General features: G+C 40.1%; 2 protein-coding genes across 4 annotated transcripts; both read left to right on the top strand.

The window, feature by feature from the left end:
• The first annotated feature begins 154,260 nt into the window (after positions 1–154,260).
• On the top strand, positions 154,261–177,676 carry ikzf2 (IKAROS family zinc finger 2). The gene is made up of 9 exons (XM_051959346.1): positions 154,261–154,616; positions 155,970–156,052; positions 157,457–157,503; positions 162,214–162,315; positions 165,247–165,438; positions 166,633–166,800; positions 170,815–170,952; positions 171,530–171,661; positions 172,663–177,676. The coding sequence occupies exons 3-9, from the start codon at positions 157,476–157,478 to the stop codon at positions 173,463–173,465; spliced, it is 1,563 nt and encodes a 520-aa protein (XP_051815306.1). The 5' UTR covers positions 154,261–154,616; positions 155,970–156,052; positions 157,457–157,475; the 3' UTR covers positions 173,466–177,676.
• Positions 177,677–193,308: 15,632 nt separating this feature from the next.
• Positions 193,309–521,461, top strand: erbb4b (erb-b2 receptor tyrosine kinase 4b). 3 transcript variants are annotated; one of them, XM_051959185.1, is made up of 29 exons: positions 193,309–193,729; positions 328,758–328,808; positions 335,169–335,320; positions 371,344–371,530; positions 392,007–392,138; positions 395,374–395,439; positions 401,422–401,540; positions 403,593–403,734; positions 410,005–410,118; positions 410,593–410,719; positions 412,585–412,658; positions 418,709–418,799; positions 421,189–421,388; positions 428,485–428,617; positions 434,693–434,786; positions 439,374–439,528; positions 441,152–441,196; positions 445,064–445,196; positions 448,670–448,792; positions 450,829–450,927; positions 459,927–460,109; positions 496,760–496,915; positions 500,105–500,180; positions 501,780–501,926; positions 505,604–505,701; positions 506,484–506,654; positions 511,310–511,559; positions 512,585–512,710; positions 512,942–521,461. In XM_051959185.1, exons 1-29 carry the CDS (start codon positions 193,651–193,653, stop codon positions 513,610–513,612), a joined length of 4,194 nt encoding a protein of 1,397 aa, XP_051815145.1. In that variant the 5' UTR covers positions 193,309–193,650; the 3' UTR covers positions 513,613–521,461. The 3 variants fall into 3 exon arrangements, with proteins under 3 accessions (XP_051815145.1, XP_051815144.1, XP_051815146.1); XM_051959184.1 differs by having other exon boundaries at positions 193,310–193,729; positions 459,924–460,109; XM_051959186.1 differs by lacking the exon at positions 328,758–328,808 and having other exon boundaries at positions 193,310–193,729; positions 459,924–460,109.
• The last annotated feature ends 55,255 nt before the right edge of the window (positions 521,462–576,716 follow it).

Here is a 576,716-nt window from a genome sequence, read left to right as displayed (position 1 = left end):
AGCTGGTCCCACTCAGCAAGAGGAGCTATTGGATTTGCAAACAAAACTTTTGGTTTCACATTTTAGTCACGTTTATTTTACTTTTAGTAAAACATTTTCTGAGTGCAGTGTCTGTAGTTTTGCTCTCCAATAGAGGTTTTTTTTTTTTAATGCAGGCCTATTTCTAGTTGATTGTGTAATACAGACACAAAAGTAATTCCTCCTATGTTGGACCACTTTTTCTAGGCTTGTTTCATTTTCAGTTGCTGTTTACTTTCATTTTCACTTCATTTTCATGTTTTGTTAGGTTTAGCATTACAACTACTTGGTTTGGTTTGTGAAAATAACGTGGCTATGACCTCTTTAAAACATATATTAAGTTTCTCCTCAGTTTTCTGAGTCACTAAGGTGATGATTCCTGTTCCATGTAATACAGTATGATTGGAGTGAAAAGGAGCAACAGCTGGAAAGCAATACAATAAATGGCAAAGATTAGGATTTGAAATAAAAAGCATGGGGCAGAAAATGTGTTTCCGTTAAAACAGAACTGACAATGTACTTGTGTATTTGTTTCGGAATTAGATTTCTAAGAGGCAGCACTCCCAGGATTTGTATCTTTACTGAACTTATATTAGACATTTAGCTTGCCATTACACCGGCCTACACCAACATTTAAAACCTTGATGCTGGCTGTGCAGTGTCAAAAGGTCGACTGGACAGTGCAGTCAGGAGGCAGATTTCAACATAATCTTGATGCGCTCACTCTCTGTGGAGAGAAAATGAGCAGGAAAATGCAAGCAATGCACTTTGAGGCAAAATACTATACAAGAGTAATGAGTTTTATTTTGCTTTCAGCTTGCTTCTCCAACGCCTGCCTCCTATGATTAAAGGCTTTCTGTCCCCTACTTCTCACCCCCCTTTAAGTTATGTGTCTCTCTTAACAGGGTGATAGAGGAGTTGCCCCGAACACCCAACTTTGCTAAACTCAGGTCCATCACCGGCGCCCCTGTCATCTATCTTCCCTCTCGTTAGGCACCATTAATTGTCCACACATGTTCCATGGGGCGTTGTTTATTAATTCACATCCTGTTGCCCATTAGGTCCCATCTAGCATCTCTAGACAAATGGCCACCCATTAGACAGCTCAGTCTTCTAATGAGAGACACACAAATGGGGCTTCCTTTCACAAACAGCTCAGGCATGTAACTTGCACGTTTTTTTCAGTTCTCCATCCTGAACAGTTGGAGTTACGGCGGTGATTTTACAAAATGCAGCTGAAATCAAAGTGAAATAATAACATGAGCTGACTGCAGTTGAGTTTTGTCTCTGACATGAAAATAACACCCTGTAATCTTTTCCACTTTATATACTGATCCTATGATTTCTAATCCAGTTGAGTGTGCTGTGTGTACATACCCAGCAGTTATTCATTCTTTTCTATATACAGTATTGATGCGTGGATGGTGGATGGCTGCATGAGTTTTAAAAGTGAAAGTTGCAATTTTATGCAAATGTTGAGGAAGCACAAAGGCAAATTCTATACTGTTGATGTTGAAGAGATGTGAGATGTGAAGAGAAAAATAAATAAATTGGACAGGCATTATGAAATGAAACCTTCCTTCAATTGTTAACGCACCCTTACTAAAAAAAAAAAGCTTGTTTCCTTCAGGTCACTTAAAGTTTTGTGATATTTCTAGTCTATCTTGCAGGGACAGCCTCTTTTAGATCTACCTACTGATTTTCATAGGACTTTTGCATATGCCACAATCACTGTTTAGTTTCTACATTTTGTGAAGTAAGAAGCAGCAGGTCAACATTTGAAAGGCTACGTTTTAAATCTGGGTTTGCTGCAGGGGTTGTTTTTATTTCCTTTTAATTCAAAAATCAACAGCATACTGTATATCATTTGCCCCAGGGTACCCACACTTTTGGAAACAGTTGTAGTTACCCAAAGTAAGGAGGGATACTTTTTGAATGCAAATCAAGCATACACCTAAGGTTAAATAACTAGAGGGCTCGTGAACTGCTTGTTGGACTTGAATCAATCTGAACCATTTGCACAACATAGACTGTACTCCTGAAAGTACAGTGTGCATTAACACTGCAGTTATAGCCACTTTCATAAAATTGTAGCATATAGTATGTCCCTTTTACACAATTTGAGAGGGTGTTTGAGGGAAAAAATGATGCCATTTTAGAGACAATTTTAAAACATCGAGACAAAGACAAAATTGGAACAGCTCAGCATAATTTTGCCAAATGTGCCGTTTGGTGAATTGCTGGTCATTTGAGTCCACTTATGAAATTTCAGTTTAATTATCAAGAATTGGTGGGAAATTGCAAAGATTTCGCTCTATTGAAACCATGCAATTACTCTGAGAAGGTACAATACTGGTCAGTCAAAAGCGCAAAATGTGAACATGGACTGAATATGTTAGATGTTCATTTTGATTGTATATGATGAAGTGGGACTTTGCCTCTCATGTAGTGAGAGGAAGAGGCAGGAATAGCTGATGGATGGATGAAATGTATTTGAATGTGCATTAGTGAAATCTGGTCGTTCTTACTTCTTTCATTTTTGCAGAATACTGAATTTTTTTCGTGTAATTGTTTTTATCTCAATGGTTAGATTGAGGGTTAAACATAAGTTTTGATAGAACAACTGACAGTGTGTCTTAGTAAGGTGCTGTTGACACCAGAATACCTTCAGTACACTTTGACATTGATTCTTCCTGTTTGGAACTCTACTGAAGCGAAGGAACACAAATTTCTCATAAGCATTTTGCACATTTTGTGTTTTGAAAAAGGTAGTACAGGATGCTCTTCGCACTCTGGTCCAAAATCTCACATAGGTGTTCAGTTGAGCTGAGGTCTTGGCTTGTGATTCACATCATTTTCATACTCATCAAACCATTCAGTGACCCCTATGTCTGGGAACGCTGTCATCCTGGGAGAGATCACTGCCATCAGGATAGAAATGTTTTGTCACACGATAAAGATAATCATTCAGGACAACTTTGTATTGATTTGAAGTGACCCTTAGCTCTAAGAAACAACTGGACTCAAACCACTGTAGCAGAATGTCACTGACAGTTGAACAAAGCCACAACTGTAGGGGTGAAATGTTCATGTTCTTTGTTTAATTTGTCATCCGCCTGTATGTGCTCTGTGAAACCAATTTTATCTTCAACCAGTGGTATTATTCATTCATTCAAAATATTAACTCGGTTATAGTTGCGTATATATTTATTCCTAGGGCACCACTGTAGCTAGGAGCTTTGCTCTGAATTTGCACTTTTCCCTCATTAAATGAAATATATCAATCAATCAATCAATCAATCAACAGGCACAACTGATTAAACAGACTTAGGAGAGCTTGTTATACTATATTGCATAGAATGGAAGACATGTCTGTTCTTTCTGCAGTGTTTGGCATCCACATCTGACAGTTCCATCATTTTAAAAATTACAAGTAGGTCTACTTTATAACCCCTGCTGTAGGAATAATTTCACTTGTATTCATGGTTGGGCAATTTTGCCATCTATCCACTCTGCAAAATAAAGTAAACAAGGGCTGCCAAAAGTAAATGTAACTGAAATGCACAGAACCCTGGCAGCAGCTCAGCGCTTGCTGTTGTGTGTATGTAAATGATCCGATAATAGTGCTCAACTGATTTTCCAGTCAACAGGAAATTGATTACTGCTATAACTATGGAAATATTAAATCATTTATAAGTTAAATAGACACCATTCCCTCTTTTCAGTGTCTCCTTTTTTTATTTTCATATTATTATAAGTTGTGCAATAGATTACAGTAGAATTCAAAATGAGGACGCTAGCTAAGAAAAACGAATTGAAGTAGGTAACAATGGATTAAATGTTTGAATCCAATAAATAAGAACTGAAACAAGATCTAAAATGATTTAAAGTCGCTATCACAGCAGTTACACTCATGAAGCTCTGGAAAAAGATGCTTTAGAGTACATTTACCAGTGTAAGTAAAAGAGAAGCTATAGTGCCAACAAAAATTGTAGGTCTGTCTGTTCCGCTGGAGCTACATGAGACTAATGGCTGAAGAAAATACATGTCTGGAATACTAGACACACTATTACAGTCTATTTCCTTCTGTCTTACACAGCCACCAAGTTGTTACTTACAAATCACCATAGTAAAGCTAAAATATCCTTGTCCTTCAATTCTGGCATCAACAAAGGAGGCGGAAAAACACAAATAGGTGTCATCGGTTCCATTGCTTTATAGGAAAGGAAGGCATAAATGTGAGATATGAGTGAACATGTTTTTTTTTCCTTGCAGTGACCTACAAAAATGATATTGAGTCAATTTCAGTGAGACAGTCATGTTGCTTGAGGCTCAACCATCCCGTTAGTCATCATCTTTTTACAGTTTGAAAGCAACACACTGGCCTAAAATTCCTGTGGCATTTGCGTCATAATCCAGTTGTCATTGTAAACCCAACCAGACAGCAAGCTGTAACAGATCTTTATTGGCATCCACTGCATGTAGGATGTGACATCTGTTTATTTATTTTTTGTTCAAAAATTGTGTTTTTGATGACACAGTAACATACAAATTGTAACCAGCATCACACCATTGGGAGAAAAAAGCAAAAAACAAAAGCACACTTCAAAACAGCGTCAACGTGCATTTCCAGCAGGGACATATTTCTAAACCAAACTGACTATCTGGTCATTACTGGAAAGTGAAAACTCAGGTTTTTGGTCACATACCTCCAGACAGAACAAATTAAGTTTAGTACCACATTAGATCAGAAAATTAGTTCTTGAGAAATATATCTATCTTTAGATGCAGAACTGTTATCAGGAACACGCCGTGACCAGTGGACTTATGACACTCAGACCACAGCAAAGCTAGTCCTGTTTTGTGACTGCACCTGCATGACCGAATGAATTATGAAAAGATTGGATTTTGCGGCAATCTTTAAGAAAACTCAAAAAGCACAAGGCTATCAGGAGCCTCAGTGGTATATAGGAAGGTGTGCATTGTTTTTGCTGACTGCATCTTTCAAACACATATATGCTCTACACAGGAGGTCGTGGCAGGTAATGCTATGGCAAAGCCGGCAAACTGTTTCATATATAATAGTATCATGATCCTGATCGTGCCTCCTTTCGCTTGTGTTTTTGTCTGTTCTCTGTCTGTTCTGGTTTGTGTGAGTCTGGGTGTGGCTGACCTACTTCTTGCTAGCAGTAATCACTGGACATACCTGAGCTCCATTCCCAATCAACCTCCTGCTGCATAAAACTACAGCTCAGCTCTCCACTCTTCACCAAGTTGTTCTGCCTATGTTGGTAGTATCACCGTGGCGAGCCTCAGCTCTAGTCTGTGCTTCAAGTGTAGCTCTTGTGCTTCTAGTAATCCTCCTCCTCATTGTGCCGAAGGTTCAGGCTTACTCTACTTCACTTGTTCAGCCCGATATTCAGCTCCAGATTCCTGTGTTCACCTCCTGCGGTCTCTCGACGTGGTCAGTATAGCCACCTCACCTGGTCCACGTGACGCCCAGTGCCTCTGTCAGCCTTCCTCTGCCAAACAACCTACCGCCCTTCCTGGATCCCCTCCTGCAGTCCTCCCTCATCGCAGCCAGACACTACACCCCCTCCTTGGATTTCCACCAAGCCTCCCTCCCTACACCACCAACAAAAACTGTGACAGTAAATTACTTCTTTAAATCCTCTGCTGAGTGCCGCATTTGGGTCCAGGCTCTGACTCTTGGCTTACAACACAAGATTTCCTATAAAGACAATGCACAGGACTTACTTTACACCAAATATGGAACAAAGAGTTTGAAACCTATATTAGCACATCTATAAATAAACATTTATAGTAAACATTTACTAGCTAAGCAGATGATAATAACGAACCGGAAACATAAGAATGTGAACTTGATGAAGGACTTCTGGGTTTTGACAAAGGAATCACAAAACACGAATAATTCATTTGTAGAAACTGGGACTTCATTAGATCTCAGTGAGAAGCTGACAGTCTGAAAAGATGCACTGGCGTCTCCAACTTGGTAAAATTGATCATGTTCTTTCAAATTGATCAATTTTCCTGCTATATTCTGCTCACCCCTCCTCTCTCCCTCTTGATTCAGTGAACTTTGATTCGGTGAAACACTGTTACTTAACTGTAACTTTTCTTTGTAGCTGTTACTGACACTTAACTTTTTAGACCATAAATACATTTTTTAAAAGCAACAACAACAGTAAATGATGAAGATGAGATGTGTCTGTACTAATGTGGCCTTGAAAATGACCCCTTCATTACAGACTGAGTTGAGAGCCGACTAAGATTAATGGCAGACATTATGGGGAAGGAAGCTGAATGTTCATTTGCTGACCAACATCCCACCCTTTGCACAGCTCATTCATTATACTTAGAGAGATGCTCAGACTTCCAAATCTAATTATGATAAACAACCAGTAGTTGAACCTGGTGTCTTGTCATTAGCACCACACCAGATTGTCTTAGATTATATATTAAATCATATAGACACAAGAAAATGTGGGTGAAAGATTGGAGAAAAGGCTGGTAGATATCCAGTGAGTGTGTGAGGTCAAAAGACTATATTATGCAGAGTGTGTTTCTTTGCTTACAGCACTGCCACTGTCCAGTCCTTGCTGTAGCACAGTGTGCATGCTGACATGATAACTGGATAAAGATACAGTACGCTTGTGAAGAGCCATTCGCTGTGGCCACCAGGAGTATTATTTTATGGAGAGCAGTAAATGCATTACAGAGCGCTTTCACATTTTACAAGCTCCATTATACTACAAGGCAACTTCACTTATCCTCCTGCCCTTTGCCTGTGACATGGCCTTTATGTCATGGGGACTCCTGCGAATAAGGGAAATCTCTACTCAGCAGAGTAGCACAGTGCGGAACACACATGAGGATGTGTTTTAGTCAAAGGAGACAGCAGCCTGGACGCTCACCATATTTAGGAGGAGACATCAAGCTGGTTCTGCATTAATGTGTAGCAGCAGCGATGAACCAGTTAGCAGCAGCAGGCCCTGACTGGCAATCCAGGGCAATTTTCCTCACTAAGACACTTCACAAGGGAACGGCAGCTGTCAAATGCTGACTTACCTGTCTCACTGCAACATGGAAATTCAGGTCAGGTGTCATAAAGCTGTGTATAGTGAATGTATATATAGCATATGTGCAATGATCCCCATTTTTTGAATATGTGGGACCTACATGGGCCACTCAGTTGTGGTTTGACAGGCCACATGTGGCACACAGAGCGACACATTACTTCCTGAACTTTAAAGTTCACCCAAAGGAAGAAAAGTTATTCCAAAGTGGTGCATTTCTGTGGTGGTTATTGCAGCATGAAATGTTGTAAGGTTTCCTTATTTGTTTAATTTGATACATTTCTTGCAGCTGTAGTGTTTATGTTCATAGGAGTTTCTTTGTTTTGGTGAGATTTTAAAGGACTGAACCCATTTTGATGTTGATTTCTTGTGACAAGTAGCTCACAGCAATATTTATTTTCTTACATATTATTTTATTTAATGCATATATGATTGATATTTACAGAGAACAGAAGAACAAAATGCAGATGTTTGCATATGTTTGATCTGATATGGAGCCACAAGCAACGTAATAATCACTTAAACTGTAAACTAGCAACCTTTAGCAAACCCCACACCCTTTTTGCATATTCTGAAAAGCTCGGTTGGTTCTGTTGGGCCTTATTTCGGGTCATCGTAGCAGTAACTAATGACACTGATCAACATGGATCCAAGGCTGTTGAGGTGTTACCAGTGAGGTTAAATATGCTGACTGACGGAAAATACTTCCAGTGATAAGAATTGCTGTCCAGAACAATAGATTCCACATGAGATGATTGTGAGGACAATGATTGGACTGCAAGGAAAGAAGTGACAAGACAACAGTCAATATGAATGGGTTGATGAGTGAAGTTCTGACTTGACGAGGATAAGATTCTACAGAACCCCCTCCCCCCAAAACAGTCAGTTGAAAAGAGCCATGTGTAAATCTTTACGCTTGGATTTGCAATGTGTGCTCAAAGATTTTTACACTGTGTGCACGACTTTGCAAATGAGTTGTTCTTTCACAGAATATGGAATAGCACAGAGCATTCTAGCCATGTAAAAGGCACAGCACACACAACATTTCCCACTGAAAGCAGTGAAAACACCAATGCGAAACTCATCTGTAATATCATTGTACGATTCCACGCAACTGTTGCAATAGTGTCGAAGTATAAGACGCGTCTTTACAATGTTGATATCGTCTTGAAGTTTAAATCTCAATGCGGGTCCTTATAAATAATTCAGTTATGTTTCATAATTGAAGACGGATCATTCTGTGACTTTATTTTCGCAGTTTATTTCATGGATGTCAGCGGTGGCAATGGAGGTTTTTGTAACCTCATTTATAGCCAATACAAAAAATACAAAGTTCACTCTCTGTCATACATTCAGTATTGTGTGACTGAGTCCATTTATTTCAGTAACAGAGTACAGTAGAATTTCTCAAACTGGTCAAATAATTTATCTCACACTGGAGATCAGCTGTCACTTGCAGGTTACATCAAGCACCAACTTCAGGTCTCATTCCAGACAAATTATCTGTAGCCTAACCAAAGCCCCTGGCAACCATAAAAGATGCGTCTTCCCTCAAGAAATCAGGTGCTGGATTGAGTTCTGTTTGAGCAAGAACAACAAAGTCTGCATACTGACAGCTCCCAATGAAATGCATCTATTTTCCTACAGCTAAGAGACATTTCAAGCACACTGCTCTTAATCAGACTGATTAACATCACAGAAAGACTTAGCCACAGGTGTATTGTCCACCGAGACAAGAATTTGATAAACATCACCTAATGTCCCAGCACACACAGATAATACATTCCACTGTAATTTATTTTGACTGTAAGGCAGTCTGCTCTGAAAGACTACTGATGCCTTCATTTGCTACAAGAGACACAAATAAAAACAAACTAAATCTCAAAACCTACAACTTCAAATCTTAAACCAACACATGCAATTGCAATTTCTCTCACAAAACACTGCACCTCACAATTTTTCATTATTGATCAATGCAACAAAGCACAGAAACTTTGAAACATGCAAATGAGTGTCTGGCGTCTGTTCCCCTTGCTCATTTGCAGAGGAGTAGATTTCCACAAACACAGAGAAGATATGTACACAATTATCAGACATGGTGTGGCTTTCCTTCTCTTTCCAGGGTGGATATTGATCATAGTTTTTGTCTTGCTTTAGCTTTTGCCATTCATATGTAAATGCATAACTAATATTAGCAAACTGTGGTTAGTTGTTGTCGACCTGTGAATCAGCAGTGCATGGAAACACAATGTCTTTCTTAAGTAATTCTACCATCCCATACTTCAAGTTAAGTAAAATTCTGTATTTAGGCAGCCATGCCTCAGGCATTCACAGTTCAGCTTAACTAAATTAAGATTTGAAATATGGATTTCCAGAGCCAATTAACATCCAGTGTGACTGATGTAACACTGACAGTCGATCTCTGAGCCCTGGAGTGGGCATCGTCAGAGGCTCTGTGTCCAATATTACCATAGTTTTAAACTGTAGTTAAATGTCAGAGAAAGTAGTTTAAGATCAAATCTGGTCTAGCCCAGGTAACTAAAAAGGTGATGTTTATACCAAACATGAAGCAAACTCATGTGGCACGTCTTCATTTTCATTGTGGGCCCAGATGATGCTGACATAGCAGAAATGTGAAGGTTCAGAGGTCAAGAGGAGGATAGTAATTTGCCTTCAACACAGGTTCCAGTCCTTTGGTAGTCAGAGTTAAATATTTGTGACTTGATCAATATTTAGTTGCCTGTCTGTAGTAGCACAGAAAAATAATGATTGTAAAAATTATAATGATAACAATTACTCAGATTTTGTAAAATGGAATAAGGGAGCATTTTTGCGGCTGAAAATGAGTTCAACCCTGTTTCTTAGACAATATATTTTGATTGTAATGTCATGTGAATTTTCAGATTTCACTCTCTAGTTCTGGTCATGTTGATGCTGAACATATCAGTAAGATGTTCACAGACAGTGTCTTTGTTTTCTGCTGATCTTGGAGTGCAGCACTAGTATAAATTGTTAAGGCTGTGTGTCGGCGCTCACAGCACTTTGGGTAGGGCAAGACCATGATTTGATGTAATACCGAATAAATTTACAGTAAGTTGAAATTCAAAGTGTTTATTTAGATTTCTCCTCTAACCAAAGAGCTTTAATTCCCTAAACCTAAGCACAGACAGAGGACCACATGCAGACATTGTCTCCAGTGTGGTATTTGCACATTGAATGCCCAAAATCCACAAAAACCACAGCTACTCTTCTGGCGTTCATGCAACAAACATAATGAACACTTGTCTTACCTCAGTGTTAGAGGCTAAATATCTGAGTACCATTTAAGCATAATTTCTAGGAGACAGGACACCTAATGAACTGCCCTGACTGACAGCTCAAACATTTCTCTGATAACAGGAAGTGAAGGAGGAATGATGGTAATAAAGGCTTTGCAGACACTTGGAATATGAAAATGCCACAGGTGTGTTAATACCTCAAAGCCAAATGTCGTTACTTTTCACACAAATGTTCAAACGTTGAAAAATATAAATCAGATTGAAAAACGAATGCGTTTAATTACAGTTAGCGCGGGGCAAACATTAAATCTTTTAGAAACGTAATTGCTGACTTCCAATATAAAACAGGAAATGGAAACTTTTTACGGACATCCACCAAACTGCCCTCTTCACCGTCGCTGCATTTGAATCTCACACCACCTTCTGCAGCACTAAATTGCTGATGCAGATTAGTTGCATAAGAACATGATTAATCACAGACAGGGTTGTATAAACATGCAGAATATCAAATAAGGCTCAAATTGCTGAGTCAGAAAAATCAGAGGGATGTACAGTCTTGTTGATTTAGCTTACATAAATAAGTCATCATAATGTGCCCTGTAAGATGATCTTAGCGGCGCATAGAAATAAAATTGTTTAAATGGTCTGAATTTCCAGCATGTACAGATCACCTAACCGTTCTGTGTTTTGAATGATATGTGGAGTCAAATTATACAACTCAAATCTTTCCCATGTCACTTTCAGTAACATGCTGTTTAGATCTGATAATACATTCATCGTGGTCTTTATGATATACAAAGGCTAACTATATGTAACGTATATGGTCACACATATTGATTCTGTGTGTACTGTGAATATAAAAGAGCATGGGGCAACAGATAATGCTAAAAGAGGAGTCAAATGTCAAAGAAAGCTTAGTTTTGGAAGATCTGTTGGTTGAGCAAAATCTTCAGTGAGTACACTAAAGAGAATCAGAGGCTTTTCTATGAGACACTGGCTCAACTCCAGTCTGGCCTCTCACTCCGTTTGCAGGCCTGCCATTCCAAACCAACTGACATGAAGTGGGAGTGGGTTATAATGCCCTCCAACATGATGTCAGCAGGAATCCAGGCTACTAACCGCACTCCTCACATTTCTAGCGCCTGTTTGGGAAGACCACACACATGAATAAGAGTTTCATATAGTTATTTCAGACGGGCAGCAAATGAAAACAATGAATCAAAAGTCTTAGCGGTGATTTGTGTTTTATGGAATAAAGTCTTGTTGCAATCAGTGTTCCAAAATGCTCTCAAAATGAATTATTGAATGTAAACAAAGCAACTTACAAGCTGGTTTATAGTATATATATATATATATATATATATATATATATATATATATATAATTGTGCTGAAATGCTTCAATCTACTTGAATAAATAAGGTTCATTATTATTATCATTATCATTAGTAGTAGTTGTTGTAGTGTTAGTATTAGTATTACATTTTAAAATAGATATAATTTTTATGTTTTATACACCTGAACACAAATAAAAAGGAATAACGCATGATGGTGCATGACATTCATCTATTTAGAAGTTTTTGCTTCTGTCAGAGAAAAGCGAGGACTTCCCAAAGCTTCTGGTCTGTGACTCCACATGGATTTACTCCCATAGTCACACACTGGACCATTGTCACAGCTCTGCTCTGGGCCCATTTTTTGTCTCCCAGTCTCTCCACCCACTTTAGTTCTTCAATCTTTCAGTTTGCACCCTGTCACCTATCCACCCTGCCCACCTCACCTTTTCCCAATTCACCAGTCAGCTCTTATTTAGAGTATACTATGCAAGTAAGTACTCCCCTGTGCAATATCACTAAAATGCCGAATGATACAACTGTGCCACATGTCATATCTAACTGACATCATTTAAAATGATAGCTCCAAAACTGAGATGTCTCATTTTGTTAAAGGGATAGTTCGGGATTTTTAACATGAATCTGTATGGCATCCCCGTCAGCAGTGTTGTGCATTCACGCAGACTTACCCCCGACAGCGTCCGGTGAGCAGAGATCCGGTCCGGTTTTGGTCCAGATGAAAGTAGTCCGGCCAGTTTGCTGGGGTCACGAAAATAAAGTGTTTTCTTCTCGAATCAATATGTGTTCGAAAGAGTGATATATTTGCATTACAAAACCGTTGTCCACAAAAAAGTCAGACCTCGTAAATGCTTGGCACTATTTTCTCTCCCTTCATATCACTCCGCGCTGCCTCCAGCTAGAAGCCGCGCAGGTTTCACTTTGTTTACTGCTCGTAAAGTTAACAACAATATGTCTGACTACGACAGCGACGATGAATATATTGACTTCAGCATTCAGTCAAGGGGATAGCTTTATGAACCCGAATATACTGAAGCCGAAATTCACCAGTTGGAGTTAGAACGGGCAGAGAGAGCGAGAGAGGGAGTGCCTGTTTCGGTGCTTCCCCTCTCTGTTTACCTTGTCTCCTCTGCTTGTATCTCAGTTTCGAGGGACTGAGTTACAAATGGAAAAGTCACGAAAAGGAATCGAGGATGTACAAACTGAGAAATAAGTAGAGGGGTAGGCCTCGCCTGCTTGTTTTCGCCTATCGTATTTGTATAAGAGCTCTGACACTAAAAATTTCTCACTGTTGTCATAGGGAAGTCTTTGACAACATGGGCACCATTTGTCCATTAGATGAACTTGAGCTGTTAAATCTAGTTTTGGTTCTATACAATTAAATTAAGACAATGAATTCACTTTTGTGTAGCCAATTTCCAGGAGGGACTCTCATGTTGCAGAGTTTATTAATGGCATTAGAAGCTTATTAATTCCAGGAGGGAAAAACTAGTTTGCTTGTTCATGCACAATATTCTGCTCTGTTTTGGCAAAGGCAAATGTCTTTTATTAGGTAAGCAGGTATAAAAAGACCATTTTCTGCCATTGGAAAAAGTAAATTTATAAGACAAACTGCCAAATGAACAAAACAAGGGGCTAAAAAAGACGTACATGGAGGTGCAGATTGTTGTAATTTGACATGAAAGTTATATTTTATAAAAACTAATAATACAACTTTGAATGAGTCCTTTCTAGAATGGATGTTGGGTTTGTGGTAACAACATAATTAACCACTCATGTGCTAGAACATCAACACAAATGTTTTCTTATCTGTCTTTAGTTAAGTTGGCGCTTGTTTGGCATTCTGTTGCCGTAACCCTCTGCAGTGGCCACCATCCCTCACTTTTTCTCTGCGATCCTTACTGAGTTTTTGTTTATCCTGGAAGGGGTTGAATCGCTGCTCCACCGGGACCCACAATTGATTGGAAAAGGTTTCTCATTTCTACTGTTTGTACTGAAAGAAGCGCTTTCAGCTGAGAGGTAATCTGATTACACATCAAACCAGCAAAAAACTGCATCAACAGATCACAGTATATTTATATTTCATGGAATTTGGCATCTTCTTTTAGAGTAACCATCAGTACACAAGCCCACACAGCAGCGTATTGTGTATGTGAGTGGATGCGACCTCAGTATTGATTTCGCCTGAAGTAACCATGCATCACATATATAAAAGCCGGTCTGTTTGATGGGACAGGGGGCACACAGGGATCTGGAAAGGGTTAAATTCTAATTTCATGCAGTTATGATATCTTATCTGGCAGGTGTGTCATTTCTCTCAGGCACCAAATCAGTTTCTCGGCTTTGTGGCACCATTTCAGGTTTTGCACAGATAAATTGATCCATCTGAGAAATTGTTAAGTAGAGCATTGTCCCCGCTTGCAGACACCATTGGGAAATCACAGGATTGTCCTCGGCGATGACATGAATGACGGCTCCGGCAGCCACCGTGAGAGTTTTAATCAGGCATGATGACAGGGTAGAGATGAAAGCCGTGTGGAGCAGAATACACAAGTAACAGTTTAAAAAAAAAGGGAGAAAGAAAATTCATGACAATGATACTGATATAATGTTTACTCTGGCTTATCGCTGATTTAGAGATTGTAGATGGTTTGTGTGCGATTTAAGTGGGCATAAATCTTAGGGAGAAGAAGGAGCTGTGGAGGCTAGGTGGTGAGTAAGATATATTTATTTACTTGTTCACTGAGGGACATTATTAGAAAAGGCAAAACCAAAAATGCTTTAGGGACATTGTTCACAATAAAAAGCAGCATCACCTATTAGACTGCTTTGCCTGTTGATGTTGAAAAATATACAGAGAAAGTCAAAAATACTTAGCTATGTCATTATTTATGGTGTTACTATTATTGATGATGATGATATTAAATATATATTTCAACCACAACAAAATTGTGGACTGCTGGACAAATAGAATAAATAGAATATTGTAAAAAAAAAAAAGAAGAAGAAGAAGAAGAAGGAGAAGAAGCAAACCATATCACAGAAAACTAAGGCAGGTAAAGTCAGATTCTCTGTTATTTGTAGTTACACCACGGTGTCACTTCCTCAAGGCTGGACAAATGAGCAGACAACGCACATGAGCTGCAACCGAAAACAAGTTTATTCCACAGAACCAAAAGGGAAAACAGCACTAGTACAGACAAAACAAAAGTAGAGAAGGTAGAAGTCAGAGGATGAAGACGGATTGGTTGACTTGAGGCATCGTCTGCAGTGGAGCCAGACCAGAGGAGACGAATATCAGTGATGGCCCGATTCTACCCACCAAAATCCTGCAGGGATAGACCTGCCCACAGCATCACCACTCACATGCATGGCTATTGAAAAATAAATTTTGTTTTAATGTGTTATGCTTACAGAAGGTGGAAACTGCACAATCCCATATTGGAATGAAGAATTACTTGACCAAATCCTATACGTTAAATAAAAACAGAAAAGATAGTTGACTGTGAAGGAATTTCTAAAACTGTACATTTTTTACTTTTCCACAGTTATTATTCATACAAAAATGCAAATAAAAATATTATCCATCCTTTTTAGAACTCCTGAATCTGCTGCACAGGGAAACAACTATGGGCATCAAACCAAATCCATTCAGCTTTTGTCTGTTGATTGTACAAAGCATGTCAGAAAATGTGTCCATGTCATGTTGTTTGATCAACAACTGTAAAATAATCCCTCTTGCAAAAGCTGTTTATATTTTCTTCTACGGTCTTCAGCATGTCATTGAAACAGTCAACTGGATTACGTTGCTTTAACACCATTCATTTGAAGGTGGCTCCACAGAGGAAACTTGAAGCGTGTGCTTTTACACGACACAAGATGTGTGAGGTTTCACATGCTGACAGAAAAAAACATCATTTATCTGTTACTATGCATTGAACAGCTTGCCACTAAAACACACAATTCAGATTCTCCTTCAGTGGTTTTGGGGGGGGGAAATGGACAGGGAGTGTTTAACTTCAGATTGAAGCCCTGCTCTTGAGCATTTAGCCGCTGTTATCGTGTTGTTGTGGCACTCCAGTGAGGCCTTCGAGGAGCTCTCATGACCTTCTCTGTGTCTCTTTGTGCACACTTAATCATATCCTGCAAACTAGCTCAAACAAGTTGAACAGACACTACCTGCAAAATGGCATCTATGTAAACACAGCTTCGGTAGATTGAATGCTGCTCTGCTCTCTACTACAGCTACACTACCAGTCAAAAGTTTGGACACACCGTCTCATTCATTGGTTTCTATTTAATTATTTAATACATTGTAGATTAAAACTGAAGGCATCCAAACTATAAAAGAATACATATGGAATTATGTTGTAAACAAAAAAGTGTTGATCTTCAGTATCAATCTACAGTGTAGAAAATAACACAAATAAATAAAAAGCATTGAATGAGAAGATGTGTCCAAACGTTTGACTGGTCGTGTAGGCAGGGCCGGCCCTAGGACTTTGGTGGCCCTAAGCAAGATTTTTTTGTGGCCCCAAAACATGCACAGGGCAACTACCAAATCACGTGCACAGCTTGTAATTGGGTTAAAACACACATGCACATGATTAACAGCATTAACAGATTTATGTTTTATTGGAATAAAGACAGGGACAAAATGCGAATCACACACTTATTGTGGTGTGGCCCCCCTCTAGTGGATGTGGCTATAAACAATGGCATAGAGTGTTTATGCCAGCGGCCGACCCTGCGTGTAGGTAGGTATTGTCTGCTAGCATGTTCAATATTTATGGTCCCTGCTTATCGCTTCATGCAGTTTTAATAATGTTTTCCAGTACATATTCAGTGGACTCATTTGCATCTTGTAACAAGGTGCGATTTGGCATTTTTGATTGGCTGGTAATATGTCTGAAGAGAGACAACATGCTGAGAGGGGAAATAGAGAAATGAAAGCAAGTAAAACGAGTAACTTGCACTGATATTCTAACGGGCAATGCATGATAACTTTCATGCCTTGGGTATTGCACACACAGTTTACAGTTTCTATTCTGTTTTTAATGAAAGGGCCAATAGATATGTACTCAAAGTAAGCTCAGCCGGTGACATGACAACTGGACATTGCACCTAGAAATTGAAAATTAAGGAAACTTTCCATCTGTGGGATTAACTTCAGCTACAATGTAAAGATACATGCTTGCTACTTATGCAAATCATCTGTAAATTATAGATAACGGTACTATTCTTTATTTCATCAGCTGCATCAAAATGCCTCCCCTGCAGATTTCCTTATATATTTTTGATCTATTTTTATATTTCACATCTATATAGTTTGGTTTAATTACTTTAACTTTAACAGATGTGCATCTATTATGCTCAATATGCCTGTCTAATCAGCATTTTAAATTGAATATTTATAAAATAGTGAAATGTCAACCCATCACACCCGTATGTTGTCTATTCTGGTCTCAACAGAGTTTACAGCTGGAAAGCATGAGTTTATTTTGTGCACAAGCCCAAGAATGCGTTATAGTGCGTGATGCGGTTATCTTTTCCATGCCTCAGTTTGTAAACGCTGATAGCGATTATCAAACATAATAAATAGCTATTTCACTTCCATTTTTATCAGGCCCAAAACCACAGAACACAACTTTGTGGCTGACATGCAAGCAAGACACAGACAGACCAAGAGAGGCTCAGCCCTGCAAAGTTTAGTGAGAAGGACAGACCGGACAGAGCTAGACTGGAGGCAGGACACGGACATAACAGTACTGTTATTCCCTGACATAAAGCTTGGAGAGGAGAGAACACAAGTTCACCTGATTGCTGTTCCTGCCATTCACTCTTAGGGTTATCTTTTTTCTTCTTTTTTTTCATATTTTTGTGGCCAGAGGGACATTTTTGCTTCATTGTCACATCGAAGGTGTAAACACCAACATTTGCATTTCCTAATTTGTGTACTACTTGGAGTTCTTGTGAAATAAATCTATCAGGCCATTCAGTCTAGTATGGAGATGCAGCAAAGATATCAAATAGGCCCATCAGTAGGATATGCCATGACCAAGACACAGCACAGTAACCAATATTTAACCAAAACCACAATCACTAGCGTTCACGTGAGGCTAAGGAGGTAAAGTTTTTCGTTGTTAAGTATTGAGGAATTCTGTGCGTCTTTCAGCCTGGTCGTAGCTGATATGACCATAAGGCTGAATGGTAATGAAATTCCTTCATACAAAAATAGCAATGATTTTATCAGTGGCAATACTACATCTTCCATGACATTTGGTATGGCATTTTTTTCCCCCTAGTTCATCTATAGATTTTTTTTTTCCACCAGAAATTCAAAATCTGTGTCCTGGATGGATGTAGTTGTGAGGTTGCAGTTTTTTCTGAGCTAATAAAAACATAATGATTGGTCATTAAAGTTGATTATACAGTGATGAAAACATAATTATAATTACTGTATTCTATTTCTATATTTTTTCTATAATAGATGCCCTTAAATCCTGCACAGCAGTCCTTCGATTCTGCACATAAGTAAGAGATATTAGGTTCTTCTCATTTTGAAAATACAAAATCTTCAGTGTCCAAATCAAAATAGTTCTGCTCTCAACATTCCTGTGGACTGCCAAAGCTAAACTTTATGTTTTCATTTTATTTCATTAGTGTAAGTACTTTTTGCTTTAAAAATCAGTACGCCTTTGTTACATCATACATAGATGCACATGTTGAGTGTAACAAAATCATAAAAACTGCACATTTGCAATGGTCAAAGACATTTTCTGCTCTTTTCTAATATTTGTGTCACACCTGCTCAGATAAGCCACGCTTACGTGTCCGCATCGCTAACAAACGAAGCATGTGTAAATTTATGGACGGTAGCTTAACACGTGCAGTTCACAATGTGTGACACGGTGCTGTTAGATTTAGATGTCACAGCACAGACAACCACAAGAGCGAATAGCTTAGCCCTTGTAAGTCTCCAAAGGGACAAAGAGAGGTAAGATAAAAGAGGCTGAAGAAAATCTCTGTGTGAAGCTTAAGCCTCAGAAACTGATGTCCTTATAAGTGTTCGTCTGTCCCACACAGTCTGACTGAGTCAGACACCATGGAAAGCGGCTTACAGCTATTGTTGCGCTCTCAGCTGTTAAAGGTTGTATGAAAGCCGAGCACGAGGAAGGCAGGAGTGATGTCACAGCGCTCGTGCCTGTTCCGCTGAATAAGCCTTAAGTACCCATTTGATGCTGACATTTAAGCAAAGTGCAGGTTTGGAAATTAAATGTCTCAGTGCTGTTTTCTGGCACCAAAACAATTGTTTACAAAGGCTCCTTTTCTCAATCCGAGATGTTTTCACTGCAAATGAGCCCTTTAGAACACTCGCATTTGGTGCAGGTGCAGTTTAACTCACTGACTGCGCTAACAAGGCAGAGTTTACATCAGTTGACATACGTTTTGTGTGTGCTTGGAGGTTAATTTGCGGGTTAGGCATTTAAGCAGAATTGCATTGCACTTTGCGGTACGCTGCATGAAAGCCCACAACCACAAGCAGGGATTTGAAGACAAAGGTGCAGCGTGAGGAGATAATGTCATCACAAACAACAGAAAGCTTAAAGCAGAAGGAGAGCAGTGGCAGACTGACACAAAGGGAGAGCTCTGTGTGACATTAACCATTGTTCTACTGCTTACACTTCCCCTGAAATGATGTTCATGTTATATATCAAAGTTGTAGCACAAAATCCATCTCAGCCGTATGCTACATGGCATTTCATTTCCATGCGATAATAGCAGAAGCCAGAGGCAAAGAATATGCCATTTTCTGCCCTTTTTAATACTCGGTTTAAAACATTACTACAAGCCTTTAAAAATCCAAGGCCCAATGCACATTAATTTTTACTTTTAACCAAATATGGACTCAGTGACACACATTCCAGCCATGGAGGAAAGATAATAAGAAGTATTGGCTACCAAAAGAAGAAAGGCGAAAGGTGCAAAGAGACTCTAATTGGGAATATGTGACTTCTATGTCACAAGCTGAGGACTACATAATTGAATGACAGTTATTGGCAAAGCTGATTATACACACACGCACACATATTTAAGGTGTTATTCTTCTTTTCACCACTCCCTCAATCTCCTCATATCAATATGCTTTTTTCTGTGCCCTGAACATATGGTTAAACAATATTGTCAAAGCATTCAGGTCGATTTTATTCAAACTGAAGAAAAATGAGCCAATTCATTGCTGTGAATGGCATGCAAAGTGTGGTTTTTCTCACATTGAAAAAGAAAAGACATCTTGACTACTGTACAATGCTATAATAGCCATTTTTAGTAAAAATGCATTCAGATCATATTTATATTCGAAGCTTTGTAACGTTTAGATCACATGTTAAATAAAACGGTAATATTTGTCTGAGTTGCTTCTTTTCTTACAGATTCAGGGACTGTAGCTCAGCAAACAGGTAAGGTTGTTGGCCTTTGCTACTTTATGGCGATGAACTGACATCTGAACTTTATTCAAAATGCTTCAATTGATTCATTTAACTTTTTCAAGCAGGAGTCTCGTCAGTAAGCCTATTGAATTAAAATGCACTTTTAAATCTTGGTGCTACCAGCCATTTAGACCCTGGAACTGAGGAGCACAGTTCACCTCTTGATGATAAAAAGCACTGTCTTTTGTCAGTGCATTTCATTCTGCAGATGCCTGAGTTTCTATATTATAAAAACACAGTACATCTGAAAGAGTGCACTCATTGTTGCATCACACAAGCTCAGGATTTTTTTATTTTTTTTAACCTCGATAAAGAATTCAACACAGTTTCTTTTTACTGGAAGGTGTATGTTTTTTTGTGCTCCAGTTAGGGCTTGCATTTCCAAAGCGCACTGTCCCATAAATAGCACTATTCTGCATACAAACATGCACACATCGGCTCGCCCTCAGTGCTGCACCACAAAGGAACGAGACTGAGCATCACAGCCGGAGGGACTAACTGTCAGAGGAGGCTCCTACATGCATCAATGCAGCCTGATGGTCCAGAACCTACATTTCTTTATGTGGGCCTGGCTGAGAGGAAGCAATCTCAGTTCGCCTTCGTACCGTCTCTCCCAGTTAGCAAACGCTGTTCCTGCCAAGCAAGCAGTAGAGTGACAGGTTAATTTGATCACTCAGGTACAGCAGAGGTTGGCATATTACTACTATCAAATCAATGTTTAGACTAACAGAACACAGCGTCGTTAACCAGCCTTTTCCATCAAATGAGCAAAGTGCATCGAGGCACTTATACATAGTCGTGTGGAATGAGGAATCATTTTAAGCATGCAAACACTGGACCCTATATAATTTTCTTTCATAAGGCAACTGTTTTAGATTCCCATCTGTTTACACTGCACATGCTTTGAAGAGTATATGCTTGAGTAATTCATCTATGGTCTGATGGATGCCATGGCTTCAGGCTCTATTCCTAAGAGACCTCACTTTATTTGAAGAATACTCACACTGCCTGTCACCATCCTCTCAGTGCGCACAGTGCATTTTTCCACACGATCTCATGTGATGTGCGTGCCAGGAAAAAGAACGCAAATGAATTATCAATGCCACTCCATTCTGTATTTTGCTATCAGGTAAGCTTAGTAATGTTGCCTGCTATTCCGGTTTACCAGAGCCCTAAATTACAGCAACAGGGCACAAAAAGTGATTTAAAAAAATGGTTGTAAAAGAGGTATTTTTTTCTTTAAAGTGGTTTTGTCTGGTGGAGCTCGTTTGGAAGGAACATTAGGAAACATCGTGGCTTTCAGTAAAACATTACAAGTCATAGAAACAACGGACATCTTTTTAGCATAAAACTTAGATTCTGCCGTTTTCATGTGGTTTGAATAATCTCCGTGACAGCACAGAGAAGCATAGAAAGGGTTAACGTGGTTATTTTTCCCCCCCTCAAGCCACAAGGAGCTTGAAATGAAAAGCTTTTTGAGAGCTCCAGAATGCTGCTAACAATTTGCATATTTATATTGCTTGTTATGAGAACAGCAAAGATTAGACCCACTCTAACAGATGGATCTTTTCAGTTGCCGGAACTTGAAATTGTTATGCAGCGAGCGAAGCAAAGTGAATTTCTTGAATTTGGATATATCCACCATGGGAAAGTCAGCTGCTTAAACCGAAGATCTTCCACACAAAGCCACAAAGGTTTTTGTGTAACATCATATGAAGGGCATCGTTTTATTTCCACTACTCATGTCAAGCAAAGGAGAGAAGGTTTCTGGCAGGATTGAATGATTTTAAGGTGGTTGAGTCTCTTTCTATTTTATGGATTAACAAGAACAACACACATCAACTCTGCCCCCAACAACATTTTTAAGTTTCTTCTGTGCTTCAGCAATCTTTGTTGATTCTAGCAACCAGTGCATGAGTTACTCCGATGATACTAGAGCTATCTAGAGAAGCTGAAGAGTAACCACAGCATCCATAACCCTTTATATTCGATGTTTGTTTTCCTGCCAAAAAGTTGCTTGAATATGATGCACTTTATCATCTTTACTTTCAACCTTTGCCACAAGTTTGAGCACAGCTTACTACAATTGTACAATATTACAGTGGATCTCAACTAAACTAGACTAAACATCGAGAGACGAATGGGTCTTACTCTTTGGAAAAATAATTTTGGATTCCTTTTAGCAAAGAAGCAAACAAATTAGCAGGAGATAAAGCATAGCGACGCTCCATCTTCACAGGTGGAGTACTGATGCATGTTTTAAAAGACATCAGGTTTAAATCTTGCGCTAAAATCATTGTTTGATGAGCTTTTTGTTAGAGGCAGATGTTCATCGACACTTCTTTATGGATAATCCTGAGACACAGATATTGTTTTTTTCTGTGTCCCATTATTTGTATTGGAGCTTGATTAATCTTAAATCATGTAAATTTAACAATAAAGATATTCTTTGCTTGTAATATGGCCAGAAGTCGTTATCTGAGATTATATCTGTATTTACAATTTTCTATTCAGTTAGATACAGCAATTTCAAGTGCACCAATGCCTATCTCTGAATGTGAATAACTCATCATCAAAGACACACAAAGCTGTGTGATCAGACAAAACAAATATACATAATAGAACATAAAGATATGTACATAATTATATGCGTCATAAGTCATGTCAAGGACCTTTGAATTATTCTTTTTTTTTCTCGATTCTTTCATATCCCATTAAGTATCATTAAGGCATATATTCACTCTAACACATGGACTCTGACTTTGACAGTGTGTTTCAATTGAAATTCCCCATGCATACATGCACTGCGCAAGTGTTACATCATGCATCAGGTAACAGAGGGACAAAACACGGTAAAGGAAGTTCAGTAGATGTGATGTTGTTTAACATGTGAAACATCATAATTGCTATAAATGCAACCCTACTGTGAACCGTTTGCTGTGTGTTCTGTAGATTACATGAAGTCTCTCTCTGAACAGGCTGAATCAAATATTAATACACATGTTGAGAGCAGATGTACATGTATTGACCATACTTTGCACTGATTTTGTGTTCAAAAATAGCAGCAAACAAATTGTTCTCGCCCGCTTAATGGGCAGCAACATGAATTTTTAAACATATCTTTTGTTCTATGTATGATTGCCAATTCCAGATAAACAACTTTCTATCACCACCTTTAAATAGCTACACAAAGACAATGGTTATTTCCTCAGCCATCACAACTGTCACTTGCGGCCGCCTTTTCAAATGATGATGGATTTGCAATGTGGGACTGAGTAATTGACAGCATGTGACTCTTTTGGGGTCAATAAACTTGAAATGCGGTGATTGCAAAGAGATATTAGTGAAAATACCACTGCCCCCCTATCCCTCCTTTACATTCCCACTGCGCATGATAAGATGTGACAAGATGTCTTTTCATCCATAACAATCATATCCACTTTATGTTGGCATTCATCAAATTTTAGCGCACAACTGCTGAACAATGCACCTTCAGCCAGAATCTGCTGACTACAAAAAAAAAAAAAAAAAAGAAAATACGAAAAAAGAAGGAGGCAGACAGGAGAAACTAAAACGAGATACCGATCACAACACTTGGCACCATTTTGAGAGAATAATACTTCATGGTGAGCATTGCATGACCCTGGAAAACATTCAGTTTAGCCCTGGTCCACCTCCAAGTGCATCTGAAGTCCCTCCCCAGACAGGCCCTGAAGCTGGAGGAGACAGTGGAGAGGCAGCAGGGCAGACAGTAGGTTCCTGTCCAGAGAAATGGTGCAGAGTATTAATCGCTGAATCAGAGTGCTGCCTCTGCAGTGACAGTAATTGGTAAGGGAAGCCTGCTGACAAGGGAGTAGAAACTTACTGGAACGGCTGGGCAACTCACACAATACTCAGTAGGAATAACCTCCATGAGGGGGTAGTAAGTGAAGTATTAGGGTCATTCCATCTCCAGTCCTCAAATTTTTAGAACAATTTCTACTCAGCAGTCTCTGAATTGCCATTAAATATGGATATTTAGAAATGTATTTGTGAAATTTAAGCTTGAAACATCAAATACTTACTGATATAAAATGTTTTTTTTTAAATGCACGTCGACCCACTTTCTACACTTGGTTTTTTTTGCGCATTGAATTTGAGGCTAACTTTGAATGACAATATCTCAGGAACCATTAAGATAAAACCCTGACATTTTCACTTCTTATTTCACACACTTTCACAACCTGCAATACTGGACAAGTACTTCAAGTAGTCTCTGATTATGGGTGAGTAGAGATGTGAAAAAAATTGAAGCTGACAGGATAATTCCCATCTTTAAGCACACATTAACGAAAACTTTGACAATGCAGAAGTCAGCTAGTTGTATTTTCTGACCCATATGCATTTGGAATTGTTTGAATATGAAATACTTGATCACACATTGGAAAAGATGATTATTTTTGTTGAACTTTCAAAACAGACTCAACAGGTATGACACGGATCACAACAATAAAAATATTGCTAGATAGTTTAATCCAAATAGAGTTCTAAGTTTCAAAATGGTTCTTTTAAGATATGCTTTTTTAAAATATAGGCATTGATTTTCAAATAGTTCCAGTGATTCTGGAATGAATGAATGAATGAATGAATGAATGTTTTTATTTCTGACATGCGACAAATAAAAAAGCCACAAAACCAAATACAACATTCAAAACATCAACAAAACAAACACAGCTTCATATTCACAGTGCAAAAAAAGCATCTGATGTATCAAGCTAAAATTTCACAGACACTATTTAACCCTTAGATGCACGAGTGACTGGACCCTACACTCTTCCATAAGTGGGTCAAAAATGATCCACTGTGTGGGACCAGTTTGATGATAAATAATAACACACTCACACAAGAGTAATGAATATGCAAGTATGTTGAAAAATCTCAATTTGATTGCATATATTTTGTTCCAAGGTAAAAAAAAAAATGTAGATAATACTTACATGCATCAGGTCTTGCTGTCTAAAATAGCCGTCTTGATCTTCTAAAATTGTGTGCATGGTCCACAGTAAATATATTTCTGACAGCCACAACTGACAAAAATCACAGCTTTCCATAAGATTCTATGGGAAATGCATGCGGGTCATTTTTGGCTCACTTATGGAAGCTTGGAGTAGTAATACAAATATTATAATTTCTTTAAAAGTATAAAAATGAACTTAAGTTTTAATGGATTATCAAAAAAAATTTTTTTTTGAGGAAACCCTGGAAAATGAAACGAACAACTTTTCATTACAAAGATATTGCAAGAAAACGACCTCACTGGGTCATTTTTGACGCACTTATGATTTTAGGGGTTAAAATAACTATAGATTGTCATATAAAGGTTACAGTGGTTTTTCTTTTTTGATTTTTGTTCGCCTTAAGTGCGGATGATGTAAGCGTTCACTCTGTTGCTCTTTTAACCAGTTTGTCAGTTTGGAACAAGCCCAAAGGCAAACAACATGCTTTTTATAACACAGTGATATGGTAAATTGAGCCCTGAAGGGAAGTGGAAAATAAGTGTGTGGATATTTTGTTTGCTTCACTGTGTGCTCTTAGATGTCTTGCCGTGCATCTTTCCTATAGTAGGACAGCATTACTCATAGCGCATGACTGGCTGTATAAAACATCAACCTGATTTTTCTTTTCACACTCACCAGACCAGAATCCTTATTGTATATCTCATGAAATTCATATTCAATATTTTCTGAAGTTGACATCAATCATAACTTAGAAGCGTCTTTCTATTCACTGCGTTTTATGTCACCTGCAAAGTAGAACCAACTGTGAATTTTCACATTTGGCTTAGAACCTTTGTATCAGACACAAAGGACTTTCTGAAGATAAATGATCCACCGAGTCATGGTGTGGAGACAAGCCAGTCAGAACATAAAAAAACAAGTGTTGATTTTTCCTTTTTTTCCCCCAGTTTTGTCTTCTTTTCTCTCTATAGGCAGTCAGTAGGTGGTGCATATGTTTCGTGGTTAGGAAAGGAAGGTTAAAGGTATTTCTCTATAAAATTATAATTTATTGTGGTTAAATTTGTTCCTGAAATAATGCATCTTAACTGAAAATACTGTAAAGCCTGAAAGATTTACCTCATGTGCCATATTCATTTCTCTGAAACACAGCTTGAGCTTTACCCAAATGCAGACAAGGCATTCCAATATCTCGAGCAGCTACTGTCTCAGAAGCCGTAGACTGACACAGCTTTTGGCAATGACAGCCTCTCCTGCATTATGTACTGTTAGTGAATTAAATGAATGCACCCATCTCCTTTCTGCTGCTGGACAGTATTTATTAGTCTGATCTGCACCCATAAGTCTTATTCCGTGTCACAACTCCGTCTTTTATGCTGCCGGCTGGGTGAAAAATGCAAGTACTGAGCGTTTGTCTGATGAAGAGATGTGCATTTTTCCAAGTGTGTGTGCAAAGCGTTGCCTTGTCAGTATACGTTGTATGTCCCAACCTTGATTTTCTTCCTCTGTCATCATTCAAGATGCGTTATTGGGCAGACTGTTGCAGAAGAATTGCGTTCTTCCATATATACAGAGTGCAATACACATTACAAGCATAAAAAAACAAAACAATCATCATTATATCACTGAGGAGCTAAAAGAACGCAGCGGGAAGCAACTTTAAAAATAACGTACTAGGCAAATTTTATAATATATGACTGAGCCATGAGAACAAAGCAGACCAAGCATTTTCCTTTGATACATGGCCGTCTATGCAATCCCATTATCTCTGCCGGGTGAGGATCAGAGACTCAGCTCCAGGGGATATCCCTTTAGACAGGTGCACAGGACCAGACCCCAGTGTTGATAACCAACACTGGCAGCTTGTGTATCCAAACGGTTTCAGCACCACACAGGATGTGACTTGTGATTCCATGCAGGGCCCAGCAAAAACTGGGATACGCTACACATCTCACTAATTTGGACAAAAAAACTAGAATCGATTAAAAAGGTCGTCACAGTTTTGGCATCAAGGAACTGAATTTCTCAACGGAGCAGAAACAGTTAACAACAATTAATTATTCCAGTAGTGTACTTGTAATCTTTTATGTCGCCCCCTCCAAACTGCGCACACATTACTCCTCTGTTGACAAATGGATGGACTTGAACGCTTGGTTTGGCAACGAAATGGATGGCACACATTAACACACCCAGGTCACTATTTGTCCAATGCATTATAACTGTACCACATTCATCTTTTGAACTAACCTTTTCAATGTAGGAAAATAGTAGTGGCAAAAAGGCTGACTTTATTGTACTGCAACTGGCATCTGCAAAAGGGTTTTTTGTATGAATCTGACTGCCAGAAGTGTACTCGTTCAGAGACACTGTGCTGGGATATGTTACATTTGGGTCATTCCATGAAATTGGTGCCTTTTGCGTCCCCAAGAAATAATCAGTCATACAATTATGATAACAACAAATTAATATTTCATTTAAAAATATAACATTACCCTGTCTTCTCTCCTTAATATAACATCAAATTAAAGTCAGTGAAATGTTATTTTAATTAATTTAAATTACTTTCATGCTGAAGAGGGTGAGGTTTTTAGCCTGTCCCTCACTGTTATTGTTGTATGTGTACAGGACTTTTCATTTGTAAAATGTAGGCAAAATGTTAAAATTTTTACATTTACATGTAGTTTAAAGTATGATCTTATTGTAAAACAGTGTTTTTGGTAATAATAATATATATTAACCATTATAAATTACCAATTTATCGGCGTCCCCTGATTTCGTGTCAACCCTGTTACCCTAACTAAAAAACCCTATAAAAATAATGGTACATTCCAGATTTGACAGGATTTAAAGGAGGTTGCATCATCTCGGAACCAGGATGCTAACAGCTCATTGACAAGTAAGTTTCTCTCATCTCTGATTTGGTATTTTGAAGTTTTTTCAAGGTTTAACCAGGGAGGACAAGCATACAACGTCAATCCTGTTACCAGTTTTTAACATATAAACATAATCAATTTTCTATTTTTCAAAATATAATCAATATCTACAAGTAATTATCTTTCAAAGTACATAGCTTGCACTTTAACTAGCATTTATTTTAGCTAGCTACAAGCAAATTAGTTTAAAATGGTCAACCCTGTTACTGTCAACCCTGTTACCTTTCCACAGTAACAGGATTTGACATAATTAACAAATATTAAATAACACAGCCTGAGATGGCACAATATAGTTTCCTGTCATTTTAGACCTTCTGTGATTCCTGGCTACTTAAAAAATAAAAATTAAATATAGTTTAAATTTTAAATTTTCAAAGTTGAAAAGGCGCCGGTTTCGTGGAATGACTCTCTTATCTTTGCCAAGTGCCAATCAAGAATCATTCTTTTCTTTTCTTTTTTTGTTTTGTTTCCTGTCATGTATCTGTGAAGGACAGAAGTAGCAAAGCCTCTGCTACTGTTGCATATGTAACACTGTAACAAGTATCACCCATGCAATGCAAGGTTAGTACTGCCTGCCGGCATCACAAAGACAGCCCTCTTGATTATGATTGATCAGGTTTTTGTCAAGCAGCCATTGTGTGACAAGTAGGCATTTGTTTCAGGACTGTTGTGTTCCACTTTGGAGCAACAACAGTCCTTGGAGAGATATCACAAGGTGCACTTACTGCCAGGAAAGCAACTATCAAGAAAAATAATACTTGCCATGGCAATGTCATCTGCATCTTAACTAAGTTGATAGATACTGGGAGTTGGAGTAATGAGAAACCACGGCGTTAGTGCATTTTTTGATTGGCAGTTTGACCTGGCAGGTTTGTTAATCGTCATAAATTCTTTGCGATTACAATCAGTCATTCGTGCCTCCTGCCGTGGTGATGGCAGATTTATGGAAATTAGGGCATCATAATCCTGATCAGGTTGTGTCGGCTTACTGTGTGCACGGAGCTCCACAACCCCGCAGTAATTGCCTCTTGCAATCTTCTAAATCTTGCTTGACATACCAGCAAATCCACAGCTCCCTGTTGTTTTTTAGGTGTGACCTTGGCTTGGTTTCAGAGCCTGTGCGCGGGCTTCCTCTGAACGTGAAGGGAATAGGGCGTTTGACTTATCATCCCGTGAACGCTCCTCCTGCACTGCTGAAAAAACAATTAAAAACTGCAATTATTGTGATCAAGAAGGACATTTTAGGTAAACGAATGTGACCTAGGGAACCTGTCAAATTCTGAGACTGTGAGATGAATAAAATGAGAGGAAGAAGCTGAAATCTGAGTCCTCAAAAGCAGACTAATTACCCTAAAACACCGATAACGCTCAAATCCTCCATTTCCTGGAGGCTATGCATAATGGTTTATTAACTCTACATAATTGACCGTAATTAGAAAAAGGGTCTTAGATCCTTTGTGTAAGAAACCACAGCATTTCACCATAAAGTTGCCTTTTAATGTCAAACAGTAGACACTAATTAGCCTTTTTCTATGTAAGTATGCATGTTAATAGTACAACAGTGCTTTGTCATTGCTACAACAAAATTGAACTATTTGCTGTAAAGAGTCGTAACTATTAATCATTTAACAACAAGAGCAAATTATAACAACTTTGAATTTCCACGTCATTCATCCTCATCACTATTTTTGCTCTTGTTGATGCCTCTTTAATTAGCTGCTTAAAGGCCTTGCACACTCACACTGATGTTTTTTGTTACAGTGGCTGTTGAAAACCTCTCCACCGGTTGATGCCAGGTAAAGTTTTGCTGAGATTTACCTCTTGTGCCAAAATCCATGTCCAGCATAAGTGTGACAAATGGGAAAGCTGTCCCGCCCTGTAACAAAACGAAAAAGAATGAGAGGGATATCGGTCAAGCTCAGTCTGTTACGCTCTCGCACAGATTCTGGATTTCTCACAGTAGAATTTACTTGTGTGTTGTGTCAAACGAGTGGCACAAAAAAGAGCAAGAACAGAGCTGAAAGGATAAACTGATAGAGTCATAAATTGTACACTTCTGTCAGTATAGCCATCAGTGATGCAGAAAAACAGCACCCTGCCTTTTCTGTTGCTTTTAATACTTCAGTTTTATAAACAATGAAAGAAGTCAATATTTCCTGCATGAGAGGTCACTTCCACCCCCTCGCTCAGGTTGGTTAGACATTAAAGAGCCTCACAAATTTTTGAACTCCACGTGAGGCAAGCAAAGCAGAATTCAGCTCGATCTGGAATACCGGTATGTCCATCAGTGAAATAAACGGGGGGCGAAATTTTGATCTGATTGCATCTCAACAACGAGAAAAATAAGAGAAAGCATCTCAGTGACTTGGTGACCTGGAAGATCCTCGGTTCATGTCTCGGCCTGGGCCTGGGATCTTTCTGTTTGAAGTTTGCTTGTTCTCCCTGTGCATGCGTGGGTTTTCACCGGGTGCTTGGACTTCCTCCCACAGCTTAAAAACATGCTGAGGTTAACTGGTGATTCTAAACTGTCTGTAGGTGTGAGTGTGAGTGTGCTTGTTTGCCTCGATGCTCCGGGTGTCCCCTGGCTTCGAACTTAAGTCAGCTGGGATAGGCTCCAGCCCCACCGTGACCCTAATGACGATTAAGCGATGTAATAGATAATGGATGGATGGATGGATGGATGGATGGATGGATGGATGGATGGATGGATGAATCTCTGAGGGTGTAACATGAGTGTGGGTAAGGTCTTTATAACCACACGTATTATCACTGAGGGGAAAATGAGGTCAGCTCTTTAAAGATGAGGATGCAATTAAACATCTAGAATAGAGTTAGAAACTCAAATATGCTTAAACTTTATTGGATACTATGATGTTACAGGTAATGTAGTAATTGTATAGGTATTTATAGTGGTAATTGATGGTAGTAAAACCGTCAAGCAACTGACTCAGCCAGTGCTTTTTACTGCGTGTAACATTGAATGTATTGTTAAATGACATAGTGACAGTTTCATTTTCACAACAAGTAGTCCTATTCCCTGTGCAAGGTGGGGTGCTACAGGCAAAATGTAAATGTGAAGCAAAATGTACCTTTTTCTTGTTCAGGTGCTGAGTCCAAATTGCTTTTACATAAGGCACGTTTCCTCTAAAATGTAGTTTTTATGAATGTAATCAAGCTTTTTGCTTTTTTTGCACAGCATTCTACAGTGTTGTGAGCTCTCATTGCAAATCTTTACAACCAAATAATCACTGGACACCAACAAAAAAGCATGAAACAGACAACTCATGCTTTACTGCCTGTGTTGTTCACTTGTTTCTGTTCAGGTGTGCTGAACCAGCAACACAACTGGATCGTGAAAAAAATTAAGATCTTGAACAGATTTTAACTTTATGTCAAACCAAATGGACAGTATTTATGATTAATTTGCTTTTTTTTTTAACTCTACTAGATCATATTAATCAAGTTTTCATTATAATTTATTGATGAGAACTGACAAAAAGTGAAAGATATGCCGCTTTACACACCTACAAACATGAGGCACAGTGTTACTGTATTTTTTTTGCCCTCGACACACCTTTACCGTGTCTTTCTGTCTTTCTTGGGTTCAGGCAGCTCACAGCGCTTCTGCTTGTTGTTGCTACCTTTGATCTAAAAGGATGAAAACTGTTCAGGGATATGTAACAACGCATTCGTGCATATTTACAGATATAGCTAGAGCAGGAGAAACCCACAGTTACTTCAGTTACTGCAATTGGTGATTCTGCTGTTGGGCAGTCAGAGCACCATCATCCTCCTACTGATTCCTCCTCACAAAGGCAGCAGAACATTGGGGTCTTTGGAATGTGTCCTCGCCTCTGGAATAAAGGATCAGGAACCTGTCAGCTGGGCTCGGAAATAAATAAGAATTTTATGGGGCGCTGTATGCATGTGGGTGTCTTTTTTTTTATCATGCTCACCTGTTCTCACCTGCAGTTTTCACACTTGTATCAACACAAAACACAAAAGTAATATGTTGCACAGTCTGATCAAGAGTTATTGCAGTGAGTCGTACGGTGTCATTTTCTATGATGCCTGTAATTGCCACAGTTTATTTGACACAGAGCATCAGACATAGAGGGAGAAGCAGAGTAAGACTTTATTCGAAGTCTTGACAGTTAAATTAGAATTTGGTTTACACCTTTCTCATATGTAATCAGGACAGTGTTTGCACCTTTTTTCCCCTCTGACTTTTCAATACAGTGAATAGAATACTGTTTAACTTGAACAAAACATCGACTGACTTCAAGTCTGGGTAAGATTTTGGACATGACTTTAGTTCCATTCAGTGTCAGTGTACGTATTGGTGCTGATGAGTTTATATGTGTGTGTACAGGTATCTGTCATCCCACATTATTTACTATGAAAAAGTTTTCTTGAACTTTCTAATTACACTTCCTCAGCCCAAATTCCACAGACACTGTGGGGGCATTTTTTTAGCCACAATGTGCTACTAAAATAAGTCTTGTACGCAATCCAATCGTCACAATCGAGGGGAACGATTCTATGAAGTACTAATTCAGATGAAGATGCAATCATGTACTCCAAGCTAGATTTTTTGGGTGTGATATCATGGAAACAAAAGTAATGTGGTTGGCTGAAGACAGACTTAGAAACTCATTTGTTAATTTCCACATGCTGCTTGTGGCGATGAATTTATCAGAATCTGTTTTCATCTGCATTGTTTCACGATTTGCACGGCCATTTCTGTGTACAATTCTGCTCTGTGCTCACAGTGCGCACAAATACTGCAGTATTGACGGATGTTGGTGCTAAAGTGCCATCCTGCCATGTGAGCAGCCGAAAGAGCTGATGAAAAATTAACTCGACTCAACATGCCTTCGCCCTCACAGATGTGTGGCTGCGCTGTGATCGGTTGACAGCACCAAAGTATCTCATGTGTATCTTCATTGCATGTGGGGAGGAGGACAGTCACTCATCTGTGACTCAATTACAGGGAGACAACAAAGGAGCAAGTATGATCAGTTTTGTCTGGAACCCGCATGGCAATCATATTTGCTGCTTGTAAATTGAATTAGAGGACAGGGATGGGAGCAGGTAAAAGGCAGACACAAGAGGGCTCTTTGCTCGTCAAGACTAATTGTGTCTCCGAGTGACACAAAGGCTTGAATAGAGAGAGAGCGCTGCTGTAATCAGAGGGCTGTGTGCCTGTTCATCAACCCAGAACCTTTCTGCACCATTGGCTTCTCTGTCTGAGCCTGTGACACCAGAGGGAACTGCGGTACACTGATTGCAGCATCAGCCCTATAGCAGCGAAATACTGTTATTTCAGGCGACATAATGGCCAGGAAAAGGCCTCCCATAGAAAGTTCTATACTGTCCAGCTGACTGAGTGGATACTGCAACAATTTTAAATGCCAACGATAGTCAGTAATCCGAGTCCAATACCGATGAAAATGATAAAACAAAGATAGTTTGGCTGCTCCATATTCACCTCAGTTAATGTCACTGTAGTGAAACAAAATATCACTCGTGTTTTTATCTGAGGGCTTTAGAGATGACTTGCTGCGCCTCAATCCACTACTCCACTTTATTTTTAGAAGTGCTATTTATGCTGTTCTTTCTGCACCATTGATTTGCACACAGTAGGTGAAGAACCCAAAATGAACTCTCCACAAGGGTACATACTGTAGAATTCATGTAAACCCACTGGACCACGGAGGACCCTAACAGAGTGCAGGGCTGCGAACTACTAAGCCATCTGAAAACGGCTTTGGTCCCGACATTTGCTTCTGTGTTGGTGATATTGACATTTTCGGCCGACTTCCTGTCAGTCTTGAGGGTTGTCCCTGATCTCCACCTGTCCCCGCTGTGCTTGTTAAGGCATCTGTGGTAGAGGAAACAAGAAAAAATCATAAATAAAGGCGTAGGTGTGTCAAACTTTAACAGCATTGGGGAAGACAAATACAAACAGCACAAAGGTATCTAACATTTCATCTGTCATCTGTATTTATTTGCGCACACTACAGCAGTAAAGTCTACCAGTAAAACCACCAGCTGTATCGTTCAGTGACAGTCCGCTTTGGAAGCGTATTTAATTATAAATTCATCCATGTAGTGACTGGAGAGGTGTGCATCACTCAGCAATTCCCCTGGCAACTCACATCACCAACGAGGTGGCAATAATCGCATTAGAATCACTGAAGACGGGTGAGGCAGGCATGAGTGTAGTCAGACACAAGCAAAATATGTCAAAATGTTAAACACAGTGATAGTGACATATTACTCTGAAATTCATTTCCTGTAATGTATTTAACGGTGATTCAACAAACCAATCAGTACAGAAATCCGTATAGTTCCAGATCTATGGTATATGTATTATGTTATGTAGATTTTGATGATTAAAAAGCCTGATTATCCACTGGAACATTCCTTGAAATCAATGTATTTGGCTATAGTGAAAGTTGAGGGATGAGTGGCACATTGTTCATACGCAGTAAAGAGATGTCACTTTGTGCAGACTGCCTTCTCAAGCTCACTGGTCCAAATGGCTCCACAGCTTTTGCTGCTTTGTTACGCCACTTGCAGAGCTAATGTACATCCCTCAAATGTCTGAAGAGATGGCAGGATAGTAGTAAGCCAGGCCCAGGGTGGCTAATCGGGAGGACCGGGACAATTCCCGGTGGGCTGGTCTGATGTTTGGGCCGCGAGGGCCGGTGTTCAGTCATGGCACTGGGTTGATCCTTATGCTGCTGCCGCTCTTCCTGGGCCGCCTCCACTGGCAGCTGTTTATTGTTTGTTTTATTTTTCTTTGCAGAGGCACCATTTTATTTTTTTATCATTTAAAGATAGTAAATACACAAAGCCCACAACTGAAAGGGAATAGGATGAGATAAAACATTTACTTTTATTCCTGATGTTGTCCAGTTTTAACAAAGTTCATTATGATCTTCTTTTATTTCATTTTAAGGTTTGGATATCCTTGAACACTTATTTGAACAGAATATAGATTCTGTTGTTGTAAAGAATAATGTTGGAGATGTGCACTCATGTTGGAATAAATCCACATTGTGAAGCAACCCTTACTTACGCTAAATAGGAAAAACACACTGAATTACAAGACAGGGCTAGAATTACATGATTTTAATAGTAATAGGTCATGATCTAAAGTGGGCTGGTCTGAGGCATGAAAGTCCAGGGCTGAAAATGAGTCCCATTCAGGCCCTGTAGTAAGCAAATGTTCGTGGACACATTTGAAGATATACGTTATGATGTAGCACTAATATGAAGTCAAAACCAAATATTTCTCTGCTTGAACCTACTGTTTTGACCAAATAGGTGTATAATGAATATACTAAATGTGTATATAATTACATGTATTTAAGTACAAATTGGTATTTTTTCTATCTATGGAAGGCCTCCTTTCTTTTCCCTTTTGCAAAAATGATAATAGCAGTTTCCTGTAGAATACACAGTTAAGCTTGTCTGTGATATAATTAGAAGTGACACATGTCCTTACCAAAAGAACCTCCATTCTACGTTTACCATACAGATCCTGTTTTAATAGTTCTATTACTTCAATCAACTGTAAACTCTGACTGTGTGATTTTGTTTCTTAATAAACAACAGATGTCAAAAAGGGGGGGGGGGGGGATGAGAATTTATAGAATGGTGGAATACTCAGGAACAGTGCAGCAGTGAAAACAAATAGTCGGGGTGACCTCTGCTGAGAATGACTGCATTTCCTGGGGGATTGTTGTTTCTGATCTGCTTCTCTGTGCTCTTCACAGTGTGAAAAGCCTTTTATGATTTTGCTCGTTCAATATCTCTGTAAATTAGGTTCAGCTTTCTCATAAACCATCAACACTTTCTCCTGTTTCTTCCAACACTATGCTCCCGCTAGATAATCCAATATGAAAATGCTGTTTGATTTTCAAAAACCAAACATTCTTTAAAATCCATAGAAAATGTAACACATGGTACATTAAAGCTCTCCTCCAGTGAAAATCAAGTTTTTAACCTTGTTGGCATATCCATATGGTGTTTATTCTGTCTAAACACTTGAGGACGCATCTTGAGTGATGCAAGCTGTGAATGGAACGGCTGGAAATTTCAGCTTTGATGCTTCAATGACAGCCTCAAAAATACAGACACTGATGGTTTTACATGAAATAAACCTAAAGCATAAATCTGTTCAACACGAGGGGATATTAATAATATATACAATATATGATTATATCTTTATTTTTCTGGAGAGGTGGTTTTAAGTTTGAACTCCTTTTGCCACTTCCTGTCATGTGCCTGTCCTCAGCCTCTGTCTTGTTTCTGGTGTCTTGACCATCCCCGGTCTTTGTCTTCCTCCCGTCTGTGTGATCACCCATACCGTCCTAATGTCTCCACCTGTGTGTGGTTGTATCCCCTGCCTCAGAGTGTATTGATACTCACCCCTTTTGCTCAGTTTGTCTTGTGCCCCTGAGCCAGGCTTTTCCTCTGTGTAATCTTCCCAGTGTTACCCGTGGGTGTTTGTGACCCAGCCTGTTTTGTCCTCCTTCTGCCACCCTGATGGATATCTACTTGTTCCATCGCCTGTTTTGTCCTCTTGTCTGCCATCCACCCGTTTTGTCACCTGTTTAATCTCCTGTTCTCCTGCCTGTTCCTATCTCTGTACGCTCCATGTGCTCCTTGTGTTGACCAGGTTTGCCTTTGGTGTTTTGGATTTATTTTATTTTTTTGTTCTCTCGTCAGTTTTGTGCTTTTTGGTGTTTGGATCAGTTGCCTTTTTTGATTCACATGGACTTTTTAGTTGGGAGCTTTCCTGATTACTTTCTCTCCTGTCAACTTTTTTTTGATGAACACTTCTTTTGTACATCTGCATTTGGACCCTTCATTGTCAACCCCTGACTATTTGAGCAAGCAATTTTGATTATTCTTTTTTTGTTGTTGATTTATGTGAGTGACCCTTTGAATTTGTCTGAAATTTAGATGTTTTTAATATGCTCTCATTTGTTATGTTCTTAGTTCTTTTCAGCAGTCGAGCAAACTGATTTCCTAAACAAATAGGATAGTTAGATACAAAAATAATGGAATATGACAGTCTTTGGAATCAGGATTGCGGTGTAGAATGGATTTGAGGATGGAGACAGTGCGTGAACTTTGTAAGATGCGAAAAAGGCAGATTTTAAAGAAAGAAAAACAAAAAAGGAACTAAAACAGCACACTGTACTGCTGCCTGCACAGGTAGGACAGTGAGGGAGGGAGTTTCAAGCAGCAGCCAAAGGTTTATAGACCGGGAACACCGAGCTCAGGTGTTTCCAGCTGGCACAAACAATCACTGCACTACTCAGCAGGCACCCAATATACAGGCAGACAAAAGAACAATTGATAGGAAAGTACAGGGATTGTCACCTTAAAGAAGATGTTCAAATGCATTTTTCTACTTTTGCGCCTTCTATAGATGCATGCTCCTTGTCCCCAGTATTGCTGCATTGTTATCAACCTCTGCTGTGATTGGTCCAGTCTGGGAGCATGTATTTGTCTCTGTACAGTATAAAGCTTCTTTTGCTTTGTGGTGTCTAGTTGACAATGCCTCACGTGCCTGACTGAGACACTGCTCTGCTGAATTAAATTCAGTGTTTTGATGCAGCTCCAACAGAAGTTTTTTTCTTGGATGTGTGTCCTGCTTGTCTGGAGAAATCTCGATTTTCTCTTCCGTTGCTGATGTTATCGTATTGAGCCAGGCCTGAAATGGCACGAGAGCTTTACAGGTTTTAGCAAAGAATGAAATACAACGGCACAGGGTATAAACCAAAAATATTAGCCTTAAAGTTCAATTAGAGAATATGATGTTGATAGATGGATGTCAAGTCCAAGTGAATTGAATTTTCCTGTACCTCTCAAGTCAAAAGAGACTTGCTTGTGTGATGAATGATGACATTTATTTGGTTTGGGAGATATTACGGTAGGCGCTGTCAAGAAATATAAATGGATATAGTGCTAAAATCATATCTTACCAGAAGACTAATACTCTTTTGTGAATGTGTAGCAAGGATGGCAAAGGTGGGAGGGGCAGTGGGTTGCAAGCAAAAGAATGCTAAAAAAAAAAAAAAAAGGATATTGCTCAAACAGCAACCATATGAAAGTGTCAGTTTCTCAGATATATGAACTGTAAGCTGCAGAATTCCAGAAAATGACCTGCAGCATGTTTACATTCCCTGCAAATACAGCGTGGTTTAGCAAGAGTCATATGCCACATAGTCAAGCTGAAGTCACAATTATTAGTCTCAAAGTAATTTTCTGACACCCCGTGGTCACAGTTCAGCACCTGCCATTCATCCCAATAAAGCTCCACTGAAACATGCATTTAGCCTGCAAGGAAAACACTACAACAGGTACTTTGGAAGCAGGTGGTGTACACAGCCAATTTCCAAGAAAAAAAATGTTTCAAATAGTTTTTCTTTTAATAATTACGTCCCTCCATTCATTGGCCTCTTTTTGTTACCGACTTAATGACTGGCAATATTCAACTCCTTTCTTACAATCTGGCTGCACTCACTTATGTTACTAGAATATTCCAGAAATTTAAAAAACTGTTTTAGACAAATTGAATTCAAGTACATACAGTACACTGAAGGTCTCAGACAGACCTTTACCCCCTCATGAAATGTATTCCATTACTAAACCTTTGTGCTGAATGATTAATCGGTGTCATCGGTCTTAGTTTCCTGGCCATCACCATTTTTGTCATGAACCATACATTTGACGGATATGAAGCTGAGAGTGTCTTGTATGGTGTCATTGCGCATAATTACTGTCAGAACTGGACCTGAATTTGTCAGATAAAGTGTTTTCAGAATATGTGAATTCAAGCCTTGCAGCTGAACATATGGAAGCCTGTGTGCTGTTAATAACAACCATTTGTCTATGTCTGCTTGATGGCACTTTCTTAATATCCAGTGAATGCATTTATGAGTTTTATGCACATTTTGGAGGCATTGGGCCGTGAAATTTATGGGGCATAACTGCAATTCTTCATAAGCTGTGGAACAAGGTCAGTGAGGGTTTTTGTTCATTTAAAAGTGTGGCACAATAGAATGGGCTAAACTCTATATTTCTCTCAAATGACACGAAATGCAGGACTTCCATACTCTAGCTTTACTAGAAGAGATCTAAAAGTTATCTATAGATATCCTCTAATCTTCCTTCTAACCTCGACTTCAGACCTCATTTTAAACAATAGCTGCTATGGACGGTGATCCATTACAGAAATGGTTAAGTTTTCTCCTTTTTTTGACATCAGAACCCACAAAGAAAGTTACAGGCAAAGGCTAGGAAAGAAGAAAAAAATCCTTTAATGGTTCTCCCCAGGCCACCTTATTATTATGGCTGCATTCTAGCTTAGCCGTTTTAGACTCTGATCTCATCAAGATTCCAGTATGCGGGGATGAATTTGACTATCAGTGCTGCAATAGTCTCAACTGATCTTTTCGTCTCTGCTCTCTGATGGTTGTGGAAAATCTGCCACAAAGAAATTTGAATGTTACATAGTATGTCAGACCAGAAAGCTCCCAAATCCTTTAAAATGAAAGCATGACGCAGCTCACTAGGATTACAACTTCTAATTGTCACTGGAATACTGGTAATGCTTCATTAATGCAGGAAAACGGTTTGCATTTTCTGCATACAGGCAGATCCTTAAACAGGGGTTACATTATAGCATGTATCACTCTGGTGTTGTAACAATGAGCTACTGCCACAACATTATAACCGACAGGTGAATTGAATAGCATTGATCATTTTGTTTCAATGCAATGTTCTGTGAAACCTTGTGCAATAGCATACATGACTGTTAATATGACAATTACCACCTACCTAAACACCAGTGTAGACCAAACATCCACCTCCATGGCGTCGGTACACAATGATGATCCATTAGTAGGACAATGAGCCCCGCCACCCTGACAATTTATTACAAATTGGTTTGGAGACCTACATAGACAGGCGTAAGAATGCAATAATGTGTTTTATTTACAATAATAAAAAAACTGAAACAGGAAATACTGTTCTTCTACACAAGAATCAAATAGGGTCAACGAGGCTCAGAAACAACAGAGCTCCCTAGCTGAGCAGCGTAACAATAGCACTGAACTTAGCAAACAGAGGAATGAATTTACTAACCCGAACACAGTACTACCAAGTCAGGAAAGACAACCGGCCAGGATTAACACTACAGACTAGGCCAAGAACAGGGCAAGACTAGAATACACAGTAAAGTTACTAACTGAACAGGCTCAGAAGCTAGCAGGGATTTTGCTAAGCAACTGGTAGTGACTGGACCACGGATGTGAGGCGGGCAGAGGTGGCGTGTAGCAGAGAGGTGACTGGCACAGCTGGACAGATGCCGTAGTGGAATGGATTGAAGCCAGGGAACTTGTTGGTGCAGCTGGAGTGAGTAAGGGAGGAATTCCAGAGCTCCAGCTGGACGAAAAGTCCAGGGTCCAGAAGAGCAGGCAGGAGTCCGGTGCTGAAAGGACGAGAGCAGAAGGTAAGTACAAATCCAAAAACTGAGAGCAAGACTGGCTAGTAACAATACTAACTGTGATTTGATTACGATCTGGGGTAAAGTAGCGGCAGCATCTGGTCTTCATGGAGGAATGAGGATGATGAGGCAATCACTCCCACTTGCTCTGCTCCAGCTCAGCTGATTACAAATCGGCAACACCTGTCCAGTGAACCAGCCACCTCCACACGCCCACCTAGGAGAGAGAGAGAGAGAAGGAGGCATAGAGGCTGCCACTCCCCGACGTCAGATGGAGACCGTGACCTAATCTGCTCCTTTTGACCCAGCCTCCAAACTCCCCAGATCCTATTGGTTGTTTGTCAAATCAAACAACCCACAGGGCCCAGAACATCCATCCATCCTCTATACACCGCTTTATCCTCACTAGGGTGGCGGGGGGTGCTGGAGCCTATCCCAGCTGACTCAGGCGAAGGCAGGGGACACCCAGACAGGTCGCCAGTCTGTCGCAGGGCTACATACACAGACAAACAATCACACTCGCATTCACACCTACGGGCAATTTAGAGTAGTCAATTAACCTCAGCATGTTTTTGGACCGTGGGAGGAAGCCGGAGTGCCCGGAGAAAACCCACGCATGCTCAGGGAGAACATGCAAACTCCATGCAGAAAGATCCCAGGCCGAGGCTGGGACTTGAACCGGGGATCTTCTTGTTGCAAGGCGAAAGTGCTAACCACTACGCCGCTGAGCAGCCCTGGCCCAGAAAAGCCATTGACAATGTCCAAATGTGACACACTGCAGGACACCTCCAGATGTCCCAAATTCATGGAGACACAAGGTCTGCATGTAAACTGTGGATCTTCTAGCTGCAAAGCAACAGTTCTAACTACGAGACACTGTGCAACCCCTAAAGAATTTCAAGGCTTCAGTTTGATTAGGATTAGGAGGCTAAGGCATTTTAACAACCTGATCAAAACTGGACACTTCATACAGAGGCTCCTAGAGGTAGTAAATTTCTCCTATCACCAGTCAAATCAAGGGACATTAAAATGACTCCAAGAAACGAATAAACTGTGCCTTTCTCCGCTGTGATGGCTTAATTTGCTTTTTTGTTTTGCAAATTACTGCCATCATAATAATGAAGAAAGGCACACACATAATCACATGAAAAAATTCCATTCATTCTGAAGCACGCTCGGCACTGAAACTGCAACTATTACTGCCTCTTAATAATCAGCACTCAATACAAATGACCAGGAAGCACTTTAAGAAGTTCTCATTGCAAACAATTAACTGGGGAGTTCATCAATTCACTAAAGAGTTCGGTCAAGCCACTTTATCGCAGAATTTTTACCATAATTCTTTGTTAATGTGACGGACAGGGCAGACACAGTGAATCAGAGGGAGGAAGAGAGAGAATAAAGGAGAGAAAACGAGGGAGCACTGTAAGTGATTGACAGCATGAAAACTTGTTTATCGCCGGCCTGTAGATGTGGCTGCTGCAGCACCGGAGGGCAGCCATTCTCTTATGCTGGTCAGGTAGCATGCTCCATTTCCTAACCTGTCAGCACGGACAAGCTAAACACAGGGCTTTTTGACATCAGCATTTTACATCGCTCATTCTCACTGACAACTCCAATCGAAAAGAGGCTTGACATGATGTCATTCCCAGTGGGCCCCCCTAGCAACCTATGTGCTGTGCTTACAGTTTGAGAGGGAGATCAGCGCTGTCCATGACGATCTTGTTTCTCCCAGGTATTGAGAGAAAAATGTCACATTTGGCATCCATGCTTCAAGCAACACTTGCCATCACTCCTGATTGTTTTTGTCGATAAGGAAGAGATAAACCTTTGAATTCTGATTTCTTTCCCCTGAAAGCATGAAGGTCATATTTTATGATGATTTTGCTGAGAAGACAGCAATGCAGAAAGGTTGGATTTAGTTTATTTACTTCAAATACTGTATGTGTCCTTAGATTAGATAAGACGTTTATGCAAATAGTTAATCACTTTTGGAAAATAGTCTTACTCGCTGTCTTTCTGAGATTTAGATCAGAAAATTGATATCACTCTCACATCTAAATATGGAACCAGAGCTGGATAAAGATGAGAAAAGCTATAATGTGGACTGTGGTCACAAGATTAAATCAGACCTTGAGACTCGGAGACCTTCATATGAAATATTTGAAGGCGGCTCCACACACTCAGGAAAATCGGAGAGACAACGGAGTAATCAAAAAGGGCTCAATAGAGAGCATTCCCCAAACTTAAATGACAAAATTGCGGTTGAGTGAGGTGAATAATATGCTGAGTTGTTGAAAAATAGTTGCATAATGATATTTGGACTGAAACTGGAGGACGATTTTGATGTCACTGGGGATACGGGCAGCATTTGAAACCAACTCTAGGATGTGCAAACTGTTTTATTGAAAAAGGTGTGTGCGAATGTGAAACAGTGCCACATATAGTATCAGTATACCAGCACATATAATGTCAAGAAGGCAACGTCACAGCTGCTGCCATGGTATAATGGGCAGAAAATTGTTTTCATATTAAAATCCTAACAAAATCCCATTAGTCAGGCCATCTTAGAAAACTCAGACTTACAAAAATGGAGTCAAGGTCATTGTTTTTAGGCATGTGACAATTTTCCATTACATTCATTGCACATGTCTGTCTATGCAAGTTTTGTTACCTTGCTCCCTAAATTTCCAGTGTTACTGATTAGCAAAACATTTTTTTAGTGTTTCTATAATGATTAATCTGTCAGTACGTGCCCGTTGTTTCACCATAAAGATATCTTTAAGGCTAAAATGCAATTATTGTTGTCCATGAATTTTCAAATTGACTGTTTTACAAAAAAAGCAGAAAAAAAACCTATAAAGCATATTATTATTTTTTTCACTGAGATGCCAAATTACAGTTATTTGCTTGCATTCCTGATTTGGAAAAAAAAATATATATATATTAATGATTTTATGTAATTCTTGTTTACTTTCTGATTTCTCAGAGAATTCCAGTGTTCTGGCTCAAATTTAGGTATAAAAGCATGACTTCAGTTTGAAATTCCTCCTGTTCAAAATGGTGAAGCGTGATGCTGGATGAATTTTGAAACAAATAGGGAAAGACACAAAGTGTCCTCACAGTGCGGTCAAGTATGCATTGGACTCGACTGCAGAGACTGGTACTTACAAAGCGTGCCAAGGAAGAGGCCAAAAAGCTAACTGAAGCAGATGTCAGGCAGCTCACGTTTTTAAGTGCTGGAGAGAGAAGGAAGATCACTGCTGATCTTTAGGCAGAGATTAATGCTTCTCGATTAGAATCTACTAATATATGGCATACAATATGTTGCCTACAATATTCTAGATTCAAGATTTCTCTGTGGATTACTCATATAGCACGGCTTGAAATATGAATAAAAATATGAGTTTTAAAAAAACAAAAAATCACACAAACAACTTCCAGATTTTCTCCACAGGCTTTTTCACAAATAACACACATTCAGTGTGTGACTGAGCAACTGAAAAACTGGAACATTTGCCAAACATTCAGAAGCTCTGTGTGTATGTTGGCAGCAAACTGTAACAGAAGTGTCAGTGTGTCAGCAAACATAATACATAATATGTCCTCCACAGCATCAACAAAAACTCAGCAAGGACTTCATAACAAACAGTCATACAAAGAGATACAATTAGTCATCAGGGAAGAAACTAGTGAGCATAAGACAGAGTGATACTGGGGGTGTTTCTGAGGAACGCTATTTCACATTTTTTTTTCCCTTTCAATATGATGAAGTTTCCATATCATATGAAGTTCCACTGACCTCGTTTCTATGATGATCACTGTAGTTGTCAATTGGCTCCACCTCCGCATTTCTATCAGCACAAATTCTTCCTAAAGTATTGCATTTGGTATCAATGGCGACAGTGAAAAGCAAAATAAGCCATCTAGTTGAGTTTAAATGGCTCTGCGATTTAGCTCAGCTTTGTTTTTAGAACTGTTCATTCACAGTTTTGCAAGAACGTTTTTGACTAATTCAATCGCTGTTTTAATTGAAAGTGACATGGGTCAGGTGATGGCCTGCAGATGGTTGCTCCACATCTTTGACTCATTCTAAAATATCTTAACAAATATCTTAGTATATTGTAACATGCAGTCATATACATTTATCATCATTGATTTGACCAACTTCAGAAAACCCCAAGCTTGCTTGTAACACTACAGTCTTGTAACACTGCTAAAGATTAGCGCATGTTGTAATGAGAAGAGATGGACATTCATTTGTTGCTTTTCAGAGGATTGTCAGTTTAGAAGAGATGGCCATCATAGGGAATGAAGAATCCTTTGTCATGCTATATTTTGTATCATTAAAACTTCACTGACAGCTTTTTTTTTAGATGGGTATACAAGCTAAGGCGCAGGCAATATTGAGTTTTCTGGTGCTTCTGTTAATATTGCTGCACTCTTCTTGTTTGCCACTTTATCTCTTGTTGCACATTGTTGGAGCCATGCCAATTTTGGTTGCATCCAATCACGACTGTTTGTTTTGTGCAAGATGAGACTATTACATGGTCTATGCGCACATGTTAATACTGTCATATAAATATCAGCTGATATTTATTTTATCTGACTGCTCATCGCACAGAGCTGTCAACAAATTTAACAAAGTTTCTTGTGCATCACAGATATTTAATAAATTAATGTAATACAAATTCAGTTGAAATCCTTTTCTGCTTGTGGCTGGTTTAAGTTTTAGGGGAGAAAAAGGTTTGACCGATCTGTGTAGCATATCATCCACTGAAGAAAAGAAACAGGGACTTTCATTTGCCAATGACCAGTGTATCTGTGAAAAATGTCCCTTCAATACGCTGATCCCAGGGGTGTAAGAGCAAAGACCAACCAGACCTTTTCTGTGGGCAGAGAAAGTGGGCAGCTGGGAAGATTTGAATGAACACCCAGAATGGGATCCATCTGGGGCGTCCTGGGAGGCCGGGGCAGCGGGAGGAATCAAATGGCCCTCAGGTCTCTGGTGATTAGCCGGAGCAGAGAGAGGGAGGGCGGGGGAGAGAGAGAGAGAGAGAGATGGCTCACACTCAGGAATTAAACCTTGGGGCAGATTCATCTGTTTTAAGTTCCTTTAAGCTTCGCTGCCTCTTTGTTTTTATTGGTATCTTGATGTTACTCTCTTTCCACTTGAGAGAGCAACAAGCAGACAATGCAAGGAGGCCCTTTAAATAGTATTTGCAAGATGCACTTTGCCTTTTTTTTCTTAACAGCAAAGTGCAATTCCATGTGGCATTCTCCCTGACTATATTTAGAAGTGCCTCAATTGCCAAATTGCTTGTAGACCTGGTACAAAATGACTGACTTCCAAATTTAAAGCAAAGACAAAAAAAGCCCATCCATGTACATTTGCAAAGTCTGATAAACTGACAATGATCAGTGGTAACAGTCATCTTTAACTTACTTGCACAGATTTATTGCCGATACACAAACATCAAAAAATTCAAGTAAACATTAAATTATTATCCCACTGTGTAAGATTTGCATTTGCAACGTACTGTTTGTAAAAAAGCGCTGAACGAAAGATCAGATTCAGGTCCTCCTGAATGCAAGTAACAGGTTTCACAGAAAAACAAGGTTCCTGAAGAATATTCTATTACTTTGTGATTTATATTTACAGTGAAGAAGTCAGGATATTGAGAGGTTATGCCCACATAATATGGAATATTGCACAGTTTGGCGGTTAATTCCCAGATAATGTGTTGAGGGAGGTGGTTTTCCCAAGGCACTGAGGGAAGCGCATCGAATGCATCAGCAGTCGACGGGGGAAAAGAGTCGGGCTTGTGTCACTGCTGCTCCTGTGCAGAATAGTTTTGTCTGATTAAAAGAGATTCATCTAATAAACCACAGAAGAGCACCGCTGATAGAGGGTTGAAGATGGGCTGATGAGATGAGGCCTGCTCTCTCACTCTCTCCCTGCAGCTGCTTTTCTGTTTTGCAAAAGGCAATGGATCATTAGACATGGTGGGGGAAACCAGCGCGAGATTGTCAAATTGCATTTCGGTACATTTTCTTAAGCCTAAATTAGATTGGGTTCTAAGAGACTAATGCTATTTTGAATAACTGAAAGATCCTGACATGAAATTAGTGTAAATTTGATCAAAATAAGACAACAGAAAAAAAGAAAAGAAGAAAATTATTCGAGGAGCTTTAGTGGGCTACCTGTAATGTATTGGTTTGACACTATTGGTACTGCGAACTTCTAGAGGCCTGACTGAGTATATAATTGCGAATTTGAAATTTAAATATCTAAACTGTCAAAGCACTTAATCAGGAGTTTTCACCTGACTGAGAGGTTGAGCACGGAATGATACTATACGTGTAATTTGACTGTCATGACTTAAGTGCAACCCGGTGATATTTCGCTGGTTTCAGTCTCATTTTGAGACAGCTGGTGGTGAGAAATCAACTTTACAATGAGCAGTGTGATGCCTTGCATTGACAACACATGCTGCATGGGGAAGATGTTTTATGTGCGGCACAGTGGGAAGCAAGCGAGGAACAGGCAGTTGGAATTTCAGAGGCTGAAATTGTTTCATGGACAATGAGGCAGCTTTTTTATGACCAAGACGTTGAGATGAAACCATTGATGCTGGCTGGCTTTGAGTCGGCTTCCAGGGGCTGGGGTGGGGTGCTGCAAGAGACAGTATATAGGAGCCTGTTGGAGAGGCTAGAGATATGTAGATATATAGGTCATAGATATAACATGAGGAGCAGCAGAGCCCAGGATTGATTTTTGCTTGAATTTTGTCTTAAAGATGAGATACTGTTGAGATAGATTTCTTTTTTAAAAAGCTTCTTAAGAGGAAAAGAGCTTAACAGTACAAGTCAAACTAAGTATGCTTACAGGTCTGGCTATATATTATTGCAAAAGATCCTAAGCTGAGGCTTTTATGACCGTGCTTTCATACATGTAAACAACAGAAAGTATAAATCTTAGCCACAGAGCACAGAACACGCAGCACTGATTTACCCTATTTAAAGACAAATTAGAGAAATGAAATATAAATCTGACATTAACATTTTACAAAATGAAATATTTATGGAGTGTAATCAAATCAATCCAGCAGAGACTGGGGCGCAGTATTGATAGCGGTTTGGTTTCACAGAGTGCATCACTGATGCAACAAATTGTCCTCCAAGGTCAGCTTATCGCCTCACTTTTTGGTTCTGCTTGGAATAACAGAATGTGTCAAAACATGATACTGGGCTATCAGGGAGCAGTGCTTCTTCGGTCAGGCAGAAATACAAATTCAAACACCACCAAAAACAGCAATCCCTCACACTGATTTAACACGAACCATACAGGGTTTATCCTTCTGCTGCTGGATTTGTATCTAGTTATGTATTTCTGAACATCCAACTCACTTATTCTGTAGAAAGGATGTAGATGATGAAAGGCACTGTGGTGATGGTATTTTTTGATTTAGTAGCGGCTGTCTCTAATCCATTTTTTTTTATCATAGAAGAAATTACAAAGTAATATTTTCTGCTACTATGCAGTCCTTTAAAAAAAAAGTAAGTGCAACCTATGGAAATGGACCTTTTCAACATATCTGCAAACATTTCATCCAGTATACCCCTATGTTTATCATGTCTTCAGATCCAGCACCATCCCAAGATCTAAAGAGCTCTTTGTTTGTAGTTGCCTATGAATCTAGACATGGACTTAATAAAAGATCTTTGAATTGTTTTGAAATGAATCATTTCATCTGCAAGTGGTGTAGATTCCAAATGACGAAACACAGTGAATGGCCTAGTTAAGACAAAAAGCCCAGATTTGAAATCCCATTGAAATGCTATGTGGGGATTTGGAATGAGCAGTGCATGTAAGAAAATCCTCAAACATCTTGAAAGTGAATAAAATTTGCAAGATAGAGTGGTCTCCTTCAGCAAGAAAATGTCGGAGACTAGTGGACTATTATGCAAAACACCCACAAGTCATTTCTGCTGAAGGAGGAAACACTGGCTTATGAGGCTTTGCTTTTTTGAGTTCATACTTTTCCAAGAGAGAATGTCGCACCTGTTCATATGTTTTTATTCAAGAATTTCATTGTAAGACATAAAGCTGGTGACCTGATTGACCTAAAGATCACGGTTCTGTGACATAAAACAAAAAACTAAAGCACCCTGTGGTGTTTTTAGATTCAGTTGGACTGTTGACACACACGGGTAAGGCAAATTTTTGAGTTATTTAACTATTTTTATTCTAAGAGATTCAAAATCTTTGTTAAATAAGGAACCTAACAAAAAACAGAGAAATGGACCTAAATATGGGTGCCCTCAAAGTCCCTATATGTCAAAGCTAAACATGTCTGACAGGAACACAAGGATGTTCCATTGTGAGACCCTCCCCATGTACAATTCCAGGAAATGCCTTCACTTGTCCAAATTTGAGAGCTAATAGACCTTTTTTCCACAGTGGACATTTGGACTTGCCATATCAGGAAAAGCACAGGTATGACTAATAGCCCTAACAATGTGTGACTTCCATTAAAAGTACCATTAAGCCATGTCAGTCAGAAGCCTGGAAAGGGCTCACCTAAATGTATCACGGGCATTATTACTCTTATCAGTTACATCGATGCTGTTGCTGCTGTGACCGGGCAAAATGACCCGCTGTGAAAAAGGCATTTTTCAGGCTGCACAGAGACTGCCTGAAAACACTATTTCCTGAGTCTTTCACTAGAGAGAAGCAGATGTTTCAAGTCGAAGGTGACCAACCACAGAGATATCACACATTTTTAATTGTAAAGCAAACCAACATATCCCATGTCTGTAGCAGCAAACCTGTAGTGCAATATAGACCGACTTACTTCTCTGTAAAATTATTTTCTTTCAACATTTATCTCCAACGAAAGCTAACATGTGCTAGATAGTGGAGAAAACACAGTGAGTTGCACTAGATCACGATTTAGTTTCATTCTTATTAGTATTTAAAAAGCTGGACTGTTCACTCACCTGCTCATTAGGTTGCAACTGTAAGCTCTTTGTCTCAGCTAACACTCCATCACTGCCCTGCTTTATTTTTGCATTTCTGTCTTTATCAGCTGGTATTTCTACGCCAAACATTGTATCCAATGTGAGCAAATGGGGCTGATCCCCAAAAGAACCAAAGTGTGATTCAAACGGAGCTACATTTGGTAGAAATAACGTCCAGTTATTTGTCAGTCTCAATCAAGATGATACCTAGCTAACATGCTAACCATACAGTTAAATAAATGAATGAATGCCACCTATAGCAAAACCAGAACCATCCTGTGTTAACAATATTATTAATAACAATGTTGTCAGAGCCTTATTCATAAACAACAACCATAATTTTTCCAAGAAAACAAGCTTGTTTTCAGTCTTACATGTTCTCATCGCATGTATAATGAAACACTTGAACACTGAAAAACATTCATAGAACTAAAATAAATACTTTATTTGCTTTTTTATGAATACACAAATTTGTCAAGATTAGCTCTTTTGGCTAAAATCTTGCATTTTTGCAGTTTACCATTTTACAAATACCAATTACACAGACCTTAACCTTCTAATCAACACATACTGTGATTTTGTTTAAATTCCCAGACATGCTTTTATGCTCATCATCGGGCTATACTATGAAACAAGTTTGACATAGTCGGGTTTTCTTTGTGTTGTCGGCTCAACAAAAACTAAATTCAACTTTCTTTGTTACCTCAGACGTCGTGCGACATGATTGTTTTTCTGCACAAAATGAACTAATTATGTCCCAACTACGTCAGTCAACAGGTTGTTTAAACAAAGAGCTAAAATGAATATACACATTTCTGACTGTAAAAAGCAAAAGACAGGTATGCTGGTGCAAAAATGTTAAATGTGTGTTAATATGTTTCTTTTATCCGAACAAGGCAGCCGCTTTTTTTTCTAGCAGACAGCTGCACATTACAGCGGTTTAATTTTTAACTTTATATCTTTAAGCAGTGAGGTGTTTCTAATCTATTACTGTCCCATAATGCAGGATATCACTTTAATTTTTGGCCAAATCGCAGTGAAATTGATGTTACTGATTGAATATTCTGTGTAGTAAATCCTATAGAATATCCCATTTTCTAATCTGTGTTCCATTAGCTGCAGCACCAGCTGTGTACACGACTTGACAACAAATCGAGGTCAAACATTAAATTATATTCATGCGATTTCTGCATCACCAGCTGAATACATGTTGAGTTACGTGGCAACGTGATGCATACAGTTTGTGACACTGTAGCTGCACGGCTTCATTCATTCGTGCAGCTCAACAGGTGGGCAGATAACAGTTTCACTCATCTGAAAATCTGTTTCGCTAACAGAGAAACATCAGGAAATGACTTGCTTAAAAGGAAGTGTTTCTTCTTGCCTATTTAAATCAGAAACAATGAACATAACCTGATCCCGACCAGGTCAGCTGCACAGCTTAAGTTACCATGGTGATCATGTTGGAGCGCCACTTTTGTGATGCTGAAAACTCTGACTTTAGGGTCAACATATCTCACCAAGCCATTAAACTTGATTATAAATTATGAACAGATGGTTCACATATGAATCAGTAGCAACCTACGTGCTTAGAACTGAGTTCGTCTTCAAAGTATAAACCTTGTGTTTGTGTATTTTGTTTCCATTTCAAGGGCTGCAGTGAAATTGTGGTTATTTATTTTCACATTACCAGTTGAGTATGAAACAATACGCATGGCCTTTCTGACTGTGTGGGTAAAGTGTGATGATATGCCAGTAGGAGGGCTCTCTCCCTCTTGATAAACTGAGGGCTTTATTTATTGCACTGCAGAGAGCAGAGAGGTATTAATTTCACACTCTGCCTCACAACTCCCCCATAGGAACAGATTATATGTTTGTTATATTAAGGAGGCGTCTCTGAGTCAGAACAGAAACAATTACACCTTGGCCTGGTGATGAATAAATGTGTGTCGAAACAAAAGGTCAGTCCCTCAAATCAGTCAGCCTCTCTGATAAATGCCGATCTCTAAATACAAGAGGAACCTTTACGATCGTAAGGACTCAATCTCAAGCAAACAGTACATCAAAACAGTTTGGCTCGAGAATAAAACACACAAGCACGGTAAAGCTTGATGTGTCACTAATCGCAACAAACATGTCCACTTTGCTTTGAACCTCTTTTATTTCACACTCTGCAAGGCGGCGTTCACAGATTCAAATAGGAAGCAGTGAGGTTGTTTATTAATGTGATTTCTGCTTTCATTGAGTCCTGTAATGTGTTTTTATTGTTTTGTTTTGTCTTTCTAGTACTGTGGACTCTTTTTTTAATTATCTGTACAGCAGGAGGTTTTTTTTTCTTTTGTGTTGGCAGTCTTTGGTCTTCTCCCTTAGTGCAGTAGTTTCCTCATGCGGTGGCAATCAATTTCCCTCACAGCAGAAATAAATAGATTTTGTTACATGTTGTTGTGGGTGATCGGGTCAATAACGGGGGAAAAGGCTGAAATATTTAAATCACACAAATGTGTATCTCCATTCTCACCTCTTCCGTTTCTGTGTTCAGGATTTACTTTTACGGTGTCCTGACAGCTGATTTTATATTGTTCACTACGGCCACCCATCGGTATTGTAATATATTGCAATGTAAGATACCTACATTGCCCAAAGGTTAAAAGGTTATTTATGAGCCACATTTTTTTCCATTTTCAGGAAAGTGAATGCATTTAGTCAGACCTAAGAGTTAGCTGCCATGTTATTTGCTTCGCTTTGAGGCAAAATGCTGATGTTTAAAAGGTAACATTTAGCCAGTTCATTCGAGCTCCCCGGAACAGTTGTGGTGCCGTGAGGCAAATCTGGCAGAGTAACCATGCTCAGTTTTGTAGTTTAAATAATTTCTACTGAGAATTCTGAATTCCAGTTGGCTGCAAGGTGTGCGGAATGGGGAAGGACACTGGGAATTTCATTAACTTTGCAGATATTTGATGAAAAACCAAGCGACTGAATAACTTAAAATTTTGATCTGAAGGTGGTGGATGAAAAATTATGCGAAGCAGTTGTTAGAATTAGAATTGAAAACTGAGATTTTTTTTAGTTTAGAGCAAAACGATAGAGCCAAGATGAGATGAATTTTTGGTTTGAATAAATTTACATGTGTATATAGACGAGTAGACCTTTTGTTTATTTGTTGTGTATTGCAGCTTGAATATTAATACTGAAGTTCATTGTTTTACTCTCATTAAACAAGACACCAGTGAGCTATTTGCTTTAGATAAAAATCAGTTTTCATTCTTTTAGTTCAACATTCATGCGTGGTAAATAAATATTTGTCTATTCTGCTTCGTCCTTCAACCATTTATTGTTGTACACTGCAGGAAAATGTGAGATTTTCTATATTTGTGTCACTCCCCAAAGGTCAATGAGTCAGATTGACATATTTAATTGTCCTTATCATGGATAGTGAATTGAATGAGAGTCATCAGAGCAGAGGTACAGAATGAAAAATTGTACTACACTGAGGGAAAAGGTCAAGCTGATGTGCTTCTCTGTTGAATGCAAGGATGGAACTTTTTCACTTTCAACCTTGATGACTGTGCCTCTTCCCTGCGGCAGTAAAATTATATTAGGGCTGCAACTAACGACGCGTCGACTAATCGCCTGAGCACGATACATCATCAAAAGCGGAAATGAGCGCGCAATGCAACAGAAATCAGCGTCCGACCAGAGTGCGTAACACGGACGGACGTCGGCGCTGCATCGTGCATGTATTATGTATGCAAGATGCAGCGCGGATGTCTGCGTTTAGATACAGCTGTATAGTAAATGCTGACATCCATGTTTACGATAGATCGCGGATGTCTGCGTTGCATCGTGCATACATAATACATGCACGATGCAGCGTCGATGTCCGTCCGTGTTCCGTGCTCTAGTCGGATGGTGATTTCTGTTGCATTGCGCGCTCACTTCCGCTTTTGAAGACGTATCGTGCTCAGACAATTAGTCGACGCGTCATTAGTTGCAGCCCTAAATTATATAGGAGGTTCATGATGTTTAAAGCAAAACCAAACTAGACATACAGCATGTTGTTATGGTAACTCATTAACATTGCTTTAAGAACCATTTAACTGATTACAACAAAGTGGTATTTCAATGAACATGTTGTAAAATGTTCCAGAGACAGTTCATATATGTAACATGATACTGTGCATTCCACTACACATGCATAAAGATGCTGCAAATGTTGATTCTAATTGGCCTATCTTTATTTGTCTTACTGATAGATGGATTCATTTCGTGTGTACTCATAAAACAGGAGTGACACGTCAGAAGGATTTAGCACCAGCAATGTCGGGATAATCTAGCCAATCTCTCTGTGAAGAAAAGGGGTCAGAAATCAAGAAGTCCTACTGGACTCAATCTCAAGCCTGTTGTGCAGTCCCACCAGCCTGAAGCTGCAGTTGCTGTGACGCACAACTTCCATCAGTCTCCAGTGGAATGGAAAAAGGGCCACATGTTGTTAAAGAAATGGACTAAGACGGGGCTGTCAGGCATCCTAAGGAGGGAGTCACTCTTCTTATTACCCAGGTAGGGGGCTCGGCCCATCTGGCAGGAGCCCTGACTTACAGCCACCACAGCTTTTCCACGTCCTCTCTGTGTTCTCTATCACAGTTACTGCTCTCTCTGAGTCTGTCTCTGCCATTGTCACTCTATGCTCTCTTTCTATCTCTCTCTCTCTCTCTCTCTCTCTCTCTCTCTCTCTCTCTCTGTACCACCTCTGTCTTCTTTCATCTCTCCCATGGCAATTGATCTCCTTCTCTTGTCTCTTTTCCCTGCGGCTGCTCCACTATGAGGGTATGTTTAATTAGAACAGGTGATGAATGGTCTCCTGTCCTGACTCCGAAAAGAAGCATACGGTCGAAACAGAGCGAGAGAGGGGACGATGGGTGAACATTCAGCAGAAAGGAAAAGATTTAGATACAGTGGACTGTTAATATGTTCAGGCAGCAGCTTGCTTGAAGTCTGAAATTTGACAGAAGTGGATGTGGGTTGTTTTGCACATATAGAATGAGTCAGTCCCCGACCTTAATTTAATATGTTCAAAAATTCTCTGAAAACAGAAGCAAGATGAAAGCCAAGGGCAAAATTAAAATTTTAAACATGACCTAAGGATTGCAGTGGCATATATTTTCTTTTTTCCCAATGAAAAATATAAAGCCATTGTGTACAATATACGTCCTTGTAGATGGACTGTCAATCCCTTGACTCCTATTGTCGCAAATTCGCAAAATACTACTTTCATTCAGACTGTGGCTGAGATACCATATCCATTCCTTCAATGCCGGTTTGTGCATATTTAATAGGTACCTTGGAACCTTTTGCAAGCACTGGTTTCTTGTAGAACCGGTCGGAGTGGGACCTAATTATTATTATTATTAATCTGTTCAGTGTGTGACAGATACATAAACAATCTCCACTTATTTTAGCATCAGCTGGAAAGCAAAAACACCCTTTTTTATTTACTTGTAAATAAATTCAGGCGTCAAGGGGTTAAACAAGACAGAGACACTTCATTTAGAGCGCTAAATGAATGGCAACTGGACCTGCAGTTTGTTTTGAAGCTGCTTATCGAACCAATCATCCAAAAGATTGCATTTTTTCTTATTGTTCAAAAGTTTACAAACTATGAACTTTCATGGGACATAATGAACCACAGATATGTAAATAACTAAGTCTGAAGTCATTTAGAAAAGCTTCTTCAAGCTTCTTCAAGGGGGAGGCGTGCGCCAGCACTCGGCACCTGGAGGAGCGTGGCAGCTGCAGCCAGGTCGACGCCGCGGCCTCTTCAGAAGTTCAGAGAGCGGGCCCGGCTGATTGGAGCAGTCGGGGGTGGGGAAAGCTCGCGCCGGCGTGCTTCTCCTGCGGAGCGTGGCTGCGGTGGCCACGGTTTGGGACCACGTCGACTGTCCGGTGAACGGCGGGGGAAAAGAAGAAGGCTGCTCCGTCTGCTCCGTCGGCTCCGTCTTTCAGGGTGTCTCACTACATGGAGACGAAGGAGGGGAATGATCCAGCGCTCCACAGCAGGCAGCGCTGGCCTTTACGGCAGAGGAGCAGTGATGAGCAAGGCCGGATTAACCATTAGGGCAACTGGGCAGTTGCCCAGGGGCACTTGATCCATAGAGGGCCCACGGCAATCTGGGCAAAAGCAAAATAAATATTCCAGTCTCACTATGCCTTCAGCCTGTCAGCCGTTGCTGCAGCTGTTTATGAGTGCAAGCGGGAGCTGAGGTACAAAGCCTCCTCATTGGTCAGCCGGCCATGGGGCGGGTCAAAGGAGATGCCAATCAACGTGATGTAGTCTGCGAGATTTAGATTAAAAAATGCCAAAATGGAGAAACCTGGAGGTCAGCTAAGCGGGAGCGTGAAGCGAAAACTAAAAAAAGACGGAGATTTTATAAAGGAAGAACGTTTAAAGTATATACCGAAAATAGGTAGTTTCTTCCCTTTGGTTAGCACCTGCTCTACCGAGAAAGCTAACAGCAATGAGGGCAGCTCATCTAGTGATGGCATTTCCCCACCTGCTGATGCAACAGCTAACGTTAGCAACCCGGACGGAGAAAATCATCCAGCAGAATCTTCTCCACCTGCCGATGCAACAGCTAACGTTGCTAACGTTAGCAACCTGGACGGAGAAAATCATCCAACAGCATCTTGCAACGTCAAGCCGGTTCCTGTATCATGTTCAAGTGAGACACCGTTGTGGAGGGCGATCGGTCACTGTCGCCCGGGATTGTCAGCGGCGGCCTCCACACCACCATGCCGACGCTTTCTGGGGATCCTGCGCTCTGGGGATCCATAACGGAGCAGCAACGAGAAGAGGCGATTCACCGTGGGCCTGGAGCCTTCCAGAACAGGGCTGCCAAATATCCCGCATCGGTGAGGGAGTCTGGGATAGGATGTCGAACCCGCTCTCTCACTAACGACTTGTTTCATTGCCGTCTCCAAAACAACCAGTTTGAGTCAAGGGAATGGCTGCTTTATTCACCATCAACTGGTTCTGTATACTGTTATGCCTGCAAACTCCTGTCATCGCAAAGAAGACATGCTTTTATCAGCGGATTCTGCGATTGGAAACATCCAGAGAGGATTTGTGATCATGAAAAGAGTGCGGAGCACAGACAAAACATGCTCGCTTTATTACACAGGTGTAGACATATTGGACGAGTGGATGCCTCTCTTGCTCGACAGTATGAGGCAGAACATCAGTATTGGAAAGAAGTTCTTCAGCGTGTGGTGGCGGTCATTAAATTTTTGGGCGACAGAGGACTACCATTCAGAGGCAATAACGAACTGCTGGCCTCTGCGCGCAATGGGAACTATCTTGGACTTCTTGAACTGATAGCGGAGTTTGATCCTTTTTTAAAGGAGCACATTGAGAAACGTGGCAATAAGGGTAGAGGTAAGCCCTCCTATTTGTCCTCAACTGTATGTGAAGAGTTCATTTCATTAATGGGTGAGAAAACTAAGCTTACTATTGCAGAAGAAATCAAACAGGCTAAATATTTCTCTGTAATCATTGACTCCACACCAGATTTAGCACATGTCGATCAACTTACGTTTGTTTTCCGCTTTGTGAGTGCAGATGGCTGGGTAGTGGAGAGGTTTATGGGGTTTGAACCCATCCATAGCCACACAGGTGTAAGCCTAGCAGAGTGTGTGATTAAAATGGTACGAGATTTGGGATTGGATTTGTCAAACTGTCGTGGCCAAAGTTATGATAATGCGAGCAACATGTCCAGCAAATACAATGGGCTCCAGGCACTCTTAAAAAAGGAGAACCCACTGATTCATTACACACCATGTGCTGCACATTCTTTAAACCTTGTTGGTGTCAACAGCATTGATAATTGTTGTGAGGAGGTTGACTCTTTTTTTGAACTGTTACAGTCTCTGTATTCATTTAGCAGTGCATCAGCCCATCGCTGGAACAGAGTTTTCCATAACAGTGAACATAACATAAGCCACACTCTAAAGTCGCTATGCTCTACCAGGTGGAGTTGAAGGGCAGATTCCACAAAAGCTCTGAAAGACAATTACAGGCCAATCAGAGATACATTAGCCAAAATAGCTACAGACTGTAATGAAAACACCCAAACCAAACGTGAGGCTGCTGCACATGTTTCAAAACTGGACAAACTGGAGACAGTTATAATGACTGTTTTATGGGACAAGATTCTTGGTAGATTTAAGGCAACAAGTGATCAGATACAAAAATATGATATGGATTTAGCTACGGCTCTTGATCTTTTACAGTCATTGTACACATATGTTGGCAGCTTAAGAAACCAGTTTGCAGAGCTTGAAGAGTCAGCACGCTCTGTCAGTGCAACAAAAGACTACCAGTTTGACATCAGACGTTTGAGAAAGAGGAAGAGGTTTGCTGATGAATCTGATGATGACAGTGAAGTAGCTTTCCCTGATGGAAGCCAGAGATTTAAGGTTGAGACATTTTATGTCATTATTGACAGACTCAGTTCCTGCCTTTCCAGAAGGATTGATGCCTACACAGATGTTTGTGACCTTTTTGGCTTTTTATTTGAGAGAGACTGCAGTGATTGTGATGTACGGGAAAAAGCTGAAAAGCTGAGTTCAGCTTATCCTAAAGATCTGGACAATTCCCTTGCTGATGAACTTATGCAGTTCATCCACTTTTCTCAGAATGAGACTTCACCTGGACAGTTACTGCAAGTTCTTGAGAGAAATGGGCTCAAAACAACATTTCCAAATGTTTATGTTGCACTCCGAATGTTTCTAACTTTGCCTGTGTCAAACTGTGAGGGTGAGAGGTCATTTTCTGTTTTAAAAAGAGTTAAAAATGAGCTGAGGACCACTATGTCACAGAGACGGCTTTCTGCACTTTCCCTCTTGGCCATTGAACATGAACTTGTTAGTGGTCTTGATTTTGAAGATATTGTACACCAGTTTGCCCATTTAAAGTCAAGAAAGAGGCCAGTGTAAAGATATGCTTACCAAATGAAGAAAGCCATGATATTACAGCAGATAAGAAGATGATAAGAATGACTGTTGTATAATCTCTTTGTTGTTGTTCTAAATAAAGTCCAAGTCAAACCTTTGGTAATTTGTAAAGAGACTGATTGAAATTAAAGCACTGACTGGACAGCATTATATTCTTCTGTGGTTAATTGCTGATACTGAGGTATTGGGGACCACAGTGGTGGGTGACCATTTACTGGTGGTGGTGGTTGCGGGGGGGGGGCACTGACAGGTTGTTGCCCAGGGGCACTGTGGAGTGTTAATCTGGCCCTGGTGATGAGCAGCTGCTGCAGGTCCCGCAGCTGCTGCTCATTCTCCAATCAGGACTGGACTGTGACAGTATAAGAATTTCTGAGAAACAGAGATGCTTCTTAACAGTCTAAAGCGTGGACAAGAAAGTATTTACCTTACAACTAATCTGCATGAACGTCCTCCAATCATTATCCTACAGAATAGCAGCCATTTATGACGGCATGTGTTTTATTTGAGGAATCTGTTTTTATCCGTGACACTAAGGTTTTGTCCATTGTTGTTGAATATTGTACGCTCTCTTAAAGTACCTAATTTGTCTAGCCATTGTTTTAATTTTTCAGAAGTGCATGTTTACCATTATGTAACCAAAGGATTGTATCATAGCTGCAGTTTCTTAAAGGCAACCTGATAACTTCTCTCTAAACCTTGAAACCTCTTGACAGGAAACTTCAAGGGAGGCAAGGAAGAAAGAGGAGCAGTAAAACTGACCAGTCTGGGTACAAAAGAACTGAAGTTGTTCTGTTCTGACAGTTGAAGAAAATTGTAATGGTAAGCCATGAGATGTTTTGAAGAATGCATCTACACAGTTATCTGGATGCACTCACACACATACCATGGCACACGTGGTATAGACTATGTTAACTTTTTTGTATAAAAGGTCAGATTTCACTCAGGTGGATTTGAGTTACTTACTGAAGCTTTTTTTCAAGTAAATCAATTTGCAGTCATTGTTCATCTGTTATAAATATGAGCGTGTCTCAAGTTTCCAGCAAAATATGACTCTGTGCTTAGCATTGGGATGGTCGGAAATGTGGCATCAGAACTAAGTGCAAGCATCCGAAGTGAAATTGTTATTCTAAACAAAGAGAAGCTTTCTCAGCATCAAGTCGTGGCTAGACTGAAGGTTTCTAAGGGAGCAGTGCATGGCACTTTGCAGAAACTGTATCCAAAGCACGATCAGGCAGACTAAAAGTGACCACGCCATCAGAGGATCTGTATTTCAAGCTTCAGACGGAAAAGCTTCATCACAGCCACAGAATTTGCAAAATAAAGAACACTAGACTGCAGTAATCAAAAGGACTGTCAAATGACAGCTGTGTACCGGCGGTCTCAGAGGAAGAGAAGCATCTCTAAACCCCTTCTCGGGAGGGGAAACAAGGCCAAACGCTTGAGGTGGGCTACAGCATACCAGTGTTTCACAGCAGATGACTGAAAAATATCCTGTTCACTGATGAATCCAAGTTTGACATTTGTGGCAGTAAGAGAAGGATGTATGTAAGGACATGAATAGGAGAGAGAAGGACGTTGCTGTGCATCAAAACCACAAAGAAACATGGCAGTGGGAATATTCAACTCTAGGGGTGTTTTGTGCACTCCACAGATGGACTGGAAAAGCACCACCTCATTCTTCATAAACATGCTACACACTGTCATTTACATCTGCTGCAGCAGGATGAGCCCAAACACATCTCAGATATTTGCTAGAACTACTGAAAGACCAAAGATACCAAGGAGTGCTGACTGTCATGAACTTTCTTCTGCAGTAACTGACCCACAATCTCCACTGCATATCAGTGGGGGTGCTTGAAGACTGAGAGAGTCAAACATTTCTGACATCAGAAGCAACTCTTAGGTGCATTATCACATCATTCTGGGATGACATCGGTTATTAGGGTTTAGACAAACTTGTGAAGTGCATGCAGGTTGAGTGCTGCTGTCAATAAAGCAAAATGGGGACAGATCAAGCACTTGGTTCTTATGAAACTTTGGTTTCAGAAAGCCGATAATATCGTTTGTCATGAGGAAAAAAGTGCTTAATTAGAAATTAAATCAAAATGGAAACCTCTTCACAACCGTCTCAGACTTTTGGATCCAATTGTCTGTCTATGAATATGAATACGCTGTGCTTGTGTCTGAAAACATCACACAACTCAAATGTTGCTATTTCCACTTAAGCAATGTAAACTCAGACAGAAGGCAGATAAAAAATAGATATGGTCTACAAATGAAAATTACTGATATTTTAAAATGAGTTCCAGATGGCATTCAATTTGGAGTTCTCCAGACTGGAACCAGCATGTTCATGAACTATGTGGCACAGACAATTGAACACTTTGCCCATTTAGATTCAGATCATATTATAATTTAAATTTTTCATAATTTTCTGTTTTTGGTCCATGTTTATTTGCAGCATATGCCTTTGTGCAACCTATGACAGTTTGTTTTCACATTGATCAATAAGCTAATACTGACTTTTTCTGTCTGAGTTTCTCTTCACTCCCCATCAAAACACACCCTCTTTGCTGCATAGCACTGCCAACTTCCTCTAATGGAGACTACTGAGACCTGGGATGACATTAATGCCGCTGGAGGCCTTGGTCAAGGTTGAGTGAATGGCACTGATGGTGGTAAGCATTACTCAAGCACTCACTCTGCCCACATTTTCTCAGCCACCCCAAAACAACCTCTGAACAAGCTTCTGTTCCAAATCTATAGGCTACCAGAGCCTGCTGCCAGCTCTGTTTGCTTGTATTTGACCCTGTCACCCAGTTGGAAGAAGACCTGATCTGCCATTATCGGGTGGGTTCTTCAAAAATGAATACATCAATTCATAAAGCAGGCACACAGCTGACTTTCATCATTTGCAGAATATGTTTACAATGTTTTATGTAATTCATAAATTTATGTTAATGTGCCCTCATTATTAGCATATTTTTGTTGGAATTCTACTCTGTTGTTCTGAGAAACTCACGATTCATGAATGCTATTTGAGCAGACTCTTCTTACGTCTGAGGGCACAAGTGCTTTGAGTTGTTGTCATGCAGTACCAGTTGGATTAAAACACACAATAGCTAGATAATCCAAAGAGCTTCAGTAGAAGGCAAATTGACTTTCGTTTTTGGTTTCTTGAAGATATTTCTGCTCTCATGCAAAAAGCTTCTTCAGCTCTAACTGACTGGTAGGGAGCCCCTTCCACTGCAATGAGGGGTGCACAGACCTATATATAGGGCAACTACTCCACAAATGCATGGCACAGTAAATGTGGATTTTTGGACCATTAACTTGCTATGGAAGCAAAGAAGCCTCTTGCATGAAAGAAATGTCTTCAAGAAGCAAAAAGAGAAATGAGGTTGCTTTCTTTCTACTGAGGATTACCATGACCTGAATAACTCAGAATCTGTACAGACAACAAGCTAGATAGTTGCATTGAATTTTCTAAAACTAAGAACATAAAATGTTGTGCTTACACTTCTTAGCAACATAGCTGCTCAGACTGCAGATCCACTGAAATTGTTGAAATACTCCCCTAGCAAGGATTTGACAGTTGGTAGTGTGAAAGAGGAGGCCAAGTTCAACAGAAACACAAATAAACGTCATTTTTAACAGCTCTGAAATGTGTTTTTGAGTTACATAAATAGCAAGCAGCATTCGATGCATCAACTTTGCTTCTGGGGCTGTACATTCCCACACTGATAATGATTGTTCTGTGGATATTACAAAGGTTTAAATGTTTGCTTGCTTCACTCTGTTATCAACGGATCAACATTCTATACAGCTTCTTGCTGATTTTCATGCGAGTCCTTGACATGCATGAGGCCTAACAATGTAAGATTTTCCCCTCCTCCAACACAGGAAGACCGTTTACACAATGAATCCCTGATTTTCTGACACTGACATACAACCTTACACGTTCTGTTTATCATGCAAGGACAGGTGACAAATTCTGTATGTTTAATGAAAAATTAACGTGCTACTTTACCCTCATGTCACAAACACAATGTTCCAGATAACAATTCCAGACACCTTTCAGTTTATTGAATAATGATGATGTTCTGAGGGTGAGCTTTTGAGTTCAGATGATAGGAAAGTGTCCCATGCGTCATATCTGTAACAGCTGGTGATATATAATGGTGATTTATCCCTCTTCATCTGAGCAATGGAATCTCATCCTTAATTCAACGCCTCATTCAGCTTACACATTCCACACAAACTCTGCCCCAGCCAACATGTGCACAGATGTGCACAAACCTCCCTGCTGGGGTGACAGAAATTAATAGTCAAGCCTGAGACCATGGGAGAGAGCAGGTCTTGGAGATTTACTTTCCCTTTAGCTGCCATAATTCTTAGCCTCTCTTGCCGTCCTCTGGTACTATGGTGATGAAGGCATGATGAGAGGAAGCCTCTTTTTTCATCTCTCGCCCGTCAGCAGAGTATTGCCTCTAGCTTTTTCGGCTGCCAAGCCAGCCTCTGTGTTCCTCTGCTGAACTTGACTGCTGACTGCTGATTTATTCAGAAATGGAGCTGTTGCGCCTTTGAAATGTATTGGCTTCCATTATATTACAACATGCATGATATGGCATTTATTGGAAGAGAAGGGTAGTAGTCAGCCATGCATTGTTATGCATTCTTCGATCTGGCAGTTTGCTCGTTATTAATCATAATAAAATAGGTATACCATTTCATTTGAATATGTACATTACTTCGATAGACAGATAGATAGACAGATAGATAGATAGATAGATAGATAGATAGATAGATAGATAGATAGATAGATAGATAGATAGATAGATAGATAGATAGATAGATAGATAGATAGATAGATAGATAGTGCATAATTACAAGGTGGAACCAATTCAAATGTCTGCTGCAGCTGACAGCCTTACAGATGGGTCAACCTGGCTTCCTTTGTTGTCCTCCTCATTGACAGGGAGGTTACTTGGAATGCATTACTACAGCCTGACAGCTGTCTGCTCCCTGGCATCTATCGGCATGCTGCTCTCCCAGAGGTGCCCAGAGGTGCAGAGGATGTGCAATACACATCTGTCTATCAGAGAAAACAAAGTGGTTCTTGAACAGATGGAACATGCACCATGCTAGCATAGCAGCCCAACAGGGAGTTAAAGTGATGGACATTTTTACAGGTATGGGATATGACAGTGGATGTCTGTGAGGCTTTGGTGAATGCTGTAATAACAAAGCCTTGCACCTCTGAACCTCTTGTTTCAAGTTTTTTCTTAGTGTGATAACATTTAGAGTAGAGTCCTGCAGTGGTAGTGTTTTCTTAATCCTGCTCCTGCTGGCTTTCTTCCTATTACAGTCATTATATTCATAAAAATTAGCCATTTTAAGGCAGAAAGTACACATTTCATACATTGCCCGATAATACCTGAACTCTAAAGTACAGGAAGAAGTGATTATTTAAAGAGCAGCTCATTTGGGCAAGGATTGCTGGATCAGGTATAGCTTAATTCACAGGTGCCACATTTGTGCCCGCTGTATATCGATATGGCCCAAAATGGCCCAAGAGCAAAGAAAACTGAATGTTTTGATTTGTTATTTTTACTTTTGTAGAAAAGCTTAATTTTTATTTCATTTTTTCATATTTTTTTTGCAGCATGTTCATAATTGTAACTTTTATAATTTTGACGAGACATTTTGATAGAGAACAAAGTATTTCAAGTTATATAAAGTTTAAGTTTATTTATTGTGGAATAATATTCCTGTCTGTTTTTATTCCTATTTATGTTCCAAAACATTTACTTTTAGTGTGTTCAATAAATGTTTATCCTGTTCGGCCCACGACCTAAAGTGTGCTTTGAGTTTTGGCCCCCTGTGCAATTGAGTCTGACACCCCTTTACCCTTTATCTTCTGTTTTAAAATTCCAATAGACAAAATGCCACTTACAGACCTGGATTGCTTATTGCTGCCATCTGCTGAAATTGCCGAGTCACAGTGCTGCGTCATGTTGTCTGCTCCGAACAAGACAGAGCGCCCCTAGCAGACAATGTGGGAACTGCAGTTTGATCAAACGAATGCAGTAGTAATGTAGGTTGTCATTTTTTGAATATTTTTTGATATTGTAGATGTATTCCACGGGCCGGGTCGGACTCCATGGCGGTCCGTTACCGGTCCGCAGACCATATGTGTGACCACTCCACACACAGTGTACATTACAAGTAATACTCTCAACCTTGTAATGTCCAAGACGATATGTGCAAGTTACGCAACTTGGGTTTCAGGTAATAGAAATACATGGTCTTGAGGTATATCAGCAGGCGTAAATAAACATATACATGGTATGGTGTGTGTGTGTGTGTATGAGTGTGACAGAGAGAGTATACCCTTCAATTTATATTGCATGTGATGCCGATAAGATTAACCATCGGGCCATTTCCTGCTGATGCACCGAATCACTGAAGCATTCAGGAGGTGTGAGTGAACTTCCACAATTGGCGTACAGCCTGTCACAGCTGCAACAGCTTGTCTTGCTTGTCAGCATTTGTTAGTGTGGTAGTGTATTGAGAAAAAAAAACGCACACTGTTGCTGGCTCGTTGAAGCCCTCTTTAGATCATTTATATGCTGGGAAAGGTTTGCTGTTTGTATCTTTAGTTCTTCAGTGGCTGTTTTGAGGACAGAACATGCTGATATTGGAAACAACTGAGTCATTTGTTCTTTGACTGTCTGGGCAGTCGGATCCTTTTGCAGTATCACTGCTTTAGCAGCTGGGTCATCAATCTCCCTCAAGAAACTGTTCATTTCATAGCTGTAAGATAAATGGTGTTGATACTGAGACAAACCTCTGATGGACAGTGCTGTGCAGCTCATATACATGACATGCAAATTTCAACATCAAAACCAATTTATCAAACAATGTTTGCAAATCAATGTAAATCCCCATCATCATAGAGGGGCAAAACAACAAATAAAAGAAAAACTTGTATCTAGGTTTAGATTATCCACCTCGTTGTGCTGGTTTGATTAACAATAACTGATCTTTCGGAACATTAGTAACACAGTTTATCTGGTCAAACTTAAATGTACCTTAAACATATGATTTTAATGCTTTTATGAGTACTGGACCCCTTGTAGAGATCTGGCCCTGAGAAACTACTGACGTCCCCAGATGCACATTGTGTCTCCGCATGTATGCAGGGACATATCTCCTGCTCTCTGTGTACAATTGCCTCAGGTTAGATGGTGGCCCACTGTGTGAATAAATCATAATTTATTTTTATTTATTTATCTGTACCTACGTGCCTAAGTTCCCTAACTGCTATCCTCATTTGTGCAAGAGGCAATACAATAGTACTTAGACCAGTTAATTCATTGGAAAGCGCCATGACATTCTCATTGATTACTGTCCAACAATTAACCCTCAGTCAGTGACTGAAAACTAAATGCTTTGCAGGCACGTTATTGTGAACCATTTCTAACCCACTCCATTTTTTTCACTCCATTTTACTTCACTTGGAATAGATTACATTTCCAGTCAGTGCTACAAGGCCTCTCTGAGGGCTAACCTTGCTCTGGGGATGTTCAGCGAATATACATCTTATTTCTATTAGGCTCTGGGAAACTGTTTTAAGGGGGAGATTTGTGGCGCTTTCAGCAAGTCATCATCCTGAGAAGCCCAATAATCCATGTTGTTTATCCAAAGAGTAGTTTTGGCACAACCTTCTACAGGGTTGCAGAGCTAATGCAGGAGCTGGAGCATTATTCTGTGGGCTGATATGTTTTTCACTTTTCCCCCAGTGTTGTAAATTACCCAATTATGCTAATAGGTGTACGTTTGGAGGCACAGACTGTTGGTTCAACATGAGAGGGAGAGACAGCCACTTTTTCTGAGGCTGCCACATACATTATCCCTCAAAAGTGAAAGCCCACTTTTGTTTGCTCATACTGTGCACAGACGTGCATGCCAAGCTGCTGAGAAGGCACTGTATTCATAACAAAACAATTCACCGTTTGAATATAAACAAGAGCCGTGAACATTTTAATTGAATTCGAAAATATCGACACATTGTGAATCCATTCTTTTATTAAAATATTTCTGTCTAAACTGAGCTTTTTATTGTCAACAAGGGACACAGCAGAGAATACATTTGCTAACACCGGGATCTATTTTAAATAATCCCAGTTAATTGGAACTATTTCTCCTTCTTCCTGTCATAGTTCCACATGAACTACAGCTCACATAAATTTGTCACTCCCTGAAGAGGAGAAAAAGGGTGCTGCCAGTGAGAAACAGACCTCTGAGTCCTGTGACAGCAACACAGACAGAGAGATGGTGTGTAGCCATGGAGACGTTTAGCACTGACCGCGGGAAAGCGATTCACGTCTGCCTGGGCTTCAGTTTGTGTGTTGATGCTCAAATAACAGGAGATTACCTCATTCTTCAAACCAAATACTGCCATTTTATTCAAATTAGTCTAAACAAAAATGTCAGCAGAACAAACAAATGTGGCCATGAAGTCGCTAGTGAAATAAATAGCTGTGCGTCATTTGTTTTGCCTGACAGGCAACATTTAAGTTCACATCGAAATGAGATTTGTGGCCCTGGCATCACCTCACATGATGCTGAAATGGCTGTTTTATCATAAGTATGCTGGATATTTTAATGACACTTGGGTATCCATTAAATGATTTACTCTATAAACAACAAACCTTACCTTCCTAAAAACAGGCTTCCGATGATGATCACGAGCACAGCATCGTTTGCTTTGACTGACAGGAGGCACAATGTTTCAAAATGCGGGTTGTGACTCATTTGTGTATTTATTCCGGTGTTTATTTCATTATGCATTTCACTTACAAATTTGTTTCAGTTTAACAATAAAACAGAACAACAGCAAACCCATGTAACCCATCAATTCCTCTCTTCTTAGTGTATCTTGACAGGCTGCATGTATCCCTGAAGCTAAATAGGATTTAGAATACAGTGCAGCATAGCTCGATCAATCAGTTTGCCCTGTGTATATCTATTGTTTGTAGATGATTCTCTGCGAGCAGCAAAACATTCATAAGATGCCTGGAAATTGAAGCGGGTGTAGTTTACTTTTTGCTTATTTTTTCTAAACGCATTAAGGTTTTGTATACAACAGGTAATGATATCAGTATCAGTATTGGGGATTCCAGCCTGGGTTTTACTTGGTACTGAATTGAAAGGGGAAATCAGTGGTATTGCAAATCACTTCTGACAATTAAAGCCGGTGGACGTGCGCTTGAAGACAGCAGACCTGAATCGGAAATAATGCAGACAAAGTCATTTCAGTACGTCCCGGCTTTTAGATGCAAGTGAGAATCCCTCCCTAACTCTTCATTAGCTTCTTTTATCAGGGAGTTCTTCACTGCTCAGTGAACATTACTTTTGAGTGCAATCATTGCAATATTTAGAGGTTTGTTGAGGCCCTGGAGTGCTTACGCTCTGCCAAGAAAATAAGCCAGGGGACACAGTGGCATTATATGTGCGAAGGTCAGCTTGTTAACCAAAGTAATTGGATTTTCTAACCCTCTCTGGGTAATGTGAGCCTTTAGCCTGCTTTTGTCGCACAATCCTTCCCTGACTCCAATTTTGATATTGATTTGTCTTTTTCATTTTGATTCAGAGGGAAAACAATGGGAGAAATTTCTCAGTCTACAGCCATACGTTTGGACACAGCATGACTTACTATGTCTGTTTTGATGTCTATTACAGAACATAACTAATATTTTTTGACAGCACCAGTTTAATTAGTCAACAAATCAACAAGGGATATAATATTATCAATAAATTCCAACAATTGGAACAACTTTGTTCCCAAAACATAATATTAGAAGAAAATAACAAAAAAAAAAAAAGTCGTACTTTCACAACCGAATTTGGTAAGAATAACAAAATGACACCAAACTCTTTTGATGTTTTTTAAAATATGAAACTTAATATAGTTCTCAGGAGTTGTGTACTGTATTGTAAGTGACAATTTTGTGGTATTTTCTAAGATTCACAAGCGTCATGGTACTTGTGTCCAAACTTATGGCCATGGCTGTAAGTATCATAAAGCTCTCCAACATCTGGATCAGTCTGCCACTATTATAGATTCATTTGAAGACACACTCACCATCTTTTAACCAAACGCTGGTACAGAATCTTATGTCATTTGTTTGAACTGTACCCGGATAGCAAATTATTACAACAAAATAAATAAATAAATAAATAAATAAATAAATAAGCTGTGTTGCAGCCTTAGATGAGTAATGAGTTATTTGGTTTCACTTAAATGATCAGTTATTAAAATGGTAAAATAATTCATCGGAACTGCAGCGGTATCTGTGAAGATACAGAAGTCAGACTTCTTCATATCAAAGTTGGCTGAAAGGCAGATTTAATCTGTTGCAGGCACAAAGGAAAGTGATGGAATGGCTGGAAAGAAAATATCAATAATTCACAATGCTGAAATGTGAAAAGTTAGAGTCATGGCCTGCAACAAAAAGAAGGAGAGAGAGGAAGCAGATGCTGCTCTTGGCTGTTTTGAGCAACTTTGGAAAACTGTTCATTAAATAACTACAGCAAGCCACTGTTAATAAGAAAGTCACTTTCAACTTTTGGTTACTGTCTAGTCTCCTGTTGGTTTGAAATCCAAACATTAATTCTCAGTTACTGTTTGGTGTATTTATTATACATGACAAATAACCCCATAGAGTTTAGGGGAAAAAAGTATTTATGATGTTCCTCTGTCATGGTTAGCTGGTTGACACCATATAAAGCCTATAGCCACAGCAAAGGTATGTCTTGCCTAAATACTGTAATCAGACTAGAAATCACTTAGACTGCACAGCCTCTCCAAGGCTGCATAATCCTCTAAATGTGTTAATTTATTGCGACATTACATTCATTTAGCAAACGTGTTCATCCTAGGAGACCGTACACACGCGGTCACTCTAGGAGCCAAGATTAAAACAACACTAAAATTAAACCTAACCAGCTCCACTGACTAAGATACAGCCTCTAGGGTCTGCAATATCCTACCCAAACGTCTCGCTTTTAAGCCCCCATATATGCATTACACTAACAAATTTTGGCAAGAGATTTAAACACTAATCAGTATTTTTACCCTGAAATACCATCCTGTCATTCGTTTTCTGTACATCAGGCAGTTAAATTCTACAGATAGCTTTGCCAGAACTCACTGGTCTGCACCACACTCTCATTGTGCTATAGCAAAGCTTCAGTGCTCCCTCAGAATAGTGGAATACTTGTGGTGGAACGCTTGTATGCAGGGTGATCAATAATGTCATTAAAATGGATAATCAACACCAAAAAAAAAGTAGCAGGATTTCCTTACTGCATGATCCAAATACTCAGAAAAACAATTTGCAGTGTAGTAGCTTGCTGTTAGGAGGTTGTTGTTGTTGTTTCCCGTTGTAAAGAAAATGGTAACACATAGATAGCGTAAGGAACGACAAAGCCAACTGCATCCTACATCCAGTGAGTCAAACTAGGTAACAGATTAAAGGAAAACCAGCATAAAGCAGTTGAGGAAAGTGTCGGAAACAGCCTCATCTATCTATGTGACTTGATTCTCCAAGTCTCTCTACTGGCGAGATGGAACCGCATTGCTTCTTTGGTGTTTTGATGATGGTGGTGGGAAGGCGTTGTCTTACACTTCAGCCCAAAATCTCTCATAGGTGTTAAATGGCTTGAGATTTCGTGAAGCATTTAAGTCTCATATTTTTAGACTCATCCAACCGTTCAGTGACCCCTTGTGCCCTGTGGAGATGGGCACTGACATCCTGAAAGGCACCACCCCATCAGAATTTTATCATCACAGGATAAAGGGGATCACTTAGAACAACTTTGTATTGATTTGCTGTGACCCTTCCCTCTATGAGGACAAACCCAGACCGTGCCAGCAAAACGCTTCCCACAGTATAAGATATAACAGAGCCACCAGACCCCTTTGCTGTAAGGGTCAAGGGTTCAGGTTTCTCATTTATTTTGTTATCCATACATATATTCTGTAGTAATTTAATGAAACACTAATTTCTTAGCATTCAGTGCATATTAAATACATTCACCTCCCTTGGAATCTTGCCACTTTTATTGCCTTTTAAGCATTAAATCAAGGCCATTATTGTTTTGCTTTATTTGACAAGACTTTACAGAAAAACATACTCTTTCTTTCCTGTCAAAGTAAAAACAGATTTCTGTGAAGTAATGTCAATGAATTAAATAAATACATAAAGTGTCAAAAACGTAATCCACCTCGTATATCACCCAACACGAGTGCAGCCAGTTAGCGCTAGAAGTCACACAATTTTTTGAAATGGAGATTGTTTGAGATGCAGTGAAGGTGTTTGAAGTGATTGTGAAAAAAACACCTGTATCTAGAAGGTCAGGTCACTGGTTAATCAGTATTCCTGGCTATAACTACATATGAAGGCAAAGGAACACTCCAAGCAGCGCCGTAAAATGGTGCTGAAAAGCATAACTCAGGGGACAGATACAAGAAATTTCCAAGTAAATCAAACAGGATCCATTTAACAAGAATTATTTAAAAATTCAGAAAAATATAGAACAAGAAGTTTTACCAAACGTGGACCGCCCGGCGACAAAGATGACCCCTGTGACCTTGAAAATGAGGTCATGGTCACCAAATGCGAACTTGACCTGTGTCTTATTATGGTAGACCTGTGTACCAAATATGGTGAGGCTACATCAATATTTTATCGAGTTATCGCACGGAAACCAAAGTGTTACAGACAAACAAGCAAGCAAGCAAGACCATGCAGCTGAACAATACCTTCCGGAAAACGCAGTTTTTCCGGGCGGTAATAAATAGAATTGTGTCTTAATTGTGCATGTTACTGAACAAATTTGCAATTCATCAAGTAAAAAAGAGTGCAAGTGACCACTTTGCAGTTTCCTGCTTTACCAATGAGCATTGCACCAAAGCCACAAGATGCTTCAACGTTTCACTGTAATGTGCTAAGAAAACCAGATCTCCTTGAAAGGATACAGAGTGTAAGGTAGTCACATGACTTATAGAACAAACGTCATGAGGTTTTATGGAATCACTTATACTAATATGTGCACATGTCCGGTGAATATTCACAATGGCTTTTGAAGTTATTTCTGTTGGGATGATACGGAGGCTAAGCTATGGTGTCATGACTGCTAAACCGCCTACAAACAGTGTGAGCACGGACAGCTGATTTCATTTCATTATTTCGACCGAAGTGTATTTCTTGCTGACTTCACAGTTCATAGCTTTTATGCACTAACATTGATAAAATTAATCGAAGCCTGACTCCAACCCCACACCCAGGCTATAAGCCTCCAAGCCCCAAGGCTCTCCTTCTTTACAAATCCCAGTTAAACCCTGGGCTTCAGCAGAGTCTTCTGCAGCAGACATAAAAAGAAACCATCTGTCTGAGGCAAGCAAAGACACCAAAGAGAAAAGAAGATGGAATCACAAGTACAACCTTGAATGGCCTGTCATCTTTGCAGTTAAATGGCTTCTGTGACAGAGTGATAACATTACACATAACACAGCAGAATTATCTGTCTGAAGGAAAGTCTGCAACTCTGCACAGAAAAAAAACTTGTCTATTGAGACCACTGCAAGCCTGAACATACCCAGTTCTTTCCATTCTTGTTTTAACAGTGAAGGCTTTAGAATAGGTCCTTTGCAGAAACATTTTGGTTTGGCTAAAATAACTTTATCTGTGGGCTTTGTTGTGTTTAAATAAAGCCTACAATAAGCTGACCTAAGATTTGGGAATGAATATGCCTAAAAATAAGTCATAATTATTCATATTCACGAACTGTTTGTGCCTGCTTGATGTCCAATGTCTCTTTAGTGTTCCATGATAATTTGACTTTCTTTTTCTTTTATTTTCGTCATCCTTATGAGTCTTATGAGTGAGAGAGCTTTGTCACTTCAATAGACACATATCTGTTTGGGTCACTTACTGAAATAGCATTATGATCATTCTTAGTACCTCCAGTTTGACTGACTTGCAGTTTGAAAACAACATCACAGTATGTTAGGGAGTAGCACGAAGGAAAATGCAGAATTGCAACATGCGAGTTTTGTCATCCCCGCGACCCTAGTGAGGATAAAGCGGTGCATAGATGGATAGTTTTGTCATTTTTTGCCAACTTTGGGATTGTGTCGGATTGTGATGGGTGTGATACCTATAGAATCTCTAATCAGCTAGTTCATCTTTTTTATTTATTTTGTTTTTTATGAAAGTGTTTGCACAGCACTTGCACCTTTTTCTCACAATTCTGCAAGGCACAGTCTCAAAGGTCCAGATGAGGGGAAAAAAAACAAGCTTTGCAGGTAAAAATCTAATTTTGTCAGCTCTGTTATGGGCCATTTCTGTCACAGAAAGCACAAAACACGATCAGTAAGATTGAGAATTATTGATTTTTTTGTTTAGTAGATTTAGATATACAGACAGAATTCCTGGTGATGGATGGATGGATGGATGGATGGATGGATGGATGGATGGATGGATGGATGGATGGATGGATGGATAGATGATAGATAGATTCCATCTGTCAAACAACCAATTTCTACATTGCAGAGTTCCAAGACGGCCAACCAGCTGCGGTCCAGGGTTCTGACAAAACAGATAAGAATGCACCTTGCCAAAAGCACTCAGGCTGGTCTAAATGCCGTGGACAGTACAGAGTGTTCTACAAGTCCTATTGAAAAAGGGAGTGTTTATGGCAAGTACTCATCCCTTGCTGCAGTGAAATTTGTACCATTCTTTCTTGTAATGACTTTTAGATTACAGTGTTGAAGCACCAGATGGCAGCAGATTTTGGTAGAGTGCACGTACCCACACACACATGCTAATGTACTTTTTCTAGAATTGAATAACTCACTGTACCATGTTAGCATCATATGAGTCACATAACTGACATCTTCTTTGCTTCTTTCCTCCTGTAACTGCTCTTCAGAATGATACAAACAGAACACAGAGTACTTTCTAGGGAGTTTATTTTCCTGGGAAAGTAAACAAAGTCAAACTCAAAAATAATTTGATGAGTGAGTGCTAATTAAATGTTAATTAACCTGACTCAATTCACCTTCACTCTTGTCAGTAAGTGAGAATATTCATACTAAGTACAATTGACTAAAGATGACATTATTAAAATACTTTTAAAAAGTATGCTTCCAATCATTATTCATCTTTTAAATCAGACTTTTCTTAAGTGGAATGAAAATGTATATGGCCCTTGTGACTTTTCACATGCTAATGAATGTCTTTTTTGCACACACACACACACACACACACACACACACACACACACACACACACACACACACACACACACACACACACACACACACACACACATATATATATATATATATATATATAAAATGCAGAAATAGGAATTTCTAAATTATTTCTAAATTATTAACAACGTAAACTGAAACTACACTGAAATTGTATTCTGCTGGAAATTAACAGATAATAGAATAAATATCGATAATGGGGTCTTTTTTTCCCCCCAACCTGTGAGACATCCAATGGACTGTCTAAAGAAGACATCAAATATTTTTCTCAGTATGATTTAAAAAAAAAAAAAAGTTGCTCAGAGCTCAAGCCAGAGCCATTGGAAGGATTAGCGCTTTCTGTAAGGGATGAAACAGCTTTGAAGCAACAGATCATCAAATATAACAGAATCAAATATGCTTTTTTATTGTACAGTTCAATGAAATGATTAATTAGATCTTAGTTTTCCTTTCATGCATCTTATGAAAGGTTAACGATGTGTTGCGTCGCTGTTTGGAATATCTTGAAGGCTTCATAATAAAACTGTGATTTGATGCTGCAGGATTCCCCTACAGTGTTTAACAAGACACACAGACTGCATAAAAAGGCGACACATTCACAACACAGAATCCATGTGCTATATTCTGTTTGGTTTAGCCATATTTTGGTCTAACTCCCCAAAGCCCATTGCTGTTTAAACGCCATCTGCATGCCACCACTTAATTACTGTCTGCATTCCTGTAGAGATCATGTGCTTTAAATGCAGAGGCACCACATGCATATCACACTAATGCTGGGTTTTATGAAAGATGGAGGAGGGGAGTAATAATAGCCCGTGTGGCATTTCATCTGTCACATACTGCTGGTGTCACACTGTGCCGTTTGCTGAGTTAAACGCTGAGCAAATCCTGTTACGGGGAAAGTGTTGGAGCTCATAATCCCACCAATAATCATTATCTGCAAGTAATGAAGACAACAGATGTGGTCGTGATGCTCCTTGATGATCACTGAATCAAACCTGCAGTAAACAGCTTCGCATCATGACTTCCCAATTTATTAGCAGCGCTGGACAAGTTACTAGAAAAGTGTAATCAGTTACTCATTTGACATTGCTTCATTAATCTCCACACCAAGCACACACCACATCATGTATTAGCCATGTGTGGAAATATAAAACAAGACATTGTGGTTCAATGATTAAAAGGGATTTACTGACCATCCTGATGTTACCTTAGTCTTGGGGAATGCACACTTCTGTCTTTGCCATTCAGTTCCAAGTGCAGCTCAGGCTATCAGCAACCCTTTTCCATTTGTGTCTGACCTGGGACAGTGTTTCCATTTTTTTCCCCTGTGTATCCACCTCTCTTGGTTTCTGCCTCCATGTCCCCATGCCGTGAGGTTTCTGGTCTTCCTCTGGTTCTTTTACCTTGGGGGCTCCATTTTAAAGCTGTTCTTGCTATATTTACTCAGTCTTTTCTTAAAGTTATATGTATATATTCTATGCTATTCTATTCTATTCTATTCTATTCTATTCTATTCTATTTATCTCTAATTTCTTGTTTTACTTTCTTCTTCCCTGAGTTTATGATTTGTTCTTTCCCAGCCTTCAAGGTTTGTCAAACCATTTTATGCCAATGATTTGTTGTAAGCACTTGTTAATGAATACCTGCATTTTCTGCACTCTACAAACTTTCTGACTCATACAGCAGGGCTGCCTTGACATTTGAGTTAAGATTTGGTGAATGCACATGCCCTCCGAAAATTCCTCTGAAGCACAGGTACATATACTCCAAAGGGGCAACATCTGAATGCAAACTCCTGAATAATTGTAACACAGGCTACTCACCCACAGATTAATTTACAAAGATGTACAATGTGTTGAATGAAGATTTATTGCAGAAATGAACAAAAAACAGAACAAAATAAAAGCATAACAGCCAGGACTCATATCCTGCAACAAAGATATGCAGATGCTCAGCCTTCTACTGATTCACAGTTCTGTTCAGGTGTATTCACATGAAGGTGAATTCATGGTGGAATGTGTCATTGCTGTTGCCTGGGTAATGTGTTTGGTGACATATCATAGATTTATTTGTTCATGTTTTTTTTTTTTTTAATAGAGGTAAGGTTGTCATTACTTGCTGTGATAATGCTATGAATTTCTGATGATTTGATCTGTGAAATAAATTCAAACTCCCAAAAGGGATAAAAAAAAAACATGAAATTGAAGAAAAACTTGGAACGTTGGAAAGAAATGACATCACAACGAAAGGGAAAAATCATTTTACTTGTGAACTCATATTACTTCCCCTGATACATACAAGTTTTGTGACAGACTTCTCTATGGCTCTGCCTGGAGTGTAAATCACTAGCAATTCATAGTGTCAAATTTATCTTCTTTTGGTAAATCCCATAGATCTTGACCATTTTCCAGACCAGCCTACCCACTGAATACATCCAACTGATGTAAGCCTTTCAGATTCCCAGTAAGGCAGCAATCTCATCACCATGGTCACGACCAATGTTTTTTCTTGAAACTTTAAAATGTTCTTATTTCTTTGGTGAAGAATCAGTTCGTAAGCAGATTTATGTAGAGAATAAAACAAAACAGATTCACACATATACATACCTACATATATAGTCATATATACATAAACCATGGGTACATGCATCTCTTTTTTGCAGGGTCACTCAGTTTTTGAGGATAGCCTGCTCTTAGCAGATTTACTGATGTGCCATACTTCTTCCATTTCCTAATGATGGATTTAACTTTACTCCAAGGGATATTCAGTGACTTGGATTATTTTTTTTTGTTGTTGTATCCATCGCCTGAGTTATGCTTTTCAATAACCTTTTTACAGAGTTGCTTGGAGTGTTCTTTTGCCTTCATGGTGTAGTTATATCCAGGAGTACTGATTCACCAGTGACAGGTCCTTCCAGATATGGGTTTCTTAATACTGCAATCACTTGAGATGCGTTCACTGCACTCAGATGATCCCCATTTCACTAATTGTGTGACATCTAGCACCACTTGGCTGCACCTGTGTTGAGTTAGGTGAGTCATTTTAAAGGGAGCAAATACTTATGCAATGTCTTGCTTTACATTTTCTATTTTTAATTAACTGACATTACTTTGTAGAAATCTGATGTTACTTTGGCATGAAAGATTTTATTTGTAAAGATTTTTTTTTGACAGTCCCAATTAAACTGACCAAAGTTTAATGTGGGGAAAAAAAGCAATAGAAATGAAATACCTGCAAAGAAGAAAGGAAATACATTTGATAGACACAGTATAGACAGAACTAAAAACACAAGACCCAAATAAATAAAACTGAAGACATGCTGAGAGTGTTTATAAGACGGCTCACCTATATAAATAATTTTCTGCAGCTGTTTAAACAAACCACAGAATCAGCAGATGTGATAGAATGGGGACGACTGCTACCGCTGCAAAAGCACAATTAGTCACCTGTGGTTTTGAAGTGGAAAGAGGAAACAGCCAAATGGCCTTGATTAAATGGCAGGAAAACTTGACAATTAATCGCTCAACTGAACACGAACTATAGGTGGAAAAGATTAAAGTATGTACTAAAAGGTTAAAAATTCAACTTAGCCATGATGAAGACGAAATCTGTAGCTAGAAGCAAAGACACCCACTAATAATTAATGTAATCCAGGTTTTAAGTAAGAGTGAACAAGACCTGAAATCTACTGCCCGTAGCTGTTTGTAGGAATCTTTCCTTTGAGTTTATTACATATCTGCAGCATCAAAAAGCAGCAGGATCCATACGAATGTCTCCAAAGCAAGGGAGCTGTGCACATATGTGGTAAATAAGCTACACTGTAGTTAGAAAAAACTATGTGATTAAAATGTATTTATTGTCTGAATCAAGTAACAGAATAGGCCTACACAAAATCTTTATTTAGCATATTCGCTGTTCTGTTAAATCAATAATGTAATCACAATTCTATTAGCAGGACTGAGACCACATGGAGGTGTGTGTGGGTTGGTGCTGATCCAGAGGCTAAGCTAATCCCCCTGTTAAAACAACAACAAATCACCGACTTACTAGCAGTCTTGAAAAAGTCAGGTATGCAACGGATAATAGAGAGAAGACAGGACAAAATGACTGGTAGAACCACTTTAAAACTGTTTGTAAAAATTATATCAGCAGAGTAGGATGATGGATACCTATGAGACACTATATCGTGGAGATATTATGTGAAAATAGAGTTGAACTCAGACAGCAGGGCAGGTAACTCAATCAGAATGATAAACACCAGCATTGAAATTTGACCTGAGACCAATGTTCTTGTCAAAAAAAATGGAGACGACCAGAAAACTAGAGCGATCAGGATTCAGGAGTTGATTAATTGTAAATATATAGTAAATAAATAAAAAATAGGGTTATGCTTGGTAATTTGTATTAGACTAGAGAAACATGCCACTGTAGATTGATGTAAAGGCAGTGATAATGGAGGTTTGTTTCTTTGAATTTCCATCTCCGTATACACCATATTTCTGTATTTTTTTCTATGACTTTCAGTGAAGTCTATTTATCTTTTCATGAGGACAGATTCCCAAATGAGGCTCATTTGGTCGTATTTCGATCCACAGCATCAAGAGCTACAAAGGATTAATCTAACAAACAGAATCATTAATATTTGAACTGCGTTGTGTCCGTCTAGATTTTCAGTCATCCAGATCACGTTAATCTAAAGTTCTTCAGTTAAAGGGAAATTAATTTCTCTTTGTGGTTCTTGCAGATGTTTCACATCTTATTCAAGAAACTTCCTCAGTTCCAGCTGACTAGTGAGGAGTTCCAGGTATTTAGTTTCAAATTACAAGGCACATGGCCCATGAGCATCCCAAAACTCATGTGTTCTGCCGTGTGCTTGTAGGGCAGTTGTTTAGTCTCCCCTGTTTGCGTAGGTCTGTGCACTCCTTGTTTCTTTGGACTGCATATACAACATTGCTAAACTTGGGGACTGATCACCAGTCAGAACTGAGGAAGTCTCTGGATGAGAGGCCAAACATCTTCAAGAACCAAAAACAGAATTTAATTTGCCTTCTGCAGAATTACTTCTGAATAGGAATTGTCTTGGACATTGCAGAAAGAAGCTGAAAAACCTAGCAGCAGGGTGCTCATCAAATATGCAAGATGATTTGGTTGTTTTTGGAGAGTCAACAAGATGAATAATGTGAAAAATTATACATTTATGACCAGAGTCCAAAACAGTCATATGCATGGAGTTTAACATCATGCCAAGCATTAAAACGGGATCGAGGATATACCCATGGTGATACATGAGGCCAAAAACTTGTTGCATTAGGTAAAGTAAGTTTGTAGTACTGAAAATGTCTGTAGCAAGGAAACACTGACATCATAACTGAAGTCACCTACAATAATGGCTATATCAAAGTTGTGTACAACACAAGAGATTGGTGAAATTTTTCCTTTTTTTTTTACACAGTCTAGGTGTTGGATAGGAGGTTATGCTCAACAATAAAGTCCTTCCACAGTACTGGAATGTAACTCAAAGACCTCATTTCTGTGCATCAACATCTCAAATTTAGAAGGTTTGGGTGCCAAAATAACCCCTGCACATTTTGGCTGTGGTGCCATTTTCAGTTTGAACATGACCTAAGACAGATATAAATATATATACAAAGTAAATGAGATTAAGAAATTAATGCAATTCCCACTTTTTATTGTCTTTTTTATTTTTTATTTTTTTTAGAAAACAGGCTAAAATAAAGGAATATTTACTCCCAAAGGTAAAGCAAGGACAACTGCTGCTCTTAAGTCAAATGTAAAGTAGGACAGGCATTCATAAATTATGGAGTAAACCGTTATGAAAGAAGACTCAAATGTGATTTAAATGTTGCTGTAAAATCTGAAGTAGTTTATATCTGCTCTCTCTCTGGAAGGCACTTAACACAACACTTTAAATGCCATTCAAAATGTACTTTTTCTCCAAGCTTTGCTGGCAAATCAACAAGAGGATAAAGTTACAAATGGGTGACAAATTAAAGGCAAACCCCAAACCTTTGACACCAAAAGTAGGGGGATCCAGACACTTTGTTGTTCTGTGGAGGCATTTTTCTGGCATGGCTTGTATTCACTCGGGAAGAATCATTACTCACGGTGGCCAACACCTCACTAAGATGCATTTACCCATATGTGAATGCATATGTTTCAAGTAGACTCCCACTGGACTGTGCTTCTTGTAGTACTCATTCCAAGACCCCAAAGCGCTTTCAGGCTCACTGTCGACAGCGATGCAAGCATGTAAGTTTCTTGTTCAACCTGCATCAAAGAAACTTTAAATAAGCAATTTGAGGACACAAAATATTCACAATGTATTCTTCCCATGTTATATATATTATATAATATCTTTATGTGTACTGTCTTGCTGTTTAAAGCAGTAAAAACATCAACAAAGCAACACGTCATTTTTATCCATCATCTCTGATGGATCTGACTTTATCGTGCCCATTTGTTCATCTACTAAAGTTTTTGTAAAAGGACCTAATTCTCTTTCATATGATTTATTTGTATTTTCGCTGTTTGTTTATTTGGAAAATGCAATGCACTGCTGCAACATTAATAAAATGTAAAATGGCAAATAGCAAGAGTCAAACACCTGAATACTTTATTTACTCCATGATCCACCAAAAAGAAAGTACTCTGGATTAAATATGTGTTTGAAACAAAGGTTAAAAGCATACAAATGCAAAGGTCTTGTTTAGTCTTGCAAAGGTCTTTACTTGTTTCATGATTTATTATAATTGATTTGTGTTTTTTTCAGTATTTGTAAAAACATTTGCCGTTTTTTCTCAATTAATCATAAGAGTTGTTGGAATGATTTATATAGTATCAATGAGGAAAAAATATGAAGAAGAACAAAAGAATATTGCACATGTATAGTTACATACAGTGATTAAATAACCTGCTGTGTGGGAATTATAATACCTTATGAAGTCACACATTACTTCTTCTGCTGAGTAATTAGAGAGCTAATGTAACTAGACGGGCCCTCAGTAGATGGCAGAACCACGCCCATGAACGGACATACACACACACATACATACTTACCCAGCCAGCCAGATACCGAAGTGAATGCAGTAACCCCGCTGAAGTACACATCAGGCTTGGTTAATGATGCAATATGCAAGAAATGTGCTAAGTGACCCCTGTGACCTTGACCTTGATCTGCTGACCTCTAATTCCACAACTGAGCAGGGGACCTTAGACTGATCTTCAGTGCCAAGTTTGATTATCCTGACTTCAGCACTTGCAGAGATATCTGAACGGACATACACACACACATGCATACCGGACTTTGCTAAAGTTCTGTTACACTTGCAAAATGCAAGCAAAATGAACAAAAAGATTTTTTGGTGCAATAAGATTATAATTTTTTATTTTCCAAATATTTCAATATATGTGTTAATGATAATATCAGAAATGTGGCCACCCAAAAGTTTTATTTTATTGCACCAAAAAATCTTTGTGTTCATTTTTGTGAATGTCTTAACAAGTGTAACAGAACTTTTGCAAAGCCCAGTACTTACCCAGTCAGTCAAATACCGAAGCAAATGCAGTAACCCCGCTGATGTACACATCAGGCGTGGTTAATTACTTCATCAGCAAGTCATGTGTAATGAGGAATCGGACACCATTTTCAAACTAGACGAGCCCACAGTAGATGGCAGAACCACACCCCATGGCCCTATCATTCAACAAGAAATGTGCTGAGTTACCCCTGTGACCTTGACCTTGATCTGCTGACCTCTAACTCCACAACTGAGCAGGGGACCTTAGACCGATCTTCAGTGCCAAGTTTGATTATCCTGACTTCAGCACTTGCAGAGATATCTGAACGGACATACACACATACATACTTACCCAGCCAGCCAGATACCAAAGTGAATGCAGTAACCCCGCTGATGTACACGTCAGGCGTGGTTAATAACGTCTCAAAAACCGAATGTAATATCCTGCAAACTTTAATCATTCAACTATGGAAAAGCATCAGCTTCTCAAACAAATGAAGGGGGCTCAACTCGTTCACTCTTGAATTGTGTCCAAGCAAGAAGCCATTTGTAAAATGGGAATCTTTTTCCTCATCCGTTCTGTTGTATCATTTCCTTTTCTCTATAGGGCTCCATCTGTGCCTGTGAAAAGGCCCCTAGTCTGCTCAATTGGACCCACTGTGCTCGTGTTTCCTGGTCACATCTGCCAAGCAAGCCTTGTCAGCTGCCACTCGGACCTGTCCAATTACTTTCCCATTTGAGGGCAGAGGGATAGATGGAAGAAAACCCAGATGGATTGACAGCCTGGATAGATCTGAAAATGAAACATGTCATAGGCATTATAGTAGCATGAGAATGATCAGTGCTGCAGCTTTAAAGGCAGACACTTTATTTCACCGAAATGGCTGTGAGAGAGCCAAGTACTGGAGAGACGTGTAATCTCAGCTACCCGAGGGCAATCATATCATCACTTTCCCCTACAGCATGCATATAATGGACATGCAAAGACTTGCCCTCATGAAAATAAACAAACAGTCCAAGCAAAATGACTATTGACTGTAAGATGTGCAAATGTTGTTTATTCTAACCATAAATCTGGGAATGAAGCGTGGATACATGCAAGAGGGGAGTCTTTGCATGCATCCAAGCCTTATACCCAGATTTATGGAGGCCAAGGCACTCAGTCTCTGAGAGACACATTTACTTTCACAGAGTCTTTGTCATCAATCACAATGCAACATCAAGGACGTTCTGTTTTCTCTGACATCTGTTGTTTGACAAACTCAAATTGACTGACACAGCAGAGCCGTTTATTACTTGCCCCATTCCCGGGTTACGCGTTGAATACACACTGTCCTCATTTGTGTGGTCTTTGGGCTACATTCTTAATAATATTCACACAAGATCATTGTGTCAGGGTAAATTTAATTAGTTGTCTTATATTTGGGAGAAAATCCACCCAAGCATTGCACTTGTAATCTTGTTCCTTATTAGAGTTCCAAACTACTGGGTTTTTGTATGAAAAGCAGAGCAGACACATGCAAGCAGAGATTTTTCAAGGATGAATTTAGATTGTTTGGAAGGACTCAGCTAATTGTTTTGATGCTACACAATTGGAAACAGGTTTAATATCAAGGAAGACCATTAAACGAGTGTCCATCTTCTCCCTGCTGGTAGGCATCTTTTAGCAGTCTGTTCTGTGTCTACTATAGTTTATCACAAACCTACCTCACTGTACAGTTGTTATTCTCATTTTCTTTATAATAGTCATCAAATTACCCTCTCACAAAGCCTCTCCTAAGAATTAATGTTTCTCATTCACAGCTATCTAAATCCTCATTGCTAAACTGCACAACAAAAGTGGTGTGTTGCAGCATGTCCTTAGCTGGAACCTTAACAAATAAGGATACATATTTCATGGGAATTTCAATCTATAAATGATAATCTACACTAGAAAATGCAGTGTAGAGATATGAGCACACATGCAAGCACGCACACATACACAAACACACTCAAATTACTATTTAAATATAATAATAACAAAAGGAGCTTGTATCCTCGACAGAAGCTTTGCAATTTAGCTTGTTTTCCATTAGCAAGGGACACATTGGACTATGTTGTCTGTCTTTTGTTTTCCATCTTTTAAAAGGTTTGGATGAACTTTGTTTTGCGGTTTTAATGTTGAGCTCACAAAGAGAATCCTGGATCTCTGTGTAACAACACAAATGCTTCAGATGGGCCATGGCAGTTGATGAGTAACATTTAAACAAAAGAACCCAAATGAACTGAATGCTTTCTGTGCAAACAGATATGAAAATGTCCATCAAAGTCATTTATGAATGATTCACTTGTAAAAAATGGAAATTAGACAAACTAACAAATGCTATTTTTTAAAATTCTTATTTACTTTCTGGTTTTAGATGAATGACATAGCATCTTGGCAAGCAAGACAGATGACTTTTCTAAGAGCTGTATGTGAGTTTTATGTGCAACTGTGTATTAAAGCTGTGTGCGTGCATGCTTGTTGTGAAAACTGCTTGGCTCTATCGAGGTTCCATTTGGCATGACTTAAAAAGACTTTGGGACATGCAGGGATTCATCAATAACCATTGGTCTCATGAAAAGTTAATTCATTCAGGGCTTGAGAACAGACACTCCTTTCCCTGATGGAATCGTGTAGATGTAAGACATCCTTGAAAATCATCCACTCACTCTGTCACTCCAAAAAAACAGAGGAGGCGCTGTCATGCCGTCTTTAATGTGCATTAGTGTATGAAAGAGGAATAGAGAGATTTCAAACATTGTTCTGGAGACATGGATATAATAAAAACACTTCCTCATTAAGCAAATCATAAGGTATCATAAAGCATACTTCATTTTTGACTTGAATTCAAACAGCAAATGTGATTAGGTAAGGATCTTTTTAGTTAAAATTTAAACATCTGCTTAAGGAATGGGAAAATTAAATATTTGATACGTAATGAACTGTTTGAAATCAAAATTTAAATAATGTTAAAATGTGGTTTAAAGGTTGAATGTTGTAAAATGCATTTGATCCATCCCATGTCGTGTTGCTTTAACTAGCTGTCATTCCCTTTGTTGTGGAAATGGAAAATCAAGACATAAAAACACACATGCTGCGATGCAAACAGAATGGAATAGAACATTAAAAGATTCCATTTATGAAAATAACATGAGCTTGCCACACAAGTAAGTCAGCAGAGGCATCAAAGAACAACCTCTCTTCTACAGCAACATCAAGCCATATGGGTTGTGTTTGAACTGACTGCAATTATTGCAGTTAGAGTTGTATAAACGCTTAAATAATGCTGCACAGACCTTTTTCAGAGCAGACATTTTGACTCGTCACAGTAGGGAGAGCACAGGTGTATCAATGCTGGCTGCACAAGGCTCACTGGGACACTTAATGGAACTGTGCCATTAGTGATTCCACCTGTGCTTTTCCTGCTGTGACACGTCAGAATGTCTACAGTGAAACAGATCTATTGTAAAGTTAATGAGCCACATCAGTTACCATCATAGTCAAAGAAACATGCCTTTCATGATGATAAAACTTTTTTCTTTTCGCATACATTTTCCATTACCTCAAATATAGTTTTGTCTTCCCTTGTTGTATTCTAAAGAGCCCCTCGGGGAAACGGTGTGATTTTCTGTTTTCTGTTGAGTTAAATACTTAATAAGCTTTGCAGCCCCCCTCAACATTCGATGTTACTTCAAATTTAGGCTTGTTCCTCATCCATATGAACCATTGCTGTCCAATCCACTTACAACATGCTGCCAGTTTAGGGAAACACTTTGAAGATACAGTAGAAAGGAGAGACAATGTGACACTTCACATGATGCATTTATTGCTCATTACTCCTTGAAAAGGCTGAGCTAAGAAAGTAAACAGCCACAGGCTGGGAGCTGCAGCTGTTCTACCTGCATGTAATTCATGCAACTGTGCATATGTGTGGATAGGAATATGTGTAAACACTGTTTGGGTTTTTAAAAGCAACAAAAAACAGCCCAAATCTAAGCAAGTGCTACATATTTGTTTGTAGAAACTGTCTCAAGAGAGCTGATTTCATTAGGCAAGGTATTCAAAACCACACATACTTCTTGTAGAGGCTTCTTCACTCTTTTCATTTCCTTGGAGTATATTAAATTAATACATGTAGTTTAGCTTTGAACTTTATTAGCACAATTGTACCTGAAATTGTTGCCAGTGAAGGGAAGCTAAAATATGGATGATAAATAGAATTGACTTTGCTGCCACGTTGCCGAAAATATGCATGTTTCCCTTTGCTTTAGATTAAACTGTCCAACTGGCACTAATTGTTGAGTTCAGTTTTCAGCAAAATTTTACTTTTTCTAAGCTATTGCATTGGAAGGAATAGCTGTCTCTGTGGGCCAGGACTGATTTAAGATCAGCGAGAGGTAAATTCTGTGGAGCATTACCATCAACACCAAGAGGAGAGTTTAATATCTGCAGTCTTGGTGGGATAGAATTCTCTGAAGTGGCAAAAAAAAAAAGCCCTCCGGCAAGTCACATCAAGTACACAAAGGCCCCACTGGTCTGTGGTATGACAGAAATGAATAAAACATCAATAAATACAATGGTTTGGTGGCGAGAATGCTTTGTTGCATCTTCGGTCAGTGAGGTTCAGCATATATGAAAAACAAAGACCTGCATCTGAAATGTCCAGTCTACAGCAGATAGTCATCAATTTCCCCACAACATCCCAATAGCATAAAGATGGAAAACCAGCTAGACTACACACAAGGGAGCAAAACTACTACATGTTGCATTTGTTGGCTAGAATACAAAGTGTTTTTTCATCAGCTTTCAGAAACTCATATCTGTACAACTAAATTATTTCTCTTCACAGTTCTACCAGACTGGATACAGATTGGAGTGACAAATAAATTGCGGCGATCTCTTCACACCTGCATCTGTTTGTACACTTGACTCCCATCACCCACTTATCTCTGTCCTTTGAAGTCATCCCTCCTTCAGGTTTGGCTTCCCTCCTCCGTCTCTCACATCACATTACTTTCTTGAGTATTTAACACTTTAACTGTCACGAGCTTTCTGTCAGTGCATTTAGCTGGTGTTGAGTCCCTCTCCTCCTCACCACCTTCACCTCTGCGGTCTATCAGAGGTTTAGGATGGTCTCCAAAGAGCTGCTGTTTATGTTGCTTCCACTTGTACCTGTGGGTACATGACTGAGCCACATCTACATCAGACCACCTCCTTTGCGTTACATACACACCTTTTTGCATCCTATCATGTCAGGTAAATTTGTAATGTTAATTTAATTTCTCTTTGGCTCAACATTTTTTTTTGTTTTAAATGCGCAATCTAAATAATGATGACTTGACATGATTTGACTTAATAAATTTGAATCAAATCAAATTCAAATTAGTCATTGTGACACTATATACACTCCTGCCAGCCTGCTAGGAAAAGCTGGTATAGCAACACTGTCAACAAATTTAGTATGATTAAATGTTTCTTTATATACCTTCCCTGAAGCAATCACTCACCACCATATTGATATGCATGTCCACGGTGGATTTGGCTGATTGCTGGGATGAAAGCTGCACATTCCATATTCTTTCTCATATGAGAAAGTGACACCCCAATCCTCTGATCTTGCCAGTTTAAATTCAGACCATGATGCCTTCCCTCAGACCACAAGGGAAATTAATAAATGATTAAAGTCTAGTGGAGTCAAGGGAAAGAATGGTAAAGAGGGATAATGGTGTATTGCTGAATGATGCTATCTCGCCGAACTCAGGGTTATGTCTCTATCTACTAGTGTGTGTGCTTAGAGGAGGCAATGCCTGGAAGCTGTTTTGTTGACAGGTGTCCTAAGCGATAAAAGGACACCGAACCTGATTACATTAAAAAACGCTCCCCTAAGTAACATTTAAACCTTGAAATTGTAGGACAGTTTGAATGTAGCATGCAGATGGTGCATATACTTCCCAGACCTGCTTTATTTCTACTGGTTAATGTCTCAGATGTGACAGTAATGGTAAAAGACACTGTGACACCTGCTTCGTTGTTTTTACAAATAAGCCACTAGTAGTCTTTGGATTGCCAAGCTTGGAGTGCCTAGCTGGTCACTAGACTAGGGCTGGACCCGAATATCCGAATATTCGTTCGCTACGGCACTATCCGGATATTAATTAGGTATCCGAATTCTTCAGTTTAACTAAAGACTAAACGAAGGCAAAATGTGGACCCGGGAGACCAGACGAACAGATCTGACTATTCGGGCCATCTCCGCTGCCGCGCCGCTGCACCAACTACATGAACGGATCCGAATATTCAGGCTGCCCCCCCCCCCGGTCGGATGTTACGGGTCTTTAATAGGGCCCAAATATTCGGAGGCCAGAAACCACTATTTGGGCCAGCCCTACACTAGACTTAATCATTATCCACTGATTCAGTTGCACAAATACCTGCCAACCACATACAATATAAATGGTATGGAATACAGCATTTATGATGGAACTGGAATGAGCCTATGATGAATAAAAGTTAAAATAGCATGTAAAGTTACAATCAGAATAAGGAGTAATAGAAATGTTAATGCAATGCCACAATAGTAAACCTAATCCTGCATGTGTAAAAGTGATGCCCCATTATATATTGTCAGAGGTTTTCAGCAAGCATTCTGTTTGTCCGAAGGCAGAACCCTAAAACAGCTAAGAAGATGGTGCTTCTTCAACCTGCAGCAAATGCATGAAAAAAGTGCCTCATGAAGTCTATCTGAAGGAAAAGCAGTCTGTAAAAATAAGTAGGTTTTTCAGAATTTCAAAATATGTATGTTGTGACAGAAAGGCTATGTTAGGCATACATCTTTGTTTACAGAGATGACTTTAATTGAGCCCAAAGAGATTTTACAAAATTTGTACATTTGGTACACTTCGGCTTCAGTACAAGATCTAGAGTCAACACTGCAGGCTGCAGCTAATGAACAATGCATCAATCAGTCTTTCATGTGTCTTTCATTAGACTTTTGGCAAGGTCAACTACAGCTCAGGTCTCTTTCAAAATCCCATGCATAAATTGGAACTAGTCATGTCACAGTTTATAAGACTGTCAGGATGCAAGAAAGCTAACAGAGCCAGCTATCACACGCGTTCATCTTGGATGAACCAGCATTATCATGAAGCTGAAGAACTGCTCCAAATTTGCCCCAATGATAGCTCCCAAACTCACAAACACTGCTTGGCAATCAGGTAACTAAGATTTACTCTTGTCTAACTGTTTGCCAACCTTTCCTCTCATTTCTTACTTTCCAATTCTTAATTTGTTCTCGCCATAACCAGTCAACTTACTTCATGACCCCATTAGCTACTTACAAACTCCACACCAGCTAAGAAGCCACAGGCTTTTCTGTGATTGTCTATTCCACCCAACAGCCGTGTTGATCCAACCTCTGATCCTTGATCTGCGTGCTTACCTTTGTTTGATCACCACCTGTTTGCCTTTGGACTTTTTTCTGTGTGCAGTTTGCTTTTGGACTTATTTGCCTATACGCTGCTTAAGCTGGTAATTGCTAGTGTGCCTAATATCCAAAAGTCCTGTTGGACCTCCATGCCAAATCCGTTCCTGGGTATTTTGCCCCTTTTTTGTCTTAACTGCAGAATTTTTAGAACTAAAAAGTCTGGACTGTACAGGGTATGTTAGTTTAGTTTTGAGGGTCACATAAAGGTGGCTTTACTAAGATTTGTCTATAGTCTGCCTTCGGATTTGAGAAAAAGCTCCCTTTCAGCAGGTATTTTAATGAACATTTTGAAACTCATACTAATCCATACAGAGAAGTTCTGTAAATGTGGCTGATGCTGTGTTGGTGATTGCCTTTAACTGTTTTGTGTGAAAGGCCTGATATTTGCAAGAGTTGTCTGATTATCATTTTTACGGCTTTTATGGTAAGAGTGGTGGCACAGATCATTCTTGTCTCACCTCTTACTTCATTTAGTGCTTGTAGGCTGATGGGATCTTTTAATCATATGGGAAGGTCTTTCTTGTACATGCTTTCAGAGGCATACATTGATCAGTAATGCTGTTTATTAGTCAGGCTAATCCATTAGTCACAGATGAAAAAGGCCTTGTAGAACATCAGGATATTGTCCAAATCCTCACAACAGATACTAATGGCCAGAAAGCCAAATTTTACATTATAACTGGGCTAACAGAAAAGAGTTTACTCAAATGTAGATCTCCGTTTAAAAAGCCTTTATTTAATAGTAATGCACTATTTAAACCCTCCTAAATGATCTCAAACAGTAATAGACAAAAAATAGCATTAGATGTAATGATTTGATTGTAGAAAGTTGTTCTCAATCCAGCTTAAAATGATGACCTGGGCTCAGCGACTGAGGGAAAATATGATGTGACACCATTGACAAGCTGTGCCTCACTTCAAAACAGAACAGAGTCCTCTGGGAGGGCTGGGTTTGATGCGAAGGCCGGCGCACTTCACAGCTAGAAAAGCCTTTTATCAGTCACTCGAGCTGACTTTGAGAACAGGGGGGCATTTGTAGACTCTCTAAGGCCTGAAATACACTGAAAGTTGGTACCAGGTACTGTGCACTGGAAGAGAAAGCTCGGAATATCGCAGGCCCACTACAGCCTTTCACGAAGCACCGCCCATGAGGACATCGGTTTTTTGACCTGTTCTGAAACCTTAGCTCTATTGGACTGTAGTTGAGGTTGGTATTTCTCTTTCTTTCCCTGTCTCTCTAAATGCATCATTGATCCTCAACCTAGTCAACGGATAATAAAAATCGACCACACTTCACCATACCCTCAGGTTTCTTTTACAAACAGGAAAGTTGTATATGTATGTACATTTGTAAACAAAAGTTAACATACACTTGAAAAGACCATGCATATAATGGCAGTGCTGAATTTCTAGTGACGTCTAGAATTTACAATTGTCTATGATGGAATTGCTGAAAAACATTAAAAAAAAAAAACAATTATGCATTTTGGTTGTTTCATTTATTTATTAAAGGTATTCTGGAAAAATTACAAAACCTGCGTCAAAAATAAACAACTTAAATGATCAGTTTTGGTGATGAAAAAACTGTTTTAATTAAATTCTTAGTGAAATGACCTCTCAACTTCTTGTGATTGACTACTGCTGCTGACTCTTCTGAGCCTATTTAAATAGGGCTCATTTGCAACACTCATTAGACTCAGCCACAAACACTACAATGGAAAAGTGTAAGGAGATCAGCACAGATCTAAAAAAGCGAATCAATAATTTGAACAAAGAATCAGGAAAGCCACTTGGAGCCATTTCAAAGCAGCTACTGATCCTAAAATTATCTGTTCACGCAGTTGTTTGTGAGTATGAAGTGCATGTGTTGCGATCCAGTTGCTAGGGATTGGCTGGATACAACAACAACAACAACAAAAAAACAATGTTATTGGTTCAGGTGAAGGGATTTATTGCTTAGTGGTAAATGGAACATAAAAGTGACAATAAAGAACACAAGACTGGTGAGTGTTGCCAAACCAAAGAACAGAATAAAACCAAGTGAAGGCTAACAGAGTTTCTAAACTACCTAAACCCAAAACAAAAGTAACTAAACTCCCAAGCCAAACATAAGTACATCAGCAACACTCACCACCAGTAACAAAAACCAATACAAAGAGTGCAAAAACAAACTAAACAAAACTGGTGCCTCACATTCACACACATTGACCACACAGGTCACGAACACTCAAAAACTGAATGGCTTCTTCACTAAGTTGGCGGACTGCTACCTGGAGCCTCAGTCTCCACTTGAGACTGTAGGCGCCACACCAAAGTAGCAGCCACCAACAGAAACCCGAAGTGTAGAACCCACCATGAGTATCTACCGACCGAAGTGTCTGTGGTACCCACCAACCCACCACACGTACCTACAGACCAAAACACATCACACAAACATCATCAATACAACATTCAGATGGACACCAGAGCGGACTGATCACAGATACCAGCTGCCCAGATTAAGAACATGGTGGCAGATATATATTCTGCAGGTGTGGTGATGGCTGTGTAGCGGTACTACATTATGATTTATAGCTCTCGTTAATAATTGGGGCACCACCCTAGATCTCTAGGGAAAAAATTAATATTCATAAAAAAATTAATATTCATAAAAATTTTGATCAATCTCATATCAAAAAGTCTTGAATCCTCGTTTAAATTGACCACATTCTACACAAAGAAACACAAGACTGTAATTTGGTCTAAAATGAGGTATTTATTAACTATTCTATGAAAATAATTACAAGTGAACTATATACAATGTAGATATGGTGTGTGTGTGTGTGCGTGCAGGACTACATGTGTGTGTGTGCGTGCATGTGTGGAATGTGGGAGTGATGTGTGCATGTGTGAGGGATGTGGAAGTAGGTGTGAGAGAGAAGGAAATATGGTGAGGATTAGCCAGAGCTAACCTGACTAGGTAACCGGTAATTTGGATTAAGAATTCTAATGATTTGTAAAAGAATAAATTGATTAAATGAATTAATTGACCAAGCGGTTAGTACATCACCCATAGAATGGAATCAGAGCAAACTCAGCTGGAGTTATTGAAGTGAACCGTCATGGGGCTGGGACTTGCGGGGCCTTCAGATTCGCAGCACACGGTCTGGACCTGCGGGTTCGGAGCGGTGCGTCGTCGTTGTTGTGGCCACGCCTAGATGTCCTGCCGCGGGTTGATCGGTTCTATGCAAAGACCTGATCCAGCAGATCTCCGGAGTTCTCAGCTGAGTGCTTAAAAATGATGGTTCTCAGGCTTTAGCCAAGAAAAACGGGTGTTGATGAAAAACGGTCAAAATTAAGAAAAATAAATGCTGGTTCTGAATCGGTTCTTCAGATTAAAACGAATAACGAGCAAAATGTCTCCTTAAGTTACAAAAATGTTAAAAGATAAATAGTTAACAAACTTAGATGGTGAGGGAATTTCAAAGATAGGAAAAACGCGCTTTAGATAGAGAAAAATGAGAGAGACTTTGGTGGGCCTCTCAGGGCCAGATGAGGAAGAGAGGGTAAGGTACGTAAGAGGCAAGAGAGAAGAGTCGGTAAGAGAGAGTAAAATGTGGGCTACGGCTGACTTTATCTGTGGGTCCAGCTAAGGGGAGGACCTGGGTGGAGAGAGAGAACTTTTAGGTGCAAGTCTGGTGGAATTTGGAATCTCTTTGTTCTCACAGAGTAGAGAAGAAAGAGGAATCCAGAATGGATTAAAATATGATATTACACGCGCAAAACACGATCTGTCTATCCCACCATATTCAGTTGTGTGAAAGTGAAATGTGTAGATTAATACATATGTTCATATGATGTGAATCATTTCATTCATAACTATATGTTTATGTTTATGACATTAAAAATATGTATCACAGTGAAAATATAACAGCAAGTCAGAGATTTGGTAGCAGGTAAATACAATGGTCATCATTCAACCTAAATGGAGAGGAAATTCAGAGATTAATAAGGGAATTCAGTCCAAAATCCTGTGGGAGAGGTCAATTAACCAGGCATTTCGATATCTAGGCTTCTGTCAAAGATATAAATATCATTTTTGGATATGATGTACAACATAATCTCACTATAACTTTGGTAATCAGGAAAGAACAAAATAAATCTCAGAAATATGAACTTTGAAGTAATTAGTCTCTTCAGTTAAAGAGTGTGTCTCTCTCTGTTCCAGCCTTCAGCCATAAAGTTTTACGACTTGTTATCTGATCTGTGGAATGCAGAGACGTCTCCGGCTGAGGGTCTCCTAAAGCTGAAAAGGGATTTTAGCATGAAAGTTCATTAAACAAACATCCATAGCATATAATTGAAAGTCATTGTCTTTTAAAAAGAAGAAGTTATTCCAGGGGTTCAAATGTTCACAGGAGCTCCATCCTTCTGTGAATGAAAACCTACAGAAATACAAATGTCTCAATCCTCCTATAGAGATGGGTGTTGGTCAGTGCTGGAGGGAGGGACAGCTTATCTGAGTTTTGATCAGTTCAGGAATTCCAGGGCCTTTGCAGTCTTGCTACAGCTGGTCTGATTGGTTAGAGGAGGAGGGAAGCTGGAGGGTGGCCCAATCAGGTCAGAAGGCGGGGAGAACAGGACTACAGTGCAGGTCGACAACTCCTGAGCCATTAGTTGGAATGGCTCTCATGAACACCAAACCTAATGTCAGTCATTGTGGTGGCAGTATTATGCTCTGGTTCTGTTTTGTTGCCAGTGGAACTTGTGCTTTACACAATGTAAATGAGATAATCTAAAAGTCCGCAGCCAGAAGATCAGGATGCACTTGGGTATTCAAACAAGATAATGACGCTGAAGACATATCAAAAGGGTTAAAGAAATCCCTAAATCAGGCTAGAATTAACATTTAAGACTGGCCCAAGCTATTCAACTCTAAAAGCTATTCAGCTTTCATAGTTGAATAGCTTGTTTTTTCTGTATCTCTTATTAAATCTTGTCACTGAGGTGAACTAGTATAAAATACATCCATTTGACATTTTAGCTATAACATTATAAATGAAACATAATGCTGAAAATAGTTCTTGTGCACCCAGACAATGACCTTGTTGAATTTGAATTGGAGAGGATCTTGGCTCTTAGTGACCTAGTGATCTCTTATTCATGGAGGAGGGTTATTCGCAACTTATAGCAGACAATGAACTTTGGATAACTTTTTCACCTGACAGCCCCTCAATGTCATGACTGAAAGAAGATGAGCCTGACACCGTTGACACCCCACCTATTATTGTTTAATTTACTGTAGACCGGTGAATCACTATTTCTATGTGAATACAGTCACTCTTATCACCATCAACAGCTCGGTTGTATGTTTGGCTTGGAATTGCTGCTTCAAACCAGAGAAGGTTTGGTTGCATATTACAAACCAAAAGAGAGGCCCATGGAGAAAGAATAAAAGTTAATATGCCCATTTAATTTCCTCTGATCCTACCTTTCTCTGTTTTACTCTGACCACCTGCAGTCTATTAGCCCCTCTGTGCTGTCTTTGTTTTAATTATCAGCTGCTCCATGCGCTGACTATTAATATTCTGAATTTGTCTCACTGTCTTGATTTTCTCCATTTGGATGCGTGCAGTGCACGTTAGCTAGCATGAAAGCCTGACATTGCTTAACTAATGATGCTATGAGTGTTCCCAGATTGATGACAGTTACTGTAGGCCCGATGTAACCAATACTGTCATCTTCAGTACGGATAGTGCTGCTGTTTTGAGTATTTTAGGAAATTAGTGTACTCGGTAAATTATATAATTATTTGCTGTCAAGCAAGTGGTATTACACAATGCTATGTAGTATAGCTAGTCCATACATGTGGATTTGTATCTTAAAGCTGCTGTCCGGAGTTTGAATAGCGTCTCCCAAAACACTGTTGGTCCCTCCCTCCCTCTGATTTCGCCCCTTTATTTGTGCACGCGCGCAGTACAAGAGAGAAATGCCCGGAGTGCTGCAGCATCTCACCTGTTTTGCTGTTTTCCCCTCTTCTACATTTAGTACATTTAGTAAATAATAAAGGAATTACGTTAGAATGCTGTATTGAGTCTAACTTGTCCTAATACCAAAATAACATGAATCTGCTAGGACGAACTAGTAAAGTTTCAATATGTGATTACACTCGTGTATCCCTCTCGATGACGTCGTTTATCAAACTTAGTGCATTTACGCGTGTATATGTGTTACATTGTTTATTTATTTCTATCTAGAGTTCAGAATTGCATGACTCCTCTGACGAAGAGTATGTCCCAGACGCCCCAACATCTTCCTCCAGAGGTCGGGCATCTAAACGAAGCCGTCAGGCGGGCTATGGAGGCCGTGGTCGGGGAGCGAGGCGAGCACCCCGACCATGGCATCTAAACGAAGCCATCAGCCGGGCTATGGAGGCCGTGGTCGGGGAGCGACGCGAGCACCCCGAGCCAAAAAACGTCCTGCAGTCTCTTGGCCTGACAAGCCGTGGGATTGGTAACTTTTCTGGAAGTTGCTGAGCCCTGATGCTCTCTCCTCCACAAGCAAAACAAATGTGCGCGCGGTTGCGTAGTGCGTAGCTCGCCCACCTCTGCATGGGCTTGTTTGCTGTGCGCGTAACCGTTGATTGACAGCATGACAAAGCTGAAGCTCGAACTTGATTGGTCGGCAGCAACCGGCGCTTTTTGGAATAACATGGGGGTCTATGAGAGGAAGGCAGAGCTCAGGAATAAATTTTCATATCGCGTTATACTAACTTTATATTATAGTATCGAACTAGACTAACACATTTAAGCTTTGTTAAAAAATGATACATAAATTGAAAACAAACGGAAACTCCGGACAGCAGCTTTAAGGAAGATTTTCATGCTAAGAAATATTTGTGTGCTTCCTTTCTTGATTTCTGGCTCATCAGGAAAGTTTCTCAGAGCGCTAGCATGAGAATCCATGTTTTGGTATAAATTCTAGAAGTCTCTGGAACTTCACCTGAAGCATTTGACATTGTGATCATAGTAATGGAGAGTACGGTCTTTTATGTGTGTCTAAAATCTCCTGATGTGTTTAATTCAGTGTTTTATGTCGATCAAAGCTAAATATGTATTTTTCCGTGTCACAGTATAGTGTTGTTACATTGTGAGAGCATTATCCTTGTATAGTGTTAGGAATGTGCAGCTCACGAAATCTTCGTGCAATCACGCATAATTCCAAGAGTGGGAGGAGCACCTCTTGAACAGGAGCAATTTGATTGCCGAAAATGTCTTCTTGGCAAGAATTCCTAAAATATTAATCTGCTCTCTTTATATGAATTTAAAATTTCAAAATAAAGAGATAAGTCATTCTGACAAAGTGCAGGGTCATTGGAGAAATATAAATGCTAGCACTGTAGGCACTGCATAGTTTTCAAAAGTGAAATATGATGGCACTCTTAAGAGACCAGTGAAAAAGTTATAGTGTGATAAAATATTCCTTGGCACTGTAAAACTAAAGAAAATATGATTACCCTTGAAACCTGGATGTGTCGTAGATCTTCTTGTCCCTTGCCTTGCTCTGCTTCCTTTATTCTTCTCTTGCAATGAGATTTAATGTTGGGATAAATCAAATGAATAAATGAGAAAATACAAGCTTGATGTCCAACACTTACGGTTTTTTCGACAGATTTCATAGTTCTGTTTCATTAGTATTTTTTTTCCATGCAGCCACACAAACTGACAAATGCATCCTTGTCCGACTGGTGAGTCTTATTAGTCAAAGCCATGTGACAAGGTGTTTTTGATTCATAACCCTGCTGTAATCTAATTTCACTTTAAGCAGAAGTTGAGTCTCCACATTCATCACGAGCAACACAAAGAGAAGCAAAGTTATAGCGATCTCATCCCCAAGCAGAAATAGAATACGCTCCAAGGCAAGTCTGCTTTTATTGAAACGATAAATTAGATTAAACAGCTCTGAATAATACCAATTCACTTATCGGAACAAGATCAAACCAATCACTTAAAACTTGGCTTGATTTAATTCATAACTAATCCTGAAAAAGTTACTTTGTGACCTCAGACTTTCACATATGGAAGTCAAAAGTTATGACTGTTCGGGCATTTTAACCTGTGCAGATCCCTTTCAGTTCTGGTACATGAACCTACATTTTAAATGTTCGACATGCACATCCTGAAATGTTGGTTCTTGTTGGAAATCACAAAACACCAGGACCTGAAGTCAGACTAGAAAAAAGTATGGAAATAACTACATATTGGTGGTATCAGCAGTTGTCCGTGTTCACGTCCACAGGGGAATATAAGCAAGTCTTAATGGCACTGAGTTGAAATGCGATTCATATGCCAACAATTTGCTCAGCAAATTACCTATTGTTGCAGTGACTCCTTCACTGAACACTGCGCAAAAGCATTTGTGGAGATGGAATTCAGGAAACTCGTACACTTAGAGACATTTCGGTGTGACTGCAGGCCATAGCATATGCACTGTGTCTGCAATTTACAGACTCTGAAAGAAGGGAAGTTATGAGGAACAGGTCGGGGCAACCGACAAAGGATGATATTAGGCTCACGGCTATACATCTTGCTAAGGAGTCCCAGCAGGGAAACCACCTTCTCTCCCACGTCAACCAAGAAACCAGCTGTTGGAGCCAAACGGTACAAAAGAACACTTTCTCAGCAGCTGGCCAGCCTTCTTCAAATGTAATGTTGCTTCGGGAGTTAATTGGATAAAGGTATGAAGGAACAAAGCATGCTATACCTGCAATATAGTCCAATTAGCCATGGTAAACAAATCAATCTATCTACCTTCACTCTCTGAACAGATCAACTAAATTTGTCGTAAAGGGATGAGAAGCTTCCTGTTGAGTATTCTCTGTGGCACACATTTTGGAATCAATTTTTGATTGAAAACTATTCCTGATTCAATAAAAAAGGCCACAATATAGCAGTTGGAGTTTCAGAGAAAAGGCAGGTGACAGCAGTTCAGATAATGTCTTTGATGTAGGGAAGCAGTGACACTATATAACACCAGGTCACTTGGAAACAAAATTGAGGATCTCACTCTGTGAACGTCAAATCGTGTTTTGCATGTTGACCAGCGAGCATTAGAGTGTACTTCACCAACACATCCTAAGACATATCTGTATTGGCTTTATTGTTTTTTTTTTAACTGTCGATGTAGATTACTTTTACAAATGTTCCTGGGGGATATTAAAGTATGTCTTCACCTTCATATTGATCCAGGGCCCTTGGTGCTAAGTCTTCCTACTTCCCTATTACTTCTTCCTCAATTTCTACAAGAGACCCCATAAGGAATGTTGCTTCACTTTAATTTTCGTTTCTGCCATCAACAAAGGAAGAGACCAGATCTAAACACCACCACCAGCTCACTTCCTTGTATCCCACAAAGAGCCACCATCAATAGATCTTTTTCACATCAGTAAGCTTGACTTGTTATAGTATGGCCAGCACAGAGGGAATCGATGATGGTGCCAGTGAGCCATTACAGTGAACCAGTATGCACAAAAGTACAATTTCTCGTTAGTGGAATACAACCAGCATGAATATACCTGCTCTGTATACTATTCCAGCCTCTCTTGGGCTGTGTACACTTGCATTAAAATTCCCAGCTGCATGAAAACACTAATGATCAGGGTGAATCAGCAAACCCACCTCCGTCCACTTACTCTCTTGGCTCCTGTGCCTGAGATGAAAAAGAAGAAGGGCTACTACTGTGTTCCAACACACCAGCTTTGCCAATCCTGCAAGAACATCACCTGATCACACGTGAGGCATAGAGAATAACATTAAGCCTGCCTGTCTATGAAGGAAATGTCCTGCTCAGGCACAAGCACTTTATGGTAATGATGTCTTCCCCTTTTGTTCTGTCTTGGACTTCAGCCATGTTTTGTGCATTCTTAAGACCAGCTGATAGTTTCTACATGACAGGTGCCGACTTTGAAAGCGGACAGTGGATTTGCATGAGGCTCTATTCAATTATTCGGTACCGGGTGCATGTCTGTTTGCTACACAGACAGTCGCACTGCTCCTAGTATCAAACGCAGAAAAACCGACAATGCTCCTGTGGCTGTTTCTGAAAGGCTGACTGTGGCTTTGCACTTTTCACAGGATATAGTGGCTATTTGCAAGATTGGGCTGTGGCACCATGTGAGTGTAATTATTCCTGAGATGCGCCGAGCACAGTGGACAGATAAAGCACTGGAGAAATTTGAACTTCCAACTGTGTTTTGGAAGCAGCATGAAAAAAAGCACACACAAACCGTGACTACATGATTGACAGATTTTTTTTAATGATGAATTACAAAAATGGGGATAATCTAGAATCTTTTTGTCCGGTCCTGTCTAAAACAAGCATTCGTTTCATGTACCATGTGTATGTTTTCCTGGTGAGTGTGCAGTTGACGTGCTTGTAGTGCAAACAATCTGCAAGGTCGCGGACTCAGGGCTCCTTGTGAGCTTGGACAGATAAAATAATGTACATCATACGTAATCTTGCTGAAACAGAAAGTGAGAAGCATGGATTAGCCTTTACTGGAATGCGTCATTTCAAAGCGACAATGAAGCTGCGACGCGTTTCAAATTGGATTTCTGCCTTTGATGGGTCCTCAGCCCATCCAGATGCCATTTCGGCATAGAATCAGTGACCCTCTGAAGCTTTAGAGACACATGCATGAATATCCACCAAAAAGCAAGCATAGATATTTGGTAAGGATATCAGGTTGCAGGAGTTACGTACTGTTGCTGCATTGGTCCCCACTTGTTTGAACATAACTGGTGATTTTAAGTGCTCTGAATAAATTCAGCCCAGTACTGATTGGTTAACAGCTGTCTAAATCGTTCTTACCATTTTCTTGTAAGTCTTTGGGTTTTTTGTTCTGAAACAAGAAGAAATGTTTCTTTTTTTATTCAGATATAGTCATTTGCTTTCTCCCTCATGTCTGTGGGGAATTATGGAGAAATGGCTGTGGTTAATAGCCTGACATCTCTAATCGACAGTTCAGTGGATGGATCAGCGCAGTCTGCTCTGAATATTCCTCAGATATGGAAGCCATTCAGCGCTTCTAATGAAGCCGTTGATCAATGTCAGCTTAGTGACACTCCCAAAGTGGACTGTATACTCTCCCAAATTGACAATACGGTAGTGGTGGTGGTGAAGAAGGGTATTTCTAAGACATTATATATATATATATATATATATATATATATATATATATATATATATATATATTATACATTGAAAATGTTGCTGCTGATTCAGGTTCTCTGAAAAAAAATGAATGTGACACTAATGAGGAAGCATCTTAATCCTGCCCCCATCAGAAAGATCAATGGATTCAAACCCCAGTGCCCAGATGAAGGGTCCACCTGCAAAGACCGAAACACCCCTGAATCTACCAGCAGTTCATCAAATTACTATCAGTGTCTTGTTTTATTCATAAATCTGCACCACAGGTAGATAAAATGCCTCAAGGCTTTGCTATGAGTGCAATGTTTTGGCAATTAAAAATATAGGAACAAAAATGAAATTTACTTTGTAGCTGTCAGTCACTGATATTTTACTGAAATAATTTGTAAAATACCATTGTAACTTCAGTCCATGATAAAAAAAAATGTTTCTATATATAGAAACAAGATATATATATATTCTATATATATATATATTCAAAATAGTTAAAATGATGTTAAAAAAAATTAAAAATTCTTTTGCTCTCAGTGATCTTCTGTTTAAGATCATGAGGTTCCTTTACCTGACAGACAAGTATTAATGTTTCTGTTTTAAGTCACATTTCCATGCAAATGTTGTATTCTTTTTATTGCTTGATTGTTTGATAATTAGGTGTTGATGCCATTTAGAATTTTAAATCAAATCATGGAATCAACTCAGGAAGGCAGTTGCTCCATTATGATTTGCTGAGGGCAGACCTGCTGGCACTTTTTTCTTTTTTAACACCACCTGTGACTCTTTACTCTTGAACATGTCTGTAATTCTGCAATATTTTGCTGCAGGGCTTTTCTCCAGAGAGCTGCACCCTTTGGACATTCTGAAGCACCAGTTGAAGTACCAACATACACACTCAATGCACGATAGTGACTTTTTCAAAAAAAAAAAAGTTTCATAATTATTTTTCAACACAATTCATACATGTTCAGTGTGTCTAAGTAGCCTTTCTTCTGTGGATAATTGGAAGGGAGTGACACGCCAGGGTCTTGCATTAACCAACATCTCAAACCCACCTCTGTTTCTGATGCAATGTCAGTCTGTTGTCACTTTGGTCCTTTTTTCAGCAAAAGTAAATTTGTGCAGGATTAACGGACACGTGTTCAAAATGTAAATCCACTATTTTAATAATCATTGTTCAGCCAGTGGATGTGTATAAATCGGCATCCAAAATAATTTAGGTAAATCAGGAAGGTCAGTATATCAGTTTGTATTTATCTTTTATAAATATGTTTGCGGTATTTGTTGTCCACAACTGCTTTACACTGTGTGAAAAACCTTTTCTTCAGCTGAATTAACGCCTGCAGCCATTGGAAGGCAGCAGAACTCATATGCTGATATATCTTGAGCTGTCTGTGTATGTTTCCTGCCTGAGTTTGTTGTTCATGTTCCTTGTGTCACGTCTTCAGCATTTATGGTTTGTGCCTTGATTAGTTTCTGATACATTTTTTGTTGCACTACCCAGCCTTGGCTTCTGCCCTGTTTTATTTACGGTCTCTACCTGTGTTTTTTTACCGCCCGGAAAAACGTTGTTTTCCGGAAGGTATTGTTTTGAGCTGCATGGTCCTGCTTGCTTGTTTGTCTGTAACAATTTGGTTTCCGTGCGATAACTCGATAAAATATTGATGTAGCCTCACCATATTTGGTACACAGGTGTGCCATAATAAGACACAGGTCAAGTTCGCATTTGGTGACCTTGACCTAATTTTCAAGGTCACAGGGGTCATCTTTGTAAATGTGGTGTCCGATGTCACTGGCTAATGTCCATGACATACAGATGACCTCGCCGGGCGGTCCAAGTTTGGTAAAACTTCTTGTTTTTTTTTTTTTGTTTAGTTACTTGGACTTTGGTTTTCAGAGACCTGTAGTGCAAAGCAGGTTTTGGGGTTAAATAATAGGTTTTTGGTGTTCGTACAATTACTGACTTCTTACTACTATACATCGGCATGGAAACCTATGGTACACACCGAACCTACTCTGGAGCAGGTTATGTTTGAGAGAACACATCAACATGTGGAAAAGCTCCTATGGAGCTCAGTGTGTGGGTAGTGAGACGGCGTCTTTACAGAGTGAAGGTTTTTATGAAACCTTTGTGTTTGCCTGATGAACATTCCCAGAGGGGAATCTCCACTTTTTCATAGTTTCCTTATGTTGACTGCAAGCAATTAAAAGACAAGTTTGCTTTTCCAAAAGGCTTTGCATAGTGACATAATCCTAAAACAGACTGATTAAGGCAGTAAAACCTTGACCCTATAAGATTTGCAGTAAGCCTACTTACTGGTTTCAACTATGTTCATTTTGTTCTTTATTTGTTCCCAAGACCGTTTAACACTGTCCTGGTTGCTGCTGAAAGAACGGGGCTAAAACTGCTGGATACAGTATAACAACAGGCCACATATGAGAAACACGTTTAATACAATAATGCTATTGTAGTTATACCTAGATATGCTTATGCCTTTATGATGGAACCATAATGATATTGTCTGTTCTGTTTGGAAGATATATGCAGCTCTAGATCTTTTGCCATTGGTCATCTGGTACCTACATCTCTCTGTGTAAGTGACCACACTCGCTAGGTTCTGAAACCCAGGGTTGACTCAACATGCTTTGTAGAACAGCCTCTAGCTTTTGCCAATAAAGCTGCCTCCTGCAATCGGGTCCTCTCTTGGATAAAACCATAACAGCAGCAGAATGCGGTGCCATTGCACAAGACCATTCATTTTGTTGACCTTCATGTGCATGTGACACCAGGTTGCAACAAAATAACCTCACACCTCAAAGGATATCTGAGTTGTGGGTCAGAAGCCTGTGTTCTGGCTCATTACCATAGTGTGTCACCACATTTGCAGTTTCTTAATATTGACATTTTACACTGTGAGACAGAATAGAGTGAAGAGTGCTTATTGATCATCCATTCTGCCCCCAAACAATCATTTCATTTCATCCACAAGCAAGCATGATGTGCTGGCACTGCCTATGAATTTATCCTTTTCATTTAGCAATTTTATCAATATCCTGTTCATTCAGAATTCTGCTGATTCTCCTATTTGTCTGGCGTATTGCTCCAATTTGTGCTCCTTATGTGTAAGCATTACATTCTGGAAAAAAACAATGAATCGGTTTTTTAATCAATTTATATTCAAACTGATTGTTTGACAGGCCCAGAAGATATTTTGAACGATGCGCATTTGTTCTGATTCTGCTTCATCTACTTTTAGAAAAGAAAAGAAAAAGCACAGACTGTTCATGCTTTATGCCATACACAAAGCAAGAGCTGATTTTCATGAAGATTTCTGAATGGATGATGTGTCAGTCTAATGAAGTGTTTTGTTCCGTGATTGAATTCATTACTTTGTGGGGCGACATGTGAGGCTCAGTGTATTTACATTAAGAGCATTGGTTTCATTAGCTGCAAAAGCAACTAAGTTCTTTTAGTGAAATGCTGCAGATGTGTCTGTAGAATGTTAATGAGATTTTATGATTGTAGAAATTTTATTAAAGTGGTTTTCAGAATAATTGCATGCTGTCATATCATGTAGAATCTTTCACACCCAATCAAATGAAATGGTGTCCAAATTGGCACACAAAACCTATTAATCTGTGTATTTTATTCTTGTCACCGTTTAGTCGGTTGGCAAGGATCTTGGGTGCTGTAATATTTTGAACATAACTAATTCATAATGCAGTCGGATGAAATAGTTTCTGTGCAATCAATGCAGCACAATTATCCAAATGAGCGAAAATGCAAGGCAACCAGTGGCTACTTGTTATTCTGCTTCACAAGATGTATGAGATGCAGCGATTCCAAAACCCAGACCACAGCACACATTCAAAGCCACTGGTTATATTCTATTCAAGTTAGTAAACATAGGCTCATCCACAGGATCAAGCTTGGATGTGTTCTGTGGATTTACAGATGGATTTTTAACTTAAAATAAACAATGCATAAAATATGATGTGCTGCTAAATATTTGCAAGTTCTTTGAGAATTCAAATTTCCTGTTATTTAAAATATACACATACAGCAAAAGCAAAACTAAACAGACAAAAAAAAAGATTCTGGCATTTTAATGGGTTATTGACAATGTATGTATAGTAGGGATGAGAGAGAGCAAAGTCATATATATGATATAGGGAATGTACATTACTGCAGGCAGTGGTGATCTTCCATAAGCAGCCAAATGCCTTTCCAGTAAGCTGTTGGCCATTTTCACTCTGTTAGTCGGCTCAGATTCACTTGTCTGACTGTGTGCTGAAGGCTGAGATAAACAAGCATGTCTTCGAGCTCAGTCTGTCAAATATGGCCATTGCTCGCTCTGATGGTCACTATTTGTCCAACGGCTGAGCTACCGAAAAACTGCGGAGCCAGAGGGCATGTGGTGTTACTTTTTCAGCTTTCAACTATAAGTTTTCATGTCATTAGCTGCAGCATAACTGGATAGCAAACAGTTTAAAATACAGTGAATTTGATTTTCTTTTTTCTCCCCCTGTCTTGATGCGCTTAAAAATGCAGCACAAAACGTAGTTAATGCAAATGTTACTGTTCATTTATTATTTATTCCGTAAATGTGGTGATATACAGCTATAATAAATGAAATGAATGAGAAATCTTGCAGAACCCTTGGCCTGTCCTCAAGGCGTCCCATTTTGGGGACCACTGAGTCGGTGCATGACTGAGCGAGTAAGTAAATGACTGTGTAAAGGTAGGAGTGAGGGAGTGAAAGTATGCAAGTATATAAATGACGAGGGTTATGAATCAGTGAATGTGTTGCTCTGAATAAGCGAGACAGCAATTAATGGAGTGTCTGTGGGACTGAGTGAGCGAGAGTGCAAGTGAGACATTAAATGAGGTGGTGGGTGTGTGAAGGAACGAGCGAGGGAAGGAGACTGGACTAATAAATGTATTTGAGAGATAGAAGTTGAAATTTCACATGACTGACTCACTGATTGACTTCAATGAATTGCTGGGTGACTCAGACCATATGTAGATGCTAATCCCCATGTAAAAACAACAACATTAAGCATTCACATCTCTGCCTCTCAGCTCCGGGAAGAACAGAGCACTTTCCAGTCTCATTTACAGTCTACTCTGGCATGTGTCTAGCTTGAGGGAGTCAGACTAATTCTGTCTGGAAATTATTCTAAGGAAACTGAAAGTATTATTGCTCCCAAACAGGGTATAGTAGGGATTTGCGGGTAACAGCAGTGTCCAGTTGTCCAGGCATGGCCGCCAATATAATGTTAATGCAAATGGACCCTCATAAATGACTAGAACAGTAGCCTTATGCAGAATATAGGTGACAAAATAGTGAAACATGGCAAAGCATCACCACGAGAGCTGTGCCTTTAGTATTCTTGGCCAAGGGGGCAATTTATACACAGCCATTAAATCGCATTTTGGGGTTAGAGGGGAAAAAGCAAGGTTCTTGTATTGATTTAAATAGGGGGGAATGGTAGAGAATATTAAGGGACACTTCTTTTCCTGTCATGTGTTCTTTTCCTTGCGTCTCTCTTTCGCTCTCAATTTTCCGTTAGTGCACGCTCAATTTTCAGTTGTTAATGGAGTGTCATTTTGCTGTAGTTCCTGCAGTTCAAAATGTTCCTCCTGGAACATACAGAATAGCACATTATCTAGAAAAGCATTTTATTAGGTACATGATGCATTTAATCACTATATTGTGAAATTGTTTCCTGTCAGAGGACAGTATCTGACACTGTCCTAGTTACGTGAATGCGATACAGAAAAACTTTACCTCATGCACCTATTGACAGCAATGAGAGTGTAGCTGACACATACTGTAGCAGAAACTATCTTTAAGGCAGCATCATGGTTGGTTTGATTCTATAGCAAGAAGATATCCAGCATTCTCACAGTTATCATATGGCTGACTTTCATATCAACATAGTAGCTTTAGTGCTTTAATGTAGACAAAAATTCAAATTAGAACAAAAAGCTTCCACACAATAACAATAAAATCAAGTACAACATGACAGTTGACGTTCATGTCGACAGCAAAAAGTCATGCAACTTACTGGCATGACAGAATCCACTCTTCCCCAACCTGTTATGACAAGGAACTTCAAATATTAACCCCCTCCTCAGCACCCTTGGAGACCATAAAGGAGATGTGTCAGCTGAACATTCAACGTGATCAAAGTGAAACCCATGTATCCTTACAATACCCTTTCCGTGGCACACAGCTTCAAGATCCCCTCTGTTCATCTGCACCCAATCCTACACTTTGTCCTGTCTTACAGAGTGCAACCTCAGAAGAGAAGCACACAAGGAAAGGATGGATGTCGGATGCAATTAACCCAAAGAACATCCAGCACTTTACTTTCCCCTTTTATGTTTCTTCACAGGGAGATTTCAACGAGCCCTCCTCATACAAGCTGTCACTGCCCTATACCCTTCTTTGTATTCATAAAGAAAGCAGCTGGGGAAACTAAATGAAATTTGCCTCAGTTAGGATGAAGCTAATGAGGAGCATCTGATTGGCCGGTATAGGTAGATAGGTGCTAATTAATGATGTCTTTACATGTTAAATCAGTAAGTTTACTTTCACACATTTCAGAGTTAGATGCATTACACTTAAACGTGTCTTGGATTTATGTAGCTATGTGACAACGATGATAGTGTTTCCTCTACTTTTCACATATTTTTCTGTGAGGTATGCAGTTTTGTGTGACTGATAGCATTTTCATAGTTTAGTCAGTTGAGCTGCCCATTTGTGTGTGATTGGATGGTTGGCAGCTCAGATGTTTCTTGTATGTTTTTTCCTCATGCGTAAAGTTCTTTTGTGCTTGAAGTGGTTTTGACTTTGCATTAAAACATTGGCATTTGAGTCTGTCATTGTTGTCTCAAGATGGCAACCGACTGTCTTTGCCAATATGAGGCTGAAAGAATGTGATTACACTGTCACGCTCAGGGGTAGGAAGCGGTGCAAGAACTCGGATCAGGTGTGTTAATGGTTCTTTATTGCTAAAGGAGGGGAGTGTTTAGTGGAGGAAGGGTTGGCTGTGGGGGTTCGCAGGGCTGGGGATCTCGGCTGGGTTTTGGCTGTGGTTCAGGGCTTGGTCTGGGCTGTGGTTCCGGGGTCCGTCTCGGGCGTGGTTCGGTTCGTGGTCGTGGCTGTGGATGTCTCTTGGCTGTGGTTCTAGGCTCGGCCTGAATCGTGGTTCGGTTCGTGATCGTGGCTGTGGATTTCTCTTGGCTGTGGTTCTAGGCTCGGCCTGGGTCGTGGTTCGGGTCGTGGTCGTGGCTGTAGATTTCCCTTGGCTGTGGTTCTAGGCTCGGCCTGAATCGTGGTTCGGTTCGTGATCGTGGCTGTGGATTTCTCTGGGCTGACTGCCTGTGCTGGGTCCGGGATTCGTTCAGGCTGAGCAACTGGAACTGTGAAGGCAGACAGAGGACAAGAGATTTACTGTTCGTTGATTTCAATTCCGATTTCAGAATATCTAGACAAGGATTCGTATGGCATGAGCTTGGCTGGAGAGTCACTAACATGGTAGTCGTATAACAATCCGGCGTCGAATGAATGTCTGAACCGGCCTTTTATTGTCAGAGAGGTGTGATGGTGAATCTGAAACAGCTGCTCAGCCCGCCCTGCACCCTTGATGAGAGGAGTGGCCTCAGCTGATGCTGAAACCACTCTGACCTAATTATGGGAGAGAGAGTTGGGCCAGAGCACAACACAGACAGGCACAACATGGCACAAAAAACAAGGCTTGGTCTGGAGGACAACACAAAACCTGGAAAGAGTCCAGGAACCCAAGCAGTCAGGCCGAGAGTCATAACAGTACCCCCCCCTCAATGGGCGCCCCTCGGCGCCCTACAGGGCTTGTCAGGGTGGGCGCGGTGGAAGTCCCGAATGAGGGAGGGGTCCAGGATGCGGGCCTTGGGTACCCACAAACGCTCCTCTGGTCCATAACCCTCCCAGTCCACCAAATACTGCAGACCCCGACCCCGACGGCGGACATCCAGCAGCCGCGAAACCGTATACACCGGATCGCCATCCAGCATGCGAGGAGGCGGGGGGACGGGCACGGGAGGGGCCAGAGGGGCTTCCCGAACCGGTTTGATTTGAGACACATGAAACGTGGGATGAACTTTCAGTGACGGAGGTAAATCTAAACGAACAGCGACAGGATTAACGATTTTGGAAACGGTAAAGGGACCAATGAACCGGAGAGACAACTTCCTAGGACAGGCACGTAAAGGCAGATATTGAGTTTTTAACCAGACCTTCTGACCCGGGGTGTAGATCGGCGCCTCGGACCGATGACGATTCGCCAGATCCTGAGTACGGCGGGACGACCGGAGCAGGGCGGCACGTGCCCGACGCCAGGTGCGAGCGCACCGGCGGAGATGGGACCTGACCGAGGGTACCTCAATATCCTGCTCTTGTTCCGGAAACATGGGAGGTTGGTATCCATACACACACTGGAACGGAGAGAGACCCGTAGCGGCACTGGGGAGGGTATTATGGGCGTACTCCACCCAGGGGAGTTGTTTGCTCCAGGAACCCGGATCCTTTGATGACACGCATCTAAGGGCCGCTTCCATCGACTGATTCAGCCGCTCCGTCTGGCCATTGCTCTGGGGGTGAAAACCAGAAGATAAACTGACCGTGGCTCCAAGGGCCGAACAAAAAGACTTCCAAACCGCTGAAGTAAATTGCGGCCCACGGTCAGATACAATGTCTCTCGGGAGACCATGGGCACGAAAAACATGGTGAACCAATAAATCTGCGGTTTCTCTGGCCGAGGGAAGTTTCGGCAGAGGAATCAAATGAGCAAACTTTGAGAATTGATCAATTATAGACAAGATAACCGACTGACCGTGAGATGGAGGCAAACCCGTGACGAAGTCCAAGGCGATGTGCGACCAGGGTCGTCGAGGAATGACCAAAGGCCGAAGAAGACCTGGAGCAGACGCGGTGGAAGTCTTATTTTGTGCACAGACGGAGCAGGCGGCAACGAACTGGCGACAGTCTCCAGCCATGGAAGGCCACCAAAACCGCCTTTTAAGGTTCGATAAGGTTCTAAACTCCCCTGGGTGGCAGGCAAACTGGCTGGAGTGAGCCCACTGCAGGACTTCTGATCGGGCTGCTTCAGGAACGAACAAGGTTCCAGGAGGACCGGCCTCGGGGAACACCTGATCTTGCTGAGCTTTCTTGACCACTGACTCGATATTCCACGTGAGGCAAGCCAGGTGACAAGGAGAAAGAATGGGTTCTGGATTCTTAGGAAATGCCTCCTTTGAGGCGATGCGGGACAGCGCATCGGGTTTACCATTACTAGAACCGGGACGATATGCCAGAGTAAACTGAAACCTATCAAAAAATAAAGACCACCTGGCTTGCCTCGGGTTTAGTCTCTTGGCGGTCCGTAAGTACTGGAGGTTCTTATGGTCTGTCCAGACCAGAAACGGCACCTCTGCACCCTCCAGCCAGTGCCGCCACTCCTCCAGTGCCATCTTTACAGCCAACAACTCTCGGTTACCGACATCATAGTTTCTCTCCGCTGGTGAGAGTTTTCGGGAGAAGAACGCACAGGGGTGTAGCTTCCCATCTCCACCTGCACGCTGAGACAGCACCGCTCCTACTCCGGTGTCCGAGGCGTCGACCTCCACAATGAACTGTTGCGTGGGATCTGGCTGAACAAGAACAGGAGAGGAAACAAACTTAGATTTCAACGTGTTAAAGGCATGATTCGCTGCCGGAGACCAAACAAACGGACGTGAACTGGACGTGAGTGTTGTGAGGGGAGACGCAATCTGGCTGTAGTTCTGTATGAAGCGGCGATAGAAATTGGCGAAGCCCAGGAACCGCTGGAGCTGTTTGCGGTCCCCGGGCTCCGGCCAATCCGCCACCGCCGCCACCTTGGCAGGATCCATCCTGACCTCCCCCGCGGCAATGATGTAACCCAAGAAGGTCACCGACGACACGTGAAACACACATTTTTCGGCCTTGACAAAAAGCCGGTTCTCTAACAGCCGCTCGAGAACCTCTCTCACGTGTCGCCGGTGCTCCCCCAAGCCGCGGGAGAAGATCAGGATGTCATCAAGATACACGAAGACGCACCGGTTCAAGAAGTCCCTCAGGACGTCGTTCACCAGATGCTGGAAGACAGCCGGAGCATTCGTTAACCCGAAAGGCATAACGCAGTATTCAAAGTGACCAAATGGAGTGTTAAACGCTGTCTTCCATTCATCCCCCTCCCGCACCCGCACCAAGTGATAGGCATTTCGTAAGTCTAGCTTGGAAAAGACGGTGGCGCCATGCAATGGAGTAAAAGCGGAGTCGATAAGCGGTAAGGAATACTTGTTGCGAACCGTGATGTCGTTTAATTTTTTATAATCAACGCACGGTCGGAGTCCGCCGTCTTTTTTCCCCACAAAGAAGGTCCCCGCCCCGACTGGGGAAGTAGACGGACGTATTAAACCTGCGGCCAACGATTCCCTAATATAGTTCTCCATGGCTGATCTTTCCGGTTTCGAAAGATTATATAGCCTGCCATTCGGCAAAGGTGCACCCTCCAACAAGTCTATAGCACAGTCATAAGGTCGGTGTGGGGGCAAGGTCTTAGCTCGGTCTTTATCGAAAACATTAGCTAAATCATGGTATTCCGGTGGTACGCCAGATAGATCAGGGTTAAAAGACAGAGTTCTAGGCTCTGGGCAACCGGGGGTCTCTGCCGAACCCAGACATGATGCATAGCAGTCTGTACTCCATGTTAAAATCTTTCCCAGTTTCCAATCTATCTGAGGGTTGTGCTTACTTAACCAAGGATACCCCAAAACCACGGGCGAGTTCAAACCCGATAAAACATAAAAAGACAAGGTTTCAACATGGTTACCTGATGTCCGGAATGTAACTGGAAGGGTCCTGTCACTGACCTGGGCTAGGCGGCGACCGTTGAAAGCTACAGCACATAGAGGCATCTTAATGCATTCTGTAGGCAAAGATAAACGTCTAACTAAGGTCACATCAATAAAGTTACCCTCCGCTCCGGAGTCAATGAGAGCTTCCACCGGTGTTTGGGATCCCTCCCAGTGAAGAGAGGAAGAAACCAAAAGGTGTGTTAGCACAGGGGAGACTGATGCCTGGCTCACCCGGATCTCCCCAGACCTAGGTGAGCCGGGTCTTTTCCCGGCCGGGATGGGCAAACGGCCACTAGGTGGCCCCTCTCGCCACAATAAAAACATGCCCCTCTCCTGATGCGCTCCGCTCGTTCCTCCGGAGAGAGGCGGGCCCTTCCGAGCTGCATGGGCTCCTCGCTCATGGTTGTAGCGGATCTGGCTGGCGGAACCCTTCGTGGAGGTGGGGTAGATGGAATCGTCGGAATGTAATCTCCGGGTCGTGGTTGCGCAGCGAGGGTAGAGCGCGTCGCCTGCAGGTGGGTAACTCTCTTTTCTCGCCTTCTCTCTCGTAGTCTATTATCCAAGCTGATGGCTTGATCTATAAGCGTGTTCAGATCCGCTGCTTCATCTCGGCGGGCCAGTTCATCCTTTAATTCCTCCGAGAGACCACGAAGAAACTGGTACCGGAGGGTCGAGTCGGTCCAGTCCACCTCAGCTGCTAACGTCCGGAACTCTACCGCGTAGGTGGCCACACTTTGATCCCCCTGAAGCAGGTTACCCAGTCTTTTCATGGCTTCCGCTCCTCGTACTGGGTGATCGAATGCCCGCTTCATCTCTTCTATGAAGGTCGCGTATGAGGCGCACGCGGGACGTTTATTCTGCCAGACCGCCGAGCCCCATCGAAGCGCTGAACCCTTCAACAGGCTCAGAGTGTAAGATATTTTCTGTTCGTCGGTGCGAAATTTCTGTGGCTGAGTGCTAAAAACTAATGATACCTGCATCAGGAAGTCTCCACAGGCTCCCTGATCCCCAGCGTATCGCTCCGGGTCTGGTATCTTGGGTTCCGGAGCCCAGTTCGGGGTTAACATAGCTTGGTCATTGCTGAGAGATGGGGGGTTCGGCGGAGGAGCTGGGGAAGCTGGAGGGGGCTGCGGGTTTGAGAGTCGAGCGAGAGCGGCGGTGATCTGGTGCAGCTGGGTACTCATGTCCCCCGATCGGTTGTTCAGAAGCTGACAAGTTGCTCCAAGCTCCTGAAGCGCTTGACTGTGCTGTTCCAGCACCGTGGGAGCTGAGGATATCTGCGTCATGTGGTCGGACAGGGTCTGGAGTTGGGCCGAAACCTGGTTCCCCGCTTCCACCAGATCCTTCAAGGTCTTACTGTGCTGTCCTAGAAGTTGACCATGGATGGCAACAGCCTGGAGGACCTGGGCGGGGTTTGGTTCTTCGGGACCTGAGTTCTCCGCTTCCATTGTGGCCGGATTGTTCTGTCACGCTCAGGGGTAGGAAGCGGTGCAAGAACTCGGATCAGGTGTGTTAATGGTTCTTTATTGCTAAAGGAGGGGAGTGTTTAGTGGAGGAAGGGTTGGCTGTGGGGGTTCGCAGGGCTGGGGATCTCGGCTGGGTTTTGGCTGTGGTTCAGGGCTTGGTCTGGGCTGTGGTTCCGGGGTCCGTCTCGGGCGTGGTTCGGTTCGTGGTCGTGGCTGTGGATGTCTCTTGGCTGTGGTTCTAGGCTCGGCCTGAATCGTGGTTCGGTTCGTGATCGTGGCTGTGGATTTCTCTTGGCTGTGGTTCTAGGCTCGGCCTGGGTCGTGGTTCGGGTCGTGGTCGTGGCTGTAGATTTCCCTTGGCTGTGGTTCTAGGCTCGGCCTGAATCGTGGTTCGGTTCGTGATCGTGGCTGTGGATTTCTCTGGGCTGACTGCCTGTGCTGGGTCCGGGATTCGTTCAGGCTGAGCAACTGGAACTGTGAAGGCAGACAGAGGACAAGAGATTTACTGTTCGTTGATTTCAATTCCGATTTCAGAATATCTAGACAAGGATTCGTATGGCATGAGCTTGGCTGGAGAGTCACTAACATGGTAGTCGTATAACAATCCGGCGTCGAATGAATGTCTGAACCGGCCTTTTATTGTCAGAGAGGTGTGATGGTGAATCTGAAACAGCTGCTCAGCCCGCCCTGCACCCTTGATGAGAGGAGTGGCCTCAGCTGATGCTGAAACCACTCTGACCTAATTATGGGAGAGAGAGTTGGGCCAGAGCACAACACAGACAGGCACAACATGGCACAAAAAACAAGGCTTGGTCTGGAGGACAACACAAAACCTGGAAAGAGTCCAGGAACCCAAGCAGTCAGGCCGAGAGTCATAACATACACAGCCAAAATATGAGGTGATTTCTTTCATTTTTAGGAAGAAATGCTTTGCACAGGGGAGATCGGCAAGTGCAAATGAAAATGGAAACCCCAGAGAGATGTCAAAAACTCTTCCTACTGTAGGAAACACTAGATTATTGGCTGCTTTAGAGCTTGTTGGCTGTCTGCCTGGACACCTGGCTGGCTGGATGTATAATTAGTTCAATAACTGGCATCTCTGATGGATAACCAACTGTTTGAATTACCAGATAGGAACACAGGTGCAGGTATGTTTTCATTGCACTTTGTCAGTCATTTTATTTGTCTGCCTATCAGCAACGTTATGAAAAAACTTGGTGGAGCTTGGACAAAGATAGAAACCAATAAATTCTAATGCGGATCTGGATTACATTCTTTCAGACTGGGAGACAGGGAATTGAAGTCGTAGTTGAAGTTATCTTTCCTGGCTACACGCTTGTTTCATTGGTTCACTATTTTCATGGGTAATTTACCGTCGGCTCAGCTTTTAAAGAACCATCAACATGATCGGACTGAATAGTTCATTGGCAATCCAGATGACGAATGATGTGTCTAAATTTCTGGCTGAATAACCAACTTGTTTACTGTCAGTTTTGCTGGCAACTGGTTTGAGCTGCTGCACGGTTGATGATTGTTTGACTAATGGTTTTCCTGGTAAATAACTGCCTGGAGGCGTGTACAGAAAAGACAGTAGACCTCCTGGGATCCATGAAGAACAAAGAAAAAAAAATTGAATAGTTTGGGTGTGATGCCATATCAAAGTAGGTGGTTAATGTAGGTTTTTTTAAGAACAATTCAATTACTCCTTTTACAGTCACCTTTTGACTGCACTGTGACCAGGGATTTTATGACCTTCAGCTCTTTCTCAAAAAAGGATGTGATGCTTCTCTAAAACAGTCGCTCCACTTTTTCATGAATATTCAGTCATTAGACAGGGATTTGTCGGTAACTTGCAGAAACAGATGTTATGTTTTCCTTTTAATGCAGCATTGCTAAAGCTAAATCATGCATAGATTTTCAATAGCACCTTGAAATATTAAGATGGAAGCTATCTGGATGTTTTTACACTTCATGATGGATACAATTAAGAATATATTGCATAATCCTAGAGAGATTTCATGATTAAAAAGTATTGCACATAGTTACCGCCTGATTAAATGTGTCAAACAATTTAATTGCATTAGGTGAAAAAAATTCTTAAATCATAAAATTATTATATTTCAATCATTTAGAGATTGTTTGGGATCAGTTTGGCTTCTTTATGTTTCTTTTTCAGAATGAGGCCTTCTTCAGTCCACTTCCATTCAGGAAACAAACTATTGTAGAAGCAGACACTCATTTTCCTTGATCTGTGGGGTCAGCTTGTGTCTGTTTTGAATGTTTTCTTGATTCTTTGTCCATCCTTCGAACCATCATTATGTGAAGTGTGGAATCAGTTTTTCTCTTTCAGCTATGTCCAGTGAGGTTGTCTGCATTTCCCACAGACCTTAAACTCTTTGCAGTCTAGTATTAGCAGCCCTGGAGCTGTTTGGAGATGGTATTGTTGGCCGGTCTTTACCTTGACATGCCACCTATTTTTATTTTTACTTGCTTGCTCACCTCCTCAGACAACTCTTTGCTTTTTCTTGTCCATGTTCGATGAAAACGTTCACTCCATTCAAACAAGCTGCATGACTGATTGTAAGATTCCTGTGATACTAATTGAGACAAGATACTAGTGCACTTGAAGTATCACCACAATATTTATCACAGATTTATATGCTTCAGATCACATAATATCTGCAGGAAAATAGCCTAAACTGAAACTATGGCCTTAAGACTGATAATGCGCATGACATTTGATTGCTGTTTTATACTGTCCAATGAATTATAGTTAACTAGAACTGGTGCACATTTGACACCTCAAGATATCCTGACATAAATACCAATAGTACCCCAAAGCGCTGAAAACAAACAGACGATATACTTTGCGTGACCAAAGAATGGGTCCACATTTGTTCTTTTCTTTTCCACTCTAGGCGTTTCCTAACACAAGACAACCAGCATCATTCATGCAATTGGTTGTTGGATTCTTGTTTCTGCTAGTTGGCCTTTTGCATGTCCTACCAAATGGCACACAGCTATACTTGATGATAGGCTTTTTATTTTATGAAAAATTAAGAGCATGCAAATGGGTGCAGGGAGACTAAAACTATTGTACAATATTAACACAAACACATTTAAGTGAGAGCATTCAAAAGTTAAAAGCTCCCCTTTGAAATGCACACAACTCACAGGTGCAATAATTATGCGTAGCCCATCTATTTTTCACCTCAAGCATTTTGCTCTTAGTCGCTAAACTGAAAGTTCAGCTTTCATCAAACTAAAACAAAAAGGACCAAGAGGCAATATATAATTTGACTTCAATGGTGAGCATTGTGCTTCTCCATCTGGGTAAATCTGCTGTTACTTTGAGAATGCACTCAACATTCGAGAAAGTCATCAGCAGCTTCCTCTCACTGGATTGATCTTATTGAGTATGCACAGCTTTTTGGAAGGTTCTTAGGCGAAACAACGCTATTCACTCATTCAGTGATCTCTCACACTGCGTACATATCATCTTTTGGTTGGAAGAAGAAAAAAAATAGGAAAGATTGCTTTTGTTTCACCAGACAGCTGTTCTCAAAGGAAAATAGACTCTAATAAACACATTGTTTGCTATATTCCCAACACCCGGCACAGTGAAAAAAATATTAAACATTAATTCTGCTTTGAGTTAAACTTGCCCCCGCATCATTTCTTTCTAAATTTTCATCGTAGTCTCCTTTGACTTGACAGCTGATTTATAATAAATCATAGATCTGAAATTGCCAACCTTACATTTAAGTGGGAGTTGGAAAATGATGTAAGTCTGTTCAAACACATGGAGATACTGGTTGGAAATAAGGTTAAGAAGACTAACTCTCTCTGGGAGCATTAATTTTAAACACCGTTTTAGATGTCTCAGCAGCAAATCAAGTAATAAGACTTACCATTTCTGCGTGTCTATTTTTTTCAAGATAATATACAGCTGTACTGTATATTCCTGTGTATGGAACTGCCAAGCTTAAGGTGGCACTGCAGGCTTTGACTATTATAGTTCACGTTCCCAACAAAAAGTAGGTGACCTGTGTGCTTTGAGTGGCTGCTCGGAGGCGATACGCTTCACTAATCCCACCAAAAAAAAGGCAGTGGATTGAGAGATTTGAAGGGCTCTAAATGCTGCTGTGTCTGGAAGGTGGACGAGCAATTGATGTCTGAAACTTTTTTTTTTTAAATTCTGGCAGTGGGGGATTGTCCTTTGGCCCTGCTATTTACCAGCACGTCATTATAACAACCACCCAGCATGGGATGGGTGGTTGTAAGAAGCGACTGACATACATTTTCCTTTTTATGTGGTGCTGTTGCAGCTGTGACAACCTTATTTGTTTGCTGCTAAGATTACTCAGCACGAATGATTAATACCAGTATTAATTTTCTGTGTAAACACTGTCCTTTACTAATGTGCAGCATGTTCTATTTAAATAAAATGCCGCAGATGGGGAAAAAAAACCCAAAAGACAAAACATGCATTTCTGCATTGCAACTGGAAGACAAAAACAAGATGCATGCAAACCTAATGTATTGCTGTTACTGTAAGTGTAATACAACATTAACATATCAAATTAAACAAATCTATGAGAGTCTGAATATAGATTTCAGATCTTATTGTTGTTTCACAATGCCATTTACTGACACTACTGACCGTCCTAGAAAAAACACTAAGCAATGAAAAGCACTTGTTATAAGGCTACTACGTTGAATACAACTGCATGGCTGGAACAGGATTTGGGTCTAAACTGTGACAAAAGCTGATTTTTCTGCCCTGTATACACATTATCCATCTGCACACCCCAGGAGGACAACTCGAGTCTCTGTGTCTTCCTCTGCCACACAGGGATTTCTAATTCACATGTGCCATCAAAGGGAAAACTGGCGAAGCATGGACTTGATGAGGCACGTGAAGTCCCCTTTCCCTGCTGGCTTATTTCATAAAAAAAAATGTGTAGTCTTCAAAGATAGCTCAGCTGATGCATAATAAAACAACTAGACACCATTATGAAGAATGTAAAGGTAGCAAATTCATTTTTCAAAAAGATGAGCCGTCTTGATCTTGCCTCCAAAGACACAGACAACAGATGCTGAACTAATATTAGTTTCCTTAAACTTCTGTAGCAGGGCTAAATAGTTATAAGATGCTACTGTTGAGAGCTGGGCTACTTTTAAATTGTTGCTACGCAAGTTATTTACTTCATGTTGATTCATTTGATAGACACCTTTACTATCACTATTTAGCTAATACTAGTTTATGCAGTCAAACGTACCAGACATTATCATCCAGAATTCAGATTACGCTATGACTGTCTCATAATGAGTTGAATTAATGTAGTAACCTAATTACTACAGGGGGTAAAAAGTAATCAGAGCTAACATGATGAACTATAGTGTTTCATTAATTTTAATAAGATGCTAAATCAGAACACAAGTGACTGTAAACAACTGGAGTGAACCAAGTTGTTGATTAGATTTAATTACTAAAAGAAGAAGTAGAGATGAGTTATGTGTGGTTTGATATTGGTTATGCTGGAGCCATTTTAATGCAGCACGTTCTGTCAAATTAGCTGCAGTATCTAATCACCAAACAGATTTTTTGATGAGCTGGGCGAAAGACTTACACAGATGACCTTTTCTGTTTTCTTTTCGAGCCCTCATGGGAAGTGTCCGAGCCCCTAAACTGAATAAGCAGAATTTGAAAGCCCTAAAACTGCTGGAGTGGGTAGATTTTCAGGTCACACAAGGACAAATAAGATGTTTTAGATCTTTGAATAAATGTACATGAGAGGATGACATTTGCTTTAAGTTTTACAGGCAACTTGTGGTAAAGGTTAAAACTCATGCAGTGAGATGCATGTGGTCACACTGAACATACAATATACCATGATGCTCACACAATATTCAAACAGGAAAACATCTATTGACCTTTTGTGTCCTCTCAGAATCCCATCCTGGATGTGTCTCCAACAAACGGAGCAATTATAAGACTGCCAACTTAACACATGACACATCACAGGCTGAGGGAACAGTATTTCTGCAACTAATGGAGTTGTTCTATTTACCTTTCCAAAAACAATAATTGGTAATCAATTTTGTCTTCAATTACTCCAATTGTGCTAGGAAATGATGAAATGGTATTGGTACAAAGAGCTGGATTTTTTTTTTTTTAAAGTAGCATTATTCTTCCTACTGCCAGTCCACTTGGTAATTCTCTGTTACTGTGTGTTCCTAATAAGTGAGATTTACAACAATAGACTGTTCAGCCTATCAGAAACCTCCGTTACAGCCATGTGTTTCATCCAGATCATGTTCAGTGATGTTTCCATCTCTTCGTGGAAGAGAGCACACCAAGCTGAGCTAGACTACAACCTTCATGGAGTACTTTCAGCTGGTCTCCGACTTTTCCCCACTGTCCCAGTTTTGCACTGTGGTGTTTGGACAGCAGCCTCTCAACATGGGATAGGTGAACTAGCCCTAACCCTAACCCACAGAACTGTGACCCTATGTAGGGGCAGGTCCCCATAGAAACAGTATTTCCCCTCAAGTAATTGGCTTAAGATGTTTAGATTGACTAAACGGCTGTGCATCGTTAACCATTTCCTAAATCCTACTTAGCTTTCAGTCCTTTAGGAGATATTTTAAAGTTTGCTTCAGGGTGTATTGCATTTATTCGGATGGGTCCAGATATCTAAATGAATCAAACGTTTACCTTTTTTTTTTTCCTGTTTTGTGTTTTTTATAAGTTTGCAAGTGTTTGTACATCTTTTAGACCACAAGAGGGCAGGAAAAGTTAACAGCTTGTACAGGTTTTGAAAGGAAGTGAAGTTCTTTGTTGTTCTTTGAAAATATTTGTTGTATAGGTGGCTTGTACCTGGACATCTTCAAGGGAAATGGAGTCTATTTGTAGAATTGACTGTCTGGCATTGAACTTAAAAGCTCTGCAACAACAAATGAACATATGCATCCATTCCTATATCCATTAACTATACCTGCTTTATCTCATAGAGACTCAAGAGGGACCGAAGCCTATCTCTGCTGTTATTGGGCAAGAGATGGTGCACATCTCAGACAGATCATCAGACTACCAAACAGGGTTAACACCAAGAAACACACAACCATGCATGCTCACATTCAGACCTACTATCAATTTAGAACCATTCATTAACCTACAGCTGAGGCCAAAATTATTAGCTGACCTGGCCTTTTCTGGAATTGATGCTTCAAGGAACACCGCTGTGACAGCTCTTAATCGTGGTGGGCTTCAGGGCCATCATCCCAGAAGAGCCTCTTTACCCAAAGAGCGACACTTCAGAGCCAGACTTTGAACATTTGAAAGGTAAAGATGAGTTTTGGAATTCTCTCGTTTGATCCAATGAGACTAAACTGGAACTGTTTGGGCACTTGGATGCTGCTTATGTTTGGCGAAGAAAGGGAGAGGCCTTCAACCATGAGGACACCATTCCACAGTTAAACATGGTAGTGGGAGAATCATGCTGTTTTGCAGCCTCAGGGACAGACAGCCTTGTTCAGGTGCACGGCGTCATGAAAAAAGAAAATTGCATTTACAGTTTGAGAAATAATATGAAGAAATCTGCTCTTAGTTATGGCTTAAGTCAACGCAGGGTCTTTCAACAAGACAATGACCCAAAGTGTACATTAAAATTGGTCCAACAGTTCATAAAGGAAACCAGAACCAAGATCCTGGAGTAGCCTGCACAGAGCCCAGATATCAATCCTATTGAGAATCTTTGGCGGGTACAAAAAGTGAATGTCCATGCTCAGAAACCATGTAATTTGGACTAGCTGGAACAACTTGTATTGGAAGGATGGGCCAAAATAACTCTAAGAGATATGTGCCAGACTTGTAAAGAACTATTCTAGGAGGTTGTTGTCAATTGTGGCTCAGAAAGGGTACACAATTGACTATCAATGAACAGAGGACTAATAATTTTGGCCTTGTCATTTTTGCCTTTTCTTGTTTCAGTTCCTAGCATAAATAAATATCCCAATCAAACTTGGTGAACATTGTCTTTGTTATTTTGGAAACAAGTAAACTACAAAAACTTGATGCCAATAGTCATTTACATGGAGAAATCAAGGGTTTTGTCTGATTTTACAAGAGGGAGGTAATAATTTTGACCTCAACTGTATAGTGCATGGGCTTGGAGCCAAAGCACCTGGAGGAACCCATGCTGGCACAGGAAAAGCATGAGCACTTGACATGGAAAGTCCCCAGCTGCTAACCACTGTACCACTGCGCAAGCTATTGATGTATGCAGGTTAGTGGAAAATCAGGTGAAGAACCTGAATCACTTACTCAATATCGACAATTCAAACATAGCTTCCATCAAAATTTAAATTGTTTAGGTATATGTAAGAATAATAGCATGATATAACCTCTGTAGTTGGCATTCCATACGCCAGATCTCAACCCAACTAAACAGTAGAGGGAGATTTTGTACCGACATATTTGACAGTAGACTCTGTCACCGTCATCAAAACGACATGAATGAATATTTTATAGAACAATGATCCCCAATCCCTCAGTAGTGTTCCAGTAACTGGAGGATCTCTGCCAAGGAGTGTGAAACCTCCTTAAGAATCTTGGTAGTCAAACACCTTATTGCAACACTTTATGTTGGTTTTTCCTTTAATTTGTGCCAAACCTCTTCCTCTATTCTTGCTTTTTCTGAATCTTCTCCTGCTATTTGTTTCCTTAACCCATACTGTTTTTGGTTACAAAGAGCTGTAGTGGAAAGAAGACGACTGAATGTGCAGCGCAAAAGCACAGTACAACCTTAAAATATACTGTTATGAATGTTGTCTTCTGTTCTTATTGCGAACGCAAAGGAGGGACTTGCAGTGTTTTCAGAGGAAAATGTAATTAGATTTAGTCTGGAACACTAGAGATTCGTAGTAATATGAGGTTTACAGAAACACTGACACTTCCTGTTAACCTGTATGTGCAGGTGGAAACTGGCACGCTAATCTTTGATAACCTTATCCTCTACAAAGCCACGTAATGTTTTGCACCGGGGGAAAATTTGCACCTTGCGGCTCTCGTTTACTGATCCACATAGCTTGAGTGTCATTATCTTCTCTCCTCTGCCATTTTAATCCTCCAGGATTGTGACTCCAACAAACAGAAAGGAATATCAAGTGTGCTGATCAAGACGTGCTTCATCATTCTGTAATTCCAGTAAATCCTAGCAGTACAGTGTAAGGCTAGGACCAAAGTCACACCATCACTAGCTTTATACAGAAATTCCAACTGCACATGTTTTTTTAAACCATTTTCTGTCAATCGTCCAAAAAGGTGTCACCAGTTTTATTGACTAGTCTGAATTGCTTAAAGTTGCTTTAGGGTTTGTACAAATAACATCAGTCCTGTGATCAGAGTCATATGAATTAGGTTCTGTGTTGGTGTGAAAGTAAAGCCTGCATTTCTGTCCTTGCACTGTGGGATGATGGACTATATTTGTTGTCCTGCAGTTGTTCCATTTCATCAGTAAAGAAATTGGTGAACACATTCATACTCCAGCATCAAAGTCTAACCTTCATCTTGTATTCCTGGAGATGGTGAGAGTAAAAAAAGTTAGACACACAGCAGGGGACTCCACAACAACAGACAGAGGAGATAAAAAGCACAGTCACTATCCATGTTTTCACATTGATTTTTATGTACATTTTGAAGTATTACACTTTTAAAAAAAGATAATGGAAACGGCAAGATTTGAAAAGGCTACCTCAGTTTCGCAAAGAAGGTTTACGTCAACGCTGAGTTGATGTGGTTGAAAGTTTGTTTTTTTTCTTTTTTTTGTCTGCATATCTGCTCAAAAATGACACCAACCAGCCATGGTGTATTAACTTCAGCTGCATGCAATTTTTTTTTTCTTATTTGTGATTGTGACCATCACCTGCCCTCATGGCAAATTAACCTATCATGTTTATTTCACGCTGTTTCCTACATCATGCCATTGAGGGCTGTGCACACTCAAGTGAAACATAAAACAAATGCAGGACAGACAAAAAGTGAGGCATAGACAGTGTTCTGAGAGAAAAGGTGCATTATATTTATTTGTGCTCTTTAATTCACACCTTTGAAACCAGTTACAAATCCAAGACCCTTCACAAACAACATGGTTAAAAGTTAATGCATGTAATGGGTGATGGAAAAGATCTGTTGTAAATCAGTTCTGACATAGCAAGCATTGAAGACGCATAACTGATTACCTGAATTTGCTGCTTTCATTTTGTTGTGTTTATGTCTCAAGGCAGGATGGAAAATGGCTAGTATCACTTTCCCTTTATAAAAACAGTTCCCGAAGACTTTGATCTATTTTTGACAACAAATTCTATTGTTTCCAGCTATTTCTACTCCAGTTATTACAGTCGTACATAATGTAGCCTATACCACCATTTCCTGACAGCACCAGGCAGCACTGTTTCTTCAGTTAACGGACACAAGACTATTTTTTTATTTTAAATTTGCTTAACAATTATATGGAAACGTGACTACTGGTAGTGAACTGGACAGGCCTCAACACCTTTGTGAAGTCTTGGAGACTTCAGATTTATGATTTTGAAGATTACATTGTGACTGATGGAAACCGTCACTTAATCCACCTCCAGATGTCTCCTCTGATCTCCTTTGATCCCATTACTGCAGTAAACTGCACACATTACTGGAAAAAGCATCGAAGAATTTTGTGTTTTTTTTTTTTTTTTGATCTATGATGCATACATCAAGGGCTAAAACGTTCACTTTCACCCATTTACAGTGTATTCTCGCCTGCAAGCTGATTATAGGGATGCAATGCCACCACATTTTATGAGCTTTTTCTGGTAGGGCTCCAACAGCAGTAGATCTTTGTCTTTAAAATGCAGTGAATTGGTCGCCATTAAGTTTGGAGGCTGCCCATGTCTCACGCAAAAGCAATAAACAGCCAGAGGGTAGGAATTCAGTTACATACGCTGGCCAACTTCACAGTCATTCTAAATATGTGTTTTCTGTAGGTCTTTTCAAAAATTAGATATTAGGAGAGTTAGTTATTCAAAACTTAATTACTCTTATTCACTTTAAGCTTGATTCTATGTTTATGTCTGTGCTAAGATTTCACAGCTCAAGCTTTAAGCATTCTTTTTCCTTATTCTTGTTAGAAATAAAGTCATGCTGCATGACTGCAAACAGTCAAAACTATACGCTTTTTCCTGTTCAGAATATGTTTTTGACATTTTTATACCTTCATTTCATAGTGGCAGTTCAGAGAGAGAGAGAGAGAGAGAGAGAGAGAGAGAGAATGCTGTGAAAGAGAGTAGAGAAATGACATGCAGCAAATGGTTCCCAGCAAGAAATCAAACCCAGGAATCATTATTCAGGGCATTTGCTTCTCAGGTCACCCCTACTACCTTCTTTTCCGATGGTACATGGCTTGCTGTGTTTTTTTTTTTTTACCTGGCATTATCAGGTCTCTAAAGGTCCTGCAGAGGGGAATAACTCTGCTGCTCCAACTCTTCAACCTATAGAGGCCAAGGTGAGTTGCAGCAAGTCATGTTAAGATATGCTGAGAAGTTTTTTTTTCTTTTTTTTTTCTGCTGGCAGAGGAGCTGACACCACTGAATGCTATCTCCTGGAAAATGGTTGCTCACTCTCCATTGCTTCACAAATGCAAAATGAAGACGGATGAATGAATGAACGAAGGAGGTAAAGCAGAGACAGCCGTGTGCAGCGTGTTAATCTGCACTTCCGATTATCAGTCCAACCAGGAGTCAACGAATGTTCGACACCGCACCACACATCGTTAACTTAATATCAGGCATTTAGCATGAGTCATGGATTCTTTTAGAGGAAAATAAAAGAGTATAACTGAAAGAATAGGGCTGAGATCTGGGCTGCTGCCAGATTCTCTTATACAGGAAAGAATGTGCCGGGATACAGGCGTTTAAAATATCTTAAGACAAAATTCTTTAGCCACAGTAGAAGACCGGTCCCTTAAGGAAACATGCTGTTGATTGTCTGGTTGGTAAACATGTTAGTCCAGAGTGGAGTATCTCAGAGTAGATCGCTCTGAATGTTTTTCAAGCAAGTCTCCTACAAATTATGTAGCTGTGTAAAATATTAACATGATCACTGAATGGATTATATGCAGAAACAACCTTTGTTTCTTCTTTTTTTTAATTTAAAGTATCACATTTATGACGTGCATCAAAGCCAGCAGGAGGAGCTTGAGCTGGATGGCATGTGCACAAAGTACAGGACTCACACCAGACACAAGTTCACATCAAGAGTCTCATCTGTCGTGAGTTTTAGAGAACAAAAGTACTTTTGTAAAAGTTAGGAGCTGATTAGTTTGATTCGGAATTAGATCGTGTATTTTCCTGCCATTGGCCTCGCATTTCCTGCAGTTTTCTAATTCCCTTCTGCTAGTATGTGTTACCATTAACAAAATCCCTTTCACTATGGGAATTAACAGCAACAACCTACAGGCAGCTACCTGCATTATGAAGATTGCACTTTTTTTTCTTGCAGAAGGTTTGCATTGTGCAATAAACACAGTCCTGCTAGATTTTGTTTGTTTGTTTGTTGTGAGTGAATAGTTCAGTGCCCAGCTCCCTGCATGCATTTGTTCCACCAAAACAATTTCCCTTTCCTTATTTGAGTGACCACAATCCTTTTCTTAACCCCATCAAAGATGATTGGTGTAATGAAATACAGACACCAGAGTTTTTCATCCTAAGGCAGACTGATCAGCTGCAGCCAGACCATTCCACACAGCACTAGAGAATGGTCTGTCAACTCAGGACTTGGATAAGATTGTATTTTTTGTTGATTTAATCAAATGTGTCTGGGCTCTGTAATTAAACCAGTCCACAATCTATACCTTCCCCTTACCCAGTGCTAATGACATAACCATAAAAAAGCTTAGTAACACTGTCATCACTTTAGATGGATCTTGTAAAGCAAAATTGGATATTTCATCGTTAAATATATATATATATATATACAACACGGTCTCACGGGGATTCGTGAAACTGTTACGTAAATTTTTTGTTTCTTTTTCGTGCACACCAACACGATTTCGTCATGTTTTTCGTGCCGCTCACCACGAAATGTTTTTCGTGTTGCTCACAACGAAACCCGCTGTGGTAATCACAGCTGAAAGTGGTTTATACCAGCGGATTCATGACGATCTAAGCTGTCCATCGGCGTATACTGCTTGTGTGATCGCGTTTGCGGCCGCCGGCCGCCGGACATTCTTTAAATTCCTATGCAAATTGGTAAGTGTACCACCGGGTTATGGTTAGGTTATGGTTAGGTTATGGTTAGGGTTATGGTTAGGGTTATGGTTAGGGACGATGTCATGCAAAATATAGCGTTGGATTCGCCATGGTTTTACATTAAAAATATAATACACACATTCGTTTGAAATACGTTCTGGGTGGCACGAAAAGTCCGCCGTTTAAAATACATTGGTGCGCATTTCGTGGTGAGCGGCACGAAAAACATGACGAAATCGTGTTGGTGCGCACGAAACCGAAACAAAAATTTACGTAACAGTTTCACGAATCCTCGTGAGATCGGGCTGATATATATATATATATATATATATATATATATATATATATATTTTGTTTTTTTTTAAAATATCAATGAACATATTAGTCTTTGGCTCAGCATTAATGTATTTGCAGCTCTAGTTGAGTTGTACTGGCACATAAATTCTAGGCACAGACATTCACAGTCCACAGAGGATGCCTCCTACTGACTTTAGCAGTGCTCTGGCGTTCCTTTAGTTCCGCAAGTGAATTAGCTTGAAAACAAAAATATTGGAGGTCCAACAGATTAATTTTAATGACTTTGGTTTTAACATAGTTTGAACAAATTTCCCACTTGCAAGATGGATTGCCACAGACTTTGGCACAGATATTCACAGTTCCAAGACAATGAGCCTTATCTCCTTTGAGATGCAATTAAGGGATTAGTGCTTCCATTACAGTTGATTCATAACCTACTGAAATAATTTAATGAGAGTGCACTGACTGTTAAAAAAAGATGGTTAAAAATGGCAAAGTGTTTTAGGTTTTTTTTGTCAATTAATGTACCCATGTGCTGAGCTCAACTAAATTCCGTGCATCAGAGAAAGATACTCTTACCATCTTTGTCTTTTAAAACCAAACTTGCAAACAACAAATATTTTGCTTACAACCACCTTGTAAGTTATGCCTTTTTATTCTGGTTGCTGACTTTACACACAGTTCCAATAGATACACTAATCAGGTATAACATTATGACCACCCGCCTAATATTGTGTTGGTCTCCTTTATGCTGCTAAAACTCCTTTGATCCAGTGGGGCATGGACACTGGACCTCTGGGGATGTCCTGTGGTACCAGGATGGTGGCAGTGAATTCTGTGGGTCCTATGAGTTGCAGGGTGGGACCTGCCTAGATCAGGCTTATCCTGGCACATCCCACAGATGCTCAATGACATCTGGATCTGGGCAGTGTGGAACCCAGGTGAACACTTTAGCTCTGTTGTGGTCTCCAGGCCACTCCTGAGCAGTTTTTGCGGCATGTCAGGGTGCATTGTCCTGCTGAGGAAGGCAGCTGGCATCAAGGACTGCTGCCATGGGTGTGTGGTGGGTTGCTTGACCTGCAATGTTTAGGAGGATGGTACATGTCAAACATCCATGAAGTCAGGACTTAAGATTTCCCAGAAGAACGCTGCATTGTAACAGGATGATCGATGTTATTCACTTCACCTGTCAGTGGTCATAATGTTGTGCCTGATCACTGTATACACTATGTTGACAAAAGTGTTGGGACACCCCTATAAATGATTGAATTCAGGTGTTCCGATCACTTCGATGGCAAAAGGTGTGTGTGCTGCTACAAACATTTCAGGATACCAAGACATTTTGGACAATTTCATGCTCTTAACTTTGTGGGAACAGTTTGGGGATGGCCCCTTTCTGTTCCAATATGACTGCACACCAGTGCACAAAGCTAGGTCAGCAAAGACATGGATGACTTGGTGTTGAGGAACTTGACTGGTCTGCACAGAGTCTTGACCTCAACCTGATAGAACACCTTTGGGATAAAGCAGAGCAGAGACTGAGGGCCAGGCGTTCTCATCTAACATCAGACCCTGACTTCACAGATGCACTTGTGGAAGAATGGTTTAAAATTCCCATAGACACACTCCTAAACCTTGTGGAAAGCCTTCCCAGAAGGGTTGAGGCTGTTATAGCAGCAAAGGGTGGGCTAACTCCTTATTAAACCCTACAGATTAAGAATGGAATGTCATTAAGGTTTATGTGCGTGTAAATGCAGACGTCCCCATACTTTTGGCAATATAGTGTACTTCAAACATTGGACATATAAGACAGTTGTATAAATATCATATAGTAGTCGACAAATAGTTTCAGCACTGCTCAAGAGTTATCACACCATTTATTGCCTCTCTTGCCTTTGACAAAGTTGGTATCAAAGACAAACAGGAAGAGAGCTATAACTCTGCGATGCTTTTTCACCCGTCATGGTCAACATTGCTCAGTGGGTTGCGACCCCTTCATTGTAATTCGGTGCACTATGCTGTGTTTGATGTTTTGGTTGAACTACTAAATTTTAGCAAAAAAAAAAAGTCAGCACTACAAAATCTCCCTGGGCAGGTGTTTTTCCACAGGAATAACAAAGTTGCTGTTGGTATACGTTCACGCTGCAACGATATTGTTAGACAGTTCAGGAGCCCTATTTCAAACCGTTCTCTTCTACAATTTCACAAAGCACAAAGTGACCTTCAGTTAAGTGAATAAAACACTTTGATGAGAATGAGGAATGGGACATGGGTTAAATGTCACTCATTAGTCCTCAATGAGGAATGATTTTCTTCTCTTCCCCATGACATTCTCTATACCCCCTCCACATGACTGGGTATTTCTCACAGCTGGAGTGAGGTCAATGATGCTGAGATGCTGGACCACTTTTGCCCCCTACTGACACAGTGGAAATATGCTCATGTCCTGCATTTACTTGATGATTTCTTTTCCAACTATGCCTTCAAAGATACAGTCAATAACGTTTCTGCATTTAAAATGAGCCAGACATTCTGATTTATCCATTTATTTATTTTTGCTTATATTATACAGTTCTATGTAATCATGGTCAATACTGTGTCCTGAAGAGTCACTTTGAGTTCTAGTGGCCTGGATGACATTGAACATTTATCAGTACGGTGTTCCATGAGGAGTCTTGAAGCTAATAACATACTTGTCACTAGACATAGTGCTGCTACATAAAAAGGATTCACCTGTCAGACTGAAGGACCTGAATATGATCAGTGAATTATCTCATAATTTATGATATTCATAGTTTATCCTCTTTCATGTGGGAAAGAGTGGACAAAAATATATATATATTACTAATCTATGTTTTCAAGCAATAAGCAAATTTCTGGCGTTACTTCAAAGATGACAGGTAAGACTGTTTTTGTGTAGCATCTTCATCTTTTGTCTTTTAGAGGAAGTGCTTATAAACTGCCGGTGCTTCTGCTGCGGTGTGTCCTTGGTGTATAACTTTGACAACGCGTTAATGACAGTTTCCTGTTGCTGCTGCTTTGGGTTCATGGCTTTAGCCATGAAGGTCCACATGCTGCACCACTTCCAGGAAGAGCATGACAACAGTGATAAATCACATGATAACAACCAGGACAGAGAAGATGACTCTGCCACAACCTGGTCTTAACAATGATCTATCTCCGCTTCTAGCTTTGACAAGAGTCATGATCAAGGAGTAAAGAGTCTATATGGGGCCCTCAGGGACAGGCTGCTCCTGGAAGAATGAGAGAGGAGGGGGACGGAAGCAATCGTATTGAATCTAGAAATGCCATTTTTCACTGAGCTCAAGGAAGGACAGTTTGGGTTAGACTCAATGGAAACAGTTGATTGATTTCTTAATGTGTCAATTTTTTTTTTTTATTTTAAATGGGGCAATTATTGTCACTCACCAAATATTGGATACATATATAAGATATATTTTAATATGTCAGTGAGTCATGTCAACCATCCATCCATCCATTCTCTATACACCGCTTTATCCTCACTAGGGTTGCAGGGGGTGCTGGAGCGTATCCCAGCTGACTCGGGCGAAGGTAGGGGGCACCCTGGACAGGTCGCCAGTCTGTCGCAGGGCTACATATACAGACAAACAAATGTCAATCATGCATTTAAAAATTATTTTAACTATCTGCAAATGCAACTGGGCTGCACAGTTGCTTGGTATTTTGCACTGTTGCTTTGCAGCTAGGTTTGTGTCCTGGTCTGGGCTTGGGATCTTTCTGCATGGAGTTTGCATATACAGTGGTTAATTGGTAATTACAAATTGTCCATATGTGTGAATATGAGTGTGCTTGTTTGTCTCTAAGTGTAGCCCTGTGATAGACTGGTGACCTGTCCAGGATGTCTCCTGCCTTCACTTTAAGTCAGCTGGAATAGGCTCCAGCCTCCTCTACTGAGGTAATGGTGTATAGATGATGGATGAATGGATGGATAGAAATGCAACTGGCATACCCACACATTCAGAAAGTTTGTCATTTTGGCAATTGTAATCACAAAAATGGTTCTCAGATTTTCAGAGTACTACAACCTGTACATAAACTTTAACATTTTAGCTGCACTAGGTTTTGCACCTGAATAGAGGCGATAATAGCGTTTTGTTGGGATAGATACCTCACTGAAAATGTCACAGTAATCCATGTCTTAAAGTGGAAATTAATTGGCATCATCTAATAATAGTGAGTTGTGATGTTCTTTACAGAACAAACAATTTTCCTATCAGCGATATTATCCTCTTTGTGTAGGACAATTCTTATGTTGTGCAAAAATCCCAAGACAAGAATATTTGTTGACTTAGGTGTCCTGTGGGTGCATTGTGGAGGCAGGATTATCTGTGAATCAAGCGTTCTGCAACACTGAGCTAAAACAAGGCAATTCTTTCAGGAAGTCCAGCTTGGAGGCATTATGTCAATAACAGACAGTTTGATGCTATGCTAAACAAAAATCAAGAGACTGAGGGCATGTATCTACACTTTCTCTTTAAACAAATAGAATAAGCCCCTAGCTATCATCTGACAGAGGCAGTTAGGCTTCTTTGCACATACTTCTGCCTGAAACCATGGGGAAAATCAGCAAAAAATAAAACAGCGTACACAGATTGTTGAAACTTTTAGCAGAGAAATATGCAGTTTTACAATATGTGAGTGTTTGAAATGAGGTTTCCAGTTTGCCAGAAGGAACACACATAGCAAGGACTCAACACCGTAAGACTCTTAGAAGAACCTTTTTTTTTTAAATTTCGGGATTATTGACCTCCTGAAATGACATAAAGGTCTGAAAGGAAAAAAGTTGTTAAAAAGCAGAATTATAAAAACTACTTATGTGCCTTATCGTCTTAAGCCCTTTATAACCCTGTGTTCGGCCTAGAATATCAGAAAGTGATGTAAAATTTGCCAGCAGTCAGTGCTGAGGTGGTGGTAATGATAGGAATTTGCGAGAACTTCCATCCTGAGAACAATAATAGCAGTACTGTGGGAGATAACAGTGATCTTCTTTCCTACATGCTGATATAATAGTCCTTACTCCATCTTTTTCTTTCCTTTGGGGCTCAGGGCCACTGGTGGTTTTCCTAATTGACCCTTCCACTCTGCCAGACTGCCATCAATAACATCTTCCCATTCCTGCCTCCATCCTCTTCATCTACTCATCTGCCCCCTTTAACAGTCAGACTGAGATAAGAGTTGCCTTTTGCCCCCATTTCCTTGAGATTGACAGGCCGACATGCCATCTCTGAGGTCAGCAAGGCTAATTGGTTTGTGCACATCTTAGATGGAGCATTAGGCCTCAAAACTAAACTAAAAAATAGTAAAAAAAAAAAAAAACATTTCTTCCTCGCTCTCACTGCTCTCTCTCTCTCTCTCTCTCACTCTTTGAGGGTGGCTGATGGAGGCGTTATAGTGGTCCAGTGAGAAGTAATCACATTCAGTGCAATCTGTGGCTCACATATGTCGCAAAGCTAAAGCGCTTGGCTCTTTAATCTTCTGGTCTTTTTTTTTTCTTTTCCTGATCTAACAGGGGATTTAGTGCTGTTATTGTGGGTTGGGTGTGAGTGGCTGTATATTATAGCAAATCTAGATTTCCACTTGATGTGAGCTATGAGTCTTAATGTAAGTCCAAGCGGTGTGGGTTTTGATTTATGGACCGATAAAGGACTTCACCCATTAATAGCGCCACCATAACAGGGATGTGCCTATATCATGCCTCCATCATATTACTACAACAAACTGTTTACAGCGTTTCATTTACTTTGTGAAATGGAGGGTCAGGAGCTGTAAACACGCTCTGAGCTGCATCTATTTTACCATGTCTTGTTACTTAGGAAACGGCTGCTGTTCTCATGCTCATATTCTTTGATTCACTGTGATAGAGTCCCCTGATTGCAGCCAACAGAAAGTTTGCTGTGGAAATGGCTTTGCTAAATGTGTTTCACTGAAAAGGAGTCGGAATAGCGATTTTCGTTAATGTACACCACAACAGTTTCCATTAGTACTGGAAGAACCGAGCAGAAAACACAAGCAGCCCACACTGAGAAAATATTTCTTACGGCCGCCCTGTGGTTCACGTTGCCGTCTTAGCCGTCATGTAGCACAATAAGCCTACTTTGTTTTTCCGAAGGTGCGACACTGTAGCTTCAGCAGCTGCATGATCAGACTCGGTAATATTGTCACTCTCAAGTTGTTTCCAATAACGTGACACTTTTCTGCCTTAAAATGACTGAGCTTACTCTACACCTTTGCCTCTCTTAATGTAACGATAAAAATGCAAATTACATCACAGTGCACCCGCTCACCTTCAGTGCTGCTCAAACACAGCAAAACTATTCTTCTTTACATGACAAGTTGTAATATTGAGTAATTCGGCCATGCATGTTTTAAGCATAAATCGATACAGAAGAAAATCCCACACCGCTTGTTGACGAGACCGATTCCTTTGGTCTGTTACATATGAAATCCTGCTTGTCTGAATCGATGTTTTTGAGACTGTTTTCGACACACTGCAGTTCAAAGGCACAAAGGCTTGACTGCTTATTACATTTATGATGTCTTTTATAGAATACTGTAAAATGCCATATCAACATGTTATCAAAACACCAACAACAAGTGGTCATCATTGAAGGGAGTCTTTTACCCAAGTGTGTAAGACCAAAATCTTTCTTAGTCAATGTGTGAGGAAATTCTGATTTTACACAAATTTGTCATTTATTTATTTTTTAGTAGTTTGTAGGTTTTTTATATAGATATATTTATATATATAAAAGTGGAAAAAGACGATAGACAAGTCAGCCAGCTTGTGAGTTTGAAAGGAAAAGAAAAAAAAAAGATAAAGCATCTGTTGAAAACTTTCCTCCTGCATGCACTCACTTGCTTCAATGAAACATTAAGCTTTTGTTTTGTTACCGTTTGACGTCACTTGCTTGTCATATTGAACATCTTTGTGATGATGTTGGCCATGTTCTTAGATCACTTTAAAGAGTACATTGTCGTCAAAATTTATTAGGAACAATGACCCTGACAACACAAAGGACAGACAGGTGCAATTAATCCAGATTTCTTCAAGAAGGTTTTGGGCTAAAAATGAAAACCATGGGTTTTTGGAAGTAGTGAGACACAAGTATACAAAACTCAAAGACTATTACCCAGGTATTCCCTCCAGCAAACATGGTGAGCCTAGTGATGCTTATTGTCTTTGACAGACTGCCATGGACCAGTGGTGCTCAATCATTGGCTGTTGGAGTTGCGCTTGGTGGCTATAAAGAAACACCTCTCTGTGTGCGATGCAGGCTGAAGAGTGATGTGTAGGCCTCATACAGCAGATGAATGGAGCAGTTGCCACCCTCATGTTCAATCTATACAACAGTGAGCCAGTTAATTGATTAAACAGGCGAGCCAGCAATTTATCCCGGTGTAACAGTTAAATCTGTCAAATCAAAAAGCCTGTGCCAATGCTGTGTCACCTCTACCAACTTAATAAGTTAATAGTTTTACAAGAGGGTTTGCCACTATATGCAAGTTTACTCATGTATATCCACCTGACCTTCGGTTCCACATCAAAGACTAATCTCGCTTCCCTCTAGTCATCCACCTCATCCCATCAGGGAGCTGCAGCCTGTAATTGGGTGTGTAGCCTGAGAGGCCATGTAGTGGACAGCTCAGTGGAGACTGCAAGAGTCAATTACTGGAGCTGTACATTGGAGAGAAAGGCACACCAGGCACACTGTACTGATCTGTCTGAGCAGGATAAAGGAGACAGAGGATGTGTGCTAATGTGAGACCAACATGCTACATTTCTCACCTCACAGTAACAGCTACAGCTGTGGCATATTTCTTACTCATGTGTAGGGGTCAGGCACAAAGCAAGAAAAGGAAAATGCCGGCAGTACATGGTCTGCCAGTGAATCCACTTAGCTCCTCCTGTGAACCAATGCACTCATCTAGAATTGCTTTCTTCCCCAATGGTTTTGTTTGCTACCTGACAGTTTTCTTATGTTATAGTTCCCATGTGACAACAGGTAAATATGTCATAACTGAAAGCCATATCTCATTGCTGATGCTCCGCTGGCTTAAAAATGAATTAGTGTGTCAGTGATTAAACAGTGGCAACATTTTAATCAAAGATAGTCCCAGGAACTAATTTTTCTCCGATCACAACTGACAAATTTGATTCATGAGCTCCCCTCCATGCATAGACAAAAACATGAATGTGAGGCTTGACTTTCTCTGGTCATTTCAGCATCTTATCCTTTTCTCTGACCTTCCCTTCAGTTAACTTTTTTTACTATTTATATTTCACTTTTTTGTTCCAATAATCAAGCATGCTACTCATACGGTAATTCATGTGTGTACAATTTACTGCAACACGGTGGTGTGTACTTTACGAACAGTGCAGAGCTCTATTGTTTTGGGTGGTGCATCGCCCACGAGCTGCCTGCAGCTCATTTGCAGAAAATAGACTTGACTTCAACTTTATGCAAATGAGGCACGGGGAGATGGAGGTCTGACACCTCGTGAAACTTTTGTAAAATGTCTAAACTAGCCGTTGTTGAACTAAAATGAGGACAGATTGAGCAACTACATAATTGAATTGCCTCAAATGTTCTTAACTGTTTTCATAATAAAAGAGAAAGTTTGCGAAAGTTTACACCATGTTGGTTCAACGCCTCTACAAGACTGAAGGTAAAGTGGCTGCCATGTGATCACCTAGTGGCTTCCTAGTGCACAACCACCAAGCAGGTGATGTTCAGATGTGATGCTTGTGGAAACCGCCCCTGTGAACACGTAAAATAAAGCTCAAGGTGGATTCTGAAACTCTCAAGAAAGACTGTTGATATTTAGCTAGATAATATAGACAGTTATCATGTGCCAGATATTCTGTCCTTACTCCAACTGCTCCATTTCGCCTTTACCTTTGTCCTGTGCATGAAATCAAGTAGTTCGAAAGTGCATGTGACACACTGCAGTAGTGTTGTTCAGATCCATCTGAGCCACTTTGTTTCACATTTGCAGCAGATGCACAGAATGGATAGCTGACAGATCGTGAGACAACCCTCACTACAGCTGACAAAGTCTACCTTTAAGGAAGAATAGTGTTTCATTTATTTATTTTAAATTTGAACGAACATTATATCTGAAGTCACTAAACTTTTTTTTGCCATTAAACCAAATCATAATCTTTCCCAAACATTTACTAAGTTTTGTAAGTGTTTCAATTTAATTACAGTGCTGTTGTCACTACAAGTAGATGTTTTACTGATTGAATGCTGATTTTGGTGGAAAGAAGCATATGGTAAGTAAACATATTCGTTCATAATGAATATGCATGCGGCTTGCCAATTATTTGAATTAAAACATTTCTTCATTAATGTAAAATATATTCTGGTTACTGCAGAAGTCCATTGCATTCATTAAGGTGAAAAAAAACAAACATTTGTAGACCTTATCTTATAATGAAAACTTTTGCAACAAAAAAACATGTGACCCACATATAAGATATCATGCTATGATGTATGTCATAATTAGAAGTATACATTTACAAAACCACTTGGATATCATAGAAAAAGAACACCTGTTAAATTGCCAGTGAATTGCTATATGTTTGAGTCATTTCATATTTATGCCAAACAAAAATCGTATTAGTATGAGTCAGCTAAATCCATCCGCTTTTCTTTTCCTTTGTGTTTTGCACTGTGCATCTGTAGGTTCCACTCCAATTGTGTGCTGTAGCCAGGCATTTGTTCAGTAGGGGTTTTGTAATTGTGCAAGATGGATGACTGTGTGCTACTCTGTTTTGTATTATGTTCGATTCAAACATAGCACTGAGAGACAAACCATTCATTGACTTAATTCTCTAATGACTGGTCCTCGCTTGTTGTTTCAATAGACATTTTTTTTCATCTCTGCTTAACTGTATTGTGACCATGATGCACTGCAAGCAGCACTGTGCACAGACATGTGGTAAAAAATCAGTTCTTCTTTCATAGAGACAATGTACACTACCAGTCCTTCATTTGGACACACCTTCTCATTCAATGGCTTGTATTAATTTGAATTATATTGTACATTGTAGATCAATACCGAAGGCAACAAAATTATGAAAGAACACATATGGAATTATGTAGTACACAAAAGGTAGTGTCTACAGATACGGACCCGTACCCATAGCCTGTGGGCTACGGATACGGCACTTTCCATTTGCCAGACAGATACGGACCCGTACTCGAGTCTCGCGAGTCAAGAAGCTGCTAACCACTGCAAACTGTTGAAAGGTAAGCTAAGGTTAAGGTTAGGGTTAGTGTTAGGGTCAGGTTTAGGGTCCGTACCTGTAATACCGATGCTACGGGTCCGTACCTCCAGCGTCTACCGGGAGTCACGTGACCAGATCTTGCGTATCTGATTGGCAAATGGAAAGTACAGGTCCGTACCTCTAGCAACTACCTACACAAAAAGTGTTAAAGAAGACAGAAGTCTTATATTTTAGATTCTTCAAACGAGCCCCTTTTTGTTTTCATGACAGCTTTGAACACTCTGCATTCACTCAATCACCTTCATGAAGTTGTCTCCTGGAATGGCTTTGAATTAACAGGTGTGTCTTGTTGAGTCAATTTAGAACAACTTGTCTTCTTTTTATAATTTTTTTTTTGGCCTCTTTAGATTTTATTATATAGGACAGTAGAGGGAGAGACAGGAAATGTGGGTAGAGGAGTGGGGGAATGAGTGGTTGTTTCCAAGATGTTCTGGTTCTTGTCTTCGCCTATCACTGCTCGTTCTTCGCAAACTTCTTCTCCATGCTGCCGACTAAACTGTGGAATGACTGGCACTGTATATTCCTTTCAAACGGACAACTCTAAGTGTAGCTTGTGCTTCAGATACAGGAGAAGTTTAGTCTTGTCTGTTAGCTTCTGTCAGGTGAGTGATCATAAACATCAAGACAGTCCATCCACTTGTTGGGTGACGGTAAGAGCCGTCTGAGTTAATGGTTCTGATGAACTGAGTCCCACTATTACAAAGTCAAAAACCAGCAATTGGATATGTTGATTTTAATGACAGCAAGTCATGAGGGTCAGTACAGCAGTGGATACTCGAGTAATTTAGTTTTCACGGTGAGATGCAGCAGTATTAGTTCCAGTGTGTAACATTTGGCTAGATGTCTAGGAGTTCCTTATTCACACACAATGGCATGCCTGAATTCCTGAATTTCAGTATATTCACAATACTGATACTTTATATGAACTCCTTAAGTAGAGTTATTTTAATTATCTACGATAAAGATCAGATTAGCATGCGACTGTCCAGGTATTATCTCACCAGGATTAAGATTAGTTGAATCTAATGAAAAGATTACCTGTGCACCTGGATTTTTTAAAAAACCATTAATGAGATTATCCATGTACAAATCATTAATTCTCTGCTAATCCATGCACAAGCCAGGTGCAGCACAACATAAAAAATATCCATCTTAAAGCCATACACAGCAGCAAAATGTTTCATTAGTATTTTGATATTCTTTGAGGTCTCCCATTGCTACGCTGGTGAATATGCGACTGGCATCACTTGTCCTAACTTCTGTGAACCTTTCACACATGATGCAAAAAAGTTGTGATGTATTTGCAGTAATTTAATGGTCAAGTGATTCCTTTTATTGAAAGGAATTTAATTAAATACAGTATGGTGAGGTACAGTTTTCAAACAATAGTTTTGTGACCCGTCCTACTCATTTTTTATACAAAAAAAATTAGAATGCATGTGTTTTTCTTTGCTTTCAATTACCGCTATGTTTCTGTAGAAAGACAGCTGAAGAGATAAACTCAAAAAAAACTAGAAAAAAAAAACAGTATAAAAGCATCTCTGTTCATCCGTTTCAACCGCCCACTGCCTCCATACGCTAATGCAGCTGCTTGCAGACCACAAAATCCCTTTCATGTCAGGTGCAGTTTCTATCAGATTTTTAGATAAATTTGTCATGATGCAAACTCTTTGTGGGTATGCAGGGGGAGTTGACAGAATGTGAGAAGGTTTCACTTGTCATCATTGTGTCCTTCAAGTTTTGCTGTGGTGAAACTAGTCATTTACTGTAGGGGAAATGGGGGTCCATGGATTGTAAACACCCCCACTTGACAAAATTTCCATCACGGTGTTAGTGGTAACTGAACGCGTAAGTGTAAGTGTGATTCCTGTGAGTAGACGCACGCAGAAGTGTAACCAATTTTGCTAACTCTGAGCCTAACACCTATGTATTGCCTCTGGTGCATAAACAGAATAAACTGGTGATTATGTGGAAGCAAGACAGTCATATCTGCATTACATCTGACACCTCATATGAGGGTTAGAATGAGACATTTTAACTAAGAGGAGACTAGTTTGACAAAAGAATGGGGTAAGAAAATTTCTTAGTTGTTTTTACAATTTTAAAATAAACCTTAGATGACATGAGGTTTTACAACTCAATACTCAATTTTCATCACATTGTACACAGCAATTTGAAATATTGTCATTATCTTTTGCCATATTCTGATGGCAAACATTACTCAAAGGATTTTTCTATAGCTTTTCTGCTGTCAAGATCACGATGTCTTTTGACATCATTCAGCAGTTAGAATTGCTTATTCCTCATTCTGTGTTATCCCATTAAATGCAGTTAAATATGTTAATGGAAATTTGCACATACTAGCTATAAAATGTTTAATACAGATCCTTAGTTAAGCTTTCATTTTGTCCAATACTTTGGCATGTGGCAAAATACCAAGCTAAGGCCTCACCTGTAACCATTGTAAACATTGTATCTGCTGTCAGGTTTAATATAATCAGCGTGAACATTTTAACATGCTGACTGTTCAGCTCAAAGCCTCAAAGCAATACTTTGTCTAAGTGGAGTCACACAGAGCTTTGAGAGTAGCTGCAGACACGCAATCTTGTTATTTTAACCTTTGCAAAGACGCTGAGGAATTATTTTTCAGTTAATTACACTTAAATACCTTATTTTGTTATTCATCCCCAGCACACAGGTGTTCTGCTGGTTTGTCAGTTCCTTCAAGGAAGCATGTTCAGTTCTATTTAGCACTACTGGACACATTTTTAGGTCAGGAACAAATGACATTCACTGTATTTTAAAGGCCCAAGCTGTAGATGTTTAATCACAGCTGTATTCACAAATACAGTGCGAGTGCACAATCCAGAAAACTGGTTTCACTATCGCTTGTTTTTTTTCTTTTTTACTGATGTAAACAAATAGCTCTACAGTACATCATGCATGCACTGTCATTAAGATTCCTTAAACCTTTTTCATAACATGTGTATGTTATCCCCCTAGTAATGTGCTCAATTAAAGAACTCATTGATCTCATTTAGACCTACTATAAACCAGTGTAGCACTCTGAGGTCGTTCTGCCACATACGAGCTGTGACCAATCAGATTCACAATGCCAGTGTAATGGCATCGTTCATCCCATACCCTCCAGCTACCGCGGCTGACTTGTGCGTGCCAAATGAGATTTTTCTCAAACCTTTTGAAATACATTTTCCTTCCACATTGACCCAAATCTGATAACATTGTAGAAGCACATTTTGTCAAACCCTTGATGGAACTAAGCGAAATGTCTTTACAAAGGCTTGCTGTGCAAACCAAATGCAGTGTTTTAATGCATGTTTTGGTTTACAACACAATACTTTTAGTTCATACATTTACAAGTTGTAGAGGTGATTGATCATGGGTTAGAGTCTTCTCTTATTGTTGTAACAGTGAGTACAGTGCTATAACTGTGTCTTAAAATACTGCAGGACCTTGACATAGTGAAGCATAACAGTAGAGTGCTATGCTGTTGGAGGACCATTACAGCCCATGCTCTCTGGGGTGGAAAAGCAGTGATCAACTGAAATGAAATGGCTGTCCTGTCGTAGGAGAGCTCAAATCAGTCCGAGACAAAGTAATGAACACTGGCAGAACCGCCTGACAGAGAGGTTATGTGATACCAGTGGCTGGACTCTAAAGTGCCACCAGAAAACTAGAAGACTACATTGAAAGCGGTCATGCCAAGGAGGGAGCAGGCACACATTTTCATGTTTTTTTGAAAACAGGAGAACTCCTTCACCTTGGCCATGATGAACCGTCAGCCAGATGCCTCTGCATTCGGTAATTGAGTGTGTTTGCCATCTAAGCTGTCTGGCTGGATCTGCTGAGCCCTTGTGGGGCACTGAAGTCATGATTATAAATCCTGTGTAAACAGTGAGCATCAAAACGCCATAACAAATCCAGAGGGCAGTCCTACGAGGCCACGTGTGATTGGAGTCTGATGTAGTGCGGAGTTAGGTGATATGTCATTCCTTCAAAATCCCTTTCTCGAATCTGTGAAGCATTTTTCACAAGGTCAAGAATGACTGATTGATGTCTGTGCGTGCACAGCACGAACTCTTGCACAAAACAGAGCCCAAACAAACTGCATAAATGAAGGGGGCAAAAGTGATGCTGGTATGCTGTGCAGGCAGATGTACTCTCAGTGTTTTCAAAGTGTCTGTATTGCTTCTGTTTCTGTTCTGCAATTTCACAGCTCAGGGTCTGCAGACACAGTGAGAATAAATTAAACTGTCTACTGACCTTACTTTGTCTGCATCCAACTTTAAAATGAGGAGCTATTGCTCAATAAAAAATAAAAAAAAATCAAAGGGCACTTCATAAACACCATCAAAGGACCAGCTTTTTTTATTTCACAAGTAGCAGGAGATAGACAGATTCAGTACAAATTCAACAACAAGTGTGAAAAGAACTCTTAATGTCGTCAGTCGTCTCAAGCTCTTAAAGAAGAACAGATCAGCTTTTATTAACTCCTCCTGAATAAAGTTTCTGACATTTAAAAAAAAATAAAAGTACAAAAGTAATGGGACATTGTCTATAATACACTCTCAGTGAGGGTCCAGTTGTGGAAAGAATGTGAATATACAGATATCTGTTTTTGCATGTGCACACACACACACACACACACACAGTATAAATAGCTACCCTGCTTGCCTGCAAACAGAGATATATGAAGATGTATTGAGATAAATAAATAAGCTTTAATATACTGTCTTTGCATTGATCAAAGTGACATTTGGGGTTATTTCCATTGGCATTTTGCGTGTACGAGGAGTTTGTCTTCTTAGAGTGTAAAAACTCTGACTTGATATTGAATTCCAGTTGAATGGGATGAAATATAAACATAAATCACAACTGCCTTGTGTATCCAATATGTTGTGTGTTTCTAAAATAACAGATGTAGTCAAGTTGTTATTCTACTGAAATGGTCTGTTGAGCACACTACTGTACATCGACCTCTTGTCTTCAGTTAATAGATTCAGTGAAAACCCTGGGGGGCGTTGAAAGGTATTGGTGTTATATGGGGTTGAGTGGCTGTCAGTGACTGGGAGCTCTTAGTCTGTCACCCATGCAGGTGTTGCTGCTGGGACTAAGTCCTCATGGACGACCCAGTTGTTGTCCATGGTTAACAGAAACATCTTTCTTCCTGTGGCTGGGAAGCGTGGGGAGCAGGAGTGATGGCATTTTCAGTCATCCAAGGAAGAAAGGTTAAAACAGAAACATGAAGGACAGATAAGTTATATATCCCAATTGTGATGAAAACTGTTTAGTGGCACTATAAACATTTTAGGTATGTCGGTATTTATCAAAAATAGTTTTGAAATTGTATTGATCGGTCATTTTTCTCTTGCAAATCATGGATGCATTAAGAAGATTAAAAGATGGAACAAGATTCAGTCAAATTAAAGGTTTTCCAAACTTCCTGGATATGGGCATGTGGTATCGGGATATCCCACATGCTTCTTTAATTTCGGGTCCATAGGGCATACAAATTAGCATCCTTCATCATCAAGTCCATACACCATATGCTGTTGGTTGCCTGCACAGGATGAAATAAAATCATCCTACAGCTCTCCTGGATTGGACTAAATGTTCAAATTATGATCATTTAAAGGCTGTTGTGGGGTTGTAATCCTGAAAAAGACACTTCTTTTCCCCTGATTCTAGGTATGAAAAGTGCTTTTGGGGCCAGAGTACATCACATAATGAATGCAGAAGTTGTAAGAACGGGGCTTGGCCACTATGCTTCAATTGCTACACAGGCTAGCACTGCTCCTGGTGGCTAAGGCGATTTCACAGTATGGCAAAGACCAAAAAAGTATGTGTTCTCACTCACATATGCCTCCAATATGTACTCTCTGCCCTTTGGACACTCCCACTATTGCTGCTAGCGTATCACTATGGTTTTTATTTTTTTGTCCTGTTGTGATGGGACAACACTGCTGTTCTTCTGGTCCCTGCCCAAGTTAAGACCTCATCTCAACTCTTGTTTTGCGCTGCAGGGCTGTTCTGCTCAGTGAAAAGTAGAACATTTCTGGCTGGTGCAACTGCTCAAATGGAAGAAAATGTGGTCTTTGTTTCCACAAAACTAATATTGCTAATAAACTCACATCAAACTCAAATTTACTGATTGGCAGTACAGTTTGATTTGCTTTAACAGTATGAAATTACGGCACGCAGTGTTAGTTTAGCACACCCTGTTGGTAATACTTGGGTATACCACCTGCATTTTTTTCCTGCTATATTTACTCTTATGTTCCTGCATGAATCCATCCATCCATGTGTTTTTTGTACACCACTTTATCATAACTATGGACAATTAAGAATCAACAGTCTCAGCATGTCTGGCAGTGGTTGGCATTGTCGCCTTGGAGCTGGAAGATCCCTGGTTTGTCCCGGTTTGGGATCTTCCTGCATGGAGTTTGCATGTTCTCCCTGTGCATACGTGGATTTCTCCAGGTACTCCGGCTTCCTCCCACAGTCCGAAAACACAGTCCAAATCCTCCCACAAACTCCCCCTCACCCTAATAAGGATTAAGCAGTGTATAGATAATGGATAAATGCCGTTGGACTGTGGAAGGAACCCAGAGCACCCTTTGAAAAACCCACGCAACCACGTCGAAAACATGTAAGCTCCACACACGAAGACCCCAGGCCAAGATTGGAACCCAGAACCTTTGAGCTGTGATGCAACAGTGCTCCATACAGGTAGTGCATTTTTATAAGACAAAAAAAAAAACCCAAAACAAAACTTGCCACTCCTCTCTTGAAAAATTTTAGCACCAGCCACTACCATTTCTCACCCTGCATGTCCTCATCCATCTCAGCAGTTATCATAATGGATCTTTGTGCTGCAACTATACATTCTTCCCACACATTTATATCGCCTCGGTACAAGACTTGCACAAGCTATCTTTGCTGTTTCAAATGTGCACCTTGCTGCTCCTGTACTGTAAATGAAAACAACACAAAGATTCAGTTAGATTTTACTTGAATTTGGATTGTGACGCCCTACAAAAAGGCACCCAATGAGTCGATTGTGGTGATAAAAGCACACTGTTCTCAGGATCCTGCTGTCCACGCAAACTGTAATTTTTCAAACTGTGCAATTTTTCAGCTATAAAGAAAGAGTTTTTCTTTCAGTCGAGTAACTGTCCATGTCGGCAAAATGGAGGGAGCACACAGGGGCAACATTAAATGACAGAGTATAAGATGATAAAGCCACTGCAGTATCACTGAGATATGGTGACAAAGTTGCAAGCATCCTTTCCATCCGTCCACTAGCTTTCATTTCATTCCCAATCCAGCCACTTTCATGTGCCCTGCAGTTACGTTCCCACCATTTCAAAAAATCTAATTCTCCACACGCATCTGCTCAACTATTGCCCATTACCTAATAGGCTTCCCCATGCTTCTATGACCCCAGTTTTACCCTGTTTCTGCCAAACTGTCAGTTGTGCTCTGCTTGTTGTAACTTTCCAGCCTTTCCTTCACTGGATCACCTGTCCAAGGCTGACATTTTATGGTTTTGACTTTTTTTAGAGCATCTCATAGAGAAAGGCTCTGCTGCCCTTCGAGGGCAGAAAGCAGCAACCTTACAACAGAAGTTGTGAAGTTGAGAAAGAAGGTTAGTGCAGTGTGGCTGTAGTGGCGTAGTTGGAGGCATGAAAAACTGCAACTCTGCAACCCATTATTTTTATCCATGCTGCTGGCTAGTTAGCTTTATCTATACAGAGCTGGAGACTAAGAAGAAATGAAGACGAAAATTTTATAATCAGATTTCACTTTAAAAAAAATATACCCACCACTTGTAAGGTAGCTGTAGAGGTAAGCCTTGAGGCTGCATTGAATAGCACTACTTAACAAATCATCAAACCTTAATAGGGGAAGTAGTGTCATAATATAGGATTTTTAATAAAGGCCAGTGTGCATTATGAACATGATGTATTACCTACCATAAATGATAGTAAGTATTGCAATACTGTGCCATTAAGGTTTTCTATGCACCAAGAAAAAAAAATATCCGTGCATAAGCTTCATTAAAATAATGTGCCAGTTCTGCACCATTATTACACTTTTAATAAATCTGAAGCTCTGTCGCTGAAAAGCTGCAGGAATGCTTGTGTAAAACTAAATGCAAAAAACACAGCAGGAAGTTTAGGAGGTTTGGATGATTAGAGCAATCACAACAAAACAGAAATGGACTGCCTGTTTAGAGATTCTCACCAGTCACTGAGTAAACAGACGATTGGCCGGCCTTATCAGCAGCAATATCACTGGTTGCGTCGTTAAATATGGGCATAAAATGTCTGTATGGGCAGCTTTAATATCCACCCACACTCTGCCTACACACACACACAGACAGACAAACTCTCCCCCACTGAGCATGATTAGCACTACCACACACAGTGTTAAAAATGCAGCGATGGAAAGTTAAGATCTGTATCAGTGTTTGATTCCTCTCTATTATCTTGTAGTGCATGCACACTGCAACCGTGCCAGGCGGTTTTCCTCCCAAAACGACGTGAGGTTGTGAATTATTGTCACTGTTATGTTCCTATAGATTCAGATTTTGGCACGCAAAAAAAAATAAATCCTTTGGAGAGGACGGCAGCATGACGGTGACGGAACAATGTGAAAATGAACCGTGGTGTTCACATCATGCTCCACTGCTGCAACAGGCTGAAACAAAGGGATTGCTTTCACTGTTCTATATTCCAAGTGCAACGGTTCAAAACGGTTCACGGTCAAACATGTTTCATTATTTTGTTGTTGGTAGTTGTCATTCCAGCAGTCGAGATACTTGTTGTATTAGTTCTGCACACTAAAATGGCTCTATGTGTTGAACATTTGATAGACCACCAGTGCCCTCTGTCAGCCTCAACACGGGCATTACAGATTTCAACAATGTATTATTTCTTTTATGTGACTTTTTAGAGTAGAATCTGAACAAGAAAAAATGTATGATTTTTGTTAATTGCAATTAAAAAAAAAGTCTTGCGAAGGGATTTGCAGTTGCAGATTTGAGGATGTGACGAGTTACTACAGAGTCATGTAATAACCAGACCCGTGGGAGTGTATGCAGTCAGTGGGCTCATTTGAGGTGAAAGGGTCTTGAGACTGTTTTGTGTCTGTGCATGTGTGTGAAACTGAAAACTGATTGTGGGAAGGCAACCAAGCGCAGGAGATTTGATAATATCTCTATTTGTGCAAGAACATGCTAGACAATTTCCAGTCTGGGTCTATCTCATCTCGTACTACGTGTTTATTTTTTGACTAATACACATTTATATTACTAAAAAAAAGCTATCTGAATTGTAACTTAGACAGGAGCCACATTTATGCTGCAGAACAAAACAAAACTAAAGAATAAATTGTATTTATTTTTCTTCCCTAAGTTGTTGCACTGTTTTTCAGTTAAGAAATTGCAGTGAAAACAGTGGCTGGTAACAAATGACTGTACGGTAAGCATATGGGCTAAAATTAACATGGAAACAAAATTAACAAGGCTTTCAAAATGTTGTTGGCAACACATTCAAAATAGGAAATGCACTCAGAGCGCTCTGCCAAGGCTGCTCAGTCATTGTATGATTTCGGACGGATGAAATCGCCACAAAATTCATGATCCACAGAAGTTGATTTGTTGTAGGATCGCTATCATGTGAACATCAGGAGGCATCTGACGTAGTGTTCACTTACAGTCACAGTGACGCCATGCGACTGTCTCGCAATGTTACAGAAATCTTTAACAAATCCGTGGATCCAGACCATAAGCCGCATCACTGCCAAAATCTAATCACATTCTTCTTGTGTCATTTCTGACCTTGCCTGAAAATGTCGTCGAAATGTGTCGGTCCATTTTTGAGTAATGTTGCTAACAGGCAAACAAACAGACAAACCAACACTGATCACTGCACTGTGTTCCTTGTTGGAATAAACATAGAGGTAGCTGTGACACATTTAGATTCCACTCCTTTTATTCAGTCTTTTTTTTAATGGTGAACATTTTGTCTGGTCAAATGCAGGTGTAACACTTACAATGGCTGCATTGCTTTGCTTTTTGGTTGTGTATTGACCTTGAATTGCCATTTTGACATGCTGTGGCAGGAAAACCTCAAGAGTAACTATTAACATTAACAGTGGCGGCATTTCAGTTAGGTTTAAGCATTTCTGAGGACATATAAGCGTACATGCTCCTTCACCAAGATGTTTATTTATTAGTTTGTTCAGCAAATAAAAGCCCTAGCTCCCTCCCTGTTTACATGGAAGCTCCTGTATGTAGAAAGTAGACATGTCATTATGTTTTCTGTTTGATTCTGAAATTCCAGTGATTACAGGAAAAACTGAATTCCTCTTCAAAGTGTTGTGTAGTTGTTTGATTAGGACACAAAACACATTAATTGACATTAAGTTCTAAAAGCCATTATCTTTGAGAGCGTGTCATTTTTGTAGGTATTGTGAATGAGTTTATAGGGAAGCCATGCTTTAAAAGTCAGTCTTATGTGGTAGATAAGTAGGTGGTGTCTCATAGTTGATTAGACAATAGATGTGGGGTGAAATTCAAACAAATGTTCTGCCTTTTATTGGTATTGATGACTGACTGTGCATCTATGAATTGAGGGATTAGTGTTAGACAAATATTAAGAAGATTATGTGTATTAACTTTGTCTCTTGCATTCTAGAGCTCTAACCTGATTGGCCAATTTGAAATGGGAAGGCACTCCCTCTAGTCTATATATAGAGAAAAGTTGAAATGTGTTGTACTGAAAGCAGCACAATACTAGCCTAGCCGCGCTAGACAACCCACGGCAACAAATTTAATTCTCTGCCAGGGTGGGTCTAGTTACCCTCCATAAGGCTCGACGCTGGATTCTCCGAAAACTGGCCGGACCAATCACCATGAAGTGTAGAGTCAGAAGGCAGGCGTAACGAAGTGACGACAGAGGCGTGACGATTCTGACAGAAACACTCGGTGCACAATAAACCGTTATCTTTCGACTGGGCTTTGGCCACAGCCCTTAAAGATTTGAAGCTAAAATTCAACTTGAAAGATAAACAAAGGACGGCACTTAAGTGTTTCATTGAGAAGAAAGACGTATTTGGACTTATGCCGACGGGATATGGCAAATCCTTAATATACCAGTTGGCTCCGCCGGCTCCGCGGGTTGGGAAGCTAATGGGACTTAGCCACAATGCGCCGGTGCTCTCGGAACTACGTCAGCCTATTCATTGCGTTGATTGGTTGTACACCTACCCAATTGCTGCAGAGGGATTTGATAGACAACCTTTTAGCCCGCCTCCCTCCCTGTCGAGCTTCCCTAGACCCTTGTGCCGTCAGAAACATGGGTGTAGCATGGCTAGGTTAGCACAATACAGCATTGATGCTCAGCTGTAGGTTAACTGTGACAAGCATTTCTCTTTTTTTGATGAGAATGCTCACAATGCTGTTTTTTTTCTCCTTCTTTTTGGAGGCTGCTGTTTGATTTGGAGATTGCTCATAATCGGCTTCCTATCATTCCAGTTCACCAGTGTAATGTTTGCCCTCACCACACTACCGTACATCTAAATTTGCAAGCATACAGCTTAAGAAAATGCGCCAAATGGAAAAGCTTTTCTCGGTGTTACTATTTGTGGTGTGTGTGGGTGGGTACAAGAGAGTAGAAAACACACAGAGCAACAGTTTTAGCACTAGTTTCGCCTGTAGTAAAACTTTGCCAGGTATTGAAACAGCGTCACGAATGCTTCAGAACTCTCATACTGTCTTCGGTTTGGATGAGGCATTTAATTACTGCTCAAGATGATAAAAACAACCAATGTGAGTATTTACCGCTTCATGCAATGGTTTATAGCTGTGTGTATTTCTTCATTTGTATTGTTACCAAAGTGTCTTAAACAATTCAGCATGCAGACACCAGGGGGAACCATCCAGCCACTTACTGGCTCTGTAATGTGGTTACACAGAGGAGTTTTAAAAGGAGGTCTCATATGAACAAATCTTTGAGATGTCGACTCACAATATGGCAGAAAATTAATCACAATAATAGAAGATTAAGTCTACATTAAAAAAAAAGAAAATTGTAAAAAATAAGTGGAGGTTTTAGGATACCATTAAAGTGTACATCCTATTAAATGAATGCAAAACTTTTAAAGCCAAGAACAGCTCTGTTTGCTTTTCTGCAACTTGTCATTTGAGTAGTAAAATATATTTGCACACTAAGCTTCAACAGTTGTCAACTGTTGTTATCCTTAACTTACCACAGGAGGGTGCTGCAGTAAAAGAGAGGAGGTCTGTAGCAATGTGCAGCACTACATCACATCACACAATAATGAAAAATAAAAGAGACATAAAAACGGCAGTAATGGAAATTCTTACTATTCAGATGTGAACAATGGCTGCCACTTCTAATACCACTGCACTTTTACACAGCTCAGTAGTTCTGCTTCTGCTTTTACAGCTACCCTCTTTCTACAGTTTTATTGCCACAAATGCCATGACACGACTCCGACCACTGAAACTACTGCTGCTAAATGTGTATAGGCAGTTATCATTATGACAGTATTTTTACTGCAGCCATCGTGGAAGAACTTTTACTTCACAAAAGTACCAACATCTCAGTGTGTTAATAATCCATTACAAATGACAGACCTGCATTTGAAGTCATACTCAAACAGTAAAGAGATGCTATTATTACAATTACTATAGAAAATGAAAAGCTGTGACTGAAAAACAACCATCATTTTTACTTAGCTGGTTGAGGGAGAGCGAGTTTAAACCACTTTATGCACAGTGAGGTAGTCTGGTTCAGTGGTAACCACACAGAATCACAAGATCAGTACAGGCTTAGTGTGACTACGAATAAAAGACAAAATAACAAATAAATCAACCAATGGATGTGGCTCAGCAAACAGTAAAATTACTGTTTTTGTCAAAGGAGTCTCTTGGCCTTGAAGACAACAACATAATGGCTTCAGTTCCTCATGCCAAGATAAGTGGTGACAGTATTGTAAATATTACAATAAATAACTTAAACTGATGCAGTTTTTTTTTTTTGCCTCATATTTAGGTGGGATTTTTTAGGTGGGTAAAATAGATTTTTCTGCTGCCTCTGTCTACATCAGTTCATTACTTTCCTCTGTACTGCTACTTCATTTCTCCAAACTGGGGCCATGCTGAGAGCTATGTAATGTACGTGATACCCCATCTATTTATGCAACCCCACTACAAAGAAGCCCATCTATTCTTTTCTTTATTGCAAAATTATCGATAAAACAAGATGGTACCTGATGTAGCATCACTTGATATTCATTCCATACATGTCACTTTTGTTTGTCTTTTCTATTGCCACTGACTTTGAGTTCATTCCAAGTCCAGCCACACCCACCTGCCCTGCAGTTACTTGAATGATTCCCACCATTCCCACACATCTAATTCCCCACACACACTGAAACAAATATTGTTTCCAAGCTTCCCACTACTTATACCGGTTTGACTAACTCTCTGCCAGATTGTCAGCTGTGCCGTACCTGTTGTAGCTTTCCAGACGTTTCTTCAGTGGATTACCTGTCCAGACATGATGTTTTCTATTTTGGATTTTTTTTTTCTAGGAGATTCTTATAGAGAAGGACAATGTTCCCCTACAAATGCAGAGAGTATTCCAGCCACACAAATGGTGAAGTTGATCAAAAAGAAAAAAGTGTATAAAACTTTCAGGTTGGACAACAGTATGTTATCTAATAAAAACAATCAAAAAGCAATCATTTGTCTGCCTCACCATGATATTCACATTCAAATCAATACCAAAGTATGCAATTTAAAGGTATCTCAACCACTTCATGAAATTTAATAGTGTCAAAAAATTTGATTGCAGTGATTGAGTTCTGCAAATCTTGCAACTTGCAAAGAGTTTTTCTTTCCATCATGAATTAAACTGTGATCAACATGATATTTTTTTCATTTACAGGTAACATCTTAGGGAAAATCAAGACACAATTTTACACAATTTGACTTTTAGCTCAGGCTGGCTTTCATTTATTAGGCTACAGTCCTTTTACTTTAACCGTATTAGCTATATTCGTATGGCAGAGACTGAAGAGAGTGCATCAAGTGTGGTGACAAGTCAGCTCATGCATTAATTTGGTTAACATAGCTTAACTAAACAACTAATTTACACATATGTGTATATTGTTATCTATATTTTTTTCTTATATTTACCATACAAGATTGATCTTGAAAGAAAATATCCAGACTTCAGATGGCTAGCAATTGTACTTCCCTCTAAACTTTTCTGAACCATCAAACTAATCTGTGAAGCAGGACAGTGTTGTTTCTTCTTACCTTTGTGAAAATCATTTCACAACCACTCAGAGTCCACTTGTGACCCCCCCGAAGGGACACAGAGCCCTTGGTTGGATACACTGGGCTAAACTAACTCTAAAGTAGTTAAAAGTAGCTTCACTGCAACAAGCCACAACAATGCCATACTGAATACTTATCCGGCAAGATAGAACAACCAATCTAAAGTCTACTGCAATAATACTGTATATCTAACCAGGAAGTCCACCAACCTAAACAACCATAATCTGTCCCTTTTATCTGAATATGATCAATAGAAGCAAAGTCAGGGGCAAGAAATAGTGCAGAAAATGTTCACCAGAATTTGTTTCAGTTTAGGCACAAAAATAACTTTGTTTGGTTTAAGCACACTAGGCAAGGTTTAGACATAAATAGGATCACAACTTGAGTTAAAATTAGAGGACCATTATTTGTTGTCATAGTGTCAATAATAAATCCACAGTTAAAAATAGTGTCTATCACTTTCAGATGAGAAACAAACAGCTGTCTTCGGTCTTAAGAGTAATGTGTTTTGACTGAGCCATCCACTCTGACCTCCTCTTTATGCAGGGAATTGCACTTTACTTTCTCCATCCCATCATGATTACTATGGCAACTGGAGGACACTGTCATAATGTTATGTGAGGAGGAAGTTGTGATAAGCGTCTTAAATAACTTACAGATTTTTTTTAAAAATCACTTCAATAGTTAAATTACATTTTTCTGACAGCATTGTTGCTTAAGTAGATTTTACGGCTAATAATAATTAAATTACTTATAAATTATTCTAATAATTAACAACCTGGTTGTCAAAATAACATAATCACATCATTGTACTGTATAATATTAGTAATTGTAGTATGTCAAAGATATCCAGCAAAGTGTCTAAATACAGGAGGAGAGAAATGGGCAGTAATGTAGATGATGTTTTCCTTCTTTTCTGTTTGCTGATTTGAGTGGTGTCTGTCTGACAGAGCTGATTTAAAATCTCAAGTGGTTGTTTCCAGGCAAAAAATCTCAGTGAAAACTGAGCTAATGAGATGTTACCACTTCCTCACATTTTGATTAGATCAAGTTATGTGACTTCTTAAAACAACTGATTTTTTTTTTTTTTTTCATTTTTGATTCAATTTGTTACTTCAACTGCATCAGACTCTCGGTCTGCTTACATTAGACGACAGAACAACCATTTGTACACCTACTCTGCAGCTATTTTGTTAATATTACCACTAATGGAATGCTTTACATTATGGAGATAACAGCTGATCATTGTCATTATATCTCAGCAAAAAGCAGAAGGTGTCACCACATTGCTCCAGTGCAGTGATTTTATACTAATCATATTCTCCTTCCCTGCATAGTAATGAAGCTCCTACAGCCTCTGTGATAGTTACAACAAATATAGAAGCTGTCATCTGCTCAGTTTAGCTTAGCAATCATCTTTAGTTACTGAGAGCACAGAATATGCCAAGACAGCCTTGTTGTTTGATGTCTTCATTGGCTACTTCATGAATCCTGTTTTGATTTACTTTAGGGTGTTGTAAACCCATTTTTCTTTTTGTTTGGCTCTTATTTTGGATTTTACTCTGAAAGAACTATTGTCAAGAATTAAAGGGGGTTCCATTGGCAAAATGTGGAAATTATTTTTATAACTATGTTTACATCAGTGTTGAATCACTTGTAACTATGAATTGTTGTTTTTCTCAATGGCTTACAATAAAATCTTTATATCTACATAGGGTTGAGATTGTGCTGCACGCTTCTACCGTAGCCCACAATGGACAAACCAAACATTATACTCACACATTGTCATTTATATATTTATATATATATATTTTTTTTTGGGGGGGGGGGGGGGGTAGTTACTTATAGTTACTTAATTATAGTTACTTATAAGTACTTTTTTAAAATTATTTTTCTGATATGGTGCCAGTTCACACAATCGAATCATACAGCACCCTGAAAGTCAGCGCAGCAATAGAAATTTATTTGTCTTTTAAGTACTTGACTTAAATATTAAAGGTCCCTTATGTTGAAATATGAACATGGTTTCATTGTCTTTTGTAGTTCTTCAATTTTGTCATGTATTTTTCTACTGAGTCAAATCCACTCAACTTCAGTTTGATTGATATTATCTCAAGTGAACAATAAATAAAAAGTTGTCTGAAAATTAATCAAAACGGAGTTATCTTAAGCCATTCTTCAAGCCTCACTCCAACTGTTTAGCCTCTGAGCTTTGCGAATGAAGGTTTTCTTCCTGAAAGGGGCAGCAACAGCAGCAGCTCATTGGCTTCCAGAGTAAAACAGCCAATTCAGAGCAACCTAAATCCAGCCATGGTGAAATTACCTATCTTTAGAATATTTTGGGTTAAAAAATGAGACAAAGTGCAAACGTGAGACTTTCATTAATTTGCTGAAAAGGGTCACAGTACTGGACCTTTAAATAATGAAGCTAAATTTCAAATCAGTCATTAGTTTGGTTCACCCAACTGAAGATGACATCTTTCTTTTTGGTTCCTGCAAAAACAAAATGTCAATCTTTCACTTTGGATGTGCCTCACGTGACTTTGGAAGTGACCGATACTACTTCTAGCTTCATGATCTTGATCATTTTAACTGCCTTTTATGACCAAAACGATCACTAGTGCAATTTATAGCTCACTGTATTGCAACCTGCAGCTGAGGAGCATCACTGTGATCACAATCATTATCATCATAACCATCATCCGAACAGTTACAGATGCAAAGACTGACCAGTTCCCACGGGCCAGGGTTGTCTTGTCTGCAAGTCTGGGGCTTTTCCTGGGACTGTGCGAGTGCATGTATGTTAGTTAATCAATTGCAATGGAAAGTTGCTGAAAGTTTTAAGCAAAAGTGACCAAAAAACATGGTGCAAAAAAAAAAAAAGATTCATAAGAATATAACTTAAACATGGCAATTTATTTTCATAATTTTCCTTAAATGGTAAGATATTAACGTTGCCATCAAAAAAAATATCTAACTTATTATGATAATAGTCATAATAATACGCATTCTTGACAAGAAGGCAGCTTGCAATTTAAATAAAAAAAATTTCTTATATTTTCCCCACACATAGCTGCAATATAAGTGCAGTAATGTAAAGCTAGCTACTAAAGCTGCAGGATGTATTGCACACACAGTCGCTTCTGTGCTTTTTATACATGCTGCTGTAATGCACGGTTATCTCCATTAGAATATGCTATACCACTTGTGCTTTTTTCTTTCTTTTTCTCGCCACAGGGATGTAACCTGTCTGCAGCCACAGAAATAAGAGGCCCCTTGTAACCTAATCGATCGCCGAGCAGAGGCAGCCTGGGTCCAACACTCTGTGATCCGTTTCTCTGTGCCAGACCAAGTTCCCAGAATAGCAACTCGTGCGGGTTGTCTGCTGCTCTGCCCCGCTCGGAAGAGATGGAGGAGGAAGTCAGTGGTGGATCTAACAACTGTTGCTGTTACTGCTGCTGCTGCTGCTGCTGCGGAACCAAACTACCTTTCAGTCCGCGCTGCATGGCGCATGTCGGACAAGAATGAATTCTATTCCAAGCCGAGACATTCAGTCTGGATTCAGTGTGCAAGTTCATGGGATTATATAAACTCCTACGTGTTTAAGGTAAATAATAATAATAATAATAAAGAACAAGACAAGACAGCGAGAGAGACCTAAGTGCGCGGATCCGTTCCAGTGTTTTAACTAGATCAACTGCTTTGGTACAGACATTCAGTGTCGTTCGACTGTCAATTGGCCACAGACGCTTCAGAGAGCTGCTGGAGGCGCATGTCTGCAGCAAAGGCAGACAAGGAGCGTCTGTCTGATGAATGGAAAAGCCAGACGGGCTCTCTGCTGTAGACTGCGGTGATCGGATAACCTGTTGAATTGCAGCTGTCAGTCAGCTCCGAGCCATGCAGGCAGCACAGCCAGCAAAAATCACTTAACACGAGAAAAAAGCACAGCGCCGTTGCCACTAAAATACAACAAAACTCGCTTCAGTTTTTTTTTTTTTTTTTTTTTTTTTGCAGCTGATGGTTATTTCCCGAGATGAGCTGTTACCCGCCAGGTAAATGCACCCCGTCCTTACTGCTTAACCTGCCTGAACATCTGCAATATATATATATATATATATATATATATATATATATATATAGTTCTCCCGCCGGTTTTTGATGTTGACATAATTAATAATTTGGCTTCCTAAAGTCATTGCGTCGACATAACTAGGAAGTAGTACCAAAAGTGTCAGGCCTGTGCATTTAAAATATTTTTGTGCCAATTGAAATCCCTAATATTGTGGTTTTTAAGGGACATTTCCCTGCTTTATGTCTTCCAAAGGTGCCGGTGTTCATGAGTTTGTTTGCGTTTGGCACCACATCACATTATTCCCATTCTGCGCAGCGCCAGTTTCAACGCGTAAAGCTCTACCGGTTCGACCTTGAGTCACATCTCTTACAGTAGCTTTTCAACACTGCCTACCTACGGATTTCCAGTCCTTTGGTTGTTGAAAATAGCTTGGCTGCTCCCTGTCGCTATGGCTAATTCCTTAGGAACCGGTGGATCCAGTTTGATCCATCCCTCTCTTTCTTTCCCTCACCAACTCGTCAAGTCTTCCCCCTCGTTGTTCCTATTGCAAAAGTTCGCCGCGCAAGGCTCAGCCACCAGTTGTGTGACTTCTCGTGAAATGTTCTGAGTTGGAATTAAGTGTACAAGCGGACGGGACGTCGCTTTGAAAGTGGGGGACCTCGACGGACGCGCGCAAGAAGAGGCTCAGACAGACAGGCACCTGTAGATGCGCACCTTCTCAACTTTTCTCTGCCTTTCAGAACTTGCGCGCATGAATTGTTAGGTGTTTTTCACTTTCATTGGACTACCACTCAAACATGTTCGTCTGAAAAAAAAGTATTTTCCTTTCATCGTGAGACATCACTGGACGGAATAGGTGATTTATTTTTTTTGTTTGTTTCTTTAAAGGGAGGTGGAGACAACTCGCCACCCACTCCCTCTGTCCTTGACTGAAATCACCAACTAATTTTGCACAGGGGAGACACTTGAAGGTAATTATATGAATCCAATTTTTTGTCTTTATTGCATGTTACTTTCTTGTTTTGCTTTCACGTTTCACTTTTAATTTTGCTGGCTGACAAACTTTAGCTTGTAGGAATAACCAGAATCTGATACAAATGCTTTGGCACCTTTGCTGTGACTGGCCAGAGATTCTCCCATGTTGCTTGACAGGGAGGCTTCAACTTAGAAGTCAGACAATTAGGAAAATTGCAACTGCTTCTTGCTTTTATCGTTGTTTCGCATCTGCTGTTAAGATATATACAAATCTAATCAGAAGAAACTGAAAAAGGATGTGGGTCATTCTGCATGTTATGTCTTCTATAATGAAGGGTTAAGTCTAATGGTCTTTAAGGAAGCCAGCGGTTGTGCTGTGACAGTACAAATGTGTTCTGTGGCTCTACTCTGTGTTGAAAACTTTATCACAGGTCTGATGATGTGCTTTTTTGATCGTGATACACTCACTTGATATTTCTCAGACTTGAAGAAATCCTGTACTCAACGATTGACAACGATGAAGCTAAACTTCAGCTTGCAATTCCAAAAAAATGCCGATCAACTTAGAAACACTTTAAAACCGATTTATAAATTCAACAATAATGTTAATATATTATAGTTTTAAAAAAACAGAGATGTGTTAAAGCGTATCTTTGCACAGTGGAATGCCTCGTGGTTTGCTTGAAGTGAATATCATTTGTTGTGTGGACCTAATAGCACCCAGTTTTGTACGAAGAGACAAAATGTAACTCAATTAATCTTAATTATTTGAATGGATTTCTTTTTTAAATTTTCAAAGGAGCACAGCCATTACGCTGCCATTATAATTGAGCATGCATTCTTTCTCTTTTATTTCTTTAATAATGAATCGCTTATGCTTAAATTTTCAGTGCGATTGACATGTATAACATTTCCACTATTTATATAATTCCATGCAAGAGATTTTTCAGAAAGCAGTAATAATTAAACATCTATTTAGAAAAGAGCATACTACTTAGGAAGAATGTGAAACTAAAACACGGCTGGTCACACTTTGAAAATAGTTCAGAGAGTAGCTGGCTAAATATACATGAGTATTTCTCTAAAAAGAAAACTGCACAGACCCATTGCTGTGCTCGTCTGAACACTCAGACGTGTGAAGTTATTTAGCAGCTGTTCATTTTGGTATCAGTAGGATTCTAAACCAATTAATAGTCGACAGGATCATGACGTTTATGTGAGTACTTGACCAAGGTCAATTACACCAAGGTATTTATTCAGACACATAGCTCAGGTTGTACATTTGCAAGACACATTTCAGGTTAAACAAATGAAAGAACCAAGTCAAATCCATATGTGCAAACATTCTTTGTACTGAACTCGTATAAATGTTGCAGTAATATAATTTTTTGATCTTGCAGAACTCCCAAAGCGCTTGAAATGGAGGCTCCCGAAGAATACTGTGCCAGTAAGTCCTCATATGATTTACACTTTACATTTCATGACACTCTCTGAAACATACTTTATGAGCAAGACTGACGTTTATGCGTTACATCGGTGTGTTATTGTGCAGATGTTGGGATAATAATGACAGTGCTGATATCTGCTGGTTAATGCATTTTAGGGTTTGCCGTTAACAACTTATTTTGACTCTCACAACTCTTATATTTTGATACAATGCTGTTGCTAAAAAAAAAACAACAAAAAAAAAACTTTTGCAATCACAACACAATAAACATTTCAAGGGATTTTCCCCTGAGTGCAGCCTTTTTCCTGTTCACCCTTTAAAAGTAGAGAAAACGATGCATTAGCAACATCCTGTTGAATGCAGCAGATACTGGATATGCACTTTGTGGTGCTCCATTGCCCTTTGCTGGTTTCCTTTGGGCAGGTCTATCGAATATCTCCCCCCCCCCTCACCACCACCACCACCTCCCCTTGTATTTCGCTTTGGTGTGCATATTTCAAAACAGGTAGCTTGTTGTTGATGACATCAGTGGGGACTTTTAGTTCTCCATTGGGGGTTTGTGCTTGTAGGAACACTTGACAGGCGGGACAGAAGTGGAGGTGGAATAAGAGATGGAGGCTCTTCCTCTCTCCTGTCTTGTCCCTGTGTGGGTCGCCTGTCAGATGATGCTTTCGGAACAGATATTAGTATGTTCTGCTAGCATGAAACTGCAGGAAACTGACATCTGTGTGGACTGCAAATGGCTGAACATGGCTCATGCGTATTTTATTGTAACCTCAGTGCGTTGGTAAGACAGTGCTGACTGTGGGAGAACATTTAGGTCAAACTTTATATCTGTTACCTTAATCTCGCAAACACACCACTATACTCTCCTGCATGCATAATATTAAACTCCGACACATCTGACCACCCCCTCTTATATGCAAACATATTCATCTGTTATCATACAATGTGTCCTGTGGTAATAGTCTCTCTATCATACGCTCATAAATACACCATGATGGTATATTTAATAGGGGAGAGTGTGTAAAAGAGAAATGCATGCAGCAGAGAATGTCAAACTTGCTTCGAACTGGAAATTTCTAAGTTTTTTTGGAGGTAGCAGGAGTGCATATTCCGAACTCAATGCAAAGATGTGATTGGGTACGTATTCACCCATGGAGGTTTCCCAATCTGAGGCGATGATGCATATGGAGGAGATGAAAAAAGCTTCATATATAGTTTCCTCATAAACATAGTCGTCGAGAAGTATAAAGTCACATGAAAATAAAATAGTCGCATATAATACGATATAATGCAGTACTTACATAAATGTACTCACATTTCATCACTGCTACACAGCACAGCTGGGGAACCAGATGAATGTGAAAGCTCTGTTCAAACATGTCTCCACTGGGCCTTGCAGAGGACCAACCACAACCAATCTATCTCATCTATCGTGTCTAATATAGGGCAGTTTGATGTGATCACATTACAGAGGAGTGCTGTTGAGGTACTTTCGTAACTGAGCGCTACATCATATGTTCTATTGTTTTGACTGACTGTAAATCTATCTAATTGTGTCCGGAGGCATCGGTCTGCACTCACTGATCGCATCCCTTGGATGTCTTAAATGAACTGAGATGTTCTCCTCTAATTGCTGGTAGATACATTGCTAGCTCGTTTATAGCTAACGTCCGTACCGCTGTTAAACTGCCTATTTGGGGCAAATAAGGAAGACTGGGAGAGGGGAACAATCAACAAAGACACCAGGGTGAAGGTCTATGTGTGTCGAACGATATGTTCTACACAAAACACGGCACATTATTACCTGTGAGTCAGACTAGCAGTATGAGACATGCTGCCTGGTAGTGTATATGCGGTCGTATGAGACTGACTGTTCTTGGTTTAAAGTTTTGATCGACTTACAACTCCATACACAGACTAAACAAGAGCAGGTTTAGAAAAAATAAAACTGTGGAATCTTGCTATTGCACTGAGAAAACATGCTGCCTTTCAGTGGACCGTGGCTGGATCTAAATGCTGGTAGCCAACAGGTTGATTGCAGCAGGTACAAGATTTCACTTCAAGAAGGATGTTTGATTTATATTTAGACTTCTTACGCTGTCATAGTCAGCTACATGCAGTCTCTTTGTCACAGTCATTCTGTCTTTTCTTGGTTGTCATCTTTTCACACATGCATAAGTTCGCTTTTTTCTCACACAACACTGTGCCTTACTCTTCTACTCTATCCCTTACAAGTATGGTTTATTACATGATCTTATGCACTTCTGACGCTCACAGCTTTTCTGTTTTCAGTTTTTGGTAAACAGGAAAAAAATTTCGACCTATTAGAATTTGATATCTAGTTTTGTGCTACGGTATGATAGCAGCAAAACAAATGCATACATTCATCAGAGGTAGACCTCAGATCATCCCCCAAATCTCAAGAGAGGAAGTTCTTATTGCACTGTGAATATTTAGTTGTCTATAGAGGTGGACTGTAACAGGCTTCCCTGATTACTGGTTCATCTCTTGATGTTTTAAGCAACAGCAAGTGTTTCTGTATTTCTTCTAGAATAAGGAGATCACATGTTCTGTCTGAAGATGTTTCATTTGCTAGGCCCTAATCTGGACAAACTGGGGTTTATTATGATGTGTATTCATAGTGCACTGTTCCACATCCTTCATACCTTTGTAATTACTGTGTGCTTTCTTTTAAATAAGTTGTAAGACCAGAAATAGCATTCGCCCTTGTTAGATTCCTCAGAAGATGACTGTACTTTAGAAATTATGTATTCATTTGGTGTCAGTGATGAAGTCAGCAATTATTACACCTACAGTTTCATGTATACACATTTGTTCCTTTCCATTTGCCAGCACATTAAATCATCCCAATTTGGTGTATTACTCAAAGAACCTTTTCCTCGGCAAGTCTCAACTGTTTGAGATCCTGATCTTAATGTTCGTACAGGTTTGACTCAGCAAACGCAGGCCACCAACGCAAACTGTCGATTCAGTCCATGAAAGCTTCTGCATGCGGTTTAGTACTATTTTAACCCAACACAAATTCATAATACATCAACCACCTAAACATTGCAAGTTCGCATGTGGAAAATAACTGGTTGCTTGAGTATATCTGACCAATGTAATCATGTACGAGCATAGTGTTAGCGTGATGCTTTCCTTTGATCACCACTGATGGTGCTGAGACCAAGACACTGGGCCTTTGATGATACAACACTTAGATGTAATATACCACCGTATTGCATTAAACATAATGAACACACAAATAATAGCTTTAAAACAACATGAGGTGCATACTATTAATATGTAAAGGAATTTGACTTGACAATTTCATTTTTTGTCCAATTGAACAACTTTGGTGAAATCTTTAATATGGGGTGCTTGTTTTAGCATTCAGCCAGTCCAAGGCTACAAGTTTATTCTTGAGACTGTCCAGCCGCGGTGCTGCTAGGCATCTGTCAGCATCTGTTACAGTAATGGAAAATCCTTCATGACAAATCTGGGCCACTCCTGTCTCCAGGACAGCATTGCCAAGGGATAGCCAGCGTTGGTCACCTGAGATTTCCTCCAACCCCAGCCTGTGCAACCTGAGCCCCGGCCCAGGGATTGTGTCATGGACAGCGTCTCCCAGTAAGCCCCACTCAGTGAGGCTGCCGCTACAAAGGAACAATACCACAGAAGAGGTTGTCAAATTAAAATGAGCTGTCACAGCAAGAGGAGATCTGACACAGATTTCTTTTTTTATGTATGAGGGATCATTACAAACATATTCAGCACCGACAAATTGGAACAAGAAATCCTTATAGTGGTCCCACATGTTGCTGTCCTTTGATTTTTGCAAGAGTTTCCTTAGTTGTTGCTATTGTTGTCTCAGGGAGTCGGCGGCACTTTCTGGTTTTTCACAGTTGCCTGTATGTTTGAGGAAAAAAACTTTGTTTTATTGCTGGTAGTAAATGATGGCTCACTGTGGTTCCTGAGGGATCTGACACCTGGGTCAGAGCGAGTGTTTGCCTGTTGCCACTGCATTGTTCTAGTGACCCTGATGGGGCCGGGGTGTAAGGGGATAAGGGATTGGTTTGCTCTCCCTCTGAGTGGACACTGGGCTATCCATAGCCTGGGTTCAGTACAGACTGCTGAGAGGATGCAATCTGATCTACATTTGCTGGACTTTAGGATCCCATAGGTGCATAAAGGCAGTTTAGTTTGATGCTTTCTGTATTCTGCATGTTGACCTCCATACTGACCATTCAGGTTAGGCTTAGAGGGAAATCTGAGAATGATGAATAATTTTTAATCTGAGAAGCCTTTTCACAAGGCTTCTGTACCTCACCCTGTATACTATATGAAATGTTTGCTTGGCTGCCGTTTGATTTACTTTAACTCTTTGCCGCTATTTTTGCCTGTATAGAAGTCAATAGACCATGCAAACACATATGCGATACATACACAAATACATTTCAAGCCAAGTGTGGATTGTGTGATCAGTCTGTAAGAATGTTATTCTATAAAGATGTCTTCAAAATGCTGCTTTTTCAACAGCTGTCTATGCTAATTTTATCTTTTAATACAGCCTCATTATTGATTTGAATATTCAATAATACCAACAACAAAACTGGATTTTTTTCACATAAGTGTTTTTTTTTTGTTGAACAACTACAATATTGTACAGCACAATGAAGATTGCTGTGTTTCTGTGTCTCCCAGGTAACGGCCAATACTCTCCTGGTAAGGAGAACTCGAGAATGTTGGCGGATATGTCAGCACCTAATGGACAGACAGTTCCTCAGGGTCCTAATTCCCCCAGTGGTGAGTGCTCAATTAATAGATACACATTTCTGCACTCTGCCAGGAACCACTGCAGCATGCAGGCATTTAGTTTCTCTTTCTTTAAAAAAAAAAAAAAAAATGCACGGTTCACTGAGTTCACTCTTGTCACTGAATTTTGCTTTGTCTTAAAGAAACTCACAAATTCACAATAGAAGCTCTCTGATGAAGGAGGACTTTATGTAATTTCCCTCGACTGCTTGCCAGCTTTTCATGTGAAATGCACCAAAGGATGAGTCTACATTAGCTTCACCAGTAAAAGTAACATGTGAGCTGATCTAAACACAAATAAATGTTAAAAATGCAGCCTAAAACTAGAAGCTGGAAATAAAGTCTTGTCTCAAATTAAGAATTTGAGAATTTACAAGTAAATAAGTAAACTAGAGGATATCTGAGGATGAAGACAGTGTGACTGTGAGTAGCACACAGTAAGAGCTTTTGCACAAAACGTTGTCATATTGCACCTTCTTCTACTATACCGCACTTGGTCTGAAGTGTTTCTTGGTTCCTTCCAGTCTATTGACCTGATATCTAAGATTATCTCAGTGTCACTATGAAGCAGCAAAGTAACAAAAAGGGGAAGGAAAGTGAGAGATGAGCTGAGTGAGAAAAAGGGACGTTTGTTTCCCACAAGTTGAGAGCTACAGGGAGGCGTGCCAATGGTTTTCACAGGGAGATATTCTTCACCGATAAGACCTGTTGTCATCCTGGAAGTTGCCTAACACGATTTGCTATTTGAGGTTTTCTTTCAAAAGAAGGGCTGCATCACGTTTGTGCTGTTAATGAGCATGAAAATTCTAGCACCAAACTCTTAGACTTGCAAGCCTGAACAGAAACCGCACAGCAGTTATGTTGGTATTGTGCACTCAAATAAACAGTAGAAGAGTAGAATTACATCCTATGGGCTGGATTACAGATTGGTCGGTAAGGGTGACCACTGTCCTCTTTAAAATGCTTTGTTATTTTCAGTCAACCCCCTCAATCAATAGAGATCTATGGACTGTGGGAAACTCAGATAAATCACAGACTATGCTCCACTGTATCTAGGAGAGGGGTGGAAACAGCATCCAGATATTTTTTTCTTGCCGCTTTCGTCGTGGCAACCGTTTCAAGCGTATCCTCATCTGACCACTGTATGCATTCCACTCTGCCACAGCAGAGAGACAGATGTAAAGATGCAAGGCGCTGAATAGCAAGGACGTTCAGGTCTGCTCCGTGTTGCCAGGATACAGCTGTCGAAGACAAGGCTCGATTGCAACTTGGGTATTGGGATAAGTGTTCTTCTGTACAAACTGTGGAATACAGTGTTTCTTTTTTATTGAGATTTTTCTCTATAGTCTGTAAAAAGAGAACGACTGAATTCATAATCTATTTTTTTTACTGGCCTCTGAGAGTTAAATGGATGCAGCTCCAAAGCCTAAGGGGACAGTAGATGGATGTAGTCTAATGGGAGGCGTTAGCACAACAACCACATACGCTCACACTATGATTTTTGCCCCTGCAAATCCCAAAACAGGATAATCAGGATGAGTGAGCTGTGTTTGGATAGTGTCCACGTGTTTTTTCTGAACTACATGTGAAGCCCCTTTCACATACGTCCTAATGCGTTAACAGTATTTTTTATTGTAGTGCTCAAAAATTGCTGCTTCATCACAGTATTATTCTTGGAGATCAAAAAGAAATCATAGTGGGAACAAAATCAAATCTACTGTAAGGCACCAAATTAGGTCATGTTTTATTACATAGAGCGCAATAACTTGTCTCTGTGTAACTCCTGTGCAAAGCATACAAATGTTTTTGATGTTGTGTAAGACAGATTGACAAACACCACATACATCAAGCACAAGAAACCCTAAGGATGAAATGCAGTATTCTGCTTGATCACAGCGTGTCTTTTTGTAAGATGGTGTAGCAGTTGTGTTTAAATGGCTGGAAATAAAGTAAAATCCAAAAGATCAAGCACGATGTCATCTATTGTAAACAGTTTCCTACATTCTTTTCTTAGTTTTAGGTGGGTGGTCAATAAATAAAATATTTATAATGAAACTACAAGTTGATGTAGCAGCTATGAATTCAACTTTTATTCACATTTTGTTGTAAATAGCATGTAGAATCAAAGTGATTACCGGGACAAGTCGGAGGGGAACGGAATAAGGTGTAGCTGTGTCTGTTGCACACGCATTGCTTTTTTCTGAATGATTATTTTTGTGTACAAGTATTACTAATTGCTGGTGACTGATAACAAGAGACTGCAGGAGGAAAATAGTTTCCTGCCAGTTCCCACCTCGACACGCACTTGCACATAAACACACACGCACACGCACACGCGCGCGCGCACACACACACACACACACACACACACACACACGATATTACACAATCTTTTGCCCTTGTCATCCAGCCGGTCTCCCATTGCTAGTCAGCAGCAGCCAGCAAAGGGCCTCTGACACTCCTTTTCTCCCCAGGGACAGCCAGAAACCAGACGAGCCTGTTTCTTTTTCTCTCTGTCTCTTCCTGTCATCGTGTCAATCCATCCTAATGCTGGCTGTAAGATTGAGCTGCTAAATTAAAATGATGCCCCCTCCGCATTTATTGTTGTTTCGCACATCAAACCCAGTGCCAATTCTACCTCCAGTCAAGCCAGTGCGTAGTTAACCCAACTCGGATTACCTCAGGCCCTTGCTGTCCAGTTCAGTACAACAGAGGCTACTAGTCTTTTGCCTTCACCCTAATCTTACCCAGCTCAACTCTGCCCATTACAAAACAACACCGAGGAGTTTAGTGTAATGTCGTCTGCTTCCTGATTGCTGCAGTGAGCACTTGTGGGCCAAAAGTATGTTTGTGGGACTCCCATAACAAAACTGCATTTGATGCTGTGAAGTGAGCATCTCAGCTTTATGTTTTCTTTGACAGAGCTGACAATTAAGCAAGAGGTCGAAACCACAGAAGAGGCTGACACAAGAAGCCCAGCACCTGAGGAATCGGGCCAAACAGGCGATGAAGGAGTAGTGCTGGAGGAATCCATTACTGGCAGCCCAAGTAACATACAGGATGGATTGTCTGGCTCAAATGCGACAGCTGATGGAGGAAATCGACAACCAAACGGTACTAAATCTATGTTTCCTATTGCCATCAGAACTGTGTTCCTGGTAGAGCTGACACATTTTTTGATGAACATATTTGGGCATTAACATTCCACGCAGTTTCTCTAACCATTAAAATCAAGGCGTTGTGTATGTTCCCCCATCCTTAGTGAGTCAGAACCCATTTGTTTTCCTCAACAGTGGGTGTGGAGTGCTCTCTGGTTTTTTTTTGTTTTGTTTTGTCTTTTTTTTGTTGAAAGACAATAGTTTAGTCTTGGAATTATTATCAAGGGAAAAATATCCTTGGAATCCCCCGCAACCTGTTTCAGCTGATGCCATGACTGCTGTGGTTGTCACAGCCTTAGGATCATATTTCTCTTTTCCAACTGGCTGCAGATCAAAAGATTTGCCATTAGAGCAGAGGACAGCAGTCAGTCTGCACGATAGAACACTCACCATACACCCAGTGCGAGACACAAACCCACACCTCAAATGATATGCAGTATAATTACATTACATGAGCAGTGGATACATTAGTCTCTGTACCAGAAATGTTGTCACTAACATGTGTACAGTGTACTAATTTCACCTCACATCCATGTCTTTAAAAGAAGGCAAACTAGGGACAGAATACAGGCCCAATAAAATCAAGTTTCAGTCTCAGGAAGTCCTGGTAAATTCAAATAGCAGAGTAATATCAGTTTAAATCAATTCATAGCAGTCCAACAGAATTGAAATGTCTTTTTCAGTTATGTTCAAAATTGGACAGCTGACTTTAGTTTACTCCAGGCCATATTTTCTCCTACTACTTTCCTCCTCATTCCTCTTAACAGTAACAATATACAACAGACTTTTTGTCAGAATTACAGGTCTTTTTTTCCCATAACAACTGTGGACGTGGAGAGGGGATTTTTTGACCTAGTAAGAGACTGCATTATGTAGTTGTTTTGTCTCCTGCTGGCCAAAACCCAGAAGTATTTCAAGAGGTTATGTCATTTGAGGACAATTTGATAGACAAATTTAAATTGTTGAATGTAAAGCAGCTGTTAGTAGTTACTGCACATGGGGGAACAAGGTCAACTGTCAGTTTTAGACACAGTCAAGGTAAATTAGTCCAGTCAGTAAGAAAAAAAATGTCTTTGCAGGCTTGGTGATGCATTCTGAAAACCATCTTCCACAATGAGTGGTATTGACTTCCTGTGCTTGCCTCTATCAGGTGACAGGCCGTTCCAGTGCAACCAGTGTGGTGTGTCGTTCACCCAGAAGGGAAACCTGCTGCGACACATCAAGCTGCACACAGGTGAAAAACCCTTCAAATGCCCTTTCTGCAGCTACGCCTGCCGGAGGCGCGATGCCCTCACCGGCCATTTGCGCACTCATGCTGGTAAGCCTCCTCCTCACCCACTTTGCTTCCCCTTTTTACTCATTCACTTCGGTTACACAGAAGAGACTTCAAGCACACAAGTACCTCCGAGATCTGTAACAAAACAAAATGAATGAAAAAAAAATACAAAAACAATGTTTTGATAGCGGGGATTGAAATTTTAGAGGTATTGTAATATTTAGGCAGACCCATGCTAAAACATATCTGTATTTTATTTTCAAAATAACATGCTTGTGTTCCATGTCCACACTCTCCTCCACTGCTTTGTGTTTGCACTTCATCGCTGCAGTCTGTCTTTGAGGTCGTGTTTGTATTTTTTGGGACTGAATTTTGCAGAGAAGAACCATCTACAGGCTTTGTAACCGCCTCCTCCTGAGATATTTAGTGTGACTGGCTGTCTAATGCAAGATGTACAGTGTACATGCTAGTTGGTATCGCTGTATTTCATATTGTTTTTGAATAGATGGTGTTCTTTTTTGTTTTTGTTGTTGCTTTTTTTATATGCATGTTATAGACGGCGCTGCGAGTGCCTTGTGGTTAGGTACCAAGGACATGCTGTTCCTTAGTCGCTTGACTCGCTAAGGAGGAAACTATCTGTTGAGAAACACATGGGGAGAGCTGGCTGTCTCTCTCAACTGTAACCCACTTTCCTATCAGAGGATGTGCTCTCCCCTCTGTTGTGCCTTTGTAATCAAGGTCAGACAATACCGTCATTTCTGCCTGTGATGCCCCCACGGGGGTTACTCATACTTAGTTCTCTTTTTACATAGAGGTAACTTGTGTTTGGGTGTGCATTCAAATGTTTGCGTGCAATTTGTGTCGGTTTGCAAGTCTTAAATTTCTCTCACTTAAATGCTTCTTTCATGCACATCTCTCTTTATATTTCTCCACATTTGTCTTCTGCCATCAACCATGCTTTTATTCTCTTTATAGTTTAAGTAAATTTGTTTGTCACATCCCCAGCACTTCTTTTTCTTTAAAGTCATGAAGAGTACGTTGCATGCTTTCCTCTGATAATTTAGTGGGAAATGTGAGAAATTTTATGTTGCCAAATTGTGCCGTCCTGACTCTATGTCCAGGGATTCACTCCTTTGTTACTGAGTGCTGCAAGCCTGGCAGTTCTGGTCTGGTGCCTTGCAAGGAAGAACAACTAAAAGAGAAAAATAATGTAAAGAAAGAGAGGTCGAATGCGGGAAAGTGGAAGGCTAAAGTGAGAGACAGTGAAGATGAAAAGGCTGGACTGAGTGTTAGACTGAAAGTTGACATTTTTCACTGATTCACAGTTGATTGATGAACTGATAATGCAGCAAATTCATGACGTGAGAGACCAGTTTTGTTTAGTTTTTTTACATATTTTATGATCTAAATTCGAACAAGTTCCCATTTATTAGCCAAATACAATCAGTCAAGTGAGTCTGTGTTCACAGTGTGGATCATTTGCATGAATAAGAATAGCAGCTGAAAGGTGGATTCTTCAGGTCCATCCAACATCTGCACAAGGTTGTGTGTGGGTGGCAAATATGAAAAAGTAATGAAGTCTATATTGTGTGTGTGTGTGTGTCAGAGAGAGAGAGAGCATGTAGATGTGAGCCACTGAGAACAAGGGAGTGATACTTGATTGAATACTGCCTTCTCCGCTGCAAAGAGAATTATTTCCATGATGACGTTTCATTTTGAAGTAACTCTTTCAGTCCCCAGAATGAATATTGCAGTGATGACCCTGCAGGTACACCCGCCCACATTTTAATAATATCGAAACCTTTTGTCATTGGCCACCACTTTCTGTGTCTGTTCTCACCTAGACAAAAAAAACAACAAAAAAAAGGCAAGATAATAAAACCCAGTTTCGAATTCATCCGACATGTTGTCATTCATAGACCACAGAACTACTGAATGACATATGCAGCAGAAAACCTATCATCATTTCACATGATTCACTAGAAAAGGGGAAAAAAAGTGACTGCTGATGTAAGACTGGCCATGACTGCTCATGTTTTTTTGTGTGACAAGTGAGTTTTATTTCATTCACACAAATCATCGCTAAAAATAATCAGTGGAAGACAAGTTAACATTCAGAGTTCAAGAATAATTCATTTCTGAGTAACTGTTTTTTTCCGCTTCTAACTCTGTGAGAGAAAAGCTACTTATGTTCACGTGTGAACTATCACCTCCCTCTGAGCATGTGTGTGCGTGTGTTACAGCCTCCGTGTCTCAGACTGAAACATGTTTGGTTTCTCTGTTCTCACAGTGACAGGAGCACTGGATTATCTGCACCTCTTCTTCTAGTAATACCTGTCACCATTATGCCAATGAATGTCTTACTACGTCGCATTGCTAATGATGCTGTCTGGGTCATGGTGGTGCGCTTATGTGGCCTCCAGTTCAGTCAAACAGTTCCTTTGTGAGTCATTACATTTCTGAGTTTTGAGAATACCCTCACACAGGACACATACCTATTCTCTCAGCAGGGCACACCTCAGTGAGATTTCACGCAATGTAGTGCGTAGACAAGATTTTTTTTATTTAATTTTTTAACGAGCCTTTTTAATTCAGACTGCAAATAGCTCATGTACAATGCTCTCTTTAATCCAAAGGACATGTAGTAAAATGTTGAAAATGTTGCTGAAAGTTCAAACAAATATTGGGAAAGAAGAGTCACTTAATCATACATACATACATCAGGGTAAAATTGTTGGGGATTTGTCTTTTAATACTGTGAACCTCAAAACCCACCAACAGGTTTGAAAGGGATGCTATCTTGGCTACAAAATCACCAAAATGACACCATTTATCAGAGCCAGAAACTGTGACAACAGAAATAATGGACTGATTTTTTTTACCTTTCCTTACAACAATCGTGTGTGATGTGTAGTTCAGTCGTAAAAATGAACCAAATCTAAGCTTAAAATCATCGTATTTCAGCAAAATTGCTTTTTTTCTGAATGTGTCATTTAAAAATTTGTTAAAAAATAAACTGTTTTGACCTGATTCTGTTAAAAAAAAAATAAAAATTTGCATTTCTAAGTGCAACTGAGAGGCGGTGACAGACTTCACTGTAGCCATCTGTCATATGATGAAATTTGGTGACTCTTGGATTGAACTGCAGGCAGTGTTTTAACAGGAAAGACAGGACACAAGTTGGGAAACAAATAAAACTGGTAAATAGTAAATTACCTATACTATGGAAAGCCATCGTTCCCATCAAGTATTGCTAACACCTGTAGATTTGGGGGTTTTGAAATGTTTATAAAGCAATTTATCAAAGAGATTCAACGTGTCTTTGGTGATATTTTTATAGTGCACAAAAGAAATGTGAGTTCTCTTTAATTCTAGATGGTTGTGCTGTTTCCATAGAAGCACAAGACTTGGTTTTCTAGTGCAAAATGAGCCCAAAATGAATACAAATTTGACAGGAAGTAAAAATATATTGGGGAAAAAACCCTTTCAAAACAGTTTTCCGAATATGCTCATCTGTTACGATACTCATCCACTGATTACGTGCTGAAACACACTGGATGGAAGGATAGATGGGCCGATGGCTTGACTGACATAGATGCAAAGGATATGTCTTCATCTTTCCATTTCTCTAGGTAGGAATGAATTGAATAAAACAGAAATGGCACAATGAATCACACTCCACCTCCATAGCAGTTTAACTTGGAGTTAGTTTCCTACCGCCACTAAGGGATGCATGCTCAACGCTGCTACTCATGCTGTGCCACATCAGTGGGAGTTTTCTGTATGTTTCACAGAGCAAAGTGTTTTGAAATGCAGACTTCATGGCGCAACTTTCTGTCGCCCACAAAATCTTTCTGTCTGGCAACAATTGTGTGGAATCCTCACACTAGTAGTGGAACCTCCATGATCTCAGAAGCTTGCTTTTGGTTTGTTTGTACTACTGACTGTTCTCAGTATTTACTACGCACCGCCTGAATACTGCGGCATACCCACTCTCTGTCTGTGTGGCGATGAATGAAATTAATAGGCACTCTCTTCGAATCTCTTTGCTTTTAGTTGGCAAACCACACAAGTGTAACTACTGCGGCCGCAGTTACAAGCAACGAACATCTCTAGAAGAACACAAAGAGCGCTGCCATAGTTACCTGCAGGGCATCGGCTTGGATCCCGCCGCCAACACTGGCCCTTACACAGGTAAACAGTCATACTTAAACTGAAACCGTGAGCAGAACCGTAACCATAACACAGTTCAAGAGATTTTGCATGAATGTTGGATCACACAGAGTCAAGTCTTTTTTGTCATGCACACACGTGGTTAAATTATGAGTTATTTGTAATAAATACATCGATCCATTATGCAAAGAATCTCTTTGGAAGAAAATGTAGACAATATGCATTCATCCAGAAAGTTTTCTATTATTTACTCAATCTGTTTTCCAAATTTTACCCATCAATTTATTCATTTGAGCTACTTTTGCAACCACTGCCTAAATGGCTAAGTATTTCATTATTATTCAATTGTTTCTTCTTCAAAAGCACACTCCTGAGTAACAACATGTCCTCTGAGATTCATGAGGTTCATGAGGCAAGGGTAAGGACAGGCTAGGGTTGGAAAAATGAACAAAAATAAAAACTGTAGTCATGCTGAAACATATGTTCTGATATAGTTTAACATCAAAGTGATCTATTCATTTTCAGCAATCTTACATTCCTCTTTTTTAACATCCAAATCTGTTCTTGTTCTTCCTAATTATCTTCTAAACTTTTCAAGGCGAGGTTCCAAAAGAGCCGAGGTCCATGGCAGAGGCTAACACCATGGCTAACTTTGACCGGCCGCCTATTATTGAAAGGCTCCACAGCAATGTAGGCAAGAGGAAGAGCACCACGCCTCAGAAATTTGTGGGTAAGTATTTCAGTCGTAGACAGGCAACAACTTTATTTCCTTTAGTCAAAGTGGAGAGCGAGACCATGAGGAAGAGTTACAGTATTTTTCTTTAAATTTTTTTTTATTGCATTTGCTTTGAATCTGAAGTTGAGGAAGCTGTTGAAATGGTTTCTCATATTGTGTTCTGCACTGATAGACTACCACACAATGTACTTTTTGTGTTGCTTGTGAGCATTACCTCCACTTCAGTGTGACTTCTGCAGCATTTGAGTGGATGAAAGAAATGTATTATTTGTCTAAGTTGGCAGTGGGTTAATTGAGCTTAAGAATTATTTTTTAGGAGGCTTAGAAATGCCTTTATTAAATTCTTATTGCACAAAAAACTCTGCAACTGATTTCCCTTTTATGCTAACAAAATGGAACTATGTTATTGACTTACCTAATTTTTAGTTCACTTAGTTGGAATTACTTTCTTCCTTCTTTTGCAGTGTTGCATCATACAATATTACATAATGTCACATAATAACCCTGCCCTACTTATGAGCACAGATTTTTTTTCAGAATATTTTTTTTTATTTGCCACACTATTAGAAAAATAGATTGAGCGAGCAACAGCAAGCAGATGACAGAGACAAGGAAATGTTTTTCACTCTGTGGTTAGGTACACCTGTAGCTTTGCCATTGCTCTTATCGAGAGAAAACAGCTTACCGCATCCCTGTTCTAGAGGGGTTAAACAGTGCAGTAGTAGATGGATGGGGCTTTCCACCCCATTAGACTCGAGCATCAAGTACAAAATGTGAAAAACAAGACTTAAAATATGAGCAAGATATAAGTTTGACTGACTAGAAAGGAAATTTTAAGATTTCTACGTATCATCTGTTCCTCCTGTTTGTTGCTAAAAGCGTGAGTATTTCCATGCAGTCTTGCTTTTGTATCTATATTTATCATGCTTGTGTGTCCTGATTTAAAATGATCATTTTAATTACACACAGTTATGGTGCTACTTTGTTATTTGCAGGTGAAAAAATGGTTCGCTACAGCTATCCTGATTTAGGCTATGAGATGGGCCTTAAGTATGAGAAGCAGCCTGAGCTGATGCCACCCCACATGATGGACCAGGCCATCAACAACACCATCACATACCTGGGATCAGACACCCTGCGCCCCATGCTCCACCATCATCCAGGTCCTCTGTCTATGGCTGACGTGGTGCCCATTGTCAACCCCCTCTTCCACCACATCCTGCCTCTTGGCCAACGAACAGAGCGGCCAGGAAACTGTGACACGCTGCCACCACAGCCCCATGAGTTCCCCGGCCAACCAACCTCAAATGGCCCCTCAGCTATAACCAGGCACGCAAAGCCACCCCAGCCAGGGCAGGAGGAATCACCCAGCAACAGCGGCATTGACTCTGCTGACTCAGCTCGCAGCAGCCCCCAGGAGAGGCAGGGCTACCAGGGCAGCAGCGCACCTCCTGGCCTCAGGTCTCGAGTCAGTCCGACGGTGGTGTATTCAGGCGAGCGGGTTAGAGATGCATCCCCCAGAAGCGGGGCAGGAGTGGCGACCGGGATGACAAGAGTGACCACAGAGAGACCCGTGAGCCAGGAAGGGGTGAGGGTGTTCGGACGGGAAGGACAGGAGCTGCGGGCCTTCCAGTGCGAGCACTGTCGAGTGCTCTTCCTGGACCATGTCATGTACACCATTCACATGGGTTGCCACGGATACAGAGAGCCACTCGAGTGCAACATCTGTGGTCACCGGAGCAAGGACCGCTACGAGTTCTCCTCTCACATAGTCCGCGGTGAGCACACCTTTCAGTAAGAGGATGGGTAGGAATGAAGGGAAAGACAAAGAAGTGAAAGGAGCAGTAGCCTGATATCCGTCCTTATCCCCTCTGAGACTGCGCAGTTGAATGACACTGTAGACAAGTGTAGCACAATCACAGACTTATTTCTAAGCTACTTATTGTGAATTTGAACAGTTGAACAATCACATGAAGGTATGGGCCAAAGACACATTTTCTACTTATTTAATTACAGTTAATGTAGAGGAAGGAAGGTAAGATGTTTTTTGTTTTTCTTTTTTTTTTCCTCAAAAAATGTTATTGAATTGTAAAACAGAGCAGCTGTCAGATGGTTTTTATTTTAGTCTTTTTTTTTCCTGCTTTCCCCTTCCCTGAGCTTTTATTGGCAAATGCTTTCATTCCTAATAGAGTATAATAGAACCTTTTCCTGCCTTGTGGGGTCAGTGAAGTGGATAAATCAAGTTTCTTTTGAACCAGATAGAATGTCATGGCTTCAGTATATACTCCAAAAAATCAGACATATTCAATGCACTGTAAGACTTTTGACTTCATTACCAGTGCCAAGTACATTACTGGCCACACTGTCATAAATATAAATGAACCCTTTGCTCTTAACCACCAAAAACGGATACGACAACATACAAATTTCTGACACAATCTTTCTTGGTGTCTCATGAATGTCTGTTTTGAGAACTTGGAGGCTTTGAATGTAATCTGTGAAGTGAAGTATCAATACGGGTGACAAACGAATGTGTACATATCCAGAAATTGAAACTAGATTTACAGATGTATATCACAATTTGTAAATTTGTAATTTACAGTAAATTATTGTTCAAACATTTATAAATTATGCTAATCATGAATGTGATTTCCTAACAGCAAAAAACTATTTTATTAGCGCACAATATATCTAATTTGTGATGTTTGTTAAGTTTAGGCTAGCTTAGTTACGCTGCAAAGCAAATGCTGCACAGGCTACACAACTCGCCAGACAACTACCTCTTAACAAACACTGTAAGATTGTGCTGATGCTGCCATTAGATTGTTGTACTGTGCTACTTTATACTTCCACAAATCGTGCATGTTGTAGTGGCTTAATTTTTTCTTACACCAGCCATGTTTTTACAGTTCTCAGTGGCTGATAAAGCACTTACGAACCGCTGGTAGACAAATGAAAACCATCAACTTCCTATTGGTGGTTTGCGTATTTTGAAATTTTAAAGTCTTTTCAAAACAAAATGAAACACAAAATGAATAGCAATTTTTGAAAGTACGAATTTAAACCAACTATTGAAAAATTGCCACATTTTAAAAATATATTTTAAACATGCTGCCTTATTTGGAATGTTTAAAAACAAAAAAACAACAAAAAATGGCTCATGTAATTTTTACAAAAACTGTTCACCACTCTTACACGAGAGAGAAAACTAAAAAAAAACATATTTCAATCTTAATATATACAAGGAGTATTTCAAATGCAAATGTTATGTTATTTAACTTGAAGCTGGAAATATAATGAATTTGGAATTTAAATAGGTTTAACCAATATCCTGTATAACTAAAATTGTCATACATTTGTAAATCTTTCTATTTATACTTCATGAAGATGGATTTGTTGCTTGTATTGAGACTCGTTTCCCTTCGCCTCTGTTTATTTTGCACTTACAAGGTAGAGCTATTGATCATGAAGCAGACGCACACTGGAAGGTAAACAAGAAAGTACACAAAGTGTCACCCAATCGTTCTTGTCAGCCCTGTGACCTTAAAGAGTACAGCCATGGCCTTCTTCCTCTCATCTCTTCTCTTCAAAGCTTCCAGGGTAATCCACAGAAATAATTGGCGATTTGTTGGGTGCCTTTGTTGCACCTACAGAAAACTATTACGTCCTGCTCATGGCTTGTGCTGCTGGCAGTTGGAGCATCCCTAAACTTTGAGAATCGCTGTCTGTTTGAAAGTGACAGATGACATGGGCAGCCTAAAAAGACAGGAGGTGGTAAAGAGACAGTTTTGGTTTTGATGAATCTGGAAGTCATTTAATTACCAGGCTGCAGTATGATTCTTTATGGCAGTGGATAGCAAAGGGATATAGAGATGATGCAGGGTTCTCTCTGATGTACCTCATTTTATGCTTCATGCCTTTCATTCTGGCAGTTTTCTAGCACAGTAAATACATGCTCCCGTATCTTTCATCCTATTTGTAAATTAGGGCCAATACAGGGAAACGTTCATGTGTTGCTGAAGCTGAACTCCTAAAATGTTGTCATGTTGGCTTCCTGTGGTATTATTAACCTGATCTTGTCTGAGGAAGGCTGCTCTTTCTCTCTGCTCTCCGTAACCACCTTCTCGCAAGCACATACACACTAATGTCTGGTGCTTCTCCTTGTGCTCTGAATCTTGCTCTTTGCATTGCCATAATGTCACCACATTCATGTATGACCTTTGACAAAAGGGATCAAGGTAGAAACAGCATGAGCGAGAGAATAGTTCAGGAGTGCGGTTACCGTGCACTGCTACTTTGAAGGCACTTCCCAGAACTGTAGCATTGCAAATCATCTCTATTAGCTTCTTACAAATAATACATGCTCATGTATATAGAATTTAAAAAAAGATACAGTATGTTGAAGGATAACAGATTTTGATCCATAAGGCCAGTTTTTTCATAGTTACTGTGTCCCCTTTGGAAGGACTCTGATAAGACTGTGCTGGGTACAGTTAGTCATGCACTTTATGTGTCTTTGTAGTTTTTTTAAAAAAAAATATATACATATATTAAAATATAGGTACAATGGAGAACAGACATTGACAGAATGAACCATCTTGAAGCAGCACATTGGAAATGATATGTATAATGTAGGTTTTTCTATACTGTCTGATGAACATTGTTTATTTCCATTTTATTTTATTAAAATTGACAAGAACCTTGGCATTATTACTTTGCCGCATCAGTTTTCAGTCATCATAAACAGCTGGTTATAGTCTAAAGTTGAACTCAGTGATCTCCTCTGTTATGTCCAGTATCTATTCGTAATCAAAAGGCAGCTTTTTCTCTGTTTACATGTTGCTTCTTTTATGCGCAACTGGAGCCCAGCGAGCATAAAAACTTACTGTCTGTAAAGTGTTGGCACTGGAAATTGTTTACACCTTGCAGCTGTGATATACACTCCTCTATCATATTATTCCTGTACATATTTGTTTTCTGAAAAGCCTTATCTGTTTAGACCGGGGTTCTGCTAAAACAGAATGTCTTTTTTTTTTCTTTTTGAAAATCTTATGTTAATATGTAGGGTTTTTTTTTTTTTTTTTAAATTTCATCCCCTTTAGAGGCAACAATGACAAACAGAACAGAACTCAGCTTTATTTTGGGGCAGAAAATTAATGGTATTTCCTCAGTTTCATTAATTCTCATTAATAACTTCTTAGGGTACATAATCTATCTATTTATCTATTTAGATGGATGGATGGATGGATTTCTGTTCTGTTCTCATAGTAATGTAGGAATAAGGACAGCCTTACTTATACTTAGAATCTTTATCTGAAGCAGCCATATGAACAAAAAAAATTTAAAAAAAGAAAGAATGAAAGGTCTTCTGGCAGCCCTCCCTGTGAGTGAGGACTTTACTTGAATATCTAAATCATTGCTATTGTTATGAATTGTGGGGGGGGGGTGTTTTTTTTTTTTTTTGTAAATTTTGAAAGTGAGCGTGCTAAATGTCTATTTTTCTGCTGAAATGTTAATGCAAATGGTTTTGTGAATTGTGTGTGTGTGTGTTATTTTTTTTTTAAGTTTAAAAATGTTTACAAAAATGTAAATGGCAGGGTACCCGGGTGCATTGTATTTTTTAAGAAATAATATACAAACAGTGTATATTTTGGCACTGAATATTGAAACTATCCAGTAATGTGTGCTCATCGATCAACTCTGATACTGATACCAACTTTCTGATGTGAGGGCTCTCAGGTATTTGCTTAGGTTGTGTATTTTTATGTCCTAAGATATGTGATTTATTTATCGAAAAGATGCACATTCGTTGAATTTCTTTGGTAGTTTCTCTTGACTTACAACAGTTGAACACTGAATGTAGTGAAGGAAGTTGGAGGACTGTTTAGCCCGGCTCAGTTTTTTTTTTTTTTTTACATCAATGACCTTACATGAAGACACACTGCTGTGAAGAGTACAATGTGTATTTCAAGGCATGAGTTTCTCTCTATTAAAGAAATGTTTTTACTGCCTTGTCTACTCTGTGGGTTTTGAAACAGGAAGTCAGACCGATTGTTGTATTGTTTTCTTCAAAACATGCAAATTGTACCTTTCCTGCAATTAAAAGATTATATTGTGAGAAAAAAGGCAGTGCTGAAATCTGCTGTGATGTAATTTGAATGATTCTAAGGTCGTGCAACAGGTCTAGAAAAGTGATTTTTTTTCTTCTATTTTTTCACGTTTTTCACTGCCGCTCTTTGGATTTGATTTTTTTTGCTTATTGACATTTTGAGTGCAATCGCCCCAGCAGAATTTCAGTTACATCATCCCAGTAGTTTTCAGTGTGAAATTGAAATCCCCAAACAAGAATCAAGCTGTGATCTAATTAACAAGTGAATTTTTAACTCTGTAAACCTACAGAATTTGTTTGAGATTTCACCCCGTGTGTTTTATTTGAAAATGCAAAGTGGTCATCAGAAAATGTGGTATGAAATTATGTTTAATTTTACAGAACAATGTACTGTCCGTGGAGCAAGATTGTTTTTTTTTATAACACTATCTGCTGTTTAGCTTAATGAAAGACTCTTTGAAATAATAAAAAAGGCCTACACATGTTAGAAAAATAACATGCAATTTATGTGAATTATATGGACTTACATGAATCAGTCATGTAAGACCTAATAGGCTAATTCCCTATACATAGATCAAGAAAAGAAAAGATAATTACAACAATATATAAAAGACAATTATGCCCTGATAGTGCAGAGTTACACTGAGTGTAACAGTCTGGTGATAGAGCAAGACAGTGTTTATTTTTTGAAAGATCTGATGGCAATCAGTCATGTGAACCGCTGCTCACACACAGAGCCAGCAATACATTTCCTTAATACTTTAAATCTGCAGATAATTTATGTATTACTGTCAGTTAATTACTGTAAATTATTGTCTTCAAGAAAACTTAAGAACTTTAACGTTTCAGTAACTTTTCAGAAAACATTAAATGCTATGCAATTTAGTCTTTAAAGGTGCAAAAAAAATTCAATAAATCAAACACAATGGCACCATTTGGTTGGCCATGTCTAATTATTAGTACACTGACAAGTACATTTGAGGATGTGGGTGTTAAACATATTGTTCCCTCTCTAAACTAAAGAAAGTTTTCAAAAAAATGAAGTGTGTACTCAGAGCCGCCGCAGCATACTGTACAGCCTTAGAGGCTTGCCTTAGTTTGCAGTGTAATGACTGGTGTTTGTTCCACTACAGTCTTTGTCTATGAACAGGTGGGCGCCAGAGCCTGTTGAAGCCTCTAAATGTCAGAGCAGTCTTCTTCACCCCCTTACTTCTTTAATCTGTATATTGCACACACACTCGCACATATTCGCGCAACAAACGCACACAAAATCAAAGCTGCCTGAAGGCGGTAGCAAAACTGAGAAGTGTAAAGCCTGAACAGACCCCAAACTGTATCTTTTCATCTTCAGATTCCCCTATTTACCTGCTGTCAGTTGATTGTTTGTTCCCATCCAGATCACATCTCTGTTTGAGTCATACTTTAAGCAGAAGGGTGATACACCTGCCCTCACTGTTTGCTGCTCTTCTGGCAGGAATGTTTTTTTTTCTCAGACATATTAAGGATAAAACTAATTCTGTAAATAAGATAGTATGAGAACTATGTAAAGAAAAGATTAACGTCGTCATTTGGTGCCTTATTTACACTTTAGCAAGTATAATGTAACATGTAGGCAATGGAGATTTTTCTTTTGGAGGAATGCCAAACAATTTTTTAGTTTTCTGAAGAAAAGAAACTGAAGCTGATGTGTTCTGTCATAACTGAGAGTTTTGCTGGAGTGTCATCAGCACTGAGAAGAAAAGAGAAAATTGTAAACAGGCAATTTTTACTAGGTTGTTACACCAGCCATTGTTTTTTTTTGAAGAAAAAAGACTGTATCAATTAATTTACATATGTATGCTAATGGTTAAATCTTTACGTCACTGAAAAAAATCAGTCACTGTCATTAAAAAATGTGACGTATCATCAGCCTACCACAATAACATAAGCTAGGTAGTCTAAATAAAATGATATGACATAAAGTTAAAGGCACTCCTCACTCGTCAGTCAAGCAATTTGGCTGTTGGTTGTTATGAATGATTCATTATATAAGCGTTAAAGATGCAGTCTGCAATTTTGGGAGAAAGAATTCTTATTTTTATCCAATTTTCATATTTAGATAGGTATCTTGTGTCAGATTTGTCCTCTTTTGCTCCTACTGCCTCCTCCCTTTGCTCCTGATCTGTTCACGAGCACAGACATGCACCAGACGAACTGGAAAAGTGTTTCCCATTCACAGAGGAAGAGCAGCGTAAGAACACTGGATTTTAATTTCTGCAGATAAACACACAGATAGACAGTAGACTATGACAGAATTGCGCAAAAAATGTATTGGATTAAACAATATTAGAGTCTACGCTCTGGAAAATGAACTTTTGAAGTTTGTCATGGGTTTGAACCCTTGGTCAAAATGATGAGACATGAAGCCATTGGCGTCATGCAGCTGCATAGACCGATGGATGTATTTCAATGAAGTCTTGACCAAAATAACCAAAAAAAGAGCCTTTGTAGCTGTAAGCATTGCAGTGAATTGAATGTGTTTCCACCATCTCACTTGCAATTAGAGCTTGAAAAAGACAGGAGAGGTTTTTGCTACTGATTCTCTACTCACGATGTATGTTGAACCTCTTGAATGAGAATCAGTGTGTTTGTGCATCCTGATGGTTTTCGTTGGAATGACAAGTAAGTGTTAAGTATTATATAGGTACTCTATAACCCCTTTTGCAGCAGAATTCAACCAGAGTCTTTGGACACACGGCTGAATCACATGATTCTGACTCCAATACTTCCTCCATTAGAATCCACCGCCCATTCCACTTCGTCTGCAGATCCTGTGAGACAATAAGTCTTGTATGGAGATGTCAGAAGCATTGCCATCCACACCTACATACACAGACACACTTTGCACACTGGGATTAATCCTAAAACACACCTCAGAATGGCACTGGACAAGCAGTCAGCCACGAGTAACCCACACAGAAAAGTTTTCTGTGAATAAATATGACTCTGTGGAGGCATGATTTTTGGCAGAGTCAATTGCGATTGATTTCCACATTAGCAAAAAGAGCATTCATTTCCTCATAATCTGGCGTATGATAATGAAAAGTGTAAGCATTTGGCACAGATACTGCCATGATGACAGATGCTATTTAAATTAAAAATGACACCTCGAATTCTTGGATTATTTTTTGGGACACTTCAGAATAAATGTTGGTTTTGTCTGAGCTACGGGGAGCGCAGCCTGTCCTCTGGGTTTCAAGTTACTGAGCAGGCAGCTCTTCCAGATCTTTTTTAGCCAAGTGTGAATCCTCAGCACGGTTGTGCAATCACCTAGTGACAAGTCCTATTCCTGTTTTTCCTGCCAGGTAGTGGTGGATGTTTGGACAGGCCCTTAAACCTTCACACACGGCAGCTAAGATATGCCCGCACACACACACACACACACACACACACACACACACACACACACACACACACACACACACACACACACACACACACACACACACACACACACACACACACACATAACAACAACCCACACGCCTAGTTAGTTTCTGTTACACACCCATATTTTAGAAGTTAGCCGGGCTAGTTGAAGCAGCGTAGAAATCCGGTATCACGTACAGCAGCTTTGTTTAGCGATTTTGCTGCTTAGATTTGTTGTAATGTGAGATGTTGGGAAAAGGTTATTGCAATTTAGTGACTGCCTGGTGTAATGTCACTGTCGAAACAGTGGAAGATGAGGCGGTGGAAGGGGTGGTGCTATCAAGCTTTACGTAGTATCTCTTGACAGTACTGGCGCTGGGCTTTGAATTGGGGTGGATGGTTTTCTGTGCTTCTGTGGCTCTTTCTACTGTGTGCAAATAGGTCATATATATATGAACTTTCACAAACTTTCTATGCAAATTATATCTGTCTTTGCAGTTAGTTGGAAATACAGCTGCTAGTTTAGACTTTTGAGGCCAGCATTTTGACAGCCTGTGCAGATATCATGTTGGTTTGTCACTGCAAAGGCTGGTTTGTGGTCTGAAGAGCAAGGTCGCAAATTCATGTGGGGAGGAAGTAGGACTGTGGGGGAACTTCCACTTTCCTTCCGATCTGTACGGTTAAACAACGGAAAAGTCAGAAGAGGAGCAAAGTAGTTGAGGAGAGAGCAAAAGGCAGAAAAGACTGTAAAGTCACATTAGCACACACATCAGATGCATGTTGGGAAGGGAGGGAGTGGGAAAGAGACAGAAACAATAATAGAGAAACCGAGAGAGAGAGGCAGAGAGTGAGAGGGAATGCATCTGACACAGGAAGGTAGAGAACGTGACAGAGATAGAGAAAGTGGGGTTTTTCTAGAGCACCTCACACCTGCTGATCAGCCTGAACTATGAAAAAAAACACACTGGGAAGCGAGATACAGTTTGAGGATTGTCATGTAGCAGACAGGTTTTGTGTAGGAAACTGGGATGTGAGGATACAGACACCGGTGGCTTGACAGAAATGGATACACAGCTGCAATGAGCTGAACTGAAAACAGGAAATAAATGTGATCACAAAACCTTCTTATTTTCACACAGACAAATAAAGAGAAGGAAGTTTCATCAGATCAGTGCTATATTCAGTCTAATCTGAATGTCAGCCATGGACTGAGAAACACATGTGTTCGCTGCTATTTCCAAAAATAGACTGGCTTGGACTGTAAATATTTTTTTCAGCAGTTTTCGGTCTGGCTGCGACAAACCTGCTCCTCCGCTACAGAGTGTATTAGCAGTTTTTTGGGTGTGGGACCTAAAAGGGGTCGACAGAAGGAGTCATGCTCAAAATTATCACAAGTGATTTAAAGGGCAACCACACATACTGTAAACCAAAGTGCAAAAATAAAATGTCAGCCCTTGATGTTATTCCATTTGCATCACATTCACTCAGTGTGGGCTGGGGAGACACAGTATGTCAGCTCCTCCCTGTATTTTTCTGCACTTTATCATCAATCACTATCACTCTAAACTGCAGGCCCTGTGCCAGAATAACACTTCAGTTGTCTTTATAATGCATTATGTTTGCAATGAAGGGGTTTTGACAGAGCAGCGATACTCAAACTGAAATCAGAATTTGAATTATGGCACCTTTGTGTTCCACTTTGTAGTCAACGTGTATTTTGCTGTCTGTAAGGTATCAACACAATAGGTCACACAGTTGTTTCTGTACAATGATGACGGCTGAGTTGTCAGAAAATCTGAGAGGACTGACTTTACTGTACTTCTCAGAAGAAGGTTGGGGCAACACTGTTACTCAAACTGAAATGCTGTCATTTCACACTGTTGATCTTGCAATTATGATGTGTGTAAAAAAAAAAAAGTAAAAATGAAAAAAATAATGTGGCGACTTTATTTTTTTTTATAAAGTTGTCTGTTTTTCAAGAGCATAGATCATCGTCATGACAAGTTAAAAGTTGCAGCAGAACAAGTCAAAGTTCTTAAAATAACACCATTAATCAAATAACTCAATAGTAATTAGACTAGTTCTCGCTGCTGATTAATTGCTGTTCATTTAGCGTAGAAACCGCTTGCTATTCTCTGCCAAACAGTATTTAACACATTTGCCTAGATAATTACGGAAATGGGAGAACGAGAATCAAGAATTAAATAGTTGGTGCAAGTACTTTTGGCACACTTCACACCTTTTGTTTTTCAAATGTCAGTGCTTTTCTTGTGGTTGCAGGGTCATGGGTCGAAAGAAGAGTGAAGGAGATGCTGACGGAAAAAGCGACACACATCCAAGTAATGTCCATGTCTACATTACCAGGCCTCCTGTAGAACAAATCCTGCAAAGACATGGAAAGATCATTTGTTTTATGGTTTGTGGAGTAAAGAATTAATGTTAAAAAATGGGGGAAAATGTCCATAATGTCTAGATAATTACAACACACGTATTTATTTGTTTGCTTCTTTCTTTCTTTCTTTCTTTCTTTCTTTCTTTCTTTCTTTCTTTCTTTCTTTTCATTTGAGTCACCCGCAAATGCACTGTTGTTTTGTTTGTTTTTGTTTTTAATTGGTTCAACTGCAATCATGTCATGCTGTCACTGTCTACACTCCCATCATTGCTACTGTGTCAGTCAAATCCTCTTCAATTCCTGTCGTCCCTCACTGAGGTGAACCGAGGTCTGTAAACCTTGAACACTGATGCATGGCTCTCATTATCACCATTTTCTGAGGCCGGGATAATTCTCTCACTGGTGATGAGACTACAAGGCCTGAGTGAAACAAAAATGCAACGGATTAGTAATTGATCTCGTATTCATGTGTACTCTTCTCCTGCATTTTACATCACTAGCATTTACTAAGCTTTAAAACTACACTGGCTTCATGAAGTGAAGGGATTTTATGGTGACAGTTATGTGATTGATATAGAACATATTAATTGTTTCCTCAGGCCAGCCACTAAAAAGCAGTGTGACAGTGAAAACAGGTTTTAAGTCATATTTTACTGTCTTGTTGATCAGACTGGTTTGGAAATTAGTCCCCTTTTGAAATTAGAATGTGTATAAAAAAAATCCTGAACAGACTAACATCAGAAAAGATGATCTGAATCACTTCTCTGCTACAGTTTTTTTATTCAATAATGTTACAATAACACGTACTGTAATAGTGTTTCCTTATGGAGCCATATCACATGAGTAGACATGTATTCTCCCACTGTATATTCGGTCAAAATGTGTACATTATGTCCTAACAGGTGTACTTCTTTTCTTTATTATCTTTAGTGGAAACAACCAATTTGAGCTGTAAGTTCTTTTTTTCCCCCCAAATTGAAATAAGAATACTTTTCCACACAAAATGTTGCCAGCTGAAAGTGATACTGAGATTGTGGCTTACAGAAGAGAATTTGGCTTTTCACCTACTGTCTTTTTGATCAATCATTCGTACACGGAATACATCTCTTCTCTTAGAATTCGCTGGTCTGAAGAGATTCATGAGAGCTTTGGATTTCTTTTTGGGACAGTTTCTTGGTGACAGTTTTCTCTCTTTATGTAAACCCACCCGAACAAAAAGCACACTTCATGGCGTGCACCCTCACACATACAAATACGAAGGTTTGCTACAACATATGCTTTATGTCTTTGTTGCTTTTGCAGTATCTGTGCCCTTGGATAGCCACTACAAGTGTGACGCTTTCTCTTACTGCCACCCAGTGGCGACTTACTGCTATCAAAAATAAATAATGGAGCTATAAGGACAGCAGCCTGCCATCTTAATAGCTCATGAATACAATGAAAATTTTATTTTTTTTCAGTGACTTTAATGTTATAACGGTCGGTGTACATTCTGTTAATCTTGAAAATATGTATTTGAATATTTTTTTTAATTATTATTTGCTTTCTGTGGGGTACAACAATTACAGAAACAACCCTCTCCCACTGGCACAATATTGCAGCACAAAAACCTTATTTCTGTAAACATGCGACCTCCGTTTTAATACTTCCATTGCCACATCCGTACTTGTCTTGCTTATCCATTCTATAGTTTGCCTGCACAAGCAACGGAGTGAACAGCTGATCACATCCCCTGTCTGCTGTGGTTATTAGAATCAACATCAGGGAAGTGTTTATGCAGCATTCAAGAAAGCTTCCCTTTGTCTCACATAGTCACTGAGAGCTTCATAATACCGTGTGAATAGGTTCAAGGCGGACAGCTGTTCTACTCTGGCCCTGTGCAAACTCAAGGATTACAGTACTTCAGAGTAACCAGCAACTGAAAGAGACATAGCTGGAATCGCGTTTAATTTGCAAAACTGAACTGTTAGCCCATTGTGAGCCAACATAGAATTTGCATAATAAAACTTTCGAAAGTGGAATAATAATTCACACTGAGTTATTGAACTTATCTGATGCTGCCGAAAGGCTTTTTGCATCAGTAATATTTGGCAACAGAAAAGTAAACTGCCTGAAAACACTATAATAAACAACTGGTGCTGCAAGATACTGGAAACAGGCATGTTAAGAAAATAATGATAGTTATTATTACAGACAGGCTTATGTTGGTGTTGCAAGTCTCCTTTCAATGTAAACCTGTACAATCAGCCCCCATACGAATCACAGCTTGGAATTAGCAGAGACTTTCTTGACAGACAAAGTGCTGCATCTTTTGTTGGTAAGTTCATTTAAGTAAACATTTGAACATTAGCAAGCTGTATTTTCACAGAGTGCTTTCTTTCTTCTCCCTTCTGGTAGCCTGATTTTACTTCAGTTTTTCCTATAACAGAGGTCAAAACTTCAGAGTCTGTCAGAAGTCTTTTGCATCGTTGCAATTACTATCCATTCTGCTTCACGAATGCACTACGACGCCCATACTGGTCATTAATGATGGTAGTTTCATTCCCATCCTGTAGATGGCAGCATTATAAAGAGAACCTCCTAACTACCATGATCATTCCTTCTACCTACCCCATCCTAATAGTGCAGAGGCAAAGCTCATCTAAGGCAGCATTAATAACTTGAGAAAAGTCGTTTCTCTGCTTCATCCTCAGGTCTCACTTGACATGGTTGGCCTCGTTTGAACTTTTGACCGGCCTGTAATTTGCAGTGTAAGCTATCCAATTTACAACACCTTCACAAGGGCACATGAACACAATTATTCATTGCTGCAGTTCAGGCTTCACAGTATGCATGTGTGTGTGTGTGTGTGTGTGTGTGTGTGTGTGTGTGTGTGTGTGTGTGTGTGTGTGTGTGTGTGTGTGTGTGTGTGTGTGTGTGATGCTGCAGATGGAGAAAAGACAGCATGATAGAACCGAGGTGTGAACGCAAATGTGCACACAATATATTCCAGTACAAATAAGGGCAGTGTACGCAGCATAAGCAGCACTTAAAAACAGAAACGCATAACAGCCACGCACTGCAACACACTGCGGAGTCTTCATCTAAGCTGCAGAGACATCAGCGCTATGGGCATTGATATGACTGATAATAATGTTTAAAGTCTGGTGTCACTTTAGTGAATCAACAAACATCTGAACTCTTGCCCTGCAATGCACACAAAAAAAAAAATGAAAAAGAAAAACACATGACACATCACCCTCATCCTAAAACTAATCTGGTGGTTTTTGGGGTTTTGAGTAATTCCATCACAACCCACAGCAAAATTAGGCCGCTTCACTCAGTGGACAGTGAGCATTCGTCAGCAAACTCTGCAGTGAGATGCGACTCGATGGCAGTCAACATTTCCCCTAATGGGAAACAATTACACACTCAGTGGCTTCTTCAGTGACTTCTGATGAGACTCATTCACTGAGGAAATGGCCACGTAATCATGTGTGTGTAATACGCTAACGCTGCTTATTGCTCACTGAGTCAGGTTCATGCAGAGCCAGTCAGAGTTTCAGTTGACTCTTTAGCCACCATACGAGTTGGATGACAAGAAAAAATGCGAAAGGGAACAGCAATAAATGTAAAACATGCATAGTGAGAGTGATGCAGTGGATCTTTCACTTTACATGTGTGTACCCAGGTCTCCTACAAAGCCAAATAATCCCTGATGCCTCTTCTTTCTCGGGAGAGAGACTGTGTGAATAAATGACACCCAGTGTCAGGCACAGGCACTTTTTATGATTTATTCTTAGGTGGACTACTACACTGATGTAAACACAGTGAAATTTCTCTTCCATACAGGCATTCTGGATGTCATTTTTTAGCTTTAGTGTCCTTTTTATACCGAGTGACTCAATACTAGCTCAGCTGTCTTATACCAGGAATTACACTAATAGAAAACCATTGCTCTAAAGTGTTCCTTCAGCAGTTTGAATAACGATGTTGAGAATTTTTTGTCTGTTTTAATATGTCACTGATGTCAGGTCAGCAATCTCAAATTCATATTTCCTCAAGTTTTTTTTTTCGTGAAATGTTTGCACATTATTCTTCTGAACGTTGCTTATATAGAAGCTGTGCATACAACAATAGTGAGTGCAGGAGTCATTGTGAGCTGAGCGAAATGTCTGGCAACGTTTAGCTTGTTGATTTGTATGATAGAATGTTATCACGTGAAGATTTCATATCTGATCCTGTGCAGCAAGTGATTTATCTGGAAATAAATCACATAATTGCGGTTCCCGATCACGGAATTATCCTGATAACTGTCATCAGCAGATAAAATTATCGTTCAGGCTTTTGATTGATGTGATAGCTTTTATTTAGTACTCTTCTTAGAACTAATTTTATTTATTTATTTATAACGAATTTCTGTATTTTGCTTTTTTTTTTTTTTACATATTTTAATCTATCTAATGTACAGTCTATTACTTCACTTTTTTTAGCATTTCTTTTACATAAATACATATAAATATATATTATTTTATCTATCTATCTATCTATCTATCTATTTTGTTAATGGACATTTTATTTCATTTCTCTTATTGTACGAATGTTTTCTTGCCTATTTTACTTTATTATATTTCAGTTTGTCTCATCTGGTGTTTCCTCGTTGCTCGTGTTAAATAAGATAGCAGTTCCTCAGTTCTCCTGTGTCTTAGAGTCTTTTATTGACAACTTGACTCTGTGGGTGGGGTTAGGGCTCGGCTTGGGAGTCGGGTAGGGGTTGGGGTTGTTTGTGCTGTTTTATTGTATTTGCTATGGTCTGCAAAGCACTTTATGTTGCATTTTGTTTGTGTGGCAAGTGCTATATGAATCAAATCAGACTGATTGATTGAATTAAAACTACTATGTATAAAAACTCTCATAATCTTTGTGCTGTTTGCCCCATCTCCTCTGACGGGCATTTTGAGTTCTTCAGTGCTAAACTTACCTTCTGATGTGAATCACGAAGCTCCCAGCTTCCTGACTCACCCTTGACAATTCAGACCAGTTGCAAATATCCTCATTTAGTCCCTGTTATGTAATATTTCCTGGTTTGCATATGATTACTGATCTTGCATATATTATGGTAGTTATGCACTGAAAGCTGATGCAAATAGTAAGCAACAGTGTGACTGGCACAAACACACACACACACACACACACACACACACACACACACACACACACACACACACACACACACACACACACACACACACACACACAGACACACACACAGACTAGCAGGGTTAAGTAAAACTGATAGATTAATTAACTGAAATTACATTAAAACATGAAAACAAGCAAATGGATGTGCCATTTTTTGACTTGTTATTTCCGTAGGCATTTAAGAAATACCATAAAAGCAAATTAGATTTTTTTTGTTGCGTAACGCCTGCTGTAACAATAGCGGAAGGCTTTCTAGACACTATGTTCTACTGTATAACTTAAAAATGAATGAAAAACAAGCAAAAAAAACAAAACATTGAAACTGAAAGTACTGACATTTATAAAACTCAGAACAACTTCTGTTTACACTTTAAGCCTTTTTATTTTATATTTTTTCTAACACAACTTGTGCACTGGTATTAGATTCACCATTTAGCTCTCTTACCGATGTGATTACTTCACATTTTTGGTATTTTGGTGCCAAAAAGGAACAACGTGGTGAAAAGAGAGAAAGTTTAAATGGTGCTGTGGGACAAGCAGCTGATGAGAACAACAAAAGAAACCAAGGTTTAGATTAAAAAAAAAAAAAGATCAGTATTTGCTTTAAGCACAGAAAGTGGCAAGAAGAACAGCAGACTGTGACACGTTATAACACCCATGCCATGCTGAAAAGACCGAACATGAGTGTCATCCTATACATTAAAGAGGGTAAAATGGTTTAAAATTCCATACAGACCTCAGTTACTTGATAAGACTTCATCTTTGCCAAAAAGTGTTCATTAACAATGAATAATCACACAAAGGAGCGGGAAGGTGGGGGTGGTTGCTGATTGAATTTTTATCAGTCAACATGTCAAATGATGTGTCATCTCTCTTTATCTACCCACTGTCTTGTATGACTTGAGAACAGCCTGCAGCCTGAGATGTCAACTGACATAGATAGAATCAATGGCAATCTACGCTTGAAAATTCTCATTATTGCTGTTTGTCCTTGTCATTATGGAATGAGATTCTGTCCAAAAGCCACATCTGATCCGAAATGATTAATACTTCTATAAATACACAGTTTACACATTTGCATTGTTAATGAAATAAAGAGAGGGGGGGAAAAAGACCTAGTTTGGGTGTCACATTTGTGTTTTTATTGAACTGCAGTTATCAGTGTTCACAGCGATTACATGCAGCCGTACAGATATTGATTTGGTATTCCAGCGCTGTGCACCGAGTCTAACATACTCTGAGGTGTTGTGATAGTCTTTTAGCTCTCTCGTTGCCTTCCGAAGACAACTTCGGCATTATCTATTCAACAAACCATTTCTGTTTTGACAATAACAAATGCTTTTAAGTTTTTGTAGCACTGGCATCTAAGAAATGGGTGATTTTTTTTCCTTTGAAAGAAGTATTCATCTTCTTTCTCTGCCATTGTTTAGGGAAGATAGAGGCACAGTTAATGACTTAACTGTTACTTTTGTCCCGCTCAAAAAAAAAAAGAAGAAGAAAAAATAGAAACAATTTAGTGCTGAATGCCGGCTTTCACGTGTACTGGTAAGACTTCTTTTGATCTATTAGAAGACCTTCTCTTAACGTGGTATTTGAAGGTCATTTTACCACAAGCAGAAAGAGACTGAGGTCAGTATTAGTTCTGAACCACATCTAAGTATATGCTTTTCATTTCCTCCATAGCCATGTGATGCCTCTCCAAGGAGCAGTTAAACTTTTCTACAATTAACATATATTTTTGGTGAGATTTGGAGTTGCTTTTGAGCATTATGTTTCAGGACTAGCCACATCCACTGTAAAAGTAGAGTAAGATCTAACAACAAAATGACCAAATTGTTAATAAAAATCCTCAGCTGTCTTACTGGGAAGTCACCAGTACAAGGTGTATATATCAATTCTCAACTTCCTTCATCTCTGCAACATGTGGCTGGGGCAGTTTATCATACTGAAGGTTTATCTAAGTGTGGGGGAGAAGTGCTATGCTGCAGGGAGAGATTGCCTTTACTTGCACGGCACCAACAGAGCAAAACAATGTGCCGCATGATAAAAAATTGCTTCATAACTCTCACATTGTGTGTCTGGCATCATTATGAGGCACAATAGCCTCTGGAGGGCCCAGCTTTTATTGGCGTGCCTCTTGCAGCAGCAAAGTCTCATCCATTAAACAAATCAGGGGGTTATGTATTAGATTAGCTGTACAGCAGGCACTGGGGAACGCCTAGAAGAACACATGAAACCTCGTCTCATTCCCCCTTATAATCCCAGAAATAAATTACCTAATTGACAACATTAGGTTGATACTGTCAGAAGGTGCCTCTTAAAGCGTAATGTATAATGAAAATACACAACGTTGCTAAATTGCATTTTTGGTATTAGAAATGATAAACGGCAGCCATTTGGGGCGTATTTAGAGGGAAGCCTCTCCTCATCGCACGCTGCCAGATCTCATTTTTCCATATTTCTTAATAAATTTGCGGTGTCAGTGATATTAAAAGCTCATTTCTGCTGAGGAATATTTAATAAAGCTTCTGTTTGATAGGAAGCCAATGTCAAACAGTGAGTCAGGAAACTAGTTGGTGACAGCTTGAATCGCCCACCCCCCACTGTGTCTCTCCGCTGTTCCTATGACCTGGGTGGTGAGAAATGGGCTGCCCCCCACTGGCGAAGGGTCACCACTGCAGCAGAGGTTCAAGAAGTGCCCCTCACAGTTCAGTGCACTATTCATTTTGCAGCCAAGCTAAAAAAAAAAAAAAAAACCCAGAACAGAGCCTTTTGACTTTCTTCAAAGTGAAAGCCGAGACTGACTGCATCCCATTTTCCAAAAAGTGTTGGGTACACTTGGATCAGGGAAGTTCTGCTCAGTGCTCCAGTTTCAGAAGCAGCACCAGGCCAGGCAGCGGTTGTGTGTGTGTGTGTGTGTGCGTGCATGTGTGCAGGAGCAGAATACCTCCCTATTAGAGCAAACAAAAGCCCTGAATGATCTCTGGGGAGGAGTGACCTGCCTATAGCTAAAAGAAGGATGTTTACGGGCTTGAGTGGATTATTGCTCGGGCACATACAGGACTTTGATGTGATGGAAAATTAAAAAAAAGAAGGTAAACCGCCTCCTCCAGTCATAATAAAGCTAACAACCACTCACTTTCAGAAGAGCATAAACACAATACTTTTATCCCTTTTAAGGCTCCATATGGAGAGAACTTAGTTACAGCTGATAGTGCCTGTTATGGTGTCTTAGATATAAAATCTAGTATCACAGGAGCCTTTTGTGTCTCAACTTAAATCAGGGCGAACATTCATTATGCATATTTGAAGGGGAAATGCAATTATTTCACCCTTTTGCAGGTACACTACATGCATTTAAAGTTTATTTACCCAGGAATATGCAATTTAACCATGCAAAAAAAAAAAAATGAATCTGATGAATATAGAATAGTAAAAGTTCATTGCACCTTGTTACTTTGCTTATGCTGATTAAACCAAGCCTAACACAAGCGGTGTTGAACTTTTTTTTTTTTTTTTTTTTGCATTTTCAGACTTTGATTACACTCTTCTGTGTGTGTATGTGTGCGTCAAGGGAACTTCGGGTGGGGGACAGTCAGAGTGCAGGATTTCTGTCCAGATGTGTGGACATATTGGAACTCCAGGAGGCGTTCACCCCTCTCCTAAAGTGCAAAAGTAGGCAGCAGCTGGTGAAAGTAATAACCTTTCGTCACATTGTTTCCTGCACCCCCATTATCTTGGTTATTTTTTTCTGTCACTGCAAAGTCACTGCTTTCAAACTATTACAAATAGCTCAGTGTGCGCAATAATATCACTATCTAAACGTTCTGTTTGACTTTTATTCGTATCATTTACACTGAGCCATCCCTGGGTGGGGGGGGGGGGGGGGGGGGGGGGGGGGATGATTATCCTGGATATGGAGAGATATTGCCTTCAACAGTAATGCAGCCTGATAACTGAGGAAAAATAGAAATCATTGCTTAAGATGCAGCATGAAGAACAAAAAATCAATTGGGTTATAATTTGGCTGCCAAGATATCTCCCTTTATTTGCCTGAACATCCTTATGTTGTATCACAGCCTTGTAAAAATGAAATTTAGACCAGAGGAAGACATATTTTGGGTCCCAGTAGCTCAAGCAAAAATAATCCAATCCACACTAAACCTGATAATGAAATCTATTCTGTGTGCATCACTTTCACCAGCAAATACAGTGCTGACAGTTCAGTATTAAATCAACGCTTCCAGAATGAAACTATCTTATCGAATCCGGATAAGATCTTCCAAAAGCGCACAGGAAGCCGCATGGAAGTGGGATTCGGCTCTATTTTACTCATTACACCTATAAATCCTTCTGGCAGAATTTATTTCAGCTGTGTTCAGTGTGACAGGTGCAGCAGAGCCGACGCACAAATTCAGAGGGTTTTGGCATCTTGAGCGGACCAATGACGTTGCGCATTAAGTTGTGGCTGGCGGGCTTTGGAGTGATCGTCGGGCACCTGTGCCAATCAGAGCGCGCGTAGGAGGAGTCCAGGAACTCGGAGGTGTGTCTGAAGATTGCGAGTCTGCAGCTGCATACTGTATCCAAGTCGGGGAGTAATGGCATGAGTACTGCTTTACACTATTTAGACAAGCTTTTCAGTGCGTGCGTTGGAAACTAATATTCGACTATTTCTGTGTCCACGTCTGCCACACGTTTGGGCCCGAAGGCGCAGAGAGGCGAGGTGAAGGGCGGTCGGACAAACTGTAAACTTAGTCAAAAGCGACAAAAGTCCCCAAAACTCGCACGCTGACGAGGCGTCAAACGCGAACGATTCACCCTTTTCTGGCTGCTCCAAAGAAGGATACGCTGCTGGACATGTGAATTTAAAGGAGATACTTGCTAAGCACAACAATGAAACCAACGACTGCCCTGTGTTGCTTCGGCTTTCTCCTGACTTGCCTCGTGTTTGGGTTCAGCTCTTCGCAACCAGGTGAGTGAATGCCAACATGCCTGCTCACCGGTGCGCAGTTGTGTGTGTGTCCGTGGAGCTGGTCAGTGCGCACCACTTTTCTATCCATAATGTGCTTCTTCTTTTTTGCGCACGTAGCAAGACTGTCTCATGTTTGACAGATCCAACCTGCACATACTGTTGTCATTTTCACCTCGAGCCTGTTATTCTAAGGTTGGAGAAACGTCAAAAGCAACAGCCAAAACACTCTCCCGAAAATGGGATGACGTACAGATCCCTGTTACTCTGAAGCACAGGTGTTGGTTTGAGCAGATGGCGAGTGGCAGTGCGTCTGTTAAGCCAAATGAATCCAAGCGAGCCACTTGCTCCGTCTTCGTCTTGCACAGAGCGGCACTGTTGAATTTGGAGAGAAAGGAGAGCATTTGATGTCCATCACACGTGTGCTTTACTCAGAGTGGAGCTGGAAAACACAAGAGGAGTGACAGGCTCGCTTTACAACGGGTTACTGTGCTCTTGTCCTCGCTCCAGTGGATAGACAGGTTGTCTAATGCGTAACTGTTCCAAAAGTTACTTCTAAACTCTTCTTTCTCTCTCTTCTCAGTCAGATGTATTCTTACAAGGAAAACGATGGTCGCGATAATAAGCTGTGATTTCACGGTTATCTCATTTTTTATTCGTCCCGCTGGTAGAACAGCAGGTTGTATTCAGCAGCTTTACGCTCCGCAACCATCAAAAGTCAAGCTCCTGCTCGAGGATTTTAAGTTAAGTCCTGCAGGGACTAGTACGGGGACAGTGTATTGTTGTTGTGTTTCAGTATTGATCTGTGTGTAACTCCTCTCACGCCTGTATCACCTTTTGAAAACGGTGCCAACAGTGGTGCACATTCATCCATATGCATTCTGTACGCGGGGTGAAAGCAAAGCGGATTACCGTGACATTACATTCTTCCTCATTTTCTAGTGAAGCCCCCTTAGGGATCCTGTGGACCTCAGTTTGACGAACAGCGGTGCAGCGCGCAGGACTTTGACGCTGACAGCGGCAGTACTGTTTGTATAGTGCAGGGGCGCTCTTTGCGCGCAGTGAGGTGCGCTGTAGGTGCACTCTTGGATGTGTCTGTGTGGTGGGCAGAGAAACGGAATAGATAAAAGCAAAACTATCGCGTCATCACCTTTAGTTTGGACTGCAACTAAAATTCGTTTGTGTCTGAGCTGCATGGATTTGCAATATATCGAGCACAATTCACACAAATTGCCTCTTTGCGCATGGAAGTATTTAAAGTGGTTGGTGGATGTCACTTGTGTTAGAAAATCTCAGTTTATTTAATTATTAAAGCCAAATAATCTGCAGCGGATGAGAGATAATATTGCTGCTTGTTCTGTCTCATTGTATTTCGTTGCTCTGTAAAGAATGAAACTTTTTCAATCTCAGTTCCATTGGCAGCGTTTGTTTTTACGGAAGAAAATCAGGATTATATATATTTTCAACTCTATGGCCTTGATCACAAGATAAACGCCTAGGCCCATAACTGTGTCCACGTATAGTTCTCGAAAGAGAAAAGGTGGTTGAATTAAATGGTTGGTACAGGTTTAAATGTTCATGGTAGGAATGGATCCCCCTGTTGTTTTAAGCTCACATCGGTGCCTCTGTTACGCACAGACAAAATAAATATTCACAACTCTTTGTTTTGAAAAAAGAGCAAGCTTTTGTTTGCGGTTGTTTCACCTGTTAAATGAGAGTAGGAGAAACGTTAGTCCCCCTCCCTTCCTCCCTCTCTCCATTTATCCAACTTGTCTAAGGCTAAATTGTGAGCTAAATTGGGATATTTGGTCTTAAATTTACGCGTGATGAACTTAAAGTGTGGTTTACAGCGATTGTTGAAACAAGCTGCAGATAATGGAAAAAAGTAAAACACATTTATGTAAGCAGAGCAAGGCTACCTCACACGCTTGTGTGTGTGGGAGAATCCAGGTGCTACTTAATTTTCATACATACAGCATTAAACTGCAACCACCGATGGAGCTCCGAGTCGTGTTAATGCATTTGGAACTTAAAAGAAAACAAAAGAGAGCCGCAGACAAACACGGGAGGAGCGGATTATACTAATATCAGTGTGAGAATTTGACATAAACGCGGATTAAGTTCTGTCTGTAAAAGGCAAGGAGAGGCACAGTGACGTGTGCGCTTTTTGCGCGCGAACGAGTCGCCTGCTCATATTTGGATCGCTTTTGTGTGCTCGCTATACAGCCAGGGGGTTGCATGAGTGGGAAAAGATGCAAAAATGAGCACACATGCACGCTCACACATGCACAATTGCTTTTTCATTAGGTTCTTCGATGACAGCTTGTGTCTCCCTTAATGAGTCATAAGAATAAAATTATGTAAAATGCATCACCATTTGCTGTTTTTGTTTTTTCAGCCACCTTCTTTTGCACCCCCTTGATCATTTTATTTATTTATTTATTTTTGGTTTGTTGATGAAAATCTTAGATTCTCTTCTACTTCCTCAGCTGAAGTGGAGTTAATAGGTTTTTAGATGACAGCGGGGTACATGTCTGCAATATGCTGAGTGTGCCCCAATGAGTCCCTGCACTGCACTCTCCTCTTCATTTGACTGCAGCTATACACTCAGGCTGGGGGAGTTGGGGAATGCATACAGCTGCCGATCCTGAACCATATGGCCACATCCCAAAATTCTATCTGTCTTGATGAATATTCATATATTTTGTGAGTGCAGTCATTTGTTGAATGGAAATGTGTGCGTGGAGTGTTTCTCAGTAAGTGTAATCACTTCAGTGCACATAAACTCCTTAAATGACCCTGTTTAAACAGCTCTCAGCAGCATCTTCTTTCCTAATTTGAAGGCTGACTCAAAGATTGATGGGGAAAAAATTTAAATGAATGAAGTATAGTTGGGTGGCTACACCCTCCACTATACCCTTTATCTTATAGGAGCACCCACTGTTTATTGGATTGGAATTGACAGTGGTGTCCCAGTGTGGAGCTGATATGTGAGTTCACAGTATATCAGGATGTTTACAAGGGCTTGAGCGAGGCACAGAGAGGGACTGGGCTGGAAATGTTAGGCATTAGATTTTGTTATTTCTCTTCTCTTTCCATATTTTTGTGCACTTCTTGTACACTTCTCGTCATTGTGCGTTTCTTTTTTGCTTCCTGAATGAAGCATAGGAAAGAATGGTGTCACATTGGGTTGCCCACACAGCACTGCTTTGCCACAAAGCCCTCAAACAGTCATATCTGCCGTCGTCCGTTAAAGGAGCTTTGACCCTCCACCACCACCAGGCTTTTTATTAGAAGAATGGCAGCCTTTGATTAGGTGGTGATCCACTTCCATTTGTTGGAAAAAGGAATGTGAACCTCTGTGCTTTTGTCCTTTCTGTCTCGGTATGGGTGAGAGATGAGGAGCAATGTAAGGTCAAAGGCGATAAAGAAATTTCTGTATTAATGTGCTGCTGTCCAACATGGCTGAAATATTTTAATACACAGACACTGCCGTTTCTAGTGCCTTGTTGAAGTTTCCTCTCTGTGACAGTGATGAAAAGTAAAAGACAGGCTATGCTTTATTGTATTTTACTCTCCCGGGGATTTCATCCTGCAGCCAGATAAAGAATAAAAAAATCTTGTGTTTGGGTAATCTAGACTGGATTCAGTGTGAGAGTAGTGGAAACCATTAAGTTTCTTATAAATCTCTTTTCCTGTTCCGACAAAAAACTGTTTTTTGAAGCATTGGCATCAATAATACATGTGTAGCACCCACAATGTTGCCCAAGAATCCCTATGAAAAATCTCTGTAATATCCCACTGAGGACTTAGTGTGTTTGCAGTTTTCTACTCAGTAGGGTGACTATGACCTTTTACTTCCTAGTGTTGTTTTCTGTTTTCATTCTGCTGCAATGTGGCTGTAACATTCTTTAATTACTACCACAGGAACGTATCACATTTATGCTAGAAAATGCGTTTTTGTTTTCTAGAGGTTTTTTTATATCCTGAACCAGAGGGATTGTTTTCCAGTTTGACTTGTTGATGGCCTCATAACCAATCCGACTGTCTGCATCCAGCAGAAATGATTGGATCATATCCTCTGTGACCTTTACAAACCCCGCACACTCATTTATCACCTGGAGTTATAAATGCACCATACATGTGCATGTGTTTTGCCATGTATCATTGTCAGCCCGGCTATTAAATGTCCCGTTGGTGAAGGATGTCATAATTGGATTGGAGCGTCACCAATATCTGTACATGCTTAATTTGACCAGCTGTTTATCACATGTGTGTTTAAAATGCAAATTCTGTGTCTGAAGCATGCCTTGCAAGCAATTAGATTAGTGCAGATGCAGCAAGGTGTTTTGAAATTGGAATGCTTGTTTCCTGTTTATCACTCGCGCTCTCTGCGTTTTCTCCACTTTTATGGCTTCTCTTTTTGCTCTCTGTAAATTGAGCGAGCTTTGAGTTTTTGTGTGTGAGAGAGAGAATGAAAGGAAAGGGAGCAGGAGAGACACACAAATAGAAATACTGATAGCCTGTGTGCGACACCGGCCCTGAGTGCTGAATACACAGCAGCCACAGTCCTTCTTTAACAAGGTAGCGCAACAAACACTCATACACACAAATACCGGCGAGGTCCTGCTTGATATCTTTGACAATATACTACAGCTAGTTTAGACAGATTGGGGACTGAGGTTTAGTAGCAGGGAAATCAGTCAGCTGTGCTTTAATTAGGTTGGCAAATGTGTGTTTAGGGCCACCGAGAAGAGCTTGCAGTGGAAAAACAATAAAATTCTTAATGCTTCTGGTTCCTACTCCGTCTTCTTGATTGTGCTGCAATGTGATCGACGCAAACAAAACTCCAAGAAAACGGGCCAAATGATGCAATGTCGTGCACAGTGCAGACACGTGTCAGTCAAAAATCCCTGCTTCGGCTTATTTTCTCAGTTGAAAGGTTCAAGTTTTCTACCAGGGAAAGAAATTACTTGGACAAAACAGAATGTCAGTTATTCATCCAAAAAGTAAAAATAGCAGACGGAAACGACTAGTTGGCTACAGTCTGTGCCTGTCTAGTTCTTCAACTTTTTATTTTTTCCTGCTTCAAGCAAGCACAACATTGACTGCAAGTAACATTACCTACCGTTAAATTAAAATAAAACGGTTGCATAGCCGCGCTCCACATTACAGAAGCTTTCAGTTCATACTCCAAAGTTTTGTTGTAATATTTGCATAATATTCTTTTTATTGTGGTACATTATTTTTTAATTGGATCCACATAAAGTTGTCAGCGTAGACTGGTGCCAGTGTGTATCACACATTGCTGCGCACACACTCCAAGACTCACTCCCACACACTCGCACACATACCCACGCTCTCATACTGCCTTCACCCTCGGCCCTCGCTCCCAAGTATACGACAAATGTGCGAGATCCAGGCCTTTGGAAGCCTCAGTCCTGCGTTCGCTACACAATGTAGATGTCGGGAGTCCGAACGTACCATGTATGTCTGTCAGTTTGTGAGACTTCTGATCCCTTTTGTTGTTGCTGCTACTCCTCCAACAATAAGCCTGTCTGTCCTCAACATCCTCCTGGAGGGCTGCAGGAGGCTGTCAGGCACCGACCCCCATGACAACCACATTTTGAGGTTTTCAAAATGCAGTGACAAAGGGTGTGGGAAATGTGCATATGCTGTATGTGTGTGTTTGTACGTGCGATGACTGTGTCTGTCAGTGTGTGTGTGTGTGTGGATGCATGGTTGGAGGGATAGAGGGTGACTGACAGACTAACCAAGCTCCAGAGACTCTATCTCTGCTCCAGTGTCTGCTTGTTCGTCTTCCTCCGCCCACCCTCTGCCTTCATCTGTGGCTTTGTAAGCCTCCACATAATGTGGGAGCATTAAAATGACAATGGAAATTATGGCTAATCTTTGTTAAGACACACTCATTACCGCCACATTTTAGAATGAGAGTCCGACGATAAGAGTTGGTCTGCCATGTTTTTTTCTCTCCCTCTGAAGAGACAGCCTGACATATTGGAGTGATGTGTTTTATTCTCACTTTTTTGTGTTATTTTTCTATTCCCGCTCACAGTTAATAATGGTGGCAAACATATGAAAGGATGATAATAGGCTGACAACTTGGGCATGAAAGACTAGCTCCACCTTCAAACGAGCTTTTCATGCGGTTCTGCTTGTGGGTGTGTGTGTGTGTGTTAAAGGGCTGATTTCTCTCAACTCTCTCCTTCTCTGTCTCTTTCCTCTTTTAGTAATCCCCTTCTAAAATATTCATAGCTAATCTGCATGTACAATGTAATTACAGACGGCTTTGAGTGATATCGGATATGGCCGGCGGAACACACGCTTCATGTAAAATCTTGATTTGGGTGATTTGTGTGCTTGAATAAATATGAAACAGACTTGAGATATGTTATGTGGGCTAATGTACCTTTAAAAAAAAACAAAAAAACAAGTTGAAACAAGCAAATATGTTCCAAACTACTGAGTCAGTGCACTTGCCACAAGAATTTTCATTGTTTTTCATGTCAAAATCCACAAGCTAATGTAGATGCTAGATTTTATAATTATTTATGTTAGGGAATTTGTCAGCTGTTCTCTCCATGTTGTATACAGTTACAACGAAACATGACACCGAACTATCCTTCATGTTGTTCTGTTTTGCCCTCACCTCTCAAACCCTGTTCCCATCGTTTGGGCGCTGCTGGCCTCCGTTTAGTGCTAATGGAGCGGTGTGCCCTGTGTGCTATTCTTGCAGGTCGATTTTTCACTTGTGCTTGGGGGGGGGGGGGTGTGGGATGTCCTTTTTTTTTTTTTTTAAATGAAGCACTTGGCGTTTGTGACCTGTAATAAATGAGTTTGCAGTCAGTCATGGCAACTGTAAGGAGACATCTGGGAGCGGGAGAGGGAAATAACGTGAGATATTCAGGCTTTACCGGGAAACAGTTTATCTATGCAAGGATGAAAAATGGCTGCACCAAACATACTACCACATAGACCAAAAACAATAGTAGAAATTTTTCTGTAAAATTACAGTACACCAGTCTACCTCAGATGTCAGAGAAGGAAGAAAACAAACACAATATAGACTAAATAGACTATGGCTGACTAGCATGAACACGGTGTCTGTCTGAATATTAGGCAAATATTTAATTTTCACCATGGATGTTACTGAGAAGAAACAAAGCCAGCACTAAAGAATGGACCAATGTCAAAAGTGCAAAAACAAAGCAAATGAAGTGGACATCCTGTGAAAACTAACAACAATGTCAAATTTTGGTTTCATATTTTACTCTAGGGATGCATCTTTTTCAGTTATTATTCACCTCATCAAAGTCGAACATTTCATTTATTCTCCTAATTATATATTCCAGGTATCTCTTTGCACGCTTCTTCTTTTTAAAATATTTTTTAGAGCATGATTATATTTTTGCTTCAGTGTTTTGACACACTATCCTTTACAAAATGAATACTAGGGTATTAACACTGAAAGATCAGATGAGTTCACAAAACCTTTTGGGAGATTTGTGCTGGAAAATTGATTTTCTTCCAAAACATAGAGTATGAACCAGAAAATACTGTAATCTCACTGCTTGGTGGAGTAATCATTGAGTTGTTAGTATTGATCAGCTGCTCTCTCAAAGCCCACATTAGGGCCATTTATACCCCTTAACATCAGTCCAAGGTTCCGTTATCTGTAGTTTTACAGTTCTGCCTTCTTGTTCATCCACATTTTTAGACTCTTTATACACCATCAGTGTCTACAAGTAGATCGAAGTCATGCCAGTTCAGATCACCTTTTAAGGAAAATACATTAATCTTTATGTAAATAGTTTTTTCTCTAAACATCGAAAGCCCTTAAAGGAAATGTTTGTTACTCTCTCTAGTCTGCATTAGCGTGGCTGTCGCTGGTGTGAAGCAGCAGTCACCTTGCAGCAGAGCAGAAATAGCGCAGCTCTTTTTCCCTGGATGTGAAGGTACATAAAGCACAAGATGAGACGAGCAGGAAAGGCAATTGACCTTGGTTGCTTTTGGGGGCTGGCTATATAGCCATCCGGATGGATGCTATGGTTCTGCAGCTTGGCAGAGAGGGAAGAAAATAAAGGGACAATGCTGAGTATGACAGTTACTGTTCATAGTGTGGGGAAGCAGATTTATTTGGGTTTATACATTCTTGCTTTAATTTAAACCATAGTGAAAATGTCCTGTCTGTGAAATTCTCCTCTGCGGTAATGTCACTCCCAAAATTGATTGGCATAGAATGTCTTTGATGTGGTGGGATGAGAATTTATATCAAATGGGAGAGGAGCTGACTAAGTGCAGCACAGGTCCAAAGTCAACCTTGCCATTTTAGCCTGCTGTGCTAGACTGTTTACCTGAGACAGGGGTGCTTTATCTCAGCCAGTCACCAGAGCACGTGTAAACGCACAAGGGGGGCCACACTGCACATCATGCTGTTTTCAGGCCCCCTACCTTTGTTCTAAAACCCCTCTCCCACAGAGAGACATTATCCCCCGATGGCAAGGTGAATGGGGTGCTGATGTAAGATTATTTGCAGCAACCAGAGAGAAACAGAAAAAGGAAGGGATGGGAGGCTTGAAAAAGAAAAAAAAAATTCTCCTAATTTTAGAAAGAGAAGGGCAGCCAGGCAGCCGGGTACACAGGAGGAGAGGTGTCTTTCGGTGGAGGATGGGACACGGGTGAGTGTCTCGGGAGTCTTGGTTAAAGTAGTCGCTATCACAGGAGCTGGACGGACAATTAATCAGAAGTGGCCCAGGGGGGAAGTTGGGACTCTGACAGGGACACTTCATCCTGCAGGACACACACACACACACACCTGCTGAAAGGCTCACCCATAGCTCCGTCACCTCTTTCCTTTAGCTTCTATTCGACTGCTATCTTATTTCCTTCCCCTTGTCCTCCTTTCTGTGCTCATTTCCCTTCTTGCACTCCTCTTTTTCTTCTTCCCTTTAGCTTTCACCCTCTTCACTGCTGGCCTTGACTTTCCTCTCGTGGCTTTCTTTTGCTCTCCTCTGCTCTTTTCTCCTCAAACATGTGTTTGGGTTCGTGAACCTCTTGATTAGAATCTGTTGAGAGTGACTTCTGTGACCTGACAGTTGACTCCAAACTCTGTAAGAGTTGGAGTTTCTTGAGGCTGTAGAGAGATGGAAAGAGGGAGGTTGGAAAAGAGGAGAAAATAAGATAGGGAGGGGAGGACTGGTGGCTATATTTTACCTTAACCACCACTTCCTTCTTCCCTACTCTCATCCCTCCATCTCTGTCGTTCCACCCCCTCTCTCTCCCTACGGCTGTCACTGACTGATTGATGGATTCAGGTTTGACATGGCCTGGTTCAACCGAGGGCGTTATAGCAAGGACACTGGGGAGTCTTAGCCAGACGCTGTGGAGAGGAACAGGGATAGTAAAAGACAAAGAAAGTGAAGAGGGTGCATTTGACACTCTTGACCATCACGCTTTTTCACAGTTGCATGGGTGAGTAAGCTTTTTATCAAGCAGTGCACCTGGTCTCAGTCACCCTGTGGCTTTTCCACTGTGGCCAAAATGTAATGAAATAATGTTTGGAACTGTGCATGAAGCGTTCTGAGTTTCTCTAATGTTCTTATCTCTGAGTGAAACATGTAGATACTTTTTTTGAAATGGTTTCAAACCGCTTCAGATTTTAGAAGTTTTCTATTGATTTTCTTCATCTTCAGCCTCTACCTTTCTTCTTTCAAACAATCTTTAATGAAACTGACCTGCAACTGTTGTTGTGGTCAGTGACATAAACGGTGTCTAATCATAAATGTCCCTACACCAGGTCCAGGGTGTGTGTGTCTGTGTTGAATGAAGTGCAGGCTGTGTGCTGCTTTCCCCTCCAGGGGGGTCCTGGTCCTCCCAGTAAGCAAACACCCACTTGACATGGAGCTGGCTAAGGGGGAACAAGGCACACAGTGTCTCCCTGCTCCAAGTGCTTTGTCCTGGAGGAGGCTCCCGCCGTGGCTCCCGACTCCCAGCCCCACGTGACATGCTTGGAGATGAGGGAAGCACTTGTCTCATCAACACTGTCTGCACTGGCCTGGGCAAAATAAATATGACTATGGCTCCATATGTTTACACTAGCAATGGTGTGCTTGATTTAAACAAAGCAAAATAACTGATTTTATTTTTTTCCCCAAAATATCTTTGCAATATCATGTAATCAGAATTACTAAATCCACAATACATCTAAATTAAAATATATACAACCAGGCAAAAAGCTGAATAAAAATACTGTGCATGTCACAGGGTGATTTACAAAAATGTTAAAACTAGAAGTCTGAGAACTTGGAGGCCTCTGAAGTCCCCAAGGCCATATCACAGTAATTTGCCTCTTCCGCATTCAGTAAAAATACTAAAATATACTTTAAAAGTTACGTATTTATTTCATAAAGATTGAGCTGGTTTAGCAACAAATAAAGAGCAACACACGATATGATGGTTTGCATGACTCCACACTGCCAAAGTCAGTTTGCATTATTAATGAACTTGGGATATCTCAGCGATCTATCAGAATTATTAATCAAATCAAAATGTACTCTTTACACACTAGGCTAACCGTTCTGAACAAAAGTTGACATACACTTGTGAAAACCATGCATAGTATTGCAGTCTTGCGTTTCCCATTAATCCTGTAACTCTAAATTTTCTGACACGTGTATCTTTGTCACCAAAAAACAGTCATACACTTTGGTTCTTCCATCAATTTATCTTAGATCTTCAATAAATATGAGTTACAAGTGTTGCTCCAAAAGTAACACTTGCAACTTTTGGAGCAAATTTAAATCACATATGGTTTTTGATTCTTTTTATGGGCACAGTCTTGTCATTTATCGATCGCACTTTGTATATCCATCTGCGATCTGCCAGAACTGTGCTTTCCCGTCATGTCATAAAATAACCTAAATGGTGACACCTGAAGGTGCAGTACAAAGCCAGTTGTCATAGAGAGAGGGGGAGGAAATATAATTTAAATAATTGATAATGGTGCACAATTTCATTGGGGGTCATCACCACAGGGATCTTCTGTCCAACCTTGTAAAGCTTAAGGGGTGAGAGTTTGTGACACCAAGCATCACGTTGACCTTTGCATCGGGCAAACTGGTTGTTTGACTCAAAATGTTATGGGTTCAAATTGGATATAAGAACTGTAAATGTGTTTTGCAAGTAGAAAAAAAAAAAAACTACCTCGCAAATGTGCTCAATCAACCTCCGTGCAAATGACCATATGTGAACTGCAGAGACATGATTCCAGCTTCACCCCCAGTGCTTGTTAGATGGCAGGCAATTTAAGAAGCACACCCACCTCACAGTAATTGACCAGGTGTGCAGAGGAGAGCAGGCATAAAACCTGAGTTTTTAAATGAGCAACAAATATAAACTCGATGAAGAGTGTGTGTTATGTAACTGCACTGGCACATCAAGAAGAAAAATGTCATTTTATGATTGCAAAGTCAAACAAAATGAACAGAATTAATATCACAGGTGCTGTGTGATTACCTATATAGACGTTTTAAATAAGTTCTTAGTGGAAGCATTTAAGGCAATACCAAGTGCTTTATCTGCAACATCCACACAAATACTTGATGCTGACTCACACACTCTGACCATTAAAAACAGCTATTTTTTTGTCTGGCAAACTACAGCTTAATGTGGATGGACAGGAGAAGTAGGAGGAAGATAATGTTTCAAGTTCAGCTGGTTTAGTTTTGTTGTACTCATTTTGTTAAGACATGGTACAGCAAAGTACAAACCTCCTTGAGGGATGTAATCCTGCATCTTCACCGTACCTGTCTGCCTCGAGTCTTCCCAGTAAATAGGCAGTTTCATCCTCTCGGCACTTGCAATATCTGCAAATCTCTGTCTGCATGGTGATGAGTATATTGTGTATGTGTCACCCAGCTGTCTCAGAGCTGTGTCTGGCTATCTGAGCAGTAAACACAACAACAACAGGTATCTTCTGCTCTCCCTCTCACTGCCGCCTACCACACTTCAGGCTTTTGCTCTCTGTCTGGCTCGGCAGCAATGTGAAGTCAATAGGATGAATAAAACATACCTGAATCAGAGCCCTCTACCCTGGGAAATGTCAAGCTGTCAGTATAGCTTAATGGGAAAACATAGGGCCGGTCCCAAGGGTCAGACAGTTTATTGCGCAGCATCTACGAAAATGCAGCCAGGCCAGTTGGTTTCTTTGTATATCACAAATACACAAACTCTGGCTCGCTTAACTCAAACTCACCCTAATCCAATAGTCCGACTTGTTTGAGAAAGACACAAAATTTACGGGAGTTGTCAGAGATTTGCTTTTCACCAGGGATTTCCTGTGTGGAAACTTGTGTGCACCAAGGCTATTGTAAACTACCAGGAGGAAAGAAACATCCTCTACATTGCATATGGTAAGTGCATTTAATTAAACTGGTCTGCCACTTAAAAACTACCATATAGCATGCATTATGACACGTACTACACAACAGTAGTCTCAGCCTGTGGTGGTGGTAGCAAATGCCTACAGCTAATTATCTTTAAATTAGTGCTGAGGTCTAGGTTTAATTAGGCCTAGCCATGAGGAGGATTGAAGCTCAACACTAACTCCAGAAACTTCAGCTGCCAAACCTCATCAGCCTAATGGAGACTCAAACAACGAGGGCCCTCGGGGGCCTGACAGGCTAGTCTGACTTTCTGCCTTATGCCAACCTAGACTCATAGATACACACACACACACACACACACATACCCTACTATCCAAACAGGGGCCAGATGTTAAAGGCATGACAGTTTGAGTGCATAAATACATGTGTAGCAGAGAAGTTAGACTTTCTAATCATGCTATTTAAATACCTATTTAGGTGCAATGCATAACTTAAAGTCCTCTCTGTGTGCATTGCTGCTATTTATACTTCACAAACAGCCACAATAACAATCCGTTTCAATACCTGTGTAGCTTTTACTTGTAACAGATTTTAAATTCTCTAAGCCACTGAAAGGTTATTCTCAAGTGTGGCTTGATGCACACAGTGTCTCTCCCCTTATTCAGCAAATTTGTAATATGCGTTGGTCTGCTGGTTCTTGGTAGCAATCTGGTGTAGGCTGTTCGCCTTCTAAAAAAAAAAAAAAAAAAAAAATCCTCTTGGAAGAAAACAGGAGGCTGTAACCAACCAGAGCACAGATCTCAGTCTTCCATGCCAGTGCCTGTTTCTTACCTTTATTCCCCTGCCATATCCTTCTGCTGTGGAAATCATAACTCCGCTGTTAACACTCAAAAAAGGGATGTCTAGAGTGAGCTGTGTGTGTGTGTGCGTGCGTGTGTGTGTGTGTGTAGGATGCCTTTTACACTTTGCCGCTGTTGACAGTGCTTTCCGCTGTTTGGAGTCAAATGTACATGAACTTTGAATGGCATCGTTCACAGAAAAAAAAATGCACAACATGCAGGCTTTCTTGTTGTTCTCACTCCAGTTACATCTTATGTCTGTGCACACTCGCCCATATAAACCACAGCCTGCACACAGGTAATGATAGCCTAGCCGTGCTAGACAACCCACGGCAACGAATTTAATTCTCTGCCAGGGTGGGTCTAGTTACCCTCCATAAGGCTCGAGGCTGGATTCCCCTAAAACTGGCCGGACCAATCACCATGAAGTGTAGAGTCAGAAGGCGGGCGTAACGAAGTGATGACAGAGGCGTGACGATTCTGACAGAAACAACCGGCGCACAATAAACAGTTATCTTTCGACTCGGCTTTGGCCACAGCCCTTAAAGATTTGAAGCTAAAATTCAACTTGAAAGATAAACAAAGGACGGCACTGAAGTGTTTCATTGAGAAGAAAGACGTATTTGGACTTATGCCGACGGGATATGGCAAATCCTTAATATACCAGTTGGCTCCGCGGCTCCGCTGGTTGGGAAGCTAATGGGACTTAGCCACAATCCGCCGGTGCTCTCGGAACTACGTCAGCCTATTCGTTGCGTTGATTGGTTGTATACCTACCCAATTGCTGCAGAGGGATTTGATAGATAACCTTTGAGCCCGCCTCCCTCCCTGTCGAGCTTCCCTAGACCCTTGTGCCGTCAGAAACATGGGTGTAGCATGGCTCGGCTAAGGTAATGAGTGTTTTGGCCCCAAATCTTAGCTGCGCTGCCAGGAGGGGTCCATAGGGTTAATATATTATCGTTTGTCCTCCTCTCCCCAACCAGCATCTGACCCAGCATTTTTCTAAATGACTGTGATGATTGTAACTGGAACACGCTCAAGCACTTGTTAGGCCCATCTGAACATGCTATCAGAGAGGGAGAAGTTCAGAGGTCACAGATTGGAAGGAGAGAGGGAATCTGGGAAAGAGCAGGATGGAGAGTTCACCCCGAGTTTGGCTTTTTTCCATAATAGGCTCTAAAACAAACAAATACACATGAAAAGGATTCAAATTGTAGCATCCCAGAAGTGTGATCACCAGAAAGGAGTAAATGGGCATCTAATGAATACAAGGGGATGAGAGGAGAGAGGAGGGGGAACTAAAACGCCAACATTCTCCTTTTGTTTTCTCCTTTTTTTTTTTAAATTTTGAGCTACGTGGAGTGAAAACATACTAAATTGAGTTTGGATGGCTTATTGAAAACTGCTTTTCATGTCTCCAGACAAGTAGTTTACAAAAATGTTCCTAAAGTTGCCATCCACACTGAAAAGCCAAAAATAACAGCATGGAATAGTATAGAGCAGCACAGAGCACAGGTTGGTCATGGAGTGAGTCAGGATTCCCATATTTCATTGCATAACAACCAAATCCTCAAATCACATCTCAAATATATGGTAGAATTTTTAGAAAGATCTACTTTCAGGAGAGGACAGTTGTGGTGTGGAGTTGGGAGCAGTCAACGATGGTAAGACTGAAGATGTTTCCTTTTTTTTTCCCCCCTTGATTTATTCTTGTGTTTATCAACGCTATTTTGGCCACACATGAGGTTCTTTTATTGGTAAGAATCCACTATGCTGAAAGAAAACAATAACGACAATAACTTATGTTATTTTGTGCCCCTGTATGTCTCCACCTCCACTATTCTCACCGTTTCAGCGGCAGGATTTGACGGTGCGGCGATCACTATAATCACAATCTGTAAACACATGTAATCACAAAGCAGTGGTTATGGAGTGAAGGTGGATTTAAAGCTTCTTGCAACTTGGCAGAATCGCGATGCCCCGAGCAGAGATGAGAAAAGAGTGAATCTGAATTGAAACAAGCAGATTTCATAGCATGAATTTAGTTTTCTGAAAAGAATCAGTCACTCTGTCTGCTAAATTATTTAGTAAGGAGACATTCACACCAGGGTTCAAACAAAAAAAGATGTTTGCAATTCATGACGTGACATCGTGTGTCTTTCCTGCAATATTTCTCTCATCCGTCTGTTAACCTGTCCTTTTATTCTTCAGACACAGACAGACCGCAAATGTATAAATAAAGACTGAGCAAAAATTGGCAGTGGGTGTGTTTGTTCTGTGGGGCATGCTGGCCGCCTCTGCACTGACAGCCAGTCTGTCTCAAAGGATTGAGTGACGGAGAGGGGCAGTCAAGCTGGCAGGACGCTAATGGGTGTGATGCTAATGAGCGCCGAGCCAATAAACAAGCGCTGCCTTCCCCTCCCCTCAACCTCTGATCTCCTCTCTTGTTTGTTTAACAACCTCGCAGGTATTATGAGGTGAGTTCTGCCAGAAACTACAAAAATCAGGCTGCGATAACAATGGATGAAAGCTTGTTAAAATGTAATCCAAATATGCTCTCTTTCTACTGTCAGACATCTTTTTTTAACCATCACAGTGTTCTTTAAACACATTCACACTGTGCCGACTGAGGTTTTGCCCTTTTTATCGGTGTTATTTAAATGTTACGCAATTTTCAAGAGAGTTTTACATAAAAATGTGGTGTTCCTGTATGCCTGTATGCACTTTACTCACTCAAATGACACAAATGCACGGCTCAAGACAATTTTGGGCGAAATTGCACATGAGTAGGACATTTTTGTACACTTCACACCTGGGGAAATAACACAAAATTGACTCCAAAATAGCCATCTTACCCTCGCCCCCTTTATGCTTATGGGTACTTTCTGTGCTTTTTACCCTCTTTCTCTTTAACAACCTGTGATGTCTGAAACTTTTGTCCCCTCTTTCCCACCCTGGAGAAATGTCACTTGGGCGGGCGTCGTCCGTCAAACTGGCGTCTCTGACAGAGTGCTCGGCTAAAAGGCCATGCTCCGATTGGCATGGGATCCCCTGGCTGTGCTGTGTCAGGCTTCTGCCTCCCCTCTTCTCCTCTCTCCTCTCGCTGTTATTAGCATTCTCAAATCTGGGAAGATATTGACTCCCTCCAACAGCCCGCTATCTATCTAGCTATCTATCTAAATATCTGTCTCTCTATTGGGCTGTCTGTCCGTCTCACAAATTGATGCTTGTTATTTCGGAGAAAAAAGATCTTCTGTAGTGTAATGAATAATCAAACAATCAATGTGTTGATGAAGTGCAGGCAAAATTCTCTTTGTGCCGACAACACTATTAATTGCTCATCTTGCTTTGGCTTCTCACAATTCAGTTTGACAGGAATGAGAAGTGACCACAGGCTATTTATAGTAGGTGGAAGGCAGGAATAGTCCATCTCCTGTGTTTTGTTTTTTTTCCCCCTTCTTCTCTTCCAGTGATTAATATTGATTACTCACACAAACTAATAAAGTCAAGTCCCTTTGTGACTCTGAATGTAGGTGAGGGCCACTTGTCTTCTTTAGGAGTCTCTCCTTTTAATTAAGTGTGGACCACTCGGTTTGACTGCTGCTAAATGTAATTTAAATGTCACTGTAGCTTCCTGAATTAGGTGTTTATCTAAATTAACGCCGTCACATGCAAATGCAGCTGGATATTGTGTTTCTAAATTAACGCTGCATGTTTTCAGCCGTGCTCACTTTCTAAAAGCATGAGCTCGCTGTCGATGTTGAAGATGGCTCTGGAGAAAATCCAGCTGGCCTCCTTTTTGAGTATATTGACTCTTGACAGTGCGATGGAGATGTGTTGGTTGTTTTGAGGGCAGGCTGCACCGCTGACATGTCCACTCATTGTGCTCCGTTCTGTCTCTTCGCTCATACATATGGAGCAGGGACGACAGTGCTGGCCAGAACTGGCACAGGCCACAGAGGGCAGCTCCACATGTGCGCATATCTGATCTACTGTATGTGTTTGCCCGCCTGCTAATGCATGCGTACTTTTGAGATAGGCAATATGTGTCATGGAGCTGTGTGCTCTCAGCCGTGAACATAAAGAAGGCATAAAAGAGGCCATGTAAGGTTAACTTTTTCCCTCTTATTCTGTGAGAGTAGCTCAATTCAACCTTAATGTAGCTGCATGTCTGTTTGCTAGAAATTCATGCACAGCACTCCTTCCAGGCCTCTTTAATCAAGATTAGTTTTAAATTAGTGTGAAATCGTATTTGCACTGCTATCTTTAAGAATACAAAACCTCACACCTATTAATAGAGTGCTAAATATATTAGAGGATAGAGTATAAAGCACTTGATTCACCTTGGATTCTTCAGGGATTACACTGATTGAGATCCTGAAGACGTTTTAAATTGAGCTAAATGCGTCTATCTGATTTGTGAAAGTGTAATTGTGCTCATTTTGGACGGTTTTGCAGAGCTTACTGCGTATTTACGCAGTGTGTGAGACAGCAGAGCCAACAAATTGGTGGACAAAGAAGATGCTTAGGCGGATGTGTCCGTTTGATTGTCAGTGGATGTTTGCTCCCATGTCTGAGCTGAACTTGCTCATGCATCACATTGGTCTGTTTGTGCATGTACAGATGTGTTTGTGCAAAGCAACGCAAATGGCGGCATCTGCGGTCATCTGTGCAGAAGCCGATTTTTATGCCGTTACATCTGTTTGGAGCATGATACAGTAACTGTTAGCTGATTTATTGTACTGTGTGCGTATTTGAGTGTTTACTGATAATGTTGCTAATGTAATGAGTTCCACATGGCAGGTGAAGATCTGAAACCAAACTCACCCAGCATCACCCAGGCCAGTAGCAGAGAGGGACAGATGGGGTGAAAAAAAAAAAAAAACCTGACAATTTTCTTCTCTTTGTGCCATTTTTGCTTCATTTTCCCTGGTTCACACACACACATGTGAAGGGGCACACTTGGAGGTGGAAGCAAAACGTTTAACTTTGAAAGTTGGACTCCTAATTAGCAGAATTAGTGGTAGATCAAAGAGGACAATTAAGGAGGGTGTTTGTGGTAGCGAGGGCTCATTAGCATCACAACACATGGACACGGCCATGAAAAAGAGAGTGGCAGAAGGAGTCTCATTATGGAGCACCGCTGTGCTTACACCGGGCCACATGCAGACAGATTGGCCATCAGGACAGAGAGCAGCCAGCTCTGGTACATACACAAGACGAGGATATGCACTCACACACCGAAGTATTCAAGGATGCACTAACACCTACTATGGTTATGGGTACAGGCAAGAAAAGCATTGAAGAACAAGAAATCATTCCCTCAAATGCGCGCGCACACACACGCACGCACAGCCTCGGATATACAGCTCGTAATGTTTGCCGGCACAAAGGAAAACAAAAGCTAGTCCCTGCCTGCTCGCATCCAATTTCAGCTTAATTAAGAGGGGAATTAACTTTGATCTGCTCAGTGTAGTAGGAGCTTGGTAGCCCGGTCTGGAGAAAAGCACAAGCCCATAAGTATTCTTCAACCTCACCCTCTAAGTCAGAACCAGATTGTTTTCCATTCATTCCACACTGTTTGAAGTCAATACAGATAAGAGCAGGAAAGATTCTATTAGGACTACCTGAGCCTTCCTCGTTAGCTAGATCTAACAAACCCCTGGCAGCGAGCCACTGTGTGTGGCTCTCCACACTAATGGCATAAGCGGAACAAAAGATCAAAGGTTTGGGAATGGCCCTTTATTTTAGAGACCACCCCAGTCACTGCTTCTTAGTCTGTGGTGCAGTGACATAGGTTAATTATGTAGCAGAGCAGATGCTCTTAAAGAGGTCGTATTGGGCAAAATATGAAGCATACAGAAGTACTTTTTTCTGCAAACAGCACAGTTGGGCCTGATGTCATATTTTTATGCTCATGTGTGAACGTGAACATAAAAAATCAGTCTTTCTGAAAAAGTCATGACAAAAATAATTAGATTTCTACATAGATTTTTCTTAAATAATTTTTTGAAGTTGCAAACATTCTTCATGTTGTTATGTCTTTGGTCATTTCCAGCACACAGTGTCCAAAAGTTAAAATACTGAAAGAAACTATGCTGAGACCTCTGCTGAGTTCATTTCACTTTCTTCCTTTGCAAATGTTCTGTAAACAAATTTTTGATGTTTGAAAAAAAGGACAGGAATAGGTTAATCACTTCACTGGCTGTAAGTCATTTTTAGTTGAATTTATTCAGGGAAATTTGACTTTTTCAGCAATAAATTTGCCCTCATGGGGCTTTGTACACAACAGTTTAATTTTTATTTTCTCTCTAAATGTTGTAACAACTCTCTGGTTCATGAAATCAGCATGTGAACAACTTGGCGGCTCCTGTTTGATCTTAAACTGAATTCACAATGTAGGACATTTGTGATATGCATACTAAAGAGCAGTTCAGCGAAAGTCCAACGAGACAAAGATCAGTTAAAGCTGTACTGATACAGCATTGAAAATACTGTAAAACAAAGAACCTTAACAACTGAGATGAACAAATGATAGCCACAGGTGGATATGGTGATACAAATTTGAAATATTCATGACATGCAGAATATTTTCTCACATGTATTCACTTCATACAATCATGTGTAGCGGTTTTCAGACAGCAAAAATCAACACTTTTTTCAGTACTCAGTGGTCCTCATCCATATCACTGCCCGGAAGAACACCGACAGAGAGCTGCATTTCTTTATCCCTTGCTTCTTTTCTTTCCAATTGAGATGTTGGAAACCATCTTCTTCCTGCCACCATCACCCTCTATTTCCTTCCATCTCAGGGAAATGCTGGATCCATCTAGCAGCTCAACCCTACAGGGTGCAAAAGGGTCCTGTAGTGGGATCGAGAGGTGTAGGGGGGCCTGCTCAGATTGACAGTACTGATAATCACTGTAATAGATGCTGGGTGAGGAAAGTGGGAGGTAAGCAGCCGTTTCCTAAATGCCACCAGTACTTCCAGCAACGGCACCCTCCACTGTGCTCACAGTGAGTGAGGGACAGGAAGGAATAAGGGAGAAAAACCATAGGAAGGCAGGAGGAAGGATAACAGGAGGGGAGGCTCACTGAAGGCTGTCAAGGTGTTTAGTCAGAACAGACAAATCTCATTCATCTTCTTCAGGAGTAACTGTCGGATATCCACTTTGAAGGAACATAGCTAAACTGCAGTCAGGTAAGAAAATAAGGGGAGAAATTTAAATGTTCCACACATTTATTCACTGCAGAGCACAAAAACCTCCCAGACTTTGATAGCCCAAATGCAGTTTGGGTTTTTATTTTCTCAGGGAGTTCAAGCTCGGTCAAACTTGTTGATGATGTGGACCTCAAATGCCGTTTGGGACATTATTTGACTTTGGGCTATACAGGTAAACTTGATGTGGCTCTTTTGACTTCCTACAGTTAATACAGAATACCTGCCGTTAATTCTCATGTGTATTAGTCCATTTTCTTTTAGGATCTTCATTAATTTAATGGGATCAAGATGGAAAAAGACATACTTTTCCAATGAACAGTAATAACTGATTAGAAATCACGCTTGTATGTGGCATCAGATTTTTCAGACATTTTTGTCTGATTTATACATTGTTTTCTCAAAGATGGACGTCCTCATACTTTTAACAGTACTTCAGTGCTAACTGTTAAAGTTTAATGTTCTATATAACTTTTTCAATATGAATTTTAAGCATTTTTGATGGTATAATCATCAAATGCTGATGACTTTGCATGTGTGGATCAACAGCAAAACTACTGAAGTTGCATCTAAAACTAGTGGGGATGGAGCAGTGCAGACATCCAAAAGTTTAAAAGTGGTAAATCCACCATGAAGTCACCATTTCCTGCTTCATATAGCCGGCACCTGCAGTTATAATATGCAAACACACATAACTTTATGTCCATCTGTAGTAATAGCAAAGGTATGTCTTTCTGAAAATGTAATGTTTCTTGTAACCAAATGATCAGAGCCTTTGCCATTTAAAGCATTATTAGAAATTGCACTGATTGTAGGTAATACTGTAGTATTGTTGGGGGGGGGGGGGGGGGGTTCAGTGTTTGTATATCTTAGTCTAATATCCTAGTTTAGGTCAAACATTTGGAAAGTAAACCATCATTTGATTTTTAGATGGGTTATATCTAAAATAAATACAGCAATGAAAAATAGTCATCTATGATGAACAGATTATGCCAAAACGCATAAAAAATAGCTATAGACACTTAATCCAACTCATCATTCCTCCTCAGCAGCTGAGTCATGAAGCACCTGTACTCTCAAACTTTGGTGCTCAGCCAGAGGTGAAGAACCCAATGTGTGCATTGCCACTTGACTCAGAGTTAACAGACACTGTAGACTTAATTTATTCGGCCACAGTTAGAGGCACTCAAGTACTGTTGCACAGACCGACATGACACTGTAGACCTGCACCATTTTCATTTGCTGTTCTGTTTGACTTTTGAAGTTGTTGCACTCATACTGTGCATTGCTTGAATTTGGAAATATGCATAGTTACATCATAAATGAGACCACACTTTGGAAAGAAAATACTGATATTTTAGGAACCTGTAATGCAAACCATTATTAGTCAGGTGTAGGTTACATTTGTTTTGTTTACATATTCAGAAACGGCTAAGTCAGACCTTCCACCTTGTCAAAATGGTGGTAGCCGGTCATGTTTTTTTTTTTTTTAAGAGAGATACACCAGTATTGGGGCCACTTGGTTGGAAGCGGTTAAATGTTTGTGCATTTCTGTATGCATGCTTTTACATGCTCAGGTGCACACAGGCCCTCTTGCTTTTCATACAGAATAAAGGATCTGCTCGTGTCTGGCAGGACCTGAGTGAATATTATTAGTCTGCTTAATGTACTCATTTCTAGTAAGTGCACTGCGGAAAGAAAAAAGTGTGAATAGAATTGTTCCGTAATTTAGACACTGCACAGGCTGACGAGTGTCTGACACTTTCAGGACAGAAAGAAAGTTGCTAATGACATTTCTTTAAAAAAAAACAAAAACCTCTCCCTTTCATGGGTTTAACGTCTTTATTTTTTTCTCTTTATTCTACCTTTATCATTATTATTTTTCTGTTATTCTTTTGTTCTGTGTCCATGTTTTGTGCTTTCTCATTTTCTCTTTAATATCTGCTCATTACACTGAATAAATGGTATTTCTGTGCAGAACACATTGAATATGGCGGTTATCTTTAAAAACACAGCTGTGAATGTACAGATATGCTGCACAGAGCGCCTAGAATTTGTGCTGGGCCTTTGAACTACAAGCACAGCTAATCATATTTTGTCCGCACCACTGCCAGGGCCTGATCATTGTTTATATAATACAAAGTGCTGTTAAGTCCCTCAGTATTTCTGTTTGGATGTCTCTGTTTTCTTCGGCAAATGGAGGGACATCAAATTGACTGACTTCCGACTGACTTCCAATTTAATTCTGTTTTACCGAACATTGCTCAGTGAGACTCTGTTGTACTTTCATTGTAAATGTTTTTTTTTCTTTTAGAAAATTACATTTTGAATCCGATTTGTTCCCAAGACCTGCCTCAGTTTCAATACCTGTCTTAACTGATAGAAATGTTAGTTGCTGTTGCCTCGCCACATAAATGGCAAACAATACTCAATAAACATTGGCACTGGACATAAACTCACCGGCTGCATCATTAAGTTTGCATGTTACACAACTCCTTGGAGCAAACGTCTAATCAACCAATCACAGCAGAAAACCCAGCGCATTTAGTTATGTGCTATGTTCAGAGCATCCACTTGCTCATTGTGCAGTCAACCATAGAGTGATTCAACCCTCTTGTAGTGCTGTTTCGTCCATCATATAGTACACTACAAAGTTATCACAAGGGACACCAAAATGTAGCACAGGACCAGCATCCAACATCAATCAACTTAGACTGTCTTGCATTGCAGCATGTCACTCAGCGGGATTTCCAAAAGGCTTAATATGATGTCTACTGAAGCCATAGTGGAGGCTTTATTTGGCCAGTCTGAACTGCAAATATGTCAGCGATACCTTGCTTAGTAGTGCACCTGCGAAATATGTGCAAGTGAGCTGTAACAAAATAGATCAACATCGTGGTGGCCTTAAATGACGTGCAGATGTTCAGTCACTTGTTTACAGATCAGAGATACTTATGAATATCTGCCGCATCATTATGTAGCAGCCATGCAATGTCTGAAATTTATCAACAGCTGCCTGCCCTTAACCCCTACTGAATCTTCCATGTAGAAAAAAAACTATATAGTAGATGAGTAAATGATCCAAACACAGTTAAGGTCAAAGATCTGCTTAAGTTCAAATCAAGCATCCGATAGGGAACAATGATGATTTAGGTGACTGAGTGTGAAAAGGTGGGTGGTGCCATACAGATTGACTTTAATAATTGTGAAAATGCAGATCTACTTGGTTGTACCAATAATGCCCCCCCCCCCCCCCCCCCCCCAACAAAACAAAAAAAATAAAAATAAAAAAGACATCCAGTGAGTTTCGGTTCTCTGGGCGAAAAATTGCTTGTTCTTGGTAGACGTTAGAGAAGAATGACCAGACTAGTAAGAGCTGATGAAAAGACAACAGTAACTCCAATAATCATTTATTACAACCAATATGTGCAGGAGACTGTTTCTGAATGCGCAGCACATTAAACCTTAAAGGAGTTGGCTACAACAACAGAGGATAACACCCGGTGCCACCCCTCTCAGCGAAAGAGGGTATTAAGAATATAGCTGACACGTGTTCACCAAAACTGAACAATGGAAGATTGGAAAACTGTTGCTGGGTATCACTAATCCTGATTCCTGCTTCGACATTCACATGGTACGGTCAGAATTTGGTGTAAACCGCATGAAAGCATGGATCCATCCTGCCTTCTATTAACAATTCAGGCTACTCAGTCCCTCCAGGAATTACTGATGTTGCGATCGCGTGAATTCACGTGAAATCAACCAATCTCTTCGAATTTTGCGCGGCCTTGCAATTTTGTCCAATTACCGCAACTTTCCCGCAATTTTGGCCCGCCTCCCGTGAGTTCCACCAATCATAGCAGCTCCCAGCGCAAACGTAATGCACGTACGTCACCAAATTCACTTCCTTGTTTCTGGTTTGAAGATGCAGGCATGTGCGATACTAATGTAGCCTAGCCGCGCAAGACCCAGCTCTTAAGACACAAGGGTCGAGGAACGCTCGACAGGGAGGGAGGTGGGCTAAGAGGTTGTCTTTCAAATCACTTTGCGGCAATTGGGTAGGTATACAACCAATCAATCGTAGTTCCTAGAGTGCCGGATTGTGGCTAAGTCCCATTAGCTTCCCAACCAGCGGAGCCGCGGAGCTAACTGGTATATTAAGGATTTGCCGTATCCCGTCGGCATAAGTCCAAATACGTCTTTCTTCTCAATGAAACACTTCAGTGCCGTCCTTTGTTTATCTTTCAAGTTGAATTTTAGCTTCAAATCTTTAAGGGCTGTGGCCAAAGCCCAGTCGAAAGATAACTGTTTATTGTGCCCTGGTTGTTTCTGTCAGAATCGTCACGCCTCTGTCACTTAGTTACGCCCGCCTACTGACTCTACACTTCATGGTGATTCGTCCGGCCAGTTTTAGGAGCATCCAGCCTCGAGCCTTATGGAGGGTAACTAGACCCACCCTGGCAGAGAATTAAATTCATTGCCGTGGGTTGTCTCGCGCGGCTAGGCTAATACTAATGTCTCTCATTCACCAACAAAAATTACTGCTGAAGACCGTGATAAACAATTAATTCATTGATGTTCTTCATCAAAGCGGAGCTAAACTGTTTTACACCCGTGCAATACTGTGGTGGAATACAAAAAAGAAAAAAATCATCGATTGATACACCTTTAAAAAAAAAAAAAAACACGAAACATTAGAGCGGTTGAAATGATCAGACAACAGACCACATAAATCACCATGATGGAAACTGTTGCATCCAGATCCGTTGGAGCACTGAAAGAATGAAGGTAAATTAGATTATTTATTCCATCTAAGAACACGGCGGAGTTATGTGATGATCAGCGTGTGTGAATCCTTCCTCTGTTACCAACATTACTCAAAAACAGACTGAAATTTTCAGGGGCGGTCAGAAATGAAACAAGGACCAAGTGATTCGACTTCGGCAGTGATACGGCTTAAAGTTTGGATCCATGGATTTAAGGATTTCCCATTGAGGTAGCAGCACGGCGTCTGATAGCGGCACGGTAACCATGGCAACAAGTGAACACTACCTCAGCGGCCTGCTGACGATCACATGATTGTGATCCTTCAACAAATCCATCACTGTGGACGTATCGGAAATGACACAAGGAACACCGTGATGTGTCAGCTTGTGGAAATGAGTTGGAATGCAAAATAATTAATTTCGGAATAAATATTGTAAATTACAGCATTGAAACATGTTCTACAAGCTGGAAAAAATGCAGCTTTTTAGCAGTTGTCACCGTCTCCCGCAATTTCATCACAACAAATAAGCTTAAAACATTGCAACTTTTATCGCAGTTTTTTAGAAAAGCTGCCACGAATTCAGGCATTTTCGGCTGCAACAATCACGAAAAATGCCCGCGATGGTGTGGGGGATATTTCCCTCCTTAGCATTGTTTTAACACCACACCCTCCTGAGTATTGTTGCTGTCCCTTTGTGACCACAGTGTACCCATCTTCTGATGGCTACTTTCAGCTGGAGAACACTCCATGTCACAAAGCATATGTCATCTTAAACTGGTTTCGTTGAACATGATTCAGTTGTCCAGTGGCCTCCACTGCCAACAGATCTCAATCCAGTAGAGCTCCTTTGGGATGTGGTGGAATGGGAGGATTGTATAATGGTGGTACTGGCCACACATTTGCCAGAACTGCATAATGCTACCTTGTTCTTATGGACAGAAATCACTGGGGAATGCACATTGTTGAATTTATGCCATGAAGAATAAAGGTAAATCTGAAGGCAAAAGTGGGTCCAATCCAATACTAGCAAGGTGTGTAAGACAGTTGCCAGTAAGTGTAGGTGGCAATAGAATTGTGCAATACACAGTGTTAAAACGAAAGCATAATGTTCTGAAAGAGAAGTGTGGACAGACATTTAAAACATAATCTTATATTCTTCCTCTAAACCCAAGTTAAACATGAGAAAGGGCTGCAGGGAAAATTCAAATGAAGTCAAATCCATCAATGCTACCAGCATGAGCTTTAGTAGATCTTCAGTTCTGAAGATCTGAAGAATCCTCTTGCATGAGAGATGAACCAAGAAGAAAGGTCTTCTACTGACGCTTTTAGGATTACTGATTACTGGAAGCCTGAGAATCTACAAAAACATATTGCTTTGCTACTAGTTGTCAGCTGATTGCTTTGTTTGCCTTAAGGCTAGCATCTCCAGATGTCAGTTCTTTTTTTTTTTAAATGCCTGGAATAACCAGTTACGCCAGTGAAGTGAGCTGTCACGAGAAAACCTTATAATTCCCTTTTACGATGTTTCAACTCACATACCATGTAACTAGTTTAACTCTGCTTTAACCCCTTCTTTTCTTCTACCCCTAATTTCCAGCCCAGGTAGGCTGTTATTGTTGCTTAACCAAGTTGTAAACAGTCGTGATCAGTCGAGCTGTACTGGTGTGTTGGGAGTCTTTTTCCAGCGCACTGCACAGAAAGTTAGTCATTTACCTGAGCTGCTAAAACCTTTCAAATGGAAACCTTTAGTGGGATGCAGCAGTGGAGGGGACTGTTCACTTCCCAACCTGTCTCCTAGAAATTCCATTTTCTACACCGTTAAATTGTTTTCCTAATTATATCCGCCGCAGTGTAATCACTTTCTGGGTTATTTACAGATTTAACACATCTTATGAATGACTGAAGTGCCACATTTGTAACAGGCACAGTATCAGAGTTGTGAGGAGGGAGATGGTGTGACACCAGAGACAAAGCTTCGCATCCAGACTCCCCTCTGTGTTTCAAGTCACTGTGGATTTTTTTTTTTGTATCAAATCAAACCACATTCCTTCCCAAACCTTCCCCCATCATATTAATACAAAACAGTCACAATTGCATTTCCTTTAAATGGAACGGAGCAGCTGAAGGTGACTTAAAAAGGCTATCAAAAAAAAAACCTTATTAGTTGAGGCATAGACTGCAGGTTTACATCAATCCAAACAACAGCACAGAGTCTCACAAAAATAAATGATTTTCACAAAACACGATGGGAGCTGTAATATTCTGCAAGTTTTGAATGTTGAACTCAAACATTAGGACACAGAAAGTCTAAGTCGGTGTCTGTAATGTTCAAGACTTTGCTATAAGCTATGCAGCTCATGTCTTGAAAATAAATAAAATAGTATAAGAAATTGTTGGACCTTTATAGCTTTAACTGTAAATACCAGGTTGACCTAGCTTCATTCTAATATTAATAGAGACCAGACAGAGGTTGAGGGTTGCCTATCTGATCCACACAGTCTGTCAGCCTTGAATATGTTATATCGGCAGTATCTGAATGAATTTATTAACTTTGATGATTTGCAAAGACTTGTCAAATTATTCTAGAAGTGATAAGAAGAAGACAAGCAGAGAGAGAGGCACAAAGAGAGAGAGGAGGGGAGAAAGTATTTATTTGTGCATGCCATGTCCAAAATAGCTTTTGGTTACTTTGTGCTGTCCAATGAAAATCAAAGCCTTCTGGATCCCCTGGTTCCTCTCCTTGCCTGCCCTGTTTTATTAATATTTCCTCACAGTGTTGCCCACTTTCATTCTTACTTCCAACTTGTTATCCCTGTCTTTTTGAATTTAATTTGCATCCATTTAGAAATAGATGAGATGCCAGCTCTCACTATCTCTTTTTTTGTTTCTAAGTGATGGGCAACTCTCAGCCCCTGTTTCTCTTCTTTATCCAGTAGTGATTAGTCTAGCCAAATAGCTGGAATTAGCAATGTAAAAATCTGCTTATCCACTGCCAGCTGGAGCAGATGCTCAAATTAAGCATCAGTGCCAGATTTTCGACTGGCATGAAGCTAAGCTGGAAGGCCAACGCTGAGGAGGGAGAGAGGAGAAAACAAGAAAACAGGTTGAAAAGTGGGAGAAGGAAAATGTGCTTTTGAGAGAGAAGGAAACAAAGAGAAAGACAGAATAAGAGAGAGGGGGTAGGGGAGAGTGAGCATGGGAATAAGAAATGGCAAATTCTTTAGTTTCAGCCAATTAGGCTGAGAAGCCACTGGTAATTAACTCTCGAGGGACCCACTGAACAGTCATGCACCTCGTTTACATAATGAGGATGAGAGGAGAGGCTCTTTTTCTCCTCTTTTTCTTTCTCCCTGCTTCTCTCTGGTTTTCTGTCTTTGGCCTGTTGAACCAAAGCTGAACAGCACTTCCTTCTCTTCCTTATGACCAGTGTCGCACAGCTCCCACTGACCCGCAATACCGCCATATATATTCAAAGGGATTTGACTCATAATAATGAGAGGAAATTGATTTTTAACTTCTGATTTGATTATCAAATCATCTGGCACTTTGCCACATACAGTACATCCGGCATGCCTCTATATTGAACTTGTTTTTGATTTCTCCTCAAATTTCCAAACTCTGCATATAAGGCTGAGGGTTTGATCATGTAAATTTATGATAATCCATTTGACTTTCTCCTTCTGCCCTTTGCTCCACTTCAGTACCTTTCATTTCCTCCTTCCAAGATATGGAAAGTGATGGACTCGGACTTAAGTCCAGAAGCCTTTTTGCTTCATTGAAAAGATTGAGAATAAGAAAGTTAACTGTCAGGTGTTGAAGGGCATACTTCTGCTTCTCCACAGTCACAGGTTGAAGGGGAATTTCCCCTTTAAATATATTAAATGCACTACTTAAGTTCTTCCAACTGCTGTTTTTTTCTTTTTTTAGAATTATTTATTCATCTTTTTTATCTCCCCTTCAGGCAACCACTGCCCCAAATTATGATTTCTCTCTTTTTTTAAAGGATTTTTATTAGGTCTCTAACTTCATTACACATTTAGTCTGCAATCCTTTGTTATGAAATGCTAAAAAAACTCACCCCAGTACACATCCACCCCAAAAACCTGGTTTTCCCACTAGCAACTGCTGATAAATCATGAATGTACTGAGTCTATTGAGTTGTAATTAACACAGCCGATACTGAGTGTTCTCTGGTGACATAATGAAGGAGAAATAGTACAGACACATTTATTCTCAACAAATGCTCTTTCACATCAAAACACACACATGCGCGCTACGGGTAGAGGTATGTGAAGCACATACAAACTAATCTCAACTACAAAGTCAACCCTTAGCCACAAGACCAGAAAAGTTTCTAATGTTTTTTTTCAAGACTTCTGGTCTTCATGAACTCTTATTCTTTTAAAAACAATTTACTTTTTTTATTTTTTTCCTTGTGCGAGGTTGAACGTAGCTCAAGGGTAGCGTGAATGTAACGTAACAGGAAGAAATTCATATCTTCAGGTTGTGTGTTTTCCCCCTTCACTGCCTTATTTTTCCTTTTCCTTTGATGGTGGAGTTGGGATAAAAGCTTTAAGTTCGCTTCCTCTTTTATTAAAGGAGGCCTAATTTAATTAGCTTGCACTGCGTGAGCCAGCTATCAGGCCCTTCTGTTCCCAAACCCAAGGTTCCTGACGCTCTGAGGAAGTAGGGGGGAAGAAAAAAGGGAAACTGTCGGGTGGTCTCCAAGGAGGAAGTGTCCTTTTAATCAGACTTCTGCTAAGATCCCATTACAATCTCCTATGAGAGAAGGAGGGCAACACATAGACAGATGGACAGACGTACAGTCGAGGAAGATGGAAAATGTATTTCAGAATATGCAGCATTTAGGACACCAAGATCAGAGGGAGGCATGGATGATAGCGTGTGGACAAAAGGGCCTTGCCTCTTCAGAAATGATAACACTCTAGAGTATAGCTATCCATGACTGGGTCTCTACAACATTTTTTATTTATGTGCTAAACTTTTGTTTGGATATTAACTTGACTTATTCTTGCCAGTACAGAAAGATGCATAGTATACACATTTTTATTGGTGTTTGATTTCTGTTTATGGTATTACTGGAACTAATTAGAACATTTCTTTTTCGCAACACTGTGTGCAGCCATGCTCCGTATTTGCTGTACTCCAAGAATAGATGTAATAAACGGATGACGTGCTGAGCTTCTGCAGACAGAATTAAAACTCTGTTTATCTTTAAGAAAATCCCCCTGCATTGAAAGAAAAGGGACATGTGCTGTCAGTTATATGTTGTGGTGGTGGTGTTTTAAATAGGACTAAGTATTAGCTAAACTGTTCTTAGTAGGGCAATATTATATACACATCATGTGAAAGACTATTGGAAATAAACAGAAGTGATAAATGTCCTTTTTCCTGATACTGAAGCACATCTGGATTTTGGGTCACTAAACCTATGCACTGTATGCAAAATATTGGGCAAGTGATGATTCTGACTGCACATTTTCTAACTCTGTAAACCTGAATGCTTATCGGATTCCATCATTTCTATTTCGTGTGTATTTGTGAAATGAGGGAGCATGTGGCATAAAGTGATTAACACCTTATTTTAAGGTGTGTCAAATTACCAGACAGCTTCATTATCTCGGGTAAAATGGGCCAAAAATGTGGATTTAACTGACAGAGAAGAGTTCAAAAAACTCATTCAGATGGGTGCAACACTCTTGAAATAGCTAAACTATTCAGGCGTGATCACTTGGCAATCAAACATTTACTTTCAAATAGTCGAGAAGGTCGGAAAGAGTGCATGGAGAAGAAAAGGCATCAATTACTAGAAAATCTTGGGACAAAATTAAACATGTGCGAGCACAAGCAAGCCATTATCCCCCAGTGCCACCACACTTCAAAACTGTTTTCAGAAGCACAAGGCGTCAAGTGCAGAGAGACAGGGTCAGGGTATAGTAAGCGGAAATGAAGACCACTGAATAAGATTCACAAGCTGAAACCTCAAGATTAGTCATAGAAATACCTGAAGATAGATTTTAAAGGTTTTATGGACTGCTGGAATTAGAATGAGTCTTGATGAACCAGATGGATGGACCTGTGGCTGTGTCATTAATGGAGACAGATCCATTTTGAGCCTAGTGCTAGCAAGGCAGTAGAAGGTGCTTTATTGGGCTGTGATCATTAAGAATGAGCTAGTTGAACCTTTTCAGGATAAAGATGGACTGAAAATCAACTTCCAATCCTACTGTCAGTCTCTGGAAGATACTTTCGTTAAGCAGCTCTACGGTAAGAGATCTCAAGCGTTCGAGATTGACCTAATTTTTATACAAGACGATGCTCCGTTACATGCGGGCACTTCACTGCTTTTCTCACTGGCAAAGATCTCAAAGATGACCAAATAATAACTTCACCTTCTTCCTAGCCTTACTTAAATTCTGTTGACAACTTGTGGGCCTTTCTCAAATGTGAGATTTGCACCACACTCATTTTTGAACATCTTCCGAAGGCTGTGGTTTTAGCTTCACTGAAAGATTGATTGTAAAGAGATCAAGAAGGCGACAGATTCAGACTCATTAAAAAGTAAGGATGCTACATTCATCATGGAGTATTTTTTAAAGGCCAACCTATTTGTCATTTTTGTCTTATTTGTTACACTTAGTCTAAATATTGACAATCATAAAGTGAGTTGGAAAAAGAAAACATGTGATCATTTTGTAATTAATTTGATTTATAATTCTTCAGACTAATAGCTGCTTGATCATTTTGCACATTGAGATAATTGCTGAAGAAAGACAAAATCCACTTTACATTTGTTAAACATTTCGGTTTGAAGTCTAGTAAGATTTTGAATTATGTTTGTTCAACAAAAAGATAATCCTGAGGAGTATCATTTGCATAATAACTCTGCACCCAGAGTGTGGTGTGTACCAATAGGCTGACAGGCTCGGTGGTGATGACGTGGTTAACCATCCAACCAACATCCTAGCAATTTGAGAATCAAACAAGTACCCTAAACACTGTAAGCACAGTGACAATGCAACTGAAAGTTAAATGAAAGGAAACAATAAATCTTGTCTATAGCAAAAAGCATTAAAACATATTTCAGCAGACCTCTGTCACGCATACTTACATTTTTCTCTTGTCAAACTCTTGCAGTTTGTGCTACTTTCAAGACCTCTGCTTCAGCCTCTCACACAAAGAGATCTGAATGAAAAATGCACACTGAAGCATGCATGCATGTATGGGGAAAAAAAGTGATTGCATCGATTACGCTTGGCCTGTGCATATTAATGCTGATCAGGATCGAGGGTGTATGCTGCAGTGAGGAGAATGAACAGCCTGATTCTGTCACCACATGGACAGCTATTAGAATGCATGGCCTCATGATTGTCACTTTGAGCCCTTTAACTGGGACAAAGTAATGAGTTTACAGGAATCCTATGCAGAGGTGTTTGGCCTTCTTGTCTTGGCGCTATTACTGTAGCACCGCATCAGGTGACAAATTCAGGGCAGCCTTTTGACAATGTGATACAAGAATTCCATTGATTTGCTGAGAAAACTTTAAGGACGGTTGAAAAATAAGTAAAATATTCAAGTAGTAGAAGAAAATGTGATTAAAAGGTTACTCTGTATTTTTTTTAACATTTTGCAGTTGTGTGTAGTGTTTTTTGCCAAAAAAAAAATGGCAGAGATCACTTGAAAACATGCATTTAAAAGATACATTTTCAAAGCAAGTGCACTTCACTTTCAAACACTTCCCTCTTACTCATTCAGTGGAACTTCATACATAATCGGCAAGTAATTTGGGTTTTCGCTTTCATTTTTGTAACAGGAATATTTTTGGAGCATGGCGTGTTTCAGGGAGAGCTCAGTTAATTCTCCCAAGCAAAAACACAACAATGTTTGCATGCATGGGGATATAAAATCCATGCAGAAATTTGTTAAAATCCAATCTGCCGTTTGTCATGGCGCTCAAGCAGCCAAACGACACAAATGTTCTTGGAAATATTGTTCCGTCATCCAAGTACCAGATGAGACTAGCGCAGTATGTCGGAAAACATGTAATTCACATCATCAGAGTAATCAAGTAGGAATTAGAATTGCTCATGTCAGTGCTTCTGTTTGATTTGTGTTCATCGAGTTGCGTCATGCTTGAAAGGAGAGGGCAGTGGCAAGTGTATGAAACTGTTCTGTTCCAGGAAATTATTTATTTAAAGTTCAAACTTTTGCAGTAAAAAGACAAGGTTCTATGTGTGCTTGTTTTGGGAACTGCAGAAGCTATTAGTAGGGAGAGTTTTGTTCTTGAAGGAAAAAATAAATGTTGAAATGGGTGTTGGAGTTCCTCTGTCTCTGATGTTTGTTTGTTCTCCAAACACTTTTTAAAAGGAAAATTGCAAAAGAAATAGCTTCCCAGTGATTGAGACCATTCTGCTAACCTTGCATTTGATTTAAGCTGGTGTTATTGATTGTTAATGAGTATGAATGTCTTCTCGAAGCAATATCATTAACGGACACAGAGTCCTAGCTGTGTTAATTAAATTGTAATAGAAGATTTAAAAGTTAAAAAAAACAAAAGGAAAACTCTGTCCCAAAGCCTCATTATAGCAGAGTGTTAGGAAAATATGGTTTTCAAGTTAATTAGACATTTTATACTCTCAGCCAAGGGAGGAGATTTTGTCTAAAATCCCATAAGTTAGGTGTTACATCCAGATAGCTAATAAATTTAGGACTGCTGAAATAACCATTACTGAATAATGCCTTTCGAGCAAGGAACCATATAGTCCACAGCTGCATTATAAATAAACTGCCCCATTTACAAGTGCCACAGTGCAACTGTTTGATGGTATTAGAGTAATGAAACTGAGAGGTATGAACAACTAAAAGTCATCCGTGTACTGCAGATTCCTCATCTTCTCAATTTGCTCCAATAAATCTGGCCCATCTATGTCCCCCTGCTAACCCTTTCAGTAAAAATAACAAATCTCCACTGTTATTGGATAGGCTGCGTGGTATTTTATTTCCTCTAGTGAATTATACACAGTGTGGAGTGTGATATGAACATCTCCCTGCACCTGTGGGACACGACAGCAGAAATCTGCTTGTGGGTTTCAGTGTGTGATTCTCCATCCCTGTCAGCTCTGCGTGGTCACTTCTCCGGGGATCAGCATCAGGTCATTGTCTCCTACCAAAGAGAGGTAATAGCCAGTGCCACATTTGTAGGTAGACGTAGGAATTTCTGTTCTTAACCCACTCGTGTAAAGCAGTTGCAATCGGTACTTAATATTTTTTTAATATGTTATTGATGGATCACATGATAGCACTTTACATGCAAATGAAGCTGATATCTAAAGACGACTGGATGCAAAGATCAGTCAGTGATGAACAGAGAACTGCAGTATCCCTCAGCTATATGGAGCTTTTTATAGCATCTGTCACTCCACTACTTCTATGGTTCACTCACATGCCATTTACATTTCTGATTATCGTTTTGTGACTCACCCTTCACAAGTAGTCTGGTTTTCCTCAGTGAAGGTAAATTTCCTGCATTCTGATGAGCTTCGCATTGATAAGATCACGCGAGTTCAAATCATCATAATAACTGATTTATTCAAAGAAAAGGTTTATCTACATAAGCAGAGCAGTACAATTCTATTCCATAGCTGAGTCACACTGTCCTGGTGTGTCACTGTTATGTTTCAGCCTCACTGGTTCACATTGGCCTAAGAGTTTGCAGTCCATTTCACAATTTGTATGAAGCAAACTGGAGCAAAAGTGCATGTAAACGGTTGTCTTCCAGGCATGTCATGAAGTGCTGCTGCTCTGGTACATCTTTGTTTAAATGGGAAAAGATTTTGTTTTACACCGCTGTCTCTCTTCTCTGAGTGACTTGACTTTTTCAAGCCAAACAGTGCTTCTTTCCGCTCTCCTCTGTATCTCTCTCCCAGCGCTTTCAGACGCCTCGGAGGCCCGCGGGCATTCTGTCAGATAGACATTACTTGTGCGTTTGGTCTTACTGATGCCTTGCGAACGCTGTGCACCACGGCAGGTGCTGTGTTTTTCGAGATGAGATGACGAGGCTGATGGATTAAATATCCTTCTTTTTCTTTTCTTTCCTTTCTTCCTTTCATTTCCAGTGGGCAGCTTACCGCCCGTATGCTGTGTTGTCTTGAAATGTCTTAAGCAAAAAGAGTTTGACCTTTGTGCTTGATGCGAGTCTGTGAATACGGCAGTGAATGATGCCTGCTGTGTGAGTTTTCACAGCGGATGGGAAACAGGTTGCAGCTCTTGTAACGGCATAATATATCTGGAAGAGCTTGTGACATGAATATTCCTGATGCTTAGGGCCACGGGTGACTGGTAAGCTTCAACCACACACTAAATCTTTCTGGTACTTGAGAAGAGGCAAAGAAAGAACATGAGACTTTTACTTTGTCATACAGCATTCATTGTGTTTTTCCACTTTTTTTTTTAAAAAAAGAAAAGATTTGCCTCATTTGGACATGTGTTTAATTTGTCTTGTTTAAATCATTTCAAGTTTTTGTGCTGTCACGCCTTTATTTTGTGTATTTAATAAGTAAGTATGAACTGCTTTTTTATTTGTGGCTTTAACACAGTTTACAGAGAAGGTTCTCTTGCGGGTGCTTAACCTTGATAAGACATTAAGTGATGAAAATGTAATGCAACGTAGGGATTAATTTGTGGTGTATTTCTTCTTATTACTTCAGTGTCCATACAAGTGAAATCAGTGACATTTACTATGTTTCTATGTGTATTTATTGAATTTGAAGGGAAAAACCTCAAACTGTTGGGCCCTGCATGGCACACACTCAGTTTAGAGAACCCTAGAACCCAAGAAAAGAGATGGACCAAGGCTTATTGTACACCCTTCCACATACAGAACGTTGGTGCAGTGTGTGTTAATGTACATGTACATCTACATAACATGTACATGTACAAGGCTGTACATGTGCAACTGTGCTTGATTTATTGGATTCTAAGACAGGTCTTTTCTGTAGTGAACATCGTTGGGTCATAGTGTGCTGGGCTTGCCGGAGCCTGATCAATAGCATAATTGCAGTTCAAACCAAGCCTTACCCTGTTTACTACACTGTGCAACAAAAGAGTGGACAAACTCGGTGCATTCAACAATTAAGGATGTAGCACATTAAAGTAATTACATCTTTTTAAGGGTCACATTGGTGGAGAGTTGAGGATCATCATAGCTCTACCTCTGCAGTGACCATTTTCCATCAGACAGTTTTACAAACTTCCATCAGAGACAACTAGGATTCATAAATAACCCCCAGTTATTGGTGCATGGAGTTGAACTGACACCCTTCATCCTCCTGTCCCTCTAATGATGGCACCAGATGCTGGCGATGCATAAATACCAATGAGTGCAAGTTGCTGTTCGTCCACGAACAAAAAAATGACAAAATTAGTCTTCAAAAATTTTAATTTTCCAACTATGACTTGTTTCTGCTGGGTAAAACAAACGCATCAATATGCAGACTTTATTTGAGCTGATGTGAAAGCTGTCAGTCATTGCCATATGAAGACTCACCCCAGCATTTGGAAGCATTTGTAATAAGAAGAATTTGTTCATAACTTTGCCTTTGTTTTCTTTCACAACGTCATTCAAATTTAGCTGTCTACTTAATAGTACAGGTTTCTGCTTTACATGGACTTCAAATACAATTAACACAAGCAGCAATGAAGAAATAGTGACTAGTCTCAGCCTCTAGGTAATGGCCACTGAGCTGTAAAAATATAATTTCGCTGGGGAAATGTCTGTGACATTTCTGGTGGCGACTGTTTCCTGTGATGCAGAATACTTTGTGGACGACCTATTGCTACCAAAATGAAGCCAGACATCTCAGAAGGACTCCTTTGACCTCAGATGAGGGTGGGTTCAACAAAAATGTTTCTGAAGCTGACAGGTGATGTCAAGTTGTTGGTTCGTGACATAATATGTGTAATTCGGGATACAGACTGCCTTCTTCTTTACTTTTTATATTTTTCTGCTTTCCTTTCTTTGCTGTGCCAGACCGCTGTGGTATGAGTTATTGATTATTTCGGCCAGGATATGCTCTGTAGTGCTTTCTCCTTGCCTGTCTTTTTTCACTATCTGTTTCTTACCAGGCAGGACAGGGTTGTATACACACCAGGGGTGTAGCTTACTTAGTGTTTAGTTAAGGCATTGATTGGCCAACAGTTCAATAGCTGCAACAAACAGGACTTAAAATCGACAGGAGGGAAGCTGACATGGATTCAGGAGTACATCACGTCTGCATGTCTGTGTTTGTGTGTGTGAGTGTGTGTTACACTGACTATTGAACATCCATTGCTTGGTTCAAAAATGACTTTTAATTTGTTGCTGCACAAAAAAGTTACATATTTGTTTTACAATTGTTGCATTAACATTATTTAGTTGATTTTGTCTTTGACATAGGGAAAGAGTCAGTTTGAAATATGGCTGCGTGGGTTTTAACTCCTACTCAGGAGACAGACTTGATACATCATTTGGAAATAACTGAAACTATGTAAAATTGTTATTGTACTGCATCTGTCATCATTTGATTTCTATCACGATATTGGAAATGAAACCAGCATACGAATGACTAATTTGAGCTCACTGCCACATGGAACAGAGACAGGCTTAATATGTGTGCATGTGTGTATTTGTCATGGTGACAAAGGCCCCAGTGAATGTGTGTTACGCTGGCATAGGATCAGGTCACCCGCACCATTGAGGATTAGAATCCTCCTCATTATCTGCAAGCAGCAGAACATGAAAACAGTGAATGTAAAATCAGATTTTCCTGATCATCGACTCTTACCTCTGTGGAAGGCAGCTTTTCCTTTTGCCCAACCTAAACTGATAAACTGTGAGACTGTTTAACAACTGTGCTAGTTTGGAGACATTTTCATGCCATTTACCTCTACAGTTTGAGTAGCAGCCCTTACAAGTAGTTCACTTGGAAATGCCTCCTAATCTGTAGCACTTGTTTTTCTTTTCGCATTGCCATTTCATTCCATCTTTGTTTTGACTATATGCTGCTCACAAGCTAAATCAGCTTTTCCTACACTACATGTGTATACACAAGTTACCACATGCTGATGCGCACACGTACACAAATGTACAAGCACAAATACATACTCTGTTTCTCATAGCCTTGTTTATTGTGCCCTTCCGTAACTTGCACTTGCTGGAACCAGCAGCAGCTGCCAGCTGACATAAAGCTGCATTAAGAAGTCTCTTCATTGTGCCTTTATGACCACTGTAAAGATATGCTCAGCTTTGCCTCATCGTGTCTTACTCAAACGCCTGCGGCAGTGTAGATCAAGCTGTGCCTGTGACTGACAAAGTCCACACAGTTGGCATCCAAAAGTTTTCTGCCAGCTGCAGTGCACAAAAAAAACAACAACAGACATAAGAATAGAATAAAGGAAGCAAAACACTAAAGCACTGAAATGGAGCAGCAAAGATGGACTGTAGAGAAATGTAGCCAACAATGATGAAGCTTCTGTAATAATACAGTTTTCGAAGCTTTATTTTATTTAGGTGTTTATTTACTTCAGGGCATTCATTATTATTGTCTCTGTTTATTCATAATTTATCATATGCTATCATATCACATCATGATAGATCATATTTGTATTATTCATTCATATCGGTGCATGTTTTTTTTCCCCCTGTAACTGTCACTGTTATTTGTCTTCCTTATGGTCCTTACACACCACTATTCCTTTCATTACATGTCTCGCTCTTTCTCTTTTTGGTTGCTGCACAACAGATATTATTGCCATACTCGTTATTTTCTGATTCACTGACCACTCTGACAATAACACGAGTGTATTTTTATTTCTAAAGTGAGATGGGGTAAACTTACACCTTTCCTCTGTCTCCTTCTCTGTCTCTAGTTACCAGCTGTGCTCCTCCAAGTGATAGTTTTTTGATGTACACTGGATTTTGACACATCTGGGGAAAACTGCATTTATGCACCTTGCATGTGGAATAATCTGCAGAAGGGTCTAATATTAGACACATTTATATCCATTGATGAAGTTAAGGGTATCATAAAGAATGTGGTGAAAGAAGGACATGTTTTTTGTGTGTGGATTTCTCTCACTAGCTGTTCCTTTATGTTGGCCACATACAGTGCACTATATATGTATACCAATAAAATGCCCATCCACTTTACTCACCAATATCACACCTCACCCACACAAACTCAGTCTTACCCTCTGTTTGTGTTTTCAGGATGTTGTTGTTCTTGTATTCTCCTTATTTAATATCTTTTTCTTTTATTTTGCTTTCATCATCTGCTCATTGTCTTGCTTCAGCATTTAATGAAAAAAGAAAAGTAACCTTCTAGACAGCTGATGAAACCTCGAACCCATTCAGTGTTGTACCATAAAACAGAAAAAGTTGCCCTGCATTCTACTCGGAATGTGCTGTGACAGGGACAACAGTTGTGTGCAAGTGACTCCTAAGGACACCGAGAATGAACCATCATTTAAACTGTCTGCGACTATACCAAAGGCCGGCCTCCCCATCATGCAGAATGATCGCCTTCACAGATTGCTATGCCAACACGTCTGACAGTTTTCATTCCTAGCAGCCAGTCACACAAAATAATAGGTTGCGTTGGCCAGCAGTTATGATGCCATTTCCCCTATTGCAGACGCACTCAACAGAATGTCTTGAGTTGTTTGTCACCTAGCTTGGGATGCAGCAGCCCTCCTTGAGCACCCTGTGAGCCTCTCCTGGATAAAACTCATTATCCCAGTCTGCTGCTCTTCAGGAAACTCATTATCCCATCCATCACCAGTGGACTCTCAGACAACAGGATGAATATGCCCTCTCATCGTTTAATTAGATCGCTTTGCCTAGAGTTTGTGGGAGAGCACAACAGCAGCCCATGCTGCTATATCAGCTGTAATTATCTAATATGACATCTTTAGTTTGACATTGGATACTACTGTTGGTTATCAGCGACTCCCTGTTTGTGGTCACACGCATACCTTCTGACAGTAACATTGTTAGTCTGTCTGATAGTGAGAGATTTAGATGGCTTTAGCTTGGGCCTTGTCCTCCTTCAGGCTGATGCAGGGGGTCCTTGTCTGTTGTTTTGTAGATGCTCGATGTTCAACACCTGAAGTATTGAAGCTGCACGTTAAAAGCCCGTTCAGACATGGAATACGTAACGTGGCTGGTTTCGTTAATCTGTTAAATGGACATCTTTATCTTATTCAACTATTGTTGTCTTTTAGGTTAATGCTTGTTAAAGCTCCGCTCAGGTATAACTACAGCAGTTACTGAGAAAGCCACAGTATGCAAGTGGTGCTTGCCATTTGCACAAGAGAACAACAAATCAAGATTCAAGGAGCTACTAATAAATAAAAGACTAAATTTGAGGTAATTGCACACTCATCAAACTGTTTAAATTACTGTGGGTAGCTTGAAATCAGTGTTGGTGAACAAATTTACTGCTTGCATTACCTTGGTGGTGGCAATAATGCTACAATAAAGACAAAAGAGCTCATCTGGGTGACTTTATTGTTGTTCCTCTGGGACCATGTTGCCCATGAATCTGTATGAATAACTGTTGATGCTTCGATGCCACTAGGTCTAACTTATTATGACTGTGCAGCATATATATGCTTATATGGAGAAATGACTAGAGTGCTCATTAGACATGAAGCCGACACATTCAGTTCCCATCAAATGAATGGAAATGATTTACTTAAGTCATCCAAGCAAATTTTTTGCAAGTATAATTTAGATGTCCAAGCTCAAGAAAACAGAGAAAAACATTGATGACTGGTCACTATTGAAGTTGTAGTTGACTTTACCCCAGAAAGTCAGATCATAATTAATCTGTCAGACTGTGAGACTAGCAAACACTTGAGGCTAGACAAGAGGCCCCAAACTGACTTTCGCCAGAGCATTGCTAACCCTTAACATTGTCTATGTGTGATGCTGGGCTGCATTACGACCCATAATGAACTGTGACCAGCAGCCATTGGGTAGATGGATGGCCTCTGGTTTCTCAGTCCCCTATCACCTCCCACCACTTCACTTTTTCCCTCTTCTATTCTTCTCCCCCTTCTCCCATTCATCTATCCTCTGCCAAACGGATGTCTAATGACAATGGAGGGCCCTTGGACGAGTTGGAGAATAGATTATTGACTGGGACCAGAGATTTACACTGGAGCCACGGGGCTAGGCGGCCCCAGCAGAGATAAATGGGACATGTAATTGAGTTTGGTCACTCAGTTGTGTTGGCGTGGCTAAGGCTGGTGTAGTACCCATGGTGGTGCTGGGTGGATGGTGGTACTTGAAGAGGGGGGTGAAAGGCGTGGAGGTTTATGAGCCATACAAAGTGGCAGTGGAGGGTCAGACAGAGGGCAGTTGGACACTTTAGTTGTATGGATGTCAGGACAATGTCACAAAAGATGGAAAAGGGGAGGAGAAAATGTGCTTTACAGACCTTAACAGACCATATTAAGAACAGAGGATTCATTCAGGATAGGGAGAGGAAAGGAATTCCAAAATGTAATTCAATGAATGAAGATGACTTGTTTAAAATATTAAAATTAATCATCATGTGCATTCCAGAAACAGCTGGATGGTTTACATTTTGGTTCCTGTAGACATTTACAGCAAAATGGGAGTTCAAGCACTTCCCACAGTAAATTAATTTGAAGTAAACCAACAGGAATGACTTGTTGCTTTGAAATGCTTCAAATGAGTGACACTTTTACTTTGAATTCACTAATAAAACATGCCTAAACGAAGACGGCAATCAAGCACCTGAGGAGCCATGTCTGCCTTTTAAAAGTGCAGATGAAAGAGGATTCTCTCCTTTAATGAAAGAGATAACTGAAATAATCTACTATTTCTCTCCCTTTAAAAGAAATTGCCATTAACTTAAATTTTACTTAATTCTTGAAAACAATGTGAGTGGGGGGGGGGGGGAAAGATAAAAACATATGAAAATGGCTCATAAAGCCAAAAAAGAAATAAAAAAAAAAGCAATTGCCGCATTCTAAATTGCATACTTTGTCTTCTTACTTTAAGCACGTACTGCAGCTGCCCTTATAGAGTACATAATGTTTCATGCACGTAAAACTGGAAGTGCTTGACTACTTTGTCATAATAATGTGCCTTAAACTTTGACTGTTACAGTCTGTAGAGCTGTAGTGCAAATGAGCTGTCATCCATCTTTGTACTTTCGATGGCTCAAACTTCTTTATACTTGTGACACTGTGATGCATGTGACATAATTGCACAGAGGATTGTAGGTCAGAATGGCCAGAGAAGCATGCTGGCTTGCATACTGCAATGTTCAATCAGATGTAGTGGGACATCTGGGTGTTTTTGTCGTACTACATTTGACATACTGTGCAGTGGGACATGCTAAATCTTTTTCCGCAATGCTACAATATATATGAATGAACCCACTGCTTGATGCTACAAATGGTAAGCTGCATGGCTTTAGTTTAACACCTTGATTGTTATGTGTTTATCCTCTAAACCTGGGAGAGTTATGTGTCAGTAATATATAAAGCAGTATCTCCACCAACCACAGTGACTGTAAACCAGCTGAAAGGACTCCGTCCCTCTTATCATACGTGTCATCACCATCCTCTGTAGCACTGCCAGATCAGTGAAGATGCACTTTGGTTTTACTCTGGTGTGGGGTTCAGTCACAACTTAGACCAACAGGAGAGATGCACTGTTACCACAGTAACCGGTGCCCTGGCAGGAATACGTAGCATGTGTGTACTTGTATTATTCATGTTGTAGAGACATAAAAGTGTTCACACCATCGCATTGTGACCATGCCAGTACATTTGTGAGTGACGGCTTAATTTAAGGTCAGAGAAAGTGCTAAGATGAGACACGCAGCAGTTATGGGTAGTGTTAGATTAAGTCTCCAGGAAATTAATGTAAGTTGATGTGAAGAGATAGAAACGTGGTTGTGTGTGTGTGTCTGTTTCTGTATGGTGGTAGGGGCAGACACTGTCTAGGTAGACACTTTGATGGGTGACTGATAGATGATGCTCGTAGAATAACAACAAGCTCCATCACTTCTTTACCCACAAATCCTACCACATAAGCACAAAGGCACTGTCCATCTGCACTGCCATACACGTACGGAACCTAATGATTTGATTGGGCCATAGTCGTTTTTTGCACAAGGTGTTTTACTGTTCATTGCAATTAACTAATATTTCAGAGTTTGACAAAGTGAATGTAATATTTTTCTAAATTACAAGACTGATGAATATTTTATGGGATGAGATGAAACGTCTGTGCAGCCGTATGGTATCGCATGGTACATCAGCAGCAAGGGAATCCTTATTCAACCCTCAAATTTCATTTTAATCTCTGATTGGCTGACTATTTGTAGCATATCATAGGAAGCTCTCCATATGATAGCAGATATGATGTAATACACCTCCTTTGGCACTGTTAGCCATGTCACCTGGCGTGTGTGTTCTAGCATGTGTGCTACGGATATGAGTGAAAGGATTATCAGTTGGCCCACTGAGACCATATGAGTACACCCTTTAAATTTCTCTTAAATTCAGTGCAACAAAGTCAAAGTTATTAAATATGTTTTAATGCTTTTTTTTTTTTAAAAAGTATATTTTTGTTTTGCAGAAACTCTGTCTTTACAGTGTGACTGTTATCCAAAAGCAGCACACAGTATTGTGATATTGAATGAAGCTTACTGATATTTGGTAAAAACACACATCAATGATGTGTAATTTACTGTTATTGCAAATTGCTGCAATAAGCTTGAATAGTGATTGTCAACTGGCTCTAAACACAAACATTTGCTCAGGCTCTAACACCAGCCAAAAGGATAACAAAGGATGAACATTGCAATTCTTTTCTTCTCAGCTTTCCCACAAGACTGTGTTCATACACAGGCTGGATGGAGGCCAGGCTTTGACATGTGAATACAAGTCGCAAGGGTTATTACTCACCTAGATCCTCGATGACGTCGCCGTCTGCCTCGACAGTTGGCCAGGCAGAATGCTAAAGCTTCTATAGAAGCTATACAGACACCTCCTAAAATCCCTGAGCAGCTAATTTAGGAAAGAAGAAATAGTGACAGCTCTTTATGTGTTTACCTGTAGCACTAAGGCAAAAAAAAGTTAAATACAGGAGGACCAACTGCAGATGCGTACATGCATGCGCACACTCACACGATAGACGCGCAAAGTGAATAAATAAATAAAATGAGATAACACAAACTAAAGAGAATGACAATACAGAACCTCAATTACAAACACATCAAGGCAGATTATGGTTTGTATTCAGTTCATATAAGGTCATAAATTTTAATTAGGTTTGGCTTCATGACAAATTGAAGCAACACTGCATCGGTGTATGAAACTATACAGCTGGAGGACTTTGGGCACAGGCCCAAATCAGCCTCGTTCACTTCCCATGCTTGTGTATATGTAATAATGTGTAAAAAATGGCCAAGAGTCAAACTGAGAGCCTCAGTGTTTACACTAGAAAGAACTTGTATGCACACATACATGTAAATGACACAAATAACTGGCTAGAATTGAGTTCTAGTAGAGGTTTCCTTCTTGGGACATAGAAACTTTGCTTCCTGACTTCACACCTATTTTAGCCATTTCTCTGTCTCCTATTTAAGCATTTTGTCCTTAACGCCACCTGAGAATAATTTCTGTCTCTTTTGCTGCTAGGCATCTTGTGTACAGCGGACTTAGTAGAGTGTAGCTGCTGCTGGAAGTGAATGTGAATTGAGTGGTGAGAGCAGATTAAAAACAGTGAAGTTTGTGGATCTTAAAACCTACATAATTAGCTGAGTAATGTTATAAAGCTCCTTAGAGCTGAGAGAAACTGCACAGTCGATGATTTTACTCTGAGCTCATAATCACGACACTTAGGTATTGCACTTATTTAAACCATTGTTAATAAAAGAAAAAAAATTGACCAGAGCAGCTTTAAGTAGATTTGCTTGCAAAATCATTTTCTTATTACCTAAAGTTTTTATTTTACACGTGTTTTCATCTCACTGATCACCACCAAGCCTTTAATCACCAGCTGCTGTTTATGCATTGAGTGTGTGCAACAAAAAAAGGGTCTATTAAGTTTGTTTTGTGTCTCTTTCTCTCTACGTGTGGATGTGTTTGCACATTCCTCAGTGTACTGTATACGTACCACAGAAATGGTGCCTGTCTATGCGTGAAGAGTGCCTCACAGCTAGCGACAGTATATTTCTTTGTCCTGAACCCTTCCATTTAGTACATGGGTGGGGATCACGTGGGTGTATATCGTTTTCAGTCAGACGATCCTTTGTCTGATGTCAGGGGTGGTCTTCGTTCTGGTGTTAGCATAGCCGTTTTTTCTTCATTACCCACATTGCTTGACACTTGTACCCCTATGGATACTTTTCCCAATTCTTGGGACAGGGCAGACTTGTGAACTAATATGAAACAAATCTCACACATTGCATCTGAACTAATATGAAACAAATCTCCCACATTGCATCTGTACACAAAGCCTAGCGCTTAAAAATTGATTTGCTTTATGCTTGAGATGAAATAAGCTGTCAATTGAATTAAGTGAATATATATAACCCCTTTTGTCAATGATATAAATGATCTGTACAAATATGAGTCCAAATATAGTCATCATGAGACAATTTTACAAAGTGGCCTTTCTAATGCTTGATAGTGGCCTGGTTTGCACTGCAGACATCCCCAATCATAGTCAGTCAATTGTACTGAATTGGAATAGATGGAATTGAATGATGAAGTTTTTTGGTGTCTAAATGTACCTGAAGGATTCTGTTTGTCTACAGCATTGTGGATTTATGTTGTCAGTAGCCATGTTTTCCTCATGTTTTTTTTCAATCTAACGTAAACAACCGAACTGCCACAGTTTTAGGTCCGATGCAAACTGCAATAAATGCTCCATCTAGGGACTCTGTTATTTATGAATTGTGATTCAGTGTGAGGAGTGGCTCTCAGGATGCACATAAGTTTGGCACACTGCCTGCTCACAAGGTCCAATAAAACAGCAATGTCTGATTTGTTCATTCATCACAATTCTCACACTTCCATTCTGCGCCCAATTCACAATGTCCTTAACAGATCAGATGCTTGATATTAGTTGGAAAAGGAAAAGAGATGTGGAAATGGAGCTGCCTCTTGAAACTTGCCAGATTCAGGCATTCATACCAACATGCATCAGCCTCAGGGGAAAAAAAAAAAAGAAAGTTTCAGAAGTAGCTGAGATTGCAAGTCGTAGCCCCTTTTACGGAGGCCGTTTGTTTAATCATATTGACCACTTTCAGACTCGGCTGACTTTTAATGAACTGTGAACTAGCACTATTGAAATTCAAGTCAATACTGGGAAATATATAATTAAACACAATGAGGTTTTTATTTGTGAATTGAATTGGGCTGTGCGTGGAGATCTGAGAGGGGAATGAGGGAGCCGATAAGTGCAGACAGAGACATGGCTTAGCAGGATGGATAGCCTTGCAGATTTCTTGCATTGACTGTAGCGCTTCAGATGAATCCTGCTGCGGACAAGACTGGCACTCCTAATAAATCTTAGATGTTAGGAATGTTTTTTTATTTCAATTCTCCGATAAACTGTACTTTAATGTTGGTTTTATATTAATACCGACTGGGGCTTGTAGTAAATAGTGGTGCTGGATATTATTGCATCCCTCTGTGGGTATTGATTAAAACCTCTAAAAACTCATCCCTGTGTATTAAAATGATCTTTATTTTCTCAATGAATCGGTGAGAATCCCTCAATGCCCTGAAAAGGCTTACATGTACATATTGAGAATGTGTGAATCTATGAAGCCCCCCGCCTCTGAATCCTGCAGCTTGAGCACACCAGCTTACCTCAGACTTCACTTAGATATTATAAAACCACTCTACACTACACAGTGGGTCAGATCTAATACTGAGATAATTTAGCCATACATGTTCAAAGCAGAAAGTGGTTCTTAAGACGAGAAATGAGGCATATGAACAAGAGCTCCCTACAACGTCCTAAATATGATTTCAGTCTGATTTTTCTGCGCCCCAAATGTATGATTCTAACATCACTTTCCACACATCACCAGCAGTGGTTTTCACATGCAGGTGAATTAGTCTTTAAACAGAATAAGGGTCTTTAGCTTCTTTTCATCTGCTGGTACATTTCTCATGTTCTTTCATTACTTTTCTCTGAATATTGCCTTAATAAAATGTAAATATTCATCAGTGTAGACCGTAGAATATTCAAACATATTCCCTCTAAGATGTAAATCAAAAGGACCTCTCAGCATTTCAGGATTCGGAGTGAAATTACCTCATCCTCCTTTTCCACGGCATCTTTACTTAGCACAAAAGGCAGAAGAGTTACAAATATGCTTTCCCATTTCCCATCCATAGCACAGTCTGTTTTTTTTCTGTTATCTAGCAGACGGGACCTCATTTGGCAGAGTTAGAAGCGTTAAGTCCTTAGATCTGTAGTCAGAGCGCTTTACCAGGTGGTTTTATGCTCCACTGCCTCACCAAGGTGACTAAATTGGTCTCGGATAGAACTCTTTTTGTCAGTGTCTCCTTTTGAGTTCGAGCACCCACCCAGTGGCTTGTTGCTTACCCAGCTAAGTACTGTGACCTCCCCTTATTTCTTATGAGCTGTGATCTCTCGGGGGTCCCTGCAATATGCCCTCCAGGCACATATACAACACATGCTTGGAGTCATTGACATGTCATGCATGCGTGTGAGGTGCTGGAAAAGTACTCGCTCAACAATGGATAAAAAAATAACTGCACAAGTGTGTAACAGCTGCTTTAATTTATTAAAATTGTGATGATACAGTTTTATTTCCTGCAGTGTCCTTAGGGTAATACACAAGAGCAGGCAAAGATGCAAACCAACTGTTTGTCAGTTCTCCTTGGATTTGGATATTTGGATGAAGATTCAGCACATCTGGTAAAATTATGCCAGTGGAAAGATGTTGCCAAGGTAAAGATGAGACTAACTGATGTCTTACTTCGCTTGTCTAGGCAGCATGTCCATTAGAGCTGCACCATTCACGATTACATTCTGGCCTCAGATCCACGAGGTCATGCAGCTTGCCAAAGGGTGAGTGGCTGCACTACAGGCAGAATAAATATATGTATTCTAATTAAACTGTTTGTCAGACATTAGAAAGAAAGGCCCAGTTTCAGATTTACTACAATAACTTTGATAACCCATATCCACTACCCCAGTCATTGTGTTTTGGAGGGGATACTTACCTTGTGACCATGTTAATGTTGATGGGACTATTTAAAGCTCTATAATTATACAAGTTGTCTACTCCCATCAGTACCACACAGGGATCTCTACAAGTATCTCTAGCCCCATGTTAAAGTTGCCTGAAAGCAAGTTTGACACCATGTAAGACTATCAACTACACCAAATTAATCATAAATGCCTATCCAAACACGCTATCTATAGGTAAACCTCAACACCCTCCATTGTAGATGGACGTGTGCCCCACATTGTCCTCAGAGGGCACAGAGGTAATCCAGTGTAGCCTGTGCTCCCTGTATAGCTGGGAAGTTGTCATAATGATTTCAACAGATCCCAGCTGAGAAGAATGTGGAGTAGGTGTATAGTTTTGGACAGAGTCTGGCACAAATCCCTGTGTCTGCCTTTGTGTCCGGCTCCCTGGGGGAACAGAAGGGTGCATTTTCTGCACAAATACTCCACTAAAGAGGCTAAAGCTGACATGGATCTCAGTGCCTGTTACAATGGCAAGCTGCTCTGCTGTGTTGCCAAGTGAGAGCCAATGTCTTCTCTCAGGCACAACCACTTGTATAAAAGCTCTATCACCAAATCCATCTGGGACTCACTGCCATTATTTTGAGGCTGTTCTTGGGTAAATTTCTTTTTGCTTTACCAGCTGCAAGACGGTAATCAATAGCGGTCCAATCCCCCCTTATCATTCAAATATCATTCTTTTATTCAGTTTATCAAATGTGTTGTGTGCATGAGATACAGCACATGTAAGACGATGTGGCAGACTTTATTGTACACCTTCAGGTAAACGATCAAGGTCATGAGTGGGTGAGACATGCTGGACTTTGCTCAACCCAGTCAGTGAGTCAGTTCCTAATTTAGATGGCATCGTTGGATCCCAGTGGTTTCCTTGTTCCGTGCTTATTCCCAGATTAGTTCAGGCAAAGGATACCCAATGTGTCATCACTCACACTATGTTTGAAACCTTATATTGATTTACCAGTAGCTGGGAGGGAATTATCTTCATATTAAGAGAAAGAAGTGCCCCATTCTTCAGTGCATCCAGAATAGCATTGTAGCTTGGCAGCTGTGTCCTCATGAGGGAGTCTCCACTGCTGCTGTGTATCCACTGTCCACAACAATTTCTGTGTACACACTCAAACAAGTCACATTCACATCTGTGCAAGAGCTGTCATTGCTTTTTGATGTATTGGTGGACACTGTGGACAAATCAAGCAAGCACAAGGGAGGGCCATTTCTGAAGTTGGCATGAGCATGTGATGTCTCTTTGATGAAAGTTTTACAATGGCTAAATTATGTTAATCGTGCTGTTTTCTTCCACTCTCCTCCTTGTGGTTCTAAAGCTTAACAACATGTAGGTGTCCTGGTTGCCAGTGTGTTTGTAAAAGGGATGGGGAACAGTGATTGACACAGGAATCAAAAGCTCAATGAGCCAACTATCGACAAGGCACAGTGTTGGTGAGGCTCTTGCCATTTCCATTTGACAACCAAAATTGTATATTGTGGAGGTTTGTGGATATGAAGTCCACAACATTCTAGCAGGCCTCATAGGTGTATGTTAAAGTGAGCCTTTAGGTTGCTCTGTGATAAGGTTTTGTTACAGTTCAGGATATTCACAAGTACAGCAGCATTTGTTTCAGCAAATCCTTAAAAACATGAGATTGTTCAAATTCTCCGGCAGCTGTAGCATTTATTCCCTCAGTGAAAAAGGACTGAAATCCACATAGGAGGTAATTTGAGGTGAACGGATGGGTCAGTACATAATCAGATTTTAAAATGGGGTCTAACCAACCAACCCAACCCATAGTTTAAATAATTTTTTTTTTATGTTTGGGGTGGTTTTTTGTTTTTTTTTTTTACATTTTTTAATCTTTGCATAGTTGTCAAACACACAATAGTTCCCTAATGACAAAAAGTACTTATTTCAATCCATTGTCATGTTTTCAAAGTCATTTCTGTCCGTAAATTAATCCAAACCTTATATCCATAAATCAATTCAAACTCTGTTTTTTTTGTTGAATCATAAAATGGTAATGTGCAACATTTTTAGAAGGCACAGACAAATGATGTGAGCTGAGAGGAGTTTGATCCAAAAAGGCTTTTATGTGTCATTATAGATGACGTTAACTAACACGATAATATGTAGTTTAAACCTGAAATGCCCAAATTCTGTCTCCACCATCTGGCAGTGAGAGACAACTACACAAACACGGTTGACGTTTTGCCGTCAGTTGCGTTCTCTTTCAGAGTACAATCCTTTCTCTGAATGTCGAATTTCATTTTTATCCTGCACATCAGAAACTTTTCTTGGACACTTTCTAGGTTTTTTTTTTTCCTCCGACGCACGCTAAATTGTGCTCCTACCTGCTGTAGTCTACACCGTCTCCGTCACTACAGCTGCTTCGCTGTTCATCTCTGAAAACCAGTCATTGCTAGTTAACATAACATGCATCGCTACTGGTGCACCAGTGCAGAAATGTGCTTCAGATCCCAGATTATAAACTCTGATGTACTGCGTAATACCGAGCACTGATTGGATTGATCAGAGTTTGTGAATTTGTTTGGCAAAGGCTTGAATGTAACGGACATTTATTTGATATGAAATTCCTGTACTCTAGCTTTTCTTTTAAGGACTTGTTGATATGGTGTGTGTATGTGTGTGTCTGTGAATCCAATTGGCAAGAAAAGAATAACTGGAACCACTTTTTGATGCTCATATGAATCAAGATACCATCTCTCACCGTCAAAACCAAAGCTTTTCCTCTCTCTCCAAACACTCTGCGGATGTGGTTTGTAATCTGTCTCGGGGGAAACTGCAGGAGTTTGCTCAAAACCCCATCTGTTTAGCTAGCGAGTAAACCTGATGAATGGGATTCTCTGGTGTCTCATGCTTACTGAGCTAAGCAGAGGAACAGAAGGAGAGTTGTAGGGTGAGTTAGAGTGCATGTGTGTTAGTGAGAATACCTTCATTAGTTTCTGTGTGTTAAAATGATAAAGGTTATAGCACACACTTTCTTATACTTGACATCTGAAAAAGATGTACAAACCATGGCTGTGCTTTTCTTGATAAGTTAGTTTGATTTAAATGTATTTACAGTTAAACTCTCACTGACATGCTGATTATTGATTGATTGCATTCAAATAGAAGCATTTTGAAATCGAAAACCAAATTAATAATCTGGAAAATATGCCAAAATGAAAGAAGTTCCTGTCAATTTGGACTGTGTGAAATGATCTGTCTCCTAATTGCGGAATCTTCAGACAAGTCAATGTGGCTCTCTTGGCTGGCAGCCTGCATCTGATTCCCTTACACCAGTATTTCTGATAGAAAGCCTTGAGCTAGACATCAATACATTGCATCACAAGACCTAACCATGGGAGCAAAGCGGGAACTGTAATTTTCAACTACAGAAAGAAATGACCGTCAGCATTGATAATATTGTCCCATAGTAGGCATTGTCCGCTGGAGCCTCTGTATTTTCAACCATAGCAGATGGGTGCCTTATAGCTCTCAAATGTCAGTTTTCACAAACAAACAAAAAAGGGTTCTGTGATTTCAGGATTTTTTTTGTAACCCATCCCAGACATTCACATCATGAGCACTGTGTTTATGAATCAATCTAAACTGACAGATTCTCTAATTACATCCAAGTCATGGCCAGCTACAGAATTTTTAACTAACGTATGTATCACTTCTTTAGTATTGCCCTTGAATATTACATTTGTTGATGTCAAAACAGATCAAATTTGAGTTTCAATACCTCCTTGGTGCATTTGGGAACACATTTGCTTGGATTTCTGTTGGTATAGCGGCCATTAAATCAAGGAGTTTAGTTTAAGATAATGTTTATTACAGTAGATGGTAAAAAGAAAAGACATTTCTAATTTTTCATTATTTTGTAGTTCAGTACGTTACTTTTCTTTAATTCAATGGATATGCACGGTCTTGAACGAGGAACAATCGGAGAGCTTCTGTCTGCGCTGCTTCACTAACTCAAGGAAGACACTGTAGCAAATACAATTATCTGGTGCCATAAAGCACAGAACATAACTCTTAAGGGGTTTTATTACAACAAAACTCATTGCCTTACCTTTTCCACTGAGTGCCTTCTTGCCTTATGCATAAATAGTGGGAATGCTGCGCCACAAATTCTACCAGGAGGGTTGAGAAGTTTTTCACTCACCGTGTTCGACTTTGTGTTGGAATACTGGAGCAGATGATGGTGCAGATGGCAGAGTAAGGGGTAGGGTTGTGGGGGTTTTTGGGTGGATTAGGGAAACCGGTAACAGGCTGGTTCTCTCCAAGGCCCACCAGGCTCTGGCCGCAACACCAACACAGCCTGTGGCCGAGATCCCAAGAGAGACGCATGGAGAGATGAATCCCATTGAGTGCTCCGAGTTGTTTCTGGGCTTCCAGTTGGCAAGAGAGCTTTGTGTGTGTGTGAATGTGTTAAGGCAATGCTATTATTAGCACAATTCTCCACGATAAGCCATTTGCCACACACACATACGCACGCACTTGTCTCCTCCCCTGACACCTGCACACAATCTACCCACTGTCCCCTCGCATGGCCGGAGAGCCGCACTCACTCATTCAGACACACAAACCCACAGCCCCCCTCAGCGGCTTTTTGTTTTTATTTTTCACCTGTGTTTTTCTCCTCAACCTTCACAGTTATCAAAGCCTATATTGCTTCTGCTCCATTGTCTAGGGCAAAGTGATTTGTCACGATTTGTGTGGACACAGGAATTCTTTTTCCTCTGTGGATGTGCTGTCTAGACAGTGCGCTCGGCTGCGGGAGCATTCATACAGCCGGGGCTGCCTTTGTTTCTGCAGGCACACTTCTAGTTTATGAAAGCAGTAGATACTGTACACCCTGGAGGTAATACTTGGTGTGCACATTGTAAAGAATAAGCACTGCATACTTTTACATAACAAAAATCAACGAGCATAGTGATTCAGTGGTTTGTACAGTTAACAAGTTGGCTGCAACCAACAGAATATGCACAATAATTTGGATTAATTAAACTGAAACCAAAACACTCAAAAGCAAACTCCTATGTCTCGGTATTTAATATGCAGTTTTTGTATTTGTGAAGAAAGCAGAAAAAATGCAACTCCAGTCTTTTGTGTAGTTTTAGTTTCTGTACTGAGCTTGCGGCAGACAGAATAATAGGATACATAAGCTCTGTGCATTGATTGGTCAGTTTTCAGTCAATCCAGAAATGCAAAATTATATTTCAATGATATGAATGTTGTTTACACCTCATTCTAATTATTGTATTACATGTGCAAGGTTTTTTGAGATACCATTGACCCTATTTTTGCCTTGAGTTACAGAAAATAGTAAAATAGAATTTAAGTCCACTAACTATAAAGTGTCCCTGATATTTCCAACAAAGATACTACATATTCATTGAAGACAGAGGACTTTTCTTCTCTCCATTGTCCATCCATGTTCTTCTGTTTATCCAACGTCAGGTTGCAGGTGTAGCAGGTCATTGCAGACGTCTCTCTAACCAGCAATGTTTTCCAGATTCCTTTTGGGGGATCTAGAGGCATACTCAGACAAGGTGGGATGTGCTATCCCTCCAGTAAGTTCTGGGTCTACCGTGGGATTCCCTTCCAATTAGGCATTCCTGCGCAACCTCTAATGTAGGTCGCTCAGGAGGCATCCTAAACAGATTCTGAACCACCTCAGCTGCCTCCTTTCTTTTCTGAGCTCCCTCTGGATGTCTGAGTTCTTTACCCTATTTCCAAGGCTGGGCCCAGCCACCCTATGGGGGAAACCTGTTTGGATTGCTTGTATCAGTGAAGTGATTCTTTCAATCACTACCCAGTGGGGAGGGTTGGAACGTAGACTGACTGGTAAATCAAAAGCATTGCCATCTGGCTCAGCTCCCTCTTCACCCTTAGTGTCCGGTATAATGCTCGCATTACTGCTGCTGCTGCTGCTGCTACGTTCTTTTGATTGTAGAAGTTCTCCTTCTCATAGGCAGAAATTTGATTCTGAAGTTTACGAAAATATTTGAAGGTCCTACAAGAGCAGCAGAGATTCATCAGTACAGATAAAATCCTCCACAACATGTTCTTAAAAGCTTAGCAAAAAGATGCTAGTGGGCAAGCGAACTCTAACACCTTAATTATGATTGCTATTAGTTGGTAAGGCTATATAGATTGGATCCCTGCTTATTGTGTTTCTCAGTCTTATTCTTTCTCGCTATCGATTTGTTCTGTGAAACTGTGATGACTCCAAGCCCCTGCAGGTCTTATCTTATCTGATCTAATGCCTCTCTTGCTTTATTCATCTCTCACATCTGCTCTCTGCTGGGGCTCGGTGATGTGTGAGTCCATGCATGCTTGTACATAAGTGAATATGTGAGTGTGTGCGCATATATGCACATGGGAGAGTTTGATACCCAGCTGCAAAAGAATCAATAACGGTCTCTGCATGACAGCACAGAACAATGGAGGTTAAGTGAATTAACACAGCACTTTGTTTCTGCCGCTCACACCTCTATGAGAATGTTCTCGTAGATAAATCAATTCCATGCTATATGTGTTCTATTGTGTGTGTTCAACAATTCCTATGTGCAGCTACACCATTAAATCCCTGCAACCTTTATATTGTCTAAGATGTTTTTAGGTGATGTACACACTTCATCTATGAAGCAGCACATTCTAGGATCCCATACGATAAGTTATTTTGTTAATGAGGAGATTTTACATGATTTTGTTAATACTGTATTGCCAGATTCAGAATTTGTTAGTTTAAAGTGATTTTCTAAAATGAAATGGGAGCTACTGTCTGGTTGTAGACTTAAAAGGCTGTGAGAAGTCATGCAGAATAGTGAGAATCCTCTGTAATTGTCACACTGCAGTGTAGATTGTCTATGTAAAAGCAAACTCTTCCCTGCCACCTGTTGTCACCTTTTATGTGTAGTAAGTGTTTCTTAATCAAAAACACATTTTGACAATCTCAGAAGCTAATTAAAGGGAAAAGTTTTTAGAGAACAGAGGTTTATCATGACTGTTGAACCATAAAGAAGATCTAGTCTGTTGCAGACGCTCCAGAGAGCGTTGTCTGCTCATTGTTTTTGAACTTCTGCTTTCAGAGCAGATGCTTGCTGACATTATGTACAATAGCAATAATAAGAGAGTTAGACAAATGGAAAATGATTGGATTTTCTATTTGTCTCGTGGGGATTTAAGCAGCCGTTCACAGGCTCAGAACAAAATATGCTAATTTACAAATGACACCGTAGTTACAGTTGGCACTGAGAAGTGACAGTCACATATGCTGAATCCACAAGCTCATTTCTGTTTTGTTGTTTACAAGGATTTTTAACCTTTGCTGCCATGACTTAACTGCTGCTGCTTTGTGATTGATGCAGCTTTTGGGTCTCACTTCTAAATGCCACATCTTTCCCTAGACACAATGGATGGCTAACCTTTCTGTTGGAGTTAATCTTTATAAAGATTGTGGATTATTGACACTCATTAGAGAGACTTGATAATGAGTAACCATTCCTGTTTTCTTCATGTTGGAGAGGGGAGACATTTGGGTGGCATCAAAAGTGAGAACTTCCCCACTAAAACCAACCTGGTTTTTGACTGCCATGTGATACCTGACATAGCTGAATACTCTTTCTCAGATTAGTGGAAGCTAAGCAATAAGGGCAATAAAAAAAAATTCACCTTGATTAACATCTTCTAAGGGGTTGCTTCTTGGAAAACATGGTGCGGCTTGAGTAAGCATGTTTAGTAGAGATGAAAGAGGTGTCGTATGTTGCATATGATACTTAAATATCAAAAAAGCAGTAGCTGGAAACCTATAATAAATATATTGAAGTGCAATATGCTTAATGAAGTGTAGAATGAATGCATATATGTATATATACATATATATGTGTGTAAATGCAGTGTAGCTACTAGTACCATTACTTGAAATTGCAATTAAATACTCTAAATCAGCCCTAATATACCTCTGCAGCGTAGTTAATACCTCTTTTGCAGATGGTATCTTCTAAAATAAGCCTGCAGTATGCACACAGAAGCAACTTCCATGTCAAAACCTGAGATTTCACACTGAAACAGAAATTCATACCTTATCACTCCAACACATTCACACAAGCATACAGTAAATGCAAACACTCTGACTATGGTGAATTGTGTTGCTGTCTCAGTAATGTACAAACATCTACATGCATACATCTGTTCTTGTGTGTGTCATCATCGAGCTACCTTGTGCATGCAAGTGTGTGAAAACACAACGCCAGCCTGGGGAGTTGAGGTCATTGGATGTGTATCTGTGTCTTGGATTGTTGTGCTGAGGCTCACAGGGAGAGCGTAGTGTAATCCTTTGTAATGGTAGAGTCCTAGGGGGACTGAGGGGCCATAGTTGGTGGACTGCAGACAAATAACCCTCCTCTGCAGCCCTCCTCCCCGGCCCTGCTGCCCATCCCTTTTCCCCCAAGAGTATGCCCCGCTCGTCACCTGCTCGCTGGCAGTCTGGAAACGTACAGTAGGGGAATTCACTACCACCTGTTCTGTTCTGTGTGCAGTAGGTTGACCTTGCCAAAAAATACCCATGTGCTTGGCACCGTTCTGTGGAATTCTTATATACTGTAAACATCGACAGCCAAAAACAAACACTCCACACAGGAGGGCTGGGTGACGATCGCAGTTTACTCAGCCAGGGTGAAATAAAACGGGATGTGGAGTTTTGATAATGCTTGCGTTTATTTCGTTCGGCAAAAGAGAGAATGTCATCTCCGCTGGGAGAAAAGAAAAATGCTAAAGTTGCCTCCCTCAGCAGGTTCTGCTGCTTGTGTGAGGCATCAAACCCTCGACTGCTCAGTGGAGCTACAAAGTGGCCACCAGTGTGTGGGGCGTACTGGCCACAAGCAGAAGACTGTTATATTCAACAAATACAGGGTGTGAATGACTTGCTGGAGAAATGAGGAGCTCAGCTAATGTGTGCTCAGTCTCATGAGGTCAGATGTGTACACAGTCTGTCAACAAATTTTGGAGTGTCTTAGGAAAAGGGAGAAGATCAAGTAAAGACTGAGATGTGTAAACCAACCCTACAGCTTTTGGTTGTCCAGTTTCAAATAATGGCAAATGACAAGAACACTCTGGTCCAACAATCTGATAGCAAAGATGCAACAACTGTGAGCATCACAATGAACAATCAGAAACAAATGTGATCAAATCATATTTATGCAGAGAATAGGTGTGAATTGTTCACCTTTCTAGGATTATAGTAAATAAACAGCATTTTGTTTTCAGCATTAGTCATTCGTTTTAACTCTTTAAAATGATTAGTACAACACCTATTCTTCTGTAATGACAAAATGAACTAACTTGTCAATTTTAAAGCATTAACACTTCGCTAATAATACATTTTTTTATGTATTGGTATTAATAAAGGGGACTTCACAATTGTTAACATTACGAGCAAGAACATTGTTACTTTGAACGTGCATCAAAATACATTTTTGTAGTTTGTTTTGTGTGAGTTTTGATATTTCTACTAAAGCGATTTGTTCAAACAGTCACAAACAAATTTAAGGTCTCTAAAATAGTACAGTGGAAAAGTCTGTCATTTAATTTCATCAGTCTGTGAATTCAACAACAGAGGTAACAAATATTTAAAGAAGATTTTTTTTTTAAATCTTATTATTAGCAATTCCCCCTTAGGGATCAATAAAGTATTTCTGATTGTGATCTGATTTTCACTTCATGACTGACGTGTGTGGTCCTTCTTTTGCAATGACTTTTAATTTTAAAAAAAATACAGTGCTTCTGTTGGAGAGGTTCTTGTGTGATGTTGGGTTTCTTTTTCTGTTTAAGCTTATATATGTTTTTCCTGCATCAAGTACATTTTATTAAGTTTAGATTATCAACATGTGTGTCCTCTGTTATAACTAAGATCTAGTAAACAGGGCTCTTACTTGTGAGTCTGCATACTATACATACATGTAGGTATGAATTAAAACACATTTGTTAATTTCATACTGCAAAGTTTCTGTTTTGTTTACTGTTTTTTTTCTCTTTAGTTTTCACTGTTAGGAAATTATATAATCCCAGATGAAGCATTACTTCAGTGAACGTAACTTAAACATGTCATTTGGTTAATCAGTGTTTGTTTTTGCACAATCCAAGTGCTTGGGAGCCCAGCAGACAGATGATGGTTTTAATCAGTGTTTTAGCTCCAGGACTGAACAAAGTTCAGAGAAAAGTGAATGATATCATCATCAGTTGGCCTTCCCAAGTCATACTGAACAGACTAGTCAATTACTTGAGAACCTGACAGCTGTTGTACTGATCAGTATGACAGCTGTGACTTTCTCACCATAGAAACCAAGTAGACTTATTAAATGAAAGAGAACAAGTCTGCAGTTGGTAAGATTATTATGCACTAATACAGTTAGGTCTATATTATATCCATTAGGTGATGGAATTAAGAGAATCACCTCACATTTGATATCTGTTCACGAGTTGAGTCAAAGCTTCTGTAATCCTGTCGTCATAAAGCCAACACTAAGGCTTTTGACGTTGCACAGTTGTTGAAATATTGTTACATCTTGCATTGTAGTGTCTCATGCTGTCTTGGTTAATTTAACTTTTTTCTTTGTCTCACTCATAGTGAATTGAAAATAAAATAAAACTTGACAGCTTTGTTTGCCATGAGCCTCTGGAAAATATGTACATATAATCCCACATATTTGATTTGCTACAGTCAAATGAGTATTTGATTGTGCTAATAGAGTCTCTTGAACCTTCAGATCATGTGCACTGGGACCCAGAAACAATCTATGTCTAGCTGGATAGGGTTCTTCAGAAGCCTCAAAGCTGGATAAAGACAACAAATCTCTCACTTTACTTTGGCAACTTTGAAATATCACTCCTCAAAGGCGTCTTATATTTTTCTTCTCAGGAAGACAGAGAGGGGGAAAAAAAAAACTCTTGAGAGATTTCCAAAATACCTTTTGTCAGGTCTTTGTTTTTGCTGTGTGAAGGCCTTATTACTATTCATGTCATCTCTTTGGGGCTGTCACATTTTGCTATATCAGCTGTTTGGAGAGACACTGTTTCTGATGTCCGTGAATTCGGGAGAGCCTCTCGTTTCCTCTTGATGTTTTTTTTTTTTCCCAGTTTACTTTCAGGAAAACCCGACTGTAGAGAGAATTTATGGGGCTGTTGAACCTTCCTGGATCACTAATGAAGATGCAAACCTCAATGCTAATTCAAAGCTACAGATCCCTTTGAATAATGAATGAATTAGCACGAGTGACCTGATTTTGATTCTGAACGTGTGCATACTGTGGCTCTATGTTTGAGTATAGACTTTGAAATGCAGCGTAGGTATTTGACCTCAGTCTTCTGTCATTACTGACTGGACATTTTTTTTGTAATCACATTTAACCCAAATTATAAGGTTTCTGACTAGTCCTCTTTGGCTTTGAAGTTCAAAACACTTTATTTCCACTTCGACTTGATTTATTGGGGTATCGATATTCATTTGTACTTGGATGACGTGATCAAAGCGTTTCCATGCCTATATTCTTCCCACTGGGATGCATTTATTTTTAGATACAAAACACCACTGTAATTTGATCAAAGCAGCAACACAGTGGAATAGCAAGATGCTCAACGTCTCTAATGGGTGATATGACCTCTGGTTTGTACTCAGTAAAAAGATATTAGTGCATTCCTTGGCACGTGTCTCCCTTTTGGTATCAACCCAGTGCTTTTTTTTTTTTTTTTTTTTTTTTTTGTAAAATGCTAAGATCAGGAAATGGAACTCTGAGGAGGTCAAAAGGCAGGAGTCAAATGCATGCTGAGACACTTCACACAACCAGCAGGGCTTGCAACTATGCTCAACTGTTCACTTGGTTTTCTAGAGGGTATGTTCCCTGCAGTATTTAAAAAAAAAAAAAAAAAAAAAAAAAACCCTGATAAAAAATAACTGATTGCATGGCTAACCAAGCAGACATCATCAAAATTCTCCTTTACCGTCTTTGACTGTAAAACACATTGACCTGTAATGTGTCTTTAATAAACCACCTCAGGCTTTGAAAAGCTGCAGCTGCATAATGTTTCCTGAGTGTAACTGTACAGTGATGTCATGAGTGTTTCCAGAGTTTCACACACGATAATCTGCTGCTATAACAGCCCTGTCTCTCAAAAACAAAAGCATCATAGATTTTTCTTCCAGATTATTATCCCCCGCCTCCCCAAAGTGGAAAAGGGGGATATAGGTTTGGCCTCCGTCCATCCGTGCGTCCGTCCGTCCGTCCGAGATGAAGGGGACAGCTTTTCTTGGAAACTATTACAGCTAGGATTACGAAATTTAGAGTGTAGCTTCACACCATGGACACCTTGATCAGGTTCGAAAATGAGACCTGTGCGATAATACTTAACAGAGTTATGGCCCTTGATCACTATTTTGGATATAGACTCATAGACATCACATGTGGCGGGGGATATTGATGACCATGTCGTCTTGTTTCTGTTTGAAACATACCAAAAATACATTCCTGAACAACTTATCTCTGGTGTTTATTCGCTTCACTGTCCCTCATGTGTCATCATATATCAGATTGGAATGGACTAGTCACCCTGGTAACCCAGAGAACTGAGAAGCAGCTTCAAACGTATTGCAACAAAGTGAATTTCTACCCAAAGCATGATCTTTTTTATGAACCTAACAAGCAGTTAAACCTAACCGAACAGTGAATTAAACTGAAACTTAAATCTAAAAGTCATGGTTCCACATGGGATATGAATCCTGGCCTCATAGATGAAAGTCCTGTTGCAGACTTTTATCCAAGAGACCTTGATGACGTTTCGTCTGAAAACATAAATGAGAATGGAGTTTAGTTGTATCAGAATGTAATTTGAGAGTCTGAATTTCATCATCCCTTGTTAACTTTCATTTTAGCTGCTTTTAAGCCGCTTTTTCTGCTTAATTTAATCTTCTTTGTTTCTTCGCTCTTGCTCTTCCCTTTTGTCTTCAATCTCTGTCCCATCATGCCACCCTTTCTGTCATCTCATCTCATCCTTCATCACCTTCCTCATCTTTCATTCCTGTTCATTGTATTTTGACCCCCTTTCTTATTTGTTTTGGAATGCTTAAACATTCTTTTGTATTCCCTGTCTTCAGCTCTCTCTTTTTTCCCCCCTCCACTTCCTCCTTTCTTTCTATCTCCCAGCCAAACTCACCCTCTTCTCTGACAGGAGGTGATAACACCTAACTTTGCTCAATGCTGTTCACTCAGTCAGGATTATCTTGTTCCTCTCCTCTTATCGCTGTAATATGACACCACCTCTTATTCCTGCACAACAACCTCCACATTGACTCAAATGGCTGCTTTTCTGCACCATGCATCTCGTAAGACTGAAATAATTGTTCACGATTCACTGCCCAGTGAATTTTGCTTTCAGAAAGAGAGAGCCACTTATTGAGGCACAGCTTGCAGCGTTGATATTTCTCCCAACCAGAATATCACGGGTGAATTCATAAGTGTACATTTTTTTATTATTATTTTTTTTCTAAGTGCGCTCACCCTCATCTGTTAGTTTAAACGCCCTGACAGAGACTGAGATGGACTGAGTCATCTTTAAAGCAAGTCGCTTGCTATAAAGAGCTCTAGCTGGAACATGCAGTACTTTTGGAAGAACTTTACCAGTGCGTGTAGCTGACTAGAAGTACCAATATGCAACTCTGAGATGCTATTAAGATAAACAGCAAACACAGTTTTTCAATTTTTGAACAACATGCGGTGCTACTACATTCATGTTATCAGCCTAAGTCACTGTTTTTGGAGGAATAAGACCGAACTGAAACTTTATCTTAAGATGTTCTTTATCTCGTACTGCTAGTAGAGGTCTACTAAGGTCCTTGTTTCATTTTTCTCTTCTCGCAGTGCTGTTACCTCTGCTACCTACATTGACACTAAAACACCTTTTGATGTAATGCAGTCCGATAACTTACAATATGGAGATGGAAGACCGATAAGAAAAAAGAAACGAGAACGACCACCAAATGTCCCCAGACCATTCTTCCAAAAGATGTTTCCTTATTGATGATCAGTTGAGTTTTCGATCTGGTCACTCTGAAGCCCATAACATAGGATTCACATTATTTTCATCAAACCATTCAGTGACCCCTTAAGCTCTGTGAATGAGGGTGTTGTCATCCCCTAAGAGACTCCTCCAATTGGGAAAGAAGAGTGAGGTTAAAGGTGATCTCTCTGAAAACCTTTGTATTGATTTGCAGTGACCTTTTCCTCTTAGAGGACAAGTGGAAACAACCATGTTAGTAGAAAGCCTCCCACAGAGCCGTGGTCATGGATTCAAGCCTGCACTGTTCATGAAGATCTAAATGTAGATTGTTAACTCTTCCTGTCTTTAGTGGTTAGCACTTTCGCCTTGCAGCAAGAAGATCCCCGGTTCAAATCCCGGCCTGGGCCTGGGATCTTTCTGCATGGAGTTTGCATGTTCTCCCTGTGCAAGCGTATGCTGAGGTTAACTGATTACTCTAAATTGCCCATAGGTGTGAATGTGAGTGTGATTGTGTGTCTGTATATGTAGCCCTGTGACAGACTGGCGACCTGTCCAGGGTGTCCCCTGCCTTCGCCTGAGTCAGCTGGGATAGGCTCCAGCACCCCCCACGACCCTAGTGAGGATAAAGTGGTGTATAGAGAATGGATGGATGGATGATCCTGGTTACAGAATATGATGGGATGTCAACTTCCTTAACTGTGCAATGCACACAGGCATTAGGATTTCCTATTAGTTTGCCACTTGTCTGTAACAAAGATGGGATTTATTTCAGGGTTGATTGTAGTCTATTACAATGCAATGGACTGTACTGGTGTACCAAATGCTACCCACTCAGAGTTTGTCCCTTAAAATCAAGGCTATCAGAATCTTTTCTAAATCTGCAGCTGCAGGTATCTTCTCGGTTAATGCTGTGTAAATAGTACAACCAGAACCAATCCCAGCAGCTAAAAAGCAACTATTCCATTTTACATTTTTATTCAGTCTCCAACAATAGTCTTGATTATGCTTGTGCATGTCACATGCCTTTCTGAGCCTTTTTGTGTGGGCCTATGTGTGTGTGCCGGTTCCATCGCATCCACATCCAGCACTGGATGATTTATTTACCTGTTTGAGGTCTGTCAGCAGGGCGAGCAGTCACAAGGCGTTCGGTTATGACCTCCTAAATCTCACGGGAGCGTATTGACTGCCTATAGTGAGCTAATTATTGATGCTAACTGCCTATAATGCTGCCAATGCCTAAAGAATTACTGGTGCCACACAGATAAACCTCTCAACCTCTGCTACCTTGTCACTGTCAAACACTAGGCTTATGCACAACAAAGAGTACATGCACAGATGCAGGCAGACCCAGGGAGATGAAACAACTGGATGCATGAGTGGCTTTTTTTTATTTTGTCAAAATCCTGATTTCTTAGTCATACTCATGACCCTCTTAAAGACGAAGGTTTATTTCTGTGCTTCCATAATCTTATATGGCATGAGGCAGACTTTTCTTTCTGGGCTGTGAGTGAGCTGTAGGACATTATGTTGGAGGCTCTTAATTTTCAGAAACACTAACACAGGTGCCGATGTGAGACATTTGCTACTTATCATCTTGATCATGTTTTCATTTATTAAACATTTTTAAATTTGAATGGGAAGGAATGGATGAACAAATACAGAGCTCTATCTTTTTATTCCCGCCCACCTTTTTTTTTTTTTTTTTTTGCCATAGCCAAATCTATTCAAGTCCTTCTGCACACACACACAGGCATACACACTGCTCATTTCACACTCAAATACCCCGGGTGTTGTTAATGGAGGTCACATTGAGATGGGTCTCCGGTGGGGCTTTTACCCACTCCTGTATCAAACACTTCCCCTTTATGATGATGAGAGCCCCTCACACACACACACACACACTAACACAGTAACACTCACATGCATTTATAGACAGTGAGCAATAAGACTTGTGCTAGGTCTGTGTTTGTCTTTATGGGGAATTTTTCTATTTTAATCTACTGTGCAATTTACTGTTCCTGTCTTTACTTTGTTTTTGCATTTTTTTTGTTCATGTCTGTGAATGAAAGTGTGCGTGTTTGTCTATTTATTAGTGTGTGTGCCTTCAAAAGCATTGGTGTGCTTCTCCACGCAACTTCTTCAAACAAGTTTAGCTTATCTTGTTAACCATATACCCTGATGTCTCAGTGTATGTTTCCTTTCTCTCTTGCTTTTATCTGCGTCCGTCTTTCTTACCATCTCTCTCTCTCTCTCTACCATCACTGATATACCAGACTGATCTGTTGGCCCAGCAACACGTTGGACCTCCCCACCATTTGACACCATTGACAAATAGATAGCCAGCCAGTGAGTCAGGCCTGTGACCCTGTCATTCCTTAGCTAGACTGATTGGATTCCATTTGTCCCCGCAGAGGAAAGGCAGCGATTACAAACAGATAAACAGAGTGGGACTGCATGGCGGTTGGCCAGCACTGACTGCCTGAATCCCCTGTGACAGGAGAGGAGATTGAGAGTGTGTGAAAGTGGTAGGCTTGAAAACGGGGAGTTTCGAGGCCAGGTTGTTTACTGCGGCAGTGCAGCAAAGATGATGGAGGTAGCACAAAGAATGACGTGACTGAGAGTTTTAAGAGTTTCGAGTTTCTTTGAGATTCCAGATTGTCTTCACCACCTTTCACATCCAGCAGCTGAATGACCGCCTTCCCAAAAGTGCAATTAAGGGAATTATTTGTGTTGTATTCTCAATCAAACTGAGGAGAAGCAGCGATTTGGACAGGTTAGGTAAAGTCATAAAGGCTGTGGTTTAGTTTCATGCAGTCTCTATATAGTACACCAACACAAGAACTCAAGTGACACCAGATGAAAAACTTGTTTTTTATAGGTTCATCGCATTGCAATAATTGCTTCAAGTCAACTTTTTATTCCAAATTTCAGTCTAAATTTTTAATGAAACTTTGCAAGGTCAGGTTCTTTTCTTGGCTTGCTTTGGAGCTGTTTTAAAGCCAAAGCAAGGGCCTCAGCACAAAGCTAATCAGTTTGCAGGGTGAATGTTAATTGTGCCAAATCTGTTCAAAGTGTTTTTTTTCTTTTCCATGTCTCAACACAGCAGCAATTCTCATCTTGACCTTATTTTTTTCTTATCCTTTGTTTTTGGCTGTCATCTTGTCATTTCAAGTGCTCTCCTATTCCGTGTGCTTACGACTGATTGATTTTGCTCTTGAAAAACAAGCAATAAAAGCATCTGAAAGGACTTCTTTTTTTTTTTTGATGTGATTGTATCTTCTGTTTTAGATGGACTTGGTGATACTTTAAGAATGCTTTAAAAAAGGTCATCTATAGGGGCATGGATGGAAAGTGTTCTTTCATAATCATTCTAAAACTGCTGTGTTGTGGAATAATGTCTTGGAGACACTTATGTGTTAACATGGCTGAAACAGGGCTGTTGTAATATCAAAAGCAAAGCAAAACTGTGAGATAAGTAGAATGTTCCGTAACCAAAAATTGCATTTCCAGATACATATGTTTCAGTGTGTTTGACCAACAGCCTAAAATTCCCAAATATGTAGTTTACATTGATTTAAACCAGCGTACAACAACAACAAAAAAAGAATTTATCTTCTGTTGTTTGATGACTAAACTAATTCTTGCAGCTCTGGCTGACAAAAACATGTTTGCTGTGCCTTAATGTAACACGACAAAATCTTACGTGTCATGGTCTGCTTCGTGATCTGCATGATTTCTTTCCTTCTTCTTTTTAAATTACATAAGCAAACATGACAAACAGGCTGGACAGGTTGGTGAAGGTTGAGTTTTTGCTGCTGTTCTGCTGCTACTTTAGCCATGTTTTGCACTGAAATGATTTTGTACCTCAGCTCTGTCGTCGGGTGTCTCTAAGGTGAGTTAATGATGAAGAGGAATATCTGTGGTGCTGGTGGGGCGAGGACAGGCCCTGTTAACTTGGCTCTCTGGTGAGTCGCAATGACAAGAGGCTTCACGGGCCATAAACCCAGAGGGATGAGGGAGAGTCGAAAATGGCCGACCGTCTCAATTTTCTGCCAGACTGCCTCCTCTCATTTTTTTTTTTTCACCTTTGTGAGCGTGTGTGTGTGTATATCTCTTATTCAGATTATCTCATCCTCTTCTGTAATTCAGATTTTCAGCTCAGTACATGTCATCAGTCTCTCTCTCTCTCTAACCTCATTGTCAACAAGCACATATAGAGCACATGACATCAGGAGCGTACTGAAACTCCACCCCGAAGGTTACGATAAGTGTTTGTGGAAAATGAGTGCAGGATTTGAGCGAAGTGGCGCGTGGCACGCACACACATGCGCTATCTTGTGGCTGCTCGTGGAACATTACTAAGCCAGCTGAACAGAATGGCAGCTTCATTATGATTGCTGCTGGCATATCGGGTCGCAATTATCAACGCTGGCTTATTCACTCTTTAATTGCCTCATTTAATTTGTTCACATTTGGTGCCGAACAATGTCAACCTGCTGCAGTTGAAAGCGATTTGCTCCAAGCACATGTAACATACACAACCACAAACCTTCTGTGGTGTGTGTGTGTGTGTGTGGGTGTGTGTGTGGGTGCACAAATGTATTTCAGCGTGTGCAGAAAGCTGCTCAAGTTCACCGAGAGGAGGCAAAGTGTTAATTCTTTCAGTCATTTTGAGACACTTTTACTGTTCATTATTTTAGTTTTTTTTTTCCTCATACACACAATTTTTTAGATTGATTTTTATTTACTAATCTCTATATTTACTGAGCACACTAATGTATTTTTTAAGCTGATTCTTCCACATTAGAGACTTTATTTGTGCATAGGTTAATATGACAAGTAGCATATTATAGTTCTAAAAAGAATGTGCATTTGCAAAAACATTGCTTGGTGAAGATATCCATGGACTGATAGAAGGTTCAGTGACACAAATCTAAGGTTAGCAAATTCTATTGTCTTTTCTTGAGAGCAATGACAATATTTAAACATTTTGGAATCAAATCACACGTGATTGATTTTACAGTCAAGATTATAAAACACTCAAAAAGCTAAAATGTACAATTCCTGAGAAGAAATCACAAAAATAACATGCCCTTATAAAATGAAAGTAAAAAAAAGTTTCTTAATTGTATTTCGTGAACCTATTCAAAACTCCAGAACTCTGTTCTACTTGAATTTGACCCTCTATCGATACTTTAGGTACGGTAGTTATGAAAATTCAACAAAACATTCTTTTCATTTTGTGGCCAAGTATTTTAGAATAAAAACTATTCTATGCGTTTTTTGTTTTGTTGTGACATGCAGGTACATATGGTTCAGAAAATCTCTATTGCGCAAAGGTTCATGATGGTTTTATTTTGTTCCCATTTTTCTTTTTCTTCTTATTTCAACTCGTATTCAGAAATGAAGACTTCTGATGATTTAAAGTGGAAAAGCTCAGAGGTGAATTCATATTGTGAGGACAAAGGCAGAGCTCTTATGCATATATCTTGCATTTTTTTGTAGTCCTTTCTTTTAAAATTGACTTCATTTTATGAATTTGGTAACAAACTAGAAAGACGATCTGCCAAATTAATTTACTACTGCAGTTACTAATTATGGCTGAGGCTTACAAAGACCATTTAAGGTTAGTAAGAACCCATTCCAAAAAGGTGGCACAGACATTCCTTTACAGTATTGAGAAAACTGAGTCCAAAGAGAATGTAGGCTCTTTGCATGTGAATCCTGATTCGATTTGTGTGCACATCTAAATTTATAGGTACATTTCTGTACCACAGTCACTCATTAGGTAAAACAATAACAGCAGTTTGTGCGATTCAAGCACGTCTCTGCAACGCCCATCACTTCTTCAGCAATACATGTGTATATGAGTGTGTCACTCATGTCTTTGTGTGTGTATGAGTGAGTCTCATTGTTAAGTCCAGTGGTGACGCCGGCCTCATTAAGATTGATGAGGAGCGCCCAATGTCATGGCTGGGTTAGCAGCCCATTGGCAAGCCAGGAAGAGAGCTGCCCCGCTACCAAGCTCTCGGCTCTGCGACGCACCACGTAATTATCTGGTTAAACGTCAAATGAGCAGGGTAATTTATTCAACTGGGTTATTTATGAGAGGAGAGGGAGGGGTGTGACAGAAATGTTTCTCACCTGCCCTTTTGGAAAGGTGAGACAAACTGTTTTAGGTTCACCTTGTTAATAAGAACAGCCAGGAGATTGGGGGAAATGTTTTGGATTGATTTTTAGCAGAGTCATCCCATTTAATACATAAAATGAGCTGTCAGTTATGTAGCTCCCACTTAGTGTTAAAAACGTTTATTTTTAGATATAAAAATTTAAATTTACATTTATAGTAAACAAATTAGCAAGTGGGAACAATCTGAAAATACATTTATGAAGACAATTACTGAAGTATTTGTAGGGTTTCATTTGAGATATTCTCTTACTTTTTAATATACTTTTACTTTTGGGTCTGCTGAATATGTATCATTCAAACTGTCGACACCCAGATGCAGTTCTCTCGTTAAATTGTAGAAAATATACCTTCACCTAGACTCAGTCAAAAATAATTAACTTTACATATGTGTCTGCGTGTGGATGTGAACATGCATGTGTGTGTGTAACCTTTCAGTTCCCATTGTACGAAGAGTGACCCCATCCATAATAGAAGTACTCTGGCATACAGTACGTGTTGCACATGTAAAACAGGCACTTGAATTTAAATTTTTATACACTCGGAATTAAAATATCACTCCCTTTCCAGATATGAGCATATAAAACTATGGTGTAATATATCCTCAGATAATTAAAATGTTAGAGGTAATCCTTTGAAACCTCAACAGCATCACTGTGCAAATGTGTAAATGCATTATGCTGCCTGTGCTGTGAATTCCATTGAAGAGAAACCTAACGAGCAGTGTTGTGGGGTTTAGAATCTCTTCTCACCTTGATATGCACCTGACTTAAGTTAGGAGGTAAGAAAAAACACCTCGTAGAGGGCTTTAGGCAATTGCTTCTCTCTTCCTTAAATCCTTTTGTAATGCCACAGCTTGGCTAATAAGCTTCCCACAGTGCACCGAGGATTGACTGAAACAGAGACTCACAGCTTCAATGATTCAAGGAGACTTTCTTTTACAAAGTGGGCCAACAATGTGCGGTGAATTCCTCATGAGTGAGGAGGGGGCGTCTTCCTGTCGGGGGAGGAAGTGAGAGTAGAATACCGATAGCAGCACCCAGAACCTCCTCATTAGGAAACACCATATGGTATCACCGCACAGAACTCTGGAAGCCAGTGAGCTGAAGCCTGCAACTGGGTGCACATTTTACTGACTTACAATCCACAGTGGTGAGATTTCTCCATAAATAGAGAGAGACTAGTGTTGATTTTTTTTTTTTTTGAAAATAAAATAAATATATGAGAAAATTTTTTTAGCTTTTCCGCTTTGCTGATCAGTTTAATTACAGATAGGCAGGGGAGAGCAAGGCAGGTAGAGAGGGAGTCCTCTCTGCAGAACAAGTGACCAAGATGTTACACATCCTTGATTAAGTCATTTTCTTGTCTTTTTTTTTTTTTTTTAGAGTGAAGAATCTTTAGGTGGGCTGTGGTAGTTTAAGAGTTTGGGCTGTGGCATTCAGGACTCAATCAAATTTACATTTAGATTTTCTTTTCCAGTTTTCCATTGTGTTTTGTTTTTTTTAATGTGAGACTTATGAACAGATGAACCATCAAACTGAATTGAGGCCAATATCATGCTTTGATAGCAGGCTGCTAAAGTGATCACTGGGAGGGCAAGAAGTCTTTTTGAAACTTGCACAACCTTTTCCAAAATAACATCTCTTCGTGTGCAAAATACCAAATTAATCTGAGGGAAATAGTATGCCTCCGCTGCACTTGCTATTTCGAGTGCTTCACCTGGAAAAATGCCTTACACTGTATTCATGAATGCTTTTTCTGGTTTTCTGGCTACGTCGTTTGTAATTGTAAGTAAGATTCTGTGATTCTGCTTCTGTCTCATCCACAGAGGGGGACGTGGCCTAGTATGGCTGAGAGGTTGAAAGAGAATTCTTAACACCATTCATGCCCTTCAGCTGTTTTTCCTGTCGGACAGAGATGGGAGAAAAATAATAATATGGTTGGCATTATGTCTACATATCTCTTCTTTTCATGGTTCAACCCAGTGGCTATCAACTGTGCAACAGCTCAGCCTTCTTCTGATAGATAATGAGACCAAGGAATAAAAATGTGCGGAAGAGGGGGGGAAAAAAAGTCTCTTTCAGCATGATCGCTGAGGACGTAAGATCCATCTTAGCTGACCGGTGTTGCAGTAAGCTGCATCACTCAGACATGATGGCTTTTGGTGGAGTCTTTGTGTTTCGTTTTGTAAGTGTGAAAGTAACATTCACAGTTACAGAGATCAAAAGCTTATCAAATGGCTTCGGAGAGAACTGGCAGCCCGATTGCTCTTTTTCTGCACAGCTTCAGAAAATGATCTTCCATTTTCTCTTTGAGGCGCTATTCAAGGAGCGTTTGGGATATGCCATGAAATGTGAAATGTGCAGGTAAAAGAGTGCATATAATTCAATGAGATCTGTCCAATCCTGGATTTGATGATTCTGATGACTTTTAAAAAATGCTGTCCAGAGTTTATCGTAGAATTTTAACGATGGCTAATTGTTGTGGTGGGTCACGAAATTACAAAATTTTTGGAAATTGTGTCAATTACGTATATTTAGTGCGATGATGATCTTTACCTCCCATGGATCATAGTTCAATGAGGACAAATCACTCATTTTTCTTTTTTAATGCATATTAAAACTTTAATGCACATTGGAAAGACCTACATATAGAATACAGTAGTTTTACATGACTTTGATTTTTAAAAAAATGTATTTTACATTCTGAATATTTTTCTTTCCTTGGTGTGATGTTGATAAATTGACACACGAGACACCTCTTCTGTAAAGGATGGGTTTTACAAATATGTGAAATGAACCATTTTCTATGTTGATTACACTTATTCAACACTTAGTACCAACAACTTAGTATTCTCCAAAAATGATGCTATGTCATGATAGCTCTACAGCATGCATGTAAATATTCCTTCCTTAAAACAACAAAGATGTATCTTTATGAAGGAAATTTCTTACACTTTTTCTTAGAATATCACGTCTTAAAAAAAAAAAAAAAAAAAAAAAGGATCACCGTTGATGCCAACAGAGCGAAGAAACATGACTGCCTATCTGACTCTTCGGGTGCCAGACATTCCAAGCGACTCAGGTGGGCAGACGGAGAAGTGGATTGTAATCTCACACTGACTTTCTCTCTGTCGACCTGTGTCTCTCTCACAGTGGAATGTGGAGATATTCTTAAAGATAAAGTTAGTGGAAGTGTGGGAAAGCATCTAACTGTCTCTTATCTATCATAGCTGTTTACCACACTCAACAATAGCGTGATAGCAAAGCACAATTATCTATTCCGTTTGTGTTTGTCAGTTTATTCTCATTTAGTATGTTGTATTTTAGGAGTGTTTAAATAGATTACCATGTGCAACACTTTATTTGCTTATACTGGGCCGCAGTAAGTCAGTGGATGGGATTTTAACAGCAAAACTGAGTAGAGGCCTGTGGAAAAAATTCAACTACTGACCCCACAAAATACCTCACTGTGTTGCAGTTAATTTAGAATATGAATAGTTTCAACTTTTAATGATCTCCATGCGGAAGTTTGGTCATTGCAGCACCAGTTGGCTACCCGTGACTATAGTTAGAGACTGTATAACCTACTATTTGACACAGTTCATGCGACATAACTGCACCCATAAAATTACTGGTTCTTTTAAAATGAGCAGCCTTCTAATAAGCTGTCTCTGAGGTGTCCTTTTGTGATTTCACAAAACCTTGCCTCAGGACAACCCTGATCCTGAAGACTTTGGCCCCCCTCGATGTGATGTGATGTGTGAACACCAGCAAGCGCTGCGCCTGCTCCATCATGCAGGGAGTTTTTATGACACTCATTGATTCCTCAACACCCCTCACCCGCTCACTGGGGGGAAAAAAAGGCCTGAACTGAGAATTGATTCTCATCATTATTGGTCCCAATCTCCCCGCTGCACCCACAGTCACAGACCTGCAGAAAGGTCAGAGAAATTACCTCGCCTGTCTCTCTGTCAGAAAGATCTGGCTGCTTGTGGGTCTATTGATTTGTGAATTTGATGAATTTTTTTCAATATTTCAACACATTATTTTTGCTCAACATGTGATTTTTTTGTTTTCATTTTACAGAAGCACCCATCAGTGCCCATTTGCATTCTTGTGTAGCGAGGGCCCCCATTGTAAAGTTGATGCTTTCAAATGTGCTTATTTCAGTGCATCGGTTCATTTGAGAAACTTGGATATTTAGCGCCTCTGCTGTGTTCCTTCGAGTCTACGCTTGTGATTGTGAAAATGCCCGGTTGTGTAATTGCAGATAATATTCCAGTGTAAATGTGTGTGTCTGTGCATGCATGTGTGTTTATATGCACCTGGTATGTAATTGCATTGCAAGAAGCTCACTGGCATCTCTGACTTTCCACAGGAATTCATGGCATAGTGTTTTTTCTTCTACCATAAAGCCTTTTTTATGCATTAGTGTCACTAATACATCATATATGTACAGTACATAAACACAGCAATTATTTAGGTCATTGTTAAGATCATTTTAATCAATCAATCAAACTTTATTTATAGAGCACTTTCCATACAAAGAGAGTAATGCAAAGTGCTGTACAACATTTAAAAACATTAAAAACTAGAAAAGCACTGAGAGTGCAGACCTCTGCCAAGGATAGAGAGGAAAACAGGAAACCCATGCAGTAAAGGATCATGAGCTGGAATCCAACCTGTGTCTCTGATACAGTTCTGTTTACGAATCACCTTCTTAACCAGTTGAGCTTTCTGGACACCTTGCTCCAATTTGTTGGACGACATACTAACCTATGATGTTTTTTGTCCTATTTTGGACCACATACTAAAACTCATTTTAGTATGTGGCAAATGGAGGCAAATACTAAAACAGACTAAAAAATTCAAAGTGATCCAGAATCCAGGATCCTTTCCGGATTGCCACCAAAATTAAATCAGCTCTTCTTCTTTCCATAGTCTACATCCCCTCAAAATGTCATGTGAATCTGCCCAGGCGTTTTTGAGTTATCTTGCTAACAGACAGACAGACGGCGGGTGTCACATAACCTCCTTGGCAGAGTTAACAAAAAGACCCATCCCACCCTCCCTCCATATAGGCACACAACTGCACAAGCACAAACGCATGCGCAAACACAAACACACCCACTCTCACCACTGGCTGTAGGGAGACATGGCATGACACTGATGTTTGTGGAAAACGCCTCCATTGGGGCAGTCCATACTGGGAGGAGCTCCATACCATGCCCGCCGGAGGCGCTGGCACCCAGACCCCCCAACCCCGACAGACACGGGGACCCCCACACCAAGGTGGGGAGCCCCCCAACCAGCCGAGCCGAGGGGACCCGTGGACAACACCCCCAGCAGCAGACTAGACACAGCCCACAGTGTGGAGGACCCCCCTGAGGAAACACTGGAGTTAAAAGAATAAAAAATAAAATTAAATAAACAAATAAATAAATATATAAATAAGTAAAGCATAGAAAGTGAAAACAGTAAAGTACATAAGATAATTAATAAGTAATAAGAACATCAGAACATAAGAAGGCTTAAAAGGTCAGTTAAAAGCCTGATTAACATTTTAGTCATTTCTTTTTCAACCAACGTTCTTCTTTTCCCTCTAAAAGCTTGGAAATTATAGATACGTGCTAGAAAACATGCTAGTTTGCTATGAAATGTCACAATTTCTATCTTTCTTTACTACAAAAATTCTGAAGTGTTTTATTTTTACAGACCTCCAAGAATGGATTATTCATATACATTTGATTTCGACTTGGTGTTTCGCTCCACAGTGTGTGGCTCTTTCCAAGCAGACTAAACAACATTCTTGCCTAAAGCAAAATGTGTTCGGAGACATGTTATGAAAATGTACTGTGCTGGCATGTTTAAATGCATTTGTGGTGAAAATATTTGCCTTTTGTCTCTGTTGTATCACTGTAATGTAAATGAAAGTATTATTCTTTCAAAACACTCACTTCCTTAACCTTCCCTGAGTACATTTACGTTACATGCTGGCTATCAGAATTTCTAATGAATATTTACTGTACTTTCCAAAGGCCAGCACCATGGAGCAACAATACATCTTTCACCATGTCCTGCTAAGTTTTGGTGAAGAAAACTGCAGTGTGCATGTGTGTGTGTGCACAGATGCAAGGTATGCTTGCGTCCCCAGGAGTCGTCTCAGATCAATAGGTGGCGGACGGGGCAGCCATCGATCAGCTCAGTGCATGGAGGCTAATTTATGCCACTGCTCCAGCGATCCCTCCGCACCGAGGCAGCAGGGTGTGAAATTCAAATTATTATTACAGCCAGGCAATTTCATTATCTGGGGGAAGGATATGTCGCTCTGGCACATATTGGCTGTCTTCCTTGTGTAAAGTGAAAGAGGAGGAGAGGAGGAATGGGGGCCAAGGCTAGCCCTGTGTGGCCATGGCAAGGGGGCGGAATTATTACCCCAGGTTATCATGGTGGCCTCAGTTTCTCTTCTTACAGCATCCCGTCACCCCCCACACCCACAATCAACAGAATTAAAGCAGCCTCACTGCTACTTGGTGGCCGGTAGTGTTGCTGTAGTTTGAAAGGACATTAATGTGCAGTGGTTTTTCACCTGCTGGCCACACACAGCCACAACATTAAAACCACTAAGAGGTAAAGTGAATAACATTGATTTTCTCATTACAGGTAAATTCAGCAGCAAGTGAACAATCAGTCCTTGAAGTTGATGTGTTGAAAGCAGGAATAATTGGCAAGCATGAGGATCTGAGTGACTTTGACATGGACTTAATTGTAATGGCTAGACGACTGGGTCAGAGCGTCTCCTAGGCGGGAGGTCTTGTGGGATGTTCCCAATATTCAGCGGTTAGTACATGCCTAAAATGGTCCAGGGAAGGACAACTGGTGAACTGGTGGGAGTGTCACGGGTGCCTGAGGCTAATTGAAGGCTGGCCTGTGCGGTCCAGTTGCACAGAAGAGCTACAAATGGCTAAAACCCTCAATTGTGGCTGTGACAGAAAGGTGGCCTATGCTGACCACTGCCTATAAAATGCATCTGAATGGGACCATCACAGTTAAAGAAGGTGGTCTGGTCTGATGAATAAGATTCCATTTTACATCATGTGGAGAACTGGGTACTTAGGGAAGACATGATGGGATGCACTCAGAAAAGTCGACGAGGTAGGAGGCAGTGTGTTCCTCTGGGCAATATTCTACGAGAAAATCTTGGGTCATAGCATTCATATGGAGGTTACTTTGACATTCAGTACCCACCTATACAGTGCTATAAACCACATACTGTACACCCCTTCACATCAGTGGTATTCCATATATATAGCAGAGTAATATGCCCTGGCATACACAACCCTCCATGTCTCAAAAGGTCAGAACTGTTTTGGTGGCATGAGGAAGGCCACTGATTAGTGCTGAGCAAAGTATGAAGATAGTTAACCCTAAATCTTATGAAGCCAGGGCTGTTGCATTTTTAGGGATGTCTTATAGTTTTATATTTTAAAAAAATTTAATGTATGCAGTGAATTTAAACAAAGAAAAACTGTATCTCATATGGTCCTTAGATAATGCAATAATTGTGTAACAGATCTGGAGGATCGGCAGTACAGTACATCATCATCAACAACCCTGTATGTGTAGAGTAGTGAGGCACATGGGTGATTCCACCATGAGTAGATTTAAAGAATGATGCATGTCAGTCAGAACTTCACAGTACTTGCTGTTTGTTGCAGAACAACAACATTGTAGCTTTGTTGGGCAGAAGGCATCCCTTTTCCTTCCCTTAAGGACTGCATGCTTCACTAAGCCATCCATATCCCAGGGGTCACAGTATTGACTCTGACATGCCCAGGGGCAGATGTAATGACAGACAAGTGATGACTAAACATTACATACTATGTTTGGAATTGATTTGATTGACCTGGTATGTCCCCGAATATAATTTGAACACACATGGGTGAACCTTGGGTTGCTGATATTGAGAGGTCCAGGTTTTGGTACAAAAAACATTTTTGCTATTTGTACTATATGAACAGTGGTGATGGGTTCCTCCGGATTTGCTAAATGTGTTCTTTATGTGCACATTTCAATGCCTTGATATGCAGTGGAGAGTGGACAAGTCAACTGAATCCAATAGACAGCTCGACCTGTCTTTATCAAACTAGACTTAATAGGTGTAACCTTTGACCTTTGTTGTTTTGACTGGAACCTGGGGTGAACTAACTGGCTGTGAGACACACACGCACATTTATGTATCAGGAAATCGCATACATATGGTCAAACTACCAATTTTGACACACCAAGTAGGAATGATATGTCATGACATCAAAAATGAATTTTCCATCTCAGGATGCTACCATTACCCACATGTTCCCCACTTACCCCTGTTCAATTTCCCTCCCCTGTGAATTACCTGATCGTAAGCCACTTTTTTGAACAGCTGTTAATGGCTTAGCTTAGTCATTAGCTCCCTAATTCACAATAATATTGCAAAGCTATTGCATTCTTGCCATTTCTGCCTGACTGCCTCTTTGTTGCCTCCCCCTTCACTGAAAATTACAACAATAACTTAGCTCACTCTGCCTTTGTGTCTCCATTTTAACTTCCTCTTGCCAATATTATTGAACCGTAACAACTTTGGCTATAAATGCTGCTGCTGCTTTGAATTAATCCAGTAAACACACAAACAAAACACCAGCCATATTTCTTTGCAACCTCGTTAACATTCAGGAGAGGGCAGTCTTGAATTACTGGGCCAGATTATAGTTTTGATTTTGAGTGATAATATTTATCCCTTTTTGATCGTAAGCCAAAAAGCAATCGCTGACCACACGATTTAAGATGATGTCAACCTGCTGAGAGAGGCATCGAATCGGAAACCCCTTGTTTGGATATGTTTTGGAAGGCAATGACCAAGGACAACCATTGGCAGAAGATGAATCACAGAGTGGAAGTGAGGAGACAAAAAAGAGAGAGAGCAGATAAGGAACCTGTAGAGGGACTTGAGAGACACTCATTAAAACAAAGTACACAGAGTTCTGGACAGTGGGTTGCTCGATGTTCAAATGAAGAGGCTTGTTTCTTGCCCCTGAGTCACTATTAATTAGCACTGCAAGGGGCATCAACATTGCTCTGCATCTACAGTATTTGTGTAAAAAAGAACAGAAACTGAGATGAAAGAGGAAAAGAGCAAATGAGAGAACTAGACTCTTAAACAGAATGCTGAAATTTCTTGGAGACGCATAACATTGTCAATGAGGCTGAGGGTCATGGTTGTCTTGTTTCCTGACATTCCCCTTTATTTTCAGATGGCAACTTTCTTTTGTCGAGTTTTAGCAGTCGCGAATTTCAAATAAACATGTTCTCAGAGGAAGCTTTCTAAAGTGACAGTATACCTCAAAGAGTCTGTTTTCTCTTCACCTTAAATAATTTTCAAGGCCAGAAATATTGGGGAATCTGCCAAAAGGTAGCTTCCTCTGACAGTGACATGACATTCAGGCAAAAGAAGATGCATAAAACCTGGTAAAAAGGAGGTTTTACTTGGAGTTATCTGTGCCGTCTTTAGAAACAGCTTAAGACAAAAATCTTGCCTTTCCACACAAGTAACATTAGAAAAGAAAATATGTTCTTTGCTTTGCCTTCAAAAGCTTCAGTATGTTTAAGTGAGTTTGTGTTTCTCTCTTTGTGTGTAGATAGGATGAACTTGCTTTAACCCTTTATGTATATCACCTAAAGGCTCTGGGGAACATTACCCTCAAATTAGAAATGACTCCATAGGTTGTTTGTACAAGCGGCGTTTGACAACAGTTTCATTGTAACGGTGCTGTCTAATGGCTCCAGTATTTATGACTGAAACAAAGGAAGAAGTAAATTACATCATTTTGGAGCCACAAAGTCTGCATAGGGAGGCGGTAGGGGTGGATGAAAGGCTCCTCAAAACACTAGACTTTAACACAGGAGATAGTTGTTTGTTTCCCTTTCTGTCTTAAAATGGCTTAAATGTACCTTTGCGTTATTTTCTTGCACTATAAATGGAACTCTCAACGAAGCTTTGTTGCGCTACATAAGAATGAGATGTTGCTTATGAAATCCCGGAAATCAGAATTCATGTTTTTAAGTTATTGGAACAAATATACACACATTGTACAATTCCGTTACCTTATTGTTGTAAGAATATTGCTTTATACTTGATGGCTTGGTGAAACCGTAGAAAAGAAACTGAAATGGCTTCAGTCACCTCCGTGTTGGTAGCCGAATACATTTGGTGAAGAAAGCATGGTGTTCAAGATGAGATATGGGCAACATGTTTTCATTTTGATGTAAAACTAAAACAACCTGAAGCCAACCATACAAAGGTGAACGTGTCTGTGTGATATTTCTTCCGGTTGGTAGGGGCAATAATTCACGAAATGTTCCATTTGGGCTTATCAGGGCATTGGGGCAGAAAATCTCTGCTACCAGGTGAGAGGTGGTGGTGTTCTGGGGATGTTTTAAATCTAAATTTCACAACACCCATTTTTTTTTGTCTGATTGTAAAGTGGTTGCTACATTTTCAAAGAGCAAAAAGCATTGAAAGGGGTCGGCCATTTGAATACAATGTTTTTGGTGACATTTTTCCATGGTTGCCCAAATGAGTTTCACCTCTTTGTCCCTCCCATGGGTTTCCTTTCCATGTCAACCAACTATAGCAATAGATGTTAAAGGGGAAACTGGCAGGATAGGCCCTATTCTCTTCGGGGTTTTTTCCCTGGTGATTGATTTCCCCATCTCGTCACCTTGAATGGGTTAAACATCACCAGGACCTCTGTTCCAGAGAGATTGCATCTAGCTGCAACTGCCAAACCAAATAGGCAACCAGTCTGTCTGGTAAAGGAAGAATCCGTAAAAGAAGGATGGGAGGCATAAAGAAAGAAAACGAATATAAGAGGGATGAGAAGACAAGCTGTCACCCGATCATGCTAACTCTTTGTCATCCAACTAATTCTTTCGTTACCCAATTTGAAAATAAACCCTGGCTAATAAATTGCCCAGATTGCTTTGCCTTGTTTTCCTTGTGACACATTTTTGCACCAATTTACGGAAACAGCAATTAAATCTGCCAAGCCATGTTTGCTGTAAACACAAGATGTCCACTATCTGTTCTGTTTTCAGACGTTTTAGTCCAAAGAAAAGCGAAAACTAGCAATGCATTATCACAATGACATTGTTATTCATGTGGTATGTGTGCAAACACATGTAATGCAGACATCTGTCATCTAATGTTCTTTTTTTTCTCATTTTGTCTTACAGGTAACTTGCTATCTTTTTATTCATCCCCATGGGTTCAGCTTCAGTGATGACAACAGATCGGATGAGTAGCACAGTTTTTCTTTTGTTGACCACCATTGACTATGTACACAAAGCAAGACAGACAAAGTGAATCTCACACTCTCTGTGGATTGACCTGTGCAAACCCATATAAACTCAAATTAACAAACTAGCAGCACACTGTAGGAAGCAAACGTGGAATCCAATACACAGCACATGAACCCATATCAGGTTTTGATGCATATTTTCTATATTTTGCCAGATGAAAAACATTATTGATTTCACAGTTTACCTTTATCTGAAGGCGTTTCCCATTTATATATAAATTCATGAAATACATTGAGAAAACATGACACAACACCCAGCAGGAGTCATGGATTGATCATCATTGTACACCACTTCCTTGTCACCTTGCTAAATATTGTACAGTTCAGTTGTTGTTGTTTTTAAAAGGTGATAATTGATACAACTCTGCATGCTTGTATGCACACAGAAATTATTCACACTGGCACTATTTGTTTTGTCTATCTGATCTGGTAAAAGCACACATGGCCAAACTGTATGTACAGCCAACAGGCAGTCAACGGTAAAGCTGTTTTCTTCATGTGAGCGATTGAGGCGGTACTAGGGTTGGCCATCTTCTTTCGCTTACATGAATGACGGAATCAAACACAAATGCCTTCTTCTCCTTTTTACCTTTTGGTACTTTCACTAGTATAGTAATTAACGCATCTCTCTATGAATATTCTTATATAACCAGACGAAACACTTGAATAAGTCAGAGATGGTCTTGGGAGTGCCACAGAGTTGACAACCCAAGTTGTGCATGTTTTTTGTTTTTTCTCTGCACTGTAATGCGGTGTAACTGGTTGGACATACAGTGTGGCTGACTTGACTTGCACAAGCTTGACCTGCAGATTATGTGTCTTTGCTCTTGTTTTCTCCTGTTTTACAGCTGAATTGGCAATTGTCCATGCACTCAGTGAGCTAAGATGCAGATAGGAATGGCACAATTTTCTGAGTGGCATTGCTAAATCCATGCCAACCTGCAAGAAAAATGGGTCATTCAATAGGGACAAAAGAGAGATTTGTTATCCTGTTGCTATCTATGTTGCTACGTGTAGGTGCTGCTGAGCATACAGGTAGGAGTATGCACAGAGACTCACTGTAGGTAGATGCAGACAGCAAGGGTGAGTAGGTTGAGCTGATCTAAGGTTGAGTGTTGAAGGTTGGCACAGTGTCTAATCAGACTTGGATGAAATAAAAGTTAGGGAAAAGAAAAAGGTGGAAGAAAGAACAAAATGGCTGCCAAAGAAAATTTGAAGGATGTGATATTCAAATTGTTTCGACACATAAAAACAGGAAAATCATTTTTGTCAGCCAGCATCAGTTGTTACTTTATAAAAACTTGACTGGTTTATTGAAACTCATTGCAGGCATGTGATTGCAAAGTGAGTGGGTACTTTAAGGAATAGTTCAAAATTAGATGGATACAGCTAATTGTTTGACTGTACGTATATGTTTATATTCTTGTCTCAAAAACCGTTTCAAAAGTGTAATTATTCTCAGTATGCGTGTCTAAGTTTCGTAACTCTTGCGTGACCTGCCTTCAAACTAGCTGGGGTGACACAAATCCAGCTCACTGGTACACGCCTCAAAGTCATATTTTAGGTGAGCACAGAGTAACTTTCCACTCTTCTCAACGGATTTTGAAAACAGTCCTCTAGTGTTACTGTGAACATGCATCAATCTGCATTGTGAAGGTCAAACATCTTGTCTGATTGTGTACATTACATAAATATGCATATTTGCAACTATAATGCAACTATTGCTTGAACAAAGTAGCAGAAAAATGTCATGAAAACTGTTGCAAGCTCAGCTTTATATTATGTTGTATGGCTTCCCACACCGTACTGTGTGCAAACACTACCACTGGAGGAAAAAAAGAATTGGATTACCTATAGACATTACTGTATCCTGAACCTCACTTGTATTCTGCACCATTCAGCCTCCCTGCATCAGTGAACATACCACAGAGCATAACCAGACATGGACCCTTTCTAGGCTTACCTGCCCAAAATGCCATTGCTTATGAAGAAACGTGCCCAGGTCTAATCAAACTAGGGGAGTCTGGGGCTGTGTGTCAAAGAGGTCGTGGAGTTGGTTAGACTTGTGCTGCTGTACGGAGACATCACTTGCTTCCCTATCAGTCATTTTCAGCATCATTAGCTGAGAAGAGATTGCAACACACGCGCTTACACACAGAGTGAGGTGTCCATTTTGTGGCTGACAGGGTATTCTACACAGTGCAGATGAGTGTGAAGTGTTTTGCCTTTTGTCTCACAATATTGGGCAAATATTGTGGCTTGATTCTGCCCACACATCCTTCTTGTCAGTCAAAATTTGCTGGATGAAAACTTTTCTGCTCATATACGCATATAGATGTGCGTCTTACTTCACTCGCCCACACAGCAATCGCAGGTTGTGCACATTTCTCCATCCTATGAGTTATAAATTTCATATATTGCTGACAAACATTGTGTTGCCTTCAATACGTGCATTCTATACTTGTGGCTTGACGTGCTCAAATTTTTCTTTTTGATATTCATCGAAAACAACACAGTTGTATCCTTGGTGTACATCTGTAATGGATAAAAGAGCAAATGATTCATTTTCTCATTGAGTGTTAATGAGAGAGCTATTCATTTAGAAGTTTTAATTCTCTAAATTCTTAGTTATATTATTTAAATACAATTAAACACCCACCCAATCACAGCACCACCTTCAGCCTCCACCCTCTCACTTTGGAGACACACTGCACACTTCAGATCAGTGTTCGGCGTTGTGGGTTCAACAATGTCATCACAGTGCAGTTGTTTATCTTGATGTGTGAGTGTGTGGGTCAAAGTGGCAATTCCAGTCGGTGTAGCCCATAAAGATGTCAACACATATACACCCTGCCATTACATTGTTGACTGTCGGCATGGTTACCTGGCACTTAGCCAGTAGACGTTGCATTCGTGTGTCTGTGCGTGTCTGCTGAAAAGTAAACAGTGAGCGTGCAAAGCTCCAGCAAAAGCACTGAAGCAGAAAGAGATCAGAATGGCATTTTACATCCTGTCAAGAAAAAAAAACAAAGAAAAAATAATGTATAAAGGAAGAATGACAAGAAAGACAGACAGAGAGAGAGAAAGAGGGCATAAAGCAAACTCAATCACAGCAAGTCAGTTTGCTTTGATTTGATTTTGAGTCTCATCTGGAATTTAAAGCGTACTCTGGTTTCCGGTGCTGTTTAAACTCGCTGCATGGTTATGACTGCTACTTAGCACATTAGAAACAACCTGAAAGCTTTGTGTATTTGTGCACATGGGTGTGTTTTCTGACAAAAAAAAAGTTATTATGCTGATCTCAGAATAATTTGCATGCTGAGTGACAGAATCTTGGCATGGAAAAAAAAGCACGACACAGTGAAAACTGGTAGAATTAGTGTAAAGTGAAGGCAGCACGGGTGAACCAGTTTTGGTGGCAGCAGCGAAATTTCATTTGTGTGTAGCTCAGATTCACAGCCACATTACTTCTAAGCTATGTCTCCTGTCTCCGTTTGGTATTTCATGACACATCACACGCCGTTTATCAAATATGTCACACAAACATCAAACTTGGTGACTGATAGCAGAGGCGGGACCAATTATTCAGACACGCGTTGCATGGAGACAGATCTGTCAGATGTATTAAAAATGTCTTTTTCTGGCTCTCTTTCCATCTGTCTCTGTCCTGCTCCAGCTTCTTGACCTACATTATCACTCTTCACCTCCCACCCATCACTCACCTATGCACTCACGCACACACATTCAGCCATTTTGGTGGCACATTTCTATTATTTTTTTCTATTTTTAATAAAAAAAACAAAATCAGCCACAACATCAAAAGTTTGCCGCGCTGGTGAGAGAAACAACGTTTGCGGAAGGTGTGTGTGCGTGTAAGCGGGAGGTCACTAGGACCTTGGGTTGACCCAGCTTCCCATTCGACCGACCTGCCACTCATTAGTGTTGACCCATGGTTGGCTGTTGAGAAGGTGAAAGGAAGGGTCATGACTAGATTGGCAGCCTGTTGTATGTCTGGCTGGACTAAATGAACTAAATAAGGGGACAGTAGCAGGTGAAAGAGACACTAGCCACACAACTTCAGTCTGGTCCTTACAGTAAAAGCACAATAATATACACATTGTACATTTCCGTATAATGGTGAGGAGAAATGTCAGCCTTTTCTTGCGGTTTTTGTCTTGCTGGTACCTATAGTTTCTTCATGGCAACAGTGGGGAAAAAAGTCATGTTATGGTGTATAGTTCAATCTATTCTAAATCGGTTTTATTTCAGGGGTGCTTTAGTGTTAGTTTGTTGTAATTTTACCTCTTTAAAATAGTGTTTCTGGCATCTTGTTTCAGCCTGTGTCTTTTGTACCTGATTCACACATGATGTGGATTTATGTGGTGAACTAATGTACATATTTATGCAGTGAAATTTCTCGGAATTGTTTAGTCAAATATGCATTTGAATTAAAGGTTTCTTCTATTTTGGCACATGTAACTGTCTAGAACCCCAAATTGATAGCAGTTATTCACTAAAAATGGCTATAAAATATTGTTTAAGGTGGAATATACCAAAGGGAGGGCATAATGAGAATACATCTAATAGCTATCTAAAATCTGCACAGGCGTTAGGCTTTATCTTGCAACTATGTTCCCTCATCTCTGTAATCCACTGAGGATTACAGAGCTGCTCTTTTAGCGAGCTACGGCCTTCTGAGCTGTTTCCTACAATATGTTTTTCTTTACGCTTTGCTTCATTTCAGAACAACAAGGGAGAAGCTTTAAATGTTATAAGCATTTTTTATGTGGATATCTTGTATTAAGGCTGCAGTATCACGAACCAATTTCATGATAATCAGGCTGTTTGTGTTTAAGCTATTTGCAATCATAGATAACTGATCTTGCAAAGATGATGATCAGCTGTGTCTGTCAGCTATGATCTTGTTCACATGTAGACTCTGCAGTTACCATCACATGCGACATCAACAGATCAAGAGCAGCATGTTACACGAGATGAGATTAAAGTGTGTATCCCTGTGGGGAAATTAGGACAGAGTGTGAGCATTGGTGACAGACTTTTCTGATAGTTAATTGTGGCAAGTGTGATTTTTTTTTTTTTTTTTTTTTTTTAAATTGTCCTTTTTGTGTACTATCATCATTATCTGAGTTCATAAAAATCCTGTGTTGTTCACCTGGATGGCAGTGATGGAATGTGTGTAAATATGGCTGCTACACTACAGTGTCATTAATGATTATCTCATTTACTACAGAACAACTAAGTGGTCAACTATGCTCCTGCTGGTGAATAGCAGTCTAGACAAGTACTGTATGCTGTCTGGGTTAGTGTGGAAAGTGATGTTCCCCATCTGTGCATTGTGCTCCTTATGATATCCCACTTTAGCACATATATATAGCACAAGTCTATGCCTAGACTGTGCAAGAGTAATGATTCAGTTTTCCAGGAAGCTGTTCCATTAGCTGGCAAACATTTGATACATCTTGATCAGTCCTCTGTACTCAACCTACTCCAGAGCAGGTCATCTAGGCATTATGTGTTTCCATGGTGATCTATCTGAGTTGAAAGACAGCCAGCTTTGTTGCGCTCGAAACCCAGAGTTACACCCAAAGCATACTGGCAAGCTTTTGATTACTTACATGCTGCATGCGCCGACTGTTATCCATTATGGATTGTCTCACTGTATGTAGTCAATGGCAAAGTTGGCTTTCTTGTTGCATAGAGAGGACGGTAGTGTGGACTTTGTAGCAAAACCAGTCTGGGCCAGCAGACAAACACGTACCGCACATGCACACTAGAGAATATAATGGTGACCTCCTCAGAAAGAAGACGACCTGTTTTGAAACTTGTACTTGGCTGGACAACAGGAAAAAGTCAAAAAGAGTGCATGTAGCCACTTAAAGATGAGCAAAGGATGTGGAGTATGGAGCAAAAGGCGTGGAATACGGAAAAAATATCATGAAATGCACATGGGGCACTGTTGTGCTTGCTGTACAGACAGCACAGTCTCAGATTTTAGGCTACATGTCAAAGAAAATTGACCCTTGAAGACAGGAACAGATGACCAAATTTACATCATACAAAGAAAGTGCTGCGATGTCTGACAAGAAGAGTTAAAGCAGTTAAGGGAAGAGTAAATAAACTTATTTGGTTTCTCTGCAAGAGTTAGATGTAAAATCACTCAAAATTTCAGCAACTAGCTGCATGTAATATATAATACCGTAATGTATAACAAAAAAGTTTTACAAGTAGTGAAGATTGTCTTACTAGCTCAGCCACATATTTATACCAGCTACAATGAAAAAGCACACTTTTTATTTGCTCTCGTCGTATTAGCTGTCATGGGTGTTGAAGTTCTGACAGTCCTCAAACATTTACACATCACCTGTCTGTCATTGGGATCTGATAGCAGCAGATGTTACCCACAGGGCTCTGAGCAGTGTTATTCTGAGATGGCTTGTTTGTGTAGATAATTAAGACACCAGTACAGAAACTTCACTGATCTGAGGAGAGAAAAGATCAAAATGTAAAAGCTAAATAAGAGGTGGAATAAGGCAAAATGCAAGCAAACTATTTATTTATTTTTTTTAAATAGCAGTGTCATTTATATGTGGAAACCTTCAGAGGTGTCTGGTGAAACCTTTTTATCCACACAGCAAAAAACATGATCTTAAGAATCATTAGCAGCACAGGATCCATCCAGAGTCACGACCATGTGTTTTTAAAAGTATACAGCAGATTTTGAATGAGGTTGTAAGACTTCTTCCAGAACTTTATTTTAGTTTGTGTGCACTTGGTGAAATTGTGCTAACCACTGGCTGCTCTTTAAAGTTCAGAAATTCTATTGGATTAGAATTTAGGCCTTTGCATGTAGAAATATTTTGCATGTTACTGTTGCTGATCAGCTCACACATTTACATGCCTGAAATCACAGAATCCTCCCACATGAAGCTTCACAATTTCCCACAGTTAAAATCAAGTGGGGAAGTTATCAAGCGCTATCAACGAGATGCGAAATGAATAAATAAATACAAATAAAAAAATCTGCACCAACAGCGATCATTCGCTTCAGTAGCGCGCAAAGGTAAGAGGAGAATCAAGAACATTGTGCATAATCTGGAGATAGACTTGAATGCATGAGAGTGAATAGCAAATAAAGCAAGAAACAGCTGGATAGTGAGAGCTCATAATTTAATAGCAGAGTGCAGAAAATCCATTTTACATGTGGGCTTTAGCATGGGGATAAATTAGCATATGAGTAAACAGAACACCTCACTTGTGCATATTCTAAGCCTCCCTGCAGACTTGTCTCCTCAGGTTCTGCTTTTAATTTTTTTTTTTTACCTTGTTGTGTAGTAATGAATTAATGCTGATGCAGTTGTGCGTACACTTAAATCATCCACATTAAAATGCATACCAAAGACTGTTTGTCATGCTTTTTAATATGCATATTCCCTCATATACGCACCTAGAAATAGGAGAACATAGAACGGCAACAACAATTGAATCAGTCTTAAATGGTTCGGAACAGAATCTGATTTGAGACTATAAGTGGAGGCCTGTCTTTTGCACATATACACAGACACAAGGGCAACACATGCCTGCAATTCACACTGATTCCAGCGCACATGCATGCCTCAATCAATAAAATTCACTGGCCCAAGCAGAGGAAGCCTCTTTTGTTTCAGCTCTACTTGCCTTTACAAGGACAGACACATTTAGATACATTACAATAGATGACAGGCAGTCCAGTCCATCAAGGCCTTGCTCGTGTATCCCCTTTAACGAACTAAAACAACGTGCTGGCTTGTCTGGCTGGAAAGGGGTTAAAGGATAAAGCGTTGAATCTACACGGAACCTACCCCGTAACCCATGCGTAGCCTATGCTGTTATGAGTGTGGATGCTTTTGTGCATCTGTCACTTTGCCATTACACCACCAAAATGCTGCTTAGTGTGTCGAGTTTCTTTATGCACTTTAAACAATGCTGACTAAAACAGATCATGTTGGAGATGGTGCTGATAAATAATGAACAACTGTTACTTTTGCTGAAATTATTGAAACTCAGAAGAGAGAGAAAATGTTGGAACAGACTCTAGACACACATTGATAGAGCTATGAAAATAATAAAAGCAACATTTGACCGCACTGCAAAATATGGGCTCTTGCATTTGCGTTATGAGCAAGTTGGATACATATTATATCAGAAGTGTCACCTGTGCGGAAATCAATATGTCATGTTAACAGAGCAGATCAGTCACAGTTGTTGTGTTCTACAGTATTATAATGTATAGTTATTTTCCTGAGGTGTATTTCGGGTTTTGGCATAAGGTCCGTGCTACATTGTGCCTACAGCAGACCTTCCTAACACACAAGTATAAATCAAGCTTTAGTGTGTGCAGTGGCCCCAGGCAGAGGCACAGGTGAGGTCGAGGAGGAGTGCGACAGAATAGCATCGCTCTTTTTGACATTCCTTCTTTCAGATTCCTACCTATCGCGCACCATTTCCACCCACCACTGACGACGCGTCTAAATTTTTAAATCCCTCTCAAGCAGTTGTCACCTCTTTGTCTCCAGTGTGTAGTGTTATACAAGGTCCACTTCTCCTACATCTTACAAGGCCTTTTTCTTTCTTTCAAAGCCTCAATGATGTCCCATTTTGCCAAGCTACATTGTGCCCAGGATCAAGTGTTCTTTATTAGGTGATGCTCCTGTAGAACTGCTCTTTCCTATGACTTTGTCCTTCGTTGAGGATTGCGCGTCTTTTCACTCCTCGTTCAGCAGCTCAGTTCATTTCTACTCACCTCTGATCATAATAAGGGAACATAACAAATGTAATCATTGACGAGCAGCCTTTCAGGCTTTCAGTGGCTTTTCTGAAGTGACTCTATCTGGGTGTACAATTCATTACAAAGAGGAGTGACGGCACTGCATGGATGTCATCACGTGGTTCTCCACTCATGCGGGGCAATATGGAAAATGTACGCAGTGCAATTAAAGGACAATATCTGCTAATTTGTAAAGACTAGATCTAGCTTTGGATAACTGCACATGTGTTCAAAGGCGAGGAAAGCCACTTTCTTCCAGGCATATCGTAGCATTTAGAATTTCTATATCATAAAAGCAGGATACTTGAAACCCTTTTAAATGACTGTAATGATTGATGACCTCCAATGAGCGGTAATCAGTTTGAAGGGTGACTCACAGTGACATGTAGCCTGAGGGACAGAGACATGAAGAAGGTTCAGTGGCTTTTTATGTTTGCCGCGTGGGAACTGAAGCAGTTTAGCCAAGTGTGCATATTTTATATTTGTCCCGGATAAAACAATTCACTAAGTGCACAAAAAAAATTGCATTTGTGGGGTCTCTGTGTCCTTCTGTCCGACTCACACTGACATCTTTAATGAGCCATGCAATTCAACAATCCATGTGGGGAAAAATGACTTCTGACCATCTGCTAAACGCATATTTCATTACTATTATTTTTATACAAGAAGACTGAATGACATCAAGGGACATTTGAAGGACAATAAAAACAACAAATGGCAGAATTATATTCCACGCACATTGTTCGTGATTTTGACTGCCTGATAGTCTTGGTGTATTCTCTGCTACAGTTTCTTTTAAATACATTTAGTATTTTGGATCACAAGCAGTATTGAAGAGATTTGGGTAAAAATGTTGAAGCCTGTACTAATTTTTCAAATGCTTGGATGAAATTTTAACTGTCATTTTGAATATTGCTAATTGTTTTTGTCATTTTTGCATCACATAACCTTTTATTTATGCACATTGTGTCTCAAGAAAGCATTTTACAGCATTTGAAGTTTAAATTTTGTTTGAATAGAAAATTGGGCCTGTAATAATTGTATCTTTTTTTTTTTTTGCTGTTGCAAAAAGTTTCTGCAGCCTCTCCCACCCATGTTAATTCAGTGCAGACCCTTTTTTGTTCTTGTAATTGCATGTGATGTGCCTCACAGCCCATCCAACAAAATGTTTCCGTCATGCAGAAGCCGTGCGATCACAGAGGCGTGTGCTGCTGAGCCGCCAGTGCCGGCTGACATGTTTGTCTTTGTTCATTCCTTCATCTGAATGAATCTTCATCTATTATGGCTTCCCTCCATCCTTTTAATTTGATGGCAGCCTGACTGACACTCTTCATTGGCTATTGAGATATGACAGTGCCCACACACACACACACACACACACACACACACACACACACACACACACACACACACACACACACACACACACACACACACACACACACACACACACACACACACACACACACACACACACACACACACACACACACACACACACACACACGATGCAGCTGGCTGATTGATTGATTCAGCATCAGCCCTCAAAATTCATCATAAATGGCAGACCTCTGTCTTGCGTCTGTGCATTATTGTGTGCCAGTGGGCTTAAATACTTGGCATGTGCCGGTGTTTGTGTGTGCATGCTGATACGAGTGCACGGGCGCATGCATGTGAAGTATGGGCTGCATGTGTGAGTGTTTGCGAGGATGCCGTGATTGATAGCAGAGAGGCCAGGTTTGTAAAAGTGCGGGTTTGAGTTGACATGTATAATGGCCTGCAGCCATCAAACATGATACATGTTGCTGTGATGCAAAGGGGAGATAGCCCCCAATAGGGAGGTGGACAAGAGCGGTGACACTAATTTATCCATTTGACTGACTTCCCTGCATTGCAAAAGCTTCATGCTGCAGTGCTATTGTCTGCCACAAAATTACCACACACTGCTTTTTTCTGCAGGGCGAATACAGGAGAGGGATTTTAGATGCTGAGAACTTTGATAAGGCATTGACAAAAAGCTGCATCTTACAGCAGGCAGAGGAGTAAACAACACGGAGGATATTATGACTACAAAGTGTTGAATTACATTGAAGGGATGCAAACAAGTTTGAGAATATTCTATTGTTGTTGAAGGAGAAAAAGTGTGTTATCTAAAAGAGAGACAAAAAAAATCTAACAAAAGATAGAAACACAGTGTATTACCAAGGAAGAGCTTCCCAATTTATTGCCTGGTGTGCTGTTGAAAAGATGAAGCTGCAGGTCCTGGGATATTTCAGTAGCTACAGACAGCTAAGTGCTGAAAGTGAGTTGCTTTTTGATGTATGAGATTAAAGGGATTTAGCACTTGAATACCTTCTCGTCTGGACGCTCCTGAGGGTTGTCTGAAAGAGGACATGAAGCTAAAAGCTCCTCTCTTTCTCATCTCTCCTTCTTTCTGTCTCACTGTGATGAACTCAGGGCCTTAATTAAAGCAATTTTTCCCACATTATCATCCTTGGATTTGAATTTAGGAGGCTTCTGATATGATTCGGGGTTGCACGTGGACGCCTTGATGTGTGTTTGAGGAAGAGATTATCACATCAGCATCTTTGCCTTTCATTGTCAGAACTACAAGATTATACAGCATCCAAAGAGAAGAACATGTTGGTGTAATATTCCTAAGTAGAGGTTTCTGTAATTAATTTTTTATCCCCCGCCTCCACGAAGTGGAAAAGGGGCATATAGGTTTGGCCTCCGTCCGTGCGTCCGTCCGTCCGTCCGTCCGTCCGACATGAAGGGGGCAGCTTTTCTCTGAAACTATTACAGCTAGGATTATGAAATTTAGTCTGTAGCTTCACACCATGGACACCTTGATCAAGTTCGAAAATGAGACCTGTGCAATAATATTTAACAGAGTTATGGCCCTTGATCACTATTTTGGATATAGACTCATAGACATCACATGTGGCGGGGGATATTGATGACCATGTCGTCTTGTTATTGTTAGTTGAATGTCAAAACTGTCTTTTTAATACGCATTGCTTCTAGCAGACTCTACTGCAGATGTGTAAATAAAAAAAATTGTTCTGTATCACTCTTAAATCTGATAAAATGCTAGAATCTGTGCAGTATGACAGCCGAGAAGCTGATACTTGTTATATGCAACCGTGTGGCTGAAGGTGAAAAGGCCACAAAAGGCCCAGACTGAGAAAGAGGTGCCGTGCTTAATCTGTGAACAGAGGAATTAAGTTGAACACATTGGTATTCTTGTGAACCCCTCATGAAATGCATTAAAAGCTAGTTTATATTCTCTCTGTCATCATTATCTCTCTTCTGATCACAAAGAGCAAACAAAGCTTGGCAAACTTCAGAACAATTCATAATTCATACCCGAACCGTCTTTGCTCTTTTTACTTTGTAGCATAATGGTGCGCACCACTCTCACCAGCCCGACCGCAAAATCCAGTTTGTGTACTGGTTTGTGGGAGTTTATATTGGGTCAAATGAGTGCTGTGAAGACAGCCATACTTTGAAGATTTGACTTGGGGTAAAAGGATTGATTGTGCCCTGTGTTCTGTGCCTTTCTTTTTCATCCTCACATTGATTTATTACTGATTGATGAAAGCTCTCTCTCCTCTGTTTCCTTATGAGGATGGATCATATTGAGCCATACAGTCAGTTCTCATGGCCTATTTATGTACGTACATGAGAGGGGCTCAAATGCATCTTGGAGTTAATGAATGCACTTATGCATACTTGATGTGTGCTTGTGTCAGGGTTTGTGTGTGTATTCATGTGTGTGGATGCACACTTGGTTCTTTTGTATTATGCATTCACATGTAAAGTGTAGTGTTCATGTTTGTTTTATTTTCTTCCTTTGTTTCCAGCTTTGGCCAGTGTTGGCAGAGGTTATAGGATGAGTGTTGTTTGCTCCGGTTCAACGGAGATGTTGCCAGGTCGTCTGATATCTGCGTATGGATGCAAGAGAGAGCGAGAGTGTGTGTGTGTGTTTGTTTGCAGTAACATGTATAAAGGTACAGAGGCTCACTGTGTTTATTCTTGCTTGTCTGTTATTGTGAAAGCCAGTTTTAGTTTTCAGACTTTGATACTGAGGTTTTTTTTTTGGAAAGTGAGATAATTTTGGCCACTTCTTCAAACAGCTCTATGGACTCAGTTAATACTTGCTTTTGGGATCTACTTGTAATAAATGTGTGTCATTTTTCCTTCTGCTGGCACAGGGAAAAAGATGAAATATTCAGACACATTCCCAGATAGAGACACAGAGGTCATCCAGACATTTGTGTTAAAACTTTAAAAAAAAAAAAAAAAAAAAGAACGTTTACACACCAATGAGATCTTTGATTCCCTTCTACTATTGCCCTTGTGGCAACATCAGTACTCTGTGATTTTGTCGCTCTGCTAACTCTCATTCACTTGTCTTTTATCTGCTGGGGTTTTATTTCTTTCCCATGATTGCAGCCTGCAGACTGTCATCCATTTATTCCATCTTTAGATACTTACCAAAAGTCAGCTGCATTAGCCTCTGTGCCAGTCTTCAGTGCACTGTTTAATAAGGCCTCCGTGCATGTCAGTAAGTAAAGTGTAATGTCGATTACAGTGCAGCCGTGGAAACAAAGTCACAAATCAGTGGAGTACCTCATCAGTGTTTGATAGTTTTTTACAACTGCACTTGAAGAAACTTCAAAGGTTCTTGAAATTTTCCAGACTGACAAGTGTTAAAGTCGTGATGGATTGCTGTTTCTCTTTACTTAGTGGTTTGTGCCATTGGCTACTACTGTAGTCAATTATGGGGTTGCTGCACAACACAACTGGTGGTCTAAAATGCAATACAAAGGCAAGAAACTCCTCCAGTCAACTCTTTACAAAGTGTACCTGTTAATTACAAGTCATTCCTGTTGACAGCCTTGTGAAACTGGTTGGGACACTGTCAGTAATGTGCACAGCTGTCCTGAAGGCTACTCTGAGGAATCTGAAATATAAAACAACATATGTTGCTTTGTTTAGGACTTGTAGCCAAATAATTCAATTTCTGTTATTTTGTAGTGTTTGGCTCTCTCCCGATTGTTGTACCCTGTAGAAAATTGAAAGACTGTCAATTATGTGCAAAGCTGTCATCAAGGCTACTCTGAGGAGGCTGAAATATAGAATAACATACTGAGCTCTGTTTAACGCTTTCTTTCTCTGCATGATTTTGTGTTGTTTTATTGTTTTTATAGCTCTACTGTTGTCCTACACTGTAGACAAAATAAAAAAATCAGCAGACGAGTCTAAAATTTTTACTGCCGATATTACACATGGTGCATATTCTTACTATGCACATATCACAGTTGTTCATTAAATCTGATACGTTTACCGCTGTAAAAACCCACTGCTATGGGGGAAAAATGCATTCTGTAATCTAGTGCAATAATACAAGAACAGTTACCACTGAGCACTAAAGTTGGGTCAAAAACAAATCTTTAATGGAAATAAAATGAGAACACCACCCACCAGGTTGCTAACTGGATATAATAACACCTACTTTCCAGCTTCTTAACTTTAACCCTAAAGGTACTGCCTGACTTGTTTAGCGCTTTTGGCTATCTATGTGAGCCCACATAGATATTCTTCAGAAAACATGGCCCACAACAAGATGGGACTCTACTGTACACCATCCTGTGTGTGTGTGTGTGTGTGTGTGTGTGTGTGTGTGTTCTCTGATTTCCTGATCAAGCTGTTTTTCTATTTCTACTTCAGCAAGACCAGGCTTGCACTGATCAAGATTGTGTGTGTGCCAACTGAGATTTGCTGTTTTATGTAAACCGTTTTGCCTCAAGCTGACAGGGTGATGTGTGTGAGGGTGTGTGTGTTATAAATGATACTTGGAGGCCGGCCCAGTGCTTTCGTCTGTTCAGGCCCATGACCTGCAAGTTTATCAGGCCTCCGTGCATGTGTGTGTGCACAGGTGCATGTGCAGGTTATGCGTGTGTGTAGGTGTTAATTGATATTCACGTCAGAGTGTTTGGCTTTGTGTGTGTTTTGGGTTCCTGCAGGAAGCGAAACAAAAGGGGTGGAGGGAGTAAACAAAAACAAGTGTGTGCTTGGAATTACGAAGTCATTGTTTTCTGTGTTACTGTCTTATAGTGTGAAAAATCTCTCTGCTTAATGAGGAGCAAACTGGTTTACACTGATTTTCATCTCGATTTTATGCCACCATGAATCTAAAATGTTTTGTATCTGCAGCTGCAAGGAAACACTCTATACTGGCAGTTTGGAGTAAACAAGGCCCTGAACAAGGACACCTCAGAAAACAGTGAAAAAAGAATGGAAGGGGAGAATGGGGAGAAGTGCAGTGAACAAACCACTCATCCTGTGTCTGCCTTGGCTGACAGTAGTAATGATTAAAAAAAAAAAGCTAAGTTGAAGGTCTGTTCAGTGCTTTTTTTTTTTTTTTTACCACGAACTAACCCCAATAATACTGTTATGGATATGTTGCTAACAAACAGCAGGAATTGTGCAACATTGGCAACAATTTAGATTTGTCTGTCAAAAGTTAGCTCAATATTTGCTGACCTCCCTCGTGCTTGGTTTGCTTTTGGTGCTGGGCAGGTATTGTAACATATGGTCGATTTAGCAGAAGTTTGTTTTCTGGAAGCAGCCACCTGCTCTTGCTTGCCAAAAGGTGTGTTTATCTGAGTTGTGTAACTAGGACGAAGAGTCAATCTGAAAGCCGTGAATCCAAAACAACAAGCTAAAGGATGCTATAAAGCTCCTCAGAGTTGACTGAAGATTCTGCAAGCGCCTTTTACTTATGCAGTTTCATTGCCCAAATGGGAACTATTCATTAATAGAGACTTCACTACAGACTGCAGTGAATTTCGTTTTTACATATTTAATATACATTTTTACACTAATTTGTGTATTTTTTTTCTTGTCACCCTCTAGTGGATAAATCTTGCCATGTCTCAGATTTTGGTGCTTTTTTAAAAAAAAAATAGGACTATTCTGGGTTTCACTGAGAATTTCTGCACTTGCAAAAGTGGAAATTTTGTTTTTTGAAGCTCGGATCATTTCAGTCAACATCAAAGAAGGGTAAATTTTGGCTCCAATTAGCATTTTGCACAGCTTGTTAGACATGTATAGCTTGCTCTAATGCAGTCACCAAAGTGTGATACAGTAAATGCATTATTTAAAGGAAGCGTGGTGGAAGGAAATGCACTTTTCTTTTTCTGATTGAGCTTTGTTCTTCAGACTTCAGTTGGTGCCCTTATTTTACTCCCTTCAAACTTTGTCTTTGCTTCAAGCATGCAGGTGTGACTTGCCAAGTAATGCTGCTGCTCGCTGTGCGTCCTGAAGAATATTTACATCCCTTTAAGACTGTTCACATACAGATAGCCTGAGTCATGGGTAAATCTACAACTCAGCACAAAGTTTCTGCTGGTATCCAAGGTATACTGCCTTGGAGTAATGTTGGCTTCTTTGAATCGAGCATTGTACTCTGATCCCTGACCTGGACCTCTGCTTGAGCTTTGACTTAAATTCTGAATTAAGCCTTGTGTTCCAGAATAAAAGGGAGGCCCCGCAAGCTTTTATTCAGTGAAATGGCAAAAAGACAGAAAGGAATTGTCTTTCTGCTGTGTATTTAAGATTTTTTTTTTTGGCTTTGGTGATTTTATATAAACCACATCTGTCTCTTTATGTGCATCAGAATTGTGTGTTGTTTGTTTTTTATCCTCTAAAGAGGGCGCCTTATTGTTGTCTAATGTGCCTGCTTCCTGGAATATGTGCACCTGCTGCAAATGGAAGTGAAGGACCAAATGCGATATTTCTGTTGTTGAAAATGCTATTTTCATGCCAAATGTGAAACCCTATGAATAAAGTGCTGCAAAACTGTGGTGACCAAGCTCAGGAGTTAATTTCCTAAAGCATGTTGCCAAGATTATTAAACCTCACTGTGGCAAACTCCCTTGTTAAAGCTGAAAGAGACAGTTTCCCATCATGGCCCAAAATAGAAGCACAAGGTGATGGTTTGAATAGTGACACTTCAAAACCCAGAAGTCATCTAATGCGATGTCAGCCCGCACTGTACAAAGACCTGAAAGGCTGAAAGGTTCAGCCATTATTGATGTCACCTCTCCGTAGCTCTGTGTATAGAGACATCTAACAGCTGCCCACAGATAATATAATTCTACATAATACACTAGCTTCATCATTTATTCCCTCAAGTTTAAATATCAAAATGTTCCTGAATTCAGTCTTTATATCCAACACAAATACATTTGAAGCTAATGTAGGGAGAGGAAAAATCTGGGAAAGCTGCCTTGTCTACATCTATCCCCAACTCCCTTGATAGTTTATTCAAATTCAAGAAAATAAAGGTCACATAAGATGATACGGTTTACTTTCATCATCAAATTTCTCTTTTGACAAGCACCGGGATTTCAGTTTTTTTCCTTTTCTTAAATCCGTGTTCATTCGGAGTGGAATGCTATTAATTTGCAGAGATGTATAACACCTATTCACTACTCTCCAGACCAAAGTGTACCTGGGTTATATCGGCGAGCATAGAGGAAGTGTGTATCTGCTGTTGTGTGTGTACAGCTCATAAATAGTGTTGGCAAGCCAATTAATTTGTTTATGAGTGTGCTCAGCGGGCTATGTGACCTCAGTGCCAGAGAGAGTTAGAGTGCATTTAGCAAGCTGATGGCCTCCAAATTAGAACTGGTTTGCATCTATGAAAAAAAAAAAAAAAAAAAAGGAGACAGGGAGGGGAGGAGAGCAGATAGGCAGATGGATAGATACATACACAGTACTGTGCAAAATATTTAGGCACTAAAACTCAGCTAAGGATCTTTTAAAAAAATAAGACAATCAACCGGTTTTATTTTCTTCTTCTTGTTCTTCTTTTTTAGCAATTTAAATTATATAACTTGCAGCAAAAAAATGAATAAAAAATGAATTTCATATTTAGTTTGCCTTTTTTCAAAGCCACTATTCTCCCAGGTGCACTTGGGAACAGTATTTCCGGCTTATTTGGCCGATTGTTTCGAGCATCTTGAGGGGGAAAAAGTGCCTCAGTTCTTTGGTATTTAAGCTCTCAGTCATTTCTGCTTCTTCATGTAACCAGACCGACTGCATGATTCAGAGTACTAACAGCGCCATGCCTGCCCTGCTGTTAGTAATAAAGCCAATCAACCACCTGTGCACACAGCAAGCAGCAAATGCCCTGTGCAGTGTAGTGCATCATGTTCTGGGTGTGGTGGATGCTTGGCTATTGGAGGGGTCAAAGGTGCAAAGTAAACTGTCAGCGTTTTTGAAAGAGTCTTGTTGTTGAGACAGTGTGGCATGGTAGCATGTGAGGAAAAAGCAGTTTTGAAAGAATAAATTCTTTATAATGACCACATCTGTAGTTGATTATTAAGCCGTTAGTCCCAGTTGTGACTGGCTGAGTAAATGTGGAAGCCATAAAATCTTGATGTAATAGCAGTTAATGTAAATATTAATATTAATGGTCCACTCAAAACACTGCGTCTCAGCAGCAGGAGTTGAGGTGGTGTGTTAAAAACTGCAGTTAAAATTTTAACAAGACAAGAAAAGGCAGTGAGGAACAAGTAGTTGTAACGGAAGTGATTCTGAATTTGCTACAGAAGACCCCAAGTTGAGCATCAAGAAAAGCCAAAATGCTGCACAGTGATGCATGAGAAGGCAGCTACTTTTTTGAATGGCATGAGGGCAACTGTCAGCCTTGGGACTACGTATAATTGACACTGTTTCTATGAGGTTGTGATGGATTGCCTGATTAGGGACCCTGGCAGTCGTATGCCTCACAGATGGCAAATTAAACAGTAGACAGATGCCCCCCAGCCTTCCCGCCACCACCCTCTTACCCGCGATGCAGCACACCCTCCCTAACCTCTCTCCGTCCTGTCGGCTGCCCTCTTCCCTCCATTCTCAGCCTACTCTTACTTTACTGTCTATCTATACTGGCTTCCATTCAACATGGAGTGATATTGTCTCGAGGCTTTTGTGTATATTATTTAATGCAGCAAGTATAGCAAATAAAATGCAACTCATCTGTTTTAAGTCAAAGTCTGAATAAGTTTTCAACTTTAAACACAGGTGTGGTAGCTACTAATGGACTGCAGAATAAGGATTTTTTGTTTTATTCAATTGATTAATCTGCAGTTTTATTTATTTATTCATTCGATAATTGATCAATATGTCTTTAAAATATAAAAAAATGGCATAGACGACAACCACAGGACAAAGGGGTATCTTCAGATTGTTTGGTTTTCCCAACCAACAGAAACATATTGAATTTACTGTCAGGTGAAACAGGGAAAATCCACAGGAGAGCTTGAAACCAGCAAATGTTATGTGATATTTGTCTTGATAGATGAATTACCCAAATATCTGCTGATGAATTTTGAATTCATCAGTTCTTTTTTTCATGTCTTCATAAATTATCTGTATGTCTTCACGCCTCTGTAGACCCATGTTTTACAGGCAGCGTTCAGTCTCCAGAAAACTCGTTTTTCCAGTGATGACTTTCAGCCTTATTAACAAACTGGGTGCAGGTACACGCACCGAAAGACATGTTAACTGTTGTGTGTACGCAAAACGCATGTGTAACATTCTTTCTGTGCGTGAGTGCGTGCTTGTACAGCATAGAGGGAGCTTGTACCCGGAGCCAGTGCATTAATACTGTCTCCTGCAGATGTACCATCATCCTTGACAAATCACTGGGGCCTGCCATCAGGAACATTACAATCCCCGCTACACATCAGACGTACACATGTACCATGAAAGAGAACACAAGTTTTCTCTCTTCGCTGCAGTCGAGTCTGGGGGACGAAACGCTCTGGGGTCTCAGCCAAGGCTAAGTACTTGCAGGAAGAAAGTAGGCCTGCTTTGTAATGTGCAGCTAATCAAGCTTTGATGCGTTCCCTCGCCTTGTAGCTCCGTGCGTTTTCAACTTTTCTCCCCCATCTCCGGCCTAGCAGTGCCCGACCTGCTCGTCCAATTACCCTCAAGCATGTCTTTGTTTTATCTCGCATGACTGAGTGCATTTTTTTCCCTTCAATAAAGGCCAGTGCTCTAACCAGCAAGTAACCTCCGCCGTTAATAGCGAAGGATGTGGGCAACAGAGAAACAGTATTAACGCTATTGCACTAATGGTTTTTACCTGAGTGTAACTTTCACGGCCTGCCGCTAAAGTTTACCGTCGCTCCAGTGGTTTGGAAAACGTCCATTATATTCAGCCCACAGAGCAATCATGGGATGCAGATGGAGCCAGAGCTTGTCATGTCTAAGGCTTCCTGCAAGTGCCCTTTGCAAATGCCACAGACAATGATGGGTCGGAGAGAACCGCCGCTCCATCTCCATCTCCATCTGCATGCTTGACCAACCCAAGCGCTAGTGTGTCAAGCGTTGAACTGACGGTGAAATGAGCTTTGTAATCCAATGATATCGTGTCGGCTCAAATCTGCTGCTTTGGACGTGAAGTGGAGTTTTTTTGCTGGAGTGCCAGATGAACAGCTAAAGGAAATTTTGGGGTAGCTGCTGCGATTCACAGAGCTGATAAGAGAGGGTAATACATCCGGATAAAAGAATAAGTGCGTGTCACACTGGCACACACAAATGCACAATCACACAGAAGACAGAGGGAGTCAGACAGTTTAACCCTCAGAACACCCACATCCACCAGCAGGCATGTTATCTGTAGAAATTTGCCATAATTACACCATTTTTCAGAGTGAGAAACTGTAAAAACAGACAGAGTTGTCAAAGTTTCAACATTCAGATGGTCATTGAGCTAATTATATGTAAGCTTGAAATTGTGGTATTTAATCAAAGTCAGTGTTTTCTACACGTCTCATGTAAATATTAGCCAAAATTAAACTATTTGCACCGAAATGATTCTGTAAAAACCTGCACTCTTTAGCACACCTGCTATCTATCATTCATTCAGGTGCAATCCATGGTCATATCATAACTGGGATGAACTGGAGGCTTAGTATAAATGTCTACAGTATGTAGAGCCACCATTTTTCCAATTTTGGAAACCCCTGGTAGCACATGGAAAAATGTTGTTCATGTTGATTCCAGGTTGATTTCCATTTTTGTAGAATAAGTAATAAAAGGAATTCAACTTTTGCTTTTTTTTTTTTATGATTTACGGCATTCTGGCTATGCCATACTGCACAATAGATATCTTTGATTTTTGGTTCCTTCGAGTCATGGTTGTACTGTTTCCTGAGAGGTGTACGACTTGATATTGCAATGAAAAATGAGCCCACAGCGAGTGAAAATGTGACGGGAACAAAAAAAAAATACCCAGAAACTGCTTGGGGTTGAGAGGTGCACACAATGGCTTTTATTTACTTCAGCAGTCATGCAAATCAATTCGAACACTTTTTCAAGAAACAGAGCAGTGCACACAAACACCATCACACATACATACTGAAGCCTTCCCACTCAATTTTTCTCTTTTTGTGTGCCCTTAAAGTGTGTTTTCATACACACTTTTGTTATTACTGTGAATGAACAGCCCTAGTGGTTCTGAAATGGCCTCAGACATGCACACACGCTCTAACATACACACATGAGCGTATCGTCTGGAAGGTGCCGTGGTCCATCTGCCATCATAGGTTTATGAGTGGGTAGCAGTGAGTGTATGTCTTCTTAATCCATTCCTCCCTCCCCTGTCTTACTTATCCTCCCACTCATGCATGCCTACACACTTACTCTTTCTCTCGTTCCAGACTCTAGTTCCACGTCTTCCCTCCTGCTTTCCTTCTTACCTTCTTTCCACGTTCCAATTTTTGAAGGATGCCCTCTGTCTTCGCTTCTTCTCTCCTCTTCTGCCTTTCTCCCCTGCTCATATTTGTTTTGCCAGGATCGATCAGTAGGTTAATCCTAATACTGGTTGAGAGCTGTTGGCGTTCTCTGGTCTGAGCGCGCACACACACACACACACTCACACGCATGCAAGAGCAGTGATGCAGGTTGTAGATAGCGCCAAAAGTCTGCCTGTAAGTGGGCCGTTTGGGATCCTACTCAGCTTGAAGCTGCTTATGGTCTGTGTGTTTGTTTTTGTGTATATGTTTTTGTGTGCGTGAATGTGTGCGTGCGTGCGCGATTCTCTCCACTCCTGTAGTCTCATCCTTTCTTGCCAGGTTTTGGATTTAAGCTTCCTCCTCTCATTACTTTATATTTCTCTCTCTCTCTCTCTCCCTCTCTCTCTCTCCCTCTCTCTCTCTCATACACACACACGCACACTCGCAGTCTACAGATGCTTATTAATTCTTTAAATGTCAGTGTGTACAAGGCCCATGTAAAATGAATTCTCTTCCTGTCCTGTCATGGTGACCTTGTCCTTCATGTACTTCTAAATGGCATTAATGAGAAAATGTCCATAGACATTCATGGGTGTTTTGGCCCAGCGAAACACTTAGAAGATAAATGGAATTGAGCAGCTCATTTTGTGAGTTGTTTCTTGTTCAGAAAATCTGCACTACAGTGTGTTAATCTCAGGGATCAAGGTTAGTTTTCCGAGTCTATTCATTTTTCTTGGAATGAATTTTTGCAGCTGATGGCACACAGCTGTCAACTAGGCTAGCCAATCCATATTGCTATTCTGGAACTGTGCAACACAATAGGGGTGAGGAGAAATCTACTCGCCTCAGAATAGTGATGCTTTAGTGTAGGTCCCCTTCATGCCACCAAAAAAGGTGTGACATGCTGGGACGCAGACGTGGGACCTCTGAGAGTGTCCTTTGGCGTTTGGCATTGGGATGCTGGCACTGGGTCCTCTAGGTTGTGAGGTAGGCCCTCCAGGGATTGAACTTGTTCCAGTGCATCCTCAATCAGATTGCAATCTAAGGAGTTTCAAGGTTGGGCCCGTGTTTGGGGTTCTTTGTTGTGTTCCTTGAGCTGTTCTGGTGCAATTGTTGCTGTGTGGAAGCGTGCATTGTCCTTCCTACTGGGGGAGATCAAGGCTGAAAGGGAGTGCCATCACCATGAGAAGGGATGCTTGATCTACAGTAATATTTAGGCGGGTCGTACATGCCAAGATTCAAGTTTTCCCAGCAAAATATTGCATAATGTAACATCTGTGGATTTATTATTGAGGCTGATTGGTGTGTAGCACACAGTGTACTGTGGTAATCCTGCAGTTCGTCCCTAAAAAAGGCAGGCGTTTGAGCTCATTTAGGATTTAATGACTTGATAATTAGCTCTGGAAGACAAATGTGAAGTACTTTCAAAGGTGATGAAAATAACTAGGTCCACATTCTGTTATATTTCAGAAGCCCTGTTTCTACGCTGCTTCTTCCTTCTGCATTTATATATGATCTAAACTACTACTAAAAGATACTACAATATTGCAAGTGGAAACAGTTATTGTCACAGGAATTTCCAACATGTACAAATCTTGATTCAGAGTGCTTTGCTTTTCTTAACACGTCAGTCAAAAATGTTTTCCTCCTGCCAGGATCCCCGGTGAAAAGACACAACAGTTAGCATTTAGGTGATTTAGTCCTGACTTTGCTTTTTGCACAAGCCAACTGCACAACATATTACAATGTTTGATAATACATTGTGATTTATTACTGACAGATTTTTGTTCTAAATGTGTCAGTGTAATGTATCTTAGTGCTTCTGGACACTGTTTTTTGTCAATGAAACCTATATATGAAAAAACATTTTTCCCACTTTTCATGACATACGCAAGACTGAAGCTAATTATAAAGTAAAATAAATTTGAGAACAAGACTCACGCCAAAATGTATTACACTGTGTGTCAAAACGTAACAGTAATGGATGAATGGACAAATGAACTAAGCACTGTTAATGCAAAGTCTTATTCAATGACCTGCATGTGGCTTTGGAGTCACTCACTGGAGCCTAGCTACTGAATATGTAAAGTGTAACTGGTGAAAGCTGCAGCTTGAAAATGCTTAGAAGACTGAAGAATTAAAATTGCATCACAAAAGTGTGATTAAAATTTCATTTAGGTAAACTAAAATGTCTGTAATGTTGATTGAATTATAATAAATGGACAGAAATGGAATCACTAAAGCTAATACATATTTTCTACTAGACTAAATCAAGAGCAGGTTTTGAGAAGCTTGCTATGTTGGTTAAATGTCCCCTGGAGATGTGTTTTTGTTGTAGGATTACAAAAGACAGTCTGTGCTGCAATGAGAGTTTATGTATCCTGCCACCTACGATGCCAGTTTCATACTGTACTGCGAGTGTACGTAGACAGGTGGAAGACCAGCCAGCAACCACTGGTTATTTTTGCTTTTTGCCTGGTGAAATCTTCATACAGCTTCTCTGTCTTTCTCTGCTCTTTTTCTTCCTTACTTTCATCTGGTGGCTCCATGGAATTGATTTCTACCCGCCTGTCTGCTGCCTTTGTGAGCAACGCACAAGCCGGGGAGAGGGAAAAAGAGAGAGATGGAAGGCCCTATTTTTCCTTCAAGGAGGGTTTCACACTCCTCCCTCGAAGGAGGCTTTTCGTGCTCACCCCTTTCGGTTTTTGGACAAGAACAGAGAGAATATGTGGGCACAAATGCATCAAGTTCGGTCTGGCTGGGTTAGCTGGAGGATGCTGAGGAGACGGATAGCCTTCAACCCACAGAATCAATTCACCAGCAGAAAACTTCTTCACCGCACTAAATGATAACACACCTTGAGAGGCTTGGCCCCTGACATAGGAGAAAAATAGCTGCGTGAAAGAGCTGTTGTGGGAGATATAAACATATTTTTTGTCAGCCAGCCCAAAGTTGGCTCTATCATCTTGTGTAGGCATAAACTACCTTTGGGGGCACCACTGTTTTTTCTCTGTGCTTTTGTCTACTGAAGACAAAATTGGTTTGCAATGTATTGTTTTTTTCCAAGCTTACGCTGATATTGTGCTAAGGTTCTATGCATCTGTCATGTTCTTTTTCCCTTCATTATGAAGTAAGGCTTCCATTTTTCATGCAGTGTCTTCTATACATGCTGTGTCCCTACATGTTGTTAACCTTGCCAGCAAGTTGATTTCTCGCGATATTTGTGAGTTCACAAATCTCTCAAGAAACCATCTTGCTCCGCTCTTGCCTTCACTTTTCGTACAGCACCAAGTTGGTTCGGGCCAATCATGCAGCAGTATTCGTGTGTGGGGCGGGATATCCGGGTGTGAAGACGACACCAAGCGCCAGTAGATCAAAACAAACATGGCAACGGAGGACAACGATCGTGTAGATGCTGCTGTTAAGTTAGTTTTAGCTGAATCTCCTATCGCTTCTTTGAAGGAAGAACGAGAGGCGCTTTGCACATTTCTGGATGGTAAAGATGTTTGTGCTTTTTTACCTACGGGTTTTGGTAAGAGTTTAATCTACCAATTGGCTCCGCTCGTTGTGAAGATCCTGCGATTGGCTAAAAACAAACCTGTCAGAGGCGGGACATACTGTTGCATTGTCCAATCCGTGCCTCTTTCCTCCGAACGGATTTACATGGAGCGGTCCCAGATTGATATTGTGGAGTACTATCAAGTACTACACAATTATTAATCTGGTTATTGCCAGGTTAACATGTTATCCTTATCTTACTAAAGTTAACTTTTTCTATTGAATAGCCAAGCAGATGGAGATAGCTAGATGAGTTGGAACGTCTTTCCTGCCAGAATTTGACAGTTCAAACAAAACTTTCTGACTGATATCGTAAAAGTCATGTAAGGTCACAGGGTTCCCACAAGAATGAAGCTTTGGGAGCATGACAGTTGATGGATTGATTAAAAAGTAAATATAAAATTAACATACAAGTGAATGAAGCCACAAGAAATGTCGGCTAGTTTTAGATTTCTGAAAGACTCTGGACCAGATCAATACCAACTTCGATGGGAGGGCAAATGAAAATATGGCCATAACCGCTGAGGCTAACATGTATGCAATCATAGAGATAATGGACAGAAGACAGAACTGTCAGGTAAGGGTGTGAGAGCAAGCAGGGAAGAAAGTGCACTCAAGTTGTGGGATTTTAAGAAGAAGAAAGAGCTAAACCAGTGTTCAAGCAGAGAGAGAAATGATGTGTACAGTGTCTCTACTGGGATGTGATTCTCTGTCTTTATAAGTTTGTTGTGTTCACAAACTGAGACCGGTAAAATTCAGTAAAATTTCAAAATTGTTCTGTTGCGATCACATCGGGTTGTATCAAGCCTGCAGACAAAGTGCTAAAGTTCATTCTTTCTTACCAGATAGACAAAACTACCATCAGTTAAAAGCATGTTGATTACTTTATAAATATCTAAGTACAGATTACTTTTTATTATTCTTAAAGTGATTGTGATTAATTACACATATTTGTACATGATTAAACCTTGTGCTTTTATTTTGACGGCAACAGCCAAATTGGCTGACAAATCCAAGCTCTGCGACTGTTAATGTTTGTGCTGTTTTACGCTGAAGTTCAGATTCTGAATTAGTTTGGCTAATGGAATTGTTTTAAGGAATACGTGTAGTCATAGCTTCTGTATGTGTGTGTGTGGTCGTGTTTGTGTGTGCACTGTTTGTGCTGTTTTCCCTCATGTGTGACTTTAATTCTTGTGGGAGGGAAACTTCTATTAAATGTCAACCAGAATGAGCTGACAGTGCAATCACATCTCTAAGGGTCTCACTTAGTAAGACATTTTAAATGATAAGGCTTTTAACTGAAGCTTAGCGACGTATCTGTGCTTTGTCTCTGTTCACCTTTTTTTATTTATTTATTTTGTACACACACACACACACACACACACACACACACACACACACACACACACACACACACACACATCTGCAGGACTGTTTTCAGTGCATCGAGTGTACAATGTGCCTTATTTTTCGATGTGAATTTTAGTTTCTTTTAATGTCATTTCTGCTGCATTGCACACATTAGAACTTTGTGAGTGACAGAGGGGGAGGAGATGAGGTGGATGGAAAAAATTAATAATAATGTAGCTGGGGCCATCACAAGTCCTTTTTTGCCCTCTACTTCATGACATTTACTACAATCATAGGCTGCTGTTGCTAATACATTTTGTGCTCAGAAAAAAAGATGCCCTTTTTGTCATATACATCATGCATACTTTTTTCCGATCTGTGTATATATATGTAGACCAAAAAAAGTATGGAAAACCATGCTCATGTTAAGAAATCAAATGTAAAATATCCTGTGATAAGGACTGCCTTTGCAGAAATTAGTAGTGGGCCCAGCGTCAAAGAGAGCACTGGTGCAGCTGGACAGTATGATTGAGTCTGTCCCAGTCGGTGGGTTCATTATAATTTAAAAATTTGAAGCAAAATTTGTGCATTGATTGAGAAAGTAGTATTCTGTGCTTTCTGAATAATCAGGGTAAAAATTCTAAATTAGTTTCACTTATAAATGCCATTGCTTTGACTCTGATCCTGACCCTCCAACTCCCCGCAGCGCTGGTGGAAACGGGCTGGGATTCTTTCTCAAAGTCATTGTGGTGAATTTGGGAGGTGGAGGGTTGGTAGCTGTGATAGCTTAGATCTGTGGCCTTCTGCTTTGGTTCACCGCCAGTTTTTTTTTGGTTTGACTTCCAGTCGACTTCAACTCCAGATGTTCCCAGCTTATACGCCTGGTGTGTTTGTGTGTGTGTGTGTCTCTCGGTTTTGGCTATGGAAGCGTGGATGTGGCCATATGTAATGTTGCATGTGTGATTGTGTATTCAGGCGGCTGTAGCCTCATTATCACCTCGCATTAATGTCTTCCGAAAAGTCAGTCAAGATCTGTCAAATAGCACATAGCATTTGAGAGCAAAAGATGTCTCATCTGATGTTACAAACAACAAAACGGGCCTCATTTCCTTGTGCTATTAGAAGAAAATGTCACCTTTTTACCTTCATATTTAAGGATCATGCAAGGAGAAATTCTCTATTGCAGCTATATCTTCAATAACCCAAGATGTAGCACTGACAAAAAAAGCACTTCTCTTCTGTTGTTCCACCAAGATCAAAATCTCACCTTTGCGATATCATCATTGCATATTCCATCCATACTGTACTGTAACCCAGAGAAGTTCACAGCTTATCTGGGGATTTAAGAACAACTGTTGTGGAAACAGAAATATTTACTCCTTGGCATACTGAACATCACAAGTTGAAATTCATGAGCTGATCATTTCATCTTATTGAGGTGGAAGTAGAAGTTGTAATCATTGTGTCTGAAGTTAACTTACTAGTCACAGTGTATAAAAATCCGTTCTTTTTCAATGCTATTAAAAATATAGGGACATTTTATAACATCTATATTGAAGGTAATATTAGACATTCTACAGTACATCCAACTCTACATAAAAAATGAGCACTAGTCTCTAAGAACTGATTGGGGTTAAATGACCTGCGTTACTGGCCATTTTATGCCACTGCAGCCTTTTAATACAATGGAATGGTGAGTCGTCCAGAAACTGTGGACTAATTGCTTGCAGAAGACTTACTTTTTCTGTGCAGAACTGGGCTTCTCATTCTTTATTTCTATCTTTTGGTCTCCATTGATACCCCCAAGAAACCAGGAATAGAGTAAGGTTTTTTTTTTTTGTCAGATATATTCACAGCTAGCTTGCGACCAAAGCACAAATGCCAAAGCTGCTTGGACTACAAAGGTTCCAGACTTAGTGAGAGGTGATTGCTGTACCTGCCAGGAATGGAAAGTAGTCTTCTGATTGCAGCTCAGTCTATGTACTGTTCTTTAAGCAGTCTCATTACTTAGTTTTTGCCACAACCTCGCAGTAAAATATGTTGTTATTGCATGCAATTATGGATGAGCAAATCTACAAATCATGTTAAATTATGACCAGGCTCATTAGACATTAGCATGTAGAATTGCTTTTGTAGACACAATTGTTTCAGGTGTGTCAGTATTCTGTACAGCACAAGTGTAAAATAACTTCCAATACTATTTTAGATATAAGGTTGGTTGAAGCTGTGGTAATATGCATGTAAATATTTCCTAATTAAACTCTGGAAAATAACATAATGGGAGAGAACCTATTCACATACCCTTTTACCATAAATCCAGGCACAGATAGGCTGTTGCAAAAGGACTCTTTGGCACAACACTGCCACAAAAAAAGAAAATCTGATGATGGGATTATACACCTACACAGATGCTAGAATTGCCCGTCCATTATTATGGAATCCTGCTGGTCTAATTTGCACTTTGTCATGGACATGTGCCCAAATGAAGTGAAACTTACAAGCATGCTAAGGTTGTCAGCTTTAGTCTTTCACCACGCTTATAGATGCTCCTGTTATTGTTGGATTAGCAATACATCCAGTGAGTCATAGCCACCATTGCAGTGCACAAAAGTCAAGCACACTTCAGCACACTCTTTCTGTATGCCTGCAGCTCCAAAGCTCATGTCACAGAGACAGTGACACTTGATACCTCCATTCCAACATCCACCAGTAAACTTCAGCTTGATTTGTACCTCTTCTCTGAATCGGTGGGGTACCTACGGTGCAGATAGTTGCTAGCCTGAAGCCCCACGCTGTCATACACGTACCCAGACGTATAACTAAAAGCCATTAAGACGCAGACTGCAACAATTACAATTGGTCTGCTTGGTATTAATATGCCATGTTTACACAGCATATTGATTTACACAATGATAGTGTTTCTGTGTAATATACAATAGGCTCTAATTCTATCTGGCTTGCTCATAACACAAACACAAGCGCCAGTATTCTGCCAGTGTAGCCATATGTCATTTTTCTGCATGGACTCCACATAGATTAAACACATGAGTATAAGTCAAGCTGAAGCTGTGTCTGAGAAGAGTTCATGTCAGGTGGTTGTTGTGTCCCCTGCTATGCTGACCTTTGCTTCTTTATTGAAAGAAACAACGTCAGAGGCTGGACGCCAAACAATAACACTGGCCTGGGCTTCTGTGTGGGATTTTTCTGCATGGAGTTTGCATGTTCTCCTTGTGCCTGTGTGGGTTTTCACCAGGTGCTCTGTCTTCCTCCCACAGTCCAAAAACATGCTGAGGCCAATTGGTGATTCTAAATTGTCCGTAGGTGTGAATGTGGGTGTGTTTGGTTGTTTGTCTCTATGTGCAGCCCTGTATTAGACTGGCAACCTGTCCAGGGTGTCCCGTCTTCGGCTTAAGTCAGTTGGGATAGACTCTAGCCCCTGTGACCCTACAGAGGATAAAGTGTGTATAGAGGATGGATGGTTAATGATGAATATTTGTGCAAATTTGTGTTCTCCATTTACTATTTAATGTCATTTACCAGTATATTTGGTACAAACCGTGTTTTACCGAAATACTCTAAGGTTAGGGCATTGCTCACCTGACCCAAACAAACCCAGAGAGGAAGGAAAAGTATCTGTTTTTCTGTTATCTGAAGTGCAGTTGTTTTGCATGGCTGGAGCTTAGGCTCTTCGTCTTGCATTCAAAGCTTACTATCAATATATGGTCCGTCAACAACACAGCAACAGGGTTGTGTCATCAGAGATGCACTCAGAGGTATGAGAGCTGACCAACTTTATTTTACTGCAGTCTTTATGAATTAGGTCATGCTACTGCTATTGGTTTAGAAAGGGTACATTTGTCTTTTAGAGCTGTCCTATGTATGCCTTTCTTCTGGATTTTTAAAATATTTTTCCAGACTTGATTTTGCCTTTTATAAATTCTGTCATATATATCATTCTGAAATGGTATTCAGACCACCAGGTACAGAAATGCTGGGACAAACTGCTTCAAACTGTAAATGAATACATTTTTCAAAAGAATATTTATGCCTTGTATGTTTTCTCTGTGCCAACGTTGGTTCTCACCAGGTGCTCTGGCTTCCTTCCACAATCAAAGACAAGCTGAGGTTAACTGGTGATTTTAAATTGTCCGTAGGTGTGAATGTGAGACTGCTTGTTTGTGCAGCCCTGTGATAGACTGGTGACCTGTCCAAGATGTCCCCTGCCTTTGCCCTGAGTCAGCTGGGATAGTTCAACCCCCCCAGCAACCCTACAGAGGATAAAGCAGTTAATAGATAATGGCTGGATGAATATTTATGTCTGCTTGTTGTGTTGCATTGTTTGTGCTATGAATTTATAGTAAATGTAAGAAAAGATAAATGCATTGTACAAACTCTCCAGTACTTACAGTTGTTGACCGCAAAAATCAAGCACTGCATAGTTCTACTTACTGCAAAACACTATACATTGGTTTGTGTCGGTGTGTACTTTTGTGTGTGTGGATGCAGATGCCGGGATTGGAGAAATCCAGATAAACAGAGAGACAGATAGAGATGATGGGAGACGAGACAAACCCCCAGAGGGAACAGCTGAAGGGTTTGAATAGGCAGGAGTATTTGTCTTAAACAATCTTCCCTTTACAGGTTTACTCAAGCCATGCTTGCAGTAATGTGTTTTTGACTCCCATTGACTCTGAATTGCATTTCATTCAGCGCTCTGCAATCCACTTCCCTCTTTCTTTCTCTCTCTCTCTTTTTATTGCATCTCATCAGCCGTGGGGTAACAGCCCAGCTGCCGCTGTGATGCCACTCACGGCCAATGCGCCCTGACAGATTCCAATTAAGTTGGAAAATGTAACGTATGAATATTAGAAAGTACTCTGACACAAACATCATCCCCTTCTTTTGTTGCATTATGCAGCTTGTAGTCGGGGGGTCTCCGCTGGTCCACTATTTCCATAAAGTTTATTTCTCCACTACCTCCCACTCTTTTGACTTTATCTGGTGCTCCCTCTCTCCCCTAAGGCTGTTTAACAGCTGTAAATATGCCCGCCATGCACACATAAGCTCTCATTTAAAGCCCAAGATGTGGTTTTGTCAATCAGTGCATCTCTATTTGGCTTCCCCTGTTCATTCCAATAAACATTTGCGAGTAGGGGAGAAAAGTGAATGGAGGTCTGACACAGGAGAATGTATGAATAAATGCAAGAAAATGTGATATCTTATTTTTATGTGCTTTGGATTATGTCGGTGTGAGCAGAATAGCTAGAAATTCACGTTCTGTCACACTACAAATTCTAATTGAACCTGGTTGTATGTCTGTGTGTGTGTGTTTGTCTGTTTATTTGAGACCGAGCTGGAAACCCCAATACTGCCAGCTCTGTGGCAGTTACATCAACGCATGGCTCAGTAGGACAGTTTCATTCTGACAGACTTCCGTTGCCCCTGTGCTGAATGAGAGCATTCCTCTAAGCTGCCAGTTCCTGCAAGTGTATGTGAGTATGTGCGAGTGTGTGTGTGTGTGTGTGTACGTGTGCGTCCCACTGTTAGAGCCAAGAGTCAGAGCCAGGGTCCCGTTGTTGAGCTATAGACCATGTGTGACCTCATCTCAACCTGGCACCCCATTTTGCCTCAGATGGTGATAAGAGGGATTGCCAATCTTACTGTCGCTCTGCCCACTAGAAATGCATTTGTCCTGTTAATTCAGTCTGCTGCATCTTAAACTCCTTTTTAAACATGATTATAATTATATAAATTCTGGACAGTAAAGGAAGCTATTATGAGAGGAAAGATTGTAAGTAATAAAGGTCAGGGAGAGGCTGAAATGGCTCAGATGTGAATTAACTAGATAAAAGGAATTAGAGATTTAACAGTAAAAATGTTCATTTTAAGTCTTAATTCACAATCCTTGATGTGTTTGGAAAACCCTGATTAACCCCCCCCCCCAAAAAAAAAAAAAATCTCCTAAATAAAACTGAAAAACTGAACTCTACACTGCACTCTGGAGCATTCTGTAATAGTATTTGAGGTGAATGTTCTATGACAATTCAGCAGAGCTGCCACAGATGTGAAATGGATATAGACAGTGCTGCAAGGTGGCAAACAATGCAAATAACTTGCTCACATTTTCCACATATGTATGCCAGATTCAGATGGCATTGCAGTGCAGTGCTGCCTAAGAACAAGAAGGTTCTGTTTTCACACCCGCTAGTCAGTTGAGGCTTTTTTGTGTGGAGTTTGTATGTTCTTCCTGTGCCTGCGTCAGTTTTCACTAGGTGCTCCAGCTCCCTCCCACAAATGCATACTTTGTATTTCAGGTTGAAAAAGCCACAAAGTATGTAGAAAAAGGTGGGAGGGACAGATGAAGGTTAACAATAAGACTTTTACCCAGAATTGCTCATTAGTATGGGTGTCAGTGTGACTTTTTGCACCATTGTGTGAGCTCAACAAAGCACCAACAAGCTGTCCACGGTGCACCAACAAGCTGTCCACGGTGCACCAACAAGCTGTCCACGGTGCATCCCACCTTTTGCCCAATGTCAGCTGATATAAACTCAAGCCCCTCCCAACCATCTCCAGGATACAGGGTCTATAGCTAATGGATGGATTGCTGGATGGAGGTCTTAGACCCTGACATACAACACATAAATCAGTGTGCTTTGAAGAGAAATAAAACCAAGCAAACAATGCTAATTTAAATCTAGCGGAGCTATCACCACTCCACTGTCTTATGCTGTATACTTTATTGCCGTTAAAGTCATGTCTTCGGCAGCTATCAGGACTTGTTGACATTCAGTTCAATTCAATTCTTCAACAGAGAGCGCTTCGTTGGGGGTTGTTTGTAGCCTTAAGGTTACATATTTACTGAAAATTTGCATTGTCTTTCAAAGCCAGTTAGCTCTTCTCTGAAAGTTCCTCTTCTCTTCTTTCTGAAGGTTTGCGTAGTGTGTTTGACTGCATGGAGAGAACTGAGTATTTACTGCAGAAATGAACCGGGGAATCTGCCAAACAGTCATGAGTTACAGCTGTCACAGAGGATGAGCTCAAAAAGACAGTCAGAAAAATGTTAACTGTCATAGAAAATGTTTCTCGTTGCTTTAAGACCCTGACAGGAGAGAGTGTGAGTACATGACTGAGAGTAAAGACACCCAGATGTTGGTTTTACATGTTACTGTGACACATAAAAGAGAAAAGGCTTCAATTATTTTCCCAAAAACAATGATTAGAGAAGGCGCCGTCTTATAGCCAGGCATTTACTGAATCCATATGTCCTTATAAAGGCTGGTTAATTAGGTCCTGTCATACACTGTATAATGTTGCATACAGTATTATGTGAAGGGTGAGTAAATTGGTGCTACTGTGGGAGACTGTTAGTAGGAATGTAATTGTGCTCCTTGTCGAAGCAAGTCATTGTTGTTTATGTAACACATTTTAAACGAGAGTTTGAGCCGAAGAGTCTAGTCCATTTCCAATCATTGCATATTTTATGTGCAACCACACGCATAATAAAAAGAAATATGTGGGTGAGTTTTGTCACACAGTGTACTCTGGCTTTATCTTTCTTTGTCCTGTAAGTGCACAGAACATGTCAATATCTTACCTGCTAATTGAAGGCTTTTTAGAAAATGAATTGTTGGCTTTATAACTGTTTCGGGACAAGATGAATACTTAAGGCTGTTAACGCTACTGACTGGATTATAAAAAATGCTTGGGAGGAACAGTGTGAACCGGGATTTGGAAAGTCTGTAGTTCTTAAGATGACAAGTAAAAAATATCACTCACCAATATAGTTTGTCTTCAGGCAGGAAGTTTATTGTTAGCCCTGGACTCCTCCCTCTCAGCGGGTCAAGTTCCTGCCCAATAGTTGCCACTCATCTTGATGAGGTCTTTACCTTTAAAAGGCATCTACCCTGTCCAGCCCGAGGCTCAGCTAACAGCATCTATTGACTGGAAAGGTGGTGAAGAAGCAGGCTGTGAAGTTGGCCTGCAGATAGTTTTACTTTTTATTTATTGCTGCAGTGTGCTGCCCTTTGGGATATTTAGTTATTGGCAATACGAATCAATCTGTCCTTGCTGTCTCATGCATTTGGTTCCAACATGTCATTACAGCCTCAAAATTACCAGAGCTGAATCGAGGCTTTTCTCACACAGTGTTGGCAAAAAAAAAATAAAAAAATTCAGCTGAGTGGATTGCAATAGATGACTGGTAACACACTGATCTCCACTTATGCTCACTTTTTCTCATTGTGCACTGCACCGATAAGTGATTGGGGTGAGTAGTTATGTGCTTGTGTGTCTGGTGGAGCAGACTTTTTCTTAAGGCAAATTTTCATTGTTGTTTGCCTGGGGCTGAAAATGGTAATACTGAATCAATACACACAATGTGTGAAATTGTTTTGCAGTAAGAAACAAATAGGTAAGTGATGCTGCAAGACCTTTTTTTTTTTTCTTTTCTAAATATCTGCAATTATTTATGGACAGAGTGTGTGACCATGCATTTCCATGTGCTTCTGCTAAAAGATAAAGCTTTACTCATGATGCTGCTTACACCATGACAAAATGTTTTTGGAACTTTTGACCAGAAGAATGTAGTCACTATTTCCCTGCAGAATTTGAACGCTTATATTTCCCAAATTAGAGAAGCTCTCTGGGCATGATGACATGTTTGCTGTTGCCTTGTATTTTCATTAGTCTCAGCCGACTGAGAAAACAAACTTTTCCTTCCAAGTTTGTGTTTGATTTAGTGGCAACATTGCAAGACTTTATGATGTTTGCAGTGAAGTACCACGAAGATGAGTCCAAATTTAAAGAAAATGTCACGGCAAACTAGTGCATGTAAAATATCCGGCTAAATTACATACTCTGGCTTTGACTTTCTCCCTGAACATCATCCTTGGCCTTTTTTTCCTCTTAGTGATAAGGGATGAGAGTGTGACAGGGGCTCTGGCAGGGTCAAGCCTGACAGCCTAGTCACTAGTTGGAGAGCCAGCGCCTGAAGCTGGAGCCTTGGCTCGGTACACCCTGCACATCTCTACATGGATGTGATGGCTGGTCTGAGTGGGCCAGAGAAAGCTGCAAGAGAGAAGTCTTGAAGAGGGCAAATAAAAAAAAAACAAAAAACAGTTTATCGTCTTCAAAAGCATTGCACGTAGATATGGAGGGAAAGAGAAGGATGAGAATTATGTGTTGGCAACATGTCCTTCCCTCCTGGCTAAATGAACAGTAGATTGAAGTGTGAATGTATGTTTGTGTGTCTGAGTGTGTGTGCAGAGTGTCTGCATTGTCCATCCCTGAGAATCAATGATAGACATGTTTTCCAAGTAACTTAAATGCACTACTCTACGATGAAATCACCACCACTCTGCAATGCTTGTACAAATCAGTCCTTTTATAGCCACCCCCAGCTCTCTTTAAATCTCTTTGTCTGCGTTCTCACTGTTGACATCTAGCATTATAAAGGCGCATACCACCGTAACACTTCCCAAAGCGAGTGTTGAGTAAAGACCATTGAATGCCAGAACAATGGGGACAGTTTTGTCACCTTGAGGCACAGAAATCGACGAGGGAAATGCTTCGTTTTGGTGCCAAATCCAGGCAGGAGAAGTGGGGGTTGGCGGGATGAATGTGACTCTAACACGGAACATTGTTTGTGCCTCTATCTCTATTACCATAGGCAGTTCATTATGTCTTGGTGGCATCCCGCTGCTAGCATTGCCGTGATAGATTTGTAATTCCTTAGCAACATTCTGCAGACAAATTACAGGATTGGGGTGGACTCTGTCAACATTTCTCTGTGTTATTCTGTTTTTCCTCTTCCTCTATCGCTCTTTTATTCTCACTCAGTCTCAGTTTCTAGCTCTTTATTGCTCTTTGTCTTTGTGCCTGCTGGTCAATATTTCTTTCTTTGCACCTCTATGTTTCCATCGCTGTTCCTCTCCCTCGCTCACTCTCTAAACTCTATCAAAAGAGGGCCAGCAGAGTCCATCACCTGAATGAGAAAACTGTATCTCGACACACTGGGGTTGTTATTTTGGCCAGGAGAGCTTCAACAGTAATATGTGGTCTGCTCTCTAATGTTAGCCTCGACCAAAGGTGGACCTCAACAGGCCATTAATCTTTCCAACACAGACAACCTTGTACTCTAAACACACTGACATCAGCCTGTGTGTGTCCTCAAACACACACATGGAAGCACAAAAAAAAGCATACACACTGTTCCTCTCCTTTTCCTGCATCACTTGCTGGAACCAGTTGACCTTAGCACTGGGAAAACAGGTTTAGTAATGGGATCAGTGGTCACTGGCAGTACCTTTCACCCGCAATCTCATCACCCCTGCTTACACTGAGTGGATGGGAGATTGACTGAGAAGAGGAGCCATGGTGGACAAGGAAATGCATTCATTTAAGGCTACCGGTGAGCTGGTGGTGAAGTGCATTTCACTTAAGACAATCTCTGAATCAGAAGCAAAAAAAAACAGTCGGAGAGCAACAGGTTCATTCCTATTAATTCTGCTGGTGTTTTATCGAATGTGAATATTCAAAACGCTCTTATAGACTAAATGTAGATGACATAACATTTAACTGATGTAATAAAATTATCATGGCTTCATATATTGCAGTAACACTGTTCAGTGTAGAGGACATGTTCATTAGTCCTAGAAGAGTCAAAATGTCGGCCTTGTCCATGAAGACTTACTAAGAACAAAGAATAGTTTCCCATCCCTTCGAGTAATAGAAATTCTTCAGTCATCTATGAACACTCTTCTTCCCACAGAACAGGTTGAATGACATTTCTTTAAAAACCAGAAAGATCAATCTGCAAAGACTGGATGCTCACCGCGCAAGTCTTTCAACTGCCATTCAGAGTTTCAAGTCATGTCTGTCAGAACGGGGCACATATTGATTAAACAGGTGGAAACAGAAGACGGCGCACTAAAAAGCAGGTAGAGTTGAGCCACCAGGCACAGTTTCCTGCAAAAAGATCAATTTTTGCATGTGAGTAGTTCACACACTCTTCAAAAATAATTAGTCTTGTTTAATTATACTGCATTTCAAGCTAAAAAAGTACATCATCATGCCTCTGTTATAATAAAATGGGAGAGGAAAATTGTGGGAGGACCGGGGTATTTAGGTGGGGGGAGGACACGGTCAGCGTGTAAGAGCTCAGGGGCTTTACATTTATCTCAGGAAACACAGTACCTCACTGTTTGAACGCTGTGAGCAGGCCAGCACTCATTTTCATGTTGGCTTTAGACTTTGCTTAAAAATACATCAGTCAGAGAGATGAAGGGGAAGGCCTTCAGAGGCATTAGAAAAGAAGAACCAAATGGGGATTCATTGACAGATTTGCCCTTTGCTCACAGCTGTTACACAAGTCCTCCAAAGAGCCTCGTCATAATGGAAGCATAGCGTGAATCTTATTTATATATTTTTTAACACCAACACTACGCAAGCCTCTCTGCACTCCTCAAACGACCTGCTTCCTACCCCATGTTAGCTCCCATTGTATTAAAGTAGGCTTGTTTTGATGGAAGTTGAAAAAAAACAAAACAATCCCTGTGGTGGGTTGAAATCCCATTTGCGGAGTGAGCTGTGGTACATGGGATCAAGCGTTGCTACTAGACGAAGAAAAACTGAAAGCGGGGCAGGAACAGTGAGGTTACAGGCAAATCTAATTAGATGGAGAGAGGGGCAGTGATAGAAGGGAGAGAGAGAAACGGACACAACACCAGAGGGGGAGCTGCCTCATTCATCACCACATTCGCTTTTTTTTTTTTAACCTCCTCGGGACTTTTTTTTTTAAAATTTCTGTGAACACATTACAAGTTTGTTGAGTGAATATAGTCAAAATTAATTTCCAAAAATATAAAGTTTGCTAAGACAGAAGGTGGCTTAACAGGCGGTGCTCCCACCCTCCAAGACTGTCTCTACATGGAGCGTTGCTTCTTCTTGCTCCAGAAGGTTATTTTTCGTAGTTAAAAGAACCAAAGCAAGCTTTCAAGTGATTATGAGATGAAGCGTTCTCACAGACGACAGCGATTCTTTGATTCTAGACCACAGTACAAGGACAAAATCCCTTTCATACCCGCTTTTATTTGATTAAACTGAACTTGGTGAGGCTGTCTGGTAGTCTGACCCGGGTCAGCTTGACCACAGCGAAACAACAACAACCAATAATAAGTCAGGGCTGGCGCTTGCAGCAACAGTACAAAAGTTAAGTGTAATTACAACGATCATCTTCCTGTGATTTCAAAAGTTATAGCTTTCAAAGGCAGCGTGGACTCCCTAACTATAGCTGCCATCCTTAAAGGAGAAAAGCTTTTCAGAGCCATCTTTAAAGCAAAGTGATACTTAACACATATTTGTTTTGGAGTGTTGCTTCAAGACTGTAAATGAGATGGGTAAATCCCATCTCATTAAACAGGCTCGGAATGCCAGTTCAAAAAGTAATTAATTGAAGGAGACCGTCACTCTTCAATCACTGGATGTCTTTTGTCTATACAATAACGTTCAAAAGTTTGGAGTCACTTAGAAATGTCCTTATTTTTGAAAGAAAAGCATTTTTTCAACAAAGATAACATTAAATTAATCAAAAATACAGTCTAGACATTATTAATGCGGTAAATGACGATTCTAGCTGGAAAGGATTGATTTTTAATGGAATATCTCCATAGGGGTACAGAGGCCCATTTCCAGCAACCATCAGTCCTGTGTTCTAATGCTACATTGTGTTAGCTAATGGTGTTGAAAGGCTAATTGATGATTAGAAATCCCTTGTGGAATTGTGTTAGCGCATTAATAAAAGTGTGACTTTTCATGGAAAACATGAAATTGTCCGGTTGACCCCAAACATTTGAACAGAAGTGTATGTCTTGAGTCAGATGAACAGCAGTGCAAAGTTAGCCTGAGATAGTAAGTCACCTTCTGAAATTCGGCACAGATGGTCAAAATGTGAAGATGAGGCACAGTTCTACCCATACTTAGATGTGAAAGAAGAACTGTATCGTGTGGTGGACTACAAAGTCTTCAAAAGCAAATGGGTGGGAGTTGGGTCTCTCATTGCTCACACTCTCTACCCATCCTGGTTGTCAACAGATGACTACTTCTTTTGATAAGACAACTGTAGAGCGCTGCTTGCTGCAGGCCATTGTGGTTGAAGCGGTATCAACATTATGAGGTTTAGCTTGTGGTGTTGGCTCTCTCTCTCTCTCTGTCTGTGTAATGGAGTCTGAAACAGAACATAATCACATGTAAGTCAGAAGAGCATTACGTATTACTCAAATAGTGACAGTAAATCAATCGTTTTTCAAGAAAATCTGGTCGCACGGGCATTTGTGAAGCAAAGATGTGACACTTCTTGCTTCCTCTCCTCTCCTCTCCTCTCCTCTCCTCTCCTCTCCTCTCCTCTCCATGGTTCCATAGTTTGTCATGGCACTGAAAAATCCCATCCCATTCTCTTCTGGGCTTGAGAGGAGGCTTACTCCACCCCACATGAGAACATTCTTTGACATTTTATTTTCCAAGCTCATATTTTGGGCAATTGAGCATCAGTTACAGACCAGTTAGGCCCAATGTTGAGAAACAGTGACTACTTACAAGCACGTTCCATAGAAATTTAATCATAACAGGAAAATTGACGCATTATCCTGCTTTAACCTTTGAACATACCTGCTCTTTTAACCGCAGTCTTGATGCATTGCATTTGTACCAGGCTTCTCTTTAGAAGGTTTCCACTGGCTGTCACACAGGGCTTTTCTAATAGTAAAATGCCAGGCTTTACAGTAATGGGAATGACTGTGGTTTTCAGGTAGCTACAGGTTCACTGTGAACGGCCATTGATGGTAAGGTGTACTGCTCACATTACTCAGCATGTTGCAGAGCTGCTCTATGAGATTTCCTGTGGTTTTTCATTGAGTGTCACCATCAATTAGCATATGGTTGTCGGAGGCAGCTGCCATCTTAAGGGCTTTAATGTGGGCTCAAAACGAGCTTGTGAAGGCAGGGAAGCCTTTTTTTTGTTTGTGCGGAGAAACAGAGGGAAATGCCAGGCATCACCTGGTAAACAAGGTTTTGATATGAATGTTAACTTGCAAAATATTGCTCCTGAGCCACCTCAGCGGAGTCTGCGCCAATCTGTAAATAAGAATACCAAAGGGGAGAAATGTCTAATCGTCCTTGAAAAGGATGTGCCACAGTTTTTTAATATCTTCTGCCCTGATGCCCAGAGGTATTGCAGCAGGGTGGGAGGAGCAGGGTGGTGTGTGTGGCAGGGGTGCTGTCGGTGCTGGGTGATGGGGCATTACTCTCGCACCATTGACTTCATTACAGTCCCTCTCACATATCCATCCCTCACCCTCTCTAAATGCCCTTGCCAGCCTCTAATTCACTTAATTCTTTGATTATCAATTCTGACGGCATTCGGGCAGAAAGGTCAATACTTTTTGTGGCGTCTACCTGAACTTTACAATGCTGACTCAAAACTGATCGGAGAAAGCAGGCTTCAGCAAAGCAAAAAGGATGGAAACATGATGTATTGCAACCGTACGCTACCAGTTGGTTTCATTAAGTTTTCATTGTTCACACGCTTACAGGCATATTTTAAGAGCACACACAAAAAGGTATGCATCAGCACACACAAGGACAGGGAAAAGGAGCATGAACACAGCGCAGACGGAGCCCTATACTTGCTACAAACACCCATTCCTCTCGCTCCTTTCTCTTCGCGCATCTCTTTGATGAGATCGAGGTTGCCATGCCGTGACTGTACGCGGCAAACGCACGAACAAGTGTTTCCCCCTGAGGAGATGCAATCTAAATGGGAAAGCAACATGACAGCTTTGCCACATAATCAAACACCACACCCACAGTTACACACCAGCACTTCTGTTTGGGAGGCTTTCCACCCTTCACTTCATGCATGTGAAATATACAGTATAATCTCCTGCCATATTCAGCTCTGAAAATCCTGCATCAGTGTTAGAATGTCCTTTTGTCCTCCGCAGTATTTTAGTTCCAAGTTTAAAGTAGTTCCATTCGTACTTTGATTTTTCAGGTTTTAGTGCTTTAATTGTTGTATTTCATTACAATTTTATGGAAGGAAAAAATATTGATTAATGCATACACACTAGGGGTGTTTAAGGTCCACATAGATATCTTTTAAAGCCTAGCTTCCTACATAATCTGGTGTGTAAACGAGTCTGCTCTGCTTCACAGCTCATCATAGAACTTTTTTCTGAAGCACAATCTAACAGTTTGCTAAGCATTTTTATCCCCCGACTCATGCTAGGTTTGGTTTTGCAGTGCTGTGGGCATCTCTTTCTGCTACATGACTGAGCACATCTTTATGGGTAATTGATGTGCTTATGAGATTTTTGGGGACTTTCAGTTTAGGCACAGGTGCCGGAAAACTGTAAACACTTTCTTTACTTACTCATTTCCTGCACAAAGTATGAACGCTGTCTCATTTGCAAATATTAATCGGAGGGTTTTAGTCTACCGTTGAAGTGCATGTTTACATGTAATATCAGCCCTTTCATGTCAAAGCTCTAAGATTAAAATCAAAAGTTCAGTGAAAGATTGGCTATTTCAAGGCCCATATTACATTCAAGAGATCCATTAGATTATAGATAATTTGAATGTGCAGTTATAGCCAATTATAAAGTGGGCTAAATGGTCACAGAGGCATAATCTCTGCCAGTTTGGCATGCCACGGCACTTACATAAAACCGATTTCTTAACTGGTAAAAATGTGTCTTGCTGCATCATCTGTGTGAGAGATGTGATCTGTCATAAATCTGCAAGCTGCTGTCTGGAACGCGAGGATTGGACTCGCTATACAGGAAAGCTGTCACTTTGGGTGAATGCATAGTGCTGTTTAGTTTTGTGTACATAATGTGTGGGGGTGTCGGGTGTGTGAGTGAGCGAGGGAACAAGACGCAAAACAGACAAATGTGCATATGCGTGTGTGAGAGAGAACGCGGGATCGAGAGAGTCAGACTGTGTGACAGGTGGATGGTGTGTTTTTATGAGACAAGCGCGTGTCTGCTTGTGCGCGCAAATATGTATACACTGACTCATGTGAAGAGTAACGTCTGACAGTCTCAGACAGGCGGAGCTGATAATCCCACGTCATCCAACACACACACTCGGGTTTCCTTCACTTCAGAGGACTTTCCATTTATTCCCTGGAGCGTGGGACTTAGCGTAACCCTAATCACAACTACTACTCACCCTTACTTCACCGTAACAACACCGCAAACCAAGTCCTCACGCTAAAAATGAATGATTTAGGTTATGAAGACACAGTGTGACCGTGCAAACAGATTCATATCCCCAGAGCATGAGTAATACAAGCGCACACACACACACACACACACACACACACACACACACACACACACACACACACACACACACACACACACACACACACACACACACACACCATGCAAAAATGTTAAAGTGGGATCTGTTACACTACATGCAAAACACTACCCAGCCTCTGACAGCTTGGCTAGGCTGACTTGGCTGATTCATCCGAGTAGTCTGGCTTCATTTCTCCCTCTTGTTTATTCTCTCCCCTTTTTTTTTTCTTCATCAATCTCATTTAATCAGCCATTTCAACCAGAGGAGAATTCTGCCCACCTGGTCCCTTTTTCTGTTGTGGTAATAGCAAAGTCCAAACAATAGTTGGAATGCATTGTGCCTGAACTGAGTGTCTTGAAGAGGCATTGATAGATGTAGTCAACACTTGAACACTTGAAATTTTGGGTAAAATCTATCTCGGCGAAGTCATTTATGTCACAATCCCAGCACTTCTGCATCCACACATGCCTCCGTACAGGAGTAGCAGCCATTGTTCAATAAAAATTCCTAACTGAAAATTTGTCCTCATCCTGGTTATCATCTGCTCATGCATTTGCTGGCTTCCATCACACATCAGCTTATGAATGAAGCAGCGAATGACGACTTCATTGGCTTCTGTGTATACCTCTGTGCAGCATCATGCCGCATGTGACGTTTTGTTATTCTTGTGCATATGGCCAGCTCATACTGGAACCTGAAATTGAACACATTTTAATAAACAATGATGTCAAATGCCAACATTCAAAAATGAACAATAAGTCCAATTTGAGCACTACAGTGTGAAAAATCTGCTCCTGTGTGAGCTCAGCAGTTGTTTTATGCTATTCTCGCCGTGCTAACACGCACAGTTTGAACTTCCTGATGTTGCAATGCCGACTCGTCCTTTGTCTTAGTTCATTTTTGTGTGCTAATGCAATATTGGCTAATTAAGCAGCTGAGGCTGATGGAAATGTCATTACTTTGGTTGAAATTTCAACTCTGTGATTGCACTAGATGAAAACTCCGGGGATCACCACAGAGCTCAGGATTAATCCCTCTTCGGAGACATAATAATCAATGAAGAGACACAGTTCTGGATAGTTCAAACTAAAACTGTGTTTTTTGCTACTTGCTGGTGTCTTCCACAGATTCCTGCACACATACAGGCGTTCATTGTATTTATACATGTGGAGAAAAGGCTGCGTACATGAATTAGGCTAAATACACCCACTCCTCCTCTCCCTGCCCACTTGCTATGTGCCAGGCACTTCATTAGTCCAACCCTGCAGATGGACGCCGATGGAAACAGGCTTTTTGAGCTTCATTCTTTGTGACTTGTTGTTCATTAAAATCAAATTATGTGTCAGGAAGCATAACTTGTACGTGCTGTAGTGCAGTTATTGCTCAACAAGCTCTTTGTCTTGCATCAGTGCATGTCTGTGTTTGTCTTACACAGTCTGCCAAACTAATTCCGCTCATTCTGCTCATTCGGTGCACCTGACGGCTGCATTTGTGACAAAGTTTTCACAAAGACGCTCAATTTCCAAAGTGCTCCTCCAACACGTGTTTCAGGTTTGTATGATTGTGTTTCAGTTGACATCAACAAACTTTCTGTTGTGCTTTATCAACACAACACCGTGAGCTATTGTTGCTGTAATGCGGGGAATAAGAAATCCATCTCTGGTTGCGACACTGATATTGCTGTTGTGAATTAGGAAGTACAGTTCCTTATGCTCCTCATCAATCTAGATTAAATCCTGTACTCACTTAATTTAAATTATGTGTTCTCACAGAGCAAATTAGATCAAAGAAAAACAAAGCAAAGCTGACTTTATTCAGGGAAAAACAAATTGATTCTGTCCACTTTGGTTGACAAGCTGTCTTCATTAAGTGTAAAGACACCACATCATTCTCCTGTTTACAAATTCAGAATCAGAATAATGCTGAGGCTTCCTGTCCTGTAGTTCTGATATGCTTTCTCTAGAGGATGTGGGGTTGTGACTAAAGATGCTGCAGGAGTCAGTAGTTTCTGAATCCATAGCCTTAGTAATTCTCTCTTGAGATCTGTATTATTACAGTCACTTTAGTGTAGAATCCTGTTTGTGTCCCATGATCTCTGGCTGCCTTTTTTTTTTTTTTTTTTGTCTCTGCATCTTTTGGCTTGCCTTGTCTTCATTCTAAGGTCACACTTCTGGCATTTAGGCGATACTTTAACACAGACTGACTTGTGAAGAACTTACTGGTTCCTAAATGACCAGAAATGCCAAGTCAGCATGATTACGTATGTTGGTATCGTGCCATAAGAGTAGAAGAACCAATAGCCATAAATGTGGACATCACAATGCAAAAAAAAGAGAGAAGGCCAAGTAAATAAACAGCATGACATTGTAGTGCTGCTGGATAGAAAAAAAAATACTGCGTGATGTGTGCATCACCATTACTGAATGCTTTATTTTCTATACTGACAGTCAGACTGCAGTTAAGAATCCAATTCATATACAGCAAGAAGTTATTGGTCATAAACATTTGATAAGATATGTGCCAGTGTGTCTTTAAGAAGAGGATTCAATGTGTTATTATGCAGTTAAGAGGCAAGCTATTGATTGCTACTAAGTTTATACACACAAACATACGCAGTTTTTCTGATCAGTGACTTAGTTGACGGTATTTCATATCAGCTGTTTCAAGTACATCTGCAGCCACAATATAAACTGTGCATAAATGTAATTGCCTTTGATTCACCTGTATCTCTGCCATTATTGAATTAGCCAGCGGTAGCTAGCTACAATCAATGCCAATGTTATCACAGGGCCCCAGGTGAGCAAGATGTAAAAAGAAAATCAGGTGTGACAATATCTCCTCCATCATCGATAGCGTTGCCTCTTCTCCTTTCCTTCCCATTGACCAGATATTGACTGTTGATGGGAGAGAGAGAATTGATCCTCCTCTCTCGCTCACTCTCACCGAGAGGCAACTTAACGTGGGCAGTGAGCAAAAGGCAATCAGAGGAAATGGGTGATAGACAGAGGATGAGAAACAACGTGAGGGAGAGGTGTAAGGGAATTAAGCGATCCAAAAGGGAGTAGAGTTGTCTCTAATTGAAGGCATCTGGGGGCTGTGGAGTAATCAAGAAGAAGAAAGACTGACTCCAGCTCTGATAAAACTATTAGCAGCTTCTGAAACCAGTCCAGGATTACTGTTTCAAGGGGACTGAGTTCAGTAGTACTGATCTACTACTGCTGCATAGTGGTATACAGCATATGTGCACACTGAAAATCATTTGCACATCAATACTGTCAATGAACGGAACAGCAAAAAAGTGACTTTCACAGATTTTGCCACATTGATTGTCATCCAAAATTTTCTCGCGCTCACATCAGAACAGACTTCACAAAGTGCTTCAAGATAAATCATGCAATTAAAAACACATAACCTCAAGTAAGTGAAATGACGTTGCTGGTGGAAATAAAGAATAATTAAACTGAGCTCATAAAAATATACATGGAGCCTCAGGCTGCATGCTGACAGACTCCACCCTTCAAAACAAATGCTACCTTGAGGGGCTATCAGAAAAATCTAAAATGCACATTCAGCTATATGATAAATGCAATATGGATATTCTGTGTGATGTGTGGGATGAACTATACCATTCCATATTAACAAACCGATTTTATGTAATATGTTTCACAGCTTGCAATATGGTCTTTTGAATGAGAAGAGGACTCTGTTAGGAATAGTTTTTTTGCATTATAAAAAAACACAACTGATTGATTGATTTTAGCTTTAAAATCTATAGACTATTTTCCGAGTTTTCCTTCTTCAGTAACCCTTCCTCCTTCTTACCTCTTAATTATTATGAACCTCAGAAAAGGGGATGTTTGGAGTATTTAAAAAGCTTAAAAGTGAATTTGGTGATGTTCTGGCAACCGGTGCCACTGGCAGTATCTGCTCCTTGCATACAACAGTCATATAGTTTGAGCATACTGACAACAGCGAGACAAAACCGACTGTGAAATCCACATCCGTGCATGATGAGTGACGCACCGCACTTCAAAATCAATCAGGATTTTAAACGTGTTCTGGTATGCCACCAACTTTGAGAGTCCATTTCAACTGGATGACATTTTTATTTTCTCTGCTTTCCCTGCACCTTGATATTCATGTCATGTCCTCAGAAAAGCCCTAACAGGGAATCATCGGGTCTTGTCAGCCAGCAGGAAAGTTAGACCATCAAAGATAATTGCATGCTAATGTTCAATAAGCCTTGTAAGTCGCTGCAGATAAGTGTGGCTGCCAAACAGCCTTGCCAAGGGAAAGCACATCTAATCCCTTGGCTGTGGCCGGGGAAAATTAATAGTAAGCTCCTTTGGCCAGCCACTTCCAGTGTGGTGGTAGAAACAATTACACAACAGCCCACCAGAGCACAATTAATGAATAACTGAGGAGCTGCCCAGTGTACATTTTAACAAAGATGCATCTACCCGCTAGCTGTACATACAATTAGAAATTGTATGGAAGGAGGAGAAGTGGGCTATTTGCTTGAGCTCACTGGACGATGGAGTTTATGCAGAAGCATCCTGTTGTTTCAGGACTGTAAAAATTCATCACTTTCACCTCTCCGCTCTGCCGTGTCCTCGATTTACATGGTGACCTGTGTCTATATAATAGCTAATTAAAATGTGCCACCAAATAGACCAGGCATAAAGACCCATCACATGTTGAGGAAATGGACTTCTGTCTGCTTCTTTAGATAAACTGATTAATTATAAATCCAGAATCATATGTTATTTTTCTAGGATTTATTTCAAATTAAAATTCATGTGTGTTTTTTTCCCTCGTGTTTTTTTCCCCTCTTAATTGGCACTTGCAGTTTTCATCAGGATAGTTTGTGTCAGACACAAGTTGGGAAATAGATGGGATTGGAGAAAGCATCTGCGGTCTTATTAGCTTTGAAGGCCGGTCTGTTACACTTCACGTCACCAAGTGCCACATAGAAATGATATCAACAAAGTATTATAAAGCAAGAGGTTGCAATAGCAGAAAGCCAAAAAAAAAAAAAAGCACACCAAGGCAAGCAGGGAGATGGTGTCTGTTGTCAAAGCAAAAAGTAAAAAAGGGACTTAAGGAAAGACATACTAAGAATTGGTATGTGTGGAGATGCAAGGCTTCATACTAAAAGTACAAATTGTTGGCACAAGTACCTCTCAGATGGTAGGAACCGTGTCAGATGTGGTGGTGGTGTTGCCAAAGTATAAGTTTTGCTGTTTTGAGAAACAGAAAATGCATTTTGTTATAACACCACCCTCAGCTTGAACTTTAATGAACATGCAACTAAATGGATTCTTTCAGCATGGGTCTGAACTGAATGTTATTGTCTTGTAAAGCAGAATTCATGTCTGAACAGCTGCACTGAATTGCATTAAATTAATTTAGTGTACTCACAGAAACGATTAACTGAATAGAAACAGTGCACATATTTTTTTTTTAAATAAAGCCTCCAATATACAACATAAGCTCTACTATAGCAGATAAAACATCGCTACATGTGAACAGGGACTTTCCAATTCCTGCTGCTTCTATTTCTTCACCTTTTTTCTTGGGAGCCATTTATTTTGCAGTCAGCAGTGCAACCTTTGGAGTAAAAAAAAAAAAAAAAAAAAAAAAGGACTCAGATGAAATAAAAATTGGTCACATGGAAACCTGAGCAGTATGTAGTGTTGACGTTTCACAAAGGGATACAGCTTATTTTATTGCAAAACAGCAAACTGAAAAGGATGAGAAAATAAAATCAAATGCAGTATATGTAATATAAAAAATGATCTAAGTACTAAATCATAATGTAGATGAAGGTGTACTTGTTAATTTCAGGTAACATCCAAGTTTGTGAGAAAAATATGACTTCCTCTTCTCCCTCTGACTTTTTCTTGTTACCTCTCTGTAAACACACAATGTATACCACAAATACATCTAAGTAAAAGCACGCAAAGACAGCCCATTCCATTTTGCCTGACCACTGTGGCTCTCTGCCACTTGGTAATATATTGCTGAGTCTGATATTGTATTACAAGATGTATTTGCTCTCTCCTCTAATAAGAACATAGATTACAAGCAAGGCTGAATTCACTATCTGCATCCCAGCTGATTGCTTGGCCTGCCTGGGTGTTAGCTTATATCTTTTTAAGCGTCAATGCCTGGCTATTTACATTCATCCGCTTAGCCTTAAAACAAATTATAATCGATCTGGGCCGTGATGAAAAGGGTGGTCCTGCTGCAAATTAAAAAGAACGCAAGGTGACAAGGACAGCCGAATCACCATCAGCTCTTTTCAGAGTGTGCAGCACAATAAAAAAAAAAAAAAAGAGCGAAACACATTTGTTTTGTCACTGTGAGGTGTCAATAGCAGGAAAAAGTCATTTTTTTAAAAAAAAGAGCAACAAACAAGAACACACAATATGTTCTGATGAATCGATCTGTATCTAAGACTCGAGCGTTCACATGTCCTTCAGGTATAGATGCTGCTTTAATTTCTGCCACATTGTTATAAATCTTCCTCAGCAATGGGCAACTGAGTATCTGCAACTGTAATTTAAATAGAATGGTTCCACTTTTGTTTATCTGCCTATCCACTTTTGTTTGCTTCCTCACTGCTCCACTTTGTCATTGTGCAAACATTGCAACAAAACAACGGACAACTCCCAATTTGTAACAGAAAGATGCAAGTATATTTGTTAAAACAAATGCATGTACATTACAGCACACTTGCAGCCAAGCATCCCTGATTTTCAAAAGTCTGTGCTTAGGGTTATTGGGGCTTTAACAAGTTAGATTTCTGTGTTCTCACAGGCTTTGCCCGCAAGCAATGCCTCCAGGTAGCTGAATTTGCTGAAGTGCTTCTCACTGGGAAGTTCAAAACAATCTTGCAGATCCTTAAATGAAAAATATACTCTTAGGTAGTTTGGCATGCCACACTGGTGAAGGTACATCCTGCTATTCCAAATATTTTTTAAAAGAAAATATTCATTTTCTTTACCTAATTCCAACTGTAAACTCCATTGTAAGTCTCATTATGGACTGACAGCAAAGACACCGTGGTTAGGACCAGCGAGGACTGATGATGCGTTCAGACAATCAAATGCCTCCAGCAGCGTCTTCTTGTCGTCTTGATGTGTCACACATAAACATTCTACCTGCTTGCATGTCAGGAGTTTAATGGAATAAATTATTTCATAAATTCAGTTATTTTACTCTGTTGACAGCTTCAGACATGTCTGTTGTCTGTAACATGCAGCGTCTTGAATTAATGAATGTCACTATCTGACAGACTCAGAAAAGAGAGATGTCTTAGAGATTCTTGAATAAGACATCCACTCTGGATTAGAGTTGCTGGTGTTAGACATGTGCATGTGTAGTAATGTTAAGGCGGCATCATAAGGAACGCGTGCTAGTACGCCCCCGGTTCTCTATTTATTGCCAGAATTATCAATTATAAAAGACAAATTCTGATATCTTACTTGAAAGTAGCACAACTACACTATAAATCTTCTCCGAACACAAGTAAAAGTTATGCATCCTCCTCAAAGGGTCACAAGATACATCAGGGAGAGAAAGAAGAAACATCTAAATCCTGTTCCCCCCCCAAAATTTAAAATTACTCTCCTTTTTGGAGTTGAGACTGAATTTTTTTGCTGCTTTATGAAATATTGAATGAGTTCACCTCTTTTGGCCCCAAACAGTAATTTTAATGAAACCATTTGAGATGCTCAAATGAATAAACAATTCCAGTCTATTGTCTATGCTATCTTGGGAAGGGTAAACATCACAGCTGGAAGGAACAAAACAAATCCGTTCTCAAAAGTGTCCTATTTAATAAACCTTGGGTTAAGTGCCAGGGTTTTTTTTTTATCTGCCTATCCAGGACTGTGAAACACATTAAAATAAATTGACAGTCATCCAGTGAACTGATGTTTAATTTTACCACCTAAATCTACACTACTGCCTGTAGCTAAAACCTCCAGATCTGTGTTTTTTTCTTAACTTCTTCTACTTCTAAAAGATGTTTTCTCACCTTTTTTTCCCAGTGTTCTTGCAGTATTTATGTGTATTTTTAAATAATTTTTCCGGCTTTTTCCGCACTCTATCCTGCATGGTGAGCTTTCTGGTCCTCAATGTTTTGCAAGAAAAAATTAGCAGGATTAACGGTTTTTAACTCCTATACAGGAATGTGTATGATTGCATTCATATGTACAATAAATACAGAAGTACAGGTATGCATCCATTCAAATATTCTACCTGTGGAAAGCACCGGGCACGCAAAGCCTGCTGAGAAATCATTTCCCAAGCAAGCGAGCGAGGCAATTCCGTCACAGCGAGGAGGAAAAAAGGCTTTTTTAATGGGGAAAAATGGGAGGCAGGGGAAGAGTTAGCAGTAGCAGCCAGGATAATTGATGGCAACTGTTTGGGTACAAGATTAAGATTCATGGGTAGAACCACACATTGGGGCTGGAAACCAGCATGTGCTCGAGGCATGAAGGATATGAGGTAACATTTTGACTGGCCTGCTGGCTTAATTGATAGAGTGTCGTCCCAAATGCACTGTAAAAAAAAGAAAAAAACTATCAGAAAGGATTTCACTCACTTCTAGAATAGAGCCTAGGATGGATTCCAACACCTGAACCTGAACTAAGAATGACAGAGAGAGAGAGAGAGAGAAGGATGGGAAGAACGTGAAAGGAAAGTATTGGAAGCCCAGAGGCAAGAGAGGCAAGTTTGCATGTGAAAGGTCAGCGGTTCCCATCCCCAGACTGACTGAAAACAGGCTGGAAAAAGAAGTGTGTGAGTAACATACTTCCACTCATCATCCTCTACCCTTGAGGAGCCTTTCAGCAGTGCGCTTAACACACAACTGCCCCCGTGAAGCTGCTCAGTGGCCAATCCATGATACAGTACAGTACAGCTCCTGCTGTGAATGTGGCTATTTGTGTGAATAGGTGAAATAGGAAAAGTGAAGAGAGCCAGTCGGACTTTTTTTCCTGGACACAGTAACTTATGTATAAAACCTATCGCCTTCTTACACAATGAACACCAATCAGCCTTTCCTTCGGTCGCTTTTTCCTGCTTTGTAAAGGCAGATAGCTCACAAAGGGGCCAGCTGCAGAATGCTTAATAATTTCTGTTATGAGCCATTTTTCTGGTAGCAATCTGCAGGTTCACCCTTGGTAAATATCTGACATCCTGAATTGACTGTGATTTCTATTGTAGTTGGAAGGCTTAAGAATATAAAGGAAGCCATGCACAAAATCTAGAATGGAAAAAGATCAAAAGGGGAGGGGAGATGGAAAAACAGGGGACAAAGGCAAACGCAAATGCTGACAATTCACTCTCAATTTACGTACAGTTTTTGTGTTCCAACCATCAGATCTCTTCTCATGTTTAACTGTTTTTAATGCATATTTGTTTTGCAGAAAAACAAAGACAAAAGCGTTTGTAAGCTTAAATAGAATCATCCCTTCAGTGGAGGCTAAATTAGTTGCACTAATAAAATAGCAAGGATGTAAAATTATCTGCACCATTCTCTTCTTTTTATTAATATCAATCATTATAGTAACAGCAAAAATTAGCCTGACAGTGATATATAAATGTATAAAATACTTAATATATATCACAGCAGTGAAGTGTAAAAATCCAAGAGCAGCTTCAAAAGGAATCACAGTATTTAGAATATATTCTACTTCTAGCTTATCAAGACCTTGTGCCAGCTCTTTTGGGGAAATAAATAACAATTAGAAAGGAAAATTTTTTTCAGATTTTATAATGTGTGCATGTAATCAGATTTTTTATTTTTATTTTTTTGCCGCTAAACACATACAGAATCACATAAACACTTTGTCACTCTGCAAGAATGAGAAAGTGGTGTAGCCACAATGATTACCTGATTAAATGTGTTGATTGTGGTGGTGACAGAACAGAAACTACGATACAAAATGAGAAGCATGATGTCAGGTCAGGTGTCAAAGTGTCCACTCTGTAGCACTAACATCCTCCCTGACCTTTTAAGAGATCTCAGAGACTTGTGGAATAAAAACACCAGTTCACGAGTTTTGTCTTTCACTTTGGATGCTCATTACTCACATGACCACATGTGATCCCTTGTCAGAATAACATGAACAATGAACAGGCGATGATGTCATTTTTTGATGACTGTTTATGCCACTTCTGTGAATGTGTTTGTGCATATGGTATAACTGTGTGCATGTGTTTGCTTTAACTTCCTTTAGACCCCTTTGTGCACAGTGTGCTGATATATTGTTTATTTCTGCTGCCACAATGATTTATGTTGCCACTTCTTTGAGTCCAAATCATAATAAACCAAATTCGGTCTCTAAATAGCAGAACTGTCTACTTGACTGGTCACCCTTCCATAGAGATGCACATGTACATTTTCACCCAACACTGTCAGACACCTGCACATGTGCACACATACACACCAATTTAGTATGCAAGCTGTTTATTTGACCCCATTGCTCAGCCTCTTTACTGTCTCTCTTTAGCAGACTGTTGGGATATGAACCACCTCAGGGGGGTTTACTGTTTCTGCTATTGGTATAGAAAGAGCATACATTTCACTCCGCCTTGCTTTAGGAGGAAGCTTGTGAGACTACAGGAGCAAAGGCAATGCCACTGGGGGAAAACTTAAAAAAAACTGTGATTGGAGAAGTGCTGCCTGCAGCTGAAAGAAAGTTAGGTGGCTTTGCCGTGAAATAGAGTAATAACACATATGCATGTGCATATATGTGCAGATACATGCACAGATGCACGCATACATTCAGCAAATGTACATAAGCCTGCAAAAATATAAACAAAAAAATAACTTTCCAAACTTCCCTGTTTGGCTATATAAGGCGTTTGACTTTGTGTTCCTCGATTGGCTTTACTCTGACATCCTAAGTCAAGATAAAGAAAATAAAGAGCTTGATAAACACAAATATAGCACGGATATATGGCACACAATAACTGAGTGTACCTAAATTAACATTTTGAATTCAGGAAAGAATCTGAATGCAGAGTCTACTAGTAACCCCACATATCTCACTGCATTAACACTGTCAGCTGTAAAGCTCTTGCTGTAGCTGTCTGAGCAGTGAGAACTCTTGGAAAGTCTAGGTGAGAACAAGCTGACATCTCAGACTTAAACAGTAACCCTTCCTGTCATGATATTTAATCAAAATGCTGCTAGAGCGAAATAGCAGAGAATAAAGGTGCCTGGCAAGAGGGTCAACAATTCCTGTCTCTTCAACCAGCTGAACTTTTTATACAGCTGCTGTTTTTTTGAGAAGCTGGTTAATCATCCACCTCTCACATTAAAACCAAGCCCTGAAACCACACAGTGGTTGTGGGTGCACCTTAAAGCACCCAGAGCAGCCCTGGAGGGTCCTTCACCGGCTGCTTCAATCTTTGCCGGAGCACCAGCTGATTTCTCCAACAAAAGAAACCTCCAACCACTTCCTCTGTAATGAATGCTTTTTGAAAAAAGGAAGAAGGTGCTTCTGTTGCTGTTTGGTTTTAAAACGCACCATGAATTATGCATATATCGTTGTCAACGTCTCACTAAACTGCTTCATTTTGCCCTCCAGTGGCTGAAGCATAAATGGTATAGCAGCTGGTGGTCATGCACTCATGCTCCGGGACAGTTGTCCTAAGTTAATTATTGACTCAAAGAAAAATGCTACTACATGCATTTTTATTTACACATATATTTGAGCTACTTCATCCTTATGCTTCTTATGAGACCACACCAACATAATTTTTACATTTGTCAGTTTGCAGTGGGAGGATTGTGCGCACTATTTCTGCATCGGTGCAGTGACCAGTGGAAGCACTCAGACCGCATGTACCCTGATGCTTTTCTTTGTCTGTCTGTGTGGTACACAGGTGGAAGGAGAGGTACAGGCAGGTGGGAGGTTCATTCAAAGTCAGCGCAAGGTGAGTTGTTGGTATTTGGGTAGAAAATGGGTGTTAAGACTTTGCGCTGTGAATAGACATCTCAAAACCAACTCTTTTCTTTTGCTTCAAACTGCTGGCCAGCCTGAGAATTATGTTAACCAGACATAAACAGATGCACAGCATGAACAGAATGATTATCAAAATGTAAATAAACTATTTTAATTGAACATTTTCTCGACACTAAATGTGTTTAAATTGGCATCATCAATACAGCATTCAATGTGGATAAAGTAGAATGTCAGGAAATCATTCTGCATTCATTTTTATTTATTTATTTTTTAATATAAATGGACATTAATGACTCTTAATCCACAGTAACTAAATCCCTCAAACTATTGGAGGCAGCAGGACAGATTTGTTGATAAATCTGCTGCCTCCAATTTGAGCAGTGCAGCGGTGAAGCTCAGTGCCATTACGCACGACCACCCACCATGTTTATCAAATGGCTGGCTGTTCCAAAATAGCTCCATTCACCTTAAACACTGGCTGGAAATAACTCAGCATTCTGATGTTCTGTTTCTGAGGGTGACAGCGGGTCATAAGAGCTCATTCATCCTATGCATGAAAGCCTCTTTTCTAACTTGAAATATTTTATTCTCGAATATTCCCTGCTATTGCTTCATGGTTAATCAATATAAGTGACTTCATATTTCTTTTGTCTTTTTCTTCTGTCTGCAATTAAAAATACGGAAGCTTTTGCAAACATAAAACTTGTATTTGGTTGTTTTTTGGGCCCAGTTTCAGTCCAAGTCTGTCCAAATTCAACACAGAGTACTTTTTTCCACAGTTGTGTGATCCGTGTACTGAAGGCTCACAATCCAAACTGTTGAGCTGTGCAGCTTAAATAACTGATATGATCTGAATAAAAGTTTAAATGGGAGAATGCAAATCCCGAACCTGAGGTGGAGCAATCAGTCTGCTGGTGTTGTTGGAGCTGCTGGTACATTCTACGAGCTGCTGTTCAACAATAGTACAGAGAGAAAGTTATTTCCTCACTCAAGATCTTGATCTTGATTGCAGAAGCCAGAGGACCGAGTTTTATTTTGGTCTGCCATCGAACTATTCACAGCTTAATGGCGCTGTTTGTTTTAACAAGTGAAGGTCCTCACCGGTGAGAGATTGAGAAGTTGTTGCGTCAATGTTTTGTTTAAATAGAAAGGAGGAGTTGGCATCAGAGACTAGAGAGTTATTGTGACATGATGTTCTAATGCCAGTATTAGATCTCCGAGTCCCTTGTGCACATCTTTCACTGCCGCATAACAAACCACTCGAAGTCCAGCTGTTACTGAGCTCAGATCGGAACCAATTTTAGTCCTCAGAAATGTCAATGAATAAAGCCACCAGCGTCACAAACAATGCACATGCCACCTATTAGACAGTCAATTCAAGCTTTTCCGTCCAGTGTCACAGGATATACACTGACAAACGGGCAAGGGGAACTATATTAAGATTGATTTATTGTCATTATCTACTTATAATTAAGGCGTTGCTTTGTTTGTACCCTCTGACATACTAAAACAGAAATTCGTCAAAAAAAAGTTGGATCATATCAACAAGTCACTGGATGCCTGTTTGTTTTCCGTGGAAGCAAAGCAAGCAGTGAAACTCCATTTTCTCTCATAACCACAGTTTTCACAGCAATTACTTTCATTCTTAAATATATTCATTCAAAACTTCTCCATTCTCTATCATTTTCCACGAAATGAGTCTTAGGAAAACTGTTCAATAATGATTGCAAAACTGTATTTTCGGTAATGCTACCTGACAATTGGATGCAGCAGCAACTCCCAAAACTTTAAAAAAAATAAAGGAGAAAAAGTACGTATCATTGGCCATTTTAAGAGTTTTACTTTTTTATGAAGCCAAAAAGCTAAATACAGCGGAGCGTAAAACTAGGCTATAGTGCATTTGCCCCAGAGCCTTGTTAATCTAAAACCACAGCTTGAAGAAAAACATGCATGCTGAACTATTTTTGGCAAAGTAATTCACATTTTGGTCCATACACCTGTGTACTACTGGGGTAAGCCAAAGCTGAGAGTCATACAAACACATTTAGACACACACAAACTCCAACACATTTCTACTGGTCAGTGTGAGGTCTAGAGGGCTTTTCACCAGACCTACTGTCAGCAGCGCACTCGGTCAGGAAGAAGAGGCTCGGATTTGAGGTAATGAGGTGTGTGTCAGTGTCAGCCAATCACTCCCCTGTGACTCGGATGGATTTTTCTTGTCTGGAGACAACTTCAAATCCCACAGAAATACCGAGAGCAAGGTGGTCAGAGAGAATAAATGGGTTAGGGTGACGTCCGGCCATTGTTCTGGCCAGTTCTCCCGGTTTCTCCATAAAAATGTTCTCTGGCTACTGACCTTTGTTTATTTACTCAGCAACAGTGACCATACACAAATGGCAATGATATCGAACACTAAGACACACAGACAAAGATGACAACAATCTGTTATTAGTAATTTCTTGTGTGTATATATATTTTTTTCTGTTCTTGGAAAACCCTGCCTTTGCTTTTTTTCTTTTGTTGTTCATTGTTTTTACTTGTGTTTGTTGCAGGATTAGCTTGACAATGAATTTAAACGAAAGCAGGAGTGAGATCTTATTGTTATCTAGGGCCCAACTTATTAAATATTTCCCTCACTTTACCCAAGGGTGCCTTGTCTTTCTGCCTTTTAGTGACGGGCAGATAGCAGACAGTCTGTTTATTTGAGCTTGTTTGCAGAAAATCGCTACTCACTAAAGAAAAAGGGGATTACTGAAAAAGTGAGATTGAACAGTACGTGTCATGTACTGATCATACCCCTGCATCATTTATTTGTAATCATTTGTATTATATCAGATGCAAGCAGTGCAATCAGCTTCTGTAAGCCCAGGGAGCACATCAGCAGCTGTAAGCTTTCCTCTGTGGAAAACTCCCACAGGGTGTCGGGACTGTGTGCACCAGAATGCTAATTTATGGTGGACCATATGGAGACAGCGACAGCATTGTTGGTAGGTGACCAGAGCTCAGAGGGCAGCAAGAGGTTGGTGTTACTGGACCATGCCGTCATCACGAAACCCTCATCCAGTTATTGTTTCTGATGCTTATTAAGCCGCTCAGCAGATGGGCGATAATCTAGGCCATGATTACCATCAGAAGCGGTGGCTTGTAACTCATACTTAACCACCGTAGCTCATCTGGGAGACATTAGGGGACAAAGGATCAATCTGACCTCAAATATGGTGCTTTATTCAGTGTGCCTGACAGGAAATGGGAAATTTTGCACCGCACGAGGCAAAGTTTCAGCTTAATTTCTGCAAGCTCCTCCTGCTAATTCAAGTCACGTCAGCCAAGCTCTGCTATTGACAGTGTTTACTTATGTAAGTGACATTTGCAACTTTATTTAATTCAGTCAGTTACTAGCTATTGGGATGACCTTTTGCTAGCTTCACTGGCAGAAGCCTATAAACCTCAGAGACTCGCCAGCTTTATAGGCATTCAATAATCGTGAAAGGCACTATTGATGAAGTTGTTGTGTGCACTACCTATGAAATGAAATGGGAAAGGGGTAAAAACCATGACAGGGCAGTGCCTATTTAATCCTGATGAAGATATTTATGAAATAGAATAGGTGAAGACAGGGCTGAGTCTTTTAGCAAATATTGAAACTTATTTTGGTTTTATGTAAGAACTCAGTGTTTGCTGATAGTGGAGATTGTGACTGAGACGGTGATAGATGTTGGGGTACTTTCTAGTGGCGGCCTGTCGGAGAAACATGGGAACTATCGGTCTATTTATTTGTCTATCTGATAAAAATGCAGTTTTGCATTATTTAGCTTCTCACAAGCTCACTCTATCTGGCAACGCCCTGCAGGAAAAACTTTATAACCCCTTATAGGCCTCACAAATTGAGCCAGATGCATTTCCAGCCATTGGCTCATAATCTCATTAATTACATGTATTGGAAAATTTTGAATTATTATGATTCATTGCCTTAATCTATCACCTCTGAGATGAAATTCCCTGCAAACAAATTAAATCAATTTACTCACACGGGCTGATATACTATACATATGGAGAGCAGATACTGAATCTCATTGACATTCTTAGCTTTAAAGTGTGCCAGGGAGTGAAATCCATCAAACAGATAAGATAGATTTTCTTTTATGGAACAACCGTAAGCTTTAAACAATATGAAGATTCATCTGTTCTTGCAGTGTATTCCTGCATCCTAGGCAGTATGTTAAACAGACGACGACGGAGTGTCTTGTAGCGTGCGCTCCTGGGTAGACAGGTTGGCCAATATAAAGCGCAGAGACTGTTTTACACAACCTTTGCCGTGATGCACAGTCTCAGATGTAACATATTGAGCATGGAGACAAATGGATTCGATCATGCATTGAGAGGGGGAAAATACATCCTGAGGTCTATTATTTACAGCCTGCCCACGTTCATGCACACACATGCGGACGTATCACCAGCAAGCTCACCAAGCTTTGCAGTAAACCTGCAACAGTTCACACGTTCTCTATACATGCGCCACGCAGCACAGATGGTTTTGTTGTGGTTCACTTGGCAGTCGGCACCATTTCGAGCTCATGCCGAGCTTTAGCGTTTCAGTGTTTCATTAGAAATGACATGTTTAAGCACAAAAGAAAGAACAAACACGCAAAACATACACTTAACAATGCAGCAGGCAGGTTTGAAAAGTCAGCAGGCTCGCTTGAGGAAGTAATGGGTTTAAAAAAGCAAATTTCACCAGACATCACATGCCACAATGCCCCCTTCCCTCTGATCTCGGCGCCCTGCCCCAAGGGTGCAATAACAGTTTATTACACCTATCCTCACTTTATGACCCCCCCTCTACCTCCACCCCGCTCCCCTCAAGCCCACGCTAACTGTTATTGAAAACACCCAGGTCTGCCATATATCATTCCTGAGCAGCACTGTATGCTACGTGCAACATAGCTAATCAGCGCCAGCTCGTATGGGTATTGTCCAGGTCACATTGGAATGGCTCCACTTATCTAATGTCTGCTTAGATGTGGAAGTATTTAAACACAATCCCATTTGTCTTTACAGCCTGTGTTGCCCCGAGGCTGAATCTTCTTTTTTCCCACGTGTATCTGTTGTGTAATGGGAGGAGTGAATAGGAAAAGAAATTGAAAGATTTTGCCACATTGCGGCTGTATGAAGAAAGGTCCTAAATGAGTTTGGCCTGGTTTATTGCTAGCCGAGAGGGGAGAGTGCACTCAGGTTGGACTGAAGGAGGATATACGGTATAAAATGGAGAGCACAGTATAGCGCATAGTCGAGGGTGTAATGGATCTTGGATTAAAATGCAAACCGTCAGTAAAGATCTTTCAAGGTGGCGGTGTTCGGAGAGAGAGGTAACAGCTCATGGGTGACAGTGTGACAAGACTCAGGGAAGGACCCATCACCCCTCCGTCACAGTGATGGCTTCTCTGTCATCAAGCGTGAAGAGGGTGCAGGTGGGAGAAACCACACCGCCATGGCAATACAAATGAAACTAATGCTTCAAAAGACTGAATGTCAGCGTCCGTATCTGTAGGTTGGCTTGCAATTCAGCAAGTTTACGAAATGTTGGAGAAACAGGAGAAAACGCTGATGCACGTAATGCGGTGAATGTGGCTTATGTTTTAAGGCCACATCAGTGGAAAGTGAAAGATTTTTTTCTTTCTTCCAAAGATAGAAACTTTGTGATTTATGTGCCTTTTTAAAAAATAAAAATAAAAAAATTCGGTGTCCATGTGTGCACGTGTGTGTGGTTTCATGCTAGACTAGGAAGCACCAGCTGATTGGGCAGATGGTTTGTGTCGTCTTGGGTGAGTAAGGTGTGCGAATGGCGGAAATGGTTCTGTTTAATTACTTGTCAAGTGTGCAGCCCGGCTAGCCACTAAAGAGCTCTCATCCGCCCTGCGGGTACAAGTGGTAATGTAGGGAGGGATTGAGGTGCAGTGGGGTCCATTGGCTTCCTGGTCTTACATGAACAGCAAAGTCACCATCTATGGACTTATGATTCTATTACATTCTGAATTTTCTGGCACAGAATAGCACAAAAGCTTTTCATATGTCTGTTCCCTGTTGCCATACTGGAGCTGCTTTGTTAGATATACACAGACTATTTTTGTTGGTCCATCTTAATCATAATAAACTGTTATCAAGCCTACCAGTAATGTAGTGTTTCTGGTCAGTGTTCAAAATGTTTTCTCTGTCAAAATAGTTCCATCTGGCAGTGCCGTTTTATCATTTTCTAGAGTGTTTTGTAAAAAGTACCCAGATATATCTAACATAGCTGTTTTAACTCTGTCCATGTCTCTTGTTTTTCTAGTATGTGCGGGTACCGAGAACAAGCTGAGCACACTGTCGGACCTGGAACAACAGTACCGCACTCTGAGGAAATACTACGAGAACTGTGAAGTCGTAATGGGCAACCTTGAGATCACAAGCATTGACCGCAGCCGTGACCTCACCTTCCTCAGAGTAAGGGGAAAAACTCAGTGATGCAGTAAACTGACATATTATGACTTGCACTTACAGATTTATGTCTCTGTCAAATGCAAAGGTACAGCTGTTGATAGGTATTTCAGTGAAAAGTCAATTACCCCACATATCCAAGCATTTTCATTAGAATAAACTGGTATGTGGTGATATACAGTATGTAGGGCTATATTTGAGAGCAGATTAAAGACATTATTATTTATATATCACAGTTCTAACAACAGTCGCTGAGCCAATTTACCTAACAAGCTAAATTATAAAGGTTAAGACCCTACAGTATCATTTATTATGTGAATTTACCATAGTAGTTCAAAAATTGCAGTTTAAATCCTGCAACATTATATAAAAAACAAATTTACCTGACTAAATTAAATGTTAGTAGCCTAGCCACGCTAGACCAATGTTCTGAAGGCACAAGGGTCTAGGCACACTCGACAGGGAGGGAGGCGGGCTAAAAGGTTGTCTATCAAATCACTCTGCAGCAATTGGGTAGGTATACAACCAATCAGCGCAACGAATAGGCTCCTAGAGCGCCGGAAATCAGAGGATGCGGTAGTTCGGTGAAGCTTTATTTATACAGTCAATGGGTGAAGCTCAAGTATATTACAGACGTGTTAACAGAAAGATTATTCAGAGTCGGTGCTAATGGAGCTCAACGACTGTTGTCGTTTTTGTTGTCGACCCTGGCAGAGAATTAAATTCGTTGCCGTGGATTGTCTAGCACGGCTAGGCTAGTTGTTTCCGGTTGTTTCTGTCAGAATCGTCGCCCCTCTGTCGTCACTTAGTTATGCCCGCCTTCTGACTCTATACTTCATGATGATTGGTCCGGCCAGTTTTAGGAGAATCCAGCCTCGAGCCTTATAGAGGGTAACTAGACCCACCCTGGCAGAGAATTAAATTCGTTGCCGTGGGTTGTCTAGCGCGGCTAGGCTAAAATGTTAGGGTTACGACCCCTGCAATATTCTATATAATGCAAATTATTCTGACTAACTTAAATTTTAAGGTTCATACTATATGTTATACACTGAAAAAGCTACTGGATTAATACAACAATTAAAGTTAAGGTCTGACAAAATAATACATTGAAAACCCAACAAATCCAAAGATTTCCTGTGAAAAAGCATGAAAAATGACAACATGAGGCATACAAGCAGGTGAATTACAAAGCTTTCCTACAGCTTTTTTTTGTTTTGAGTTTTTTTTTTTTTTTTGCTATGTAGTAATGACCATTTCAACATCCATAGTTTTGTTAGTACAAGTTGTTTAATAAAAAGTTAGCAATGTGAACTTTGTCATCACTATCTTCCCATTTGACCTTGCTGCACAGAGAACGCCTTATGCTCAGATCTATTTTTTCTACCAGTCAGCTCTCAGATTAGTCCCTGTATAGCCAATGATAAGTGGAGAAGAAAGTTGTTCTAATCAGGGGTAATCAGACTTTGTTCTCAGAGTGTCTAACTGATTGTATGCTCACACCATCGAGGCAGAGAATGATCAAAATCCAAATAACTTGATCCTGCAAGTCTCCTTCCTGATTAAACATGAATCACAGAAAAAGGAGGGAAGAGCTGTGGCTCTGAATATCAATTTCTAACTTTTAAAACATTTAGATATTAATGAGTTTTTTTTTTTTTTTTTTAATAATCAGGCCGTGCAACCTGGATTTGAAGCCTGGTAAAGGTGTTAACGCTTCCCCCCCCCTTTTTTTAAGCAGTTTCTTGGCGTGTTGGGCTCCTGTCACATTTTTTGTCACTGTGGTCTCATTTTTCCTGCAATGCAATGTCCTGCACCTGTATAGAAACAACCATGACACGAGTACAGACAGTATAAGGCAGTTATATTGTCATTGGCAATGTTGTTACAAACAGTGACTCTACATTCAATTGATATTTCAGGACTTACTTTTTAATTTGTTTCCACATTTTCTCCTATCCCCTCTGTGTAAACACTGCCTGCAGTTCAGCCCAGTACATTTAAAGAGTCTCAGAATTTTTTTTTTTCACGTGACTGTTGGTTGTTTCCGAGTCAGATAATAAAGGGATCTGGATAAAATACCATGATTTCTTTCTATGTTCACCTTTTCTGTTCTGATAAATAGTTTAATCTTGGCATTTTTTTTTAAAGATCATATAACTTTCAAACCCATCTGTGAGTTCAGAGGTTCAAAGGGTTAAGTATCATTAGAATATGGTAAATAAATGGTAAATGTTGCACTCTAATTCTGCAGAAATGCATGTTCGTCTGAGAAACCTGAGGACGAATCGCTTACATGATTGCTTGCTTTCATTTTGGTTTGGTGGACACACACAAACACAGTGAGAGGTGATCATAGCCCCTGCCTCCTTAGGGGCCAGAGCAGTAATAGCATGGTGATGACAGGTTAGAAGGAGGTTACTACAGAGAGATTTGCAGTGCAGAGAAAATGCAGCCCGTTTTTTTTTTTCGGTGAAATCAGCTGCTCTTGGTGACCTTTGTTGGCCCTCCACTTCTGACGAACATCACCCCAGACTATACTGGCTGCACTCTGCACTGCCAAAGCCATCCAACTCCAATTGATTCCAGTCTATCTGGGGGGCTTGGAAGCTCCCCTGGTGTTGCACTAAAGTGCTGACTACATTAATGGGCCAGTATTGCTGTGCGAATGAACTTGGCTAAGGAGGCTTTGCAGAGAAGGCAGTCCCCCAACAAGGCAAGCTGTGTTTTCATTTTTCTCCTTACAACGATGATTTAAAGTTAATATAACAAAGTGATTTGTTTACATCAGGTAAAAGTAATGGGGCAACTTGTCTTCTCTTGTGTATTTAGATTGTCGGGACCAAAAAATCAAGATTGATCAAGGCACTAAAACAAAACAGAGTCATTAAATGTTCTGCATTGTGCTGAGCAATTCTGATAACACCCCCTGTGACGCAGAACAAAACCAAGATGATATTAAGAAAGAGGGAGCAATGGATGGTAAAGTGCTGCCATTAGACTCCCGCAGAGGTAATAGGCCCCACTGCCTTAGATGAAAAAAGGGTGGTAGGGGGGAGAGATGTGGTTCAAAAATCAAGTGTGATTGTTGTTTAACTACACAGAACCAGTGCACTTGAAAGCACCGTTCACATTCCTGCTTTAGTTAGGGTGTGCCTTTGTTTTTTTGTTTTTTTAAAAAAATCTTTTACAATGTCATCTGTACATGCTCGCATTACATAAAGGTGGTATTTGCAGGTTGAGGTTGAAAGTGCATTAGTACAATCCCCCCTTTACACGCCACCAATCATTTACAAAACGACTCCCTGTGGCACCAGCTTGCCAGGTTCCTCCACCTCTTCGTAGTTGGCAATTAATATGGGTTAATTGAAGATGCTAATTAGGAACACGGGATGCCAAACAGCAAGGGAGCCAAAGGGCAGGGTGCAGTATGTATTTTTAGGTAATATTATTATTATTATGATAAAGCACATTAATAAAGTGCTTCCCTTGGGAGTGAAAAGAAAATCACCTTGAGGTAGAGAGAAGAAGTGAAGAAGTAAAGGAAAAACTATTGTGCAGCAGCTTACCATACCACCTGTCTCTGGGAGGTGATTGAAACTGATGCCTGTGCATTGGCGCCTTCTTTTGAAGATAGCCAAGAGATTGATAGCTGCCTCCCAAAGCCCCTCAAACAGCTTTAGCAGTAAATAGAGTCCATCTTCCAAACTGCCGCCACGACAGATGAATCAACGCTTGCACTGTGATTAATAACTGCATCTCAGCGCTGAGGCTTTCTCCCCTCTCTCCCAGACACGCTCTCACACCAACAGCCCCACAGCAAGCTTTAACCACATGCAGTGTTTACATCGCCAGTGTTTAAATCACTGCTAAATCCATATTCTCATTCCTTTGAATCCTTTTTGCCATAATACAAGCAGAACATGCATTTGCATACTGAAATTGAAATGACAAGTTGTACCCAGCTCAACATATTCTACTTCAACATTTTCACTTTTTTTCTTTGTGAATGGGACGCAAAAGAATGCAAACACACACTTTGCATCTTTCTTTTCCCCTGTGTCGTTTTCTCGTGTGAGCTCATAAACAGATCTGTGATTATTAAATATTAATTTTTTCTTCCCCCTCCTCTCTTCCCAGTCTCAGTAGGAACCCATAAGCACACAGTCAGTTCGGATTGTTTGTCTTGCTATTGCAACCATTAGTAAACATGTAACCCCCCCACCCCCCACAATATTAATGCGGTGATCAGCTTGCTTATCAGCCCAGCACCAGTTCACTGACTTCCCACCTCTATCCCTGTAGCTGTAAATAAATTATAGAATTATCATTTACAAATAGAACAATTTCATATTTTCAATTGGATTTGTGTTAGCATTAGAAAAGAGTAAAGAGAATGTGAAAGAAGGTAGAAATATGAACAAACACACACACTGTATTCAGAATTACAAATGCACATTTAAAGATAAGGATAAGTGCTTCAGTCACTTTATTTTCTTTTGTTTTCCCCCTTAATCTCTTTCAGGATTTCAACTTTTTTTCCCCCCCAAAACCGAGTTCCTTTTGCTTTACATATTTATGACAGTTGCTTTATAAATATATTTTTACTATAATGTGGGTCAGTACAAAGCAACCAAAAACTGTCCTTGTACTTTAAAAGGCAACAAGCAAATGAGGCAAATGTACATTATTTGCATGTAACATAAACAAATCATTGCCTTATTTTATCCATCTTCTCAGCTTTACTTCTTCAACTTTTGATGGCTAATTCTCCAATTTCTGTGCACTAAAGAGGGATTTTAGAAAATGGCGGTGGTCTGTTAATGTGGTCTTCAGTGACACTGAAGTGTTCACTTGACCCTGCACTTGTTCAAATGACTCTCAGCTGTCATAATGATGCATTCCAGATGGAAACCACTTCGACTGTACCACTGAGCAGAAATAGACCAGAGGATGATGATGGATTAAAGATACTTAACGGGTTACTTAAAGGTCCCACATGTGGAAAATCCATTTTGTAGTGTTTTGTATGTGTTAACAACTTGGACATACAAAATAAAAGCTGTGAAACCATAAAAACGGTTACTACTGCAATTTCTCCAACCCCCTACCTACATAACCTCCCAGCTTTACAGGTCAGTAAGAATTTTATTCTATTTCTATGCAGAAACTGAAGAAGGACAAATAGTTAAACAGTAGTCACTGAGCTAAATGGTGCATATTCTTAGCCAACCACTGCTTGTGAGGCATTTAGAATTAGCAGGTGCCAGGTTTATGTACTTTCTGGAGTTGCTTCTGCCAACACTAAATTGTCTCAGCCATAGATGCAACACATCAAATGTACTGCTGTTGACTGCAGGAGTGAACACAATAATCTTCATGCACTCCCAGCATTTAGGATCTTGACATGGATTATGTTTGTTGTTGATGGCAGTGTCACCACAATGGAATTTGCACAATGTGCTGGAGCCAATCCCAGCTGACTCAGGCGAAGGCAGGGGACACCCTGGACTGGTCGCCAGTCTGTCACAGGGCTAATATACAGACAAACAATCACATTCACACCTACGGGCAATTTAGAGTAATCAATTAACCTCAGCATATTTTCGGGCTGTGGGAGGAAGCCGGAGTGCCCGCAGAAAACCCACGCATGCACAGGGAGAACATGCAAACTCCATGCAGAAAGATCCCAGGCCCACCCCGGGGTTTGAACCAGGGATCTTCTTACTGCAAGGCGAAAGTGCTAACCACTACGACACTGTGCAGCCCGAGCTGACAAATTGAAAAATAGAATTTGGGAACATCTGAGATTTTCATTAATTTTCTGAAAAGGGGCACAGCATGGGATCTTTAATTTGGACGTCTTTACAAGTCACTGTCTTCATGCCAGCAAATCTGGTCAAATTGTCTAATTCAGTCATTTTCAATGAAATGGAAGACTGTAACTTAGATGGAGAAAATCCAGGCAGCAGAAGTGTCTCTGCACTTTCATTCCCAGTTGACTTGACCTTGCTTTGCTTGAAAGTGAAGGGGCCAGTTATGGGTTAATAGGGATTGGAAAGTGAGCAAACATTTTGCTAAAGGGAATCATGTACTCACTTAATACAGGCAGTACAAGTAGTTTGCAATATTTAGTGCCAAGGGGAAGCTAGAGTGCAGTAGGTCGAACCTACGCTGTTTCTTTTTTCATGCTTTAATAGCAACATGAATCTCTGACTGTGAATGTTTTGTTTTCCTGCCTCACTTGCAGCAACACTGAGAGCCATCAGAGTGTTTAATGTAGCAAAGTTTACAGCAAGTTCTATAGTGTTAGCAAGCTAAAGGTTACACAAAGAAGGATGCTTTAATAAAAAAGTTTTCCTTTTATTGCACTCTGCTTGCTCCTAATGAAGAATATTAGGCAGAGTTGGGTAAAGTAACCAACAATATTTGAGAATAAGGTAAAAGTACTTTCACTTTTTAAAAACAAGTACTGAATGGAAATAAGTATAGGCTTGAAAATAACTAGGAAGACAGATGAAGAGAAATACAAATATAATATACAGAAGGACAAAAAGATAGTTACAGGAATACACTAAGAAGTAAAAGAAAACGGACAATAAACCAAGATGCTGTCTTTTTCTACATAAAAAAAGTTGATTTATGTTGCGTAGACATGACTAAATGCAGATTCTTCAACTAAAAGTAAAGGAGAGGTGGTTAGTTTGTGATAAAATCTCACACCATCGTCTCCTGATTATGCAATCACTGCATATACAGCAGGACATTATATCCAGTCTGTAATACTCAAAGCTGATCACACAGTCTTCATGTATTAACAATATGCTCTTATTATTTTACTGTAAATGCAAAATGCAAGTGTCATCATGTTCCACTGCTGTTAAATTCCCATGACAGGATCCACAAATGACATGGAAGCTTGATACATCCATGTCACCCAGACGATAAGACTGCAGAAGTAGCAAGATCAGCCTCTAATCTCACTGAAAATATCTCATATCAGATGACTCATTTCGGCTAATTAGAAGATAATGGTGTGATGGCTCATCCTGTTAAATACAGGTGCGCTCACTTCTTCACTTTTACCTGAGGAATAACATCCATGGTTGAAGAATTATCAGTCACATAAAATAAAGGTAATGCCTTCTCTGTGTCATGCATAATTTATTCTCCACTTCTCTGTCTCTCTACAGGAGGTTATATGTTTGACTATGACCAGTTTCATGGTTAATGCAAGTGTGAAGATGCAGAATATGTACATTAGAGCAGACAGCAGGACCAGTACTCGATTTAAAGCATGATATACTGTGCAGATGTATAGAATTGAACTAAATTCCATCACTTCAGTACACACATTTCTTACTGCTACTTCGATGTCAGTGCAGTTCTTTCAGTTCTGATGTCAAACTACAATCGGAGCTCACTGCATTCTGTGCTTCTGTCCGGTAATACCACGGTAAATGTGTCAAAATAAACAGACTGAGAAAAAGCATTTTATATTTTCTCTAAGAATGTGCTCAAGTAGGTGTACGAGTATGTTGCATTAAATTGACTAACTCAGTAAGTATTCAAGCCCCTGAAAATGTAACTCAGAGGCTGCTGGGAATGAACAGCAACATTCTGTGAGTCTAACTGCCACATCACTTAAACTTTATAGCTCACTCGATAAAACATAGGTTTGCTTTGCCAGAGAAGTCAGATTGACCATCTGGATCTGTGGGCACCAACCATCTGAAAATGCTGCTGTGGAGTGACCAGCCGGTATTGACTGTGTGTATGCGTGTGTGGCACAGTTTTAAATTCATAACAAATCAGCCCATCTCTCTTCTACCATCACTTTTATTTCAATATCTACTCTTTCAAACTGTAAGCTCACACCCATAGAGTTGACCTGACAAATTAGCTTATGCTGCCTTCAGGTACCTGTCAGAGATATATCAAAGTTGCAATTTGGGAATGCACAGGTAATAAAAACACAAAGAAACAGCTATAAAATAAAAATACAATTTCTTATAATAGATCAACAATGGATACTAACAGATACCATAACTTTTAATTTTTGTTTACAGTGTTAAAGGCATTAGAGGAGATTTAATTTCCTACGACTTTGAACGTAGCATGCGCATGCGCACATACAACCTCTCCCTCACCCCCCTCTAACCTCCCCCCTCTTAACATTAAAGAAGAAACGCCCCCCTCCAGAAACTTGCGTAGCACTCGTGAAGTTGTCTTTTACGGCTGGGTCTCCCTGGATCTTTATCTGCCATTATGTAAAAAAAGATGAGCAAAACAAGTCGCCAGCTAACTACGAAGCTATACCAAAGCAACGCATACAGAAAACACGTAAGTCCAAGGCGTACGTAATCTACATAACTAGGCCTGAGACGGAAAATTTTTAATTGACAGGAAAGGGAGCAAACCAAACTCCTCTGTCCGAGTGCATTGATTGGCTGATGTTTATCAGGTCCTGCTATGTCCACAGTTATTTTTTTTTATTTTTTATTCTTTTAGAGACCATACATACAAGTCCACTAAAGGTCAGTATGTTCATTTTATGTGAATCAGACAAATTAAACAAAAAAAACATCCTCCATAATGCCTTTAAAGGGAGGCTTTGACTCAACAGTAATATATCAAGTTTACATTATATCGTGGGATCTTCATTTGCCACATCATTTGGATGGAATTATTCATATGTGGTCATTTCAGTTAGCCGTTTGGAATAATGATTCATGCAGTTTTGCTGTCATGCAAGCGTGAAAAGTTCGAGTGATATAAAGGAAAAAGAACAATTCATCAGTCATTACTATTAATAGTTCTATCCCTCATGTTCCTATTTGCAGGGTCCTTCATATTGGTACTCATGTTTAAATGGTAAATGTGAAGCTGCTGTTTATTGCTATTTCCCACAGCCTTTGAAAGCAGCATCTCTCCCTCCACTCTGTGCCTGTCTTCTGACATCTTTCTTCATAGTTCTTTTTGACTGGCATATTTGTCCCTCAGGCACCATCAGTGCTCCCCCCAGCTTCCTAATTTCTGATGCACTGTTAGATGAGTGCAGATTACGTTGGGCCCCTGCTCCTCAGCAAACTCCTTCAATATTAATGAAGACTGATGAAGTGCTAGGGAGCCCCTGTCTTTCGGCCCCGACCTAGATTGGATTGACAATTGCAATTAGCGTCTCCTCAAGTTCATTTCCATCACTTTAATTTGACACGAAGAAGGACAGTGTGGGTTTGGGAGTGAGACCGTTGAGAGAAAGAAGTCCTGAGGAGAAAGGTTGGCAAGGGAAAACAGGGTGAAAGAGTTTGACCAGGAACTAGTTTGAAAGACTAGACGGCGGATAGGAGGAGCACGCTTTGGAAAGCGCAGAAAAAAAATCAAAGATGTCTCGAGTGATTTTCCCCAACTTACTTTTTTTCCCGCATTTTTTTTTCCCCCTGTTACTTTTTGTCATGCACAGTAGCAGCCAGAAGAAACTCTCTAGTTGAGTCAGATCCACCGAAGAACCTCTGAGCTCTGTCTAGGTTGTGATCTTCACAATGCAGCTCCTGCTATCACCGTGAAGTTCGGTATTATTTTTCAGTGCTTTCCTAATAACAGCGTTTCACTTCTCACATTTCCTCTCTCACCTGCAACAGTCACCAAATGGATAGCTTGTCAGCGCGTCTGTGAGAGAGATGAATGTGAGAGATACGGGGACAGCAGTGGCTGAAAATGAATGATTCTCCACCCTTGCACAGAAGCAAAAGAAGCAGCAGTTGATAGTCAGAGGTTGATGATGTGCCATGTTTGTGTGTATTTCTACACAAGTTGTTTTTTTGTGTGTATATGCATGACGCTGTGTTACTGTGTGTTTGTGTCTTACTGCAAGTGATGCGAAGTGTGACATCAGGAAAGTTTCTCTTTGCCACAGTGGCACTCATTTTAAACCCACGTTCCGTCAAATTGACCGAAGCAATTGGTGGTATCTGTGTCGGAGAGTTGGGGTGAGTGTGCGCTTGTACTCCTACGCAGGGTTAAAACCTGTCTCATCGCTTGACTGACAGATACATTTTCCTGCTCCCCTTCCCACTGCCGGTTAGCCAATATCATTTTCTCCCTCCTGTCTTTTGAAAACGATCTGGACTTATAGCAATGAAATAACAGAAATGGAGAGGTTAAAAGTCTGTTTGAAAGAAAAGAAAGAAAATAAAACTTTCCTCTACTTGCTCTATTTGCTATCCCTTAAATGAGCCAATGCACTTTTTATTTTTTTCCATTAGTATTGACCTGTGGACCTTCGGAGGGCAATAAGAGCCGTGCTGACCTGTTAGTAATGATAGTTACTGTGAAAAAGGAAGCTGCACTGAATCACAGAGGTCAGAAAGCTGCTGTTGCTGTACCCTCAATATGTGAAACTTTTAAGCTCATTACACATTTCGCTTCTGCACAAATTCTTTGCGTGCCATAAAGAATCAAAAGCTGAGATCTTGTATTGATCTACAAAATCGTTACACCTTAAATAGGAGGTAGTCGTTTTTGTGACCTTAACGTATGACTAGGAGATGCAGAAACTGTGATGTGATGGTGAAAAGAACTTGCGTCAGTAGACTATATTGTGTGCAGATATTAAATGGTTAAAATAAACTGATGTTATAATGCACATTTTTGCAGCAATTTTCCTTCAACATGCCATCTGAGTTTCATGTCGGCAGTTTTATTTTCGTGTAATAAATACAGCTGCTTTCATTAAATGTCCTTGTTCGGTGAACTTTCTGGTCGTCCAGTAAATTATAACCCATCCAGAACCGCATCCGTGTATTTTTTCCTCTTTTCTCTTTTCTTGTTGCTTTTTGTTGTTCTTTTTTTTTCCTCTGTGTGGCTATGTTCTATAACATTTTGGCAAATTGGAATCATTGAAAGTATCCCTAAATCGCTGTTAGCAGCTATTAGTTGGAGTGTACCTGTGGGTATACAGACAGTTATTAGTAGATCACTTTATAAACCTGATGAATTGTCATCAAAGATAATGACACCTTCTGGAAGTTTAAGTTGCACTGAATGGTATCAGCATGTATTTCATGTCAGTGTGGGATGTTCTGACATAGGTATGACTCAGAGCAAGAAAGAGGATAATCTTTGACTCATATTCACCTTAATGCTGTATCTTTATCTTACATTTCAACCCGGTCTCACGGGGATTCGTGAAACTGTCACGTAAATTTTTGTTTCAGTTTCGTGCACACCAACATGATTTCGTCATGTTTTTCGTGCCGCTCACCACGAAATGTTTTTCGTGTTGCTCACAACGAAACCCGCTGTGGTAATCACATCTGAAAGTGGTTTATACCGGCGGATTCATGACGATCTAAGCTGTCCATCGGCGTATACTGCTTGTGTGATCGCGTTTGCGGCCGTCGGACATTCTTTAAATTCCTATGCAAATTGGTAAGTGTACCACCGGGTTATGGTTAGGGTTATGGTTAGGGTTATGGTTAGGGACAATGTCATGCAAAATATAGCGTTGGATTCGCCACGGTTTTACATAAAAAATATAATATACACATTCGTTTGAAATACGTTCTGAGTGGCACGAAAAGTCCGCCGTTTAAAATACATTGGTGCGCATTTCGTGGTGACCGGCACGAAAAAAATGACGAAATCGTGTTGGTGTGCACGAAACCGAAACAAAAATTTACGTGACAGTTTCACGAATCCTCGTGAGATCGGGCTGTACATTTCCTCCCTCTCCACCTCCCCTCAGCTCTACTACGCCCCCTGCCCAAGACATGTGGCTTCCTCTTTTGCCTCTGTCCTTCTGAATATCCATGTCTATTACACGGCACATCCTGTAATTTCCTGATGGTTGAATTGTGATGCACACTGAATATTAAAATCCCCACCTCTCACCTATAACATTAAATCCACCCAAATGTGACTTTTGTCCATCTTTACAACACTGTCATTGCATGGTGATCAATAGAGCATACCGGGTCAAATATTTTTTGCCTAATTTTAATGCTTCTTTATTATGCGTCACTGAAAAAAACAATAGTTTCCGAATCATTTAGAAGCTACAGCTTTAGAGAGCATGCTGTCTTGAAGTAGACGGAGCAGATGCATGAGACTTTCTCACCGTGTTGTGTGTGTGCATGCTCAGACACACACACACACACACACACACACACACACACACACACACACACACACACACACACACACACACACACACACACACACGCAGCGGTGATAGTACTTATCGTAACATAGCAGTGGCAGACTGAATAGAGAGGCAGTCGAGAGGAGAAGCAGAATCGGGCTGTGACAATAGCCCACCCTGCTTCTCTGATGCCTTTCAAACTTCATATCTGCCTCCCTCTGCAGCCTGCCAAAAAAAAGGTGAATGATATAGACCAACTTCTCAGGAGGATCGAAATCAATTTCCACCCACTGTGACTTAGATGAGGGAGTCCTTTTCAAGAAAGGCTGATGTCACGGCTTAGATGGCCAGAGTAGAATTGTTCCTGTGGAACTCAGACTCTGTCCTCCTCATTAACAAAACCCTATTGATAACATTACTTATTTAAAACCACCAGCAGCACATATAATCCTCTCTGGCTTTGCTCAGGCCCCCACCTCTAACACACACATTTTTTTGTGTATTCGACCTGTGCTGAGTCTGTGCATGATAATGTGGGTTTGGTTTTGAGTTGTCTGAATAGTGAGACTCTCAATGGTTGTCATGTTATTATTCCCAGCATGTATTTATTTTTTTTCCTGTTCAGATGTTTAAACCATAGTCTTCTGCTGGCTACACTGGACACCTCAACGCCTTACCTTTGAGATCAGCTTACTCATTTGCATTCTCCAATTATATTTTGTAAGCTGATCATGGACTGAAACCCACAACCTTGTGATGATAGTTTGAATTTGTAACATGCTGCTAAAGCTATTATCATATTTTTTCTCTCTGTCTATCCATGTCATTCTCTCTGTCAAACTCCAACTTGCCTTTATTGAGTTGGAAGTTTGAAATACTAAGCGGCATTTTATTGAAAATGACTTTTTTTTTTTTTTTTAAGCATTAAACAGTTGTTCATGTAGCTCTAAAATTAGGTCACCTTCTCCCCAACCATTTCAAGAAACCAACCCTGCAGCCCATGAAAGTTTTTTTTTTTTTTTCTTTTCCCCCGGATATGTTTAGGTTGCAGCTATGTAGCTGTTTTAGTTTGCTCTTCCACAGGTCAGAAGAATTTCATAATGGTAGCAAGGTTTAAATTGGTTCTAACCGCAGTGAATCGTCCACACAAAAAGCCGTCTGTAAACTTTTTTTTTTTCAAATTTAGAATAGAATACCTTTGTCATTACACAATGTATGATGAGGAGAGCTGTCCCTTGAAAGTGAAAACACAAATACAAGACAATACAATGCAATAAGGTTTTTACCGAACCGTGAATTTGGATACAGTTGCAACATATAATCAGTGATAACTCATTATATACAAATATCAGTATCCATAGTAACACAGAATTCCAAACCATTTACCAAACCACTCTATTCTGTGCAAACTTCTTTTAGACTGCGTTCATCCTTCATGCTCTGGTGCACTGTGACTCCAGCATTAAAACAGCCAATTTCTTTGCTGCAACGGGGAAAAAAACAAAAGATATGACTTCATGTTGCTGTTGAGCAGCATCCAAACAAGTGACAATTCAGAACAAGACGCCAAAGACCATGAGGAAATATAAATTTCTAAGTGTAAGTGGTCTAAGTGCTCCGAAAATATGCTTCTTGTAGATACTATATTGGTTCCTGGCAATATTTGCTCTCCCTGATTCAGACTAGTATTTGTGTGTTGTTGCTGAACTGGTAGGGTAATGGGCCTAGGAAGAGAGACTGGGTGTAGAATTCAATGTACATGTGACTCTATTTGGAAATACACACACACACACACACACTTTATACGTTACAGTACATAGCAACTGCAGTATGGCTGATGTTGGTTTGTGGTTTTGGCATATAATTTGTAATTGGACTATGTTTAGGGTTAAACAACTAAAACATTAAGGGTAAGCTCTTAGTTGCATCTAAAAAGAAATAGAGAAACCACATACATCCTTTACATCCTTGCATGTTGCCTCACTACATGCAAAATACACAACTTTCTGCACTAGCACTGAAAACACTGGCGGCGGACATAAATCTGTGGTCATGCAGAATCTTCCACTATGGACATAATTCCTCAGGACCCCGAAATTATAATGAGGTCATATCTGCAATGTCCAGTTCATGATTTTTAGCTTTCCATTCACACCACTGTAGCTCCCTGAATTTACATTCAGACTCAGGTTAAGAAGTACTGAGCATCTCAACCACCCAGGCTTTATTCCTGCTGATTCTGGTCGACAAGAGCAATACGCATTCATCATGTTACCTGATTACCTTATTTACCCACTCTCCTTCTGCGTTTCTCTCTCTCCTCCTTTCTTTTTTGTCTCAATATGCGAGCATTGCTTCCTTTTGCATTTCCATCCCTCCTTCCTTTCAACCCTCCCACCCCCGGTTCTCCTTGTGCTAACTAGTCAGTGTTTGAATAAAAACTCATTAGAATTACATAGCCATTTAGCTAAGTGACACAGGGTGTAATTGTACCATCCATCAATTGCTGTGTAATAACACACTCGGAGGAGCTAAATGTTGATTAGCCGTCAGCCAATTTCACCAGTGGGTTTTGGGAATAAATAGCCAGAGGAGATCCGGTGGGGTGATGGGTGGAGGGTGGCCTTGGAGGGTGTTGCGGTCAGGGTTGCTGACCCGTGCAAGCCAAATTAACTTGGAAGGGATGAAAACAAAGTGTCAAAGACAGAAAAAGTATCACTTTCTGTCCCTCGCGTGATATTCACCCACCCACATTTGTCGCACTGAACATCTTGCAACATGCACACAGATATGGATAGTATAGGATAGTATATCCAGATACAAGCGATACAGTGAATCCTGCATTTTTCAATCTCTGCAAACCATGCTTAGAAAATGTGTTGTTTTGTCTTTGTTTGTCATTCAGGTGTTAACATATCCATTTCACTACAAGTGTATGTAAAAAGAGTATGAAAAACACCCAGAAACATACTTTCAAATTTTCAAAAGTCAGAAATTTTGATCCTATGACTCGTAACACTTTCACTTTTTTCTTTAGTCTTCTCGAATTATCCTCTCTCTGGTTGGTGTCTGTTGATTCAGTCACCAAGTCTTTGCATCAGTTTGTTTAGGCTTCATGCCAAAGGACTTCATTTCATTAACATGAAATTTAGAGTTGGTGAGTTAGCTAAATCCCAGTAGAATATGGCCTCACTGCTGTTTGTGCAACCTTAATTTCCCACTTCTGTCACACATCACCATCTTACTTTATCATCTGTCTTCAGCAGCTCTGTGGCTGCCAGCATAGATCAACATCCACGTTGCAACATATGAGCCAAGTTCACAACAGCATTTCATTTTTATTATTTTTAGTGTTGTGGTTTGTTATTCGCTCTAATTAGTATTTTTCTTGTCTAATGCTCTTGGTTTATATTTTTCAGTTTCACTCACACCTTTCCCAGCCCTCTAGCGCTGTCTTTTTAAGTGTAATGTTTCCCTCTTTTCTACAGTTTAGTTAACAGTGTGCTCACTGTATTAGAGTATTGAATTAATATAGACATGAAATGCATTGTTTTTCCCTGGGGCTTTTTCCACATTGCTCTCTATGTGGAACTTCATGCTGAGTGTCTCACAATTGAATCACTAATTTGTTTTTTTGTTATTTTTTTTTAAATCTACAAGCAAAGAGAGAATGAATCAATAAGAGAATGAATGATGAATGAGTGAATGGACCAGTCATTCAGTGAAGTAGTTGTTCTGGCTGGACAAGCTTGTGTCGAAACCATTATATAAAGCTCAAATTACCTTGTGTTACACATCCTAAATCAACATAATTTATGTTAATAAATGTCAAGATTACAGTACTTAAGTTTATGTAATAAGATCTATATTAAGTATTGAGGTGTGTGGACATTCATTACAGGAGAATTCTTTGTTACTTGAAGCTACATTGTGAAGAAACAGCTCAACTTGTGTGAGACTGTTTTTGGAGTCTATCTTGCTCACTGACCCTGATCTAGTTGACATGACCTGGATTTTTAAAAATCATTCTCACTTAATTGTATCCTCAGACCTGCACTCACTGTCAGTCAGTCACTAATTTCCCTCTTTTGTGCTTCACGGATTCTTGGGTTTCTTCGACAGGTCCTCTCCACAACTATCTTCTACACAGCAGATAATCATTTCTTAGCTTGTTTGGCAACTTAGTGCCTTTTGTTTGAGCCTCCCTCACTTGTTGGGCATTTGAAACACTCATTGTGGGCATGACTTGTTCGGGCTGGCCGGAGGACAAATAAAAGTTTCGTTATTTTGACTGAAATAGAGGCAAGCACGACTATAGCCAGGACTAGCATTGTCTTCATCCCATGCAACAGGAGACGCTATTGTTCCCATCTATCTTCCAAAAGTACTGCTGTGCTATCTGAAGAGGAAACACAAAAGAAGGCAAAGAAACTCAGACACAAATGTGACAGAAGTGGTGGGTGAGGGAAAGTGTATTTTTTTTTGTTCTATTCAGAATGATTCCGATTCATCCTCTAAATAGATGTGAGAATAACTTAATTGCTCATTGAGTTGATGACACTGTTTTATGCAGATAATATCCCATTGCATGACAGTGACACAGTGTAGATAAAGGATCAGCATAAGAGATGGGAAGGAAAAGAGAGAGTGTGTATAGAAAAGGAAACATAAAGAAACAGAGTCAGACATAGAGAATTAGAAAGAGAGTCTCTTTTAGTATAATTGCAGCTTTTACCATGAAATGAATGCATTGTGTGAAGCTAACTATGCCAGCTCCACCCATGTGAGCCATCGTGTCTTTATCGCTAATGGACCAGTGACTACTACTGTAATTACATAGGCTTTTGTCTAGTGCTGTTCACAACTATCTGAGAAGCGAAAATTGCTCCGACTTTTCTGGCTGTTTCTTTGACATCTGCAGTATATGGGCAAACTCCAAAAGAAGGGGAAAGCAAGAGAGAAGTGTTGATGAAAAGTGAGAGATGGAAATAAAGTTAGATGAAAAGATATTAGAAAAACGCGTTGGGGAAATGATTGCTGTGATTTGTCAGATTGCTGATGTTCTAGATGTAGTCAGGGAGTATGACTCACATCTAGATAGCTAATGCAGTTTGACAAGAAACGCACTATGTATTTCACCGTAATCCTTTCCTTTGACCATGGTATGATTTTCCAATCATAGGTCCCTACCTGTACTCAACATGTCAGGGTCACAGGCTTTGGGTTTCGAAGAAGTTGGAAGGTTGTTCTCGTGTCATTTCCAAAGCCAGAACCATGAGAGTGAACTAAACTGTGTGTTTGTCTACTCTAATGTACAGTAAGCTACTGTTACTCCTGTGGCGTAACCCACTGGTTCATGGATTGTAGTTTTGAGACCTAAAGATTGGCATTTTGGCCGTCTTGTTTTCATGAAATCAGACATGCAGAGTAACCCGTTCTCCAAAGCATGTTTTTATACAAATAAACTGCGGACATATTTTCTCATGTTGAAGAAAGGGCTGCCAGTTTGAAAGAACCACAAAGTTCCCATAATGAGGTAGGAATGGAGGATGAAGAGACTCACCCATGATCCCATGTGGCAGCATTATTCTTCAAATCACGTTTCATTTTCACTGACTCTTTTCTTAGGCTGAGGAAAATATCATAGTTTGGGTTCAAATATCGCACTTCACTACACATTTGATGCTTTCCCTCCATTTTTTGGAGTACCAGAGTGATGAGTCTGGCCCCATCTACTGTTTTTTGTTGCGATGAAGATATGATGACGTGAAAGATAATTGTAAGACATCAGAAACAAGTGTAAATTCCCACAAACATAATTGTGAATGCAGTTTGGTTATATAGAAACTTTTTTTAATGAACAGGGTCATGAGTGATTGATAGATCTAGCAAATTGTCAATCATACAGTAGCCACCGCTTAAAACATACCTTGCTTTATCATCTATTTTACTCTAAATGAGGCCATAATTTACAAAATGAAACATGACATTGCATTGAATAAATCTTGAAACTATCCTTTGAGACAATAAAGATGTTTCCCGAACTATCGAATCAAGTGAAGAACAGGATTGTTTTCTCAGAATTCTATACAATCTGACCTCTTTCTGCAACCAGACGATTTGCCTGCTGTTTGCCAGAAGGATTAGGGTTATGGAAACATGCAACTTTTCCTGTAGTCTATAGCAGTAATCCAGTTTTGCCTCTAAGGTGAAGAGTTATAGTATAGTTGTGCAGGTTGCAACATGAGAAAAACTGACAGTGTCTCTAAACAGTCAACACAGTCCCAGATGCTATTATATCAAGTTTATGGCAACGTTAGTAGTTAGACTGGTTAGACAGACCATTTTTCAGCATCTGATTACACCTCCAAAGTGTCCTATAATGACATGAAATTCCAACCAGATCCTCATGCTCTCAAATGTACACCTTCTTGGAGGCAGAGAAACAAAGCTCAGTGAGCCAGATGTAAAAACATCACATTGCATGGAAACACTCAAAACCGCAGAGGATCCTGCCACAGCTCTGGTTTGCGTTTGTGATCTAGTTAAGTTTTGGCCGTAAAGTGCTGTAGGTACGCATACAGGAGATGTCCATTAAAACACTTCAATTATTTATAACTTTTTTAGTTGGGTTACAGCTTCCATCCTTTTCTCCAGTGTCCCATCTACCCAAGAATAAACTTCCTAACACTCCCAGAAACACACACGAAGCAATGCAGCATGTTACAGCAGCTTCTGTCTCCAAAGGGTACGACAACACTGCATTAAAACACAGAATTACTTTTTGTCTACCCTAGAACTAGCTAACAGGATTTTTTTTTTTTTTAAGCATTTCTTTCTTTCTTTGGAGTTGAAAGAAAAAAATAGAACAGTTGGGCAAGTCCTGTAGATACAGATGTCTTAATGGATTCTATTTAATTTGACTTTTCTCTGAAACTTGAATGTTTGTACATAACAGGCACATTTTCACATGCCAAAGAAGGAAGAACGCACATTTAAATTAGAACATTAGTGAAAACTGAATTATATTAGTTGTGTAATTTCCAGGTTCAGGAAATAAGCATGCTGACTTACCAGTCTGGCTTACTGAGACATTTAATGGAGCAAAGCTTCATTAACATTATTGCAGTGGTTTAACTCGTGCTTTTCCTGCTATGACAAGAAAACTATCTGCTGTGCAAAGGAGCTGTATTCACATGTGGCTTGTAGTACAAAACTATCATGTGGTTAAGCTGAATGCAAGGAAATGTTGCAGTTTGGGAGATGTTTTCAATTCAAAACACCTTGTAATTAGTGTACTAATCACAAATGTATTTTTTTAGAAAGGACTTGAGAGAGAGCTTTTTTTTCACAGAGACGGCAGACAAATCTGTGCCACTGATGTCTGTCTTGATTTAGCGGCATTAAAAGTCCCTCGACAATCTAAGAAGGAAGCTTTATTTTCCACAAATGCCATATGTTACTTTTCTTTTATTTGTTCAGCGTGATCCGCAAGCAACATGCAGCGAGCCGCATCCATTCAAAGCGTTCTGCTCTAATTCCACCACAACACTTCCGCATCTTAATTAAACATGATTGTTATCTGGGTTTGTTTAATTCTTAGAAACGCTGATGGGTCTTGCTGCCAAGTAAAACTCCACGGACTGGATACAGCCACTCAGTCGCTATGTGTAAGAGTGTGCAAGTGTGTGTGTGTGAATGTGTGTGAGTATGTGTGAGAGAGAAAGAGAGAGAGTGAGAGAGCACAGCCAAGTGGGTCAGAAAAACTGATTTCTTCGCTCCCTGTGGAGACAGCAAGACCTTTATCTTCAATTTCGGAGATTTCCTCAGTGGTCAGAATAAGAGGCCACATCACCTATTTCTCTTTCACTCTTACACTTGTTTTACTGGGCCATCACTTAACTCACACAGGACAAGAGTACATATAAAGAGGAGCACAGTCTTTCCAGCCTTTCATTCTGGCATTCTCTGTTGTTTGGATTTTGATATATTTTGATGGTAACTGTTGTTTGCCATGACCTGGATGGCTGAGATGAATCCACACAGACAAGTTTGCCATAGTGTTTTTTGTTTGTTTCTTTGTGGTTTTATTTTTGCATTTTCTACTAACTGAAAAAAACCTTTTTTACTTTACAGAAATTAGATATTATTGGTCACTGAGCTTTAGTCAAATATACCATATCAATCATGATGACTGAAGATATTTTGTCTTTCATTCAGTTTCTCAGTTTACAATGCCATACATTGTCTTATCATGATTTTGTCTTGATGTGTAATCAGGTTTTATATTTCTATGCAATGCAAAACTGCATGATCACCTATCTAAGACATTAACTAGTATGTTACAAAATTCTCCAGCTATAAGCCGTCTCATCTGATTTGCTCTTTGTGAGGCTGTTATGTGTTTTGAAAGGGATGTTTCCCCAAGACAGAAAATAATGAAGTTTTGTATCAGATGATCTGGTATCCTAGCCTAGCCGCGCTACACCCATGTTTCTGACGGCACAAGGGTCTAGGGAAGCTCGACAGGGAGGGAGGCGGGGTAAAAGGTTGTCTATCAAATCCCTCTGCAGCAATTGGGTAGGTATACAACCAATCAACGCAACGAATAGGCTGACGTAGTTCCGAGAGCACCGGCGGATTGTGGCTAAGTCCCATTAGCTTCCCAACCAGCGGAGCCGTGGAGCCAACTGGTATATTAAGGATTTGCCGTATCCCGTCAGCATAAGTCCAAATACGTCTTTCTTCTCAATGAAACACTTCAGTGCCGTCCTTTGTTTATCTTTCAAGTTGAATTTTAGCTTCAAATCTTTAAGGGCTGTGGCCAAAGCCGAGTCGAAAGATAACTGTTTATTGTGTGCCGGTTGTTTCTGTCAGAATCGTCACGCCTCTGTCGTCACTTCGTTACGCCCGCCTTCTGACTCTACACTTCATGGTGATTGGTCCGGCCAGTTTTAGGAGAATCCAGCCTCGAGCCTTATGGAGGGTAACTAGACCCACCCTGGCAGAGAATTAAATTCGTTGCCGTGGGTTGTCTAGCGCGGCTAGGCTACTGGTATCCACTATTCCAACTTAAACTCAATTGAGATAGTTTGGGATGACTGGACAAGTTTCTCAGCTTATGTGGGAACTATTTTGAGATTGATCAAGAGTGTGCAAAGCTGTTACCCAACCAAATGATGGCTACTTTAAAGAATCTACCATGTAAAGCATTTGTTTTTGCTCACTGCCTACTTCCTATGTGTTATTTGATAGTTCCAGTGCTTGCAATATTGTCCTTCGATGAGAAAAGAGAGAAGAAATATAATGTAAAACCCTCAAGTAAATATGTTCAAATTTTAAACTGGCACTGTGTAAACAGAAGCACCCCAACTCGAAGTGTTTTGTAATTAGTTCAGGTTTTGTGTTTGCAGCAGTGGCTAGAAAATTCACTCTTTCAATAGAAAAAATATGCAGTCATTTGCAAAATACAGCACAAAATACAATTTAGAAGGAGTATGAATATACGCAAAATCAATGGAAATATGTGAGCTAATATGCATTAACTTTATATGTGCTGCACACTAAGGTTAAGACAGTCTCATAATAAGCGGAGTTAAATGTGTTCCAAATTCAGCGAAGAAATAAGCTTGAGCTGTTGCAGAAACTTACCAACTCAGTGCTGTAGGAGAAACTGAGAGAGAAGGCACTGTTGCAAAAAACACAATCAATATAAAGTCAATCTCTTTTGTTTTTGTTTTTCTTTACTCAAAGACAGTATTCTTGCGCCTTCTTCAACTTCAACACGCAATGTTCAGGAAGCAAAACCATCTATCCATCCATTCTCTATACACCGCTTTATCCTCACTAGGGTCGTGGGGGGCTGGAGCCTATCCCAGCTGACTCGGGCGAAGGCAGGGGACACCCTGGACAGGTCACCAGTCCGTCACAGGCAAACATATACAGACAAACAATCACACTCACATTCACACCTATGGGCAATTTTCAGCATATTTTTGGACTGTGGGAGAACATGCAAACTCCATGCAGAAAAATCCCAGGCCGGGACGTGAACCGGGGATCTTCTTGCCGCAAGGCGAAAGTGCTAACCACTGCACCACTGGGCAGCCCCGAAGCAAAACCACCTTTTCTTTTCTTTTTTTAATATGCTGTCAAATCCTACGATGATCCCGATGCAGGATGTGTCTTAATGCAGTACAGGGAGGATACAGACACACTCCCTGACTCAAAGCTCACCTTAACACAGCCACTGCTTCTTCTTCTCCTCCTGTCCTCCTGAATTTATAGAGCCGCGAGGCCCATCAACCTTTATTAGCTAATAATGCGGTTAGGGCCATTAAGCGTGGCTGAGACTCCCCCACAGCAACACTTAGCAGTCTCAGTGGGGTACTGCTGGAGGACTGAAGTAGCAGGACTGCTGTGTGACCCCCCCCCCCACCTCCTCACCCCTGCACCGAGATGTCTGAGCAGACTTCTAATTTGATGATGCTAAAACCTGTACAGATCCTCCAGGGGGTGGTTGGTACGCCACTTAAATCCACCAAAAAAGGCCAAAATGACTCCTGGTAAAACCTTGTCATTTCCCAAAATAATTGTGCCATTAGGCAGCATGTCGGAGTGTTATTATTGTCAGGTTGTAAGACTCCGGAATTGTGAACTGTCACAGTTTTATAGTCTGTGTTGCCCAGATGTGAATGAAGCCATCAAAGGCTCTAATTCCTGCATTTAGAGACTATTTATTTATATGTTCCTGTATACCTAAACTGCATTCTCAATTGTGTTTTGAGGTAAATGTATTATCTACAGGATTATGTTTGGGATGTATCACAAATACATGCGTGAAGAAGAGGTGTCAAGCGTGTCATGACAGGATGTGGTTCAACCCAAACTGTGACATTTTCCTAAACCATGCCATGTAATTTTGGGCTCAACCAAACAGCAAGTAAAAACAAAATATCCACACAGGAAATGAACAGCAGCCTCCTGAATCGAAGGGCTATTACAAATGTATGCCTCCACCTCCTAACCGTGGGATCCTGGACTTGGTGGCCCTTTCAAACTTGGAGCACTTCCTACGACAACATAATCTTACCTTTCAGAGAAAAAAATATGTTTCTCTCAAAATCTAAATGAGAATGCAGTTTAGTTGCATAAGAACGTAATATTTTCAGGGTTGTTCGTAGGCACTTGCTGAAATGCTCTTAAAGTTTCAGAAAGATGCCTGGATCTTTGTTTTAGAATAGCTGTTTTGTATGTGCCTGTGTTAAAATGCAATGTCAAAATAGATAGCAAATGTGCCTCATGGAGAGGAGTCTGTAGATGATTTAAAGCTCCTGCAGGCACTCTTTAGATTGCAAACTAAAATAGGGGCACAATGGAGTCTGGTTACTGTCAGGGCCGTGGGTGTTGTTTTTGTTGTGTTGCGCTAGGTCCAAACTCTTGGAGAATGGTTGGAGGATGGCCGCTGCAGATCAAAGCAGAAATATAATCAACTGTGAGAGAGAGAGAGAGACCTCTATTTTATCTTCTCTCTTTGCTTAGGGCTGAAAAGGGGGGGAAAGGAGTGTACAGTATGTGCTCTTCACTTGTTTTTTTAAGTAGAAATGGAACACACAGTCTGTTTTGATGAGTCACATGGACAGCACTCCTTCCTTGAAATATGAGGTTTATTTTTATATTGTGCAGTAAACAGGAGGAGACCAAACTCAGATAGGTAGACTGCAGCCATTTTAATTGTGTTTCATCAAGTTTCTTTGCAGTAGGAAGAAAGGCTTTTTAAGTCACTTAACGAATGCCCCTTTCATAGTTCTGTTCCCTGTAGTTGATAGGAAAGAGCAAGTCTGACTGAACCTACCACAAAACACCCACAAATTGGTGGATGGGTTATGTTGTTGCTGATATGTCCGGGGGGAATTCATTCTGAGCAAATCAGACTTAAGTGTCTGTGCAATTAAGGTATTTTTACCTCAACAGCGGAGAGAAGTTTACCCACGAGGTATATTGCTCTCACCTCTTATTTCCTATAATCCTAGAACAGAGAGCAGTTGGATTGCAACATCATCTCTTCAGCAGTACAGGTCATCTGAATTTTTATACAAATTAAGCATTATATTTAACTATTTATACTGTGGTAAACACATTATGTAACATTGTCTTTCCTACAATGTCAGTTGTAAGCAAGAAAACACAAATATAGCGGCGTTTTCTTAAGAATTCATTATCATGGTGATAGGAATGCAGATATTTATGCACAAAAAAAATGTAGACTGACAAGCACACATGCAGTTTAGTAAAGTTTGTGAAAGCATTATGTAGATAATCAGTATGACTAGTTTTGTCGATTAGGTATTTAGTTTAATTACGGCTGAAAAAGACAGATGTGCAACGTGATTTGTTGGTTCAACTTGTGATCACAGCTACATTGCTATCTGTGTCAGTGCAAAGATACATCATGTTTGTCTGTCAGTGAGTGTGATGTTTCACTCCCTAAGTGCACCTGAGAAATCATTAGTGACTCAGCTGTGACAAACAGCAAGGTAGCAAAGATTCTGTGACTTTCCAGCTGAAGTGCAGGCTATAGTATGTAGAGAAACTACTATACACTACAGCAGACACATCGGGGCATTTTTTTTTTTTTTAAACAAGTGATCCAAGAAATTTAACTTCCTGTTTATATTTTACTTTTTATAATTTATGGTTTTAGAACTGCCTTACTGCACAGAGGACATTTTTGAGTTATTGCTATAATTGTGCTGTTTCTACAGAAATGATCGACTTTATATGCAGTAAAAATAAGCCCACAGTCAGTAAAAATTTACACTTTGAAACAGATTTTTTTTCATATGTCTGCTACTTAAAACAGCTGCTTTATCACAAAAAATGTGTTATGTTAGCATCGTGATGCGTTTGTTTAACGTACACACACAAAATCTGCCTTGCCTACTTAGCTACCACACTGACAAGACAAATTCTAATGAAATGACTGGGAGTCACGCATGAAAAGTGGAAACGAGACACATCAGCAACGCAGTATAAAGCTGTACCACAGAATTGCCATAAACTTCCATTACAGTGTAAAACCTTTTTTTTTCTATACTGTCAGAAAACTTTGCAACAGCAATGGGATTTGGCTCCCAGGGCTGATTAAGGAGCTAACCATGGGCTACATGGATCTAGGACTACCTCCCACCCCAGCACCCTCCTCCCACACATCATCTCATAGTGGGGGAGCGTGGGGAAGTGATTACTCTCGGATTAAGACTTGCCTCGCCGCAGATATGTGTGGCATAATTAAATAATGGCTGCCTCACCCGAACAGTCCCAATGCAGACGGGCCTCCCAGCCTCGTCAGATCGGCACAATATTAACCATGACACAGGCGTAACCAGGCCGGTAATTAATGCACTGAATCAATTACAAATTAGTCAATTTGGAGAATTCCCCACAGGAGTCCACTCATTACCAGTGCTCTGATGGAGTCGCGAGTCCTCCTCATGGGAAGGGGTGTCACTTCACTGTTCTCCTTTTCTATCTGTCTTTATCTGTACTCTCAAGGTAGGATTCGGAAGACAAATGGAGGATGAAATTGATGCTGCCTGCTACTTGGCATTACATTCCAAATTAAAATGTCAGTTACACAACATTGGATTATAGGTGTTGTCCAACTAGAGAAGAGTGTAAAGCTAATTTGAGCTAATGATGGCACCTTTAGAAGTTAGCCGCTGGTCACTGTTAGTTGCTAGGTAGACTTTGCACTGTGCAGGTAGCCTTCAGTGTATCACTGTAATAGCCATTTTCCAGTTGTAATATTGATCTCGGCTGTTATTAATGTTTTATTTTATACATTCCCCCCAACATATATTGTTCCCTCCAGCCATAAGGTATGGCTACAGAATTAGAGATGCTCATCCAGTTCTGTACTTTCGCTATCCACAGCCGCAAAGTAGTTATGGATTAACAGCGCAGTGGAGAATTTACAGGAATTATGTAAAACATACGTAACTCAACTAATATTGAAGAAAAGTGTAAATGTGAAGAATATGTCTCTTTCTCTCTCCTCACTCTGTATTAATGGTTCTCATAGCATAGTATAAGGTGAACACCACACTATTCATTTTCCTGCCAAAGGTGAGAGTCAGTCTTAATGACAGAGGGCTTTCTAGCTCAATTCAGAAGCTGTCAGGGAGGTGAAATGGGACAGAGCTGCTGTGATGAGAGACAGTGAGAAAAAGTACGTGTGTGTGTGGTTGATAGTTTCCTGCGCATAAACCCTTGAAAGGGAAAGGGTATTCAGTAAACAGAGTCAAAAAAAAGCATCCATTGCACCTATTCCCAGTACTTCACATAATGGGCAGTACTGTATGTTTTTTTGACTGAATATTTTAAAATCTTTCTTTCAAATACACACTCACCAAGTGTTCCTACTCTTTAGTTCACCCCAAAAACACACACAACGGAAGGGATGAAGGTTATGGAGGGTGAAGTATTAGGAGCGCTTGTCAATATAATGCAGTCCAGTGAACCACCAGAGCCTACCGCGACCTCGATAGTAAACATGGAGTAGAATTATCACCTTTCTGACAACTTCAACAAAAACTGGAAGTGTAAAAGCTTCATAAAAGTGGGATTTATGGCAGAGCTTATGCCTTAGATTGCATTATATTGCACACAGGTGTTCCTAATAAATTGCCAGGCGAGTGTATTTATGAATGTATTTCACAAGGATAGCAAAGTCATCCTGAAATTTCAAGGGAGCCGTCTGATTAAGAGCAATAAAGGGACTGCCAGACTAATGTGCCACTTTATGGAGCAACCCTCATGCATCAGTGTCAATGACTGATGGGTCCCAGCTGAGGAGAAGTGAAGCTGAGGTTTTGACTGAAATGAGAGTAAATCCAGTGAACAAGAAAAAAAAAAAGAAAAAAGCTGTACAGTGATTGAATCCGTTTGAGAAAATGACTGAAGGGAATGTTGTCCTGAGTTAAAGTGTAGCTGAACTCATTTGTTACATTATGCTCCCACTTTTCACTCATTCTTACGCGTGATTGATGCCCTTTGAAATGCGTTATGCAAAATTACCTTCACCCTGATCATTTGTTTCTCTGAAATGCAAAATCAAACATTTGTCACAAGCTAAGTGCTTTGATTTTATTCCATTGCCTAAACAGATGCTTGAATTGTTTCCCAGTCACAACAGGACAGTAGGGCAGGCACAGGACTCCTAAAGGATTTGTTTTAAAGGTAGCCAAAAACTAAAAATATTACCATTGTGTTAAGGTTAAAGAAGAAGGGATGTACTGATAACAGGACCAGGTGCATCTCTCATTCTATGCTTGTACTACAAAAAGTGCTCTATGCCTAATACCAGTTTACAGCAATGAAAGCTAAGCAGACTAGAAGCTTGGGTCTGTGAAAAAAATCATGCAATTTGGAGAAAGTTTCATAGTTTTAGTAGTCCAACAATGAGGAAAATGCACAGAGACAGGCTGCAGAATAAAAAAGCAGAGAGCGCAGTACTCCACCAAGGCTGCTCAGTCGTATGATTTCCGACAGCTGAAGTCTTGAAAACATTTGTGGCAGAAATCACAGCACCATGGGACGTGGCCATTTAATATAGATGTACCTACAAACAAAATGATGTTGCACTGAGTACAGGCATGTATTATGCATGTGTATGTTATGTATTCATACTGGATCACGTGACCTTAATATGTAGCGGGCGGTGGGAATTGATGGGACTTGGAAACACCCCCACAATTTAATCAATTGTTCCTTGTATCATTTCCGATGGATAAGTCCCAATAACTCAGCAACAGTCGATTTGTAGTAGGATCGCAATCATGTGATCGTCAGCGGGCAGCTGTTGTAGCATTCGCTTGTTGTCATAGTTACAGTTACACTGTGCCGCTATCTTGCAATGATACAGAAATCTTTAACAAATTCGTGGATCCAGACTATGAACTGCATCACTGCCAAAATATAATCACTTGGTCCTTGTGTCATTTCTGACCTTCTCTGAATATTCCATCCAAATTGGTTAATCCGTTTTTTTTATTTTTTATAATGCTGCTAACAGGCAAACCAGCGCTGATTGTCACATAACTCTGCCAAGGCTCCACCTCCTTGGCGGAGTCCAAACAAAAATTTGTATAATTTTCTTCACACTCATTTGTTGGGAATCCCAACACTTTCTCAGACTGCTGGATCCACAGTATGAAGTTCTGGTTTTCACCCCATATTAGACATCAAAGCCCACCAGCAGATGTCTTTTTGCTCGTCCATTCATCCGCTGATCTGCGCAGTGGATTGATAAGGATTTTGATGCAATTTTCTTCACACTATGGTCCAAGATAACATCAGAAAATATGATAAAGACTATGGACGATGTTTGCCAATCTTTACAATCTCATTGATGTGAAACTGTAGCAGCTGAATACAGTGTGGTCAGTGCACGTTTATTTCCTCAGTCACACTATATGCACCGCTTGCAGGTTAAGCTACATGAAAAGTAAAAACTGTATCTGTAGGTTATTTTGTAGTTTGGTTATGCAGATTAATGACAGCTCGGGCTTGTACCCACTGAATGAGTGATGGAGAGGGGAAAAGAAAGTGGAAAGTGGCCTTGTAGTCACAGCATAGTTGATTGCACACAATATTTCTGCAAGTTATTTATAACTTAGTAGGAATACCACGTTATCAATTTTTGACACAGCCCACCTGAACCTATATTTTCTATGAAGTTCACCCAAACTCATCCACTTTGCAGGTCAAACTGTGAGACTTTTAGGTTATGAGTCGACCATGCATAAATATTATATGTGTTGCCTTGCCAGGTGTAACTTTATTTTGAGATGATTCCCCCCAAACTACAAAAGCCTTTTCAACTGCCAGTCTGCTGCCACCAACACATCACCTGTCTATGCCATATGGTTGTCCAGTAAGAATCAGTTGGAGGAGGGTGCTAATTATCATACATACTACAAGCTACTTTTTAAAACACAAATATCGTCCTTTACCATAAATCCCAGAAAAAAAGGCCGGAAGGAATGAAAAAATAGATACCATCAAGCCTAAGTTAACATTAATAAAAATCCAAAGTGCAGGATTTAAAGGAGAGAAGGTGAGAAAGGCAATCAGTTTGCGCCACAGAAAGAAAGAAATTCAAGTGAAAAGGCCAAAAACTGAAAAAGCAAAGGGAAAACAGACTTGCATGTTTTAATGGCTGCATTTGTAAGTCAATAGGAGCTGTGTCATGCTTCACTATCTGAGCTAAGACTGAGGGAGATGTTAGATAAGCTGAGAGGCATCAGGAGGGGAATGGAGCTGACCTGCACACCTACACACGTCAACCACCTCCTCCATCTAATAAGCAGTTACGTATAATCGCACCTCTTACCTTAGATTTGCCAAAGGGGAATTAGAGGCATAAGTTTTACACCCCTCATATTTCACTTCTGTTCGGTGACTGCAGGCATCAGAAACATTTTCAGACAAAAATCCCAATATTAATATTCAAGTATATCACAATGCGGAGTTGCATTTATTTTTGTGTTTTATTCTGAACTATAAGCTGTACTGTGATGAAGTAAATGCTCTAAAATGGGATATTTTATGGATACTAAATATTTCTTAATCATGTTGACTCGTTTAAATCAATGTATAACAAGTTCAGAGATACCAGACATGGTGTTATGTGTTTGCTATACATATTTTGCTATACTAAATCTGTAATAAATCATTACACACTTGCTTAAAAATGAGGTGCAAAAAAGGCTGGATGTTTAGGAAAATATCCGGAGCAAATGGATTCTGAAAATCTCATTACTTCATATATAACAAATTACTTTTCTTGTTTTAAATTAATTAATTTATTTGCCTTTTGCTATTTGCACTGTACTTACAGTCACATTGGTTTGTGTTGTTGCTCTAGTTTGTCGCCCTCACGCATAGCTACAGCTGTGGTAACATTAGCATTAGCAAGCCTCATAGAGATAATGACACTGTGCATGAACAAGATTTATGTCTGCGCAGTAGCAATACACCCAACAAATGGGCCCTCTGATAACTCTGCTGTTCAGAGCTAAACTACATATTTAGGGCAAATTAAAAAAAGTAACTTCAGCGCTTGAAAAACTACTGGGTTATGGCCATGAAGTGACACACCTCCACCGACACACGCCAGGCTCTTTCAGTAGACCTGCTAGATTCACTACAGCACATTTACCCACACAGAGACTCATAAAGGCCTATAATTGTGCTTCTGGTGACTGTCAAAACTCTACTGGACTCCCAGCCAAAGTGACCTTTCCAGGAGGCTACTTTTGTCTTTATTTTCCGTTGGTGTTAGGGTCAGGGTTTCTTTTGAAAGCTGTCGGAGGCTGGGCTGCTTGCCCCCATGTGGATTTTCCTCAATCCTCGATTCTAAGAACAGCGGAGGTGGCGAATGCAAAGTTAGCACAACCAACAGACCCAAAATAGACACATTTCTGGGAAATACTGACAGGATTATCAGATATCTCTTGTCTAGTGAACAACTGTATTTCCTGTATCAGGGGCTGAAGCCAAGAAAAATGATGTAACAACCTTCGAAGAGAACCTGACCCCTTTAGGAGATTGACCTCACGCTCATATGTATACTTGATATTCATATAGTACGTGTGTCTGTTTGTTTGTCCACCTCTGTCTGTTCACATGATTCTCTCCCTGTGCAGCCGATTCTTTTTGTATCTGACGATCATAGTGGAAGACTATTCTGTCAATGATGCATGCACCTTACAGGGCTTTTTTGTCACCATGCTTGACAAGTAGACTGTCATCCTGTCGCAACCAATGACACTCAAACATCAACTGGGTACTACACATCGCCTCTGTGTACATGACATGCACACTCTGAACAGGGACTTCTCAAAGTCACCCATTCCTGCCTATCTCATTAGCAAGCAACATTCACTCCAAATCTCAAACAAAAGCCTAACACCCACATCAATTTCAGTGATAAATAAGAGGCCATTTCTGTTCAAATGCATTTTCCAGTATTGATTTATTGTATACTAATTGTTACTGTATGCTCTTTTAAAACAGCTGAAATTACCTTTTTTGGTTTATTATACAGTGATCTATTTCATTTTCCTTTTTGAAATCCCCAGTGAGATCTTTAAGTAAAACAGCGTCCCTAGAAAGCAGCCGGCATTGACCCTCTGAAGAGGCGAGGGAAGGACATGGAACGCCAACAGAAGGGTTTCAGATTTTTCATGTCCTTTGTTCTTTTTGGCTTTGTTACAACAGTCAACAACAACAAAAAAACGGTCTAATCTCGCTTGAGGATTTCTTTGTACGACCACACAAACCCAGAAATGCGCACACACACGCACAGATTTGTTTCAAGAGAGCATACGAAGAGTGGTGCAAGAAACAGAGAAGATGGTTTCTCTTCATCTTCAAAGATGAGTCATCATAATCATCTTGTCCAAGCAATAAAAGATACTTCAATGATTCACACACATACACTCCTGTTCATACACTCCTTCTCCAACGTGCACACACATACAGACACGCATGCACACATACATCAAAGGCAGCATCACCTGCAGGTGTTTGAAGTGGCTCATATTGGGTTTCAGCCACTCCAAAGGAATCGAGGTGTTACCGGGGAAATGGCGGATTGGAGGTGGGAACTTTGGCAACTTAAACTCAAGGATGGCAGCACTTCTTTTGAATTCAACTATGCAAAAAAAAAAAAAAAAAAACTCACAAATTCCATCAGGGATACTCGTACTGGGGAATATTTCTCTCATACAGTGCCAATATGATGACATAATGAAATTACAATATAACTGCCGTTGTAAGGAATATTCATGAGTTGTTCACAATGGAGTGTTAACACTCATTAATAAAGATTTGATGTCACAAATTAATTTTAAAACTGTAAGGATTCCTTCACTTTCTAAAATGGGACATTGCCTGTAATCTTTCCATGAGGATGCCAGTTACTTTGAGGATGATCTCTTGAGAAAACTCTGCAGGATTTTCTTACTTACACTTGTAGCCACTCCATCCGGATTCTGTGTCTGTTTACAGATGTGGATGTGAGCTCAGGCAGAAGATTTAGGGAAGTGATATGGAAATAGAGGATGAGGGCTTAGCGATGCAAACCTTAAGCCCTCCCAGTGCACTCCTGTGTGTCTGACTTCAATGACCGCAGCCCTGCAGAGAACATTTCTGTGCCTCAATATGTATGGAAATGAGAGGCAATCATGCTAACGCGTGTTGAGTCTCTTTAAACATGCTAATGGTGTCCATTTCACCCCTCCCCACACCCTTTGCTGTCTGTCTGTTTCCCCTGACATGGAACAGGTGTGGTATTAATTATGCATTAAAACATACGTAGACCTCGTCCAGTCCACTTGACCGAACCAATCCTGCAATGTTGTGTCCCTCCGTCTTCAAGCTCCCTTTCTCTCTCTCTCTTTCTACTCTTTTCTCCTTCCTTCCTTCACTGATTCAACCCTAAAACCACACTTTCTTCTTCCTTTAGAAGTCAGGGATTGAAGGACTTGATTTCAAAACCGCGCACGTCTCAGTGACTCAAGTGAGGGGTTTGTTCCGCTGCCACACTTCCGTTCACAAATGCTCCAGCTTGGGGAGGAGGGAGAAATCCCTGTAATCTAGTGAATCTGGCTCTCTGGCTCTCTTTTGTTCACTGTTGCTGAGATCCTGATGCCTTGATCTCTGGGGGGTGGGGGTTCATTGTGAGATGTGGGGTTGGATGAACTGGGGGGAGGTTGCTACACAGTGTGGTAAAGGAGCCTAGCGTCCGGCGCTGTTGTCAAAACAAGGCTGTCCTTATTCACTGAAGAGATTACAGATGATTGACAGTTTGCGCTGACCTGTTGTCCCTTCACCATGAGACGTGACAGTTTGACAAACAAATCCTGAACTGGACTAAAAAAATAAGAATGAAGACGTTCTAACTTCAGTTTTAATACGAGGAGGCTGCTTCTCTGTCACATGTGCCCCACACACCGCTATCAAGATAGTCAAGGAGCTATTTTTATTGGGAGGAATTGAGGACAACAATGGGTCACGCTGTTATATTTAGCAGGTAATTTGCTGCTCTAATTGCACTGTAGCTAAATACAGGATAGAATGCAAATGACTTAGATATAAATTTAGTACAAGCAGCAAAAAAAAAATGAAAACTTCTGTTATATTAGCACCTTTGCCATGACCTGCATTGCTACTCCATCACACAATTTGAACTTTGGGGTATTTGAATATTATATTTCAGCTTTATTTCTTTGGAAACCTGTGTTATGGCTTGCGGCAGTCATGGGGCGCGTTTCCTTGAAGTGTGAACACTACATGGCCCGGACCATTGGTGTTACCGGGGGGTTGCTTGTTTTGTTGATCTGTGTTTAATGAAAGTGACCACGCGCAGAGCAGATTTGGCTATTAGCTCAGCAAGAGCCTGTAATCACTACAAGTTGTTTCCCTTTTTTCATGCAGTTCATTATTGAACAAACAATCTATGGGGAGAAAAGCGTGTGTATCTGCCATCTTCTCTCTCCCTCGTTTTATTTCCCTCTGCAAGGCTGCACTTTGGAAAGTATTGATTTGGTGGCTTGAAAATAACAAACCGACAACTGTGCGAGTGGGTAATAAACAGCCTCTGGGAAAAAAAATGTGCATAAAAGCACCCATGAAGTGTGAACCCTGAAGTAATTACCTACTGTATATGCTCCGATTTAGTCCGCCAGAGCTGGTGGTTTTACCATTGTATGCCACCCTCAGTTTTTTAACAGAAAGAAAAAAAACATACCTGGTTTGTACATGGGGAGAGTATGGCAGGAGTGCTTAAGGCTTTGTCACTGTTAAGGACAGATTTGACTTGATTTGGTTGTGTAGCTGGGATGAAAAGACCTTCAGCTGCCCAACAGGGTGATTGTGACTCATCCAAAAGACCTTGTCTAACTCTGTGTTCACACTGATGGCACAACATGCACATGCGTGAAAGAAACTCAGCATACTGTATTCTTATGCATGCACATGTACTTTGAATCAGCATGCATCCTTGGAACCTACTTATCTTCAGATTCTCTATCTGATCTTCTTTTCCAAGTAGTTTCTAAACCGATAAACATGCACAGACACATACTAAATATAAAGTTCCCGTCACTCATTCACATAAATACACAGAGACTCACCAGACTCTTGCCCGTCTGTTTCTATTAATGGTAATCAGCAGGGTAATGATGACGGAGCTGTGACTGCGGCTTACTTACTGGTGGCTGATGGCCATGCTCTCTGACAGCTGTCAGCCGCCACCACTACTATGCCAGGGCCCTCCTTAGGACTTATTTCAGCTCAGTACATCAGCTGCAACAGCACTTCACACACAGACTTGTTGATTATCAGCATCATCGGGCCGGCGTGGAAAGACTTCTCTGACCGCCTGTCTCCTAATGACAGCCACCATGATGGTGGATGGGAGAAAGAGGACACAGCCTGTCACTTTGATTCATGCAACAGCAGCTCCAACTGGGTGGCTCCTCGCCAAAGTCTCGACAGTCGTTATATCCCCTCCTAAATGACATTTAAAGTGTGAAGCAATGGCTGTCCTTGTGGCTCAGTCACCCCAGGCCGGGCCCCGGACATGAGCACTGAACCCTTTGCCAAGTTCTGCAGTGAGGTCACAGGCCCTGGAGGAAATTCTCCTCACTCAGATGCTCTAACTCAACTCACTGGAATGATTGAACGCGTGGAAAGTGACCTTGAAGACAGATGCCGTCAATGATCTGATGTAGGCTCGTGACTTTCCTTTCTGTAGCCCTTCATATCGTCTTTGTTTCTTCTGCTTTTCTACTACATTCCCAGCCACTACCCTGTTTCTTTCTAATTAGTTTATTTCAATTCAGTGGCAACTGTCTTCAATTATGTATATTTTGAAAGCTTACAGGATAATTCCATTTTATGAAAGCCTCCTGTTATTCACATAAATGCTTTTGTGACTCAGCGGGTCACACTGCACCTTCTGCTAAAGTTCTTGGAATTCAGGAAAACAAAAACTTGCACAAAACAATCTATATCATGGAAATGAGCACGGCTGCTACAGCTTTGTAAATGAGCGTGATTTTCTTAAACTGTTCCCAATACTTTTCACTGAGCCTGACTGAAAAAAAAAAACATAAAATAAGAAAAAACTTACAAAGAATCCTTTTGCATTGACCATTGTGGCTAAAGCTAAGTTACACCGATTTAGGGAAAGGGGGAAATAAATGTGATGCCTTTTCTGCCACAGAAGACCTAAATCATAAAATATACAGTGCTGTAAATGCAGAATTAAAGTCTGACTGTGCATCATTTTGTATAGTTTGTCAGCAAACCCATTTTCCTAGAAGAGCTGAAAATAGATGGAATAAAAAAATGAATCTGTGTATGATCAAGTATTTTTCCTTTGAAGTATATTATTACCAGTGCAGCACTATATCAATCTAAAAGTGCTTAGTTAAAGTAAGCAGATTCTAAAGCTGCATAATATGAAAGAAATCCAGATATATCACCAAGCACTTTGTCAGCTTCATCAAATACTTCTCTGTTTTTTCTCTTTTTTGAAGGTTTTTTTATTTTTGGTTGGATATTTCATGGTGTATATTTGGCTGAAAGCATTGTTGCTTAAACCCTGAAGTCTTCAAGGCTTCTACTCTGGAAAAACAGAAATATGATCCCCTCTAGTTTATCCTTGCAGCAGCTCAATATTTTTAGCTCTAAATGGAGAAACTGATTTTTATTTTCATTTATGTCCTTCATATGAAATTAATTGCTTCAATACACGTTTTATTTATGCAACATGCAAGACCTACACTAACACCTGCCTCTATGACTCTGTCCACAGTCTATCCGGGAAGTGACCGGCTACGTGTTGGTGGCTCTCAACCAGTTCGACTACCTGCCTTTAGAGAACCTGAGAATCATCCGAGGAACTAAACTGTACGAGGACCGCTACTCCCTCGCAGTTTTCCTCAACTACAGACGTGACGGAAACTTCGGCCTGCGCCAGTTGGGTCTCAAGAACCTCACAGGCAAGTGACTGAATTAATTTCTGGGTATTCAGATGTGCTTGTGTTGCTTCTGATAGTGGGTATGTGTTAATATAGTTTTATATAGTATATATATATATTATAGTATATATATTATAGTAATATAGTTATATAGAGTGAGCAAAACAATCAGTTTTAAGTCTCCGTATGTAAAGTTATAATTCAGAGTTGAGCCAGAAGCAGTAAGTGGTGGCAATCTGCTGTACGAGCTGTAATCAAATGAGAACAGAAGGTGCTATATTTAATGTTAATGATTACAAAAGGTTCTACTACTAAATCTAGCTGTGATCCGATCCCCTTGTTGAGTGTGTCTTAACTGCTTAACAGTTTGAACTGCCAATAATTCTTTGCCCAAGGTAAACTATTGCACCCTCCTGTTTTTGAAACGCTGTCGACTGGCTACAAATATTAGCATTAATTCCCATGACTTGAATTTAGAACTTCCCTTGTATCACAAAGAAAGAATCCCATAAAGGGCATTTCAGGTGCGACACAAAAGCATGCACAAACATAGAACTGCAATGAAAAATAGGTTGGAAGTCTCATTGCACAGTTGAATAAATAAATTACCCAGTGTGCTGCTAGTTGTTTACTGGCTTCTGTCACCTTCACACAAGATGGGAATATGCAGACAGTCTCCCTTTTCTTTTTCTCCCAAGAATACAAGTGGTGCTGTTAACACAATTAACCCTCTCGCATTAAGGGATACGATGCTGACTCACAATGTTGTGAAAAGACTTTATCTCTTCTGCAATTTCCAATATCGCTCACACACAAAAAAAGTATTCTCGTCTGATTTACAACCCACTCGGCAAACGACCCAAGCCTGTTTCCTCACCAGTGGGAGAAGATAGTGAATGTGATTGCTGATAAATAGCGTGCTAAGGAGGAAAACATAGTGTGTAGGCGGCTCTGCCTCTTTTTGAACAATGGATCCTTGTGCTGCTGGGCTTTCTTCAGGAGCCCTGACCCTGAGGTCTGCATAAGATAAGGCTCTTGACTGGTGAAAAAGATGTAGAGCTTTTCCCCGACAGGTGTAAGTGTGACATGTCAGGGACGGTTCGTGATTTGTGTAACACAGGACCAAAGGTGTCATTTACTCATTTTGAAGGTAAATCCAACCTTACAACTCTTATAAGTGAGTAAGGATGGAAGGAGAAGCAACTTGTGTTGAGCTGTTATCTGTCCTGGGTAGTATATATTTTCTCAAAAAACGCTGTGATAGTTTTGATAACCTTCAAGAAAGACAAACGGACCACATAACTAGTGCAAAGTCTAATTCAGTGACGTGCAGCATCTGTGGAATTGCACACTGGAGCTTCTTGGATGTGTGTTTATCAACTAAATGTATCTTCAAATTAGAGAAAATAGACAAGAAGCAGAGGAAACTACAAAGAAGCAGACAGTACCCTAACATTTATTTAAAAAAAAAAAAGCTTATCTGACACTGCTAATGGAACACTGAGGTGGAAAGTTACTTTCCATTCAATTTCTTTCATTTTGCGGTCAGAGGGAATGAGTAAATTCGAGGATTAATGACAGATCTCCATCTAATTCGTAATCTCGATGTTCACCAATGAAAGAGAAATGCATTGATGTTATCCAACAACCCATTTTTTTGTAGCTGTGTTATTGCTAAATGAGCAGAGTCAAAAGAAAGGAGTCGAACAACAATGAACTGTTTGGAAGTGATAGCAGTAACTGGATGTAATGATGAGTCCATCTGTTGCATCACTGCAGAGCAGAGGTACATGGATTCTGAGCCTTTTCCACTAACCTTGTGATAGATGAGAGCACCACATAACCATGGCAACCAAGCACAAAAATAGCAACAACATCAGTCTCAAAATTCCTTAATGACGCAGGAATTAACAATCCACAAATCTGGCAAAGATGTCCCTGACAAAACCAGAACTAAAACCGAACAAACATCAACTGGCTAAAATTTGATTAAATAAAGACCAAAACTAAATCAACATCTGATGCCTAAATTAACACTGATCCCAACTAAATGTGTTCAATTTCGTGACGAATACACTGCTGTTGTTTTGTTAGCTTTTATTAATCTTTTGCCCTCTGAGCAGTCACAACAGAAAATACTTCTATATCCACTTATTATCTTTTACACATTGCATGCATTGGAAATAAGATATGAATGATTTATTAGTTGGCACAACAGATTGCCACGCATGTCCTCATTGATGAGGAATGTTGGTACGATGTGTTTGGAATGTAACTTGTGACCCATAGAACACTGAATCTAGTCTCCAGCTAGCAATATTTTAAGGACGATACATATTAAAAATAATAATCTTGACGTAAAGAGTCTCAAGGAGACACTGACGCAAAATGAGAAGGACGATGTCTTCAGTTTGTGCTAGAAATTTATAAAACCTCCCCATTTCGAACAATTTATTTTGTGTCTACATTTTATTTAGATTTCTTCGGAAGAAGCACGGCACTGAGACTGTGTTTCCACTTCTTCCAAACCCCCTTTTTAAATAATTCAGTTGTCTCTCATTGTTCTCCTCAACTGTTCCTTCCTGGTGATTCCCCCGAGTGGAGGGAAACAACACAGCCATCAGTCTGCATGTGCAGCCACAGTGTGTGCTTGTGTGTTACGCTCCATCTTCTATTCTTTCTCGGAAGTTTTGCCATACTTAGGGAATTTCATTTGTCCAGCACCACTAGCAGCTTTTTGCCAAGCCAGTCCTTTTCATTGTGGTGCCAAGTTGAAGCCAGTGCTAAGGGAGCTGGGGCTGGACTCTGTGACATTCTGCCGTTTGATGTGCCATCCGTGGCCTCGAGCCATGAAGTGGAGGGGAAGTTATACACAACAGCCGAGATCTGAATCTACTCCAAATCATAACTCTGTTTTTTTTTTTTTGGTCTTTTACTCTGGAATTTTTATTTTTTGCTCATAAATATAACAAAAATGAATCTGCTTACTCTCTTCTTGATGAAAATATCATTTCTTATAACACAATTCTTTCATGTTTGGAAGTTTTGTTGTTATTACAGCAGACAAGCTAGAGGTATTCAGTGCTTTCCTTGGTTCTTAGTAAGAATCTTAAAGAACTGTGGTATGGGACAAGAAGCAGTATGTCCTCCACGGATTTCTTGTCATCATTAAGTCAGCCTGGGATTCCAGGACGCTCAGAGCAGCATACCTTCCAAATAATTGGGGGAGGAAAAAAAAGAATCTGTGCTGTTTCAAAGGTAAAGGTTGATCTCACCAAATACTTTCCTAATGGAACAAATCAATTATTCCGGCCACATTTCACTCACCCCTTTATTTTTGAACGTGTCCTCACATGACTTTGACTAAAACTTTTGCACACGACTCTAAATGCATATCAAGTGTGTGTAGACAGGGCTGTTTAGAATCAGGACCAAAACTGTGGACCCATGAAAACCTTTAAACTGCCTTATCTCTTCATAACAAGAATCTTGTCTTGGAGGGTCTATCATATCAGTACTTTTTGCACAGATGGACCTGACAGTTAAACAAGCTCTTGCTGGGGGGTTAGAGAGACAAGTCACTTGTGTCCCAGTTTGGTCCGTTGCAGTTGTCATCATTTTGCTGAGGAAGGAAATAAGCCTGAACCATCAGGATAGATCCACTCCTGTACATCAAGCAGCACACATCAAACTCTTTCCTTCCTTCAAGTGCTTTAGCGAGTCCGTGGCTGGCTGTCTCATTCATTACAAGAGCTTTGATGTTGCTGTCGTATTAGTCTATCGTTCCTCTGCCAGTAGCTCCCAGGAGAAGTGTAAAATGATCAATATAATCCATAAGCAACATATATATATAAGAGGATAAAACTTATTAACTACATCGGGGGCTAATCGAGAAGAGGCACAGTAAGAGACCCCTTCGGTACTAAAGCCCACACACATTTCTGCTTGGGTCGAAATTGCCTTGGGATGAAATCAATTTGTCGCTAGTATATTGTAGCATTGCACTTATTGATTTTTCTGGTGCACTCTCTGCAAGCTGTGAATGGACTCTCTGGATTTGAGGGGACTGGAGGATGGGGTGGAGGAGGTCTCTGGCTGAGCAGGGATAGGACTCCCTCTGATGCACCTTTCAATCAAGCTTAGCTAAGTTATCCTCATGAATATGAAATATAAGGCACAGTCAAGCTGGGAAAAGTTGAGGGATTGTGTGTGTGCACAAGGGTGTATAGAATAAGAAATATAAAAGACACTCTGAGTGTGGAAACTTCAGTGGTGTTGTTTGTTTGACATTACTTTCTAGGGACAAAAGAAAGTGTTTTAAAAGTGACAGTGTGGACTCACCTTCCATCGGAAGACAAAAAGACTGTCAATTTTTCAGACTTTTTGGGTGTATGAATGACCGTTCTGATTGCTGCAGGGAGAAGCTTCAAATAAATACTTCCTCCTGTTTTTTCTCCGTACATCCAAGCAAGATAAAGGTTAAACAGAGCTGCCTCCTGACATTTTCAAAGTTCCCAATCTGTATTTTGACGCACGCTGACCCGCGGTGTCTTCCTTCTTGCTTAGGCAAACATTTACAGCACTTCTGTCTGGATTCACATGAACCCTGGGCAGCCTCTGTGCTTTCACATGGTAATTACAGCCTGCTTCCCTGGCAAAATAATAACAGCCTCAATAAGGAGCACAACACAGATGAGCTTTCTGATTTAACGCATTTTACTGCCACCCCCTCCCTTTGCCTCATTTCTTCCAGTATCTCCTTTTTTTCAGATTTGTTTAGTGTTGTTGATTCATTTTTCTAACCACCCTACGCCTGCACTGCGTCTGTCCAAAATGAAGCATCCAATCTGAGGCCCCATCTGCTGAATGATCCTCTCTCATCGCATGCATGTACACAAGCCTGTGTTTTACGCCAAGGCGTTATCCACTCCTTCATGGCCCATCTGCTCTCTCTTTATCTATCCCATTTGCTGTCGTTCTTCCATATCTTTATCCCTCTTTCTTTGGCTCTCTGTCGGTCATCATATTTCAGTTGGCTGTCTTGATTTGTCACATTGATGCCTTTCACACAAACACATACAATGTCATGTTTGTAACACTTTGTACTGTATGCAAAACTCTTTTCGAGCACTCGAGACTTACTGTGCTCTCCAAAGGCTACTGCATCTGTTCGAAAGGGAAAACTCAGCGAACGTACGGTATCATCTGCTGAACGTGTCCTGCTCGGCGTCTTGTGACAGCGAGACACAGGGGAGGCAGGGGAAGAATGGGATGGAATGGGGCAAGGTGAAAGGGACGATTTGAGTCAGTGTGTTTCCCCCAGACAAGAGACTACTGAATGGGGGGCATAAAATTGCTGCCTCTTTCTGATCCCTGAGACTTTCATTCGCCGTCTAACTACTAAGAGACGAAAGAGCAATTCTGCCACAGGAGGCAGGCGAGATTGGTTCAGTGCACGTCACCAGAATTCAGTCGAGCCTCTTGCCTGGCAGCCCACAGACCTCAGGTCTCCTTCAATTGTGTGTCTAATTGATTACTTCCCATGCAATTACTCCTGTGTCACACTCAATATTTCAGCGCTCCAGGAAGGGGGCAAGAGGGACTTCTTTTTGAAGGACGACATTCATATTGTCACATTTGTGAGCCCCTAATGTGGATCGTGAGGAGGCACATGTTAAATTGAAGTCCGGAACGGGCTATCAGTGTAGTTGGTGTTAATTGATTGCTGTGTAATACCACTGTGTGCCCGAGATAGTGGTACTATTGGAGCCCGGCGTTTTATGCCAGGGGCAGAGGAGCTGAATTTCATGAAAAACTTTCTTTTAGTCATTGTAATTATTTTTGTGATACTAAAACTTATTAATGTTAACATGGCAGGATACTTTTTGCTTGCATGCTTTGGGTTTGATGCTTTTTCAAGACCCATATTCCCGAATTTTGCATTATAAAAAATCACATCCTGTGTAATCTTTCACTTTTCATTTCATCAGCTTGTTTCATATTTAACTCCTTTTTTCCTAAATGTGCCTCATGTAACCATTAAAATGTAACATGGACACTTAGGCTGGTGAATTTTTTTCTCCAGGACTTTTCACATATGTTGTTCACAGCATGGCCTTAAGGGTGCAGTGTTGTTTTTTTATGCTTTTGTTATTTTTTATGTTCTCCACTCTTTAATAATGCGATGCCTGAGATTTCATAAGCAGAAAATATCTGTGCTTTATGAAATATTAATGGACAACAATAGCACAGCCTGCCATGAGAAAGGAGAAATAATAATACAAAATAGATTTTCGCCAATTAAAACTGTGTGTCTTTGTGTGTGTTGCATATATTCAGTTAATGGCTTGTGTGTCTGCAGCAAGTTTTTTTCCCCAAAATTCCCATGTGTCAAACCAGGCTCCATTCCCCCTTAAACCTGCTACAAGACGTGAGACTACGAAGCATTATTATACCACCTTATGTCTGCTGCATTTTTCCCTTAATCGTTGGCAGATAAGCCGCACAACCTTTACCTGCCCCCAGAGAACAGGAGCTTGTAAGAACAGTTTGGACGAAAAGTAAAAAGGATTTAAAAACAAAAAATAAAAAGAACGAGAAGAAAATGGAGTTTTAAAATGAGAAAAAAGTAGGCAGATTGGTAATATTTAAACCAGACATTTCCAACCTTTTTTTCAATTTGACAAAAAGTGTCCAAGAGTTACTTAACTTTCATGCCTTGCCTAACATTTATTTGCATGGCTGATCAGTTGTTGTGAAATTGACCTATTTCTGTTTTAATAAAGGGGCTGTCAACAAATGCCATAAGACTTGAATTTCATAAAGTCACTGAATTTAAGCTCCTGCCCAAAATTTGCTACTCATGATATTCTCTTTTTCTAATCAGGATCATCAATCATCTTAATTGAGTATAATGGAATTCTGACCTGTTTATTTCTGTCTGCTGTGAACACCACAGATAGTTGTTGGAGCTCTCGCAGACTTGGGTAAATTATCAAATGCTCATAACTTGAACTCTAGCAAACCCATACTTTAGATGACCCCAGAAAATTCATGATTGCAGGTGCAGGAAGCACAACACGGCCTCAGATAAATTTTGCTGTCTAGTTTCAGAATAACAGGAGAAACTCAAGAAAAGCAGGAGTTTTGTTACTGTGGTTGTAGACTTCTCATAGGCCGTGGCAGGTCCCACAGGCATATTATCATAAACAAAGTCAGATGTCACAGTCAGTGGTTAAGCTCTGGAAAAAATAGACCCTAAAAATGGCCACTGCTAATCCAAACAACTTCAAACTCAACACTGCATCTTTACGGATTCCGTTAGCCTAGCCGCGCTAGACAACCCATGGCAATGAATTTAATTCTCTGCCAGGGTGGGTCTAGTTACCCTCCATAAGGCTCGAGGCTGGATTCTCCTAAAACTGGCCGGACCAATCACCATGAAGTGTAGAGTCAGAAGGCGGGCGTAACGAAGTGACGACGGAGGCGCGACGATTCTGACAGAAACAACCGGCGCACAATAAACAGTTATCTTTCGACTCGGCTTTGGCCACAGCTCTTAAAGATTTGAAGCTAAAATTCAACTTGAAAGATAAACAAAGGACAGCACTTAAGTGTTTCATTGAGAAGAAAGACGTATTTGGACTTATGCCGACGGGATATGGCAAATCCTTAATATTCCAGTTGGCTCCGCTGGTTGGGAAGCTAATGGGACTTAGCCACAATCCGCCGGCGCTCTAGGAACTACGTCAACCTATTCGTTGCGTTGATTGGTTGTATACCTACCCAATTGCTGCAGAGTGATTTGAAAGACAACCTTTTAGCCCGCCTCCCTCGCTGTCGAGCGGCCTTAGACCCTTGTGCCTTCAGTACATGGGTCTAGCGTGGCTAGGCTAGGATTCCGTGGGACCCAGGTGTAAAAAAAAACAACTACTTTTGTAAAACCGTAATCGCAGAACATTGCAACATTGAAAGACTGGACACAACTAACCCACCAAACTGGCTTGAAAACCATTTGTATCTGTCAGAGTTCTCTTTTCACTGCTCCACCAAACAGTGCAGACAGTTTGGTTGCCATACACACCAAGTTAAACATCTGCAAGAACACACGGAATTTCCATCTTACCTTCTTGGTCCATGAATACCTCTTCAGCCACTGCAGTCTTTCACAATCATCTGGTAAAGCTTTTGTGTGCTTTGTGATATGCACTACTTGAAACGAAGCCTCTGTTACTGCATTTTCCTTCTTCATCGGTTTGGTAAACATAGACTGTTGTCTTTTAGGCAGTGTTTTCAGCTCCTTTACCTTCTCTGTTCGTAAACGGGTATCACATGGACACATTGCTGTGAACTTTGATGAAATAGGATTTGATAAAATTAGTCAAGAAAATAGTTTTTACTTAGGTTACCTTTTGTGTAGCTGGCTATTTTCCACAGTTATTGTCAAATCTAGTGTGTGCTGAACTTATTTTCTGAGTAGCAAATAATCATTTTGTATCAGAAGGGGTGGAACATCTGTGATTGGATAAAAATTTAAACAAATTTACTAAGTAACAGTTTGATTACCTAATTTATGACTGTTTCTTTTTAAACGTTTGAAAGCCACTAATCAAAGAGCTATGGGTAACAAGGTACTTATTACACTGAATTGCACTAAGATCAGATAGACTGTTGCTGGAGGAGACAGCAAAAGGCTGTTTTGGTCAATAACTCTGTTCTTTCAAATACAAGAAAATTAAAATACATGTTCAGAAAACACTTCAGACATTTTGAAAGAAATATTTTTATAGCAACATGTATTTTGATGTTAAGCAAAAATGAAGAACTGGAGAGCTGTTTTCTATTCTCGGGACCATTTAGGTCTGAAATTTTTGTTCATACAAGCATTCTAATGTCTGAATACATCAGTGCTCACATGTGTAGCATGTGTCCCCAATAAATAATTTACTTTACTGCCTGTGATTGCATTGGAGACCATGTTCACTGGTTCCAAACATTGTCCAGCCCTTGCTTCAACTTCTGTCTGCTTTGTCAAGTAGAAAAACAGGCGAACTTGCCTAAACATGACTACAAACTCTTTATTACCAATTTGCCTCCTCAACTGAACCTCTGCGGCCTGCTGAAAGTGAAAATTGACTTTCACCTCATTAAAAGTTAAAGTAGGCATGGGAAGAATTTTAATGCCAATTAATAATCAAAACACAGTCCTCCTCTCTCTTTCTCCAACATTTCCATCCCCCCAGGCAATGACTTAGATCAGACTTAGATTTGAGACGATGTAGATGTAGAAAACTGGCTCAGAGACCAATAGAATGCTGTTCACTTAGTTGAAATCACGTCTGAATTCATCTCTGTTGTTCCAGCAGGAAACGGGAGCAGAACGAGTGCCGCTGTGCCTGCTTGAGTATGTGTGCCGGGGATTAATTTGCTCTGCAGGAAATGTAAATTACAATGTGTTTCTCTGCCACTTAGACTTTGCACTGTTTCCATCCAAACACTACAACTATAGAGTGAACAAGTGTGTAGTTTGCATCCATCATGTATGTTCATGCAGTTGTTTGATATATTTCTGTAGTCAGAGTTGGCATATTTTTAAATGTGTTGAGACAACAATCGAGTTCTACAGTGGCAGTATTTACAAGGATAAATTCATCAGTACTTTTGTTCTTTCAATAGGATTTGTTTGCAAAGAGGAAGTGGAATATTAGGCATTTAATACTTTAAATGTGCAGTAAGGTTGTTCTCATCATTAAAAGAGACCAACTTTGGCCGTTGAAGTATGAAAGGGAGCAAATTGTAGTCTTTTTATTGCCAAACATCTCTCGTGGAAGATATTTTCTTAAGTTACTTTAAGTGGCATAAAATAACCAGTGCTGCTGTTTTTGATAAGAACAATTCCACCTCCTTACTGCAGTAGTATATTGTCACTGGAGCAAAAGTAGAAATCATGGCAGTTGTTGAAATCTACACTTTATATTGCCAATAACTGTTTAGTCAGACTTCACAATGTTCAGAGTTGAAGTGGATTCACACACATGCAAATAAACAAATCACCAGTTTCACACTCTTAAGATTAAATGAATTTGAATTTTCTTTTCTTTTTTTTTTTTGCTGTCCACTTTTTTCCTGCATCCCCTCCTTTGTATTTATTCTAATGATTTTGAAAAGCCTGCCATAGATATGATTGCAGATTCCAAACAATCAAAGTGTGATTGTCATGTTCAGTTTCTGTCACTGACAGGCTGTCATTGTGGCTTTGCCATGTCAGTCCACAGCAGTGCAGCCTTGACATACAGTTTTTACTTTGATTCCGAAGGCCAGACTGTGTTTCAGATAGGCCTTTGATGTCAGAGGCGCTCAGTGCTCATCTCAGAGGAGGAGCAAAGTGAGTGGGAAAGCAAATAAAATAGGACCTGACTGGCAGCTCGGTGGGTCTCAAAAGCTAGTGAGGAAAATGACACTTTATATCAGCTTACTTATGAGGGCTAAATGGACACCTATGGGCTGATGATGAAAGGTTTTCTCTGCTATAGACGTGGTGTTTCACATCGCAGATGGGAGTGTCTTCTTCGGCCGTTTGTGGGTTTGTTAACTTAAATTTGTTCCTCGAGGACGCTGTTTTCTTTTGTGTCTGTGTCGTCAATGTAATTCTTCATCCATTTTTTTCAACGACGTGGTTTAGAATTAGATCCAAAAACAATTTATCCTTTAGTCTGGGATTGCGGTTCAGCTGCTGGTATTTCAGAATATCTTACATGCTGACAAGATATACAGTACATATTTAAACAGCAGGATAAGAGGCCCGAGATTTTCAGAAATATAAATTGTTATCACTGAGACTTGCTTTCCAAGAGTTTAAAAGAAGCTGTGCTCCCAAAACCAATTTAATAATTCGGCGCCAGCACAGACACACACATGAACACACACATTACACTCCAACCCTACAACTCCTCCCCTTTCTCCCCTGGCAGCTTAATAATTAATATGCTTATTTTTGCCTCTTAGGCCAAAGCCTTCGGTAAGTGGAACAGCTATTGATGGGGGCAGTGGTGGGTAATGGGACATGAAAAGGACTTTTGTTCATCTCAGGTCTCCACAGAGATATGGAGGGTGTTACTACATGCAACACCAGGCATGGCTTTGCCGATATTTATTTCTTTTTAAATACTTTGCCACCTCTCCACGGCACATGTGTTTGTTCTGATGCCAAAAAGGCTGGACTTCCATCGTTGGCTATGTTCAGTGGTTTGTTTGTTTGTTGTGTATGGATTGTAAATTACCCTGTTATTGGAGTAACCAGGCTGTAGGACCCATTTCATTGCCCGAGGAAACAACAGTGTGGTCAGGGACATGGTCTAAATGTATTTGCTCCTCGGTTATGCTCTTAGACATTATAATGTCTGTGAACATCAATGAAGCAGAAAAAGACATCACGGAGGCCAAGTGGGTTTGGGGTAAAATATTTAAGATGCCATTATCTTGAGACTTGAGAGCCAAAGGTTAGTTTATGCGAGAAGGTAAAAATTAATGGTAATCAATGTAAACTTCATCATTGGCTGGGTTGGTGCAGCTCACACCAGTCAATCCCTCATCCATGATGGTAGTTAATATTAATGCCTGGTTTGTCATTTAACTCTTAAGTGTTCTGTTTCCCTTGAAGAAGAGTGTCGCGTGTAAATTTTGTATGACTGTTCATTTCTTTAGTGTTGTACTTGGGTAAGATGACCGAAGACAAGGATCAGATAGAGGAAAAGTAAAAATTCTTTATATACAACACTACAATCAGGTATAAACTAGGTAGCTTACTATGCAACAATAAGAGGTTGTTCAATATTACCATTTCTCATATTAATTTTTTTTAATAGCATTTATGCTGTTCCCACTGTTGCACCTTTTTCCTTACTTTGAGTTACAAATTAGGACTCTAAATGACAAGCAATCAAATTACTTAATGTCCCTGCTTACTCAAATGGAATGTCACTGGACTGTGAAATATTCAATAACACCTCTAAAAGAAGGTTGAGTTTGCTGTAGTCCTAAGCCAAGTTAAAGTCTCCACATTAATACACTGCAGGAGGTTGGAAACACAGACTTCTCACCTAACATGTTTACAAGACCTCTATATCGCAAGTTTGATGGGATAATGTTCCTGTTTTTCCCTCCTGGACATGTTCTACAGGCCAAAGGCAACACAGAACTATCTGTATTTGTTCTAAATGGTCACACTGTCACAGAAGAAAGGAGACATGATAATCGTCAGATATGGGGGTAATGGCTAAAATTTTCAGACAATCTCTCCTGGAAGGCATTCACAGTGCTGCACTTGGTTGTCCACACACACAGAGTGCCAGAAATAGTTATGTAATGAGAAGAAAGGTTGACAGAGAAGTTCCAGCCCTGCTAACTTTCTCACTTCGGCATGCTTGGCTAGTCACTGTGTGAAGTGGGCGTGAATGTTGGATTATCGGTTTTGGAAAACTATCCAAACTGTTATGCAGTTCAAAACAAATTCACCTTTGCAGAATTTTACTGACTCGCCTCATGTTTGTTCTGGCATCTTCCAGGTTTTAAATCAGTGACTAATAACAAGTCAGGTTGGCCCCCTTTTTGTGTTGCATTAGCGATAACAATCCAATCTCCATTTCAGAGACTACAGATGAATATGTTATGAAGCTAGCACATTATGATGATTTTGTGTAGCTTGGCAGAGATCACTAAATGCTTTCCATTTTAAATCCACTTTATAGTCTTCTGGGTGGACTTTTGCACCATGGGTAACACTCAACACATACTTTCGCTGTGTGAACAAAGTGAGAGCCATGGCCTCTAGAGTGTTACTCACTGTCTCTCAGTAGACTTGAGAAAACAAGGCCTCAGTAACGTGTTGTTGCCTAAGCAAACCATGCACTGACTAAAGCCAGCTTCCTCTGTGGCAAAACCAACATACTTGGTATGCTTGTGGTAAGATATGCACTCTCTCTGCTCAGTCTCTCCATCTTTCCTTCTCTTTCTCTCTGCCTCTCTCAGACCCTGGTTTGTTTTGTCCATTCCAGAGAGTGCAGCTCATTTTAATTCAGCTGGCAGGCTGGTCACACATCAGCCTTGATAAGCTAAGTGGCCCTCAGCAGCAGCAATTGAAGGTCCTTTTACTCTTTTTTTAACCACTCACTCGTATGTCTCCTTGATAATCTTTTCTGTCTTACTTTTTTTTTGTCTCTTTTCTAATTTGTTTTCTTGCTTTGTTTATCTTTCCTGCTTTGTAGATTTGTCTTATCTCAAGGTATTCTAAAATGATTTTCTCCTCCTCTGTTCCATCCATAAAGCTTAGATTACCAGGGTTTTATCACAGTTTAAGTTGAAAATAAGCAAGGATGCAACCCCACACCCCCATAACCATTCTGTCATGATTTTATTTTTTCCTCTTCTCATGTTTAAGCAGATGCTTTGCCTTGCTTGGGTATAATTCCATAATCCCTAAATCTCAGCCATTTTTCATAAAGACTCATAGGAAACAATTGCGTGAGGGATGGGCCAAATTTAATCAGCAGCCTGTGAATGCAATTATCTTGGTGGAGGAGAAGCGTATGCTTGGGGGATGGGGGCCACGGCCGACGCCCCCATGACATCTACTATACCTCAGTAAAGATCTCAGCAGTTCTCCTTCACAGTGATGCAGAGGATACAACAGATTCCGTCTGAAATTAGAACAGTATATCAGTTTTAAGCACTAAATGTATAACATGGTTTTCTACTGACAGCTTCAGGCCCATTCATTTCAATTAACTGGGTCATAATTTTTTGGTCAGCATATGTTGCTATCAAACATATAGAAAGTGAATTTTGATCCAAAGATAATGAACATAAAGATGATTTCAGAGACTCCTGTTTGGCAAACAGTTTAGCTGGGCCAGTACCTTTGTATTTCAGGCCTCAGCATTTTGCTGTACTTCATGGCCGATGTCTGGATTCTTTACCTGGTATAATTTTTATACCCCTGCCCAGCGTGTCATTTCTTCTTCTGTCCCCTCAGACAGCAATTTTTCTCATCTTCTTCTTTTCTATTTGTCATCGCTGTTTCACCCACAGCCTTTAGCCTTCTCAAGATAATTTGACGTCTCCATTGCAATATTTTTATCATCAGTGTCACTAATTTTCATACAACTTGTTTTCCACGGAAATACATAGCAGACAGGTAGGGAACAATGTAACTAATTTTGATTGAAATTAGAGGTTGTGATCAGAGTAAGAGATTCAAATCCAGTGGTTTTAGCATTGGTTACTCCAAAAGTCTCACAATGTCCATGTGACATGGCACATCTGATGCTATAAGCTGCTGCAGCCATTCAGCCATGAATGTCGGTTACCATGTTAAAATTGAATATGCATATAATATGTAATGTCTCTCCACATACATGTGCCTGCATATCTTGGAACACGTACTGTACATATGTACTCAGAAATGTAAAAACTCGTCTCAATCTTTAATAGGTTCCCTTTTTTCCCCATCACAATAGTATTTTTCAATCTTACTTTTCATCTCTGTGTTCTACCAAGCCAACAATGAAAGACACACACACACACACACACACATATGCAGACAAACACACACACACTCTGCCCACGCTGCTACTCCTGACCGCAGTATGTTCAGAGACGGTCAAATCCCACCGCTGCCATCTCTCTGGTGAACCTCTAGTGAGGCACTTTTATGTATTTGAATTAATGCAGTTGTTCTTTTCAGGTCAATAGTTAAACACATAAAAGTGCGATTACATTTGAATGGGTACCACCATTTTGCTTGGGGACTGCATTAAGAGTGTGAAAATTGCATGAGATTCCTGTGGGAGTTGCTCCATCCATTGACCTTCTAGAAGATATGAAGTTTGTGATGCATACTGTGATAAATTTCACACTATAGGACTTATATTAAGAAATCCATGTTTAATACTGAAGTATTTTCATTATTACAGTCTTATTTTACCTGCTCAATCCTGCTAGATTTAAAATGCCCACGAGTCATTAGAAATACAAATGATCGGTTCTGAGGCTAAAATAACACCAGGGTTTCCTACCTGTTGGCTGACAGTATGTCTAAGGGAAATTCATTTTGAAGCCAGTTTCTCTCTGGCTTTAGAACCCACCCATAATGGTTCGCATTCATTCTGCTTGAGCTGTAAAAACGTTTTGTGATCATAAGCATCAAGTGGCCACCTGTCACTCGAGACACATTACAAAACCTGTGTGTTGTCAGCATAGGGAGCAAAAAAAGGCAACAATATGTCCCTTGATTACGCCACCATCACTGATTTAAAGCCATTAATTCACTCTACTGAAGGGAATTTTTCAGTGTGATAATAAATAACCCTGATTGTGCCAAAAAAAGCAATTTTGGTTTGGGTTTGAGTGATGAAATTCAAGTCTCTGTTATAAATTGAAAAGGTAGGGTCTGAAAGAAAGGGGCATTCAGAGGGCAGGAGGCATCTGTAAAAGATTGAGTTGAACTGTGGGAAATGTAGGGTGTTGCATTTTTGGAGTTTGACCCTAACTGGGAAATAGTAATATCTTGTCAGTACATCTCAGTGACTACCGCTTCAATTTTTTAGATTCTTTGACCGTCCCCTGAGGAACATATTAAAGGTTTTGAGAGATCGCAATCTATCAAGATAAATAACTCTGTTACTGACTCACTATAACCAGAATGAACACACCAACTGAGCAACATTAAGGCTACAAAAAAGAAAATTTTGCGCTCTCCGTTTAAGGCCACATTACACTGGCACCCTCTCCATTTAAAAAGATGTCCCAATGTTCAGAACACATAATTGTCTTCAACCTCCACGTTTTCAAATATAATTTCCAGGAAAAAAATCTTTTTATTCAGGCCAATTATTACTGGAAATGAATATGTTCCATTAAGTCTTCAAAATAGCCAAATCTGTCCACAAGTTGACCCTCAGAGTTTCTACTTTCATCATAGCTGCATGCACAGACATTCAGATGTTCACTCTCATTTTCTCTTCCATATCTGTGCACTCAGGCAAAAACATTTTTTTTTTGTCTTCCACCTGCATGCAAACACGGACACACACATACACGTTACATCTGTGTGTCACCCCCCACGCTGCATTTCCTTGGTAACAGTGAGGACTGGAGAACAAGGATGGAAGTGTGTGGCAGCAGCAGATGATGGATGGGAGGGGAGATCACCTATTTGTAGAGCAAAGGCAGCGATTTGCCGTCCTGACATCTACTGTCGGCAACCGAGCAGGTCAAAGCGCGGTGATTGACGCCACTCTGTGTGGCAACACGAGCAGCGTTTGAAAATCCTACACAGGAAATGTCCTCTCTTAAAGCTTATTGTTTATGAGCGCTTTTATTTGTGTCGAGAGGGTGTGTTTTATTGTGTATGGAAGGGGAGCCACTGGTGCATTTTGAAGCCTGTGGAGCGGCTCTGTTTCATCATGCTATTTCATTCGCTAATTCAGCTTCTTTTTAACCTGTGAAGTCACATTTTAGAAAGTCATTTACATTTTTATTCTGTCATTCTTTCTTGGTTGTTTCTTTCTGTTGTTATTTTTCTTTTCTTTTTTTTGACAGTTGTTCAGACACACTGTTTAATGATGTCTGCTAACATAGATGGAGACATTCTCCTATTATCTAACATTCATTAGTCCAAGTCACTTATTCATAATTTAACTACACCTACATTCTTTCATTTGCCCAATTATTCTGCCTCTCATTCTTTTGTTTATTTCACTTTCGCTGTGCGCAAAGTGGCCCAGTTCAATCAGTTGCCTGGTGTGGATGTTGTTAATACCATCTCTCTCTGTTTAGCCTCCTTCAGGCTCCCTCTAACTACTTTTTGAATTTATTGTGGTTTCATTTTCTTTTTCTGCACTTGTAGTTGACAGCACAACTTAACTGGAATTGAGCAAACTGCACAGTACCAGCAGAGTTGACATGGCTCCATGATGATTTCTACAAACACCTTGCTTTTTTTTAAGCCCTACCTGAGAGTTCCCCACTTTTTTTGACTGTTTGGCAGTGAAACTGTCAGCGCGAAAGTGTCTTTCTCAGGCGCTTTGTAATAGAAGTTGCAGGGGGACAGCCGAGCACTGCTGACATTCTCCACCCACATCTCCCTATCTCTTGTGAAGGGATTCAAATTAGTGACCTTCTGGTTACAAGCCCACTGATAAAGCAAACTGCTAATTTAATTGATGCTCAAGGCTCATATTGTAATGAGGGCCTCATTACTGCCAAGCATGAGCCGTGTGTGTGTAAGCGTGTGTGTGTGAACTGTGTTTTGGTTTCTGTGTGTGTACTGTAGGTGTACACTCGTGTCTTATTTAGGCTTCTCTGCCAGCCTGTCTGCGGAGTGCAGCCTAGCAACAACTTCTGCCTTCTACTGCTGCTGAGGTGTCCAGCAGGATCTGCGAGCATTTAGCCTCTTTGACCCAGAACGCATCCTCATCTTCCCGCAGAGTTTCCCCCTCACTTCCACTGAGCTGATGGCCGTGCTGAGCCGAAACCAAGTTGAAGCTCTCAGAGTCAATGAGACAGTACAGGGGAGACCCAGGGTAATATTCCCAATTCCTTTGCCAGAGGAGAGAAGAAATGCCTCTGTCTTTTTGATCGAATACCTGTCTATCTACTGTAATTGCCTGACTGTTGGAATGTCTTTCAGAATCTCTTGCTGCTTCTCTATCTTTCTAACTACTCTCCTGCTGATTGTAGTTGCCCTTACTTATCTATCGGACCAGTACGTTTTTCTTCAGGACACTGGAAGAAGATATGAAGAGGGAAAATATTGAGTTAATGTTTTCTTGTATGTATTGATGGTAACTGTCCACCTCATGGATCTTCTTCGGCATACAGAGGAATAAACTCTATAGGGGGCCATTCAATAACGTAATTCTCCAACACTAGAACAAATCAACCATTTATTATGTTGTCTCCGTTGTCCTGCATATTTCTTCATTAAGCAGTCCACACATCACGTGTTAATTCACTCTCACAAACTCATTAATATGGCTTTTTTTCCTGATCATTGGTTTGCTATTTACCTCCCAGTCTTAATCAAACTCATCCCCACACTGCAATAAAGAGAAAAAAAACCCTACAACAAGCACTTACCATCAAAATAATTGCCTGCATATATTTGTTCTGCCTCCCTGAATTTCATATTGTTTTCCTCCAACGGTCATGCAGCCTGATACTGAAGATTACCGTGCCTTTTGAAGCCATACACTCATTCAGAGATCTTTGGAGTTGCTCTCGGGACGAGGCAGGAGGGGAGGGGGTAATTCAGAAAAACGAGCTACGTGAGCAAACTAATTAAGACATTTTCTCCAGCCGCTAAACAATCAACAGCAGGATTTAACCCCTGATCTCGCCCTGACCATCAACCGCACCAGTAGCACAACACGCAAGCCAAGCATTTACTTCTAATGAAAGCAAAAGCCTGCATAAGTTTTCCTTCCTATCACAGGTATTATGTAATTGGCTTTTGTTAAGTATTTATTTCTGGATGTAACTCTCTTGGGCAAAGTGCCAGCGAGGAGCCAATTAAAATTTTAACCAGCATCATGAACTTGTCACATCGCGCAGCAAATAAATGTTCTGTATGCACAATACATGTCTAAATGCATTGTGTAAGAGAAGCTTTAGAAGATGAAGGAAGCTTTTGTGTACTGTTTACGGTCAATTGTTGGTTTATATGGTGTGTTTGCAGTGGGAATGCACACACACACGCACACACTGGAATCCTGCAGTCATGTTGTTCCTTATTAAGCTTAACTTTACTGTTTGAATTTGCAGGATATTGCCATTAAATCCTATGATTTTTGCCATGTCACCTTGAGAAGTTCATAATGGACAGCAGAGCATGCATCATTCTAAGCTTAAACATTACAATATTCAAAACTAAATGGCTCGCGTGAAATAAAATCTACACTTCATTATAGTCACAAGATACATACTTTTGCTGCTTGTGTTTTCTGGGAAGTCTTGTGCAGAGGTGCAATCATCCCCTTTGGTTTTGTTATATAAGCTGCACAATGATAAAATTCAAGGTTTGTGATTTTTAAGGTGTTGTTTCATGAGATTTGACAACTCAGTGAGGAGTAAGTAATAAAAAAAAAAAAATAGAGGAAAAACAAAGAAATATTTAATGTGCCTGCATTTTACTAGTTCTCGCATGTGGTCGAGTGTGTCTTGGGTTGATACGTTTTGGCTCCAGTTAGAGTCCACCCAGCCACGATGAAGGTGAGAATCCTTGGAGTCTTTATGTGTATCTTGCTTAACCGAGGTTGAGGCTTCAGCTACTTTGCTGTGTTATGGTTTGTCCATTGCCCTACTTTGCCGGCAGCATCCTATTGTGCAAACAATTTGAATTTGAGACATGGCCTCCTCCTAGCCGAGTGATATCCCCCCTGTGGTGAGGAGCAGGATTATGTTCTCTCCCTAACTCCCACCACACATGCAGAAAGATAGAGAGGTTGGGGGTTGGGGACCTGTGTAGGTAATACCAGCACCACCTATTTACCAAGGAGCATCATTTAATCGAGCCTTTGTGGGACGATATTGTATTTGGCTGGATCTGTGCGGCGCTGATGGGGCGCCTCATGTATGATTATGTGTCTCATCGGTTTCAGCCCTGTGTCAGTAATCTGTTTGTAGGGAGATAGAGAACACACAAGCTCTGTAAATAATGCAAATCTGCTACTGGGCTTCACTTCGTCTTTCTTTCCTGCTATTCGTCTCTCTATGGCTTTCTTCCATCTTCATTTGTCTCTCTCTTTCTTTGTCCCACTCTTTCTCTCTCACATAAAAGTCAGGATTAAGCATTCTCTAAAGTCCTGCACAACAATAATCTCAACCACCCTCCGTATCCAATCATTCAGCAGACTGCGTGTTTGTGTGTGTGTTTGTGTGTGTGTGGCAAAATGAATCAATCCTCCCTCTAAGCCTGATGATCATTGGTTCGACAAGGCAATGCATATTATGATGGTGAGATACATCACCAACCTTGATGAAATATAAAATTACAAACTGGTTAGGCCTGCTGTCCCTTACTGGGGATTACATCACAGACAGATTTAGTGTTGTGACGGAAGTGGGACATAATTGATTGTGTCTGCTCCCAGCATGGAAAGAGAAGGATGAGAAAAACAACAAAATGGGAAAAGATCAGAGGTTGTAATAACAGCAATATGACATGGCTTTGTCTTGGCTGCCTCAGGACAGCAACCATCATCGGACATCCGTGACTTGAGATCAACTGCTCTCCTCAAAATGCCACTCCAGCTCCTGTCCTCAGAAGGAAAGAAAAGTGATTGTTGACCTGGACTCCAACGTGGAGAGGCCATTTCCATTGTTGATTGTAAAATAAGAAGGGAAAACCAATCAATTAAAATCAATTCATTTGGTCCATTTCGGGCCAAGAACAGCTGTCTGTGTATCTGTACTGACAGTGTCCTTCCTCTCTTTTCCACAGAAATTCTGAGTGGAGGTGTATACGTTGACCAGAACAAATTCCTGTGTCATGCAGACACAATCCATTGGCAGGACATCGTCAAGAACCCGAAGATCCATCCTGTGGTGGTGCCCACCAACAGCAGCGTCACATGTAAGCACCTCACCAAACACACACATGTAGAAGAACAAAATATGTAATATGACTTCATTTGAATCTTTCAGGGTTGTTCAGGGACTACGAGAAATTCTGTCTTTTTTCAGCAGCACCCCAGCCAACACTGGTTTGATTATAACTACACTTCTGTTGCACTTTTGGATGGATTGTTTGAAAAGAGAATAACACAGAATCAATGCAGCACAATCAGAGATGTCGTCTTCCTTATTCGGTTTATTCTTCTTTTTTGTCACAACCTACATTTCCCACCATACAGCTCAAACATTGATAATTCGTTTGAAAACTGTAGATAAGTTTCGCTGCTAGCAGCTAACATAGCCTCAAGTTGCCGATGTCAGTCTAGCTCAGGAGCAGCCTGCAGAGAAAAGCTAACTTCTTTCTATCTTCACGCCCTGGTATTTTTCACATTGCTTAAACTTGTAGTCTTCAGCCCTGAACAATTCTGCCTAAGGTGGCATCACTTTTAAATGAATCAGATTTCACGTAGTTCTCTCTGGCCCCACAAAAGGCTTTATAATGACTGTAAAAGCCTGAAACTTTTCAGAGACTCCCTTCACTTCATCAACAATGAAGATTGTGAACTCAAAAGTCACTTCATTTGGTACAGTAGGAAAACCTGATGCAATGCTGTACTAGAGCTCTACCATAAACATTGTCAAAAATACCCCACTTTATTGCGGAGGCAATAGTGGGTGGTGGTCTTGGTGGTGTACTGGATCACTTCCCTGCATTACATCAAAATTATTTTTGTTAATGAGGTGGACAAATATTAGAAGGTGACTCAAAATTAGGTGTTAAGAACTGTATATGGAGACATGCCCCGAAGACTTGCAGAGATTGTTTGCAAAATTGTGACGACTTATTTGTGACCCCAAAGGTTAACCCGCCCGGTTCACAATAAATGACCGAGTGTGAGCAGCAAAACACGGCCATCACCAAATCACCTCTTGACCCCATTCTGTCACTCTGCTTACTACAACAATTCACAATGACTGCCTGCTCACGTCACTTTAATGACCCACTGTGGACAGCTGGAAGACATGTTAATGAATGCTTAGAGTTATGACGGGATTTATTAGGGTGAAATAAGCATACTTAATCTGTCGGGAGGAAAGAAGGTGATGGTTGAGGTGGTTGTCAGTGAAGTAACAATGCAAGTCACCTCCTCTGACCCATTTCTGTTCATTCACTGACTGAACCTCTGAACAAACTCCTTTTCTATTTTGTCTATAATTTAACCCTCAAGCTTCTTAATATTTAAATCTGTTGTTGTGTTATTTTAGTTTTCCTTTAAGCTGTCTCATCTCACTCGTCCACTAGTACAAGATGACATCATGAAATGGATTGGCATTATGAAATAAAATAAAATATACTCTGTGCATATGTCCTTGGATATCATCGCACAGCACTTGCTGAAGGCTGCAGATGCATATTAACAGCTCCAAGCATTGGTATTCTGCTCAATCACCCTCCTCCCTGCAGCCCCGTTAGCCCCGGATCGACCCCGACTCCTGTGCAAGTCCTCTACCCTCTCCAAAAGATCAGGGGTCTCCAAACTTGTAATCCACAATTTAGAACTTAATCTCTATTTCATTCTTTGGGGCAACACAAGCTTTGGGTTGTTATTACTTCTGACTTATTTGTGCCACGGCTTGTGTTGTGTTTAGTGGTTTCTTTTCAAAAACAGGGCTGTGGTTTTTAAAATCAGTGCCCTGTTGATTCAGTTGAAAACGTTCCATCTGTCTTTTGCTGTCCACCAGCACTGGTGTGACAGCAGTCTTGACATTTTAACCTTCAGGGGCTGTTTTAAGAAAGCTGTTAAAGATTATGGTGCTGGAAAAGGGGTGGAACAGCTTTATTCTAGGTCACTGAGAATTTAGAAGTTGAGAGAGTGGAGGCCTTGGACACCAAATGAAAATTCTTTGACTTGACTTCACAGGGCGCCGAGCTCAAAGAAGAACAGTCCTATAACTACTATAAGTGCAACAGAGGTTCTGCACAGTTGGCACTGGCAGACAGCTGCTTATGGCTGGCTGACATTTCTATTATTATCCTGTTTGTACGCTGCTTTTCATACAGTCAAGGCTGTCGACCCCTCTCTCAAGCTTTGTCAAAGTGTTAGTTTGAAGGGGACAGACTGAGGAAACTGAAAAACAGAGGGAAAGACTGGGAAAAGACAAAAAAGACACAAGGATAGACTTTAAGTGAAAGAGAACCACAGGGGAGTGGTGAATCAGTGAGGGATGGATTGAGGATGAAAGTGATGAAATGTGTAGTGGAGAGGCTCACAAAAGAGGAAAAGGAGGAGGGCAGAAGATGGAGAGGCTCATGGGCAGTAGAGTCAGTCTGATGCTAATAGCTCTCATCTCGAGAGGCTGATGGACAGAGGACAGCACTTCTGCACTTATCCAGACTCACTTCCCTTTGCATTCAATTACTAGACAGTCAATTAAGTCCTCCAAAAGCCCAGAAAGGCATCGGCTAAAGCTCTGAGGGTATGATGCTGCTTACTGCTTCTTTACTGCTTTTATCTCAATCGAATGCACGCGGGTTTCGTGCTGGGCTGATTTACAGCAGAGTGGCAAAAAAGAATTGTCTTATTTTCTCAAGACAACCTGTGCCAATGTTATTTAAGCTTTTATGACTGGAACAACATGTACCAGAAAGGGGAGATGCAGAGCTTTTACAAAAGTTTCATCATCTTTCCTGCATCAAAATGAGGGATCTGGAAAACAAGTGGTTACATTTTATTTGAAGTGAATATAGAAAAAAATCACAAGAACTTTGTTTTTTTTATAGATTTTGAATGTAGAAACTTATTTAGATTCTATGAAATGATGCAAATGTCTTCATTATCATGTCACTGCAGAATAAACTACATACCAGTCCGAGTGGCTACATTTTTTACAGACTGTGATAATTATGTCAGATTTTAATTCCAGTAACTACTTGAAATACTTTTATAATGAAGCGCCATGTCTTAAGAACAACACTTCCAGCTAATTTTATCATATTGCATAAATTTATAAGATTTATTCAAAGGTAAGCACTGCTAGATTCTGTTTGGCCTTCAGTAAAGAAAGACTCCAGCTCAGTGCTTCTGGCCCCTTTTAAACTTCCAGCAATATGTGATTTGGGTGATGCTGATCATATTTTGTGAAGATTTCGCTTGAAGTGCCTCTTTACCTCTTTTTCCCGAACTTGTATGCAGGTCAGAAGTGCCATCGCTCCTGCAATGGTCGCTGCTGGGGGCCCAAAGCGGACCAGTGTCAGAGCTGTAAGTATATTATTGTTATTATTATTAGATGAATCACATGACCCTTTATTGACATCCTCTCAGGGGCAGCTGAATTTTTCATCACCATGACAGGATTTTTTTGTTTATATGCACAGTGGTTACATATACACATAAAATATAGATTTTGTTTTAATGGTTAAGGCTGTTTCTGTTTATCCGTTGTGACTTTGCGTTGCTTTTTCTGTTTTGTGTCGACATCTATATACGTCCTTTTGTGACTCAGCCGCATAAAACAAAACAGAAATCTAGGACATGGTTTTATGCTAAATTGTTGGACTGTGGGAAACCTGGCTTGCTTTCATAATAGAATGAACCAAACTGTATTTTACTGGTTACGATTTTGACGCGTGTCCACGCTTTAAATCAGGCAAGAGGAACTGAGTCACTGCTGTAAGTCAGAAGTGGCACTTATCATTCATGTAGCTGGTAACACTGTTCAAGTTGCCAAGATTTATGTCGCTGATATGCCTGAGAAAGTTGTCCATGTTTAATGTCCTACAGCTACAAAGTGATGCTTTTTGATTCGGTAAGTCATTTACTTTTCATCACATCTGTAAACACTGTGATCCTTTCAAATCAGCTGACTTTTAACTGGTACTAGAAAGCACAGTGTTACGTTTGACTCTGCTCAGATCCCATTCGACAAACCACAAATTGAACTCATTTTGTGGCTATAAAGTTAATTTGATCATATCTGAAGGTGTAATATGCCACGCAGAGATAAGATCAAGTAATGACCATGCTTTTTCCCCTTCTGTTAATTAAAACCTACTAGTGACACTGCAGTTTGATTAAACAAATTTAGAGCATGTACAAGAACAAAACTCAGCCAGTATTACCCTTTTTTTTCTTTTCAGGTTGGTATTTAGAAAAACAAGGAGCTTATCTGCATGTTTGGTTTTCATTAGTTTTGGAGATTCCTGCTAAAACAAAAAGGCTTCACCTGCTCTCTGAGAATGGTGGAGGTTTCCTTATGTGTACAATTTTTGAATCCATGACCAGATTTATTCCAGCAGGATATAGATTGAAATCAGCCTGCAAATGACATTTTCGCACAAAATGGAACTCTAATCCTTCTATTAAAATTCATTGGCGAGTCATCTGTTGCATTAGCAACAGTTTGTTGGGCGGCAACATCGTTTGTACTTTCCTAAATGAATTTGTTGTATTTTCTAGTCGTTAGGTGCTTGGATGGAACTAATTTTGCAAATGTTTTTTTTTTTTTTTTTTTGAGCAACTTTCAGTTGTAAACTGATACTTGGGCTTCGATTTCCAACATAGGAATGATTTATAAGTCTTTTTATGTCTTTGTCCGTTTAATTGAGAGAAATTCCTGTACTTCAAATCAGTAGTGAATGTAATTATTTAAATAATATGAGCATTATGTTCCAATAGTGCAGTGTGTGTAAGGATTATTAGAGTAACTTATTTAGTCTCAGTTTTTATGTCACCCAATTTATCGTCCCAAAATTTTACTGGTAGATACAGGCAGGTTTTAAAGTCTCAGGCGTGTTACAGCCTTTTAAATCCTCAAATCCGTAGTCAGTATTCAGAAGCCCATAATAGTTCACCCCTCCCTCTGTATCTAACACACCTCTGTACCATATCTACCCATTCACAGGGGCACTTAGTCTTTAATATCACCATATCTGTCTCTTCTATAGTGGAAAAGAACATATGCAGCACATAGGGAAGTCATGCAGACAAAACAAAAACACATTTTATTCCCTATGTCCATTACATACCTCTTTGTTTCTCTCCTCCCATTTGATTGCACTTTCCTCTCCATCAATTTCCTCCTCTCTTTCCATCACTCTGCCTGCCGACCACTTCTTCTTTGCCTTCCAACCCTGGCATTTCTCTTCTTATTTGTTCTGCGGTCGCGATCTCATTAAGATAATGAGGAATGAACTGTTTGACCAGGACCTGTTAACAACACGTCACAGACCAGACCCAGATAAGCCCTGCCTGTATCCCTTTAGCTGCCATCACACTATCTCTCCATCTTCATCCGTTCATTTGTGCATGTGGGGATTCATCCCTCTGTCTTGTATTACCACATAACCTTTAATTGTGTTTTGCTGAAATATATGGAACGAAGTAGAAAAACTGTCAGCTGTAAAAAGTACTTTGGTGATGTCCTATTTGACATTTCCGTTAATAATCATTAACTGTCTCAAAATTGACCCCACATTGTAGTTTTTCATGTCAGCAACAGTGAAGGAAAATTAATATGATCAGGAGGCAAGTTACAACTCAACAAAAGCCCTGGAACTAAAATGACAGAAGAGAATGTCCCAAAAAACAGAAGCTAAGAGGGTTGTTTTTGGTCTGTTTGTTTTGTTTTCATGAAACAGAGTTAAGGGATGTGCACTGATCAGGATTAATGCTTTGGTCGTCAGATGCGTCTTTAATTTTTTAGTTTATTCACTGAAAATATACACTCAATCTGTCAGTACGTTAATGTAAATAAATGCACCTATAGTTTAAGAGATTATACCTGACAAATTTTCCAATCTGTGATAGTAATGAATCACATCAGAGCTTTAGTGTTCAGTGGTTATTATGCAATACCATATGTAATCAAATTAAAATATTAGTCATTACCTTGCACATATAGCTCATTCTAATACCTTAAACATCATAAATTACAATTCCTGAGCCTCTGAATTTATGCTATTTGCATTGCTAGGCAGCATCTAGGTAAAAAATAGGGATGTGCAAAGCCAAGGCAGGAGGTTTTTAATCCTGACTGATTAAAATGTCCACTGTCCACACTGTTTCTTTTACCTTGACAGAAATTAAAATTGGAAGAAATACTCTGTATTTATGCAAACCTGTACCATCTCCTAAGGGGAATATCTGGCTTATCAGCTGCTAGATGTTCAGCCAGTGACTGATATTCCAATTATTGATCAACAATTTATATAGTACATGCATGCATGAATCAAATTTGTTTTTGTCTTGTAGTGTGTCATATTGGAAGCTGAAAACTGAAAAGTCTATCATAAATATTTAAGATGTGGAGTTAAAAGTGTGTTGCGAAAAGGCCACAGCCAGCACGGTGATTACTTTGGGATGTTACATAACAAAATTCATCTGTAAAACATAACCTCTGGGAAATGCAGACAGAAACTGGTCATGTTTCATTTTCCTTTGTGTCCGCCATGTGTCTACTGACTAACAAGGAACGAATGCTCTGAGATTACCAGATTTTGCAAAACACACAAAAGGGAAGCACAGTGAGACTGAAAGCATCAAGTGGTGAATCTCAGATGGACAGCAAAAAGAGGAACATGTATTCACAAACATCACAGGACCAGATGGAAGATGTTAGATCTTACACTACTGGCCTTTTCTTTATTTTATTCCACTAATTGAATCGAACTACATTTCATTAATAAGACACTGTTACAGTATAAATTATTATCAAGAGCTTTAATTAGAAACAAGATTTTTTCAAATCAGATTAAGCAAAGCATCCATAATTATACACTTTTCATTTGCTCTGAAATTTCTGTCTTTTTTCTGTTTCCGTTTGAAACCACCAAAGCAGACATGCAATCAAGTTGACTGCAAGTATTAAACTGCTCATTTTTAACTGCCACTTCCCAAGCACACAGCAAACAAGTATCACTGTAATGAAGGAATTTGATCTATATTGTATACACAGTCCCTTCTGTATGTTAAAAATACAATCAGGCTTCATTTAAAAAAATTTAAAAAAAGGAACATCATAGAGCAACAGAGTTTCCACCCAGAAGATTTAGTCTCAGGATTATTTTTCAAGGAGCAAAAAGGTTTCATCAGACTCTTGGTTGTCCGGTGATGATTGAGCATATCAGTCTGCTAACTTATGAAAAAGTGACAACTAATTTTATATCATTTTTGCACGCAGACGTGCTTTGTTATTGAGCCATCTGTCGTATGCTTGCTTCTATAACTCCATGTTGAAGTGTTGAATTACAAGGAACAAGAAACAGTCTGTATATACAGCTACAGTAGTTTTAAAAATGGTAACTCAAAAAATGCTGCAAGCTCCACCTCCAAAGTTTCTGTTAACCACATGAACTTCATTTCCCCCAGAACTTAATTTTGGCCAATTGCTGACAATGCACTGCCTTACTTTATAGGTTCCTTGTGCTGATGAAGTTCATGCTGTAGAAAAGGCACTTATTAACGGTATATGTCCTGATGAATTAAACAGGCAAAGGGTAGTTCATTAACCAACTCATGGTCTTTACACCTCTGCTTTACACCTCTGTTGATTCTAAGAAAAACAAAAATCTTTACTTGTGAAGTTTCTTTGGAAATCAGATGTGAAAAAAAAGTGCCTCATGTAAATGGGAAGTGAGCGGCAGTGGTTCCTGTGACTGATGCCGCTGTCCACAGCCTGTTCAAATGGAAGCTTCCAGGCATATTTCATGAGATGGATTCCTTCTGTATTTGTTGTCACCAGCCTGTTTTTTTCCCCCTTAAAGTGGAAGTTTAAAGCCAAATTGATAAACAGCGTTGCGTCTCTCTCTGGCAAGGTCATTTGTTTGACAAAGTGTCTTTTGAATAAAACAGGCCATTTCATTTTAGCCCAGGCAACGTTAATGGAATGCTACTGATGGTACGTTAGGCATAGGGTGGAGTGTGCGTGCGTGCTTGCATGTTTGTTTGGCGACTTGTCCGTGGCTTGTATCTATCACAGTGATAGTATCTCGTCGCAGCGCCTGCCTGAAAGGGAAGCACAGCAGCCACCAGAGAACTGGGCTATGTACATGCACACACAAACACCTGCACCTTCACTCACTGGTAGTCTTATAATGCTGTGTACTAACATTGTTACCTTCCCCATAAATTACTGCCATTGCAGCTTCCTGTTTCAGTGTCAAATATGACATTTGAGATTCATTTCTTTAATGTTTATCAGCATATCTGATTAAAAGTAAGAAATTTACCTGGATGATCCACTAGCATAATAATATAATAATATGATTATTTCATAATCTATGAAATACACGTATGCATATATTAAACTCCCACAGCAAATGTGTGCAACTTTTTCCTGTGTTAATGTCACTGCTTTATTCACCCCCAGGAGCATATAATTTAGCAATGTTTTCCTTCTCTTTCTTAAGTCCAACTGCTGACACTTCAGACGAGTCTCTTAACGGCTGTCTTTATTAGCGAAATGCCAGTGCTGTGTACATTTACATATGGCATCCGGGGAAAGAGGCACACAGGCATACGGCGGGCCATATGACTGCAACAGGCATGTGAGAAAAGGTTGGACAGATGTTCGCTATGACGATTGTACACGGAGTCAGATAGGAATCGCTATGTCTGTGTCACATTCAGCCAGAGACCCTCGGGGGAGCGCACAGGGAAACGAAAACATGATTGAAGATAGCTTGTAGGTGGCAAAAAACGCTTCAGCCTCAGCTCAGCTCAGCTCAGCACTCTCATGCAAACACACACACACGTGCATATATTTTACCAGTAGCGCGAATATGAGACAATTAGACTTGTGATTGGTCGCCCTGCAGTGTGTCCAACATCAATTCATTGTCGAATGTGGTTGTGCACGATTTTAGATGGAAGCTTTTCTGTTTAATTCTGTTCAGTTGAATAGCTTCACCTACAGTACATGACTGTGAGACAAGGAGGTGACAAATTGAACCACATTCACTACTGACAAGAACAGTCCCGGAACAAATTATATATCTTTTTGATGCCATTCTTCATTCCGAATACTTGCTCGTATTTCAGGAAAGTTTCAGAGTGATACATTTTTAGAGAACGTACTTTTTTTTTCTTTTCCTGTTAAGGCTGTTTAAATATTGTTCAGCTGTTACCACCAGCCACATGAAATGAATAGACAGATAGATGCTAACAGTGGGTTGTGGTTTACATGTTTTGTATGATGCATTCTTTGTTTCTGTCTCTATCTTTTCTACATCTGTCCCTCTACAGTAACTAAAACAGTGTGTGCCGAGCAGTGCGACGGCCGTTGCTTCGGTCCCTATGTTAGTGACTGCTGCCACCGTGAGTGTGCAGGTGGCTGCTATGGCCCAAAGGACACAGACTGCTTTGTAAGTGAACACACAAAACACACACATGCACACACTCACTTTACATCATTCTGAGAACAAACTGTTTAGATGCTACTATTCCTAGTGGTATGGCTACATCATGATGGTAACATTTCCTGATCAGACTGTACTTCACGTTTCCTGTTCTTTACAATTCAGACACATTTTCCTCGTGACTTTTTCCATCTTTTGATTCAGGGTACTTCTGCAAAAGGATTTATTCCTTATGAACTCAATTTTTTACCTCAAAATGCCACTTGTATGGTAAATATCATTAGATGACATTTAATTCCCATTTCTTCCTGACATGAGTGTCATTGTTAAATATAGACTTCTCCAGGCAACCCTTCATCCTGGCTCTCCGCCATGTGCTTTATCAGTTTTATCTTCATCCCTCTGCATGTTAAACTTGTTTCTGCGGTTGTATTTCCATCACTAACGGAGCTCTTCTGTCTGACTTTTTAAAGGCACGTTCTCTCATAATTTTTTCTTCTTCTGGACCCGTCACACGTCATTCTTTATTGTAGTCAAAACTGGATAAATCAAGACGTCTCTGACATACTCTCCATAGAAGGGAGGCAGAATCTTAAAGAGCCGCTCTGAGGAAATGAAAATCTTTTAGGTTTGTTTCTTTGTTACCCTGTCAGCTGGTCCATATGGTGTTTTTATAAATGCTAGAAGACGCATCATGAGCAAAATCAGCAGTCTGTCATTGTGGAATATTTCCACCTTGAAACTATAATGTAACGATGACTGTCACTTTGGTTTCAAACATAACAAGCTGAAGGAATCAGTCCTGTCACATTCAGTGTTGGTTTCCATGTCAAGCATGTAAGACTGAATTACTCTAATATTAAAACTTGCCATTGTGTGGCGCAGAGTAATTTGACAGCGTTGGAGCACAATTGCAGGTGAGCTGGTGTGCTAGCGGTGCAGTGAGTGGGGAGGGGTCATTAGAAAAAGAGGAAGGAGCTTTATAGATCTTCATATTCTAAAAGAAGCAAAAAGGTAGGTTTACCTTTTTTTGGCACAAACATTTTAAATATGTACCTTTGATACATAGGGATGGGTTTTTATAGGTTTAATCAATGACTAGAGAGAGACGTGAATTAACATTTGTCAAATTTCCTTTATGTCCTCAAACACTAGGCCATATTTCTAGAACCGTTACCTAGATAATTTCATGTCCACAGATATATATAACGTTTAGTGTCAAATAAGTTATACATCGCACCAGTGGCTCAGTATATTACTTAGTTGTAGGATCACTGTGATAGCGGAAAGAGGAACAGGAAAAGCAAAAAAATAACTCGTGAAAAATGGAAACTTTGTGGCTTTTTCGTCATAATTTGTACTTTGACAACTTCAGTAGCTAAAATGTCGGCTTATGCAAAGTATGCTAGGTCCACGTCTTTATCACAAAAGAGACGGAATAAGATTTTCAGTTTTAACACCAATAATCAGTTCTCTGTAGTTCTACAGGTTCATCCAAATGGTGAGATCCATGCTAGAATAATACAGTGATGTTTAGACAACAGTTGGTAGACAGAAGGGTTTACATGTTTCATTATTTGTGTTGCCAGTAAATCTTTGGTTCAACTTTAGTTCAGTCATGTCGGGACACAGTTTTTGTCTGTCCACGTGTCCCCCCAATGACCAGAGATTTCTAAAGGCTCATGTAAATTGCAGAAAACCTAAATTACATTTTGTCCCAGCAGTAATTTCGTTGGGTGCTTGTAGAATATTCTTCGTCTGCACCATTCAGTAATATCACCTCTGGGTACTCTGGAGGGAAATTGCAATTCAGATCTAGTATAGCAAATGCAAATGTAATGTTTCATCCTCTCATTATGTTGAAGCACAAGTGTTAGGATTGTATGATATGTATAATGGTAAAGGCACACATTCCCTACATGTTTCTAAAAACACATTAACCCTTTTTACTACATGCATCCTGTGGTGCCTCTAGGGATAAGTGAGAAAATAGGCTTTTGATTTGGATGAATTTCAGTAAAGTTAAAAATCTACGTACTTTTGTGTGTGTGTTTGCAGGCCTGCACCAACTTCAATGACAGTGGGGCATGTGTGACCCAGTGCCCCCAGCCATTTGTCTACAGCCCGACCACCTTCCAACTGGAACATAATCCCAGGGCAAAGTACACCTACGGAGCCTTCTGTGTCAAGAAGTGTCCACGTAAGTCTCACCACCTGGACACACAGAAACACACGCACACACATACGCGTGTACCAAGAGGAGGGGTCATTGCCCTGAACCCACCAAACAGTGGCCCGGTGTCATATGCAATCATACACACAAAAAAAATTTCAAGACCTTTTTCTATAATATAATTGCAAATATGCTTTTTTTATTAAAAAAAAAAAAAAGCAACCAAGAGGGACTGGCAGCCCTGACTGACATCTACATATCAAACAGGGGACCCCCATAGCCTGAAAGAGAACTATGTCTGTTAATTTCAATTACTTGGTACATATCCACCTGCTTTACTGAATCAACTCCCAGACAATTAAGTCTTAACACCCTCATGATGAATCAAGCTTAAAACGCATCCCAATCCAAAAAATAGCCTTTAAGTACTTTAGCCATCATCAATTTGGGTTTTTTTTAAAACCTCAAAGTAAATCTAAGATTTTTACAGAATGCTGTGCTACATTTATAGCTTGTTTGACATTTGAGAACCAGGGTGTCCAATAAAGCAACAGTAACAAAAAAAAAATCTTAATTATATATATTTAAAACATTGAAAGTTACAAAAAGACAGAGATAAAAATTTACTCTTCTTTTACAGACTGATATCCTTATGCATGCATACTATTTGTAAAAGTTGAACAGTAGACGTTAAAGAATCTAACAATCTAACCTAAAAGAAGTATGAACCATGTTTAAATTTTTACCCTGACGTTTTTCTTTACACACTCCAAAATCTGTGTTTGCTGCTGTAAGAAAACACCAGTCAACACGTTACAGTTTGGTGATGGATTATGTACCTCTATATTAAGTGTCATAAACACAAATGGTTAATGCAAAAGGATTTTGCCTTCATTAGTTGTGATGCTTCATTTTCATACCTCCACCCCCCACCCCACCCCACCCCACCCCTTCCCCTTTTGTAAATAGACATATAACCGTCCAGTAAAGTCTAATAACCAATTCAGGCCGGACAGTCAATCCCACCCACCACTGCCGTCTCTGAGGATTAGATAAAAGCTTATTAGTTGTTACATCAAGCATGCTATAGAAAGAACTAAAGAGACACAATTGTCTGCAGTCAAAACTGCTTATTTAATGCACATCTGTCAAAACAAAACTTTATATTCCTGTTTGCCTCATGCTAGGATAATGCTTAAAGTGTGACTGTGAATACACACTTGCATACTGACTGTCATTGTTGTGCACGCACAGATGCATGCAGAGTGTATGGACAGCAGCGAGAGCATTTTTATTTTTTAGATGCTGCATTTCCATTGGACCCTGGCGGATAAATGAAACCACTTCTTGCTGTTTGGCTTTCACATACAAATCAATGTATTTCAATGAACAACAGCACCAATTACATTCTGGGGGTGCTTGAATTGCATCTACTCCTTAAGCCTCTCATAACCTTCTCATTACTGCTGGTAGATCATTTTTCAGGGCAAATAATGCTAATACGCATACAGCTTGTTGTATGTTTTCCCAAGATACCCTGGATGTTTGTGAGTGTGCTCTTGTAAGCCTGTCTTTATGAAGACCTTCATGAGGTTTTAACTTTGGAAATGTGGAATTTTTTAAAACTGATGACATTCTTCGCTTTTACAAAGACCTATTTACAAGTTAAGTTTATAGTCATTGGTGAGAGAATGCATGATTTTAGCAAGGGCTCTCACTTTTCATTTACAATTAAGCACACACAACCACAAACACTAAACTGCTGTACAGATTTGCAACCCCACTACACAGCATGTCTTCCACATAGACATATTTTCACAAACAAATAGAAGCATGATTCATTAGTTCCTGTTCCCAGGACATTTCCCTCTCTGCAAAAAAAGACTAATTGATTCAAATTTACCTTCATTTTTTTTATATCTACATTGTATTCTGAGAGGAGCAGCCACCAGACCCTTAAGCATAAGGTCAACATTTGCAGACACTTTTTCTTTCATTTCAATCCTTCTGGTAAACCAAATACTCATTCTGGTATTTGGTCACTTCTGTGAACTACAAATTAATCAGTCAAATATCCCTCCAGTGTACTGAACTATATCTGGGACCAAAACGCCGTCCTCTAACATCTGTCCATATCTAGCTGTCTACTCTCTTACTATAATGTAAATAAAGGAGCCAGTCTGGGACAGCTGAGCTACAGATATTGTTAGGTCTTCTTAGTCTGGTAAAGACTGCTCTTGGATCTATTTATACCACATGTATGTTTGTAGTCACTGCCTCGTGCACCACTGTCTGCTGGACTGAGTTTTTCAATGAGATGTTTGCACAGGGACCTCCAGCTGACTCTGGAAGATGATACTGGTGCAAGTTTACACAACCACCTCAATTCCTGGCACTAACTAAAGACAGACTGTAGATAACTTTTGCACTTAGAGCAGGCAAGACTTTCTTTGAGGCTTTAGGCAAGACGGTTGGCCCGAGTGTTCAAAAGGATAGAAGAACTCCACCTTTTTCCTGATCCTCCACTGAATCAGTGGTAGACAACAATGGAAATGCAGGCCAAACCAGTGGCTGAAATCCAGCAGATGCTCCAGCTAACATCTCCAGGAAGAGAACAGGACTTTTCGCCATCATCTCTTCCAGCACACTCTCCTGTTCATGGCTGAGCATAGCAGCAGTTTTCTATTGCCCTTCTCATGCCAGCCCTACCACCTCTATCAGCTCAGCTGTTGTGAGAATTGTTTTAGAATGCTGACAATGTTGACCTCCCTGGACTGAACAAATGGGTTGTAGGACAGAGGTTCTTCCCCCATGTTACTATATCATTCAGAACGATCTTACCTAGCCTTTAAAACAGTAGTCAGTGCCTGGAAAACGGGCTGATAGAAAGCTGTGGCCTCTGATAAAGCCACTCCGCTCTAGAAGAAGAAGGTGTTTGTCAAACCAAGACTGTTCACTCTATGTAGCTACGCAGAACCTGTTTCAATCTGCTGCTGTGATTTGTAGTAGAAGAGATGCTAAGCCATTTGAAAACAAGAGGCTGCACTACGACTGTAGAGGTCGATACACCCCTTTCCAAATTCAAAGGGAAGTAAAAGCAGGACTGTGGCTCTGTTCCAGTGACTGCCTCCTATGAAGAAGCTGACCAGTCTCTTACCTTGACAAATGTATGTGGAGGTTCAGCAACAGTGAAGTGGTACAAGAGCATTGAGGCAGCAAACACCTCCTCATATAGGAGAACTGTGGCTGAAAGCATTGAGTAACCCTACCTTATGTCTCTCTGTGTAGAGACTAGTATGCTACACTCCCCTCTCATCTTTAACCAAACAGCACCATTCAAGTATTACAACTTAAACTAACTATCTTTTTCCAAACCTAAATGTTTCAAATGCCCATAACAAATGAAGATGATCAACACAGTTGAATGCTTTTTCTTTATACACTAAATAAATCCCACATCTAGCTCATGGAAATTTGAAGTCATTATTCCATGAATTAAAGACAAAATGCACATAATTGTGTGTTTAGGAACACATTATATAATAGTAGCCATACAATCCATAAGGCTATTTGAAAGACATTTAGCAATTACTTTGTAGTTTGTACAAAGGAGTGAAAATGGTCTCCAATTTTAAGTTGTCCCAAATCTCCCCTGTGAGCGGGCTTTTGTGCAGCTCAGTGGCTTTGTCCCCAAGTCTAAACAGTCTTTTAAACACTCCATACAGAGTTACAACTCTGCAGGAGGTCCTTCAATTCCTGAAGTGTGGCCACAGCTGAGTTGCTGGACTACTCCTCAAAGGAAAGGGATATCTCCTTAGAAGCTTCCTGTGACTCACCCAGCTTAGGCAGTCCCTCCACTACAGCATAAACACAGGTTGTGTCACAGTTTTATCCACTCACCGGTTGGATGGAGAACCCATCTCTGCTGCGCTAGTTATCGAGGCCCCATCAGGAAGCTTGAGGTGTGTCATCAATTTGCAACCAATGAAAACCCTGCTCGCGTCTTCATGTAAAATGTACTCAAAGCTTTTCTGTTTCTCTCCTAATTCTGCTGTTGTTTTCAGTTCTACAAATGATCCTTTCCTCTGGCATCTCAACCTCTCTTTCTCGCTCCTCTTACAGTTTCTGTTAGTTGCCAATGTTTTAGTATATTGCCAGTGTAGTCTAAATTGTGCTTTTTCCCACCACCCACTTTCAAGCTAATGAGTCAAAGCAGTCTTTTCTTAATTTCCATGGACTCCAGAATCAGAAAGATATTGACAGTCAGCCTTCTCATTCGTTCAGTGGATGTTAAAGTGCCAGTAAGGGCAATTTTGAAGGTGCACTAATCCACTGTTGCTGGTGACTATTAAGCTGTTGCTGAAAGTTCGATTGAAATCAATCCTGTGACCTGTGTAGTGACCTGGCTGCCTTTACATTGCGTCCTGCCACCACGTATAGTGACAGCTGGTTTAATTTTCTCTACACGTCACTGACTGGGCACAAGTAAAGCAGAGGATGGGGAGGATTTTGTTTGAGTAGATGTACAATTCCAGTCCTCAGTTAATATCTACCTTTTTTAAAGTACAAAAACCCTTATTTCCCAAATTGTACACCTTCAGTTTTCAATTAATAAGTCAAATGGGCATAACCTTTAAAGGAATTGTTCAAAAACTAGTTAATACTGAAACCCTCAACACACTTACCAACTACCTTTCCTCACTTATGCAAACTCCCACCATGCAACTTACCTTATTACCACAGATCTACAGAATTACAACAGACTTATTAATCAGTTATCATACAAAAATGTAATGAGTCAGTCCTGCCAAAAATGCTGCTTCAGGGGGTCTGAAGTGATTCTTCAGTTCTGTGGATCTTTTACTGTAGGGACAGTTTGTCCAGTAACATCTGCTCAATAGCTTCAAATTGCAAGTTTACTGGGTTATGGATGTATGCACGGTAAGATCAGCAGCTAAAGCCACGACTCATAATAATCTATATTTTTACTACATTTTCACGCAGAGCAAGCAAATCAGATACAGTTGCACTTAGTTCTTTTGAATGTGACAGCAATTTAGTTACTCTGGTTGGATTTGTCTACAATATCGTGAGGATATGCAATCTATAGCCATGAAACCCTGAACAAGAGCGAGCATGTTGGGTAAATCTCCGAACAAGCTGCAAACAAATCCCTTAATAGAGCCAGTCTTCATTTATTTTGTAACAGACATCTTAATGTTGTATCGCTCATCCAGGCCTCCAATGCTCTCACATCTTGGCAAGCTGTCTACATGGAAACGGCTTGTATTCAGCCTGAGGTTGTGGTAACTGCTGTTTGCAAAGCCAGTAGAGGTAATAAAGAAGCAAGGGATTTGACCTGCATCACCACCATATCTCCTCTTCTTGCGTTTTACAATTGTTTGTCCTGATATTACTTGATTGTTCTGTGGCCGCTACACAGCAAACCATGAACCGCTCACCACGTGGACACCCCACACTGTTCAATACAGTGGTGAAAAGGCCAACCAGCAGGGAGAGAAGTGGAAATGTGTGCTTGAAATCAATGTTATATTCAGACAGAGATAAGATACACCATAAAATAACAATTTACATGTTTCGTGTGGTGAAAATAAATCCCTTACTGTGGCTTCTTGTTGTGGTAGTTGTTCATATGTGGCATACTGCTGTGTCAATTTCTTTTTTATTTTTGGGTCAGTGAATAATTCTTTGTATTTCTTGGAGTCATTTAGTCTCATTTAATCCTCTGATTATGTAGTCTGTTTGTTAGTTTCACTGCCTGACCAGAGCCTATTGATGCTTATGATTTTGTGGTCTTTTCCCTACAGTGCAGATGAGCCATACCTGTAAAAATGACTTTAATATTATTATTATCATGGTATATCATTATATATCAAAGGGTCAATGTAAGACATTTTATTCATCTTGCAACAAAATAAATCAATACATTGTGTTTCTAACAAAATTATCAAGCTTCAGTATTCATAAAGATATATGAGCTGCTACTTGATCTTGCAGTTAAAATAATTATTGTTGCTTTTTTTTCTTTCATTAGTGCATATTGTGACATATACAACATAAAGAAGTCAATACATAGGGTTTTGCACTCTAATGCAATTCATTTGTAGTCATGGAGGCATCAGTCGGGCAAAGTTAACCAAAGTGACTTTCAGCACCTTTTTTTTCTTCTTTTTTTATGTGACTGCCTACACTCCACTGCCACTTATTGTACTGTATGTTCCTGTGTGACAAACAGCAGCCATCTGTATTTGACATTTACGAATAATTGTTTTTCAGATAACTTTGTGGTGGACCATAGCTCCTGTGTGAGAGCGTGTCCTAGTAACAAGATGGAGGTGGAGGACAACCGCGTTAAGATGTGCATCCCATGTACTGACATCTGCCCCAAAGGTAAACCACAAACGTGTTCAAATACGTACTAACCACATGCATACTAGTTACCTAGTAATTAAATATTTTCCCATTTATAAAGTTGTAGTACAAATAATTAGGATAAATGACAGTATTTCTTAATGTTGAGCACACTAAGAGGATATAATGTGTAGCATGTGATCATTAATAATTCAAAGCACCTTAATCTTCTTACCTGCATATACCACTATAAACAAATAGAACAACTGCTATCCCTTGGCACTTTATTTCTTCTTTTTCAATTAAACTGTGTTGAATTACCATCTGCCAAATAAAGGACAAGTGTCCTTTTCTGAAATACGTTTAAGGCTAGAAACATTATTAGCCACTAAAAAGCTATATACTCATAATGTAAACCATTGCACCTCAGATCTGCAGTGTTTTTGCATGTTGCCAATGTAAAGACATTTAATGAAAGGAATGTGATTTGTTCTTTTACTGTGTGTTGTCTAGCATGTGATGGAATAGGCACAGCCAGCCTACAGGCAGCCCAGACAGTGGACTCCAGCAACATTGACAAGTTTGTCAACTGCACCAAAATCAATGGCAACCTGGTGTTTCTCATCACTGGAATCAAAGGGTGAGAACTGAGAACGTTCAGCTTGTCAGAATGATACATGATGGGGCGAAACAGATAAGACTAAAAAGTAGAACTGTTCAGATGTATTCTGACTGAACTTTTTTTTTAAAAAAGGGTTGTTGGAAATGAGAACTTGATGATAATGCTACCTTATGATGTAGCTAATAAATTAAAGAACAGCTTTAGGTGACAAAGGCTATTTAATGTCAAAGTGAAAACAGATTTCTATGATGTTGATTAATTAACAATATGTAAAGTAAAATAAATGTTTGCATAAGTATTCACCCTTTTCAAGTCAGCATTTAATAGATGCACTTTTTGTCACAGTTACAGCATTGAACCTGTGTTGATCGGTCTCAATCAGCCTTGCAAGTCTAGCTAATGCAATTTTATCCCATTTTTGCTTTGTAAAACTTCTCAAGCTCTGTTTGATTGCACTGGGATCATGAGTGGACAGCCCTTTTCAGGTCCAGCTACAAATTTTCAAATGGATTGGTCGCATGCTTCCGGTCATTGTCTTGCTGGAAAACAGCTCTTCTACCATGCTGCAGTTCTTTTCCAGCGATTATTTTACCCTCTCCCTTCATTAACCTTTCAGGGTCTGCTGCTGATAAGCATTTCACCATTATAATGCTGCCACCACCATGCTTCACAGTGGGGATGGTGCATTAGTGATGAAATTCTGATGGCCAAGAAGCCCGAGTTTGGTGTCATTAGACCAAAGAACCTTCTTCAAGTGGCCTTCAGAGACTCCCACAAGTTAAATCTAGTCAGGATTTAATATGAGCTTTTTTTTTTTTTTTCCAACAGTGCCTTTCTCTTTTCCACTCTCCCATTACGCTATGACTGGTGAAGAACAAGCAGCAGTTATCTTTCCCATCTCAACCGCTGAAGCGTGTAACTTCTTCAGAAGAGTCATGGGTGACTTGGTGGCCTCCCTTACTAGTCTCTTTTTGGCGCAGTCACGCATTTTTTGACAAACAGCCTGCTCTAGGGAGAACATGTATGGGCTATTTTATTTCCATTTCCTAATGATGGATTTGCCTGTATTCTGAGAGATATGCAGTGACTTTGAAATTTTCTCCATCTCTTGAATTTTGCTTTTAAAAACCTCTTCATGGAGTTGCTCAGTGTGTTTTTTTTCTCTCAGGATTACTGATTCACCACTGATTGGACCTTTCAGATATAGGCGTTTTTATACTACAGTCACTTGAGACACATTAATTACACTCAGAAGATCTCCATTTCACTAGTCATGTGACATCAAGCACCAAATGGCTGTACCTGTATTTGATGAGTCACTTTAAAGGGGGTGTATACTAATACATTTATTTATTGTAATTTTGAATTAATGGACAATATTTTGTAGAAATCTGTTTTGATTTTGAAATGTCTTTTTTTGTAAAATTAATGTAAATTGCTCAAGATAAGTATGTTGAAGCAAGGTGCTAATTGCTTGAATGAGTCTGAATAAAGTTACCAGTGTCGGTAATGTCAAGTGAGAAGTGAATATTCTTAAAGTGCCTGCATAGTAAGAAGAGTGCAGTTACAAAGTATGCATATGCTCATAAATGACTCTAAGAAGTGTTAAAGTGATTTAAGTGAGCATAAGACTAAATAGGGTGGCTACTGAAGACAGTATGAGTTATTTCTTGATGGATATACACAACTATGTCTATGCAGGCAAATGCTCATTCATGAATGTTTTAATATTTGTTATTACAGTAAAAAAAAAAAGAAAACTTATACAAAGAATTAATCGTTTTTGCTGTGATTATAAAAACTCTGTCTTAACTGCACAGTATAAAAGTGAGATATTTTGTTCTTTTGTTTGTTTCATTCTGATCTCCCATTATCATTCACAGGGATGTCTATCACAACATTGAAGCTCTGGATCCAGAGAAGCTCAATGTATTCCGCACCGTTCGGGAGATCACAGGTGAGCGTGTTACTTGTGCTGCATGTGTCCCTGCACATGCATAATAATTAAAAACCACATAAAAAGAAATTATACTGAACTTAATACCTTCTCTTGAGCTTTTCTACCATATATCCCATTCACATATATGTCATTTGTGTGTGTGTGTGTGTGTGTGTGTGTCACCCCATCCTCTTGAGACTGTCCACACCAAGGACAGACATTGCAGCATAAGATGAATATCATATGAGTCTTTCAATCTCCTCTTTCTCTGTGCTGCTTCTCCCTCGGGGAGTCCCTAGCCTTGAGTCCCACAGTCCCAGCTCTCCCTTCACGCACCATGAAGAAAAGATCCAAAACATGTGGTGCGCATCGTTAATCCTCCAGCTCCCCTATGCCACCGCCACTTTTGAGCTGCATGTATACTGTCATCTTTCCAGCCCGGACATTTGACAGTGGCATCAGAAAGAAACCTAGCATCTCTCATGTCACATTCCCCCATGAAATGAGAGAATATTGCTATTAGTTATGAAGGGGGTTTGCGAAAACACAGGCCCTGAAAAATACCATTCTCCTAAAAACTATTTACTTTGGATTGCGTCAATCATATATCGGTACAAAAAAGAAAGTATAAAGCATCTCTGGAATTCACCTTGGAATCCATAACTTTTGTTAGATATTTTACTCCCTTTACAACTGACAGCAAGCAAATATTAGCATAACTGATGGTAATGATTCTTTAAATGGAATATATTAGGTGATAAAAGCACACAAATTAAGTGCCAGATAAATGTAGTAGTAGTTTTCCTACTTGTTCATTATGCAGCTCATGCTTTTGCAGTGTCACCACATTTATCTGCATTATCGAAACGGGATTCAGAGCACACAGTCGGTTTGTTGAGTTCAAGAGCAAACAGAATAGCTCAGGTTTGGAAGTGAATCAACTTATAACTTATGCATAAAAAGATTACTAGATTTTTAAAATGTGCTCAGTATTGTTCTTAAAGGAAAATAACAACTGACCAAAGGTGCCAACTATGGATCATTTCTATGGCCAAGTAAGTCAAATGTAGCAACAAAGCATCGAGGAGACAAAACCAACTGTATCATCTTAGAAAGGGTAAGAAGCTACCGAATAAAACTTAAAGTGGTCGTGGTATAAGAGAGATCTGGTGTCAGGACAGCTGAGTGTGTAAAACATGCAAAATAGAAAGGGATTTAAACTCCCATCCACTGACAAAGTGTTATAGTAAACATTCTCGCTATTAGTGCATAATTAGCTGCTGTCTGAGTAAATTACATATTCATTTCAGAATGAGAGCTCGAAATATATGAAATGCACAGCAATGTTTGGGGTCTGCATTTTAAGCTGTGGCCCTGTGTGCCCCTGAACACCTTTTTAAAGCATTTATGTGTAGTTGATGACAATTTTAATGCACAGATAGAATGAAAGATGTCATGTGCAGTAACCTAATTTGCCCAATACTAAACTCCTAACTTGACTTCCAAGGATTTTTGTGTTTTCTTCTCTTGTGGTTAGTTTGAGAGCAGGTGATGGGGCATAAACCAGTGGCCATGTAGTCAGACATGTGTGTCAGCTCAGCTTGTCATCTCTCCGAGCTGTCAAGCGAACGTGACTCCTGACAGCGGCAGCCAACCTGCCTCTGTGACCCCAAGGTCATGACCAGCATCGCTCCAGCTTTCAAATGAGCTGTGTAGGAGGACAGCTCCCGTCGACCACACCAGCACTCCCGTCTTTTCCTTCTCCAGTTCTGTTCCTTCTCTCAGTCTTTCAGGGGCTTCCGCTTCTTTTTACCGAGATCTTCAAAGACATTTCACCAGGTCAGGTTTCACCCAAAAGAGTGGGCGATCAACTCACACAATTTAGCATAAGTGGGTTCATCAGTGTTGCGACTTAGAATGTAATCACCACAACTTAAGCACTCTTAACCTTTGCTTTTAAGCTCATGGCCTCCCTCTCTAAGTGGCTCCACAGTATAATTTGCTGTGTGCATTGGTGTGCTGCTGATGTGGCTCTCAGCACAACATGAGCTACTGCTGGGTGATCTTTTCACTTTGCCTTTCCTGCACAAATCACTCATTGACAGAGGTGAGAAGAAGGCAAAGGCCCTGAAAGGTAAAGGCAAAGCTAGTTTTTTCTCATCAGTACCAAGATAAATTAGCCTAAGATTAGCTTTAAACCGGTGGTGGTGACATTCATGCGTTACTGTGCATGTGCTGTATATAGTGGATGATTTTCTGCTATGCTTCAACACCTTTTTTCTGCCATATGTGTGACAGGGAAAGTGCATGCAAAGCTTCTCATATATGTATCAGTTTTACCAATTAGGCCTTCTTTTTGCATTTCTTGTTGCTAGACAAAGACTGTGATTATTAGTTAGTTTTTTCTTATTTCCCTATCCTGTGAGTCAGTCAAAAGCTTCAACATTTTAAAATGAGTAACATATAAACTATAGTTTATATCGAACATGATTTAAACTCAAAATTTATTGTTGGTCATATAATATGTATTGGCAGTCAGGAAATATGGAATGCCAACAGACTTAACCATTAACTCTAGAAAAATAATTTTGACACTGAACACAACCATAATGGTAAAAGAAGGCTAATTTTCTCTAACCTCAAAACACAATGGAACCTCATGAAAGGCCTCCTTTTACTAGTTGTCAACCTGCAACAGTGACTGTGACAAGTCTACATGGGTAAAACCATTTGTTTAAATAACCGTATCAGTGATGCATGTGTTAAGTATAAACCTGTGAGAACTGCTGTTGCTCATTACATCTGATTGGGCTTTCAGTATAACAGTATGCAGAGGGATTTAAAAGTCTTTTTTCAGAAATTGTTAATGTGTTGCTGTGGCTCGACCAAGTGATTCTTGTGTTAAGCGCCAGAGCACCCACTTGTGTGGCCCTTATCGCTCAGTCTTCTGCGTTACCACGATGTATTAGGCCTCAAACCAGCATGTAGCTGCTGGTCAAGTACTTAATACTTACACAGCAGTGATTGTTATAATACTGTAGCATTTTTCAGAATATTCTCATACTCAGGCTGTGTATTTTAGTGCCTTTGTTGTTGTAGTGACATGTAACTGCAATTCAATGTAGTTATCGAAGCGCAACAGGCAGTCATTGTACACTCTTTGCTGGCCTTTAATTTTTCATTGTGTCCAGTAACTGCACTATTATTTGCACTGTTGCACCATGTCATAGCCTTGTGTGGGGTAGTTTAGTATCCCCCTCATTGTCTACCATGCTCATAGACATCACTGCATTGAGCATGGTTCTCCTTTTCTATGTCACGCTCCCATGTCAGGTTTTCTCACCTCTTTCTGTGTTGCAACAGTTGCTAGCCTGAACTGCAAAGGTAACAGGATGTTATGTAGTATAAAAGTCAGCATATGGGAGCTGTGAAAACATATTGCTATTTAAAATGCTTTTTAATTGGTTGAATTCTCAACCTCAGCGTATTGGTGAATTACTGTAATCAGTTCTTTACATGCAGATTCTTCTGAGAGCACTTCACCATGCTGGTGGTTGTACATTATCATGTGAAAGTTTCTGTTCAGTATATTCCGGTCCATGCTCAGCCTGCTTCCTTCTGAAGTCCATCGTTTCTTTTGTGTTGTCTAGACTGAGATGCTAGCTATTGTCTACCAGCTAGCCCGCTCTTTTATCTCCTCTCTCTATGCTGTTTAGCTCTCAATAAAACAGGAAAAGTTTGATCTGACTGGAAGGCTTCATTGTCTTTTGATCAGAGGACTGCATCGTAGGTCTGTCTTGCGTTGCTTGTAGCGGGCACCTAAATGATGGCTTTGAAGACAGTGACATCTTCGGTGCATTCGGCGATGCTGCCACCACAGCATACTCCTCTACGCCAATGCGATGATGTTCCAATCTGTGTGTTCAAAGCAATCTTGTGAAGCTGAAGTGGATCCCTCTGGCCAAACTCTGACCCATTTGCTCGCTGCCCTGGGAAAGTCACTTAAGTAGCAGTTGGTATACTGGGGTCAACATTATAGATTTCACTCAGAGTGACCAAAATGGGTGAGACGAGGCAGTCTTGTATGCCCTCTGGATCTTGTGTATCCCGATTCCAGTATGCTGTCTCCTTGTAAAGCTTTGATGACATTTGGTACAGTTTTACAGTTCAAAAATTCCAGGGACGTAGACAGACAGCACGTCTGGTATTTTACAATCAGGCACATAAATGCATGTAGTCCACCACTGCTGGCATTACCACTTGCAGTGTCTTGGTCCTACTGGAACAGCAGAATAGCATTAGCCCCTGCAGCTGGGTGGCTGGTTTCAGAAGTCGTCATGGAGTTATGTGATGAGTAGCCTCATATAATAGCTATTTTTTTCATGCACTCTGTCTGAGGCTCTGCACCTACCTTGAACATTTGTAGTATATGTGTTCTGTTAGCCCATGACTACATAGGGAAGAGTGCAGGGAGCTGTTATCTTGATTAGGGAGCACTCTCATCCCTCTGAAATAGCACTATAGTAGAGCTGTGAGGTGTCTCAGCGCTGCAGTTTTTGTCATTAAGACAATTAGTGTTGACAAGTACAATGCTAACGATTCTTTACCACCGCTGCCTCTGGGCTGAGAGACCGTCACAACACCATAAACTGCACAGCATGAAACACAAGATGGACAAATGCCAAAAGTGTAATTAGCTTGAACAAACAGCTATTTTGCGGCAATGTATTTTAGGCTTCTGTATGAGTATCTCATGATGTAATGAATGCCTAAAGCTATTTTAACATAATGAAAGTTATTATTATACTCATGTTATATCTTTTCATATCTCAGAGAAATATTGTGTTCCATTTGGGGGGGAAAAAAATCTCAATTATGCTTGTTCTTTAAAACCTGTTTGGTTCTAACTGTTGCAGTCTGCCATAAAAAAAAAAAAAACAATTGCTCTGGCGTGAGGGCAACTATCAAATTCTGCTTGTTTCCATTTGCATAAGCCCCGGTGTGTGATTCCCCACAATTACACAACTTTTTTTTCTTTTTTTTTTACATCTTTTCTCATCAAACACTCCTAATAAGCATTTGTTCAGGCCCTGCCGCTGCTCAGTCGAGATTGACAGAACAAACAAAACAATGTCCGCAAACAGATAAAGGTGCTGTTGGGGGTTATTGCTCTCTTGTCAACAAGCCAAGAAGCATCCTGCTTCCTTCACAACTCCGTTTACCTGTCTCCATCATGCCTCCCTTTCCGGATAAACAAAATTATGCATCCTGTGGGAGGAAATCACACAGTTTAATATAATGGAGTCAGATACTGTTCATTGATTGGAGAATGCACCATACTGCCCATCACACCCACAAGGCTTTTATTACCATCCACCACCACCTCCTTCGCTTTCTCCTTTGTCAAGAAGTCAATACAACAGCAGCTTGTGGCCTCTGTGTTTTCTTTTCGAGCCAGAGTAATTTATGAAATTCAGTGTTTTTTTTTTCTTCTTGTCATCATATTTGCTTAGACTTCCCTGCCTTTGTCCTCCCTTACCTCGACTCCTCCACCCACTGTGGAATTTTCCTTGAATTTCATAGCCGCAACCAACTGTTTTGTTTGTCCTCTGGTGTTGGCTTGGGGATTGTGCTCCCCTACTGTTCTACTACTGAATATTTCATATTTCTGAATCCATTATTGAAAATCTTAAATGAGCCACAGCCATCCTCTCAGCTTTTCATTTAATCTTCTAAATGATTCAACAGTGGAAGAGGCAGATAAAGGAAATGCAAAAATATTGATATGCCAGATTTTACACTTGTTATAGCTGGCATCAACCGCCCTCTGTGGAGTTAGCCATGCCTATAACATTTTTATGCCTTAGCATTTCAGGGCTGCTCTCAAATGAGACTCAGGTGCTGTGGTTACCATGCTCCTGGAATCATGCTAGTTCCAGAGAGACAGCAGTTGCCCCTTTTATTCTTGTCACGGTGTAAAATGGACAACATGACAGACAGGTGGTCCGTCATTACTGGTGCCTCATTGTAACCCGTGCGTCTCTGTGTGTGTTTGTGTCTCTATTTAGGTTTTCTTAACATCCAGTCGTGGCCTGACAACATGACAGATTTGAGTGTTTTCTCCAACCTGGCAACAATCGGTGGAAGAGCACTGTACAGGTATGTCATAGCTTTGTTGCGATTATTATTTTTCATACACTACTGAGCCTAACTATATCATAATTGTGTCACAACTGCCTCCAGCTGAACATAGCACTTGAACTTTAAAGGCAAGATCGTGAATAAATGGGTTTGTTTTGTGGCAAAATGTAGCAACTAGAGCTGCTTGAAAATACAAGTGAATTAAGCCAGTAATTAAAATTTCACAGACTTAATGTACACCCACTGAACGTGTTTTGACGGAACTCCCACCTTGTCTCATGCATCTGAAAACTGCAACATATAACTAACATCGACTACAGCATTAGCAGATTCAAAGTATATATATATATATATTCTGGCATTAACATACTAAAGTAGAAGTGACATGCACTGAAGGTAAACTCTGCAACAATGTGACAGTCCTTCCAAATGATATGTTTGCCTAACAGTAGCTGGGGGAATATAATAAAATAATTCTTATGTAAATTAATAGTAAATGTGGCTTGATGCATGTCTGTGGTTTAGTGCTTTGGATTAATTTTTTTTTCCTAAATGTAGTTGTTACTGCACAGAACACAGCGATTTAAACATGATTTTCTGATATATTTGTTTTGGCATTGTGGGAAAGCAACTAGCTATTTTAAACAAGCTGATTGTAATTTATCATTTAGACTTTTGTGTTTTGTTTTGTTTTTTTGCAAAAGTTCCCAAAAAATATATTGCAACATTTGGATGAAAACAAAATGAGTCTCACTTGACAGTGTAGTGTTGAATGGTGGGACGCAGAGCTCTTTGTGTGTGTGTTTGCCTGTGTATGTGTGTGTACACCTGCGTGCAGATGGAAACAGCAGGCTGCAGTACAAATTACAGGCTGCCACCCACCCTTGCCCCGTGCTTGATCCTGCATGCTCTCTGTCTATCTGATGGCTTCGAATCCCCCGCTGGTTTCCTGTCATTTTTAAACTAGCAAGTGGGGCATATGGGGAAAGTTGGGGTTAGGTTTTGAAGAAAAAAGAAAAAAAATGAGGCTTGCAGGTAGAATGATTAAAGAATATATGCTGAAGTCACCTTGTTGTAAAGAACATTAAAGCTGGAGTATAAAACTTTTAGATATAAATGAGCGTCCCCAACATTCAAGCCCTGACTAGACAAGTTCATGCAATGCTGATGAAGCGTATAAAATATATCTCTGTGTATTTTGCTGTATATGGGGGTTTTAATCTGGTGTCTGTGGTGACATTTCCATACTTGTGCACTAAGTTGTATATCAACCAGAAATCAAGAAAAGATGGGAGAAACAATAGTGATGCTGATGGTGTAGACTACGGAAACTTGGACTGTAGTGGCAGATGATCTTCATAAAAAAGATCTATAATCTATCTAATTTCTCTTACTGGCAACGATGGAGACAACAGGTATATAATGCCAGCTTACGACTTAGACACAGTGTATCAGTTGTACCAGTTTGGCAGTACCACAATATTTAAATGGAAAACTTTAAATATTGACATATTGTATTTTGCTCAGTTGATGATATTGCGATAGAATTTTTTTGATGGCGATACCTTGCGGCCTGTGGTGTTGTACAGTTTTTTCTTCGGAATAAGGTCACATACTGTAAGAGTATTGCCACGTGTTTGTCACTTAATCACTAATATTATAGAATGTGATGCAAGTAGCAGCTTAAATTATTCCTCTTGTGAACTGCTTTACGAGATACAAGGGGAAAAAACTGAGAAATTCATTTTCTGTTTAGATTACAGATCATTCACAGTGAAGGAAGTATGTTTTCGACTTCAGCTGCATCATCTGACCAAGCTATTGTCACCATTCAGTACTTGTCAAGTGCAATATATTTAACAAATACATATTTGTGTGCCATACGTCTGTTGTTATGTTACTATGTTGCATTATCTACTATCTACTATCTTCATATACAAGTATCTGACATTAGTCATTAGTTCACTGGGAAGGATTTCCTTTTACATTAGTGGCTTGCAGTCTGTTTGGTACAAGTTGTCATCACTGACATTTTTATCATTGAGCTGTGAACTCAGTTTTAGATGTCTTCATAAGTAATCTATTCTAGGGCATTACTTATTACTTCACGAGTAGTTTAAAACACAGTTAGTCTATAAACATAATCTATAGGAGATACAACATAAAAACTTCCTAAACAAGCCAACTTGATTAAAAGAAAAATGGTATATTTGCAAGAGAACTGACCCATGCAACAAAACTTGTGAAAATGATCTTCTTCTCTGCTTCCCTCCCACACTTCTCTTTTCTTTTCCTTCCCCATCCCTTCCCTCCCCCACCTCATCTCTCCTCCTCCTGCTCCTCTCACCTTCGTCCCTTCCTGTCTGGCCCCATCTTCCTCTCACCTCCACCCATTCTGCCTTCTCAGTGGTATCTCCCTGCTGGTGTTGAAGCAGCAGAAGATCTCATCGCTGCAGCTTCAGTCTCTACGAGAGATCAGTGCCGGGAACGTCCACATTGCAGACAACAGCCAGCTCTGCTACTACAACACCGTCAACTGGACGAGACTGTTCCGTGTCGCAAACCAAAAGGTTCTGGTCCGCAACAATCGAACACCGCAGAACTGCTGTAAGTTCCTGCCAAAAATCTCACTGAATAGCACAAAGCAAAAGTGAACAAAGCCCACGTGTTGACAGAAATGGAGGATGATCAAAACATGCTTGCTTTTCCTACAGTGTGCGTTGGTAACAAATCGGTATCAATCTGAAAACACGGCACATTTGGAAAAACTCACAGTAGCTGAGTTCAATAGAAGCAGATTTCCAACAATGGAACCACCGTGCTGTGTCTTGAACTAAAACTTATTTACCAGCCCAGTTTGTTTTGTATCTTGTTCTGGCTGAAATGTGTGCTTTTGTCTGTGTCCTGCCTTTGTCTCTTGTAATCTGAAGCAAACTTAGAAAAGATGAAGAAAGCTAAATGAAAGCAACAATCAATGATTAAATTTCAAGGAGCTGAACACAAACAAAAACATAATACTGTACTATACAATGACAACTGTTTCGTCAAAAGTGGCATTACAGAGTTTCTAATATCTTTAATGCATGTTTAGCTAGACGCAAGCTGTTGATAGCCTGAATCCAGCTGTTAATAACCAAACATGTTCAAATTCTGTTAATGGGATGAGCTCTGTGATTTTATCTCCCCAAAGTCCACACAAACTGACTCATGCTGAAAGGCCAAACGAACTCATTCAATCTTGTTAAAGTTCTGTCTCCCAAACTCTACCTCACCAATCGTACTGTGTGTCTGAACCAAATAAGCTGTCAGGAGGTACTGTGGGTGACATTATCGAAAGACTAAAAGATCTCTGGATTGCAATTTTTTATCAAAACATAAATATAGCATAAAGCTAATTTCTAAAGCTGTGATCTTGCATTTCCTCTAACAGAATGCTGAGTGAATTCTTTAAGGTAATTTAATCTTGGAAGTGTCTTTTTTTTTTTAGAATGATCAAGTAATTGTGTATTTTGTTTTCAATTCCACATCAGATGTACAGCTCCAAGCACCAAGAGAGCTCTCTTGGTCGAACTTATTCATGTCCATAAAATGGTTACACCCTGAAAAACTGAGCTGAAATATATATTGACATTTACTGTGGAGCAGAAGGCACAGACACTAATAGTTCGAAAGACCCGAAAAAACTGTTGACTAAACTCTTTTACATGAAACGTAAATTATTTGGACACTGACACTAAACATACAATAGTAGAAACACACTAATCTCTGACTCTTTGTCATCTTCACTAATGTAGAAAGGCAACTCAAAACAATAGGTCTGTAATTACATTAATTAACCAACAGGATCATTCCGAGAGGTTTGGTCAAATTAAATTAGGCAAATAACTGATGTGATGAGGTAAAGATTGTGTTTCTAAAAATGGATGAGCTTTTATTATATCATTGCCACAAGTGTTCAGACATTATTCATTTATGTATAATGTTCATTAATGAGCCAGTGTTTGCATTATTGAGTTGGACCCTTTTTGCTGTTCATGTGCTCCTTTCCCCTGGGCAGTTCCTTAGTGTTAAGCCACACACACACACACACACACACACACACACACACACACACACACACACACACACACACACACACACACACACACACACACACACACAACACATACTGTAGAGACTTTGAAGACTTTGGGTGAGATTCAAGAGTCACATCCTTGACATGGTTCTGCATGTGTGCATCGGAGTGTGTATGTGTGTCTGTATCTGTGTGTGTGTGTGTGTGCCTAAACTTGACTGAACCTGGCAGGGGCTGGAAAAGGGCAGATATCACACAGTTACAGGGCAGCAAAGACAGAGGAGAGGGAGCCTTCATTTGCCCACAGTTTCATGTGAATATGCATGCAGCTGGACTGATATGGAAATGTCATTGGGCACTTGGATAAACTTGAACCCAAGGCAGCCGGTTTTCAGTGGCTAAAGAACTGCTGCTATGATGAGAACTAACAGCCAGAACTAAGAACGTAATCATGTTTTGTGCTGCCAAAGGCATTTTTCATTAAGTCATCCTTAGATGTCTTAGATTGTTGTTGTAAAGTTGAAGATATTTCATCACTCTTATAAAAGCTTTATCAGGTGGGGTAAAAGTTTGGAATACTTGTACATACTTTCTGCTCAACCTTTAAAGAGACAGCGCTTTCATTGTACATTCATAAACTAGACTTTTCTTTGAGTCTGATCGCAGATTATTTTCTGTCTGTAGTTTCACAGACTTGTTTTTAAACGGTATGCTCTCTTCGAGTGTGTCTGGCTTTGCATTAGACTGCTCTCTCCCTTTTCATTTGAACTACAGTTTGACATTGGGCATTCGAATAGTGTCTGGTCCTGAATAGCATTGCTTATTAGGTCCTTTGACTGAGGAAAAAAAACCCGCTGAAACTGTTGTGAATAAGCGATCCTACTGGGTCGGCAAGGCGATCAGAAATGTTTGCATATATTGGCACAGTCCAGCCCAGCTTTTACTGAGCAGAAATCTAATCATCCAGGTTTGTAGACCCTTTCAGTTTATGGATGTTACTTTTGTCTTGTGTGTTGTGAATAGAGATATTAGGAAGCAGGAGAGGTACAATTTCTATTCACTTGATTGCTCAACAGATTAAGAAAAAGCAGATATTTGGCATCAGCCTTGACATTGACTTAATGGGATGTTACTTTGACTTGCACCACCCACCAACACAATATTTCATACTAAGCACAACCCCTTATGGCATTCCCCAATGGCAACAGGACAGTGTGCCCTGCCACACCGCAACAACTACTCAGGAGCTCAGGCTTAAGAGATCCATGCAGGCCCGAACCGCAGTGCACGGGACCCTAAAGTTCCACCATCAACTTCCCCCAAAGATGGGGCTTGGGGTGGGATAGAGCTGTTTGAAATTACAAGTAAAACCTACACCAATCTTAATCGGGTGGTTTTAATGTTATTTCTTGGAGGTCTACCCAAGAATACTTTTACTTGCTTTAACAAGACATATGGTTCCGTGCTATTTTACAATTTAAATGACACTTTGGACAGAAAAAAGAGGCAAGTCAAGGAGCAAATAAAGGAAATCAATGTCTTTTAATAAAACTAAAATATGCTAAGAACTAAAATATCTTCTCAACAAGAACAGTGAATTTTGTTTTGTTTTATTTATTTCTTTATTTACCTGCTTGCCTGCTTGATTTTTCCTCCAAGAGATCAGAGCCATCAGTACTGTTATTAGTTTTAACTGTCCTTTTCCTACAAGTCAAAATGCGGAGAAGAGGCCTGTTGAAAACAAGCAGGTGCTCTATGTTACCAAAATCCCAGTACATGACCTGTAGGAAATACTCCAGTTAATGGAAGCAAATGTAGTCCAGTTTTAAAATAATTATGTATTATTAGTTGTAATTATGTATGATTATGGATAATGTGATATGGGAAAGCCTCAAATTCAGACATTTGTTTGATTACCTCATAGGATTCTTAAAGCTGCTGTCCGGAGTTTGTTTGTTTTCAATTTATGTATCATTTTTTAACAAAGCTTAAATGTGTTAGTCTAGTTCGATACTATAATATAAAGTTAGTATAACACAATATGAAAATTTATTCATGAGCTCCGCCTTCCTCTCATAGACCCCCATGTTATACCAAAAAGCGCCGGTTGCTGCCGACCAATCAAGTTCGAGCTTCAGCTTTGTCATGCTGTCAATCAACGGTTACGCGCACAGCAAGCAAGCCCATGCAGAGGTGGGAGAGCTCCGCACTACGCAACCGCACGCACATTTGTTTTGCTTGTGGAGGAGAGAGCATCAGGGCTCAGCAACTTCCAGAAAAGTTACCAATCCCACGGCTTGTCAGGCCAAGAGACTGCAGGACGTTTTTTGGCTCCGGGTGCTCGCGTCGCTCCCCGACCACGGCCTCCATAGCCCGCCTGACGGCTTCGTTTAGATGCCCGACCTCTGGAGGAAGATGTTGGGGCGTCTGGGACATACTCTTCGTCAGAGGAGTCATGCAATTGTGAACTCTAGATAGAAATAAATAAACAATGTAACACATATACACGCGTAAATGCACTAAGTTTGATAAACGACGTCATCCAGAGGGATACACGAGTGTAATCACATATTGAAACTTTACTCGTTCGTCCTAGCAGATTCATGTTATTTTGGTATTAGGACAAGTTAGACTCAATACAGCATTCTAACGTAATTCCTTTATTATTTACTAAATGTACTAAATGTAGAAGAGGGGAAAACAGCAAAACAGGCAAGATGCTGCAGCACTCCGGGCACTCCTCTCATGTACTGCGCGCGTGCACAAATAAAGGTGCGAAATCAGAGGGAGGGAGGGACCAACAGTGTTTTGGGAGACGCTGCGATTCAAACTCCGGACAGCAGCTTTAAGCACTTGGGCATACTGTCTATGAACTCAGTCCACATAATCAGACGGAGTTTTAAATGTTGGCTCATTACCACAGCACTCTTAGTCATTTATTTTGGTTTTGTTTGTTTGTTTGCTCTGGTTTTTTTGCTTATTCATATGATTTCTAAGTGATTTATTCTTAAAACTAATTAATCTAATGAGTCCAAATTGCAATTAATTAAAAGAGCTAAAATATATAATTATTTTGTTGTCCCATGTTGCACAGGGAAAAGATTATTTCCCCAGCTGCCCCTCTAAACTCTTTAGTCTTTTCAGTGGCTGCTTTGCTTTGCTTTCAATGATGCCTTTGATGCAGAAGAGAGGTGCAGGGAACTCCAGGCAACTACACCTCTCCAATGTTCAGGATTCTTTCTTTCTTTCTTTCTTTCTTTCCTTCTTTCCTTCTTTCCTTCTTTCTTTCCTTCTTTCTTTCTTTCCTTCCTTCATTCATAATTTTCTATCATCATAGTTTGCCGTCTCTCTTGGAACCTAAAAAAGGCACCTGTCAGGGTTTTCATTTCCGAAACATCTAATGTTGGTATGCTTTTGATTTTGCTACGTAGCTAAAAAGCTATGCAACCTCTGTTCCTGTCTTGTTTATGTCTTTTTTTCAACACCTATCTTTGTTCCTTCTCATTTCTCTCTGCCCGCTCAGTTTACCTATCGTGCTGGAAGCCCAACAGAGGAGGCTCTGTCTCTTGTTAAAGGCAAAGCTTTCATCCTCAGCCCTCCAAAGGAACGCTTGATTTCTGCTTCCTCCATGTATCTGCATCATTTTGTCAGAATTTTTAAGCATTCTGATCATGGCTATGGATGATACTGAGGCATAGCCCTTGGCATACATGTGGTCAGGACAGAGAAAACAGCAGGGGTCTTTTATAGCCCTGGTCATAGCTGAAGAGGAGAGAAGAGAAGAGACTGTTTTATCCACCGACAAGGGGGGGAAATCGTGTCAGATGCTGATGGGATGATAAAAGGTCCCAGTGTATCTGTAGTGCTGTCACCATGTTGCTTCAACACTTTTTTTCCCCCTGTTAATGCTCTCAAATGTACCAACCTTTGTAGAACCAAATGCTACAGGGGGACAAGAGAGAGAAAGCGAGAGAGAGGAGATTCAGGCCATTACAGAGCAGATGAGTCAGTTGGTACTGTATGAAAACAGCGAGGCAGAAACGGAGAGAACAGAATACAGACTGTTCACTACCAATGGGATGAAAGAAAGGGGCAGTTTCCTTTTATGGCTAAATGTAATGGAAAATAAATCAAACCTACACTTTTCATGCTTTTGTCATTGTAAATCATAGGTGGGTTGTATTGTTCCTTTACAGGGACGTCCAAACAGCCTACAATACGTGTTTGGAAGGATTTTTGTGTTGAAAGCAGGTGCCATTTTTTGGTTAAATTAGAAGAAAATATTATATTTCATTATCCAATCCCCCATGTACCAGCAAAAACTCTCCCAGGACCTCAGTGGGTGTTGAGTGGTGTTCAGCGCTGGAATGTTGCTTGCAGATCCTGTAGGATTTGCTATGGGTTGTAGACTGGAACCTCCATGGAGCCATTTTGTTGTAGCACATCCCAGAAAAGCTCACTTGGATTGAGATCCGTAGAGTTTGGAGATCAGGTCAAAGCCTTGGGCTCTTGGTCATGTTTCTTGAGCTGTTCCAGGGCAGTTTTGTGGTGTGGGAAGGTGCATTGTCCTGCTGTTGCCACTCAGTTGGGTGTACTTGGTCTGCAACAATGTTGGCAGACGATATGAATCAAGGCACCATCCAAAAGAAGGCCAGGACCCAAGGGTTCCAAGCAGAGCATTTCATTGTAAGACAGTCAGTGTTATTCATTTCACCTGTCAATGATCAATTTGTGTATTTGATTGCTTTTTGATACCAAGGATTATGAGTGAAAAAAGCTGAAAGGCTGCATTTTAAATTAAATTATTCAAAGGAATGCAGACAGTAAAGATGCAGCATGGTTTTCTTTCTTTGCTTCCCTTTCATGTGAGCCTATGTGAAATCAACAAGTCTGTGTGGCATCTGCAGGTGTTTTCTGGGTCTCACTGGTGATTTGTCATTGTTTGCTCAGCATCTTTATAATGAAGCGGCACAGCTCCCTCCTTTGCTAACTGTACTGCGAAGCCTATCAAACAGTACCGTACACCATATATAAGAACAGAACATACAATATATACACTATCTGCCATACCAGTCCTCTAGTGGATTAAGTTAATGAATCTAATATTTTTTTAAAAAAAAGATGCTTAGATAGAATGTAGATTTTTTTGTGGGAGGAATCGGGTCGTCTTTCTGTTCAGCCAGGAGGGTAATTATCCTGCGACTGTTCAGCGAATATTGTTTGACAATTTCTTGTTTACTGGGGAGAAACGGCTCAGTACATCTTCCAGCCACACACCTTTTCCTCTGTCTCGCTGCAATTACTCCTGCTATTGTTTGGGAAAGCTGTCCCCACAAAAAAAGATAGCTTTTATAGGCCACCACAAATGAACAGCTGCTCTGTGGAGGCGGAAAAATTTAATGCACAAATAAGCCCTCGCAAATTTGCATGTGCCTTAGTAGATCTAGGCTGTGTCTTTTCATGAATAATGGGATTATTTTGGCTAATTTTATACCCGGCTAATTTGAGGGGAATTTAGGGTTTCTTCTCCATGTCTGCACTTGGGCTGCGTCATCAAGGCACAACTGGATTCTACATGAAATAACGTCATCTGCTCTTATACTGTCTTTCTTTGTGTGTGTTGAGCAGCCAAGGAGCGCATGGTGTGTGATCCCCAGTGTTCAGACGCTGGCTGTTGGGGTCCTGGCCCAGACCAGTGCCTGTCATGCCGATTCTTCAGTCGCGGACGGACATGTGTGGATACCTGCAACCTTTATGAAGGGTAAGTTGTACATGTGCATGCACAAATACAGCCAGATGCAGTCCACCGACACAGTGGTGATATGACAGATGGATAAATAGCAGATGGATAAATGAATGTATGGTTCCGGGCTGGGTAACGTTCTTGCTACTAGACTGACTGAGGGAGACAACAGATGGGGCATTGATTAAAAAAAACAACAACAAAAATAAATAAATAACAAGTCTGTTGTGCTCTAGTTTTCTCTCTACAAATCACCTTTGATAACTTTTCTCCACGTAGCCCCCTCTCATGCATGCACTGTAATACTATAGCAGTATATTGGCAGATAAAAAATTGCTCAGCTTTTTGTCATATAACAAGTAACTTTTCTCAATCTCGCAATGATTACAATTCAGGCGGCTGGACCCACAATCGAGAAAGATCACAGTAGAAACGGATCAATGTTTCTGTTCAAGGAGAGCAAGGTGGATAATATGACTGGCACAGCCTTTGATATCCAAACTGCAGCTTCACCCTTTTTGTATTTGCGCCGCCTTTACACGCCTCTGTAGGTAAACCAGGAGAAACACCGATATTAGTGAAGACAAAATGAAAATGGCTTTTCTCCCATTCCTGCCATCACCTCATTTTATCTGCCAGATCAGTCACTACAAAGCAAATCTGGAGGGCACAAACACACACAGAAATACAGAAATACATGGCACAGGAGCAGATATTGCTTTTGTCACTCTAGTATTATTTAGTGTCACTGCAGATCCTGTCCTATCATTTGCATGGCGGTGAATATATTAATTTTGTTGTGCGCGGTTCACACAGGGAACAAAATTGGGCCAAACTTATTCATGACCCACTGCGACATGTTAGGCAGCACATCAGTGGGTCACTGAGGAACAAAAGTCTTTCATTATTGATAACATGATATAAAAAAAATCAACTGTGCTGTGCTTGTCGGTGAGATCTGGCTTGTTGGCACAGATGGTCAAGTTGTGTTTCTATGTCTAAACACCTCTCCCAAAAAAATACTTAGTTAACGCTTGGTTTCTAACATTTAAATGGACAGAAGTGTTAACCACATAAGTTGTGGCTTGTCAGAAGTGACAACAACAATATATATTTATTGTTAAAGTATGGATGAGTCCTCAGATCCATAAATTCTGTGCTAAAAAAGAGACAAGACCAGGAGTGAAGCTGCCCTCCATTGTACATGGCCTTTTAAGTGCCAGTTCAAAACTCACCTTTTTTTTTCTCCCATTGCGTCACAAAGCTTTCATTTCTAAAATCACCATGTTTCCTCCCAGTCCCTCAGCAGCGTCATGTATGGTCAGTCACAGACCTTGGAGATATACGGTTGCAGCACTAGAAAATGTTTGTCAAGTCTCTATGGTAACCAACAAGAGGCTTTTGAAGTGGTGGACACGGCTGGAGCAAACTGCATATACCTGTACTCCCCCAGCAGCCACTGGAGTAAAAGAAAATATAGCACTCTGTCAATGCCAAAAGGAAATTAAATTCACTTCAGGTGCATGTACGCAATCAAAAATGCACTCCTCGACTTGGAAAGAAAAAAGTAAAATTTTGTTCAGTGCCATCTGAGGTGCTTTCTGGTTGTTTTGGTTCACTGCCCACAGAGGAAAGTGTGAATTTGACCAAAAACATGAAATATGTTCAATATTTTTGGATTTTCTAAACCTAATAAAGCACTTTACTATTGAGTCTGACATTCTCATTTTTACAAAAAGTTTAGGGAAGTAGATTCTTCATACAGAGTACATATTCCAGCATGAAAATGGTTTGCTTCATTATCAGAGGAAAGTGATAAACACAGTTGGCACAATTAAAGGTCAGTTGAGGTCAACTAAGAATATAGTTATGCTAACAGTGCTGAAGTGAACAGTGGCAGGAGCTTCAAATTATGCTGCAGAATATGTAAAGTCCCTCTAAATCACAGAAAAAAGGATCCTGCAAATGTCATTTACAAGCAAATATTCAATACACAGTTTTGAATTATTGATTTTTGTTGCAAATGTTAATGCAGTTTTTGTACAAGTTTTAAATGTCAAAAATAAATTCTGATAAATTACAAGTAGAGTTTGGTTTATAAATTCAAAGATAGTATCACTGTTTAACTATTAAAGTGATTGTCACTAATAAACAACATGATACATTTTTTTTATATGAGTACTTAACCGAGGAGAGTAAAATAGCAGTAACACAAGATGCACTTAACTATTTAAAAATAAATAAATAAACTAATGCTGTTCAGCTTTAAATGGGATAGGTTGACCTAAAATAATAATAGCAATTATGAGGTATTGTCAGAAGACCTGCTACATCACCTGCTCATCAAAAGTTCTCAAGAATAACCCAAGGCTCTTTGTTACAGTTTTCAAGTTTAGCAGTAATTTTTTCTGTTTACTGGGGATGATATTAAGAGCCAGAGGGTGAAAAGAACAATTTAAGAAGTGGTGGTAACTCTCGGTGTAAAAGGCACCCCCGCAGAGTGTCATAACAATAGGGGTCCCGCAACTTTAAAAGGAAATACAGCTCGATGCTATCCACCTCCCGATGAAAGGTGATAAGACCTGCTCCCTCGGGGGAGTTGCATTGATGGCATTTTAGATTTATTCCCTCGCAGAACTTCGGAAAAAGATGCTTTTAAGTTCAGAGGCCCAGTTTGATCATAGCATTTCGGTGGCCGCTTTGGAGATGAATGAGGAGGACCAGGAGGTGCTGTTAGGGCAGGGGGGCTAGGCGTGTCACTGCGTGTCACAGTCACTGCTTGCGCACGGGGCCACGCCCTGCCTACCTGTCCACCTGCACGTCAGCACCACCCACACCGTCAGCGACACCAGCACAGCGGACACAACATCCACCAAACACAGAGAATCAGTGAATGCAACCCTCACCCATCACCATCATAGTATAACCACAGAAGGGTCATTTTTTTTAAATAGTTGTACCCATGTTTCTTTTTCTTTGCAGTTGTGCATGATATCAAAAATGGACTGTTTACATTTTACATTTGATGTTTTTTGTGTGTATGTTGAACTGCACAAAGTTGGCTTCTAACCGTTAAAACATAAAGGAATAATTCCTCAGCATGTTGCCTACATATTGTATGGTCAGTGCCATTTCTTCTTAATGCTAGTTGGTATATGTGAATTTAACTTGACACCTTCCAAACATCAAGACTCTGAAGACAGCTGTTATCCACAGGCTTATTGACATTAACTGAAGGGTGAAAGGGAAGGCAAACAAAAGGCACCATAAATGCCATGCCTATTTTTAACATTTACAAATATAGAAATATATAGAAGTTGCCTTTTAACATTCCAAATTGTATGTATTAATTCTATTTCTCCCAACCTCAAAATGAAATATGTCAACATGTTTTCATGTAAACACTTATCTTTGAATCAAATTTTTTGCAATTGCTCTCATATGAGCTTATTGTGGAAAATCAACAAGCAGTCATTTCATGACCGCTTGTGGCTGGAGAACATTTCTAGCAGCAATCTCCCCAAATGTACCATTGTCCCAAAAATAAGCTTTCGCAATCATGGATAAAGGCAACATACGTATATCACTACATACCCATGATGCCCATAGCGTCATAAGATCTACGTAGATATATGTAGATGTCACTGGATTAGCTCAGATACACACAGAACAGCAGTTTTAAATTAAATACTGGCTTGCCTCCTGATAACCTGTTGCTTTCCGATACTGACAACTTCCTGAAACTCTTAAAGTGCCCTCAGTGAAATAGAAAAACATGTAATTAGAAACACAGAGACCTTTGTAACATGTTGCATTAGCTGTAACAGAACACCATCAATATTTAACATTGATCATGATTAGTGACCCTAATCCAAAACATTAAAAATGAAGTAAACACTGCTACTGGTGAAAGCCTATTTATTTGACCTTGCTAGCATGTCTATGTTTAATCGAATATATATCAGCAGGAAAATAAAGTCAACACCATGAATGAGCATTTTAGGTTCAAAATGTAGTGTATAAAACACACAGATTCGTACTTTCATTCATAATAAACCCGATTAACCAATCCTGTCAACTTGTATAAAGGGACATTCTATATCTGTGTTTCTCTTTAACACAGTAACAGAAGAGTCATCCTTGAAATATTTAATATTTTAAAATTGCTTGTGCTTTTATGTGGTCATAAATATCACTTCTCAAGCTGTCTTGTAGTCTTTTTTGTTTGTTTGTTTATTTCCGTTTACACACAGATTTGGCAGTACCACGTGTTTCTGTAAGCCATTTTTAATTATTGTATGTTTTCATTATTGGATATTATTCATTACAAAGGCATTGATTTGTCATTGTCCTGCAGCAAACAGAAAATACAGGAATTTAGGAGCAGAACATCATCCAATAGTCCAAAGTGTCAATGACATCCTCCAGCTATACACTGCACCTTTTTTCCTTTCAGCCAGCGCACACACCCAGACAAAGACTTACCTTTTTTGCCACCTGGAAGGTTTTATGAAGGCCAGATGAAGCATAATTAATACTAATTTGATTTAGCTCCCACTGGGACAGCAACATTTTTTTTCTACTGCTGAGAACGCTCTGTTTTTTCCCTCACTGACCAAAAGAGAAGTACGCAAAATTCACTCTCCCTCTCCTTTAGTGACAAAGGCAAAGTGCCAACTCAGTCGCAGTGTGGTCAGATTTAATGACTTTTCGAGGCCACTCCGGTGTACTACTATTATAAGGGGATTGCAGAAATTGAATAACAAGGCACTTAATTTAATTGATTTTTGAAAGCACCAGGACCTCGCAGGTGCTGCCCCTTTCAACTGCGTCGACCCCCTGAGTGATGGTATGAGTACTACAGTTAGCTAATTAGCTACAATGGTTTTGAGTATAACAGGAGTATGCATTTGTGTGTGTGGATGTGTGTGTATTGTGTGCACTGCTTTGCTGCATCTACTGACCTTTAGCTATCCACTACCAATAATAATTCACCCGCCTCTCTCGATCTCTCCATCAGTCGTATTTCCTCTGGATTGATTCAGACATTATTGACTGAAAAGGATCATTCACCAACTTCAGTAATGAAAAAGAGAACATTCTGGGGAATAAAATGTGAGGTTGACATTGAGGTTTGATTAGTATTTAGCAGGAATTCAACAGATCATTAGCAATGTTTTGCATGATACCAAAAATGGACTGTTTACACTTGAGTCACTTTAGTCAACCTTAACTGCACAAAGTTGGTTTCAAACAGATACAAAAAAAATAAATAAAAAAAGACAGGGAACGGTCCTTATATATTTAATGGTCAGAGACATCTCTTCCTAATGCCAGCGAGTATTTGTCATGGGTGAGCTGGTGTGCTCGAGCTGAAGCATGCAGGACGTGGTGGTTGGTGGAGAAAGGCAGGGATATCAGAGATCCACACAATCTAGAATAAACAGTAGAGAGTTGCATTTAAGCTATGGTAAGAAAGGAAGAGACATCTACATAAGAACAATTAATTCTAAATGTGTAACTTTGATGCACACAGATGAGTTTTGTTATGTTGTATAAATGACTGCAGAGGGACTTTAATGAAGTATTTACATTGTGCAGTGAAACCTCTTAATTACATCTGTTGGTGGCCGTCAATACTGAGACATTTTCGTTAGATTCCTCGCTGCTGACTGAACCCGACAGCAGAATAATTGATAGGAAAGCATCAGTCGAGAGTGTCTTTGCTTTACAAGGACACATCAGTTTGGCTGGAAATACATATTCTTCACATTATTCCCCCGGTTACCTCAGGTTTATATTAAATAAAGGCGCTGAGTGGTTTAATCAAATGGAATGGAGGTTACTGTAGACTTGTCGCTCATCTTTTCAGCTCCCTTCATACCTGCAACTCCAGCAAAGTGGCATGTTTTATTAAAGGGGATAACTGAGTAGGAAAGCTATACTGTGTCTCTTCTACAATATTTAACAATACTGTTTGATCTCACAAATAATGCTCTGTTCCCTCTTAAGTCTCTGACACTTGTTTCTCTTTTTATTGCCCACTCATCACACTCCCTCTCTCTCTATCCCCCGTTCCTCTGTCGCTCTCAGGGATATTCGGGAGTATGCAAACGGGTCAGTGTGTGTGGAGTGCGATGCCCAATGTGAACGAGCCGACGATGACTCTTTGACCTGCCATGGCCCGGTAAGCCTGCTCCTACAGATAAAGCAAAACAGACTCATTTATTTCGCACACGCTCGCTTGCTGAATATCATATAGAAGAGGGCTTTTTGTGCAGTTTGTGTACATTTGCTGTTATCTAATCATGAATGAGGAATTTGATGTGATATGAACAGTAATACATATGGTAACAGTATTCCATCACTGAAAGATAAACTGCACTTCCATTTGTCTTGCAGCTAGAAGCCATAATATAATATATGAATTGCGAGGTAATTTAAGAAATACTGGTTTGACGTTATTATAATAATAGAATATTATCGATTTTTCTGTTGTAGTCTCCCTCCTGTTTACACGGGCTATCACAGACTGATCCCTAGTGTGTAAATGAAACTTCAATCTTTGTTTTGTTCACAAATGTATTAAAAAGTTTTATCTGTGTCTGATATGCATCTTTCGGTATCTCAGTTTATGAACAACAACAACATTTTTCCAAGTTACAGCCTTTTTAGTGCGAAATTCCGTCTTTTTGTTTCTATCCTATGACTGCATCTCAAGGGAAACAGAGTCCAGGGTAAACAGAGAGGCCTCTACTGAAATGACTAACTTTGGAAGATTTGTACTATCTGACTAACTTAGACAGTTGAAACCTTATAGTAACATAAGATAAATTGCATTTTTGCACAAAAACAAGCACTGTGGATTTTGTTCCTTGTGGTCATACCTGCGCCTGCCCGATGAAACACCAGGAGAGATAAAAGAACTCACATCAAATCAAGTAAAATACTTTTAATACAATTGTACTGACAGGATGAGGCTGATCCTTTCTTATGTTTTCCTTAGTGGCAACAAATCCTATTGCTGAAACCATTAAGACTAAAACCAGCAATGAATTGATTCACCTAGAGTAAAGGCCGAATCACTGGCAAAGGGTCAAATTTTTCCTCTTCTGTGTTGTTTTAATTATCCAAGGTTGAAGCATCGCTTTACTCCCCACACAGCAAATGACTTGGAGCTGCAGACAGTCCCTGTGGTCATCTCAGACGATGATTAATTATTGTATTAGCAGTCAAAGTGAGCCTTTCAGCTTGTCTATTGATTATGTTTCACATTGTGACCCGAGATAGAACTCCTTGTATTAGTGAAGATTAGCATTATTTTTGCCTGCTGTACTGTGAATTTGTCTTTAGCTCGTGTGCATTTGTGTTTTATGGTTCCATTTTTATTTCACTGAACAGTCAACCAATCATTGTGGGACGTTCTGTTCTATAGAGTTTCTTTTTCTCCAAAATGCATTTATCCCCCCTGAAAACTTTTGCGTTGCGCTAGTTTTTAGAGAATCAGAGCAGCATGGTGAAATATTGTTTGGTAGCAGCTGTACATATATATAAAAAAAAAGATTCGAAAAATAAATAAATAAATACAAAAACAAGAAATCCCTGACCTTCATTTCTGCCTGCCTCATGTGAGCACTACACCCACAGCCACATGAGGCCCCTGACCCCGCGCTTTCTCCTAAAATCTTATCTTGCTGTTTGATAGAGAGGGATGATTTGCGACAGATGCGAGCCAGAGGGGCCATGTGCTGTCTTTTGTGTCCCATCACACCCTGTCAGATAGTTTTCCCAATATAGTTTAGAAGTGTGGAACTTTTTTTTACCCCCTCAAAACCACTGTAAAATTTGCGTGTGCGTGCATACAAGCAGTGTGACGATAAAGGCCAAAGTTAGAACGCCTGCGGTTGCTGTCTTGAGCAGAGTGGGTTCGCTTTTAGTGGACTCATTGGATTCGTGGCTCCGATTGTCTTGATTTGATACCTGACAGTAATGGACCTGACTTTCTGGGGCATTACATTGGAAGGTGGCTGCTATAAAGAGAATGAAATGAGATTTGTAGCTTACTCGAAACATTGTGAGAAATAAATGGATTATACATGGATTATTATAAAAAAAAAAACTGTACTATACTAACTAGTTAGTTGCAAATTTGCATCCTAATTGCTGTTCTTTACTCTACATAGAGGTTAATATATGGAATTTACTTGAAAAGCCTTGACGTGTATGTAAGCTTATTTTCTATAACCTTTTCTTTTTTCTTCTTTTGCAAACTGTGACCTCCATTTGCAGCTGCTCTACGTTCTCGTGCGATACTTTAGCCTGGGAATGTGCATGCGGTTTGTGTGCGTATGTGCGCAAATGTGACTTGTCAACCTGTGTCAAATGGAAATGTCCCAGAGTAACCTGTTGGACCTCGTGTAGACATCACATGTGCAGCACGGGGACACAAATGGATTACAGCAATCATGTTATAGCCACAGAGCCCATAGCAATTACATTACAGCTTACACAGTGTTTTGATAGGCCTAATGCCCTCTGTGAGGAGAAATCGGAGATATGACACTATGGCTATGTTATGGACATAATAGAGGATGATGGTGAATCTAGAGTAGCTGCTGCTGTTGATCAATGATGCAAACACACTTGGCTTGTTCTTATCCTCTCCAGAAAACCAATTTATTACTGCGTCATCACCGAAAGACTGCATCGTGCTAGCGCTTCACTCGCAGCAGGCACTGCAAACTTAAGTCCAGCTCAGATTATGTTGTCTTTAACATCATATAATTGACAAGTGCATTAAAAAACCTTGTGAATAACATTTTCTTTAATAAAATCACCTTGTTCCTTGGCCATCCACATACACATTTATGTCAGTGCACTTTGTATAAATATTTTTTGAAGCCCTGACACCATTAAGATTACGGGTCATTCCCTCCTGGAATCCCAGCGCGAAGAAGAAAAAGAAATAATAATTTACACACACACACACACACACACACACACACACACACACACACAACCAAAAGCACCACACACAAACTGTCGTGTTAAGCACACAGGCAGACCAATTTAAATTTACAGCAGGATGCTTTGGTCGGTGCTTTGGTTGCCCTAATACCCTGCTGGACAAAACACTGTTTGCTTGTTCTGTCACATAATTTAGCCTGCTGATGTGATGGGACTGTTGTGTACACACATACACACATACACTCACACACACACACACCAATAGCCACGGGTGGGAAGGCACTCATAAAAGCAAAGTGCCAGGCTCAACGCTAAAGCCAGAGAGAGCAGTGAGACTTTCAATTTGCATAATTATACCGGAGTGAGTGCATGTTAACACACACACACACACACACAAGGTATAAAGAGCACATGCAGAAACATTAGTGTATAGGCACACACACGCACACATGCATGCTTGCAGGCCCCTACAAAACACTACTTCAGGTTTTGGATGAATAAGCACTCACACACACTCCTCCACTTACCAAAGTACGGTTATCTACCTTTGCCATCATCTATGTATCTTGGTGGCCCCGTTTAGAGAGGATAATGTGTGTGTGTGTGTGTGTGTGTGTGTGTGTGTGTGTGTGTGTGTGTGTGTGTGTGTGTGTGTGTGTGTGTGTGTGTGTGTGTGTGTGTGTGTGTGTGTGTGTGTGTGTGTGTGTGTGTGTGTGTGTGTGTGTGTGTGTGTGTGTGTGTGTGTGTGTTTCTCACTCACCTGTATTTGTCATGTATATAGCATGTTGTAATGCATCTCCTAATTACATGTGGCGTTTATGTCGCTGATGTGACCCAAAGGTGTGGTTGTAGATTTGATTTCCCCTCGCTGCGTTTACGTGTGCTGTTTGCCACTGAGATGTTCTTTAGGCCCGCTGATGTTACGAGGCCTGTCTGGGAGAGCTCTTCACCGCTTTTGCTCTCCTCCCCTTCCCCTCCCTCGCCTATATTAGCTCCATAAATCCTGTTCTAGGCGGATTGTTATGGTCATTGTGTGTGCTGTGAGCGATGGTTATTATCTGCCTTCTCTGCTCGCACTGCTTTATGCGTCTCGTCTGCTTTCTCCCTCCCGTTCCCTCTCCCCCTCTCTCGCTCCTGCCGTCTCTCTCCTCTGCTCCGTTGTTCGGCAACCATGTCGGCTCTCTCCCCTTCCCTTGTTACACCACCTTGCTTCCTCTTCTGCTTTTCTCGTCTCCCCTCTCTCGCTGCTTTCACCTTCTGTCTATTGCCTTCTGCTATCTCTCACTTCCAAGCGCTCACTGCCACACGGATGCAAGTGGGCCAGTTTTATCTGTAGAGCTGCACCAGCACTAAGTTGCAAGTTGTCCATGTATAAATATACCAATCAGTCAGCTTACAGTCATGCAGATTGAAGCTACAGCAAATATCTCATCCTCTAAATCTGTGACGCTACAGATTTGGCCTTTATGCCCAACTCAGTAAGGTCAAGTTAAACTGCAGTATTTTCTCCAACCACAGTATATTTGAAATAAATATATTAGAGTTAGAGATCCCTAAACCTGTTGCAAAAACATGTTTTCTGTCGAAACATCAAACAAACTCTGGTTGATATACTGGAGTGAGTTATCATGATTGCCAATATTCACTAACTTTGGGCTTTTTACAAACCAATTGCCAGTCGTCGTCATTGCTAGAATTGTATTGTGACACAATATTCAGTCTCATATACAGCCAGCTGATGTAGGAGGATTTCAAAATGAAAATATGCGTCTATAAAAGAATGTCTTTGTTTTTCCGCTGCCCACAGGGCCCGGAGCATTGTGTGAAATGCCTTCATTTCAAGGATGGTCCGAACTGTGTGGAAAAATGTCCCGATGGCCTGCAAGGTGCCAATAGCTTCATCTTCAAGTACGCTGAAGTCAACAATGAATGCCATCCCTGCCATGCCAACTGCACCCAGGGGTGAGTGCAGTGAGGACAAGGACAAGTCAGAGCTGTGGGGTTTAATGCTCACCGCACCACAAAAAAAAAGCAAGGCATTTCAGTTGTTCCTTCATAAATCTAAAGACGGTTCAGTCTGTAACAGAAAAATGAAAGCATAAAGTCCAGGATTTCATTATTTTCAACTGACAAAACCAAGTAAAATGAATCAAAACAAAAATGCATGCCATTTGTTACTGGTTTTAGAGGAGGTTGGCTATTTGTTTCAATCAAGTGACCTTCTTTTTTCCTCGTTGTACCCAGATCTAAATTCCCTTGAATAAAATATCGAGTGAAAACATGTAGCAACCAACCTTCATCAACTATTTCTCAACATTTAACCCTTAAGCCAATCTTTGCCCTGTTTTGAACCTTGTTCTTGATTAAAATTCTTCAGGCAAACCCTGAAGGCATAGTTGTTCAAGCTTCTGGTGTTATTTTTCCCTTGTTAACATGTCCAAATTGTATTTTTCTACATATATACTGAAAGACATATTATTGTCAGGGCTGAGAATTTCCACCTTGAAGCTGCAGCATACCAATGGCCATCTCAAAATCACAAATCATTATTCTTCTTTAGAATCCAATTTGAACACATAGCTGATGTTGCTGATTTACTCCTATAGTAAAGCTTGCCATTGTTTAGAAATTTATAGTTTTCTGTGTTTGAGCAGAGTCAAAGGCGAGGTGCTATGCTAGAGCTGCAGCAAGTAGTGGATTGGTCGATATAGACAGAGGGAGGGACTTCAGAGATGTTGAGTGAAAGCAAGACACTGGAGTTACAGCTAATCCATTATAATCCAGGAAGGAGTCATGTATGTAATTTTGTAATTTAAAGCCACAAATTTTGAGGCCAGAATCACCATCATTTTGTATCTCCAGGGAGTTTATGTCACTTTTCTTATGCGTTTATTCTCCTCTTCTGACTGACAATCTCCAGCTTGCTTGAGCATAGCGATGTAGTCATAAAAGGAAAACACCAGACTGACACTTTGTCACAGGTACAGCTTCATAAACAGATCCGTCTCTTAAAAAAACTATCTGATGGAGAAGGAGGGATGGGAGAGTGACAAGGAAAGAGACAAAAAAAAAAAACTTCCCAATGATCAAGAGCTAATACATTTTGCTGTATATAGTATGTTCTGTATAATGCCACCGGTGCATACTGAGCATTGGAGGCTTGAAACATTGACACAAGAGGACCGGTTAAGCTTCCAGCAGAGATCAGAGCTTTCCATCAGAAGAAATTCCAGCTTTGTAATCTGTCACTGAACTCTCACTGAGTTGTAGAGTGACGCTGAGTAAGAGCTAACAAGGGTTTAATTCAGAACTCATTTCACATTTCAAGTTTGCCCACAGGCATGAGGAGTTTAGAATGCAAAGCCATCTCGGTTCTGTCTTGGCATGTGTTTGACAATGAGCGAGGGAAAGAAAAAAAAATCTCTCAACGCTTCATTTAAATTCAACACATTCTGGGTAATTTTAGCTACCTATTAGTTATTGCTTTGCTCGACTCACTCCAGGGTCTCAACATGCCGAGGTACAAATTATGAATGTTTGAGTGTTGTTTAACTTTTTTTGCTTGTCTTGTGTTTGTCTACCAAGGTGTATTGGACCAAGACTTCAGGACTGTATTGGCTGGATGGACAGGTACAGAATTCCTTGCTGTGGATTTCCTATTCTCTGGTGTCCAAACACACAAACACATGCACACACGCACAAAAGAACCACAGCAAGCAAAGTATCTGATTAATGGCTAGCTCGAAGGCCCAAAATCCCTGTGAGTGTCCTTAATGCCTCTCTCTGCATGCATGCCTGTGTGTGTGCACAAGCAGTTTGCCCGGTTCTTGATAAATTGATAAGGCTTTAGCGTTTGTTGTGAGGCTTTGGGGGGGAGAGAGTGGAAGAAAATGCTGCTCACAGTTTCCAACAAATGGATTTGAGACTTCATAAGTGGAACAGTTTGGCATCAAGTGGTGCTGAGAATTGTTGGGTGGCGTTTAGGGGATGATTTAGTGGAAAAGCAACAAACTCTTGTAAGCAGAGGGAGGAGCCAACGATACACAATTTAGTGATGGAGATCTGCAGCACACCAAAAATACACAGAGTGAAGCAAAAGCCAGGTTTTAAGTAAAAGTCACTGTGTGATGCATCCATCAGGAAAAAAAGGAAACATAGTGTCTTGCAGCATGCTGTGCATCTTTGTGAGTAAGTCAAATCCACACAGAGATAATCAGTGAAAAGCCGGGCTTCTTTTCCTTGTTATTTACCGATCAATATTCACTATCCTGGATCCTTTACTGAGGCCATAGATGATGGAGATCTTTTGATTTCTGAGAAGAAGAAAAAAAAACATGCCATTTAGAGGGCTGATCAAAATCTACACATTTCCTCCTGAAATAGTATTTGGGACACTGCCAGCAGGATGAAGGGAAGCTGCAGCAGATGGGGGAATGTAGCTATCAGCCGACCTGGTGAACAGATCAGCTCTTATCAGATCTCCAATAGCTCTGGCTAGGATGCAGCTGTATCCTCACCGGAGCTATCAGGCTTAGCTGCCTGCTCTGAGGTGTCACACGTGTTGTAAATGTGTTACCTGTTGGAAAGTACTGGTTCTCGAGCACGGCTCAAAGTGGCTTATCAGAAATATGTGAATACACAAAGCCTTCTAAGGCTATTGTTCTACCTGGCATTAACTTGCATCTTGTAGGGATTGTGTGCATGTCTGGTTAAGCTGGATTAATCACTTTCTGTCACTTACTTATGTAATATTTTGCCTGATAAAACTGAGTAAATGCTCATCTAGCACGTTCCACATGGCAACGTCATATTCATTTAATGTGAGATTATCTAAGTTGTCAGTGTTCTTTCATTCGCTTCTGGTGGATGAATTATTAATGTTTGTATGTTGCTGTAATAGTGCAGAAGCATTGCTTTTAATCTGGTCAAAACCATCTCTGGTCATGTGCAAAGGTGGCTTGCTTAGTGATCTTTAAAACTACATCCTAGATGTATTTATAGTACAGCTGAGTTTCATAGGATCTCTCAGGGGACCTTTTAATGTCAGCTGAAAGACCAGTGAAGTGGAGTGTATGAAATGAATTAGACATCTAAAGTATATCTTGCTGCTACGATGACATTTGGAATTGCGTAAAATCCTTAGTGGCCACTTATTCTCACTGATATGTGGCTTTGTGTGGCTACTGTATGTCTGTGAACGCTGGCCATTAGTCATCTTTTGCTGACGTTATTCAAGAGTATGAGATACACATGCATATGTCAAACATATGGTGTTGGTTTGAGACTAATTAGCTCACTCCTTTGCACCGAAAAAAAAAGTCAGTACCAAAATAAAAATAAATAATTACCGATTAACTTTCTGGTTAGGGGAAAATGTTTCCAAGAAATGTTGTCTTTATGAAAAAACTTAAAAATTACATCCTTTACCAGAGCAAGATACTGTAAAAACAGAAAGATTTTACCTTTCTGAAGGCCATTCAACTATTCATCAGCAGTTCATCTAAAACCTTTACAAAATCTAAGCTTAAGATTGTGATTTTTCATGTCTCATTTAAAAAAAAAAAAAAATGTCATTAACATAAACAATTTGCTCCAACCAGATTCTGTAAATCACAACACAATTCAATTCTTTGGTGCAACCACAAAGCTATTTGTGACTCAGCTGTGACCAATAGTCATGTGACAGAAAATTAGGGACTTTTCAGCTGAAACTGCAGGCTGTGTTTATAAAGAATAGATGAGGAAACAAGTATGGAAGCAAACTGTAAAAAAAAAAAAAATTAGTAGTGAAAGTAGTGAACTATCTATTATTCATAGCATCACTTTTTATTTAGTAGTTGTACCACCTGTGGACATTTGGAAAATGTTGTGCAAGTTTACCCCAGATTATTTAAAGTTTTGTAAAATGAGTAATCAATTAAATTTAGTGGCTTTATTATGCTGCACAAAAGACGTGTCCAAATGCCAAGAAAATGGTTGAGATTCAGAGGGTTAAATGTGTTTATTTCAGTAATAGCTTGACTTGTTGTGAAATGCATTCTGTCTTTGCTCTGCCGATACTTACATGAGAAGATTGATACCACTCTGGTTTCTATCCATTAAATATAAAGCTACAACAAGGGGAAAGTTAACAGCATAAAGACAAGAACAGGGGGAAACAATTAGCCTGGGTTTCTTCCAAAATAGTCTACCAGCACCTCTAAAGCTTGCTCGTTATCACATTATAGCATATCTCATTTATTTAATCCATTTAAACCCCTCACTGTAAAAACACTTTGTGGCTTCACAGGGATTATATGCTGGATTGTTTCTTGGCCAGGTGCAGTGAATTCCTGCAGTCTGCTCTGATTACCTGCAAACCCCATTGTGACAGCAAGACTCCAGAAAACGTTGCCACCATCAACGCTGTCATTTTTGCATTTTTGTCCATGTGAAGGTTGAATATAAGAACTCTAGCATGCTAATGGGTTAGCTTTAGAGGTGCCGATATGCATTTTTGATCTAAACTGACCATCTCTTGGCTGTCGCTTCATAGTTATTTCACAGATTTGCGAGTCTCCTTCTCATATGTTGCAAAATGTCAAGCTCTTCTGTCAAAGAACTGTGATCATTGCATGTACTTGTCACATATTATAGCTGAGAAATTAAATCATCCAGGCGACTAATATATGCAGGGTCAGACAGCTTCTAAAACTAAAGATATTTCTTTTTCTTTCTAACATATCTGCAGTAAAGGTAATACTGGCCAATATATATTTATCGGCTGGACTCTCACCAGCTCTAAACCATCACATGTTATAAGTATAGTGATTTCCTCCGTGTGAAGCCAAAGAGAGATGTGGGGGAGAGACAGCATCCTTCACTTCCCAGGAAAAGACGGCCGACTGCGATAAGATTTTATGGGGTGAACCCTTGCAGTCTATGACATGCCGTCCTTTTTTCCCCACTGATTTAGAGCAGAGTCTGAGTGCGCTTCGGGCAAACGAGGTTCTTTCAATACATCAAAAAACAAAACCAAAAAAAAAGCAGTGGGCATGTATACTGGCGAGCCAACTCTTCACCTCCTCTGTAGCAACTCTGCAGACAGTTTGGGGAGCAATATCAGGAAAATTACTGAAGGTCTTGATTTCAAATGACAAGCATCAGTGTGGTACTGAGAATTCACTTTGATGGTTATTTCCATGTTTTTGATCTCAGCCTGGGTTTTAATGAGAGGGCATGGAGGCATATTTGTTAGCCGATGAAGCTTAGCAGAAAAACAGACATAAAACTGAAGGTGAAGAGGTTTTTTAAGGAGCCCCCACATAAGCATATACTTTAAAACATGTTTTGTGTTTGTATATTTGACTGCTTGTTTTTGTGTATGTGCATAACCGTGATGCGCTCTTGTACTTTTTTCCTGTCCTTATCCTCTGTGATTCTACTCAACTTATTCAACCTTCTGTCATCTCACTGCATGCCTCCTGTTTTTCTCTCACTCCTCTTTCTTGTCTCCAGAACCCCTCTGATTGCAGCAGGGGTGATCGGCGGCCTTTTCATGGTGGTGATCATGGTACTGAGCGTTGCGGTGTCTCTCCGCCGAAAGAACATTAAAAAGAAGAGGGCACTTCGGCGCTTCCTGGAGACAGAGGTAAGCACGACAGAAGATGAAAAACAAGCCGAAAGATGGGAGAAATTGCTGCCTCTTGCAATGAACCATCGTGAATTCAAAGTTAGCGTGTTGTAAGAAATCTTGCTGCGATCTAGTTGCAAGCTTTTGATGTTATATCATACGGACAAATTGTTTTGCCATAGCTTTAGAGAATTGAAGGCATTCAAAATACAAAAACAAAATAAAATGATTAATAATCAGTAAAACAGTGGCTGAATTATATTTGACTGTGTTTATATTTTACACATGCCATGACAGTGTTGAGGACAAATATTGTTCTGATTTTAGAGGAAAACAAGACCAAAACATAGGAGATGCCTGAGGCCGCTTGTCTGATTTGCATGATTACGTTGTTTGCTAGTGCCTCTGTTTGCAATTCTGTATATGATTGTATTGCAGTTGTGCGCGTGTAAACTCTCAGCTACAATATAAGAGAAAAGCCAGAGTGAAAAAGAGAGAAACTGAACGAGGCTTCATGTTTCCAAATGATGATTGTGGAAAGTTTCAGAAACTCTGAGGTTCATGTGTTGACTTTGCCATAGTGTACTGTAGAGGACACTTGTTTTAGAAAGAGGTAAGGGACCAGAGCATTAAAAGAGGAGAAAGCACTCTTTCTTTGTGGTAAAATGAGAAGAGTGCATCATGTAATGCACTTCTGTGCTCCCAGTGAGAGGAGAGTCTTGTTTCACAGCTTTCTCTCTCTTCAGAACACACAAGTATCAGTGAAGTGTCTTGACAAAGTAGCACTGATATGGCATGTTATTATACTTATTGTACTATACTGTACTCTGTCACATGTGGGCCATACTTATACTGGGGCTGTTTCTTGAGTACGCGCATAAGTCTTTTTTTTTCTACTTTATTTCATACATAGGCTCAGACAGTGCTGGCTACATTAATGTTCAGTGTGCTTCTTGTGAGACATTACATAGCAGCATAGTGAAGACTACTTTAAAAAAAGACCTGCAAGAGGAAGCAGCCTGCTGTCATGTTCAAAGCTTTAATATGAGGTACTGCAAATCTGGTGCATTTTCTTTCAGAATAAACTTAAAGAAACTTTTTTTTTCACCCCAGAGCATTCAGAAGATGTTGGCAGAAGTTTACTTGATTTATGCATTTATGCAATCAATGCATAGGCACCTTCTCAGATGCAAATCATCCAAACTGCGATTACATAGCAATGATGCTCCAAAAGTAGTGACAAGTGTCAAGGTTATAAAAAGAAATGCCACGCAGGAGTAGAAATGGAAATGAAAGCCTGAGATTTAAGGATGAGGACTTCAAATAGCTTCTTATGCTCTGACTGAATTCATACTGTCTGTATAAAAAAAAAGGAAAAAAAAGAGAGAAATCCTCTTTAATAGTTAATTGTTTTATTGAATTATGCATTATATCTAATTACAGAGCAAATCCTGTATTGCAGGTCTGTTGATTGATAATAATTTGCTATAAAATTAACTCTGAAAACTAGTTAAGTGAAGGTACTACACATCACTTTCACTTCCATCCTGCCGCGATCACTCAGAAATATGTCCACACTATGATCAATTTCACACTTGCTTTTTAGAGCTGCATTCACATACTGTGATCTGGATCTGGAAATTGCTGGGACTTTAGTTTTTGTTATGCTGTACATCTAATTTTAAATCAATTTGCCATTGTTACTCTTCAACCTACTTCATAAGTAACCCATTATGAATAAGTGAAAACGAGTTTTTTGTAGAATTTTGCAAATGTATTCAAATACAAGAACTGAAATCTCTTACTTGCAGACCTTTTTAATGTGAGATTACTTTCTGAGCCCCTCCACACCACAGAAAGGTAGCTACTTTGGCTGTTGAGGCTGATTAGCACATATTCAAAGCAGTAGATTGCATCTCTTCATCATCTTACCTGTTAAAATTGGGAACTTTGTGTTTCTCTTTTTAAATGCCAGAGTAGCATGCAAAAGTGTCTTCTCATCAATTATTGCCGGTTGTCAGAAAAGGTGCCTCAATTGTATCCAATAGTTTGTGTGACTACAAATTCATTGGTTTGGTTTCAGCACTGCAGAGTAGAGCGAGAAGGTGGACAGCTACACTCTTCTGTACGGTGGCTGCTACACATCTTCAGCACCACAGATGCTGGACAGCTCCCAGCACAGTGAAATAACAGAGCTGTGTCTTTCTTTGTGTGTGTGTGTGTGAATGGGTGGCTCATTTTAAAGACATCTGTATTGTCTGTTTGTGGTACCCCGCCTTTCTTGTTTCTACCCTGCAGAAGCTGATTTGTTATTCCATTTAAATGAAGAATGGCTATTGTTTTTAATCAAATGGTAACCATAAGCCAGAGGGACAGAAGCTGCCGACCACAGCCAGGCTGATTTACACTCTGTTCTCCTCTCCGTGCCCTTCCTCCCTCTCTAATCCCCCCCCCCCCCCCCCCCCCCTTTTCTGTAATTCTCCTTATATTGCTCCCTCACTTATGCCGTTGCATCCTCTGTCTAATTCAGCAACTGGCTTCTCCATCGCTGTCTTGTTGTTGGTTCTGCCTCTCTCCTCTCCTACTCCACATCTCCCTCCCTCTCTCCACGGATATTATCTTTCTCCCCCTCTTACTATTTCATCTGTTCGTTCCTCCACTTGTGCGGTAATGAGACAACAAGTGTCAACTCCTGTTCGGGCTCTGCAATTATCCACCTCCCCTAATCTTTTTCTCACATTTCTTCCACCTATCCCCATCTCCATCTTCTGTTCACATATTAAATGTCTCACTTTCACTTCACTGATTTTAAACTGGGAATGGCACTTCACGCTTTGGATTTGTCTTGCTAGTGGGGGTGTAGGCCTGCAGTCACCAGAAGTAGTGGATAGTAAAAGTAACGGAACATAAGACTGTATATTTGACAATATATTAAACATTATATATCTGCATTTAAAATGTCTCCTCTTCAATCAACTCCTCTGTCTAGTCCGAGTTTCAGGTAGCTCTGTAGTAACTGTAGTTGTGTCGTGATAAAAGCTTCACAGCATGACTACCTAGAAATTAGGTCACAGCTCTTTCATAAACAACTTTTTATGCCATTGTTATTCACAGTCATGCGAAAGACACTTCATTACCTTAATTGTAGTGTGAAAAGGTGAAAGCATCTCCTGGAGAAAGAGGTTTTTTAATTTACCTCGGCATGTGTCCACACTTGAACACTGAAGTGTTTTGTGCTTCCAGGATTCCCCTAAATCTAAGTTGTATCTAATTGCTCAACAATACGAGTGATTTTGGATATGTCAATGATCTTTTGGAGTTTTCACACGATAAATACTGACTTACTGGCGAAAAGCACGATGCTGACTTTGTAGACAGAAGACGGATGCGCAAAGAAGAACTCCTCTTTCCATGTTTGGACTTTTGTTACTAGGTTTGTGTTGGAATGCTCATTGAATGAACATTCTGTGTTTTTGGTTGTGTTGTTTCAGTTGGTGGAGCCTTTAACACCCAGTGGAACAGCACCCAATCAAGCCCAACTCCGCATCCTGAAAGAAACAGAACTCAAAAGAGTCAAGATCCTCGGCTCCGGGGCCTTTGGGACTGTTTACAAGGTAACACACAAACAAAAACATAGCAATACAACCATTTGCACCTCAGTTGGTACTTTTCTAAATAAACGTTGCGATCATGATGTGAAATTGTCTTCACAATCTCACATCACGAGAGGAAGACAAAAGAGATGGATTGCTGGATCATTAATGACAGGAAATGAGATGGAAGGCTGGAGGCGGGAGATGAAAAGAATAAGTAATAGCAGACATTGAGACCCCTGGGGTGACAGTGAAATAAGAGGTAGCTGAGGTCACCACCAGTACAATGATGGGTTGGAGAGAGGCAGACGAAAACACAGCTGAAATTAGAAAGAACAGACCATTTCCCTCCCTGAAATTATAACTGGTCATTTTGTGGATCCATCCATTCATATTAGAGCACATTTTTAGGTCAGAGGTGTGGTAGCACAGACGTCGTTTTTCAAAGCAATGTATTTAATGCTTTCCTGGGGATAGACATGTGAGAATAAATAGTCACTTGAGACTGTCATGAGTGAGTCACAGGATCCTGAAAGCTTCTGGGTGGTCAGGAGACATCAGTCAGACACTGTTGAGAAGTTGAGATCATTGAGGGCAGCCAGCAGAGAAATCTCACTTCAGCAGCTTTGGTCTAATTGTCCATCCAGCCATTCATTATCGATACACCGCTTCATCCTCATTAGAGTCCCAGGGGGCTGGCATCTATCCCAGCTGACTGTGGACAGGTCACCAGTCTGTCACAGGGCTACATATACAGACAAACAATCACACTCGTATTCATACTTACAGACAAGTTAGAGTTACCAATTAACCTGAGCATGTTTTTTGGACTGTGGAAGGAAGCTGGAGTATCCTGAGAACTCCATGCAGAAAGATCCCAGGAAGGTAGGGACATGAACCGGGGGTCTTCTAGCTGCAAGGCAAAAGTGCAAACTTCCAATCCACTGTGCAGCCCTGGCCTAATTGTTGTAAGTCATCATTTGTAGTCAGAGTTGAGGATGAGTGTTCAGACTAACTTATGCACCAATAACTCAGCTTTCTTGACCCAAGATAACAAAACATAGACAAGAGTAACATATATAGAACTAGCATTAATCTTAAAACTGGTCATTTCTGAATCTTATTTCAGAGCTGGTGGTAAATCCCCCACCTGGCTGAACTGAGGAACTCACCTCAGTGTCATATAAGATGAAAATGTGCCTAGATTCGGAGTTCATTAACCGTATGTAACACTGAGCTTCAACACAGTTTGATTTGCATTGCAAAGTAGATTTTTACTGATATTAACAGTCTAATAATAATCTAATTGTGAGGAAATACCACCTGTTTGCTTGTTTGTTTTGCAGTTTTAACCGCTGCACCCTATTTAGGGGAGAAGTGTTCACTAAACACACTGCTGCAAACAGCAAGATCTGAAATGTGGCTTCAGTACTGAGGTGTTTAACAGCATAACAACAACTGTCAGCTAGTAAATTAATGCACAACCTTCCGCACCGTGTGTGCATGTGAATATAAAATATAAGTCACTGAGCTGAATAATAATCATCTGCACACATTTAGAGGCATACCATTGAAAAGAGGACGTGTTGTAACGTGCTGGGCCTACTGTCACTGAGGAGTATGCAGGACAAAGGTGGAGAACTTTTTAAACATTTTTAAAAAGTTGAGAGGCACTTTGTTTCCCTCCTCTTTCAAAATGCGTTGTCCACTTCAGCAGCCTCTAATTCACTTTAATCCTACTAGAAATGAGAAACTTCAAAATGATTAAATAGTTCTACCTAATTTTTTTTTTTTTTTTTTTTGAAGGACAAAAAATCCTTAACAAAATAGCAGTGGGGCATTCTCCTCCTCTGACTGTGAGAATATAGAACGTAGTTATTTGGAAAGCTGACAAAGGAGAATTCAGGGTGAAAATCTTCAATTTAGTAATTGAAATTCCTCCTGTTCCTCCAGGATCTATAACATCTATTTTTTTTTTTCTTTTTGCAAGTGGGTGATTTGTGAGTTTGCAATTAGTGTAATGAGTCATCATCTTTGTGTGTGTGTTTCTTCTTTAGGGTATCTGGGTCCCAGAGGGTGAGACTGTGAAAATTCCCGTAGCCATTAAAATCTTAAATGAGGCCACAGGACCCAAGGCCAATGTGGAGTTCATGGACGTGAGTATCTTGGAAACTAAAAAAATCTGTTGGTTAAGGTGTAGTTTTCGACAATACAAAGTCATATTTTGCAAAAAAACAAGTTGTGTTTGGTGTACGGAATTCAAATCATAATTTGGTCACATCAGTAGAGGAGAAAATCACAGATCACTTTGCTAATTTAAATCATTTCATTTAGAACAGCAAATATTCGTAGTCACAATTATCTTGCTGGTAGCAGTCACATCACTGTTGAAATACACTAATATATATGTTAGTATTTGAGCATTTTACCAGTTAAAGGCACGGCAGTTGACTTGATTATGATTATATACTGCACTCAGATAATTATTTAAAAAGATCATTAATCGAATTTTGCTTATTTATACAGTAAGCAAGATTTAAAGATCAGATTTTGTACAAGGTACAAGATCTGACAGTGTTTTCACTGTGGCTCAGAGTCAAGTATAAGGAGGAGTCACCAGAATAGTGTAACCACGTCTCAATGATTTTACAAGAAAGCACAAATTGCACATCAGCTCCGGTGATGAAATGAAGCTCTTAAGAACTAAACTTAGACCGCTCAGACACCAGACTAGAAACTATGGGGCCCCTAGGAGTCCCACATACGTAGACACACACACACACACACACACCCACACACACACACACACACACACACACACACACACACACGCACATACTCACATCACGCCAGAGGCTTCCTTCGCTGTGCACAAGGCCCCATTTATAAAACATTCACAGCTTGGCTTATTTCAAAAGGAAAAGTGAAAAAAAATCAAAATTATTACTCTGTGATGATGCAATGCAGATGAAATAACTCCCATCAACACACGTACAAATACAGAAACAGGCACACGCACACACACACACAACACACACACACACGCACACATCGAAAGCGACCCACTTGCACTCGTGTTTTGCACTTAGTTTGACAGTCTGAAAGGAAGAGTTTTGAAGTGTTAGCATTTCTATTTTTGTCAGGACGTCTTTGATGAATATCCCATGTGTGTTTAATTTTATGTTCTATGTGCTTCAGGATCTTGTCTGACAATCAAAAAAACAGATGCAGCAATGAGAGGATCACATATAGGGGACAAATTTGAAATATAAAATAATAAACAATAAATATTCGTATACTAGTAGAAAATCATATCTATTCATGGGTCTGCCCCTGCACCCAATTTTACAATTGGCATCGTTATAGATGGTTTCGAGAAATCAGTAAGTTAATCATTAAATGCAAATTGTGTTAAAACATAATGGAAGATTGCTACGCTTCCATCGCCAAAATGAAATCCAGAAAAGACTTGCTGTGCTTCAAGCATATCGCCCCCTCATCTCATTGTGAGAGTTCAATGTTAAAATAAAGTAAAATGTATGTTTATTGTATGTCTATACAGTAAGATTATTTAGATCAGTGTATTCTGCTGAAAGAATATATTACATTTCTAGAAAATAACATTATGCCTATTGTGTTACTTAATGTTGTTGATATAATGTACTTTTGTTTGGATAAGACTATTATCTGAAAAGTTTGGGAACCCCCAGTTCTGTATATGACATATTAGACAACCATGTAGTGGCTGTGAGCTGGAGAATCACTAACAGTGAAGAGGACCAAAATTCACATATTTTTGACTCATGGTTTATCTAAATAGTGAAGGAGTAAATTTAGGCTGAAGTGTTTTTCTTTCAGCGGAAGCAGTAATGGTGTTAAATATAAGAATGGGTTAGTGATGGCTGCATCTACTGTTACGGACTAAAACAGATGTACCTGCCACAGAATGTGACTGCGTCAGCAAGAAAACCAAAACACAAACTATCTAACATCAGAATCAACACACAAATTTTGTATTTCTCCTATTAAAGTCATTAGAGTTTGATCATATTTTTTGAAAGATACCTTCCATCACCTTCCCTCAGCCCTGACTCACAATGAATGCATTCCTAAGTAGTTAAGCAGCATTTGTGACATATCATTAATATGTTTGTGATCAATTCCTTGCCATGTGTCTTATTGCTTTGCTGTTGCTCCTATTGAGCCACAGTAGCCCCCCCACCCCCACCCCCCACCCTCCAAAAAATAACTTGGAGGATAAACTTCAGTCATGTTGTGGAAGGGTTGTATTTGAACCTAAACTGTGACATCATCCTAAACCTAACCATGTGGCTTTAGTGCCTAAACACATTGCCTCACCTCTAAGGGAGAAAATATGTTTCTTTCAAAATGTAAACAAGAACGCAGTTTAGTCCTATAGGAATGTGATTTTTGTTAGACGGGCTGCATCTATTGACTGCTGAGCAGCTGGGGGCCCGGCTTGTGCTGCAGAGAACGTCAGTGGTAGTTACAAACAGAAAGCAGAGTGCCATTCATTTACTTTACCCATCCATTATTTCACAGTCAGACTGGGAATTCTGACTGGTGACCTTCTAGCTGCAGGCCACACTCACTTGCCACTGACTGTTTGAAGAATGTCACTGAGGATTGATTGGCTTTCAGTGCGTGTTTGTGTGTATGTGTGTGTGTGTTTGCTTCTGTGTAGAGTTTGCCCACTCCTTACCTGTGGAGCACTCAGTGAAAGCTTCTCCTTATAAACAACAATCTAATGGCCAGAAATAAAGCGTCAACCCTGCCACCTTGCTGCAAGTGCTTGGCAACAGAGCAGTGTGTTAAAACCCTGCAGTACCGCCACGCATGTACTAATAAGCACTAACTGAGGAGTGTGCATGTGTGTTTATGTACACAATAATGATAGTGGCTACTGGAAGAAAGGGTAATTGTATTCCTTTTGATAGCCAAGCTCTCGTTTAAAGCTTGTTTTCAGATAAATCTATATCCCATAGAAATTGTGTTTAGTAATGCTGTTTTTCCTGTGAATGAAGAATATAGTCTTCTGTCCTTTTCATTTATGTTGCACTCAGTTGTTGTTCTATATTGGTATCAAACAGGCCCGCCAACAATCCATTTCAACAATACAATGCATGCACACAACGCATTTATAATCTGTTAAAATAAAAGCACTTTTCAAAACAATGTTACACAGAGTTTCCGGGAAACAAAATACATTAATATTTCAACAGCTCCAGTGGAAAAAGTTGGGTGTGTGATATAGGTGGAATTGAAAGAAAGAAGGGTATACCTTGTTAACAAATTTCAATAGGGAATGCATAGTTTGGTTACAGATTGTGCTAAAATGTCCCAAAGTTGTGTATTAATGTAATTCTGAGGACCCTTCAACTCTTTATTTCTATTTATAGAGAAACGAAGGATTAACAACAGTAAAACAAGCTTTTCTTCTTGATTAGATTTTATCCTTTAGTTGTTCCAAAAAATAAAATAAGGAAATCTGTAGTTATATAAGCTTTATAAAGGAAATGTGCTAAAAAAAAAAAAAAAAAAAAAAGAATAACCCAAGCAAAGATATATGTGCTTCAGGTATCCAGTATCTTAGCTCAAAATTAGTGTTTCTAGATCCTAAAGGGATGCATCTCCACCCACCCAGCACGCAATGACTTTAAATCCATTGCCATAATTCTACACTAATGTATATTTACTACGTCATTTACATTTATTAAACTCTTTATTAATGGACCACGGCACACAGAGTTGATATATATATATATATATATATATATATATATATATATATATTTATGTTATGATTGCCTCACTCTGGACTTAAACATGCCCACGGCTACAGGAATTAACACTGTTTAAGGTAGCACATCTCAGTGGCAGATGGACATTGGAATAATCCTATTTGTTTGACTGATCTTGCCCAAAAAGCCAAAGAGCACGCTGACGGAAAGACCAGTTCTCTCCCAGACTTCAGCACCATTTACCATCATCCTTATTGTATCTGCTGCCATCATTGGGCACCTTCAGCACATGAGCAGGAGTCTGATTATGCAAACCTTCTGATAGATGAGCCATATAAATTCTAGCCTGTGTAGTGGTTGCATCTCTTTGTCACTGTTCCGTGGGGCTTTATTCACTGTGTATCTGTCTCTTCCCAGTGCACACACACACAGCCACCTCCACCTATCTTGTGTATTTGCTGCACAGCTATCTATCTCATGATGAATTGTCACATTAACCCATAACCCTTGTAGCCTCGATGTTTTGTGTGTGTGTGTGTGTGTGTGTGTGTGTGTGTGTGTGTGTGTGTGTGTGTGTGTGTGTGTGTGTGTGTGTGTGTGTGTGTGTGTGTGTGTGTGTGTGTGTGTGTGTGTGTGTGTGTGTGTGTGTGTGTGTGTGTGTGTGTGTGTGTGTGTGTGTGTGTGTGTGTGTGTGTGTGTGTCCACGAGTGCTAGGTAGTTGTGCAGAACAGATGAAGGCCTATTTCTGTCGATGGGGGTGTTTCTGTATCATTTGAATATTATGTTGCAGTGGTTTATGTTGCTACAGTCAATAATGCAGACTGTACGTGGATCGACAATAAAAGCACTGACAGGTGAAGTGAACAACACTGATTATCTCTTTATAATGGCACCTGCCAATGGGTATGATACACAGTATTAAGCAGCAAGTGAGCAGTCAGTTCTTGAAGCTGATATTTGGAAGCAAAAAAATAAAAATAAAACAAGGGCAAGCATAAAGATCTCAGCTGGATCAGAGCAGGTCTTGTTCGTGTTCTGAGTACACAGTGGTTAGTAATGACCAAAAGTGGTCCAACGATGGACAATCAGCATTGCACTGTAGTGCAAAGTGCTGAAAAATACTTAATGTTGACTGGATCCAGAAAGGATCCAGACGATACAGTGCAGCTCCTAGAAATAGCACAAGAGCGTCGGAAGATGGTGGCCTCTTCTGATGAATCACATCTTTTGTACATCCTGTAAATAGCCAGATGAGAGTCTTGTTTAGCTGAGGATGAGATGCCAATGGGAAGAAGGCAAGCCAGTGAAGGCAGTGTGAGGCTTTCAGCAATGGTCTACTGGGAAACCGTAGGTCTTAGCATTCACATAGATAGAACATACCACTTACATAAACATTCTTGTAGACCATGTCCACCCTTCCTTGGTAACCATATCACTGAGGACTGTGGCCTGTTTCAGCAGGATATTGCACCCTGCCACTCTGCAACATTTATTCAAGAAGGGTTTGAGGGGCATGAGTTCAAAAGATGGACTCAGCATCCATATGCCAGAGATCTCAATTCAACTGAGCATCTCTGGCATGTGCTGGAAAACCAAGTCATATCCGGAAGCCCCATGTTTCAGCTTCTAGGACTTATGACCAATGCTTTAGTGCTTGATACCACAGGACACCTTCAGAGGTCTTGTTGAATTCACAACTCGATGGATTAGATCTGTTTTGGCAGCACAACGGGAGACCTACACAATATTAATCAAGTAATTTTGTTCTTGTGGCTGCTCAGTGTAGGTGTTTCTTCTTCATATGCACATATTTTTTGCGGTAGTAATTTCAGTAACGACTAAATTTCATTCCAAACTTTCAACTTGAAACCAACAGTAAGAATTCTTACTGTATTATAGGCCGGAGACACATGGTTTACACATTCTCACCTTGCTCTGCTACATTTTTAGGTCACTCCAAAGAATGCTGAAAGTGTTGAAGTGGCGAGTTCTTTTGATGTTGAGGTTTTTCATAACATTGTACTGTTTCTGAATGCGGGGAACCTTGCTGCTCACTTCAAGAGGAACTTCAGTCTTAAACAGAATAAGGGTTCTTGTGATCTTTTGCAGTTCAGTCTACACTTGTAAACATGATGAACTCTCTGGAAGTGTGTGAGCCTTTGAATGTTTGTTCCGGTATTTGTCCTCCAGAAATCATGAGAAGACTGCTTGGGCACATTATAACATGTTATTAAAATATGAAGAGGTCACTTACCTACGCATATATGGGTTTTTTATTTGGAGTATGCAAATTGAAAAACAACCTAGTGACAAGTTATTAACAAATTCATTGGTAAGAAGTTCTGAAAGTCCCTTTACACGTTGCAGTTTTAGAACATCTGAAATTTAAATTGTGAAATTGTATCATAAATTTCGGTCCAGGTACTGTGCTCATTAACATCATAAACCTTACTTGATTTGAATTCGGCCATCATCCTCACTAAAGTAGTCTCCTGCTTGCCTCTACAGCACTCCCAGTGCCTCTACAACACTTCTAACACTCTCTTGAAGCCCTGTTATGTAAACACGTCAAATATCATCTGCAATGAGCTCTAAATCTTCTGAACTGTGTCAAAACAGCACTGCCTCATTCTGATTTCATTTTGGGAAAGAAGTAGTAGTCACAGAAAGCCAAATTTAGCAAGCGGAGTGGATTAGGAGCAACAGTTGTGTTGTTACAGCCAAAAACTTGTGTATAATCACCGCCCTGTGACTGGGCACACAGCACATTGGAACACTTACTTGCTATTGTGCCACAGTTGAGGCTGTTTGTGCCAAATGCTCTTTATTTGACATATGAGGATATTACAGTAGAACAGGACTGATAGTCCAATCATGGCACACATATTCCCAGTAAACAACTACATGAATGTTGAAGAAAGCATCCAGCATGCTCCTGGTGTGCTCCTGAACTGACTCTCCTTGTCTGGTCTTACACACTTTGGGCTATTCCACTGTGGAAACTGCTGTTTCTTCTCTCTTCTTTTGGCTAGTGATGACCTTTGACATGAAGCTTGGTCCGTCCGGAGCTGCTGACTGGCACAGATTGTGATGGGAGTTGTGTTTTTTTTGTTTGTTTTGTCTGCTCCAGCTCGCAGTGCATGGAGAAAACTCAGATGAACACCCACCAGTGGTCATAAAAATATGTTACAGTTGTTGGTTGCACTCATGAGTTACTGCTCACACAATTTGCACCTATGTGACCGTGATGCGCTCTGTGCAATGCAAAGAGTTCCTGAACTTATTTTGATTGCGCCTTGTATATGTAAGAGGCAGATAAAGTAGGGACACCACCAGATAGTGAATGCATGCTGGACTGTCTGCTGCAAATGGAGTGATATTTGGCGAGGGTATAATGCCTCTTGCAGCACTAATTATAGAAGACTGTGTTTCAAGACTGCCATCCTCTGTTAGTTGGTTTGCTTTTTTTTTTTTTTTTCTGTGAATTAATTGTTAAAGGCTTGCATATGATGTTTTAGATATAGCTAATGCAGCTCCCATTAACTGTAAGGTCGTGGATGGTAAAGTCAAGTTGTTCTTTCATCGCAGCTGCAGTGTGGAACTCAGACTGTCCCTATTTACTTGTGATAGTAAGACTGTGTTTGCTGTCCTCGCAGCACAAAGCTGAGGCTATTAATCTAATGTATATCTAATATAAACAACATTTCTACACCACATTGTGCAGACTTAAAAGGATAAGTGACAAAAACCACATAGGCCTTTTTTTCTTTTCGTAAATAGTCTGCTTTTCACTCCAATACATTTAAGATTTAGTCGCACAGTACACACATAAAAAACTGTACGATCCTACCTCAAACACACAGCTAGTTGTTGTTCTGGGTCAATAGGCTGACAGTAATTTTTGATCAGTTTCCTCAGCAGAAGACTCGGCACCACACAGGTAAATTCATCCACAGGCAGCAGAAAATATATTTTCTAAATGAGATTTTTTCGTGGATGAAGCAGTGAAACTCCTCTTGTCACCTAACCAAGACTGGGCTCATGCATTTAGAATAAGATTCATTTATCATTACTGAACTAAATGTGACAGTCGATTCCAGATGAGTCAGTGTCCTGAAGGCCTGCAAAGACTTTCACTGTTTAAGGAAGCTGTTCACAGAATAATCAACATTTGTTAAAATGATATGACTATAGTAATAACCTTTTCCCACTTCAAAAACAATCAAGACATAGTAGGAGAGTAGTATCATTTACATGGTAGTACATTGTAATGGCAGCATGTAGTCTCATGTTAATACTTAGTCTTTGGCTGAAACTTGCATAAGTGTTTGATCATGATATGATGGCACTATTTTCCTGAAAGTAAGCGGTAAACTCTCCTCATTTGCTTCGACCAGCTTCAGGGTTTTTATCCAGAAACAAAGTGTTCACTCATAGGCTGAGTTAAATCTGGTCAACAGCTGTTACTGTAGGTTGTGGATTTCAAGTAAATAACTCTAAAAGTAAAACTGACTAATTAGCTAGTACAGGTGGTGGAGGAGTTGCACACTCATGTGGTCACTGATATATGACTCATGATCTTTGAAACATTACGAATCGGACAAAATCAAATCTTCACTTAATATAAATGTGCAAACCCGGAACTTTTGTCGCAAGTGTATTCAACAGTATTTGAAATAACAATAAATAATTTTAATCATTTAAAACAATAGTTCAAAATACGTCAGAAATAATGAGCACACATTTGTTGTTATTAAAATAAAGCTTGGCCAAATAAAGAACTTAAACTCCTGCTATGGAGAGGACGACAAGAAGAGAACATGTCCACTTCTGACCGGTTCAGACATCTTCCATTTTATGTCAGTAACTTCCAGCCACGATCAGCCGTCTGTCGCCTTGTCTGCAAGCAGGTTCTCTTGGTACAATTCATCACATATCCATTTCACAGTAAGACAGGCTTCAGCAGCACAGCATGTCATGGCATGATGTGCAATTGATATCATGCAGTCTGGCACAGATTGAAACCAAGATTTGGTTAGATCCATCTGGCACAGTATGTCATGCAGTGAACCTACACTCCTACTTTGTGTTTTTTGTATGCAGAGAGGGGTTATGTTAAGTTCATGTATTGAAACATTATACTTTAAATAAACACATCGATATGCTATTCTGATGGGATCAACTCAAGGTGTGCACTAATAGTTCATTCTAAACATGTTTTTCTAACATCATTCTATGATCACGTATTTATGTTTGTTTCTTTAATTCTGTTTCAGAAACGGTCTGTTTTTCCAGATAAACTATGTAATAATAAAGTTGCTATACTGTTACAAAGTTAAACAGCCATCCCCAAACCTACACATGCCTGAGTGTAAATCTGTCTCCTTCAGGAGGCTCTCATCATGGCTAGCATGGAGCATCCCCACCTGGTCCGGCTGCTGGGTGTCTGTCTGAGTCCCACAATCCAGCTGGTCACACAACTGATGCCTCATGGGTGCCTGCTTGACTACGTCCACGAGCATAAGGACAACATCGGATCACAGCTATTGCTCAACTGGTGTGTCCAGATCGCCAAGGTAAGGACAAAAACAGTCTTTGCTTGCTTTAGTGGCTGCATGGATGATTGGATGATATGGTTGGTGTATTTACTTTTTAGTGAGCGGTTGATTTGTAGAAAGCCAGTTGTGTAGTATGTGGGAGGCTTGTTGATTGAAAGATTGAAAGGTATTTACTGTATTTGAAGATGGACAAACCTTTTGTGAAATCACCTGTAGGTTTCTTGAACAGAGCTTGACTTCTCTTTAACTCCAAGTTAATCCAAAAATGAACAAAGGTGGAGTGACAGAGGAGCAGAGGCAGTCCAGTCAAACATTTCCAGGTCATGGACTGTCATACGGCAGCATCCACCTGCCACTCACATTTGTAACTTTAAACCTTAATGCAATTTAACTCGGTGACTCGTATAAAAATTCACCCCAGTTTAGTTGTCATAAACGGTGGCACTGGTTATAGAGTCCACTATCATTTTTGTACCAGGATGTATACTGGCTTACTTCTGCTGTTTGGACATCTGAACATGAGATTCTAAGTGGATTGACTCACTTTAGGAGCCGGCCTCTAGTGGCCATTTCTGAAACTGCATGTTTGCTTCACTTCTCAACCACAGAGGTTACTGCTTAAAAATAAGTATGTATGCTTTGGATTACATTCACATACTGAATTACCAAACTGCTCTATGCTTCAGCCATAGTATGAACTAGTGCATCATTTTTAGACTGAGAAAAATTATGTTTTTGTTGGTCTCAAAAGGGCTGCAAGCCAGAAACAATGAGTGAAGATTTGATGTCTAAGTTCAATGGAGGATTCAACAGCAGACTGAGGAGTGAATAATTTAAGGTTGTGCTTGGTTTTCATGGAAGCAGTATGGAGTGTGGGGAACCCGGCATTACATGGTCATGGATGTACGAGTGCATTTCTCTGGTGTGTGGATCAAAATAGACCAACTCACAACTGACCATAGATCAGAATCTACATCTCTCACATAGTTGGCCAATCTCAAAACACCTTAGAAAACATTATAGGCTTCACAAACATTTTGTCATTCTTCTGTATATTATCTATTGAAATGAATTCAATTAATAGACATTGGACTGCACCACACTTACACAAAATGTATATCTTTTTGTCTCCAAACATGTTGCATTGTGCAAATAGCTGAAGAAACTGTCAAAAGCATAGGGCAAAGTAATGGGTTGAAAATCCAGGAGAAACAGAATGAAAGTAGTTTAGCAGTTGCTGCAGTCTCAGGTTTAATATCTTAGACAAATATTTCTGTTGCCGTTTTTGGCTAAATCAGAAACAGGCAGTACTCCAGTGAGCTTCCATGAGAAAATATTAAACCATCAATTAAATCTGGAACACAGTTATGATCACACCACACAGAAAGTGCTTTTTTTGTTTCATACCAACGGCGATCAGATCTTGTATTAAGTTTTGCCATGCTGTGTAACACAAATATTTTCATGGTATGGAATTAATCACACAAATTACTTTTAGGAAAAAGGATGGAGATCAGCTATATACACATGAATAAATATATGCCTGCTGTGAACAGTTGTCTACATGGAGAGATGTATAATTCATAAAGGGTAGATATGGTGATGTATTATTTACCATTGTGTTGTGTTACTGTGAGTCTCACGCATATATTGTTTAGTGTTTTCAATAATTGGCTACAGCTCCTGGAGACACAAATAGCCGTCAGGGGCCACGGTTAATAAGGTGCCAACACTCAGGTTGATGTGTGCACAAACACAAAGTGTCCTTCACAATGTGAATCCGAATTTATCTGTGTATTGGCAACAAGGTGAATTGGGACACTTACGATAACACCATCAATATTCCCACATGTAGGGCTCATAATAGCTTCTTCTGTGCTTGACTATTTGGTCATTTTCCTTTACATTATTTGATTATCTTTATCATCGAACATGCGTGAACTCTCGCAGGATTTTTTGTCACTCTTGATGCTCTCGCAAGTGACAGGGCTCCACTTTGAGGCAACATCCCCGTGGCCCTCCCTCTCTATCATGGTCACCATCACCACCATAGATTATTAATGGAGCGATCTACCACGAGAGTCATACTAATGAGCAGATTCATCAGAGCTACTAAGCATACAGCCCTCTGATGCTACAGAATGTGCGTGTGTGTGTTTTTTTTAAATCCTATTTTAGCTTTCCAGCGTCCCCTACAATTAACCTACTATATCACTTTCTCCTCATTATGTCTTCTTGCTTTTTACATCTACAAGTTGCACTCATCTTTGTGTATGTTTAAGCTTGGACTCGTTGCAACTGCAGTAGTAAAAGTTATATTTTAACATACTATACTGTTGGAGTGCTCTGGTAAGAAGAGAAAAATATGTATTCTGGTAAATCTTGACAATTTTCTCAAGAGGCTTTGCATAAGGAATGGGATATATTGGTTTGTCTTTATTGGATGTAATGTTTCCACATTTCACCCCTGACTGATTTGTCAAGCACTGGAAGTGAAATCCATTTGCAGACTTGAATATAAATTCAGTTTTTTGTGACGTGACAGTGGCTTGATAAAAATGACATCAACACCAGCATCACATTAACATTCTGGAAACCAATAATCCTCTGATAATGACATTTTTTCTTATAAAGATATAATAAATAGTTGAAATACGTTTAACATGTTTCTGACATTGTCTTTTAAAATAAAGAGCTATTCTCGGTTTAGAACAAATGACCTCATATCTAAGTTAAACACTACTTTACCCTGGGGCACAGTATTTTACATTGCAAATCTGGAATTAACTCTAAGTTCCAAGCATGTTTTGGACATTTGTTTTTCTTCTGTTACATTTTTGCTCACTGTGGGTTCACTCTTCAATGCCATATTAACTTGCTCTTCAAACCCATCAGCCAATTTTTTTGACATCAGCGGGCTTCTTGTTGTAGCAATAGCAATGGAACACATTTCGGTTTTATACGTCAGTGTTAAAACATGCAGCTGTTTTTAAAGAAATTATTTACTTGTAAGAAAGCCGAAATGTTAAGAATGCAGATAATTGGACAATAAAACACCATACACTTTATTCTGTATCACTTAGCTTGGTTTGATAATGAATTGAGTGGCAAACTTTTTTTTTTTTTTTTTTTAACTGATCTGATCTTTTATTGATGCCAATAATTTGGCTTTGGTCCAAACTGATCAGTCTCAGCAGAAATTGGACTGATTGCCATCAGTTGTTGTACATGCATGCACTGCACTTAATAATGTTACTGACTTTGGTGATCCTGTGACCTTTTCATCAAAACGTCAAAATGATCCGATAAATTTGGGACACACATTAATTCACACCACTGGATTAATTGTAATACCTTCTTTGATCCCACAAAGTTTCCTCTGGTACTATTTTCACCTCAGGCTCAACTCACCAAACGAAAATCTCATATTGTTGTCTTTTATCAAAATCACAGGCTGACGTTGTCTAATCTGAAATATCCAACAATCTTTAACATCCACTGATATTTATGTTAGTTAGCGGCCTTCTTCTCTTTGTCCTTCTAAACTGAAAGCAGATCATTAGTTGGACTTTATGAAGAATTGAAGTTGAGCTAGCCTTGTGTAAAAACCTTGGTGATGTTCCAGTTCCATTCTGCATTCTAGTGCGGATATAGGACTGTCTAGGGAAATTACTTCTTAAACTATAGTTGCACCGTTTGTTTATAACAGTGATGACTCATTTTCAATACCTCATTGACGCAAGCTTGACGTAGAAAATTATTCGTTGAATACAGCCGCAAGATTTTCTACTCTCTTCGTCAGCATTACCACTTTTTCCAGGAAGTCGGGTATTGTTTGAACGTACGTATGTGTGTGGGTGTATGAATGTGTGTGCTACGAAGGCCCCACAGTGTGCATCACGGGGTCATTTCTTTGTGTAAAGCAGTCTCGCCAAGCATACCTCTCTCCAACTCATTACATACATCCCTAGGGTTCGAATGAAAACTCAGTTCACTTCTATTCCCAGTCTGCTCGGTGTGTTTTCCTTCTCTTGTTTGTATTTATTTCACATATGAATCTCTTATTTTTCTTTCCCTCCACCTCTTTGAAAATTGAAGCCAGAGGAATGCACTGTGGATTCCCATGGATGCTCATATTAGTTTTCAATCTTTTGTTGGTACAAATATTGTACTATCACTATTCTCATATCAGTAATACAGCGGTGTTGCCTTACCATACGCAGATCCCTGTAGTAAATACACACTGGCTGTTTTATTTTTCCTTTTGTGTCCACTTTGTAAAGCCTCATTTCTATCAGCAAGCTTAACTTGTGCAGATTGTTAAAGCTGATAAAAGGTTGAGAGATTTTAATAGTGCTGTGAGGCACTTTGTTCATTTGTTTATTTTTCCTTGGACATATTCAAGGAGTACGTTTACAGTGCTGTTGGTGTCGAAATGGAGCACATTTATTTGTGATTGGTAACAGCAAATGTGAAATATTTATGCCAACATTTCTGAAATATCATATCCGCTGGGACACAATTTCTCACAGGCACCATCTAGCTGAGGACAGGTACGATCTGCCCTTGAATCAACATGATAATCTTGATAATTCCAAATTCAAATAGGCAGTGTTTCCATCAAATACAGATCATCAACAAGGCAAAGTGTCGAGGATGCTCTTTTCATTTTTCATAGGATTCCTCAATCGCATGTGCACATTCTTCTACTACCCACATTGATATGACTACCAACTTTTTTACACTGCCCTCCTATTCACTCTCCTCTGCTTTCCAACTGTGTCTTATGTAGAAAACATTCAAATTGCATTCAGACGTTTGATTCCAAGCAGCATTGGCAGATAAAAATCCCTGATCCGAGACTGCATGTTAAGACACAGAGATCACAGGCATCAAGCCTTTGATACCACCAACCCTTAGAAATGTCAACAAGTGTCCGCCTATCTCCCTTCCCCTCGCTCTATCTCTCACTCAAACCGTCTCCCTCTCTTTCATGTCCAGACTAATTAATTCTGAAGCTTTTTCTGTGGTGGTCTTTCATGATTGCATAAATAAGTGTATGATTCAATGCTAGTAACGAGAATGCCTCCCTTCCCATGGGTAAATATCAGCGTGAAAGGCCTGTTTAATTTGAGAGGAGCTTTGTGCATGTTTTCATCAGTTGCGATTCTCCTCAAAGAGGGGGAATTGGTTAGGTGGAATTTGTGGATTTTTGAGTTTTTTTATTCACTTTTGTGGTGTTGACGAACACCGTGCTCTATTAGTAGCACGTTGTGAAGGAATCCATAATGAAAATGAAAGCATAAATGATATAAAGAACTGAATCAAACTGCATTTATATGTTGGCCTGGTGGTATAGGGCCATATTTAATGAAAATGCATTCTCATCCACTGTTTCTTCTGATGTAATACAGTTTGTTTTCCCTAGTTACATGCTGTGATCCGTACATTTGCTGTTACATCACTCAAATTACAATATCTACTTGAGAGAAGGCTGATTTTTGCCTAGATGAACTTGCTCAGGGTGTAGCTGAAACACATACATACATACATTCAGTACTTCATTATTCATACACTTTATTGGTTGCATGTCATTTTGAAGCATTTTTATTACCTCTATGAAAGTTGATTTGTTCTAATTATATGTTAAAGCACATTACAGAAGCTTTCAATACTTACCAGTTATTCTTTTGGCCACAGTAATACTCCTAAATAATGCCTGATGCCTTAAAGATTTAAGAACATAAATTTAAAATCACTACAATAAACCTTTAAACTAGGGCATATGCCACGATGAATTTTATTTCATTTTCTTTTAAAAAAAGATCCATTCATTAGCTCTCTTTCAAGCAGAGATGATCATCAGTGAAATCATCTGCTGTGGAGTTGAAATAAGACTTTTGGCTCTCCATATCTGCCCTCCTTATTCAAAGTTGTATAACTATTGTTATTTGTAGCCATGGCACCTTCCCAGAAAATGCCGTATTGCTCACATCTGGTTGGGATGAAGTCATTGCTCCAAGTGAAATATTTCTTCAGAATGAGCATGAGGCCAACAGGCGGACTGGTGCAGCATCAGCGGGAGTCTGGATGCTTTCTTGGACCGCTGAGCTGAGCCTGAAGCAGAAGCTTTTGATTTGCCAGTCGATCTGCTTTCCAACACTCACCTACTGGATGGTCGTGAGCTTTGGGTAGTGATAGAGAGAATTAGAACATACTTGCATACAAACAGCTAAAAGGTGTTTCCAAGAGCAGAATAGATGCGCCTTGATGTCGAAAGGTGCCAGTTAAGGTGGATCTGGCATCCAATTAGGATGCCTCCTTCTGCAGGCATTTTGGAAACATCCAACTGGGAAGAGGAGGGGAGGGCAGATCATGGTGTTAGGGTTATATGTCCCATCTGGCCTGGGAACGCCTTGGGATTTTCCCAGGAAGAGATGGAGGGCTTGGCTAAAGAGAAAGGAAAAGGACATCTGGGCTACCTTGCTCAGTCTGCTGCCACCATGACCCAAAGCAGAAAAGCAATGGAAAAAAGAACAGATGGGAAATGAACAGATGGATGGCCTTGTGGTCTTAGTAGTAATCATCGTAGTATTTTTTTTTCTTTTACCTGAAAATGACAGGTTTTATCAAGAAAGCACATAAAAGATGTCCTTGTAGTGAAACTTGGTCACCTGGAATGACCTCTGAAGTCAAAAGCACAAACCTCAAGGCAGCAGACAGATAAATAGTCACTGCAAAGGACAGAAGGATACACAAAGACTCTTCGGCTTGCACGGACTCATGGTTGCCATGTTGTCAGTCAAAAGCACACACAAAGAAGCCAAGAGGATTCTCTCTCTCTCTCTTTACCTCTCTCTCTTACTCAGTCATACACACACACACACACATACACACACAGCTACTACAGCAGTGACACAGTTTTAACAGCGTCTGGCTGAGCGGAGATGGATGTGACCAGGTAGGGAGGTGGGGGAAATGGATGACTGCAGGCAGCCCACACAATGGATGAGACTGGCAGCTCAGGGAGACGGGTCTACACTAATGAGTGACTGCCAGACACACACACACACACACACACACACACACACACACACACACACACACACACACACACACACACACACACACACACACACACACACACACACACACACACACATGCACTCACACAGGTAAATGAAGGCTTGTAGATATCCAAACCTGAAAACACAAACATTAAGAAAGCGAACATCTCGAAATTTGATTTGATGCGTGTACACACACACACACACACACTGTGATTCCCTCAAGTAAACAAACAAGCGCACCCTCTCACACTGCAGTTGGTGTACAAAGTATGTAATCATCTTTTCGTTTTATTTACTTCACTTTTCCTCTCACTCTGTGTTAGTGTCAAACTGCAAATGATCTCACTACCTCTTGTCATTTTTCAAAACACAACACTGTGCCTGAGATATGCATCTTTACCTTTTGCTTTGTGTCAAGCCTTTGCCCTATATTTCCTCCCCTCACTTCTGATTACAGAACAGATTCACCCTCAGATTTTATATTTATTTCCAAGAGGAAATAAACATATGTACGAATACTCACATCTCTGTAAACAGAAATCTGTTCGTGGGTGTCAAGAGAGTGTGTGTGTCTATTTGAACAACTATCTGTGTGGAGCAACTTGAGTTTAAGACCATCACAGTGATGACAATTTGGAAAAATGGGGACCTTTGGGCGTCACGTTTTTACACCCCTTCAAAGGGCTGTTTGAGGGTATCACTTAGTTTTAGCATACAGTTAAGGTAAGGATGGGGGCTACAACTTTCTGGTGATTAGTAAAAATTACCATGATGTATTAGTTACACGAACCTTGTAAAATACGTTGACTGTTCACATAGCAGATCTGCTGCAGAATGTGGATTTGTATTGACTACACCTGCAGCAAAAAATGGTAAGTTTTTCTGCACTATGGGTAAGTTTACATAAACAAGCCTGCAGCAGACTAACGTTACTGAGCATTTGTCACCCGATACCTCAAAATAAATGCCGGCAGAGTGATCAAGAATGCAAAGTGAAGCTCAGTTTGATAGAAAATAGTCTTTTTCTCCCTGTCTCAAAAGACACGCTGAGGTTAGTTGAGGATTGTAAATTGTCTGTAGGTGTCTTTCTACATAGCCCTGTGACAGACTGGTGACCATTTGTGGAGATTAAAAGGGCAATTTCTGTATATAAATATCAATACAAGACTGTTCATATGCAACCCTAAATATAGGGTTATAGGGCAGAAATTTCACAAGCAAGGTCAGTGTGGTGATTGCAGTTGCACCATACTGGCAGTGCCTGACTTAATCCAACACCTGGCTAATCCAAAAATTGGCAAAGAAGTGAAACATGAGTGACTGTTCCACCCGTCATTCAAAGCAGCCATGTCTTTAGGCACTATAAACCAAGTCATATCAAGTTTCACACACACCCCAACAGTTGTCATGAACAGGGAAATTCGATAAAGAGACCGCAACATTTTTGCACCAGGCTTGAACAAGTTTCTTTCTGCTGTAAAGTTGAGCATTTTAGCATGAGGGTCTGTGGGGATTGATTTGCTTTTGAAGGTGGTGTGAAGTGACTATTTGAGGAACTGCCATGTTTGGCAACTAGTTTTCTGTGTAGTCCTTGCAAAGATAGCAAAAGCAATGTGTTTGTGTGTGGATGTCAGTGTAAGTGTGTGTATGTGTGCGCGTTTTTATCGATATGTAGCCTTAAGGCTGTAGGAGTGGGCTCTTGTGTTACTTTAGAAAAGTATGGGAACAGGCCAACAATTTACAAAGCAGAGAGACAAAGGATTGCAAAAAGTAAAAACAATTAATGACTTCAGACTGTTTTAATTGCTATTGATTATTCTGAGCATCATTGTAATGTTGAGGTCAAGAACAAAGCTACACTGAAGTGTGGCATCAAGCATGTTTCAACTATTGGCAAGCCTCTCTGTGGGAACTTTTTCCTTTCTGCTTTTGTTAATGTGCAGCTGTAGAAGGCCATAGAAACATTTGGCCAATTTTTATACACTTCAGTTCATCAATGTAGGAATTCAGGCAACTACTTTGAGTCAATACAGCAATGCAGTATGCCTGTAGTATAGCAACAAAGTTCAGCCTTAGATCCTTTTTTGTGACTTTTCAACTGTATCAGCAGTTTATGTTTTACCCTACCTTTTTAGAGTCGATAGAAATCCAACACATATAAACTGCTCAATTTCAGCTATTACTTATTATGTCTTATAGGGCATTGTGTGCTTCTTCTACTAAATGTTTTTGGGATGACTGCTGCAACTATCCAACAGAATTGTTGTGCTTTGATTGGCTGTAAGTTCAGACACAGCTTTTCAGCAACAATATACAAGATGCTGATTTAACTGAGCAAGCACAACTGCAAAAAGCAGGAGTTAGGTCATAGGTGCTGTTGTCTCCAAGCACAGCAGCTACTTCGACTCATATGTGCGGCAGAATATAAACAACTGCGTGAAGATGAATTGTTGCTTTTAACACATCAACTTTGAGGACAAAATGTTCACTTGCTACCGTGTATATCCAACCCATTAACATGTGCCATGAAGAATGACATAATCAGTGTTGCTCTCTTCACCTGCCAGTAGACGTAATGTAATGGCTGATTGGTGTATATGGTGCAGAGCGGCACTACAACTAAGCAATGCCTCAAATTTGCCTCAAACTTGAACAATGTCTATTTAAATAACATAAAATATTGGTGGATCTGCTTATAGTGTTTACATTAAATCGTATTTCAAAAATAGAACATGAAATGCTACTTTGACGAAAAAGAAAATTAGAAAGCAGGCAACGACAGACAATCAAATGATCTGGTGTGTCCATTCTTGGTAATTTAACACCATTTTTCCTGCCCTAGTTTTATTGCTGATGATAGGTCCAGTGGAATTAATTTGGTCATTTGCACCCTTAAAATTGATCACTGCTTGAGTTTTGTCAAACAAAAAAGCATCTTTTTTTTCCCGTTTCATCTTCATTGTATGCAACACGATTTCCTTTTTTTGTTGTTTTGAATATTGTCTGAATGAAGGTAAGCTAAAGTGTACCTGTGGTTAGACATTGCCCTCCAGAATTGTTGTTTGTGACTGTTGTGTTTTAATGCTCTAATATGTCTTCTTTTGCATGTGAGAAAATGTAATTGTGTTGTGATTGTTGTTACTTTAGGTTGGAAAGTGTTCAAACAAATGAGCATTAATGTGTGTGGTTTCATGTAGGCTTTTCTATTGCGTGCATGTGGGTATATAAATGTGTATGTTTAGACTGCTGGTGCATCCACTGGAGGACAGCTTTAGCAAAAGCTGCGACAGCTTGGACCCACTTCACTTTCAATTAGTCGCCTGCCACTATAGATTCCTCCTCACCAGCCTCTGTGGAATTGACTCAAACAAAACCGTGTGTGTGTGTGTGTGTGTGTGTGTGTGTGTGTGTGTGTGTGTGTGTGTGTGTGTGTGTGTGTGTGTGTGTGTGTGTGTGTGTGTGTGTGTGTGTGTGTGTGTGTGTGTGTGTGTGTGTGTGTGTGTGTGTGGTAATGTAGTGTGTACATCCATTTGCATGTGTGTTTGTGGCCTAATGGTCAAAGAGCAGATGAATGAATTTGTGGGTGTGAGTATGTGTGATGATGTCTGGTTAATGTGTCCAAACCTTTGCCAGAGACAGGTGCTCGGTCACATCTCACCCCCCTGGACTGCAGTACACCTGCCAGGCTGCTGAATGAAGTCCTTGAGGGAGAGGAGAGACCAGCCGTGTTCACACAGAGCAATCGGATGTAAAAAAGCATAGTATTTATTTGCTTTATGGGTTTTTTTGTATGTGAAGTCTTGCTTAGTGTTAGAGGATTGTGGTTAATTTAGGTATTCAGACCATATGTCTTAATTTAGCTATCAATTTCTGAACATATAGAATGGCAACAAATTAAGAATGCATCAAATAAAGTATTCTTTTAAAGAAAATGCACATGTACGTCACTAGTTGATCCCTCATTAGTCAAACAGATTTTGAGTAGCAGTGTTCTATACGTTGATTGACCATAATGAACCCAGTTTTGATTAGGCTGTCAGTTGACCCATCACGGTCCATATTCGCGTCACGTCTAAAATCACACATTCAGTAAATTATACAACAAGCTTTTCCACCATGTTTCAGCAAAAAATGCACATTAATGAGGCATTAATGAATTTTTTACTCTCTAATGCTTTGAAATATTAAGTCCATATTAATAGTTATAAAGTTGTGAAATATGTTGTAATTGCTTCATTAATTAGCCGGACCTCGTTTGCATAAAAGTTTGTTTGCTATGTCACGGTGATTGAGGCGAGACATTAGGCAGGTTTAGTGCATCATGTTTTTGTAATTAAAATACTCTTGAACCTGTGACCATGAATGGGCATATTTTTCATCTGCTAGACCCTATGTTTGACCCAACATATATCAGCTAGCGCTACATCAAACCTAAATTATGTTAAGCGTGCTCCCTAAACTATCAATTGAGGTACAGAAAAATGTAATAATGCACTTACCAAGATGAGGGAGAGTAACTGTGAGGGGAAAAAAAGCAATCAAAGTCAAGTACAACCAACATGCCATTAAAGCTTTTAATGATCTCAACCTCTCCATATTCCAGTTCACTGCAATTAGCAATGAAATTCTTAACGGGAGTGGACTTATGATGTAGCTGTTTGAGTGCGGGTCAAGTTACACGGTCACGCGTACAGACCTCCACCATCTGTTATTTTCAGTGGTCTCTGACTCATGGAGAGGTCATTGTAATACACTGTAAGTGCCTATTTTTTCCCCTCTCTCTTCAAATATTTTTCAAGAGACAAAGTCAAGTACATGAGCCAGATAAACACAGCATCTTATTTGTCTATGAGCTCTTTTTTTGATTATACTTTAATAAACTTTAATGAAAAGTTTCAAATTTTTCCTTTTTTATTTTTTTGGCTTTTCATTATAGTTCAGCATACAAGCAGTGGCTGTTCTGAAAATGTAATTAGTCTAAGAACCCTAAAATATGTCCTCATTGTGCTGATTTTATGCAGGTTAGAACAGTGTTGTAGTGTCTTGATAGGCAGATTTGCTGTGACTAAAACTCTCCTTAAGCTATGTGTGATTTGGGTTATAGTTCAAAAACATTTACCTATAACTAGGGCTGAGTACCAAACTTCGGTTCTTTAATGGCACCGACCGAAATGTATCGGTAGTAATGAGTATCGAAATAAGCCTCGTCTTTCGGTTCCATGTTCCGGTACTTATCACGTGATTATGATAAAGCAAACCTGTGATTGACTGTAACATTACACGTGATTGCGGCAAGCCGGAAAAAAACATGCTGAGGCACGCCTCGCCCATTCCAGACAGGTTTCACGTTAGGTACATTGACTTTACTGCAGTTGTGTAGCCTGTCGTCGAAGTGGGAAAAGATGCATCTGAGGTCTAAAACGTGGCTCTACTTTTGTAAAATGGACGCCAATAGTGCGCGGTGCAGTATATGCCAAAGCGGGTGGTAAACTCCATCTAAGGCTAAATACCGGCACGAGACCGATAGTCGACAAGTACCTGAAGGGAAAGTTGAAAAGAACTTTGAAGAGAGAGCTCAAGAGGGCGTGAAACCGTTAAGAGGTAAACGGGTGGGGTCCGCGCAGTCTGCCCGGGGGATTCAACTCGGCGGGCCAGGGGCGGCCGCTCGGTGCTGGAGGATCCCCTCGCGGGACCTCTCGCCGGGTGTGGGCCGTCCCCGCCGGGCGCATTTCCTCCGCGGCGGTGCGCCGCGACCGGCTCCAGGTCGGCCAGGAAGGGTCCGGGGGCGAAGGTGGCTCAGTATGTACTGAACTGTACATTGCTTGCAAATGTTCTTTTGCACTGGAAATCACTGGAAAATTAAACTCAAGATGTGAAAAGTAATGTGTAATGCAATTTTCATTCTGTTAGAGTATATATTGTAAAACTGGTATCGAAAAAAGTATCGTTTAGGAACCGGTATCGAAGTGAAGGTATTGGAATTGACACCGGTATCCAAACTTTTAGATCGATACCCAGCCCTACCTATAACCTATCTTCTTATGCCTTATGATAAATGCAGTTCTATTAAATAATCAGAAACCTTTGCATTCAACTGAAAGGACATTTCCATCTTGTTTGAATCTGGCGCATCTCCCATTATTGCTGCTATTGTGGCTTTATGGTCAACATTGAACTCCCCCTCCATTATAGAGATTTTGGGAAACACGGAGTCACACAAAACAAAAGTAAACACATTAATGAAATTCACGGAAATTCTGGAACAACAATTTGGCTAATTGTATTAGGGACTTCCATGCTGGCATAATCACTTGTATATTCATCACATGATTTTTATAATCCTGTGTGATGCAGATTTGCTGGAAATTGGTATGTAATGGCTTATTACTTCATGCTCTATTATGAGGATGCCATTGTTTATCTGAGTTTGACAGTCGTATTTATTGGAAGTAAAGTCTACAGACATTGTGCTAAATTAAACAGAAGAACGAACTCCGAGGACTGAGGCAGAAAGATGGTAAACGGCACCAACCTGAAAGACAATTTACCTTATGAAACTAGTGCTGTACTTTGCTCACTGGTCCGCTGCCAGCTGAGGAAGAAAGCTGCTGAAAAGAGTACCACTTGTTGAGACCAGGCTCAGAAAATATAATCATAATAAAAGTTAAACATAATAATAATATTAATTCTGACTATGTAGAATTATTTTTTGTTTTGGGACATATCTACATGGACACAAGTGCCCTAAGTACGTTGTCAATGGAGATCATAAAACTGGATGCACCCGTGAAAGCAACCATGTGGAACAAGTGGCAAGTGGACTGAAATACGCCCTAGAGTCAACCAGAAAGACTTTAACTAAGATTCCTTAAGATTCATTCTTTTGTCATTTAAGTTCATTTTTCCTATTTCGTTAAATGAATTATATCGAGTGCTGAAATAAATGAATCGTGTTAAATCACCAGAACGACCCGGTGTCCTCCCAGACCTGTAGCATCATTCTGAGAAGAATTTGGTGCTCTCCTATTAGATATGTTTCAACAAGCAAGAAGGAAGCATGCATAGAAATGTAAAAACATCCAGTATCACAGGGAAGAATAAAAAAGGGGAAGAACAGTGATTTTTGCTCAGGCTTCCAGTGTCTCTACTCAGTGGAGGCATAAAATTGTCTGCCAAGGTGCTACTCTGAATCTTGAATCCATACATCCTACTTTAGTCTACCTGTATGAGGATTTTATTAAGCAAGGGACTGCATTGGAAAACTTGAGTCACTATGTATAAATTAGAGAGGAAATATATATATATATATATATAATGCTGTCTCCATGCTGACCCAAATGGAAATATGTATTGCATACGAGGAACAGTATGGGATTCTGGGAGTTTACTGATATGGTCAAATTTCGGTTTTAGGACTCACAAGCCCTCCAACCTGAATGGCCGCAAAGTTTGCCTCTACTCTCTGAGGACAACTCTGAGTTTGTGCATGTTAGGGCAGAAGGCAGTATGTTCTGACGAAGCTATCTGGAAATAGAGTACAGATATCTTAAAGTCTGTTTTGTATGTTAGTGCAACTTACCTTTATACAACCGACAGTGAACATTTTGTCCATCTATACAGAGTGAACGTTTTGTTAGAAATTGTCAGAAAACTCTCATCGTTCTCATTCAAGGCCCATAGTCCCTGTTGTAGCAAGACTGCAAAGGCCCTGGAATTCCTGAGCTGATCAAAACTCAGATAAGCTCTCTCTCTCTCCAGCACTGACCAACACCCATCTCTATAGGAGGATTGAGACATTTGTATTTCTGTAGGTTTTCATTCACAGAAGGATGGAGCTCATGTGAACATTTAAACCCCTGGAATAACTTCTTCTTTTTAAAAGACAATGACTTTCAATTATATGCTAGGGATGTTTGTTTAATGAACTTTCATGCTAAAATCCCTTTTCAGCTTCAGGAGACCCTCAGCCGGAGATGTCTCTGCATTCCACAGATCAGATAACAAGTCGTAAAACTTTATGGCAGAAGGCTGGAGTCACCCTCTCCCTCTCTTTGACTGAAACAAAGAGACTGGAACTGAACTTAAAAACCTTGGCAAATTAATATTTCTGGAATGTATTTTGTGTTTACAGAATTACCAATGTCAATGGAAATCATTCATCATTAACATATCCGAAAATCAAGATTCTATCTTTCACAGAAGTCTAGATACTAATTTGTGATGTTTAATCATTTCTTCCCCAGGATACTATGATTTTGGACTGAATTCCCTTATTAATCTCTGAATTTCCTCTCCATTTAGGTTGAATGATGACCATTGTATTTACCTGTTACCAAATCTCTGACTTGTTGTTATATTCTCACTGTGATACATATTTTTAATGTCATAAACATAAACATATAGTTATGAATGAAATGATTCACATAATATGAACATATGTATTAATCTACACATTTCACTTTCACACAACTGAATATGGTGGGATAGACAGATCGTGTTTTGCGCGTTTAATGTCATATTTTAATCCATTCTGGATTCCTCTTTCTTCTCTACTTTGTGAGAACAAAGAGATTCCAAATTCCACCAGACTCGCGCCTAAAAGTTCTCTCTCTCCGCCCAGGTCCTCCCCTTAGCTGGACCCACAGATAAAGTCAGCCGTAGCCCACATCTTCCCTCTCTTACGCCCTTACGACCCTCTCTTCTTACCCCTCTCTTCCTGAGAGGCCAACCAAAGTCTCTCTCATTATTTTCTTACCTAAAGCGCGTTTTTTCTATCTTTGAAATTCCCTCACCATCTAAGTCTGTTAACTATTTATCTTTTAACATTTTTGTAACTTAAGGAGACATTTTGCTCAATTTTAAACCAACGTTATTCGTTTTAATCTGAAGAACCGATTCAGAACCAGCATTTATTTTTCTTAATTTTGACCGTTTTTCATCAACACCCATTTTTCTTGGCTAAAGCCTGAGAACCATCATTTTTAAACACTCAGCTGAGAACTACGGAGACCTGTTGGACCAGGTCTTTGCATAGAACCGATCAACCCGCGGCAGGACATCTAGGCCACCACAACGACGACGCACCGCTCCGAACCCGCAGGTCCAGACCGTGTGCTGCGAATCTGAAGGCCTCGCAAGTCCCAGCCCCATGACGGTTCACTTCAATAACTCCAGCTGAGTTTGCTCTGATTCCATTCTATGGGTGATGTACTAACCGCTTGGTCATTTAATTCACTTCATCAATTTATTCTTTTACAAATCATTAGAATTCTTAATCCAAATTACCGATTACCTCGTCAGGTTAGCTCTGGCTAATCCTCACCATATTTCCTTCTCTCTCGCACCTACTTCCACATCCCTCACACATGCACACACACCACACACACACTCCCACATTCCACGCACACACGTAGTCCTGCACGCACACACACACACCATATCTACATTGTACATAGTTCACTTGTCATTATTTTCATAGAACAGTTAATAAATACCTCATTATAGACCAAATTACAGTCTTGTGTTTCTTTGTGTAGAATGTGGTCAATTTAAACGAGGATTCAAGACTTTTTGATATGAGATTGATCAAAATTTTTATGAATATTAAATTTTTTATTAAAATTAATATTTTTCCCTAGAGATCTAGGGTGGTGCCCCAATTATTGATAACGAGAGCAATAAATCATAACGTAGTACCGCTACACTGTTCTGCTGTTTTGTTTAGCTAAACCACTCTTTCTAACATGGACATAGTAGTTCACAGTTTTCTGTCATATACACTAATCAGTCACATAATTGAAATGACTGACAAGTGAATTGATCATCTTGTTACCATGCTATGTTCAGCTGGAGAACTTTGGCTCCTGACATTCACATGGATGGCACCTTGACACATATTACTCATCTAAACATTTTACAGACCAAAAACACCAACAGCAGCCTCACCTAGTAGATTAATGTGCCCCTATCACATTACAGAAACTGCTTAGAAACGACTCGAGGGGCATCGCAGAAAGCCCAAGTTATTGACTCGGCCTCCAAATTCCCCAGATCGCAGTCTGATCAAGCATCCACAAGAGTGCACTCGAGCAAGTAAAATCCACAGAGATACCACTCTGCAACCTACAGGATCTAAAGGATCTGCTGCCAGAGTCCAGACACCACAGAACACCCTCAGTTGTCATGTGCCCCTTGGTGATTCAGGGCTGTTTCTGGAGGCACAGAAGGACCGAGTCTAGGCAGGTGGTTTCGATGTTGTTACGGATTGGTTTGAGTCCTACATCTGTCAGTATAAGTTTGATATGGATGCACAATGCATTTGTAGAATGTGCAGTATATCATTGTATGAGTATTATTTGTCATATTGACTTGGAAAGGCATTTATTGACTAACTGATGGCAAGGGTAGCAAAAGCTGAGGTTGGCTGGGTATTGTGGCTTTTTAGTTTGGAGTTGGACACGGATGAATAATGTGTTTCACTGGTGTAGAAATACACACTGGGCATTGATGTATTCCTGTCATTTCATAACAAAGACGTGTTGCCAGTTGTTATTTGATGCACACAGTTGTTTAATTTACATCAAAAAAAGTTTAGCACCATGATGGAGAACATAACCTACACGCTGACTTTGTGTTTTATGCTAATACAAGCCTGTTTATCTCAGTGGGAATTTTGTAAGCATCCAAATCTGTCTTTGAGCCAAATTTGAATAGCATCATATTGTGAAACCATCTTGTTTGTATTTTCACTTTATTTGTCCTTAACCTGTTCTGCACCTCTGAGCCTGTGGACCCTGCTTGTGCAGATTCCTATCCGAGCACATCTAAAAAAAAGTCCAAATGCTGTATTTGGGAAGCCCACAGCTCTTTTCAAACCCTCTCAAGATGCCCCTATTAAGCTGTTTTAGTTCAAGGTTGATTGGGGGCGTCGTCGGTATCATCTGAGAAATTAAGCAAACTATAGAAAACCTGTCCCACTCATTTGTCCTGATCAGAACCTAAGGTTTGGTATTGTTGAGGCTCTTATCACGGCCAAGACAGGATCCTCCTGTTACAATGTGGCTTTTGTTCAAACTCGTTGACAGGATACAGGCACGTCTCACAGTCCCTTCGGCAAACTGTTGCTCGCTGTAAAGGCCTGACACACTCGCACTCTTGCTTCCTCCCACCCCCACCTCAACCTCCCCCTCACTCACTCACACACATACATCAACACTTCCCAAAGCTCAGAAGAGAAGGAAGTACAATATTGATAGAAGCTTCCAGTTCTCAGTCTCTCCAAGGCTCACCACACAATCACCTACAGCCACGCTCACACAATGAAAAGTTCCTGTGAGCACACGGACAGAAGAGCACAGTTGCAGGGAGGTTCAAATGCACACCATAATATGCGGACAAAGGCAAGCATGCACACACACAAACACACACCTGTTGGAGTGAGGAGATGCTGCATGCATTATTTACTGAAACTACAGGGGACAAAGCAAAGTCTGAATGAGCAAACACTGTCTAGGAGGAGAGAGAGGTGGGGGATGGAAATAAAGTCAAGAACTTGAGGAATGGACACCACAACTCCATGTAAATTTATTCACCGTGCTTTCCACCTTGCAAGACGGAAACAAACACCCTGTTTCAAACATTAGACGTAAGCTTATAACTTCTTACCCTTACTACATGGAGGCATTTGTATGTTTTACTTAATGGGCTGGTTCACCTTAATTCGGATTATTTTTTCAGGTGCATGTAGCAGAGTGAATGTGGCTCAGGAGACAAAGCAGATCATCAACGAAGAGCAGAGTTTAGAGTTCAGTCCCCGAATAACAGGTCTTATTAAAATGTATGAACCTATATCAAAAGCAGCTGACTTTTATTTTTAAAAAATCAAATAAATTATTTAAAGTATTTAAGTATTCAGTTTATATTGCAATAAAGGACTAATGTTTTTCCTTGGGGAGTGTGACCTGCAGTGAAAGTTGTCAGTAAAAGTCCTTCTTACCTCCAATATCTGCCTCTCCAACCTTGTCTCTACAAAATTATATATCATACCGCTATCCTGGATTCTCGTGTATATTTGGAAGGATACTTAGTTTTGTTCTCAAACATATTTTCACACCTATGATGTAGTGGGAAGACTTCCAATTTGAAAGGCCCACAAAGTCAGCATAAGGAAGGTAGGAGGTGTGGATGGAAGTCTAGGCCAGTGATCTGCTCTCACCTTGGAAACCAAGGTTCACGTCCTGTGTTGCATTCACTTTTGATTATACTCACCGTTAGTTGAGATTTTGGCACAAAAACTACCTGGTTAGGTATATCATGCTTTGTTGACATATTCACAACAGTAATTCCTTGCTAGAAGCTCAGTGAAATTTCGGCAAACTACTAGGTTAAAGTCATCAAATTCAATAAAGCCATTTTAGGAAGGCTGGGTTGGCCTCTGGGATGTAATGGAGTAGAAGTACAAAGTAGTATAGCTGGAATTGGAGACACCCAAGTAAAGTACAAACACCTCAAATTTTTATTCCACCATTTCCAGCAAGGTCTGTCTTCAGAATGTAGTTTGTCAAAAGAGCAAGGATCAAACAAAGCATTTTCTGTCAAACTTGAACTCCCAGCCATCATACATCAACTGTTGGAGCACTGGCACAAAAACCTTTTATTAGACATTTATAATCTTGAGCAAACGCACTTGAATGCACGCTCTGTGCATCACCCCATTCCTGGGAATTCCTGCTCGATTACCAAGCTGCCAGCCTCGCAACAGATCAATCATAGATCACAGTTAATGTCTCCCGTTACGGCACCCAGTGATTGCCCTGTTATTATCTCACCAATTATGACTATCATCATTATTATCATTTCTCTATTACAGTTCATTACTCCAGAGCTCAAAAAGGATGGTATAATGGCCTAAGTGGCAGTTATTCCATTTATTGATTGGTGGGAAGGTGTGAACCTTTGTTGCATGCTGTTTTCTCTTCTGACTGAAGCTGCCTGAGTGCAGTCGAGGCTCACAGGTCGTTTGACCACTTATCGCCGAGTCTGAGCAGTTGGGCGTAAATTGACAAACTCCCAGTATAAATAACTGGAAGTGGGAAGGACATTCAGACACTTTACTCATAGTATTAGCTCAAAATATAAAAATGTTTTATAAGACAATGGGTTTGTGGCCCCCAAAGATCAAACCACCATGATAGTGGTGAAAAGAAAATGAAAAAGAAAAGCATGTTTAAGTTAAAAGGCCTGCAGAAAACAAAATCATATCAAGAAATTTTTTTTAATTTTTTTTTTATATACATAAAGCATTCTTTTATCCTCTATCCCAATGAGCACATTTTCTTTTCAAACAAGCAGACAGACAGATTGGGCTAAAGATCTGTACCAACACACATTCTGGTACCTCAGCTAAACGGCAATCTGCTAGTAAATCTGTTTTTTTGGGGTTTTTTTTTAGAAAATCGATCATTTGTTATTTCTTTTCTAAAATTTAGTTCAGGGTGGTGCCACTCACAGTTCTGTACTCCATGTATTAAAACAGGAGGTTTACCTTCACCCAGATTTGCATCAACCTAAAAACTAGGGCAGCCTCTCGGTCCATCGCTTGAATTGAAGATGTACAATGGAGTTGCTACCTCGTCCAAGTCCTATTTGAAGGAGATTTAAAAAGTACCCAGCAATATCCGCTTGAAAATAAAGGAATGTACACACATGAAGGCCCTTCCTATGGGCAACAAATCAAATCAAGCACAGTTGATGTTTACTCAAGAGGTGTCTCGGCAGTGTGTTTCAACACACCCACCCCTTTGCAAACAACCTGAGGCAATCTCCATATACTGCCTCACTGGAAAGCACAAACAGACTGGGCTGCCCACACTCAAACAGAAGCAGACGGATGGCTCACCAGATAGGGAGACTGTCCCATCTCTGGGAGGTGAAGGAAGGAGAATAAACGTACACTCTAAATAGCTGCTGTGTCTCGCAGTCATCAACCTTAGTCAGCAACTGACTCACAACCTCTGTTGTTTGTTCTATGCCAGACGCACAAGCTGTACCAATGTGATTAAGGACAGAAAGGAACGGCGCATCATGCTGCTGTTGGCAGAACATAGTTTCTCTCCAGAAATGTCAAATTTGGATTAATCGAGACAAATACATTTAGGATTAGATTGACGACCGTGCATTTTGGGAAATAATGAAATAAGCTTTGAAATAGTTTCGTAAGCCAAAGGGTCACACACTTATCACAGCTCTAGAGGAACGCATTTACAGTTTAACTACACATATATGGAACACCCGCTAGAGTACAGTAACACGTGTGATCAGTGATGTGAAAAAGTAGCAAGTGTATATTTTCTTTGAAAGTTTGATCTAATTTGAGGTAGTCATTTACAATCTGTGATCATTTAATGCGCATCTTAGCGTACACATCTCTTTGAAAATGCCTACACCTTTTAATAAAATATGTAATTAACTGGGTGTCAGCTCCACTCACAGGGTGGGGTCTGTTATTCTGGAGAAAGACTGTTAATATTCAGCTGTTTGGCATACAGATGATAATTTGACATGAGATTTGAATGCACATTTTCACAAAAAATATAAGAATCTTCATGTTTCCTATTAACAGAAGACATTTTTATTTAGGAGGTAGATGGAAAAAATTAGGGTGCCTAACCTAACTTCAAATTTGAAGCAAATGTAAACTCCATATTCCTCCAGCTTTACTTTCCTTGTCACTAACTCTCCCCTGTTTTGTGTTCTGAGTTTAGACTCAGCCATTGTGGTTATCTATTGAGGTCACGTAACCTTCACCAAGCACTAACCTTGCACAGTCTAGATTTTATTACTGCGACCTCAATGACACAGCGCACCATAATGAAACTAACACAATGACAGCAAGCAACTCGGTAACAGCACCCTGATTGAATACTTCACTTCAATAACATGGGAGGAACATAAAGAGAAAAGTATGAGAAAAACCTCAAAGAAACAAAAACACCAACATTTTACCACCTCCTCAAAGAGCAGACTGAAAAATATAACCGACATAAATTGTCCCGTTTTAGTACAAGTCTAAATATAAGCTAATCATTAACTATGCTCTACAGTCGACATTGTGTTTATTTAAAGTGCCTACAATGCTATGTGACTAAAAAACAAATGACTTCAGATTTTCTATTTCTGTGATGTAAATCAAAGGCAGGAGCTTTTCAAACAGCAGCAGTTTGACTTTTCTACAATTTTTCCACTTCCAGAATTGTTGAACTTGAAATCCATCCAGACGTTACATGTCAGACGGTGTGGTGCCATTATTACCTTTTTACAGACACATGCTATTATTTATTCCATTTCACTCTAACAAAGAGTGGTGGCCATGGCATCTACAACTGTGCAGAATCTACAGACACAGTGGGCGGGTCAGCATGTTTCCATCTAAACTTTCACAGATTGATAAGCTTGATAATGTGTCAGACATCAAGCTGGTATTGCTATGGTGACAGGAGCAGATTAAACTTGGACACTGAACTAGAAGCCAGGCACGGAAACATAAATGCACTTAAGAATCATGCATACGACATTAGTATTTGGAGCCAAGAACTCGGTTTTAGTTCAGAAACATCTGTTAAAATAAGTAAATCAGAGAGAAAATAGCTCAAAAGAAAAGAAGAGGACAGTGAGGGATTTAATTTCCTGTTGGTCAAAATGTTTAGCTTGAAAACAAGATGGCTTCTCTCCTTAAGAAGTTTCTTTTTTCTGCTTACTCCTTTTCTGTTTACCAGTTTGAAAGTCTTATTGAGGTGCCGTTGCCTTTAAGTGTTTGGGGTTTGACTACTCTTCAGTCATTCAGGAATGTGTTTGTCTTAATTTGTGAAATGTTTTATATTGCATACATTAAGATGTGACTCATGCTGCATGTAGTCTTTCAGGTCGTGATTAACTTATGCTTATTCATTTGCCGTAAAGCCAATATTTCTTTATTTGTAGGCTTTTAAATTCCTTTTGCACAGCCCTTTAAAATCATGCATAAATCAATTATGTTTCTATCCACAAGTTTGTTTTCATTGCAAAACACACAAAATGATGTACACGCACAGTCAGATGACCTAATTGTGCTAAACTGGTCAAATGAATGCCTGATGTATTGCATGTAGATAAGACTGTTAATTTCATTTCCAAGAAATTCAGTGTAGAAAGAGACTTACGCCTTACAAAAGAAGTTGCTACTCTAGCATGTTTTTCACACTAAGTCGAATTTAATCTCTGTTTTCAGTCTTTTCAGCATCATGTCAAAACTTCAGTGAAAAATAGACCTGTTAATTTCAGGGGAAACTCACTCACATATACAATTCATATCCAAAAAGCAACACCATTAACCCTTTTAGAACAGATTTTTTTTTTCTGCTGAGCAAATTATTTTTTATCCAGTTGCTTTTTAGTCCACTCCAATATAGAAATGCAGAATAAAAAAAGACATTTTTCCTAAAATATCATGAACACATTGGCTTGTGGATACTTTTATCTATTCACTCATTTTTTAAAACAGCCTTGAAGCAGTTTCTGTGGCACAATGCACAGGTGGGTGTTGCATTTCATAAAAAGCGTGTTTTATTTTCTATGCGGTAGGGCCTCTTGCATCTGGTGGCCTCTCTCTTATCATCACAGTGTGGCATGTGGTCAACCATGTGAAACTGCACTTCAAAGAAAAAAATGAATAATTAACTAAACAAACTGTCAAAGTTTAGCTATGAAATGCTCATAGATAATCCATAACTTTGCGTACTGACGCTAAATAATGAATTGTTGGCTAATGTCACCCAACGCCTGACGTCCATTGGACTGGATACTGAACTTTAAAATAATCCTGTCCTTTACAATTATGAAATATATTCAGAATACCTTAAAATATCATCACTTTCAATTGTTAGAATTATGCTGAGTGGGAATCGATTTGGCTACAACCAACACAAATTAATATTTTTGAGGAAAAAAGGTGCTTACTACTCCACCTGTCAAACATCAGAGCCATGCTTATCTTGTCTGGTGTCTGTAGCTCTCTCACATCAAGTTGCTGTTCAAAACTTCATTGTGATTGGATAATCAGGAACCAATCAGTCAGAAAGCATTAATCAAATGATGAAATCACAGATTTTTATTGGTCTACACCCCAAAATATGTCATGTCCATTCCAGTGGACGCAGGGTCTGAAGGGGTTAAAACCACCAGCCTAATGTTTTGCACATCCCCTAATGGCACCAGAACAGCTCTGACTAGTTGGCTCATGGACACAGGACCTCTGGCGGCATTCTGTGGTGTCTGGCATCATGACGTTGGCATCAAATCCTTTGGGTCGCAGAGTGGGGCCTCCATGGAGCGGCTCTGTTTTGGTACATCCAGTGATCAGACAGGGATCTGGGGAGTTTAGAGGCTGGCCCAATGTCTTTGGCTTTCTGTTGTGCTTTGTTGTGCCATTGTCATAGGAAGGTGTGCTTGGTCTGCAACATTGTCTATGTGGGTGGTAAGTGTTAAGGTAGCGTATGCCAAGACTCAAGATTTAACACCTGTAATTATTGTTTCAGTATTAAACATGTTATTATATTAACGTTATCGTAGGTATTTGGTTGGATCTCTGCTGTCATCAGCATGCTGATCGTCCTCTCTTGTGATTTACTGTTAATTAGACACAACTGTAATTGAAGTGGACCCAAATGAAGTGGGCCGGTGACACAAAATTGATTACATGACAACAGCTCTCTGGCTGGTGATCGAGGCTGACCAATTGGCTGCCTCTTTATGAAGCTTTACGAATGACATTTTGCGCTGCGTGTACTCATTGATGTCGAGGGTCAGTGAAAAACTGAAAAAGAGAAAGAGAGACAGGGATAGCAGATTACACCATGCCAAATACATTATCATATCCATCTGGTGTCTCATGCTTCCACCACTCTCACCCCATTGGCCCCTGTTGCCCCTATCGCTGGGCTCGAGTGGGCCCATCCAGGACAAGGTCATGTTGTTGGCGTATGTTACGAATTTGCCACCTGATCCCAAAGATGCCTGTAGGGACCTGGCGCACCGGCATGCTGGCAGGGTGGCAGTAGTGACTCTGTAGTGGTGAAGTGACAGGAAGGAAGGCTGGACGAGGCAATCTGGGTCACATGTACAAACTCACACAAATTAACACCACCTTTAGATGTTCTGTTTTCTCTTTATCATGTTAAAGAAGCAATAATTTGATGCATTTGTAATGGTAACATCCATTTAACCTGTGTGTATTTTAGAACTGATCATCCCCACACACTCCTCATCAGGTGCTATATAGGTCAGCAGTGACCAGGACTGCAACACTATATCTGTGAGACATAAGGTAGCAGGTGTAAGAGTGAGAAAAGGAGGAGGGGAATAAAAAGGGACGTACCAAGAGAGAGAGGTGAATAAGTACACAATATAACAATATTCCTTGGGGCTTCATTAATTCTAGAAACTTTAGAGTGATGCTAAACTGTGTTGTGTTTGATCCTTACGACAGAGTGTAAAAATCAAGCGTCACTAAAGTATTAAAATCACTCAGTCAGGCTAAGTGATACGCTAAAGCACACGGTTTATAACCTGTATCTCTTTTTTTCCTCATTGACCAAATAACATTATTTCTTCAACCTGGGAACCAGTTTTCTATTCCGTTTGTGAGATGAAAGCTGGAATGACCCTTGGGGATTTTAAATGCAGACACTTTGCTCAGAGTTTACTGAACCGGTGCCCCTGCAGAGACAGAGATGGAGAAATGAAGAGTGAGTTGCTGAAACAAGCCATTTCCAAACCATTGTTTAGCCTTTTATTTTGACCTATCAGTATCCGCTGATTGAGTTAAAAAGGTGAATGATGGATTTGCTGATTCTTTGTATTTTTCTGCCCTCACTATACATGCATCTGCTCTTTTGTGTCCTTCACTTTTTTGGACTTAAATGTGTTATTCTGCACAGAACACCCTTCTCTCAGCCTTAGATAATCCCATAAGACACTATCAGGCCATAGGTGTTGATGATATGCTGGACACTCTGACAACCTCTATGCCTCCCCCACACAGTACATGCCATCTATACATTTGGATGTACCTGCACACTTACCGGGCTCATACATCAACAGTAGGAAAGTGAAAATTATATCAGAGAAATCAGTTACGCTGCATTTTTATGCAGATGATGCTGTTCTCTCAATCATCATGTCGCATCCACCCATTAGCTACACACCGTTTTATCCTCATTGGAGTCGCGGGGGCTGGAGCCTATCCCAGCTGACTTAAGGCGAAGGCAGGGGACACCCTGGACAGGTTGCCAGTCTGTCACAGGGCTACATATAGGGATAAACAAGCACACTCACACCTACAGACAATTTAGAATTGTCTACTTTGCCAAAACTCATAATCTAATAGGCACCTCTAACTTTCTGAATTTCTTCAAGTGTGATCTACTAATCCTGTTAAGAAGGAGACTTGAGAAATAAAAACTAAACATATGGCACAGCATGTGATCAAAAAGTTTAGAGACTGTACCTGTAAAAACTGTAAAACTTTGAATGCCATCGCTCACAGGACTTCAGCAAGACTCCCCGGAAGTTGCATTACAAAAGCATGTAAAGCACCATCTGCAATGAGCGCTGAATCTAGTTAATTGCACTTGCTGTTTCCTCAATTGAAATACTCTGTGCACCACAAACAGTCCCACTGCTTTTTGCTCACCCCTTGTACATTTGAGCATTGTTCAAAAAGTCCAGTAGTTCTGCAGCTGTGCATGATGTACTTGTATGTATTGCATGTGCAATATGTGTGAGCAGTAACTGTCACAAATTGCTTGTAAAGTGATATTGTGCAAGCAGCAGTGGGTCCTGCATTATAAATGCTTTTGTAACCACTGGTAGGTGCACATTTGTGATTTCTCTGTTGACCTTAACCTGGAGCAGAGAAGAAAACGTCACATTATTTGTCAGTCAGGATGAGCAAACCTTCATCACAGGCGACTAGAGGTGGGTCTGCAGCTACCACTAGAGAAGAATCAGCAGTTTTCACAGTGGTAGTCTCCTGGACCAGATGAGGCCCACAAGGTCTGGAGGACACCAGGAGCATCTTTGTTGTTTTCTTCAACATTTACACGATTGTGCGCTGTGAATCGAATCTGCCATGGTTGGACTGTCAAGGCAGAGTTCTACTTTAATGTCCTGAGGGTTTTGAGAGAGAACATTGGGAGCAACCAACCTGAACTGTGAGTGTTCTGATGTGGTGTGCACCTGGTCACAGCATGGTGTTAACACAGTGACAATTATCACTCCACACGCACCATATTCATTATACTTGACTCCTTTGTGACTTGTTTCTTATCTCAAAATAAATTCAAGCTGAAGGATTGCTATTTTGGCACAGATCAAAAGATTCAATGCTCTTTGCAGTGTGCGTGCAACATCAGTCTTGCTGCTACTATGTGGCAGCTGTGACTCGTGATAGTTACTGCTTACATGTTACATGCGTGCTCATGTATCTGTGTACATGTACGCATGCACATCAGCACCGGTATCCACTAACTCATTGTAATTTAGAATTTTGATTAGAACAAATTTCTGTTCTGGCCTGTTGATGGGGTGGAGATTCATTCCATTTCAAATATCTATCTCTCTTCCCTAGAGCCCAGGTTGGTCAGTTTGTCATGAAAGTTGTGGATCTATTAGGTATTGAATTTATTTTTTTTCCAGACATTTTTATTAAAAAGATAGCCCTCAGCTTAAATTTAGCTTTAATTAATTGCTATTTAACAGTTTCCATGAGCAAATAACGATAACCAGCTGAAATATTAATTAAAATCATGGGCATTACTATGAGGTTTTCAGACAATGGACACTCTAAGCTACATTTTTATTTAAAATTCTCCTGTAAAGCTGCTTTAAATATTTTTTGCTTTATTTGCATGGCTGCACCATTGTTCTTTATTCCTCGCTCTCTGCCTGAGCCTTTCTCTCTGTCCCTCCTTCTGTGGGTGGTGAGGTCAAAAGATACCCTTCATACATTCATTCATAAGACCCAGCTGGAGGAAGGGCTTAAAAAATATTTGCTCAACTCGTAGCTTTCTCTCAAGCAAAGAGCTCTGGATGTTCGCCTCTCTTTTATTGTTTGTTTATTTCACTTCATTTAAACTAGCGCTTATGTGAACATTCATTCTACTTATTCAAAACAAAATTGTAATTCTTGAAGTGTACAACAAAGAAGGAAATTTCGCTCATAGCTAAAATGGATTCGTCTACAAAAGATGTGCTTAAACTGCATAATTGGCTTGAAATAAAATATGCAGTCTACCAGCAAAGTAATAGTTAGACATATGGATGAAAAAAGGGAGGTTACAGGGAATCCCTGCAGACTGTTGATGACATTTGGTTTCTATTTCTCACTCAGTCTCCTAAATCTTTTCAGTTTTATTTATTTATCTTATGCAGCCAGTGACATGCAACCTAACTTTTCTCCTCTTCTCCATAATGTGGAAAAGATGATGATGGCCCATCTAATAGCATTTGTGAGCTAAACTTCAGATTAAATTTGGATTTGATTATTCCTTTGGAAGCAGTAGATATGAATTCTATGACAGAGGGATTGTTAAAAAATCTACAGCCGTGGCCAAGTGAGGTCATTCCCTGCTCAGCTGCCACAGTGGCAGCTACAGTGAAGAGGTTGAATCCCATTTAGTGTGATGGCTGCTTGACAGCTCTTCAGCATTAGCACCCCCTCCCCTTCTCCCTCACAATCCTGTCCTCATGTGCCACACAGGATAGCGCTGCCATGAAGTCAAATGAAATCTCTTAGATCATCTCAAGTCAGTTGATATGACTAACAAGTCATGTCTCAGTTCTCCATGATGCCTGTGAGGTCAGAAAATTATCCCATTATCCAAATATTCCCGACAAGCAGAATATGATTTTTGTACACTCCATGTGGTTCCTCCACTACACTCTCAGCCAGTCAAGACAGAGAAGCAAAAAATAAAGAGTAGACTCCTGGATAAAACCAACCAGCACTCCTATAGTATTAAAATAACAGTAGTTATTCATAAATGCTACTATGCGGCAGACTGGGCAGGGGTTGAATCTATCAGTTGTGTGAGCTGTCAATCACAGATGCATGCTGTGTGTTGGAGGCCTTGTGTTGGCAGTAGTGTAGGAAGTAGAACTTGAGCCAGCTCTGCTAAATCTTGAGTGTGTCTTCTCTGTGTGAAATGCCCTCGAATAACAATAACAGCATCTACAGTTGCAAAAAAACAACAACAAAAAAACAAGACTTTTAAATAATTAATCATGTGTGTCATTTATTTGGATTTAAATCATTTGATTCAAGTATTGGCTCTGTTCACACGGAGACAATAATTTGGCTCATGCAAGCACTGCTGATTATGTTGCTTACAACCTGGGAATTCCTTCTATCAGTTCCCTTTTAAATGCAATTTGTGTCAAATGTATTCAGCCCTGATGTGATCAAATATTTTTTTATGAACCCATAAGCCTTTTTTTTTTTTTTTTTTTTTTTTAACTCAACCTAATAAATGGCCACACTTCAGACAATGCCCCTTATGAACCTGATTGGAAAAACTCGGACAGAAAGCTGAGGACAGAGTCAGTCAGAGAGCTTTATCCTGAGGGAGTTCAGCAATTCAAACTGAACAGAACATTTGTGGAAAAACTATTAAGACTAAAGAGTCACCATATTTAATCTAAGTTTTGTATTTGAGCAGACATGCCAGTGCTTTCTCGGGAATTTCAGATGGTTCTCAATAAATTGCGTTTTATGTACTGTAAAACTCATTCAATTAAGCTAAATTGCAACAGATCTCATTTATAGGGAAATGAAACAAATTCAAACTACACTTCATCCAGCATAATTACCTGAGAATTGGCTGTTTTATACTATTAATTTATAATGTTTATTCCCAGAATAAGTACCCATCCCAAATAGCCCCATAAATCAAATGGTTAGTTTGTTATTGTGTGTCATTTCAAGGTAATTCAGAAGGATAAGAAATATTTGCTGAGATTACAATTGATGGAGATTGTTAGGGTTCAGCTAGATGTTTTCACAAACTCATCTTTTATCATTTATTATCACAGCGTTCCGTCTCTGCCTCTGTGCGAGCAGGGGTCAGAAAATAGATATGCTGGGTCACTTGGTGAGTAAAGCTCTTGACTTGACTTCAGCTGGCGTTTGAATCACTTCTCTAACCTCTTTTATTAATACTGAACCTGAGATAGCAGCAATAGAGGGAGACAAGAGACTTAATTCTACAAAAAAGATTCAGGCCAGCTTGTTGCTCTGAGGCATCCGTGAATACTTTACACACAATTGAGGATTGTCTGTGCGTACTAATGCGTGAGAGTATGTGTGATAATTCTACACACAACACTTACTTCTGTTCTCTGTTTTTTTAAACAGCACATCATATTAGCATACAGAATATGTAACAAGCTCAGAACACAGCAGTGTTTTACACAGAACACAAGAAAAATACTTTTTTAGAATTTGTGCAGGTCAAAAGAAACTACTCCAAATATCGCCTTTCTCATAATATCCCAATTTTCTTTCTGAGGTCAGAAACACTTCTGTCTAGAGAATGAAGGTGAAGTCACAAAACAGTAGCATTATGTATTCCTCCCAGGGCACAATGCAGTAGAAGCATTTTAAGAGTGACTGGACACTGTTTTGAATGTTGCACGTGCTCTTTCACATGGGATCCATATTATTTATTTTTTCTCTCCAGTCAGTTTATTATTTTTTGAATCTTTTACAATCAGATTCCTGACTGATTAAAAAAGATGACTGTATATTGTGCCAGTTCAACCACACTCCTGGAAGTGCTTGTGTGCATGTGTTGTGTGAATATATATGTTTGTGCTCACATTGGAAAGACAAACCCTCCTCTCTGCTGTAGGTTGTGGTAGTGGGATCTGTATTGAGGGTTCATCAAGAGAGAATAAATGTATATGGACAAGGTTTCCCCTCACAAACTGCGAACCCAGCCTGAGCACAGACAAATTGTTCATATTCAAGCTGCACCCTAATGTCATTTTCGAAATTCATTCTGACATGGGGGCTCAAAATGAAATGAAAGCCTACCGCTTTCATCATTATTGTGTTATCACCTCCCCTTAGCTCCCACCCTCCCCACCTCGCTCAGTTTCTCCTCAATGTTGGTCTGATTCGTTTCACCTCATTCCTTAAACAGTGACTCACCTTCTTCCAAGCCCACTGGGATCTTTTTATATCCAAACCGTACATTAAACATGCACTGCATCAAGCAGATGCTGAACTGATGTCACAACCCTCCAATGAAACTGTGCCATTATTCACAATACGTAAGCGCAAAATAGACAGTCACCAAACATCCTGTGCCCTCTAGAAATATTCGTATGTTGAAATGAGTCTAAAAAGCAGGACAATAAGAGAGAAAAGCAGCACAGATGAGTCATGCTCTCTTCCTGCTGACTATCCACTGTTATACAATTATGATCATTCACTGTAATCACAGTTTTTTTTTATAGCGTCTGGTGTCTTGCACTTGAAAGATGTACAGTAGCTCAAGACAACTGGCATTCTTGAGGCAAAAAGATGACATAAATTTCACTTTGATTCATTGGTTTAGCTTTTGGTAAGATATATATATTCCTATGATAGTATTTCAAGGATCTTAAACACAAGGTTTTATTACTCATTATGTTGGGAAGGAAGCACTAGGTGCTTGATCTATACCGAGCTACAGCCAAGCTCCAACTAAGCAATCAAATCCAGCCCTGGTCATGTGATATTTCGTATCTACTAATGCCCTTTAGATAATACGTACATGTGTTTGTGTAGATATCCTGTCTTACCTGACTACTGTTTTCTACTGTTGCAACAAGAGGAATCAGGCATTTCTGTGTTGAAAAGCAGAGAACATCGTGGGAGTTTTGCTAGTAACAGAGCACCATGACAAAGTCTTCTCTAAGACTTAATGACACATGAGCTCAAGTTGGCATAAATTTGAGCAATGTTCAGATATCCCAGTTAGACATGAAACATCCATTATTGCGGCATGTTTCATGTACCTGTGTGACTATGGATATAAACAGAGAACCAGGTTTAGTTTCCTGCTATTATGATCAATTGGAAATAGCAGTGAATGGCACCACTCCAGCTCTCAAAATCAAACTTTGGACATCCCCTGCCTGAATGATAATAAATGAAAATTATAGAGGTGTTGTAGTAGGAATTTGAATGTTTGACCCTCCATTATAATGACATTTACAGGATGTTTGTTCGCTGTTTTCGACTAAAGACTCCAGTGCCATCCTAACGGTAACATATCTGGTTTATGTAACCGCTGCTGGCTTACCCCTCACACTGTGCCATGATGCTATTTCAGTATTTTGGTTTGACGTAATTAAAGCTTAAAATTCAGGTAATAATGTACAAATTTAATTATGTGCCACTGTGCAAAATCATGGTGGCATGCAGTGGGATCCAATAATAAATTCCTCTTGTATCACTATGGGCATAAATCCACAGTGAGAGACATCCCTCCTACACCAGTACAGTAGGCGGATCACCTAACACGCACACACACACGCTCGCTAAAGAAAGAGAACACACAAGAGGTTTATAAAGCCTCCATTGGATGTTCAGTCTCATTAGGAGTGTTTCCTCATGAATAACATTATTCAGGATGAATCACTTGATTATAGATTTCTGTGTGTGTGTGCTGGTTGTGTGTGCTGACAGCTTTCTCTGTGTGCATCTGTGTGCGTGATGATCTTGCCAGAATAAACAACACTAGGAAGTGCCAGTCTGTGAAAAATGGGCGCCACTTCTCCTCGCTCTGCTCATATTGATTTAATCTTCAGCCCTTTGCCATTCTCCACCAAATCCGTCTCCTGAGGACAATGCTTTCCATTTGGGTTTTGTTTGCATGGCTCTTTGGAATAAGCATAAATAACCATGGCACGAGGTCAGAATATCCTCTTAAGGGAGTCGTAATTCACTTGACTGTAGAGAGTGGTCCAGCACCCAGCATTTACTGATCAGCTCCAGCACACAGCTCTGACCCTTTGAAGACCTCTGAGGGTATATCAGGCTCCCAGATGTTAGCAACAGATCCTTTTCATCCTGGAAGGTGTGCAGTGGGCCCTCTTTGGATTGGACTTGTTTTTGCAGAACATGATTGATATATAGACAATTTGGAGTCCAATTCACCAACTTTTCATTCCTGAGGAATAGTTTCCAGTGTGGCAGAGCGTATTATCCTGCTAAAAGAGGCAAATGCCATCAAGGAATACGATTGCCATGGAGGATGAATGTGGTCTGCAACATTATTTAGGGAGGAGGTATGTGTCAAAATAACATTCACATGCATTCCAGGCTCCAAGGGCAGGGCAGCATTCCCAGAGCATCACACTGCTTTGTTCCCATACTGCAGTCTGCTACCATTTTTTCCCCAGGTAAACAATCTATATGCACCCGGGTGTCCACATAATTTACTGCTTGGTGCGTTAACAATAGAGAATACCTTTCTGTTTTTATCATGCTGTCTTCAGGCAAAGATCACATCTGCTGTTATTGCAAATAAATGAATCAGAATGTTGAAGTTTACAAGGAAGCCTTTTTATCAAATGGTCGATGCAAAACTTTAAATCTGTGGAATGGAGTGTGATGATTGCAGTTTAGCTGAAGCATGACACTGCTAACATGGAGTGAACTAGCCTTCCTTCCAGTACACTAAAACACGCAAAGATAGATTTTTATGTGACTGAGAAAACCAAACCTGTTTTTCTATGAAATACTGCTAGCAATTGTGTTTTCCTGAAATCCCGATAGTGGTCCTTTTTTTCTGATTGTCACTATGCTCAAGATTTTTCTCCTTGGCTTGCTTTCCGATGTAAAATCTCCGTGTGCAGGGGTTAGGGCAAAGGCCTGATCCCCACTGACTGGAAAGCAGCCCTCGTCTGGAGGTGTGATCATAACAGAGTCTGTCTGAAGCCCGTGGATTTCCTCTGGTGGCAGGCTTACCTGAAATGCAGCTTCCACTGCTGGCATGAGCCTGGCTGTCGCATCCAGGTTTGCTGCAATTACAAACCTCTGGCAGTGAGTTGTTCTCATCATGTCCACATGGGAGGGCAGTAAATGAGAGCAACCGAGTAGAAAAAGGGGAAAAAAAGTTTGTTCCTTACGCACGTCTGCAGCCACTTCCCACTCTGCGCACACACCATCACCTCCCCCTCTCAATCTCATTGTGCTGGCAAATTAAAATTCACGGGTTGCCAAGCCATCCATTCTCTCTCCACTGCTTAATTGTCTCGAAAATTGAGGAGATTACTGGGCGCGATTTATGTACAAATAAGAATCTGTCAGAAACCTGGCAGGGTATACCATGACAGACTCATACACACATGGACTTGATGATTTGGGAGCCACAGGCAACGGCCAGCACGGGATACCTTAAATCCCAATCTTTATCCTTTTCGGCTCCACCCTTTTCTGCAGCATTTTGGGTAATGGATGCTTGCAACAGCTGGAGAAAACGAGGAATGAAAATCACACATCAGTGTGTGTTGAGTTTGATCAGCAGTTTCTTTGCCAGCTTTTTTTTTTAACATGTATTCTACTTGACTCTAAACACATGATCACACTCTGCAGCATACCCATCATTAGAACTGTTAGTGTCGGTAACATGGATATTAGCTGCTCGGAAATACCTGACATGTCAACAGGTGAGGTCATTAGCATATTTACATGACTCCTGGCTAGATTTCAATGATGTTAACGATTGATGGTATCAAACCTCTTCGAGTTAGACAGGTAATGTAGCAAATTGTACATTTATGACCAACCGTTCAAGGAATCAACACGTTCTTTGTTGTATGATAGTTTCCGTCAGCCATAGTCACATTCACGTTAGTCTAGTATCATATCACAAAGTTGGTTAACAGAGTCAATATTTGGCTCACATGTGCTTATTGAACTTCTGGCATGTTATTTAAAAGCAAGTTGAAGATGTCTTTTTGTGAGTTGCTGACATATATTGCAACAACCGAAAAGTGGCCATTTCTGCCATAATGTCATGTACTGTATGTGATTTGAATATTTCATTAAGATCATGATGTGCTGTCTTCACTGTCATTGTTTCAATTATTCTTTAAAATGCATAGCGCCTCCGTGTCAGTTGCGTGTCTGTAGCTGCATGCGTATTTCTATGTAAATGTGCAGGTGTGCGCCGAAACCCCGCGTCCACTCCCGAGAAGGAGCCAAATGAGGCGGTGTGATTATAGCCTTAGCAATGTACCAAATGTAATCTCACCTCTTAGACTGTTGTAGCTCAGCCCCCCGCTCCTCCTCCTCCCCTCTCCTCTCCTCCCCCATCCACTCCTCCTTTCATTCCTAACCCATTCCAGCTAAATCCAATTTGTTATGGTTTCAAATAAGGCCTCGTTTTTCTGTCTTCTCGCCACTTCAAACAAAGTGGCTTCTGTTATTGCTCGTCCAATTTCAAATAGTTTCCCCCCCCATCTTTCTTTCTCTTCAGGTCCACTCTTGCAGTGGTGCACAATGGCCAGTGTAGACTCGAGGTGTGCAAGCACGAGATGTAGAAAGGGAAAAGCTTTTACATTGCTATACAAAGACGTTCTTTTGTGGCTTGAGGACATTATTGGCATTTTGTGTCAGACTGAACCTGTCTGCTTTGGGTTGATGCAAATTCTGAAACCCTCTTTGTCTGTACACATGTATAATATAACAATATAATACAGGGCTGATTCTGGTAATTTTATAATTATGCTAATATCAGAATATGCACTGTTTTTTTTTTTTTAAATGCACTCATTTTATTTCAACAACAGCATTCTCAAATAATGGTTGGTATGTTTGACTCAAGTTGCTGTATCAATGCGATTCATGTTTGATGTTCAAATTGTTTTTTTTATAGAGATCTATACTTTTTATTGAAAAATGTTGCAAAGAGATGCGAGAAATTAATATTGTAGTTTTACCACATTGATAATTAATGTAAACGTCTTAGTATGTCAGAGAGAACTGTATGTGCTTTTTTTTTCAAGGCAGGTAATCATTATTAATTAAAGTGAGAACAGAGAGAAAGAGCATGGTTGTGGTTTCTTAATTGTTCAATAAATGTATTGAAGGAAATGTTTTACTCCAACATGCTTTGCTCCTATGGGTCCTGGCTTTAATTGAAAACTTGCCTCTGGGTTGATGCTTGTGGATGCCGCTTTTATTGCATCGCCAAGCATTTGGCAATTACGAGGGCTTTGCCACAGTCTAGTTGTTGATTGATGGGAATTATAACCATAAAAATAACAATGTGATAGTAATGATGATGACACAAATAATTATAAAAATTCTAATGTGTACTTGATGGCGGTAGTGATGATGGTGATGATGATGATAAAGACAGATGGGGATGTTGGAGTCAGACTTGCATGTGTGCGCTGCAGGTTACTGCATGCCAGAGCACACTCATGCCCGCTGATATGTGCGATGCATATAAATTAACTCAATAGAAAATAATAAATAATTGCTGTGTGTGTGTGTGTGTGTTGCAGGGGATGATGTATCTGGAGGAGCGTAGGCTGGTCCACAGGGATTTGGCAGCCCGAAACGTTCTGGTCAAGTCTCCAAACCACATCAAGATCACCGACTTTGGCCTGGCTCGCCTGCTGGATGTTAATGAGAAAGAATACAATGCCGATGGAGGAAAGGTAAATCACGACTTTACATTATTTACACACTTTTACAAAATATGTACATGTCTTCATTTTGCATATTTGAACATCACATTAGACTGCGGGTCTTTGGCAAAAAACAGTAAAGCCCTGGAATAGTCGTATACTTTTTAGTGGCTAATAGCAGTATATGAAATAACTGTATTTAAAAGCACAACTTAACAGTTTAACACTTACTGGCTTTCTTCTTAATAGTTAGATGGGAGCATCACTATCACTCCTTGAGCAATAAAGCTACAGCTCACAGCTGCTGAACCAATGTAGAAGTTGAACGTTGGCACAATTGTACCCAAAGTTGAAATGGAAACACCTGAGTGGATGGTGGTGTGGCTTGAGACAAAGACACTTCATTTCGATTTTCTACTTGAACAAAACTGTTCTATGAACGTACCGGAATAAGAGAAAGGGGCTGGAGAGCAAAAAACTGAAAGGATCAGAGTTTCTTCTGAGTTCAGTTAAACCAGCGAATTCTTATATCATAGCTACACATGCAACCAGCACTGCACATAAGATGTGGTGTTGATGAGAATCTGTGGCCAAATGCAGAAGACAGGGTTGACTAGCACTGTTGTAGCATAATGAATATGCATTATATGAGCATCCCTATAGAGCTTTTTATTGCGGTAACTCGAATTCAGCATGTAACTATTTATGTCACAATCCCTTACGACTAAAAAAAAAAAATCATGTTACTTAGACTTTAAAGCCAAATTATTCTTGTTCTAATTGTTCTGATACATGAGCTGATCGGGAGTTGTGTAATAATAATAATAGGATTAGATTTATACAGTGCTTTTCTGTTCAGGTATGCTCAAAGCTCATGCAATGGATCCGTTATTCATTCACTCACACATTCTCACTCTGGTGGTGGTAAGCTACATTTGTAGCCACAGCTGCCCTGGGCGTGGCTGCCAATCCGTGCCTATGGCCCCTCCGACCACCACCAGCATTCATACACCAATGTGAGTAGCCGCACTGGAGGCAAGGTGGGCAAAGTGTCTTGCCCAAGGACACAACAGCACATGAATCGAACAGAGCAGGAATCGGACCTTTGATCATTGGACGACCCGCTCTACCACCTGAGCCACAGCCGCCCAGCGGTACAAAGCGTTCTGGTTGCATATGAATTTAAAGTTTCAAAAACAAAAACTTAGTGTAGAGAAATGTTAGTAATCGTAAAACACTGCAAATTTACATACTGTTGCTGTAACTGATGGATCAAAGTTGCAATTGCACTTCAAAATTTTCATTGTTGTAGAAACTCTTGTAATCACCATGTCCAGCTATTGATAGATCCATTACTGGAATCTAATCTTTGCCAAACACATGCATGTCGACAATACACCATTCTCATTCTCAGATCATCAAATGCTACTGCTTAGTGAAAGCCGCTTGGGTGACACACACCAGTATCCTTTGGCATTAGTGCCACCTATGTCAATATCAAGTTGACAGACATGTATGGGTTTTTCCACTTGGGTGGTACTAGTGTAAGTCATTGGACTTTCATCCGGGACGCTGCGATTGTGTCCTGGGTCACACAACTTTTTTTCCAAGTAGTTTAATTTTGTTTTGTGACTATCATTTTCACAGACTGTTTGGTTAAGTTTAGGCACCAGAAATACTTGAAGTTGAGAAAAAGATGATGGTTTGGCTGAAACCTTTCACAACATTACTGCAATGTTACAGACATGAAAACGTCTTGTTGCCTATGAAGGAGAAACAGCGGCAACACCATCAGAGAACATTTGGATACAGACTTATGGTGTCTGTTTCTGACATTCACAGATTTTATAGGTCTATCGATCTGCCCTGTGCGTTCAAAAGTGGTCCGCCAAGGGTCCTGACAAAGCAGCAGCGTGTAACGAGTCGTATAGTTGGTACCGGAGTCGTTTTCAGTGAATAAGCACAAATGGTCCACAGTTTGCTTCGCTCAGTGTCTGCATGCACGTTTGGCCTGGGTTACTAGAAACATCACAATGGCAACACGACTCCAGAAAGTGAATCGTTGTAGCACAGATTGAAGACTTTTGTTTTCATACAGATTAAATAATGACATACAACCTGATTTCCCACTTATTTAGAGTTGTGTTTTGCAAGGCATTTTAAAAATGTTGTTAATGAAATGTTTGATGTAAATTACATTTAATCATCCTGTCTTGAACTTTTGAATCAATGGCATACTTAGAATGCATCGAGTCGCAATGTTATTATTCAAGGCATTACTGCTGGTATTAGACCATTTCTGCTAGAGGGGTTTGTAACTGTGCTACTATGTCCTACATTATCATTTGAGCCTGTAATGGGAGATGTGTTGTCTGCTTTTATTATCTCTAGTTGGATGTGTTTTCTTTGGCAGATACAATATTAATTGAATAATATTTTGGACCGTATATCATTGACATGTTGTAAAAGACAACAAATAGACATTAACATTAATGAAGGTTTCATATCCTGAGGGAGGATTTCAGCCCATCATGAAGAACTGTTTCAGCAGAGTAAAATATTATTCTGCTCTATTGGACCGTTTTATTTACCTTTGGGGAGCAGACATCTCAGAACCCTGTAAACGTAGTAAACAAATACGTCCTTGGGGCTCTCTGTACATGGGCTTCCGACCTCTTCTAGTCTTTGTTTATCCTTTGCCACTTTCGCATTTTGTTTCCAAACCCTCTTTTCACAAAGAAAACCTATTTCATCCCCAGCGTGTCCATCGTGGTTTATGTCCACGATGAGCGCTGTGGAATTATCCCCTCAGCTGAGTGAAAGACAGGCACTCTAACCTTCGACATCCCGCTCCCCTCAACCTCCATCGCTGCAATCAATAAAATTGGCCTTCAAATCTAATCACAGCATTAAGCTGCATCCCAGACGGGCCTGCTTTTTGCCTCACCTTATTTCAGCACAGCTGAAGCTTGTGTGTGTATGTGTGTTTGTCTTCTCTTTCACCAAACCTTGTTTTCCTTCATTCTGCCTTACGTCTCTCCTCTCCACTGTGGTTGATTCATTATGTGTCACGCCACCTAAGCAACAGATAAAACTGAGTCCAAAGCCAGAACTTTCTTGTCATTTTATTTGTCGGTACAAGAGAAAAGCATCAAGCTCAATTTAATAGGTATTATATGCATGTATATAACACTGACACACTGCCTTTGTGCCTGGCAGATGCCCATCAAATGGATGGCCCTGGAGTGTATCCATTACAGGAAGTTTACTCATCAGAGTGATGTTTGGAGTTATGGTAAGCTTCACCTTCAACACACAGAATTCATGTAGACACATTGAAATTGCAAAGTAAGTTTTTCTCCAACTTAACCCTCTGAATCGCAAGCACTTTGTATGTTTTTTGTTCCTCACCGTTCGCTCATTTTTCACTGCGATATAAAGTTCCACACCTCTATGGAAACAGCACAACCATGGATTCAAGTAGAGAGGAAGGTTTTTGTTGTTGTTTTTTTTTAAATTAAATAGCACAAAAAAGCGATTCAAGGACCAACAGAAAGTTGAAAATCTGACAATTGTTTTTGTTTTAACAGGTTCTGACTTTGATAAATGCTGGAATTATTTTTAAAATTTTTTGTCTTTCAAACTGGGATTCCGAGGATTACGAGACCGAGAATATTATAATTTTTCTCGCAAATTACACTTGACCTGTAGCTGTTTTTTCTCACACTTTCGTCATCAAACAGATTTCAATGTCATATTTGCTTTAATTTTATAATTTCCATTTTCAGCTATTCTTTACACTAATAGTTCCAGTTTAGATCTGGAGCTAAATATGAAGCATCCTGACTGGTACTAAAAACTGAGATTACACCTCGTCTGTATTAACCTCCCTTCACTGGTTAAGATTCTTTAGTCTTTGAAGCGCTGTATGCAGAGGCACCAGCCGAGTCCTCTAGCCCATATTCTTCAGTGGAACAGTTTACCCCTCACTGTCAAACCTTCCTCATCAATCTCCACTATAGAGTCCAATTCAAGACCCGTGGACATGACTCCAACTTAATTATTAACATAAAGAGAAAAGTGTCAAATGCTTCTACTTTGACTGCTTGAAGATATCACAATCAATGATATACTCCTTTAACTCCTGCAAGACACCACTCTCCTCCACTGTTTCTCATTCTTCTGAGATTTGTATATTATATTTCAAACAATAATTTCCTGTTTAACAGTGTTTGTTGATTTAGGAAATGATTTTCCCAAAAGAAAATGTCGGTTGGGTCGTAGTACGTGTTTGATTAAAAGTCTCAGCATGGTTTTGCCCCTTAGTGGTCCTCAGTGACCTGAAGCTATTCCAGCTCCATCATAATGTGTGCATTTACTCTCCTTGCCACTTAATAGCCGATTAATGCTAGCACGATTAAAGATAAAGAATCTGAAAGTTCAAAGTGACTGATGACTTTCAACACTGTGATTAATTCCTCTCCTCCCGTCATCTTCTGTCCTCTGTTGAGTTGTGTTCTCTTATCTTGACCTCTGTTCTTTGTCCCTTTGTAATGTTGCTTTCTCTGTTTGTCTGCTTGCGTTGTCTCCTGTTGCTCCATCATCCTCTTTTGATCTCTTTTAATCTTCGTCATCTTTTTTCTTTTTTTTTTTGTCTTTTCATGCCTTCATCTTTCTTATTTCTGCTTGATCTTTTCTTTCATTCTCTTTCTTTTTCAATCTCCTTATGCTACTCTCCTTCCTTCTTGGCTCTTTTTTGCACTTCCTTCCTCTCATTTTAATTTTCCTCTTCTTTTTTGCTACTTTTTCTTCTCTTTCCCTTTCTGTTCTGTTTGATTGATACCTCTGCTTTTCTGCTCATGTATTCCTTCCCATTGCCTCATCCTCTTTTTAGGTGTAACCATTTGGGAGTTGATGACCTTTGGAGGGAAGCCATATGATGGAATTTCCACCAGAGACATTCCGGATCTGCTCGAGAAAGGAGAGCGTCTTCCTCAGCCGCCCATCTGCACCATTGACGTCTACATGGTCATGGTCAAATGTAAGTCGAGCGTCACTGTGAGCAAAACAGGAGCTCCTTTTATTATAGCGTAACTGAATGCAGCAACACAAACTACAGCCACAGACCTAACAGGTGCTGACTATTGCAGCAGGCGAACAGTCCGAGAGTAATGAGGAAAGTTTTCACTGACCATTGTTGATAAATGTGCACGTTTAAGGCACAGCTGATTCTGAGGATATTCCACTTGCCTTATCCACACAAAGCAGAGGTATTAAGGGTGCTGCTGCAACCTCAAACCCCATGTGGCAGAGATGTATTTATTTTTTTATTTTTTCTGTCATAGTGGCAGATAGCTGAAAAAAATCATTCAGACTTGTTCAGTGTTCAGTTTGGCATGAGGTTTACTCATTGGCTGCCAATTTAGAAAATAATGTTAGCCATGTCAAAATTCCAAATGTCAGCCATTTTTTTAAGATGACAGACCAGGCGTAAACTAACCGTGACGTCACCCGTTGGTTTCAACGCCGAGAAAATGAAGCCCGGATTTTGCTATTTCCTGGTCGCCGTTTTGGATTTTTTTGGAGCCAGTGACGTAAAAAGCGTCATCAAACAGACTGGACCGGAGAGCAACTAGGGGCAGGATTGGCTGAGGACTCTCTTATCCCGCCCACGTTTTACCGCAGAGGCTTCTGTTGCTGTCCATCAAGTATAGCCACGCCCCCTGGCTCCGCCAACTTTAACGATTTACTTAAAATTCAGTATTAATTTATTTTAAGATCGGCCAACTGATCTCTCATTTTGACCATGAAAACTAACGGGGAAAAAAATCCTGAGCTGTAGAACATCAGTCTATCAAATTTTATTTTTTCCAAAAATGAATTGGGGTCTATGGAGAAAAAGCTTTTTGGAGCCAACCCTAGCGGACGGCGTGATATTGCAAGTTTTTGACACTTCCGGGTTGGTTTCAATTCTGGAGCCAGATGCTATGTCCACTATATATACAGTCTATGTGACAGACATTGCTGTCATTTTTCTTTCATGAAATTAATATTGTTTCATGCAGTTTTGTAATATTAGAATTTGATTCTGGCAACAAAATGCATGTATGAACCTTCTAAATGCAGTGTAACCTCATCAATTCAATACATAGGCATAATGGATTACAAAATTCTTTTGAATAAGTTCATTATTTCAAGCTTGTCAATACTATTATGTAGTACTGTGATATATTTTAAACCAAAACCAAACAGATCACTCTTCGAGCTCATTCTGTGTGAAAATATATATAACTTTGCCCAACTTGAAAAATGGCTGCTATTTTATAAATTTGTGTGACGAATGTTGTGTAATATAAATCATTTTATGATGGACGCATGGGGCAGTTTTGGTGTCTGTACCTTCCAAATATGCTTTTTATTGTAAGTATTGCAAGATTTTAAGATGATTTGTTTTGTATTAATCTGTAGTGTTTTTTTAGTAACACAATAATGACATTTGTGTGTGGATATACTGATGTGTTGTGTGTGGAGGTTGGAACCAGATTTGGATAGTCGCTCCAGAAAGTGCAAAACAAAATTTAAGTAAAGCCCAGAGACATCAACTGCTTGCTTAAGTTGTCTCTGGCTATGAGGCTGTATTTACTACAGATCCTGTGTTGTGAAATTGTGCTTGAGGTTTGATGAATACAAGTAGAATGAAGGTATGAAGACCTCTACTAGAAGATGAATGAGGGAATCGTTTCTCTGTCTGGCTGGGATCCACAGCACCAACACAGTGGCCTCGTTGGTCGGTCACTGCTGTCACACTGTCAGGCACTGGGGTCACAGTTGGCATCATAACCTCTGGCCACTGCTGCCAGCACAAAGAGTCGGTGCCAGCTTCACCCTAACCTTGTCCCATGCTCTCCACACTGCAGCCTCTGGCTGTCACTATCACCTTGGCTTTTACTGTCGCCCTGAACCTGGGCCAATGTGGCAGGCAGACACACACGCAGCAGGGACAGGTCACCCTCACCTGCCTGTTACCTGCCTTCTCTTTGCACTAATGCGCATACAGTTCATTCTCTCAAATAGAAACACATGGAGCACTGGTGAGGATGAACTTCCTCGTATTTGCCTTATTTCACTACTCAAACATTAAATCTAGAAACTAAGCCCTAAGATCAAAGATGATCACTCTGACATGTGAAATCTCTTGTATGTGTGTCTGTGTACTCTTTCGTGTCGAAAGCCACGTCTCTCACTTACGATCTCTGTGTCTTATTTCCCTGGATACCTAGACAGGCACCACTCAAGGCCAGATCACATGTTTGCCTTGGCACTGTACCTGTGTGTTCACAAGGAAACTGGCAGCAGAGCACATTGCTCCATATGGCCATTCCAGTGATGAAACAGTTTTTTTTTTTATCTTTGAACTGGATAAAGTGATTATGATAAAGAGAACCTCATTAAAAAAAAAAATCTGCCATTGTTCTTTATGGAACAAAAGGGAATTTATGATGTAATGATATGACAAAATAGATACATTATGCTCATTTTTGTGCAAGTCAGTTAAAATGATAACATGACTGACTTATAGTAAGAGCATGTTATGCATATTTGACACAATCTGCATAGGCAGAACCCTTGACACCAAAGTGTAAAGACCATAGCCGTCAGTTTAGGGGGGGACGGTGGGGATGTGTCCCCCCCACTTTTTGTCAGGGGTCATTGTGTCTCCAACACATTCAAATTCTTCACATGTAAGCCGTTGTAAACCCAGTTATTTTCAGCAGTATAGAAAATTCCAACGCTCTTGAACGCACCATCCGCATTCGGCTGAGAGTTGCACAGACACGCAGCACACCTTCGTGAGGTTAAAAAAAAAAAAACGTGCAGATGCTAAATTTGTACCCGTGCCAAGTGGAAGCTCCGACCAGAGGCGTGCAGGGGCAAAATTTCGGCCCGGGAGAATTAGTACTATAGCGGCCCACAGACCCCTCTACCTGCATGTACTGATAGCTCAACAGGTTGAGCCTCTGCCTTTGGTGCGGTGGTTGTGAGTTCCAGCCCAGCTTGTGGCATTTTGCTGCCGTTCTTCAACATTTTCTCAAAGTGCTGTCTTACCAACGACACGGAAGCATATGAGAAAAGCAGGCGTGCCGCACGAATGCTAAACTTTGATCTCAAGTAGAGGGCCACAAAATATCGTCCCACAGGCTGCAGTTGGCCCGCGAGTTTGAGACCCATGATTTAAAGCATTTTTATTATTATTATTATTATTATTATTATTATTATTTTATGACTGGAGCGGCCCAACAATAAAGCGGAACACCGGGGATATCCCCGGTGTTCCCGATTACCCAGCACACCACCCAGGGTGTGCATTTCCATCTGACAATGGCTGTGGTCTCCATCCCCCCCACTTTTAAAAACAAACTGACGCCCTTGGTGAAGACTACTGAATTGCACTGCCTGATCACCACTGACACATATTTAGCACATTGCTCCTCCCACTTAGATGCTGTTACTGTAAGTTCCTACAGCGAGGAAATGACTTGATCTTCCGGCTTCCTGTTGAGAAAACCATACCATGAGAAGATTTGCACATAAGGTCAAATTTATAGTCAAGTGTTGGGGGGGGCATCATGAATCCACAGGGTTAAATATCAATATCTTTGCTATGTATGTATTTGTAACCTCTTTTTGATCAGTAAATAATTCAAGATCATTTTCCAGGCTGGATGATTGATGCAGATAGTCGACCCAAGTTCAAGGAGCTGGCTGCAGAGTTCACTAGGATGGCTCGTGATCCCCAAAGATACCTGGTCATCCAGGTAGGTACATGTGAAACTGTTTATTACGAAAAATTCTAAACATGAACCTGTCTTCTGTCGTGCTTGTTTTTGTGTCCTTTTGACAATTTATGTAGGATTTGTGTAGTCAGTAGGTATCTGTATCTCTTTTATTTCATTACTCCTCATAATTGTACAACTTATTAGATTTCTAAGAGTGTGCTCAGTTTAAGTGAAGTGAATTAAAGTTGCGTATTATATATACATATATACATATTTGGCCAATATGGCAAATAAGATGTGAAAACTGTGAGTGTGACATAAATAATAATGCATTTAGTACAAAATAAATGGCAACAAAATATTGTTTATTAAATTAACAGTGTATTATGCAAAACTTGTGCATTCATATGTCGAACAGTATGTAGACCAATGTGATACATTTTAAAGATTTGCGTATTCACATTATCCCAAATACTTTCAATAATGCTCAGACCTAGAAAAGGCAGGATTTTATTCAGTATAAAAGTGCATTTTATTTTGACTGCTTGTCAGCGGTGTCGATCTATATTTATTTGACCTTGGATACACAGTAAACACCGAATGATGTCAGAGAGTTTAACAATAAGATTAAGTTAGCTAGCTAGTCATTCTGTGTCACCATCCGTTTTCATCTTTTCTTATTGTTTTGACTGAGAAACCCCTACCAGCAGAAATTACAGAGTGTGCATTTGAATTACTCGGACTAGAGCAGTGGTTGCAGCATAAGCCCCACATTAATTGGTTGTGTACAGAATAATCACACACACATCCACTTTTCTCAGGGTGATGACCGCATGAAGCTGCCCAGCCCCAACGACAGCAAGTTCTTCCAGAGTCTGTTGGATGAGGAGGAACTGGAGGACCTGATGGATGCTGAGGAGTACCTGGTACCCCACTCCTTCAATATCCCCCCATTGGCATACACCCCCCGCACTCGCATGGACTCCAACAAGGTATTTTCTTTGAAAGCATCTACACTCAACTTAAAGCAAAGGCCAGTTTTGCATTGTGGTTGTGGAAGAAATGCAATAGAATTTACACACTGCCTTTTGTATTATCAAGGGGTTAATTAAAACTAATTTGCTTTTTTTTTTAGAATAGTTGGGTCTTAAATGGCTGGAGGATAACAATTGTTTTCATCAAGAAATTCATCTAGTTTGGTAAAAACACCATGATGCACCCAGATGGCAGTGATAATATGAGCAAAATGTAGTTCTTCTCTTTGTGTAGAGCCTTTACAAAGAAGGAATTTAAGTTCCCTTCTCAGATTATAGATCTGGTCAGCCAGCTGGTTGAACCGTGCTGCCACACAGGCGGCAATACAGTTTATTAGCATGCGTACCGTAGTCTCCGGCATGGTCGAGGTGTTGTTTTTAAATGCATTTTAGATGTAGCCCCTCAGCAAGCAACAAAATGCATACCTTTAAGCTTTGTTTTTACTATTCTGGCTTTGTCAGAGTACTCCAATAAAAATGCAGGGGTATCTATAAAGCTAGCAGTGACAGTGGTAACAGGTGGTGCCAATTACCTCTCCAACCCATGAGCTGTGTGGGTTGTCTGTGTGCCAGACATTTGTCGCAATGTGTTTTTGAAGTTTTCAGTTTATTGTACCCTTCCTGAGATCCACCAGTTTCCATACACAACACTCACTTAGCAAAAGCTCCTGAAGAGGTATTTAAATGAAAACATTGAGTCCAGCAAGCTGAAGTCACTAAAACTGACTATCTGCAGTGTATCTTTCCTAAAGTGCCTGACTGCTTAAGAAATTGCTTATATCGGGTTTTGAGTCAGGATAGGTCGTTGAGTTTCTGTATTTTAAAGGTCGCAGATTGAGAGCTGCATAATAAGGCATGATTATAGTATAAATGCAAATGTTCTGTATTTGCAAGTTTATACATAAACATAATTAGGCTCAAACCATATACATAAACCATATCCCATATGGAGTCATGGAAAAAGTGATTAGACCATCCTTGTTTACTTCAATTTTAGTTCTTTTTAATGCCTGTTACAACTAAAGGTATATTGGATGAGGAATATGATGAACAAGACAGGAGATGCAGCTGATTACATAATACTTCATGTCCTATTTGACTTGCATAAGCTTAATTGTATTCTCAGGGTATATAAGAGGCCATTTCATGTCATAAGCAGCACTGCACATGCAAAGGCCTTGAATGCTTTCCTGCTGACATACAAGCCGAAGCACAACTCAGAAGCTGTCAGCTCTCACATAATGACTAAAACAAAATAATTATGTGAAGCCACAAAGCTATTTTTGTTGTTATCATTATATTTGTCCAAGCAAATTTACCTTAAGTTGTACCAGGCATTAAAATGAACAAGAAACTGAAGAAAATAAGGTCTAATATTTTTTTTTCCCCAAGACTGTATATTATTTGCAAAGAATTGAGCATTACACCCAAGAACTACCATCTTTATTCATTGTTCACTCCTAAACTGTGTTCCTTGTGTGTCCTTCAGTTACAAAGAGTATTTTCAATATTTATACAGCCCTGCATTTCATTCTGTGTGATATACTTTTTGTTAGCTGTTGTCATAACACACCCACATCTGTAATTCTGTGGCGGTAAACTAAGAGTTTTAAAGCTTTCTGAAAAATGCTTTTGAGAACATTATTGCCTGATTGCACCAGTTTACCAGCCTCAAGCTAAAGTTCACTTTATCTCCAGTCTGACTGTTGCCATATCTTTGACTTATTTCTTTTTTTTCTGAACAGGATGCTCATGTTCTTCTGATAGAAAAATGTGAGGTCTCTGATCACAGACACTGTCAAAACAGGTTTTGAAGCAGTCAGAATATTACCAAGCGTATGCTGCTGCATTTTTTTAAAGTGGTCAAAAGTTTATCTTTCTTTTTTTTATTATTAAAAAAAAAATGTTTTGGCTTACTTTTCCGCTACAAGTGATATGTTGTTTTAATAATTTATGTTTTTGAACTCAACACGATCCTGTCAGAGCATTCTCTAAATAAAAGCATCTATTGCATCAAGTATGGTTTTAGGAGACCGACACACAAAAAAGTGGTCAAAGCAGTACCGTTTTTTTTTAACCAACTAGGCAAGCCCAGCTTTGTTTTCCACTTTTCATTGTTTTTGTCACTCAGTATGCATAAATGTCTTGTGGTTATTAATCAACCTAACTTGGTTTTCGGTGTGCGATTTTTGTGTCTTTGTAATAATTATAATTCACTTTCTTATCTTTTAATTTTACATGGCCTCTTGATGACCATTTCTTATTACCAACTCTTATTGAGTGGAGCAGCAGGATGGCAAGCACTGAACCGTGATGGCAAAGGAGACAATATGAAGTCGAAGTAGTCACTCAGATCATTTAGATGGCCTCTAAAGTGATGTGGGAATGAGTTTTCTCAGCATGTACTGCAGCACACTCCTGTTAGAGCACAAAAGATTGAAGTCTTAAAACTGCACTCACACAGCTTTCTTAGTTTCGCTCTCACCCTCCTCTTGCTTTCCCATTCTCGCTCTGTTTACCATCGTCTTTCTCCTTTGTGAAACTATGGTAATTGCCGTCTTCAAAATGGGGTTTACAGCGAGATCGTCTTCAACTGTTCAAATGGTCATCGTCTTTCTTTGGACTTAAATCTATCTCAAAACCAGTCACACAGCCAGAATTCAGTCATTTTGTATTCCAATATCCCCCTGTGTTTGTGTCAGGATAACAATGTCTGCTGAATGCCAATGAGAGACATGTCTCCAGTTCTGTTCGGTGCATTCAGAGGATGAAAGATTATTTATTTGCATAATATTCGTAAAAAATAAAAATAAAAAAATTACCCTCCACTGTTTTTAGGCTTTCCTAGTAGTTCAGAAGCAGAATAATTTGATTACTTTCACACAGTTATATTCATCTACATAAGTCATGTTAATGATTGTAATCAACTGAATTGTTGTAACAACAAAATATTTACACATAAAAACACCGAGCCTCACCACAAGCTCCTTGTGCTCTGACTGAGGAGCATTTGAATGGTACACTTTGCTGTGTACGCAAATATAATGTTTCAGTTTCCTTACAATGAAATGCGTCCATAATGGCCTTCAGGGTGATGATTTTAGGGTAATAATACGGCTGTCTCTGTTCAGATGTCTTCTAAATAAACAGTACTGTTTAACTTTTGTGTTCAGGTTAGTGATGGCGTTTTCTGTAAGAATACAGAGACAAGGCAAGCTTAAGGCTGATGAGGTTTAAATGAGGATTGAAAGAGGGAAATTTAGTAGTCATACCTGTTGTTACAGTGTAATGAGAACACAGCAGGAGCTCTGGAGCCTCGACTAATAGCTCCAGGCTTACAGTGTGGAGCACTGCGTAAGAATGTGAGGAAGACTTCAACAGTGATGCATGAACAATAAAAATGAATGATGCAGCTACACACAGAGGGTGAACCTTAAATAGTCTCTTTAAAGTTCCTGATAGTTTGGGGCCTTTTTTTTCTCTTCAGTAGAATAATAAAGGATTCATCCGGAACATGCCGGTAGTTACACTTAGATTTGAAGGTGCTATTTGCTAATCATTTGTGCAGGTGTGTTATTAAATTTGACAATTTCAGTGCCAAAGACGCATCACAAATGAAAAATAGCCAGTGTTTCTTGCATTTCTGAGCTCTGCTAAAAGACTTTGGGTCAGACATTTGGAAAAGCCTAAGTTACTCCTTTGCTGTGATACACAGGATGCTAAAAAGTCATGAATAATTGGAGAACCTGACTAAATTAATTTGGAAAAGTAAAGATCAGAGGTAGAGTACAAACCTGCCACTTAATTTACAGACCAGAAATACTGGAACATAACGTCAATTTTGCCATTCTGACAACTTTTGTGTTCACTGGAAAACTAAGTCCAAGAGGAAAATGAGCAGTTTTCTTCCTCATTAGTATGACTCCAGACTTCTCTGACATAGTGCAAGGAAAATTAAGTAAGAAAATGTGAAATGGAAAACCAGCTTCTCGCTGGAAGGAGGAGGGGGGAGGGGGGGGGGGACAAAGATAAATCAGAATTAAGCTCCTGGTGAGGTTCTGAAAAGCACTTTTTTTGTTATGAGCATAGACACAAATGCACACAGCAGGGCAGGCCTGATATGGCTACTTTAAGACTTTGCTGCATGGAGCCTTTTAATTAAAATCCTTTTAATTAAATTGTCCTTGGCAGTCATGCTGCCATATCATTGTTTGGCACTGCTGTTTGTCTCCCCTGCCTGTTACTTTTAAATATTACAGATGAACAATGGTACAAAGCGCTTGAATTGTCACTTTTGTACTGCACAATATTTTGTATTTGACTCTTTGTTTTATTTCGTTTCTTTATTATTATTATTATTGTTGTTGTTATTATAATTTTCCCTTTTGTACAAACTACTATGGAGACCAAAAACTGGGCAACATCCAAATTCTCTCTCACTTGGAGACCAAGGCCAACTCTAATAATCTGTAGAGGAGCATTAAAAAGAAACTTACTATAACTCTTCCTACTTGCACTTGTCACATTAGGGTTTTATTTCATCTTTGTAAATTGCTATTCTTGTGCTCCTGCTCCTATATTCTAAACAATTTCTCTTCTCTGTTTCTACTTAGAACCAGTTTGCCTGCCAGGATCCCAACTTCAGCATGGAGGACATGCTGGCCACCCTCCCCAGAGTGGTCTCCGTTCCCCCCGTGTCTGTCGGCTGCCTCCCTCCACAGGACCTGGCCGCTGGGGGGCAGATTGGTGGTGGATTTGGTCGCGGCAGTCAGGACGACCCTCGCTGCAATGGCACCCTGAGGAAGCAGGCCTCTCCAAGGTCAAGCACCCTCGGACCTGGTTCGACTCTCACTGCAGGACAAGGTAAAGCAGAATGTTTTCCAAAACGAGCAGCCGTAGCATTCATTTCTGCTGGGCCACACTGCAAGATGCTTTGGGCCCCTCATCCCAGTGACGTTTTAACAAGCACCCAAGCACAGAGAGCACATACATACACACATATAGCCATGAAGGAGTATAATTCTGGGTGTGATTTTTATTGTAATTTTGGCTACTTAAACGTTTTACCTGAACTGAACATTAGCTGAAGTTATTGAACGTTAGCAGATCCCAGAGGAATGTCCATTTTGTTACATTTTTGTCACCTGAAACATCAGATATGCAGCTGAAAAACTTTTTTTCTGTGAGGTGATGCTTTTGTTTGATTACTTATAGTGTGTAGACAGAACAACGGGATGAGTGAAAAATAATCATCCTGACTTTTTTATCATTAATTACTAAACCTAAATGTACCACAGGTATCGCAGCTACCAACGACATAAGCAACATGCCTGACCAAACGTGACGTTGCTCAGTGTCGCTGGGAAACTGGGAACAGTGGAGCGATTTATGCTCCAGAATATGTGACATCTGACTGTGACACAGGGCTTATTAATAGTAGCAGGATGTAGTTCATCTTCCTACTACAGAGCAACACATTTTATACCTACTGTCAAAATTTGATTGGAAGGGTAAAGTGAATTTTTGAAATACATGTACTGCACTTACTGTTTACTATTGCAGTGGGGTTGGTACACAGAAGTAAAGTGGAAGGCTAAGAGTGTATCATACTTCAAGCACTCATACTGATCCATCTGTAGTTAGCAGATGAGCAATGAAATTGAAGTGCATCTTAGGTCAGACTTGTGTCTTTGACATTAGTCATAGTCCTGCATGGTTATTTAGTCACAAAACAAGGTAGACACGGCCCACAAAAATGACTTGCATTAAAAACATGATACAAACCTTTCAGTTGTTTCCAGGATCTTTTCATTCACAAATGTAAAGTTTTTATACCATCATACTTTAAATTTCTGTCCTTCTTCCCTTCTGTCTTTTTTCCTCTCAAGGTGGAGGGGAGGACAGTAGTGGACAACGATACAGTGCAGATCCAACGGGTCTTTTAGCTGAGCGAGGAGCTAAAGCAGACAAGGACCAGGATGGCTACATGGCTGCCATGAGAGACAAAAACTCAGGTTACTTTGACAGTTTTGAGAACTACTGTGCCGTACTGTACTCTACCCATCAAGTTAGAAAATATGTGGCTGGAGTGATAGTTTGTATTTTCTCAGTGATAAATACTTATATTTCTACATACTGTAATTTTGAAGGCTTTTGAAACATCTAGTAAGCATTTGTGCTTTTAGCACTCAACAAAAGAGATGAAAAGATCTTAGCTAATCTTACATCCCTGTTTATATCTCCAGATTATCTCAACCCTGTAGAGGAAAATCCCTTCGTCACGCGTCGTAGGAACGGTGATGCTCACACAGTGATTGATGGAGCGAGCTGCCACACCCTGCATGTGGCTGGAGCTGCTGCTGCCCCCAAAAGCCAGTCGACACACGGTGACGATGAGTATATCAACGAGCCACTGTACCTGAATACCTTCCTTAACCCCGGGGACAAGAATGGATTGGCTGGCGCAGTCTCCATCTCCGGCTCTGGGTCCTCTGCTGCACAATCAGTACTGCAGACAGTGAACCCATCAACATCAAGCCACACTGTTTCCTCCACTGGATATGTGGTACCCCCTGGTCACCTCCCCCACCCATCGTATCCATCACACACCCTGCATCCAGGGCATTCAGGACACGCTCTGCACTCAGGCATCACCAGCAGCACCATCATGTTTGATAAGAAGGGCAAGAAAGCCACATTTGACAATCCTGAATACTGGCAGCACAGTCTCCCTCCCAAGTCCTCACTGCACAACCCTGAGTACCTGCAGGACTGCAGCACACGCTTTTTCTACCGGCAGAATGGACGCATTCGCCCTGCTGTGGCCGAAAACCAGGAATACTTGTCTGAGGCTGCTATGAAAGCTGGCAATGTTTTGCCGCCCCCTCCATACAGACAGAGGAACACTGTGGTGTAGTGACCCACCTGTAGCACATTGGAGGGATGAATAGAGGGATATGGGTGGACATTAAACACTCCTCTCTTTTTCCTGCAGTACTTCTCAACGTGGGTTCTCCTTGCACCTCCCCTGAACAGTTCTCTTTGTCATGTCTGATTGCAAACCTTGTATTTCCACTCTAAGGTTCTGTCTTTTCATGACAGATCTACAGTAACAGTCACTGACAGCCTCATTTGACATTCAAACCATCTTAATTGACTTCATCCTTGGTCATGACTCTTAAAGCAAGTAGAGATATCTCTTTTAGGTTGGTCCTGAACTGGAGAAAAGTGTCTTGCCATCTTTGGCACCAGAAAGGCATTTAAACAACACAATCAAAGATTGAAAGAATGCATTTAATGGGAGAGGCAGGAGAAATAAACTGAGGTTAGCCCAAAGAGGATTATTTTCATGACCTCACATGCTTTGCTTTATACGCCCATGAATCACTGCTCACCCTTTTCTTTAAGAACATTTTCCACTCAGCTAGATGTGCATGTTGTGACATTCACAAATTGCTGTTGCTCGGGTGCAGTCTAACTAGTGACACATGCACACGGAGTCGTGCCGTGTCTTACCAGCAAACCTCCAGTCATGCTGAAAAGCCCAGATGTGGCTTGCATGTCTGCCCACACAGTTCCGCACTTCTTCTTCTTTTCCTTTCGGCTTTTCCCTTCAGGGGTCGCCACAGCCAATCAATTGCCTCCATCTAACCCTGTCTTCTGCATCCTCTTCTCTCACACCAACTACCTTCATGTCCTCTTTAACACACTTTGATTCGCATGTTTGATTTGGCAAAAGTTTTACGTCGGATGCCCTTCCTGACACAACCCTCTGTATTTATCCGGGCTTGGGACCGGCACACTAAGACACTGGCTTGTGTCCACTTGCGGCCACATTCCACACAGTTCCGCACCAATAATGGAATTCAAGCATTTATCACGAACAGCTCGTCTCATACCTGAAACATGTTAGCATTTCTGCAGGCTTGACACACCAATAATAACCATATATTAATTCATACGTAAATACGCACACACCGACAGATAAGCCTGCTGCCACTTGAAAAATATTCTGGAGGAGGAGCTCAATTGACCTTGTGCTGGAAGACAGAGTGTGCTGATAATGGCAGTCAGTGGTGCAGCGCAGAAAAAGGGTCAGCAGGAAAGTAAATGTCACCGCCGCTGTGATATCGCCCAGTACCTGGTTGAAAGCATTCGACAGATTATTGGAACAGCTCAGTTTGGATTTGGAAGGTTGATCGCTCAAAAGATGACCCTTTAATTCCCACATTAGTTTTCTGTCCTGTTCCCCTTGTGCACCAATCCAAGTTAGTTCAATATCACCTTCATAAGAGTGTTGTGAGCAGCATTGTGACCGACATAACCCATGGCAACTGCAGTACAAGAAATACTGGTTCAGTGGACCTGGTGCCTGGAAACAGACGATTCTTTGAACAGGGCAAGGAACGTGATTTTGGAGAACAATTGAGAAGGATTGGTAATATAGGATTTTAGACTATCAGAGCATAGTTTTTGTTCCTTCTTTTTATTCATCAGGGATCTGTTTACTTTGTCACTTTGTCTTATAATGTATTTTACTAATAATGGGATAAACAGCACAGACACCCAGGCCTGAAAAGAGCACTGTAGAGAGGACAAAGAGTCCAAGTCTCCAGAGCTGTAAATAAGCCAATTACATGTCATTACTAGAAAGTCACGAACCTGGAAAAAGGCTCCGTGGACTAAGCTGTGTCTCGACAGATGTTAAAGTACATCAGAGACGAGTTTGCACCTCTCTGTGTTCATGCTGTTGTACATCATAAAAAACACTAAGTTGACCACACAGTCACGATTTGCTCTGCCTCTTAGGGTTGTGCTTGTCCAGGTGGAGGGACTGTCAGAACTCTCTAAAGAGACTTCCTCTACGTTTTTTACCGTGGAGATGGGACACTTTCTTTTGTACTGATGTCTGACATTAATGGTGAGACATTACAAGTTACCACTGAATCTACTGATGGCTAGCTTTCTGTACTCATACAGTACTGCCAGATGCCACATTAAACTCTGATGGAGACCACTAGCATCTGTCGTCAAATGACTTTGAAGCCTAATTCAGGCAGGGGTTGATCATTTAATAGTACTTAATGCTCTGGCACAGCCAAATGACTTTGCTGTTATTCTGGCTCTAAGCGACAATTCATGCATCTTTTTCCATCATGTTGCAACTATAATTTACAGTGAGACAACACATGAGTTTCATTGGCTCAACAAAGCAGCATCACAACTCTGTGAACGTCATCATACTATTAATAATTATGGTTGGGTGACACACAATGATATTTAACATCAGGAAATTTGTCAAATTTTCCTTCTTTTTTTTTTTACCCAAGCAGCTATTGTTGGTTTACTTGACTATTACATTCAATATTTCACCTGCTTCATTTTATCAGTGGAATGGAATATGTTGAATATTTTTCAAGTATTTGTTGAACTATATTAAAGGGGTACTTCAGTGATTTAATATTGCACTTTCATAATGTTGGGGAATGCAAAAGAGGCATTTTACAAAAAAGAAAGGCCACGCTCAAGCTCACAGTATCCAAGTATCTTAAACTAAGATATCAAGAATTTTAGTTTCTTGTCTGGTTAAAGCTCCAGAAACACTTTATCTTACATCTTCCATAGTGCAGCTCAATAACATGTTGTTTTACTTTCCTCCTCTCTGCTAAATGCTTCGCTCACACCTGACACCTCGGTTATAATGTTGGCGTTGTTGTTGTTGTTGTTGTTTTAAACATGACATCTTCGATTGCAACACCTGGGATACTGTTTCAGACTTTTGGAAAGGTTTTCACATCCTGGATTTTAAACCTTGTCGAGCAAACTTAGCTTCGTCTCTGAAATCAGTGGTGCGCCTTTTTAACCAAAAACAGAGTCTCTTCACATTATTTGAACTGAGTCTCCAGAAATTTAGTCTTTTAAAAGCATTGAAAGTGACTCACCGTAATAGAAGATTGAATATTGTTCATCCTAAGTAATAAATAATAATGCCATGATGGAGGCTGTCCAAACCCTGTGCATGTTTCACTGCTGACATACGTACCAGTACACAAACACTGTTACACAACCTTGTGCCTCTATATTAAAGATTCAAATGAGCAGTGCTGATGATTTACTGTTCAAAACACAGATGTTGCCCTGGCACAGTGTTTTCTCCGCCTCTCAGGTTTTATGAGGAATAATAATCATCCAGTTGAGCTCCAGCCGAGGCACAAGTTGCCAAATCGTAAAGGGACATCAAACCTATTGAAATAAAAGTATAATGGAAGATAGATTAGTGCCATAATACCACAGTAGATGCACTGATGAAATGCTTAACTCAACAGAAATGTGAATTTTATAGTGAATTTTACTGTGTTAAGTATCACTCTAGCATTGGCTTTGTTCTGTTACTATTCTGATTTACCTGATGTACTGGATCTGCTGTCTTACAGTTTCTGAGATTGTGATTGTTCTACTGATTTCAGATTTACTACTTTGGAGTGACACTTAGCTATACATTCTTTGTGTAAATGTGTGCAGTAAAACTGTCCCCTCTATGTTTTTACAGTTCAAAGTCAGTTATGTAAGTATTTTTTGCCATCACCCATAAGGTATTAGTAGTAGTGCTTGTAGACTACTGTATGTCTGTGTATCTAAAAGCAGCGAGAGCAGCGGAGAGTCACCAAAAGGCTTTGAAATGGATCTCTGTGGAAAAATAAAGGCAATCTTGGGGAGGGGAAAAGCTGCTGGTGCTCTCAGCTGGCAACCATCACAAGGGGCTTTTAGCTTTTTGAATGCTAATTCATCCACGTTCCCTTGTTGTTCTGTGGGGAAATCATGTTACCCGACATCTCACCCAGTGCACCAGCTGAGAAACCCTGAACGACAGGCAATAGGTTGTAATCCTGCAGCGAGGTTAAAACTGCGGTATTAGCATTCAAGAAATGTTACCCGACCAATGCATCAATGTTACAAAAGCTACAAGGGGAGAAGGTGCGAGTGCACTGTAACTGGCAGAGGAGACCAGAGTTAATTGCCGTTCTTTCTTTCTCCTCAGAGGTGACTGTAGATTTGTATGTAGCAAACACTGTTCTGCAGCTTAAGCAGTGAAAACTGAAGAGCAGCTATGTGTGGAGTAAACACAACCAAACCACTCTAAAATGGGAAAGTGATCAAATGTTACAATGAGTCATAGCTTAATGTGAAAAGATGCGTTCTGTGTGAAGGTAGGTCTCGTAGGCACAGTACAGTAATTATTTAAAGGAGCACAATATCTCCCTGTCAGTACTGACTGCTCACCCAGTAAATCAGCCTTATGGTAACAGTTTATTGATTTTGCACATCTACCTTTGGGATTCTTCTTTTGATTTTTGTGTGTAAAACAAAAACAAAAAAAAACAAACATGTATCATATGTGTTGTAAATTGACTGTAAATTTTTTGTTTTATAGTTGTTTTTTGCTCTTCAGGGTCTCATTGTGAGTTTTCATTGTCTTATGTCATTCTGTAATTAACTTTAAGGGGATTTCTAACTGTGTCACAATTTAGGTGGCTGGATGTTTGTACTTTAGAGGAACTTGGTTGGACATGTCTGTCATTGCCAAATGAAACTAGATTAACAAAGCCCAAAACTGGCGTGTTCAGGTGCTCCTCATCAACTCTACATTTTTTCATTTACATTTTCTCACCAAGCAGTTGTCCTCAGACAACCTATATTTAAATACCAATCGGTATCTGAGACAGGTTTCACAATATTTCACTTTACTGTATGATTTGCATGTTTTACCTTGGCACGTGAGAGGTAGGTTAGACCAGATTAAACATCCCAAAAATGTTTTGAACCCTGTTCAGGTTGCCAATAACAACAATGAACAATAGCATTTTTGTCAGTTTTACATGATTCACACTTAGCAGCTTTTACATTGGTTTAGTTAACGTGATAGGATTACATTATGTGACATCATATGAGTTGGTGAGGATTATCTGACCATCCAGGTTACAAAACTGACTGGTGCACAACTGATTGTGGGATATTAAAAGCTGCAGTTAGGTCCTCCAAAGCAAAAGCCAGCTGACTTTTTGCCAGTGTGGGACCTTTGAAATGGAACAACCCTTCTATGTCCTTTAAGACCTATCCGGCCTAGAAATAAGGACTTTGGAGGGTCTAACTCCTGAACTGGGCCAGAGTGACTGTATTTATAGTGTGTGCTCTATTTCTATGCTTTGATTATTCATATCATGAGGACATTTTTCACACCATTAGTAAATTCAGTCCACCTGTGGTCAAAGTGGTCTTACGGTACCCAAAATACATTCATTACATTTCAGATAACACAATTCATTAACTAAACTACAAATTGTTTTTTTTTTTTTTCAGAACATCATCAGATAAATAGTATTTTTAAAGGAAAACACAAAGCAGCTGATGAACTCACAACAGTTCTACCATTGTAATAGGATCAAAATGTGTATGGCTGTCACATTGTGATTTTACACTGATTCATATTTGTATATTCTACAATGCCATGAAAACTGGGGTAGAAGACAGTGGTTAAGTAAGCACAGTTTACAATGTGATGGTAAAACTGGGAAATGGAATTAACTGTCTTGTGACAAAGACATTCAGATAATGGGTTGATCAACAGTTTTACCGTTATTAAAAATAATAATAAAAAATGTATAATATTTTTATAGGCAGGAAAAAGGTGGCCAGGTGCATCTGTAAATAGGACAATGATGCTTTTTTTCCAGCTGAAGATTTTAGTTTGTTTTTATTATTTCTCCTTGCATCATTGCATTTTTGGTGGTCTACCGTATCTTAATCTTTTCTTTGGGGAATATCGTTTCTGTATGTATATAACTATATATACAGTATATATATATATTCTGTAAATGTAATTTGAAGAGTGAACTCTGACTTTAAAAACGCTTGCAGGGTCTTCTTGTCAACCCCCACCCCCATCATTTCCCCTTGTGATTGTGTGATTGTGTTTTCAGCACAACTTGGTGGATTTTGTGTTTCAAACTCTGCTCTTGCTCACTTTGTAGGAGTGAATTTTCCTCTTCTTTTTTATTTTTTCCACTGGGCATATTATACCTGCATTACCCTTCATACTTCTCTCAGTATTATCCACCTCCTTAGTTTGTTTTTAAGATTTTGTACACTCTTAAGATGCTGTTGCAATACTAATGAATATTCAATATGACATCCCCCTTTTTTCTGAGTCTTTTCCTAACAAATGTTATTAATCCACAAGTGTCACTTTCCATGCGAAGTTATGAGGACCTATACTATATTTTCGTGTGTATTGTCATTTCCATTTGCACTGAGCTCAGTCATTGTTTACTTTCATCCATTTGACGCAATAATGATTGAATGGTGTAGCATTATCATGTTGCAGCCCCCAGAGCGACTTGATGATGTTTGAGAAAGAAAATGGAAGACAGTTTCGGAAGGGCTGGACTGACGGTTTGAATCACTGGTATTTGCTTGTGCAGATAGTTAGTAGGTACTACTTTGGCTTCATTGGGACTTCACTCTTTTCAAGAAGTCACAATTTTACAGGAAGCTACTATTTTCACTTCACTGGGTCTTTGTTGGACTTTTGCGGAGTTGGGCCTATTTGTCAGCGTACCTAATATTAGAGGTTGTTGCTAGAGGTACGGACCCGTAGCCTGTGGACTACGGATACGGCACTTGCCATTTGCCAATCAGATACGCGAGATCTGGTCACGTGACTCCCGGTAGACGCTAGCTGTACGGACCCGTAGCATCGGTACGACAGGTACGGACCCTAAACCTGACCCTCTAACTAACCCTAACCTTAACCTTTGCTTACCTTTCAACAGTTTGCAGTGGTTAGCAGCTTCTTGACTCGCGAGACTCGCGTACGGGTCCGTATCTGTCTGGCAAATGGAAAGTGCCGTACCCGTAGCCTGTGGGCTACGGATACGGACCCGTATCCGTAGACACTACCAATATTAGATGTGAATACTGCCACCAAAATCATCAACTGTTTTCGTTGTGGCTGTGCAGCAAGTGTGTAGGTAGCAATCAGGCAGGCATCAAATGATTTTATAAGAAGCCAAATGGTTTGTTCAAATTACTATCTAAACCTGTTAAGAAAAGAAGAAATTTCTGGGGGCATAATTTGGCATTTATAACGACATGTTTCAGTAGTAGAAGACTCAAGCACAACTTGTGTTATGTATGCAGGGAGTGAGACAAACAGCGAAAGGTTTTTGAGATGGTTTCCGTATGGTTTACTGATAATTACTGATTCTTTGTTTTCAAAAGTCAGAGTTTTAACCAGTGTGAACATGAACTACTTAAATGTCTGTCCTAATTTTTGTATATTTATGCCACATTTAGAGAATACTGTCTGTTAATTATACATTTATTACTGGAAAATGTATTTGCATTTGATGATTCTGATGGCAATCCTGTCATTTTACAAGATCCAGCATTTACATATAAGAATGCGGTGAATTTGGCAAACTCCTCAAAAGTCATTGAACCTCTTGATTGAAGTTTGAAAGAAAGTCTGTTCTATCGCGAAATTAGCATTAACTATATTTTCTTTGTATTGACTCATAAGAATGATTGAGAACTAAGTTCTATGAGCTTTGTCACATATTACCAGTTTTACGTGTTTCTTTTCACTGGTTAATTGACGCATTTCTCAAGCTACAACAATTAATTACATATTCCCCATGTTTTGTTACATGAATCTGTCAGAACTATATTTTTAATTCAATATGAATAAAGATCAGTCAATATTTAAAGATGGATTGTGATCATTTCAACATTGCTGGAAGTAGAACAGCAACCTCAGTGGGCAAACCCAGATAAAAAGTAAAATCCCTAATATTTTTGGCTTGTTATTAACACTGGATCCCATCACATTATACTTTGTCATACACTGGGGGCACACACCAAATGAACTACCAAATGTAAATCCAGTGGGCTTGTATTTCCCTTAGGATCGCCTTTAATTCTTAGGTTTTTCCAATTATAATTCCAATTATAGAAAATGGTTGAAAAAGGTTCAAATGGTGATTTGTATTTTTACAGGAATAGCAAGTTAAAACTGTAATGCTCACATTAATCATCCCCTTTTTATCCTAAACTGATTGGCTTTGTGTGGCCAGCTTTACCCCCTTCTAGACAGGATCCAGTGATACTTCCAATTCCACCCTTATGGTTTGGAGTGCCCTTTGCACGTCCTTACTTCAAATGTCAGCCCGTTCTCAAGTGGTTCAGCCAGATACAGGGGAGTGTTATGTGGCCTGTAGTCACAGCATGACATCTTCATTTTGCCCATATGAGGCTTCAGACAGCTCTCACCATTCAGCACATTATGCCTTTAAGCTAGAAAGAACAGAGTTACACTGCAACTCCACTTCCATCGCCACAACCTCGATTCCTCAGCTGTACTTTTTGCTGTTTTTTTTTTTTTTTTTTTTACAATAAAAGCAACTCGCACACACACCCAGACTTGTACACTTGCCAGAAAGTCACACAGGAGCACCAATAATAAAGTGTCATTACCTCTGACACTTGCTCATGCATGATAGATGCATCTCTTTTCCAGCTGATGACATTTTATGACATTATCATAGGAAATCCAATAACAAGATCAGCATCTCGGAGCCCTTGTCCCATGCAAAGTCAAATCACTTGCCTTAAGATGGTAATAGAGTGTGATCAAAACAATCTGTCACTGCCTGTCCTCTCGCACTCACACGCCAAACCCTCCGACAAGCTATATGGATTTTTACCTGATATGAGCGATGGTCGGCACAGCTGAATGTAAATGATCTTGAATGTCTTAAGGTAAATCAATTGACTAACATTTCTCAACAAATAAAAATGAAGGCTCTGTTGGACAGTGCATCATACTTTAGCACTGCATTTTACTGTCTACCTGATTCAGTGTGCACCTATCTTAATATCTGCTGATGTAAATAACTCCAAAGACAGAGCTTTAAGAAGTGGCTGTGTGCCAGAACTGCAGTTTGACTTGCTCCAGCGAGAAGTCTGTTTCCCACAGTACGCCACTTGGTGTCACATACTCACTTCTCCGCTGCTTTCTCATACCAGGTTGCTGAACTGATTTGTCACAGCAACTAAGCCGCACAACTTGCGACACATGCTGTGAATGTCTCACCAGAGCAGATGGCTACTTTCCAGCAGTTTGCAACAATCACGTCCTATTACCTGATGCAACTGTACAGTAATTTTAAAATTCATAATGAAAGCCTCCAAAACTTGTTTTGTGTTGTTTCCGCTGTTTTGGCATCACTATCTCTTTTTCTCAGAGAGCCACTGGTGAAGGCGGCTGCCTCTAAATCCCAGCGTGTTGGCAGCTTCTGATTGAATGGACTGTACAAAGCCCACTAAGCAGTGTTGCGATCCCCCTTGAGAGCTTTCATTATGGAACAGCATATTGGATTCTCTTCACAGGCTGTCTGTCTCCAGAGGCTACAGTCTCTCCAGGAATGCACACACATACAGAGCATCATACAAGACAACATGTAGATAGCCCGGTAATAAATCCTGCATGATTCTTTGTGAATATGGTTTCTTACAGTGCAGACACATTAAATGGACCCTGATACTGTTACTGCTGGTACTTCACCGCTACAAGTGGTCTCCCAGTGCCAAGAAACAGGGGTGCAGGTGCTCACCTCACACCTGTTACTTTACAGTGGGACCCAATCACACAGGAAGAATTATTCTAAAAAAAAATCTGTGAAAGGAGAACTGTAATACAAAAATTGCCGCTTTCAACATCTGAGCATACAGAGGTTCTGATAACATGATATTCATTAATGGTGTATGATTGTGCTATCATGTTTTGGATAAAGGTTGAAATTTCCCTAAACTTTGTCACAGGTTTGGCTTCATGCAAAGGTAACACCACTGCTCTTAAAGGTTCTCTAAAATGGTGCACTTCATATCTCTGTCCAAGCAACATTCCACCAAGAAAATGAGAGGTGTTGTCCTGTTTTTTGTATACACTGGCTGCATGATAATATCTATATTATTATCATATTAAATAGTATGCCCAAAAATATTTAGTATGCCCCAATACATCTGTTCTCTATACACCACTTAATTCTCATTAGGGTTGTGGGGGGCTGGAGCCTATCCCAGCAGACTTAAGGCAAAGGTAGGGAACACCCTGGACAGGTTGCAAGTCTATGACGGGACGCGAACCGATCCTCTAGCTCCAAGGTGAAAGTGCTAACCACTACTCCACTGTGCAGCCGCTGTCCAATTCAAAGTTTGCTGAATATTGTATGCCAAAAATACACGGATGTCCTATTATATTCAGTTAATTTTTTGAAGTATGCTTTTCTGGCCATTCAAACCCACAATTCTCTCTGCAGTTGCGTCACAGACATTGCAATGTTGCACACCAGTATGAACAAACTTGAGCCACCAGTGGTGCACGAACACATGACAACTCATTACACACTACAGACTGCGATTGGCAAAGTTTCAGGTGCATTATTATGGTGAAGTAACATGTCCAGATTGTATGCATGCTTCGTAAAATAGTATATACTTTGTGAAGGAAACTTTTGTTCCCACTTGAAGTGTGCAATTTGGAACACAGCCATGGTTTCTCAAAGGATGGTGGTGTGGGACTGGTGGTCCCAGTTTCTCTTCCAGTTTTGAAAGGTGTTCAGCTCTCTTCATGCTGCAGTACTCAGTCTTTCCTGCAGTTAACCATTCCAGTCCAATGGCCAAAGTGAGCATCTAAGCCAGGACCTGGAGATGAGTCTGTGCTGCCTTGTCTCCAAAAAGCCTTTACAAAATGCTTAATTTGGACTAAGTAAGCTCACAATACACTGCAGTTAGACTCATCCTCCTTTATAAGTTATTGTGGCAACCAACCACCTGAGGTTAGTGTGCCTTCTGTGCTGGTTCGAGTTTGCCGGTGTCCCAGTACGGAGAACCGGGCTCAGCAGGTGTTTCTACGGCATTCAGTATATTACAAGCAGACTCACTCAGGACATTCCTCTCAGTGTGGAATCCCACAAGGTTTTTCCTCATTTTGTTGGCCCCTTTCCTGTCTCTGAAGTTATTAATCCAGTGATTGTAAGACTCACACTCCCCAGACCCATGTGGATTCCCCAACCCTTTAGTGTCCTGGCCTGCTGCAAAAGGCTATGCTTTTCTTGTTCCTAGTTCCAAGCAGTGCTCTGTTTTGAAATTACTCATCTCATGTCTTGTTTCATATATCTTCTCTGCCTCCCCTCATGAGTTTCCTGCCTCTGTGATCACTCCTCCTCGCCTTGTATATTTAGTCTCTGTGCTCCTGTCTCCCTGTATCGGTTTGTCTCAGTACCTCTGTGTTTCACATTCCAGCTGTTTCGCCCTGTGCATTCCTTGCAGTAATTAGACCTTGCTTCTTTTGTTTGTTTGACTGTGACCTTGCCTAGTGGTTGTAGAAGCCTCTGCCTGATCACTGGACCGATTTTCTGTGTATCGAACTTCTGCTCCTGTGTTTTATTTATTTTATTCTACCTGCCTTGTGCTTAGACTCATGCCTTTGGGTCTTCTGCCTGGTGGGACCGATGTTTCAGTTTGCTGCAAGTTTTTAAAAAGCTCCCTTGTTTCTCTCATAGTCATCTATTGGTTTGTTTGTTTGTTTTTACATTTGAACAATGATGATTCCCATCAATATAAACACAGATGAGATAACAGAAAAGGGTTGTTATACAAAACTTACTATTTTTTTTTGTTGTGGAAAACAATGGAATATCATGGAAATACGTTCAGGAGTACATTTATTTGTTATCCATAACCGACTAAGCATATGCTCATGAAAGCAATGCATCAGGATCACATGAGTGTCTTTAAATATGTTCATGAAGAGCTGGCAATAGCTCTGGAACATATTGTAATGCTCTTAAGCATTAAGAAACAACCTCCTAGGCAAAGTATACAACTGTATCTCACAATTGTATCGAGACAATGAATGGCTAAGTAGTTCCAAAACAAACTACCTCAAATTCATTTAAGTTTAATGATTTATTGACCACATTAGAATTTAATCAGCAGTCATGCAAGATTTGTACAAGCTATTCTGTTTTGGCTACATTCAAATATTGTCATTTCAAGCTTGGGAAGATCTAAAACTGTCCAGCATTTCACTAAGTAGTGGTTGACAATGCAAACATTAAGATTAATAAGGCAATCTCATTGGTCATTTGCATATTGCTTGTGAAATACAGCTCATCTGATTACTGGTGAATATGAGCTGCTCAGCATTTAGTGTTTATCACTCGCTTTGTTAGGCAAAGCAATATTCACGCAGAGAAGCGTCCACTGAAAATACATAGGCACTTCAAATGAGAAAATGGTGATTACAACTCATTTATATTTTCCTTCACTTCCAATAATGAAAGATATGCTGTGATGACTGAATATATCTTCATGGAGAAGGTGCCTGTCCATATGTTCATGCTATCTTCACAACATCCGTGTTTTAGAAACAAAATATATATTTAGCAATGTAAATGAAATTTCTGGAAGTGCTCTCATGGCATTTTTAGGAATTATCTTCTGCCTCTTGTCTTACAGTTTTTTTGAATTGCTAACAAGCATTGGTCGAAATTGAAGTCACATGTTCAAAACTCTTAACACAGCCTGCATTTCCATCATGCATCTCAGCTAAACAGTTAATTTCATCCCCAAAACTGTTTCTCGCCAACAAAACACTTCATACATGTCTCAAAATGAACTCAATCAACAAGAACACTTGCAAATAATCTCACTTTGGAACCAAACGCTGTCAGTCTTAACACACTGAACTACAAAATAACAACAACAGAGAGCATTACATGAAATAGATTTTAATCTTTCAAGTTTGAATGATTTCTTTATAGCTAAATCAGCATTTTATAATAAAATAAGACCTTTGCATTTCAGTGTTCTAAATTATATTGCAACAAGAATGAATCAGGAATGTAGAAATTTACTTCAACAACATTTACATATTTTCTCTGTGCCTTTGGTACTTTGGGACCAGGCCCGGGGCGGCTAATCGGGAGGACCGGGACAATTCCGGGTGGGCCGGTCTGATGTTTGGGCTGCGAGATCCGGTGTTCAGTCACGGCTCTGGGTTAAATATTCTGCTGCTGCCGCTGTTCCTGGGCCGCCTCCACTGGCAGCTCTGTTTTTGTTTTGTTTTTTTGTGTTTTTGCAGACGCACCGTGACGTAACACGTCCGTGCACAGGTGTTTGAAAGATGGAAAACAGGAAGAGCAAGGGTGGTACGGAGAAGGCAAGAATTAAAAAGAGGAAAGCTCTGGAAACATCCATCCATCCATTCTCTATACACCGCTTTATCCTCACTAGGGTCGCGGGGGGTGCTGGAACCTATCCCAGCTGACTCGGGCGAAGGCAGGGGACATCCTGGACAGGTCGCCAGTCTGTCGCAGGGCTACATATACAAACAATCACACTCACATTCACACCTATGGGCAATTTAAAATAATCAATTAACCTCAGCATATTTTTGGACTGTGGGAGGAAGCCGGAGTGCCCGGAGAAAACCCACGCATGCACAGGGAGAACATGCAAACTCCATGCAGAAAGATCCCAGGCCCACCCCGGGATTTGAACCAGGGATCTTCTGGCTGCAAGGCAAAGTGCTAACCACTACGCCACTGTGCAGCCCATTTTATTTTCTTGTTATTGTAAATATAAAAAAAAATCAAAGCATTTTTAAAATTTCATTAGCAAGTTATGTTATACTGTGAAGAACAAACTTGCAGACAACAGTGCAATAATTATTCTTTATTCATGAGGATTAGATATCTGTGAACACTTATTTGCTTGATATTTGATATTGCAAAAAAGTGTATTGTGATGTTATAAAGAACAGTGTTGGAGATTAGCCCTTTAACTGATGTTGTCATATTTGTGAAATGTTGTAATGGAACTGTTTCCTTGCAGAGGAAAAAAGGTGATAGTGTTATTAGAAAGTGCAACACATTTTACTTTATTTTTTATTTTTTAAATTTAATATTTTTATTTCTTCTTTTATTTAATTTTTAAGGTTTGGATATCCTTGAACACTTGTTGTAAAGAATAATGTTGGAGATGTGCACTCATGTTGGAATAAATCCACATTCTGAAGCAACCCTTACTTACGCTAAATAGGAAATATTTTAGAAAAACACACTGAAATACAAGACAAGGCTAGAATTACATGATTTTAAGAGTAATAGGTCATGATCTAAAGTGGGCCGGTCTGAGGCATGAAAGTCCAGCCCTGTTTGGGACCTTACAAAAAATAAAGTTTACTGTCCACAACAGCAAACAAAAAAATAAATAAAAATGCAGAATTCAGGGGGCAGAATAGAAATCAAGAGATAAAACTCGAAAACTAACAACACATATACTCTAACATTCACAACCTGTCCTCTGCATTTTGCCACGTTTCCATCCTCATCACATCTTCTGTCTTCTCTGATGCACTGTGGGTAGAATCTTTTTCTGATGAGGCCAAACTCAGATCACCTGAATCGGTTTTCAGCAGACAACTACACTCAGCCGTGTTTGGAATTGTATAATCTTCTTTATTTTGATATGATGTGGCTGCAGCAGAAATTCCACAAGCCCCCCCCCCCCCCCCCCCCCCCAAAAAAAAAATAAAAAAAATAAAAAATCATCATTCTGTTTTGATTGTGTTTTGAACTGTTTAAAGTATGTCCGCATTTGAAAACTGTGCTGTAAAAATCTAGTGTTTTGCAAGTGGGGAACTATGGGAAGCCCTGGTCTCTGAATGCATTTTGTGCGAAAGCAATGGACAGTGATTCACAGTTGGGTCCACGCACATGGACTTCTGTTTTTCAGACTGTTAAGAACATGTGACTTCAGTCTCGACCAATGCATGTTAGCAATCGAAAAAAAACCCTGTAAATTACGTTTTCCTGCGGCTAACTTGAATTAACTTAGTAAGAATTGATGCAAACTCCAGGGACGTATTTCCACTACAGTGTGCTTGGTGTAGTGCGCATTCTGACCATAATATATGTCAAACACGTTGAGATATCACGCAGCTTTGCTACCGTGGAAGTGGACGTGGATTCATCACAGGTAAGTTATTAGCAGCCTCTATTCTCTGCTATGCTGTTTGTGTTAGCTTCTTTAGCTTGTGTCGCTCGTCTCTGTCTGTCAGCTGTTCAGTAGGGCGGAATTGCAGTCTGTGTGTTCGTTGGGTCACTGTGCCAGGTTGTTGTGTACGGAGGGGTCGGTAGTTTGTATTTCAGTTTGTGTTTTGTTTTTGCAAAACAGCTATAGTCTGCCCAGCGTTGACTCAAATTAGCCTTATTTGAGCTGCATCGCCCAGTTTCTGTACTTCTGCTGTTTTTATCTGGATCCAACAGTCACAATGTTTTTCCCAAAAATGCAAATGACTGTGAGCAAAGAAATGTTTCCAGTTCATAGAGTAGTGAGGCATGGCATTTAGGATTAATATAGGTACTGTAATGGAGTTGTTCCTGATGTTTAGCTGTATTTGTTTTGGTAAGGCTAACATCCTTGTTTAGACAGTAGTTACTATGATTTATTGATGGGTTGGATATCAATTATCCAATGGACTGAAATCACTTTTTGGTAGAACGCTGGCCATGTATTTGCATGTGTTAGTCAACAGTGTGTGCTCAGTGTCACCATGCCCTCCATCAGATGCAGATGGATAGATGTATGGACACCAAACAAAATGATAAACACAGCATGCAGATGGTCTTCTCTTGGTCTTGCCTGAGGACAGCGATCAGATAGTGTGACCAGTACATAGACACTCCTTTGACCAGAGACTGTAAAAGGCTGCTCTAAAATACAAGTTTATTCAAATGACACATTAGCCTAGATGACAAGAGAAAGACAAATGATGGTATGAAGGATGTTGGCATGTCAGTTATGGTCAAAGCCAACCACTTGAATGTCTGCAAAACCACTGTTTTCCATTTGAGAAAACATTTCTGTTGTCTGGATGGACAATGTGGTTCTGTCCCCCCGCAAGCCAGCATCGACATCCTCATTAGCTTTATGTGTTGCAGATGTGTGACATTACATGATGCAACTCGTGGATATGCTCATTACTGGCATGTAATTTCTGATCTAAGGCAGACCCCACTCTTGATCTGCCCATTATCGTTTCTAGTATAGGACAAACTTTGTTATTTCATGCTTCCATTCTGTTGTAGAGATGCCATGTGCTGTAGTAACATATACTTTTTCACATGCTGCTTGTGTATTTCTGTTCAGTATATACAAGTTAGTTTTTAACTTAACTGAACACTAGTGATATAACATTATGGCAATAGCCAAAACACTGGCTCACCCGACTTTCTCTGTGCCCATTTTCAGTGATTTCAGGATATACTGTACTGATGCCACCACAATGCATTTTTCTGAAGCAATTATTTCATGTCGTAGCAGCACAAGCGCACAAGTAGATCCTGGACACGAGCCAGCTTAGCTAAGTAGATGCTTTTATGTACATGTGTTTTTCCTACTTTGACAAACCAAAGCATTCGCTGCGGCAACAGAAAGGTGTATCGTTGTCACCTGTGGCTGATGATTAGTCCATATAGAAATACATGGTTGCCTGTGGTTGTGTCCTGCAGCCTTTAGGACAGGTTAGAGTACACACCTGTTGCTTTTGAGTTCTGCATATAATGTGATGCTTGTGGGGAAACCTGTTTGTCTGATAAAAAGATAAATGTCTGAAATATTTCACAACTGCAGTAACGAAAACATATTGTGGGAGCAAAGACTTACTTTTTGTGAATTAATTTTCATGGTGCATAACACAGCATGACAAAAGTCATAGAATAATGATAAACACTGGTAATTGACTGTAAGTGATGCTGCAGTGGAATATTGTTTTGAAACAGTAGGCACATTTCTAAGACGGCAAAGCAAATCTGTTCTTGAGGATTGAATTTTTCTTTAAAAGTAGCCATCACACCATATATTGGATTTTAGGAGTAGCGGGGGAGGCTTCTTGTATTTTTCTTGTGATCTGAAACTCAGCAGTAACTTGTCCCTCATCTCTAATCAACCTTCCAGGTGTGACACAGCTGGCCCAAACTATGGAAGTTGATTGAACAGAAATTTAAATTTAGACTAGTTGAAAAGTTAGAAAATGCTCAGAAAGCAATTATTGAGCACAACATAATTAATACAAATAAAAAATTTCCCAAATGATGTACTCAAGAGCCTTTTAAAGCCATTAGTACCATTCTTCAATAACCAGGCTTTTATCCTAATGCTGCTGTAGAACTTTGTGCTGAACATATGAACACTGCATGTTAACATCCACGTACCAGTCCTGAATGTAGTTGAAACAGCTGACACTTTCATTTCATTTTCTTGATCAAAAATACTGCTGAGCTGCTCTGGTTTTATGAGATGTCATCTGTTCCACTTTCCACCTTGCTGGTTTACAGCATCCGGGTATTATCCCGGGGAGACGTCTGTTTGTAGCGTTGACATGTGGACAGGGAGTAAGAGAGACTGTTAGAAATGATGACACAGCCTCCCACGTTCGCTCCCTGATTGGGTCTTGTCAGATGCTCTGTGCCCTTCACTGATTCGTGATGCCTATACTACAAGACTCTACAGTTAATCATCCAGCCCTCTGCTTCCTGTTTACGCTGGCATGGGCATGTGTAGTGTATATAAATGGTCATGTATGATCTGTTTTCTGCCATATAAGGATGATTTCTGAATTAATTCAAATTCTTCTGATGCTTGTCAGACAGAGAGATTGTAATGTGAATGCAGACACATTGTTTTAAGATATTAATAATTAGTTTAAATGACTAGTTTTTTTTTCAGATGTGGATTCGCAAAGGTAGTAGTAACAAACCTAGACCACCTTTATTCTGCCATTTGTGCTTACTGTCTTTAGTTACGTCACTACAACATCTATAGTTTTCCTACACTTTTTCCAAACTTAGCCTTTGTGACAGAGACACTGGATTAAAGTGATTTTCTGCATGGCTTAATGTTAAGTCATGTTTGTTTATTTGGTATTGACTTTTCTAGTTTTCAAGTCTAGTATTTATGAGAGCTATTGCATTATTATCAAACACAAAGTTGAGCATATAATCTTTCTAAATGTGGAGTAAAGTCATGGTGGCAGGAATTGCTCAGTAAGTTGTGTGTACAGTTGCAACCAAAAAAAATATTCAACCCCCAGTGCCAATTTGGGTTTTAAGTACGATCTACAACTTTTAAGTTGTTTGGAATAAATTTAACATACAAGTGGATTTTAAACAGCTGAATGTAACCAATAATACAAGGGCTTTCTCTAAATTCCACACAAAATGTTAATTGTAATAACTAGTGCAGTTTCAAAATTATTCAACCCCCTAAGGAGCATTCCTTATAAAGACACAGGATTGCAAATCAAGTGTGGTTAATAATGCCCCAAGCTTTTATAACGTGCGTGAAAGCTAACATTTGTACTACAGTTGCAAATTCTCTTTTCTACATGCTTGGATTTGCATCTTATAGTTTAATATTGTATCAAAGTCAAGAACACTACCCTAAAAAAATTAAGAAAAATGACAATGTCCATGCCTAAGCAATGAAATGGATCCAAAAAGGTAGCATGTGCACTAAATTGTTCTAAAGATATTTTTGAAAGCAGAGTTCGCTAGTTAATAGGTTTACATAAAATGGCCACACTACCTGACCAGGGAGAAAGAATAACTTAACCACCACTACCACCAGATTTCTATGGAGACAAGTGGCAAAATAGCTTGAGTGACTATGAAAGAGCTACAATAAGATATTCTGACATCAGGAACTAATCAGCAACTGATATTTAGTTGGTACAGTAAGATACAACTTCACACCAAAGGGCTTCTTCAGGTACTCAAAGATGGGAACCTCTATTGACCCACAGCAAACACATAAAAATCAGCTCAGAATTTCTTAAAACCATTTACATGATCCATAGCTGTTTTGTAATCATATTTTCCAAAGCGTTGAAAGAAAATAAGAACTTCTGTAGGCCTGTGATTTATCAGTATATATGGCTGGAGATGGAAGATGACAATACATCCTATCTACAGTAAGGCATGTCGGTGGCCGAATGCTGTTCTTGGCCTGATTGGCTTCATCAGATACTGCAAAACTATAATAAGTAGAAAACGAGATGAATTTGATCAAATATCAGGAAATCTCAGAAGCTAATTTCTGCTGACATTGAATAAGATGATGCTTGGGGACGACATTTGGCTTTCCAGCAACAAGACCATGCTTACGTATCACATTGTCTACTAAGGCTGGGTTTCCCAAGACATCCTAGAATATTCTAGAGTGGTATTGGTAGTTGAAGGATTTAAATCTCACAGGAAATCTTTATTGGGATTTGGTAAAGACAGTTGCAGCAGACATAATCAAGAATTATGCTGAACTAGGACACTTTCCCATGAGGAAGGAACTCAGATTCTTTGTTTGGATTACCAGAAGGTGTTGTTTGGTTAAATATCTTATTTGCAAAAGGTTATAACAGTCATAAAATGCTCCATCAAGTTTTAAAGACACTTGTCATTAGAGGGTTGAATAATTTTGAAATGGTACTACTTATTAAAATTAACATTTTGTGTGGAATTTAGAGAAAACCCTTGTGTTATTGGTTACATTCAGCTGTTTAAAATCCACTTGTATGTTAAGTTTATTCCAAACAACTTAAAAGTTGTAGATAGTACCGGTACTTAAAACCCAAACTGGCACTGGGGGTTGAATCATTTTGGTTGCAACTGTAATAACATTGTCTTACATTAAAGATTAATCAAGGACACAGTAGGCAAGCTAGCATTTCCTCCTGTCTGCAAAGTTAATGGCAATGAAGTAAGATTTTAAAGTGACTTCCACTCATAGAATATACTAATAACATGTGAGCAGAGTGATAAATGAGACCAATTGAAGGCAACGCTGCATTTTAATTAAGCAGCAGTCTTAAGTGCGGAGGCGTCATTGTTAAAGTCAACTCTCCATTGCAATTATGCTGCTCTATTCATGTGTAACATAATGGCTTGATGACAGTTCTTTGTTGGCTTACAGTGGAGGCATAATTGTGTCCTTTCACACATAAAAGTGGCACATCTCAATTTTATATTTTGACTCTAAGTAACACACATTCAGTGATGAAGTAAAGGTTACATCTTTATGAGCTCTTACTGCAAGAGCCTTGCTACTGTTCTTGCACTGCATTTTGCCGGTTCAGTTTTTGTAGCAGAGAATCATCTTTGTTGTTCTCTGATGCAGGTGCATTCTGCCTTTCTTTCTTTCCTACTAATTCCTTCTGTTAATTACACTTGGTCTCCAGTGCCACGCAGCCTCAGTTACACTCACCAAGGGGCAGGTTTGAGAAAGATAGACTTGGCAAAAGCTGTTTAATTCTGCACTGCCTTTAGTCCAAGTAATTTGCTGTGATTTTTTTTTTTGGTAATTTTCATTTTAAATTAAAGGCAGAACTATTGTAGCCTAAGTATACCAAAGCTTTCTAGAGGAAGTGTTAAAGATGACAAGTGATGTGACGATCACTATTTAAGGTGGATTTAAGTATGTTAGCAATTACACTCAAGAAAAATATAAACGGAACCCTTTTGTTTTTGCTCCCATTTTTTATGAGATGAATTCAAAGATCTTTTTCCACATACACAATATCACCATTTCTCTCAAATATTGTTCACAAAACTGTTTAAATATGTGATAGTGAGCACTTCTCCTTTGCTGAGATAATCCATCCCGCCTCACAGGTGTGCCATATCAAGATGCTGATTAGACACCATGATTAGTGCACAGGTGTGCCTTAGACTGCCCACAATAAAAGGCCACTCTGAAATGTGCAGTTTCATCGCATGATAAAACTGGTACTGGCCACAATCTTCAAGTCTGTAGGTTGGATCTTTAGGAGATTCTAACAAAGATGTATTTTTCTTATCAAGAATATTAAGTAATCAGCAAAGTAATAGCAGATAATAAACGTGTCTGTGATGCATGCTCTGAAACACTGTTAATGTGAATACTAACACACAAGTTAGAAAACCTGTGATCTGAAATAAAATTGAGCACACCTGTGTTTTCCAAGTAGCCTAATTGCCTCAACAAGGATGTAAAATGACCTATGAACACTGGAATTTTCTCAGTTTTGGACCAATCGGTTATGTCCATCTGCATGTTGGTGCCCAGTTGCAGCAGTAGTCAGGGTAGAACGAGTTATAGGCGTAATCAAAGGTGCACTACCATCCTCCTAGAATGATGACACTAACAGTGTGCTATTTGTGCAATGTTTTGCTTCACACTTGGCACAGGTGTTACAAATGGAAATCTAAATTCCTGTGACAGCTCAGGCAGTGCGATAGACTTTGTTTAACATCAGGCTCTGTGGATGATGTCCAAGAAAAAAACTCTTTGCTTTTTCTTTGGCACAAAACTGCAAGATTTATCTTTGCTGAACAACATGAAAAGAAACCAAATGATTATTGATAGCTTATTGTTTGGCAAGATGAGACAGAGATAAAGTTGTTTGGCTCAGCATGTTTGGCATTAGCCTGCTCAGCCACAGTGAATCCATTGTCCTGACAGTGAAGCATGGATGTGGGAATGTGATCATGTGGGGCTGCATGAAAGAAGAAAAAAAGTAAAAACTATGACCTGGCCAAGTCTCTCATCTGACAGAATCCAACCTAACCCCTTTGGACAAGATGGAGTAGCAAACCCCCTCTAGCCAACAGCAGCTTAAACATATTGTCTCTGAGGAGTATCAGAACATCTCTCCAGAAATATTTGCAATGCTGGCATCCTCCATGGGCTGCACAATTACTTGGTGGTTAACAGTTAGAAGATCCCCGGTTTGCACCCTGGCCTGGGATCTTTCTGCATGGAGTTTGTATGCATGGGTTTTCTCCGGGTACTCCATCTTCCACCTACAGTTCAAAAACATGCTGAGGTTAACTGGTCATTCTAAATTGTCCGTGGGAGTGAATGTGAATGTGCTTGTTGATCTCTGGGTGTAGCCTTGCCATAGACTGGAGAGCAGCGTGTCTCCTGCCTTCACCTTAAGTCAGCTGGGATAGACTCCAGCCCCTACGCAACCCTAATGAGGATTAAGCGGAGTATAGATGATGGATGGATGGATGGTATCCTCCATGCTTATGGAATAAGATTACTGTCAAAAGTATTCATCCACAATTCTAACCATTCGTATTCGTAATGTTAAACATTTGTATGTTAATAAAAAACTTGTACACAAAATTCTGCTGTCATATGCATGAGTTTGATAAATTAAGGGTTAGGATTGTTTTTACGAGTATGAACCTAAAAGTTGTGAGTACAACTCTAATTTCTACGACTACGAAGTCTTCCCTGTGAGGACGAATTCAAGTTTATGGGTACGAGTAGAAAAATACTGGAATGACGTCACATAGGTCACAGGGGAAGGTAATCGAACACCGATTGCTCCAAACGCGCATGCGCCATTTATAAAGAGTAGACGCCGGGTGGACCCGGTGGACCTACCGGGGCAGGTGACGCCTCACAGGTCAAGTAAATAACACATCCAACTTCTTGTAATTTATTTATTTCATGAAACTGTACTGTTTTAATTGATATACAGTTTATGGACGAAAGACGGTACTGCTTAGCTTGCACGCTAACGAGCCGGGCCGGTGACACATTAGCCTTCTAATGCGAGGAGGCTAATGAGGAGGCTAAGGAGGCTTAATAACAAAACAAACATAATTTGAGATTATGAATCGTGGCAATTGGCGTATGAATCAGCCCATTGTACAGCCTAAATTGCTGTAAATTAAGTCCAGTTTTAGTTCTTTGCAAACTCAGACACGTGCATTAGTTTAGTTTGCAATGAATCTGGCGGAGTTCGGTAAAGTTGGAAAGATATTCACAGATTCGGACTTCCGGCATCAATAACTCATGAGATATATGTTGTCAAAACATGAACGATGCCTCTTTCAAATCGTTGTAAGGTAGACAATGTGCTACAAGGCCAATTTTATCAAAAGTCGCTGTATTTCAAGCTACAGAAATAACATTGGCGTCTATGAGCAGCCGGCGGTGCAACGAGTGAACAGGGACCGTCTGCAAATAGCAAAACCGCTGCAACAGCGAAAAGAGACACCACACATATATTCAATAACTTCACTGTAGAGCCACCAAAATCACTGGAGCCATGAATGGGCTCTTGCTGGTCAAACTACAACTCTTGCTTTGGCGCTAAATTAAAAATCTGAATTTTAAGGAATTTTTATGTTTTGTATGATTATTTTATGAGTATTAAAATGGCACTTTTCTTCATGTATGTGGTATATTTTATGTAACACAGGGAAAATGGCATAAGGGCATAGTGTACTTGCTGTGACCTGTGCTGGTCAGACCGTCTGGTTTATTACCTCCAAGTATTGTCTGTACAGTCCTTAACTAGAAAAATATTACTCTCAGTTTAACATTATGGTATAAATGAATCAATTGACACTGAAACTTTGCAATAAAGTGTCTTATCATCTTTCTTCTCAATCATCAGTACTTGAGGTGACAGTCTAAACAGTTTGTTTGGTATATTGGTGTTATCTGATACTCTCTTAGGTAAGGATTGTAAATTCCATTACTATACAGAATTATGTGTTTGGACAAACAAGTACATTATGCCCTTATGCCATTTTTCCTGTGTGTTATATAAAATATACCACATACATGAAGAAAAGTGCCATTTTAATACTCATAAAATAATCATACAAAACATAAAAATTCCTTAAAATTCAGATTTTTAATTTAGCGCCAAAGCAAGAGTTGTAGTTTGACCAGCAAGAGCCCATTCATGGCTCCAGTGATTTTGGTGGCTCGACAATGAAGTTATTGAATATATGTGTGGTGTCTCTTTTCGCTGTTGCAGCGGTTTTGCTATTTGCAGACGGTCCCTGTTCACTCGTTGCACCGCCGGCTGCTCATAGACGCCAATGTTATTTCTGTAGCTTGAAATACAGCGACTTTTGATAAAATTGGCCTTGTAGCACATTGTCTACCTTACAACGATTTGAAAGAGGCATCGTTCATGTTTTGACAACATATATCTCATGAGTTATTGATGCCGGAAGTCCGAATCTGTGAATATCTTTCCAACTTTACCGAACTCCGCCAGATTCATTGCAAACTAAACTAATGCACGTGTCTGAGTTTGCAAAGAACTAAAACTGGACTTAATTTACAGCAATTTAGGCTGTACAATGGGCTGATTCATACGCCAATTGCCACGATTCATAATCTCAAATTATGTTTGTTTTGTTATTAAGCCTCCTTAGCCTCCTCCTTAGCCTCCTCGCATTAGAAGGCTAATGTGTCACCGGCCCGGCTCGTTAGCGTGCAAGCTAAGCAGTACCGTCTTTCGTCCATAAACTGTATATCAATTAAAACAGTACAGTTTCATGAAATAAATAAATTACAAGAAGTTGGATGTGTTATTTACTTGACCTGTGAGGCGTCACCTGCCCCGGTAGGTCCACCGGGTCCACCCGGCGTCTACTCTTTATAAATGGCGCATGCGCGTTTGGAGCAATCGGTGTTCGATTACCTTCCCCTGTGACCTATGTGACGTCATTCCAGTATTTTTCTACTCGTATCCATAAACTTGAATTCGTCCTCACAGGGAAGACTTCGTAGTCGTAGAAATTAGAGTTGCACTCACAACTTTTAGGTTCATACTCGTAAAAACAATCCTAACCCTTAATTTATCAAACTCATGCATATGACAGCAGAATTTTGTGTACAAATTTTTTATTAACATACAAATGTTTAACATTACGAATACGAATGGTTAGAATTGTGGATGAATACTTTTGACAGTAATCTTATTCCATACATGCTGAGGAGGACTGAGCATGTCATCAAAAATAGAAGTTGACAGTCTGCTGTCAGTTACATGTCTATCCACAACAACATGATTGTATATAAACTATTTCTCAGAAAGACAGGGAAGGAAAGCTAGCAGCTCTGAGAGAATAGACTCAAAAGCAATAGTGCTTGGAGCAAATTGCTGGCATAAAAATGCTAAGATGCTTACATAGATAGTGTTGATAATTGTCAGGTAAAATGTTTACCATTAATACCATTGCATTTTGTCTTGTTAGTATTCTAACATGATCTTATAAGGACAAAATATAACTCCATTTTGAATTAATTTCGAAATGATTTTGCTTATTATAAGTACATTGAAAAAAAAAAAAGTTGCATCACTTTTTGATGCTTGTTGGATCAATTTTTTTCTTCTTCACAACAAAGTTTTTGCTCCACACAACATGGAGGGAGCATTCAATTTTGGAGACCAGGCAGCAGTTGTCTTGGCAGTGCCATCCGGCTAAACTTTCGCTTATGCTGCCATCTAGATGGCAAAATCATCACAGTGAATGTAGCGGGTAACTGGGGAGGTTATTTGGCCTTGGTGAAGAACTCTGCTTTGTTGAGTGCTTTTCCTTCCCTCTGTCCACTTAGTGTGAGGGACTGATAAAGAGCCCCAAGACCTCAATGCCTGAGAGCAATGAATACAGACTGTCTATTTGTGGGAGGAAGAGGCTCAGTTAATGGGAAGAGACTTTGTTCATGTGTGGATGCCCGTATTTTCTTCTCTTCCTATGTCTGCCTCAAAGTAGATGTTTGAACTCGCGTCACCCTGTCGTTACATTCAGGCAATAATATGAGAACAAGACAAACAACAGAAGATAGCCGTCTGGCATGAATACACAACACATGATCAAAATAAGGGTGATTGCGGCCATTATGCATCCATTGTGTTAGCGTGTTTAGCAGTATCTTAATCTGCTTTTAAATGACAATCATTTGCAGAAAGCAGAGCTCCGTCAATGAGTGCGCCGTCATTGTGTCAGCTGTGATTAGGGCACACGGTTACGCAGTGCAGCTTGGACACTGATTGGTCATGTAGGCTTTCTACATGTTTCATCAGCATGTCAAAAGAACAGCTGATGATTGCTTCCACACATTTCTCGAACAAACAGTTGTGTTCTTTGTAGCTGGAGGAGGAAGAACATTCCGTCTTGATAGCATGCAGAAAGTGTCATTACCTTTGTCACCATCTTCCTACACGATGCCATATGACTTCTTTTTCCAGCAGCACTAAAGCACCATTGTGTTTTCCTTTATAGTTCACAGATCCAAGCAACTGCTAAAATATAGCAGACAGCAGAGGCCTTTCCTGCCCTCCTCTCAGTATTTTTCCCTCATATTAGACTAGTGGTGCTTGAAAAGCTTTGAGATGCTCCCACAAGACATCCCATTCTCATTTAGCCCTTCTCTTTCTCAAACCTAAAGGGCCACTCAAGGCTGAAGATGCATAGTAAAGGAGGGTCAGTGGGTTAAAGGCCTGGTGGGAGAACTGTGGAGAATGCAAGGTCACCGGGGCAGGTTAGGCCGCAGCTTCAGTTGCTCTTCGTGCACCACCTCTTTGTCTGCTGAAAAGCTAAGATAAAAACGATTTGCTCTCAGAAAGGGAGCTAGAAGGGAGCAGTAGTTTCATGCATGGACCTGGAATACATTAAGAGTAAGGCAGAGATTTTAAACAGCTGTTTTTAAGGGGTTTGTGTGAAGTTAGTTTTACTCTATTACAGTGTTGCGTGGTATATTAATACAAAAAAAAATACTATAGTACCTTGCCCTTAAAACCTATTTTATTAGTATTGATACTTAAATTGATCAGATCTGTTTGCTAAGACCAGCATTTCTTATCATTAACATGCATATGTAGCAATGGGGCACTGTGTGTGTTTGCATCGCTCTGCTTCCATGCAGGCAAAGTGGCTTTTTCTCTCCAGCAGTTTTTTGAGCTGGAAAACATGTCCCAACACATGAAGTGCAGCAATATTTCTTTTAAGTAATCGCGAGGAAGGAAAGCCCACACAAATCGGCAAGGCCTGCTGTCTGCATTACATGTTTTAATGTTCCGCGGTCTGAGAGACTCCGCACGTCCAAATTTGTGAAACATCTCATCGACAGGCACGATGACTCGTACAAAGAAATCAAAGGTGACCAGTTGGCGAAAATGAGAGATAATATAAAAGTTAAATGAGTCCAACAAGGTAATTAGCTACGAGCTATTTTAACTGTGTCATGTTTAGCTGACTGATCAATATAGAAAAGATATCTATATGCAAATGCAGCCTTCATGCTGCTACCATTAAATTTATTGTTGCTCAGAAGTTACAAAAAGTCAGGTATGTACAGTGTGAACATGAACAACACTAGTTAAAATAATCAATTTATACTCATTCAGTACTGTTAATGATCAAGACTAGCATAACATGAACAATTTTTGTGAATAACATTAGACATTAGTTTACTGCAGACTAAATTAAAGCTTCAACAACACTATGACATTGATCTAATTATTTACAATGATCGAAATGAAAAACATTTAACATCTCAAAAACTGTAATTTTATTGAGCATGAAGTTAATTTACATATGATGACTGACTGTAACTCAAACCAGAATTATCAGTGGTGCCTTTAAGTAGACTGACCACAAAGGTCTTGCCAGAGGTTGCTCTCTGATAGTTTATTGTAGTTTTCTGTTTAGTCAAATTATTTTTGAAGATGAAAATAAATAAGTACAGACTCTCTCAAAGATAGTTTACAATCTACATTGTTGTAATAAATGTTTATTATTGTAATAGTGTTGTTATTGCGATTTGGAGCATAAGAAGTCGTGCAGGAACAGACCTTTAAGCAACTTCAATTACTGCAAAAGAGTTCAAGTGTGCACTAAGGCCCTTTTTTCAATGAATAATTAAAAAGTCGGAAAGTTTCATGTTCTGCATTACTTTCTCTGATGTTTAGGAGCATGCTGTGGTATCGTTTCAATATGGAATATTGATTTATTTAGACATGCATTTTGATATCATGACAATCCTACTCCATTAGGATGAATGTGTAAATAGTAGAAACCAGCTGCCTTTGTTTTTTGCAAGAAGTAATACCTAAAAAAAAACATTTTGATAAAGCCACTGTCAGGGATGGTTTCTTTAAACCGTTTTGTCCAATAACTTGTACACGGTAACGCAGCCTTTCAATGAACAGAATAGCTTTTGGCTGAGTAAAAGCAATGAAAAACAGCAACAAAACAACAAAAGCTTTGAAAGGCAGTAACTATCAACCTGTTTTGTTGTTAAGGCATATGGATGTGTTGATGTGCAGACAGCATGAAATTAATATAGGATTTGTGGTGCCTGCAAATAACATTAGTCAACCAATGTACTGATTGTGAAAGCACAAAAGTGAGCATTGCCAAAAAATGACACTGCTTATGCCTTGGTTTGAAGAGTTGGAAAGTCATTTATCATACAATCAAAATGGCTCATCTAAGAAAAATGGAATTTAAAAATAATAAGTACCTGTGCTTTTGTTTTATTGGAAGAGAGCAGGCTTCTTGGTGTTGTGTTGAGTTCTGCTGTGACCGTTTCAATTAAATAGGGATCACATTGGCACGTCATCTGTATCGTCATTGCTCTTTAACAAAGCGATAATATTTGTTGTTTGATATCTTGATTGATCTATGGAATACTTGCCAGAATGCTGTATTGCTAAAATAATCGATAGCTGCAGCCTTAATGTTTCAAAAATGATTTGCGTATTTTCGTCAGGACACAATATATTGCTTTAAAATCTACAGAGCAGTGTAACTGAAAGTGCACTATATGCCCTTCACTTGTGCGATTTAGCTGACACATCCCTCTTTGAGAATCACAGGAAAGCAGCACATGCAATATCAAAAATGCTCACATTACACTCACATACAATGCAGAGAAGGTGCCCCATTGGCACAAAGCAATTACAAAACTAATGCATACTCACATACGTGCACACACTCACAAAGCCACAGTCCGCAGGCAGCCAAAGAGAGACAAATTACCTCCCTGTCAGATAAAATCAGACTTGACATCATTTAATTAATTTCGGTGTATATTAGCATTTCTTATTGTGATTTTTTTCCCCCCCGTTTCTGCTGTGTCTCGTCCTCCTCCCAGACTTGTCCTGAGGAAAACATCAGTTTGAAAAATGATTAGCCTTCTTTTCTGTCTGTTCTTTCAGGCACTTTCTGTCCATAACGCTCTTGTCTCTTTTAATCTCAGTCGTGCAGTTGTGTATGAGATGTGCTCAGACTAAAGTTGTGATTTAAGGGGAAGACACTGTCTGCTGTAATTTCATGCATTTTTTTTTTCTCCTGTGTCAACTCTGAAGGATGTGCGATGAGCTCACTTGTCCCAAAAATATGGGAGAAATTCGCTGCAAACAGTTGCTGCCCATAGTTCTCTCTGCCATGTTTAGTCATAAACAACATGCACAGTATATGAGCAGACCTGTTTAGAGGATCCAAGTTTCTAAGTCATTCCACCATCTGACTTACTGAAACAGCTGCGATTTCTCACTCTTGCTGTTGCGAACACATATATCACTGACCATGTTAGTTAGATTTTTAGTAATTCCAATAATGGCTTTTTATTGTGTTTTTATAACATTGTGCATAAAAAGGCAGTTTGGTGGAAGTTATGTACAGTGTGGATACACACACAATGATAAATGACCCAGGTTACATATATGTAGTGAACAGTGTACCATTAGGAATGAATTATGTTTGATAACTGTAATTGAAGTGGAATATGGCAGTGTTAAAATGAAAATCACATTCTTGAGTTGGACCATTGATTCTAAAACCATTTGGGACATAGAATAATGGAGTCTCGCTAATCTGCACTCTAATCTCTCTTCTACTTGCGTGGTGGCATGGTGATGCATAATGAACGATGTGAACTCTGTGCTACAATACAATAGCATATCCTAATGCACTGCAGCACTGAAACATGTAGGCAGTGGATACAAGGTGTCCGCATGTGTGTGAATGTGTTACCGTTTCCTCACTCGAGTTGTGAATATGTGCAGTTATGTGGAGGTGACCTTTTGTTTTCTGTTGCATACTGCAGATTTCTTTATTGTAAATTATCACATATTAATGCATCTACATCACACATGAGTTTGGCTTTATTTTTTATTGAACAACTTAAAAAAATCTCCAGGAATAATTTCCAAATTAAAGGCAAACATGAAACTCTTGTACCAAGTGTTTGAATCCTCCACTCTACTCCTAAAGCCAAGATTTTCTTGGAAACTACAGGAAACCTTATTCAGAATAACACTTTTTCCTAATCTGTATGTAATTATGCGACTGCAAACAATTTAAAGTTACACGCAATGTGAAATAACTATTCAGACAATGGTAGGAGCATCATAATGCAAACCACCATAAGGCCTCATATCAATTTCCATATCAAAACATAAAGAATGATGCCCAATGTAAGACCTTGAATATGTAGTTCGGTTAACAAAATTATGCCTTTGATACCTGCCTAAATATATTGATACAGAAGCTATATTGCAACTGAAAAGGTCAGAAAAAGTAACATTATATGGCAAGCCATGGAACTTCAATACACTGTTTTTGACAGTAAAGGATGTGAATAGTAAAGATGAAATGAGTTTGAATTACTGTACTGTAATGTGTCCATACATTTTAATGTGTTTATCAACCAGGACTGGAGGAAGATCATTACTCCACATTCTGTGTCACACTGCTGCTTAGAAAAGGTTAAATCCATAGAGATAAATGGGAGCAGTACTTTAGTGCACATTTTAATCATCCACTTTGACTCCTTTTACACAAATTTAGATGATTATTTACAAGTGGTATTGCGGTTCTGCATACTTGTATGTTTGCAGTAACATGAATTAGCATTACCAGGTAGACATACAGAGATGTACCACATTGGTACGCTAAAAAGAAAAGTCAAATTAAACAGTTATCTTTGTCCTTAATTGCTTCGTCAATATCCATGTGTCGGCGAGACGATTTTGCCAAGCTGGACATGTTTGCTCCCTCGACCTGTGTAGGTAAAACATCTTGATAGATGGACTTTGTGGTTTTGTGAAATAATTCCATATTTTGCTTTGACTATCTGCTTCGTTGATGGTCAGATAGAGCATTGGTTTTGTCACTGTCAAACGAAAGAGATGGAAAAAAGTGGTTAGCCTGCCCACTATGCCTACAGAGAGTAGCCTAGCCGCGCTAGACAACCCATGGCAACGAATTTAATTCTCTGCCAGGGTGGGTCTAGTTACCCTCGGTAAGCCTCAAGGTTGGATGCTCCTAAAACTGGCCGACGAATCACCATGAAGTGTAGAGTCAGAGGGCGGGCGTAACTAAGTGATGACAGAGGTGCGACGATTCTGACAGAAACAACCGGAAATAGCTAGCCTAGCCGCGCTAGACAACCCACGGCAACGAATTTAATTCTCTGCCAGGATCAACAACAAAAACGACAACAGTCGTTGAGCTCCATTAGCACCAACTCTGAATAATCTTTCTGTTAACATGTCTGTAATATACTTGAGCTTCACCCATTGACTGTATAAATAAGGCTTCACCAAACTACCGCATCCTCTGATTTCCGGCGCTCTAGGAACTACGTCAGCCTATTCGTTGCGCTGATTGGTTGTATACCTACCCAATTGCTGCAGAGTGATTTGAAAGACAACCTTTTAGCCCACCTCCCTCCCTGTCGAGAGTTCCTAGACCCTTGTGTCTTCAGAGCTGGGTAGAGCATGGCTAGGAGAGAGGAATCGGAGCATTCCACACACATGCTGCCCCTCTGTTGCTCATCAAGGCTACTCACAGAAAATACAGCTTCTTTCAGGACGCTGTCATTCTTTAGGTACTGATTATAGTTTAAAATAATAATAGTATAGATTTTAATGGCATGGAATTACGATACCTGTCTAGTATCAGTATTCTGTGTAACACTGCTACACACTAAAGTGTGATTCTTTTCTGCTGCGCAAAGTTAACAAGTTAAAGCTCCTGCTAGAAATTGCTACTTTGGCAAAAAACACAGCGACTAAAGTGCATAGACAAAACAGAGTCGGCCACAGAATGGACTGTAATGACGATGAATATTACAGTGAAATGAGAGGCACTGGGCCTTCCAACCTATTTATCTGATGAATAGATGAGTAGTTGTGCAGACACATCTCAATATCAGCCGTTTAGATTTCTTTTTTTCCTTTTATAACCACTTATGTTGGCAAATTTGTAACAGCAACATACTAATTTCCTTTTCAGGGTAAAGCGTACGGAACATAACTTAAATTGCAGAGTTGTTGATGCATGAATTCAAGCATTGTGGTGGCTAAGTGTTGGTCCTGCGTGTCATTTAATTAATGTGGTCATGAATGTCTATATTTAAGGCATAGTCACTCTACCACTATATACAGGAGATTCTGTGTTTCTCTACTTTTCTCCTCTTCTGTTTTGTTCTCCGTTAATCCCCTCCTATGCACACAAAGTCACGACCAGACACTCTCCCATCCACTCAACACCGCCCAGGGATGACACTATCTGATATCTCCCTAGCAGATTAAGGCCTTAGATTGCGGCACCATAAACAAGTGCCTGATCAAAGCTCTGTGTCACGGATTACCTCCTTCAGACACAATGTACCCTAGAATTGACACAGGTAAAGCTGCAAAATGTCAAGGAAGCTTGGTTCTTTATTGGTTTTCAGCTCAATTGTAGTATGAACGTGTGAGAGACGTCTGATATTTGAAAGAAAGCATCAACAGCTATAGTAGGAAAAACGTGTTGGGACTTTGAAAAAGCTTAAAGGATGTTGTTGTCTGCTGTTAAATGCAGGCTCACAAATATGAACTGTTAATCTTTATGTCATTCTTTGAGCCAACAAGGCTTCTGAGCTGCCACTCTGCCTGCTCTGCAACTTGTCATCTCAGGTGTGCAGAGCTTCAACAGCTGTATACAGTATATGACTGTCAATAACTACATACATGTCTTATACATAGAGAGTATAATAACTGGAGACATTTTTAGACAACTGAGCACAAGTAAAACGAAACAATCAAGGAAGCAATGAATTAGAGATGTCGGATAATTTCGGCCCACCGATATTATTGGACTGATATTGGCATAAAAATGTAATATCGGTCAGTATCGTCATCGTTTTTTTGTGCCTATCATTAAAACCGATAAAATAATGCTTGGATTTTGCTGACATTAACCGGACTCGTAGAGGGAGGGAGGATGTGGGCTGTTGTTTGAGACAATTAAAAAAATGGCATAAATATGGCATTTTTTTCCATAATTTAATTTGAAGTAGTTTTCTTGTTTTGCACAATGTTTACAGTTGAAAAGCCTTGTTGCATTTGAGAATGCATCCGATTGGGCGTCACAATAAAATTCGGCATGATGTGTTAATTCCATGACGAGATATGTGATGTTACCTAAAATTTGTTAAGTAACTCACAGATATCGGTATCGATTGATATTGGAATCGGAAATTGAGAGGTGGACAATATCGGCATATCGGTTATTGGCAAAAAAAAAACAATATCGGACATCCCTACTTTTAATATAATGCTTCTGTGATGATGAACATGAAAAACCATCTTTTCCTTCTCTCCCAACACTCACCTTTTTGTACAATTGTGAGGCCAAATAATGCGATTGAGTAAGTGGTAAGGGTTCAGAAGACACAAGAAATCCTTGAAATGTTTGAAGCGTAGAATGTGTTTAAGGCGATAACTTATTAGCTATTTGTCAAGTACTCTTCTAATTAATAATTTCATTTGTACAATGGTTGGAAAAAAATAAAAACCCCCGCATAATATCCAAGAAGCCAACATGATGGCCAGAGCTTAACAACATGTAGGTTATAATGTCATAAAACAGAAAAAATACAGAAAATTTTCACAAGCGAGAAGGATTATTACTGTTGAATATTGACATCGTTGCTGATTGGATAAGCTCAAATTATTGAAACACTTTTGATTATATTTGAGTTTGCATGTCTGGATAAATTCATCATATGTCAATAAATATTTAAAAATGACAAAAAACAAATGGTACGGCAAAATATATTTGCTTTAAAGCATCTTTCTGAAGGCTGTACATTTAAAACCAACCGCAGCACTTCAAATTAGTATTCAGCCAGCCCTTTTCCTATAATAAATATATATTTTTTTGTATTTACAACCTTCTACTGTCTAACAAATGTTTGAATAGGGTTGGCCTTTCATTTGTGTTATTAAAAGTAACCGATGAATTGTGCTGTGTCCATCTTGAGGAGAATATAAAAGTAAAGAAACTATGTGCTACCTTCTTTTTTCCCTCTTTGTAAGGGGGGTGTTTCAGGATCTAATTGATGAATAGCTGCCATAACTGGGAGCTGCGTCCTTCAATTGAACTTTAATTCATATGTGCATCAATCATTTCCCCCTTTTATAACATAATGGATACTCACAGCTCTGATTACTGTGCGTTTTGTCCTTGTGATGTGACTGTGGGTGTGTACTGATGGTTATGTGTGTGTCAGAGAGTCCAAATGAGAAAACAGGGATTTTTCATTGGAAATGGTAAACAAGGAGCAAGGAAATCTCCTACACTATGAACGCATGTCTATCTCTCTCCCTCCGTCTCCCTCTTTCTCCCCCTCCATCTCCATTATGGAGTAAACAGGGCCTCAGCTGTGCTCCCTGCACGCCCCACCACTCAAATATTGAATTTTTTGTCCTTCATACAGACGAGCAAAAGCAATGTGAAAGGGACTGCAACAGTCTGGGGGGAAAAATGAGTATGTGTGTGTGTCTGTATTAATTGAGTTCACACAGTTCTGGGGCTCACCTTCAAATTGTGGTCAAAACCCTGATCCTTGAGGTAAATCATTAAATTTCAGGGTTAAGGTATGCTCTTTGGATAAGGTTAGTGTAAGTGTTAAGAGTTGGTGTTGGGGTTCTGAATGCAGCGATTATGTGGTGTTAATCTCCAGTAGGGGTCACCCAGTTAATGCCCTGGCCTATTTTTAAATCCTTTATTCAACATTTTCCAGATTATAGGTATTGTTGTATTTTGTTCAACTAATTATTCAACTGCTGCCTTTCTGTGTCTGTAGTCACCATGCTGTGGTCTCGAACTTTGCCACACCTACAGCACTTTTTGACTGGTTATATGTCACATTGGCATCGATTATCATATCCTTGATTACTAATAATGGTTACTGGCTTCATCAGTTGACTTGTAATCTCCTGGGAATCAGTTGCTAGTCAGCACAGTGTCTTCTTAAGCAACGAACACAAGTCAGTGTTCCTCAGGCAAGCAGATGTCGTCTCATGGGGATATTGCAAATGGCATAATCTAGTAGTAGTTTTAATAACTGTGCCAATTATTGAGGATTACTAGGATTGTTAGTCATTGCAATTCCAAGTAGTTTCTGTTTCTTCTTGGCTCCTGTTACAATTTTACTCACTGTAAGTTCATTTTTCACTGCAATACAAACACCTGCACCCCTATTGAAACAGCACAGCCGTCTCAATAACCAAGTTAGATCAAAAATAAATCCTACAAATATGAGGTGAATTGCTTGGATTGTCAAATTTATTTTTACAAAAATTAAGAGGAAAAAATTGGAATCAACGCAATGCACTCTTGGCAGCCTACTGTGAAGGCTGGCGAACTTGATTTTGGGAGGCAGACAGAGGCTGGTGTGGGGTCTCCATCTGGTCATACTCGGTCCTGGCCAGCCACTCAGAACCTGAACCTTCCTGAGGTAGGACAGCTTCAGCTTCTGGTTCTCTTCCATGGCCCTCTGGGCTCTATTTCACATGTATGAAAGTGACCATTCCTTTATACTTGTTACTTTTATATGTGTGTAAATTATACTATTATGTCTTTTTTATTATTTTGTAAAACTGGATTTACTGCCTGCTTGCTTGCTGTGCCTATAAAAAAATATCCATCCCCCTTTGAAGGTTTCCCTTTTTACTGGTTTCTTACTACTGAATTATTGTCAACATAATTTGGGTTTTTAACAAGAACGTACAAAAAATTACTCTTTCATGTCAAACTGAAAACAGATTTCTACATAATGTTAATAAAAATGTGAAATAAGTAATTGCATAAAGATCCTTCCTCTTCAAATCAGTAGTTAGTAAATGCAGCTTTGGCTACAAATACAGCATTGAGCCTTTATGGATATGTCTTAATCAGCTTTGTACATCTTAACTCTGCCATTTTACCCCATTCTTTTTTACAAAACTGCTCAAGCTCTGTCTTGCTGGAATACAAACTCACTCATGCAGTTTTCTTGCAGATAGCACCGGGTTGTCCTCCAGGATTTCTTGTACTTTGCTGCATTAATTTAGTCCTTTAGCAGCCTTTCAGGATGCGCTGTATAGAAGCATCCCCACATCATGATGCTTCCACCACCATGCTTTATGGTTGGCATGATGTGTTGTGATACTGTGCAGCATTTTGTATCTGCCAAACATAGTGTATAATCTGAAGGATTACCCGCCCACCCTTCTCTTTCTCACTGTAATACTTTAAATTTTTGAGGACAGCTAGCTCTAGGCACTTGCATACGCCATAGTAACTGTAACTGTAACTCTACTCCAAAGGATATTCATTGGTTTGAAAATGTTTTTGAGGGGTCAGTGTAATTGAGGTGAATACTTATGATTTCACTTCTTTTTAATATTTTGAATTAATTGACATTGCTTTGTAGAAACCCGTTTTTAGTTTGAGTAGTCTTTTTTTTTTTTTTTTGGTAACTTCTTTTCAAAAAGCCAAATTAAAGGGACTTTGATTTGACGTTGAAAAGCAGTAGAGGGGAAAACTTTCATGGAGAGTTAATACTTTTTATAGGCACTGCATAATTCTGCTTTGTATAAACATGTGGGGTCATTTATCATACTTTAGGTTCATGTAATTGCAACCCCCTTATTATTTTTCCTGTGTTTGTAAAATGATTGTTCTTTAATTAGGAATACACTAAGAGCAGTAAGTATATGCTAGACTCTATGTTGCTCCGTTATTCTCCCTTTTTTCTCCTACTAGTGTACAGTTAATTTAATTTTAATGGAAATTATAGAGAAAAACAACAGAGGGACAGTGTACTCATGGGCTTTGCCTATTTCATGTTTAGTCAATGGATTCAGCTCGATTTAAGGCATAAGGAGCATGTGCAGTGTTATTTTTAAGTGGGAAGTGCTGACCTGTAATTTATCTCGGTGAATTTTCTGCTCATTCTAGTCTTGTTTCAATTTTAAATCATAGCAAATATCTGCCAGATTCTATTTATATTTAATGACAACAACACGACACCTTGTTGTGGTGTTTCGGCTCAGACCTTTTCAGTGCATTTTGATCTTTTCATTTTCCTTCTTTTTTCAGCGTTGTTAACTGTGCTCCCAGCCTTTCCAACAATCAAGATCAGATGTATGAAAATTAGCTTCATTCCTGTGCCTTGTGTAAAACCTTCAAAGGTGAGCAGCAAAACAACCTCCCAGTGAAACACCTTCTTATTCCAGTAACATCCTCATCAGTGTTGAAACTAGAGAAGGCACATGCTCTTGAAATGAGTTCGCCTATCACCCAGTTGCTTGCTAATGAGCTACCTAATTTAATTCATTACCGTGCCATACAAGGGTTTGACTAATGAGAGTGACCCTTGCAGAATAAAAAAAACCTGCATCTGACAATTGCTGTGGGGCCTGGCCAGATGAGAAGGCTCTCTATTCTTGAGACACAAAATCAGTTTTGTTTTTATGCCTCCCTGCCAGTGACAGCTGCGGCCAGGGGCATCATATTTTTAGGTTTCCGTTCGTCCCCTTCTGGTGAACAAAATATCTCTGGAACGCTGTGAACGCTCTTCAAATTTGGCACAAATGTTCACTTGGACTCAAGGATGAACTGATAAGATTTTGGTGGTCAAAGGTCAAGGTCACCCTGACCTCAAAAAACACATTCATGGCTATAACTTAAGAATATGCTAATTAAATCATTGTACATCTCAAATGTCAACTTTATTGTAACATTCTAATTTTCTGCATTGTGCAATGTTTTTCTGGCCATTATTCAACACCATAACTCAGTAGCAGAAGGATGGATTGTGACTGTATTTGGCATGTGGTCGAATACCAAACTGGTGACAACAGTGGCTTCTCACATTGTCGTGACTGTTTAGATCTGCTGTGCAGGTAGGCTGCAGATGTCTGTGAAGTACATTTCACTTATCAGAAGCGTTGTTTACAATCACGGCTTCAACTATTTGTGCTGTTAAAATCAACTTTTTTTGGCCAAAGATGTGAACATAAAAGCCTTTTGACTTTTTGCTTCTCTCTATGAACTTATGAGCCTTCACTACATATGTTTTTTGAGTCTTGACTGACATGTATGTTAACTGCGACTTGACAGTTTCATGGAGGCATACAACTGCACAATAGTAATTTTAGTTTATGACTGTGCTGCATTCATTAATTCAGTCAGTTGGAGACATTTTATTAACACTGGGCACACACAATGATTCTGTGCCACTTAGTGCTGGGTCCTGCATTGTGATTCATGTCATTTAACTGCCTCTCTGGTGACTCTTGTCCTGCAGACAGACTCCAGCTCCACTATCTTGGACTACAACTGGCAACAGTAGTCCTTTTCTGCTCTCTGGGAGATCCACTGTGAACTGCAGGGCCACTCCAGCCAGAACCTGCAGCAGGTGGAGGACTGGTTCATGTGCTGCCATGCCAAGTTCACCGGGTCTGCAGAGCAGAACAAGGACACCATAAAGTTCACCCATGGTGAGATAGCCAACTACTATTGCCAGCTACAGTCCAAAACAGTGGAGTTAGAGTCTGAGCATGAGAGGAGGGACTCACTGGAGTGGAAGCTGAATGTTTTGCTCAGTTGTTTGTTGTCATGAAGGATTTGGCAATTAAAATATTTGCCGTGGAGCACCTTGTATAACCCTAATGTCACTGTGATTTAGATATGCAGTGTCAAACAACATCATGTACATTTTCCCATCATCAAAGTGTGCTGCTTCTTCATAGCTTCACACTGACAGTGACTCCCTTGTAGTCTTTAACAGTATAAAAAGATAGGGGGAAAATAATATAAAAATATTGGTAAGAATTGTTTTTGGAATTGACTGTTTATCTGAAACATTTATCATGATGATTTTTTCATTTTAGACAATACTGATAATAACTGATGATGACTTATTTAAAATTAAGAATGTTTATACTTTTTAAAAAAATACTTTTACTATAACCCCTTAATTTATCGAGGCACGCAAGTAAAAATTTTAATGTTAACGCAACAACCAAAAACACAAATCACACAAATACATGAAAATAAATGAGGATGAAGAAATTATCTCAGATTAATACACATTCTATCATGAAAGCAAATGAAATCAGCTTTGAGGTTAACTGATCTAGCATCCATAAGAGGGAAGAAAAAAACAACATTAAAGAAACTTTCCATGCCATGTAAAAGCATTTTGTGGTTGTTGGGTGATCAGAGGGAGCCCAGGACAAGGCTGCAACACCATGTGGAGGTTAAGGTTCTGGGTTCAGCTGACTGGCCTGGACTGGATGTCACCAGATGTGAACTCCTACATGCACCCTCACCTTAAGCTCATCACTTAGATGGAGGTAGTGGAGACACAAGGTTGTGGATTTTTTGACCACAAAAGTGGTCCCTGCCAGCTGCAGTTTTCACTGGGGGAGTTTAGTGGCTTTGGACGGGTACAAGAAGACGCCTAGACAGAAACAAATGGGGAAAGTAAAGAGGCTCCATTATCAAAGGATATGACATGCTATTATTAACCAGGGCCAGATAAGTGCTTTCATGGTGTTTTTTTTCTCTACATTCAATTGAAACAATGAAACCTTCGATCAAACTGTTTTCTTACTGGTATGGAGGAAGCTTCTCTGGCCTGGACATATTTCTGTCACATTATCACCCAGATACAAAGTGAAAACTTGTGAAAGAACAACAGAGGAGAGACCCTTCTTTTCAGATAGACTGAAATGCAGTATGAATGGTATACACAGAGTGAACAAACGCAAGTTACGATACAGGTGCACATAATTATTATATCATGCAATTAAAGCATAAATCCTACAATTTTGACATAGAAAGAACCTCTACACGTAAACAGAAGAGGTGGAAATCATTTACTATTGGTGGACTAGAAAAGAGACAAGAGCTACCACAGTTAATTTCAGACAACACATAATGCAAGAGCAGCTACTAACACAACCAGAGGACATGCAGGCTGTCTCTCCAGAAAGACTGTGATCAGAAACATTTACATGAAACACGAGTGGGAGGCATGAACCAAGCAGACATGCAACCTTCAAAAAAAAGAAAGAGGAAATTATTAGAGATGAGGGTGAAATTGTTTTGTTCAGAATTGTGGGTTTTCTCCGGTTGTCCCCTGCCTTCACCCGAGTCAGCTGGGATAGGCTCCAGCACCCCCCGCGACCCTAGTGAGGATAAAGCGGTGTATAGAGAATGGATAGATGGATGGATGTCTTGGGTTGATCACAGTTTTACTGTGACTCAGTTATCTAGAAAGAATAACTTCACAATACAGAAAAGATGGGGTTGTATATCCATCCATAGACAGACCCTGAAAACTATCTCCTTTCCCTCTGTCTTTTCATTTTTCTCTCTCTGAGATCAAATATTGAAAGAGAGCCCTTATGCTATTGAAAGGGATTTTCATTTTAGCCAGTCAAACTGTTGTGTCGGTGACAAGAGAAGGGGAGCACATTCATCCACAGCCCCATGTGTCCTTTTACATCTCCCTAGTCTGTCTCTCTCTTCAAGCACAGAGGCCTGCAAAAAGTCCATTAAGGCCTATCTTAATGAAGAGGGACGCAACACAATGGCACCCTCAGAAAGGTGAGTGGTGATCAGAAAGGTAGATGAGGACTCCAGGTAGGCCGCTCTTTCCTCAGTGGACGAGACAAGGCTTTGGACTTCAGCCTGTGCCGATACAGCAGGACAAGGTAATGAATAGGAAGGCAGTACTGCTGGAGCCATCAGCTAACCAATCTCTCATCAGCACTGCTCCCACCGGTGTTTCACTAATATACTCCCCCTTCTCTTCCTGTGGCTTTGTCTGAGGTGTCTGTCTATGCCACAATAGCTATTGCTCGCTCTGAAGCGGAGTTGGAGCTTCCTGAGGGGGGAAATAATGAGTAATTATGCGGTTTTACTGACCTCCATTGAAGATGAGATTTTCCCAAGTTTCTTTTACTGACAGTAAGCCTGTCAGTTAGATAAAAGGTCTGTACCATCAAACATGCTAAGGTCTGTGGTTAAACATCTGTTTAAAGTACTTACTGTAGTTGATGCTTGCTTGTTTAAGAAACTAATTCAGATCCAAGAACAGGCAAACAATTTAATTTTAAATGCTTCTAAAAGCATTATTTAAGACTCAAAAGCTGCAAAATTGCAGCTTTGTACTGAAATCAAAGGGGCTTATTCAGTGCATATGCAAAAATGTTTGCAGCAGTGGTTGGCCCTCGATACACCACGACATTTTTCTGTTTCTTTTCTAGATACTACCTCTTCGTTTTATAGAATTGCAACAGTTTTTTTCTGATAAATATATAGCTGCAATACAGATGCTTCCTTTGTGTACAGATGCTTCCTCTAAATTGAGATTCGAGAGTCATGCCATGCCACATCTTCCATCTCATCCGTGCTTTATCTCTAAACTATGTGAGACGTGAATGAAATATTATATGCATAAAGCCTGGAGTAAGTATCTTTTCAGCTATAGCTGGACACAGGGTTACCTGTGTCATTTACATCTTATTCTTTGTGGGAGGCCTTGTGTTGCTCTGCCTTTCTCTATAAAAAAGACCCAAAGATGTCCAGGAGTTGGATTTATGTCTAGTTTGCCAGGTCACAGCTTTGACTTTTTTTCCCTTTGGAAATTCTTGTGTGATTTTGACCGTATGCTTTTTATTCATTATCATGTTGGAATATTCCTCTTCTGCTAAACATCTGGAGACTAAGTCTTCTTCTTAGCCAGTATGTTGATATATCCACATTGATTCACAGTGCCATATATAAATTCCATGTCTTTAACAACTTTTGCATTCATACAGCCTCATATCATACCATACATCATATCCCACCTCTACAATTGATTGTCAGCCAGACATGCTGGACCCCAAAGCCCAACAAATTTATATTGCTCTCCTTCACCTACAGCCTTAGAGTCAGAGGCAAGAGGGCATTAAATCATTTAGGCTTCATAGACTTCTTATTTAAATACACATCCAAGACAACATTTCACTGCTTCACAGGAGCCAACAGTCATGGGTGGTATTATAAGATGGGATGGCTTAGCTGCAAAATCTACGTTATAGAGCCCCCTTAACTCAACAGCAATGTCTCCTCCATACATTTCAAATTTCAAGGGCAACCTGAGCTCAACATACTGTACATTCGTGTAGTGACTTGTCAAACACATGTTTCCCCATTGCAGATGGTGCAAGGAACTTCCAAAGAGTCAAAAGAATACCTTCACATACCATAGTATATATTTGGAGAGCATCTGCAATAAATTTGGATTTTCATACTTTAAAATAAAAAATCAGTCCTCACTTCTCCTTGCAACCTGCCCCAGTGCATTGTGGGCTATGAATGACTTTCTGATAAAAAATGTTGACAGACTGGATGACTTGCCCCCCTTGGCACCACGCTTAGAAGGAGCACCACCTCCCTCCTAAGACGCTGTGGCAGGATTGTAAGCCTGCTCAGAGAAAAGAGAAGTTATTTAGTGGAAGGGGATGTTCCCATTAGGGTGATGAATGGCCTAATTACTAGAAGTAAACAGTCCCTGGGAGATAAAAGACGAACCGGGGCCTACCAGGAGGGATGAGTCGCTGTTTTACAGGCCACATCCAGTCTGGATTAGGGAGGGGTACACAGCTTGATTATGCGTGTTTGTGTGCGTGTCAGTGTCTGCATGCACATATTTCTTGCAGTTTCTTAATCCTCATTGCTTTTTGTGTGTTACCTTGTTGACTGTTTTAGGTGGTGACATCCTGAGCATAAATAAGTGCCATCCATTTGATCATCCCACCAAGTTCAAATCATTTACATTCATGCACTGTGAAATATGTGAGTGGTCAACATCATCAAAAAGATGCACAACACTTATAAATCATCAAAAACTGTCTTGTCCCGATATCGTAATTGAATTAAGGACTTGTACCAGAAAATAAAGCAGGTGAAACCAATAACACATTGTCAGTGATGGCTTAGGCTGCTGTATACCATGCACTTAATGTGAGAATGTCCACTGGGATCACGTAGATGCTGAAGTTGCTCTTGATATCTTGTTTGCCATCAGAGCTTTCTGACAGTAATTGGCAAAAGATCATTTATTCCCATTGCAGATCAAGCATATCCTCTGGCATGTACTTTCCACGTAGTTGAGAGGTCAGAAGTACATATGTGATGTGATTGACACTGACATGCGCTTCTGGTATAGCTTTCTAGAGTTGTACGTTCCGTCATGGGATTTTTGCAGTTTTTGCTGCAAAGGGCTTTAATTATGTAGAATGCAGTCTGTAATGTTCGTGTTTATGTTCCATCACAGTTTTTACCCATCAATATTTCTTCCTTAAAATTCTCAAGCTTCATTTATCTTAAATGAAGAATGCAAAATTCATTTGGAAACATGCAATTAGAACCAATGGATCAAGAAAGGACATCATCACAGGAATACTTTATTACTTTATTATAGTTTGTATTCTGTCATGTTTTTTATTAAGCATTCATTAAGCAAGCTTTTTGTTTTAGTTAGGGTGGGCTGTTGTAACGAAGCTGATTCTTTCACGTAAGTTTCAGCTCCCTGGAACAGAAGCCGCTGTTGTAAGATTTAGTGACTGCTAGTTTTTCATGGTTTAGTTTGTAGATGGAAGCAAGCCTGTTTGTTTACCCGGGCATATTAATTGATTACAGAATCGTCAAAGTTTTTATATTGAACTCAAAGGTCTTTCATACTGTTATAATCCTGAACCGAACCCACTTTGTCCTGTTTTAACAACTTCCTTTTTTCCCCCCATTTCTAGTGTTACATCACCTTGTTGGGTATCTTTTTTAAAGTCTGGATTGGAGGTAAGTGTATTTCCAGTCCTTCAGTTGTTAAAGGTGTTGTACAGATTTTAAAGCCCCTGAGGCAAGTGTCTGATGTGTGAGTTTGGGCTGTAAAAATAAAACTTGAGTTGACTAGAGCTAATGGCTTAACAAACCAGACCTCAAGTTATAACTGATGCTCTCATCTTCATGACAGGTAGAAGACAGACATGTACCCCCGACCGGGAAAAAAATAATCAAGCTTTAAAAGTCCCATATAGTGAAAATTTGTTTGCATTGGGTTTTGTGTATTTTAAAAACTTAAAGGTATGAAATAAAAGCTGTGAAAATATGAAAATGCATGCTACTGACATTCCTCTAGTCCCCCTCAACTAAATGGCCAGTAAGAATTTTATCTACATTCATTTTTATAGAAGCTGAGTAATCGATAGTCGTCAATCTAAAAAGATGCATAATCCTGTCATCTCACTGCTCACTTCTTCTGAGGTGAGCCATCCCTAATGAACATCTGCCTCGCAGTTCGCTAGGTTTGCTCGCTTGCTTTGCTCGAGGTGGTTCTGCAGCCGCTGAAGTGTCTCAGTCGCAAAGCACAGCAAATGTTGTGCTGTTGGCTGCAAGAGTGAACACAAGAGTCACGCCTAATGTGATTTGCGTTACCGTTAGCTTTCATCGTATGCCCACAGGTCAGAGCTTTTTGGAAATTGTAATCCTGGGGTACAGCTTCCTATAAAGTTTTTCTTATTTACATGTTTTTTTTGTTGACCAGAGAACAGAATAGCTGTAAAATACTGACTGTAATGTAACCCATTGGGACTATATGTATGGTCATAAGTATGACCATTTCTCAGCCATTTCCCAAACTGCTGCTCTGCGTCTAAAATACTGATTTTATTACTGCAACATCATCTGACAAACTCATCATACACTTAAATAAAGACAATGACCTCTGCCCATCACTAAACAGAGCAGATACAGAGAGAGTCGTCTTCCTGAAGGGGGTGTAAACAGCAGCAGTTTAACTGTATTTAAAGTTACAGAGATTGCAACAGCTCCTTTAGAGCGGTGCTAAAACAAGGGGTTATACAGTCGTGGTCAAATGAACCACATTCTGGAGACGAGGCACAATAAAAACCAAGAAGTCAGGTATGGAAATTCACTAACAATGTTCATGTAAAAGATACATAACAATAATCTTTTTCCATGTGTTTAATATGTATACCAAATACAAATTAGAATTCTATCATGCAAAATATGTAAATGTGACTGAATTCATATCAGTGACCATAAAGTGGCTCATACACACAGACCATCACATAAACCACCATTAACTCAGTCAATGTCCCTTGCACACTACTGCCTTCCTGTCTCATGTCCAGACTGAGCTATTCAGCATTTTTTATGATCGATTACACAGTTAGTCAGGGGAAGCTGCTGGGCCTTTGGGGACCGGCAAACACACACACTCGTTCACAGTCTTATTCTGCAGCACATGTTTAAAAGCCTCCTTTAACCTTGATCATGAACGATGAAGAACATGACACCTAATAAGTGTTTTTCATTGTTCACTGTCTCTGTAAATACATAAATCACCCCCACCTTGTACAGTCAAGGGTACAGTAGACAATACAGAGCTGAATGTGTGTGTGTGGGTGTGTGTGCTGGGGGCTCTGACGAAACAATGTATGGGAGTAATAGATTTATATTTCTGCAGTACACTCTAGCTGGTGTTGTCAAAGTACAACCAGGCAAATTGATGCAAAAATGATTGGCAATTTTTTTTTCTTTTTTCATAGTTTATGTGTGATAGTCTGTATTTGAACAACGTTAAGCTAGGCTTACTTTTTTTTTTTCCTCTGTGGTGCTGTGGAGGCCACATACATGTTTGTAAATATTCCAGATATGGATGCAAGCATAAATGTGTGTGTAAGTGTGTTCAACTGTATCATATCTCCAATTGAAAATAACAAAAAAGGTCAAAAGGTGACAGAGGAGCTGAACCAGGAAGTGGGAGGAGCCTATCTTTGACACTGACTATGTCTCAGCCCCCCAGATCCATTGTTGTCATGCTTGAAATGGAGGGACAGGGAGAAAGGACGCCAGCTGCCACGAGAGGCAGTGCCAGGGCAGACGGGAAATCAGCAGGCGGCATTCTGGGATAGTGCCGGTAAAGTACAAACACAGGCAAGACTCACTATCCCCTCCCCCTCCTCCCACTTCAGCCCAGCTCCCTCACCTTCTCAGTCTCACCCACCTCCTCACAGTATGGACTGTTTCATTCCGCAGGAGGGTCTACATCTTTTTTGTCCCTCCCTATTTATCTTCTTCCCTCCAGCTAGCTCCTTTAGCGCTCACCAGAGAGAACATCGCTTCTATTGCAGTTTTGTTGTAGTATTTGATCTGTGGGCTTAAAATGTATACGTAGTGGTGCAGTTTCAGTCTTAGTAGTTCCAGCACTGCCGAGAAGATCACCACTGGGGACTAAAGTGGTGACAGTGAGTGAGTGACAGTGAAATAGCTCCAGTGAGCCTCTTTCTCATTGCTTATTCTTTGTGACAGAACTCCCTGTGGGTGGGAAATTAGCTCTACACTCTGAAACAAAAATGCTGTAACATTCAGAAGACACAAGCCTGAGGTGACAGTTCACATGAGTATAAAGCACACTGCTGACACAGACGGTACACACTCCATTTCCACTGGCTACTCTGGCTGCACTGGCTTGGCTACACCTCCTGTTACTTTTCTCTTTCATTGTGAGGAAGACGCTCTCCTTCCTCGTCTTCTCCCACTGACGAATCTGTTTATTTCAACAAGCCCCATGCAATAAACCGCCGTACCCCTCCTTCACTTTAACTGTGAAGTGTGGATCATAGGAGATGAAAAGGCTTAGGCAAGTAAAGCTCTTGTCTTTCCCCTCACCGCACATTTGTGGTAGTTATTCATTCATGACAAAACCCATTCATGCTCTGACAGCCTATGTCCCCACTGATGTATGGTGTCGTCTCCCGCCAGGATCCCTGCAATGTGCGCTGGGGCCCTGCTTGCCGTGCGCCCGCCCTGTCCCCGCACACCGCCCCCGCATATCACTTGAGCTCAGGCAGGATATGACGTTGGGTTTGGGGGTTTATTCACATACGCGACAGATTTGATACATGACAGAGAAAATGCGCTGATGGGGGCGAGCGCCAAGAAATCTGTTTAAGATCACACGTCTGAGAGCGATGGGCCCACCTTGTGAATATGAATGAAGGTGGGAAATTAATGCTTCTGCCTCTCTCTCTCTCTCTCTCTCTCTCTCTCTCTCTCTCTCTCTCTCTCTCTCTCTCTCTCTCTCTCTCACTCACTCCCTCTCTTTCTCTTATTTATTCACATTTCATTCAGTGAGCACACAACCCCTGCAGTTTCTCTGTCAGACCAAGCAAATGTAGTGTAAGGCTGGCTACAGATGAATATGATTGCCCTCTCTGTCTTCCCCAATGCCTGAGTGCAAGGAAATCAGAGCTGTTTGTAATGCTGTTTGAAATGGTAAGGGTCAACTTGTAAATCAACCTGTTTTTTCTTACCCTTAGAATTCATTAGCATACAGAGCAGAGAAACAAAAGTGTCGCCTCCAGAGAATAGTCTCCTCCATGTTTTGGCATGGCAGTGTGGAAATCCCCTTCCTCCATTAGCTGCACTTATCAAACATGTAGTTGCCCCGAATTTGAAGACCTTTTTAGCATCTTTCAGCTCGTTGTTTTGCTTTTAGTTACCAAAACGTTTACATTTTAGCTTATGCCCGCTATAGGAGCGATAATTAAGAAGTTCTGAGGCTGCCTGTGATGTGTGTGCACACAGCGAATCATGGTCACATGCATCCAACATATGCAAGAAATAACTGTCACGAGTGAGAAGACAATGATAATAGTTTAATATTTGGGTTTTCTGTCAATATGAAAATAACAGTTCAGCACATACAGCATGTAGTCTAACTTACCAGCTTGACAACATGAGAAAAAGAGGTGGATGATAGTGTTACAACCACTCATGAAGTAATTAGATCATGTTTTTAAAACCTGATTAGTAATTATGTTGATCAGTATCACGTCGTTCTTGAGGTAAAAATTAATGCATTAGTTATTTTTCATCTGCTGTTTGATTTTTTTTTCTCATATGGTATAGGTTATTTGCTGGTAATGTCATTCAAATTTGATTGTTGTACTCCTCGTACAGGTCTTTGTGGTGCTGTTGTTGGGCTGTAACCATTGCAAGATGCTGTTAAAGAGTTCCCAGTTAAAGTCCATACTATCCTTTCTGTAGCTGAAATATTTCCACGCAACTGTAGTATTCTTTTCTCCCTATTCTCGTTTCTTCTCAGTAAAATTAAACAGCCAACAACTGTGTATCCAAGAACCCTTAAATCGGGGAAATTATGCCACATCAGATGGACTTCCTTTAGTCAGAGGTGACATTTTACACTAAAGTTTTTTGTCTGCAACACCACAATCATCAGTCCTCATCTACCCTACTCTTTATATTATAGCTTCATGTGACTGATTCCTTTTACCTCTATCATTAAATTCAAGGTGAAGAGTCACCATTTTGGTACAGTTCAGTAGATTCTGCGCTCATCACAGATGGTGTTTGACACGTTTGAAAACAGAACTTCCAGGGAGAGCTACAAGCTGGTGGTGCTGTATTGGTACCACTTTAGCTGAGATGGCAGCCAAGTTTATATCATATATGGTTTTTGATTTTTCTAGGCATAGTCTTAGAAGTATGCCTTTAAGGACGCTGCTAAGCACTAAACAGCTGACAGACAAAATTAGCTACCAGCTGGCCATTTTGGTGTAGCATTTAGCAGCTAAAAATCCACAAGTAGCTGGTGGAAATCATAGCAAAAACACAATAAGACTGAATATGGGATTTACATGGATTACCAGAAAAACAACTTCAAATTGAAATAACACTTTTTTCAGATGAACAGAAATGCAAATACTTCTTAATACAGAGTACTACTATGATTACTTTATAACATTACAGTTCTATCAAGGTATTATATCATCAGAAGCCCCTGATTGTTAGCCCCAGACTGCTGCTGTAAACGCCCCATTGACTCATTGTGCAGGTACACTGATGAGAGACATTGGGCTGACATTGCCAGTGAAAATATCAGCAGTAAGCTGAAGGCTAAAATGCCCTACAACAGGTTGTTAATGTGCTTCTTCACAAAGTTGTGCAGCTTTAGTTGTCTGGTTTCTGTGATGTGGTGCCAAGTTGGAAATATCATACTTAAGCTCCATTATGCTGAGAAGACGACTAAATCCTGTATTATCAACTGACCTCGGTTGGTCATCGAACAGTGTGCTGGGTAAAAGCGTCAGATATTTTCACAGACAGAGGTTGGGGTTGAGGATGAATCTTTGAACTTGAGATTATGCTTTTACTTACAATAGAAAGTTTCTTGTTTTACGCAGAACTTGATGAATATGAATCATCTTCCAGATCCTTTTAGTCTCCACAATGCAGCCGTCACTGATTTGTAATTGTGTAACTCATATCATGACAGTTTTTCTCACTTTTTATGCATGAAGCACATTATTCATATTTGAGGTCATCTGTGCTCATTTTTACTGAATTGAGGACGACTGTTCTGTCCACAACATGATGCCGTGTAGGGTGTTATTTCCCTCCTTTAATTAGCATAATCTTTTGTAAAATTCAAAACACTTTGGCAACCTCGGTGTCAAGCCTCGTTATGTGTGGAAAAGAAAGTAATTTGGCAAAGGAACAGAGTCTGCACGTCACTCTATTCTAAGCTTTGCATCTCAGATCTAGAATTGGCTGGTACCCCACTTTTTCGTACTCCCACTGACTCTGTCTATTGTGAAGCATCTGTTCTTCCGTTATAATACCCTGTTGGTTTGGTTGAAATAGACTTCAGTTAATTTGGTTTATATTTCAGTTTATTATCAAGCAAATATGTATGAAAACTGGCATTCTAGTTTGCAACTGGCGTCCAAGAAAGCATGAAAAATATTTAAAAAAAAAGTATGAACTGTGACAAGTAGTAGCAAGTACACTATTGATGACTTGATCCAATTTAATATACGTATGTGTGAAAATATTCCAGGTTTAGAACTTAATCTCTCTTCCAAGTTAAATATTAATAGAATCTCAACAGGAAGCAAAAAATGAGTGAAATAAGCCTAGAGAAGTGACAGATGGTTATTATTCAAACTGAAATTATTTTCATAAGGGTGTTTAAAAAGTATGGGAGAGAAATTATTCCACAATATCAGCTTTCACAATTGTTGCAAACTCCTGAAATGAAGCAATGTCTAGGTTAATCTTATGTTGATTATTCTTTGTTTGTTTTGTTGTGTTATGGCATCTATTATAAATCCAATGCAGTAAAAAAAAGGGGGGGGGGATCACATTTCTACTAAGGAAATGACATTTCTTGACTCGGCATAAACTACATGTTGCAAGAAAGTTAATTTGTTGCAGGCACCTGTTGGAGACACTTCAAAAAGTAGTCACACACTCTCTTTAAAGATGTTATGTTTAAACTTGGCTGCTTCATTCACGCATGTTAAATATGTCTCTCATCTTGAGTCACTTTTGGCCTGGCACTTAACAAAACCACAGTTCTTCATTGATATTAGTGCCAGCAAAGCAATTGCTCACTGAACCCTCACAAAATAGTTTGGCTAAGAGGATTTGGCTAATATCTCATTAGCTTAAAGGCAACAGCTCATTCTGCCCTCGCTTTTATTTGGACAACATTGCTCCGGATTAACACTCTCTAAATAACAAATGCCACCAAGCCAATTTATCTGGCTTTGTTCACTTTAATTCAATTTCTATTGCCCCTCAAAACATCCTCAGATAGTATTTTTTTTTTTCTTTTTAAGAAGCTGTGGAAACTTGTCAGATTCAGAATGAGACTGGAGGTTGACAAGGGTTTTGTGCAACTATCAACAGGCAAAGTGGAGGAGACAAGAGAAGTCAGCATGCCAGTATCAGTACAGTACCAGTTCCTGCTACAGTAATGTTTTACATGCCACACTGAGACGCACTATAACAAATGCTGTCATACCGTTTGTTAAGCTTTACCAAAGAATGACACACCATTCTTCCGTATTTTTCTTTAAACCGTCACGTTGTGACATAAAAAAGGAGGGGAATGCTCTTTCAGGATGTTTTGAGCAGCTGTATTACTGTACGTGTCAGAGCTGCCTCTGTTCATGGGCGTTACTGTGCTGATTTGTGTGGGGAGTTGCTGTCTACTCTGCTTTGCTCTGCTGGCTCCTCAGCTTCTCAACCCCAGCGACTGTCTTGTCCTCATTCCCCAACCTATTCCCTTATCTTAAACCATGATAGGTTTGCACTAATGAAGGTCCCGTAGAACATCAAAGGAGACAAACTTGGTGTTTCAGATGTCTTTTTGTACCGTCAAGCCAAAGATCTGCTTGTTGAGTTAGTACATGTGCTTTACTTGTATTTTGTTTGTGTTTGTCACATTCAGGGTTAATTTTACTTGTATATATTTAATCAGACACCACGTCAGATATGTTGAGTTTTTTTATATTCTTCTTCCCAGCTAAAACATTTGAGTAGTCCTACCCCTGACTAAATAACTAGTCATAATTTAAAATTTTCAATAATTTGAGCTCTCTGAAGCAGTAGAAAATCACTTGCCTCTTTCTCCGATGTACTGTCATGCTGTTTTTGTGTATCTCCTTCGAGGACTTTCTCTAACATGCACCAGTATGTCATTTAGGAGTTAAGCTTTCAGCATGATTTCCTGTCTGTATCACTGTGCCAGACAGACAAAGTGGGCTAGCACTAACATTTCAGAGCATTTCAGCATACAGTACCTGCACCCCAGGGGAGCTGCAAGAACTCACGCCAGCACATTGTCATCCCCTTTAGCCTTTTTCTAGTCTTAGACATTTGCTATGCTGCCACTTTTTCCCTCTCGCTGCTTTTTGCTTGTCTGACACATCCTTGTTGTTCATTTCTTATACATGCCATCTTCCCCCAGCTGCTGTAAGTCGACACAGCCAGTCTAGCCCATTAAATTGGTGTTTACCAGCAGCAGTCTCAAGCAGGACCCCCTTAAAACACTCCCCCTACATGAATAAAGTATGTCTGTGACATTGCACGTGCAGCGTTCCTGAGGCCCCCAAACCAATTATGTTTAAGTGGGTGGTGAGTTTGTTGGGGTATGGATGGGAAATGCAGGATTTCCACTGAGGTAACCTGTGTAAGGTAACACCACAAGAGTGTTGTCTCAGCCTGCGAGACATACACCAAAAATAGTGAGAAGCATCCTTTATGAAACTCAGTTCAGGAGTTCACAAGACAACAGTAGCATGGCTTTTATCCAAGAAATATATATAAGTAAATGGAAAAGTACAGGTACTGTAGACAGACACAGACACATCTCATGTCATTATCTACTGTTCCTTATCTGGAACCAGTTCACAGAATCAGAGTTCCTCCTGTCTACCTTTTTTTTGCAAACAGAACCAGGACTTATTTGAACTCCTTTACTTGGGGCATCAGCTTAGCAGTCTGTAAACTGACAAACATACTTTTTTTTTTTTTTTACAGTAAATCCAAACAGAAAGGTCCTGTACTGTATCTGCCCACACTTGGCACGACTTTGCGAAAGCTATGAAAAGATTAAAGTTTAACACAGCATTTCGACTTCCTGTTACTGTTTGATGATAAACTGATATTGATAGGATTTACCCGACACCTTATGTAACCACCGCTACCTACGCTCGATTTAAAGGAAAACTCCACCGATTTTCCACATCAAAGTCTGTTTACAGGTCTTGTGGAGATATATGTAAGAAAAGTTGTTTAAAGCCTTTTTGTGATTCCAGAGGGTAACCACGCAATATCTGATAAATTTCCTCAAGCGGTATGACTTGGGGCAGTATTGGCTCAAGACTACAACTTGGAAAATGAAAAACATCTGAGGTTTTAGAGGTGAATTGAAGTGAGCTTATGAGCTCTCTGCAGCCCCCTTCTCCATTCTTTGATACTAGTGGTTCAAGGATACAGTAGCTGCTGGCAGCATAACGCACACAAATCTCCAACAAACCATCATCAATGAAGTTGCGTTGGAGGTTCTGTGAGCAATACAGATTTCGACAAGAAAGAAAAGTTTATGGAACAAAAAAGACAGTATAGTTCTATTGTATTACTTTCTCACAGTCCATTGCAAATCCAAAGCATTGTAGTACTACAATGTTAAATCAACAGAGTTCTGTTTTAACCTGTTTCCCACTCCTGCAAAATCCAACAAGCTGTAACACTTAGGAGGTTAATGCACACCAGAATAAAACCTAATAAAACCAAGCAAGATATAGTTCATCAAGACAATAAAATGAAAATGAAAAAAACATAAGAAATGAAAAGAACCAAATTTGTTTCTTAAATGTTACACAAACTAAACTGATTATAGTAATTGAGTACAATGTTAATATAAAACACATATAATCCTTACTTATTGGATTTGTTTTTAGTTTACTTTCAGAATAAGCACAATTTTATTTCTTCAAACATCATGTAGAGGACTGTTTCATTTGCTTGGCACATAAAAAACAGAAGATAAAACGGTTTTACTAATGAAATCTTACAATCAAGACACTAAGCCGAAATGATTTGAAGAACTCTTTGGATTCAGATATAAAAACAGTTTTATACAGGGAAGTTGAAATTGGGAGAGCATTTGGAGGGCTGCTTAGGTATTATGGTTCTCCTGATAGTTCCACCATCAACCAGATCAAAAAGTTCCAACTTGACATCACAGAAGCTAGATAAAAGTACACATGCATTTGTAAAGCACTTTGAATTGCATTTGAATTGTTTGAAAATGGGCAGTTGAATAGAACTGGATCGATTGATTAAATGTAATCCGTTCTACAAACAGCACACGTAGCAAAAATTCGGCACAGATCCCAGTCATGTTGTGGTTTTCCCCGTGCTCCCTGTTGAGGAAAAACATGTTGACTTTTTAATTCCATTTCTGTCAAACATCAGGTGGAAGCTCTTAACAATGCTCTGCCTTTTCTTTCGACATCACACAGGTTCTGCTCACAGGATCGTGTTTCTTCATCGAGTTGTTGGATTCAAGCTAATTGGCAAGCATGTCATGCTTGCTTGCCCGTTAACATGTCAAGGTACTGCATTTACATGTGGGGCTACATGAAAACATCCCATTACGTCTGTATGTGTCTGCCAGCAGCCCAGCACTAGGGATCCCCCAGTGAAGCCAAGGTACACTCCACAAGCTAATGGGCCTTTTTTGTTTACCCTATTTGGTTGGCAGGACTTTGCGGGTAATTGTCCTTCCTAATCATTTGTTGGCTGCTTGGCAAAAGAGAGTTTTTAAAACATATTAATTCAAAATGCTGCTGCTGTGGGTTAAACAAAGCAAGGGAGCAGGGAGACTTAATCCAGAAGCTCCTGCTGTTTGTTTCTTTCTGCATTAAATATATAACTCCTTTACACTTTACGCAGTGTTTCCCTCAAATCATTACTTTTTTCTTTTAAAAAAAACAAAACACTGTTTTTCACAGACAAGAACTTGAACTACTGAAAACAGGAAGTTATGCCTGATAAAAGTTTTTACAACTTCTGGCTGTACTTAGTCAGAATCTAAGCATCTGTTTGGACCGCCATCAGAGAAATTCCATCTTAGAATTTTGTCACTTTCTGTTACAGATGACATACACTTGATACCATTTCAGCAAAATGGCATGTTTTTTTTGTATCCTCTAACCCCACACATCCTCGCCCAAAACTGCTTGCACATCCAATTTACTGACGTACCTTGCCTCCACGCACTAGCTCCTCTCCAAAAGTACATGTATCTCTGATATCTATACTCAAGTGTCAACCACCGAAATGAGTTTTGCACTTCCACAATAAAAAATTGTCAAAAGGCGAAGACATTTTTTTTAAGTTGAAGTGAGTGGGGCTTTAATGTGCCTGCAAATGAGCTCACAAATCTCTTAGGCCACAGTACTGCATCTGTGAGATTGCAGAGAAATGGTTTCTGTACAGAATATGTCTGTTCATGATTGCATGTGTGTGCGCCAATGGGTTGTATGCATACAGTGAGTGGGTTTCCAGCATGTGGAGATGTAAAATGTGACTATCTGCATGATGTGTTATAAGTAGAATCCTTTGGGCTTATGGCCAATTACATCCAACAACCGGCAGCATCTTTGGCCATGTTTCAAATTTGATATTGTTTGATTTGACTTTTTCATCACAGTTCTCTGATACAGTGTGCCTCTGCAGGTTTGCTTTTAACTCACTTGAACTTCTGTCACAGTGAAAGGCGACGAGGGAAATTAAGTAATGGGCTTGGCAGCGAGCAAAGTGAAGGGGTAATGACAGAGACACCAGTCGATGTACCTTCCTCTACCTTTCTTCCTCTACCAGGTCTTTTTAACCACTTCACATCTCTGCTTTCCTGCCTGTCCTCAGTGCAGACAAAATGCTGCTGAGCTCTTTATGTGTGAGAGAGAGCTCCATTCTGTGCCATTATTTCACACTCTTGTTTAATCTCCCCCTCCTTCTTTCACCATAGCTTCCAATCATGGTCCCTCTTTTTCCACTAGAGGACGACTGGAAAAAGGCTGCTCATTTCTTCAAAGCCACATACATATCCAACATTTTGAAATATTAATAAGGGCTCATTTCAAATGGCGGATGAGGTCATTTTTGCTTTTCTTACAACAGTCCCCTTCCTATTTGCGCTCCTGCGTGAAGTAGCAAAACTGATCTTTGTCTTCGGAGGTTTGATCAGAGACCAATTGTAGATTTTGCCAATAATCTTCAATAGATGTGATGGCTGTGAACAGGCAGGCCCTGTATGCCAAGATTGAGGAGACCACTGAGGTGACTCCTGAATTTCTCTTCAAAAAGACTGAAAGAGAGGCAGAGAGTGCAACTGCCCTGTCCTCATTTGTTCACAGTATCCCCCACTCCATCTTTTCATCTTCTTTGCTGTGACAGGTGGTTGAGCGTGAAACAAGCGGCTCTAACAGAGCATTCAGAGAATAACCAGTGCACCAGAGAGTGGGTAATTAACATAAAAATAGTCTCTTTAGCTCAGCCTGGAAAAGTAGACTCAGCAGTGAAGCCGTACTGGCTAACACTTGAAGCTCAGATATGTACGTGACTGCGGGTTTACCAACAAATGTTCATTATCTCACTTGTTCCATAATGAGGATGCACTTCATCAGTGCATCCCTCATCTTCATCCTCACAGCCACCTTATCTCAGTTTTTGACTTTTTTCAGTGCACAGTATGAAGAAAACTTTGCATCTTTTAAATGGGAGTTTTTAAGGAAGCAAGAACCAAGCTTTTAGCAATAAGTCTACAACAACAGCGCATCTGATATCTAATTACCTTTGAAAGGGCATCATCACCCCAAGAGGGTATATAACGTTCTCAGCAGTTATAGGAGCATGTAATTGCTTGTATAATTTGAGTAAATCATTGATGAGTTTTCAGATTTCTCCACAAAATCAAATGTATCGTGCATTTTCAGGACTGTTGTTTCGCCATTCCTGTCAGATTTTGTTTGTGTATCGAGTCTCATACAAAAGGATTTTTTTTTTTTTTGCAGTAATAAAGCACAAACCACATTCAGAACTCAAAATAAAAAGCTGCTCGTTGTTTAATAAGCCCACTTCAAGGAACCTTACTCACAGCAGCGCTTGGTAACTTTTTTTTCCACCCTTGCATACAGGATTTTTCCATTAGCTGTGTTCTCATGTCAGAGGAGCTGCTACACACAAAAGACAGAAGTCTGCTTTGTGTCATTTTTTTGTCTAAGCCTGATAATCTGTCTCTCTTTTCAATATGATCATTTCACGGGGTTGTTTCTCAATTACTTCAGATTGCAACAAACAAAACTTTAAAGAAAAAGGACTTTAGAGCTGTGCTAATTGTTTAAGAGAAAGGGGGGAAAAAAAACAGTAGTTTTCTCCAGCACTAGATTGTTTTTTTTTTTTTTTCACCCTTGGACGAATACATTGTATCAGGAAATATGATGAGCTGCAGCAGTGGGCCAATCTCGTGGCGTATCATAATGACCCATTAATAATTAAATTAAGGTATTAATAATAGGGATTAATAATCGGAGTAGTTAAATGGTGTCGATAGACCAAACTGCTGCGCTCCAAATGTAATCTTTGGTATAGGAATGAAATCTGATTTCAAAGAAGAACCAAAAAAAAGCTTTCCAGTGAATAGATACTGGTAATTTAACTCTACAGACACATCCACTGTAAATAAAAACTGAATAAAATACAGTGCACAATACACAATTTCCATCTACGCTTTTCTTCCACTGTCTTATAAGTAGATGAAAATCAGGTTTAGATTTTTTTAATGGCCACACAGCTAAGATGGGTGAATTAGTTCCACAGTGTACACACACTGGACCAGACAGGGTTTGTCTTCTGTCAGTTGTCACCGCTGACAGCTTTGTAGAGGAGAACAGGCAGACTGTGGAGCCTGATTGACAAGCGTCTTCCAAACAGCTCTTTTTATCCCATCAAGTCGAAAAATGCTGTTATTAGTGTTTGGCTCTGAGGTGCCTTCCTCTCCTCTTTTGTTAACTTAAACGCGTTAGTCTGTATAAGGACGAACGTATCAAACAAAGCCCGCAGCTAGTGTTTGTGGAATTGCATTCCAAGGATGGATACTACAGATGGTAAAATTAATATTTGCCATTTTTATAGGGTGCAGCTGAAACAGGGAGAAACAAAATTCAAACAAGGTAGATGCACTGGGGCAAAAGTAGATGATGGGCATCTGCTGGTCTGTTTGCTCTTTTGGACATTACAGGGTCTACAAATTGATTTGTAGTTGCTTTGTTTCTGAAAAAGAGATTCTCAAATATTGGCATGTCTAAAGTCATGAAGTCCTTTACTTGATGGGGTAATTTGATCGGCCCTGCCAAAACAGTCCATCTGAGAGCCTTTTGATCTGGTGCACCTTTGTATTATACTACTGCTGTTCACTGCCACTAAACTCAACTTTTCCCCCGAGCAGTTCTGGGCCCCTATAACAGGCTACTTCTGCCTTTGCTTATGAGAGATGCCAACACTTGTGCAGCCATAATAAGGTTGGGTGTGCACTTGTCAGCATCGGTTCTGTCATTTTTCCAAATGCCCCCAGGTAAGTATTAAAGTTATAATCCTCACAATTTCAGTCATTTTTGATTTGGCAGTGGAAAGAGAATGTGTGGTTGTAAAGGGCCCAGAAGAAAGTGAGGGGTTTTACACACAGCATGGTAGAGAAAAATGATACCCTGATGACATGCTGATTCTCACAAGCCTCACCCTGCAGCTGTTAAAAACTGAAAATACAGCCCAGATATCAGAGAGAAATGGATGAACTGGAAGGTTGACATCAATTTTAGATACAGTTATAGTTATGTTAGAGTACATTTACACACCGTTTCCTATGCATCCCTGTATGAGCCGTAGAACATTTGGAATCTGCTTGTCACAATTGAAACTGCAACAGAGAGAGGCAATGACAAACAGTAATGACCAGTGAATGCCTGCAGTAGAAAGAATGCAAGATGTAAAGAGTATTGAATGTGGAGTTTGCAGTGATGAAAGATAGTTACAACTTCAAAGAGTGTTTTTTAAGCTGTCCTGGCTCAGCTGGAATGCTGCTGGAAACAGTGGTTGCACCCTTAAACCAGACTTGGATTACAGTAATAAAAGGGGGTGGCCAGAGCTAGCAGGCTGGCTGATTTCAGAGCTGTCAGATGCTTGGCATGCTACATGCTGAGTTAAAACAGACATGGAAATGTTTTTTACAAATCTACTTTGAGCACTGCTTTATTACCTTTGCTTCATTGTCTGAAACGGTTTGCTGTGTTTCTGATGTGATGGAGATGTTCACTAATCAAGACCAGCACTCAGTCCAGGCCAGCAAGTTTTTTTTTTGAACCAGATGCTGGTTGTGGAGGACAGCCTGCTCTAATCTCCATTACAGGGAGAATAGACAAGTATTTCCACAGGCTGTGTGCACAGTCATGGAGGCACGAGGTGGCTAAATCACAAATAGACATAGAGGCACTTTGACTGTATAGGGCCTCTGCACTGTAGGGCGCCAGTGGTATCTGCTAGTAGTAATCATATAAAATTGCAGCAAGACAGAGACATACCCCTCATTTAACAAACCATTAAATGTTTAGAAAACTCTCATTAAGTCTAAAGCTAAATGAAATGTCATCTTTAATATCCAATGTTTTTTTTTCACTTTTGTTATATTCATCAAAATCCTTTTAAAAAAATAGAGACATAAATTAAACACATTTGTTTAATCTGACTGAAATGAATGCAGCTGGTAATCAAAGCACAGATAACATAGTCTGCTTATTGTTTCAAGTTATTGTTTATTAAAGAAAACAATGAGTGGTCATGTGGGGATGATAGAATATGACTGTGAATTGTGATACAGGTGTTTGGATTGGGATGGCAACAAGCTGAGACCACACACACTTTATTATCAACAGTTTGCCTCTCATCAGGCGTTCATCATATTGTTTACTAAATATGACTATGGTTTGTAGCATTTTCTTCTGGCTCATCATTGTCCCAGCAGGTAGATAGATGATGAGGAGCGCTCATAATTGTGAATTAATTTAATCATCTGTGGCGAATACCCAGAGCTGACTTGTGGAACGAGGCACAACGGAGACTAATGTTTTGCGACTGCTTGACATCTTTCTACTTTTTTTTTAGAATCGCTTTTTTTCCTCACGTTGTCAATGCAAAGCGAGGACACTCAATGTTGCTGAGAATGTATTCTATATACACCTTCATTGGTGGCACTTAGATATAATTTGCCACTTGTATTAGGCATTACTGTACTATTGTACCCGGGGTGGGCATGGGATCTTTCTGCATGGAGTTTGCATGTTCTCCCTGTGCATGCGTGGGTTTTCTCAGGGCACTCCGGCTTCCTCCCACAGTCCAAAAATATGCTGAGGTTAATGGATTATTCTAAATTGCCCATAGGTGTGAATGTGAATGTGATTGTTTGTCTGTATATGTAGCCCTGCAACAGACTGGCGACCTGTCCAGGGTGTCCCCTGCCTTTGCCCGAGTCAGCTGGGATAGACTCCAGCACCCCCCACCACCCTAGTGAGGATAAAGCGGTGTATAGAGAATGGATGGATGGATGGGTGTACTATTGTAAACGTACATCTATTGTGCATTTATGCTCCTGGATGTTCCAGGTTAATAGACATATAAGAAACACTTTGTATACAACAGAATCCTTTCAATGATAAAAGGATATCCTCACACCACATTGGATCCTTCTGTAAGAAGCACAGCTTGTAAAGGCAGCATGCAATGTGAAAAGCAAGAAGGATCAAATTATGTTTTCAAGGAGTGTGGAAATTTCAAAACCTATGCCTTGAAACAGACCCTCCCACCTGTCCACATCATCTGCATTGTCTCTCTGGGTTATACTGGAGCAGTCCACCTGTTCAAAATAAAAGAAAAGGTATAATGGATTTAGAAAGTGCCAGTCCAATTATATTTGCTGCTGAGTCACAGCACATTTGTGGGTCAATGTGACATTTTTTCAAGTTTTTTTTGGCCCTCACAATTATTCTGTTTTCTTGTGCCCTCGTATGCATGTAGTGAGTCTTTTTACACAACCATTACTCAGCTACTGACCAATGGGCTCTCTTTTAGTTGAGATGAGCTGCAATACCTCCCCCTGCTGGATTTAAGACAAAGTGAGCAATTTTCACCAGGAGAACAGTGAGGGTATGTCAGACGTATATTCCCTTTTGCTATAGATCTATAAATGTAATAAATTATATATTTAGGATATTATTTACTAGAACGATTCAATGTTCTAATAGTTTTTTTTTTAATATTAGACATTAAGGGAAAGATGAACCACAAATGAGATGTAATGCAGCAGCTCAGGGATCATTGTGAGGCAGTTTTAGCAGACAGCTCTTCAAGTACCTATATTGTAATAACCTAAACGACTCAGTAAGAGTGTGCATGAAATCCTGCTCTCTGAAAACAAAGCTATAGAACGTTCAAGTGGTTCTGAAGAGATTAGCATCTGTCCCCTCGCTCGGCTCTGGAGACCAGAATGACCTGCTTGACTGCTACCATTGGTCGTCCTCCTGCCAGTGGAGGTTGGGATGGCAGGTATACAGGGAGCTTTGTGATCACACTTAACAGTGATCAGCTCCATTGAGCATTCCATTGAGCATCTGGCGGTCCGTCATTACGCGCTGCATCTGAAGTGCTGCTGTTTCACATCCTCTGCTGTGACTCGCACACAAGGGACGGCAGACGAGTTTTATGATTACAGAACCAAAGTCATGCATCGTTTGGTTAGGCTCCCAATGCTATGGTATACAATCTCCCCACTGTTGTGTGTGCAGTTGTAAATGCACATACATGGGTGCGTGGGGATGTGGGTATTTATTTACATGCCTGTGTGTTTGTAACTCTGCATCTGCATCTGCATCTGCTCATTGGATTTTAAGTGATCTGCTAATCTGTGCCTTTCTGCGACTATGTCTGGGTGCGTTTCCTAAGCGTGCGCGTAGATTGGTGAGTTGCAGGTGTGTGTTACATCGCGTGCACGCAGGAGCGGGCGGGCGGAAACACAGGTAGACAGAGGGACGCTCTGCTGCGTTCACACTATGTACGGCAGGGGTGCGGAAATACCGTTCTTGGCAACATACATGTAACATGTGTGCCTGGCAGGTGGTTTGCGACACACCAATGTTGTGTGCCAGTTAGTAGCACCAGGCACCAGAGGGGAGCCATGCCAATCTCATGCCAACGCTATGGGGCTCATTCAGGGCAGAGAAACAGCCACTAGTAGGTAGAAGTGAATGTCCTTCATTAATCCCATCATTTCTGAGGCATAACCAACCAAAACGAACATTAGACCAGAATGCATTTCTCCTTTTTGATCATTTAAATCATGGTATGTGTGAAACATATCAACCTGTACAAGCCTGTATATTTTATATCAAATATGCATGTGTGAGTTTACATGCTTCAGTTGAGTACTACATGTTTAGCAGTGTCATGTCAGTGTGCACTTGTCCTTGTCTCAGGATCCATACGTGTCTCTATTTGTGCATCAACGTGTGTGCATGTGCGTTTCCTGGCCTCTTGTGGTGCATTGGGAGGCAGAGCAGTGTCTAGTTCTGTGCACGTAGCGTGTTCTCATTACCACTAACAGCCTTGAGCCGGCCTCGTCATTACAGGGAATTATTCTCAATCCAATCACCTATCAGTTACGCTACGCTACAGAGGCCCACAATCTGTCCTCATCCGATGGCTGAGATTTCTTTGTGATGTCTCCTGAATTGCAAAGGACGAACAGTGACACAAGAAGAGGAGCAGGGAGGGTAGAGAGCGCAAGAATGAGACACACACACACAGCGAGTTCACAATAGCTGCTGGTCAGATTACGGCACATCTGTTACAGCTCAGCCAGAGCTTTATTTTTAAGCATTTTCTTATCTGATTTGCCGATAGCAGGATGTAATTTGTCAGTGACTTCGACAACTTCAGAGCCATTACCAAAATAATTTATATGGTGATCACAAGTGTTTACTCCTGTGGTTCAGTTTGGCTTGGTTCAGGGAATAAAACCACTTACTTAAGGAATGTTGGCTAATCTTGTCAGTAGAGAAACTCAGTCTCGACTGTCAGTTTCACATTTTTTCATCACATTCACCTCTGCTGAAAGACAGGAATGATCATTCGTACTGCCACTAGAGGTTACTGGAAGATTACTTACTTTATAGAATCAAAATTTTAAATAATAATCTGTTTGATTTTTCCAATTGTGTTAGTTTGTGCAAGACATTATTAGATTCTTACTGATGGGTGACAAATGAAAATT

This window comes from Acanthochromis polyacanthus, chromosome 14 (genome assembly GCF_021347895.1).
Source record: "Acanthochromis polyacanthus isolate Apoly-LR-REF ecotype Palm Island chromosome 14, KAUST_Apoly_ChrSc, whole genome shotgun sequence".
Classification (NCBI taxonomy): Eukaryota; Metazoa; Chordata; class Actinopteri; family Pomacentridae; genus Acanthochromis; species Acanthochromis polyacanthus.
The sequence above is the reverse complement of the archived record's forward strand: the minus strand, read 5'-3'. Positions and strand labels throughout refer to the sequence as shown.

Coding starts and splice junctions, on each gene's coding strand:
- erbb4b (XM_051959184.1), top strand. CDS start 193,651: ATGAAACCAACGACTGCCCTGTGTTGCTTCGGCTTTCTCCTGACTTGC. Junction 328,809..335,168: donor TCATTCAAAGTCAGCGCAAG/GTGAGTTGTTGG, acceptor TTGTTTTTCTAG/TATGTGCGGGTACCGAGAAC. Junction 505,702..506,483: donor AAAGATACCTGGTCATCCAG/GTAGGTACATGT, acceptor CACTTTTCTCAG/GGTGATGACCGCATGAAGCT.
- ikzf2 (XM_051959346.1), top strand. CDS start 157,476: ATGGAGGCTCCCGAAGAATACTGTGCCA. Junction 157,504..162,213: donor TCCCGAAGAATACTGTGCCA/GTAAGTCCTCAT, acceptor TGTGTCTCCCAG/GTAACGGCCAATACTCTCCT. Junction 170,953..171,529: donor CAACACTGGCCCTTACACAG/GTAAACAGTCAT, acceptor AAACTTTTCAAG/GCGAGGTTCCAAAAGAGCCG.